The sequence below is a fragment of the Aedes aegypti genome, chromosome 3, assembly GCF_002204515.2.
Source record: "Aedes aegypti strain LVP_AGWG chromosome 3, AaegL5.0 Primary Assembly, whole genome shotgun sequence".
In the NCBI taxonomy this organism is placed as follows: domain Eukaryota; kingdom Metazoa; phylum Arthropoda; class Insecta; order Diptera; family Culicidae; genus Aedes; species Aedes aegypti.
In genome coordinates this window covers 263,674,238-264,134,657 of record NC_035109.1, presented here as the reverse complement: position 1 = coordinate 264,134,657, position 460,420 = coordinate 263,674,238, and the positions used below count along the sequence as shown (strand labels likewise).

The following is a 460,420-nucleotide window of genomic DNA, read 5'->3' as shown; positions in this document are numbered from 1 at the left end:
CCACCGCCGTTTTATCGGTCAGCAAATTCCCTTCTCGATCATTGCACATTGCGGGCACTGGTACGGTATTGTGCCGCGCACCATCGACCGTTGCATAGAATCTCCGCATATCATTCCGGTTCATGCTTTCTTGTGCTTCAGCTACCACACTTTCTTCGTGCTGCCTTTTCTTTCTGCGGTGGATTCGCTTCTCTTCGGCTTTCGCTGCCCTTGACCGCTCTCTGTTCTGTCGGGTACCTGCCACAAGCATACGGCTTCTGACGACATTCTTCATGTCTGTCACTCTCTGGCACTCTTCATCGAACCAGTCGTTTCGTCTCCGTCGTTAACCAGTGCCAATCACTTCCCGCGCCGTTGTTGTCACAGCTTCGTGGATAGGGTCCCACAGGCTGTCGTCGCCTCCAGGAACGTTGATTCTTCCCAACTGCTCGTCTAGTTGCTGGCGGTACTGTGCAGCTACCCCATCAGTCGACAAGCGTTGTATATTGAAGCGTAGCGTTCTGTATGTTGTGTAACTCGTGACGCTTGATAATCGCGCCCGAATTTTAGCTACAACGAGATAATGATCCAAATCTATATTAGGGGCCCTAATTTAGGGCATCGGAAGGTCCTGACATCCATGAAATGTCACCCATCAACCAGCACGTGGTCTATTTGAGAGCAGGTATTGCCAATCGGGTGTCGCCATGTGTGTTTACGGATATTCTTTTGTGCGAAGTAGGTACTGCTGATTGCCATCCCTCTAGCAGCAGCGAAGGTTACTAGCCACAGGCCATTATCATTAGTAACGGAATGAAGGCTTTCCGTTTCTTATCCAAGCTCTCATAGAACTCATCCTTCATGTCATCGGGCTTATCGTTGGTTGGCGCATATATGCTGATCAGGCTGTAGTTGAAGAACTGCCCTTCATTCTCAACACACAGTTTCGGTCGCTTACCGGTTTCCACCGAATAATTCACTTCATTTGCTTCCCAATCACCATGAAGCCAACTCCACGTTCTGCTCTGTCGCCACCGCTGTAGTAGATGAGGTACTTTAATGACGTGTTGGGGGTCGTCCATAAATGACGTAGCTTTTTAGGGGGGAGGGGGGTCTTCGCGAATTTGTGACGAAGTGTGACGAGGGGGAGGGAGGGGTCCTAGCTAGTGGACGTAGCATTTTGAATCAAGTCCGTAAAAAGAAAGGCGCTGAAAAAAATTGCAGACAATTATTTTTTATGAAACTTCATTTATTTTTCTTATAAACTTGGGTTGTAAAATTATGATTAGGCTTCAAAACATTCATATGACAAGATTGAAACTTTGATTGAACTTTAGATTTTCTTGATAAATGCAATCAAACAAATGTTTTGAAGCTTTAAATAATTATGTGAATATTATATTATATTCGTGTCCAAATTAATAAATTTATAAATAAACAAAATAATTTTAATGAATTGATTAAAAATCAATGCTCTAACTACTTGGAGCACATTTTTTTGCCATTTGTTAACATGATATAAAGTCAGCCGTTTTAGTTTTATCCATATTTTCTTTTGGAGCTTTATTTCTTCAAGAAAATAATATATGCTCTTCTTGGCAAATATTACATTTAAAGCAAGATATTTATTCCGTGAATTATGCCTTCAATGTTGCAGGAGATCTCCACCAGGTCCGTCACACTCAGGCTCAGATTGGGTACCACTTCTAGTACTGCATTTGGTCCCTCGGTAGTGCAAAAGGTACCCAAGTTTGACAGATCGCAGTACACTTTTCGCGGCATTCTAGATTACCTTATGAGCCATAAAATTTTGGGCAACTGCAAAGGACATGGAGGTCTTTAATTTGTCTTTGTCTCCACCCAATCAACTCATCATTTGTGTTGATATATCAATGCTCTTGATGGAATAGCCCGAATATTAATGAGGATAATAGATTCGAGTGTTAACAAAATTGCCCTATCATTAAATTTTGGTAATAACTCGGTAATTTGAAGAATTTTTATTATTTAACGGTTTCATGGAAACGATAATGAAAATCAACTGAAATATTAATAGAGATTATTGTATTTGTATAATAATCGCTAAAATTTCCTAAACATTCCAAATATTTCAAGTGTAATCTTTTATATATCTGGCCACTGTTTGCTAAAATGATTTGAAATTGGATAATATTAACGATGATTCATTTCAAATTAATATATTTTCTTGATCATTTTCATTGAAATCTATTTCCTAACAACGAAAAATTTAAAAAAGCAATCCTCTAGTATAACGAAATTTTGTTCAATACAATAAACATTCTTCTTCTTCTTCCTGGCGTTACGTCCCAACTGGGACAAAGCCTGCTTCTCAGATTAGTGTTCTTATGAGCACTTCCACAGTTATTAACTGAGCGCTTTCTTTGCCGATTGACCATTTTTGCATGTGCATATCGTGTGGCAGGTACGATGATACTCTATGCCCTGGGAATCGAGAAAATTTCCTTTACGAAAAGATCCTCGACCAGTGGGATTCGAACCCACGACCCTCAGCATGGTCATGCTGAATAGCTGCGCGTTTACCGCTACAGCTATCTGGGCCCTATACAATAAACATATTGGACCCTAACTCGACAGTAACGAGCTTCATCAATCCAATCAATTTTTTTTTTTTCACACTTTTTATAGTAAACTTGTTTTTTTTATGGTAAGAACAGCAATAGTAATATAATTTAGTCTATAAGAAACTGGAAACCAAAACCAAGGAAAATGTTTATTTAAAACTTTTCCAAATAACGTTTGAGCGCTACTGTATATCAAACTGTTAGAATAGATTATCCTTTCAGTTCAGTCAGTAATTAATATTAAACTTTGTATTGAACTTCTCAATTTCAATTTTTTGTTTCAACCCAGTCATAAAGGAAAACAAATAAAAAAAATCAGAGGGGGTTGTGTACAAGACACGACCGCATGACGTTAACTACTCCAAGTGATTTTTTGCAACTGAATTTTAGTCTTTTTTCATAGTTGCAGCCTTCCTTTGGTTCAAACTCTAACATAATATCGTGACGGTCCCAACATTTTAGGTTTTTAATTGACACCCAGTATATTGCTGTAAGATGTAGTTAACATCAAAAGAAGAATGAGCGAATAAGCTGAAAAAGGTCTGCTTTTATAGTGCACTAGCCAACCCAAAGGAATCGTGGAAGACAATATGAACGAGTTTGGTTGCGTAAGAAAGGGGTCGACATTTTCCCAATTTTCGACAGTCTATCGTCAAAAATCAAAAGTTTTCTCCATTTGAGTAAAATGTTGTATAAATTTCCGACCGATTGGTGGGAAAATATTGAAAATCTACCGATAAATGGCTGAGTTATTACCATTCAAAATCTTACATAATTTTGTGACGGTCGCAACATGTTAGATTTTCAATTGACACCCAGTATATTGCCGTAAGACGTAGTTAACGTCAAAAATATAGGGGGGGGGGGGGTGCTCGATATGCTACGTATTTTCCAGGGGGGAGTACCAGCATTTGTGACGAAATGCTACGAGGGGGGAGGGGGGTGTAAAAAATCAGTGAAAAAATGCTACGTCATTTATGGACGGCCCCTTGGCGATGGGGTCCACCGCTCGAAATTCACATTCTCCGGTTCTCGGCCTGCGTATTTCCTGGATAGCTGCCACGTTCACGCCGGCATTCCGCAGTTCACGTTTCGTTTCGTTTTTATTCGTGTTTGACGTTTACACAATACCGCCATCTGTTGGCCCGTCGACCAAACACACCGATTTGAGCATTGCACACTGGGCCAGGAGCAGAATTTAGCCAGACAAAACCTCTAGCGCTTTAGGAGTGCATTTTTTCGAGTTGGTGTCAAAGGAGACTTGTCTTGAATTTGTTCGTTCTTCAATTTGATGATAAAAGTTAGTTGGAAATTTCGCCGCATAGGTGGCGCTGCGATGCAAACTTTTTTGTTTTGCGTCCTAGAGCTTTCGCGTCTTCGGCAATGTTTTAGAACGTGTAAAAATACGACAAGTTGTCGAAGACACCAAAGTTCTAGGACTTCAAATAACAAAGTTATGGTAAAAAATGTGTAAATCACTTAAATTTTACGTTTTTTTTTTACTTTTTACCTCAAAATCGTAAAATATTTTATTTTAACAACCGTGCGTCGTTTAATTTCGATGACATGCATGTACTGTATGAAAAAAAAATCTTGTTATTATATAAATATTTGAATTTTTGAACAAATTATTGTAAAAACATCATAATTTTTAACATAACTTTACTCAAAAAGTTGCAAGTTTTTGCAAAAACTTATCAATTTACCGAAATACGCTATATTTCATCTACCAAATGTCAAAGTTTGCCAGATGTATATTTTGATATATTTGAGATATCTTAATTAAAAATAGCCATCTCTTCATATAAATAGAATGGACTTATTATTAATTATGTCATTATTCTACAAGATTTTTGACACATTGCGTCAGTTAAGATTTGTTAATCAAATACTTTTATATTGATACTAGTGATTTGTAAATTGTGATTTATGTCAGAGAGAACTGTCTCGACGCGGTTATAACAGGATGTAAAAAATGAATTATAGCAGGCCATAGCGAGGTTCTAATTAGACAGTTGCTGAAGATGACATAAGAGCCGCACAACAATATGAAAATATCTAGATACTGTAACACCTGACTAATAAAAAGTATTTGATTAATAAAACTTGACTGACGCAATGTGTCTAACAATCTTGTAGTACAATGATAAAATTGATAATAAGTCTATTCTATTTATATGAAAACGGTGGTTATTTTGAATTCAGATATCTCAAATATACCAAAATATATATCCGGCAAACTTTGACATTTGGTAGATGAAATATAGCGTATTTGGGATCATTGATAAGTTTTTGCAAAAATTTGCAACTTTTTGAGTAAAGTTATGTTAAAAATTATCATATTTTTACAATAATTTGTTCAAAATTTCAAATATTTATATAAAAATAAGATTTTTTTTCATAAAGTATATGCTTGTTATCGAAATTAAGCGACGCATGGTTGTTAAAATGAAACATTTTACGATTTTGACGTAAAAAGTAAAAAAAAACGTAAAATTTAAGTGATTTACACATTTTTTACCATAACTTTGTTATTTGAAGTCCTAGAACTTTGGTGTCTTCGACAACTTGTCGTATTTTTACACGTTCTAAAACATTGCCGAAGACGCGAAAGCTCTAGGACGCAACACAAAAAAGTTTGCATCGCAGCGCCACCAATGCGGCGAAATTTCCAACTAACTTTTATCATCAAATTGAAGAACAAACAAATTCAAGATAAGTCTCCTTTGACACCAACCCGAAAAATGCACTCCTAAAGCGATAGAGGTTTTGTCTGGCTAAATTCTGCTCCTGGCCCAGTGTGCATTGGGCGTACATGACTTCGTGACTATGATTTTGATCAAAATTTGTTCTAAGTGTTACGTCTGTTTGTCTGTGCTACTATGGTGAGCCGTCATGCGTTAGCGGTGTTTGCATTTTGCAAGTATGAAGAAAAAATATTCAAACTTTTTTGCAATCGACTACAGATGACACGCAGACTTCGTCCTTTGGCGGAGAGGCCTGTATCCAGTGTTGATAGACTCACACTCAAAATCTCAATCAATCGCTCTGCCGTGAGAGCACACTCATTAGAGATCTGCTTCGCAAATCTCACTATTCAGATTTTGATGCAAAATCAACTCAATCAACTCAAACCGTAAAACATGATTCAGTCGCAAAACCCGGCAAAAACTCGTGAAACCCGAACGTTGTTGTTTACGTTAGAAAGGATTAACATAATTTTACCAGACTAACAAGAAATTATTGCCGTGTGTGAGTAAACTGTGGAAATACGAGACAATGAGTTAAAAAGGTGAGCCAACTCATCCATGATTTTTTGACTGCTGAGTTGCATGATTGACAACTCACGCATGAAAAACCTCAAGCGTGAGTTGTGAGAAATTGAGTTTTTCACAACACTGTAAACCTGACATTACCCTTTAAGGTGTAAAAAATACCCACTTTTTTCTGATATATGAAGCTGTCAAAATAAGGGGTAGTTCAAAATATCGCATAATGGGTAATTTGTGCCCATTTGTAAATTCCGATGGTTTACTCTTTAATGAGTAAAAAATTTCTTGCAGTTTATAATAGTAAAGCTATCTACCAGACTGGGCTGTGATATACTTAAGTTGTGCAGACCCAGTATGGAAAGATGCGACCATGAACCGATGAGCATTGCGGGGTGAAATTATTGATTCAGAGTTATGTATCTAACACTTCTTGGGAAAGTTTTTGCAATGCATTTTTAGTTTGGATCCAGGTTTTAAATAAGTTTCGGTAATAACTGCTATATGCACGTTAGAAGCTGTAAGAAAATTAAACAGCTCGTCCACTTTACCATTCAGAGAATGATCATTCCAATTTAAAATATTTAAATTATTATTTGGATCCATTAGAAAAACGTAATCCAATAACAATTTTATTAGTAAATTTTACATCAACTTGGACTGCTTCAGTCATAGTGGTGGCTTTGAACATTACATCAATCATTAGATTCAATTGTTCAGTTAGAAAATTAAAATCAGAGGCGACATATCACTTGAAGTGGGTACATTTGATTATTTACCGTTAGAATTTTCGGTAGACGAAGAGGAGCAGTAGATGTTACCTGTGGCGGTGGGGTTTTTAGTCCATTTGATTTGAAACAAGTAGAATGGTTACTCATAGTGCAAATAGGAGAGGAGTTCAAATTACCTACTACGCTATCGGCAAAGGATTTTCTCTGGGTAGATACATTCGAAATTAAAAGATTCGAACGGCTACCCGACGGAATAACATTAGTTTGTGAATGAGCATGGTTATAATCCACCTGATGGGTGTGATTCCTATTCAAGCGATCGTTAACTGAAAAATGAGCATTGTTCGATATTCTACCAGGCGAATTCCGGAAACGACCGTAATCGTAACGGACATTACTGTTCGTATGCCTGGCACGAGCCTCGACGACTCGCCTACGCAAAGGGCAAGCCCAAAAATTTGACTTATTATTGCCTCCGAAATTGGCGCATATAAACTTATCGGTATCTTCCTTTACTGGACAGACGTCCTTAGCGTGAGAAGAACCTCCGCAAATCATGCATTTAGCATCCATGCGGCAAAATTTTGTACCAATAAAATTTTGAAATTTTGGGTTCTGTCTCAACTTTCAACGTAGAATCCGAATGTGTAAATAAGTGGATACCCCTAAACAAGCCAATTAAGGAACAGAAGCTAAATATCTGAGCAAAACGGGTTCTGGTGGCCTATATTGACCAACGCGATTTTCAAGGTTTATGCTTAGTTCCGATATTTTTACATATACATAATATGGATTAAAAGCATTCATTTGGCGTGTTTGCAGTATATAGGGAGCCGAATCCTATTCTTGGCACTTTTGATTCACTTCGGCAGTGTTTTACTGGCTTACCATACATTAAAAAAATATATTAGGCTGGCTAAAACCGGTGCTTCTACCCTGGATTTTATTTTTTTCAAATGAGACTTGCCCGTGTTGCCAGGAAAAAAACAGCAGAAATGATTTCGGATCATCACAAAAAATACACCGTCGTAATTGAATTTTGTTCGACAAAGATCATTATTAATAGCTTTGATTTTCTTTTTTACATGTCCTGTCCTTATTCTGCGTAAAACCTAGACAACGAGTAGGCATTCATAATTTACAATATATAGCTATATAGAGTTTATGAGTGGTTGCTGTTATACATATGCTTCTAGAGAGGGTGCGCGAATGTTGCTGCTGTTGGTATAGTGTACTTTACTCGTCTATCGTTTCAACACATTTGCTGTGTGTCTATCTGTATGTTTTTGTAAAAATGTATCTATGTTTTGTGATCTGCGGTTACGGTAAAAATTTTCAAAGCTCAATTCAAATATTTTACTGTTGCTTTCATAACGTTACTCTCGATCGGTCAGTCTTGTCACTACCGTCAGACCACCTTTTACTGTAGGGTTTTCTTTTTCTTCATTCAGCTAGCTGGCCCCACTAGAGCATGTGATGCAAATGGAAAGACATCCGGTGAAGCGGTTAAGATTCTTCAGCTTGATCTTCTCTCCCTATGGCTGTGCGCGTTCCTTGTTTTCCTAATTTGTTTGCTGCAAGCTAATTTATATTTTTTGAGTTTTACCTTTTCGTATTTTCATACATTCTAGCTATGAAACAAAATTGGACTCACAATTATATTGCAAAACTAACTGTTTTTCACTCTGTTGGCATTTCTGTCGTTTCTGCTAACTCTAAACATGTGCATCCTAATATCTATAAATTAGTAGAACGCAGCTGCAGTTTCATAAAACTATGTTCATTTTCCGCGCCTGAGTTTGACTTTTTGTCACACGAATCGAGCGGATAGACTTTTGCACATGTTGCCGCCTTCATATCCGTCGATACCATCAGACGATATAATCATAAAAACCGATAACTAAACAAAACTTGATACATCACAGGATAAGAGTCATTCAGAATTTCGTGTTCGGCAAGGGACAATTGAAAAATGACTACGACGAAAACGAAGAGAGGGGGACTTACTCAGATGCTGCGCCACCATTTTGCTGTTTACAGTGCCGGTCCTAGGAGATCGTTGTCATCGCTATCCGAGAGGAAATCGTCCGGATGGGTAATATCGATACGCTCGATATTTTCGATTGTACTAGCCATCATTCTCAAGTTGTCCACACCGGTCAACAGTTGCCTTCGAGGATGATGGAAAACGTGATTTAAAGCAATTTTTACAAACATACATATCCACATCATGTGTAATCGACCATCACTGATTTAGATCAAATGTTCATTCACTTGAAATATGCAAAAATGCTCATTTTTATGCCTATTGGACCATCCCTCGACCCATAGGACCACCACCCATAACTTTGCTTACCTAACTTCTTATATTTGCAAATACACTTATTTAGGGCTACCATCCTGATATAGCAGGATATGTCCTGAATTTAAGATCCTTTTGAGGCAGTATCCTGAATTTTCCTGCTTACCGAACAAGAATAGATTTTTTGTGCAAAAGAACATAAAAAAAAATTTTCAGATAAATTGGGTAAAATAAATATGTTAATTTTAAGGTCGAAATATGGTAAGTGTGGTGGTTTGGTCGTTCAGAGTAGTGTTTGGTTCATCAACTGTGAAGATGCAGAGGTATATTCGGTCTCTAGTAGCAATGGTTGTCTTAACTAACATTCCTTCCCTACCAGATGACCGCATTGGGCGTGGCCAGTGCCGTTATTGCCTTTTGAACTTTGAACTCTCGATTTGTGCACTTGGAGAATTATTTTTCATGTATTCGAATCCTAGGGGCATTCCTTAGCCGAGTGGTTAGAGTCCGCGGCTACAAAGCAAAGTCATGCTGAAGGTGTCTGAGTTCAATTCCCAGTCGGTCCAGGATCTTATCGCAATGTAAATTTCCTTGACTTCCCTGGGCATAGAGTATCATAGTGCATGCCACACGATATACGAATGCGAAATGGCAACTTAGGCAAAGAAAGCTCTCAGTTAATAACTGTGGAAGTGCTCATAAGAACACTAAGCTGAGAAGCAGGCCCTGTCCCAGTGAGGACGTAACGCCAAGAAGAAGTATTCGAATCCTCTGAGCAGAATCCCAATAGAGAATCAATCATCAGTCAACAGCTCGCTCTCGTAGCAATCGAAAGGCTATTGTTTTTTTGCTCCGCGAGCGTTGGTTTACGTTTTTCTATTTTCGAGCTCCCGGAATATTTCGATCGTTTGCCACACTCCCAGTACTGTGGTCGAGTACGTCAGAGTGCGTCCAGTTTACCTGGCGGCTTTGAACAGTCGTTATTTAATTTTTTTTTGTAATTGTATCCAGCGCAAGTGTGAAAGCCATTGGTAAAATCGTCATATAGGAAGAGCCAGGCGAGAGCAAATATTCACCTAATCTCGTGGGAACAATCCAACAACCACACATATTTATTTTTATTTATTTGGCTTTACATCAATTATCTTGATAAAACCTCGCCAACAACATTTCGCCAATTCACTCGGTTCATGGCCGCTTCTCTCCATCATCGACTGCGACCCACGCTCTCACGTTTGTACATCGTGCATTTAGTGCGGGGTTAAATCTTTCTTGACCGCAGTTTCTTCTGGAGCCCATAGTAGGCACGACCTTCGCTGATGATGCGCCTTCGTATGTCCCGACTAACATTGTTGTCAGCCGTCAACAAGGATCCGAGGTAGACGAACTCGTCCACCACCTCGAAGGTATCTCCGTCTATCGTAACACTGCTTCCTAGGCGGGTCCTGTCACGCTCAGTTCCGCCAACCAGCATGTACTTTGTTTTCGACGCATTCACCATTAGCCCGACTCTTGTTGCTTCGCGTTTTAGGCAGGTGAACAAATCTGCCACCGTTTCAAATTTTCTCCCAATAATATTCATGTCGTCCGTGAAGCAAACAAATTGTCCGGATCTCGTAAAAATCGTGCCTGGACTGATAAGTCCGGCTCTCCGCATGACACCCTCAAGCGCAATATTGAACAACAGGCACGAAAGTCCGTCGCCCTGTCGTAGTCCCCGCCGAGACTCGAACGAACTGTAGTGTTCGCCCGAGATCTTCACGCAGTTTTGCACACCGTCCATCATTGCTGTTCTGGTCCATGATCTTCCATAGCTCTACACGGTCAATACTGTCGTATGCCGTTTTGAAATCGATGAAGAGAGACGTAGGAACCTAGTACTCACGGCATTTTTGGAGGATTTGCCGCACGGAAAAGAGATCTGATCCGTTGTCGAGCAGCCGTCGATGAAACCTGCTTGATAACTTCCCACGAACTCGTTTGCTATAGGTGATAGACGACGGAAGAGAATCTGGGATAACACTTTGTAGGCGGCGTTTTGGATAGTGATTGCACGATGATTTTCACACTCCAGTTTGTCGCCCTTTTTGTAGATAGGGCAACGCCTTGCTTCCACTCCTCCGGTAGCTGTTCCGTTTCCCAGAGTCTGAGTATCAGCCGATGCAGACAAGCGGCCAACCTGTCCGGGCCCATCTTGATAAGTTCGGCTTCGATACCATCCTTGCCAGCGGCCTTGTTGTTCTTGAGCTGTTGAATGGCATCCTTAACTTACCCTATCGTGTAAGCTGGTTGGTTTCCGCTGTCCGCTGTGCTGACGTAGCCATCGCCTTCGCTGTCCTGACCTTGGTTGGGTGACAAAACGTCGAATGCCAAAACGTCAAAAGTAAAAAAATTAAAAGAAACGAAATTTCTAGGAAAAATGATTATTTTCTGAAAGAATAAATAATTCATTATGTGCCAAACTTTATTTATAGCATATTTAGTCGACCCCGTTGTGAAAAAATTAAGTCTGGCAAACAATGTTGAAAATTCGACGCTTTCGATGTTTTGTCTATTCGACGTTTTGTCCCTTTCGACGTTTTGGCTTTCGATATTTTGTCCCTAAACCCCTGACCTTCTGTGCCTGTGTTCTCTGCGCCATTCAGGTGTTCATCGTAGTACTGCTTCCACCTTTCGATCACCTCGCGTCCGTCAAGATGCTATAATCCTTATCCCGGCACATTTCAGCTCGCGACACGAAGTCTTTGCGGGATATGTTGAGCTTCTGATAGAACTTCCGTGTTTCTTGAGAACGGTACAGCAGCTCCATCTCTTGGCATTCCACCTTTTCCATGCGGCGCTTTCGGTTCCGGAATAGGCGGGTTTGCTGTTTCCGCTTCAGTCTGTATCGTTCCACGTTTTGCCACCATGTTGCAGCATTGCAGCCCGCGCTGTATTCTTCTCATCTAAAACCTCCTTTCTTGAGCTCCGTTCCACATATCCGACAATGCTTTCGGCAGCGTCGTTAATGGCTGCTTTGACTATCCTCCAGCAGTCCTCCAGAGGGGCCCTATCGAGCTCGCCCTCATCCGGCAACGCTGCCTCAAAATCTGATCTCCAGGTGTACCGATACGGGACAATCACACATAGTTCTCCCCAAATAAACCAATCTGTTGTGCCCACAATGGAGTGGGAACTGGATCCCTTCCCGTCTATCGGAGACCCCGGTGGTGGACGTTCGTCAAATCTGTTTAATGTCGAATTTGCCGGGGCGTTGTTACCAGGATATTTGGACAAAGATCCCTATCCAAGTGCTTCGAAAGAGGCCTATCCGAGGACTATTGCCGCAAAATCCTTTCATACTGCGCAAATGCTTTTCCCGAAGGCATGGACGGTGTCTCATACGTCCTGAAGATTCGCAGCACGAATCAAATCAACAAACTGAAAAACTTGACCGTGCTTACTGATGGGACCGGAGTAGAAATCACCGAATACCCGCCGATGTGTTGTAAAATGCAGATTGGTAATGGACCTCCCTGATGATATTCTGGAGAACGCGCTTATTGACCAGGGGGTAAAAAGCATCCGTCGCATTAAGGATCATGCACAAATTACGTCACGCTCCAAGGGGAGGGGGTCAAGCCAAGCTTGACAAGCCTTACAAAATTTTCGGAGGGCTCATACAAAAAAAAAACGTGACTAAAAAGAGGGAGAGGGGAGGTGGTCAAAAAAGTTGAAATTTGGCGTGACATAATTTGTGTACCATCCCTTACCAAACGCATGGGCAAGGAAAACATCAATAGAGCGCTGCATATGACGAGCCTAACCTCACTTATTTGACAGCTGCTGGTCCTGTGGTTTACGTTTCGGGCTTAGTCTTTTTTTTCATCTTCGGATTTCTATCACCAGCATGCTGATGGTGACGATTTTCCACGGTGGGAAGGTAGAATAATACGATCCGTGGGTATCTGCAGTGGATTTGACCTCTCCTCGCAGCAAACTTTCACGAAATTAAGAATGATTCGAAAAAAGTACTAAGTCCAAACTGTAAACAACAGGACCAGTACCTGTCAAAATTGATGCGTGACGTCACAGTGCAGTGGAGTATACACCTACACCCATTCTGACGATCGCCGGGACCCTTCCCATATCGACTTCGGCTATATCCGAAGCAAAACACGCCTTTACTACCCAGCCCCCATCCAATGCTACAATTGATGGTGTTTTGGGCACACTAGTAAGAGGTGTCAGCAGTCACACTCAACCTGCGGCACTTGTTCTAAGGATCATAAATACAATCTACAAAGACACAAGACAACTCTTGTCAAGCGGAGATTTACTGCAAGCAATGCGATAGCCATTCACAATCCCTATCCTACATTGGTTAATAAAAGTGCTGAAGCTTGAGCTTGAGCTTGATTGGCCGCCCGTGGATGCTACTCCAGTATCGCCAGATCAGCTGCACTTACACAAGGAACCAACCGAATGACTGCTTGGGACTAACAGGCACCCTCAGTGTATAAGTGCTGGTGATCTTCTATTTTAGCGACAATGGTGCCTGCCACGTCAGAATGCAGACCAATGTGGGGAAGGGGGACGAATTATGATGCATTAGACTGGCTCCCACGTAGACCGTATATACCACTGCATCTAAGCCGGTTCATGCGGTAGTGTATGGATTGGGGGAAAGGCATGGCAGAGAGGTTTGCTTCTGTGGTTAGCAGACTGCCTAATAGGCAGTGCCTATGTATCAGGCGTAAGGAAAGGCATGCGCGTGGAAGAATGGAAGCGTTAGGGAAACGGTTTCTCGTCCGTCTCTGGTTCTAGCGTTTGCTATGTATTCGAAAATCAGAATACGTTCTCTAGTATTGCAGTGGCTAGCAAAGATCAGGAAATCGTCAATCTTTCCTCAAAGGTGGACCATCGCCAAGAGGAAAGGCAAAATAATTGAATCCCTTGAATCTCAGCGACAGCGGCTCAACTACATAAAACAATCGTAGAGCGGTTCCACCGAAAATGACGATTTTTTTTCCCAAATTTCATTTTTATATTTTTTGATTTGGATAAAATTTAGCACATGCTTTCTTTATGCCCAAAAATGCCTTTTTGCATCATCGATTCGCCATTTTGACTCTAGCATTACTTTTGAGAAGGGCTTAAGAAAAAAATCCTTAATAATTTTCAAAAAAAATATGACTTAGAAACGGTTTGTGCGATCAGTTTGGTGTCTTCGGCAAAGTTTTAGGTTATTGTTGGGACTATCTGGAAAAATATACACTGTAAAAAAATATGTTGTATTTTTTATATTTCGAAAATAAAGCTTAAAAATCAATTTTCTCAAAAATCGTATTTTTGTTTTTTTATAATGTTAAAGTAGACAAAAAATGAAGTCTTTTGCACAGTGGGTCAAGATGGAGAAATAATGGACAAAAAAGTTGATTTTTAAAAAAAAGGTGAATTTTTGAAAATGGTCATAATAAACTTTTTAAATGTTTTTCAACTCGATTTTATGAAAGTACGCAAAATTTACAACAAAAAAGGTCTACGGGAAAATCAGGCTAACTTTTACCGTTTTAAAGATACAGCGATTTTAAAACAAAATTATGATATAATTTTCAATTTTCGATCATTTTCGAATGATATTCGAGGGTCATAAGCCTAGAAATTTGTTCATTGTCTGAAAGAGCAGATAATTTTTGACTAAAATGTTTGACAAAATATTGATTTGGTAATTTTTCATGGTTTGAGGCGAAATAAAAAATGTACCCTGTAAAAATGATTTATTTATTTTTTTAACGAAACACAACTTCAACATTCAACATTGTGATATTTTGATATGTAATTATCAAGAAAATATGGAACAAAATGTTAAAAGTTAAAAAATAACAAAATAACGAATATAAACCAATCAATACGTGAAATGCATGGATAATGAAATATTTCCATTCGAAAACAAAAGCTTTATGAGTAGAGGAGTAACGTGCCCAGTTGTCTCACACAAATATACCTGATGATTTCTTAAAGTACAGCACGTTGGTATATTTTTGTGGTCGGACAGAAACGTAGCTAATAGTTGATTTAAGGACCCATGTTGGTATAAAAAAGAGCTGATGCAGCAAAAACACAAGCAAGTGATAAACAAGCAAGTGATAATCAAGTGAAAAGTAAAAGATAGCTTAGAACAATGAAGTATAAAATGAACACCATCAACAAAGGTTGTGTAAATGTGTTTTCAAAAAAGTGTTCAAAAAGTTACCGAAATCTCACGGAAAGTAATATTGCCAAATTAGTTTGAACTAGGATCTGCAGATGAAAATCAGCTTAATAAACAATTTAAAATTTGCGATTCGTGTCGTTTACAATTGGCCAAAAGAACAGCATTATCAAGCAGTGATGACTTATCAAGTAGTGAAGAGGAAGATGTTTGCATGGAAGAGGAAACAATAGAAGCATCAGCATCAGCAACTTCCAATATGAATATTCCTAGTCAGCAGTCATTGGAAGCAACGTCAGCAACTTCAATAGAATCAACGAACTCCAACTTGAATGTTTCTAGTAAGGAGACATTAGAAGCAACGTCAGCAACATCGATTGAGACAACGGATTCCAACGTCCCTGAATACATCCAAAAAGTGAATATCGCATCACAATATAAAAATAGAAAGAACTTTTCTACACGGGAAAGAATTCTGTGGTAAAAATAACTATTTTAGCTTACTACGCCCATTCTTAAAACTACCATGGAAATTCAGTCCAATTTACTATGTTTACGGTACACCCCACTGCATTACTGGTACATTTGACAGAAATAATTTACAACAATCTGATTCCAACTACAAACATGGTAAAATCAAGCGCATTTCTGGTCTGCTGAAAATTGCCGGTGCGAGCGCTTAAGTTAACCCCCTAAAATGGTAGTTTTTACCGCACATTTTTTTTGCGTGTAGTCTTTGCCAATTTAAGAAAAACTATGATATAGATGTTGAATGGCATTTTTTCGCAACATCGCATGGCAAAGGGCCCTGCGATGCATTAGGGGGAACAATAAAACGCATGACTACAAGGGCTAGTGTAGCTAAAGAACGTGAACATCCCATCAAAAATGCCAAGGAATTATTTGAATGGGCTCAAAAGCGAAAAGAGGAGCAACTAACACAAATTTTCTTTTCTTATGCTACTACAACAGAGTATGAACATATCAAGGAGCAGCGTAATGAACAATATTCGAAAGCAATAACTATTCAGGGAACACAAAAATACCATTCATTTATTCCAGTTTCCGTAGATAAAATAGAAGTTAGGCAATTTTCAAACTGTAATGATAGTAAAAAAATTGTAAACATTATGAAAAAGTAAGAAATCTGTATCAAAATAGGACGCTCCATCATTGGATAAGAACGTGAAATAAAATGCTTTCAGAAAAAAAATAATCTTTATTTTATCAACTCGAAAAAAATCCGAAAACAACCAAAAATTGTTAATTTTCAGTAAATTTAATTTTAAAATCACTGTATCTCGGAAACGGTAGCAATTAGCAAAATTTTCTCATATACATTTTTTGTTGCAAATTTTGCGTACTTTCATAAAATCGGGTCGAAAAGCATTCAAAAAGTTTATTTAGACCATATTAAAAAATCAACCTTTTTTTTAAAAAATCATGACTTTTTTGTCCATGATTTCTCCATCTTAACCCACTGTGCAAAAGATTCCATTTTTTGTCTACTTTAAAAATTAAAATAAAAAAAAAACGATTTTTGAGACAATGGATTTTTAAGCTTTATTTTCGAAATAAAAAAAATACAATTTTTTTTTGCAGTGTATATTCTTTCCAGATAGTTCCAACAATAACCTAAAACTTTGCGGAAGAAACCAAACCGATCAGACAAATAGTTTCTGAGTTTTGATTTTTTGAAAATTGTGAAGGCTTTTTTTCTTAGGCCCTTCTTGAAGGTAACGCTAGGGTAAAAATGGCGAACCGATGATGCAAATCTGTATTTTTGGGTATAAAGAAAGCATATGCCAAATTTCAGCCAAATCAAAAAATAGAAAAGTAAACCGACATTCGAATTCAAATGGAACCGCTCCGTATCGCTACCGAGCTCTTGCAAAAAGTTGATCAACTAACCAATGAGATGAGAGAGAAAGACGAACGAATTCAAGCGAAGGGAAATGGTGCGCAGACACGGCACAATTGAAGACCTCGTAGCTAAAGTCACTACCCTCGAAGACGAACTCAGGCAGAAGGTAACAGAGGTACGCACTTTACAAAATCAGACTCAAGCATGCTCTCGAAAATCAAATCGGAAAAGCATCCCGAGCAAAGCTTGAGATCATATTGAAAACTAATTTTGATGTTGTGATGTCGCGAATTTTGATAACTCAGTTTGCTGTCATTTTGGTCGTTTTAACGGTTAAAATATCAAAACTGAGAGCAGAAAAATGTTCCCATGAAATCAAATTGAAAACTATTTTTGCTGTCAGTTACAGCAAGTTGAAAACTGTTTCTGCTATCATGAAGGGCAAATTGAGAACTAATTTAGATGTGCATATTTTCGATTAATATTGAAACGAGTTTGCGAGAAAATAAATGCTTCATTTTTATATTATCATAGTGTTTATACATGTAACACGAATAAATTTATAATTAAATGAAATGAAAATATTACCAAAAATTTAAAATGATAGCAGAACGAAAACAAAATATGATATCGAATATTTCAATGACAAATTGATATCAAATTATGATACCAACTTGATGCTGAAAACAGAATTTTCGACTTGCTTTCATTTTGATGTTGGACTTTGCTCGGGATGGCAGTCGACCTATGTACGAAAGCGACACAGATCACACCTCAGTTCACCAAACCCCAGTTGAAAGAACCCTCAAGAGAGACCATTGTGTGACCGACTCTGACGATTCATCAGGGCAAAACAAGATATCCAATGCAAACGCTTCCACGCTCGTTGGGGGCGAAAGTATGTCAGAGTACCGAAGCATATCATCCAGTACTGCTCGCTACTGATCAGGGTTCAACTAATAATGGCTAAAACTACGAAGCATCAATGGCCACAAGAACCTTTCATAGCAGTCAACCCACCGTAGAAGAGGAAATTACTGGATATAGCATATATTTCACCAACAACGAAAACTATTCTCACCGACCGACTAGCACCTTACCTGTAAATACCCCGTTTTCTCCTTGGGAAAGTCAAGGCCCAGTCAGTGCGGAAGCTACACCACCACCGGAACTGGCGGTCAACCCTCGGCATCCCTCGGACTAGGGAAGAGGGATGCACAAGGGCAGAAATGCTCGTACCCCTAAGGACACCGTGGGAGTTAACACGTTCGCGTCGAGACGCTCGACCTTTGTGGTACAGTGGAACATGAACGGTTTTCACAATCACCTAAACGATCTCGAATGCATAATCCACAACCACCAATCGTCCTAGCCATCCAAGAGGTCCATCGCACCAGTGTCGACCGGATGAATCGATCTTTAGAAGAACGATACACTTGGATCTACAAAAGCAACCAAAATATATAGCACTCGACAGCGATCGGAGTCCTCAAACTGTGTGGGTGTGAGTAAGTACGAACATGCATAGTGAGTACTGAGCTGAACATTCCGTTGCTCTAACAACTAGCAACCCAGTCGGCATCGCAGTAGGCTGCGAGTGCCACACTAATGTCGAATTCGTTTTTGTTCAGTTCCAACCTAGGTTCACACTAGTTCCAACCTAACTGCTGTCAAAACGTTTTTTTATTCGCTCAGGTTGGACCTAGTTTCGCACTAGTTCCAACCCCAAAACCGATAGGTTCGCACTGTGATAAATCACGGTTTCATGACTGGGTTCACCAATACAACTTCATAAGAATTGTCAAGATTGTAACAACAAGAACTGTTCTTCAGTATAAACCAACAAAAAACATCCAAAATGCAAAATTGTGTGCTTGCGGTTACGCTCGCTGCTTCCGAGGTCAAATTATTTTAATCAGAATCTGAATCAAATTTTAACTCGAAACTCCTGCCAGTGAGGTGCAGATTTGGTTTTATCAGTTATTTCGAAAAAAAAAGATTATTAAGCGAAAGCGTTTGGGCAATTTTATGAACAACGTGGTGGAGAACTACATGGTATGGATAAAAAGGTAGTATGTACCGTAATCCGGGGTCAAATTGATCACTGGAATGATCAGTAGGTAAATTCCGGCGAACAATTTCTTCGAAGAGCAGTAATTTTCTTCCATTACTCGCCAGCAAGAATTTTTTTTTTCGAAGAAAATACGCGCCGGAATTCGTCTACAGATTAGTTGTTTAATGTTTCGTTGACATCACAGACATGTCATATTTTCTACTTTATAAACATCTAATGATGATTTTGAACTACAGTCGACTCTCCACAACTCGATAGATGCTATAAATAGATGGATTTATCGGTAACTTCGAATTTCTTTACATCGTGCTCTCCTTAGGTCGATATTCCCGTAACTCGATATCTCCACTAGTCGCTGTCACGTTAGAGGTAAATGTCTCCATAACTCGATATTTATTTTAAAATACTAGTTGTTTGGAGGTTGAAGGTTTGGAGGAATAAATCCTTGTAAGTTGTAATAAAAGTTCAAGACATTAACAAATAAAATTATTGAATTGATTATCAGTAAAGTAACGTGATTTTACAAAAAAAAAAGTTTTCAAATAATAGTTTTTAAAATACTACTACCAAAATAATATTGCCTTCTTAAGGATGTGATCATTAATGTATTGGAAATACAGAAATTTGTTCCTTTGATTTTGGGATTGTGTCCGTATAGTCTATAACTCGATAATTCTATAAGTCGATGGTCTCTTGGATATCGAGTTATGGAGATTCCAAAGGATGGCATAACAAAAAGTTGTGAAACGTGCCTTGCGATGTGATCAATGTGCCCCCGGATTACGGTATATGCATTTGTATACAATTTGAGTACAGAATTATTTTATTCTAGTTTCGACGAAATTTCCGCCTGTAAAAAGAGACAGCTGAAATTATTGTCATGAGATTTGCGCAGTATTGGAAACGGATACGAAAATATTATAATACTTGTAGTATTTTTGCGTTAGCTTGGTAAAAACGGCAAACACAGGTTGAACAAGAATATTACAGCGAAGCAACGTTTGACAAGACAGCTCCGCTCCGCGTGATGGCACGCACACCAACACACGGTTTGACAGATTAACCTGAAAACGTTTTTTTATTCTGGAGTCAGGTTAACACTAACCCAGGTTTAAAAACGAAAACGACATAATATTGTTATCCAAACAGACAACGCTCATTCCTCCTCTTTCGATTGCTGCCCAGCGTGGAGGTAGGACGTGCCACAGCATACACCTGGATGATTCCTTTTCGGTAGTATTCGGCTTTGCACAATGGCGATCCTTTGCTAGGCGCTGCTTATTTTGCAGCAGTAATTTTGAACCTGAGTTCAATTTCAAACAAATATCTCAAAAAGGAATCATCTAGGAATTATAATACAGCTTCAAAATACAAGTGAAATTGTTGTACTTGGTGGATGCGGGCTGAAAAAGTCGCGCAATAAAATAGCGGGCAAAATCGCCGCGCTAGAGAAAAGCGGACTTTAAAGTTGCGCATTTGAAAAAGCGGGCACATTGCTGCATTTGGAAGAAGCGGACAGCAGTCGCGCACGAAGAAAAGTTAATAAAAAGCCACGTTTTGCATCAGCGGTCTGAAAAAGACGCGCAGATAATGATTGGGCAAAATGGCCGTGCTTGAAAGAAGCGGACTAGAAAAGTCGCGCACTAAATAAGCGAGCGAAATTGCTGCGCAGAGATGAAGCGGAATGAAACATTCGCGCAGCAAAATGCGGGTGAGATTACCGCGCTTAGTTGAAGTAAACTAGAAAAATCACGTAAGCATTAAACTAGCGAGCAAAACTGCTGCGATAAAATAGTCGAAAGTCGCGAAAATGAAACTGCAAGCACAATTGTTGCGCTGGGAAAGAGCGAACAACAATCACGTGTCAAGAACAGTCGGCTAAGTTTTTGTGAATTGTGCCTGGGAATGTGGGGTCGATTCGAATTTTCTAGTCCGTAGTGTCACTGGGCGTTGCATGCTGGTTGACTATCTAAGCGACCATTCTATAGCAGAATTTTAGAATAAAACAATCAAACAACTTTCAAGGCCGTTTTGTAAACAAAATTCAATTTAATTCAGCATATACCAATCCAATTGCCGGCGTAATAGTGCAATGTTGAAAAAAAAAAATCTTTGTTTGCTGTGAGAACTGTCACAACATTCCTTTTGTTTAATGTGACCAGGCGTCCCGCGGGACAACGCGATTTTCAATATGATATTACTGCGTCAATTCTTATTGTTTGAATAAACTGAGCAATAAATCATGATTTAGACCTAAAATGTTTGTAGAATACACATCCAATACGAATCATGTTTATTTTGGAACGAGAACTGACAGGCTGTCCCGCGTTTCACGGGACATATATAGTCGCTTTACTTTTGTTTGCTGTGTGAAAACAAACATGAACAGATATGCTGCCGAGAATTCACTTCCTGGTTGGACTGATGTTGACCGAAAGCTCAAATGACGTCAAACAAACATCGATACGTCTTAAATCTGAGGAAATTGTGTATGATTGATCGTGCATTAATATTTGTGGCTGTTCGATTATAGACCTCTATCTCGCTGAAAAAAGCAATGGTAGTAGCTAGTGTGGCAGGCCAGTGTGAATAATGTTCCAAGCAAAGAAGGGAAGTGTGGACACAATATTACGCGACAAATATTTTATACATCACGAGCAAGTCGAATTTCGCTGAAGATCAGTTAAAAAAACAAGAAATACGAGGTAAAATTATACGGAAAAATCCGAAAAGATGAACATTGAAAAGCATGATCACGTGGGAGGTTGATATAGAGAACTGATTTCAAAAGAAAAATGTCTGAAACATGATTTACCTTTCTTGCGCACAAGTTGCACCGTGGAATGCCTTTAAATTCCAGTGAGCTTACCTCTAGCAATGACAATGCAACATAAAATGAAATAAATCAAGCACCATCTTGCGAATGTTACCCGCGTTTATGTTGCAACCATTATCTACGCACGGGCACGATCTATTCATAGAACGCAACAAAAATTCATTGCTCTCCTTGAGGTTCATGACGACAGATCTATCAATAAAGGGAAATTGGGAAATTTTATGTGTTGTCTAAATTTTAAAAGTATGTGTACTTTATGAATGTTTGTGTTATTTACGATCGATCAATTCCTCTTTGTTCTATGAGTGCGAACTGATAAAGTAGATACGTTCCGCCCTATGTATCAATTATTGTTTTTCCCTTCAAATACATATCATTTATCAAAAATTACGGAAGGAAGCAGCCTGTTTGAAATGGAAATCCCAATAAGAAATTGTTGATGCCGTTTGAATTTTATGTTGCCGAAAAACAAAAACTTTAGTTTGGGATGGAGACATCAAAATTGGTAAATATGGTAATCAAAGATTATGTCAGTGCATAGTGGTAAACTATCACACTATAATCAAACGTTACTCAAAATTTTGAAATCTTTTAGTTCATGCTGAGTTTATTGAAACAAAAAAAACTATGTTTGAACAATTTCTTCTTTTTTTTGGAGAAGAAGGTGGATGTGTGGGTGTGAGTAAGTACGAACATGCATAGTGAGTACTGAGCTGAACATTCCGTTGCTCTAACAACTAGCAACCCAGTCGGCATCGCAGTAGGCTGCGAGTGCCACACTAATATTGTTATCCAAACAGACAACGCTCATTCCTCCTCTTTCGATTGCTGCCCAGCGTGGAGGTAGGACGTGCCACAGCATACACCTGGATGATTCCTTTTCGGTAGTATTCGGCTTTGCACACAAACCACCTCTCAGCCTTCTCTACAATACAACTGGACACCAATCTGCCTATAGTTGTGTTGTGTTTCGGGATCAGCCGGACCAGTGAAAAACGTGGTTTTTACTAACTTAACCAGAGCTAATTTTATTACGTCTTCACTAATCTACGGTTTACGGCAAAAGAGAGCGAGTTATGCTCGGGCAACGCGCAGGTTGCTGTGATTGAAAATTTGGTTGCTAATGGTTACCATTCAAAATTCAAATTTAGCCCGGTGTGCTACGATCACACCTAACATCTCCCCCCTTAGTTCAGGTAGTACGGCTCAAATCTCGCTGGTAGTCGTACGATGCGTCTCGGTCGGTTGTTGTTGTTTACAGTCGGTTTCGGGGCTGGTTCATCTTCGGGATCGGACTCCGAAAAGTATTCGGAATCGCCGGATTCTGGTGCGGATGCTGCGGAAACTGCTGCGCTACCTGGTTCTTGGACTGGACGAGGGATCGGAGCGGTGTTGGATAGACCAAACTCATCCACAAAAATGGAAAGCGGCGAAGGACCATCTGTTCGCACTGGATCAGCTGAGCGCTTCTTCAGTTGGTTCGCGTGTGCCCGGATCAATCGTTGCTTGTCCACCAGGTAAACATTATAATTGACCTTGCCAATGCACTCGATGACAGTAGTGGCTGCTTCCCAATGCCAAGCGTTTCCTTGATGCACCTGTGCATAAACGCAGTCGACGTGTTGAAAACTCTTTGGAATTATTGCACCATGCTTCTTGTTAAACGATGCATTTTGTGTTTCAGCTTTCTCTGATGACGGATTGCGGCACTCCGACTGTGGAAGCAAGAGCGATGAAATTGTTCGGATGGGCCTACCGAACATTACTTCTGCCGGTGATTTTCCATCGAGGTCGCTAGATAGAGTCATACGGTACACCTGCAAAAACGTTTGCAGTGCGCTGTCGAGTGTTTCTCCCCCCGAACGGATTTTTCGAAGGCTCCTCTTGACCATATCAACGAAACGTTCCGCTAATCCGTTCGATTGCGGATGATATGGTGCTGTCCGAAGATGCTGTATTCCTTGACCTTGGCAGAACGTCTGGAATTCGTGACTGACGCACTGGGGACCGTTGTCCGACACGATGGTTTCCGTTATGCCAATGGTAGCGAAGGATTCGGAAAGCTGTCTCACAGTGGTACTGGCTGTTGTAGTCCTGGTTGCGAAAACCTCCGGCCATTTCGAAAACGGATCCACCACGACCAACAGATACGTTCCATCGACAGGACCGGCGTAGTCGATGTGGATTCTCGACCATGGCTTCGACGGTGCAGGCCACGACTTGAGTGTCGTTTTGATTGGTGCTTTTCCGGCCACGCAGCAAGAGTTGCAGTTGCGGACGAAATCCTCGATTTGGTCGTCCACACCAGGCCAGTACACGAAACTGCGAGCGATTGCCTTCATGCGAACCACACCAGGGTGGCCCCGATGAAATTGCCTCAGGATTTTCCTCTGAAACTGATGAGGAACTACCACACGGTCGTGTAGCATCACGCAGCCATTAACGATGCTAAGCGAATCTCGCCGATTGAAATACGGCAGGACATCAGGGTTGGTGACCGACTTGGAATCTCGCGGCCAACCTTCATCGATGAACTTTGCCACCGATTGAAAAAGTGCTGTTCTTCTTCCTTGCGTCTTGTATCTCTGTGAAAGAGACTGGAAGTTTGTCTAGCGAGTCGTTAACTATACTCACCAGATCATCTTCCAGATTGATTGCTGCTACGACGTATTCCTCTTCCGGCCGTGTGGTCCGATCGATCAGCCGAGACAGCATGTCGGCACAACCGAAATCGTTGGTGGAAATGTGCTGGATGTCGAAATCGTAGTTGAGCATTATCAACGCCCATCGTTGCAGTCGGTTGGCGGTGTGCAACGGAATGCCCTTCTTCGAACCAAAGATTGCCAAGAGCGGTTTGTGATCCGTTTGCAGCGTGAAGTGGCGTCCCAAAAGGAATTTATGGAACTTCGTAACCGCGTAGACCAGAGCCAGTGCTTCCTTCTCCGGTTGTCCATAACCTTGCTCGGCGGGTGAGAGCGAACGAGAAGCATGCTGAACTGCCTTGATTTTGCCATCCGGGAATTTGTGCAGTATCACCGCACCAATGCCGGTGTTGGAGGCATCTGCTGCAACGGTGATGGGTAGTGTCGGATCGTAGTGCGTCAACAATAGTTCCGACTGCAGAATCGCCTTGAATTTTTCGAACGCTTGCTGGCATTCGACGTTCCACTGCCACTTGACATCCTTCTTCAGTAGCTGGTCCATTGGGTGGCGAAGCTCGTGGATGTTGCGCACAAATCTGCCATAGAAATTAACGGCACCGAGAAACGAGCGAAGTTCGGTCACGTTGGTTGGAGCTGGGATGTTGGCGATGGCTCGAAGCTTTTCTGGATCCGGACGAATACCATGGCGATCCACGATATGGCCCAGGTTACCAAGCTCGGTTTGAAAAAACTTGCACTTTTCCGCCTTGACGTGGAACCCGTACTGCTCCAGCCGAATTAGCAGTTTGCTGAGTGACTCTGCGTGTGCCTCCCAGGTGGGACCGAAGACTATGACGTCATCGATGAAGGAGCGAATGCCTGGGATGTCGGCAATCATGCCGTCGATCAGCCGTTGGAATGATCCTGGCGCGGATTTCACCCCTGGAGCGAGGCGGTTGAATTGGAACAGCCCCTTGTGCGTGTTGATGGTTAGTAGCTTCTTCGACTCGTCGTCCACTTCAACCTGAAGGTATGCGTCAGACTGGTCGATGATGCTGAAGACGCGACTACCGGCCAGGTCGAATAGTCCGCACAGATGCGGACCCGTCCATTTGGCTTGCGGACAGCGACGATCGGAGCGGCCCACTCCGAAAAATCGACTGGAGAGATGATTCCCAACGATTCGAGTCGATTGAGTTCGGTGTCCACCAACGGAATCGTGTTGAATGGCACCGGACGCTTTTAGCAAAAAACAGGACGTGCGTTAGATTTAAGGAAAAGTTTTACCTTTGTCTTGGTGCAGTGGCCCAGCGAGTCGTCGAAAACGTTTGGATGTTCGCTTCGAAGCTTCTGGACCTCGTCATCGAACGCTGGCTTGGAAGTCGAAGCGATGCTGTTGCAGATCGAATCGAATGGCAGCGACCACAAATCGATGCCGAAGACGTTGAGATTGGGGGACGACGTGACAAAGCATTTGCCACGTTTCGTTGTTCCGTTGAGCGTGACGTCGCATTGGAACTCGCCTATAAGCTCCAGTGGTTCACCGGACGCGTTGACTGCTTCAATCGATGGTGGCATCGTTTACGGTTTACCTAGCTGCTGCCAGGTTTGCTCGCAAATCACCGTGATGTCGCTGGCTGAGTCCAATTGCAACGACGTTGTGACGTTGTTGATGGCTGTCGTTACGAAGCGTCGCTTCTTGGAACGGTTTGCGATGTGGTTCACAACAGAGACTCCTCGAGTTTGGGAACTGGAAACACTTGATTTATTCTGCTACTTCTTTGCAGGCTTCTTACCGGTCGAATGCGTTTGACTGGAATCGCCGGCGGTTGACTTCTTGATGCAGCCGCAGTAACCTTCCTTGTGGCCGACGCGATCGCAGGTTTTGCAACGATGGTCGGAAAATGGACAGTCCCGCACGTAGTGGACCTGACCACATTGCCAACATGGTGTGGATGGTAGCTGCTTACCTTTCGCTTTCGGTGGACGTTGTGACTGATTCTCCTTTTTCTCCGAGACTGCGTGGACGATGTGCTTCGAACCTGATGGTTTTTCCATGAGCGTTGTGTCCGCCTTGAGGTTGACAAGTCGCTGGAACTCGTCGATGAGTGTCTGGAGAGTCACTGGTGCTTCAGCCGTCTCGCCCTCTATGCGGGAAAGAAGCCGTGCCCGAATGTCTGCGTAGCTGGATGCTTTGAGACCACAGACGAAAACCAAGCACTTGAAGTGGTCGATTTTAACGTTATCGAACTCGAACTCCTCGCATGCTCGATTTATCTTCTCGCCGTAGCTGATGATGTCTTCTGCCTCATTTTTCACCAGCTGTAGGCAATGGAAGCGTTTGTTGAAAACGGACGTCGGCGTGCCGAAATTTTTTTTTCAGCGTGGCTACCGTTTCGTCGAACTGGATGTCTGTGGGAAGCTGGGGCAGGATGTAATTCACATAGCGGCTGTGTGAAGCATGATCCAACTTCCGCAGGAGAAGACGTACCTTGGCCGCGTCGTCGAGACTCCGAGCGTCGTTGTCGAAAAGGTCCGAATAACGTGCAAACCACTTTTCAAATGTGATGCCGTTTTCGGGGTCGAACACAAATTCGCTGATGTTGGTGGAGAGCGACTCTAGAATTTGCTCCTGGTTGATCGGCGTCGGCGTGGCCAATCGTTGGAGTAGTTCAGCCATTTGCAGGATCGCTTGCTGCATTTCCCCACCGTTTGCGTTGATCGAATTTGTCGCCATTTCCGCGTATGCTGGAGCTCGTTGCGTAGGGCAGTCTTCTTCACTTTTTACCTCGTCGCCAAAAAATTGTTGTGTTTCGGGATTAGCCGAACCAGTGAAAAACGTGGTTTTTACTAACTTAACCAGAGCTAATTTTATTACGTCTTCAATAATCTACGGTTTACGGCAAAAGAGAGCGAGTTATGCTCGGGCAACGCGCAGGTTGCTGTGATTGAAAATTTGATTGCTAATGGTTACCATTCAAAATTCAAATTTAGCCCGGTGTGCTACGATCACACCTAACAAGTTGCACTCACGACTGAATATCCTTTTCCCGTTTCAATACTCAGTGTCTATCTTCCATTGGAAACGTTAATGGACACCGTACGATATGAGGAAGTCCCAAAGCAGATCAGTCTGGTGAGTCTAGTTTTGAAGATATTCCGATGTTCCTTGGGAGACCGACATTCACCATATAGAATATCTGGCGGCCATTTTGTTTTTGGTCAAATTAATAAAAAAATAAAATGTGTACTATACAATGCCAGGTAATAACGATTGCACTCTGCTACTCTGAAAAAATCATACGAATCCGTTCAGTATTCTTGGAGAAATCTGAAAATTACGATATGAGGGTTTTTTAAGTTTTCAAGATCTTTATTTGTTCAGTGTGGTACCAGAAACATAAATGCTCGTTACTCAAAGACGGCTGCACCAAATTGCTTCATTTTTTCACAATATTTACGTGGGCTATGGCTACGCGTCGGTCCGCTAAGGAATTTTGGAATATCTTCGGATCCAGATGACCAATTATCAATATCGACACATATTCTAAAACTAGAAGAGTTTATTTTAGAGCTTGGGAAAAAATGATGCAAAAATATCGTGAAACAAAAAAGTTATCGCGATGTGAATATTTTTTAGCGGTAAAAAATGAAGCTGCCGGTAGAGGGGTTAATGATTAATTTTTGTCAAATTTGCCATCATAGAGTATGATCCGATAGGCATATATTGGGATTTTTGCATGTTTCAAAATAATTTGACCAAAATTTGGTCGAAATCGGTGATGGACAATTACACGTTTATACTTTTTTTGTGGACACTTGTTATGAAACGAATCATACTGATTTCGGTATCACTTACCTTAGATTACTTTCGGCCGACGCTGCGGCCTGTCGCAGCTCGTGGGAAAGCTCTTGGGCGCGCGAAAACGGGCGACGAGAATTATGCCGCGCCGCGCTGAAGCCCCTGCTACCTGCCACTCCACTGGGAGCACCTCCTCCGCATGCACCATCACTGACGCCCGCGCCAGTTCCTCCGACCGCACCTTCCTCCTTAAGGATGTCGTTCTCCTGTCGGAGGGTTTCAATTTCCGCCTGAAACAATGCAAACGTATGGTAGATTGTAATCCTAATTTTAAGTGCTAGCTACCAGAGTCTATAAATGAAGAGTTGCGCAAAGGTTGAAACCAAATATACCTATCGAGAGTCCAACAAAACATATAGGAGTTATTTTCGACAACGAAGAACAGTCATTCAAAAAAATCTCTTCACGCAACTTTTATCGAATTCGCTTTTGAACCTAGGTTCGATCTGACGAACCCCGTTCTGAATCACAGTTTCAACCCCAACCCGATTCAGATTCGACCGAACTACAATTTGCTTGACGTTGGTTTGTTTTTGCGTTGATCGCCGACCCAGTTCCAAAGAACGAAAACGACATATGTGTATATAGACTCTGCTAACTACCAACCCATCAGCTCATCACACATAAGTAGGTAGTAGATTAATTTCATTTATTTAGTTAACATCTACACAGATAACACTGAATCAACAATTTCACGCCACAATACTCGGTTCGTGGCAGCATCTCTCCATCCTCGGTTCTGCCCCACGCTCGCTAAATCGATACGCACTTGATCCGCCCACCTAGCTCGCTGCGCTCCACGCCTTCTTGTACCAACCGGATCCGAAGCGAACACCATCTTTGCAGGGTTGCTGTCCGGCATTCTTGCAACATGCCCTGCCCATCGTATCCTTCCAGCTTTGGCCACCTTCTGGATACTGGGTTCGCCGTAGAGTTGGGCGAGCTCGTGGTTCATCCTTCGCCGCCACACACCGTTCTCCTGCACACCGCCGAAGATCGTCCTAAGCACCCGACGTTCGAAGACTCCAAGTGCTTGCAGGTCCTCCTCGAGCATCGTCCACGTTTCATGTATGTACTTTGTCTTGGCCGCATTCACCACCAGTCCAACTTTTGCTGCCTCGCGTTTCAGGCGGGTGTACAGGTCTGCCACCTTTTCAAATGTTCGGCCGACGATGTCCATATCATCCGCGAAGCAAACAAATTGACTGGATCTCGTAAAAATCGTACCCCGGCTGTTAAGCCCGGCTCTCTGCATAACACCTTCTAGCGCAATATTGAACAACAGGCACGAAAGTCCATCACCTTGTCGTAATCCCCGGTGGGATCCAAACGAACTGGAGTGTTCGCCTGAAACCTTCACACAATTTTGCACACCTTCCATCGTCGCTCTTATCAGTCTCGTGAGCTTCCCGGGAAAGCTGTTCTCGTCCATGATTTTCCACAGCTCTACGCGGCCGATACTGTCGTATGCCGCCTTGAAATCGATGAAAAGGTGATGCGTTGGGACCTGGTATTCACGACATTTTTGGAGGATTTGCCGTACAGTAAAGATCTGGTCCGTTGTCGATCGGCCGTCAACAAAGCCGGCTTGATAACTTCCCACGAACTCGTTTACTACAGGTGACAGACGACGGAAGATGATCTGGGATAATACTTTGTAGGCCGCGTTTAGAATGGTGATCGCTCGAAAGTTCTCACAGTCTAACTTGTCGCCTTTCTTGTAGATGGGGCAGATTACCCCTTCCTTCCACTCCTCCGGTAGCTGTTCTGTTTCCCAGATTGTGCCTATCAGCCGGTGCAGACAAATGGCCAGCCTTTCCGGACCCATCTTTATGAGTTCAGCTCCGATACCATCCTTACCAGCAGCTTTGTTGTTCTTGAGCTGGTGAATGGCATCCTTAACCTCCCTCAAAGTGGGGGCTGGTTGGTTTCCATCTTCCGCAGTACTGACGAAGGCATTTCCTCCGTTGTCCCGTCCTTCATTGCCTATGCTCTCAGCACCATTCAGGTGCTCGTCGAAGTGCTGCTTCCACCTTTCGATCACCTCACGCTCGTCCGTCAGAATGCTCCCATCCTTATCCCTGCACATCTCGGCTCGCGGCACGAAGCCGTTGCGGGATGCGTTGAGCTTCTGATAGAACCTACGCGTTTCCTGAGACCGGCACAGCTGTTCCATTTTCTCACACTCCGTCTCCTCCAGGCGGCGTTTTTTCTCCCGAAAGAGGCGGGTCTGCTGTTGCCGTTTCCGTTTATAGCGTTCCACGTTCTGCCGGGTCCCTTGCTGCAGCATGACCGCCCGCGCTGCATTCTTCTCCTTCAAAACCTCCTGGCACTCCTCGTCGAACCAATCGTTCCGTCGACTCCGTCCCACGTACCCGACGTTGCTCTCAGCTGCATCGTTGATGGCTGCTTTTACTGTTCTCCAGCAGTCCTCAAGAGGGGCTTCGTCCAGCTCACCCTCTTCCGGTAATGCAGCCTCGAGTTGCTGCGCGTATGCCGCTGCGACATCCGGTTGCTTGAGCCGCTCTAGGTCATACCGAGGCGGCCGTCGGTACCGTACGTTGTTAACGACGGAGAGTTTTGGGCGCAGTTTGACCATCACCAGATAGTGGTCAGAGTCGATGTTAGCGCCACGATAGGTCCTGACGTCGATAATGTCGGAGAAGTGCCGACCATCAATCAGAACGTGGTCGATTTGCGATTCTGTCTGCTGTGGTGATCTCCAGGTGTATCGGTACAGAAGGCTGTGCTGGAAGTAGGTGCTACGAATGGCCATATTCTTGGAGGCGGCAAAATCAATTAGTCGTAGGCCGTTTTCATTTGTCAGCCGGTGGGCGCTGAACTTTCCAATCGTCGGTCTGAATTCCTCCTCCTGGCCAACCTGAGCGTTTAGATCTCCTATGATGATTTTGACGTCGTGGCTTGGGCAACTGTCGTACTCGCGTTCAAGCTGCGCGTAAAAAGCGTCTTTATCATCATCAGTGCTTCCGGAGTGAGGGCTGTGCACGTTTTTTATGCTGAAGTTGAAGAACCGGCCTTTGATCCTCAACTTGCACATTCTCTCATTGATCGGCCACCACCCGATCACGCGCCTCTGCATATCACCCATCACTATAAAAGCTGTTCCCAGCTCATGTGTATTGCCGCAGCTCTGGTAGATGGTATGGTTACCTCTAAACGTTCGCACCATTGATCCCTTCCAACACACTTCCTGCAACGCTACGATGCCGAATCCACGGTCCTTCAGCACGTCGGCGAGTATGCGTGTGCTCCCGATGAAGTTGAGAGATTTACAGTTCCACGTACCGAGCTTCCAATCGCTAGTCCCTTTACGTCGCTGTGGTCTTTGCCGATTGTCCCGGTTCGTATTCTTTCGTTGATTATTCGTTGCTTGATTTTTTTACGGCTGGCTTGCAGGGCCTGACACTAACCCCCTAGATTTCCGGAGGACCATTCCCCCTAAATGTTCGGAGGACCATAGTGCGCAGTTTAGCTTAGAGTCCTTCTCTGGCACTCGGACGATGATCAGCCGCCCCTGACATGGGGAACAGACGCTGTTGTGAGCCGCTCCTAACATGGAGTACATACGCTCAAGGTTTGCAGAAGCAAAAGCAAAAGCAAACCCCCCCTTCCCTGTCAGCATACGACCAAAGTTCCCACCGGGGGTTGGTTACCCGATCTTCCCTAAGGTTACTCGTACCCCGGCCAATACCGCGAGGAGGTAGGGATAGGAGTTGCTGGGCAAGAGGCTAAGGACCGCACAAAGGGGTCTATTTTATTCCTTCAGGTACGCGAGGTACCAATGGTACGCCATGCCCAGCCATTTACCAACCAGGTAGTAGATATCACAAAGTATTAATTTGACAAAAAAAAACAATATCAGGGATATAATATTGAAGATACATACACAGCTACATATAAAAAAATGGCTTCGGAGTCAAGACAATCATCGGTGATGCAACTGTGTAGATCGTAAAACTAAACTGTTTTCGATTCGTAGTTGTGACGGAAATCCTTCATTTTGTTACAAACTACAATGGCCTGCAATTTGTAGCCTTTGTTGCTGCAAGATTGGGATCAATCAGTAACATAGCTTTCGACAGTGTACTCTGTTCATTTCTGCTGTTGGCGTTTCTGGTAAATAAAAATGTTTTTTTTTCATCGATTTTGACGACGAAAACTGCTTTTTCACTTTTGACATTTGATTATATTTTATTTGAGCCTCAACCAATTAAAAGAAAAAAAACTACTAATTGAACTTTAACAATTTTTTCCAAAAAATAAAATACTAAAATCACTAGTAAGGCGAGCAAATAACTTTAAACTCTAATATATTGTTTATCTTGACAGATAGGCCTATTTCGTCTGCGACTTACATAGGTACTTCTTCAGTGTCCAGCACTTGATATAATAATGTTTCTTATTTTCTGCAATTGAACTGGAAGGTTTCTGAGATTGAGCTTGATTGGTTAAAAAAACAGATTATATTCAGCGGATTTAGAGTGACCTGACTGGGATACTTAGTATGGAGTGGTTCTCGTTCCGGCTCTCATATTTATTTTAAGTTTATCACAATTCAACAGTGTAGATCAGTGCTTCCCAAACTTTTTCAACTTTCGCCCCCTTGAGGCCAATATTTATCTGTGGAATCGCCCCCCTGATATGGCTCCGCTGCTAGCCAATGATTATCATTTTCCTGTGTACACTTACGTAGATATAACTATAGTTATGAATTTACTGTACTCACATTTAATCTCTTAATCTTCTGTCTCAGCTTTATCACTTGGGTTTCGGCAGTGGTTGCTCTCAACTGCAAGCAAAACCAAGAACAATTTAGTTTATCGGTCCGCAAACACATTTTCGCAGCATTCTATACTCACATAGCTCTTGTCTAGGTTCCCTTCGAAACCCTCCACGGTTTGCGCCAAGCTAGCGTTACTCTTGGCCGTTTCCACCGTCTTCTCCAGATCCTTTATCCTCCGTGCCTGCTCAGCGATGATCCGCCGATTGTCCTCGACTTCGCGCCTCAGCCGGTCGTTTTCCTGCCGTTCGATTTGCAACCGCTGCTGATGGTGACTGGCATCGGCATCTGGCGAGTTGAAGTGCGGCGTATCGTGCGTTACGTCCGCTAGCCGACCGGACGAATGGATAGGGCCATCGGATAGAAAATCCGGTAGGCGGTGGATTTTATCGGCAGCCGATCCCGAAGCAGGTGGCGAATGATTCCGATCCATGTCGGAAAAGTAGAATCCGGACCGGGGCCCGGAGGTGTTGTTATCGGTGAGATCCGGAGGAAGCTCCGGCGGCGGAGTGACCCGCCTTCTTGGGAGATCGAATGAGAAATCGAGATTTTGCGGTGGAAGGTCCAAAGGAACATTAGGTGAAGTGTTTCGCAGGGGTGTGCGGTTTCGGTTCGATGAATTGAGATTAGCACCTGAGGCAGGATTGGCGCCTCCCGCAGGTGCCGAGTTATAGGTCAAATCAAATGGCATATCGTTGATGATGGGACCATGACCGCGACCGCCTGCTTCCGCATCTAGGTTGTTGACGGTGAAATCTGGAAGTTGATCAAAGTCCACGGAAACCGGCGAGACACTCTTTGGTGAACCACCCAAAGTGTACCACTGTTCCATGACCAAATGATCTTGCACGAAATCCGGCAGAGCGGCCGAAAACTCTGAAGTTCCTAATCTATGGGTCGAGGCAAGGTTTTCACGACTTCTCCCGCCGAAATTTGGCGAATTGTGCAAATTTTGTGACCCAGCTAACCTGGGAGAATCGGCCGATCCTGGACTTTCCATGTCGTAGTTAGAATACGAACGTTGCACATATTGTGACCCACCAGAAGTGGAACCACCTCCCCCGAGAGGATAGTCCGAATTGAACGAATTATTGCTCCGACTGTGGTAGATGTTGCTCATGAACTTATCATCGGCCAGATCCGATAAGCTGGACTGCGAGTCGAAGGACGGAAACCGTGGCGATCGTTTCATTTTAGACTCACTGCTCAACGTGTTCACCGATTGGAACTGAGGAATTTTCGGTTTCGCCCCGGTTGTGCTGGTGTTGTGCAAGGAACTGGTCGTGGCCGATTTCGATGGCGATGCGGACGCATTGCAGATTCCCGTGCTGCTCAGAATACTGCTGCCGGTGGCCATGTTGTTGTTGTTGATCAGGTTGTTACTATTGTTAAGGGAGTTAAAACTAGAGCTGCCTAGATTGTGATTATTTCCATTAATATTTGAAGTGCTGCGACTGTGGTTGATGATGGTACCGTTCGACGTGACTCCACTGGACGAAGCCGACGCGGAACCTAGTGATGAATCTCGTTTCAAAAAATGTTTGAACGAGAAAGGATTCTCCTCTCGACGTGGTAGCTCTGGAATTGCTGGAAATATACAAAATAAGGCAATTTATTTAATGTGTTCCCTTATTTATACTAATCTGCGAGGATGCGATAAAATTAATAAGGTAACTAAGGTACACGAGGCTGTGAAATGGTGTTTCGATAAGCAGAAAGTGGCGTCCAATATTGCTCTGGTCCTTACAACTATCTACCTCACTATTTCGGTGGCAACATCTCCCAGCCCGTCGATCATCAGGACTTCAGCTCGGACCACTAACCGGTGGTTCCAAAGTAGGTTCCCTGGTCAACCGGCATCGAGTCACCCGGCGCAACTACCACCATATCGACTGGGGTCGATTCCAGCGGATTGTCGACGCCAATATCGGATACGAGGATTGGCGTCCATTGAAGACGCCGACTGACAGCTGCAGAGTATCGAGGAGGCCATCTCCGTGGGCCGAGAGCAGCACGTACCAAAAATTGATCAGTCGAGCAACATCCTTCCTTCCTGTTGATCAAGTTACCAAAGATCTTATTTGTTTGCGTAACACCAAACGTAGGCAGTATCAACGCACTGGTCTGCCTACGTTAAGGCCGCACGGGACATCATTTAACGATGTGAAAATTTATCATATAATTTTCTGTATTTAGTGTACAACCCATTACATTTTCTGCTTCATCGGTGCAATAAAATTCGAGATTTGCTTCTGCAAAGTTTTGATGAAAATTGTTTGAGTGAGACAAAAAATAGGAGAAATAACACGACCTCAGCAAGACCAAGCTGAGCGTCGTGGGTTCGAATCCCACCGGTCGAGGATCTTTTCGGGTTGGAAATTTTCTCGACTTCCCAGGACAAAGAGTATCTTCGTACCTGCCACACGATATACGCATGCAAAAATGGTCATTGGCACAGTAAGCTCTCAGTTAATAACTGTGGAAGTGCTCATAAGAACACTAAGCTGAGAAGCAGGCTCTGTCCCAGTAGGGACGTAATGCCAGAAATAAGAAGAATAAGAACACGACCTCCCGTGTTATTTTAAAAAGCGAAGTTATTCGCATATCAAAAATAATAAAGGCCGGAAAGAGTTCGGTTTTGCGTCGTCCGATAGATTTTGCTCACGGTTTCGCGCGTGTTTTCGTCGCCGGAGATTTTTTTCCCTGTTTTGGAGCGTCTTGCTGGGTAGGTATTTGGGAAGGCCCAAGCAAGACGGTTTGTTTTCGGGACGCCAAGAAGTTTTGCTGTCAGTGTCAGTTTTGTGTTCAGTCGAGAATGGATTACCAACTGGTGAGTTCGTTTCATGCTTATGATAACACATTTTTTCTTGAAAGCGTAACTTTTATGTAATATTAAAACAAACTTTGTATGGTTCGTCACTATAAGTGTCGGCATTATGCTTTTTTCTTATACAATTTCAATATACATATATTTTTCTCTTTTTGACATTATTAAAAATTATCCTTTGAATTTCGGCATTGTGAATGTTGACGTATTTTTTAAAACTTCTACCACATCGAGACAAAATGCACAGCAATACTCATATGTAATTTTCAAACAAACTATGTATGGTTCGTCACTACAAGTGTCGGCATTATTCCTGTTTCATATAAGTTAAAATATATACATGCAATTTTCAGTTTTCGTCATTAATAAAAACGTCTTTTGAATTGTTCGACATTATAAATGTTGACGTATTATTTCCAAAAACTTGTCCATGGATCGCATCACCGACCAGAGGTGACTCCCAGATCTTTTCCTCCCTCACTAATAAACACCCTTCCCGTGGTGATTGTGGAGATGCAAAGGTATTCTCGGTCTCCAGAAGCAACAATCATTACACCCTAACATTCCTTCCCCATCCCAACTGACTGTAAGGACTTGGCCGGCGCCGTTATTGATCAATAATATTAGATCTGCTAAAATTGCACTTCGAGAGTAAGCGGAAACTCCCATCCCTTATTCATTTGGATCGTAGTGCAATTCTTACCAGTTCCGATCAATCACGGAGTAGCAACCATTGACATGTACAGTCTGTCTATGCTATGCTATGCTATGCTATCAAAAATAATAAAGGCCGGAAAGGTGGACGAAACAAAGACTTTTCTAACAGGATACGCTCTCTCTCAGTTTGTGCTAGGCCATTCTGGAAGAATATTTAAAAAACCAAACCCACACTCAAAAAAATCCAAACGTCATAGCTACGTGAAAAATCACGTAGATCATTCCAAATTCATTTTACCTCCACTTCACCTGACTAAGATAAAGATCACTAAACCATTCATAACCACCAAATAGTGACTCGGTAATTTTTACTGAGGTTACCTATCGCACTCACGTGAAACTCACGTAGGTCCCTAAGTTCATCTTGACATCTGCATATTGTACGTACATTCGGTGTTGAGCTCAAATCCTAACATGGCGCCCGCTTGATTTTAGAAGAACTTCAGAAGCTGCTGCTGCTTTAAACCCTGTGTAAGATTGATTTCAAGGTAAATATGCTTTGAATACCGAAGAATCCCTGCATTACTTCATATTTTATACCTGATTTATAACCTATTATAGGACGCGAAGGCTACAACAGGACAGACCAAATTCACAAAATTGGGGAAACAGGAATCAAAATGCTCAGATTGACAATAAAAATATCACAATCTTTAAAGATTATTTACATTTTCCAATTGGGAATTAGTTTTCTTCCAAAGAAATAAGATTGGTCTTTATTACAGTTAAATTTAATGCAAAACCATCTAGGTCATATTGAAACGTTTCGTAAAAGCTACCGAAAATCCACGTAGCTCTTAAGTGTAGCGCCGGTGGAATGGACAAAGTTCAAAAGTTCATGCGTTCATTCTGGGCTACCTATGATTCACGTAAGAGCTACGGGAAAAGTGCGATGGAACAAAATCACGTATGTTATGACGTAACAATGACGTTTGGATTATTTTGAGTTCAGGGAAATTCTACCGTTGATTCCACTAGTCAACGCTTACTCTAAGGATTGCCTGATAACCCCTGCTGAGAATAGGGTTATCATATTTGCTCTCACCGGAAAGAGTACATTTTTCAACTCTGTAAAAGAGTACTAAAGAGTACACTTAGCTTACCCTGAAAATTGAAAATCCATTTTTTCCTTATTCTAAATTCGTTGGTTGCGATAACCCTATAAAAAAATGGAGAAATTAAAGCTAATTCTATTCTGATAAAGTTAGTCGAACACGCCAATAAGATTGAATTAAGTTTGAACATTGTTTGATCGAGATTTGTTCTCTACAGTACCAAGAACTGAATATTTATGCTATAAAAACACACACATTGGCATTATTTTTCCAGGCCCTAATCAACATGAAACAAATATAATAAATCTATAAAATCATTAACCATTAACAGCTAACATGTTGCTACAGGAAAAAAAAATTACAAAAAATGCCCAACGATCGAACAACCCATCCCAACATGATGATAGTTAAATCGTGCATGACACATGTACCGTTGAATGAATGAATTGAACAAGTTAGAATTGCTTTTCCTTTCAACGATGATTGTTTTGATCGTATTTCACAGTAGAAGCATTAACCTAAGAATGCTAATGTCGCTACAGGGGATTTTTTTTATTTCCGAACGGGTTTGGGCCGAAAGGTCTCAGATTTTCATGAAACTTTTTCCACAGGCAGGGCTCATCAATATATGAATAAAAAAAATTGAGAAAAAATCAGGGTCGCCTATTTTCTCCGAAAACTCAGTTGGAAATTTTTTGTTTTCTCCTGACACCACTTACTTTGAAAAATCATAACTCAAGAACGAAGCATCATAGAAACAAAGTTTTTTTTTATGAAAATGAAAGCAAAATTTCTCAGGAATAAAAACAAATTAACCGGAAAAAGTTTTCCACTAACTTTTCCACCGTAGAGAAAATTCGTAAAGAAAAGCCGGAAAAAACTATACTCCAATTCGTGGAAAATTTTCAAAAAAAATATTTTTGAGAACAGAATTTCATAAATTTCAATCACTGAAATTTTTAAGATGTACTACTTTTTTAATTCCTGCGTTTGGTCATAGTTTTGTGAAAAATGCCCAGATTTCTCGTACAAGTCTTTTCGTTCGAAAATCATAACTGAAGATAAAAGCGTCACAGAAACATTTTTTTTTTATCAAATCGGAATCAAATTTTCTCAAAACTTTGAGATTTTTTGAAATGGAATAAGTTACTCAGGACATTTTACACCGTTAAGGAAAATAAACAATGATAACCCGATTAGCTATTTCAGCTTACAAACAAGGTATATTTGAAAAGAGCGATCAATAAGATCTAATCCTAAACTTTTTTTTAAATACGCTCATTTTTCGTTCCTAAAATATGATCAAATATTGCCAAGATGAGCTGTTTGCAAATTTATACATTTATAAGTTTATAAAGCTTATTTTCAAATTTATAAGTTTATAAACAAAACTACTTAAGAACGAAACAGCATAGAAACAAAGATTTCTTCAATCATAATGTAGACATTTTTTCCAGCTACCTGTTAGGTAACTACAAAATTGACAGTTAAATCAATGGGTAGACAATATGGCAATTGGGTATTTACCAATTCTGGTTTAAAGCGTTGAAATGGTTTGAGAATCATAAGTTTACCAAAAAAGTAACAAAAAGCAGTGAGAAAGTGCAAGTGTTGTCAGCTGTATATTACTCGTTATTACCGAAGCTGTTGAAATGGACAAAGTTCAATACTACGAATACTATTCGCTATGCTGTAACCCCTTCGGACTGGACGGCCACAAATCAGTAAGGACAAATTTACGCTCGATTAGCCATGGTCTCATGACCAAGTTTCATTCGAATGGAGTTCGGTGGATTACGGAAAAGATGAAAATCTGCATGAAGTGCAGGATTATGATTAATCAGAAGTCTTAAATTTTGTTGTAATTGCTGACATTAAAAAGCATAACACGACATCAGTTTATGCTTTTCAAACAAAACTAATTTCAAGATTGAAAAACAAATTTCCGGAGCTTGAAAAAAAAATTTATCTGGAGATGAACCAGCCACGGGCTGAAAATCTCCCTAATAAAGCTAATAATAATAATAATAAAAAATTTATCTTTCTGATGGTTGCGGAGAGCAATACAAAAATAAATCAAATTTCAAAAATGTATGCAACCATGAAAATGATTTTGAAATTAAAGCAGAATGGCACTTTTTCCAACCTCACATCGAAAAGGTCCTTGTGATGGCATCGGTAGCAATATTAAGCGAATGGCTAGAGATGCTAGTATTAGAAAGCCAGCAGAAATTAATAACGCCAAACAATTTTTCGACTGGGCTGTGTCGCAAAAGGTGAAAGACCAATTTAAAAAAGATTGGGAATTTATCTATGCAACTGAAAATGACTATTCAGAGGCTGAAAAATTTCTTCAGGAAAGATTTTCTAACCTTGTTCCAATTCCTGGAACAAAAAATATCATTCAATTATTTATACCAAAAGACGAACGAAGCATTTTTGCTAGTGAATTCTCAGATGCACATGAAACCCAAGAAAATACAGCATGCTTTGTTCTTAATAATACAAAGAAACGAAAATCTTCTGGTGTTAGCAATCAAAGACAATCTTCCCGGTAGAAAAAATAGATAGTATTAAGATGAAAATGTAAGTTATATACTGAATTGAATAAATAAAATTAAAAATAATAATAATAATAATCATATTTGTTCCATAGAAAAAAAAGAATCCTTTTTCAGTGTAATGAAAAATTTCATTTCATTTTCATTTTGCAGCGTTTGGTGGGGCAATGAGAGCGCAAGTCAGTCCAAAGCCGGGGGCAGGGATAGGTAATGGCCGTAATAGTCTATGCGGACCACTTGAACACCATCGGAAATGATAGGAAGGGTTGGGGTAGGGTATAGGAAATTGGAGAAGACTTGACACAGTAATGCGATTAATGCTGCAAAATGTAAATGTGCTGAGAGCAATTTAATTTAAGTTTTGAAGTTTGGTTTGTTTGATTAAAATTTCAAACAATTGTACTAGTAAGAAAGAATGAACTGATCGCTTTATATAAATTTAATAAACAACAAAGTAATAACAATATGAGAGTGATGCTAAAAACTGCTGATGGCACGATGCGACGCTTTAGGAGCTTTTGATAATGATTGAACATTACTATAAAGAACGCAATTCAATCGATGGTGACAACTTTACAAACTTTATCTGTTTTTATCATGTACAGATATAAAATTATAATTCAGTTCACTGATTGGCGGTGCTGATTTATATAAAAATATTTGATATTATTAAAATGAAATGTGTTACTTACTCATGATGGTCATACTTCCCTGACCAGATTTTTTCTGTTTTGAGCATCCTTTTCGAAGCTATTCTATCCAGTTATCCATTGACTGCTTACAATTCTGAAATTATTCTTATTGTGCATGCTCATGCATTATATTAGTAATGATCATAATCATGCAACAGATAAGAAGGTGAGAAAAAGAGAATTAGGAACAGTGATTAGTTATGAATAATTATGTAGTTTTGTTAGAATAATAAACAATTAAACAGCACTAATGAATAGCTTAAAAAATGACATTACAGCATAGCTGAGCCTTTCGGATCATAAGACCGATGTATAAAAATAATTTGTTTCGAAATTGTCCGCGTGGTCTTCTAGTGCCCCTATTAGATCAGAATCAGTCATAGACATACATACCGAATGCTCGCCATGACCCTATGACCAACATTTGTATATGTATAGCCTTAGCTGATGTGGCTTTTCTAATAGGTAGTTCTTTCACTCATTGATTGTCTTCAAAACCTTGTCAAGTATAGAAAATTGATTTTATTTCATTTATTACTACATTGAAACTACATTGTACTTGTTGACTATTAGGTATTATTTTATGTTTAGCACTATTGATATTATCAAGGCCAGAATTCCCAGTGAGTGAAGAATTTTATAGTACTAGAACACCATAGAAGATCGCTAAACATTACCTAATCATGGAACGGCTTTTTGCTCTATTATTTTAAGTAGATGCTATTGATCTCCCTTTGCTCCTATCCGCAACCCGGTGCACGCGCCCTGTTGGTTTTCGAAAACCTCGTAGAAGATTACAAACCGTCAATGGCATTCCCAATTACTACCCCACATTGCACATTCAAGGGTCTGACTGTGCTCCTAACCCACCCTCAGTTTGTAATCTTCTCGCCAGATTGAAATTATATTTTCCCGAAGTGAAAGTAATTTTGATGATTTATAGCCGTACTATGCAGTAGTTTAACCAGAATCTTTAGGTCAGAAGACAAAATCTAAATTTTGTAATAAAAAGGTTGCCATTGCTTTGAAATTCACCCAACATCTTATCAAAGCTACTAACAACAGCGATCAATTATCAAAACTCATCGCTCCCTGGAAAATATAATCCCAAGCCCAGTGTAATGAAAAATTGAGGCAGAAACAGTTTTTTTTCAGTTTTTCTTAACGGTGTAATTTTTCATGAAAAATCATCCATTCCGACTTATACTTCATTAAACCAATCCCATATCTTTTTTTCAGATGTTTTAGAAAATTTGCAACTGCTTTGATAAAAAATCTTTGTTTTTTTCGATGCTTCGATTGAAATATGGGTTTTCAAAGAAAAGGCTTATAGGTATGGTCATATTCCACAAAATTGGTCATAACTCAAAAACGAAAAAAAAGTACATTTCAAAAATTTTAGCGATTAAAGCTTATGAAATTACCTTCTCAAAAATATATTTTTGAAAAAATTTGCTTTCATTTTCATAAAAAAAAACTTTGCTTCTACGATGCTTCGTTCTTGAGTTATGATTTTTCAAAGTAAGTAGTGTCAGAGGAAAACAAAAAAAAACCAACTGAGTTTTCCGGGAAAATAAGCGACCCTGAATTTTTCTCAATCTTTTTTTTTATTCATATATTGATGACCCCTGCCTGTGGAAAAAGTTTCATGAAAAACTGAGACCCTTCGGCCCACTTTATACGGAAATAAAAAAATCCCCTTTCGCTACAAGGATCAAAAAGGGATCAATAGTATAAAAAATAGTACTAAAGAGTACTGTTCTTGTAGCACGGAAAAGTACTGTTTTATCGCTTTAATCAGTATTAGTAGTAGTAACCAAGTCACTGAAAGATGATTTGCTACCAACACTGGCAGGGGCTCTGGGAAATTTTTCAGTGTGATCGCTGTGGAAATTGCTGTAGTTAGTTGAGTTGGATTGCTTGCGCCAAATTCTTGAGAAATGCCTTTAAGCATCTCTTGTATAAATTCGGAGAAAATTATGGACGATTGTATGGGGGAACTGGAGGGGAACATCTTGGGGGGAATTTCTGGATGGATACCAAGAGGGATCCCCAAAACTTTAGCAGAAGAAATATCTAGGCAAATTACTGGAAGAATTTTCTGAAGCTTTTCCTCGAGGAATCTGAAAAGTTCCTGAAGAGCCTGGAGACAGTAAAATTTTTCATCAGGATTCATTTTAAGGTAAAAAGGGACCTACCATTAAAACAGAGACTTTGCATTAAAAGCAAAGACCAAGTCTCTAGAAAGAGATCTTCTATCAGTCCTGAATTAGTTGGGTACGACTTTTCAGTTAGATTTAAGTGTAATTTAGTAATCATACCTCCAGTTTCCGAGTCTGCTGGTCCGCCGCTGGAACCGGTCGTCGATCTTTGGAAGTTTATCGTCGTAGTCGTCTGCTGCTGCTGCAAATCCCCACCGCTTCCGCCATCTGCTGATTGTGATCCCAGCAGCACTCCATTAGTTCTCCCTCCTCCCCCTCCTCCTGCTCTGCCACCGTAATTCAACGGTTGTTGATCCGTTGTCGTGGTCGCTGGTCTGCTAGTGTTGCCTTGCTGTTTCAGGGCATCAGCCGAAGAAGACGAAGCTTTATTGCTTCCACCACTAGAGGAGGAAAGTTCGTCCGCTATGTTGATATTGTTGTTATCTTTTGCCATACCGCGATTTCTACACTTTGTCCTTTCTTCCTTCTGTTGTCGCGGCGCAGACTATCGATTCTACAATTTTCGGGTTCCTGTTGATGCGAACTTTCGCTATAGCTTTTCAATTCCTTGCAAATAGGATCCAAAGGGAAACTCTTTCGTCGTCGACGAAATTGAAGACTGAGAAGAGACACAAACACGTAATTGCGAATTTCTTCGGGACGCAGCTAAAATCCTAATCACCGAATTCCTGTCTAGTTACAAAACACTACACAAACATCGGAAAGTTGTCCCGAAACTCACAGAAACGGAAAAATATCCACCGATATGCACGTAATTTTCTGCACAAAATTTTTACTGCTGCCGTTTTCTTTTTGTGTTGAACTTGGACTTTTCTCCCATCAAACTTATTTTTTCTTCTATTTTGACAGAATGCAAAGCGAGACATCAGTCATCATTGCGGACCAGGGTGGCATTCGGGATTTTGATGATGATCAGTCGGTTGAAATGTTTCGCAGACATGTTTCAGAACAGCTGATTTTGCACTGCACTCAGATTTTTTTTATTTTGTGGGCTCAAGCGCACTACACGCAAAAAAATTGTGCGGTAAAAACTACCATTTTAGGGGGTTAACTTAAGCGCTCGCACCGGCAATTTTCAGCAGACCAGAAATGCGCTTGATTTTACCATGTCTGTAGTTGAAATCAGATTGTTGTAAATTATTTCTGTCAAATGTACCAGTAATGCGGTGGGGTGTACCGTAAACATAGTAAATTGGTCTGAATTTCCATGGTAGTTTTAAGAATGGGCGTAGTCAGCTAAAATAGTTATTTTTACTACAGAATTTTTTCCCGTGTAGGCTTAAGGCCGCACGGGACGTCATCATAATCACCCTATCCATTTCAGGTGAAACTCAGAATCCAAAGATGGCCGGCACAATGGCCGACTTGTGCCCCTACTCACGATTTCAAAGGCACAAAACTGGAGAAATAGTTGGCAATCGTTTCTGATCTTCTTATTTTAAGCTTTCTGCTAGTGCACAAAGCCAAAATAAAAAGTGCACGGTTGTTGGATGCTTTCTTTGTGAGATTTGTGCCTTTGAAGTTTTAGTGCAATCTTAGAAGTTGATTCAAAACTGTTTCACCTTCAAGAAGCAAATCCCAAGAACCACTCCATATATCGATGCGGAAAAGTATCACTATGATTCTATATATGTAGTGCACAACCCGATAAATTTTCAGCTTCATCGGTTCACTAAAACTCGAGATTTGCTTCCACAAAGTTTTGGTGATTATTGTTAGAGTGAAACGAAAGATAGGGAAAATAACACGTTCTCCCGTGTCCCCTTAACGGATCCAAGTAATCAAATCAATTAAGGGGGCAGGATCCGTCATTGATTTCAAAATTTTCAAGTGCAGTTTTTTCGTTCAAAATTAAGAAAATTTACAACAAAATGTGTTCACTGTATTCTTTTCTCCAACCGCAACACAGTGAATACATTTTTATCGAATAATTTTTAGTTTTGAACAGAAAAACTGCTTTTGAAGTTTCGATGATGACGATGATTACGATGACGGAGCGTTGAACGTTAAAAAAAATAATAATTTATTTGTATATCACTGCCTGTATAAACCCTGATTCGCTGCTGACAAGTAATTTCTCGGCCTATCTTGATGCGGAAAATTTTTGCAAGGAATCGATCAAGACTGCGTTTTTTCTGATCACAGTACGCAGTTGAAAAGAAATGTCAGTTCAAATGGGAGTCGCTGTAAAAAATTCCTGCAAGGAATCGGCGAGAAATTTCTTTATCGATTCCATTCAGTAGCGAATCAGGCTTAAAGGCCGGTTTGCTACTGACAAGAAAAGGAATCGCCTATCTCGATGCGTGGAAAATTTCTCCCAAGAAATGGTCAAGAAAATCACTTTTTTCTGATCGCAGTACGCAGTTGAGAAGAAATGTCACTTCAAAGGGGGCTCTCTGTAGGAAATTTCTTGACCCTTTCAGTCAAGGAATTTCTTTACTTTTCTTGAGCGAAACAGCATACTTAGCTTAAAGCTAAGTATGCTGTTCCGCTCAAGAAAAGTAAAAATTTCTGCCCAAGAAATGGTCAAGAAATTTCATACATTGAGCACCATTTGAATTGACATTTCTTTTCAATTGCGTATTGTCGCGCTTATTTTTAATTAGAGTTCGGCGGCGGTCTTACAGCGATAGTCAAAATACCCGCATGACAGCCGCCATGTCAAAATCGTTCCAAATTGTTTTGCTTCATTGATCGTTCTGTCAACTAGCTCATTGTTGTTTACTGCAGGCAAGATAGCAGGTGAGGATGAAAAAATTAAATTGAGGAAAGATTTACTTCACTTTCCTTGTTCTTTCGGGAACACAATTTCACTAAATGTTTCTTATATTCTAGGTCAAATAATAATTCATTGAATGAACATATTTGCCATGACCGATATCCGGGAACATGTTCTCAATCATCATGCATCTTCGAATACTGTCTACCATTGCCTTTATGGATACTATTTCTTGGGATACAAAAAGAACGAAGTCGCTAAAATCTATGCCAAACATCCCTCAACGATAGCTCACTGGATTGATTTGTATGGACGGAATAAGTTTTTTACACGGAAAGAGCGGGCCAAAGTATTTCTACGTTTTGGGACAGCTGAACGTTCCTGGATAATAAATCTCTACAAGGAGAAACCTGTACTGATGACGGGGTTGGTGGTCTAATGGCTATTGCTTCTGCTTTGCAAGCAGGAGGTCGTGGGTTCAATCCCAGGCCCGTCCCTTTCACATATTTGTAACTCTCTTTCTAATAGCTGTCTCTCTCTATCTCTCTGCGTCATTATGGCGCAAACACAGTTCTATCTATCGCTTGAATTGAATATGTCGACTTAACCGCTTACCAGTGATGCCACATACACAGATTTATCTGTAATTACACAGATTTTTTCCAGTTCTTGCCTACAGATATCTGTGAGCACAGATCACAGATTTTTTAGATACAAAATATTTTTAAGATTTTAGGATATTTCACGAGTTTAGGACACGGTTTTGGAAGATATAAAACAGTCATGCCTTTACTTTGTTTTCTCTCAAAAATTTAAGTATTTTAATATTTTAGAAACTATTATGTACCTTTAACTTACTTTTAGAAGAATAAGGTAAAATTAAAAATTGTTGACATGCCAAAAACAGTCATAATACTTTTGCGAAAATTCTTTTTGGTCTAAAAAATGAAAATTTTGGGTATTTTTAGCGACACAGATTTTTACCAAGATTTTTGGAGGTTAACTTAAGATGAACAAGATTTTTTCAGCCGAAAACACAGATGAGAGTCGGGAAAAATGTGGCAACACTGCCGCTTACCACAGTGGTATCCATACGGTCGAATACTTCATCCATCACTAACAAAACACTCCTACTTCCAAGGTAGCTGTGGGAAATGCAGGAGATTCTCCGGTTTTCTAGTAGCAACGGCTAACTAATTAACATTCCTTCCTCTCCCCGACGGTCATAAGGACGTGGCCAGCGCCGTTATAAATCTATAAATATCAAGAGTAGTGTGGTTGTACATTGAAGATGGAAAAAAGCTACAACCCAAGCTTCATCTTAAGTGGTTCTCTGTGCAATATCACTATCCTGATTGATCACGGAGTAGCAACTACGAAGTGTATTGATCGTTTTTTTTTTTGATCGTTGATCGTTGACAAGGAGAAACCTGTACTGTTTTTGGACGAAACTAAGCTGAAATTTATGCAACATTTTCAAAAATCTACCAGTACTGCTTCAATAAGTAGGATTTTGCTATCTGAGGGCTATTCGTGGAAAGTTCTAGAACGACGCGCGATTCAGTTGCGCGAGCAGGAAATTTACCGTTTTTTCGTTGAGTTGAATGAAGTAAAATGGGAAATTCACAATTAACTGTTCCTGGACGAAGTATCGTGTGACAATAGGAGCATGCTTCGGACAAAAGGTTATGCTCCCATAGGTGAGAAGAGGTGAATTTGTTAGACGTCCCCGTTGTTCTCTTCTAAGCTTTCTTGGTTACAATGGAATACTTGAAACATATTCAACTGATGGTACCTTCACTCGAGCAAAGTTTTTCGATTGCGTCCGCCAATTCATATCGTCTGGTTACGTGAAACGACATCCTGGTAAATATTCTGTATGGATCATGGACGGAGCCAGAATTCATTGCCACCGTTCGATAGTAGATTATCTCCGTTCAATGGGCATAATTGTCATTTTCTTACCAGCTTACGCACCATTTTATAATCCTATAGAGCTGGTTTTTGGATATTTGAAAAAGTACTTAAAAAGAAAATACGTGGAGAACAGTAAATATATCCTATCTGTAAAGGTTAATGTATTTAAAACAATTGATTTAATGTTCAACAATAGAGGTATTCGCTTAACAGCGTAAAGCGCTGCGTAAGTCATACACTCAAGATAAAGATCCCATTTGATTCATGTGCCAACCTACATGGATTTTTGCAATGGGGGTTTGCACATGGAGAGTATGTGCGAAGTCAATACACTATCGCCAAAGTTTCTTTTCATTGATAGCATGATTAACTCAAATGTAATCAATGGACCTAACACATACATTTCATGTTTCACTTTTATCGAATGCATTTAAGATACACATTATTTGAAGGGATGCTTTTCTCCATAGATCAGAGATATTCTGAAAAAAATCACAACTAACTTCCAAACTTTTAAAAAGTTGGAAGTTGTTAGTGATTCCGATGAAATAATATATTAAATGTTGTGGTACTGGGAAAGATAGCCGTACAGCCGATACAATCAGGTAGACAATCGTAATCAGGTGATGATTGTCTACCTGGTTGTATTGTTTCATGTAGCATTGTTGCTGGCTACCTTTTTCCGGTACCACAACACTTTCTTCGATTCTGATCCTCTAAGTTCTCCATTTTTACCTCATATACATTCTATTGCATCTAAGGACCCTCCAGGTAATCACAACTCCAGAGAACTCCAGAAACTGCGAAAAACTTTCCCTAGCTGCCATTTTTGTTTACACAATGTGCTTTGGAACGGTATAAAGCTTGCACATACGTTAAATGTGACTCAAATGATATATAAGAGCCACACTAATATAAGGTATTCGCTAATGATATACTGCTTATATGATACAAATGGAAATAATGAAATAGCTAAATCGAACCAGGTATGTGCAACTGCACCTGTATTCCAGGGAGCTGATTTCTTGAGTGTACTAAATCGATTATCTTAAATATTTCATCACGGTGCGTAAATGTCCAGTGAAAGATTTCGGGATGATCACATTCAAGAGTAAATCAATCCAAGGACGCTTTGGTAATCTGACAAATGTCAATGTTTTGTTTTCTAAGAACGAGAGCGAACAATGCATTTCGCATTTGATTAAGAAAATGTTAAAAGTCGAGTGTTCGGTTTCGCTCTCTGGAATAATGTGTCCGGGTGGTGGCGGAATTGACTACTTCGATCATGGGCGAGGAATCTTACAATCGTTTCATCGGTGTAGGAAAAGTGAAATAATTTCTTGGACACTCTCCGGGAGTAGCTAGGTCTTTTACTACATATCAAGAGCTGTCCATGAAACACGTGGATTTTTTCTTGGAATGCCAGACCTCCACCATCCTCCCTTGTGGTCTTTTGTCCACATAACATTTTTTTAATTTGTTTGAACCGAGGTCTTGCCAGACACCCCCCTAAATTTCAAATCAAACTTGCGAAACACCGATTATCATTTCAAAGGAATTACAAATGACTGGGCTAGCTTTGTATCCCATATGATGTTAGTGTTCGTTTCCGATGGTCTGGAAGTGACTTGAGATGCACTGATTAAAACGGTCATATTTGGAATCTCTAAGCATCAAACTTGGCTGCTCTCGATAAGAACTACCGCAAACTGCGTCAACCGTTTGCCTTAGTCGAATAATTGACTACAATACGCATACCAATACGTAATAACGCTTTTGAATTGCAAAATAAATGTGGAATTAATTCTAAAAATTATCACTTTTTAGCTGAAAATACTATTTTTTATTTATATTTTTTATTTTCAAAATAGCAAATAATTGATGTTTACAGCGGCTAGATTCATAGACAACTAGATTAAAAATATCTCGTTTGACGTTCCATCGAATCAAACGAAGAATATTTCAATTGAAATATTCCACTGTTGAAGTTACGCAGAATTGCTGTTTACGGGACTTTAAGTGAATCCCCCTAATATGAATCTTTTCGCGCTAAACAATACAAAACGGATTGAATAATCCATACCATACTGTAACAATATATTGTACTGTGCAAAAATAGTGAAATGATATGGGTATACACCATGGGTCTAATGCAATGTGAAATAGTGGAAATGTACCGTAACCTTTTCTCAAATGGCTTGTGTTTTTATATACACAACACACTAACACATGTGTGTATTTTACTATATATTACTATTATTTAACAGTTTGGCAAACAGTTGCATGTATTGGTATTTGTGAAGCACATAAGCTTCCAAATGTTCATAGGTTTGCCGTAGCTGCCATGTTTGTTTTGTTTAAGAAAAAATATTCCCAGTCACAATTTACATCTTTCGTGGTTTAGTGGTTCGAATACGTCCGTTCAGCTGAAAATATATGGTTCATTTTCAGCGCATACTAAGCGAACAGGCTTTCCTCGTAGCTGGAAAGCGAAAGTGATGCTGGAAGAATCCAAAGAGAAACCGGACTTTTCGTGGGCTAATTTTCGACTTTGAAATTCGTCGCTGAAGTACTGGGTTTGTGCGATTCGGAAGGAATGAAACACCGCGATTGGAGCACAAAATGATGACTTCCTCTGGAAAAGTAAGTAGAAACAGTTTGAGTTTTAATACATTTATTATAATTGCTGTTTTTCTCATTCCTACAACGAATCAAATGTTTCTCCGCTCTGCATAATCTACGTTACTGTTCCGGATCAATCTAGACAGCATGTGAAAGAAGTACCAAAGAACATTCTTCTGAGTATTTTACCACGAATTTTATTCGAGAATCATTTCAATTCCACTATACAAAAAAAACATAGAAAAATATGAAAAAATAGTTATACGTAATTCGATCATGTTTCAATGTTTTCAATAAAAATAAAGAAATGAAAGGATAAAATAAATATAAAATTAAAAATGTTTCGTTTCAAATGCAGTACTAGAAGTGGTACCCAATCTGAGCCCGAGTGTGACGGACCTGATAAGACCGAAACGGCACAATACCGTTAATGGGTGAACATACCGTAAACCGATAATTACCCTTACATTATTTGTTTCCGGGGGCCCAGATAGCCGTAGCGGTAAACGCGTAGCTATTCAGCAAGACCAAGCTGAGGGTCGTGGGTTCGAATCCCACCAGTCGAGGATCTTTCCGGGTTGGAAATTTTCTCGACTTCCCAGGGCATAGAGTATCTTCGTACCTGCCACACGATATACGCATGCAAAAATGGTCATTGGCACAGTAAGCTCTCAGTTAATAACTGTGGAAGTGCTCATAAGAACACTAAGCTGAGAAGCAGGCTCTGTCCCAGTAGGGACGAAATGCCAGAAAGAAGAAGAAGATTATTTGTTTCCAATGAAACTTTATAGTTTTACTATTCTTACACTGTTTGCTTAACAGTTGATTTGTGGAAAAATGGATAGTATGTCTACCACTTGCCAAACTGTAATCGAAAAATTTTGTTCGAGAAATTCGTCATTTTTTTATGGTTACATAACTTAACCGCCTATTCCCCATACTGTTATTTACCCAATTACCATTTCCCGTACTGTCAAACCCGTTTGCGGTACGGTTGTTTTATTGTTTATTTGGTCGGATAGTGAAATGATTCTGATATAGTTGCAAACGGTTGTGGATGTTCTGGGAAATGATTCTAATACGGTTCCTGATTATGCGGGATTGCAATAATAATTGCAAACGCCTTCAAATATTTTAAAGACAAGAACTGTGTGAACATTTTCCGGAAGTGTGGGTATCTGCCTGGGGGAACCTTCGACCCAAGGGTTGAACCAGAATATGAGAGAAATGGGATTTTGACCGATGTTATATGTGCTTGAAACAATAAATATAATAATTGCCAGTTGGCAAAATAAAAAGAACTAAATTATGTTCAAACGATTCATTTCAATTCATTTTTATTCGAAAAAATATGAAAAAAGCTCAAATCACTCGTGGTCCACATCGATACAATCAGCCACAGTATGCGCCAATTTCGTCGAAAATCGATTTTCTTTTGCTGTAACTGAGTTGTTCATTGCACGCAACATCTCATCATATTCTTTGTGCTTTGTTTCCAGTAGTGCAATCCTTTTTCCCATGATGAAAAACATTTTCTGAATTTGTAGGTGGTCATTTTTGAGGTCTTTGAGGATCCTACTGTAAGCGTTGCTAATGGTGCTAGCAACCTGTAAATCCAAGCGACCTTTCTCGAGAAGCGTGTCACTGTGCACACACGCAGAACAATATTGCAGGGTTGAATCTAAGAACGCGCCTGTTAGAACCAACAATTCTTGTTTGAATTGAATCAACCCATCTGGTGGATTGTTTCTAATCCGGCATATTTTTGAAACAACAAAACTCTGTGCCGAATGAAATATTGATGCTCGATTTTCATTTCAACAAATGAGAATTGTTGTTTCAACAATATCATTTTGTTGAATCAAAATTTTTTTTCTTGTCGCCATTTTGTATTTGAGAAATAAACAGAGAAGTTAGAGGCAAAAATTAAATTTTGTTTAAAGTTGAAAAAGAAGTGTTCATGGGATATTCGGTAGCTGTCAATTTTAATACCTTTGGTGAGTATACATTTTCCGTCGTAGTTTAATTTAAATACAATATTATTTTAGTAATCATATGAAAAAGATGATTTTACTATTCATGATGGTTATGACGGTGTAAATGCGAAAGGAAGGAAAGCTATAGGTAATGAAAAACAATCGATTAATGAAACAACAATCGACAAGTTGATTATTTTAATTTTGTTTATTTCAGAATTTCCTAAATTTTTTCCGACCGGTCGGTTGTGCAGCGGCGATGGTACCGGACTATATCATCTTACACCTATTAATTCGAAACACAAACTCAATGATCAAATATAATCTGTATAAAGCTTGCGCATTGAATTAGTAGGAATGTTAATAAAAAATGATTTTTAAATCAAATAAATACTTTGTTAATATCAATGAACAGAACTGTAGAAACAACAATAGTTGGTTTTTCTTTCAACACACATTCTCTGTTGCTTCAATATGGGGTGTTTTTAGAATCAACAAATTATATTTTTGTTTCAATTGCATTTCTTTTTGTTTTTGACAGCTGGCTAATTTGAGACAATTTTAGAAACAACAATTTATTTTGTAGGAATAAATGGAAGTTATCATTGAGTCAACAAAAATTGCCGATAAGCCGTGAGTCAACAATAAAATTTGTTGAATCTATACAGATTTCGTTTGCATTTACAATATATTTCTCTGCGTGCAGGTACAGAAGACAACAAACTGATGATATGCTCAGGAGGTGTTTCTTGTAACAACTTTTCATGTGTTTCAGCTGGCTTGCTTGCAATCCAGATGGCCCAGCAGCCCCAGTTAATGTCGTCACCACTTAAATAATGTCCATGGTTTGTCTTCAATTGAGCTTTGATTTTGTTTATCGAAACGTGAGATTCTGCTCCAGCCCGGTCCTTCTCCAATGGACGCAGCAAGTTCTGTTCTAGTAGATTCATTCTACGTAGGTTGGTCACTGAATCGGAAAACTCGTACACTATAACAACAACATCCTTGGAGATCCAACTTTGTAGCATTGCCTCGTCAACTTTTGTCGGTGGATAACTGCGCTTGCTGGTCTTATCTTGGAAGCTCAAAAAATTGTTACGATTATCGAAACACGGTGCTTCTTCATCCCACCAAACTGTAACTGAGGGAGCACTATTTGAAACGCAATTTTCGGAAGCCTCTAGGAGTCTCGTGAATGGAGTCATTGAACACAGCAGCCCGGTGAATGTACTTCAAACAGTAATTCCAGATTTGTGTCACGACCTCTTCCGAACTGTTTCCTCCAATTGCAATAGAACCACGAGAATCCATGGTTTTATGGCTCTTGAAACGTTTTTCAAAGACGGATGCTTTGAATTGAAACTTTTGTCGCTTATTGGGTTGTTCGATGGTGGGTTCGTCAGTGGAGTCAAACAGACATCTCTAAAAAAATAAACATTCTGGAGCTCGATTTGAAAAAGTCCTAAGTAAATAATTCGTGTTTATTTCACCATTAGGTAGATTCTACTCAGCTTAATATGAGGGTAAAGTACCATTTTGATATTATCCAGCTTTTTACGCTCGACATGCTATAAAATATTTGACACAAGCACACTACCACCACTGAACTGAAACTCGAAAATAAATCCTTAGTAACCCATGATAATTTTCATTGCTGAGTGACAACTCAAACTTAAATCTAATTCTGATTTGTATGTACAACTCTTTAATCGCCTTTAATCATTTCCTTGCTATTTTAGGTTTCACTTAGATCAAATCCGGAGACGCACAAGGAATATAGAACCAATTTCCCACAATTCCCAACTGGCTGTCCGGGCCCCGCCGGTGCGGAAGTCTTGGTCGTAAGCCCCAAGCTGCTGGTCTAGCCAACGGCAGCTTCCGGGGTGGGCACCAAAGGCCTCTTTCGACTTCCAGGTTCCAGGGCGTTCCGGATGGGGGAGATTTCGGCGTGGTGGTCATATTGAAATATAAAATTGACCTTGAAACTCGTGATTTATTTAAATGGCTTGGCTGTGTGCACTATTTTGGCGGGACGTATCAAACTGTTTGGCCTCGCCGGCCTTCGTAAGCGAGCGTCGCAGGCAATGAGCGCAGTACTCGGGGGTGATGGAACCAATTCGGGATAGGTGGGGCGAGATGGACAGGGTACGGGGCAACATCCACGTAGTGGTTTTTGGGCTTGGGTATTGACTGTTGCTGATGAGAAGTCGGTGAGTGATGGCCCGCAGACTTATCGTTGGCATACACTGGGTGTCATCATGAATCTCTCGACGGCTTGGTACGGTGGACTTGTGGCGGTAATGACGACCTTGCAATTGCCGTGACCGTTGTACGGGCGATTAACTTCGCAACACCAATGTAGAGATTTTTCGGGTCGATGAGCTAACTACTCCTGAACTCCCTATCTGATGTCACCGATACCCCCTTTTGAGCCTCGCGGTTTTTTTCTCTTGAGGCGGCCATTCTCACTGTATCCGTTCCAATTGATGCCACCTTCACTTCGCCGTCAAAAATTCACCACCCACCAGTCGGTTGTGTGCGTGCTTGCTCGCCGCAGCCATCGATCATGGTTTAAATTAAACGTTAACTATCTTACAATATTTAACCCTAACACCACACCAATCAACAAACAAGTTACAATTCGGTGACAAGTGGGTGAAGATCGGGACGCCTAATTCCCCGAAGGACAACGTTGGAGTCAAGGACCCACCTAGGCGGAACCCTAGAAGATCCTGCCGAACTCTCTTTCGGCCTGAAATGTAATGAAAGTCTAATCTTCTACTAATATAACGATAAAGGTTAAAGTCCATGCGTGATACTTTGCACAGGAGAAATTTAATGTTGTAAATTTTATCTAGTTTCAACACACAAGTTTATTGATATAGTAAACAAAAGCTATTAATTCTAAAAATGTATATTGTGATGAATTATGCGTAATAATATGTTCCCTAACATATGAATTATAAATTTTAGTAATATCAGCGTTATTAGCTGAAATATTTCAAAAATCATATTTTTCCGTTTTGACCCAATCTCACCCCCTAGACCCATTGTCACCCCCATCGACGGTACTTTAAGAAAATCAACGTAGATTTTTTCTTACGATAACCATAAAAGTTACCTCAGAGATTCCAGAGAAAGAATTTATCTTTTGAAAGCCTTTCAAAATTTTTTCAAGAAAATCATAAGTTCTCCATAAGTACCGTTCACTGCATCTCTAAGATTTCAAATAGTATTTTCTCAAAGGATTTTCTATAATTTCCTTCAAATTATCAAATAATTTCTCAGATTATAACCAGTGAATTCCTTCAGAAATTACTCCAGAGATTGTTCCTAAGATTCCTTCGAGAATTGTTCTAGAAGTTCTTAGAGAAATTTCCCAAAGATGTCTTCAAATAATTTTCCCAGGAATGCCTCCCGAAAAAACAAGGATTTTTTTTAGAAATTATTATTCAAATTTTTCAAAATTCCGGTAGATATTTCAGAAGGAATCCTAAAGAAACATCTGATGAAACTTGATTAGGTTTGAAAATTATCCATGATGAACTCTCACAAAGATTCTGAAAGAACTCTTGGGCTCTTGAGGAAGTCTTGAAAAATTTCGTAAATCAATTGCTTAAATGATAACTATGATCTTCAGAAGAAGCCATGAGGAATTTACTTGAAAAATACACGAATAATTGATCGGAAGAACTACAGGAGTAATTTCGCATAAAATGTTGAAGAAGTCTTTAGAGAGGAGCTTCATGAGGAATCCCAAGTCATTGTAAAAGAGGAATTCCTGGAAGAGTAAAAAATATATTTCCCCGGATAATCCCTGGAGCATTTTTGGAGCAATTCTTAGGGTTATTGTGGATGAATCCTCAAAGGAATCCATATAAAAATTCAAGAATGGCATACTAGAGAAACTGGCGCAAGAATTCTTGTAGATCTTCTATGAAAAATCCTCAAATTAATGTCTTTAAAAACTGTAAAATGATTTTTTCAAAAGAACTTTTGAAGGAAACTTTGGAAGATCTCCTATAGTTACAACTAGGGAAATAAAAATAGTCAAGAAAAGCGTTTTAGCGCGTATGTATTTCCTAAAGCAAATTACGAAGAAATTTCTCTAACCATCTCTCGAAACAATGCTGGATTGTTTTTGGGAGGCTTGGTGCTGTAATCAATAGAGAAATTTCTTAAAGATATCTCAGAAGTATTCCAGAAAAGATCCTTGTAGGGGGGGTGGGGGGGCATTGCTTTCTGAAATTTCAAAAAATGACCACGGGGTTAATGGACAGCCCCTAACACAATTTCTGAAATTTTCCCTCGAGGAATCTGAAAAGAAATTCTTAAAGAACCCGTGAAAAAACGCGCAATAGTCTCTGAAAGTCTCTGAAAGATACTGATTTATATTCTCAAATATAATTGAAACGAAAATAGGCGAGGTTTGTAACATATCTCTAAATCAGCTTTAGATACGATTATGGGCCCCGTACATTTAGGTAGATCCGTAGAAATTACAAAATTAAACCAAGTTATCAAGAATGAATTTTGAATAGATATTAAGGCTTCTCTAATCACTAATACCATTGATCATGGGGCCCCTACACATTGCCAATCAAGGTCACCTTCAAACTGAGTTTTCATCTGCTTGATAACCTGTTAGTTTTTTAGAAATCAAATTCATAGTCTTAAGCCTGATTCGCTGCTGACAAGTAATTTCTCGGCCTATCTTGATGCATGGGAAATTTCTGCCGGGAATCGATCAAGAATGCGGTTTTTTTCTGATCGCAGTACGCAGTTGAAAAGAAATGTCAGTTCAAATGGGAGTCGCTGTAGAAAATTTCTGCAAGGAATAGACGAGAAATTTCTTTAGCGATTCCTTTTCAGTAGCAAATCAGGCTTTAAACGATACTCTTACCACGATTTAGGGGCCCCTATGAACTTGGGGCCCGGTGCGGACCGCACCCACCGCACCCCCCTAGCTACGCTACTGCTGAGTAACATCGCTGATCGCATTAATCGCTTCGTCAACATTATGCAATACATATTCGTTTATGCAGAAAACTCCACTAATTCTCTGAAAATCTCTATTACTGTTTACATCGGTGGGTCGAATGTGCTTCACTGACCATCAATCAGTCCGATCGTACTTTGACGTATGGACATTTTCAGATGTCAAACATCTGAACGTGCCCGTTCGATGTGCAACGGTGACTGGCGTTAGGTCGTATCGATTAGGTCGAATGAACCACAAACAATCTCAGATAGACGGAAATTTTTTTTATGCTCGTAAATAAAAAAAATTAGTGTAGTCTTATACACACTAAGATTTTATTACCGAAGTCTGATATGTACCAAAAACTCCGTAAATCTAAAAGCTATTCCAGTTGTCAAAAAATAACGATTTAGTCAGTAATGATTGGTGTACATGTATTACTGGGTTTCTCGGTAAATATTTTGTTTACTTTTTTGCTGAGTTTTTCAGTTTCAAGAGTAGGGCCCTCCCGATCCTTCCCATTTTTCGTATGCAATGCTACTTTATTAAAACCGAATCATTCTCATCAATTCCAATCCGGGACTTTCCCTCTCAAACAATTTTCAAGATTTCAAAAATGTAATCATGAATTAGAGTAGTTTGTTTGAAATTAAAAATTTTAATAATCGAAAATTAGCAACAAATACTTTGTCTCCAAAAAACAAATTGGTTTTCCGTGACTGCTTAATATGAGGCCATCTTCTTTCGGATGTTTCCGGAAAGAATGCAGCCTATCCTCAATATGATTGTACCGTAGTATAAGTTCCATTGTCTAAATTTGTCTTGGATAATCGAAATATATGGAATTAGATCCGATATTTATAATAACAAGTTGCCAATATTCGATAACTTACCATTCAAAGAGAGCACAAGAAAAACCCGCGATAAATTTATGTCTTTTTTAAGCTGGAGCTCATCATCTTTACAATTATTTCTGCTGCTAGAGTTGTTATTTGACAATGACCCGCATGAGGATTTGTTTTCTTTTTGTTTTACTGAAATTCTCAGCTAACAATTTATAGATACTGAAAGTCGGTACTAGCATTTTACTGACTTTATTATTTTACTGTGCCTGTACGGTAAAGCTTCAAAATAGCTGAACTATCAGTATCGACAATTACCGATTCCAGTAAAATGAGAAATATGTTGCTGAATATCAGTGATTAAAAGCAGAATAGCTGAAAATTCAGTAATTTTCATAATTTACGGTTCTAAAACCGTAAAAAAAATTACCGAACAGCCAAACTGAGATTGAGTGTGTACTTTTGTACAAAGGTGTACTGGGAGGGATTTCGTTTTGTGTCTTGATACGTATATTGTGCACTTTTTAGCTGTTTGATTGAAATAGGAATTTAATTACGTTTGAGAAACTTCATGGAGAGTTATCTCAGACAGTCAAAAATGTCACATTCGACCTTTTCAAATCGAGCCCCAGCATTCATTTTATTTTGGCTGATTTTGTGGAATAGAAACTCACAACTACCTACCTTTGATGTAGTTGATGAAGCTACGGAACGCCGTTCATCACTTGCAGAGCTTTTCGAATCCATATCCAGTTCATCTTGAAGGTATTCTTCGTCCAAATACAGTGGTGAAAATTGCGAAGGTCCTGCACCGGAATCCAAAGGGTCTCCAAAGTCGTCATCGAATATCTCTTTTTTTCCACTTTGCGATCCATATTTGTCACAGTAGATGCCTGCATCTTCATTGCAAAACATATCACTTGCAACTGAGTTATGCAATCCGGATTTATTCATAGTCAAATCACACGAAAAACGATTTAATGCGTATCGTTTGCTTCGCGGCGAGCTGTTTATTTATGTTTTATTCGCGTTTTTTTTTTTTCTTTTTTTTTAAGGCACTCTGTGCTTGTGGATCTATTTTCAACTTATCTATTACGGTTCTTTTGAAAATTTTCCGTTTTGCGGTAGCCGCCAAGTTCTACCGCAGCTGTCAAAGTTCTACCGCAGGCTTGAAAATCATTGTGTCATTGAACGAAACCAACTGATCAAAGTATGCCAGTAGAGTCCAGAGCTTTGAAAAACGGCAGAAAACAACAGTCATCAGCGTGGTTTCCAAGGCATCATCGCAGCCGATCGATGATGCTTTGTGAAAATCAGTAATGTGACAGCTGCGGTAGCTTTCTGTTCAACCGTAGAACTGAAAATTATCTCTGAAATTGCAATATATTAACATCTACACTCTCTCGTACTCTTTTACTCTCACACCGAGCAGGTAGGAGAGAGTTCTGCTGTTAGTGAGGCTAGCTGCCTGCGAAGAGGGTTAGTTTGTCTCAGTCACCATCTGATACTGACGGAGGATGGATGTGCTATCGAAAGCACGGTCCTCCGTGAGGCGTCTTCTGGTGGCTGGACGGGTTTTTTGTGGAGGGGCTGGGAATCGAACCCATGACCTTCCGCTTATAAAGCGAAAGCGTACAGGCCTCAAGGCTACAGACCCCCCTTATTCGCGGTGGTAGTCACTCCTGTTGAAGCAAAGTGAGCGAAACAAAAACAACAACAAACTAGTTTTTGGAGTCACTGAATTTCATTACAGTATGTAATGGGTTATTTCAAGTAAAAGCATGTGTCTGTATTTTTGAGGAACTTCTACCAATACGGCGGGTGTCATTTCGATGTAGCCTTGTTGTCACTGGTTACAATCGCTGTATTTGCATTTATCGTGAGATGTACAATATAAAACCAATAAAAAACAATACAGTGTTCTGTTACAATATATTATATTGTTTCTGTATTGTATCCAATACGTTATATTGTACATTAATGGTTTATTCCATTCACTGAATGGTACATTTTTATCCGGGTGAGTATGTAAAATAGCTAATTTCAGCGTTATTAAATATGTGAATGTGCAGCCAATTTTCTTTAATTTTTGGTGTGAAATATTTCAAGAAAAACATTTTCACTGCATATCACCCTTAACCCAGTGATGATTGTTTTGATGATGACAGCGCCCCAAACTGTCAACCATCAGAAAGTTATCGCAAAATTCTGGTGGCCATCAGCTAGCTGTTGTTGATCATCACGGATTCCTTTCCGTAATAGAAAAATTCCGTGGCGAAATCTGCCCCATAACTCCTGGGAAAAAAGTGCATCCCATCGTTCGGTGCTGTGCATAATCGATGGCCGTACAAAATATCAAGTGAGGTGCTTCGGGATCATAAAAAGTGCAAGTGGATTGCGTTGGTGCGAATCGAAATTGCGACGGTAAAGGTCGTCGTGGAAAAGGAGAAAAGAATGTAATTTTTTTTTTGTTGCTTCGATCGTAAGTCTCTTTTATCGCATACGCAAGCAATCAGCTCGGAATTTCCACGGACCAAGTGAAAACATTTCCAGACGATAACACACTCTGTGGCGAAAGGGTAAGTGGGGATAAATAATTTTGGTTTGGCATTTACAGATGATCTAAGAAATAGAATAAATTCCAGCTATCCTATTTAGGGTGGCAGGGGCATACATGTACATCTAGGCCCCCACCCTTTTTTTGCACAATAACATTGTGAAATTAAGGCCGCACGGGACGTCATTATAATCATCCTATCCATTTGAAGAAGCAGATCTCAAGTACCACTCAATATAGAGATGTGAAAAATTTATCACTATTTTCTATATATGTGGTGCACAATCGATCAAATTTTCAGCTTCATCGGTTCACTAAAACTCGAGATTTGCTTCGGCAAAGTTTTGATGATAATTGTTAGAGTGAGACAAAAGATAGGGAAAATAACACGGTCTCCCGTGTCCCCTTAAACATTGTTTTAGGCTGGGAGGGAGAAACCAATACAAAATTTTTCTACGTCACAGTGAGCCGAGATTTTGCTGTCACGAACTGTCACTGTGAGCCCGGATCTTAAACAATGGACAAACATGATAAAAGCGTGTAAATAGCCTAAGCATATTTTTGCATTTCATCAAATATAGCAAAAATCGAATTCATGCACATTCAAAAGTAACGTCACGAGAGCACCGTTAATTCATATTGAATGTAACGTATTGGAATGAGGCTTTTTTTGTAGAAGTGAGCAGTGTTTGCCCTATGCAATCTTCTCTACATGAATAACTCACACTAGCAGTAAGCACACCTCGAACAAACGAGCCGACTTTGTTTACTATTTTTAAGTCACTAACAAATCAGTGTTTTCGATAAAGAATGTAATCTTTTTACTATCAATTCAATATACGTTTGTGAATTCGTAATTTCGCGATTGTAGTTATTTTCTTCGACTGTTCCCAACAGGTTATGGGCCCAGGGACGCGGTGCGCGAGAAGAAAGTTAATTACGGATCGGAAAGAAAGCGAAAAAGTTTGTTATTTTTGTCGTTCGCGTTCTGAGTGATTTGCGAGAAAAATATCAGAATGGCGGAATCGAAAGTTGTTATTGAACGTCTGAATAACTTCAACTGGTCCAGTTGGAAGTTTAGGATGGAGCTACTTCTTCTCAAGGAGCAACTGTATGATATGGTTATTCAACCGAAACCAGAAGCCCCACCAGGAGATTGGGATAAAAAGGACGGAGCAGCCAGAGCAACAATCGGTCTTGCGCTCGATAACGACCAACTGTGCCATGTTATGGCCGCCCGCACAGCGAAAGATATGTGGGATGCATTAAGAAACTACCACGAGAGAGATTCATTGACCAATAAAATTCATGTTATGCGAAAACTGTTTACGATGCATCTTGCGGAAAACGGAAACATGGCGGAACATTTAGTACAGATATCGGAGCTTGTCCAACGATTGGTTGCTATGGGAGAGGATTTAAAGGAGCACTGGATTATAGCAGTATTATTATCGAGTTTGCCCAGAAGCTATGACGCACTAATCACAGCATTGGAGACACGTCCGGAAGAGCAATTGAAGCAGGAGTATGTTAAGGGAAGACTTTTAGATGAATGGAAGCGACGATGCGATCATAACGATTCAGACTCGGAGAAAGCGTTGACTGTTTCAACGAGATCTGGAGTGCGGAAGAAGAAGACTTGCTACTGCTGTAAGAACGAGGGTCATTTTTGGCGTGCGTGTCCAAAACTTGAAATGAGAGATCAGCATGATGAGAGTGAAGAGCAGTCAGGACATAGTGCAAGGCTAACAAAGGCACTTGCGCAGAATCACGGAGGAGGCGATGTCTGTTTTGCAGTTTCAGGAGGAGATAATGTTGGTGTCAAAGCTGAAGTGATACATAAAACAAGCTGGTGTTTGGATTCAGGTTGCGCCACCCATCTGACTGGAGATTCAGGACTGTTAGAAGGCGTAGTTACGTGCAACAGAATAGTCTATTTAGCGGATGGACGTAAAGTGCTAGCAAAAGGTGTAGGGACTGGAAAACTACAAACCAAAGGAATCACAATCGCAGTGAAGAATGTGTTGTTTGTGCCAGGGCTTGTTGGAAGTTTCTTATCCGTACCAAAAATTGTTGGGCTTGGATACAATGTACATTTTGACGCAACAGGTGCTAACATTATGAAGCATGGCAGAGTAATTACTAATTTCGGCAAAAAGAATGGTCTTTATTTTGTCTAAATTTAGTTTGGTATGCGTGAACATATAGTACGACTATTTTTATGGGGCTCACACTGAGGAGGAGTGTAGAAGTGAGCAGTGTTTGCCCTATGCAATCTTCTCTACATGAATAACTCACACTAGCAGTAAGCACACCTCGAACAAACGAGCCGACTTTGTTTACTATTTTTAAGTCACTAACAAATCAGTGTTTTCGATAAAGAATGTAATCTTTTTACTATCAATTCAATATACGTTTGTGAATTCGTAATTTCGCGATTGTAGTTATTTTCTTCGACTGTTCCCAACATTTTTTACTGTTTTCATTAAAACTGAAAATTAAACGCATAGAAAACTGTGGCCCTTTTTCAATGTTTGTCCAGAAAGATCGAAGGCACACAACAATTGAAAACTAGCGATTTTCACTAAGCCTGCCTTGATTGTCGTTGGCAAATTGGAGTTATCTTGCAATTTGAAAAACAATGGTCTAATCCACCGGTGTACTAAATTTACTCGGTCTGAGAATTGTGACACTTGAACGGGGCACGCTCCCGTATGATCCCCACGTGATCTGGACCCGCTCTAGTGTCAAAATTCTTCGACCGAGTCAGTTTAGTACACCCGTGGATGATCCTATAACACTTCCCCGAATACCATTACCCCGAAAACCATCACCCCGAAAGTCAATACCCCGAATGGTCAAGTACCCCGAAAACCAATACCCCGAAATCCATTACCCCGAATAGTCCGTTACCCCGAATACCATTTCCCCGAATTTTCTTGCCCCGAAAAATTCAAAATGAAGATTCGATAAATCAACACCATACATTTTTTTAATAATTAGTTTAGGTTAAGCACGTCTTCTCTTGTTCGTTGGAGGTCATTGTCTATCAAATTGTCGCTAATGTATATGACAAAAAGAATCTAAAGATTCGGAAGTAGAAAACTCCTCCTCTATATGACGAAGTGTTCCCTACTTCAAAATATACTTTACTCAATGATATTAGATAACGGTACTAGCCTGGAAGCCGCTAAGGAAATACAATTTGTTATCAAAGATTTATTAATTTAATTTTGTGAGGATGGCTGTGTTCACAGATTCATTGTTACATTTTTCGAACTGCTGATAATGCTGGTACTGAATTTGTTTTCACTTGTTAATGTCAGAGACCTCTACCGCCCTCTTTCAAATGCGTTATATCAATTGATGATCAACTTATTCTGGAATGGCACTAGACTATTATACTGACAACTATTTATAAATGCATCGCTAAAGAACAGCCGATGATAAAAGAAGAAAAAATCATTGATGAAAACGTTAAAAATTATGATGCCGATAGTCACTATACAAGCGCAACTTTTGAAAGAATAGTCGATAATTAAAAGAAGGACAATTCTCTTGTTGGAAGTTGTAATACCTACAAGATGTAATACTGACAAGTAATGCAGGAGCTTATTTTCAAGGTCGCCCGTCTGAAGTCACTGTCAACTTTGAATTTCGCTCAAGACAATTGTGCCAGTCGACTTTTTTGGCGGCTATCGCTCAAAATTTAACTAAAACAGTACAACTCGGCTGTTCTATAACTCAAAGAAGGGAAAATCATTACGTACACTCTGGCATTATACAACCTCGAAAGAACAGCCGATGATTGAAAGAATAAAAAATTACAGATAGAAATATTAGTAGTTATTACGCCGACAATTATTTTAACACTGCCAGAAAAACCTCGCTTGTCGTACATAGAACGAGAGAGATGGAATTTTAGGCTCAAATTCGCGAGCGTCTTTGAAGAATTTCTTGATGTGCATAACTGACTTTCGGGGAAGTGTCGCATTCGGGGAACTGGTTTTCGGGGTAATGGTTTTCGGGGTAATGGTTTTCGGGGTAATGGTTTTCGGGGTGATGTGTCATTCGGGGTAACGTTGCATTCGGGGTAATGGTTTTCGGGGTACTGGTTTTCGGGGTGATGGTTTTCGGGGTAATGGTATTCGGGGAAGTGTTATAGGACCCCGTGGATAAGACCATTGTATCCAATTTCGTGTGTAGTATCGGTGCCTCCCTCCCAGGTTTTAGGTATTCATTACAATTGAACTGCTCGTTTTCGCTTCCGTACAAGTCCACTTGATGTAGTGCATTACTGTTTTCTACAGTTACGGACGCTAGGTGGCAAAATTTGTTCATTGAAAGTGGGTGCACGGTGCACCTTAAAAGCAGGGCTGGTAGCGCGTTACTTTTTAGTGACTTGTTAACTATTTTCGACCTGATCATTAATTAGTCACTATTTGCAACAAATATTCACTAGTCTATTTTTTAGACAAATTGTCACTAAATAACTATGTTAGTTACTGATGATATACAGTGGGATTCCGTTTTTGGCAACAAGGTCGAAATTTTCAGTTGCCAAAAACGGAACCGTGCCAAAATCGGAACCCATTTTTTCAATTTCAAAAATATCATTTTGACGTTGTTCCATCATAATTATGGAACCAAATAATGACCAGACTTCCGAACGGTCCATTTCGAAGTAGATTTCCATAGGATAGGACTATGTTGTAAATCTGAAGATTCTTCATATTTATTTTGACAGGCGTTCTACACATTTTTTATAGCTGAAATATCTCAATGATGTTTTATAAACTTTATGTATACTATTTGTATACCTAGGTCATGTATAGATCAATAATCGCATAAGCGACCTTTGTTCAAGAACAGAACATCTCCTCAAAGTAGAGTAAGAATAAAGAAATTTCATTGAAAGCGTATTTACAAAAAAAAAAGTTCTAGGCAGGGCAGGTAATCGTCATCGTCAAATGGAAAAAGTCGTCGACGAAACTAAAAAAAGAATCGTCATCGTCACTCAACCAGCGTTGGATGACGATTTGCTGCAGACGTCCGCCACAAAGGCTCGGCGTCATGACGAACAAATAAACCTCCTTCGTTATGGTCGAATCTTCGTTCGGGAGCTCTGAGCCGACTAAAACTATGAACCGTGGCGTCGATAGATTATGAGCCTTTTTTGAAAAAAATAAAACAAAAACAAAACAACAAAACGTGTCCGGAATTGAACAAACGATCTCTGAATTATCAACATCACGCGCTTACCAACAGAGCTATTGTAGAAGCTTGAGGAGTAAGGGTTAAATTGCCAATACAAGCAATTCTGGGATGGCATTCGCCGTTTTGTGCATAGCAAGCGAATATACAATAAACGCCTCCTTCGTTTGAGAAAGGGGAGCGAACGGAATGAAGACAAAGTGGTTCGTAGACGATTTTGGGTTGCCGTTCGTCGTGCATTCTTTCGTCGATGACGAGACGACGACCTGCCAGAGTTATTATACTGGATGACGATGTCTTTTTTTATTTCGTCATCGCACTGTGACGAATCTGACGATTGCCTGCCCTGGTTCTAGGTGTTTCAAAACTTAATGATTCTACTTAAGTAAACTTGGAGAAAAAACGGTTTCTATTTTAATCCCAAGCATCAAATTTTAAAATATTTAATAATTTGAAAATGATTATTTTACATTAAATTTCTTGCATAGTAAGGAATCTGATATCAAATGATTGACTGAAATCAGCTGACAGCTGAAATCATTTGCTATACCAATAAAAAACTATTATATTTTTTGGAACATAATATTGACAAAGCCTTCAATAGGATTTTCCATAGAAATGTGGGCTTCGTAGCCGTAAGGTCAGCGGCGTCAATCGTTCAGGCGTATTGTACTACGGAGTGTAGGTTCGATTTCGTGAAGGTTCGCCCCTTGTCGGAGGAATCTTTTCAATTTCAGGAATCAAAAATTCTTCATCTTCAATGAATGGTTGTTCCGTGTGTGCGTTGTATAATATAAGTACAGCCTTTGGTTTAAGACGGTGTATAGTGTCTTTCAAATATGGATGAAAAATACATCTGAAAATTATTACAAAATAGTATAGAACCCGTTTGTGTTCTATACTAGCTTGCTAAGAATCCACAGAATCTTACTTAGGAGCCAGATAGGAATTTTCATCTACCCAGGATCTTGTTGATTATTTTGAAGATAGTGCTTAAACTTTCAAGATTCAGCTGCGATATTGCTGAAAATTCTCAAGTTTCCGATCGAAATTCCCAAAAGTTCATAAGGACTTTCCAGAGTGCCACTAGCAATCTCCACATTCCGCTGGAAACCTATTCAGAATCCTCAAGATCTTACCAAAAATATTCAATTAAGAATCCGCAGTATTCCTCTAAAAATTCACAGGCTGCCTTAGAAATCTTAGGAGTTTACAAGGAATCGACAGATTTTGCACAGCATCCACTATATACATTCTCAGGTTCCCGCGAGAAACCCCTAAGTAATAACCGATAGGAATTCCCAAATTTCGCTCAGTATTTCCAAGAATTCACTGAAAATTCTTAGAGGCTGAGTAGAGAAGAGTAAAAAAACGTAAGGATTCTCCAGAATCCAGTTAGCCCCCCCCCCCCCAGACCCAGCCAGGGGTCACCAGTATCTCGTAAGGAACATTTTGATAATTTCATGCGGCAGGCATACTTGAATTAAATCTTGATATGGCACGTAGTATACTCTAGCTTGAGCAACACTAAAATATAATGTTGGATCGGTTCTTAAAAAGTGATTTGCTTCTTTTGGTATGGTATGTTCTACATTAGCAACGCATGTAATTCTGCAATAAAAAGAACAGTGAGCTGAAGAGGCGAAACGAAATTGTAGATAAAAACTCTGTGTGATTTTTAGACTTTTTGTTCCTCTTATGTCAATGTTGCTTTGTTAAGAAAAGCTGTTCCAAATCTGAAGAAAACTGACTTTTACTAATTACAATTGTCTACCGGCATACTTAAGTGAGCTGGTCATAAAGCGTGAACGCCTGAGAAAAGATGTTGGAACTCTAGTTGATACTCATAGAGATTAATGACTTCATGAAACGTTGCGACTATACGGCCATCTAGAATTAAATAAGCGCATACGGTGCTCCTAGAAGTTGGTGACATTTTGAGAAACATCGGCGAAAATTGAACTCTGGTATGCGGTAAACGTGAAGCTGGATTGCTTTCAAATGACTAAAACAAACGAAACAATAATAATTACAGAAAAATACAAATTTTAATGATATTGAAAAATGTTGTCAAAAACGGATCCATTTTGTTGCCAAAATCGGGGGGTGCCAAAAACGGAGCATGCCAAAAACGGAGCGTGCCAAAAACGGAATCCCACTGTATTAATAATTAATAGTTACAAAATCTGGATAAGCTTCATAAACTCAAATAGCAGAACAGCAATGTAACATTTTTTAGAACTTTTTAGCTCAAAGTGTCGAGAAAAGGAGGGATTCTCTGTAAACTTGTGAGCAGGGTTGGTAACCATCGGTTTCGTCACTGACCGATGACGAAAAATTGAGAAAAATATTCAGTGCGTAAAAGATCGTCATTTTCTTTGTCTTCAATGACTGGCAAGGAGACCACGACGAAACAAAGCCGCAAAAAGTCCACGAGTAATATTTTTCGTCACTCTTCCCGTCACCCCTCCGCACTGAACCAACATAAGCTTCTAATCGTCACCGAGCGCACAATTGCAGAAAAAGAGAGTCTGAGCCACAAACTACTAGTCAACAAGGTTTCTTGTGTTAGCAATTGGGCAAGCACATTTTAAAGAAGTTGAATTAGCTCTGTCGGTAGGCGCGTGCTACTGGTAATCTAAAGGTTTTTTGTTCAACTCCGGAAGCGCGCAGAATTTTTTTTGCGAGTTCCTCTTTTGGTCGGCCTTTCAATTGGCACCGATTAGGGTGATGTGCTAGTATCCATCGTATTAAGCATTGATCAGTGAGAACTGTAATTTTCCCAGTATTGCAGTTAATGATGCTGATACAAACCGATGCCAAACAATTCTTTCTCAAAACGACTTTTGCATTGTACAATAACATTTTGATAAATCTTGATCTCTTTTTGGAAATAATGCAAAGAAAATGCATCTTACCGTATTCTCAATCCGTCGTATCGTTTTCAACTCCGTCGCAATCAGTTTCCAGATTCGGCTCACAACTTACGGCTCACTGTGTGTATTGAGTGGTCAAAACACAACATATCAACGCTATAATAAAATGTTTTACTAGAATATATAGATCTACGGGCATCTCCCTCTATTCCTTCAGCATGATGGAATATACTAATTTTCTTTAAAATTAATTGTTCGTTATCAAAATTCAGCACGAACATATGAACACAATTCCTTTTGACCGTACAATTATGGCATTTGCTCACAGTACAGCGAAAACAACACAATCAAAGGAATCGTATTTTTACGTCGAGCGTCGCGCACACATTGATGCACACATGCTTTTTTTTGTCAGTACGACGGATTGAACTTTGTTTACATTCTTAATTATACGCGGCGGTTGAGGAAATTTCGTAAAAATTGGTGATTTATTGGAGTTTTACGGCGTGTGATTAGAATGAAATCCTTCAGTGAAGAAGTACGAAGGTTTTCCATAGTGAAAATAAGTGCCCGGCGAAGTAAGTCACCCACGGGGGCGGGAAGAAACTTGTGTTGGAAAATGGTGTGGCTCAGTCGATCGCTAAGCATTTCTCCCAAATCGTGTTCGTCCATGCGATTTCGGTAAAAAAGTGCAAAGTGGATGATTGAACTGAAGTTATTTACCAAAATACCGTAGTTTTATTTCACTTTTGTTGTACAAGTGTAAAAACCATAACAGCTTTCACAAAATTACACTTGGATAATGAATCTATGTTGCAGGTAAGTTTGAATATCCGCCGTAGGGGAACATTTAAAGTTTGATACGACGAATAGTAGCGCTTACGACGAAGAAGAACAAAACCCTAGTTGTCTGCCTTTCCATTCAAGCTGAACATGTTCAACGAAAACACATACAGAGAGAAACGGCAAAGATTTTTCGTCGCGACGAGGTGCTTGGTTGCTGGTAGTTGGGCGTCTAAGTTTGCGCTGAGCTGAGGTAGTGACGAAAACTTTTTATTTTTCGTCACCGTCACTGATAATCTGTCGAATCCGGCGACTAATAACAACCCTGCTTGTGAGAGGAGTGATAACATTTTTGGTAATATTTTGAAATTTGATTATCGATTAAATTAACTGGCGCATGCGTTTGAAAGCGGTTCGACAGAAAACCAGGACAATTTATTCCTGAATCTCTGTGTCATCGAATGAATATTGTCATGAATCTTGGCTCCCAACCCTGTTGTGATGGGTGACAATCAAAAGCCTATTACCTACTTGTTTTTAATTATGAATCGTGGTTTACGGCTAACCAGCCGAGTGGAAGTTTTACAACTACCGAAAAGCTAAACATTACATATAATTTGCAATTGGATTAGATAGACACATTGATGTGAAGATTTGCGAAAAAGTTACACGTCTTCTCAGTATGTATGCTGTATGCAGTTGTATGCTATTTCATTACCTAAAAAATAATGCGCTCTCGGGCTAGGCATTGGATATAAATAGAAAGCGTTGTGTTTGGATGGGCATCTAATTCTTCCGAAAGAGGTGCACTTTGCGAAAAAGGATTATTGAGCTGAAATCGAATGCAGGTTAACTTCTGCGAATTTGTATTTATATTAGTCACTTTTTTGAGAATCGGAAGTCACTATTTAGTCACTTATTTCTCAAATATGGTAACTAAAATTACTTTTTCCGACACCGTTTTTTGCTACCAGCCATGGAAAATCAATGAAAAAATTCAAGGATGAATTCCGGGAGCAATCTAATCAAGACTTCCTTTAGAAATTTCCGAGATAATTTTTGAAGTAATTTCTGGACATATCCTTATAGATACTACTACATAGTGGTATCCTCAAAGAGTCATTAACGAAAACATCATTAACTGATGAAGTTTGTCTCGTTTTAGGTGCAACTATCAAAGTGACTCGTATTGGAAGACATAGGTAACGAGCAGAATGTCTGTCACATTCGAGCAAATTATTTTGGACGCCAAAAGAATCGCGAATAGGCTAAAGGATCGCGAAGCGTTGGGCGATTCCCTGCTGTTGGAGTCGGAATCCGTTAACAAACAAATCGAATCGATGCGACAGTTTCAGGACGATATCGACATTCTGAACAAGTTGGCCCGGGACCGTTCCAACAATCAGCTGATCACAATCATCCATCAGGAGAATCCACAGATACGGGAGATCCAGCAGGAGAATCGATTGCTGAAGGCGGCACTGGAAGATCACCAGCATGCCCTGGAGCACATAATGACCAAATATCGGGAACACACTCAGAGCAAGATCCTCAACACCAAGGTTAACTTTGTGGAAGCCTTCAGCAAACATCAGCAGTTCAACGAGCAGAAAGATGAAGTCATTCGACAGCAGACGCAGAAGATTCAGGAAATGGCCGCCGTCATGCAGAGGGCCTCCCAACTGGACGAGGAAAAGTTCAACCAGGAGCAGGAGTTTCTTAGCAAGTTGATAACGGAAAATAAGGTAATAGTTCGGCATTTTTCAATACAGTGATTCTCGCTGAAACAAGGTTGCCATCGGTAGATATCGTTAGAATTCAAAAACTGTCCGTAAAAATATAACAACACTAGAGGAGCAGCGTTTTGGTTAACTTGAATTGGAGGATTACTTTTCGTTTTTTTTTTCTGTGAAATTTAAGTAAAGGATACCTTCCGATCTTCAATTAATCTTCCTATTGGCATTACCTCTTCGCTGAGATAGATCCTGCTTCTCAGCTTAGTGTTCAATAAGCACTTCCACAGTTATTAACTGAGAGTTTTCTTTTCCAAAGTTGCCATTTTCCCATTTGTACATATATCTCATGTGGCAGGTACGATGATATCTATGTCCAGGGTTGTCAAACAAATTTTCATTTCGAAAAAGATCCTGAACCACCCGGGACTTGCACTCAGATACCCTCGATTAATATTATTTGAAAATTCTGCCCAGGACTATTATGATATGGCCAACTAGGATTTTCAAAAAATCCTGCTCAGAACTTCATTAGAAATCCTTCTCGGGCTCTGTCGGATAGACACCCAGGATTTTGTGAAAACCCATTCAAGGATTTCCTGCGTCCTGGATTCTAAAAGAATCATGTGTGTAATCCTGCTATACATCCTGTAGATAACAATCCTGTCCTGCGAGAACCATGTTTAGAGGGTTATATGATAATCCTGCCCAGAATTCTGGGTGAGCCGTTTCCAGCATAGGAAAACATCTTGAACCTATTTTCTATGAAGAATTACGTTAAATAGTGTTCTACGCTTTTTATTGACGTTTCCATAAATTTCTCCCAAGAATCTTCTAAGTTAAATTTACAAAGCTAGCAAACTTTTCGGCATACATAGTTGAAAGCGATTTAGAAATCGCTACATTTTTCAAATATACCAACGAATATGTTTTTAATATAAAAAAGCCCTGGTGGTGGAAGTCGAAACTCCACACTGATGGTGTGCCCTTCACGCTGTACATAGCTGGATGGATGGGTGGTCGGCTGGATTGCGTACAGACTCGATCTTGCCGCTCGGAAGAATTGGAATGGGAAACAAGCAAAACTAACCTTTGATGGAATCTTTATAGGAACTGGGAGGAATTCCTGATGGCACTCCTGACAGAATTCATAGAGGAATTCCTCATGATATCTCTAGAAGAAATCCTGATGGAGTTTCTCGAGGAATTCCTGATAGAATCTCTGGAGGAATTCCAGGTGAAATCTCTGAAGGAATCGATGGAATTCCTGGAGAAACTCCTGATGAAATCCCCAGAAGAATTCTGATGGTACTCCTGATAGGCTTCCTATACGATCTCCCTATATGGAAACCTTGAAGGAATTCTTAAAGATATTCTTGATGGAACTCTAGATGGAATCATTGGAGGAACTCCCGATAAAATCATTAGAAGAACTTCTGATGGAATCCCTGAAGGAATTCATGATTATATTTCTGATGGAATTCCTTATGATATCCCTAGAATAAATCTTGAAGGATTCCTCGATATAATATAATATAATCTCTGGAGGAACTCCTGATAGAATCTCTGGAGGAATTCTAGGTGGAATTCTACTTATAGAATCCCTGAGGGGCCCAGATAGCCGTAGCGGTAAACGCGCAGCTATTCAGCTAGACCAAGCTGAGGGTCGTGGGTTCGAATCCCACCGGTCGAGGATCTTTTCGGGTTGGAAATTTTCTCGACTTCCCAGGGCATAGAGTATCTTCGTACCTGCCTCACGATATACGCATGCAAAAATGGTCATTGGCATAGTAAGCTCTCAGTTAATAACTGTGGAAGTGCTCATAAGAACACTAAGCTGAGAAGCAGGCTCTGTCCCAGTGGGGACGTAACGCCAGAAAAGAAGAAGAAGAAGAATCCATGTAGGAACTTATGAAGGAATCATTGGAGGAACTCCTGATGGAATCCCTGAAGGAATTCCAGGTTAAAATACTGAATCAAACTCCTGATGAAGCTCTAGAGAAACTGTGATGGAATTGCTAGAGAAAATCCTGATGGAATCTTTAGAGGAGTTCTAGGTGGAATCCCTGATGGAATTCCTAGACCAACTTTTGATGAAATTCCCAGAGGAACTCTTGATGGAATCCCTAAAAAACTTTCGATAGAACCCCTAGAGGAACTTCGAATGGAATCCATAGAATAACTTTCGATGGAATTCCTAGAGAAACTTTCGATCGAATCCATAGAGCGACTCTTGGTGGAAGAAACCCTAAATGAATTGCTGATGGAACCCTTCGTAGAATGTATGATAGAATCTTTAGAGGTACTCCTGATAGAAATCCTGGACGAACTCGTGTTAGAATCCTTTGAATAATTCCTAATCCCTAGAAGAACTCGTTGTGAAATCCCTAGAGGAACTCCTGATGGAAGCTCTGGAGAAACTTCTGATGGAATTGCTAGAGGAACTCCTGATGGAATCTTTAGAGGAGTTCCTGGTGGAATCCCTGAAGGAAGTCCTGATGGAATGCCTAGAAGAACTTCTGAAGAAATCCCCAGAAGAACTCTTGATGGAAGCCCTAGAAGAACTTCCGATAGAATCCATAGAGGAACTTTCGATGGAATCCCCAAATCGACTCCTGATAGAAACCCTGATGGAACTTCTGATGGAATCCTTCGTGGAATTTATGATAACATTTTTAAAAGTAGTCCTGATGGAAATCATGTACGAACTCGTGTTTGAATCCCTTAAATAACACCTGATGTCTAGAGGAATACCTGGTGAAATCCTTACAATAACTTGTGATAGAAACTTTTGAAGTTCTCCTGTTGGAATCCCTGGAAGAACTTTTAAAGGAATCCCTCGAGGAACTCCTGATGGAATTCCTTGAGAAAATCTTAATGATATCTTCAGCAAAGTTGAACAAGTTTGCTTAATACGCTTTTTATGTAGGTCTTCCATATTTTGTAATAAATCATATTTTTTTTATCAAAAATTTCACTACCGGGTACCCCCGTTGATATGACCACTTTTAATCTGAACACTTTTTAATTAGCACCCCGCATGCATAACGGAGTCAAGTGAGATGGCACGCCGATGAAAAATGATTGAAATAAAGGCTGGCAAATTGGCGTACGAACTCTTTCTGCAATAATTTAGGGTGTTCAAAAAATTGTTCAACGAATTTCGTCCAAAACTCTTTCAGAAGGAAGCCTTAGATTTTTTTTTGTAAAAACTGTATCTTTGGAAGAGTAACTAAAGTAACTACTGGAGAAGGAAAAATGAGTGGAAAAACCTCTAGAGGAAATATTGGGACGATATCTGGGAAAACTTTCAGAGTAATTCCTGTGAAAATTACTTGAGGTAGTTTCGTTGGATTTCGTTGAATTTCTGAACTAATACCCAGAAGATGATGATGATTTCTGAAGACACCATAGAGAAATTTTTTGAGGAACTAATGAAATTATTTCACGACAGCTCTACGGAGAAATCAATGTAAGAATTCCTGAAGATTTTCCTTGAACAATCTGAAGCTAATTCCTAAAAAATATTTGCGTTAGTGTCAATGAACTTTTTTTGGAGTCTTCAGAAGTAGGTATGTATCAGGATCAAGAAAAATAGGAAAATAGTGAGTTAGCCAAAACTCCTCTATTTTTGGCATATTTTAACGAACAGCGACAAACAATTTGAATTCTAACGATTTATGCCGATGGCGGGCAGGCTCATAACTAAACCAATATTCCAAACTTCATAGGGCCTTCGTGAACTGCTGGAGATTTCCCACAAGTACGGTTCCAACGGGCAGAGAATTTTAGTCGACGACAAATCCACCCAAACCGACACCTACCTGCTGGATGCGTTGACGGCAACCACATCCAGCAGCGGAACTAGCTTCACCGAGTCAGCAGTTTCGAACACCGGTACCATCAAGGTCAGCCCATCGTCCCTGAAGTCCCAGATCGCAGTCCCATCGTCGTCTTCTACGTCACCTCCCACGACAGCGGCACCGGCGTCAAGTGGCGTCAGTTCCTCGGTGGCCACTCTATCGTGACGAGATTCCGACGATAGCCAAGTGTCCGTATTCTTCTGCTGCCAATCGGCTTTACTGTAACTCTTTTAACCGAGAACCCACAAAAACCCCCGAAAAAATATTGTAAAACCGAATCGTGTCGAAAGGAAACTAAAATTACACCATTTTTTATTAACAGTGTAGTTATTCACTCACCCATACACTTTTCTCACACCCCAGCACAAACACATTTGTTTCAATCATAATGTTGCGTTCATGTTTTGTAGTTTAGTTGCAATTTGCAATATTTCGTATTAATTTATAACATATAATCGGCACAACAAAGTAAAGAGAATACCCTCCTTGTTTGTCGTGTAATGCACACATCTCTATAATGTTGTTACATTTGCATAACTAGTTTTGATGTAGGTAAAAAACCGACAGTTTCAAACGTATTAGTTCATTCAAAATCACATTTGCTCCATTTAGTACTAGACTCACACATCAAACATTAGTGTAAGAAGTGCAGTGAACAGCAAACAACGTTTTATCGCGCACTGTTGCAAATGTAGAAGAGGTCAATGTGATTTCTCATTAGTTTTATACCTCTCAGTTTTCCTTATCCACTTTGTACTGCAAACGCTATTGAATTAATAAATTTATAGGTAATTATAGAAACAACATTTTTGGGTTAACTTCATTATATAAAGTACAATGCCGTTTCGGTTCTAATACGCGAAATTTACGAATTTGCGACATATTTTGGAATCTAATTTCTCTTGATTCACAAATCAAATGTTACGCCTAGAATATTGTTCACAAGACCTTGACGTTAAGTTGTTGGAAAAATATGTGTCGAGGCATACTCTATAACTCGATGTATTTGATAGAGGGCGTGATAAAATCGAAATAGCATTGTACTTATGTCTAAAATAGCCGAAAATCAATTAAAATACTCCAGATTACCTACTCCAGTGACGGGTAATGTGCCCAAATATTTATAGCGGTGAGCCTTCCTCGAAGTGATAAAGTCCGCGGCAACAAAGCAAAGCCATGCTGAAGGAGCCTGGGTTCGATTCCCGGTCGGTCCAGGACCTCGTTTCATGCTCATGATAACACATTTTTATCCTAGCAACGTTTCGTTTATGTATTTTTTTTAACAAACTATGGATGGTTCGCCATTACAAGTGTCGACATAAACCCTTATTCCTGTTTCAAACAGTTTCAATACGCACATGTCTTTATATTTCCGTCATTACTAAAAAACCTTTGGATAGTTCGACATTTTAACACAGACAAACAAACGTAACACTTAGAACAAATTTCGTTAAAATCCGTCACCCAGTTTTCACCTGGTGAGCATGTTGCACTAAATACTGTTTTGCACAACGAGACCTGCAGATGGCGGTAATGTGATACATCAAACACGGAGAAAAGCGATGCCTCTGGGTGTGTGATTTGTAACATAGATAATTTGAAATGATCGTTAAATTAGTGGTCCATGAACATTTCGTCAGTGTTACGTCTGTTTATCTGTGTTAATAATGTTGACGTACTTTTTTAATCTTCTACCACACTCAAAATAATCCAAACGTCATTGTTACGTGAAAACATACGTGATTTTTTTCCATCGCACTTTTCACGTAGCTCTTACGGGAATCATAGGTAGCCCAGAATGAACGCATGAACTTTTGTACTTCGTCCATTCCACCGGCGCTACATGTAAGAGCTACGTGGATTTTCCGGTAGCCTTTACGAAGCGTTTCAATAGGACCTAGATGACTTTGTATTAAATTTAACTGTAATAAAGACCAATCTTATTTCTAATAGGCTTTGGAAGAAAACTAATTCCTAATTGGAAAATGTAAACAAACTTAAAAGATAGAGAAATTTTTATTCTCACTCTAAACATTTTGAATTATGTTTCCCCAATTTTGTGAGTTTGGTCTGTCTTGTTGTAGCCTTTGCGTGCTATAATTGATAGAGGGTATAAATCAGGTATAAAATATGAAGTAATGCAGGGATTCTTCGGTATTCAAAGCATATTTACCTTGAAATCAATCTTGCACAGGGTTTAAAGCAGCAGCAGCTTCTGAAGTTCTTCAAAATTAAGCGGGCGCCATCTTAGGATTTGAGCTCAATACCGAATGTACATACAACATACAGATGTCAAAATGAACTTGGGCACCTACGTGAATTTTACGTACGTGCGATGAAAACCTCAGTAAAAATTACCGAGTCACTATTTGGTGGTTATGAATGATTTAGTGATCTTTATCTTAGTCAGGTGAAGTGGTGGTAATATGAATTTGGAATGATCTACATGATTTTTCACGTAGCAATGACGTTTGGATTTTTTTGAGTGCATGATCTGCCATACTATGTTATCGGGGGATAAAAACTCCAAAATACATTGGTATTTGGATCAAAGTAATACACGCTCAAGAACACTATTGTAGCCATGAGAATTAGACGTAAAATAAAATTTTCATTCCACTATCGTTACTCAACCTATCAAGACGTGTTTCAATTCCAATAATTGGTCACACTATTATGGGTTTCCCATTATTATGGGACATTCCCATTTGCATTGCATGTGAAACAGAATGACTAATAATCGTGACAAGGTGACCCATAATATACAGTTTTAACACAGACAAACAGACGTAACACTTAGAACAAATCTCGATCAAAATCATAGTCATGAGGACATGTACGCCCAATGCTAAAATCGGCATGTTTGGCCGACGCGCCAACAGATGGCGGTAGTGTTAAAATGTCAAACGCGAACAAAAACGATGCGAGCGCTGCGGGTGGCGGATTGGCCACCTACAATATTTTTAAGTCGACCGTTTAAAAGGGTGTCGATGGACAATGATGAGAGTGTGACGTCTGTTTGTCTGTGGTTTTAAGTAAGAGTCGTATTAATGCTCTTGAAACTTTAACATATTCCTTTTTTGAATCCGTGATTATAGACGATGATCTTAGACTTTTGATCCGCCTTAAAAACGTGAGGAGAAGGCAATTTCAACGCACTCGCGATCCTGCTATTAAAATTATATGGCAGGATTTGCAGAAAAAAAAATCAAGAAACGTTTTGCACAATTAAGAAACAAAAGTTTTGAAAATAAGATTTCTCAATTGGACCCTGGCTCTAAGCCCTTTTGGAAATTATCTAAAACTTTGAAAAAACCTCAGAAGCCAATACCGGCATTGAAAGAGGAAAACAAATTATTACTAACCAATTGCGAAAAAGCTCAAAATCTCGCTATGCAGTTTGAAAGTGCGCACAATTTTAATTTAGGACTTGCTATTCCAATTGAAAATCAAGTTACTCAGGACTTCGAAAATATTCTCAATCAAGAGAACGTTTCGAAAATGCCTGGGAGACTGATTTGGAAGAAGTGAGAACTATTATTAAAAAATTCAAAAATATGAAAGCTCCTGGCGATGATCGAATTTTCTACAACCTCATCAAGAAATTTCCAGAAAGTAGCTTATCATTTTTAGTTGATATATTTAACAAATGTTGCCTGAGTAACGTATTCTTCAAAGGCCGGAAAAAGTTTGAGGATTTGATTGGTAGAGGTCTCCTGGATTGGCAATTTCAGCCTAAAAATTGATACCTAAAAATTGGTACTGGATAAAACAATTTCCCACAGTTTTTTTTTTTTCAAGAATTCACAAATAAATTCCACTAACATTTTATTCCAGTAATAACTCCCGAATTTCTGCAGACATCTCGCAAATAGCTTTTTGAAGTATTCTTCTAAGCACACCAACAGAAATTCGCCTAAGAATTTGTCTCGCGATTCCTGTAAAGAATCGCCAGAATTTTGGTTTTGATCCCCCTCAATTCTTCAAGAAGTTTTTCCTAAAACTCCTCATTGTTTTCTATCCAATGTATTACAATAAAAACATAAGGTAATAAATTCATGAGTTTCATACTAACATTTGTTGCAAAGGTTCTTCTGTAAACTAGTTGGAATATTCTTCAATTTCTAAGGTTACAACTAGTGAAACATCAAATAGTTTATTTTATAAAGTGGACACCTACTTTATGATTGCTGTTTTTTATTTCTCAATAAAATCGAATTCGGTTTTCTGTACATCGTTCAATTACTATTCTACGATGTTATTATAAGTTCTTACCAAATGCTTCTGCTTGAAAAATTATATAGTTTTTACAAAAACTCCTAAGAAAATCTCTTCTTCAAAGTTAAACTTTATTTTTCGCTTAACAAAAATCCTCGTGTTTATGAACAAATTATATGTTGGTATCCTTCACTATTCTACTGAAGGTAGAGCTTTAAACCCTCCAATAATATTTCACCAATCTCTGACACTAGGTCACTCTAGTAATATATCTATTTATGGTCAAATTTGCTGACATATGTATATACTATCCTTCTACTCCCAGCAAAAAGGTAAAGTAAAAACCGTGTTAAAAAATTTATTCATATAATTAAAGAAACTATATTTGTATAATAAAGAACTAAAATATGAGTTTTATGAGCATTCTTAATCATGAATTTAACTCTTTATGCTCGGTTTGTTGAAAAATCTCAAAACATTACGCATATTTACCGATCTGCAGTAATTTTCAAACGTATTTCGCCAAATATTTCGATCGGTAATCTCTGAATAAAATGTTATAAAAATAGTAATGTAAAATAATTTTGATTTCATTACAGCAGTGCTACCAATTTAGATGATTTTTTTTGTGCCTCGAGAATTCTTCTGAAAATAACGCATATTTTTATGATTGTGCTTCAATATGACGTGGGGACTAAATAAGCAACTCTATGAAGGCCTAGGCCATTTTTCTTAAAGACTATATCAGTACTTTCGACAGGACGTACTTTAAACTTTAAAATTCAATACAGAGTCAGAATTAGGGCAAATTTGAAAACTAATACATTCTCAGTAAAATAGGTTTGAAGTTAAGCGGATATAATTTCAATTTTATATTATGTTTCCGATCGATTTAATCGCATGATAAATTTTTGAATGATCCATTACAATATTTGTTTTTATTGACTGTTTAACGAGAAACTTGCGACGATCAACGCGCCACCATAGTTCATATAACGGAGGGTAATATAACTAACTTGGAGGTGATGATTTCGCAATTTGGAGGTTAACATTACCTCCAAACACTAGCGATTTTGCGGTGGGATTTTGACGTTTGATCATTTCTCGCGTAACTTTTCAAAACGTCCTAAGTAACAAATGTAAACAAATCGAGATTATCATTGCAAATCATTTGCGTTGCACCACTTAGCAACACACTAGAACACTCGTTCGGATATATTAACAACAAATTAATCTATTAAAAGCTTAACAAAATGACCAATGTTCAAAACTGCATCGCTTTTAATCAATTATTACATTGGACCTTTGATCAGAGAACACAACCACATGTCCTATGTAACATTTATGAATAAACACGATTCTAATGTTACATTGGACATTCCTGAATAAAGCTTTGGAATGGAGTTTAAAAGGTAGAATGATTTGTAGGAGCGTGTCTGAGACACTACTTAGATGCCATAATAACTGCTTCTCAATCATTTCAGTCGATATTTTCAGAGTCGCACTTCCTCGCAAAATTGAAAACGCTCAAGTGACAAAAAGAGAATGAGTTACACAAAACTGTATTTTGGTCTTTTTGCCAAACCATATTTCACCGTTTCGCTGGATTGGATCAGCTGCAACTTCTCTTTTCATATTATTAGCGCATTGCGTGCATATAGGGGAATGATATTGAGCACAAGATTGAGCATCATGATGTCATTGTATCAATCTGATTCAGATGCATGGTCGATCAACCATAAATATGCTTCCCGGCAGCAACACGAGCAACGTACATAGTGGTTTCTGCGCTCGTGTACATACACGTTACATATCACCAACACTACTTAAAGAGTGCTGGTGGAAAATATAAACAAAGATCAGCTGTTCCCAGTAAAATCAAACGGCAGTATTTTCAACCAGCAAATTTGCGCTTGAGTTCGTGACACCACTCGGCGAGAGCTCAATGCGCGACTTGCTCACACATATTTGCAGAGCGATCAATCACCGAAGAGAGGAGAAGCTGTATGTATTTGTTAGGCGTGGGCTCCTTTCTCGAGTTCCTACAACAAGATGGACGGCGTCGTCATCGTCATCATTCCCCACCGCAATTTCTTGTTTCAACCGACGGCAGCTTCTCCTCTCTTCGGTGATTGATCGCTCTGCAAATATGTGTGAGCAAGTCGCGCATGTACGTTGCTCGTGTTGCTGCCGGGAAGCATATTTATATGCTTGATAGACCATGCATCTGAATCAGATTGATACAATGACATCATGATGCTCAATCTTGTGCTCAATATCATTCCCCTATATGCACGCAATGCGGTAATAATATGAAAAGAGATGTTGCAGCTGATCCAATCCAGCGAAACGGTAAAACATGGTTTGGCAAAAAGACCAAAATACAGTTTTGTGTAACTCATTCTCTTTTTGTCACTTGAGCGTTTTCAATTTTGCGAGGCAGTGCGACTCTGAAAATATCGACTGAAATTATTGAGAAGCAGTTATTATGGCATTCTATGCATCTAAGTAGTGTCTCAGACACGCTTCTACAAATCATTCTACCTTTTAAACTCCATTCCAAAGCTTTATTCAGGAATGTCCAATGTAACATTAGAATCGTGTTTATTCATAAATGTTACATAGGACATGTGGTTGGTTCTCTGATCAAAGGTCCAATGTAACAATTGATTAAAAGCGATGCAGTTTTGAACATTGGTCATTTTGTTAAGCTTTGAATAGATTAATTTGTTGTTAATATATCAGAACGAGTGTTCTAGTGTGTTGCTAAGTGGTGCAACGCAAATGATTTGCAATGATAATCTCGATTTGTTTACATTTGTTACTTAGGACGTTTTGAAAAGTTACGCGAGAATTGTTGAAACAGAACGACCTATGTGATTTATCCTATGTACATATTTTTGGTCAAAACGTCCTATCTGAGATTTCAGTGTAATTTCCAAATAAATTGACAAAATTTCATTTCATACGTTGAACTGTATTACACTGCTTCCCTCTACAAGCAACACAGTGGGGAAAAATTGTTTCATGTTGATACAGTTTCAAAATATATTTCCACAACTTTCAAGCTCGATTTACTCGAAATGTGCGAATTGTTAGATAGGCCGTTTTGAAAAGTTACGCGAGATTTGATTTATCTTTCAACGCCTTCAATTTGACAACAGCGATTGCGCCTTTTGACTTCGTCCTTCTGGTTTGACTATGGGATCCTTCAAATATTACGTAACGCAATAAGGGGAGGGAGGGGGTCTCACTTAGTGTTACGGTCCATACAAAAAATTAAAATTTTCCATACAATACGTAATAATATACCGACCTTTATTATCACTATCGCCCTACTGCACACTCAATCTCAAGAGTAAGATGGGTGAAATTACCAATTTATCAGAGTTCGTATCGAAAGAGAATATCAAATGCACCTTTATGTTTTTCTTACTTATTTCATGAAAAACGTTATTTTTAAGGAACAGCCATGATTGTAATTTATAAAATGAACTGAATGAATAAAACTCTGTTTGTTTACATTTATCAGTTAGGCCGTTATACTGGTACTGTATTGAATTCTACTCATTTCAGGTCCCTTTAAATTTGAAATATTTCTCTCTATCGGTGAAAATAGTTATTTATGCAACAAGTTGCAAAATGATGATTTTTTCAGCACGAGTTGTACATTTATCCAACGAGGCTCGCCGAGCTGGATAAATACAACGACTGCTGAAAAAATCGAGTTTTGCAACGACATTTTTTGCTATTTCGAAAAATGCCGTTTCAACTCGATGAACTCTAAAAGCACAAACAAACATTGCAAGAGAACCCACATGGGCATACAGCCATGCGTAGTTTCAATTCAGTATTTTTCAATCACGTAGGCTGTGACACAGTAGTACCCATGAATGTCACAATTCTTCTCGTTCCCATCGGTATCATGCAGATCTTTATTACCTATTAGAGGAATGAACAGGTAAGAAAGCACAGTGACTACAAATGCTGGACGATCCGACCCCTCATCAGTATCGCCAACCTGTGTCGGAGCCTGATCGCACAACGGATGTAGACTCTAGTGAAGTGACTCGCCGTGTAAACCAAATGGAAAGTCACTTCGCTCGAGTCGAGAATTGTCACCTCGCTATAGGACACCGACAATTGTCTCCTCACGGAGAACAAAATATAGTGTTCGTAATCATTTTTCCGGTCAATTTAACTATATTTTAAGGTTAATTTGGAGATAACTAAAAATATAGTTTAATTGACACTATATTGTTAAACATAACTATACCATATAGTTGTTGACAACTATATTTTTGATTGAATTTACAAACGTCAAACGTCAAAATTTAACTATATTTTAGTTGACTCAAAGTGAATTTTATTGAGTTTACAATATTTTGCAATGTTTACTCAGCATTTTGTTCTGCTTTATCAACATATCTGAAAAGATTCGGTGCTGCTTTATCGATCTAAAAAAACATTGCAAAAATGAAAACAAAGGGCGAGTCGACAAACTTGATATGTGGTCTCCTGCGTGAGAGGTGGTCATCTTAGCACCTACACTATTCCTTGCAAGTTAGAAGTAAGTAGATTTGTGAGCATGACTTGAAGTCTAAGGAGGTGAATGTTTCCGAATAGTGATAATTATCAAAATTATAATTGTTATAAGTACCAGTGGATAGCTCAATCAAAGAAGTGTGTGTATTTGATTTGACCTCAATTTAGTGTTGGCGTAAGTTAATTTTATTTCGAAACAACTATTTGTGCGTAAGTAAAAGTAATTGACAGGATTGTAATCTTAACATACAGAAATTCTTCTGCGTGCTCACGCCAGACATAGAACAAACTCAAGAATCAGATGCAATTGTGCTTTTTCTGTGCGGCATGTAAGGCAAGACGAGTCGGTGAGGTGTCGACTCAATGAGAATATATACTAAGGTGTGGAAGAAGAAGCAATGGCTATGTATTAGTAAAGAGAAAAAACGTAAACAAAAATAACTACGTCACTAATTTACACGGCTTCTTATGGGAGGTCGCTTGCTTGTAGTTGTGGAACATTTTACACCGTACACGGATGTCACGCACACTAAATGTCTTCTTCCTCACCTCGGTATATATTCTCATTGGTGTCGACTCGCTTCCATTTGATTAACATTAGTCGCATCACGTCACCCGAGGTGAGAACGACTCGTCTCGACTCACACGCCGCGCACAATAAGCATGGCATGAAGAGACTAGGGCACTGGGTTGTTCGGTTGACGCCTACCAAAACAGTACTGAAAAGTGCTACTTTTCAGCACCGAAAAGAGTGCTGAAAAGTAGCACTTTTCAGCACTGTTTTATTTGGTAGGAAAAGTAGGCCGTTATGTTGATCAACTTCTCAATGAAAAGTTGATTGATTTGCAACGGAATTGCAAAAAATTGTTTTTATGATATCTGAAAAGGAGGCTTGTTATTGATTATTGTTTTAAAGAACAAGGCCTTTATTAAATGAATATAATCCGTTGCGAACTCCACTTTACTCATTGTGAATGTTAAATAAAGGTGAATGTCGTTCATAGCTTAACCAATGTTTCACGCAAAAATGGGCAGAGGTTGTGTATAATGATCGTTTATGCAAGAAATTCCTTAAAAAAAATTTTGATCAAAATCATTGCTACCTATAGAAATGATTAAATGAGTAGAGCCCTTTTACCCCATCAGTGCGTATTGAGCTATGTTCCCCTACAATATGGGCTCAAAGACGTTTTGTGGAATCTCTTTTGCTTCGTAGTCGCGAATTCAACTTTCTTCGACTTTTTCCCAAAAACGACCGGAAAGGGTGTCCCGGCGGCGGCCTAAACCCAGCTTGATCGTTTTATTTGTTTTGAAACGAAACGTCAAAATCAAACAAAAAATCCATCCACCTGGCCCGACGGCTGACGCGATGATGATTCTCCGGACTGACTGATGATGGTTTTTGTTGTTGCTTTTTAGTGGATTCACAACTCGTCGTTTGTAGAGCAGCGTTAATGTCGCATTTTGTCGGCACTTTTTTACGCAGGCAGAGTGGAATAATCAACCAGGAATCAACTATAATTTAGTTAGCTAGTGAAACCTTTTTTTGGGTATATTAGAGGAGGAGATCCTTGAAGTGGAGCCGTGTATGGCAGGGGTAGTGTTGTCCGGTGTTCGCGATTCGAGGGTACCCGCAAAAGACAGTGGAGCAAAGTGTGAGGTTCGAGTGGAACATAATCGCGCAGGGATAGTTTAAAGCCCGGGCCGTGAAATGTCCGATCACGGTTGTGCTCACTTTGCGGCGTTTGTCAAGGAGTACGGACTGGAATCGTTCAGCGTGGTGCACGCGTATTTCAGTGCCTGCATCAACAAGGAAGCCCGGCGTCGGAAGGCTCTGTCCTGCTTGTGTTACAAATGTGGTGGTTCCGGTCCGCAGTTGTATTCGTGCCTGCACTGTATCTATTTCGGATGCAAGGGGGCTCACATTAACGACCACTGTAAGCAGACCAAGCATTACATCGTGCTGGAACTGTGCTACGGGATGATCTACTGCTATCAGTGCAAGGACTTCACGTATGATAGCGAATGCCAAGCAATAGCCGAGAAGCACATCCGGAAGGAGGCCAAAAGTCTGAACAAAAGCCTATCCTGGAGACCGTGGTCACCTTCCAAGCTGGAGATTGATTTGCTGCTGAAGAATCCCAAGCGTAGACATGTGACCGCTTTTACCAGTATTGGACTGCGAGGATTGCTGAATCTGGGATCGACCTGCTTCATGAACTGTATTGTCCAAGCTCTGATTCATACGCCTCTACTCAGAGACTACTTCCTTTCCGAGAGGCACGAATGTACAACGAAGACTGCTGCCAAATGTCTCGTTTGTGAGGTGTCCAGACTGTTCCAGGAGTTCTACTCCGGCGCAAGAGGTCCTTTGTCCTTGCATAGATTGTTGCATTTAATATGGAACCATGCGCGTCATCTCGCCGGATATGAGCAGCAGGATGCTCACGAGTTCTTCATTGCCACACTGGACGTCCTGCATCGCCACTGTAAGATATCGATGAACGAAATTGCCGCAGCTTCGGCGGACAAATCCAAACAGCAACAGTTCCAACAGCCGGACAATCCAACCCACTGCAACTGCATCATCGATCAGATCTTTACCGGTGGCCTTCAGAGCGACGTGGTTTGTCAGGCTTGCAACGGAGTCTCCACGACCATCGATCCCTTCTGGGACATTTCGCTCGACTTGGGCGAAGCGCAGAACCAGGGCTACGGTGGCCCGCCGAAATCGCTCATAGACTGCTTGGAACGGTTCACCCGGGCCGAACATCTGGGTTCCAGTGCGAAGATCAAATGTTCCAGCTGCAAAAGCTACCAGGAATCAACGAAACAACTGTCCATGCGAACACTGCCAATCGTCGCCAGCTTCCACCTGAAGCGGTTCGAACATTCTAGTCTGGTAAGGATATCCTATATATTTTGGGCTGGTAGAGGAGAGTCATTATGAAGTCTCTTTTTTGAAGGCATTTCAACTAAGGTCACTTTTTTGTACAATGTGTAAATATTCTCAACTATTTTTTGCAAACATTTAGAGAAAATTATAAATCAGTATTTTTTTGTTAGGTTAGACTAAGTTTCAAATTATATCATACCAGAGTAATTAAATGGCAGTCTGGAACAATTATTTTAAGCATTTTTTTTTTTTGAAAAATCACTTAAAAAATTTCAGGGAGGAAATTTATTAGATAATAATTTATGTATGTGCCCAGAGATTTAAATATTACTTCGATTGTTTCACATGTAATTCCGCTAAAGATTTTCATAAACAATCCCTCAATGAATTTTCTTTCGGATACCTCAAGAACCTCTTTTAATTTTTTTCAATAATGACCACAGAACACAGAAATCATCTTGGAGATCATCAAAAATTCCTCCAAACTTTCTTTCATGATAAATCAGGAGATAATCAGGAACTCCTCCTTCAGTATTTGATCAAGTTATTCTTTTATCGCTATCCCTAGGACATCTTCCAAGATTCCCGTTTAGAACATCTTCAAAAATTCAACCGATATCTTCTTCAATAGATATCTCCAGGAATTTCCCAAGTAATTGTTTTTTAGGATTTCTTCTAGATTTCTACTTTTTTAAAAGATAAATTCAGGAATTACTCCTGAGGCTGCTCCTAAGATGTCTTCATAATTTTTTTCAGTCAACCTTTGCGATGTTTATCAAGGAAGTATTCAATAATATCTCCAGGGAAATGTCAAGAACATTTTTCAGAAACTAAGATAAATTCTTGAAAAAAAAAATCGTGTTGTATTCTTAAAGAAAAATCTAAAGACGCTAGATCCCTAGACGAAACTTGTGTAAACTCTCAAGTCATCCGAGATGAACAAGATTTTTTAAGCAACTCCTGAACACATGTGGAAGATTTCCTAGATGGATTGATGTGATAATTGATAGGGGAAACTGGTCCAATTCGGACCATCAAGCATTTCTCAATACTGGTGCTACTGTAAAGATCGTGTGTATGGTTTTTCTACCGACCGTCTGGCAAGGATCTAACACAAAATATGACACCTTTCAGTTAATTCGTTTGATTTTTATATTAGTTTGTTGTTTTGAAGTTCTCTAGTGTGTTATCGATTGGCATTATTTCTAAGCTTCTGTAATTGACAATAATTCTCCAATTTTTATGCGTTATTTTAAAATCGAATCCCCCAAGGCCAAGCTTTTATCTGACCATATGGTTATGATATGTATAAGGACTGTTCATTTTATAAAGTGGACACCTTGTGCATGCTGTATCTTTTTTATTTATCAATGAAATTTCAATTTGTTTTCTGTATATCGTTCGACTAGTATTGTACAATGGTGTTATAATAAAATATCCTCGAAAATAAATCAATTTCACATGAATATGGATCAACGTTTGGAACGGTCGATTTTTAGAGGTTATCAAAATCAATTATTGCTAGAAATTGGCTGGAAAATTCGAAAATCTATATTTTTTATTTTCAGAAAAGCTTTTTCTTCGAAAGCATCATCAATCAGAAGCCTGAAGGAAAAAATCTAGTTATTTTTGGAGCAACAATTCTACAGATATAATAAAAACATTTGCTTCCTATATTTTTTAGAGAAAAATATTTTAAATTTGAGGGGAGCAGATATGAGTAGAATTTTTTGGTTAAAAGTACGTCCTGACGAAAGAGCTAAAATAGTAATCATACAGAGGCGTCGCGTGACCTAATTATTCACCTGTGCACCGCTTACTTAACTTTATCTCTTTTTTTGTCATGTCATGCTAAGTTTTTCGTAAGAAGAGCGTAATCATCATTCAGGATTATGATTTTTTTTCACTTAGTCATTCAATAGAATCAAAACATTGCATATTTTAATTACTAATCGGGGGACGGACCTGGTGTAGTGGTTAGAACACACGCCTCTCACGCCGAGGACCTGGGATCGAATCCCATCCCCGAGATAGTCACTAAAAAATTCAGTGACGATTTCCTTCGGAAGGGAAGTAAAGCCGTTGGTCCCGAGATGAACTAGCCCAGGGCTAAAAATCTCGTTAATAAAGATAGAAAAAAAAAATACTAATCGGGCTGTTCAGTTAAATTTATCAATAGAATTGTATATGGGAATTCAGCTTTTATATATTCTGAATCTACGTTAAAAATTGAAACACAACTCGAAGTTTCAACATTTAAGGTGCCCTGGAACTATCTGAAATTAGTATGGAAATCTTTTTTGATCTCCTTGGTAAATTTTACTACGGTACGAGCTGTCGGGATGAGATGTCATTAAGCCTGAAATTTCAAATTTGAGATTGAAATCTGTAAATGGTCAATCATTTACAATATAGAAATTAAGATATCGAGCATAATGAAATCGTTAAAAAAAATGTCCGCTTTCGATTAATTATAAAAACTGGTAAATTTGTCATTACTGAACTACCCAATTTAATCAACACGTATTGTATGTGATTTTAAAATCAGACATCATTAAATGATAAATTCTGAGGAAGTATTGCAATTTCAACAGCACTGGTTTCTAACTAATCTTGTAATTCAAAACTGTGACTAATGGTCACCAAATCTTTACATAGAAATAAACCAACAGTTAGTATCGTGTAAAATACTCGATTTTTATTGAACGTACACTAAATGACCCAGCACAAATTTCGTAGAGCAAAGTCGCTCAGAAATAACGCGATTTGTGCAAAACTGGAGCTTCCAGTTGCACAGAAAGCCTCTCATTGTTAGAAAGGTCGTTTTGAAAAGTTTTTCGTGATTTTCATTCGGATTGCAACACTTCACTAAGCTGAACCAGTTCGGAGTCCTCGCCTGGAAAGTAAATGAACCACCCTAATGAAATATCACATATAATATGTTTTCAGTGGCCAACAATGATATAGGATATGTTTCAATACCATTGCCTTGAATTTCTCAGCAATTGAATTCAAATCGTTCATTTCAAATTAAATTCACTCCCCCAACTCAAAAATTTACTAAGTCCCAAAAGGTCGATTTAAAAAAAAAATTGTTTTCCAAATAACACCAGATCTTGACGTTTCATGCATTTCTAAGACATCTGACATCAAAAAAAAAATTCGATTTCGGAAATTTCATGTACTTGTACCCTTGGGAGATTTTTCATGGGTCAAAAAAACCAAACTTTGACCGCTTTGGGGGTCCACTTAATGAGGTCCGATTGAGCTCAAATTTTGCATGGGGACTTTTTTCGAGGAGACAAAACTTTTGAGCACTACCATTTTTTGAAATTCGAAAAATCGATTTTCATTGGCACCCTAATGCTCTCATTTCGCTTATGCGATTTTCCCTCTTCAAGGGATCCCACTCCTATTTCCTCCCATCTTTCCCTTCCCATCGGATAGATGATGAAATAGGCTCAAATATGGCGATGGCACAAATCTCCCAACTGGGGGGAATGTGACATTGGAGACGGCCTTCTGATACCTGATGATTATTCTTTCGAAATTTGTATGAACTGTAACATCCTAGAAACACCCACCCACCCTTTTCAGCGTAAAATGGCTTTAATCTTTAGATACCGTTTTGGTTATAATAAAGACTTTGGAGACCTTTTTTTTTAAAAAAAAAAATACACATTTTAGAGATTTGCTTTCAAACAGTAACCAAGTATCTAAAAAGAGATCTACTACCAGTCCTGAAGTCTCAATAAAGCCTGTCTTTAATTGAAGATCTCTTTTAAGCTGAAGATGCATCAAAGTTAAACCACGAATTTTCCAGAGCACAAATCTAAAGAATCATACAACCTTTTGAGCGAGATCAAATTTTCATCACAAACAGTTGTCTGGTTCTATGTACTTTGTGCTTTTGAAAAATTGATGTTTGGCTTCGATGTCTATTTTTCAAAGCGACATGGCCACTTTTTATGTCTATTTTATGTCTGCAGTAAAACCTGGTGTAGAATTTTCGAGACGATTGTATAGTTCAGAAATTTGTTCATAGATTAAAAAAAGCCTCAGGAATAAAGCATAAATCGGAGTGTTCAAGTTGATACGTAAGTCAATTAAAGTGAAAACATCATCGAAAACTAAGATTTAAGAAAACCACGTTTGAAAATTAGAACTGACGTAACTTTTAGCTCGAAAGACTTGAGGTTTTTCAGTGAAATGAAAATCGTTGTCATGTGATGTCAAATCTGATACTTTTAGAATTCTTTTTGAATGGGTTACAATCATTAATGGATATATTTTCGGTAGGGCAATAGAAATTTTCATATATATTTATTTATCTCCCGACTTTTGCATGATGTTCATTTTACCACCAACAGCTGTTCATTTTACCCACATAGTGCAGGTAAAATGAACATTTATTACGGTTGCTAAGAAAATTTTCCGTTTTGCGGTAGCCGCCGAGTTCTACCGCAGCTGTCATAGTTCTACCGCAGGCTTCGAAATCATTCTATCATTGAAGCAAACAATTCAATCATAGTATGCTTGAAAGAGAAAGCGCTATGAAAAACACCAACAAACAACAATCATCAAGACGGTATCCAAGGTATCATTGAAGCCTACTGATGATTTACCAGTGCAAATCTGTGATGTGACAGCTGCGGTAGCTTTCCGTTGAATTGTAAAACGGAAAGTTTTCTCTGAAATAGCAATACATAGTTTTTTTGCTAGCGCCAAAAATATGTGAAAATTCAGCTATTTTAGTCTGAATTCATGTCGTTGCTATAGATGACATCCCTATTTTGGATGTTGTGGGATAGAACTATACAAATTCCTCGTTTTTCTATAAGAAACACGATGATTTCCTTAAGGTGTTTTTTTCCACCCCTTCCCCTAAATGCAGAGACACCTCCAGATTATTTTATCCAGATTCTTTAAGTAATTATTGCAGTGATTTCTCAAGGAGTGCTTAGATGAATTATTCCAGAATTTGCTTCAGAAGATCCTCCGCTGATCCTTATAGTAGAACATCTTCCAAATTCCAATTTTTTAGTAATTCTTCCAGTTGTTTTCATACGGATTGCTACGAGGATTCCTACATGAATTCCCCCCTCCTAGCCTTTCTTAAAGGTTCCGAAGTCCCTTCAAAGCACCTTGCACAAGTTCTCTCTTGCAAGAGTTTCTCATATATCTCACCAAGTGTGTCATCAGTGATTACATGACTTTAAGACTTCTTTTAGAAAAACATTGCAGACTAAATCTCAGACCTATAAGAATTAAAAAAAAAATGTTGCGAATTCCCTGGAGAACTTCTTGGTAAGTTTTAAAGTGACTAAATTCTCTGAGGACTTCATTTGGAAATTTTAGAAAGAATCTGTTAAAGAATTTCTGAAGGAATCTCTGAAATGATTTCTGAAGCTAGGAAATTTCTGATTGAAACACAAAAGAAAATCTGAACAAAAATTGTTTATTGAGCAACCTAACTCGGTAGATGCTATATATATGATACATTCCGGGATTTGATGAAAAATATTACAGTCAACTCTCCATCAGAGGCGTCGCGTGATCTAATTATCAACCTGTGCACTTCTAATTTTATGCACTAATGTACTTCATTTTATGTTTGTCATTACTAGGTACCTTGGGTTCAAACAATTTTTTTAAGTAAATAAACTAGTGGTTACTAACAATCGTTTTCAAATACAATTTTCTTCTGATCTTTCTGATGATTCAAAAAATTTAAGAATACATATGCTAATCGAGTTGCTTAGTTTAATTTAAATTCAACAAAAAAATTTCAATTTTAACGATTAGTCATCATTATGGTAAAATTGTAAAATTGAGTATGAAAATAATTCTAGGTATGCGGGTGACGATTTATAATGTACTGGATTCTAGCAAATATTGCTGTAATCATAGCTTATATATCTTTACATAGAATTAAAAGATCGATAGCATCGTGTACTGAGTGCACACATCATGAAACATGCTCGCTTGTAAAACTTGTAGTGAGTTGCGTCAAGATGCTGGCGATGATGGAGGGTATGACCGCTTTTGAGTTAATTTTTAGGTTGTCATCTGATTGACTATCACAAGTACCACCGCACTAATACTGTATGTTAAAAGCGAGGTTCATGTAAGGTTTACATCATCAGAAGTCGAACTATTTTATAACGTTCAAAAATGCTTTAGATCTCTTATGAACGTATACCAATTTTAAATTTGAAATAATGTTACTAATGTGTTCTTTAGTATTTTATGTATCCTTGTAGATTTCATATGTTTAGGTCAAAATATTTTTTTTATTGAGTTTATTCGTGAACAACAAAATTCATTTGGTTATTACCTTCTTGTAGGTACCTTTATTCGAATTTAGCTTATTCTATTCATGTTTTATTATTCAAGTTGTTTAAAATACAGATTTACTAATCAGTTTTGAGTAGAAGAAATTGGTGTTGGGCTGGAAGCAGGTCTTTTTCGCCGAGGAAAAACATCAAGAAATCTTGTCCAGGAACTCCTACACGGATCTCTCTAGAATTTTTTGTAGAGGTTCCAATACCAGTTCTCCCAGATTACATGTTTTTTTTCTTTTGCAAATACTATACTAGGGGTTCCTTCAGATATCTTTTCACTAATCCTTCAACCGAATTCTCTAGTTGTTACTCTATGAGATCTCCCATCTTTGAAGATGTTCTCAACGGAAACCTTGTAGAAAATCGATGGATGAATCATCGGATAAAATCTTAGAGAATTAGATTTTGAAAATAAATAAAAGAATCTGTGAAGAAATTCCTGATGGAATCTCTAAGGTATTTTTTTGGTTTTCCTTGGAAAAATTCAGGTTAATTTCTTGAGGCATCTTCAAAATTTTTTAGAGGAATTCTACTTGCAATAATAACTTAACGAACTCCTGGTGAAGTCTTCGGAATTATCTCTGAATTTTTGAAAAAAAACTTGAATTTTCATGAAACCCATTGACAAAATCATGAAAGAAATACATACAATATTACGAAAAGCAATACTGTCGTATAAATATAATATATAATGAATAAATTGCATTCGGCGGCATGAACTCGCGCGTAAACGACTTCCGAATGGCCGTGTCGGATTCCTGCTTCGACATTATCGTCCTGACAGAAACTTGGCTTGACTCGCGAACGCTATCTAGTCAGGTGTTCGGAACTGATTACGAAGTGTTTCGCTGTGATCGTAATCCTAACAACAGCAGGAAGCTCACGGGAGGCGGCGTACTCGTAGCTGTCCGTTCCAGATTGAAGGCGAAGTTAATCGAAAAAGAATCGTGGAAATGTCTGGAAAACTTGTTCCATCAAGCTTGGCGATCGATCTCTTTTATTGTGCACGCTCTACACTGCTCCTGATCGAGTTCGTGATAATGAGCTCATAGAGGCGCACTGTGACTCAGTCATCACTGCAATGGAATCCGCCAATCCCGTCGATGATTTTTCATCTTGGGCGACTTCAATCTACCAGGCATTTCGTGGATATCATCTCAAAACGGCTTCCTTTATCCAGACCCTGTACACTCTTCTTTGCATGATTGTGCAGTCAGTCTTCTAGACAGTTACAGCGCAGCCACACTAGCACAAATCAACCACGTGGTCAACGAAAATAATCGTAGCCTGGATCTTTGTTTTGTTTCTGTGCAAGACCAAGCTCCATTCATTGGACCGGCACTCTGTGAGCTTGTAAAAGCAGTACCGCACCACCCTGCGTTGATTATTGCCGTTGATAATAACCAGGTCCATGATTTCGACAACTGTCCTGCTGGTGTGTCATATGACTTTTCTAAGGCGGATCACCGTAGCATAGCAGCCGTATTGGCCGACATCAACTGGGATAACGTTCTCGATCTCAGAGACATTAATACTTCTGCGCAAACTTTTTCTCACATCTTGACATACGTCATAGAGAGACACGTGCCGAAGAAAGTTCTCCATCATGACTCCCGCCCTCCATGGCAAACTAGCGAATTGCAAAAATTGAAATCAGTCAAGAGAGCAGCTCTAAGGAGGTATACAAAGTATCAGACACCTTCATTGCGAAGCTACTACCTGAGAGTCAACTACGAGTACCAACGTGTCAGTCGTCACTGCTTTTTGCAGTACCAGCGAAGCATGGAACTGAAATTTAAACGCAAACCAAAATCGTTCTGGAAGTACGTAAATGAGCAGCGCAAAGAATCGGGCTTTCCTTCTTCGATGGAATGGAATGGCAAATCCTCGTCCTGCTTACAGGAAATCTGTCAGTTCTTCGCTAGCAAATTTGCCAGCGTATTCAGCGGGAAAAGTATAAGCAATGATCAGGACATTTGTGCAGCCAACAATGTTCCCATGAATGGCCAAGCTTTGGGGAGTCTTGATTTGGATATTTAGATTTGGGGGTCTTGATTTGGATATTTGGCTTCGAAGTTGAAATCGTCCAACCATCCTGGACCAGATGGAGTTCCCTCAGCATTTCTCAAAGAGCATATCGGAAATTTGCTTGCACCGCTCTGCTGTTTATTCCGACTATCTCTTTCTTCAGGAATTTTTCCTTCCTGTTGGAAAGTGGCAAACATGTTCCCGGTGCATAAAAAAGGAAGGAAACGCGACGTAGATAATTACCGTGGAATTACGTCCTTGAGTGCTGTGTCGAAGTTATTCGAGTTTGTTGTAATGGAACCTATGCTCTCTCACTGCAAGCACCTGCTGGATTCCGATCAACACGGATTCACCGCCGGCCGACAAACAACCACTAGCCTACTGTGCTTCACCACTTTCATTACCGACAGTATGATCGCTCGAGTGCAGACTGACGCTATGGACCAGTGCACGAGTTCACTATTTGACGTTTGAGCGGTGCCATGTTATTTATGTGGTCATGGTAACGAGTGAATATGGCACCGCTCAAACGTCAAATTCGTGAACTCGTGCATTGCTCCATATATACTGACCTGTCGGCCGCTTTTGACAAGTTGAATCACGATATTGCTATTGCCAAACTTGACAGATTTGGCGTCTGCGGTAATCTTCTGAGTTGGTTCGGCTCTTACCTAACCAATCGTCAGCTAAGAGTTGTGATAGGCGATTGCAGTTCTGACAGTTTTCACGCTACATCCGGTATAAGGTACCCCGGGGCAAGTGAGAATCCGGGGTAAGTGGGGCGTTTCGTCATAGCTCAACTAGGAAAAGTTTTTCATGGGGGTATTCTCCTAGAAAGTTGAAGATACAATGACAAGGAATGTATTTAGTACTAAAGATATTGTTATTTTTATTACCATGTGGTTCATGTAACAGTTGTTAGTTCAGCGCCATTTTCAACTTGCATGACAAATTGTGACACGTTTCACGTCTTGCATTGACTTGCAAAAAATAATTGTGTTTTAAATCGAATTTCCATCAGTAAGCTATAACTTTTAGTATTATTACAAGCTGCTAACGATAAACCAGTATTTTGTTTTCATTTCATATGAAATTTTCGATGGTCTATCTTACCCCAAAATATATTTGTACCTGGGGTAAGTGGGACCTATCAAAACAAAAACCAGAATCAAAACTTTTCGTACACGTTTCATACATTTTGCTAGAGAGTAGCACTAAAACATTCAAACGAATGATTTTTATCAAAAAAGATCAACATCAAATTACGTAATTGCATAAGAGGGAGAAGAAAAGTGTTATTATTCTTTATTTTTTAATTATTTTTTTATTTTTGAAATACGACTTCAAAATTGAACAAACACACAGCTGAAATTTGAAATGCATCATGAGAACGATTACTTTTCTATGTTATTTGAACTTTATTTGTTATTTCTACCAAATTACAACAATTCCATCCCATAAGGTGGTTTTCTGCCATGCATATAAATAATAACAAAACATATTTATAATTTCGTCAATTATTGATTGTTTATGTGCTATATTTTAATTAACAACTTATAAATAATATATTTTGAACATGTTCAATTCCTCTTTACGCTTTTATTGAGAAAATGTTCAGTTAATATTAAATATGAGGTGACATACTATTAAATAAAGGGTTTCTTCCTATAACGTAACGTATTTTATGGTTGATCCCTTATGTACATCAAATATGTACTTAAAATTAAAAATCTATAACTTATCAATCCTATTATTGTAATGGTTGACTTACTGATGTGGATTGACGCATGAAACTGGATGTGTCCCACTTGCCCCGCTTAACGTGGTAACTGCGTCTATTGGCTCATTCTAAAACTTTCTTCCAAGGTTTTCACACTTTCGAAATTATTCAATTAGTTTCATGCACACACCAGCAAATATGTTGCCAAAACGTGATTGTGTTGTTGGATTTGAAAAATATTGACATTTGAAAATTTTATTGAACAATTTGTTTGAACTATCGTTTTTTTCGTTCCCACTTGCCCCGCGGTACCTTACCACAAGGAAGCCACCTGGGACCACTGATTTTTCTGCTTTACTTCAACGACGTTCATCTCGTTATCAAAGGCCCCCGCTTATCGTATGCAGACGACCTGAAAATATTTTTACGGATATGCTCTGTTGCCGACTGTTTATACCTATATCAACAACTTGATCGTTTCGCCAGTTGGTGCTCGCTGAATGGAATGGTGGTTAACCCTACCAAGTGCTCCATCATCACGTTTTCTAAAAAAAAGTAACCAATCACGTTCGATTATAGTTTTTTTGGCACGAAAATTGAACGTGTGAATCACATCAAGGATTTGGGCGTGTTCCTTGATTCACAGTTAACGTATAAACAGCATATCTCGTATACCGTCAGTAAAGCGTCAACGACTTTGGGATTCATCTTTAGAATCGCCAAGAATTTCTCCGACATTTACTGTCTAAAATTGCTATATTGTTCTCTCGTGCGTTCCACGTTGGAATATGGTTCCGCTGTTTGGAGTCCTATTTATAATAATGGCGCAGAAAAAATCGAATCTGTTCAACGCCGATTTCTCCGATTCGCACTCCGTAAGCTAACTTGGAGAGATCCATTCCGCTTGCCGAGCTATGAGAGTCGATGCCGATTGATAGACTTGGACCTCCTCCGGAACAGAAGGGATACAATCAGAGCTTTAACTATTGCAGACGTTTTACTGGGTCGTATCGACTGTGGGACAATCCTGGAGCGAGTCCATTTAAATGCCCGTCCACGATCCCTCCGGAACAGCGTCATGCAGAGATTGCCTCTAACTCGAACAAACTACGGACTTCACGGAGCACTTAGTGGGTTGCAGCGAGTGTTCAATAAAGTCGCATCATTGTTCGATTTCAATACCACCCGAGAGATGCTTCGCCGAAGGTTTTCATCATTTTTTGACGAACGAAGAGTTTAGTTTATTCTAAATATTCTTGATTGCTTGCATTGATTCTAATTATTCGTAAAAGTTCACCCATACATATGTTTGTCGAGTTTTGTGGGGCCCGGGGGTTAACACTTTCATTAGTGTTTTTTCCTTCTTTTAATCAAAGGCTGTTCTTTCTAGTTATATTAGTTATATTTCACAGCGGTTATTAGGTAATGCAAATTATCCTGATCTAACAACTAACAATCCATTCGACCTGAAAATTCATCCGGCGACTTCTAGACGTATCCCTGATAATAACCCATTAGACCTCACGATTCAATAGAACTATCGGCCATTTTCGGCCTAACGACATTCGGCCTAACGGGATGGAACCCACATATTTGCTACCAGCCTTGCCAAATCCGCGTTGTAGCGTTCACCACTAACTTGTTTACTTCCTTCCTTTCAGATCGACAAAAAGATCTCGACCTTTATCTCATTCCCGTCGGAGTTGGACATGACTCCGTTCATGTCGAAAAAGAAGTCTGAACAGCAGTCGCCCGGAACGTCGTCCGGTTCCGCGTCTTCGTCGAAATCAAAGTCTTCGGATCGGAAGCACGCCGCTGGAAGTAGCGGCACAAGTGGCACCGGTGGCAGTGAAGATGACCACAACCGATCGCACCACGATACCAGTGACTTCCGCTACTCGTTGTACGCGGTGATAAACCACGTGGGAACGTTGGACGCCGGCCACTACACGGCCTACGTTCGGCACCAGAAGGACATATGGGTAAAATGTGACGACCACATTATAACGACTGCCACACTCAAGCAGGTGCTAGATAGCGAAGGGTATGGACATGGTCGAGATAATCGTAACCAGATCTGAAATTTATGATCCCTCATTCTTTTAGCTACCTTTTGTTTTACCATAAGAAGATCCTAGAGTACGAGTAAGTATAGTGAGCAGGACGAAATGCTCTGCACAGTGAGTGGCCAAGCCAACAGAGACGACAGAGAAGACGAGAACGGTGTGAGTCAAATACAGGGTCGTAGGACTAGTTGCTAGCGCCGGCTCTGTATGAGATTCTGTTCCAGAACAAACTCTCCTAAAAAAACAACCTATTTTAGTATTAGATTGTATCGATAATTGTGGAATAAAATTGACTTTTGTTTTTAAAAGCAAAGCGCTTGAGTTAAATTATTTATCAGGAATGATTGAGAAAGATTTGTTTTCGGCTTTGCATCCAAATATAACTATAAATGAAGCTACAAAAAAGAAAACAAAGTTACTTCGAAAGAAATAAAGCGAATTTTTATATACTTTCATTAAAATAGCGACATCTAATAAAAAAACTGCTACCTTCTGTATTATGACGAATGGATACAAGGTGATTGAAATGTGGAAACAGTATCATGAATGATGAACATCTAAATGGTGCAGAAGCTGTTGCATATAATCATAGAAGGTCAGTGCAGCAGCAGGTAACAATAGAAATCAACCAACTCCCAACAGCTCAAGAACAAGGCCGTATGGCACCAGAGTAGAGATGGTCGGGTTTCACATTTTTCAAACCCGAACCCGACTTATTTTATTCCTGCAAACCCGGACCCGACCCGAACCCGAAAAATTTTCGCTGTTCAAACCCGAACCCGACCCGAAACCCAAAAAAGTTTTGTAAGAAAAACTGGTTTTAAAACCCGAATAGAATATGAGCTCAAAAAGATAATAAATTCATCGTTTCAGATGCATATGGAAGCTTTCCGATTGTTACTTTGTGAACAATTATCCCCAAACCAGACCTTTTTTAAGCCCGAACCCGATATTTTTTTAACCTTCAAACCCGACCCGAAAATATAGTAAGAATGTGGCAAGGCAAATATATCATGTCAGAGGCGCGTCCACGTTCGCAACCATGGGTAGGACAAGTGTTGGCAAATATTTTTGCACAGTGAAGCAAAGAAAAATTTAAACCCTGTACTGGAAAATGAAAGTTACTGTATTTGAGGAGCTCAAACGCAAAGAGTGTAAGTGACATTTTGATCGGTTTTGAGTTGAGTCAAGGAAATTTTTCTGTTATTAAGCGTTCTAACGAAATGTTTAGGTGATTTTTTCGCTCAATAGAAAAAAAGCAACACAATTCATAGAAGACCGTCTGCTTTTTTGAACAAAACCTAATAGGATCCAGGAGATATGAGTTTGTTTCTTCATAGTATCAGAGCAGGAATATGTCTAAGAATAAATACGTTTTTAAGAACTCCTAGTGACATCACGACAAGTATTACTGTTAGTGTTTTCTCATGATTTTCGCTAGAAATTTCATCAGAAATTTAGCAAGGTATTTGCCCAAATGTTCAGATATTCCTCCGGAAATGTCTAGAGGAATTAATTTAGTGATTATGTTCCAATGAATTTCTCCACTAATTTCTCTACGGTATTTCTCCAAGAATTTTATTTGGAGGGGGGGCGAACCTCAGAAATTGAAATTCTTCAAAGAATATTTCAGAAATCATCTGGATTCCTCCAAAATTTCTTTGAGGCATTTTTCAAGAAAGTCCTAACTTTTCTAAGATTTTATCCATCGATTTTCTTGAGACATCCTCCAATATTCCCGGTCAAAACATCTTTTAAAATTCAATCGATAGCTTCACCATAAATTTTCTTTGAAACTAGTTTTTCAGTATTCATAAAAGATTTCACTTATGGATTTCTCTAAAGATACCTTCAGCAATTGTTCCAGAGAAATTCCTCGCGAAATTATTCGAGATTTTCTCAAGTAAAGTCTGGTTTGCTGATGACAAGAAACGTAATCGCTTATCTGATGACAAGAAAAGTAACCGCCAATCTCGATTTGCTTCTAAATATGTTCAAGAGAATCACATTTCTTTAATCACTGTACGCAGTTTAGAAGAAATTTCATTTCAAATAGGCCTCTCTGTAAGAAATTTCTTGACCCATTCAGTCAAAGGTATCTTTACTTTTCTTGGGCAAATCAGCAAAAACTCAGCTTCAGTCTTGAAAGCTTTTTTTCAGGAATTCTTCGAGGAATGTTCCCAGGGAAATGCCTAGGAATTCCTTCTGGAAAATAAATCCGTGTGCTATTTTTAAAGTTAATCCTAGGGTAACCTCTGTTGAAACAGGGGTAAGTTTAAAAGTAACCCTTAATGAACAAGGTTCTCTGATATAACTTTTGGGCTCTTGAGGAAGTTGAGGAAGATTTCCTTGATAATTTGCCAAGATAACCGAAAAACATTGGACAGAATCTCTACACAAATTTGTAAAGGAATAATCGGAGGAAAAATTGGAAAAATTGCTGTAGTATAAACTGGTGGGAAAATTGAAACAAACTTTTGAAGATTGCATTTCTTTAGATTTCTGAGAGAAAACGTGGATGAATTCTTGAAGGAACCTACTTGAACAGGCGGAGGAATTCTTGCAGGGTTTCTTGAAAAAAAAAGAACCCTTGAGCTATTGTTTTCAAACACTCTGGACTATCTTTATGAATTTCCTCGAAAGTAATTCTGTAGAAATCTTTTGAAGATCGCCTAGACTAACAACTGGCGAATTCGGTTGAAGGATTATTGAAAAAATATCTTGAGGAAATTATAGAATATACTAGGAAAAACAACAAAGTAATACCTGAGGAAATAACTAATTAATATTGAGTTCTAATGAATTTCCTTGATCGAATTCTAGAGAAATTCTTCTTAGAATCTTTTGAAAAATCGCTGAAAGAATTTCTGGGAGAATCGGTAAAAGAATTTCTGGAGAGATCCCTGTAGGAAACCCTGAAAGTATACTGAATAAATTCACTATGATTATTCCTGAAGCTTTTCTTCAGGGAATCTAAGAAACAATTCTTGAAGAGCCTGTTGAACCAGTTATTGTCTCCAATGGTTTCTTGGAGCAGAATAAGGAAAAAGAGATTCCTTAGACAATTTTAGATAAAATAGTTGCTTTAGAGACGCTTCAATAAAAAATAAAGACTTTTTAAAGACTTGCATTAAAACAGAGAACAAGTCTCTAAAAATAAACCTTATACTAGTGCTGCCTATGGCATTATTCATTCGATCAACTTTTTTGAGTATTCTTTAAATGTATATCATTTTAAAATCAATTTTATTAAATGAAATAATAAAATAAAAAATAGGCCAAACTGCTTGCTTTTACAACCAGTGACGTTTCTAATTTCCTCATATATTCCCAGATAACAAATGAATGAATAGAGAGAAACTGAAAAGGCTTGAAAAATGTTTTATCGCGCAGAAACTCCATCAAATACCTTATCGTATCTTAAGACGTTGATCGAGTTTTATGTATATTTGACAGATAAGAAATACTTTAAGTTAATGTCAAAAGATACAAACTCTAGGGGAATTAAATGGTATAGTACTAAATTCGGTTTTTCATCTACTTAGTTTAAGTAAGTTTACAATCTTTCTTTTGATCTTTTTTTTTATGAATCGTGGGTATGACAATCCTTTGACTGTCCTACCCAAGTTTTTTCGTGCGTAGTACATGTCCTACCTGTCCTACCCACTTCCCGCGCCACTGTATCATGTCGTCGCAGCCGCATATACATTAAACGGAATTCGGGATGGTTTAGAACAGTAAATTCTTTGTTTTAGCTCTTACTGAGTGCAGACAATACATTTTTGACCATCATTCATTACCATAATTGAGATCGATCGTGCAAGTGCTTGACAAAAATGTAGATTTCGAGAAAGTAAGCTAGCAACATTTTAAACTACAATGATCACAAAACGAGTATCTGTACATTTACCTAGTCACTTTGAATTAAAAAAGTTTCAAGAAACACAGGAAAATGAACACTTACCTTTCATCACATGCCCCAAATTTAACCGACCACTAGAAATCCACCCGATAGTCATCCTCATCGGTACAATATCAAGACGTTTGCGTATGGATCGAATTGCTCTCGGAGCTGATGGCGTTAAGGAACTCCATACTGCGGGCTGAGGTTTGCGTTTGAATGGAGGAAATTCGCTCCTCAGTTCCTGATCCGCCACCGGTAGACCCAGCTTGATTGAGATTGGTTTGCGTTTCGGTTGAAACCAGGAACTCCCCCAGCCCTCCATTCCCCCAGGTCGTTTGCGTCTCTATGTGGGCCAGGGCCAGATCGGAGAATATGTCCTCGCACGTTTGGGTGTACATGTGCGAGTACAGCATCGGATCGGACCGGTCCTCGTTCGGAAACATTTCGTCGTAGATCTGATCGGTTTGCGTTTCCGTGCAGACACAGGTTACCGATTCCGATGGGGCATTGGCCGCGGGGATCATAGCATTTCCAAAGCAAGTTAGACTGGTATCTTCGAAGTAGCTGAACTGCTCCAGATTTGTTTGGCAGTAGCTATCCATTGTAGAAGTACTTGTGGACTCTGATGGGTCCTGACTAGAACTGGCGGTCTGAGTGTAGCATTCTATCTTTTCCGTTTGTTCTGAAGCGCTGAACTCTGTCTGAGTTGTTTGAGATTTCTTTATTGTTTCGCCATCAGCCTCTTGCAGCTTTTCTGTTTGAACCTGAATAGATTTTGAATGTTCTTTCCTTATAACTTTCACGGCCAAGTCGGTAGACTTTGATTTCGACTTCCGTTTGCCAGTTTTACACGCGAGTAATTCTAAGTAATTGTGGTTCTTTCTTTTGGCATGTGTCAACAGGGCTTCTCGACTACCGTAGCCGAAACCGCAAACCTTACAAACGAAGGATTGACCGCAGTTTGCCTGGTGCGCCCTTAGGAGTGACTCGGTGGCAAACGATTTCTGACCATTGCAGCTGTTGCAGACGAAATTCTATAAAGGAGAAAAAAATCTTCCATCAGTCTTGCGTTAAGGAAGACTTCGGAGAAATAGGGTTCACATATTTGGTCTTAAAAGAAAGAGTACACTAAGCCTATTCTGAAACATCAAAAGTACTCGATTTCGTAGTTTGTTTTAATTTAAATATTTTTTTAAATGTTTGGTCGACAACGTCCATATCATCCGCGAAGCAAACACATTGATTGGATCCAGAGGCGTCGCGTGACCTTATTATCAACCTGTGCACTTCTTAAAGAGTGTTATTTTATTTATGCTATTATTATGTATACCATTTTTAAGTTGAAAGAAATGTGTTACCAGTGGTTACTAAACTTCGTGTTCAAATATAATTTGCTTCTAGTCTTCCAGTTGATTGAGCTTTTGAGATTACACATGGAAATCGGGTTGTTTAGTTTAATTTTTCAATTCAAGCAACATTTTTTTTTCAATTTTAAACATGTATATTGTAAATATGAATATGAAATTATTTCTAATTATGCGGGTCATCAGTGACAATTTAAATAGCACTGGATTCTAGCTAATTATTGAAATACAGGACTATGATCATACCCCACATATTGTTAAATGAGGCGAATAGAAACACTGTTCTGTAAATATCAGTCCTTTTTTTCATTTCAATGCAAAAATGAACACTTTTAAGTGCATCTCGAAGAATATTCGTCTGGCAAATCAAATATGTTCACTTGATAATAAAACTAAAATTCTTAAAAATAATATCAATTTTAAATCATTTTCGAAATCGCAAAAATGGCGGATATCAAAAATGTTTCAGATTTTAGTATTTCATTCTTATTTTTAATGAGAGATGTAGCCATTTTTAATTTAAAATAGTCTATCAATACTGTATTAGTATTGAACTAATGAAACAAAAAATAATTCAGTGTTTTTTTTAAGATTATCATTACATAATAGTAGTATTTCTAACTATAGGTCACTTTTTTTTCATTCGCCCACTTTTTCTGTTCAACAGTTTTTACGACATCTTAACATAAAATTAATAGAGGATCGGTTTCATCGTGTAACTTAGTGCACGCATTATGAACAATGCTCGCTTTCAAAACACATTACAAGCGTGAAGATGCTGGCGATGACGGAGGGCGCTCTCCATTCAATTTTCTGGTTGTCATCTAATTGACCATCACAAGTACCACCGCGCTAATGCTGTATGTGAAAAGCGAGATTTTGACCCAGGAAACAACAAAAACAACAGCGTGAGTGCCAACTTGAAAAAACTTCCTACCGTCAGCCGTCTGAAAAATCACGCTTGCACTTTACACCACAAGCGCGGTGATGCTAAAAGCGCGAATGCCAAAAGAGAGCAAGCAAAATGAATCTCTCTCGTGGACTGATTTATCCGATTTATCTCTTGTCTTCCCATCCGCACGCTCGCACGGATCGAATTTGTTGATAGCAAAACTGTGCACAGGTCAAAGTTGACGCTTTGGCTACTTATAAGCGGTTTCTTCACCACCGCTTAAGCCTTAAACCTAGTTTAACTATATGGGTAAACGTGGTTTACGGCTTAAGTAAAGGTGAAGAAATCGGCCCTTACACACTGGCATTTGTAGTTCAAAAAGCATTCTAGCACATATACAGGATTGCGTGTACGATACAAGGCTACACGTTAACCGAGGAGAGTGCACGCGTTGGGATTCATCGTCACAGCAGAAACGAGTAGCGTGGAACAAAGTGTTGCGCTTGCGCAGCATGCATCGCGCTGAGCGCGCGTCGCATGAAACTTTTGCATTTTTTGCATAGCAAACATTTAGCAGTTGATATGTGAAAATTGCGTCGCAAGCTATTAGCAATAAAGGTAATTGAAACAGGCTTAATTTTGTTAAAATAATAATTAAAAAGAACTTTAAAAGCAGTGTATATTTATGTGATCAGGATGAACAAGTTGCCACCTGTGCAGTGCACATGTTGCACATGCGGACGCGACGCCTCTGATTGGATCTCGTGAAAATCGTTCCTCGGCTGTTAAGCTTGGCTTTCCGCATAACCAGGTCCGTCACACTCGGGCTCAGATTGTGTACCACTTCTAGTACTGCATTTCGTCCCCTTTATGCTACAACTAGATAACTCTAAAATCAAAATTTTGATATGTGCAACTTTGAAAGTATGACCGTTTAACAAGGTGATGGTTAATCGCAGAGATTATGATTGAAAAATAATCTTTAACTTGTGTATTTTGAATCACACGCTTAAGACCTGTGGATATTTTGCAGATCTAATTTAGAAAAATGTTTTGACATATTGAAGCCAAAAATTTCAAATTTCGAGTTATCTAGTTGTAGCATCAAGGGGACGATTTGGTCCCTCGGTAGTGCAAAAGGTACCCAAGTTTGACAGATCGCAGTACACTTTGAACAGCATTCTAGATTACCTTATGAGCCATAAAATTTTGGGCAACTGCAAGGGACATGGAGGTCTTTAATTTGTCTTTGGCATAACAGCTTCTAGTGAAATACAACAGGCACGAAAGTTCATCACCTTGTCGTAGTCCCCAGCGGGATTCAAACAAACTCTTATTAGGCGGCATCCACAAATTACGTAACGCTCGAAGGGTGGGCACAGGGTAGGCTCGAACGTTACGACTCATACAAAATTTCAAAAAAATCCATACAAAAAGCGTTACGGAGAGGGGGAGGGAGTCGAAAATTTCCAATTTTAGCGTTACGTAATAAATGGATGCTGCCTTAGTCTCGTGAGCTTCCCGAGAAAACTGTTCTCGTCCATTTTTTCAATAGCTTTACGTGGTCGATACTAATGGTTTGTTGATGTGAAGCGTAGCCCGTTATGTTGATAAAAAGTGGGCAGATATGCAACGTACTTGCGAAATAAAGTTTTTAAAATTACATAGGGCAACCTTAGTGGAGGTAGCTCCAATAGTGGAGGTAGTGTGTTTTGGCATGTTTCGCGCTAATAAATGATTATGTGATACTTTTCTATTGTGTACGATGCGAAAATGATACGAGTAATCGAATAATATTCATGAAATTTAAACGTAAAACTATTTAAAACAATTATTTTGCTTAATTTTTTTGCTTCTTTGCACCTTTAGTGGTGCATCAGTACCCATAGTGGAGGGTCCCATAAGGAATCAATGGATTGCGCCACTAAATGAACCATTCTTAAAAAATACCTCCACTAAGGGAACACTGTTCCTATTATTGATGCAAGGATTTTTGCAGGGAAATTACAAATGAATCGTGATTTTTGTACATTTGAATGATAGAAGGATTTAAGATCTATCGAATGATACGTTAAAGTCATATATTTCATGATTTTAACATGTTTTAGCAGTTTTCCCTTAGGTGCACCACTAATGGTACACTTGCCCTATTGCCTGTCACACAATCATTATCCAGAAAATATATAACCAACATGCCTTTTAAGTATGTTAGCAAATATGTTTCAAAATAAAAAAAAACACAATGGGCGATCTTTGGGAATGATCAGACAATCCCCCTTCACAACTCCTATTTACGTCATGCCATTGTTTATTGTGTCGTTAGTGTCACCGTCACTAAGAAAAAGACTCGCTACCAGCCCTGCAAGAAAGACGCAACGAACAGAAACTACTCACTTTTGCAGAATGGACTTTCAGGAAATGTTGCTTTAGATACCGGAAGGAAGAGAAGAACTTCTCCCCACTGGCCCTCAAGTGGTAAACGCAATCCTCCATCGGACAGTGGAAATGCTTCACGTGATGATCTTCCGGGATCCCAGCTGGATGGCTAATGTTCGGGGAAGGAAGCCGATGATGCCGGCTGAGGTGCATTTGAAGATGGGACGCATTCGAGAACTGTTCGGTGCATCCGTCCACTTGACAAACCAGCATTCGGGTCATCAGAATTTCCTCTGGAGGAATCGTTAACTTCAATATCACTTTCTGTTCCATTCTTGTCGAACGGAATATTCAATCACTGAATAAAATAATTTTCTACGAAGCAAAATGTTAAACGAAAAACCATCCGCTTTTGTTTTGATTTGGCTCTTCTGGTTCTTCATATGCGATGTTTTTCAATCAACACATTGGTCACAGAAGGTCACAGATATGTACCGTTTTGCCTCAAAATCCGGACACCTACGAAAAAGTTCAACATTGAACTACACTCAAAATACAGCGGGCATTCGCTGGTTGGAACACGACTGCCTTCCATCTAACGAATCCGACTCGTTAGTTGGAACGACTGACAGCTGCTAAAAATGTTACAGACTAACGCATCTGGGGCGCAAATTGTCACGAAACGTATATATGCGAATTTGTTCTATATATGAAGATTTCAATGCGACGGTAGTCAGACGTCAAAGTTAGTTTGACATCTTCTCCTGACATTCGAGTGCTTTTTAGTTGGATTTTTTTCTAACCAGCGAACATCCAACCATCGAGTCATTCACTCAGGCAAATTAATTAACGAACTTCATAAATTCTGCCTTATGAAGGCTTGAAAAATCTATAAAAACCAATTTCAAAAGGCTAATATGGATTTCATACCATTGAAATGGGATTCATAATTGAGAAAATAGTTGAACATATTGATCGCCTACAAATTTCATTGCGCGCCTTACGATTTCCAATGTTGTTATCAATGTGCAAAAGTTATAAGGCTGTTATTATGAAAAAGTGCAACGGCTTGGTTTGTAGCACGAAGTGCTGATTGCAGATTCACTAACAGACGCCAGACCAATTTTTCGATATTTTCAAGGGTAATATTTTAGTAAATATAATAACGAATGTAGAATTTTAACATGAATTTCAATTTTCAGCAGCAGCAGGAGATTACAATATAAAAAGAGAAAATCCTGACGAAATATGAGTGATTCTAAGGACACCCAACCAGATAGCACCTCAAAATCACCGCAACCGTTTTCACCCTGCATAATAAAACTAAAGGAAGCAAGATTAAAAACGACAACACGCACTTTTTGTGGAAATGAAAAATTACATTATTTATAAACTGCCGTTATACGCATAATTGTCCCATGTTACTTTTTGTGCATTTTGACTTTTTGTCATTGAACAGTTTATTTTTACGTATAGTTTTAGAAAACACACCAAAAATTAACTTTGTTCGGAAACTCAATGAAAAGCAAGCCAAGTCAATTTGTCCCATTGTTGAATTTCTACGCATAACTGTCCCACTACTGTATTTCTACGCATAACTGTCACACCATACTATTCGCTGCGCTGATCTCGAACAAAATAGTCAGTAGGCAGTTTTGAATTAGCTGGTGTTTGGGAAAATCGTTTAGAACACCTTCTTACTTCGGCTTTACATCCCATGTGGAACACAACCTGTTTTATTTTGTACATGCTGGGTTGTTCCGAATACCGATTCATTGGTGGAAGTGGCCATATTATATTGGCGAATCTGAAACCTGGCTTGCGACATATCAATTTTCATGAATTTGCAAATCATGTCTAAAGGTGGTTCAAATGTATTTGAATAACTTGACCACATGTCGGATTGTTCCGAATTCCCGGTTCCCTGGGGGAAATGGCCTCTAAACCATCGGTTCTGAAACCTAGCTGGCAACATCAAACTACATAAATTCCCAAATCAAGGCTAAAGAAGGGTAATTCAAAGGTTCTTGGATAACTTGATAACATGCCAGGTTGTTTTGGGTACCCTGTTCTCCAGAATAGGTGGTTATTATATTGGCGATTCTGCGACCTATCTTGCGACACATCAAACTTGATGAAGTCAAGAAGAAGTCAAAGTCATGTCAAAAGAAGAATAGTTCAAGAGGTTTTGGGTGACCTGGCCACATACAGGGTTATTCTGGGTAATTGGTTCTTCGATGCAAGTGGCATATATCTTGATGGTTCTGAAGCTTTATTTGCGATGTTTCAAAAATCATGATTTTGCAAGCCAAGTCCAAAGAAATGTCAAATCGTGTGAAGATTTGTGTCGTGAAATTTTAGTTAAATATTTACTCCGCAAAATATCTTTGAATTCGCAGATGAGTTTCTGTCAAGCCTGCAGCTGGAAGAGTCGATATATTAATTTATAACATCTTATAAACTCTCTAACTTACTCATCCACTCTTTCATTCACTAACTCATACATTGTCTCATTATCACACATACAGAAAACTTTGCTTTCCATCCCAAGCTATAAAATCGTATTTCTTCACTTCCCCACACGTGGCTCCGTTTGGCACATGTCACTTGAGCCGTCATTAGGTGCCTTAAAATAGTTTTGAGGATATACGTCCTCTACATTCGGTACAATCTATACGTAAGAACGGTCATCTACAGCATTATGCTTAGCACATAATTGGTCACTAATATCAGTGGGACTGTTATGCGTAGAAATTCACCAAAAAACCCGTATTTCTAGGCATAACAGTCCCACTTTGAATTTCGTAGCTAAATTTACTTTATTCCCATGATAAAAACTCTTGACTCTAATGAACACGCTATTCTTTATACTATTGTAAAGATTTTAATTTAATTTACCACACACCTGGCCAATACGAGGCGTAAATGTGTTAAAATCTTCAAACGCGTTTTTCTCGATTGCATATTTTGGAACATGGGACAATTATGCGTATAACGGCAGTAAAAGCATATTTGAAAAACTAGATAATGATGATTCAGTTCACATCTTATAAAATATATTATACTTCATCGGACAGGTCTGATTAAATACATTATACATTTTTCGAATGTCTGCTTCGCATACCAACTAGTAAAATCGAACTTTTATTTCAAAATGCCGTATTTCTGAACTTTGACTAATTAATTTCTCAGCAGGTAGAAGAAGAATGCATCAAAAATTTCATCAATATATCGATTGAACAACATACTGTTCATAATAATTTCCGTCATAAATATGTAAGAACTTCATACAGCTGAAGTATTGAATCCATAATTTTTCATGTCATTGTTCATAATGCTGATCTATGAAATAAGCAAGGAATCACATTGGCATAATATGAATGAATTCATAAGGCGAAGTAATGAAATGCTTACCGATTTCTTGTGGCAAATAAACATAAGTGAAAATAATGAACTTTGTTAGTATTTTTGCCTGAGTGTTCCATGTAGCGGACCCCCAACGAGCGAATCCCCACTGTATTTTGAAACATCATAAACAGCTTTCAAAGAATACGCCGACTGATGATAGTGGGTGTGTAAATTGTATCTTACCCTTGAACAATTCTCGCATAACCTGTGATCTCGCCCTAAAAGCCATTGGTAACCGAGTGTTTAGCTTGTTGTTACCGAGCAAACGAATGGATTTACACGTTATTCAACAATGCTACGATGAAGAGAAGATCTTCCTATATCTCCCAGTGGTAATAGCTACACACTCGGTTACCAATGGCTTTTAAAGCGAGATCACAGGTTACACACTTAGCTCAAATCACCGAAGTCGGTAATTTATTTACCGAAATCTCAACAGCTGAACGGTCGGTAATCGGTTCGGTAAACGAACCGATTACCGAAATTTCGGTAATTTGAAATTTCGAGCGCATCTGTCAAAACTACCGACTGTTCGGTAATTTTTACTGAAGAAAATGTAATCCATGACCGCCGTTATTTTTCCTGTAACTTATCAGTAATATCAAAAACATAGACAAAATCTTACATTATCATCCATAATTTTTATTACATCGCATGATTGTACAATACTTGTATATATTCATTCACGTTTGACGACACGGATAGGTTACGAACCAAGCAAGTCTGATGAAGAAGCCGTCGTTGTTTTTGGGGAAAGCTGGCTGCGTCGCTACCAAAACGGGACGGATAAAATTGGAATAAGCTGATGCATGGCGGATTGTAGAAGCCGTACTGCAAATAATTTTTCTTGTTGGTTAATAAATCAATCAAAAACTATCATGCTTACCTTCATCGTAATAGTTCTACACAAAATGTTTGCGACTTCCAAAGGCCCACAAAAAAAAACATACGACAGCATGATGTTGTCAATTTATGGATTTACCGATTTCGGTAAACTAACAGGTTGATTACCGAAACATCGGTTGAATGTTTCACCGTTGTCGGTAATACTGACGAATCACAGACGCGTCAGTAAAAATGATGGTAGATTCACGTCAATTTACCGAAATTCAGTAGTTTTGCTGTCAAAAACTGCTCGATTACCGAAACATCTGTAATTTAGTAAATTACAGATCAAGTTCGGTGATTTTATTTACCGAACTCTCACACTCTGTTTGAGTGTGTATGCAAGAATTTCATTAGAATCTAAAAATTCGTGCAACGGTCAATGTTAATTTGCCTAAACGATCTGGGGATTGGCCCTTTCGAATTGTTACGCGATAACTTATTGACGGGCTGTGAAATGGTGAGCCGACAACTAGGAAGGAGCGTCCAACATAGCTCTGGTCCTCACAAGTCCCTACCTCACGCTTCCACGGGTCAAATGATGACAAAGACCGCCAGCTAAGGGTTGCGTACTTAGCTGGTAGTGCAGCCTGGGCACTGTTGTCCTTCTGACATCAGCTAGAGTGAGGAGGTGCGTCTCGAGCGTCTGTCCACCAAGGAGGTGCGGCTCAAACAGCGTCTGTTCTGGCATCCAGCGGCTGAGTATGAAATGCTGTATCACGTCAGCTACACCTAAGGTGGCAGCCCCACCATCGTGATGTAGGTATCGCGACCCTGGTAAGGTAGCATATCGAATTTCTTACCTACCGCGAAAAATGGAGAAAGGAGAAATAATGAACGATATTTTCGGCAACCGACCTGGCAACGAAATAAGGACTATGATTGGAAACTCGGTACCTGGAATGTCAGGACGTTAAGCGATTGGCTCAGGACCGAGCCCAGTGGAGAAGAATTATCCATTCGGCGTAGATTCAACGTAGCGGATTGTAGCCCATCAAAATAGAGGTAATAAACTATAGAGGAAGAATGTCGCTGGCGTCGTTGCAGGAACATCTTTTGCTGGCGGAGATAGACGGGGCTATAAATGTCAACGCGAAAAAGTATGCAGTTTGACACTTATGTACCCGACATGTTTCTGAGCGAGAACAAAGGGAACAGCAGCGACATTCGTCCTCTATAGTTTTCTATCTCTATTCCCATCAAGTATCAAGTAAGTAAGTAACTTATTGACGACGATGTTTTCGTCCGAATCCTCAACCATCTTTCTTTTTGTGCCATATTTTCGTGTCTCGCGGGCTGATGCTTTGATGATGATGATGATGATGACATCGACCCGGTAAGGGGGAGGAGATGCTCCACCCGCCCCGGCCAAAGGCCTGGATGGTGATGATGTCAAAATTGATCCGCAATCCTTTTCTGACGTGTTGTTGCTTTTGCTCTGAGACTTTTGCTTTGCTTCGGTCGGTGCTAAACTTTTGTGTCGCGTTTTGTGGTGGTGCTTGTCGGAGGATTATTTCCGCAGAATTGTTGACCGCGTTAAAGGCCCCCGGAAGTACCAAACAATAGCCTGGACCGCGCTGCGGCCAGTTGTCCGTGTGTGGTGATCGAATTTCGCTTACGTGTAATAATTGCTATAATATATTGGGAAGATTCTTCATTGATGTCCGATGGCTGAATCGAAATTGATGGCATTGATGTGATAAAACTGCGGCAAACTCTATCGGTCGATTCGCGATAAGAAGAAACCCCTTTGCGGTAGTGAAGATTCCGACGGGGAACAGTGCCCACGGGTATAAGCGCAAGACAAACATCGTCTTTGTCATAAAAGTGGTGCAATTGTGCGTCAGCTAGTTCCATCTGTAGTTCAACCCCTCCCGGGAGACCGTCTGGAAGGCGACCGGAATTCCTTTGGGGTACGGAGAAGTAACAGAAGTATATCTGCAGTAGAATGCAATAAATGAATGATTTGCTTATGGTCTAGTTTCTGATCGCTTTCGGAAGTGTCTCTCAATCAGCTAATTGGGAAAGTTGAGTTAGTTTAGTTTTTTGGGTTAAAGTGTTTAAGTTCCCTGGCTGCTATTAAAGCAGAGCTATGAAGTCTCCCGGTGGGCCTTTTAGTAGTGGCTTCGCACAATTCCTGGGAAGCGTTTTCAATGTGCGTTTGCCGGGTGGGAGAGAAAGTGATCGGAAAGGGAGCAGATATGACTACGACTACGAGGGACTTGCCCAAGAACCGCTCAACGGAGGCGGTCATCACATGCAGAAGAACCAGCAGCAGCAGCAGATTGGACGTGGCTTCTTTAATGGATCCGTCAAGAAGGTGGTGAGCGAGAGAAAGAGTGTAAAAAAGTAGCTTAAGCGTCAACTCTACTCTGCTTCTCCTCGCGCGTCTGTCTACGATCTTTCTTCTCTTCTGGTAGCTTTCTTCTAGACTTGCGGTGCGAAGTGTGTCATACGTGTATTGCCCAGAATGGGGTTTCTTGTGCCCTAACTGTAAATCAGACGTGAACTAACAACTTCTTCAATCCAATCCAATTATATGTCCCCAATTGGTTTACTGACTCGAATGGTACTTTGGGCTTTATTCCGGTAACCCTGTATCTTCAAATCTACAGAAGAGACAGAATTAATGTTATCTGCAAGTTTGTTTGTCCATTCTCCTCCTCCCCCGAAAGCTCTTTTGCACGTACGAACAGAAAATGCCCATACAAGAGGAAGTCTTCTATCAATAATTGTTACCTTCTCGCTGAATATTTTTTGAGAGAAAATTTGAGGACAAGAACCGTACAACATTTATTTTTCTCTCGGTGCTTTACAGTTTGATTGTGCTGGCAAGAATCCTCTCCAGAACTCCGTGACACATGATTCGGAGCGGGTCTAACACATGCCAGCCAGGGTCCGAATATTCTTGTTTATCTCAATCAAAACATGCGTATTCTCTAGTACAGTCGAATCTACCCACAATAAGCGACTATGCAAAATTGCGACTGTTGCGATAACATTTCGATTCAATAATGAATCGATTTCTTAAGGGCGTAACCAAGTTTAGCATTAGGGGCGTCCTTCCGAGACTCCTCCAAAATTACATTACATTTACATGAATTCCTCACAAACTTCTACAGGATTTGTTTATGGATCACTTAAGAAATTATTCCAGAATTGAGGCAAATTTTGAGCATTATTAATAGCTTTTAGAAAACCATAACAATACAACAAGTTACTCTAATATAGGTACATAGAAACACATCGATAAATGTTTTTCAATTTAGGTCGATAATATCAACAATCAACTCAAAACAAACCACCAAAAGAAATTGTGCTGAAAGTGAACGAATCAAATTTGTTACACGTAAAAGTTGATGAGTGGTCGAATGTCCATGGCGGAATCCAAACTGTTCATTGGCAAAAATTGAATTTTCGTTGGTGTGAACCATCATTCTGTTCAAAATGACATTTTCAAATAGTTCACTGATGGAGGAAAGCAAACTGATTGGACGATCGCTAGAAGCTTCTGCAGGATTTTTGTCTGGTTTCAAATTTGGTACAGTACAACCTTAGCATTTTTCCACTTGTCAGGAAAATATGCTAATTGAAAACATTTACTAAATATGTCAACTAAAAATGATAAGCTACTTTCTGGAATTCATGATGAGGATGTAGAAAATTCCATCATCGCCAGGAGCTTTCATATTTTTGAATTTTTTTAATAGTTCTCACTTCTTCCAAATCAGTCTCCCAGGCAAATTCGAAAACGTTCTCTTGATTGAGAATATTTTCGAAGTCCTGAGTAACTTGATTTTCAATTGTACTAATAAGACCTACATTAAAATTGTGCGCGCTTTCAAACTGCATACCAAGTTTATGAGCTTTTTCGCAATTAGTTAGTAATAGTTTGTTTTCCTCTTTCAATGTCGGTATTGGCTTCTGAGATTTTTTCAAAATTTTAGATAGGCTTCCAAAGGGGCTTAGAACCGGGGTCCAATTGAGAAATCTTATTTTCAAAATTTTTGTTTGTTATTTGTGCAAAACGTTCCTTGATTTCTTTCTGCAAATCCTGCCAAACAATTTTCATTTCAGGATCGCGAGTGCGTTGAAATTGCCTTCTCCTCACGTTTTTAAGGCGGATCAAGAGTTTAAGATCATCGTCTATAATCACGGATTCAAATTTTACTTCACATTTTGGAATTGCAATGCTCCTGGCTTCAACAATGGAATTTGTTAAAGTTTCAAGAGCATTGTCAATATCAAGTTTAGTTTGTAAAGAAATGTTAACATCAAGATTAGAGTCAATATAGTTTCATATATATTCCAGTCGGCTCGAAAATAATTGAAAGTGGAGCTGAAAGGATTGAGAATCGCTTGATGGGATATTTGAAATGTAACAGGGACATGATCAGAATCAAAATCAGCATGAGTAATTGATTGGCTACAAAGATCAATAGAGTCGGTTAAGACCAAGTCAATCGTAGATGGATTTCTAGAAGAGGAAAAACACGTAGGGCTTCTTCTTCTTCTTGGCATTAACGTCCTCACTGGGACAGAGCCTGCTTCTCAGCGTAGTGTTCTTATGAGCACTTCCACAGTTATTAAATAAGAGCTTTCTTTGCCAAAGTTGCCATTTATGGATTCGTAGATCGTGTGGCAAGTACGATGATACTCTATGCCCAGGGAAGTCAAGGAAATTTCCATTACGAAATGATCCTGGACCGACCGGGAATCGAACCCAGACACCTTCAGCATGGCTTTGCTTTGTAGCCGCGGACTCTAATCACTCGGCTAAGGAAGGCCCAACACGTAGTGCTTTCAGGGTATTGAATTGAGAAATATCCTGAAGAGCACTCATCAAATAAAATTCTGCCGTTGGAATTACTTTGAGAATTATTCCATGACCGATGTTTGGCATTAAAGTCACCAAAAATTTTTGACTTATTGCGAGTCATTTTTTGCAAGTCAGTTTAGAGCAAATTAACTTGCTGTCCAGAGCATTAAAAATGCAAATAGGCAGCTATGAAAGTATATTTACCAAGCTGTGTTTCAACAGAATATTAGCTTTAATCGGCCTGGGTCGAACCTCGATGACTCGCCTACGTAAAGGGCAAGCCCAAAAATTATGATTGCCCCCGCAATTTGCGCATATGAACTTATTGGTATCTTCCTTCACTGGACAGACATCCTTAGCGCGAGAAGAACCTCCACAAAATCATGCATTTAGCATCCATGCGATAATTTTTTGTACTATGACCCCGCTTTTGGCACCGACGGCACTGAGTGAGGTTCTGGTAATTTCCTCCAGGTTGCTAGAAATGTTCCCATGTTACACGGACATCGAACATAAGTCTAGCTTTTTTTTAAACTTTAATATTATTTAGATCTTTTTTGTTAAAGTGAACTAAATAATATTCTTGAGAAAGCCCTTTCCGTACAATGCCAGATTGGGTTCTCTTTTTCATAATGATTACTTGGACTGGGGAAAATCCAAGTAAATCATTTATTCCATTCTTGATCTCCTCAGGTGACTTATAGTCACTTGATAGATCTTTCAAGTCGACTTTGAACAACGTTGTCGTCATAAGTAAACAATTGTGCTTCATCTCTTTGATGTTTGAGAAGATGTTCTCGATCTTTAAGAGTTTCCGGCAAAACGCGACAGTCTCCTTTTTTTCCGATTTAGAAGGAGACCTTGATTCCCCTGATGGAGTTCAAGATCTCCTGCCTAAATCCCCCAAATTCGGAACAAATCAAACAAAACATCATTTTGCAATTTGTTGCATAAAAAAACATTTTAGTTCAATTTAAAGATCTGGTAAAACAAATGAAAGGAGATCGAAAATAGGTGCGATTGCTGGAATTATTGCCAAACCTGGTCTTCCCAAGTTTTATAAAATTAGCTCTCATTTGATAAAATAAATATAGACCCATGTTTCGGAAATCAGCAAATGTATGAGTATAGGGGACCATCATTAGTGGTTAAATTTAAAATTTTGTTCAATTTCTGATAAATCTTTGAAAATTGCCTGGAGACATCCCTGATAGAATTCACGGATAATTTAATTGAGGACTTCCTTAGGAAATTTTTCAAAGAATTTCAAGAGAAATTCCTGAAGGAATCTTAGTCAAAATCCATGGGATAATTTCTAAAGTTAAATTCCTGAATAAATTTTTAAAGATATCCAGAACGACAATTTTGGAGGGAATCTCCAGCGGAATCTCTGGATAAATTACTGGTTGAATTCTTCTAGAAGTCCTGGGCGAAAATCTCGAAGGAAATCTTAGCGAAATCTATGGAAGTATCTCTTGATGCATTCTTGGAGGTCTTAGGAATTTCTTGAGATATTTCTGTAAAAAATCTTCTTGGTTGAATTCCTTGTAGAATCTCTAGAATAATTCTAGGTCCATGGTTCAGCCATCTATCAATAACATCGGAGATTCACCTGTTGTGTGTCGTTTCTAGAGATGGAGTTCCTGTAAATTTCTCTAGAAGTTCAATATGGATTCTCAACAATTATTCTTCAAAATGGATTCTCAACAAGTGTACCCTAAATGTTTTCCTACGAAATTGTCTAGTAATTTCATCAATTTCAGCTTTGTGTTTAGTTCAAAATTTAGAAAACACTTCGAACATAGATAAATTTTTATTGATTAAATATCAATCATTGAAGTGAATAAAAACATGGCTAGGAACTAGGGTAAGCCGCCAATTGTTGAACAACCTAATTTCGCGCCAAATATCGAACAGTACGTATTTTTGCTCAAAAATACCAAACAAAAAAATTGGATAACAAAGCTCCAATTCAATATATTCGTTGGCTTGTTGGCTTTGTTTTGCCACGGTTCTCACTCTTCCAATTTGATTAGATAGTACAAGGGCGTTAGTGCCAATTTTAGCCCTGGAATTTATTATAGGAAAAGGCCCCAAAAATCTACATAGTGGAATAATTAACATTATGGAAACACGATGTGAGTTCAGAGATTTCAAAAAGTATTCTGAGATTTCCGTAAGAATTCTGAAGATTTGAAAGAAATTCTCGAATTTTGGTGAACACATAAGGTTAACCCTTCTTCTTCTTGGCATTAAGTCCTCACTGGGATAGAGCTTGCGTCTCAGCTTAGTGTTCTTATGAGTACTTCCACAGTTATTTACTGAGAGCTTTCTTTGCCAAAGTTGCCATTTTCGCATTCGTATATAGTGTGGCAGGTACGATGATACTCTATGATCAGGGAAGTCAAGGAAATTTCCATTACGAAAAGATCCTGGACCGACCGGGATTCGAACCCAGACACCTTCAGCATGGCTTTGCTTTGTAGCCGCGGACTCTAACCACTCGGCTAAGGAAGGCCCCGCAACAAGGCATTTAACAATGGATTTTGAATTTTTGAAAGATTTATTGTATTGCAATAATTGGCTTGTTATTTTCGTAGGACTTGGGTGAGAATTATGGGACTACCATATATTTTTGTAGAAATGCGATCATTTCAGAAATAATTTAGGGATTTAGAGAATCCGAAAATTCTTGTAGGAATTCATCCATTCTTGGAATTCCGTAACAAGTCTGGCATTCCGGTAGTTGTTCTTGGATTCTGGCACACAGCAAAAAATAACACTGTTCGACAAAAAAAGTCGATCTGAATGCACAGAGACCGGACACCCCGGGCTTGAAAGTATAAAAATAAACAAAAATAATGGCGTTTTCAGAATGTTCGTGTCTGCCCCAGGTCATTTTTAAAATATACTTGAACTTTTAGCATTTTTTATTTAAAAATCTAATCTAATCAATAAACCGACACAGTGTTTCATATTCAGGACAGCGGAATTCATGTGCCATATAATGTTTTCAACTTTAAATACAACATGAAGAGTTGTAATAAGATTTGCAGGGAGCTCTCCCCCCTTTTTTGTACCCTCCCCATTTTTAAAAGATCGCAAATGATGGAATATTTGATATACAGGGGGTTGTCAAAATAACTGGGACAGGCAAAAATTGGGCCAACTATGGAATGCTGTAACTTTGACAAAAATTGACCGATTTCAATTCTTTAAGAAGTAATGGACGGGTCAACTAATCTAGTTTTGAGGTGCATCCACGGAGATGAACTATGACCACCGGATACCGGTGATAATCTGGATTTCCGGAAGCATGTCTTATGTAGTTAATTTATGATGCGTTTTTAGCAAATGTCTCGGCTAAAAAATCAAAATTTTACTACACATGAAGATAGAAGATCAAATTCTGAAGCGATTGGTGCGCCAAGTATTAATATCGGTCCAGAAACCACCAATATATGGCCATTTCTCCGGAATCGGTGCCGGTAGTGGATCCGAATTGAGATCAAACAATTTATTCACTCCAAATATGTCGCGCAATATTGTATTCTCCTTAGCTTATCATTAAATACCCTATTATAAGTTGAAAATGAGTCTTGTACAGATTTGGCCACTCATGGCGCCGCCAAGTGCCCCGGGGGAACCTTGTATAGGGGACATTTCGATTTTGACACCAAAGCATATCATGCGACGGCTCATTCTTCATGTCTTGTCGTAAATAGGGCAACTGTAGACTCAAAATGGATAGTTGACTACAGTGAGTACTTCCGGGACCACCGGATGTTCATGAGGGAACCTGTAATAAGGGACAGTTGAAATTGAACTCCAATACATATCGTGCGACAGTTCATTTTTCATGTCTCGTGCTAAATAGGGCTATTGTAGACCTTAAGTGGATATTTGACTACAGTGGCCACTTTTGTGACCGCCGGATATCCCTGAGGGAGGCTGTGATGTCCCCAATGACAGATTCCTCCGGGAAATTCCGGTGGTCCCAAAAGTAATAGGTTCCTCAGGGAACTATAGGAGGTCCCCAAAGTGGCCATTCTAGTTAGATATACATTTTCGGTCTAAAGTTGACCTATTCATGACTAAACATGAAGAATGAGCCGTTGCACGATTAGTATTGGAGCTCAATTCCAATTGTCCCCAATCATAGGTTCCCTAGGGGACACCCGGTGGTCCCAAAAGTGGCCAATTCAATTAAATTCTCATTTTGAGTCTACAGAACTAGAATTAGATTAGTTGACCCGTCCATTACTTCTTAAAGAATTGAAATCGGTCAATTTTTGTCAAAGTTACAGCATTCCATAGTTGGCCCAATTTTTCCTGTTCCAGTTATTTTGACAACCCCCTGTATATCAAATATTCCATCATTTGCGATACTTTAAATATGGGGAGGGTACAAACATTCTGAAAACGCCATTATTTTTGTTTATTTTTATACTTTCAAGCCCGGGGTGTCCGGTCTCTGTGCATTAAGATCGACTTTTTCTGTCGAACAGTGTAAGTGTGATATCACGTCTAATCAGATGCACATCACTCACGTCTCATTTGTAATGCAATATCACCTCCCATTAACGTAATAATTTTATTGAAATAATGACATGTAATGTAAATTGAATGTAAACAAGTAGATGTAATGAAAAACATACGTAAAAAAACTGCCGGCTAGTTTTCATCCAGATTTATTTGTTTCAAATTCATAATATATTTTTTTAATTTTTGCGCTTTTTCACAATTAAATTACTTATGTTAAATCCTCAGTGATACAGAAGCCTCAGAATACAGTACAACATACCGAAGAAAGGGAGAAATATTTATTATGAGTTTAACGATCGATGATGGATTTCAATCAACCCATGACAATGATTAGAATACGTTTCGGAAAAGTCCGTCGGGGCAAATTAAGATTTGTTTTGATGTGTAGGAAATCCGGTAAAAATATTGCATTCCCATGAACATTTTAGGGATTCGGGAGAGAATCTGTAGGTTTCCGGGAATTATTTTTTTAATAATCTTATTGTAAAGTTTGTTTTTTTTTGGCATTTCAGTATGAATCTTTGAGATTCCGATCACTACAATTTCCATGGAAATCTCAACGGTCCCACATGAGAACCAGGACTCCCACCAAATTGTTAGGATGTCCACCGGCACCTTAAAAGTTCTCATCAAAATTTAGAAGCTCTTCATTGAAACATCAGTATATTCATTACAATCCAAGGAATCACAAGATTTCCACAGTAACAAAGATATTTTTAATTGAATTCCAGAAATTATCACTGAATTCTTAAAGATTCCAGCTGAAACCTTAGGATTCCCATCAGAACTCCAGGGGGTCGTACCGAAATATCGAGAATATCACCTCAACATCTATAATCTATATCAATCATCGTAATTCAACAAATTCTTAACAAATACAAGAATCTAGGGACCTCCATAATTCTACCTCCATTTTATCAGAATTTTACCATCAGATTCCCGTTCAACATTCAAAAGATGTGATATATAAGCATCTTCTCTGTGAAATTGAAGACATTTCGTTAGTAACAGTATAACAAGTTACAGTGGTTTATTTATGAGCGTCTAAAAAATCGACACGCAATATTAAAAATATATGGCATTTGAGCACCTTTTCTGGAAATTTGATAACATAGTTTTAAAGAAAAATAAGTCTACAGATCACTAGAATTTATATGGAATGGAATTTAATGGATATTTCCTTGACTTCCCTGAGCACAGAGTATCATCGTACCTGGCCACACGATATACGAATGCGAAAATGGCAACAATTGGCAAAGAAAGCTCTCAGCTAATAACTGTGGAAGTGCTCATTGAACACTAAGCTGAGAAGCAGGCTCTATTTTAGTGAGGACGTAATGCAAAGAAGAAGAATAAGAAGAAGAACGCTAGGATGGGGTCATTACAAAAAAAAAAACACTTTGAAGGGTTCTATACAACAAGTGTCTACTTAGTATAGTCTTTTGAACTGAGGTTGAATGAATCGCATCACTTGCCAAGGAGAGCTCAAATCATGAAGCTTTTGAACCCGCGCCACTAACATATTCCTTCCTGTGACAACACGGTGATGTAGAGGTGATCTCGATCTCTTGTATAGTAACAATGGACGTCACACTCATAATTCTCCGATGACCGTAAGGACGCACAATGATGCCAGGGAGGAAAAAAGTCGAATAACTAACTTTTACTATTTGTTCCTACAATATTGTATTTGTATACGATAATTAAGTAGGGGAACTTACGTATTCTCGGCAGCTTAAGCCGATGCCGTGCTTCTTTTGTAATTTTCTCGGACATCAGCAGACAAATTCCGTGTTTGTCTATTTACATTAATGCGTTGCTCAATCCACTATCGATTCACACCGACAGACTTGTCAAAATGCTTTTGGAAACGTTTTTACAACGCTGCAAATATCCCTTGTCAGTGTGACTATTGTCGGCAGCCTCAATCTCTTCGGCAACTTTCCCATAACAACTGCTGGTGAATCACTTCGGCAGCTCCAAATCAGTCGCATTTTGAGGCGTGCTCATTTGAATTGATGACATCTCCGGCTATATCGTTTATTGAGTCTCGGATATCTCGCCAGCGGGAAGCGGGCAGAACAAAGAATCATCTGAATGTTTCCACTGATGTGTTTTGATAGAAAAATACTGTGTATTTGGCGTTTGAAATTTGGTTGCCGATAATAGTCGAGTGGTGCCGAAGCCGTAAGTCTCCCTAGCCCTTTTGCAAAATTTCATGAAGATTGAGTGGAAAATGATTTCTTTAGAGTATTGTAAAGAACCTTATGTTTGCATTTTTGGCTCCTTTGTAAAATTTATAGGGAAAAATAAAATTCAGCTTAGATTTCAAATGTGAGCACATACATTGCCCTAGGCTTCATTTGAAGAATTTTTTTATGTCAGCTTTTAAAAAATAGATGACCGTAAAATTCTTAGATGCTACTTCGTGATTGGCCAGAACATAACAGTGTCAAATGCGGTACCGGCCACGTTCTCACGGTCATCGGGGAAGGGAAAGAATGTTAGTATGACATCAATTGTTACTAAAGACCGAGAATATCTCTGCATCTTCACAGTTGTCCCGGGAAGGAGTTTCTGTTAGCGGGAAAAATTCAGAAGCTACAAAATCTGGATTCACCTTGGTGATGTGATGCGATTCATGTAACCTCAATTGAAAAAAAATGACGAACATTTCAAAGATTTTGCAACTACAAAAACAAGCATGTGTGTTTTTATGTTACGATCGTTAAGTCAATAAAGGAATGTTAGTGATATTCATTATTATTAAAAACTGAGTATATCCCTGCATCTCCATGATTATCACAGTAAATGGCTTCTTTTAGTAGGGAGAATTCACAATTTACATCAGATAGATTAATAGATAGCCCTTTATCAGTATACAAAGGAAGCATCGACACCCTTAGTAGAGCTAGGTGGGACAAAAGTTCGACCTTGATATATTGATAATAATTATTTCTAGACAAACTAAACAGTAAAAGTAAATACAAATTTAATGCCACACACTAAATCTTCAACATATTGTCTACAATTTCGCTTTTTTTCTGGTCTATAACTTTTTCTCATATAGATTAAACATCTTCAAATTTATATTTAAGTGTTATATTATTAAATAAATACTTATTGTTGTAGGTACTTCAAATATTTCAAGAATAGCTTCTTTATACCGTACAAATTGCTCCCCGCTACTCCCCGCGCGTTTAAGACTAAGGAATCGATTGAAGAAGATTATTTTTGCCTAAGTTTGCCTAAACGACAACCAAAAAATCGTGACTATGCCCAAAATAGAGTCTTCAACCCTAAATCGTGTTCCCAAACACTTGTAATGGCTAAAAAAAGTGAAATACATCCATTCCATGAAAAAACCGATCTAGTGGGTCACCGAATTCGGTGAAAATTTGCTATTTTGTTGCTAATCCGAAATAAGGATACACGTGTTTTTGGATTTTTTGATTAGGGTGACCATTTCCGAAGTGAAGTGACCAGAAAAATCGCGATTTTGCAAAATTTTTGTTAAAAAAAAAATATAACTTTTGAGCCGTTCGACCGTTTTGACTTTTCAGGAAAAATATAAAATTTTAATTTTTAATTGGTTGTTGAGATATATTTTTTTGAAAATGAAAAATCAGTCATTTTTCATCGGCATACACTGTAGCTGTAGGTCTCAGTGCATTAGATTTTTTATTTTTCAAAAAATCATAACTTTCGAACAGCTCAACCGATTTCCAATCTTTTTTTTATGGAATAAAAGCTTAAGACTTCAACTTTTCAAAAAACATATAAAACTTTGAAAAAATATATTTTTTTTTACATCAAACTAAATGCAATTAAAAAAAAAAAAGATTTTTAAATATTTTTTCATGTTATTTTTTTTTCAATTTTGTCTGAAAAGTTGAAATCTTAAGCTTTCATTCTATAAAAAAAGATTGGAAATCGGTTGAGCTGTCCAAAAGTTATGATTTAACCTTTCGGTCGTCGCGCGAATTTTTGTAACGCGAGTAGTCGCGCGTTGTACTTTGTACAACACTTTTGGTTTTGCGAATATCTCAGGAGTCTGACCACTTAGATAGATGACGTCTTCGGCAAAATTGATCAGTAGCTTATGAGCTATCATTATTATAGCCAAAAAATTCGGGATTTTGCCACTAGGCGGCGCTAGTGAGCATTAAGCTTTTGTTTCCCAGATCTCATGATCCTGACCACTTAGAAAGATGGCGTCTTCGGCAAAGTTGTTCGGTAACTCAAGGACTATCATTGTTTGAGCTAGTTGATTCAAAATGTTGCCACTAGGCGGCGCTAGTGAGCATAAAACATTTGTTTCGCAAATATCTCAGGAGCCTGATCACTTAGAAAGATAGTGTCTTCGGCAGAGTTGTTCAGTAGCTCAAATTCTTTCTTTGTTTAATCCTTAAAGTTAGAGATTTATTAAAATAATGATAGTCCCTGAGCTTCTGAACAACTTTGCCAAAAGTGCCTGTCTAAAAAGTCAAGATCCTGCAGTATCCGCAAACCAAAAATTCATGTTCACTAGCGCCGCCTGATGGCAAATTATTGTATTTCTTGGCTCAAATAATGATAGCAAGGATCCTGTAGTATCCGCAAAACAAAAATTTCATGCTCACTAGCGCCGCCTGATGGCAAATTATTGTATTTATTGGCTCAAATAATGATAGCCCTTGAGCTACCAAACTACTTTGGCCAAGACACCATCTTTCTAAGTGGTCAGGCTCCTGAGATATCTGCAAACAAAAGTTTCATGCTCACTAGCGCCGCATAGTATCAAAATTTTGAATCAACTAGCTCGAAAAATGATAGTCTTTAACTTACTAAACAACTTTGCCGAAGACGACATCCTTCTAAATGGTCAGGATCCTGAAAAATCTGCAAAACAAAAGTAAAACTGCCATGCACACTAGTGCCGCCTAGCGGTTAAATTCCGAATTAAATGAGGTACCATACCTCCAGAACAACTTTACTAAATACCCCAAGTTTCTATATTATCTGGATTTCGAGATATGACGATTTCAAACTGTGGTTTCCTTGAACCGTACATAGTGCGTTCATTATTATGCGACTTCCATGTACATTTGTTGATTTTACCGTATTATAAAGAGTCATACTGTAAATAAAAACTGTCGAGTATTGTTCTTAAGAAGATTCTTGAGGAATACATTTTGGTTTGGTGTCGATAGATATCTTTGTTGCAAAATAATAGCATATAAATCACAGCTGTTGTACAAAGTACAACAGCGCGACAGCCCGAAGGTTAAAAAAAAATAAAAATCTAATGCGCTGAGACCTACAGTGCGTGCCGATAAAAAATGACTGACTTTTTATTTTCAAAAAAAAAAAAAAAAAAAAAATATATATATATATATATATATATATATATATATATATATATATATATCTTAAAAATTAAAAAACATACATCGCTGACATTTTCTGAACTTTCAAGAAAAAATGAGAACAGCAATAGCTTTGGTCCCAGGGCTTTAAAACACGAAAAAATGGAAATTATTGTTTTTTTTTCATGTAATAAAACATTTTTTGTGAAATTTTATATTTTAAAATCTTTAGCTTTTATTTAGTCCAAAAAGATCGAAAATCGATCGAACGGTTCCAAAGATATATATATTTTTTTAAATAAAAATCTTGCAAAATCGTGATTTTTCTGGTCATCCTATTTTGGAAATGGTCGCCCTAATAAAAAAAAAAAAAAAAAACAAAAACAAGTATATCCTTATTTCGGATAAGGATCAAAATAGCAAATTTTCATGGAATTCGGTGACCCACTAGATCGGTTTTTCATGGAATGGCTGAATATTGAGAATGCGGAATATCTGCCATGATTTTTCAAAACTGGACCAATGCATGTAAGCCGCCACCGTTATTGTTTGTTATAATAATGAGAGCACCAGTACTTACACATTGAGGATGCTACTGATCCTGAGTAGCGTCTGTTGGTTCCCTGTGTAAGTGCAGCTGTTCTGGCAATAACGAGAGGGTCAATCATGCTCATGCCCTTGCTCATAATGAATTATGTAAGAAAACAACATTAAATATATAATATTTATTTATTAAAGAGGTGGTTATTTTGAATTCGATTATCTCAAATACATCCAAATATACATCCGGCATACTTTTACATCCGGGATACTTTGGAAAATAAAAAAAATAGCGTATCTCGGAACATTGATGAGGTTTTGAAAAAAGTAGCGTCTGTTGGTTCCCTGTGTAAGTGCAGCTGTTCTGGCAATAACGAGAGGGTCAATCATGCTCATGCCCTTGCTCATAATGAATTATGTAAGAAAACAACATTAAATATATAATATTTATTTATTAAAGAGGTGGTTATTTTGAATTCGATTATCTCAAATACATCCAAATATACATCCGGCATACTTTTACATCCGGGATACTTTGGAAAATAAAAAAAATAGCGTATCTCGGAACATTGATGAGGTTTTGAAAAAAAAAACTTGCAAATTTTTGAGTAAAATAATGTTGAAAAATTATGGTATTTGTTCAAAAATTCAAATATCCAAATAAAAACAATTTTTTTTATTCATGTAGTATATGCATGTTATCGAATTGAAGCGACGCATGGTGTTTAATATGGAACATTTTACTATTTTGACGTAAAAAGTAGAAACAACGTAAAATTAACATTTGTTACCATAACTTTGTCCTAGAACTCTGGTGTCTTCGACAACTTGTCGTATTTTTACACGTCCTAAAACTTTGACAAAGACGCAAAAACTCTAAGACGTGAAATAAAAAAGTTTGTATCACAGCGCCACCTATGCGGCCAAATTTCCAACTAACTTTTATCATCAAATTAGAGAACAAACAAATCCTAGATAAGTCTCCTTTGACACCAACCCGAAAAAATGCACTCCTAAAGCGCTAGAGGTTAGCAGACGAACACTCAGAAATAAAAATAGTCACAGAATAACTAAAGTTTATTCATTAATGACTATTTTATAACTGCCTCTGGGGATTTTTTTTATTTCCGTACAAAGTGGGCCGAAGGGTCTCAGATTTTCATGAAACTTTTTCCACAGGCAGGGCTCATCAATATATGAATAAAAAAAAATTGAGAAAAATTCAGGGTCGCTTATTTTCCCGGAAAACTCCGTTGGAATTGTTTTTTGTTTTCCTCTGACACTACTTACTTTGAAAAATCATAACTCAAGAACGAAGCATCGTAGAAACAAAGTTTTTTTTTTATGAAAATGAAAGCAAATTTTCTCAGGAATAAAAAAAAAATATGAACTGGAAAAAGTTTTCCACAAAATTTTTCACCGTTGAGAAAATTCGTAAAGAAAAGCCGGAAAAACTATGCTCCAACTCGTGGATAATTTTCAAAAACTTATTTTTAAGAGGATATTTTCATAAGCTTTAATCGCTGAAATTTTTGAAATGGTATTTTTTTTCGTTTTTGAGTTATGGCCAATTTTGAAAAAAATGTACAAATGTGCCATTTTGAGCCTATTCTTTGAAAAATCATAACTCAAGAAAGAAGCATCGTAGAAACAAAGTTTTTTATGAAAATGAAAGCAAATTTTCTCAGGAATAAAAAAAAATACCTGGAAACAGTTTTCCACAAAATTTTCCACCGTTGAGAAAATTCGTAAAGAAATGCCGGAAAAACTATATCCTAATTAGTGGAAAACTTTCAAAAATATATTTTTGAGAAGGTAATTTCATAAGCTTTAATCGCTGAAATTTTTATAATGTACTTTTTTTCGTTTTTGAGTTATGGCCAATATTGTGGAACATGACCATATAAGCCTTTTCTTTGAAAAGCCATATTTCAATCGAAGCATTGGAAAAACAAAGATTTTTTATCAAAGCAATTGCAAATTTTCTAAAACATCTTAAAAAAGATATGGGAATTATATTTCATGAAAAATTGCACCGCTAAGAAAAAGTGAAAAAAAAAAACTGTTTCTGCCTCAATTTTCACTACACTGAAAAGGGATTCTTTTTTTCTATGGAACAAATAAGATTATTATTATTTATTTTTAATTTTATTTATTCAATTGTTTAGTATATGACTTACATTTTCATCTTAATACTATCTAAAACAAGAAAATACAGCATGCTTTGTTCTTAATAATACAAAGAAACGAAAATCTTCTGGTGTTAGCAACCAAAGACAATCTTCCCGGTTGAAAAAATAGATAGTATTAAGATGAAAATGTTAGTTATATACTGAATGATTGAATAAAAAAATTAAAAAAAAAATATTATTTGTTCCATAGAAAAGAAAGAATCCCTTTTCAGTGTAATGAAAAATTGAGGCAGAAACAGTTTTTTTCAGTTTTTCTTAGCGGTGTAATTTTTCATGAAAAATATCATCCATTCCGCCTTATACTTCATTAAAACCAATCCCATATCTTTTTTAAGATGTTTTAGAAAATTTGCAATTGCTTTGATAAAAAATCTTTGTTTTTCCGATGCTTCGATTGAAATATGGGTTTTCAAAGAAAAGGCTTATAAGGTCATTTTCCACAAAATTGGCCATAACTCAAAAACGAAAAAAAAAGTACATTTCAAAAATTTCAGTGATTAAAGTTTATGAAATTACCTTCTCAAAAATATATTCTTGAAAGTTTTCCACTAATTGGAACATAGTTTTTCCGGCTTTTCTTTACGAATTTTCTCAACGGTGGAAAATTTTGTGGAAAACTGTTTCCAGTTAATATTTGTCGAGGTGATCCAGCCACGGGCTGAAAGCCTCATTAATAAAGACAATAATAATAATAATAATAAGTTAATATTTTTTTTATTCCTGAGAAAATTTGCTTTCATTTTCATAAAAAAACTTTATTTCTACGATGCTTCTTTCTTGAGTTATGATTTTTCAAAGAAAAGGCTCATAATGGCACATTTGCACATTTTTTTACAAAATTGGCCATAACTCAAAAACGAAAGAAGTACATTTCAAAAATTTCAGCGATTAAAGCTTATGAAATTATCTTCTCAAAAATATTTTTTTATAATTTTTCACGATTTGGAGCATAGTTTTTCCGGCTTTTCTTTATGAATTTTCTCAACGGTGGAAAATTTTGTGGAAAACTTTTTCCAGGTAATATTTTTTTTTATTCCTGAGAAAATTTGCTTTCATTTTCATAAAAAACTTTGTTTCTGTGATGCTTCGTTCTTGAATTATGATTTTTCAAAGTAAGTAGTGTCAGGGAAAAACAAAAAATTCCAACTGAGTTTTCCGGGAAAATAGGCGACCCTGAATTTTTCTCAATTTTTTTTTATTCATATATTGATGATGCCTGTGGAAAAAGTTTCATGAAAATCTGAGACCTTTCGGCCCAAAACCGTACGGAAATAAAAAAAAATATCCCCCTCTCTTTCATTCTGCTGTGAATTTCTACACTAAATGTCACTAAATTAACAAATAGGGATAAAATTTCTTGCAGAATGAATGAGAGGCAGATAGAAAATAGTCATAAACAACTAAAATTTAGTAATTCTATGACTGCCCGTGTTTCTGAGTGAATGTTTCGAAAAATCATTGCCGACAACACCACTCGGCACCCTAAATTTCCCACGTTATCGAGCGGGTCACATCCGCTTTTCTCTCCCCTCTCTCACGCCTGCAGCACAAACACACACACACTCAAAAGAGCCGCTCCGTTGTCGGTCGTCAGTCGTGGGTTCTAGAGCGCATCCCCAAATGGTGGCTCCCCCGACGACAAACAGAGCAGTTGGTTAGGTCTTTGCTCGTAATCTCCGGCATCGGGAGGACATTCGTATCGCTGCGGTCGTCGTGCGCGAATCTCTATCGAGTCACGGACTACGGACTGACGAAGGAAGATATCAGCAGCCTTCACAACACTTTTTTCCAGTGGGTGGGAAGGATACTTTTCCCCCCACCCACCCACTGCAGTGCAGAAGCAGCAGAAGTAGTGTTTTTTGTTTGCTCGCGTTTCGTCCTGTGCATTTGTTGGGAGTATGAAGTAAAACTTTCCAGAATTCAAAAACGGTGCAGTGCTTGGGGAAAAAGCAACATTCTCTCATTAAAAGTTAATTTTCGGTGGTTCAACGAACGAACGAAAGAACGGCAAACTGTTTTGTGTGCGGTGTTTTTTGAACAACGGAAGCAACAATCGGAAGATTTTCCTCTGTTCCAAGGATATACAAGGAAGAGGGCAGAATTGATCCAAGTTTTTCGTCGGATGCGCTTGTCAGGATGAGTGACAAAACTGTTGAAAAAGTAATTATGCATATTTGTAGCAGATTGTGTTATTTTTTTTGGTTCACATTGATTAGAGTTGCATTTCATCTTATCTGAGTTGAGGCATTGTCTCTTGTGCATATCATCGGGTGCAGCAGAAAAAACCTTGAATGAATTGCAATATCGATCCCACACACGAATTGTGTATATGCAGTGTATTTTTTTCCTCTCTCTGAAGGAGGAGCAAATATAATAATTAAGGTCATGTGTTGCAATTCGCAGAAAAAACTGAAGCTAGGCTGGACAGTGAAACGGAAACAACCTGTGGCGGAACCAACCGAATAACAATGGGCCAGAAATTAAAGTTTCGCGACGAAAGTCCAAAAAAAAAATGACTTGTTGATGTTAATTCTGAAAAAGATGTCATTAGTAGTTTGCGCAACAAGTTGCAGAATGATGATTTTTACAGCATGGGTCGTATGCTTATTCAACGAGGCTCGTCGTTGGATAACTACGACGAGCGCTGTAAAAATGGAGTTCTGCAACTGGTTGCGTACAGAATGTTTGAAAATTTCGTGATAGCCACTCAATCATAGCAAGGTGGATATGTGCACCATTATTTTGTAATTTCAGAGAATTGATGCGTAAATGAGTCGCGCAATAAACAAGCGTTCCGTAATGACTCTTACGACACTTTAAAGTTCAGTGAATAATTCAGATTTTTTCGTATTAATTATGGCATTACTGTTTCCTAAATTCGTTATAAAACCGTTATTAACCGGAGAGGGGAAATAACTATTGATCTGTCAAATTTTAACTAAACGTTAAACGAATCGGTGAAACGGTTCACAGCTTAAGGTGTCCAGCCATTTGGCCGAATGCCGTTTGACCCAGCCCCATTTGGACGAATCTATTTGGTCGAACGGGTCGTTTGGCCGAATCACGTACTAAAAATTAATAAGCTTGCTATTAATGCTTTTAACGTAGTTTTCTAAAATCTTGGTTTTCATCGATGTTTTCACTTCAATTTATTTCTTTCAACACGACTAGAGTGTTCGTGTTATGCTTTAAATCGTCCAGGCATCATTGAAGTTTGTTTTTCATGCGTAGCAAGCTCGGTGTTCATTATACCCCCCTAAAAAATCCATCCCTTCCCCTACTTAATTCTCGACTTTTGTTTCTTTTAAGTATTCGAGATGATTTTTTTTCCACAGAACTACAAATATGTTCAATGTTATAATTGTGAATTTTCAGGTTTGTGTGAGCTCCTGTGTAAAAAGTAAGGTACTATGTGAAATTTTTCGAAAAATAGCAGTAATCCAATTTAAAATTGTGCTTCTACAATTTTTTCATTATTTTTGGCCTGGGTATATGTTTGTTAATTGGGTTGATGTTGTTCAAATAGTAAGTGATATCAAATTTAAGAACGCAATGTGAAGCGGCATTTGTAATTTTTAAAACTGCTAGTACACCCGATTCTGTTTTTGCACGGGAGATGCGTACCGTTTTGATTCATATTACGGACAACTTCAAATTCCGGACACTCTACTTTGTATGGGAAACATTTCAAACGAAATATTTCAATTTTTGCCGTTTAAAAGTTCTTAATTTCAAGGCTCGTTTGAGTAAGCTTTTTCCATAAATATCTTTGAAAATGTTTGATGCCCAACTACCTTAGATGTCTCTCTGGTGGTTATGCGGTTTTAATTAATGATTTGACTATTCCATTAATGATTATCATGAGCTGTCCGGAATTCGAATCAAAGTGTCCGGAATATGAGAAAAAAGTGAGGAAGCGACCGGAATAAGAATCATGAAAAGGCCACACATTTTGATTTATTTAAATTTTTTCAAGTTGCAGAAGCGAATTCTTTACCCACCATTTGAAAGTTAAGGGCTTCCGACGCTCGATAACGCTAAGGAACCATACAGAATTATTTATTTTGTATGCTCTGTGCTGGGTTATACTTCACTGAGGCCTTTAGTGTCCGTAATATGAATCAAGACGGTACCGTGCAAAAATGTTTTCAGTTCAAAATTTCAAAAACCGTGCAAAAAAGGGTAACATCATTTCTCGACGTTTCATGTAAAAATAAGGTTTTGGCGGAAAAAAAATGTATGGAAACTTTTTTTGCACGGCTGTGCAAAAACAGAATCGGGTGTATTTCGAACATTACTTAACTGTATTATTATTCAGAACAGAAATGTAACTTCGGAATTCATGTGTAGCGTGCATATATTCTGCATTTATTATTTTTTATTCTTCAATACTTCGGCCTAACAGCATTCGGCCAAATGGTGTTCGGCCAAACGGCATTTGGCCAAATTACCCTAAAGCATAAATTTACGACTGTTCTTTAGCACACTGCTAAGAGAGTGACATATGCAAGATGAATTATTTCAAAACGTTTGTTTCTTCACAAACAAATAGTTTTATCACTCATATGATTATTGGCCCTGCTATTCTAATGTACCAATAAAATAGAACTCTTTACCTACTCTACTGCCATGATCGGTACTATAGCTTTGCTCGTAACTGCATATTTAAAACATTTGCATTTTTACCGATTTTGACTTAATATCGCTCATTGTCATCAAATCAGTCCCACATGCAACACAATTTTCTATTGTCTGACATTTCCCCGAATCATTTTTTCACGAAAGATTTTCTCCAGAAAACCATTTCTCCGTTTGCACTGTTTCCTCGAATGTAGTGTTTCCCGGATAGCAATTTTTTCCATATTATTAAATTACACTGCGGAACAAGTTTTTGTCTCAAGCATCAAAATAGCGCTGTTTAGTTAATTAAGGCTTTCTGAATCCATAGTCGTTTTCAAAAATATCATAGCACGTCTAGTTTTTGAGATATTGGCTGCTAAACATGCAAAATTTTACAATTTTGGCCAACTTGCATGCAAGTTTGTCAGCTTGTATGGCAATTTATTTGCTTAATTTACCATAGAATTCGAACTCCATGTGTTCAACAATACTTATCAACAAAGTTCATAATACTTTCAATGCTCGAAAGTTATTTTTTGATGATTTATAAAAATATTGTATTTTGCCATATAAGAGAAACGATTAATTTTTGTATGGAGACTGCAAGCATGTTGAAAAAATTGATTTAATCTAAATTGAATCGTGCAATTTCAACCAAATTACATCTGAAATGAAAGTTAAAGTCCTGTTTTGTATGCTTTGTGGATAAGATCACTAAAAAGTTTGATAAATCACACCTTGAATTCCATCTAAACATCAAGGAAACCAGTGTTTTATACAACTTTTGCGACCTGTAGCTAAAAATTGTGACGTGCTGGAACATTTCTGAGAACGGCATAAGGTTCAGCAACTCCAAATCTACTAGAGACACATAATTTGATCCTTGAGATACACAAAAATGTCATTTTTGTTACGCTGTGTTATCGTTGTAATTGACTGTTTGATTAGCAATTTTGATAATCGCTTCAAATTAATGATTCTCTTATAAACGATTTGATTCGGAAAACGACCGACGAGATATTTGGATCGCAAATATAGGACAGTTTCTATTGACAGGTCTACTTTTAAAAATACAATCAGGTCTTCTACAAGGCGCTGCTGAATTTTTGTTTGTCGCTGAGGCATAGTAGGAGCTTATGGGTGGGCGTAATCTGACGCTTAAGTTCGTTTGTCCAAAGATAATTCTTCTTAGTGACATCTGGCTGAACGGGCAAAGGCAGAATTACGAAATATAGTTTGACTGGTTGAAAACAGTTCATAAAAAAATTGACAGAATGAATTAGTCGAAAAGCTAATCGAAAAGTTTGTTTGGGACGCATCTGACAGCTCAGCGTATCGTATTCGAGGCTATTATTCGATCATTATTCCACGTTATTAGTTTGTGTTTCATAACACAAAATCAGATACTAAACACACAAGAAAAAAATCGCTGTTACAATAATTGATAACTTCTTAATAAAACTACTTAAATTGTTTACCATTCTTTTATTAGAAGACTGCTCTTCATCGCTAAATATATAATTAAAAATTAATGGAGCTACTAAAATGTCAACCAGATTTTGTTCGTTTTCAATGGACTAACTGTAGTTACTTTGCTTTACGCCACGCTAAGTTAATGAAAAAAAAAATGTTTGACCTAATGGACATACGGCATAAGGACGTTGAATGTATCTTTGCGAAATAATGCGAAACAATGTAAAAGAATAGCCTATCATTAAAAGAAGAAAAAACTCATATCGAATTATAAAAATCAGCTTAATACCAATAATTATTAGAACAGTATAAATTTAAAGAATTAGGGGCCTTCCTTAGCCGAGTGGTTAGAGTCCGCGGCTACAAAGCAAAGCCATGCTGAAGATGTCTGGGTTCGATTCCCGGTCGGTCCAGGATCTTTTCGTAATGGAAATTTCCTTGACTTGCCTGGGCATAGAGTATAATCGTACCTGTCACACGATATACGAATGCGAAAATGGCAACTTTGCCAATGAAAGCTCTCAGTTAATAACTGTGGAAGTGCTCATAAGAAGAACACTGGAAGTGCTCATAAGAACACTAAGCTAGGAAGCAGGCTCTGTCCCATTGAGGACGTTAATGCCAAGAAGAAGAAGTAATTTAAAGAATTACACTGCGGAATTTATAGCAAACTTAACAAATTTGCATTTAATCTTACATCAGCCTGCACGTTGAACATCTTTGACAGCAGTATCATGAATAGCTTTCAGTATGTAAATTACATTACGATTTTTTCGGGGAAATGGTATATTCGGGAAAATAATTTTTGATCGGCGCTACGAGTATACTTGATATTGACTCATTGAAAATATCGATATTCACTTTTTGGATGTATTCAGGGACGTTGGAATCCGTTGTCTCAATCGATGTTGCTGACGTTGGAGTTCGTTCATTCTATTGAAGTTGCTGACGTTGCTTCCAATGACTCCTGACTAGGAATATTCATATTGGAATCCGTTGACTGTATTGAGGTTCTGATGCTTCTATTGTTTCCTCTTCCATGCAAACATCTTCTTCTTCACTACTTGATAAGTCATCACTGCTTGATAATGCTGTTCTTTTGGCCAATTGTAAACGACACGAATCGCAAATTTTATATTGTTTATTAAGCTGATTTTCATCTGCGAATCCTAGTTCAACTAATTTGGCAATATTACTTTCCGTGAGATTTCGGTAACTTTTTGAACACTTTTTTGAAAACACATTTACACAACCTTTGTTAATGGTGTTCATTTTATACTTCATTGTTCTAAGCTATCTTTTGCTTTTCACTTGATTATCACTTTCTTGTTTATCACTTGCTTGTGTCTTTGCTGCATCAGCTCTTTCTTATACCAACATGGGTACTTGAATCAACTATTAGGTACGTTTCTGTCCGACCACAAAAATACGTGCTGTACCTTAAGAAAACATAAGGTACATTTGTGTGAGACAACTGGGCACGTTACTCTTCTACTCATAAAGCTTTTGTTTTCGAATGGAAATATTTCATTATCTTAAATCGATATAAATGCATTTCACGTATTGATTGCTTTATATTCGTTATTTTGTTATTTTTTAACTTTTAACATTTTGTTCCATATTTTATTGATAATTACATATCAAAATATCACAAAGTTGAATGTTGAAGTTGTGTTTCGTTAAAAAAATAAATAAATCATTTTTACAGGGCACATTTTTTATTTCGCCTCATACTATGAAAAATTACCAAATCAATATTTTTTCAAACATTTTAGTCAAAACTTATCTGCTCTTTTTGACAATGAAAAAATTTCTCGGCTTATGAGCCTCGAAAAACATTCGAAAATGACCGAAAATTGAAAATTATATCATAATTTTGTATTAAAATCGCTGTATCTTTAAAACGGTAAAAGTTAGCCTGATTTTCCCGTAGACCTCTTTTGTTGTAAATTGTGTGTACTTTCATAAAATCGAGTTGAAAAACATTTAAAAAGTTAATCATGACCATTTTCAAAAATTCACCTTTTTAAAAAAAAATCATAACTTTTTTGTCCATGATTTCTCCATCTTGACCCACTGTTCAAAAGACTTCATTTTTTGTCTACTTTAACATATAAAAAAAAATCAATAATACGATTTTTGAGAAAATTGATTTTTAAGCTTTATTTTCGAAAAATAAAAAAATAAAACATTTTTTTACAGTGTATATTTTTTTCCAGATAGTTCCAACAATAACCTAAAACTTTGCGGAAGACACCAAACTGATCGGATAAACCGTTTCCGTGATTATTGAGCTGAAATCGAATTCAGGTTAACTTCTGCGTTCATGAGTCCTCTCATGGCGTAGATGTAACGCGCCCTAACTAGAGATCAGGGAGTCATGAGTTCGATTCTCACTGAGAAGACGTGTAACTTTTTCGAAAATCTTCACATCAATTTGTCCATCTAATCCAATTGCAAATTATATGTAATGTTTAGCTTTTCGCTAGTTGTTTCACATTGAGGTTGTTTTCACGTCGGTCGGTGTCCCGCGTAAAAAATCGCGTAATTCAAAAAACGACGTTAGAACCGCGTTATTTAAAAAAAACCGACGTAAAAAAAGACCTCATGTTTTTCGACGTTTTATGACCATACGAATCATAATGTAGAACATTGTTTTGTATGGAACAAAATGACTCAGGTTTTCAATACTATTAGTGGAAATGCACTAATTTGCTTTTGGGGATTGCTTTTGAGATTTTTTTGTGCCATACAAATTATTCTTAATTTTCATACAAAAAATCTTACCATGGGGGGAGGTGGGGTTGATAAACCGCCAAAAATGTATTACATAAATAATGGATCGCCCCTTTTCTAAAAATCACAATCCTTACAAATATTTTCAATTATAAAAATAATACTAATCCCTTGAACACTATCGTTTTCATCTTTATATGTTTTATATTAGTATGTATGTATGTTTATTTATTTGTGACGATAACCTATTAGTTTTTGAACTTTTTACAAGGTCAAGGTAGCTGAATTAATATAAGTAGTTTTTTGTTCATTATGAAAATTAAAATTAGAATTTCGCTACGAAATATTAAAATGTCTGGCCCATAGTGCAAGTGTTGATCCGTCTCTCCGAAATTTAGCGAGGTTTTGTTGTCCTCCAAGTTCCATCCTCCAAGCAATTTGTACTACTTTTTTAGTACGATTAGTTATCTTCCCATTCCATCCTCCAGGAATATTGACGAATTGCATACATTTAGGCGCATTGAAAGAAAATCGTTACAAAAGCAATGTGATTTGTTTTAGTACGATTAGTTATCCTCCAAGCAGAATGTAAAGTATACAATAAGGAGTATTATTGTCAGGTAGATATTGAAGCCGAGAAAACCACAATTTTTTGAAGGGCCTTAAATAGAGTAAATTGGTTACAATGCTACAACATATTTGTTTATTCTGCAGAATAATAAACCCATAACGTACAAATTAACATCCTTATATTATTGGCCACTTTAATGCAAAGTTTAGAAATATAGGAAAATATATTTTCTTCGGAGAAGATTGTATGTATGTTGAATCCCAATGGGATGTTCTTAAAAACAAAAAAAAAAACAAATAACGAATATAAAAGTCATATCACAAAAAAATCTGGAATGAACACTGCAAATCCAAATATCGGGAACTTATACCACGGATCTGTAAGTCTGAGCTTCTAAGGATAAAAATTGACTTATTTAAATAAAAACACATTTTTCGTCTGTTTGGTCCATATGGCTCCAATACAAAACAAATTCAGGACATGCCCATCATGCAGGACTCGTCCTTAGAGTCCGGTTGGCAAGTCCTGATGCCGAGAACTCTTGCCACGGATCTGTGAGTCTGAGCTTCTAAGGATAAAAATTGACTTATTTAAATAAAATCACATTTTTCGTATATTTGGTCCATATGGCTCCAATACAAAACAAATTCAGGACATGCCCATCATGCAGGACTCGTCCTTAGAGTCCGGTTGGCAAGTCCTGATGCCGAGAACTCTTGCCACGGATCTGTGAGTCTGAGCTTCTAAGGTTGAAAATGGACTTAATTGAATAAATTCATAATTTTCGTCGGTTTGGTCCATATGGCTCCAATACAAAACAAATTCAGGACATGCCCATCATGCAGGACTCGTCCTTAGAGTCCTGTTGGCAAGTCCTGATGCCGAGAACTCTTGCCACGGATCTGTGAGTCTGAGCTTCTAAGGTTGAAAATGGACTTAATTGAATAAATTCATAATTTTCGTCGGTTTGGTCCATATGGCTCCAATACAAAACAAATTCAGGACATGCCCATCATGCAGGACTGGTCCTTAGAGTCCTGTTTGCAAGTCCTGATGCCGAGAACTCTTGCCACGGATCTGTGAGTCTGAGCTTCTAAGGTTGAAAATGGACTTAATTGAATAAATTCATAATTTTCGTCGGTTTGGTCCATATGGCTCCAATACAAAACAAATTCAGGACATGCCCATCAAGCAGGACTCGTCCTTAGAGTCCTGTTGGCAAGTTCTGATGCCGAGAACTCTTGCCACGGATCTGTGAGTCTGAGCTTCTAAGGATAAAAATTGACTTATTTAAATAAAATCACATTTTTCGTCTATTTGGTCCATATGGCTCCAATACAAAACAAATTCAGGACATGCCCATCATGCAGGACTCGTCCTTAGAGTCCGGTTGGCAAGTCCTGATGCCGAGAACTCTTGCCACGGATCTGTGAGTCTGAGCTTCTAAGGATAAAAATTGACTTATTTAAATAAAATCACATTTTTCGTATATTTGGTCCATATGGCTCCAATACAAAACAAATTCAGGACATGCCCATCATGCAGGACTCGTCCTTAGAGTCCGGTTGGCAAGTCCTGATGCCGAGAACTCTTGCCACGGATCTGTGAGTCTGAGCTTCTAAGGATAAAAATTGACTTATTTAAATAAAATCACATTTTTCGTATATTTGGTCCATATGGCTCCAATACAAAACAAATTCAGGACATGCCCATCAAGCAGGACTCGTCCTTAGAGTCCTGTTGGCAAGTCCTGATGCCGAGAACTCTTGCCACGGATCTGTGAGTCTGAGCTTCTAAGGATAAAAATTGAGTTATTTAAATAAAATCACATTTTTCGTATATTTGGTCCATATGGCTCCAATACAAAACAAATTCAGGACATGCCCATCAAGCAGGAATTTATTCAATTAAGTCCATTTTCAACCTTAGAAGCTCAGACTCACAGATCCGTGGCAAGATTTCTCGGCATCAGGACTTGCCAACAGGACTCCAAGGACGAGTCCTGCATGATGGGCATGTCCTGAATTTGTTTTGTATTGGAGCCATATGGACCAAATAGACGAAAAATGTGATTTTATTTAAATAAGTCAATTTTTATCCTTAGAAGCTCAGACTCACAGATCCGTGGCAAGAGTTCTCGGCATCAGGACTTGCCAACAGGACTCTAAGGACGAGTCCTGCTTGATGGGCATGTCCTGAATTTGTTTTGTATTGGAGCCATATGGACCAAACCGACGAAAAATATGAATTTATTCAATTAAGTCCATTTTCAAGCTTAGAAGCTCAGACTCACAGATCCGTGGCAAGAGTTCTCGGCATCAGGACTTGCCAACAGGACTCTAAGGACGAGTCCTGCATGATGGGCATGTCCTGAATTTGTTTTGTATTGGAGCCATATGGACCAAACCGACGAAAAATATGAATTTATTCAATTAAGTCCATTTTCAACCTTAGAAGCTCAGACTCACAGATCCGTGGCAAGAGTTCTCGGCATCAGGCACGGTGTCTTTTTCATGCAACTTTAAAACAAAAAAATCGGCAAGTCTCAAATTTGGACCAATGAAAGACAAGACCTTCCTCTTTCATTTGCTGCTAAAATGAAAATAATCCATCGGGGGGTCTAGTGCAATTTTTTTTTTGAAATTTTGTTATTTGTAATATAATTTTAAATGCACCGTAAATTAATAAATTTTGGTGAGGTGAACTGTTGAAACGGATTAAGATGAAAATGTTGCAAAAATCTAGTGTCAATATCTTGTAGATTATATTCTAGACAGCTCTAGACCTAAAAATTTACAGGCCGAGGCCGAAATAAAAATTTTCGAGTTGCCTCTCTTTTGCTTTCATCCATTGTTGAAATTTACATTGCTTTCAAAACTAAGTATGTCAAACAACCTGTTTTCAATTTTTATTTCTTTCTGGCTTGGTATAGGAACAAGCGATCGAAAGACAAAAGATCGAAAGGACAAGAAGTCGAAAGACAAAAGGAAAACGAGACGAATGGTCGAAAATGCAAAAGGTCAAAAGGACCGGAGGTTGAAAGTGATTTGCATTATGGGAAATTAAATAATTTTCGAAAGAAGATTTCTGACCTTTTATCCCCTTTTCATTCCTCCTCGAACTTTTGCCCATTCAATCTTATGTCATAGATTCTAGAAAATTGACAAGTTCACATTTGTGCCAATGACAGACGCATTATAATATTTCATAAATCCAATATTCTAACCCAATTGCAATAACATTGCAATGTTATCACTATTGTCCATGTGTTTGTTGTGAGAATTGACAGAACATTGCTTTTGTCTGCAATGGTAAAACAAACAGAATTGCTGACAAATACTCTGATAAGCAGCCAGTCTAGGGCTGAAAATCTCTTAAATAAAGATAAGAATATAAATAATAATGCTGACGAATATACACTTCCTTTTTAAATTGATGGTAGGAAAAGTGCAAATGAATTCATACAAACATCGAAAGATTTCATTCATAACAAATCTTCCTGTGAAAGATTGATCGCGTGATCGTAATATTTTGCTTAGAGAACTCATTAAGTGCTGTAATGTTCAGTTTTAGCATAGTTTTATTAGAGTTGTACGGAATTCTATAGTAATTCATAAAACAAATACATTGAATCAGCTTTGAAAATGTTACTCAGTAACTTTACGATTTTGCTAGCTTAATAACGAAATCATACGAAGCTTTAACAAAAACATCAGGTGAATCATAAAAGTCTCCGATTACACCAAAATAGAGCCAAAAACGGCGATCTTTAGTGCATACAGACTTGTTTGCTATTTATATCCAGCAGATCTCAAGTACTATGTTTCGTATAGCTTTCTTGTGTTCAAAACTTCTAGAAGCGCCAGCTTGAACGACTTTCGATGCTAATCTTCCGTCAAAAGACGTTCGAGTTGGCGCTTTAATTGAATTAGAAGAGTCACAGGGATTCAAAATCATGAAGTTTGAGCCGTCACATGCCTAGTTTTGGTGCTAAAATTTAGTGGTCCCATATTACGGGTTTTCCAGTAGTCATTTCGGTACCCAGAAGGACCAGAATAACTATTCATTCATTCTTTTGGCAAAATACATTCAAACTTAATAAATCGTTATGAGTTGGAACCGGTTCTGCATGGACTATACTGTGGGATGTGCACCGGTAATTGGTTCCTTATTACAGAGAAATTTTATAACAAAATATTCATTAACCGAATAGTACTAATGTGAATTACATACACAAAACTGCGATGGAAACTTACTTTTCGGATGTTTCGGGTTTCCGGATCCGGGTATGAATAACTATATGTCTTGAGAATCTCTATTTACAGTCCACGTAAATACCTATTCAACAATATGAGGACGGTTCAGATTACTTGTTTAGTTACGAAACTACAGGTTGTCAAAGTATCTAAAGGGACTTTTTTCAGATGTGGCAGGTTCCCGGTGGTCATAGTGACACAATTCCGGATCTCCGGATGGGTTTCCGAATCGACATCATACCTTTCATTTTAGCACAACAGAACTAAATTCGGTCATCACACTGATTTTTCGAGCTCTTTGAGTTTTTGGGTCGAAAACGACCCTGAGTCACAATTTGTAACTTTTATATATGGAGGCTCCCTAAGGGGCCATTCAAAACTTTTGTCTCCGAAGAAATAAATGTTCCCACAAAAAATACCTAATTGTTAGAAAACGTCAAATTGCAAGGTTATTTTAATCAAAAGTTACAATGATTTGAATTTTGAAATGGGTCGAAAACGACCCAAGGTCCTTACTAAGGTTAAGTTATATCCCTAACTCGATAAAAAAAATAAAAAAAAATATTGTTCTAGATCCCCCGACCGATTATTTTCGTTTTTGTCGCAAATGAAAGGGGGAAATCATGGCTTTCTTGTGTCAAAATTTCAGACATGCCTAATTTTTTGTTTTGAAATTGCTCTACGAAACACACCGTGCAGGACTTGCCAACAGGACTCTAAGGACGAGTCCTGCATGATGGGCATGTCCTGAATTTGTTTTGTATTGGAGCCATATGGACCAAACCGACGAAAAATATGAATTTATTCAATTAAGTCCATTTTCAAGCTTAGAAGCTCAGACTCACAGATCCGTGGCAACAGTTCTCGGCATCAGGACTTGTCAACAGGACTCTAAGAACGAGTCCTGCATGATGGGCATGTCCTGAATTTGTTTTGTATTGGAGCCATATGGACCAAACCGACGAAAAATATGAATTTATTCAATTAAGTCCATTTTCAACCTTAGAAGCTCAGACTCACAGATCCGTGGCAAGATTTCTCGGCATCAGGACTTGCCAACAGGACTCTAAGGACGAGTCCTGCTTGATGGGCATGTCCTGAATTTGTTTTGTATTGGAGCCATATGGACCAAACAGACGGAAAATGTGTTTTTATTTAAATAAGTCAATTTTTATCCTTAGAAGCTCAGACTTACAGATCCGTGGTATAAGTTCCCGATATTTGGATTTGCAGTGTTCATTCCAGATTTTTTTGTGATATGACTTTTATATTCGCTATTTGTTTTTTTTTTTGTTTTGAAGAACATCCCATTGGGATTCAACATACCGTAAAACGGGGTATCTTTGATAATGCGGGTAACTTTGATAGTGCGTAACCCACCACATACTAAACGAAATATCATAATTTCTGCTAATCAGTTAAGCAAAACGAATGCAAAACTAAATAATATTAGTATGACACTTCATGTTAGAGCTGTTTTCAATTGAATCAAGAACATTTGAGGCTTTTTAAACGAATATTAAAAATTGACATAATTTTAGCATTTTCGAAACGCTTACAAACAAACTGTTCTACGATCACTATTTGATGTAGTTTTGAATAGTTGGCCACTTATCTTCGACGGCCTAGTTATCATAGAACTTGAATACGGTCTCAAATCTCTTAGCGAAAAGCATTTTCACAAACTGGGACCATTTTTGTAATCTTAGTCAGAAATTTCCATATAACGTTAAACGCCTAGAGGTATGCAATGCCCTACAAATGTTCGTTATTCATTCAATTTTGTTCGATTCATACTCCATTATCAAAGTTACCCCAGAACAGAAAACCGACTTTCGATTATATGAAAAATTATATATCCATTCAAAATAAATCTTTTGGCAATCTATGCACTGCAATCGATAGCTAGGATGCCAGTACTTGTTTTAAAAATATAAATTATAATTTTCTGAAACAGCATGCATAAATATTCAAGTTTTTTTCGAAAATACTATCAAAGTTACCCCGTTTTACGGTACATACAATCTTCTCCGCAGAAAACATATTTTCCTATATTTCTAAACTTTGCATTAAAGTGTCCAATAATATAAGGATGTTAATATGTACGTCATGGGTTTATTATTCTGCAGAATAAACAAATATGTTGTAGCATTGTAACCAATTTACTCTATTTAAGGCCCTTCAAAAAATTGTGGTTTTCTCGACTTCAATGTCTACCTGACAATAATACTCCTTATTGTATACTTTACATTTTGCTTGGAGGATAACTAATCGTACTAAAACAAATCACATTGCTTTTGTAACGATTTTCTTTCAATGCGCCTAAATGTATGCAATTCGTCAATATTCCTGGAGGATGGAATGGGAAGATAACTAATCGTACTAAAAAAGTAGTACAAATTGCTTGGAGGATGGAACTTGGAGGATAACAAAACCTCGCTCGAAATTTGAATGCTTCTTCGCGCGTATCCGTCAGTGCTCCCCGTGCAGTGAAACGTCCGATTGCCATTAGAATTCATTGCCATCGGGGTTGTTCTAGCACCTGGACACGGTTTTGGTGTCACCCTGGGACGCCCCTGGGACCCACAAGGTAAGGTTATTCTATAAGCTACTCCAACGCTACACACAGAGTACTCCTAAAACGCCGAACGTTGTCCAACATTGTGCGGCAATCCTTTGAGTCCTTTGGACCGCGACCAGAAATGTCTGTGGGAACCGGAACAAGTGTGATGTGAACATGCTTGCCGGAGGAACATTTGGTACGTGCATGTCGGACCTTGTTTCTTCGGGGATGCAATAAAATAGCCATTGTAGGTGCAACTATTACACTCCGACTTCACTCCAGTATGATGCCAGGAAGGAAGAAAAATTGTATAAATGAAGCTTTTATTGATCCATTAATCATTCTCATTCTTTTTCGGTGTCAGGGCTAAGCTGATACTCTGCGGAATGGGGGAAAACGGTCGTGTCTGTGTAGCTTGAGCAGAACTTTTCAAATCTGTTGATTTTTTTTTTCAATTTGCCAGAGAAACCTTTAGAAGTATGCAAATAGTATGTCTACAATTGAATCCCTAATTTAAAAAAAATCTGAAACAGTTTAATCGGAGTTTGTGAATTTCCAAAACAAACAAAACTGGATTTTGATTCCGAGCGTTCTAAATCCGTAATCAAAATTAATTAATAATAATGGAATGAATGCTTGATTGAAGTTATTGCTGAAAATGTCTTGGCAGTATTCTTCAAATAACTCTGGAAAAAATATATGAAAATCGGATCACCCATTTAGTAACCCGCGTGCTCCATAATTGTTTTAATTACTATTCATATGAAGGTACAAATTAAACCTCCACTATAACAGTATCTCAGCCACCAATGAAAAGCTCTGCAAATGACTGTGTCGCTTCAATTACGTCAATCCGAGCCCGGGTGGAACAATTTGTAAGGAAAGTTTCCCATTCGAAAATGTGCCGGATGGGGACAGTTTTTCGTTACATTGTGTCAGAATAATTTGCATTTTACCTTGTCTCTACACGAGCGGAAGCGCCAATTTTTCGCTTATGTGTGAATTCGTTCGCTAAGTCAACGAACGATACCTATAGTTCCTTTGTTTGAGGCCATTGGCTTGGAACTTGTCCCTGGAAGTCTACTGAAGGAAGGAAGAAACGATGGAGGAGGGTTTTAATTACATGTATTCAATTCGAGCAAAATTTTCGAAACTACTCATTGTGGAACACGTGTTTTCATACCAAACTGTGACAGTGCAATGTCATGAGCTTTTGATTTTATAGAAGAAGCTAAAACCAAGCCATATCAACATCGAACGAGGACACGAATTCGCAGTCGTCGTCTGTCGTTGTCTGTTATGTCAGCAGATCGCAAAAGCAACTTTGTTAAAACTTCTATGCATATCAAACAGTTTGCAAACGAGACTGCGAATGTGATGGTGGCAAAAAATTCGAGGATAAAAACCAAAAAACACACAATCTAGTTCAACTGAAGGCCACTGATAGAAGATGGGATGAGAATGGAGTCATGGTTCGAATCTTTGTCAGTTCGTTTAAACGTTCATGATTTTGAACGAAAAAACTACTTTTGGAAATGCTGCAATTGATGACGGATCCTGGCCCTCTTAAGTTTGTTCTGCTGATAATTCTGATATGTATTTTATCAAAAAGTTCAACATCGTTCAACAATACCATTACAAAATACAACTTAGTAATGCGACACAACATTTGTAGCAATTTATTTCTTCTACACCATCGCTACAAACGTACAACTTTCGTGGGAATTTACCGTGGACAGTCACAGCTGTTATCTCCTCTGAACATACTTCCTCAGGCGACAGTTACGAAAAAAAGAAGATGGCGGTTCTATGATTACCCACCATAGTGTATGTACCAGTACCATGGCAAGTAGCTAGATGTCCGACATCGGTCGAGCGGAGATGCAACCGATTGCAATTGATGTTGCGGTACCAACTTACCCACTCCCTCTCCACCACCCATTCATACTTCCGAAAAGGTCCTTCAAGCTCGACGACGCGACCAACGGAACCCATCGGAGCTAGTCTCTGTTTGTGCAAGTTTTGTAGGTTTTCACGCGAACAGATCTCGGTTATGTACATCAGGCAAACAATCGCATTTCGTTAGCATCGTTGTAAAAGCAATGCAATGTGAACTAGAGGGTTGGATGGGTCCTCGGAGTTTTCTGCCATTGCCATTTTTTTTTCTAGTTGCGATATTTTCCGTTCCGATACAAACGAGGTTTATTTCCAGCAACTCGCAAATGCACGAAGCTATTGTATGTTCTTTTGAAATCAGCGGATTTATTGTGAATCCGATTGACGCTTCCATGTGTATTAACTTGTGGGTTTATAAGGGTGGTCCTACCAATCGATTTTACACCACATCGTTTATCGTGTGGGACCGAAATCCGTACACCTAAGCACTAAGTCAAAAAAACCTCTTTTAAAAATATTTGGATTTGTAAAAGGCAATTGATCACTCTTGTTCTATGACTTTCACATCTTTTAGGACAAAATTAATACCAAAATGATACCAAGTTGAGTAACAAAAATGGAAATAATTAGGAACATATTTGGAACCACATCAATATGGGTATCAAACTTCAAGATTTTTGAAAGTGATAATTCCGGAAGCATTTCCAGAACCACCGATTGGCATGACCACTCTATAGTAGGTTCCAAGTGCTCCGGGCGATGTGGCCAAATTGAAACATGTCCGGAGTTACTTCAATATGAGTATCAAATATTAAGATTTTCGAAGGCGATGCTTCCAAAAGCACTTCCAAAACCATCGGCTGCCATGATCACTGTATAGTAGGTTTGAGGTACCCCGATAAAAGTGGCCAATTTCACACATTAGTACATGTCAATTTGGGTCTACCATGTAGTAGTCTACCATGGACAGTAGGTTCCATGTGCCTTCCATAGCAAAGTCGGATAACTGGTTGATATCAAAATGATAACAACTTTTATTAACGCTGTTATCATTTTGATATTATGTTATCAATACTAACCGAATGATAGCAAAACTTTTATCCGTAACAGACATTTTTGATAACAGGTTGATAACAAAATATGTTATCACACATCTTTCCCATAAAATTTTTATGAAACATATGTTATTGAACAAAGTTGACTTTTCGTCATACATTTGTAAAATTATTTGAAGCGTAAGTTTAATCCAAAACCATAAAATTAAAAAATATATGATGATGCAAATTTAGTTATCAACTTGAATTCAGTGATAACATAATTTACTATTACTTTGTTATTCGACAAACAAATTTACGTTTCCATTTTTGTTATGTTGGCTGTTAATTCAGCCAAGGTGATAACAAAATCAGTTATCAAATGATGATAACCAGGTAACAAGATTTCTTATCATTTTGCTATTCAACTTTGCTCGGGTTGGAAGATGTGCATCTTTTTCATAATCACAAGATGTAAAAACCACTCTATACTAGATTTCACGAGCCCCTAGTGAAGTGATCAATTAGGAACATGACCACATCTCCCGGGTCACTTGTAACTTGCTATACAGTGGTCTTGCAGCCACTGGTTATGAAAATGCTCCCGGGAGCTTTACCCTCAAAAATCTTGAAGTTTGGCACCCATATTCATATGGTTCCAGACATGCTCCTAATTGGCTAATTCCACCAGGGCAGCTGGAACCTACTATGAAGTGGTCCGTGCATCTAATGGTGCTGCCGAAAGCATATTTTTTTGACGTTTGATGCCCACATGGATATAGCTCCGGATAATATTTACATGATTGGAAATACTAACATGACTGACCATATTTTCCGGAACCAGTTTTACGGAAATTGTCATATATCTGAAGATTTCTAACGAATTCGAATGCGTTCACCGGCATTTAACTTCCAATTAGTTCTAGTTTCAAGAAAAATTGTAAACAGCTATACAACTTCACATCGCACAAAAATACAAGAGACGGATAAAAATGTCATTTGGGCATGATCTCGGAATACTCTAAACGTCTCTAGTGTCCGAAGGCTAATTTGCATGGCCAAGTAAGTTCCTGAAACTAGGCCAAATTTGCCGATGATTGGTTCTGGATGCATCCAATTTCATCAATTTTTCATAAAGTTATAAAGATTTGAATTTAGGCAAAATTTTGTCTATATTATCATTTTGCCTATCTCCTGCATTGCCGCATCTCTGACGGTGATTTTCAAAATACCTAAAGCATTCACAGCTTTCGGGAATTATTGGCCATTATTCACTGCTTCAACGCTTTTTCTTAAATCATCAGCGTTATATTTCACCTTCATACTATCATTTTTACTGGCGAAGGAAGCACCACACTAGACAACAGACTAGCATGCAACGCCCAGTGGTACAGTCGGAGAACATTCCTTACGAAAAGTTTTCCTGCCTGAAGCGAGAATCGAACCTACACTTCTTAAAGACTGTTCATTTTATAAAGTAAACAATTTGGACATGCAATATCTTTTTAATTTATCAATGAAATCGAAATCGGTTTTCTGTACATTGTTCGACTAATATTGTACAATGCTGTGGTAATAAAAAAGTTACCAAACTAATATGATTTCACACTAATAAGGCACAACGTTTAGAACGGTCGATTTTTGGAGGTTATCAAAATCAAGGATTATTAAAAATCGGCAGGAAAATTCACAATTTATATTTTTTATTTTCAAAAAATGGTTGTACTTAGAAAGCATCATCAATTAGAAGCTTGCTAAAAAATATCAAGTTATTTTTGGAGAAGCAATTTTGCAGATATCATAAAATCATTTTTTTTTAAAGAAGAATATCTTAAATTTAAATGGAACTGATATGAGTAGAATTTTAAGGTTTAAAGTACGTCCAGACGGAAGTAATAATATAGTATTTATAATAAAAATAACTTACGCCTTCATAGAGTTGCTGATTTAGTCCCCACGTCATATTTTAAGCACAATAGAAAAACAAATAATTTCAGAAGACCACTCAAAGCACAATGACAATCATCAAGATTGGGAACACTGCTTGAATTAAATCAAATTTATTTTGCATGTATTATTTTCAGAATGTGTTATTCTGAGACTACCTATCAAAAAATTTTGAAAAAAAAACGCTTACAGTTTGCTCTAGATCGATAAACATGCGTATATAATTTTAAAAGTATGGGATTTTTCAATAAAACGACCATAAAGAGTAAATTTGGTACCCAAAAATGCGGTTAAAATTCAAGATTTTGCTTTTTTTATACATATATAGTTTCTTTAGTAATCTAAACCAGTTTTGAACACGCTTATTTCTTTACTTTTTTGCTGGTAGTAAAAAGATGGTGTATCAGCAAATTTGACCATAAGGAATAGATCACTAAAGTGACTCAGCGTCAGGAACTGATGGAATATTATTGATGTTTTTAAAAGCTCTACCTTAAGTTGAATAGTAAAGGATACCAACATACAATTTGTTCATTAAATTTAGGATTTTTTTTCATGCGAAAAATAATGCTTAAACTTGACGAACAGTTTTTCTTAGGAGTTTTTGCAAAAACTATTTAGTTCTTCAACCGAAAGCATTTTGTAAGTTTCTGTATTTTCATAACATTGTAGAATAATAGTTGAACGATACACAGAAAACCGTTTACGATTTCATCAATAAATAAAAAAGATATAGCATAAACAAGGTGTCCACTTTATAAAATGAACAGTCCTTAGCACGATACGCCTACATGCTTTTTGACACTAACCGCACGGCTAACGAAGCCCACACAAGGATTTTGGGTCGGTTCGGGTTTGAACAGCGATTTTTTTTCGGGTTCGGGTCGGGTTCGGATTTGCTTTTCAATTATTGTTCGGGTTCGGGTCGGGTCCGTGTTTGGAGAAATAAAATAAGTCGGGTACGATGCAGGTTCGGGTTTGAAAAGTGCGGAATCGGACCATCTCTGGAAATCAAAGGAGTCTTTGTCCTAGTCCTTAGAATACTTATCGATTCAATATCCTGAAAGCTCGTTTTTCTTCCTCTAAAATCCCTTCTACGATTGATTTAGTCCTTCCCGACTGTAGATTCTTATCATGTCCCTGCTACATTTTAATTTTTCCATGGAACGATTCTCAATCTTATCAGTTCCACTTTCAATTATCAAAAAGCTGATTGGAATGCATATAAACCAAACATTGATGGTAATCTTGTCGTAAACATTACATCAGGGCTGGTAGTAGGTCTCATTTCAGTGACGTCTTTATTTCAATGCAACTCTTTGAAAAGCCTTTATTTTTGATGGAAGGTCTCCAAAGTCACATTTCTCCTATTCTAACTGCAAAGTCACCTTTCCCCTATTCTACCTGCAACTCGCGAGGCTTAAAAGATTCATGTGACACTATTCTTTAAGAATTTCTTCCATTGTCGATTCCTTAACTTCGTATTTACCTATTCCTATGTAAATTTCAAAGTTTCGACAACAAATTTACATTTTATAAGTAGAATATTTCTAGAAAAGCCAAATCTAATAATTTACTGTAGGCCTCATGTTTTAAACAAGGATTAAATTCTGAGAAAATTGTGAATATCTCTCACTTATCGCTCTCTGTAATTCGCAGCACATCATGAGAGCCTGTTTATCGTTTACCGCTACAGCTTTGATCAGATCGGGGGGATAACAGTGCATGATAAAACCCATCTAAACAAGCTCCAAACCATGGTTTATTTCATACTTCGAAATAAAATGAGAACGAATTCGGCAACGCCTGGTTCTAAATAAACCGAAGTTGCAATTTTTATATTCGTTGAACAAATAAGAAATAATATTACGAACCACCACTGATTCCTTAGGGATAAGCTTAAGAGATTCTCAAATATTTGTTTAGAAATACATACGAAAATTCCTCCAAGGATCCCCTCAGATTCCTCCAGGAATTTATTGATTATTGCAGAATTCGCTCCAGGATTTCCTTCAGCAGTCCAACGTTAATACTTCTGACAATCTCCACAGAGATCGCTCCATACTCACAGGATTTCCTTCAGATATTATTCCAGAAATTCTATCAATTTCTCTAGTTATTAGGTGGCATGAATAAAATGTAGTAAAGTTGAGTTTACTACATTCTTGACAGTGAATGTTTCATGTGAAACTCGAATGGAACATGTTTGTGTCATTTTCCTTTCTACACCTTTCGAACATACTACAAACAATGCGTTGGTATGGACAAGGGTAGCATTTACTACAAAACTATCGGTAGTTAACTTCAGAGGTTGCTACTCCTGCTTGAGATTGTTGAATTGAATGGAATAATTAAAATATGAGTAAAAAAACATGGGAAAACGATGTCAGCTTTGATATTTCAAAAGAGATTTCGGTATTATTTAGAATTCTGATATTTCGAAAATAATTTTGAGATTCCGGTAAGATCGCCGTAGGAATTTAGAATTTCTTTGTGACTTCTGGCAACATAATTATCGTTATGTTGCTCCTTAGGAATTCTAGGATGTCGCATGGAATTCAGCTATTTATAAACTAATTCTGAATTTTACTTGAGAATTTTGGGATTCCGATAGGCATTCTGGATTTGGAAGCCATTCTGGAAGCCATTCTAGGATTCTTGTGGGAATATTAAAAATCCGTTCATCTGAAGGTATTTCTGTCAGAATTTATGAGGTTTCAGTGGGAAATTCTGGTCCGAATCTTTGAAATTCTTGTAAAATTTTTTAAGATTCCTTTGATTTCCAGTTTCGTTGGGATTTCAGAGGAAATCTTTAATTCTAGTTTCTTCTTCTTCTTTCTCCTTTCGTCCTCACTGGGACAGAGCCTGCTTCTCAGCTTAGTGTTCTTATGAGCACTTCCACAGTTATTAACTGAGAGCTTACTATGCCAATGACCATTTTTGCATGTGTATATCGTGTGGCAAGTACGAAGATACTCTATGCCCTGGGAAGTCGAGAAAATTTCCAATCCGAAAAGACCCTCGACCGGTGGGATTCGAACCCACGACCCTCAGCTTGGTCATGCTGAATAGCTGCGCGTTTACCGCTACGGCTATATGGGCCCCTTTAATTCTAGTTTATATCTTTCAAATGTCGGTAAATATCTACTGCATTCCGATGGTAATTTTTGTGATGTCGGTAAGGATATTTTAAGTTTCGATGATAATCCTTGTGTTTCAGAGGGAACCCATTGATTTCTAACGATTACTACCGAAGTCTTTACCATTCTCATCAAAATCTCAACTTTCATTAAACTAATCGAATGAAATACATGCGTTTAATTAGAAATTCAGCAGTGTGTTTACCAAAATTCTCAGAGATTCTTTCCAGAGCTCCTAAAAATCTTTTTCTAGGAATTCCAGGGATACTACCAGAAGACCTACCGAAATAATGAGATAACCACAGAAAAACTTAGCATCCTAGATCCATCAACGGAATTGAACATGCTGTTAAAAATCGCAGAAGAAGTTCAAAATTCTAAAGCTTATTCACACAGTAAGAAAAATCCATGTAAATTTCAACGTAAAATCATGCACATGAAGGGAATGCCAGATATGTCGCAAATGTACACGTCACATCGTGTAAAATTGCAATAACGTCATGTAAGTTTCCGCTATACATCGTGTAATATAGCATGGACTCTAACCGATTACGCGACAGTTCGCATAAATTTACATGATGTTGATGTAATTTTACACGATGTGTTATGTAAATTTGCGACTAATCTGGCATTCTCTTTATGTACATGATTTTACGCTGAAATTTACATGGATATTTATTTCTGTACATCAGAATCTCAGTACTGAATACTAAAAATTTGTAAATTTAAGTTTTTTTTCATGCACATATTTGGAGCATCAAAATAAACGTAAATTTCAACGACCAATCCATTATTTTTCAATTGAATTCAATTCAAATTTACACGATCGTGTAATATTCAACCATTTTAGTTGAAAATTAAATGTATAATAATTTAAATTTACATGATACTGTAAAAACACACGAATTTGATTTATTTTTACAGTAGAATTCAGTTTACATCAAATTGAAAATTAAATATTTTTTTTCTGTGTAGTATTTCTATCTAAAATTTCAAAAGTCACAGGAGTTGGCGAAGACGAAAAACCACTCAAGAAATCTTCGATGGCAAGCCTTCATAAAATAATGCCCATAAAGGAAATGCCGGATTTATCGCAAATTTACACTACTAATCGTGTATAATACATAACCTACATACATTTGTGCGAATTGTCACGTAATTTATAAAAGTTTATGCTCGATCTCGCTATGTATAGCGAAAATGTAGTAATATTCGTAATTTCACATGATTTGTAGTGTAAATATGCGACAAATTAGGGGTTCCCTTTATGTGCATGATTTTACGGTGCATTTTACATGGATTTGTCTTTCTGGTCAGCATCAGTTGACAGCTTTCTGCTATTCCCAAAAGCTCATGTTCGAAAGTAGTACGTAGCACATGTTCGAAAGGTTTTTTATTCGTACCAAAAGTGTAGTAAACCCTGAGGATTTTGTTTTTGACCAGTAGTAAAGTTAAGCGTTTTTTATTCATACCACCCATTATCTATATTGAAGTAGCTTTTCGCCCTTGTCGAAAGTGGGTATATGCTTTCTACAGAAACTTTTCCTGAAAAACTCACAATGTTGATTCTTGGGTTGAAGGAATTCGTTTAAACACAGCTATTATTGCTGTAGTTTCTATTATTATTTCTACATAAATTTCTCGAAGGATTTTTCGAAGTTGTTTTTGAGAATCCCTCCCAAAAATCCTGCCGGATAAGGTTTTGTTTGACTTTTTTTCCAATATTTTTTTAGCAATTCTTCTGGAGAATCATTCAAAACCTCTAAAATGTCCAGAAGTTCCTTCAAAAACATTTCCAAAAGTTTATAATGTATTGCACCAGAAGTTTCATCTGTGATTATAGGGTGGGTGTAGAATTTCTTTTAGGAAAACATCTCGGATCGATTCCAGACTTCCAAAAATTTCGTTGGAAAGTCTCTGCATACTTGAATTATTTTACCGTAATTCGTGAATTTCACGATAATCTCAACAACTGAACAGTTAGGTAAAATATAACACCGGAGTTACGTTTAAATTTTTAAGGACTCCTGTTAAATTTTACCGAAAACTGTAAAAAAATACCGTCTTACATTAATTTATTTCACCGAACTTCTCAGTTGTTGAGATTACGGTTAAATTCACGGATTCCTGTAAAATAATTAAAGTGTGTGATGAAGCTTTTAGAGAAATTTCTGAACTAAATGTTTGAGAACTTTTTGAGAATTTTTGGATTAATCTGTTGAAGAATGCCTGAAAAATTTTTGGATGGAATTTATGTTGTATTTCCTAATGGTATCCTCAGAGAAATTTCTTGATGAAGTCTTAAATTGTGAAGGAATATTTCAAAGGAAATCCGAAGAAACCCATAGAGAAATTACTGGTTGATTTTTTGAAGAAGTCCTAAACACAAATCTTGAAAGAAACCCAAGTATGACTTACGAGAGGGCTGAGAACTTCTCGTGAACTTTCATGAAGAAATTTTTAGACGGGGAAAACATTATCATGCCATAAGAAAGGGATAACCATCACAAGTTTATCCAAAACAAGCTATAATTGGATATAAAATTAAAAATTTAAAAATACCATTTTGTAATATATTTTTTGCCAGAAAGTCTTAAAAAAACAGCAATAAGAAAAGAAAAAATGCATTTAAAAATTAAATATTCTTCAATAAAAGTTAAAAACAAACACTAAAATATTACGAATTTTTAAAATATTGATATATCAAAAATAGTGTTAAAAATCTTATAAATACCAATCAGTTCTACAGTTTGTCGAATTTTTCAGTGCTTAGTTTGAATGTTTTATTGGATGTTTTGTTCTGAACAAACATTTTGGAGAAAATCTCTGAAAAGATATCCGGATCAACTTCTGAAAAGTTGCATTCTTTTAAAATAACTAGAGAAAATTATGAAAAATACATTAAAGAAGAAATTCTAAGAAATAATCTCTGAGAGGTGTCTAGTTGGATGCTCTGATAAATTCCCTTTACAATCTAGGATTTTTGCCTGAACCCTCATTGATCCTTACACTCTTAAAATCGTTTACACGGAACATGTGTTCAAGTTACACAGTTTTGTGTTACACAGTTACAGTCTCTAATATTCCTATTTTAGACATGTAGTCACTACTAGCCCTGCATTACTCTACAAATGAAATTTTATATTGACAATGATCGAAACCTTGATAAATACCGTTGTTGAAGCAAAAGGCATTGGATTGCCAAAATGTGAAACTAAATTCGACTGTGTAGAGGATGATAGCATACGTGTACTGACCGTACATGTTACTGGTTGCTACTCGGTGAAATGAATAAGGGATGGGACTTTTCGCCTATTTTCGAAGAGCAAATTTAAGCAGCTCTTATATTATTGATCAGAAATGGCGCCGGCAAATCCTTACAGTCAGTTAAGATTGGGAAGCAATGTTAGTGTGTCGTGATTTTTGCTTCTAGAGACCGAGAATACTTCTGCATCTCCACAATCACCACGGAAAGGGTTTTGATTAGTGAGGGAGAAAAAAGATCTGGGATTCACCTTTGGTTGCGGATCACGGATAAGAAGGATAAATACAACTCTTACTTACAACTAGTTTTGAATATTTGAATATTTTACATTAGTGAAAATATAAGGCTAAAAGATTGAAAATTCATAATGTCGAACTATTCATAAATTATTTTTAGTGGTGATGCAAAAAGAAAAGTATGTGTGCATTCAAACTATATGAAACAAGAATTTATGTCTTGTTTATGGTTTGTGGGAAAATTACATAAGCGAAATGTTGCCAGGATAAACATTTATTATCATAAGTATGAAACGAGCTCACCAGTCTACTCTCAACTGTGTTATTTTAAACGATGATCTAAAACTTTTGATCTGTTTTAAAAATGTGGAGGCAATTTCAACGTAATCGTGATCATGCCAGAAAAATTATACGGCAGGATCTGCAAAAAGAAATCTAAAAAACGTTTTTGAGATGAGATTTTCGAAGCAGATCTCTCATAAGTTTGCTCTGACGAGAAGGCTCATCGATATAGATTTGGTTTCAACTTTCAAATATTTTTAAAACTCTTCACTTTTATTTAGGATACTCAGCCGTCATAGGGCAAAATGGAACCGAAATCATTTAATTTAGCTTTGAAATCATCATAAACCTGCAAATTGAATACCTCTCTTCCCGGCTATCGATACCCAATGAAAACTCGATCAGTGTTTATCGACTCGCATTTTTCCTGAAAACCCCACTCCTTCTTCCCGATTCCAGACTTGCCCCAATCCTAGACCAACCCCACCGTAAAATCCGATCAATCTTTTGCACACGGTACGACGAATACCGGTTCCTTCCAGAGAGATGGCACCAGTCAGTGCCAGCAGCTGCTCCTGACGGGTAGAAATAGTTTAGAGCCGTACGAGAAAGACGACAACAAATGGTCATGGCAGGAGTTTATACCACTTTTCACTTGATGTGGTACCCCCGCCGTCACTTTGCCTTTGGGACAAAATAAGTTGCAATCTAGTTTGTTGTTACGCTTCACTGCTGCCTCCCGTCCAATTCAGCGTGCAATTTTTCAAGATTTACTTGAGTGGCTGGCGGTGATGATTTGTTTTTCTCTCGACATTATGGCTTCAATGATCATTGGTGAGTCATGAGAACCGAATGGCATGCCAGGAAAATCAGTAGAGTATTGTACAGCATTTTTCATTTCCATGACCTTTTTGTAAATTAACTGGTCATTTTATATACTTCATAGGATGCCTCTAAAATCAAATATATCATGACAGTCAGAGATGATGTCTGTACTAAAAAATAAAGTCATAAAAAGCCTTCCAATGTGAAAACCAACAAGAACTATACATAATGCCGAAAAATATAAATTATAAGGTAACCGTATGATTTGTAATAATATCTTTACCATAGCAATTATGGTACGAAAATATTGATGCAAAAAAACGATAAAGGTAACGTTTCGATGTAGAAAAAAAGTATTTTTACCATATACCATATTACATTTATATGGTTTTCAAACCATGCAATATCATGTAAAAATATTGTTTTGAAATGTCATTTGATGTTGTTTCTACCATTTAGTAAATGGTATAATAATGGTTTTTCATTTTAACTATATCAATTTGCGATCGCAAATTGTATAGTCTATCTAGATTTCGAATGAATTTTACATCAATTGCCAACACAATTTATTGTCCTTTACAAATCCTGTAAGTTCAAGGTTAATTCAATTCCTGAAATTGCCCTCATCTACTCTTCACTCCAAATTACAGACAGCCCAATAGAAATCCCCTTTCTGTCAATTTCTGGTGTTTCACGAAGAACCTCCACACGTCATTCCCAGTTTATCGCTGTGTGTGACACCATTCCGAGTGCCATTGTTGTCAGCTTGGCCTTTCTGTATCATCTATATATGAGATGTCAGCCAAGTTGAACTAATAGTTTGTATATCCTGACCTAGTCAGCAGCGTTGTCACGATTTGGGTACCCTCTCCCACAAACCCCAACACGTAGGAATATGTGACACGTCCAACACTTGGCAGGTGACGGGGGTTATCCTACGAATGGATAGGGCTTCTATACAGGGACTTCTATACACAAACACACACACCTACAATTTATAAGTAGAAAGCTTTCAAACTTGCTTTGACTCTCTCGCAGGGTTGGGTGACAAGTGAGAGCAGCACAAAGGACCAAAAGAGCAGCTTGATTCGGACGGGGAAGAGTTTTTGTCTGCACTGTTTAAAAGCAAGGTCAATGAATTTAAGTGAAAAATTGGTACTGATTTCTATAAATCATTTCTGGTATGGCTTGCTTGGCATAATTTTTCCTGTGCCAATGTTCATGCTCACTTTACACAGATTTACAAATTTGGAGAAAAAGTAGAAAAAAAAAATAGAAAGATAGAAGATAGAAGAATTTTGATCACTAGTTTGCATTCTACTAAAACACCCTCATAAACGCTTTCTCTTAACTGATCCCAGAACGTTGTAAACCGGTGCCATTTCCAGAACCACACTCACCTCAATCGTGTGAGAATGACGATGACGACAAGAGTTGGCAACGAGGCCCAAGAACCGGAAAACGACAAAGCGCAGAAAGAAAAATGTGCGATTGTTTACGTTTTATTAACTCTTCGTTTCATCTCTGAGTGGGTGCCGTGCTTGACATTGCAAAGCAAAAGCAAACAAACGGAAGAAATGGTTCAAGTTGGTGTGACAGGCAGGTATATGTTTCGTTATCTTGCCGGTGTTGGACAACAATGGAGCCCTATCAGTATTGTAGATACGATACCGCCGAGTGGTTCGTTTTGGCAAGTTACCGATTCCATTTCCCGAGAGGAAATTAATGGGAGCGCATGGTGTTTTGTGACGTTTCCCCCTAATGGATCTCCTCTGTTTGCTTATTATTCGATGAATTTATTCATGGCGGCTGTTTAATTACTCGAAATGATTGCCATACCATAGATACATACCAGCATATAAACTAAGCAGCACTCATAATTGTTACGCCAACCACCCACACTATCTGTAACGGATGTCGGAGTGTATATGATTAAATATTTAATGATGCATAATACTAGGTGAATGGGCAAAAAATAAAGCGCAGGGCAGGACGTCAAGCACACATAGGGAAAGTCTGTGTGCCATATCGTGGCCTCTGCATTACGGTTCGTTTATTGATTGATTCTTGTCCACGTCAGTTATGGTGATGGGACATAGTGCCTTTTAATGAAAACTATGTTTCATTTCATTTGAAGTTGAATTTGAAGTTTGATTCAATGATGAACCTACGAATATTACGCCTATGTTGACTTTTAAATATCACACATTTTAGATTTATATATTAAATAATCAACCCTCTATTTTCTATGACACATGTAATAGCGTAGCTATGGCTATCGGGGCCCGTTGCGGATTGAAATTCGGGGGCCTTTTTCAATCAACTAACTTGACTAATCAAGTAATCGATATCATACTATATTTTCTATCAGTATTGAGATTTGTGATTGAGAACAATGAAACTCTTGTTCATCTATTGTTTACGTCGATTTTCATTCTATACTTGTGAATCAGGAAGTTATTTAATAAAGAGTAATATGCCGATACGACTAGTTCAGTGCTAGTAGCGGCTAATTGCCTTACCCTTCCGGTCGTCACGCGGTTAACCACCGCCAGAAGCACCGCGCTGATGCTGTGTAGGAAAAAAGAGGATATTTCACCTGTGTTGTAAAAAATACAACAGCGCATTTACTGAAGTGCTAAAATATGAACGAATTTAAATTCATCTAAAAATACCTTGAGTGGTTTTACCTAAGCTTCCTTAGAGAATTTTTTAACAGGTTCTTCTAAACAATTCCCAAAGAACTTCTCAACTATACATTGAGAATTTACTTAAAAAATTATTCAAGAAATCTTTGAAATAACTCATTTTTTTAAGGAATTTATGAGCAACCCCCGATTGCATTTATTGTGAAATTCCTTGAAAAATCGTAATAGATTTTGTAGAATAATTTCTTGGAATATTGTATGGAGCAATTCACGTGATAATTCGTGGAACAATTCTTGAAGGAGGATTCTAAAAATGATACAAAAAATACAAAAAAGAACTTGTTGCATTGTTAGAAACTGAATTTCTTCTGCTATTTCAACCATGATTTTGGGGCAAATTGAACTCGCCCTGGGGTTTGAGTTTTGCCGGGCAATTAAACGACAAGTGCTCCTCTTAGGAGGTGGCGCATAAGCCATTTGTTACTCCATTATTTCGAACGCCCTAGTAGATCGGATGCTCAGCCTCTCTGGCCGGCTACATTTGGCACTACCTCAACTGTAAGGCACGACACTGAAGTGTATTAGACCTGACTCGAAGTCGGTTTTTATTTACTTAAAGGTATTCCACTAAACAGCTCGAAGATTTATTATCATTATAGAAGACTGTTTTCAGAAATCTTTGTAAAAACACAAATGAAATTTTTCAAAAAATGTCTGAAAGATTTCCAGAAGCAAAATGAGTCGAAATTTTGGACGAATCTCTGTAAAAGACTATTTAGATGTTTTCTCTGATTTTTTTTGATGAATAATTTGTAATAAAATATTTAGACAATGGAAGGTGTGATATAAGATTCATAGAGTTTTTCCAGGCAGCAATCCAGAAGAGCTATCATGAGCAATTGCAAACAGATATGGTTAAATGTTCCACAAGAGGTAATATTAAAAAAATGGATGTACAGTGCCCATTCGATTTTGGCACGGTTCGATTTTGGCCACATTCATTTTAATATTTAAAATTTAATCAAAATCAAGGATGTAGGATTACTTTGTAATGCAATGCACAATAAATTGTGTTAGAAAAATCAAAAACAAAATCTAGGAAAAATGCTAGATGGATTCTTGAAGGAAAAATCCGATAGAAAAACATTTTGGCTGCTTTGAGAGATTCCTTCACGGAGAAAAATTTCAAACAAGCTTCAGTTTATTTAAGCATAAGCATAAACATGAGCATAGACGACCGTACAATTCGTAGTTGCATCTCCGTAATTGACCAAAACAATCGAAGTTGCACAGAGATTTAATTAATGGGGCTCAATGTGCACAAATCGAGAGCTCAAAATTTAAAAGTCAATAACGGCGCCGGCCACGTCCTTACGGTCATCGGGGGAAGGGAAGGAATGTTAGTGTGATTACCGTTGTTACTAGAGACCGAGATCAACTCTGCATCTCCACGGTCCACGCCCGCCTCCGCAGGAGCAAGCAACAAGGTCGAAGGATCAAACACAACTGACACTCGCGGCACTTTTTCTCTACTACGGGACGACGCACGACATGTTTGATCCTGCCCTCGTCGCCCGCCTACTCTACAAACAAACTTTAGTTTATTTCAACCAAAACTTCACTTTGAATTTTGCACAAATCAAAAGTTAGTTTGCCTTTACTTAGCGTGTTTGGTGATACAAACTGAAATGCAAAGTAAATAATGTAGAGACGTTTCAGTTAAATACAACCCATATTTTTTGCAATAACCATTCAATTTAGTTTTGGGAACTTGTAATCAGAAGACACAGTGGGTGATATGAATAAAAAACGTTGAACTTTACTACATGTAGCATCTACTCAAAAACAAAATCCACTAAGTTTACTACACTTTTGTTATGAATAAAACACTTTTCGAACATGTAGTACTTACTACTTTCGAACATGAGCAGTGACTGAAGCTGCACATTAAGAAATTTCCATTCAGAGTGCAGAGTGATTCTGCACGTAAAGAACAATCTATTCAGAGTGACGCTTAAGATTAATACAATCGCATACAATCATGCATATGAAGGAAATGCATGGAATCTAATCGATTACGCGACAATTTGCACAAAATCATGAAGGTGCTGTAATTTGACAAGATTTGTAGTGTAATTTTGCGATAAGTTTGGTATTCTCTTTATGTCTATGATTTTATGATGATGGTACATCAAAGAATTTTCTGAATGGTTTTCGGTCTTCGCCAACGCCAGTGATTGATGATATTTTTAAATATTAGCTTAACATCTATGAAGAGATCTTGAGACTACAGCTATCAAATTAGGAACCACATATTTTCTAGCACCAGTACTGAGATTCTGGTGAAATTGCGGTAGAATTTTGATGCTCCCCGTGTGTTTTCTTAACAGCATGTTGAATTCAGGAAGTTCTAAGTGTTTCTGTGATATTCTCGTTATTTCGGTGGGGTTTCTGATAGTATCCTTGGAATGTCTAGAACTTAGAATGTAGCGATTTTTATGGGAATTGTAGTGATTCCATTGGTAGTCGTTAGAATTCAATGAGGATCTCTCCTAAAACACCAGGATTCTCTTTGAAATAATTAAAATTCTTATCGATTTCACAAAAAATCCCATTGAAATATATAAAAAATACCAACGGAATCCTAAAGGTTTTTACAAGATTTACAAGATTGATTTTCAGAATTACAAATATTATACAAATATTCACACAATAATTCGCAGGAATCCCACCGCAATCTCATAGATTCTTACAGAAATACAGTCTCAAAGATACCCACAGAATTTCAAGAGATTAATATCCGGAATCCCATTCCCACCCCAATTCAAGAGTTTTTACCAGATTTCTAATATTTCCGCAATATTCCTAGAATGGTATTTAAACTTCCAGAATTATCATAAAAAATCCGACATCACTATCGGAATCCTAAAGTTCCTACAGGAATTCCGGAATTCCAAAGGAAATCTGAGATGTCAGAATTTACACGTAAAATTCAGAATTACATTATAAATATCTAAATTCCTACCGACATCCTAAAATTCCTAGAAAATAACATAATTATCGTAATGCCAGAATTCACATATTATAAATTGCTACTAACGGTAATCTTACCGGAATCTCATAATTGGCGGGGCGAATGTTTTCGTAATTTCAGAATTCCTAAGCAAAACTCAAAATAGCTTCCGAAATATCAAAACTCATATCGTTTTCCCATGATTTTTACTCAAAAGTAAATTATTCCATTCAATTCCGCAATCTCAAAGCATGTGTAGCAACCTCTGAAGCTAACTACCAGTAGCTTTGTAGTAAATGCTATTTTTATTCATAGCAATGCGTTGTTTGTAGTATGTTCGAAAGGTGTAGAAAGGAAAATGACACAAACATGTTCCACTCGTGTTCCACATTATAGCGTTTACTACCGAGAATGTAGTAAACTCAACTTTACTACATTTTATTCATACAGCCCAGTGTGTTTGTTTGACAAAACTATGTTTCGGACATACTAGCAAATCTGGTATATGCCAGTAAAAGGCAAACATTCATTAATGTAATCATTCAATCTGTTGTTTCATTTCGACAGTTTCAGAAACAAACCAAAATTTTTGTTTGTTAGAAAGCGTTCCATCCATTTTTTGTTTTTTTTATTTGTAAATAATAATGCAAAATCGAAACTACTTAATAATTTTTGTATTAATATATTATTAATTGGCATTAATTCTGATTCCATTACATGGTTTATTTGAGAAATTCGATGTATGATGCCACTGCGGCCTTTATGTGAAATGTTGTTCTCATTTGAAATGCAATGAAAACAATAAATACAATTATTTACATATGAAAATAATACAAAATATTCAACAAACCTTGATCATTGTAAAATGAACTGGCCGGCACCTTTAGGTGTTTTGCCTCGAAATGGTGTCCCAAGCCTACTGCATCTTCATTCGGTTCCGGAAATTGTAACCTACGATAAATCATTTAAATTTACTATTATCGAATTCAATTTTGGCTAGTGAACTAAAAACTACTTACATGAAAGCAACTGTTTTTTGGTTTTTCCTCGTTTTTCAACTATTTTTTCTAGTTTTGGAGCAGAACACGCTATTTTCAAACATGATTATGTTTAAACACGTCGAATCAACCATGATGAGACTATGGAAATGAAAGCGTGCTCTGTTCAAACTACAAATTAGGGTTGATTTAATCTTTGTTCTGGTTTGTATTTTCTTCAAACACATTATCGATTTACATTAACACAGTGTTTTGTTGAGGTAAACTAGAATTTTAGTTTGCATCTTACAGCTCTGATTAAATTGAGATATGGTAAAAACAAACTGTATTTTAGATTGAAATAACTTAATACTTACTTTGGAGCAAGCTTGTTTTTTTGTTGACATGTTTGTTGTTTTGAAACAACAAAAGAATAGTTAGAAACAACTAAAATGCAAGTTTGAAAATCAATAAAAATTTTGGTTGTTTCAAACTATGCTCGTTTTTCTCCGTGTTGTCGAATCCATCATCCGCTTTTTCTAAATCTAATTTACACTGAGATAAGTTGTAGTTTTGCTTGGTATTTTTTTTACTTTTCGTAGTAATACCTATATTTAGAAAGTATTATTATTATATTGGTCCAGATAACGTTTTCGGCTATTCTTGACTATTCTTTCGACCCCCGGGAAATAATTGATTTTTCTAACATTCTCATCTACAAAACTTCAGAAAAAACGTTATCATTCTTGATAAATATATATTACAAATGTTCTCAGTTGGCATATTATCTAGAAAAAACGCCGAAATGTACTAGAGGGCAAAAAAAATGCAGAGGTTTCCTCGGTTTTTAGCAATGGCTACCTATCTAAAACAGTCCTTCTTTTTACTAAGTAGTATTACTTCTCTCATATCGTCCACCTAACTATTTAATGCTTCTTCCAAATGCAATTGAACTCTTTAGCTGTAGATTTTAATAGAAAATATTTTCATAAGAGACCTGGCGCTATTTTTAAATTATATTATTTTCATATTACAATACAACCTTACGAAGTCTTGCTATACGTTTGTATTGTATTTTGCAAGAGAAAAGAAGAATTTTCTATGCATATTGCAAGCACGTTGAAAAAATCGATTTGATCTAAATTTAATCGTACAATTTCAACCAAATTATCTCTGAAACGAAAGTTAAAGTTCTATTTTGCATGATTGGTGTATTAGATCGCAATAAAGTTTGATGAATTATACTTTAAATTGCATGTAAACATAAATGAAAACAGTGTTTTGTATAACTTTTGCGACCTGTAGCTAAAAATTGTGGCGTACTGGAATATTTTTGAGAACGGCTTTAGATTCAGCAACCCCAAATCTACTAGAGACACATAATTTGATCCTTGAGACACGCAAATATGTAATTTTGTTACGCTGTGTAAGCGGTACACGTCCAGCAGACTCATGTTATTTAGATTTGTAAATAGTTGTGTTCAATTGTCTTTTTTTTCTTCCAATAGCATCCTGTAATATATTTCATGAGATCAACATCCATAAAAAATAACATATTGCTAGATAGCCTACATTCAATTGAGTTCTAGGAGGTTCAATATCATCAGTATATATAAGAATAATATTCCGTTTACTTTTATGAATATTTAGGGGCCCAAATAAAATTAAAACTCAGTATAATTACACGAAGGGTTAAGAGATATATGCCATAAATCAAAACAACCCACAAATAACTGTTTATATAATGTAGATCCAAAGGCCTGTTCTAGTAGAATTAAGAACATCGGTACGAATCAAAACGATACTCCGTTTATTTATGTAAATGGCTAAGGATCTGTGTTATAATCAAAACCCATCAGTAGACATCTGGTTACGCTTATAGATCCTGAGGCCTTTTTTCTATGGAGTCCTTGGAGGTCCACGAACATCCGTGCAAATTAATGCAATACTCCGTGTAGTTATATAAAGGGTGAAGAGTCTATGCCATTATTAAAAATCATCAATATACAACTGCTAATGCTTGTAGGGCCTACAATGTAGGCCTTAGGCCAGTATTCCATTGAGTCCTAGGAGGATCAAGGAAATCGGTACTTATCCATATAATGCCCTATTTAGTTATATAAATATTTAGGATTTTGTGTATTAAAAACCATCTAAAGATTGCTTTTCATACCAGTAGATTAAAGATATTTATTCCATGAGGTTTTTAGATGATCTAGAACACTTGTTACTCACTTAACTACCAAAACTATGGTCTTGACGATACAAACTATTCTTCAAAATTTAACAATCTTCTAGGGTCCAGTATTGCAATATATTCATCTACTGAGAAATGATAAATTGATCTCCATTTACTCATGTAGAATCATATGCCCAAACTCCAAGGAGTTCTTGTAAAACCATAACTTCCACACATTCCAGCCTGATTAAGAACCAAATAAATCAATAATGTGCTAAGAATACTGAAAAGCCTAATTTCTCGAAAAAATAAAATTTAATTTCTTACAAGTGGACTCCACAAGGTAAAATCTCGCTTTACAAACTCATTCAATTTACAAGTCAATTCAATTTACGAACCCCCTCTAGTTCGTGAATTGAGGTTTCAGGGCACAAATATGAAAAGTTTGGCACGCTTCTACAAACTATCGATTCTTGCAGCAGAGCCCTCCTACCATAATTCAGCTACGAAACATAAATGGATAATAATATTCAAATCACCGGGCAACCATCCTTTTCCTATCCTCTGTCTTAACTCTTCCACAATAATCGAAAAATTCATCCCATTCAGCTATATTTCACCAGCATCTTTTGGCTCAGAGTGCCCTTACACAATATCATATTTTACTATAGAACACTTGAGCCAGAAGCTAAAACTCCTTTCCTGAGCTTACCTCCCCATCCAAAAGCTCCAAAACATAATGACGTGTACTAAATTCAATGGCAGAGAATGTGCCTTATCATTGATCGCCCAACGACAGACAGTATCTTGAAAGTGGGGACCATTCGTACGACCAACCAACAGTCTCAAATCGAGTGGAGATGCTGCCCAAATTTGTATTACATATAAATATACAACGTACCACAATGTAAATAGAGCCTCCGGGTGATGGAACTCGTCGAATAGGAATAGGAAAAAAAAAAATAATATAACGAAGATGACAACCGCAGCGAATGGCCACTACAGCAAAGCACAGAAGGAAAAACGTTCAGGATCATTACAACGCTAAGCGCTTTAGCATTTTGGTTTTCCTTTTTTCGCAATCCCCGCAAAGTTTATCATATTTTTTGTTCCTCGTTCGAAAGGGAGTGCTTCGAGAAGCCCAAGCAGGACAGTTCGGTTTTGCGTCGTCCGATTGATTTAGCTGACGGATTCGCGCGTTTTCGTTGCCGGAGAATTTTTTTCCCCCTGTTTTGGAGCGTCTTGCTGGGTAGTGCTTTGTGAAGCCCAAGCAGGACAGTTCGGTTTTGCGTCGTCCGATTGATTTAGCTGACGGATTCGCGCGTTTTCGTTGCCGGAGAATTTTTTCCCCCTGTTTTGGAGCGTCTTGCTGGGTAGTGCTTCGAGAAGCCCAAGCAGGACAGTTCGGTTTTGCGTCGTCCGATTGATTTAGCTGACGGATTCGCGCGTTTTCGTTGCCGGAGAATTTTTTTCCCCCTGTTTTGGAGCGTCTTGCTGGGTAGTGCTTTGTGAAGCCCAAGCAGGACAGTTCGGTTTTGCGTCGTCCGATTGATTTAGCTGACGGATTCGCGCGTTTTCGTTGCCGGAGAATTTTTTTCCCCCTGTTTTGGAGCGTCTTGCTGGGTAGTGCTTTGTGAAGCCCAAGCAGGACAGTTCGGTTTTGCGTCGTCCGATTGATTTAGCTGACGGATTCGCGCGTTTTCGTTGCCGGAGAATTTTTTTCCCCCTGTTTTGGAGCGTCTTGCTGGGTAGTGCTTTGTGAAGCCCAAGCAGGACAGTTCGGTTTTGCGTCGTCCGATTGATTTAGCTGACGGATTCGCGCGTTTTCGTTGCCGGAGAATTTTTTTCCCCCTGTTTTGGAGCGTCTTGCTGGGTAGTGCTTTGTGAAGCCCAAGCAGGACAGTTCGGTTTTGCGTCGTCCGATTGATTTAGCTGACGGATTCGCGCGTTTTCGTTGCCGGAGAATTTTTTTCCCCCTGTTTTGGAGCGTCTTGCTGGGTAGTGCTTTGTGAAGCCCAAGCAGGACAGTTCGGTTTTGCGTCGTCCGATTGATTTAGCTGACGGATTCGCGCGTTTTCGTTGCCGGAGAATTTTTTTCCCCCTGTTTTGGAGCGTCTTGCTGGGTAGTGCTTTGTGAAGCCCAAGCAGGACAGTTCGGTTTTGCGTCGTCCGATTGATTTAGCTGACGGATTCGCGCGTTTTCGTTGCCGGAGAATTTTTTTCCCCCTGTTTTGGAGCGTCTTGCTGGGTAGTGCTTTGTGAAGCCCAAGCAGGACAGTTCGGTTTTGCGTCGTCCGATTGATTTAGCTGACGGATTCGCGCGTTTTCGTTGCCGGAGAATTTTTTTCCCCCTGTTTTGGAGCGTCTTGCTGGGTAGTGCTTTGTGAAGCCCAAGCAGGACAGTTCGGTTTTGCGTCGTCCGATTGATTTAGCTGACGGATTCGCGCGTTTTCGTTGCCGGAGAATTTTTTCCCCCTGTTTTGGAGCGTCTTGCTGGGTAGTGCTTCGAGAAGCCCAAGCAGGACGGTTCGGTTTTGCGTCGTCCGATAGAGTTTGTTGACGGTTTCGCGCGTGTTTTCGTCGCCGGAGATTTTTTTTTTTTTTCCCTTTGTTTTGGAGCGTCTTGCTGGGTACGTATTTGGGAAGGCCCAAGCAAGACGGTTTATTTTCGGGACGCCAAGAAGTTTTGCTGTCAGTGTCAGTTTTGTGTTCAGTCGAGAATGGATGGCCAACTGGTGAGTTCGTTTCATGCTTATGATAACACATATTTTCTTGAAAGCGTAACTTTTATGTAATATTAAAACAAACTTTGTATGGTTTGTCACTATAGGTGTCGGCATTATGCTTTTTTCTTATACAATTTGAATATACATATATTTTTCTCTTTTTGACATTATTAAAAATTATCCTTTGAATTGTTCGACATTGTGAATGTTGACGTATTTTCTAAAACTTCTACCATATCGAGACAAAATGCACAGTAATACTCATATGTAATTTTCAAACAAACTATGTATGGTTCGTCACTACAAGTGTCGGCATTATTCCTGTTTCATATAAGTTAAAATATATACATGTAATTTTCAGTTTTCGTCATTAATAAAAACGTCTTTTGAATTGTTCGACATTATAGATGTTGACGTAATTTTTCCAAAAACTTCTCGAGACAAAAATACAAAACTAGCTTTAAATACAAGTCGTATATTTCCCCCTTGTCCATGGATCGCATCACCGACCAGAGGTGACTCCCAGATCTTTTCCTACCTCACTAATAAACACCCTTCCCGTGGTGATTGTGGAGATGCAGAGGTATTCTCGGTCTCTAGAAGCAACAATCATTACACCCTAACATTCCTTCCCCATCCCAACTGACTGTAAGGACTTGGCCGGCGCCGTTATTGATCAATAATATTAGATCTGCTAAAATTGCACTTCGAGAGTAAGCGGAAACTCCCATCCCTTATTCATTTGGATCGTAGTGCAATTCTTACCAGTTCCGATCAATCACGGAGTAGCAACCATTGACATGTACAGTCAGTTTATGCTATGCTATGCTATGCTATGCAAAACACCCCTTTCTTTTTACCTTTATTTTTGTAATAAAAAAAACTTTGAATGGTTGGACACTACAAGTGTAGACTTCCGAAAGGTTCACTTTATTCAACAAACTTTGGATGGTTCGTCACTGTAAGTGTCGGCATAAGAATAGGAGTGTTAGGAATGTTTCATTTAGGTATTTGTTCAACAAACTTTGAATGGTTCGTCACCCCAAGTGTCGGCATAATCATGTTTATATCTCACAAATAATTATTTATCATGGTCTAATTGCTTATCAAAGTGAATCCTGTGACCCAACGATCCTCCCCATTAACAAACATCCCTCCCAGTAACCTTTGTGGAGATGCAGAGGCAAACACGGTCTCCAAATAGCAAAGGTTACACACTAACATTCCTTCCCTCAATCCCACCTGACTGCAAGGACGTGGCCGGCGCCGTTATTGACCCTGTATAAATAGAGGCACTGAATTATGCACACTGAAGAAGATTATGGCCAATCCCAGTCAAACTTCTAGTTGATTCTTTGTGCATTTTCACTGACTTCGGTCAATCACGGAATAGCAACCATTGATATGTGTAGTCAGTCTAAGCTAAGCTAAGCTAAGCTAAGCTAAGCTAAGCTAAGCTAAGCTTTTTTGTTCCTCGTTCGAAAGGGGGTTTGTTACGTCTTTGAAGTTGCTTTGGTAGCGTTTCTTATATCCCGTCGTATACTTGCAAGCGACCAAAGAGTCAATTATGCAGCCGACCAGCAAAGGTAGAGACTTCTTTTTGTAGCTCTCCTCAGGATGTATCGTGACATGGAAAGTTTTGTTTCAGCTCCAGTTAACATCCACAAACACCACTCGAGTTTTTGGTCGGTCACTACAGACGGATCTTGTTGTATTGCGAACGATTATGGAAAAAGTTTTCCTTCTACAGACTAATGTTTTGGTCATCGGAACAACTTATTATTTTAACAAGTATTTGGTTTCGTTTGGGATTGGGCCTCGAACGGCAGTAAAAGGAAATCCTATCGTTTCTAGATCACTGTCTATGTTCTCGAATCAAAATACATTTTCTTTATAATACAAATTTTTCACTTGAAATTATTTTTGGGATTCATCCAATTATTTTTTTTCTTTGTGTCATCCCTGAAATAGGAGATTTTCTGTATCTTCTAAGAATTTTTTCAACGTTTATTGACTGAGTCAGAAGCCGCTAAACAGTCATCAAATATTTTTTGTAGTATTTTTACCGAATTTATCAATATACATAACACATGATGTGAGCCCGCAGTAGTTTGATCTTAATGAAAAGAAAACTACACCTGTAGAGCCTATTAATTTAAAACGATCCCGAATCTGCGAACTTCATACATAGTTATGAATCTTAAAAGACGAGAAATGAAGAATTAAAAATTCATCATAAAACAGCGCTGGACAGTATAAATCTAGCATCACTTATAACACTAGAACTGCCTCGCTTCCACTCGTCTCCATTCAAGACCTTTCGTTTTCTGAACATGGAGTTTCATATAGAGAAAAGTCCTTGTAGTCCCATCCCCATCCGACCATACCAACGCTGATGGGAAAAACAGAAGCAACAGCTCAAAGTGCCACTTACTGGGCTGTTGCTCGCCCACAACCGACATCCCATCCGACCTGTACACTACAACACAAGAGTATATGTAGTGTGGCAATGTGGCATATTCAAAGTAGCCAACACACAGCATGTAGTGTGTCACCTGCATGGACGACTGTGAATGAAATACTACCCAAGTGCACACTGGGCTAGATGGCAATATTTGGTGGTTTCAATATTCAGCCATTCCAAAGAACAAGAATATGCCTCAGAACAAGATTCATTTTGCAAAGGCCGAATCTCCCATTTGTTATGTTAGTCTAAGTTGGACTAACTAGTCATTCCTTATCTGTTTCTGTGTCCAGTTCTGATATACTTTAAGTTGACTATGCTTAGCAATACTATGTTATGTTTGAAAACGTACCAATTTTTAACAATTTCTACATTTTACACCACTACATAAAAAACACAAGACTACTGTCACTTCAGGAAATTATTGTTTTTCCCCAATCAATCTAGAGTTTGACCCGCTATGCAACAACATGGTTGTATAAGTAGCCTCCGGAAACACAAAACACAAGTATAACTGCGGAAAGGACGATTCAGGTCATGAGCAGTACAACTGATGAATTCAATTAGGGGAAAAATCTTGTTGGAATGTTTTTCTCCATGACCTCATCAAATTTCATTGCACATGTAAATTGTTATGCAATGATCAATAAATTGTTTGTTTACCTGCAAGAATTTTAGTAAATTTCCTAACAATCACAACAAGTGTTATGTTAAGCTGATATCGCTTGGATTATTGATGTTTTCAAATTTTGTGCATCAAATTATATTTACATGTTGAAAATATTTAATTCTAAAAACGTTATATCTTTCTGCCCTACAAATATTTCCAAATTTGAGAAGTGTAATTGAAGATAGTTATAGTTTGTTACATTTTTGTATAAAAATATGCCACCTTATGGGGTTTTCTTTCAGTAATGATTCGGACATATCAGGTAAATTCAAAATTGATATTTCTGTACCTATTATCATATATTATCAATAATGCTCTAAATTGTGCTCATCGCCCTAACCATGCTACCCTAATAACACAATCTCCCTATTCCGTGGATGTATGGATTCCCTGTATCTTCTTAAGTAGACGTCAAACTAACATTCCTTCCTTTCCCCCAGCGATTGTAAGGACGTGGCCAGGTGTACAATGTAATGTTTGTTTTGTTTATTTCTATTATGTAGAAAAAGGCGTTCATCCCAGACATATTTTTGCGACACTAGGTACATATAGATTTCTCAAAACCGTTAGAGCTAAGCATTGTAAAAGGGGCCCAGATAGCCGTAGCGGTAAACGCGCAGCTATTCAGCATGACCATGCTAAGGGTCGTGGGTTCGAATCTCGCTGGTCGAGGTCGTAAAGGAAATTTTCTCGATTCCCAGGGCATAGAGTATCTTCGTACCTGCCACACGATATACACATGCAAAAATGGTCAATCGGCAAAGAAAGCTCTCAGTTAATAACTGTGGAAGTGCTCATAAGAACACTAATCTGAGAAGCAGGCTTTGTCCCAGTTGGGACGTAACGCCAGAAAAAAGAAGAAGAAGAATCATTGTAAAGCCACCCACGATTTGTACAGTTGTTAATGCTATGCTATGCCATGCTCAAAATATGCCACCGTAATGGGTATTCATACGAGACCCTTTAAATTCATAGTGGAATCCTCTACAGACACCCCAGGAATATGCTAGGAATCGCCTGATGCGGCTCAGTCTCAGGAGCACGCTAGGAAAACCCAACATCCCGTTAGAAATTCCAAGGATTAAGTTGAGAAACTCCTAAAGGCCAGCTAGGAATCTCCAAGGTCCCAAGGAATCTTTGAAATTCCGATGGAATACTGCCAAAAAAAAAAAAAAAAAAAAAATTATACTCGGTAAGTAGGCCTTGACCAGGCAACACGGTTTTTTTCTTCGCTTGTCATTTTTTTTCCAATTTCAGATTCGAGATTTTCCGAGGATTTCAATTTTGGACGTTGATGTTGGTTACGTTGTTTCCTGTTTTCAACTTACTTTCAAGAGTTTGTGTTCAGATATTGGGATTCAAAAACTTCAAGAATTTGTCGATTTATGGAATTATTCATCGGAGGACCGTCTTCAAAATTCTAAGTATCATTCGAGATTTCCCAAGGATTTCAATTTGGGACGTTGATGTTGGATACGTTTTTCCTGTTTTCAACTTACTCACAAGAGTTGGTGTTCAGAAACCGGGATTCAAACATTTCAAGAATTTGTTCATTTGTGGAATTATTCATCGGAGGGCCGTCTTTAAAAATCTATGTATCGTTTGTATTTGTTTTGTTCCTTACGTTATTTCTTATTCTATTCTATTCATTACTGCTTACATTTAGTTTATATTATGGAAACTGACGGAGGGGAAGGAGATTCGAATGATAATTCTCATTCTAAAGAGTCTCCTCCTTCAAAACCTTTTCGGATAAAAATTTATCCTTCTACTTTCTCGGGTCCATTTGTTGTTTACTTTCGTAAAAAAGAAAGACCCATTAATGTTTTATTGATTTCTTCAGAGGTTTATAAAATATATAAATCTGTGAAAGAAATCAAAAAAATTTCTTTAGATAAATTAAGAGTTGTTTTTGGATCTAGAGAGGATGCTAATGCCCTCTTAGAATCTAAATTGTTTGTAAATTCATATCGTGTATATGCTCCATGTGATTCTTGTGAAATCAATGGAGTTATATACGATGAAGATTTAAATTGTGATGACATTAAAAATCACGGTTTAGGTATTTTTAGAAACAAATCCATTGCACCAGTTCAGATTTTGGAATGCAATCGATTATCCGAATTATTTTTTAATGGTAGTGAATCTAAATATGTTTATTCAAATTGCATAAAAATTACATTTTCTGGTTCTGTGTTACCAGATTATGTAATGATTGATAATGTTATTTTTCATGTTAGGCTTTACTATCCAAAGATAATGCACTGTGAGCGTTGTCTCCTATTTGGTCATACTGCTAGTTTTTGTTCAAACAAATTAAAATGTTCTAAATGCGGAGATGGGCATCCGACCTCAGATTGTAAGGAAAATTCTGGTGTTTGCATTCATTGTAGAAAAAAACATATTTCTTTTGAACAATGTACAGTTTATATTGAAAACCAATCCAAATTAAATCAAAAAATTAAAAACAAAAATCTCTTATCATATGCAGATATTATGAAATCATCAGACAATATCAATTCTCCAAATACTTATGAAATTTTACCAGATAATGATGATAATGATTTTGGGAAACAACAGAATTTCACTTACAATCCTCCCATTAAAAGAAAAAGAACACATAATAATTCATCAAAAACTAATTCATTTAGTTTTGAACCTCAACCATCATCTTCATATAACACAAATTTTCCTGTACTTAAAAATTGTAGTCAGCAAAAAAATATTCCTGGTTTTAAAAAAAATAATACTTCTTTTGATGAACAATTTAAACAAACTGATAAGATCAATGATAATGAAAATTCTGACAATTCAATTTTGAAAATATTAGAAGAATTAGTTGATTTTTTGGAACTTAGTGAATTCTGGAAAAAAATAATTAAAATGATTCTATCTTTCTTGGCTTCTATTTTAAATAAACTGAATGCAGTTGGACCCATCATTTCATCTCTTTTTTCATTGTAATGGCTTCGAAGGATTCAAAAATTTTGAAAATATTACAGTGGAATTGTCGCAGCATAACTAACAAAATTGACAGACTTAAAGTATTGATAACAAACTTCAATATTGATATATTTTGTTTAAATGAAACTTGGTTGGAAAGAACCAAATTTTTCAGAATTCCACAATTCAAAATTATACGTAAAGATAGAACAGTTTCATATGGAGGTGTTTTAATTGGTATTCGAGACAATATTGAATTTAAATATTTAGATTTATCGGTGGAATCCCAAATTGAATATGTAGCTGTTTCAATTACAAAAAATGGTTTTACTTTTTGTATAATTTGTTTCTATATTCCTCCTAATGCTTCTTTTTCAGTATCCCAAATTAAAAACATTTTAGATTTGATTCCTTCCCCTTTCTATATTTTGGGAGATTTTAATGCTCATAATATAGCATGGGGTAGTCACAAATCTGATGGTAGAGGTTCATTGATAATGGATTTGATTGATGAATTAAACTTGAATATTTTGAATGATGGATCTTTGACTAGAATTGCAGTTCCTCCTAATAATCCTTCATGTATTGACTTATCCCTTTGTTCAAATAGTTTATCCTTGATGTCTTCTTGGAAAACTATTAATGATCCAAATAATAGTGATCATTTACCTATTTTGATTGAATTCCAAAATACTAGATGTGACAAATTTACACAAGAGACTTTTGTATTTGATCTATATAAAAATGTAGACTGGATTAAATTTGCGGATTTGATGTCAATTTCAATTATAAGGAGTGATACTTCTCTTTCTGCAATTGAAAAATATAATCTTTTTTTCAAAATTGTTGTTTGAATGCTTACATAAATCTCAGAAAAAGAAGGTTATTACAGGAAACTTAAAAAAAATCGGCCTTCTTTCTGGTGGGATGATGAATGTTCAAATGCTTTGAAAAACAAATCTGTTGCATTTAAATTATTTCGTAGATCAGGTCGAAGAGAAGATTATTTTTTGTATTGTAAAGCTGAAGCTTTATTTACAAGAATTACCAAATTTAAGAAAAGAAATTTTTGGAGACATTTTGTTGAAAGTCTTGATAAAGAAACTTCTTTAGCTAAATTATGGTCTGTGGCAAGAAATTTGAGAAATTATGATTCTTCAGATCCGAATGTATTGGAATACTCTGAAGCTTGGATTGAACAATTTGCATCTAAAATATGTCCTGATTTTGTTCCTACACTTGTTAATTTTAAAAATCAAACTGTTAATTATTTTCCTGAGCTTTGTGTTCCTTTTTCTTTAGAGGAATTACATTTGGCTTTATCACTCACTAAAAATACTGCCCCAGGGATTGATAATATTAAATTCATAGTTCTTAAAAAATTACCAGAGGATTGTAAGGAATTTTTACTTTCAATATATAATTTATTCCTTTCTAAAAATATTATTCCTTTTGAATGGCGTTTCGTAAAAGTAGTAAGTATTCTTAAACCTGGTAAAGATCCTTCATTAGCTGATAGTCGAAGACCTATCAGTTTATTATCATGTTTACGTAAACTTATGGAACGTATGCTTTTAAATCGGTTAGAATTATGGGCAGAGAAAAATAATATTTTTTCATCTTCCCAATATGGATTCAGAAAAGGTCGAGGTACTCGTGATTGTACCGCTCTTTTAGCTTCTCAAATACAACTTTCATTTAATAAAAAACAAGATGTAGTTTCTACTTTTCTTGATGTTTCTGGTGCATACGATTCTGTTTTGATTGATTTGCTTTTCAAGAAAATGAACAATTTAAAAATTCCTAATTTAATTTCAAATTTCTTGTATAACTTATTTTCTTTGAAAATAATGCATTTTTTCCATAATGGGTCATCTAAAATTATTCGTCATAGTTGTTTTGGGTTACCTCAAGGATCAAGTTTGAGTCCATTTTTGTATAATTTATTTACATCAGATATGATGAATATTATTCCTAATGGATGTTTTTTAATACAGTTTGCTGATGATAATGTTTTATCTATTAGTGGTAAAAATAGAGAAATTATCAGACATTTCATGCAATCTGTGTTAGACAATATTGATACCTGGGCATTTGATAATGGTTTTACATTTTCAGTTCAAAAAACTAAATTTATGATTTTTTCAAGAAAACATTCAACAATTAGTATTAGTTTATATCTAAATGGATATGAAATTGAACAAGTGTTTGATTATAAATACCTTGGTATATGGTTTGATTCTAAATTAAATTGGGCAATTCATATTTCATATATTCAAAAAGTTTGTTCGAAAAGAATAAACTTCCTTCGATCAATTACTGGTACTTGGTGGGGTGCTCATCCGTCCGATTTAATAACGCTTTACAAAACAACTATTCGCTCTGTGATGGAATATGGTTGTTTTACATTTGGTAATGCTGTTCAAACTCATTTTTCAAAACTTGAAAAATTGCAATTTCGTTGTTTAAGAATTTGTTTGAAGCTTCTGAATTCAACTCATACTCAATCTATTGAAGTATTGGCTGGAATTGAACCACTCAAAATTCGATTTCAAAAATTAAATTGTAAATTTTTGTTGCAATGTGTTTCATACAAACATCCGATTATTGATAATTTAAAATCGTTATATGAAATCAACCCGACAAGTAAAATATTAAGCTCCTTTACATATTGTTTAAATGAGAATTTAACACCAATTTCTTCCCCTGGATTCCAAAATTACAATATTAATATTCATACTTTTCGACCCCTTATTGATTTATCTTTATATGAAGAATTGAAACAAATTCCAAAAATTGAACATCCGCGTTTTGCAAATTATTTATTTGAACGTAAATTTGAAGGTATCAGTCGTGATCAATTTTATTTCACTGATGGATCTTTAATTCAGAATGTTGCTGGATTTGGAGTATTTAATAATTTTTTGGCTCACTTTTTTAAATTACAAAATCCTTGTTCTATATTCATAGCTGAGATAACTGCTTTATATTTTGCATGTAAGTTAATTAGACTTTTTACTCCAAACTTATTTATAATATGTTCTGATAGTTTGAGTTCTCTTCATGCTTTGAACTCCATAAACTTTAATTCAAAAACTCATCACATTCTTTTGGAGCTTAAAAATCTTTTGTATGATTTATATACTCAAGGGTTTTTAATTAAATTTTTGTGGGTTCCTGCTCATTGTAATATTTATGGCAATGAACAAGCTGATTCTTTGGCCAAATTAGGGGTTACTCGTGGAATTATTTACAATAGAGAAATTTGTGCTTCAGAATATCATTCAAAACTTAATAAATATTGTATGGATAATTGGCAACATTTTTGGAATTCGAGTGATAAAGGACGTTGGTGTCATTCCATTTGTCCGTTTGTTGATAAATTCCCATGGTTTAAAAACATATCTGTAAATAGAAATTTTATTTGCACTTTTTCACGAATAATGTCGAATCATTACATATGCAACAGTTATTTATATCGCTTTGATATGAAGGATTCAAATTTATGCGATTGTGGGGAATTTTATGAAGATATTGATCATATTGTGTTTGTATGCACCAAATTTATGATACCTAGAAATAAATTCATTAAAAATTTGAAAATCTTTTACCAAACTCCTCCTACATCTGTCCGTGATATACTTGGAAGTAAATTTTATCCCACTTTGAAACTATTATATAATTATCTAAATGAGATATCATATCTTGTTTGATTTGTATCTGCCTTAATTTTCTTTGTTTTTTTTTTCAGGATTGAAATATGAAACACCTACCATGAGAGATTATTTCCCATTTTTCTGATTGAACGTTTCAGAAGATCAAGAATCTGGCTCTGTTATGGTTCTATCCGAGTGAGCCTTTAGTTTATAAGATATTTATTATAACGTTTTAAAAAAGATGAAGAGGTTTTGTGCCTTTTTGAGAAGATCTAATTAAGTGATCACTCAAAGGGGTTTTTCCCTCTTTCAAAATTTTAGTTAAAATAAATAAATAAAATAAATAATAAATAAACTGCCAAAATCCTACTCAAAATCAATGTACCGCTGAAATTAGTTGAAAATCCTCAGGCAATCTTTAAAAATTCCGCAGTTAATTCTCGGAACTGGTGGGGCCTGAAGATTTCTTCCGGGATCCTGTGGAGCTGAGCTGGATTCAAAAGAAATCCTGATTTCTGCAGAATCAGTCTGTTCCTGAAAATTACAAACGAAGAAGATTATAAGCGAAATCCTTGCATTTCTAGAAAACTGATAGGATTTCTTATGTGATTCGACGAATTTCCAGCGGGATCCTATGGGTTCTGAGTGAGATTTTGACAGTATTTTATGATTTTCGTCGGCATCTTTAAGTTTCATTACATGATCTTGGAGATTCTTAGCGGGTCTTAGAAGTTTCCCAACTTGATTCTTGGAATTCCTGAGCGCATTCTTGGTCATTCCTAGCGTGCTCCTGAGACAAGGATTCCTAGCAATATCCGGTAAATTGCTGGGGGAATCTTAAGGATTCTGTTCTTAAGAATCCTGCTCAAGGATTTGTGAGAAACTGTTAAATTTTTATGATAAGCTTACATAAATTTCTCGTAACATTAATGTGGACCCAGCCTGTGAATTAGTGCAAAATAGGACCTCAACATTAATGTATTACAGTTTGTTTTAAATATCACGATTAAATTTCGATTAAATGAACTTTGTACTTTAGTATTTTAAGTATTCCTTAGAATTTGAAAATTGAGTTCTGTGGTAAATGAAGCAAATAATTCGCCAAACAAGTTGGTAAACTTGCATGCAATTTGTCTGGAATTGAAAAATCATGCATCCTACCGCACCACACCGGTGTACAAACATGCCTCATGTTGAGGCCACAGACATCTCATAAATTCACTGTAAATCTGGCATCACCGTGCTCACCTATAACAATTCCTCTATGGAATATACTGAAACCTTCGAGCATACGTGAAACAAAACAGAAAACGCAATTAATACATTTCAATGTCATCATAACAACTACTTACCATTTCGATCGTACTCGATAAACACTATAGTTTACCTTTCTTGCATTGAACAATTGTCTGATATTTTCAGAAGATTCAATCCACCAATTGTATAACAGCTGGGGTGTCGTGGCCCATATTGTATACAACAATACACTTTTGGAAAATTCCATGCAAGTAAATAGAGAAGTGTAAAGTATAAGTAGGACAACAAATTGTATACAACAATACACTTCTGGCAAATTTCATGCAAGTAAATAGGGAAGAATAAAATATAAGTAGGGCACACTTCGTTGTAGCTAATCAATCTTAAATAAACTGTTGAAGTGAAGCATATCTCTTTCGTAATTAATTCCCTACCAGCATACCAGAACGTATCCGCGGGATGCATTTTTAGCAATCAATATTCTATTAAATTGAGTGCTATGAACTTTTTGAAAATGGTATTGGATTCATAAACTCTTAATTAAGTAAATAGTGATGTTTTTTTGCTTAAGAACAAATAAAATCCTCCGCAGTGCAATGTGTTTGATTAATTTTGCGTTTTTGTAATAACTTTAGTTATTATTTGTATATAAAAAAGCGAAGAAAGTCATGAGCAGTGTTGTAAACAATCACGGTAGTCGGCACCAGAGTCTATATGCAGAGAGCAGAGGCACATTGTTCATTGCACAGGTAGACCATTTGAATCAAAATCGTACAAAAAAATTTAAAAACCAAATCAAATTTAACGAAACTTTAAATAGCATGAGTGTTTTCAATATAGTGCGGGTTCATACGCACTATATAAAAAGTAGCATAGCAATTATCCTAAGGTACCAAGAACGATCGCGTAGTGTGCTGAGTTCTCGCACCAGGTAAAAAGTTCGCTTGATATCCACAGCACGAGCGTAGTACTTCACTATAGACAGCACCGCAAAAGTTGAAGAGACATGCCGTCGGAAAACGCTACTGTGCGTTCAACCTGTTCAACTAGCACTGTTGAAACAAATCCCATATAACTAAGCCCCACATAAATTCACAGCTTAGTAATCTATACACGCTCAAAAGCATACATGTGTGGAAACAACCCGTGCAACGAAATTAATTGAACAGGTTTCACTTTTTCCGAAAGATTCGTGCACACTAAGAAGATTACTAATAGAATGTATTTTGTTCGGAATAGATCTAGTGTCCATCCAGATCTATTCACATCAACTTAGAATGATATCCACCTTATAACAATAAAATGCATACCAGGCATATATAAATTTGATTCATCAATTGTTAAACTAACAAATTCTGGTCTTTGGTGAAGTTTACGCTGTCATGGACATGGAGTGTACTTAGAGTGTAAAGCATGCAAGTATGATGCTAACTTTCATGCAATACAACTCGATTTCTCCTCAACACGTTCAACCAGCCGATTGAACAGGCTAAGGAAGATGTGAAAGCTCAGTAAGAATTATAAATTAAATTAGTGCATTTGTTTTCTCTTCGTAGACTGCTCCAATTTCCTCCAATTAGATGATTTCTTATTTGTTTTCTCTATAGATTATTGTGGGAATTATGTTTTTTTAAAAGAAGGATTAACTTTTCTAACGTAAATGTCAATTTACAACTTCCATACTTAAAAAAATACAGTTTTTTTTCTAAATTTTTGCCGGATATACGATATTAATATGCAGCTAAAAATATTTCCAAGTCAAGTAAAACTTAACAGGAAATTGTTAAAATCACTGTAATTAAATGCAAGAATGGATATTTGCAAATTGATACATTTTGGTATTTTTGATATGTTTTGTAGCTGAAACGTGCAAAATCTGGTTTCACTGATTTACTGTTTAAATAGGCGTTATTAACCAAATTGAAAAAATAAAACATATTTCTTGTTGTTGCACAGGTTGCACGCGACGCCTATGGCAGAGAGTTCCGCGAGGAGACTTTTTTGGATGTTGTTCTTCTTCGTTCTTCTGTTTTGTTGGGCTGCTCGATAGGTAGACGGTTCGACAGATCGATTGGTTCGTTTTCGCTGATATTCGGCAGCGCTTCCCTTAAACATTCATAACACGAGTGATCAAACGAATGTCGGAAAGAAACATGTCAATTGAATGCTTCTGGTCTTGCTTTGCTAGAAAACGTTACGGTTTTGTTTGTTTCTGTTATGTTTCGCAATAGGCGCTGCTTTCACTGTATGTGTGTCACATTCGACATAACAAGCAAAAACAAACTATTATTGTTGTTTATGATGCGATATGTTTGAATTATATGCAAAACTTATGATTCATGCAAATGTCATCGTGTCGGACGACATTCAATTCACAGTTTGTTATGTTTCTCAATGTTCATTCTTCTGCTCGTGATGTGTATGAGAGGTGACGGTAGCGGATAAATGCAGGAACATAAATTGACTGCTAACCATGGCAACGCAATGAACGTTTTGCAAAGTATCGAATATTTACAGCACTGGTCATGAGTGAGATATTGTTTTTGTAGGTAATCCAGATCAGTGCTGTGAACATTCGACATTTCTCACGACGTTCGTTTCGTTTCCGTTGTCACCAGTCAATTGATTTTTATACACTCATTCGTTACCGTCACTCTCACACACAGCATGAACGGTAGAATATACATCGAGTATCACAATAATTGTGGATGACATTCATCGTCTTACACGATGACATTTTTATAAGTCAAACTTCAGATAGATTCCACAAATTTCCGGTCACAAACAACAAGAATAGTTCAATCTTGCTGTCGAATATGACAAATATACAGTGAAAGCAGCTCTTACTACAAAAAAAGAGATAAAAAACAAAACCGTGCTGTTTTCTGGCGACGCCATCGCGGCCAACTTGAACTTCATTTGACATTTACTTGCTTACGTTCGTTTGACCGCTCATGTTGTGAAAGCTGAAGGCAAAGGCTGTCGAATGTCAACGAAAACATGTCGACTTCCGTGATTGCTCGCTCACAACAGAAAGAAGAAGAATATAATGTAAAACAGTCATAACATTAGCTACCGTAAATTGATTCAACAAATTTGTTGCGTTTCAATTGTTTCTGTTTTCTCTTCTTCAATATACGTGGATCGTTGGTTTGAATCCTACTGGATCTTTTCGAGTTGGATATTTCCTGTAATTCCCATGGCATAGAGCATCTTCGTATCTACCTTCCATAATACATGATAAAAATATACGGTCGGCAAATAAACACACTCAGTTGAGCTCGGCTAATTTTCATTCTTTTGTCGAGTTCTGCACAGCCGAGTGGTCAGCAACAGAGTTCTAGCTGATATGTCAAGCAAAGAATCGACTTTGTAACAACACCTGGGGGTGTCGCCGACATCAAACATCACTTTTGCTGAAATGTCAGCAAACTAACTTTAACTGAGATTTGCACAGCTGAGATCGGCATTCTGATTTAGGTGTCTCAGTTAACAACTATGGAAGTGCTCATAAGAACACTAAGCTGAAAAGCAGACCTTGTCTCAGTTGGAACATGACACCAAGAAGAAGAAGACTAAGGGCGTGAGTAACATGATCGATTTCTTTTCATCAATCCTCTGTTCTATGAATAAAGGTGACAAGATGCAATTTTGTCGTTGGCGTTTTCCTACCACAGGACGCAATATTGCATCGCTGACAAGCGTTCCGAAGTAAAACAAATGATAACAAGCTTGCATCTTGTCACCTTTATTGATAGGAAAAAGGATCGATGAATTATTTCTGATGAAAGTGAATAAAAAAAAGCCAATTCCTAAAAAAACTGTTGCACTGTGTAATTTATAATTACATCCTAAAATTCATCAAAATTTGAAATAATTAGCTTTAAATTGTCTTGTGAGTTAGTAGAACAATCAACAGGCAAAATATAAAAAGGGTCTTTGAACCGTTGGCCACACCTAAATAACCAAACAAATTTAGACATTTCATTATTACATTCATTATTACATCACGATAAAAAATCTTCTACATTTTATGTGACATAGAAACAATCTGTTGAAGAAACGTTTTATTTCTTATTGATGCGTAATGTTTTCCGAACTTTTGATGAAATATATTTATACTAACATATGATCAGAAACTATCCGTTTCAGCTGATTCATTAAACTTATTGCCCTCATCAAATTGTAGAAGCTGAGTGTCAAGCATTTTAAGTGTGCGCCTTGAAAATGGTTTCCTGCAATACAATTAAACAAACCACTGTTAGCTTTGGTGGAAAAATTTGTGTTCAAATTGTATGACCAAAATGTTCGAGATCGCACCCCTCAGATTACATGCATTCAATTGCATACATTGTTTTGTTACCAGAACTCCATCATTCGTAAAACTTTAAATTCACAGGATAAATTGTTCAAATTTTGATTCGAATTTGAATTTAAAATGGAAGCTTCGGTAAAAATTCACCAATTTTTCTCGTTTCACATTACCATATTCAGTAACGGACATAAAAAAAGGCACCAAAGCCGTTTTTCCATATAAAACAGGCAAGTTCATATAGGTATATCTTTGCCGTATCTCAACAGATTTTTCAATTTTTCTGTGACGAACTACAAATTATGCCGGAACAAATTTGAAGTTTTAATTCTGTCAGCCCCCCACCCACTCTTGAATTCTCAAACAGTCATAAGGGGGAAATAATTAAAATGTGTTATTTTCAGTGTTGTGTTTTATTGTTTTTCGTGTCTTTGCTATTTTTTTAATTTGTACTTACTATATTACATTAGCTAACAGGTGTTGGAACACGATTGGATTAGTGCATAATCTGTTCATTAATGCTAATAAGTGTGAGATTTTTCTTAAACCTTTTTCACTTAGAATAAGGAGTCGTACACAAATTACGTCACGCTCCAAGGAGGGGGGGGGGGTCAGGCCAAGTGTGACAAACCTTTTAGAGGACTCACACAAAAAGCGTGACAAGGGGGGGGGGGTTGAAGGTCGAAATTTAGCGTGACATCTCGATGTTCTACATCTCGTTATCTCTCCCTATGTCGATGGTTTCGTCGGTCCCTTCATTCTGCATACATTTTCACTCTCCATATCTCGATATCCTCCTTATCTCGATACCTCCATATCTCGATGTGATTTTCATTCCCGATTTTCTCTCCGTATGTCGATATGTCCATTATCAAAGCTTACTAGACTAGATTTTATGGATTCAAAACAATTTGCAAAGCCGAAATGACGTCTGTTTGTTTTCAATTTTCCTAGTAACGGAGTGATTTTCAATCTAGTATTCATTAAACATTTGTTCTATGTCACGATCTCTGCCTATCTCGATGGTCCCTTCGATATCGAGATGAGGAGAGGCGACTGTATTTACTGTAACAGTAAAAATAGATTTTTTTTTGTGATTTTCATTAATTATTCTTTGCATAAACCTTCAAGGAACATCGTGTAAAATCAATTCAGCAATTGATTCCTAAAATTTATTTAAATACATGTTTCCACAGTGGATTCTTCTTCTCCTAGATGTTTAAATATTGAAACTTTACTGTTGGTAATCATCATCCGCAAGCTGCGTATTAAATGTTTTACTATAATGTTGTCTTTATTGTGTTGTGTAAACTGTATGATTCTATTTTTTTTATTGAAGAATAAAATTATATTTATGGAGCAAATTGGTCAATAAATATAAAACTGTTCGTAGAAAAAGTACCTTTAAAGCTGCTTTTCAGGACACTTGCAACCTATTATACTGAAGTTCTACAAACTTAAATTCGGAAATCGATACAAATATCGGTAAACGGATTGCCGAGAACCCAATAGCGTAGATCTCGATAATCATTTGGCGAATCTCGTTAAAACTTTGAACGAGATCTTAATAAATGTTTACCGAATCTCGGTAACGTTTGCCGAGATCTTGGTAAAATATTTGCTTGCCAACATCTCGGTAAAATAAGTAGGGAAGGCGTACCGGTATTCGCCATGTACCAGTTATTCGCCACCCCGGATTATATTCCGTTTTACGACATATATGGTTGCCAATTATTTAGTGTTCGCTAAAGTGCTTTAAGATGATACGAAAACATTTTTGGAAACCGAAAAATTTTCTCAGACAATAATAGAAAAAAATCATTTTCTTAAAATTTTTGCTCTTTTGCACCTAGTTTTTACCATGGTGTTCCTGATTCGCCACCCTCCATAAGAAATCAACGTAGGTGGCGAATTCAGGAACCGAAATTAAAATCGTGGCGAATACTGGTGCAAGTGGTCCAGTATTCGCCACCCCCATTTTCAATACAAAAACAAAGTTTCTGATTAATTTTTATATTTTCCCTGCTGCGCATGGATTGAAAGCTTTCGTTTAATGTATTGACAGTAATCAAAGGCCGTTTATGTATAAACAATATTTTTTCTTAGGGTGGCCAAAACTGGTACATCTCCCCTACCGATAATTACAGAATTCTCAACTGTTGGATTCTCGGCTGAGATTGGATCGCTGAGGTCGGTGAAATAATTGTATGCACATTTACCTTCAGTCGCTAAGGTTTGCGTAGAAAGGCAATATATTTCACAGTGCCAATTTTCTTCAATTGTATTCAAATCTAGGAGAATACTTTCACAAATAGAATGTTTCATATATGTTAAATCAAATTAAAACAATCTAAACGTGATTTCAAGTTTCATCTAAGTGCAGAACACAGTTGCACAATTTTACAACTTTTTAATTTGTTCTTCTTCTTCTTTCTGGCGTTACGTCCCAACCGGGACAAAGCCTGCTTCTCAGATTAGTGTTCTTATGAGCACTTCCACAGTTATTAGCTGAGAGCTTTCTGTGCCGATTGACCATTTTTGCATGTGTATATTGTGTGGCAGGTACGAAGATACTCTATGCCCTGGGAATTGGGAAAATTTCCTTTACGAAAGATCCTCGACCAGCGGGATTCGAACCCACGACCCTCAGCATGGTCATGCTGAATAGCTGCGCGTTTACCGCTATGGCTATCTGGGCCCCCAATTTGTATCAATTCAATATTTTATCTCACCAAAACTCAAGATTGTGGTTACCCTGTAGATTGCTGTTATGAAAAGCCGAATTTTGGAAAAATTGACGTGAATATTGATCACGAGTAAGTTCCCCTCCCTCGACACATTCTTTCAACAAGAATCACAAAAAAAGATGTTAAGATTTGTTCCGCCCTTATTTCAATTTTTGATAAATATTGATAAAGTTGTGTGAAAACTATTGATTCAAAAGTTTCAACTTTTATAAAAAAAATGCACCAAGACACAAAGTGATGTAGCAGAAAAACTACGTGTCGAATCATCTTGGTGTCTTCAGCACATTTGTTCATTGAGTAATAAGGACCAAATACGATGAATACATCAAAATGAAACGACGTGTAGTTTGTCAGCCACATCATTTTTTGTCTTGGTATATTATTTTTTGTCAACATTCAGCCTAAATTATTTTTTTTTCACACAAGTTTTCAACAGTTATCAAAAATTAAGGTGATTCGTATTTCGTAACAGAAAAAAAATGAAAAGGATCGGTTGAGAAATGATGGTGATATAGTTCTCTAAATTTGAACATTGTATGGGAAAATGTCTTTGGTGCATTTTATACATGCGATACTGTAAATTTCAAATAAAATGCTCTAATTTTCCATGACCATGTAAATTCAAATCAAATTCAACTAAATAGTACAGGATTGGCAGTTGAAATTTGTGTTCATTTCGATGCATCAAATGTGTGCATAAGCCCTAGAACCGCCTATGTGCCAACCAGTTCGAGTACACAATACCAATACAAGAGATTGCCATTGCCGGTGTACGGGATTACTCTATATATGTTGAACTCGAGCCCCCAAGCATAAGAGCGTAATGGGAGAGAGTGGAGATTAATGTGGCTGATAAAGCGCAACCCATGAAGGTCCTTGTCCACTTCTCGTCATCATCATCATCATCATCAACTGTGTGATTGTGTGCAGCGCTGCTTGGGCACTACAAAAGTGATGTCGAGGTCGGAGTAAGCTTTTGAAGTGGAATGCTCTACCACCGTCGGCTCAGGAGGGTGGTGTTGAATGAAGAATGGTACCGTTGTGCTGATATAAGTGACTCGTTTGAAAATTAAATTTAATGTGATATTTTAACTCTATTTTTTTCACATGGACTTACTTTTTTCCACAATACTCATTTGCAAAAAAAGCTATTAACTGAAGAGGCAATGTAATTTGGTCATTTGAAAGTGTTTTATGCTGTTGCATACTTCCTGTGAGTCGACTGGAAGCATACATAAGCACCTAGCAGTCATGGAAAAGCTTGATAATGGCATGGCTTTAGTCATCATGAACGTCACTGTCAGACGCTGTGTGGCCCTTATGTTGAATGAAGAGTTTATGAATTATTTCGTACCCATTCTTGGCAGGGTTTGAGTCAGAAGGAACTAACTGAAAAGGGTTGGGTGACGAAACGTTAAAGTACTAAACGTAGAAAGGACAACATTTCGAAGAGACATAACATCGAAAGAATAAAACGGAAAAAAAAAGAATTTGAAGGAAACGAAAATATCTTGGAAAAAATATTCTTCCCCAGACGTTTTTAATAGCATCTGTAAAACAATTTCGAATCGCCGTTGAAAATTGCCTGCTCTCGACCTTTTGTCCTTCCGGCGTTTTGTCCTTTTTGATGTTTTGGGACTCGACGTTTTTCCATTCGATGTTTTGTCTTTCGAAATTTTGTGCCTAAACTCTATAAATGTGGTGCAGAGGTTTAGACTTTTCGTACCACCAATTTCCTATACCTATGAAGATCCAGATTGGTAGGTTGAATTTAAAAACGGAAAAATGTAACTCGTTTCTAATAGTTTCACTATTTGAACATAAAATCATTGTAAACTTCTACCCTAAGTTTTGAACCATACACTCTAAGAACCACGCCAACGCTTCAAATAACGTCAACACATTGGTTCAGGCCATGAACGTCTACTTCGCTGAGTTTCTTGCCAGGCAGGCTGCTGATAAGAATGGCGCTGCCATTAAAAGCCCAAGAGACGGGTTCAAGTGCACAGAAAATGTCAACGAGCTGCCTGCGGAAACAATGCAATGCTGTAATTAAATGAAACCCTTTTCGACGGACGGGTAATTCGGTGCTAATTGTTATGTTATGCAGCGGAAGATAGAATATTTTTAGCTTTGTCCTCGCAAACTGCTGGATTGTATAGTATGGCAAGGCGAGGGTGTCCTCAAAGTAAAGATTAGTTATGTGGAAAATATTGTCATTGCCAAATAGCTTTCTTCGGGGCTTTGAATTGAGAGTTGGATTTTAACCGATGTAAATGCAATATCTCCAAAAGGTTGATATGATACAGAAAAAGATTCTAACAAACCTATTTCAGACGAAACGCAATAATTGACATAAATTTCGTCTTTTTGTTGAAAGCTTTGTAGATTTGTAGTTGTTATAGCCACAGACAACCAGACGTCACACTCTCATCAATGTCCATCGACCACCTTTTTAACTGTCGATTCAAAAATATGGTAGGTACCCAATCCACAACCCGCAGCGCTGGTAACGTTTTTGTTCGTGTTTGACGTTTACACACTTTCGCCATCTTTTGGCCTGTCGGCTAAATTCACATATTTTAACATTAGGCGTACATGTCCTCATGACTATGAATGAAGAAGAGACTTCACTTAGGGGACATCCATAAACTAACTTATTACCTATCCTAGATGATGCTTTATGTCAATGTTAATTTTCACTTGTTTTCATTTTATAGGCCCAAGCGCCATTATCGAGACAACTATGATGTACCTATAACGGAATCTCCTTTTACATTATGATAGGGGTTTTTAGTCATTTTGGCTAGTGGAGCACTTTTTGGAATAAAATTGCTGCGCGGAGTATCTGTTGTTCATCACCACGTATTTTGAAACACGTTAAAATTGACCCTATAATTCCTACGGAAATTGTAAAGTAAGGTGTATATTAGTAATTCTCTCATCAATTTTGATTCTATTCATATAATTCCAATCTCAAAAGATCTGAAAAAAGCTGCGCTATGCGATGCTGCAATGTTTCATGATTAATTTGTTGTCAAAAACCTTATACGGTAATGTATGTGCATATTTTATATGATTAAAGTAGACATGTTATGCGAGAGTGAGGATTTTATTGTAATCTTATGCGACTTGATTTTTGATAACAAAGGTAATTTGACAGCTGCCTTAGATTGATTCGACTACTTTGTACTTGTATACGGAACAAATCGAAAAGCACTAACGATTTCCGTCAACAGTAGAAAATGAGTTTTTGAGTTTATTCTTCTACGATTTCTCGTTGACTGAGTAGGCATAACGATGAGTGAGATATTATGTAAAATTGTTCGAAATAGTAAAAGTTTTAATTTCAAACTTTATGTTCAATGATCATTTGACACATCGACATCATGTGAAAGTAGACCATTTCATATGAATTTTACATGTGCTGCCATTATTTCGAACAGCACTTAACTTATTCTGTTCGAGTAAAATGCTTCGTAATCCACTTTTAAGCACCACTAGAAAACTCAAGTATTCCTTCAAACTAGAGTCGCTAAATTACTCGTAATACATTAAGCTAAGAAGCAGGCTCTGTCTCAGTTGGGACGTACTGCTGACAACAGAATATGAGAAAATGTATCTTCGCTTCTATAATACAAATGCTGAGCAACTAGTTCGTTATTTCTTGTTGTTATTGCTTTGCATCGACTTATTCGTAAAGTAAAGTGAGGCAAAAGTTTTTTTTTTAGATTTATTGTTCAATTCAAAACAAATGTTTTGAAAATAATGATGGTTCGAGTGCAGTTCACGCGACAGACTTTCACTCCAAAAATGGTTGAAATCAGTTTGGATCTGAAAAAGTTATGACTATTTGTTGATTTGTTATTCTTTGATCTGAAAATAACAATTTTAAAAAGTCCATCACATAGAACAATTTTTTTTGTTTATGTGTGAGCGCGTAATTGGGATAAATATTGCATAAATATTTGGAAACAAAGTAAGCACTTAAATTTGAAAGAACCCTTTTTAACCCTAATTTCATTGCAAATTTTGAACTTTTCTGCTGTGTAGATCAAAGTCATGTGTTAACAATGAAGTTCATATAATTTAACAAAAGTACTTCCCGGTTTTGAACACGGGTTTTGATAATTTGCGTAATTACTGGCAAATGGGCACTTAATTTTGGGGGTCCAAATAATAGTCCAGACCTTTCTCACTTCTTCGACATTGGGCTAAGCAAACCAGAATTGATTTGTAAACATCAAACAAGAGAATTGTCTATCGCTAATGTTTCCCTTTGCTATCCAATAACATTCCATCCGATGGACATAAATGTGAGATTTTAAAATACTATTCATAAATTTGTATGAAAACTTAAAGGTAACTATTAAAAAGCCTAATTTTACAAAAAACAATATTGCTAGATCTAATTTCCAGGAAATGTATGTGAATATTCCCAATGTTTGCAGCGATATTCCATTTGTTGCTTAGTACTATTGTGAGTGGGGAAAGACCTACAATGGTATACCTATTCCACAAAAGCTTTTAAAATTTGAACTATTTTCACTTATGAGCTGTTTAACAAAATTAAAATTAACATCAAATTTGTGTTGAGCTTGAGCTTGATTGGCCGCCCGTGGTTGCTACTCCAATATCGCCAGATCAGCTGCACTTACACAAGGAACCAAACAGATGACTGCTTGGGATTAACAGACACCCTAAGTGTATAAGTGCTTGTGATCTTCTATTTTCAGGCGATAATGGCGCCTGCCACGTCAGAATGCTGACCAATGAGGGGAAGGGAAGGAGTTGATGATGCATTCAACTGGCTCCCACGGTAGACCGTATATATCACTGCGTCTACGCCAGTTTATGCGGGAGGGGTGGAGGGGTGGGGTATTTCTTATGGCAGAGATGCTTGCTGGTTTGGTTAGCAGACTGCCTATGTATCAGGCGTAAGGAAAGAATGAAAGCGTAGGGAAACGGTTTATTTCTGTCCGTCTCGGGTTCTAGCAAATGCTATGAAATGTGATATATTAAGAGTGGCAGATAGAAGCAAGTGAAAGATACAACTACAAAGTACGAGGAAAGGGGAGGGCATGGGACTCATGACCTTCTGCTTATGAAGCAGAAGCGGTAGCCATTAGACCACTAACCCCGTCGTATTAACACCAAATTTGTGTTAATTGAATTAAACAAAAAAAAAAAAAATGCTGTGGTATTTAGCATAATTCAGAGAAATTCATTTGCAGTATCGTTTGTTGATATGACATCAACGAGCTTTTCCCACTTTTAAATCGCTCGATTGTAGTGAATGCTATAATATAATGCTATATGCTGTTCGAAATTGAATTTAAATTCTATCATCAAACCATGGGAATGCTTTCGTGTGTCTCATCGAGTTTAGACTAATAATACTAAGGCAGACATGAACGACAGCACGTCGGATATATTTTCTCATTTCCCAAGCACACGTTCATAAATATTTGATGAGCAGCACTTGTTTACTTCAATCCCTAACGGAAGTTGGTTGCAAATTATGTTACTGGTGAAGTAAATGCACTTCTATTAATTTGGTTTACCTCAACTAAAAATAATATCTTAAATTTGTTTATAACATGATAATGTCAAAGTTATTTAGTTATTTAAATAACAATTTACTCATATGAAATAATTATTATATCGTTTTTTTTTTTCAATCCAAGTTTGACATTGACATATTGTTTCAGGATATACTTTAAGCTATTTTACTTATAATCAACCTAATCAATAATAGGTATAGTTATTCACCTCACCTCGGGCTAAGCGTATTTTGTCGTTCACTATCGCTGACGTTCGAAAAAATATTGGTGAATTTACTAAAGCTAAATGGATAAATATAACTTGACCAACTGGATAGCAAAATATGATAAAACTCTTTTGTACAGTATGTAGATATTTCAAAAGAACTAAGTTTCACGGCTGGTAGCAGATCGCTTGTTCTCTCTGACTTGTTCTCTATTTTAATGCTCTTTTGTTAATGGACGGTCACTAAGGTCTCTTTTTTCACCACAATGGTCTCTAAAGTCACTATTTTCATAATATTTGCAGTGATTTATGATTCGAACTATCTTAATCAGTGATTTTCATTTCTATCAAAAATTTCTGAAAGGCTGTTCCAAGATTTCCTCCAGAGATTTTTCCACCCATTCTAGATTTCCACCGATTTTTTCCAATAGCAGTTACTCTAGTAGATTTTTCAAAGATATCCAAAGATACCAAGATAATTCCCAAGGGTTTAATCCAAAGTTCCTACGCGATTTCTCAGTTATTTCTCCAACAATTTTCACATGAATTCTTTCGTGTATTCATTTATAGTTTATCTCAGGAATTGATCCAAAACTCTTCTAGGATCTATTACTGGAAATCTATTGAGAACTCTTTTAGGAATTCCTCAATAAACACCACCAGTGATTAATCATCAATTTCTTCTATAAGTTTATCTAAAAGTTTTTCCAACATTTAATCTACGCATTTCCTGCAGTTCTGTTATACAATTCGCGATTAATTCTCCAAGTGAAAACCCGCTGGATTCTTCTTAATTTCATTTGAGGTTTCACACTAGCAAATACTACAGCAATTATGCCGTAAATTTCTACACAGGTTTCTTCAGGAACTCTGTTCAATGTTTTACAAAGATTGCCTCCAGAAAATCCTGCATGATTTTATCCAGATATTCAATTGATTTTTGTTCATGTGTTAGCAATTCATCTAGATAAACCTTCATTCTTAAAATTTTGGGGGAGTTTTCCAGATATCATCGCAAGAGCTCATTAGGAATTTCTACAGAAGTTTCTTCAGACATTACTATAGGATTTGTTTCAGCGAATTTCTCTGGATTTTTTCCGGACTACTCAAATAATTTCTTAAAAATGTCCATGAAGATCGCCTGAGAAAATTCCTGGATAAATTCTTCGAAAACTTCCTTAGGACATTTCTCAAATAATTTCGGCTGGGACTTCCGAAGAATCATAGGAGTAATTTCTAAAGGTATTCGTAGAGAAATTCTTGGTTGAAATATTGTAAAACTGAACAATTCTGGAGGAAATCCTTAGAAATTACTGGATACATCTCTGGAGAAATTATTGCTTAAGTTCAAGAAAATGTTGGAACGGAAATCTTGGATGAAACGCTGGCAAAATGGATTGAAGAATGACTGGATAACGAATATTATTGGAAAATTTGTGAAAACTTTTTTATAGGAATTCGTGAATGGTGGAGTCTCTGGAGTTATTTCTGGGGCTATCCTTAAAACATTCGAGGTTGAATAATAAATGGAATCTTTGGGGCAAACACTTACATTATTTCTGATGAAATATCTGGAATAAAATCTTGAAAAATACATTTAATAATAACGAGCTTCAATACTTATAATTCCTTGAGAAATGTATTCATAAAAAATCTGTCGAATTTTCTTTGAAAATTACTATGTAATCTTTTATCTCCTGATTCCTGTGAGGAATATTTTTTTTAAATCCTGTTTGGTCTTTTTAAGTAGCAGAAGTTCAACTCGTTTTTGAAAGATTATGAATCAAATAGAGTTACATTCACATCCAAACAGCAACGAGCATAGTCTGAACTCAGGGTGTAAAATTGAAATGATAGCAGATTTGACAGGATTTTCTAACAACGATTTTAGACTACTAATTAATGACTACATATTCCTTTCCGATGCTGTGTTTAAATCAATACTCATTCAATGAAAAGTTGTTGTCTTGATAAAACGCAAAAAACTATCCCAGATGCAACAATAGAAGTGCAAGAGTGCACTTACATTTGAAAACGTTATTAATTGCACTGCTAGGCTTTGAAAAGCATTCAACAAACTCTACCGAACCACTCGAAGTTCCCATAAAAGATCCGTTCAACTTTATCACTCCACTTATACTCATTATTCCTCCTCAAGTGCCATTTCGTATGGAAACCGGCACTTCGTTCGGTATAATCTCGATTGGAAGCTCAAGAACATGTTCTTGTTTTCCGTTTTTCCCTGAAGCTTTACAATATGGTACACCATATCCACAGAAGCTGTGGGGGAGAGAGCAATACATACAGCACATACACGTTTTTTTTACAACAACTCCTAAATCAAGCTAATTTCGAAACCATTTCGAACGTCACATCCTTCGTCAGAGCGTGACAAATAACGTTCGCACATGTTGCCTTAAGTATCCGTGAGCCACCGGAGGATAAGCCTCGAATCGAATCGAGTGCTAGGCGGAGAAAGCTCGTGGTAATGGGATACTAATAATTTTGTCTCCACTTCTTCGCCACATGCGGTCTCTCCTTGCCAGCAGCATTCCCAGCAGCGAACAATTTTTGCTCCCTGCAGAAGTTGTTACCATCACCCCACAGTTATGGATCGATTAAGTGCCATATCTAACCTATTCAAATCATAAAATTTTAATGTAAAAACATGAATCGTCCCGTTTCAAAATAAAAACATCGGTTAGTAAACTTGACCTGCGATCAGAGGTTGAAATCTGAGAAAATTGAGAGTAAGTATCTCTCACTAATCGCTCTCTTTAACAATTATGATCCGTTGCACATCATGAGAGTCTGTTTATCGTTTACTGCTACAACTATGATTATATCAGGAGGAATGGTAAATAAGCGAGAAAAAAGCCATCATCGCTCTTTCTTTGGGGCTCTTCTTCGCTGCTGCCATTTATCAAGCTTTACACCTTGTGAAACATTGCCGATAATGGACCAATACAGATGCGATATTTTTCTTCGCTTGCTTTGATCGTGCTTCTAAATCAATTGAGAACGAATTCTGCAATGCTTGGTGCCAAGTAATGTGATTAAAATATATCTTATGTCAACGTATATGCTTTGAACAAAAAATTCAGATTTTACCATCAAAGTGATCCATAACCGTGTGTGATCCGTAACTGTGTGGACATGGTACGTCAGGTGTGGGGGTGTCAAACAAGGCATTCGCACTTTATCGCAATCTGCTCCGCACAGGACCTTCGTTATCGTCTTCGTTATCATCCTTTTCCCCCGGAACGGATACGAGACGTTTAATCCAAATAGCTTTCTTATGCATAAAGCAGTGGAGCCCATTTGGATGCCACGTTATCGCGAGAGGTACGGTAAATGGAATTTCCTTTACCTACCAGGTGAGAAAATTTCGAGTGGATTTAGAACCAGAAACGTCATTGAGTTAAATTCTAACAGAAAGGCGTGTGACACTGTGACCGAAAAAGATCAAATTGTTCGGGAATTTCAGACTTCTCCTGTCAATCAGAAACTGACAGTTGTGGAATTGGAAAGTGTTGAATACTGTATTTCTAAATTATGCTCAATTAGAAGTTCACTGTCTCAACCGCAATTTAAATTGCAACCTACTCACATCACAAAACTTCGTTGTAAACTTGCTTTACACATCATGCATACGGTTACTGAATTGTAAATGGATCTCAATCGAGCGTGATATCAAACTGACCATGTGAGAAGGCGGCAGCTCTGGTTTCAAGATGAAGATTGACTTACCACAGAAGCGGTTTTCGGAAGTAATGTAATATTAGCACAAGAAGTTCATATAGTCGTATAGCGGTATTTATCAAGATCTGAATGGCAGGTTTCGAATACGATCGGGTGGAAGTTCTTTAAGAGTTAGAAATTTTCTCAATTTACCACGTATTAGCTTGCCATTGTCGAATGAGTTCAAATTCCTCAGCATATTAGATTACACAGCGCACGCATTGAAAAAAAAAAACAAATCATTATTTGCTAATTGCAGTCAACTTGCATGTGATTTTAGGGGGAGCTTTCGAATCGTTTCAAAATTTTATTTTGAATCCTCTGCAAAGATTTCTACCTGGTATAACAACAGCTTAAGACAAAGTTTCGATTTTCTGTTGATAAGTGGATATGGAGATTTTATATATTTGTTACACGTCTACTTGAAGGTTTGAAATAAAGAGCCTTTGCTTTATGTGGAAATATAATTAGTTGAGTTTTGGAAGCATTAGGAGAAATCTTCAATTTTTGAAAGTATGAAGAAAAAATATTCAAACTTTTTTGTAACCTACAGGCTTTTTCCTTTGGCGGAGATGCCTGTGTCATCTGCAAAAAAAAATTTTTGGCATCCCTGAGGTGGCTCAGGTAAGTTAGATGTGAAAATATTGTGTAATATTGGTCCCAAAATGCTGCCTTGAGGAACACCAGCTCTTACAGGAAGTCTTTCAGACCTGGAGTTCTGATAATTCGCCTGAAGTGTACCATTTGACAGATAACTTTGGATTATTCTATCAATGTACGTTGGATTTTTTTTTCAATTTTACAATTAAGTCTTCATTCCAAACATTGTCGAATGCTTTTTCTGTGTCTAGAAGAGCAAGACCAGTGCAATAGCCTTAAGATTTGTTCGAACGAATAAAATTGGTTACACGTAAAAGTTGATGAGTGGTCGAATGTCCATGGTGGAATCCAAACTGTTCATTGGCAAAAAATGTATTTTCGTTGATGTAGACCATCATTCTGTTCAAAATGACCTGTTCAAAAAGTTTACTGATGGAGCAAAGCTAGAAGCTTTTGCAGAATTTCTGTACGGTTTTCAAATTGGTACAACGTTGGCATTTTTCCATTTGTCTGGAAAATATGCCAACTGAAAACATTTGATTAATATATCATGCAAATATTCAGCAAAGTTAACTGTATACAATTTACACGTCGCATGCTCTCACATAACCAATCAGCGAAAATCTATTTCGCATTGATTTCGTTTGCGTGCCACTTGAGCGGGGGTCTTCCGACCAAGAAAAAAGCAAACTCCGAAAATCAAAGCTTTTCGGTTTTCCCAAGTCGAAACGAACACAAAAAAGTCGAACTTCCGATGCTGCAAAAAAGGCTTATTCCCCCTCATCATCCGCCCAGCGAGCCGAACGAAAGGAAATGCCTAACGAGATGGAAGAAACGATAACTTTTCCATTAAAGTAAATGGTCGGTGGGTGCGCAACAATGTGAAAGAATTCGGCCCGATTCGAGTCGAGAATGTCTTTTTCCTCTTTCTGTGGTTACGTCCCAAATGGGACAGAGCCTTCTCAGGTTAGTGTTCTTATGAGCACTTCCACAGTTATTAATAACTGAGAGGTTTATTTGTCGATTGGCCATTTTTGCACGTGTATATCGTGTGGCAGGTAAGAAAATACTTTAGGCCTGGTAAGTCGAGTAAATTTGCTTCACGAAAAGATCCTCGATCTGTGGAATTTGAACCCACAACCCTCAGCTTGGTATTGCTGAATAGCAGCGTGTTTGCCGCCATGGCTATCTAGGCCCCAATTTGGGACTAAGTCTAAAATGTGTTGTAGTCCAATTTCATCCACTTGAATTTGGTAGAATGATAAAGCTTTCGCTGCTATCGCCAAATAATGGCAACAGCTTAGCTACGCTACGGACTCACCGTGTAAGGGCTACTTAAGTTAGCAGCGCGACCGACAGAACAATTTGTGTAAGTTGGTGATGGCTTGTTCCGCATCCGTTTCCGGCCGGCACTATGGGGGCAGTGAGTTGGAAAACGGAAGCCCTGTAAACCTGTTGTGCTTTTGATCGTTCGCAGTTTCTGTGTTTCCGTTTGTGGTGAAAAAGTATCGATTTGTAGGGGTACCGTTTTGATTCAAATTTGTAAAACCATGTTTGTAATGTGAATTCTAGAGTATACGATTTTATAAAATTTCTGTTTTCTTTTCCTCTCTTCTTGGCAATGCCAAGATGGCATTACGTCCCCACTTACATAGCCATCGTTCTAGCTGTTCTACACAGGTACACTTCCACTGTTATTAACTAAGAGCATTCTTTGACAAAGTTGCCATTTCAGCATTTGTGTATAATGTGACAGGCAATTGATTCTTTATGTCCAGGGAAGCGAAGAAAATTTCCATTACGAAAAGATCCTGGACTGAACGGAAATCCCCAGACCCAGGCTTGTTCAGCATCCCGACCAGTGAAACATAACACAACTGAATATCAATTATATCAAAGTTTGCTACTTATAATACATTTTGTTAAATTTTTGTACATAACATTTTGAATTGTAGGAGAAAATCATAATTAAATTAAAACAATTAATCTAATATAGTTGGACGTCTGATTCCTGCATTTTAAAAGCTTCCACACAGTCGTAAGCCAAAATTCAGAATTCAAAAGCGTCGAGAGCATTTAAAAGAATAAGTAATCATATTAAGAGGGTTACTGTTACATGTATGGTACCATACTCATAAAAAATACTTTCATTCAAATGATTCATTATTGATTTTTTTTCCTTATGTTTATTTGAAAGGCTCTCTGTGCTCGTGGCCACATCATAGTTCATCTGTAGCTTCTTTACCGATACAGCTCTATTTTCAACTAATCTATTTAAATTGCTCTGTTGCTAGTCCAATCAATTTCCATATACAGTCACCCCACAGTTATGGATCAGCTAAGGGTAATTTTTTAAAATAAAATATGATTACAAATCATGGTGACCTTGTACCAAGTTATTTTACCCGCCTGGCTATGCCGAATATAATTGTTTTCGAGAATACACATAAAAAATCGCGGTTATTCACGAAAAAGTATCGATTTCGAAAGAAATTTCAAACGTTGTCCATCCCACAGATGTGGATCAGTGGAACAGGAGGGTCCTTATTATGGATCAAATCGCCTCATATTATGGATCAGAACACTATAAAAGCAATTTATCTGTGAAGCAAACGAATGGTGTGTTTGTGAAAGTATACGTTTCGGAGTTTCTTTCGGAAACTTCTTATCGTTGATTCATAACTGTGGTACGGGTTTCAATGCCCCACAGTTATGAATCAATGATTCTTTGAATACGGATAACAATTTATTTTATACGGACGGATAAAATATGCTGGAAGATGTTATGATTGATTTCAATGCTGTACAGATTTATGGTTCACGAAGATAAAATGTGTTCTGCGTAATTGCAACTCTATTTGATGAGATATTCATAGTTTAAGCCAACTTTGATCCATATCTGTGTGCTATCCATAGCTGTGGGGTGACTGTAAGCCATAGCTCTTGCGGTGGTTCATTTTGCCGTGTTCCTGAGTCGTTTGAGGCTAGCCTCCTTCGAAGAGGGTCAGTTTGTCTCAGTCACCATCTGATAGGTACTGACAGAGGATGGATGTGCTCCCCAAAGCACGGTCCCCCGTGCGGCGTCTGCTGGGTGCTGGACAGGTTTTTTTTGTGGAGGGGCTGGGAATCGAACCCATGACCTTCCGCTTATGAAGCGAAGGCGTAACCCCCCTATTATTGGTTCTTGATAACATGTTTCTGACAAAGGTCGTTTAATCATATGTTCTAAACATCAAACCATGCCTTACTTCATTTTCTTTTTCTTTCTTGCGTTACGTCTTCAGCAAAATTGTTCGGAAAATCAAAATCTGACATTAGAAAAATTGTTTGATTTTTTTTTCAGAATAGTGATGCATTTGACGCAACAGATAATCTTCGGTATTCTTGATTAGTTTGAACGGTATCCGGTCATTTTGCTGAATGTCGTTTGACCGAATGCCATCTGATCGAATGGGTCGTTTGAACGAATGCCATTTGGCTATATTATGAACTGACAATTAATTTGATAAATGCGGCCACTCCTTTTAACTTTTCGGCCGTTTTTTCGAGTTCCACACTTCTCATAACAATTCACTTTGGAATTCCGCCTTCCTGAATTAACAAGCGGTTATTTCAGGACAGAAAGGTATGGCAATTATTTACGTTATAGCTGCTTTGATATTCATCAAAGATTATCCCTTATTGTAATCAATTGCTGTTCTTTTAAGTCATATTGTTCTCATAATTATTGGTATTGCACTTATTGATACTCAGTTAGATATTTCCCTTCTTTTGATTATAAGCCTTTTTACGAGTAAAACTATGACAGCGGTTGTAGATATTATGAATTCGAATCCTTCCATAAAAGATTTTACCTTCTTTGAAAAATAGGCTATTCTTTCAATTGGTAACACTGTGGAACACGTTTTTGTCTCAAGCATCAAAATGCCGCTATTTAATTCATAAGGGGTGCTGAATCCATAGCCATTTTCAAAAATATCATAGCACGTCTAGTTTTTGAGATATTGGCTGTTGAAAATGCAAAATTTGACTATATCAGCCAACTTGCATGCAAGTTTTCCAGCTTGTATGGCTTATTTGCTTAATTTGCCACAGAATTCAAACTTTATGTGTGTAACCATACTTATCAACAAAGTTCATAAAAATATCGATGCTCAAAAGATACTTTTTGGTGTTTTAGAAAAGTATTGTATTCTGCCATACAAGACAAACGAAGAGTTTTGTATGGAGACTGCAAGCTTGTTGAAAAAATCGTTTTAATCTATATTTTATAGTGCAATTTCAACCAAATTATATCTGAAATGAATGTTGAAGTCCTTTTTTGCATGCTTGGTGGATTAGATCACAAAAAAGTTTGATAAATCATACTTTAAATTTCATGTAAACTATTTTATACAACTTTGGCGACCTGTAGCTAAAAATTGTGACGTGCAGGGACTATTCTGAAACCGGCATTGGATTCAGCGACCCCAAGTCTACTAGGGACACATAATTTAATCCTTGAGACACGCAAAAATGCCTTTTTTGTTACGCTGTGTAATGTAAGAATAGTTATATGCACTGTCCACTTATCTGCAAGAAGTCACCGTTAGTAATGTTTACTTAAGCGGAAATGTCATCCAAGAAAAGGTCTAGCCGACCTGTGCGTCGATACATTTTTTATCGGCGGTGGCGACATCGGTGTAAATATGCCTGAGATGTTTTGTTCGTTAGTTGTTTTGAAGAAGCTTGAATCGCAAAGCGATCAGTAGTCTTTTGTCACAATAAAACAATACCTAGCTAATTCAATTAAAATATACTTAAACAATAAACAGACATTAAAAACGCTGTCTTGTTTTTGTTTGTATTAAATACTTTAAGTCTGAGTCGAACACTGGAAAGAACATATAGTGGAGTTATAAAAATATGTTCAAAATTCTATGAGAAACTCGCTCGGGAATCCTGGGAGCAATTCATGATACATTTTTTCGTTAACTCTATATTTAGTCTATATTTAGATAGTTCCTTCAAAAATCACTGGACAAAATGTAAAAAAATAATGGAAATTGGAAATGCCATGGGAGAACCAGGAGATATCTTCGTTGGAATAATTGTAGGAATTATCACAGGAGTCTGTGGAGAAATTGCTGGAAAAAAATTTCAAAGTGTAGCTGAAAGAATGTTTGTGGTACTATCGGAAACAAAACAATTCCCGATGGATGGGGATGTCCATTGATAAAAGATTTATGGAGGGAGATGAGGTATGATATTTTACATTTGAGAAAATCTCCTTGAAAATGTACAAAAAGCTCTGGGAAATTCTGTACAAACTATTCCTGAATAATTTTAGACCATATTTCTATTGAGCCTTACTTAGAGTATTATTGAAAAAGTCATACCGTATGGCAATTCGTGGCAGCGTAGAAGGAAAAAAAATAATGAATTCCTAAAGAAAAGCATGGAAATACTTTGTAAATTCAAGAAATAAATCTTTGAAGGAATATTTGGAGTAACTTTCAAAAAAATGTTGTCATTTTTGATCAATTTTACATTTGAGAGAATAATTGTTGTTTTTCTAGCCCATTACAAAACTGACGGAATTCCTGAGAAAAATTTTTTGCGAGAATCTTGGAAACAGTTCTGAAGGATTCCTTAAAAGGGACTCCTACAAAAAATCATAGTAAACTCCATGAAACAATTCTTAGGAAGCTTCTTGGTAATCACGAACAAATTGAAAAGCTTCTGATTCATAAGGACTGTTCATTTTATAAAGTGGACACTTTGTTTATGCTATATTTTTTTATTTATTGATAAAATCGTAATCGGTTTTTTGTGTATCGTTGACCTATTATTCTAAAATGCTATGAAAATATAAAATCTTTGAAAATGCTTTTGGTTGAAGAGCTAAATAGTTTTTCCAAAAACTCTTAAAAAAAGCTGTCCGTCAAAGTTTAACATTATTTTTCGCAAAACAAAAATCCTTATTTTTATGAACAAATTGTATGTTTCTATCCTTTACTATTCTACTAAAGGTAAAGCTTTAAAAATATCAATTATATTCCACCATTCTATGACATTAGGTAACTTTAGTGATTTACCCATTTATGGCCAAATTTGCTGATACACCACCCTTTCACTCCCAGCAAAAGAGAAAAGTAAAAAGCGTGTTCAAAACTAGTTTGGATTACTAAAGAAACTATATTAGTATAAACGAAAGCTAAATCGTGAGATTAAACTACAGTCTTAAGTATAAATTTTACTGTTTATGGTAGTTTTACTAAAAAGTCTCATACTTTTAAAATCATGTATGCATATTTATCGATCTACAGCAAATTGTAAACAGTTTTCTCCGAATTTTTCAATTGGTAATCTCAGAATAACATATTAGGAAAATAATATGTGGAAAATAAAATCGATTTTATTACAGCAGTGTTGCCAATTTTGATGATTGTCAATGTACTTTGATAGGTCTTCTAAGAATAAAACAATTGTGTTTCTGTTGTGCTTTGAATGTGACGTGGGGACTTACTAAGTAACTCTATGAAGGCGTAAGTTATTTTTCATATTAATACTATATTAGGACTTCCGTCAGGACGTACTTTTACACAAAAAATTCTACTCATATCAATTCCCATCAAATTTAAAAAAAAATCTTTAAAAATATACGGGAAAATTGATTTTATTATATCTGTAAAATTGTTGCTCCAAAAATAACTTGATTTTTTCCATCAGGCTTCTGATTGATGATGCTTTCGAAGAACAAGTCTTTTTTGAAAATAGAAAAAATAAATTATCGAATTTTCCAGCCAATTTCTTACAATCATTGATTTTGATAACCTCAAAAAATCGACCGATCTAATCGTTGTTCCATATTCGCGTGAAATTTAATTATTTTGGAGAATTTTTATTATCACAACATTGTACAATACTAGTCGAACGATGTGCAAAAAACCGATTGAAATTTCATTGATTAATAAGAAAGATACAGCATGCACAAGGTGTCCACTTTATAAAATGAACAGTCCTTAATCTGCTATAGATTTGAATCATTCGGGCTTCTTGTTTACTGTGCATCCAACGGACATAAAATCGCATTTTTTTTAGTGTGCATTCAAAATCTGTTCATGAGCCACAGTTGGATGCACGCTGAAGTAGAGTCTGATAAAATCTAGCATGAATACCTACAGATATTCAGTAGAAGTCCTGGTACATTTAACAAAGAAATCCTTTGAGAACTCTTGGCAGAATCACTGGAAAGATTTTTGAGCGAATTCCAGGATGAACACACTAAGAGGGTTTTCCAGATAAAGTTGTGGAAGAATCTCTAGAGAAAAGTTTAGTGTTAACCATGCAATAGTTCTGTTCCGTAAAAAGTTCATGGAGAAATTTGCAGAAAAATTGATCTCTATGTGTTTTTTTAAGTTAGATCAGGTAAACCCATGGCTAGATTTTTAAAGCAATCCCTGGATTACTTCAAGAAATAATTCTTGAATTTCTTTCAAGGGACCGCTGGAAGAAATCATGGAATAATCTATGAACTATTTCACGAAGTCATCTATGGAAAAACGTCATTAATGGTTTCCGATAAGTTCTGAATTATTGAGTAATTCTTGAAGAAACACTCAGTGCACTTCTTTGCACAAATGCTCTGGGTACATCGCTAGCTTTTCAGGTGAAACCCAACCAACTTCTTCTTCTTGGCATTAGCATTCCCACTGGAACAGAGTCGGCTACTCAGCGTAGTGTTCTTATGAGCAATTCCACAGTTGTTAACTGAGAGTTTTCTTTTCGTTAGTTGCCATTTTTGCATTCGTTTATCGTGTGGCAGGTACGATGATACTCTATGCCTAGGGAAGTCAAGGAAATTTTCGTTACGAAAAGATGTTGGACCGACCGGGAATCGAACCCACACACCTTCAGCATGGCTTTGCTTTGTAGCCGCGGACTCTAACCACTCGGCTAAGGAAGGCCCCTAACCTAATAGCCCTCTTTACGCCAACTCCGTAGCACTTATGAGCGTGTCGCTGTGTCGGTGGACGCTCGTTGAATAATTGCTACATGAACATCTCCTTTCCCTATCCAAAGTTGCGGTAAAGATGGGCGTGGCCGGGAATAGCAGTATTCATGGTTTTGGTAACCTTGTTTAAGTTTGGATAAAGGTTAACTCACTAGATTCGTTTCTGATCCTGATAGCAATCTAGATGAGACTATCAGTAGTATCCAATCTACTTACGGAGTATACCGTAACTAAGCTAACGCTAAAAATAAGTGAAATTCTCGGCTAAATCTGTGGTGAATTTGCTGAAGAATTTTCTTGATCCAATACTTGAACAATTTCTTGGAGTCACTGCTGAAGGAAATCTTACAGGATGTCCTTGAAAAATGTCTGATAAAATTCCTCAAGGAATACCATTTTCACAGAAATTATAAGAAGAATATCTATATAGTTCCAAGTAACCAAATAGCCTTTTTATTCCCATTGCGTGCCAATGCTATGGTACAGCTGAAATGTGCTGTATTAGCCATACAAAAGCCCTATAAGGCCAAAAAGGCGAATTTGAGGCTAGTTGTTACTTGTGGATTCATGGAAGAATCTCTAGAGTAAATCATAGAAGAACTAATAAAGGAATCTTAAAAATGAGTTTCGAAGGAATTTTTAGTTTTATTAATAAAAATAAATACTAGATAAACCAAAATTGGCCAAATTCATAAAATTTATAGAAATACCCTTTAAACAATATCTTGAAAAAATCCTTGTCACGCCTTATCATAGACAAAATATGAGCTTCAAACCTTGTTTCTGACATGCTTTTTATAGTTTACCATTAGTAACAGTTTTCTGCCAAACGACGTTCGGCCAAAATGACCCTTTCGGCGAAACGGCATTCAGCCAAACAGCGTTCGACCAAATGACTCGGAACCGTTTGAACGTAGGGAGGTGTCTTCAGCAAATTTGTTCTGAAAGTTAGGAGTCTTTAGGTTCTGTTCAAATAGATTTATTTATTTATTTTAACAGCCTTCTTCAGCTTTGCTGTACTAACTGAATATTTCCTATCTTACTAATAAATTTGTCTGACAACATTCTTAAAACGAATAGTAAAATTAAAAACATCTACTTCATTTAAAAGATTAAATCATTTAATTTCTCAAGTGGATGATTTTAGCCGAAAACAGTACGGTGTTGACTTATCGTGATTAGAGATCGTTGACGTCAAATACGCGCTTGTACAAAGAAATTCGCATGCTGCAGAAGCTCTTGGAAGTCAATCCGGTTACTTATTACGTCGTCATATGCGTTAATTTGAATTTGTTCGCTTGGTGACGTACCTGAACATTAAGATTTTCTAGATAAGAATACACTATAATACATAAAGTAAGAGTATAGATAATGTTTCATAAACTTTTGTGTCTAATTTTTCAGAATTCAGAATTACCAGTTGAAGGTTTTGATAAGCTGATAAATTTTGAATCATATTGTGCCTAACATTGTTTTGGAAAAGTTATGGTGACTATTTGTTGTTTTTAACGTCAAAATTGTAATTTTTAATCTAAAAAAATATTTGGTTAACCTTCCAGTCATCGCGCGGCTTGCCACCGTCAGAACCACCGCGCTGCTGTTGTGAACGAAAAGCGAGGTTTTTTCAGCGGTGTTGTACAAAATACAACAGCGCGACGACTGAAGTGTCAAACTCTTATTGCATGGAACAAAACAAAGATAAAATATTTTTCGATGCTATTTATGCTAGAACATTTGTAGGCTTATCGTAAGGATGCTTTGAAGTGTATTAGTTTTTGTATAAATGCTTGGAAACAATTTTTTGCCCTTAGTGGCATAAAAATTTGATTCAGCGGGGAAAATTTTCGAATCATCTCATGGAAAAATTTGCTTATTGCCTAAAATCCTCATATTATCTTTAAATTTAGCGAACTTTGACTGATCGAGCGAACAAAAGTCACCAACATTTCAAATATTCACTTTGTTTTACGGAATATTGTTATTTTTGGGCAATTTAGTGTATATTTTTCTATAAACATAAGTATGCTTGTCATAAAAGTATCAATATTTTGTATTTAAGTCAGCGAACTTTTGCCCAGAGTTGGGAAAAGTTCTGAAATTAATATTACAGTAGGCAAGCGTAGCAAATCATAGTCAGCAAAGCCAGTGAAACTCACGTCTATCGCTGCTGTAGGCAAAATGCCTCGAAAATAGTAGAGCACTCGTTGCCATGGGCAACCCAAAACTACTGTAGAGAAAATGTTCTTTTTCTCGCATTTACAGCCTTCAATGACACTACCGGTTTAAGGCTCAATAATCCATCATTCAATCATCAGGAATCATCAGTTTTTTCGTTCAAATTGAAGGAATTCTTTATAAAATTCTATCATCGCAATTCAGATAGCAAGTGTAGTGCAATTATAGATTTTCTTGAACATCGCAAAAAAAAAATTGTAAAACAATGATGGTTATTTTCCTCTTAAAAAAATAATTTACCGAAAATAGGCTACTTGATGAGATTCACGATTTTAAACTACTGTTGTGAGATAAGCCACGTGATTTTCGCGATATTTAAGCCTAGGGTACCGGTGCTATTAGTGGACTACCTAAGCTATAAAAAATCATAACATAATAACGAAAAGTCTTAACAGAGATCTTTTGACGTCATCAGAAAGAATTCGACCTTCACTATATAGAAAAAATATAAAAAGAGTGATAAATTTATTTTTTGAGCATGAAATCGGTTGAGCCACTATTGGTACACGTGTACCAGTAGTTTTGCTAGTGCTCCAGTAGTAGACGTTCGGGAATGATACAAGGAATTTTGAACAAAATAGTTGATTTTTACACAGATTTAAAATTTTTCCCTCGGAGCAGCAAATAAAATCTTTCGAATGAATACTAAATATCCCCTCTGGGACATTTCTTAACTTTTACATAGGGAGACTTACGGCTTCGGCATCATTCGACTATTATCGGCAACCAAATTTCAAACGCCAAATACACAGTATTTTCCTATCAAAACACATCAATGAAAACATGCAGAAGATTCGTTGCTCTGTCCGTTTCCCACTGACGAGATTTCCCAGGCTGTACAAACAATATCGCCAGAAATGTCATCAATTCAAGTGAAGACGCCTCAAAATGCGACTGATTTGAAGCTGCCGAACAGATTCGCCTGCAGTTGTTATGGGAAAATTGCCGAAGAGAATGAGGCTGCCGACAATAGTCACACTGACAAGAGATGTTCGCAGCGTTGTAAAAACGTTTCGAAACATATGTTGACAAGTCTGTCGGTGTGAATTAATAGAGGATTGAGCAGCGCATAAATGTAAACCGACAAACACGGAATTTGCCTGTTGATGTCCGAGAAAATTACAAAAGAAGCGCTGCATCGGCTTTGACTGCCGAGAATACGTAAGTTCCCCTATCTATTTAAAATGTTGCTTCTGTCAGTTGATCCACTACTGGAACACGACGGAAATTATTGGTGCTTGGGAGCAATTTTGTTGCGTAAAATTAATTATTTATATGACTTTTTGATAACATTAAAAGCTGAAATTTGGCAAACGAACAAGACTAGAGGCGATCTATCCACCAAAAACAGCGCAGGTCGTTTTTATCGAAAAATGTACGTTTTATTGCATAGTCCAATGTACTGGTACATTACAACCATTGGTACCGGTACCCTACTACTACTACCATTCCTTGCCTTGCTTTTGCCTCACGAAATCTTGCCCAACCGGTGCACAGTGGTCTAGATATGAAAAACCATGGCTAAAACTCCGCATTTTCAATATTTTACTCTTAGGGTTTTGTCAGCTTTTTAAAAACTGGAACGCTGTGCGGTGGGGCAAAAGTTCGATAATACAATCAATTTTGAAACTGTTATAACTAAAAATGGGCTGCAATTGTTTTTCTGGAAATTTTGATTATACCACTAAGATCAAACGTTTGCCCAACCTTACTCTATAAGTAGAGCTAAAAATTTCCACGACTTCTCTGGGCATAGAGTTTAATTATGCATGAAACACGACAAACGAACCTAAAAATAATAACTACGGCAAGTAAAGCTATCAGTTAATAACCGTTGAAGCGTTTTAGTAAACTTAACAAAAAAAAAAAGTTCTACTAGGAATGAAGTGTCAAAAGGATGTATAAAATATGATACTACAAAAATGCTAAATTGCTAATAACACTACCGCAATCTGCTCAGTGATGATATCCGATCAATTAATTCATTATTTTATGAATCTCGTTTAAAAAAAACTTTGTGAAGGACAATATCCTTCTAACTATTTCACTCTTGACTTTCTGAACAGCTTTTACTCTGCTAAACAACTTCAACAAAGACACATTTTTTCCTGATCTCTCGTTTGAATATACGCCTCCCGAAAAGTTTACAATCACTACAGTAGTAACTTATGCTTTCCGGTAATTCTAAAATTTCTTACAATATTCAGAAAGAGAATTGCAATACTCGGTTAAGTTATTTCACACTTTTTTATCTTTTTTACCGAAATTTTCAGATCTAGGCTAGTTCATCTCGGGACCAACGGCTTTACTTCCTTTCCGAAGAGAGTCGTCATTATAACTTTTACGTCATAAGCGACTTTCTCATGCTTTTGGCGAGTAGTGTATACATTCATTGCGTATTTTCTATCATCTATACACCAGACGACAACCCCAATCGGCAATCGATAATAAACTAATTATAATTGAATCAATTGCATCAATGGGGGAACCAAATTGCCTAAGTAGATACCACATCACTCGAAATCGAAACGATCCATCCATTTATCGAGCGAAGCCCTCCCATCACGTCAAAAGTGGGCGGAGCAACCCACAATGAAACATACTAGCCACACTTTGGCAGCCACTGAAAGAGAAATGACACTAATTTCTGGCATCATACAAAAGCCATCCCTGTCCCCGATATCCTCGTCCTCGACCCAGTTTATTGTGTTGTTGTACGTGGGGCAAGAGAGTGCTTCCACGGTTAAACGGTACGATGATGGTAAGCCGGAATTCAATTAAAAATTTGGTATTCATTAGCTCATTTTCCGAAATGAAGCACATCGAACCTTATTCCACAACGGTATGGCCGAAGGGGGTTCTTATGGGTTATCATGTACCTAAACTTTTCTTCTACAGAAAGTCGCTCGAGACCAATATTATACAATATTTCCACATCTGACTTACCTGGGTTACCTCAGGGATGACAATTTTTTTTGCGGATGACACAGGCCTCTCCGCCAAAGGACAGAGCCTGTGTGTCATCTGTAGTAAATTGCAAAAAGTTTGGATGTTTCCTTCATGCTTGCAAAATTGGAAGATTTCTCCTAATGCTTCCAAAACTCAACTTATAAAACTCCCACATAAACTAAAAGCACTTTATATGAATCCTTCAAGTAGACATGTTCACAGACAAACAGACGTAACACTTAGAACAAATCGCGATCAAAATCATAGTCACGAGGACATGTACGCCCAATGCTAAAATCGATGTGTTTGGCCGACGAGCCAACAGATGGCGTTAGTGTGTAAACGTCAAACGCGAACAAAAACGAATCGAGCGCTGCGGGTGGCGGATTGGCCACCTACCATATTTTTGAATCAACCGTTAAAAAGGTGGTCGATGGACAATGATGAGAGTGTGACGTCTGTTTGTCTGTGACATGTTGTTACGATGATAGGGGTTCCAATAAATTGGTAAGATGAAGTTAAGTATTTAGGGCTCATGCTAGATAAAAACTTAACTTTCAAAAATTATATTGAGGGTATTCAAGCCAAATGTAACAAATATATAAAATGTTTGTATCCATTTATTGACAGAAAATCAAAACTTTGCCTTAAGAACAAGCTTTTGATAATACCAGAAAGAAAGCTCTGCATAGGATTCAAAATAAAATTTTAAAAATGATTCTGAGGCTTCCTCCCTGGTATACATTGGATCAAATATCAGATAAAATTATTAATAATTTTAGACAAAAATCATTGCAAACTTCTAATGCCACGATTAATGCAATATATATTAAAGTTAAGTTAGGTTGAGTTAATTAAAAGCCTTTTTTCTGTAATAAGCAGGTAAAATCAACTCACCTGTAAAAAATATGAATTGCTACTGGAAATGAGATGAAATATGTTGTTAACAAAATTGTTAATAAAAGCTTAAATTAGTTTGATCAAATTAGCACGAAAGTGTTTTCTAACACAGAACACCTAGGTATAAGAAATGAATGAATGGCATTTAAACAAAAAACAACTTTATATGGCGTGTGCACGACAGAATTTCTTTTAAATCATTTCAAAATTTGGGAGAACGCTATTTACAACATTTACTAACATCGTTCTAGCATAGGCGAGCCAAAACTTCAAAATGCGAATATATAGACAATATAGTGGTGATTTAAGGTGAAGATGAATTGAAGCCAGAGTTCAAATTCTCAAGAGCACGGATCTAGTGAACCAAACATCGGTTTAAGCTGAAAACCTAATCGATTGGTCACCTGCTGGTGGTGACCAATCGATTAGGTTTTCAGCTCAAACGAGTGTTTGGTTCTTCAGATCCGTGCTCTTGAAAATTTGAACTTTGGCTTCGATTCATCTTCACCTTAACATCAGTACGCTTCAGGCCTAGTAATTGAGAGCTTCTAGGAACAGGAAATGCTGTGGTAAGGCGTGTCTGTATTTGTAGTACTGTTATAATGCATGTATGCATTTCTGATGCTAGATTGAGGCTTATTATTATTGCTTATGATCCATTGCAACTTACTGTTAAAGAAAATCAGAGGCACACGAAAATTACATAACAACCCTTTTTGGATAGAGGGCGTACTGAACGATGAAAATGGTCGTGTAGCAAAGGGTCCCGTACCTTAGGATGGTTCTGAGGTTAAAAGGATCCTTCAGTCGAATATAGTAACGACACGACATCATCGATAAGGCGTCGGTGAAAATTGAATCGGACAGTGGGAAATAGAAAGGAAACGAATCCACCGCCGGCCGCCGTTTGACATCTCCTGTAACAAAGAAAGAATCTCTCAGATGAATAAACGAATTCCTGGTAAATATTTTCCCACAGCATGGTCGTTTCTTCCGCTACTGTGGGATACTTTCATTCGACTTCCTGTACTGTGCTCTCTGGAAGCACGAGAAGAGCGCTGATGTATGTGCATTTTTTTATTGAAAAAGCCAATCGTACAGGGGGTACTTATTGCTTCCGCGAATATTGTGTGTTGTGTGCACAACACGAGAGATCGCTGGCTTAGACGACGACGGTGCTTGCAAATATTGGCCAAGCGTTCGTTGACTTGTGACTGGCGGGGAAGGAATACATACAATGTCTGTCGGATGTGCGAATCGTGCTTTGGATTAAATCCTTGCTGTAGGATTCGACGAAGAAAGTTTATTTCTATGAGAAATGAAACGTACATGCTGCGTAATTTATTTTCAATTCAGCGGGGCGAGAAGCACCAATTGTAAATAGATGGTGAATGTATTTCCACGTTTCATAGATCAACCGTTCCTAGGTGTGGAGTAAAACATATTTGAATCAATCTACTATGTGAATTGCTTCAATCATGTTTTTATGTTTATTGATTGCCAAAAATAAGGGGACAGTATTAGACTGTAGTCTGACGGTTGTGATATCTCAATTTCGACATATGTAGCTTAATAGTATTATGCACTACAGGCTTTGGAAAATTTAACGATCATTGACACACGAGCTATAATTTCATCCCATTTATCCGCCTGCATTCATACAACACGCATGACATTTATCGTTCGTTGAAGATAACGAGCCATGAACGAAAGCAAGACAGATACATACATACCACCCACTGCTTGGTGCCTATCACTGTGTGTCAACACTTGTTACATTCGCTGACCCTCTCCCATTCTGATCAAGAAACAGAGATGAATATTTTTTTATTTTCTGTGTTATGTTTGCAACCAAAGGGGTGTTCAATGGTCCAATAGATTATAATTAGATTGTTAAAGGCTGCATTACCAGAAATTGTTAAAGTTATTGCCAATTTTATGCAAAACATAAATCATAAATAAATGGCTCGATACTGTTGCAGTCTGTTGAACGCTCTCGTGCCACGTACAAAACGAGAGAGTGAATGTTTACATTCATAGGGCTCTCCGAATGCGATGTGACACAAACTGTTATGGTTCACAAACTGTTACACTCTCCGAATATGGTTCGATCGGCTTATTCGGATCAAAATCCAAACACTGATACACTATCCGCCAAAAGTATGGAATCGTTTCAACGAACATTTCATCATTCGTTTTGAATATCGCAACACTGAAAAGTTTAGAGTCATTACCTCTGGATTTTTTTTTCAAAGATATCTTTTTCGGCCAAACGTCTCTATGTCAAAGTCCATTCGGCCAAACGTACATATTCAGAATGGGGTCATTTTGGAATAGACTGCTAAATAATTGTCACAATATGGCAGGATTTGCAGAAAGAAATCAAAAAACGTTTTGCAGATTTAAGAAACAAAAATTTTGAAAATAAAATTTCTCAATTGGACCCCGGCTCTAAGCCCTTTTGGAAATTATCTAAAATCTTGAAAAAACCTCAGAAGCCAATACCGGCATTGAAAGAGGAAAACAAATTATTACTAACTAATTGCGAAAAAGCTCAAAAACTTGCTATGCAATTTGAAAGTGCGCACAATTTTAATTTAGGTCTTACTAGTCCAATTGAAAATCAAGTTACTCAGGAGTTCGAAAATATTCTCAATCAAGAGAACGTTTTCGAAAATGCCTGGGAGACTGATTTGGAAGAAGTGAGAACTATTATTAAAAAATTCAAAAATATGAAAGCTCCTGGCGATGATGGAATTTTCTACATCCTCATCAAGAAACTTCCAGAAAGTAGCTTATCATTTTTAGTTGATATATTTAACAAATGTTTTCAATTAGCATATTTTCCTGACAAATGGAAAAATGCTAAGGTTGTTCCAATTTTAAAACCAGACAAAAATCCTGCAGAAGCTTCTAGCTATCGTTCAATCAGTTTGCTTTCCTCCATCAGTAAACTTTTTGAAAAGGTTATTTTGAACAGAATGATGGCCCACATCAACGAAAATTCAATTTTTGCCAATGAACAGTTCGGATTCCGCCATGGACATTCGACCACTCATCAACTTTTACGTGTAACAAATTTGATCCGTTCCAACAAATCTGAAGGCTACTCTACTGGTCTTGCTCTTCTAGACATAGAAAAAGCATTCGACAGTGTTTGGCATGAAGGTTTGATTGTAAAATTGAAAAACTTTAATTATCCAACATACATTGTTAGAATAATTCAAAGTTATCTGTCAAATCGTACACTTCAGGTTAATTATCAGAACTCCAGATCTGAAAGACTTCCTGTAAGAGCTGGTGTTCCTCAAGGCAGCATTTTGGGACCAATATTATACAATATTTTCACATCTGACTTACCTGAGTTACCTCAGGGATGTCAAAAATCTTTGTTTGCGGATGACACAGGCCTCTCCGCCAAAGGACGAAGCCTGCGTGTCATCTGTAGTCGATTGCAAAAAAGTTTGGATATTTTTTCTTCATACTTGCAAAAGTGGAAGATTTCTCCTAATGCTTCCAAAATTCAACTAATAATATTCCCACATAAACCAAAAGCTCTTTATTTGAAACCTTCAAGTAGACATGTTGCCACGATGAGAGGGGTTCCAATAAATTGGTCAGATGAAGTTAAGTATCTAGGGCTCATGCTAGATAAGAATTTAACTTTCAAAAATCACATTGAGGGCATTCAAGCCAAATGTAACAAATATGTAAAATGTCTCTATCCCCTTATTAATAGAAAATCAAAACTTTGTCTTAAGAACAAGTTTTTGATATTCAAACAAATTTTCAGGCCAGCCATGTTGTATGCTGTACCAATAAGCAGAGCCGTAGCGTGGTATCATGGCGCCCTTGGCGAACCTCCATTTTAGCGCCCCTTAATCAAAGCTCATCAAAAATTATTTTTGAAACACTTCGAGCGATTTCTACAAGAATTTTTATGAAAATCATCAAAAGTTTCATAATTAGTTAAAATATTTTCTTAAGTTCAGAACGCATTACACTATTGACTAAAATACGCCAAGAAAATATGTTTATTCTTTTATTTGTCCAATGAAAATTTTCTGAGAACTTTTGAATGTTATCTGAAAGATGCTCTGAAAAATTTCGAAGAAATTTATAGTTCATATGGTTAGATGTTTCAGGCAAAATTTTCAAATTATGGTGAAATACATTTTTTTTAAAGAAATCCTCCCAAACATCCATCTGTTTTTAGGCAGTGTTTTTTGCAATTTTTTGCCCTGAAGAACTAGAAAGAATTTAGGAGCTTATGCCCGAAAGAGAATTCGAAAAGAAAAAAATTCAAATATACCGTCAAACGGGATGACCTGCAACGGCGGGGTGATTTGCAACACATTGTAATTTACAACTAAATTTCACTATAAAACATAAATTTCAAAAGAAAATTTGTTTTAAATCGGTGCTTCAATATGTGTGACTCACAATTCAAGTAGGGGCCACGATTAAAGCTGTTATTATAAATATGTTTACACAATGAAGATAATTCTTTTAAATGCCTTGAAAACTGATACTTGATTGAGGTTCAAAATCGTGACCTGAAAAGATGAGATAGATTTAATTTACAAAAGTAATACTCTACATGTTGTTTCTATAACTAATAATTGATAATATGACGAATTTTATTTTACGACATTGTAGCAATAACTTTTTAATAAAAAATATTTAATAAAAAATACATATGCGGGGTGACTTGGGTTATTGAAGTTGAAAAGTGTTGCAAGTCACCCCGTTTGACGGTATTTCATTTTTTCAAGATATTTGTATAGAAACCGAAGAAAATTGTTTAAGATTTGAAAAGAACTTTTTTTATAAATTTTGCGTAGATTTAGTCAAGTTTTCCTCTAGAAGTGTTATTGCAAAACAGCAATGTGGAAATCACAAATTTTGTAACTAATCAATAGTAAATTACTTGAAATACATCAAAGAGTAGCCCCTCAATTATGTATTCAAATGATAATCGATATAACCATTGTCTTTGAAAGCTGTTTTGACAAATAAGAAGGAAGTATTTACAAAAATTTTAAAAGTTTTTTAAGAACCTTTTAATTGAAATCCACGGTGGATGAGAAGGTTAATCGAGGATCTATTAGAAGAAAGTTAACCATATATACTTTCGATGAAAAAAACATCAAATAAACAAGAAAAATCTCAATCTTTTATGGAACACCAAACGAGTTTCAGCTTGTATAGAACATTCTTTAGGTTATTAAAAATGTATTATAGATTCTTAAATTATGTCTGCTGTGGGAATTTTCAAGCAGTAAAAAATCTAATGAAGATTTAAAAATTACTCAACATTTTTTCAGAATGACACTTGAAATTATGTGTAAGACCGATCAAGACGAAGCGAGAGCTTTGCTTAGAATCCTGTCCTTGATTTTGAGAGAATCTTGAACAATTTTCTGTTGAAATTCTGCCCAGAGTTTCGTGGATCCCGCTCAGGATTATATTAGATTCATGCACATTACGGTGCGGCTTATTTTTCGAAAGTTCTAAAAATAAAAATTCATGTGCTCTTTTGGATTTGAATCACGTGAAAAGGGAAACCTCAAATATGATCCAAAAATATTAAGATTTAGAGGTAGCGCAAGCGACTTTCATTTTTTTCTATATTATGTCCAATAATTCTTTTTAAATTATTACTGATAAGATTTTTTCAATATTCAATATTCCCTAATTTAATATCTTCAAAATAAATACCAAGTGTTTCACGCATTTTGGCGCCCCCTGTAGGCTGGCGCCCTTGGCGGGTGCCAACCTGGCCAACCGCACGCTACGGCACTGCCAATATGGACTAGCTGTTGTAATACCAGGAAGAAAGCTCTGCATAGAATTCAAAATAAAATTTTGAAAATGATTCTGAGGCTTCCTCCCTGGTATAGTACCAATGAGTTACATAGAATATCCAATGTTGAACGATTGGAACAAATGTCAAATACAATCATTAATAATTTCAGGCAAAAATCGTTACAATCTTTTATTGCCACGATTAATGCGTTATATGTTTAGGTTAAGTTAGGTTAAGTATATTCAAAGCGTTTTTTCTCTTATAAGCAGGTGAAATCAACTCACCTGTAAACAAATCTGAACTGCTACGGCAAATGAAATGCAATATGTTATTAACAAAATGTTAATAAAATTTTAGATTTGTTTTACCAAATTAGGATGATAGTGTTGTCTAATAACACAGAACACCTAGATATAAGAAATAATGAATGTAATGTTTGGAATGATACTAATAAAGAAATTAAAAAAAAAATGTCACAAGGTCATACACATCAGAGTAATAGTGGTTCTCAAGATGCAGCATACTGCGGGCCAAATAGCAATTTTTCAACATGGCTACAGTTCCTGAGATCTATTTTGTATGTATGTAAAATTTTATATGACCATTTTCAATGTTTGATGAAATAGAGTACTGGACATAATAAAGTACGCATTGGTGGTTTTTCATACCAAATGCTCAAGTTTGGATGTATGGATCTTGATATCTAGTGGCGTTAGTAAGACAACCATTGATACTAGAAACATCTGCATCTCCACAGTTGTCATGGAAAGGATATTGGGTTAGTGGAGTAAGATAACCCAGGTTACCAATTAGCATTTGAATAAGCCGTAAATCAGTCTTCAAATTGCATTCCATATGATTACTGTTTTAATATATCGGGCTGATTGCTTATCTCTCTTAAAATAGCAGAAGCTTATGCCGATTCAAAAATATCCAACTGCTAACCAACAATTAAAATGCACAAAAAGTTTTGATTTTCGTTGGATGCTTTCGATAGTTATAAGTTGAACCGAATATTTTCTTATCGGCTTTCAGTCTCAACGGCAGTCAGAACTACAAGATTTATTCTACGCTGAACGTTTCGATTGTATTTACTATATTTTTGGAGAATTAGAAAAGTCATGTTTTTGTCTGGTAGTTGATTTTCATAGATTAAGGTCAAGCTATTGGTGTTCATCAATTTATATTTCAATTTCAATTCTTTTACATACGGAAAAATTCGACAACGGTACACTACTCAGTTTCGCCTCAATTCAACCACCAGACAAAGAACATAACTTTTCTAACCCTTGAAAACGATTGAAAATACAATCGAAACGTTGGGCGTTGAAGAAAGCTTGTAGTTCTGATTGCCGTTGACACTGAAAGCCATTAAGAAAATCTTCGGTTTCCATTTTCGAGCATCTCAATTGCTTGTATTCTGCTACAAAACTGCTAAGTGAGGCAAATACTTTCGTAAGCAACCAAACTTTTAAGAGAAATCATGAGAACAAAAAGTTATTATAGATAATAAATCAACATTGAAATATTTAAAAGGACCCTATAAATAATTAATGATATTTTTATCTGATACATGTGTTTGTGTAAAGTTTAGTGTGTGTGTTAAAACTGTTTAAGTTGCTTCGAAATGAAAGAAGGCCGAAAACCGGTATACATTGAACTTTTGTTTGGTTAAATTTGGAAAGCTCTAAACCATGTAATATATTCAAATTACTTTTTTTCTCGTTTCTTAGTACTGTAGGGGAAGAACACCAAGTTTCGACCCAGTATTAGTTTTTGATCCATTCATACAGTTTTTGCCTACTTTGTATGATTATCCAAAAATTGGCACAGAATTCTTGTGGGTCGAAAATTAGTGCTTTTTCTCTAGTTGATTTAAAGTATGATTCAATTTGTACGATTCTTTTGAGTGATATGAAAGGGTAGGCCAGTTGCCTATAAGTGTTACGTTCATGCCGAACACCATTCCTTCTCTCTTTTTCTACTATTCACTTAAAATGGATCAAACCAACAAGAGAAAGATCCTTCACAAGTGAATACTTTTTTCAATGTACATTTCATTCGATCACTCAAACCGCAAATATTTGCGAAGCAGAAAGGGAATTCTCTAGAAGCAAAGTATAAGTATTGCATAAAACCTACGCATATCATCACTTCATCTTTACATCATCCTGTAGCGTGACGCATCATCAATCACCACACAACAAACGTATGGTCGTATGTTCAAATCCCAATGGATTGACAAAAAATGAGTATCATCACCAAAACATGTTAGAATAGGAAGAGCGGCGATGTGAGACGTAGACAAAACACCGTAATAAGAGAGAAAGAGAAGGGATGAGAAGAGGTACGAAAGATAAAAAGGAAAAAGAGAGAGAAACGAGATAATTTTTGTTTTGTTCTACGCAGGGGTGGGAAAAGTACTGTAGCAAACATTTACCATTTCTACATTTACATGTTTCTACACGACCATCACAATCCAAAGCAAACCATGACCGTTCAAAACAAAAAAATGTCACGGCTCTTCAAAACTGTAATTTTCTTCTTCCCAATGTTTTTTCAAACCCGAATGCGAAATGACTCGAGCACAGTGGTGACACGATTTTTGCGGTTTTCAGGGTTTTGCATTTTTGCTCGATAAAGGCAGCATGAAATTGAACTTGTTTATGTGTACTGCAACGGAATGATTGTGGTCTTGCTATTAACGCTAATAGATTTCAATTAGTTGAAAACACAAGCAAAATATTAGCGATTTAATTATTAAACATGTTTTTCAATCATGGCTGCTCGAAAACGGTCATAGTGGAGAGACAAAAACATTCAAGCAGTGTGTGAACCGTTGGCAGCGCAACGCCTGATGGTATTGATGCTGCTGCTGCTTTGTGTTTTGGTTGACTGGCAGATTCGATGAACTGTGGTTCCCAAGCCTGGCTCTACGTGAGACGTTACGATCTAGATGTTATCATTTTTGACAGCCGGATACGAAATTTAAGCAGCCGTATATCGTGCTCAAACTTGCATTTTGGTAGCATTTAAGGCGCTTACACGGATTGCTAGCATTTAATGATCTGCAGTAAAGGCGCATATACTGCTAAATATATGTTTTTTTTTAATTGCTCACTGATTACCTGGCAAGGATCTGAGAGCCACCTATGGTTAGTGATGTTATCCATGATATATTCACGCGAAACCGGATTCGCGATATAATTCAATAACCGCATTGTACGCCGAGCAAGCTACGCGATCAAAAGATCAATCGGAGCACTAGAAGCCGACATGAAAGCATCCACACATGACCGTTTTGTATAGAAATACGACTAATTCGTACTATAATTTGTTCAGTACTGTATTTCAGATTATGCTTTGTCCCATTATGCCCTTTTAGGGTTCAGTCAAGTTATTCAGAAGATTGAAAGCAATTGATGGCAGCCAATTTTGGTTTGTAATTTTGCCGCTACTTGATGCTAGTGTGCATGTAAAATTAAAATTCTTTTGAGTTTAAAATCATGATCCCGACAACCTAGAAAATTTGTGTCTTGAGCAAAACTCTAGCTTAATTTATTATCTTTCTCTAAAACTAATTGATAACCATGTGGGTAGCATGGTGTTTCTGAGCAAACGAATTGTTTTACACGTTGTTTAACAATGCTATGATGAAGATAAGAGAATTTTTATCTTTAAAAGCAATTGGAAGCAGCACACTTAGATTTGTAATTTTGTCGCTTCGTGGCGCCAGTATTCGCGTAAAATCTAAGACAAGACGTGTCATGTCAAACTACAAAAATTAATCCAATTGCCTGTCAGAAAAGACCTCTTCTCATTGGTCGTTTTGACAAAAGCCTGCTTTCAAATCGTTGAGTTGGGTTGCAACAGGGCACTTTGTTGCAAGCTAATAGAATTAGAGTTTATCAATAGTTTGTAAATTTTTCATCAAATCTTTTTGTTTCGAATCCATTTATATTCGATGTTGAGTTTACCGCATGCGCTGCTACAGTGCTAAATGAATAAAGAAAGTAATATAATGGCAATTGTATCCAATTTCTGTAAAACAAATTCGCTGAACTTAAAGATAAACCTGAGAGTAAACAAGCAAGCATCCTCTATCACACTGAATGAATGACGCGTGCAGGGAACAATCAAATCATGGGCCTAAATCATATTTGATTTTGTTTACAAGATTTGCGCCAAAAGGCTACTGGTAGTACTGGCTTTTTATCGTCAAGGTTATCGACTGAAAAACAACGGGGCAGTTTTAGTTGAGCTGTCACGTCCTGTCCTAGCGTAAAATGAAGTACATTAAATTTAAACTCTCCTTTACTCGATATTTCGTATCTCGATGTCGAGTTAGAAAACCATAGTAAAAGTTGGTTTTCATGGCTACCTTGGGTCGCATTTGCACTGATTTTGTGTGTTTATACCTTGATGGCTCTATAATTCGATGGTTTCTTCAATATAAAGTTATGGAGAGTTGACTGATGGGCTATCAGTGATTGCAATTGAAAGCATCTTATTTTAGTTTGCAATTCTGTCCATACGTAGCGCTAATTTAGATGTAAGAAATACATTTTTGAGCATGTTATGCATTATAGCTCATGGTCCTGATCATCTTGAAAATGTTCGTGCCTTCAGTTGTTAAGAAGACGGAAAGCAATCAGAAGCATCATGGTTAGCAGTTTTCACGTGATTATATACAGAGAAAATCCATTCTCACATCGGTGAGCTGTCATGAGCTCGAGAACCAGCAAATATACACTAGTGTTCATGTAAAATTTTGCTTTTTAGCCGGTTTTAGCTCATCATTCCGTCCACATGGAATACTTTTTTTTTTCAACTAAACATTGATGTAATCGGAAGCAGCTCATTTTGATTTCTTCATAATCCCGATCACCTACAAGAGAGTTTGTGCAATTTTCAACTCGGGATCTGCATTACTAGATTTTGCGATTAGCGATTCCAAACTTATGGTGGGCACTGTATGTATAAAATGCATGGAACCGACATATTTATATTGTGCATTGCTTTGATGGATGGATAATTGGGAAAGTTCGTACTTTACAGCCCTCCAAGCAGTGGCTCCAAATATTTTTGCATGTAAATGGATTACATCAAAAGTTCTTCACGTGCATATCAACCTGAAAAGTTACCTAATTTGTTTGATCCAAATGAAGAATAACACTTGGATACATCATTGTTACAATTAATTGATTGATTGAAGCTTTTTAAGTGGAGGAATAACGTTAACAATTGTTTTTAACCAACTTTTCTACAATCCTGAGTTAAACAAACAGACTGCTTTAAGCAAATGGGTTTTACTAAAACAGTGGTTCTCAAACTTTTTGAATTTGCACCTCCTTAGAAGGTCTACAAACATCTTGCGGACCCTTGATAATGTATGATCTTGAAATCGAAGATTATGAAAACGAAAGTTTTGCCCATAGTGTAACTAAAATGAACAAAGCACAAATTGAGATCCACATTAAATGACTGAAATAATCATATCTTGCGGGGTTTTCGCGAATGAATTTGTTCAGCACAAAAAGTATCAATTGAATCCTGTTCACAATATTAGTGGGAAACTGCCAAAGATCTCAGAGTAAATAAATTGATATATGTACTTAGCAGACAAACCCAAACATTGCGCCGTAATGTAAGAATTCGGCTATGATCCTGTGAAAAACTTTAGTAGAAAATTAGCCAAGTCTTCCAAGTACAATTCTAGACTAAACAAATTACGAATTGGAGGCCTGGATCTTACGAAGTTTTATCTAATCATAGATCTCTCATTTTGACCATTGTTACATAAAGAACGGCCAATAATTAACCCGCCACCAACCTATCAATGGTATTCGAAGGAGATTGTTGAAGATTTCTGAAGGAATCATCTTAGAAGATTTTCGAAAAGATTCGAATATTTCCTTGGATATTTTACAAGTTTTTTTAATAATCCAAGAAGGCCTCTCCAGAAATTAAAAAAAAAATTAGATAGCCCCAAAAATCAGCTCCGGAAAGCTGATATTCCTATTTTAGGAAAGAAGTTCATTTTTATGAGTAAACCATGAACAATTAGAAATTACACAAGAAACATGGTAAGATTTTTTGTATGAAAATTAAAAATAATTTGTATGGCACGTAATAAATTCAAACCCATCCTCCCCCCATAACCCCTTACGTAAATAATGGATGGCCGCTTCGCGTCTCAAATGACTATCTCGGGGATGGGAGACGATTCCAGGTCCTCGGCATGAGAGGCGTGACCTCTATCCACTACACCAGGTCCCCTGTAGATATGGAAAATCTAATAAAAATCCTGCTGATAGATTTGAAAAGATTCCGCCAATGTTTTGAGTAGGAAGAGCGAATAATTTCTAGCCACAAAGTAAATGATAAAGATTTTGGTTAAATCTTGCAAGAAAAACTCCATGATTGATCTAAGTTCCATTTTGAAGATTGCATTGATATAATACATATTTAAGCAACGCAGGTAAGCATATACCTGGCTCGCAATGATGTTTATGGACGCACAAAAACCTGAAAGTCGATAAAAAATGGACTCTAGTAAAGCAAGTAATATTAGAAACTACTCACATCTATTCATCGATCATATTTACCAATCCACAACCGTCTCACTGCATTTTCTCGCCCGCTAACGGCGAGAACAAAAGGTTTGACATTATCGCACTTAGGAGTCGCTCGTACTTCTGAAATACAGGGTCCAATAAGGTACTGCGCAATATAATGGGTTACATCATTCATATGAAATATTTTCGTTGGTTTTAGTAGCCCCGTATATTTTCTACTCGTAGCATACCTGTTTTTTCTTAAATAACAAAACACATACATAACATTCTATAGTATATAATCATACTTAAGGTGAAGATAAATCGAAGCCAAACCTTAAATTTTCAAGAGCACGGATCTGAAGAACCAAACATCCGTTTTAGTTGAAAACTTAATCGATTGGTCACTTGCTGGTGGTGACCAATCGATTAAGTTTTCAACTCAAACGGGTGTTTGGTTCTCCAGATTTGTGCTCCTGAAAATTGGAAGTTTGGCTTCGATTCATCTTCACCTTAATTTATGAGATGACTCCTTGTTTTAATAACACAACGAATTTTTATGCTAATTTGATACTTATGGTTCCAATAATTTTTCTTTTAATTTACGAATTTGAATAATTTTTACAATTGTAGTAAGCATTGTAATATTTCTACATTGCGTTTAATGTGACCGAGTGAATAGCGATTATTACATGCAATTTAATATAAAACAGAAGAAACAACAGTCGTTTCAGTGTTTTTTCCATTCGTTATTCTAAATGGTAAACTGGTTAAACTATTACGCGGATTAGAAGTGCTGATTCTCGTTTTTTCCCTGGATTCCCAACAAAAGAGTTGAACACTAACCCCTTTGTTTACTTGGGATAAAAAGACAAACCGTAGGCAATCTACCTGTTTACCAACTATCTTCCATCCGACAGCAGCGCCGGGTTTAAAGCGCCTGCCTTCGTGTTCTTTATAACAGCTTCACCAAGCTGGGAAAACACTTTTACTTTCACTTCGTTGACTCGAGCTCAATAGAGGAGCTGCTATATTTTGTTTGACTTTTTTCAGAATAAGTACCTGGTTTCCGGGTTGGCAAACATAGATACTTTCACCTGCTCGTTATCCCTGGGCAAAGTTGACCGTATAGTGCTAAAATGCCTTTAAAAGCTTTAGAAGTCAAGTTATACCTTTTTCGCTATGTTCTGTGAGAGTGAATTCAATATATGGAATTTCATATGTATTTTTTTATTGTTTTTACATTATTGGTCGGTTTCATTTAGTAAAAAAAACTGACCTACTGCAAACCCTAGTACATCCACCCCTGATGAACTAACTCGACAAGCTTTTCCCTGTTAATTTCCCGTGTCGAAAGAAAAAGAGATATCCCAACATGTCGTCACGTTTTCGCTGAATCCATTAAGTGGAAGCAACCCTCCAGCCAAGTATGCAGAAGGGGACGATTGTGCGAACACAAACGGTCGGTTCAACAGTGGCCGGCCGGTAACGTGTCGATGATCCTTTAAAAGTGGAAAGCTTCCGACCGATGAGTGTATGCATTTGTGGATGTGTGTATGTGACGGGGGATTATTTACACAAAGTGAAAATTCGTTTCTCAGCTTCTTGGAAGGAAATTGAAACCTGGACCTGTTTGATGACGGTTCGAGTGGTTTCGGTTCTTTAAAAAGAATGTTTTCGGTTTTGGAAATGAGTTTAAAGGAGAAAAATAAGCTTAGTTATCATCAAAATAGCGTGCCCATTTTTTGTGATCACGAAACAGTGACAAAAAGTATACATTATCCGCCATAAAACGTACTGAATGAGGTGTTTCCATTCTTTTGGAGGGTAGTGTATATGTTCTATCGAATAAGTAACCCAAGTAGCACGCGAAACATCTTCCAAAGAAATACTTTTCCAAAATGGGTTGAAACCATATCAATAAAAGCATCTGTAACTTACCTGGTTCTAGTTTGGTTGCATATCAAAGTCAAGGCTCATAAAGTTTCATTGCCGTTCCAATGAACAAGCATTTCACTCCTTATTTGATGATCTTGAGGTCGATTCTCATTCATGTTTTTGTTTTATTTTTTTCTTCGTATTTTGCAACAAATAAGCAATTTCGATATAACTTAAATATGTTACCTACAAACAGACTCCGCCTCTTGTGCTTTTTGCGTTGCTGTTCTCTTGAGTTCGACAAAATGTGCGGCTTGGGAACGTATTGTGCCTATTTTAGTTCTTTGCTTTGGTCGTAATGAAGTCTTAGTATTTTTGCTTTTCGAAATTCGGAAATGAAATCTACACATTTAATCATGTGAAATAAACAAAATTGATTTTTTTTACGAAAGGGTTCAATTTCAGCAGATTCTTTGGGACATTGCTTAGCCTAGCGGTAACGACCGCGGCTACAAAGCAAAGCCATTCTGATGGTGTCTGGGTTGGTCCAGAATCATTTCATAATTTGAATTAACTTGATCGCGGATATTGCAAATTTGTAAAAGAAAGCTCTCAGTAAACAACTGGAGAAGTGATCATAGAACACTAAACTTAAAGGCAGACTCTGCTTCAGAGAGAATGTAACGCCAAGAAGAAAAAAAAAGAGTCGAAAATGTATATTTCCAAATTTATTGTTCGACAACTTTCGTAATTGGACTTGAAATGATCTCCGTTAATACGTTTTTGGGTAATTAATTTGAAAATGTTGAAAAATATTTAAAATTAGGATGAATGCCGTGTAAATGTAAGGCGCTAATCTGAATACAACTGTTGGAATGAACGATGACCGAATAGCTTTTATAGAATTATGACTAAAGTTGTTGTTGTCGTCGTTAAATAACAAAAATGTCAAATTCAAAGCCTACATAATTCTTTTCATGAAAATATTAGCTAATGAAGTAGCTCTGGAAAGCAATGATTCCAATGATTACAGCTTTAATATAGTATTTCGGAAATTTTGGAAATTTCCTAAATTTCATGGTTTTGACTCGGGATTTTAAATTCTTGATGAAGTATGTGCATTAAAAAACAATAAAATTGCTCAATGTTTACTCTAAATAATTTACTCCAAAGATTTCTTCAGGAGTTCTTTTTGTGATTTTCGTGAACTTCCTAAGAATTATGTTTTAAATGCCTTCAAAAATTCAATGTAATTTTTTAAAATAACCATAGAAGTTACCTCATATTCCATCATGAGTTCCTTCAAAGATTCTTCCATAATTTTTTCAAGAGAATCATAAGCACTTCAGGAATAAATACAATGATTTTACTATAGTTTTTTCAAAACTTCCACTGTGGAACATCGTCAAGATTTTAATTAGTATTTTCTCCAAGGATTTTATAGAATTTCCTTCAACATTATCGTTCAAATTTCAACCAAAGCATTCCATCAAAAATTGCTCCAGAGATTGCTCCTAAGAATTATTCTAGAAGTTCTTAGAGAAATTTCCAAAAGATGTCTTGAATTTCCTAAGTAATTTTCGCAGGGTTTTCTTTTCAGAAATCATTGGTGAAATTTTTCAAAAATCCGGGATATATTTCAGAAGGAAATTCTAAAGTAAACTCCATGGCTCTTGAGGATGTCTTGAAGAGTTCCGTAGATAAATTGCTTAGATGATTGGAATTACTAGAATATTCACTGTAGTATTAGCTGGTGTGGAACCTCGGAGGAACTTTTGAAGAAGCCATACTTTAAAAAAATACACGAGTAATTTCGCATAAAATGTTGGAAAATTGTTTAGAGAAAATTCTGAAGGATTATTAAATACATTTCCAATTTTTGGAGCAATTCCTAGGGTAAATGTGGATTAATAACTAAATGTAGATTTTTTTTCTTAAAGGGACTCCTCTAGGAAACTTTGGAAGATCTCCTAGAGTGACAACCGGGAAAATCAAAATATACAAGAAAAGCGTTGTAATGCTCATATATTTCCTGGAGCAAATTCCGAAGAAATTCTTCTATCCCTTGAAACAACGCTGGAAGATTATTTGGGAGACTTGGTGGTGGAATCAATAGAGATATTTCTGAAGGAGATCCCAGGATTATACCTGAAGAGATCTTTTATTTTTACTTTACTAGCAGAATTCCTGAAGTTTGTCCTCGAGAAAACTGAAAAGAAATTCCTGCAGAACCTGTGAAAAAATCGCGTAACAGTCTTTGAAGGCCTCTCTGGAACGTCTTGAAGCAGGATTCACTGCGAAAAAGTGGATTGCACTGAAGAAAATAGTGACTTTAGAGTCCATTTTATTCTTCCAGACTTGACATTCCAGACTTTCCGTTAAAGTTAGAGATTTGTATTAAAATAGAGACTAAGCCTCTAAAATAGATCTTCTACCAGTCTCAAATGTGGGCATACCATGTCAATTATAATTAAAATGAAAATCGCTTGTTCAAGAATCTGGTCTGTAACACTTCTCCGAATCAATTCCAGATACGATTATAGGCCCGCACGTTTAGGTGGATCTGTCTGAATTACAAAATTGAACGGAATTATCAAGAATGAATTTTGCCCCTAAATACCGGTTCCGGGTCATTTGGCCGAATGCCGTTTGGCCGAAAGGGTCATTTGGCAGAACGCCATTTCGACGAATGCCGTTTGGCCGAAATTGAAAACAAAAGTGAACTACAGTTAGCATGGATTTATGATGAATTCCAATGAACTTATTCAGCTTATTCATAAAAAAGATAAATCATCATTGATATACATAAGCTTTTTAGTGTTAGTTGAAGAAACAGTCAGTGCTGAAGGATCCTAAATATAAGCAGTTGTTCACTTCGATGTCAGCGGTAGTAGCCACCAGCAGATGTTTTGGCATCGCGTCTGTAGTTAGCTTTTGACAGTAATTAAAACGGTTTAAAACTTATTCGTTCTTCTGCTGGATCGGCTTGCTTCGATCTCTCGAACCGTACTAAGTAATATATGTCATAATTCTGGCATCAACAAGTCTTGGCTTCTTCTTTTCAAAACGGAGAAACAGTGTGCTTCATTGACGTAAGTGTTCGTCGAGTCGTTAATTACTATACTCAAGCAACGGTGCAGTGTTCAGTTCTCATGTTGTAATCTTAATTTTGGAGGAGAATAACATCTCACCTAAGTTAACCCTTAAGCTGAAAAAATATGTTTTGAATAAAACTTATTATAAGCTTTAATTCCACTAACTATAAAAAAATATTTCTCTCTTGAAAGAAAAGCCTATGATCAAAAGAAGGAAAAATCTCTTATGAAAATTTAATTCCACTAACTATAAAAAAATATTTCTCTCTTGAAAGAAAAGCCTATGATCAAAAGAAGGAAAAATCTCTTATGAAAATTTAAGCAAGTGTAATGCATATAATAATTTCATCAGTACAACTACAAAGAACTACCGATTATTTAAAGAAGGAAAAAATTCCAATTAAAATATAAGCTAAACTATTACCGATAGTAATGGAACCAGTATAACTCGAAAGAATAGCTTTTGCTTAAAAGAAGGAAACATTTCTGATGAAATTATTAAAAACACTTGAAACCTTATTACACCGTTGGTAATCCAGTGGCGATTCAATCATCACCTCAGAGTCTTGACGCGAAGTGTGTTGTTCACAGCTTCGTCCTGAATTAAATGTTCGATGTTATAATTCTCTTGGAGCTCATATAGTGGCAAACATGACGTCCTGTCACATTATAAAAATCGACATATTAATTATCTTATCAGTTATTGGGTCACACTTATGAATCCTATACATCAGCGTTGTAGCAATTTTTTTGCTCATGATTCGGCCAAACGGCATTCGGCCAAATGACCCTTTCGGCCAAATGGCGTTCGGCCAAACGGCATTCGGCCAAACGGCGTTCGGCCAAATGGCCGGACACCGTATTTAGGCTACTCTAATCACTAAGGCAGCGTCGATTTATTACGTAACGCTAAAGTTGGAAATTTTTGCAGAAAACCGAGATGGGGAGAGTCGAATGAATAAGCCATTTTACGAGACGTTTCGGAACAGCTGATCGCCGCAACGGTGTCAATTGACAGGAGACCTGGGATTAAATCCAGCATGATTTTTAACAACGGCTCATCTTACCAAACGGGGACATGGAGAAAATAACAAAAAAGAGATCCAAAAATGTTCGTTACTGCAACATTGCACCTACCGTTTTGATTCATATTACGGACAGCCTCAAATTCCGGACACTCTGATTTTTATGAGAAACATTTCACACGAAATGTTTCAATTTTCGCCGTTCAAAAGTTCTCACTTTGGAGGTTAATTTTAATAAGCATTTTTCATACATATCTATGCAGATTCATAATACCCAACTGCCTTAGACTTCTCTTTAGTGGTTCGACTATTTCTGATATTTGTGATCAGATATAGTTTAATAATTTTTCTCCATTTAAGTCTGCGCCAGTATGAAAAGCTACGCTAGAAATGCGCATCAATCATCATCATCGCGAAAACTGACGACGATGATTGAATTCTCCCAGGTCTCTTGTCATTTGACCAGCTTCGTAAAATGGCTCATAACATACTGCTCTTTTACGCCTACTTGCCCCATGTGTCTATGTAAACCTTATGAACCGCGGGACAAATATGCGTAGAACGGTAGCATAATAGTTAAACTATGCTTATAAATGGTGATTTGAAAGTTAAGAAGCACAACTCTCCCGGGCGGCTTTTGTCGCGTCATGAATGCAGTACTAGAAGTGGTTCCCATTCTGAACCCGACTGCTAAGTCTCTCGTCTCTGATCCCACTGCACTGGGTCATTTGACCCAACGCTTTTCAATTCTGAAGGACTTCAATTTTCTTTTCAACATCAAATTAGCACTTGCTGTTAGAGCACCGAGGACGTTGTCTGCAATTACTGCGATGGTTCCGCCAATGGTGCCCCATTTCACCGACGGCGATGATTGATGTACAACAGTGGCTCTCAACCTATGTTGCATATCGTCAACCAGAGAGGGAGCTTCAAAATCATTATTAAAATTTTATTTTGAATCCTTTGCAGAGTTTTCTTCTTGGTATTAAAACAGCTAGCTAATATTGGTACAGCATACAACATGGCTGGCGTGAAAATTTGTTTGAAGATCAAAAGTTTGTTCTTAAGACAAAGTTTCGATTTTCTGTTAATAGGTAGATAAAGACATTTACATATTTGTTACATTTGGCTTAAATGCCCTCAATGTGATTTTTGAAAGTTAAATTTTTATCTAGCATGAGTCCTTGTCCTATGTCTTCTTGAAGGTTTCAAATAAACAGCTTTTGGTTTATGTGGGAATATTATAAGTTGATTTTGGAAGCATTAGGAGAATTCTCCCATTTTTGCAAGAATGAAGAAAAAATATCCAAACGTTTTACTGAAATACTCTTGATAGTACTATAGTACTAAATATATTTACACCAGGATTTATTAGTTAAACATCGTTCTGGGGCCACAGGGGCCCAGATAGCCGTAGTGATAAACGCGCAGCTATTCAGCAAGACCAGCTGAGGGTCGTGGGTTCGAATCCCACCGGTCGAGGATTTTTTCGGGTTGGAAATTTTCTCGACTTCCCAGGGCATAAAGTATCATCGTACCTGCCACACTATATACGCATGCAAAAATGGTCATTGGCATAGTAAGCTCTCATTTAATAACTGTGGAAGCTGAGAAGCAGGCTCTGTCCCAGTGGGGACGTAACGCCAGAAAGAAGAAGAAGAAGATCATTCTGCAAATGGGAAATATCGATTCTAAAATCGGTCGTATTTTGTTTAAAGAATCATTACTGTTACTCAATTTAATACGCTATGAGAAACAATTCTCCCCAAGTTGAAAACCACTGATGCACACAGCAGAGCGAAGCAAAAAAAGCGCGCGAGATTGAAACGTCAAACGTACCGGACGACCAAGGAAATCGAAAATTAATTACTTTTCATGTTGATTTTCAATCGCCATTTTTTTTTTTGCTCGTTCGATCCCGGTCCGATCCACTCTGTAGCCCGCCGTTATTCAATTGTCGTCACCGTAGCCTACTTTGTTCCGTTTGTTACGCCTCGTTAATCCGAGATGGGTTGGTTTGGTAGCCATGGCTTGCTGTTACGGGGCGGTCATATATGCGCGCAGGATATACTGCCGTAATATGATTTATTGACGTAAGCGCCATTTAAGTTTTTGTCAGTTTAATGACTATCAAGCCAAAACCATTGATTAGTTGTAAGAATTTATCTTCCACAATTAACTATGAGCGTTAGTGCTTGCAATCCCAAATCACATAATTCCCACTATTTTATAATTTCTGCAGATACGTGACAAAATAGGCCGAAAATTGAAATGGCGCTTACGTCGCTCCGTCATATTACGGCAGCATACCAAATGGAAAGCTTTTCCGCATCACACAGGATTCGGTATGGGCTGCGGCTATGGCGGAGGGCATTGGGAACGGATAGACGCGAAATGGGAAAACATTTTTCGGCTATTTTCACTTAATATCCGCCGGTTCGGCGGTTTATTAAGCCTTCCCCACCCGTGGAGTCTATATCATAGGCGTGTGTTTATCAGACAGGAAATGATGCCTATTCGAAAGCAAAGTGCATTTGGTAACCTCAACACACTTTGGGACCGCGTTCCCCCCCATAGGCCAATGCATACAGATGAGAATTTATTTATTTCGATCGCAAACGGCAACTGGGAACTGGTTCCGTTCCGGTCACGTATGTGAATAAATGTTTCATGAGAGATGATGCGTCCCCATGGAAACGATCGATGGCGCTTCGGTTTTCAACGATTCCTATGTTAGCAGCTGCTTATCAATTTCCTTTGTATATAAATAGCTTTTCGGGTGGAACCTACGCTAGAACGAATCCAAAATAGCAACTGTCAGCTTTGGCACTCTACGGGGTTGTATAGTATTTGCCAGAAAACCATATGTCAGCATCAATTTGTCAGAAAACCACTCCCCACAGTGGAAATTCGCCAGAAAGCCATTTTACATTAACTTTTTATCTTGATGCGAAATTTATATATAGGAAATGTCGGTTTTGGTTTTCTAAATATGATTTGACTATTTTCTTAAAAATGAAAGTTCTTATAGTGCATTATATCGAGTGAATCAATCTTAGATTATTTTATTGAGAAGAGCGGAACCAATAGCTGCCCTGAGGATTACCTTATTTATCATAAATAAAATACTGAGCTCAGATATATGAACGCAAACACAGATTTTGAATTTTCGATCACAAGGCTGTTAAAAATTTTATACGGATGCCTCTACTTTAGATTGTCTTTTCCTTTGGCTATGTTTTTTTGTCAGCTCATTGAAACATCGTCTTCAGAGTAATTCTAGACTTTCACATAGCTCACTTTAATTGTTAGAAGGCTCTTAGCACAGCATTATCATATGAACTTTAACACTCTTTAAAAGCGCACTGGAAGGCTTGCACTGAATCCTAATTTACAGATATTTGCATTTTTCCGCTTCAAAACTTCTCCAGTAAATTTCATTAGAGCAACATGTGTATTTTCCGCAGTTTTGTTCTCTTCCACATTATTTTTTGATGAGTTGTCTGACAATTAGCAAAAATATGCAAAGAGTTTAGACGAGCCGAATAAGTTTTAGAAAATCATGACAAACAGAATATACACGAAAAAATCATAAGCCACTCCACCATCTTTTTTTACTTTGTAAATCACATGTTCACATAAATTGTGAGAATACTGATGAAATAATCGGGTACCGTAATCCGATGTAACATTGGTCATTTTTTTATACTTATTTAATTAAAACTTGTGGTCCCGACAAACATCGTCTCGCCATCAAGTAGGCTGTTGAAATACACTATGAAATTTTCCATGCGTCATTTTACATTAGTTTTGTCCCTTCTTCAGAGTATTCCGATGCATTATCTAAAATTTTACTACACTCGAATACGTCGGACACGATCCTGGACGAACGCAACCGTGAAAGGTTTTTTTTTGAATCTATTGCTTTGTTCTCAAGCCAACTCGTGACTTCCACTGATGTATATAGATTTCACTTCAAAATGCAAATGCTGCAGGTTTTATATTTTTTTAAACATGTACTGGCACTCATAGCTCCTAACTATATGTTGTTTGTTTTCTGAAAGTTCGAAGCATGTTTAAAAAAAAACTGAACACTTGATCGATTGGTCACTCGCTGGTGGTGACTGATCGATCAAATGTTCAAAATAATTGGTTATATGGTTCTCCTGATTTATGACCTTTGTAATTGAAGGTGTGGCTTCGATGCATCTTCACCTTAGAACAAGGGGGTGGTCACTCTACGCACTTCATTCGGCACAGCTGTGCCTTCAAAGCGCCAAGATGCGCCAGGCGCACCAAACCTGCTATAATACTATATGCCATAAAATTCAATGAACTGAAATTATGGAACACCATCTCAGCAAGCATTGACAAATGTATTTTTTTTTCTTGTCTGCCTCTCGTTAAACAAATTTTACTCTGTATTTTGCATAACCTTTTTTAAAATGCGTTTATATTATTACATAAGATTTACGGGAAAGTCAAGTCATGTAGGTATATGTAAGACTTTAATGTTAAGGCTTAGGAAACAGCCCACACGGATTCCCAAGAAAACACGGGAACTGCGATATGGAGCGCCAACTCTTATGTATGGGCGTAATATCGAGCTTGAAGGGCGATAAGAAAATTTTGGTCATATTTAGAATTTCGTTGTAGTATGAGTATTTGAACACGATACAATTTTGGGATCAGTGAATGGAAAATTTTCTGAAACAGAGACTAAAAAATGGACATTCCGCGGTCAGCGCATTCGGGTCTTTAATATTGGAGGCTGCATAACCGTCAGAAACTAACTGTTCTGTAGAGATTAGAACAAACACTAACACTTTTTGTGCAAACGATTATTTGTTTATCAGCTCGAGTAAGGAGCAGCTTTAATATATTTTTTATTTCCCCTAATTCCCAAACATGTTTTCATCCATTTCCTCGCGTTTGGAATTCGCCTTGAACTGATTACAAGGTCACTCTATTTTTGTATCTTTCAATACTTTTCATTCACTATTCCATCCCTCAGTTCGATTCAGATGGGCTCTGCTGGTTTGGTGTAACTCTTTAACTGAAATAAAAAAAAATATGAATTTAAATTTAACATATTAAACCGTGTTAGCAGGTTCCTTTTGAAGCCGAAGCCATCACGAACATTTCGTGAAATCCGTTTCTGACACATAGCAAAAAACTCAGAAAAATGAATGATTGCTAAGATGGAAATTTCAGTTCACTGTGAATTTTATAGCAACCCACTATAAAAAAATGTACCAGTCAGTGCGCCGAAATGTGCCATAGCTGCGCAAGGCACACTGCGTAGAGTGACCACCCCCTTGCCTTAGAAGCATGTCTCCTGCTTTCCAAATAGGAAGGCTTAATCATTGGCTTTTTGTATTATGTTAAATTAAAAACACTTTGATCTGCAAAAAACGCCAAAAAGTACGCAGTTTCCTAAGGAAATCCTGCATTTTTCTTTTTTGAGCGTGTAATGATGCTTCTATTACGATAAAGTGACACGAGTTTTAAATTCAAGCCATATATGCCAATTAAGTCTGAACACAGACAGATAATGTTATGAAACACTACAGTTGATTACATTTGGCACAATATGAACGATGTTAAAATCTCTATTATTATTTAACTTTCAGCAATTGGGCTAAGATTTTGTAATTGAATAAAATTTATTAATACATTTTGTGTGTGAAAGTTTTAGCAGCAAAATTATGTTTTCTTGAATTTAGTATAGAAAATAATCATTAAAAAAATCCAATTTTACTTAACGAAATATTTTTAAAACTTCATGGTGAGAAAATTTTGGCGATATTCTGCAGCGATAATGATCGGAATTTTGACTCCGTGATATGCATGATGATAATAAATCTTCGGGCTGATATGCAGATTGGTTGACATCCTTGAAGAAACGTATTTTCGTTACTTAGCATCTTTTTGACTTGTACTGCCCATGTTTGCATGGTCGACGTAACCACTAGCACTATCTCTGCTGGGCAAATGCATTCTTGGATACCCAGTTGCATTATTGTATCTTTCAACAATTTCGGTCAAATAATCTGTGCATTCGCTAAAGATTGAAATTCAAAAGTTGACTGGGGGAGATTTTTTTTGATAATTTCTTACTTTTGTCATCTGCAAACGCATACGTTGTTTTATTCGTTCAATCAGTGAGTTTGATGAATATATGGATGAATTGACGTAATCACCAGGTCACTGTCATAGCAACCTGGTTCATACGCTAGACCTAGGACAGGACGTGACAGGTCAACTAAGACTGCCCCATTGTTTTTCAGTCGATTACCTTAACGATATAAAAGCCAGGGCTACCAGTATCCTTTTATAGCAAACAAAATCAAATATCAAAGCTCATAATTTGGTTGTTTCTTGCACGCTTCAGTCATTCGATGCAATAAAGCATGCTAGATTTCTTAAAAATTAGGTTAATATTCAAAATCAACGGTATTTTGAGAGGAAATTGACACGATTTCCATTATACTGCTCTGAATTAGGTATTTTTTTTTTAATTTATTTAAGCATTATAGGAGCGCATGTGGTAAACTTAACATCGAATATACATAGATTTGAAACAAAGAGACTTCATGAAAAATTTCAAAACTTTCGATGAAAACTCTAACTTATGGACTAGCAACACGGCCGAGCCAGCAACAAAGTGCCCTGTTGTAATCCAATACAACGATGTGAAAGTAGGCTTTTGCCAAAACGACCAATGAGAAGTGGTCTTTTTTGACAGCCACTTGGCTTCATTTTTGTACTTTGAACTGATACGTCTTGTCTTAGCGCTAGACTACCCGAATAAACACTGTGCAAAAAGGGTATTTCTTCGGATAAGTTGCTGCGTGTACTTATGTCAATCCGTTTTCCTCTTATAGTTCAAATATTTCAGGATAAATAAATGCTGATCGCATGTTCACCAAGTGTTATTATTAGGTAAATAACGCATATCAATGAAAAATGCATTTTGGCCTCAAATACTAATATGGGCAGTGTAGTTTTGACGTCACTTGTCAGTTACTATTTTGATCATTTAAGTCTCTTTATTGCCTGACCGCTACTAGCCCTATATTTATAAGAACATCTAATGACAGGTAAGACGAAAGAGTCTAGTATGTGATTTAAAAAATATAAAATCGCTCAACGATGGGCATATTTAAAAAAAAGTTTATTTGTTTGTTTACTTATGAAAAACACTAGTACCTATACATTTCAAATTTTGTTTGAGCAGAAAATTCTTGAATTCATTCTCAAATAGGAGATTTCGCTTCCTTTTCTAGTAAAATGAAATAGGCAAATGCATTACCTATTTAATTTTACTGGAAATGAGAGCAAAACATGGGAAACGACTTTATAACGGCTCAATTTTATCAATACAAGCTAATCAAAAGAACTAATAAAGCTAATGCAACTAGTGCAAGCATTGCCAAGTTTATTTGAATCAATTCAAAATAATTTTCTAATTTCCATGAAGGGTGCTCACTTTATTTAAATTGAGTAAAGGACAGTATTTTTTTATATTACTTGATATACTAAAAGACTCTTCAAATGTTGGCAAAGAATCAGAAAATTGGTCAAAATATTGTTCTAGTCATATGTTATAAAAAAATCAATGTTTTCACAAGTTATGATAATTTACCCACATTGTTTAATTCTTACAATTTCTATTCACCTTTATCAAAGATAGTAATTGGTGGAACTTCAATTCAACACTGTCTCAAAATTGAGGGGTTCTCATCTTGTCCCGGGTGGACAATCTTGTCCTGTCCTAGCCTATACTTGAATGGAATAATAAATCTGCTACATTTTCCACTTTAAAGTATTGCTTTGCAAAGTATTGGGATTATACTTTTTCTGGGAAAAGGTTTTCTGGTGAATTGTCCATTCTGGAGAATTGATTCTGCCAAACGACTTTCTAGCAAATGTAATAGAACCCTTTACGGTTCGTATGGAACAGAAGCATCAGGCGTTCAGCCAGTAATACCCTAATACGACAGGGATGTGACATTTCATTGAATTTTGTGAAGCCCTCTTCAGTTAGGGTTTTCCAGATGGCCGAGATTGGACGAACTATGTGTCTGCCTGGCTATCAAATAGGTTTTCGGTGCTGTGACCAAACGATATATGACAACACACATGCGGAATAGTCGGTCGCTGCTCTAATGGAGCACACTACACCACAGGAAAAAAATGTCCATCTAGCAACATGTCATCATCGTTATCATTATCGTTTTGAATGGGTTTCGCGCCTTCTCGTATAGGTACTCTGTCGACATATGGAACAGGACAGACGTGGCCCATCCACCTCCATTCTGTCTGGCGAACATCAATGGAACTGTGACCGTTTTTTAATCAACTCAAGCGATGTTCGGTGTCAGTCACTTTTCTGCGGCTGGAAAAGAGCCGATAGATGACTTTGGATTGTCAATAATGGCACTTTGTTGACGTGTTCGGGTTTGTCATGGTCTATTCCGTCTGAAGGGCATTTCAAAAATGTATTGAACCATTGCACTTTGTTTTATTTTCTCGAATTCATGCGCTCTTTGAATAGCGCCCAAACCGTTGATTTTAGCGATATAGTTTGTTTGGAGAAATTTCTTGGTATATTGAAGCGCAACTTTTGACAAAAAAAGTTTTGTGATCAATCCACCTAGCAGTGAGATAGAAAAACTATTTTTTCAAAACATTTAGATAGACATATGGTGTCTTCGGCAAAGTTGTAGAATTGGCTATTTGAAACAACTTTGTCGAAGACACGATTTTTCTATCTCCTATACTTTTTGAGATATATGCCGTTATATGTGAATGGCCCCTAAAAATCATACTTTTTATCATTTTTCCAAGATTTTTAACATATTTTGTGTGTTCTACAAAGTTGTGTGTCATGAAAAAAAAACCGTGTGTTTGCTGTACATATGTAAAAGAGTTACGATTTTTTTAACATAAAGTACACAAATTTGTATAAAAAAACTCGTTTATAATCATTTTTGTTCATAACTTCTTACCTAAATTTACAAAGTTGTTAAACATCTTAAAAAGCGTGTTTTTGCTGAACATCGCACCTCTCTATCTCTTAAAGTTAAAGAATTATCAGTCGAATTCGTTTTAATAAGGCTTATTTGGTTGATAGTAAAAACCCATGCAAAGACGCTTATAGACAAACGTTTTTATGAACTGCCGAAAGGGGAGATATGATACTTTCATGATTTGTAAGAGTTGTCTGCGCCATTTTGCGCCGAAGCCAGTTATAGAGGCCTAAACTACCCCTTGAAAAAGAGTAATTCATCAATAGCTTTGTTACTTCAAAAGATAGGGTGATGATATGTTCAGCAAAAACACGGGTTTTTCTATGACAAACAACTTTGTAGAGAAAACAAAAAATGTTAAAAATCTTGGAAAAAAGTTATGATAAAAAGTATGGTTTTTAGGGGCCATTCACATACAACGGCATATATCTCAAAAAGTACAAGAGATAGAAAAATTGTGTCTTCGACAAAGTTGTTTCAAATAGCAAATTCTACAACTTTGCCGAAGACACCATATGTCTATCTAAATGTTTTGAAAAAATAGTTTTTCTATATCACTGCTAGGTGGATTGATCACAAAACTTTATTCGTCAAATTTGCGCTTCAATATACCAAGAAACTTCTCCGAACAAACTACATATCGATAAAATCAACGGTTTGGGCGTTATTCAAAAAGCGCATGAAATCGAGAAAATAAAACCTAGTGAATTGATATCAGCAAAAATGTGAAAAAGAAGTTTTTCGTACAATAGTTTCAATCAGGGAGAACCCCATACTAGGATTGCCTAACGTACGACCCGCGAAGAGCTTGAAGACCCTTGTCATATTTGGTCCTTTTGCTGTTCTATTGTACTTGAATTATTCTTCCAAGTAAGTGAAAACGTTCGACAATTCGGTCAATGACGTATGTGGAGTACGTATTTTACTTTTTTTTTCAAAAATATGAAGGTATATGTGTGCTATGGCCAACAAATTCGTGTGAGTCCCTTCAAAATACTCAATTAATGGTAATTAGAAGACGGACTCACATCGCGTCCACCTTTGGAAGGGAAGTGAGAACTACGATACAATAATTTCTCATGATGTATTTCATTCATTTAGTACGTAGAAGCCTGGCAAAATCGAACAGCTTGGTGACTTTAAGAATTAAAAGCGAACGCCCTCAAACACGTTAGAGTTTCGTTCAGCCAATAAAAATCAATTCACCATATTGCTGAAACTTTTTAGCAGTGTCGTCTTCAGGGTCTGACCATTGTCGTATAAGTGCTTCAGTACATCCTGTGGATTCGACCGTAGCAATTAAGACCATTATTGTAACCACGCATCTGTTCTCATTTCCAGCGACTGCCATTGACTGGTGGAAAATCCCCCTACTCCTGTTTCAAATTTATTGCCTTACTGTAAATGGACTCTCCTAGTATATAGTTGGCTGGTGGTACCTAGCAGATCTGTTAAACTGTGTGTAACGTATGATGCAATTTGTGCACCAGAAAAGCACTTGCTCCGATGCGGTATTGCATTTGGCATCATGTCTCTTCGTCTCACGTAGGGGATAGTGGGTGTTCCGTGAGACACTTGTGGTGAACCTTTTACTTTTTTCGATATTCCGTATCTCGACATCGAATTAGAGAACCATAGTAAAAGTTTGTTAGCATGGCTACTTCGATGGTCCCTTGGATCGCAGTTGCACTGTTTTTGTGCTATGTAACTGGATGGTCCCATCAATATCGAGTTATAGAAAGTTGACTATATAACATGTGACAGGCACCATAATAATAAATGTTTAGAAAAGTCCAGCCCAAAAAATGAGCCATACTAGGAATCAAACCCAAACATCTTTCCCTTATATCCACGGACAATATCGAAAGAAGCTGATGGACTTTAAGAAGACAATAGAAGATATTTATCTGAAACTACTCTGATTTTGCCACAAACAGACTGATTAGAGCAACGATCGCTTGACGATTTCCGACAGTATTGCTTTAGAAGATGTCATGGGTTCAGCAGTCCAAGCATTTTTTTTATAAGATCTAGTCATTTTGTTTGCTTCTCTGATGATATACGTATTTCAATTATAAGGCTTCCTTGAAAATTTCAATAAAAACTTTGTAGACAAACTAAACTATGTAGGGGGCTATTGTCAGTCGTCTATTTTACAAAACGTATCAGAACAGCTGATCGTTTATTTTATGAATAGAACATCGAGAAGATTCAACTCGAATGCACTTCAGGGTATAAACAATATGGCTGAATTTAAAAAAAAAATCAAAACTCCTTTGTCTCACCCTTAACTACTCTCCCTTACTCTTACTCTCAAGCTAAGTAAAGAATGGTTAGTTTATTTCTTCATCTTCGTTTACAGTAAAGCTTTTACGCCAATAAAACCAGAAGTCTATAAATACTACAAGCATCCGGGAAGTGCACACTCCTCTGGCCACGATATGTCGGATCGAGATCTCCCGCTATTCACATGATGTGAGAAGTGCAGAGAACATTCAACGAAAACGGAAGAATACCGAAAGCACATCCTTCTGCCGGAAAGCAAGAAGGCAAATATCGTGAAAATATTTTAATTAAACTTTTCCGGCGGTTCATCGGACCGGAATGAGTGGAGGCGAGGCGAAAAAATGAAGCAGTATTTAAATGTAATAACTTCTTCCGGCTCCGTGCGTTTGCCTGCCGGCGCTGCCAACCCTTCACGATACGGGAACGGGAGCACTCGAATGCGCATGAAACGGTCTCAACTAAACTCGTGTGTAACCGAAAACAGATTAGCTTCAGGAAACCCTCATCGTTGCGTTGCCTTTTGTTGTGAATCTGTTAGTGGGTACCTAATCCAAGCAGAAATTAGGGAGCACCTTTGACAAAGATAGCTCTCAGTTCATAACTGCGGATATGCACTTATAACACTAAACTGAACAGCCAGCTCTGCCCCAGTGGCAACGTAATGACAAAGAAGTATATTTTTATGGCTGTTAAATATGGTTTTTCACATATTGAAATGTTTAATTTCTTTTTCATATTCATTTCTTATAGGGAATTCAACATGAAAAGCTTTTATATACAATGAACAAGAACGATCCTTCAAAAAATAATCTAGCATATGAGTCGCGTACATCTTCTTAAATCCACGCAACAATATCGTATGAATCCTTCATCCCGGCTGCTCGTCAGTGCCTGCCTGTAGGAAGTCGCAATCCGCAGAACGCATAAAAAGCTCAAAACGTCACTCCATGTTCACCTGTTATCCATCATATCCAATCCATAGACATTTAGAAAATCGAAATGAACCATAGAGGATGGGTCTCTGATTTTGCTCCAAACATACCCGAGCAGAAGAAAATAACTACTGAATACCAAATTGAGGTATTCCATACCAGATTATTTCCAATACTTACAACCTGAGGTTTGAATGAGCCCTGCATAAGAGCTAAAATACCTCAAATTATACCTTCTGCATATTCTACAAATACCAAGCTGATAATCAGATCAGGTATTGTAATACCTAAATAATACATAATGGATTTTCATATAAAAGTGAAATTTTTCAATAGTAGTTCAATACCTCCAGCAGTCCTCAATAGCTACCGAATACCAAAATGAAGTATTTTTTATTGTTTTAAACAGTTTTTCAAATACCATTATAACACCAAAATGAGGTATTGACAACTGAACAATACCTAATTATGGTATGATACCAAAATACAGGGTGTCCGCAAATTATCCGTACAAACTTTAAAGACCTGACTCTATACAATCAAGCATAATAAATTCAATATTCTTGCATGGTTTTAAACATTGGCTTATTATATTCTCAAGAAATAAGTTTGACACATTTCCGATTTCAAATAATTGCAAAACCAACCCAAATGTATTGAGGTGTCTTAAAGGGAGCTGTTTTCCGAGCTTTACGACGGAAGAGAAATGTCCATAGAACTCACTGGATTTGAACCGTACAATTTTCTATTTCCAGTCTAACTTGAAGCCACTAACCTGTAGATTACTTCAAATAATAAAAGGTCATTTGGATTCATCTCTTTTAGGTTTTAGGGATAACACATCCCCAGTATGACTAGCGGCCCTCAGGAAAAACGTCTCGGACAAATTTAAATTTGCCTATCTCAGTAACAAGCAATCATTTCGATTTTTTTTAAAGTTGTATTTTGCGTTAACATATCGATGTATTAAAAAAGGTACATAGACATTGATTTTTCATTGTTTTCAATTTGAGATCATCTTTCCATTATTTTGCTGTTCGGATAATTTGCGGACACCCTGTATGGTATGCATTAGTTATTGCGAGTTATTCTTTCCTCCTCGGGTAGAGCTGCTGCCGCTTCTGTCTATCACACAGCTGAATGCGGCGGCAGTTATTTCTTCGCCCAGAGCAACCGGGAAAAAACAAACCGATGATAGCAACCCTTCAACTCGACGCCAGTCACGATACGTTCGCGTGTGGGATCCAGGGATTCGTCTTACTTCTGGTGGTGGATCTGTTATGGGAATTCGGGAGCGTACGGAGATGATGCATGTAACATTTCAACCTGTTCCTTACCTAGCTTAGGTGAGCGAAAACGTTTTTTTGTGAGATTTTAAAGGTGGTATATGAGCACTATCACTAGTTTGGTGCTACTGAGGATGCTGTTGGAAAATAAAATAATATTTTCCAGATGAATGAGACATAGATGATTGCTTTTACCGAGTTTTGCTCCTTTCCATTTTGAAAACATTAACTTAAAATCTTTCTCTTCTTTTTCTGGTATTACGTCCCCATGGGACAGAGCCTGTTTCTCAGCATAGCATTTCCACAGTTTTCAACTGAGAGCTTTCTTTGCCAATGATGCCATTTTCGCATTCGTATATTGTGTGGCAACATCGTGCCTACTCTATGTCCAGTGAAGTCAAGGTAATTTTAATTATAAAATTATCCTGGACCGACCGGGAATCGACCCCAGATACCTTCAGGATGGTTTGTCTTTGTTGCCGCGGACATTACCACTAAGCTAAGAAAGTGCTACTTAAATGAAAGGTATCAGAAATGCGGGTGAAAACTAGCTTGAATGAAAATTTACGCAGTCCTTTTAATCTATTAAATCTGTTTAGCTGTGCCGCGCATCAATCATACAACGTAAGCTCAATAACCATTCTTCGCCAGTCTTTACGTCATAGGTGATGACAAAGTGTAGTGCACAAATTTGAATGAAATAAGAAAACAAAAGTGCCGAATTCAAGTGCCAATCATAACTTGAGTGATACTGAGAATGCTTCTGATGCTTCAGACCGCTCTTCGAATGCACTTCATTCAACTTTCAAGAGACAGCAGATCATTTGCCAAGTCATGGTTTTTTGTGGATGCTATAGAGACAAAAGCTGATGTCATCGTACACAGAAACTGCATGCAAATCAATTGAGATTTGATCAAAATGTTGGCACTGATATGTGTAACGCTTTTGAGCATTAGAATTCAATATAAAAAAAAAACAATAAGTGGCGCTGGTTAAAAGTCTTATAAATCATACTATGTTTCAAACAAAATATCGTAAAACATAAGAAGTGGACTATTACGAGTCGACTTTGTACGATTGCTATTTTTTTCTTAATTCCATGATTTTTTTAATTCGTTCTATTTGACAATGATACGTTGAACTCATACCCTCATAATTTGTATGTCACGTATTTTCTTCACGTATATTAAGACATTCTATACCTTGAGCAGTTGAGAAAATTTCCACATAGAAAAGATCCTCTACCAGCAGGAATTGAACCCACAACATTCAGCTTGGTTTGCTGAATAGTTGGGCTCCATCCGGTAAAGCATTTATTTATATTTCAGGAGGTAGCCATTAAAGTTTGCTGTTGTAATATGGTAGCATTTCAATCGTGCAACTGATATATGTAACTTTCTGAACCAGTACATTTACGGATCCGTGTTTGAACCGTTGAAATATTAATTTCTTAGTTCAGAGGATAACCGTTAAAGTTTGTTGTTATAACCTGAAGACACTTCGGTTAGTCGTGCAACTGTAATATCTAATTTTGTTAACCGATTAACTTTCGAACTAGTAAAACAACACTATCAGCATTTAAACTTGTGCAGTGAGTAATACTACTTCAGTTGGACGTATTTTTATAATAATGAAAGTCGAAGTGTAATGTTAAGTCTTATTTGGTGACTCGGTTCATAAACTCTCCATAAATCGATATACAAAATCGATGTCGAGTTATAGTATCATTAAAAATGGTTAAAAGTGGTTTTCATGGTTATCTCTATCATCCATTGAACCGCAATGGCAGTGTGTTGTGTTCTATAACTCAATATCTCCCTAACACGATGGCCTCTTAAATATCGAGTTATGAAGAGTTGACTGTATTGATTTACACTTGAGTTGGTACTTTTTTCACTCCAAGAAGGTTCTGTTCGATAATAGGAATTTTATCGTTTGCCTGGAATGCGTAATTTATTGAACCGTTTGTTTTACTGATTTGTTTTTCAAAGGGCTTGAACAAATATGTCGTCATATAATCACTCGATGTTGAAGGAACCATTGAGACAGGCGGATGTCGAGTTATAGAATACAAAACCATAGAAACAGCGTTTCGAGGGACCATAAAAGTAGCCATGAAAACTGATTTCTACTATAGTTCTATTACTCGATATCGAGATACGGAATATCGAATACGGCAGAGTTGATTGCTAATTTTCAAGAGCATTTAATAGAGAACTAGACTACTGTTTGTGCTAAAAATATAAGTCAGTGCCCACTCGCTGGTGGTGACTAATCGGTCAAATTGTCAGTGCGAACGGTTGCCAGATTCTCTAGATTTGTGCTCTTGAAAATTGAAGGTTTGGCTTCGATGCATCTTGATAGTTTAATGTTTGATTTTGGGGAAATTAATTATTTTTTCTAGAGATTTTGAATTGGTTATTCTAATAATTTGCCACTTGCTCCTCAGGGTCTATCCGGGAGAAATTGAAACTTTAGGGCGGACTCACTTCCCAAGCTTTTTGCACCAGTCGAACAATCAATCAAGATGGTGGAAAAGGGAGAATGTGGTCATAAAAAAAATATAATATTCTAATTCAACAAAAGTTCTTTAATTTAAATATTTTTGAATTCAAAGGGGTATATACAGGGGAAAGAGTGAAGGAAATTTTGGAATGGACACACCTTTTCTGCTCGGGTAACCACGATGTTCCGCTGCCGCTAATGATGCGACGCAGGCTGGGGTTGGCGCAATTTCTGCCGTCTCTAGGCTCCGACGCACTCTGGCTGGTGGCCGTCGGGACGCTCTGGTTGACGCCTTCTCTTCGGTAGATGCACCCACTAACTTTGGTCGACTCTCACTAACACGTGGAACGAACGGTCCACTAACGGCTTCACTAACGGGCTGCAACACAGTAGCTTCAATACCGGGTAGATTTTTCAAACGCTCACGTGGGCAGGGCACTAATCTGGCTATTTTGCTACACTGTGTAATAAAATTAAAACCGGAATAAAATCACGGACTACTTTATCTTTGAAATTTTGTTACCGAATAAGAGATCGATCCATCGATGCATGGGGTTTTTATATCAGTTGAATTACTGATCCTGGAATCCATATTGTGGTGACGTGTAACCAACGTTCAGTATGGTTGGTGCACACGGTCTTTGGTGTCAGGGGGATATTGGAAAGGGTATTTAAATTCAAATTTTAATAGGGTTGTAAAGGGCATCTGACACCAAGGAAAAAGGGGTAGGAAGGATAGGGAATTTTTCACTAGATTTATTTATTTCATTTTCTAATTCATTTTATTTATATTCTTTATTTTATTTCATGACCACAAATTCAATATATTTCAACAAAAAAGATTCTAACAACTAGCAAATTAAATTAGGTATATACAGAAACTATTTACAAAATAAAACTATTTACAAGAGGAGTGAATTCAAGTGGTTGATCGAAGGGTACAATTATTGGAACCTTCTGTGAAAGGTTACAATTATCCCGGGGTCCGGATAAAAAATTAATGAAATTAATTTTTTCTCAAGTTTCTGTGACACGAAAGTCAATTATAGACATTTACTGATTCTGAATGACAAACTTATCCAGTGCCTTCTTCTCTTCGTAATTCATTTTAAATTAGTGGAATGATTACTTCCCGAGGGAATCTTTCCCACAAATTTACTTGAATTAGGAAGAGTGAACCTGGCCCCTGGTTTGTTTAGCTTTCAAGAGCCAGTAAATAAGGACATTGACTTTCCGCAGGATGGGTAAATCTTACTGCACAAATATGTTTGAAAACGACCTAGATGACTGATGAGAGCATTCTCCTCTTTCAAATTCAATTTGATTTAGTGGAATGATTACTTCCCGAGGGAATCTTTCCCACCAAATCACGTGAATTTAAAAGAGTGAACCTGGAACTTACCGGTCTACGTTGATCGTCTCCAACCATTCTTCATGGAAGATTTTAGGATTGGGAAGGACTAGGAATTTATAAGTTTAGAAGGATCAATTAGTTAAGAACTTTCTTCTCTGGCAAATTCAATCTAATTTGATGAAATGATTACTTCCCGAGGGAATCTTTCTCATCAAATTATGTGAATTTACAAGAGTGAACCTAGGATCCCCTAACTGTCGAATCTTCTTCAACCTATAATTCAATCTGAGTTGGTTTGATTTGGAAGTTGAGGTACAAAGTAAGTAGGAATTAATAATCAGTAAAACCACTCTGCTTTTCGAAACTCAGTTTTGATTTTGAGAGATGATTACTTCCCGAGGGAATCTTTCTCGCAAGATCACTTGAGTTTGGAAAAGTGAGCCTGGGTCTTAGTGATCACGGTATTCTTAACTACCTTGTCTCGAAGGTCATAAGATCGTCGTATTAACATTTTACCGCGAGTGAAAGGCGTATCGGAAAGATCACTCTTCTTATCGAAATCCTGATAAATTTAACGGAATGATTACATCCCAAGGGAATCTTTTCCGGTAAATTATATGGATTTGGATAAGTGAGCCTGGATCTTCTTGATTCACTCAATCATAATACGGAAAATGTTAATAGAGGATGTTTGAATGGATTAAGTACTAGTTGAGATTGTTTTCTGAATCTTAAAGGATGATCATAGAAACCACTCTTCTTTTCGAAATCCAATTTGATTTAGTGGAATGATTACTTCCCGAGGGAATCTTTTCCACCAAATCACGTGGATTTGGAAGAGTGAGCCTGGGAATCCATAATCTTCGGTTTCCGATCCAGCCAATCTGAACAGCATTTTGAGTCTAAATTATTCAAATTTACACGCTTTGTGATAGTTGAAGGGATAATTACGTATTTGATGGTAGGGTGCTATTGGTGTAATATCATTTTTCGTCAGAATAAGTCGCATTTTGTCCTTTTTACATTTTGTCTTCCTCACGTTTACCAAGACAAACTAGAATTTAATTGATTATTCTAACGTCAACTTTGGTTGACCAAATGTATAATTTGAAAATTTACCTAAACTTGAGAATAAGAAAGACTAAAATTTCTACATCTTTATCTCAACCGCTTTCATTAAATTAAATTGTATATCCTAATTTGCAACACGTTGGTTTTCCAACACAGATCCATTTGATTTATTATGCTAGGGCGCCCTATTATTAAAGTTGTTTCCTCGAACACCTAGACAGCTCTAATCCAGAGAGCGGCTGGGTTCGATTGATTGAAACATTTCGATTCAAAAACGATTTCTCTGAAGCATATTCAACCGAATAGCAGCGAGAGGATCTTTTGAAAAGTTATTCTAAATTTGTTAAATACCTAGGAAATCAACCACCTGGGCTGTCGGTTCTGGACCGTCATCACCGCAGGTCTGAATGTCGACTGTCAAATCGCGAGAAATGTCAACATTGTTTACTTATTACGCTTAGTGTGAGGACGACGAGCTAGTGATCGGATGGACGAAATTTGCTAAAAATAGCTTTCGAGGTCACATCATCGATCCAAGGACAAGGTCAATCAATTAACCATAATGGACTGGAACAAAACAATATCGGCGTCGGCTGAAAAGGTGGGTAAAGGTGTCTATATTTGTTGTTTTTTTTCTGCTGTTTGTTTTTGTTTTCTTTTCAGGTTGGTGAATTACGAGAGACATTTAGGTGCTGCTGATTATACGAATTCGAGTGAAACAACCCATCAGAATTTGATGTTAATCAGCGAGAAATAAAGAAAATGTAACCCGAAGTGATTTTATTACTTTACCCTGGTTTCAAATGCGATGCCGGCCAAATACCGAGGGGTTTTCCGGACAAATCTTCCAGATCGTAGGATGAAGTGCCGACTTTCGCTTTGACTTTGCAGGGGAGATATTGAGAGGCATATTTTGCGTTATAGTGGTCTGCCGCACTTGACGGTTTCATGTTCCGGCGGTACACAAGCTGTCCCGTAGTGAATGATTTTGCAAATCGACGGTGGCGCAAATTGTAGTGTTTTTGGGAGGCTTCGTGTGCTTTGGACAGATTCTGCTGTACGATTTCGTAAATTTTGTCGAATCTTTGCTTACGTCGTTCCACTTGCTCAGCTTCAGACAGAGATTCATCATGCCGATAGAGATGGTGATCGGAACCCTTCTCAGACAATTCTTGACCATGTGTGATGTAGTAGGGTGTAAACCCGGTGGATGAATGGATGGTGGTGTTAAGTATGACCTCGATGTCGGGGATTTTGAGGTCCCAAGATCGCTGATCATCTTTCGCATATGTGCGTATGGCCGCATTAATGGTACGGTTCACGCGTTCGACCGGGTTGGCCTGTGAGTGGTACCGGGAGTTTAGCCAATGTGTAACTCCGAATTGATCAAGTAGATTCTTGAACTCCTTCGAAGTAAAAGTACTGCCGTTATCGGAGATTACTACTTCTGGAACTGAGTTCCTATAGAACCACTGATCTTTGAGGATTTTACACATTGCTGAGCTGTCCAGTTTTCTCACAGGGTGGATCATGACCCATTTCGAGAACAGATCAGCAATAACCAGTATGTGTTGGTTGCCTTTTCGACTGCGTGGGAGGGGTCCCACGAAATCTATAGAGATTATCTGCCACGGTCGAGTAGCCACACGCATCTTTCCCATTTCAGGGGCCACCGGTACAAAAGGGGCTTTCACCTCTTTGCACGTTTGGCAGGATTGGACATATTTGCGTATGTCCGGCCCCATTTTTGGCCAATAAAAACGTTTGCGGATGCGGGCCAACGTTTTATCGTAGCCTAAATGGAAACAGTCGTCATGGTTCTCCTTCAAAATTTCGAGAATTTCTTCAGACTGAGGAACTTGTTTCCATTCGAAACGACTGTCGAAAGGGTCATTCCTAGCAGTCACGAATTTGAAGAGCTTACCATCATCCACCTTAAAATCTACATATTCATCTGGCTTGTCCAACACTTTCTGCATCAGGGATGAATGCCAGGTTGCGGTTGAAGTTCCTTGGACCAAAGCTGTACTTCGTGACAAGGCGTCAGGAATAACATTGTCCCGGCCCTTTCGGTGTACGACGGTCATGTCGTACTGCTGTAGGTCCAAGCTCCATCTGCTGCAACGAGAGCCTACCTTCCACTTGGTGTGTAAAATGTGGGTCAGGGCAGATGAGTCTGTGATTAGGGTAAAATGGTATCCCTCTATGTAACCACGGAATGCATCTATGGCCAGAAGGGCTGCCAGGGCTTCTTTTTCGGCCGCGTGGTAATTTTTTTGAGGGGTGGTTAATTTGTGGCTGTAATATGAAATTATCTTCTCTCCATCTTCTTGTTGCTGAGTTAAGATGCCTGCAACAGCCACGTCGCTGGCATCAGTTTGAATTGTAAATTCTTTGGAGAAGTCGGGACTTCCCAATATTGGAGAAGATATCAGACGCTCCTTTATATCGCAGAAGGACTTCTCTGCTTCCTCGGTCCAATGAATCACTTTCGTTTTTGTTTTGAGGAGGTCTGTGAGGCCTGCAGTGATTCCACTGAAATTGGGGATGAACCGACGATAATAGTTAGCCATCCCCAAGAACCTCCTAAGTTTGGTAACAGTGGTTGGCCTTTCGTAGTCTATAATGGGCCGAATTTTCTCGGGGTTGGTACGAAGGCCATCCGTGTTTAAAAGGTACCCTAAGAACGGAATCTCGGATACTCCAAACTTGGATTTCTCGAGATTGATACTCAAGTTGGCTTCGAGCAGTCGGCGCGCAATTTCGCGAAGCAACTGTACGTGCTGCTCGAATGTCTCCGTGACCACGACGATGTCGTCGAGGTACACGAAGACATAGGGTTCCAATACACCGTGGCCAAGTACCTTATCCATCAGCCGGGCCAGAGTGGCCGGACTATTTACGAGGCCAAATGGCATCCGGGTGTATTGGAACAACCCCTTGCCTTGCACACAGAATGCAGTGTATTTCCTGGAAGAGGGGTCTAATGGAATTTGTAAAAATGCTTCCGAAAGGTCGATAGTAGACAAATATTTGGCCTTTGGAAGCTGACCAAGGATTCTGCAAGGGTGCGGCAAGGGGTATGCATCACGTACAGTGCGTTCATTTATCTTGCGCGCATCCAAGCATAATCTGACCTTGTTGGGCTTTATGACAGGGACACAATTTAGAGACCAGTCTGAATTGCTAGGCTCAATGATACCGGTGTCCAGCAACCGTTGTAATTCCACGGCAACCAATCCTTGGGTTTTTGGGGACATTACATATGGAAACTGTCTCACCGGGGCCTTGTGCTTCCATTCTTCCTGAATCTCAATTCTATGTACCGCGAGCGGAGTTAATGTTAATTGCCCTGGGCGAGCGGGAAGGAACAGCTGTTTGATCTGGTCGAGAATTTGTCGTTCCTCAGCTGAGATAGAGGGAGACGACGATGGTTGGCTACTAGACAATTCCATGTTAGAGTCTTCGATTGTAGCACATTGCTGGATTGTCGGTTGGATGTGGAATTTTCTCCAAAAATCCATACCGCATATGCAGTCAATTGCTAATTATGGAACAACTAACGTGGGAATGATTTTCACCACACCATTAAAGGAGAAGGGTAAATATAATTGACCTAAAACATCTAACTGCTCCCCGCTGCCCGTACGCAATACAATTGAACTACGAACGGTAGAGAGTTTACGTGGTTTGATTTTAGCGTAAATTGAGTCGCTAATTAAAGTTAAATTACTACCACTGTCTAATAAAGCCCTAAATTTATGTCCGTACAAACTCACTGTTGTGTACGGTCGATTATCATTTGGATATGGGTATGAGACTAAGCACGTGGTTGGTTCGGGTGTATAAATTTCATCACTGGCCGGTTCAAAGAATGTCGTGAAGTTTTGCTTTGAATTGTACGCGTTTAATGGTGCAGCGAGCCGCGGTTTTCGCTCGCTGACATCGCGTTTTTTACACAATATGGGCAATTGTTGGTAGGATATCCGCGGAAGCCACAGTTTTCACATAATACGCCTCTGGGAAACCTGCATGCGTTCATGCGATGCCCATGCATGCCACAATTGAAGCAATGGTTAGGCGGTAGCGGGCGATAGGAATCAATCAGAGCTGTTAGAGTAGGTAGGCGATTCGTTTGGTTGTTGAATGAAGCTGCTGCTTGGTGTTGCGCGCGCGTTGCGTTAGGCGCAGATGGTGCAGAGCATTGCGTTTGGGTTTTGTTTCGTCCCCTATTGTTCGGTTGGGATTGTTGGGTTTGATTATTTTGCCGTTCTGTTTTCTTGGCTTTGGAATTTGATTCGCTAACAGTGACGGCGTTTGCTTGTTTCTCCGATCCGAAAACTTTACTGTATGCGGAGAAATTTAATGCGTCTACCTTTTGTCCCGCAGCCACAAGTGTAGCTAAATCGGTGATAGGCAGAAAAGTAAGCTGCTTTTTATAGTCGATGCGCATATTTTGCATCAATATTTGCATCTTCTCGTAATCGGGAATTTGGTTACTCATGGTGCGAAATAAACGCTCCATTTCGTAATAAAATTCGTTAAATGATTCGTTTCGCTGTTGCCGTCGCTGGTAAATTTTCATTTTAATTAATGGATCCAAATCAGGATGCATAAAAGTGCGTCGGAGTTCCATTACTAAATGTTGCCAATTTAGTAGTCGTCCCGTTGTACGCATAGTCATGTACCATTTTAGTGCATGGCCAGTGAAAAGATGAACGGCTGATTCAAAAAGTTCAGCTTCAGACACATGTTCTGCTAAGGACAATGCTTGCACAACCTCTAAGAATTCGTTCAATTTTAGGCCCTGATCTTCTCCATCATATTTTGTCAAAGTCCATCGGGACACTGGCAAAGTGCGATGTGAAGATTGGCCCGAATTGAAGGAAGTTCGAAGGGGGTTGGGAACAGGTCCAGGGTTCAAATTGCCAGCATTAACAGACGAAAAAGCAGCATTCGGTACTGGGTAATTAATACCCAAAGGTGGAAAGTTTTGTGGCATTGGGTGTTGCCAGCTTGGCGTAGGTTGAGTAGAATTTTGGAAAGCATTAAACACACCGTTTACTTGAGGATGAGGATGATTAAATGAACCGAGTTGCGATGTGTATGCGGGGAAAGGGTTTGCTAAATTTGGGACACCACTGTTAAGCGCACCGTGCGATTTTGAGCTAGTGGTTTGCTCGTTAACAATTTCATTTCCCCCCACCTGAGGTACCAATGCTTCTCGATTGCTTTGTACACCGTCGCCTACGGGAGCAGCTTGTGCAAAAATTTCTTTTTGACTATCTCGCAAAGCCAACTCATCTTCAAGCCGTCGTATACGTGCATGCAAAGCGACCATCATTTCTCGATCGTTTGCATTGTCATTTTTGGCATTGTTAAAATTATCACCTCGTTCGTTTTGCAAGCCATCGATTTGAAGCTGTGCGGGTTTGATCGCAAAAAGATCTCCCAATGAGGGGAAAGCTATTTCCTCGTCTCCCTCAGCAGGTGCACTAGACTGGGTGTAAAACCAATCTTGCAATAAAACGACACATTTCACCATTAGAGTACGCAATTTTTCAGCCAGCTCGACAGTCTTGTCACATTTTTTCTCCATTTGGTACAATCTGTGACTAAGATGCAATAATCTAGCCTTACATTTGTCTTTCGAACTAATTTCACCTCGCCTTAAAATTTCACAAATCTGCTCATATTTCCGGTCACATAGCTCGATATCCTCCACTTTTTCTACATCTAATGGAACATCTAAAATTTTCTTTTCATCTCTCTCTACTTTCAAATGTTCTCTCAGGCTTCTTCGCCTTCGAGAAAACGTTGGATCGTCGCGAATGACAATTGATCGCATTTCCAATTCAAAAAGAAACTCATCTTCCGATAAGTGATCCACGCGCATGTGGTGGTACCACCCTAGCATCATTCCGACGGCTTGATCGAAGCTGATTTTCGATTGCGCCATCGTCAAAGGAATCCACGCGGTCACAAAATTTATTATTCTAGTTGAAACAAAGCGTTGAGAAAACGACGAAGAAATTTGATAAAGAGCCTAAGTTTGATGTATTGTTTTAATTAACAAAAGATCCTAATTTACCTTAACACGCGGTTGACAAAAGCGTAAGAACTGCTTATCATCACCCGAAAAGAAATTACTTTGCACTATTAATTACCATCAAATTCACCATAATATAGCACTTCACTATCACTTCTTAATTTAAATAACTTAGAACCTAAAGAAAAGGGTATATATACAGGATAATGGAAAGTGGAAATTCAGAAGTATGGTAGAAAAGAATTAATTTAATTGAATTTTTACAAATTTCAATTCCTCCCGGAGCACATCTAAAAATGGTTCTGATTTAATTTTTAAATTAGAAACATTTTTTTTTTCTATTTTTATCGTTGGGCGCCAATTGATAGTTTAATGTTTGATTTTGGGGAAATTAATTATTTTTTCTAGAGATTTTGAATTGGTTATTCTAATAATTTGCCACTTGCTCCTCAGGGTCTATCCGGGAGAAATTGAAACTTTAGGGCGGACTCACTTCCCAAGCTTTTTGCACCAGTCGAACAATCAATCAAGATGGTGGAAAAGGGAGAATGTGGTCATAAAAAAAATATAATATTCTAATTCAACAAAAGTTCTTTAATTTAATTATTTTTGAATTCAAAGGGGTATATACAGGGGAAAGAGTGAAGGAAATTTTGGAATGGACACACCTTTTCTGCTCGGGTAACCACGATGTTCCGCTGCCGCTAATGATGCGACGCAGGCTGGGGTTGGCGCAATTTCTGCCGTCTCTAGGCTCCGACGCACTCTGGCTGGTGGCCGTCGGGACGCTCTGGTTGACGCCTTCTCTTCGGTAGATGCACCCACTAACTTTGGTCGACTCTCACTAACACGTGGAACGAACGGTCCACTAACGGCTTCACTAACGGGCTGCAACACAGTAGCTTCAATACCGGGTAGATTTTTCAAACGCTCACGTGGGCAGGGCACTAATCTGGCTATTTTGCTACACTGTGTAATAAAATTAAAACCGGAATAAAATCACGGACTACTTTATCTTTGAAATTTTGTTACCGAATAAGAGATCGATCCATCGATGCATGGGGTTTTTATATCAGTTGAATTACTGATCCTGGAATCCATATTGTGGTGACGTGTAACCAACGTTCAGTATGGTTGGTGCACACGGTCTTTGGTGTCAGGGGGATATTGGAAAGGGTATTTAAATTCAAATTTTAATAGGGTTGTAAAGGGCATCTGACACCAAGGAAAAAGGGGTAGGAAGGATAGGGAATTTTTCACTAGATTTATTTATTTCATTTTCTAATTCATTTTATTTATATTCTTTATTTTATTTCATGACCACAAATTCAATATATTTCAACAAAAAAGATTCTAACAACTAGCAAATTAAATTAGGTATATACAGAAACTATTTACAAAATAAAACTATTTACAAGAGGAGTGAATTCAAGTGGTTGATCGAAGGGTACAATTATTGGAACCTTCTGTGAAAGGTTACAATCTTCTTCTTAACATTGAATATTGTTACATATTTGTTAAATCCATTCATATCTTCGAAACAAATATTTTGCCATAACAAAATCATTTACTTTCACTACTACTACTACTACTCCTACTTAATTTAGAACAAATATATGTACATTATTGAACCGATTTTAAAAAGAACATGATAATGTTTTGACCATCACTTAAATAATCTAGATAAATTTAACTCATTTGAATTGAACTGTGAATCGCAATATTCATTATGTTGATAAAAACCGTTTTTGAGCATGAGATGCTTTTCTAAGCATGTTCCGGGTACCATAAAAAAGACCGCAGTGGCCATTTTTGACTTTTCTCCACATTTTACGATTGTAGTTCATCGCTCCCTACAGTTATTTTCTGAATATTATTGCAATCCATTGTCATTTCAAGTAGGTTGACGAAAATTTGTCAGAGTTGGAAAAATCGGATTAACAGAAACATACTGTGTACAAAAAAAGAATACCTCAAATACATTTGAACTACATCTAAAAACATTACAAACTATGTTAATAGAATAATAATAAAATTTATAATAATAAAATGCTGCTAAACCGCACCAAGTACCAAAACTATTATTTTGAGATATTCAACTTTCAAGTCCACTCAATCTGCGAGTAGATCGCGAATGACTCTTTTGAAAATTTTACCGCTTACAAATGACTAACATTGACCAATAAGTAACTCAAGACAGAATATTCAAGAAAATCATCATATACTTTCCATGTAATTATATTTGATTTCAAATTATGAGGCAATGAGTTCACTCTGCCTGAACAAAAAAAATGAAGAAAATGGTTTTTAGTTCGGTATGGTTGAATGGAGTGCTTTGCGAAGGCTCAAGCTGTCCGATTCGTTTTTCGCGTGCTCGGAGTGTTCTTTAGGTGGCTTCGTTCGCTTGCTTAGTGCTCTGCGAAGGCCCAAGTAGTCCGATTCGTTTTTCGCGCACTCGGAGTGTTTTTTCGCTGGCTTTAGTGTTCTTATGAGCACTTCCACAGTTATTAACTGAAAGCTTTCTTTGCCAAAGTTGTTATTTTCGCATTCGTATATCGTGTGGCAGGTACGATTATACTCTATGCCCAGGGAAGTCAAGGAAATTTTCTTCACGAAAAGATCCTTGACTGACCGGGATTCGAACCCAGACACCTTCAGCATGGCTTTGCTTTGTGGCCGCGGGCTCTAACCACTTCGTTGAAGAAGGCCCCTATGCGGTTGAAATCAGAAAAGTAAAAACTTTTTCACTGCTAAATTTTCAATTTGGAGTTTGTGCATTGTTCGTGTGTCCTCATCTTATATAAATCATCAGATGGCAAACAAACAATGGCATTATTAAATTTTTTCGTTTGCGTATAGATAATAGATCTTCTCGTCTTTGTTGTCTATCCAACAGACTTGAATTCATTCATCTCAACATCCATCCCAAATCATCCTTGAGAAAACATAGTTTTCTATGCTTTTGCACTGAACATTGATGTACCCTTCCCACTACCGGACAAAATCCATCCAAAAATGGAATAATACTCGTAACCAAATCCCCAGTTTATTCCACTTGGTTTGTTTTTTATTCCCGAATCAATTCCGTCAAACAAAGAAACTTCCGTAAGATTAAAAGTGCTTTCCGTCACCGCACTGCACTTTGCTCTCGATGTTCGCTTTGGAGATTAATGAAGACACTCTACCTTGCAGCTCTTCCCACTCTTAAAATCTTGGATCGTTCCGCCAGGTGCTGCCGGAAATGCAATATCGGAAGTATTCTTCTCCCATTTCCGGCTCTTTCAGTCATGAAACTTTAAGCCTATGTAAATGAGGCAGATTATGCATCTCTTTGTGCTGCCGCCGCACCTACACACATTATCGATTTTCAATTCCGTCCCGGATCCGGTTTCCATGACTTTCCAAGCCCAGCACTGAGAGACGGATGCTTTGGAATCATCAGATGTCTTATCCTTCGCTGGTGATAGGGTGTGGGGGCTGGATGTCGGGTACCTTGTTGTCTGATTGGGCTCTATTGTTCTCACTTTGTTGAAATTTGAAGCTAGCCTTTTGAGGACTAGTTAGTCTCGCTCAAAGAAGTTACCTTAGGGACGCTTGAAATGGGTGATGTGAAACGTTATTTCTAGAGTACGAACTGTATGCTTCAATTGATGTTATGGTGCTTTGAAAGCACCAGAAATCATATCCTTCGCCGGTGATAGAGATGAGGGCCGAATATTTCTAAGGAAATTTAATCTATTTGAAACATTAAATAGCTTAACCCGTATAGGCCTGGGTGAAAAAAAAATTAACCGCACAGCGAATAATTAACGGATTTCAATTATGTTCTGTCATTATACTCGTACATATATCTAGTATCTGCACGTGCTCAAAGGATCTCGGCAATCTACCTGTGACCGGAGTTACTCCGATGGGTCACTGGGTCAGGTCTATTTCTAGCTAGAAATAGAAATTTTTAAGTAGATGTTGAACCCGATAGCAATAAATACGAATCGGTATTATTAAAAAAAAAACAAACAAAGCTTTAAAAACTGATCAACATGGGACCGTTACCCTAAAGAATGATAAAAAGTAAGCGATGAAGGACCATTGGTTGCATCCTTCATTTGCCCGCTTGGGATGCAAATGAGAGAAATCCATCTTTTTTTCTTACCGAATTCTTGAAAAGTATACCATTTCCTCCCTGTTTTCCGTGACAGGGACGTAGTTGGTATAGTTTTCAAAGGATTCGGTGTCTATGTATTACTATTTTTCCTGTTTTTGGTACCTATTATGCGATTCTTGTTTCGTTCGTTTGAGTTAAAATTAATTCTATTTTTTGTATTTTGTTGTTTTTGCATAATTCCCTATCCTTTGTCATCATCATTGAACAAACCCTTCTCGGCTCTGAATACCAGCCTGTTGAGGCAGCTCAAGCGCGCAATGGTGGAGATTGAGCGCACAAATCTGTAAAGAGCGTCGCTAACGATGTTACAAAGAAAATAACGCTGCATGCTGCTGCTGCAAGTAAAACATGTGGAAAAGGACGTCCGGCGACGCCATTATCTTGCAGTTTTGTCGCTAGCTGTTCGCCAAGTTCTCCAAGCAGTAATGTTCTTTTTCTCTAGCACACAGATGACTACAGTCCCAACGGTCTACTTCTTGGTTGGGAATGCTTTTTCTTCGGAAAACTGTTCCACCGCAGCTGACAAAGAACAAGAAGTTGAAATGAGCTAGCATTTTTTCCCACTTGCTGCAATGCTGTGCTTCATTGGGATTTTCCGATCGGAAGGTCTGGAGCAGGATGTCGATTTTTACTGAACCGTTTGTTTCCATTCGATTATGAGATGCAAATTGCTTATTTCTGCTATATTTGGTTTTCATATTAACGAAAATGTGCACAATTTCCATACAGAATTATAAATTTCAATGTGTGGACCAGATAGTCGTAGTGATAAACGCGCAACTATTCTGCAAGACCATGCTGAGGGTCGTGGGTTCGAATCCCACCGGTCATTTCCGCAAAGAAAATTTTCTCGACTTCCAACCGACCAAAAATGGTCAAATGGCAATGAAACCTCTCGGGTAATAACTATGGAAGTGCTCAAAAGAACGTAAGGTGAGAACCCATGTAATAAAATACAGGTCGGATTCGATTATCCGGAGGCTCGATTATTCGGTGAGTCGATAATCCGGGATTCGATTATCCGGAATTTTAGACTCGATTATCCGGAATATATATTTTGATATTATTGTTTTTCAGTTTTAATGCATAATTTCGAAATAATTTAGTATTGCAATATACAATATGATTGGTTTAGCAGTTTTGAACGTATGTAAGAAAAGGGGTTTGATTTTTGTGTATGCCGGTCGAAAATTTGTTTTTCTTCTCAAGACCCCTAATGTTCCTAGAAATATTTTCTGTCTACGCCACTGCATTATATAAATGAAACAACGGAAAAAGATTTATCTGCGTTCTTTTATTGCAGATCTTCTTTTTTCTTTATCCGGAGGATTCTATTATCCGGAGTGAAGAAAAAAATTGATACTCCGGATAATCGAGTCCGACCTGTAGCACTTTGATTCGCCCTGCATGCTAATATAATGCTGTTACACAGCTTTCATGCTCTATATTAGCCGTATAACAGCCATATAAGCCTGGGTTACTTTGGAAGCAGGCACTATCCCAGTTGGGACCTCACGCCAGAAAGAAGGAGATGGTTCAATCGATCAAAGTTGAAAATTATGTTTGCTTAGTTTTTCGCATTAACCATTTGTTCTTGACTGTTTTATGCTTGTATGTAAAAATTTTCATATATATATATAATAATGAATGTAGTTTTACAATTTATGGTCCACATATTAGGAAAATATCGTCAATGCTATTCCCGTGTAAAATTGGACCAAAATGACCCTACTGCACTACTAGATTTATATAGAAGGCAATGTTTCGTTTTTTTCTTGTTTTTCGTCTTTTTGAATGCCATGGTTTTATCCATGATAAAACTTAACCCGTTGAAGCTCGAATGATGTTACATTGATTTGTGTGCGTCATCTCAACATATTATATGAAAGTAATTCATAATTTAGCTTGAGCATGCTTGCTTGAGCTTGATTGGCCGCCCGAATGTTATCCAATATCGTCAGATCAGCAGTACTTATACAATGAACCAACCGGAGGAATGCTTGGGATTAACAGACACCCTCAGTGTATAAGTGCAGGTGATCTTCTATTTTTAGGCAGCAATGGCGCCTGCCACGTCAGAATGCTGACCAATGAGGGGAAGGGGGGAGGAATTGATGATGCATTAACCTGGCTCCCACAGTAGACTGCGTCTACGCCAGTTAATGCGGGAAGGTGTAGGGATAGTAAATTTTGGGCTTTGCTGTTTGGTTAGCAGACTGCCATGTATCAGGCGTAAGTAAAGGCTTGCTATAATGGTAAATGAATGGAAGCGTAGGGAAACGTTTTTTTTTTTGTCCATTTCTGCTTCTAGCAAATGCTATGCTCGAATAGATAGATCAACTGTGATAGATTAAGAGTGGAAAAATAGATACACCTACAAAGTACGAGAAAAGGGACGGGCCTGGGATTGAACTCATGACCTTCTGCTTATAAAGCAGAAGCGGTAGCCATTAGACCACCAACCCCGTCAAAGGTAATTCATAATTTAAACGAAAATCTTCTTATAGGTTTGGCAAAAATAGTTAAGGCAAGTTGCAAAACATTTACCAGGATTCTAAAATGTTAGAAAACTTAATAAAAAAGCCAAAATCTGTAAGAACAACTTGAAAATACACAACAAACATTAACATTAAATTAACATTGAATGCATAGAAAAACTTTGTGATACGTTTTCAAGAGCTCAAGAAGTTATTTAGTAGGTATTGAATAACGAATTAATAGAAAACCATGTTATTGAGATGGTGTTCAATTAATAACCATTCTTTGAAAGTTTTCAAGAAATATTTGGTATTGATATTTTTTTTCAACTAGACGAAAAAAGTCAAGATATTATACTTTAGTTTGATATGGGATATGTTATAGGCTTACTATTTTCTCCTGATCGGGGGTCCTCAATCTCCTGATTCACTTTGTCCAAGACACCACTATCTGTTTATCCATCCAAGATAATAAATGCTGATAAGCGTGATAATTACTCACTTGGTTATCTGATAAACATTTCGGAATTTTTCTGAGTATTTTAAGTTTTGAGCCATTAAAATTAAAAATCATAAGTATAACCACCCAGAGATTATCTTTACAACCAAACGACAGCCCTTGATCAACTGTCAATTTTTGCGAGGATTATTGTATCTATTCCATATGCTCAAAATCTTTTGGTACAAGCATTCTGAATAAAAAATAAATAGTGCCACTTGATGAATAATTTCAAGATCCCTTTATTTCCTAATTATAAAAAAATCAGAATAATAAACTTGGTATCCCAAATAATAAATACTCAATACCTACTTATGTCGAATGTTACAACTATGCAGTTATGGGCAGAGCTGATCGTTTATTTTATGAATAAAACATCGATAAGATTCAATTCGGGAGATCACAGCAAGCCGTGCGCGCGGGCGGCTGAGTTTTGAATTTTGTGTCACGTTTACCTCGCTGCTTGTAAAAATTAGATCCTGCGGATGGTGCGATGCCACGTGTAAATGTTCGGTTGAATCATGTTTTTCAAAGTAATAAAAGTGTTTTTTTTTCGGGAGTTGATTTGCTTGCGTTTTGCTCGAGAGTGCTCTGTGATATCTCCAGTAATTTAAGTCATATCACGCGACTCGTTTTTTTTTTATCTCCGGTGTGTGTTAAGCGTGTTGATTGAAAAATAGAATGTAAAAAGCGACGGATTGCAGAGGAGTTTCGAAAAAGGAATTTGGTGAGTTTGTTCTGATCAGCAGCGCATGATCACAATGCGTAAATATTAACCATTTGTCGCCCAGAACGTCTACCAATCGTATCCTATGGCACTACTCTTTCCATCAACATTCCACAACATCCCGTAACACCTATGAGAGATCGTAGAGTTCTCTGCATCTTTCTTAAGTAGGTGTTCAACCAATCATCCTTTCCCATTCCCCAGCTTTCGCAAGGACGTGGCCAGGACAGCTCTCGACTATTGGAGGATGCGTCAATCTTGTCTAAGAGTTAGAAGTTAGTCCCAAATTTCTGACTTTGGTAAGGGACAGGAAGGAGGCAACCCTCATACAATGGTCTAAGACTGTACCACCTACGAATTTGTGCGAAATGCTTAATGCTAATGCTAATGCTAATTATAAAAAAATCAAAATAATGAACACTCACTAGCGCTAATTACCGAGAAACTTCAGAAACAATTCCATGTCTACCAGATATTTCTCTATTTTTGATTGACTATCCGTCCCCGCAAGAATAGTCTCCTTTGTGATTCCATGATTATCTATGCCACCCTGTTTGCATATAGTCCTTCATGAGTTCATAACTGGATCGGCGCAAGTCAGCTAAGCATACTCCCGTCCTGTTTTCCCAACCAGAAGACTTCCAGTATGCCATAATCAGGATCTTACTGACATCAATTCTGAAAAGCCAGTTGGTACTTCTGCTAGTTTGAGAAAGGGTTCTTCGATGCTATATGCGGTGACTTTATACGGTGCTTCATGTCCGGTTGACAGAGTTGCATTCGGATTTGTGTGTTTTGTTGGAAGTTCATAATAACCCATTGCAAACCCAACTACATCATTGGCAACCTTTTCAACTTGCAGAAATCCTGAGGAGTTTGTCAGGCCTCTGGCTATTCTTCGCTGTAGCCCACGAGTTGTGTTTCATATGCAAAGCACGAAGATACTCTGTAATCTTGGAATTCTAAGTGATTCTATCTCGAAAAGATTTTCAATGAGATCAGTTTGAGATAACCGCAAACAAGGTCTCGCTGAAAAATTGCGCGTTATGATGGCTATTTAAGGTCATTATGGCAAACGTTCACGCTTAGTATTAAGCGAAACGTCTTTATGCAAAACGGTCCATTCCCATTTCCCAGAACTAATTATCTTGCCGAGTGAACTCACTCAAAATAAACATTTGAGGATTGCATTATAGCTAGTTCCCACACTTCTGCTGTGGACAGTTCAGACTGATCAGGTTCCGTGCATTCATCCGTCCATTTAGCAACCGTCCTAGGAAAACAAGCAGACGCTGACTGACTGCCATAAGGACAACAACGCGAATCTTGCACCCTTGGATGACCTTTTAGCAGCCTCAGTTCAGACTGTGTCTGTTTGAGACATGGTTGGCAAGCAATTTAATTATTCCGTGCAACCACCCACAGCCGCATGTCCTGTTGTCCCAATTACCCCCTCACCAAGGATAACCCGATCAGAATCACATAACAACATTGTTACACATTTCAAACAACAGCAGTCAAAAAATGTAAGTTTGTTATCAAGGCTTTACAAAATATACCAAGGTTTACAAAATATATAACAACTTTCAAATTATTATATATTCTGCAACAAATTTATAGCAAATAAAATAATATACGAAGTTATGAACAGTAACATAATTTGCAATAGTTTTGTTATTTTATAACATCTTCAAATCAAATTCTGTACTAATTTTGTTATAATTATAATAGGATTTGATATTTTGTTTTATTTGGTGCAAATTTTGTTACAATTTTTGTTATTTAAACTACAACCAATACATGTTTTCTAACAATTGATGATGTTATGATCTTGTTTCGCCCGTCTGATCGGGAGCCAGTGTCGGTGCGCTCAGCAACGTAACCCAATAGATTAGTCCAATAGAACCGCGTCAAAGCAGCAGAAACATCAACAAAACAATGGAACACCGCCTTCGCCTTTTATCAATTATGCAAACGAAAGCAAACAAACATAATTTATGGAACTGCTGGGGAGCTGCGAGCAGAAATTAAAGCTTAGGTTTAATTTATTTTTGTTTGTTTTATTCTTCGTTTTTCCCGAGGTTTACCTTTTACGTTGTGGGTTGGCCCCGGAATGGGAAATCAGCCACCCTGGTGGTGCCCTCGAAGGATGCCCTCAAAGTTTTAATTTCTCCGGGTCGTCCTCTTTGGTCGGACCGGACCGGCAGGCAGTTTCCTATCGGTAGAATGATCCATCCACCGTCTCCCATTATTATTACTCCACGCGGGAAGCGGAAGTTCATTCACGAGAATGTATGGGGCGGAGGAAAGCTTCGTGCGGTCGTTGGTCCTTCTGGCTGCGGCTAGTATCTACTGCCGCTTTAGCAAGCAACGAACAGCAAGCGAGGATGGCCATTCTGCCAGCCTCGTAGCATCCCGACACCGCACAAACACAAAGCATGATGGAAATCGGAAGACTATACACAGAAACTGCTGCGGGCAGAACAATTGCGACAGACAGCAGTGGTGTCCTCTGTCGGTGGTGCGATAAAAGCTCCGGCGGATTATATTATAAAAATTTCATTATTACCCGTTTTCTGCAAACAAACACTTTGCGCGCTAAATAATGCCCGGATTGTATGCAGTGATCCTATTTATTCTTAGGTTTCGGTGAAGGAGTGCACCATGATATCTACGCCATGGGGTACGCATCCCCCGTGCAAAAACAGAATCGGGTGTACTGCAGTTATTTCGATGGTTGTGTTACTTTTCTCCGAATGTTGGTTCTCCAAATGTCAGTTCCCCGAATATACCGTTCCCCGATTAGCCCACTTTCCCGAAAAGCTTTTGGTATTCATAATAGTCGTAACTTTATACATTTCAGGGTGGGTAACGAACTGGCCTTCTAATATGCACCCTTCTTTATTCAGTTGGCGGTTCTTTCGAGTTTTACCGTCCTCAGAATGTATGTCAACATGTACAGTCGAGAATGACAGAATATCTCCTTCTTATGATTGCTTATGGTTCTTTCTCGTTCACTATACAGCCACTGAAGACTATTATAGCACCTATTTAAACTGCACGACTTTTCGGGGAAACCGGTCATTCGGGGAACCGACATTCGGAGAAACGAAATTCGGGTAAAAGTAGCATAATCACTTCGATGATTCTGAACGCAATTTTTTATGTATTTTCGTTTTATTATGCCGCAATATTTTTTGGCGTCCAATCTTCTATTGGATCAATCATAAATTTTGCCTCCTTTTAAAAATACGCTGTTTTTTATATTTGTACTATTTGAAATTTTATTATTTAGTAAAGCTAAATGTTAACCATTTTAATATTTTGCTGTTTTATCAATTCTTGCAAGGCATGCTGTTAGAATGATAATTACTTTAGAACCTGCCAATATTCAACATATTTTTTTAGGAGATATGCTGGAAAATATATTATTTTAATCACAATTTTTCCCTTTTTTCGATAACAGTGTGTGGTTTTGATGTACACATCCAAAATTAAAATTTATGTTAAATCGTTCAAAAGTTTCGCCACAAATATTTTCTTTTAAAAATGTGTTGTTCATTTGAGTTATGTTGCGAGAAATTTTTTTTTTTGCGTTAGAGCCTTAAGCATTTTAAACGAAAAATAGTCTGCTCTGGTATATAGGCTATTTTTGCATTATGCTGCAATAATAGATCATTGGATTAGAGCCTTTAATATTTCGCTAATAAGCTTTCCTTTCTTTTATCAAGTAATTTTCTTCAAGTGTTACGTCCAAACTGGGACAGAGCTTGATCTGCAGCGAAATATTCTATGAGCTTTCCCTTTATTAATAACTGTGGACTTTCTTTGCCAATTTACTATTTTCAAATATGTATATCGCATAAATTTAAGGTATATTCTATATTTTGGGATGTAGAGAAAATTATTATTCCGAAAAGATCTTCCACCAGACCCGTCATGAGTTTTATTTAGTTATGCTCTCTAATGTCACAACAATTTTTGACATTCATTGCTTGGAAAATCTCTGAACGAACACCACGCTTGTTGAGAACCTACCAAAACATTTTGCTATGGGCTCGGTGGTGTTTATCTTGGTAAATGATTCCAAAATATTCATTCTAAGTCAATCATTATGCCAAACGGCCATTATGGCAAATGACTATTATGCCAAACGGCCACTATGCCAAGTGACTTTATGCCAAACGGCTTTATACCAAACAACCTTATGCCAAACGACTTTATGTCAAACGGGGTACAATCTCCGGGTTGTACTGGGGTCACGATGGTGCCAAATTCGGGAAATGTGATTATTTTTTTTATTTTTTTCAGTTACAACAATGAAGTTTTTATGTAAAACGTGAGATAACGATCGATTGTCATCATTTCAACATAATTTGAATAAGTGGACCGTTCCGGAACATCGTAGCCAAAACATACCGTGCGACGTCTCAATCTTCATGAATTCGGGAGAACATGTCAATAAAAGAAGAAAAACCTCGGTACAAACAGATGTGGCCTCTCCAGATCTCCTAGCACAGGTTCCACGAGGGCCTCTCCTCTTTGGGGACATTTCCGTTGTATGTCCAAAACATACCGTGTGACGTCTCAATCTTCTTGAATTTGAAAAAAATATGTCAATTAAGGAAGAACAAACCAAATATCAGTATAATAAATTTTCGAGCTGTTTAGTAGAATACCTATCAGTAGATTTGGCCACTCCAGAGCACCTGATACAGGTTTCGCCAGAGCCTCTTTGAGGACATTTCAGTTTTTTGTGGGAAACATACCGTGTGACGTCTCAATCTTCTTGAATTCAAGGGAACTTGTCAATAAAAGAAGAAAAAACTCGGTACGAACAGATGTGGCCACTCCAGATCTTCAGGCACAGGTTCCACAAGGGCTTCTTGGGGAACATTTCCGTTTTATGTCTAAAAACATACCATGCGACATTTTAATTTTCATGAATTTTAAAGAACTTGTCAATAAATGATAAATAACACGGCAATAAAAGATTTGGCCACTTCGTAATGAAAATTCCTTGACTTCCCTGGGCATAGAGTATCATCGTACCTGCCACACGATACCCGAATGTGAAAATGGCAACTGTGAAAATGTGACTCTCCTAATCGGTTAATTTCGGTTTGAATCGGTAGCATTCTTCTCTTTTACCAAATAGCCCATCATCCCAAGAAAACCGCACGCCAGACAGTCTCGGAGCAGATATGCACCCAACATAAACTGCAAAGGAGGAACCTTTTATAGACATGCAGCCTCAGTGAAAGCCACAGGAAATGAGCTTACGAAGTTACCGTCGGGCGACGGATCCTTGGAACCCATCCAGTCATCGGTCGCCTAAGGAACAGCCAGACCACCGCAAGCCATTTTCGTTCAGATTCAGATCGATGACAGAAACACACTGACTTGCACACGAGTTCAATCGTTCTCAAGTGGGTGACCACCGATGAAAATTCTACCCCTTCTACTTTTACTATGCTCAGCTGCAATACAATTGACTCGGCTTGGAAAGCAAACTTTTCAATGGACTTACCCCCTTCCGTCAACGGCAGGGGGACGACATTTCCGTAAACTTTTCTATGATATGATTAAAGTTTGCTTCACACACATACACATATGATGATAGGCAATGGGAAAGTTTTGAAATATGCACTTTTCATAACAGAAATTTATCATTGGCGCAAAATGGTTTGAAAGCCGATAGTTAGTAAAAGCTAGCAAATGATTAAGGGATGGAGCAATATAAACGGTTTAGATACACTGAGTCGTCCGTCGTCGGCAGTTGCAAATGACGGCAAAAAGGGTTTTGCCTTCGGGGAATTTATGAATCGGGGATAATTGCTTTTGAAGCCTTGAGCACCGGAGGGTGTCTCTCGGCAGTGCTGTGCTATGCTAACTGAATCAATTATATAATCGGTTCAATTGTGCACGGTATTTTGCATGCAACAGGTGCTCCCTTCTGTGAGTGTCTACTGAATACGTACGAATTAGTGAATCTGATTAGTACAGTGAAACCTCCATGAGTCGATATTGAAGGGACCATCGACTCATGGAAATATCGAGTCATGGAACAGCAACCCTTTGGAAATCTGTTTCAAGGGACCATCATAGTAACCATGAAATTTTGTTTCTAGTATGGTTCCATGAGTCGATATCGAGTCATAGAACATCGATTCATGGAAGTATCACTGTATTCTTGATGCGTTCTTATATTAAACATCTAGCGAGTTTAATGTTCATCAACACGCAAACTAAGTATTATCTACTTATCCTATCAGTTCCATTTTCAATTTTTCAAGAGCTGACTGAAATACACATAAAAATACATCGATAGTAATCTTGACGTTAACATTTCTTTGGAAACAAAATGCTCTCGAAACTTTAACAAATTTAATTGTTGAAGCAAATAGAAATTAAGGAACAAAAATTTTGAAAATAAAATTTCTTTTTTGGAACCTGGCTGTAAGCATTTTTAGAACTTATCAAAAATAAAAAAAAGCTTAGCCTGACTACACATATCCAGTGAATCAAATTGTCATCGAAACAGACACAAAATAAACAACAAAGCAAGCGCTCTCACAATTGTTTGTCCTAACATTTGTGGATTGGGGTACCTACATTCTCAAGAATAATTGTCATGACATGAACAGCGGGCAACATTTTTGCAACTTTTTCAACTCGTGATTAATCAGTTTTTTTTTAACACAAAATCAAATGTGGCAATGTTTACCAATACGGACAAAGTTTCCAAAAATTGCAATGCAAAGCCTAGAAAACCGTTACGTACGCGGTAAGCGATCGTTTCGTTCAAGTTCTGATAAACTGTTGTTGTGAAATATGATTGTTGCTATAAGATTAGGAAAGGACTTCCTTAAAGTTTTTTTTTACTTTTTTTTATAAACCCGTATAACTCGAAAACGATAAGACCTACAAAAAAGTGTTGTATGGGGGACTGTCGTGAAATTTCCTGACGTTTTAGAGAAAAAAAAAGAAAAAATAAAAAACATTTTCTACACTGAAAAAAAATTATTCAAAACTTTAAAGTCGATTTAAAAAAAACGGCCATTTCAGATTTTGATCATCCTTCAGCAAAAAGTTTCGTAATTAAATTTACTAATAAGCGGTTTCTTCACCACCGCTTAAGCATTAAACCTGGTTTAATCGTATGGGTAAACGTGGTTTACGGCTTAAGCGAAGGTGAAGAAATCGGCCCTAAAAGTCGTCCATACATTGCAAATTGGGCATATTTTAGGGAAAAAAGTTTTTCTAACTTCAAATTTTTTAAGTCCCAAACTGAAATTTATTTTTTCAAAGATTTTGTTTTAAACCGTCAAATATGATTGTGTTTTCAAGTGATAAATGAGTTTGAATCAGAAAATAGATTGTATTTTTTATTGAGAATAGTTAAAAAACGGAATCATACAGTGATTATGTTTTTTTTAAATGCAGGCAATCAATGGACTTCGCCTCTGCCTATGAGAAAATCAACTCCGTCTAACAATCCGACGGATTTTTATGGTTTGACCCTTTCCAAATGTTAGTCTAGATCGATTTTGAAAAAACATAATATGCAAAGTATCTTAGTTTCATATACTTTTGACATCCAGAAAGTTTCATTGAATTCTGAAGGGGTGCTGCCAATCGCGTGTCGAGTTGGTGTGAAATCCGTCTATTCCGTGATTGATCGAAGTCAGTGAATGTAATATCCACAAAAGTCAACAAGAAGTTCGGCTGGGATTGTCCATGATCTCCTTCAGTGTGCATAATTCAGTGCCTTTATTTATACAGCGTCAATAACGGCGCGGGCCACGGCCTTTCAGGGCCAATTTCTTCACATTCCCTCACCCATATAGTTAAACTAGGTTTAAGGCCTAAGTGGGGGTGAAGAAATTGACCCTTAATCAGTCGGGATTGAGAAAGGAATATTAGTTTGTAACCTTTGCTATTTGAAGATCGTGTTTACTTCTGCATCTCCACAAAGGTTACTGGAAAGGATTTTTGTGGATGGTAAGGATCGTTGGGTTACAGGATTCACTTTGATGAGTGAGGGTTGGATAAATTGCACTTTTATAAATTGCACGACTTTTATAAATTGCACTGGGGATTTTTTTAGCGGCTTTCAGTCTTAGAGGCAATTAAAACCAATAGATTTCTTCTTAGCCCAACGTTTCTATTGTAATTTCGTTCTATATCAAGGTTTCTAAACTACAAATTGATCGGTGTTCAGACAGACTGAACCAAGTGCTTTTTAATGGTTTCAGAAAAACGTACTCCAGACAATCTTAATATCAAAATTTTCGCATTATTTTCTGTGATAACACATCTTATTTATTTGATGATACCTCAGTATCAAAATAGTATCGAAAAAAAAAAGAATTGATGGAGTCCTTCAAGTATCTTTACAACGTCAAAAAACCATGTAGTTCGGTCTGTCTGTACACCGAACAATTGTTCTTCGTTACATACATAATTTGAAGGAAAAAGTACTGCTACCTACAGAAAAGTTTTGTTCGTTGTCTGATGGTTGTTATTTATGAATTGGGGTCAAGTTTTTGGTGATCATCAATTTCCCAAAACATATTCAACAAACAGACACGTTTTACTATCCAAATTTTACAACACTGAAGACATTAACCCCTCTACCGGCAGCTTCATCTTTTACCGCTAAAAAATATTCAATGATGAATTGAGTTTCTTGTAGAACGTACGCGTTTCTTGAGAACAATAGAATGCTCCATCTCTTCGCACTCCAATTTTTGCAGGCGGCGCTTCTCATCCCGGAATAAATGGGTTTGCTGTCTTCGCTTCTGTTTGCATTTGTATGCTTCCTGTACTGATGATTTTTACGGCTGGCTTGTGAGGTCTGCACCAACCCCCTGTCTCGCCGGAGGACCATCGTGCACAGCACTGTCTAGAGTCCCACGCTGGCACTAGAACGGTGATCATATCATATCGCTCCTAATATGGATAACACTGCGGAACACGATTTTGTCTCAAGCACCAAAATACCGCTATTTACTTAATTAAGGATTGCTGAATCCATTGCCATTTACAGAAATATCATAGCACGTCTTGTTTTTGAGATATTGGCTGTTGAAAATGTCAATTTTGACTATTTCAGCCAACTTGCATGCAAGTTTTCCAGCTTGTATGACAATTTATTTGCTTAATTTGCATCAGAACTCGAACTTCATGTGCATAACAATACTTATCATCGATGTTTATGATACTTCCGATGCTCAAAAGTTATTTTTTGTTGGTTTAGAAAAGTTTTATATTTTGCCATATAAGAGAAACGAAGAATTTCGTATGGAGACTGCAAGCATGTTGAAAAAATCGATTTAACCTCAATTTAATCGTGCAATTTTAATCAAATTATATCTGAAATGAAAGATAAAGTCCTATTATGCATGCTCGGTAGATTAGTTCATTATATTTTTTGGTAAATTATTGTTTAAATTTTATGTGAACATCAATGAAACCAGTGTTTTATACAACTTTGACGACCTGTAGCTAAAAATTGTGACGTGCTGGAACATTTCTGAGAACAGCATCAGATTCAGCAACCCCAAATCTACTAGAGACACATCAACAAACCAGTGTTTTAAACAAAGTTTGTTGAACAACTGCATAAACGCAACGTTCTAACCGTTATCAGGACGAAAGTTAATATTTAACGCATTTAACGCATTTAAATAAAAAGCATGAAACGAGCTCACCAATTGCTAATCCATCCTTGACTGAGCAGTTATAAACAATTTTCAAATCCGTTTAAATACAACGCACTAAACGAACTCGATTGCTTGGATCCTTGCAGAACACTTTGCCTATCAAAAGGCGCGAAAACTAACTGCACTGCTGGGGCTTTCTGAAGCCTTAAAATCCAATTCTGGCCTTGAAAGAGGAGAACAAAACATTATTACCGTTTTGATTCATATTACGGACACTTAAGGCTTCAGTGAAGTATAACTAATCACTACACATATAAATTGAATCGTTCTGCACAAAACTTTTGCGTAATCAGGCTTTGCAAACACTTAAATTTCAAATGGTGGGTGATGATTTGGATTCCACTTCTTTAATTCACTCTAATCAATTAAAATGTTCGGCCTATTCATGATTTTTATTCCGGACACATCCACACTTTCGCTTCATATTCCGGACACTTTGATTCGAATTCCGGACGGCTCTTGAAACACACAATCAAAATAATCGAATCATTATTTAAACGCACTAAGTCGTTAGAAAGACGTCAAAACTAGTTGAACATTGTAAATTTTCATGGATTGCTTTGTAAATTGTTTATAAAAATCATCTTACAAATTGGTACCGTTTTGATTCATATTACAAACAGCTTCAAATTCCGGACACTCTACTTTGTATGAGAAACATTTCACACGAAATGTTTCAATTTTCGCTGTTCAAAAGTTCTCACTACAAGGCTCGTTTTAACAAGCATTTTCCATAGATATCCATGAAAATTTATAATACCCAACTTCCTTAGGCGTCTCTCTAGTGGAATAACGATTTCATTTGATGATTTGACTTTTCTATCCATGATTTGTTTCATCTGTCCGGAATTCGAATCGTAATGTCCGGAATATGAGGCAAAAGTAGGGAAGCGTCCGGAATAAGGATCATGTAAATTCCACACATTTCTATTTATTTAAAACTAGTGGTCCCGGCAAACTTCGTCTTGCCATCAAGTAGGCTGTTGAAAAACGCTTTTGATCGTCCCATATAAAATGACAGTTTCGTTCGCACTCGTTTTTTCAACTTTCCCGGTGAATATCCTGGGATTTTTATACACACAAACACGTCAGAACCCTTGACGAACAACACTGAGAAAGAATCATTCAAATCCGTTCACCCGTTCGTAAGCCATTTCGTGACATACAAACACCATTCCATATTTATTTATATAGTTTATTCATGTTTCGGAATCAAAATCTTCACTCACCATTCAAAAGTTAAGGGGATTGAAGGTTCGATAACGCGGAAGAATCATACTTAGTGATTTATTTTACATGCTTTTTTTTGAGTTATGCTTCACTGAGGCCTTAAGTGTCCGTAATATGAATCAAAACGGTAACTTTTTGGCGGCGCATTTGGAAACATTTCAAGTGAAATCTTTCCCATACAAAATAGAGTGTCCGGAATTTGAAGCTGTCCGGGATTCGAATCAAATCGGTACTTGAGTATAAAACAGCTCGAAAAATTGCTATACAGTTTGATAGCGCGCCCAATTTTAATTTGGGACTCACTAATCAAATTGAAAATCAGGTTCCTCAAGAATTCTTATTCTCAATCAACAGACAATTCTTGAGGGACTAATTCGGATGTAGTGAAAATTACAATAAAAAAATTAGACTTATGCGATGGTGGAACTTTTTACATACCCATAAAGCACTTTACAAAAAGTAGCTTATAGTTTGTTAATATGTTTGTTTAAATGATTTATATTTTTCACAAATGCTTTCATTTGGCATATTTTCCAGGCAAATGGGAAAAAGCCAATTTTGTACCAACTTTGGAACTGGACAAAAATCCTGCCGATGCTTCCAACTATCGTTCAATCAGCTTGCTCTCCGTTATCAGTATTTTTTTTTTTTGAAACAAGATATTTTAAATACATCGACGAAAATTCATGTTTTGTCAATAACCAGTTCGGATTTCGACATGGACCACACATCAACTTTTTCGTGTAACGAATTTGGTTTATTTCAATAAATCTGAAAGCTGTTCAACTGGTCTTGCTCTTCTGGACATACGCAGTGTAACATTGTTGAAATCGTCGTAAATAATCAATGTTCTGTCTGAAAGTACAGGCCCATACTAGCAAAACCCTTTTGGGTTTTGAAGGATTAGTTAGATATTTGGAGTTACGCCCTTCTCAATTTTCAGTTAGATTTTTCCTTAATACGGCTATATCTCACAAACTGTTGAAAATGTCTCAAAGCACGAAATGTTTAAAACAAAATGGTACAGATTTTGTGAACATTTCGCGGCGGCATTCTGATTCTCAAAAGGAGTAAACCATTTTTAAAATAGAACAGTGATATTTTAATTAACTGGGATATGTGAAAATAGCAAAAATACACGATAAGCACAAACAATATCAGTCTCGATTCGAGTGAGCGACAAATTAGAAATGTGTGAAATACAACACTAATTGTCATGAATCATCATCGTGAAATCTATTCGCGAAATGAGAACAAACTCAAATTGAATTGTTTATGGAGATCGTCTCAGACTTCGCAAATTTCACCTGTCGAGGAAGCTTTCCACCTACCCTGCATGAGAACATCAACCGATTTATCTTACAAGCGAGTATTGCACAATCGTAATGGCAATGCATTAGCATTGTTCGGTATTAATTATTTCAATTGGAATGCATAATTCATGTTTGGCATCTGACTGTATCGTAGCGTAGTGTGGAATACCGATGGAATTGTGAAGCGCCATCGGACGAACTACAGTGCAAACAGCACGACACAATCCTCTTAGAAAACTTCAGTTTAGAGCTCTTTGACTATACAACATACCTACGTAAAAGTGCTTTCTGATATTGGAGGATGATATCGTCGTGGTAATGCAACAGGAAGTGAGGTGTACAGAGTGCACATATATCATCGGTAGTTCAGCGAGCGCATCATTGCTCGATCTTTGGATGCCATGCCCGATGATTGCTTCTGGAAACTTCACGGAACTCAATTATCGATTCCATTGTGGAAAACTTTGCTAACGGTGGCATCACAAGAGTAATAAGGCATCATCATAGAATGGGAGCAAATACTGTATGTTTCCTGTTCCAGACTTAAGTTGAGAATGCATATGTTTACTTATCCCAGGTGAGTTGAATTTGTATTGTATGCAGTCCTAAGTGATATTGCTTCACTCGAAGTACAATAAAATGGAAATATGTAATGAATCGAATTAATTTTCCTGTCCAAAACAAATGTAAATTGATGATGGATTATGGAATTATCACCATCTTATTGTTAATGAAGGGATTCCTAATTTCCACAGTGGTGTTAGTAAATCAGAAATAATAAAAATAAGCAATTAAGATAAATGAAACCCATCGAATTGGAACAAAATAAACCCACAAAATTAAGAGGATTTGGTTGAATTGTTAATTTTATATATTCGTCAAAAATTTGTACACATAACTCAATAAACATCGTACTGGTAAGGTGATGTGCCAATACTCATCGCATTAAGCTTTGATAGAACCTGCAATTTTCTCAGTATTTCAGTGTATGATGCTGATACAAACCGATGCCGAACTATTCTTTCCCTGTACGGCTTTCGAGTTGTGCAATAAGATTTTGATAAATCTTGAACGGTTATTCGAAATAATGCAATGAAAGTATTACTAACCGTTGCCTACATTCGTCGTGTTCATTTACATATCGGTCGCGATCAGTATGGATTCGTCTCACAGCTAACTGTGCTCACTGTGATGGTCAAAATATACCACTTCAAAGGTATAACAAAATGTTTAACTAGATTATTTAGATCTCCAGGCATCTCTCTCCATTGCCACAGCATGATAAATTATGTCGATTTGCCTTAAAATTCATTAGCCTCATCGAAATACAGCCTAAGCATATAGGAACAATTACTTTTGACCGAACTAATGTTTGACGGCTCACAGTGCAGCAAGCACAATACCAATCAAAGTTTTATTTCTTAGTCCAGACGAATGAAAAACTTTGTTTAAGTTCGCAATTATATGCGCTCGTTGAGAGAATTTCTTAAAATTTCGAGAATTATAGAAGTTTTATGGCGTGTGATTAAAATGAAATCTTTCAATTGAGTACACGGATAAAAATCTGATCCCCACATCATAATTTACAAATCATGAATTTTATAAATTGGTTAGGTCATAATATCAGGATCACAAATCATGGTTCCTGGAGTCATAATCATGATTCCTCATAAGCGTAACATCTAGTGTGAAAACACTAAGCGGCGCACTTTGCTTCATCTCATTCGTATCGATCACTCTTAATCCAAGATGACGAAGCGGTTGAGTGGTAGAGTACGTGTCTTACAATCGGAAGGTTCTTGACTCGAATCTCAATGTATGCTGTTTTTACCTTTTTTTGTTTTGTCGATCATAAACGGATGCGCGACTCAGCATTTTTGGCATTTGAATAATGATTCCGAGCAATCAGCTACAAAAACCTAACGCGTGTGTTGCGTTACGGCAATCTCATGATATCAGTCCAAATCATGGTGTATTTTCATAAGATGAAAACACACTAGAATCATGATATCATGAGACATAATCTTGTTTTTGGATTCCGATTTCTACCCGTGTATGATGTACGAAGGTTTTCAAGGTGTAAATAACACTGCGGAACACGTTTTTGTCTCCAGCATCAAAATACCTCTATTTACTCAATTGAGGGTTGCTGAATCCATTGCCGTTTACATAAATATCATAGCACGTCTAGTTTTTGAGATATTGGTTGTTGAAAATGCAAAAAATGACTATTTCAGCCAACTTGCATGCAAGTTTACCAGCTTGTAAGGCAATTTATTTGCTTAATTTGCCACAGAATTCAAACTTTACGTGTATAACAATACTTATCATCAAAGTTTATAATACTTTTGATGCGGAAAAGTTATTTTTTGATGGTTTAGAAAAGTATTGTATTTTGTCATATAAGAGAAACGAAGAATTTTGTATGGAGACTGCAAGCATGTTGAAAAAGATCGATTCAATTTAAATTTAATCGTGAAATTTCAACCAAAATATATCTAAAACGAAAGTTTAAGTCCTCTTTTGCATGCTCGATGGATAAGATGACAAAAAAATTTGATAAAATATACTTTAAATTTAAGGTAAACATCAATAAAACTAATGTTTTACACAGCTTTGGCGACCTGTAGCTAAAAATTGTGACGTGCTGGGAAATTTCTGAGAACGGCATCAGATTCAGCAATCTCAAATCTACTCGAGACACATAATTTGATCCTTGAGACACGCAAAAATGTCATTTTTGTTGCGCTGTGTAAGTGCCCGGTGAAATAAGGGGGGGGGGGGAGGTGGTGAGCGGGAAGAAATTTGAATCGTAATGTGGCGTGGTTCAGTCGATCGCTAATCAGATTTTGTTCGTCCATGTCCAATAATACAAAGTGGTGGCCAAACGTTAACCAAAAAATTAACAATCTAGCTTATCCGTCATTTTTTTTTTTCAAAGTTCATTCGTAGCCATCACAAATTGTAATGCTCAATTCCGAGAACGTCAAGTACGATAGTAGCTTATTCGCATTGTCGAATCTTCTTGGAAAAAGGCGGAAACGAAGGAGGTGATGTACAAGAAAGCATCAACATCTATTTATGTTAATTCTGTCATTGGCGAAGGCAAATATTCCAGGAAAGTAGCGCCAAATTCTTCCAACTAGGGGAATAGAGTTACAATGTAAAAAAAAAAACGTGGAGTGGAATCCAACCGGTCGTGAACGATGGATAAAATTCTTGCTAAGAACAGTCGAATTCGCCCTTAATCCAAAAGAAAGTAATTACAATGGACGAATTAAATTCGACCGCTTTGATTCCGTCAACAGAGGATTTACCGAGCCGTGGTAGTCCAGAGCAACCAAGTTTCGACCAACACTTAATGAAGCATTAATTGCTGACTGAGTAAGTGCTGTTAATTGGCAGATTGGGATTTGCTTCGTAAGCAGACGCCGATAAGGCACTCTGTTGTTTGGCTTTGATTAGAGTAATCATTCTTGTCAATTAGATAAGTGAGATAATGATGCCGAGCAGGATTTGATACTGACTTTTCATCAAAATGAAAAATTGGGGTGGGTAATGTCTGTTACATTACCGCGGGGTTCACGTAGAACTACTATGGACTCTCTTTTGTTCATGTCAAATAGTGTCTGAAAACCCTCCCCCTGTTGATTATCGACAATAAACTATTGAAAATATGCGTCAATCGAACGTCAAAACGGACGGAACGTTCAGACAGCGACAAAACACGCAATCGAAAATAGCGCGAAAGCATTAACCAATCGCGTGCGAGTATCATACGGAGCGACGAGGCAACAAAGCGAGAACCCCACCACTCGCCAGCGGTGAATGAAACTGGAGCAAATAAAACCAGTGGTTGTTCTGCTCCCAGCTCATTCATAAATCGAACGGCGTAACGAACGGATCTAGCAGCGGAGCAGCAAGGAAGAGCGCGTGAAAGCCACAGCAGTGTGCGAGTAGCGAACAAAGCAAAGAGTTGTTAAGAATGATTTCACTTAACAAAGAGTTGTTGATAAATATTCCTTTAGCATAGGAACACTTCCTAAATTCTCAAGTACGGAAATTGAAAAATGTATTAAAATTGCGGCAGATTTTAAATACTGTTCAATAAACTGTTTCTTGACCAATTGTAATGAGCAACTATTGATCTGAATTGATTTTTCTACATGTTGTCTATTGCATTGATCTGGAAAATAGGCTATATGAAATTGATGTCTTGGCAAGGGATGTACAAGATGAGCATTATGCTGTTAGTGCATCCCGACGGCACTGCAGCAGCGTTCTCGGAACATCCTCAAATTGTCGTATTGTAGATTATTCGTGATCAGATATTGTATGACGCTACGATATGAATTAAGAGATATTAGCAAGTATGTGGTAAGCACATTAGGAAATATTACTAACTATACTGTGTTTATCACGAGAAGTTCTTACTAGCTCGAAAGTGTAAATGAAATGAACCGAACCCTGTTGTTGTTACGGAGGGATTTTAACCCGAAGGTCATTCGTCACTTAAATGAACCGAATCTGTCGAAGATAGTATGTTTTACATAATTTGAATTGCAGACGATGCTCCTCCCTTTCGTATTTTTAGCCTTCGTCTGATTGACCAATCTAGGATAAGGTACATGAAGTTGATGTCTTGGTTAGGGATTTACATATCTTGGAAAATTCACATGCACGTTCGTATGGACAGTAAAAATATCAACATTATTTAATAGCTTACAATAAATTAAAATCACGCATGTTTTGTTTTCGTGCAAATTTTAAATATTTCTGATCAATGTTCAATGTGCTCTGATTTGTATACTATGACATTTGCAATAGACTAACATGTAGAAAAATTTCAGATCAATAGTTGCTCATTACAATTGGTCAAGAAACAGTTTATTGAACAGTATTTAAAATCTGTCACAATTTTAATACATTTTCCAATTCCCGTACTCGAGAATTAGAAAAGTGTTCCTCCATTATGATAAATCAACGACGCTGTTAAAAAAACCATACAATGCTAAGCACTATGATGTTATTACGGTCTGACGGCGCTGCAGCGGTAAATTCTCAAATTCATGTAATTATGTGGGGTAAATTATGTGAACCAAATCAAGTTTTGTAGAATACCGCGATATTTAGATCATTATAGATAAATCAGTAAATATCATCCAATAAACCCTTTTATGAACGTATGTTGGCGCTGAAAAGGGCCGATTGAGCTTGGATGCTGTCACAGGTGAATAGCACTACGGGATGTTATCAGTTGGTTGCCATGATAAAACGGAGAATCACCAACGAAAGAGTATATCTGAACAAGTACTCTGCTTATACGACAAACCAGCTGAATATTTCATGGGTGCACAACAGCAACAGGGTAGCGGATCACAGGGATTTGGTTGAAATCTGGAAACGTAGCTCAATCTTGAAATCTTGAGCGATTTCATAAGCCAGACGCTCGATAAGCAGCTCCTCGGATCAGCCACTCAGGGGGCTCTGGTATTGGTGCATAGCGGGCTTGTTTCTTGACTGCACTACCGATGCGGAGTTTACCGCGAGTCGAAATCTAGAAGCGCGGATCGGTCAACCTAGAAATCTTGAGCGATTTCTCAAACCAGATGCTGGATTGGCAGCTTGAAGATTAACAGCTCAGCAGGTTTCTAGCAGTGAAAAACTTCTCGCTAAGCAAGTTCGGAGGAGCTCTTACCAGCTCGAAAGCGGAATTGGAATGAAACTGAATCCAACGAAGGCAGCATGTTTTATAACCTTGGAATAGCAGATGATGCTCCTCCCTTTTGTGCTGTTCGTTTTCTGATCGACCAATATGGGAAATGGGTATGTGCCAATAATGTGTTGGGCTTGGAATTACTTGAAAATTGCGGAGAATGCTAATGCGTGAGAAATTGGTCGAACATGAACTGCTGGAAGGGTAGACATTAACTAAATATTCAATACGAGCTATTGATAATCAATAGTTTTCTTTATTATGAAGGTAAATTTCTGATCCATGGGTGCCAAAATTATTACAATTGTTCAATGAGAATGTCTTTTCAAAGGCATTCTTAATATGTCGCAATTTTATTAGGGAGACTTACGGCTTCGGCACCATTCGACTATTATCGGCAACCAAATTTCAAACGCCGAATACACAGTATTTTTCTATCAAAACACATCAGTGGAAACATTCAGTCTGCCCGCTTCCCGCTGGCGAGATTGTCTCAAACGATATCGCCGGAGATGTCAAAAATTCAAATGAGCACGCCTCAAAATGCGACTGATTTGGAGCTGCCGAATAGATTCACCAGCAGTTGTTATGGGAAAGTTGCCGAAGAGAGTGGGGCTGCCGACAATAGTCACACCGACAAGGTATGTTCGCAGACTTGTAAAAACGTTTCCAAAAGCATTTTGACAAGTCTGTCGGTGTGAATCGATAGAGGATTGAGCAACGCATAAATGTAAATAGACAAACACGGAATTTGTCTGCTGATGTCCGAGAAAATTCCAAAAGAAGCACGGCATCTGCTTAAGTTGCCGAGAATACGTAAGTTCCCCTACATGTGATAATTTAGCTAATCAAAGTGTTCCCATAAAATATGGAGCATCAAAGACGCTGTTGGAAATGCCACTCTATTTTACAATCGTTGTGAAATGTTGAGCACTCACCCCGACGGCACTGCAGCAGCGCCCGCGATTACAGTCTAAAATTGTTGAGTCATAAATTATTCATGACAAAGTGAAGCTGTGAAATTGATTTAGGAATATAAGAAGTCATAAATAAAGTCGGAAATGTTTCTCTTTCAACTCTTTTGCACTAGTTTGATGGCCCTGAAAAGGGCCGATGGCTTTGTTAGCTTTGATGCTTTTACAGATAAATAACACTGCGGGATGTTATCAGTTGATTGCCATGGTCAAACGGGGAATCCTCAACTCAAATGTATAAATTTGAGCAAGTTATTTGCTTATACGACGAACCGAAAGTTTCGTGGCGTGGATGGCGCACAACAGTAACACCGGGCTTAAGTCGAAATCTGAAGATGGCGGCGGTGATGATGGCTGGGTGAACGCAAACAAGCGGTGAACCACAAAGCGAGAATGATTCGCCCGACCGTGTTCACAGTTCGACCGCAAATTCTCCTGTGGACTGCTTCCTCTTCTTCTTCTTCTTCTTGGCGGCGGCAGCGGTGATGACTTTGGCTTTGGACGGCATCTTCTCTCGCTCGCTCGACAGTTTGATTTGAGCGAAGCAAGACAAACGGGGAGGTCCTTCGCTATCGATGTCTGTGCCTGAGAAGCACGCCCGGTCAGAGCAAGCCGACCTGCTGCCTACTGAGATGCGATCCAAGCGAAGAGTGAAAAGCATCTTTTCTATAGCACCCCATATTTATAGATTTGGTTGAAATCAACGTTCTCTTTTAAAACAGTTATTAAACTATTTGAACATGTATGTGGGATTCAGTACGTAAACGAAATGAACCTTTGATGTTTTGTCTTTCGATTGAGGTGCTAATCAAGGTATTTCGTTGATCCAGCAAAAAGTTATAAACGTTCAAAATACTTCAAGCCAACGTAACGCTCTTGGTTTTTTTTTTCATGCAAACTGACTAACTTTGATAAATTATATCTCAGTTATTTATGGACCGATTTGAATGAAATTATCACAGAGTATCAGACATAACTTTAATTTTAACATATATTTTTGAGTGATTTTTCCAATCACACGTTGAAGAGCAGTAACGGTTTGACTAAAATGAATTTTTTGACGATTTTTTTTATAATTGACATAACTAAACATATTGAAGGAATAGCTTCATGGTATCTTCAGCAAAGTTGTAGATTTTGACGAGATGAATAAGTTTGCTGAAGACAGTTTTTGTGTAGGGCTATCAGATTTTGAGATAAAAAGTTTTGAATTTTTCGTCGAAAATTACACTTTAGTCAAACCGTTATTACTTATAAACTCGTGATTGGAAAAATTATTCAAAAATATATGTTAAAATTCAAGATATATCTGATGCTCTGTGAAAGTTTCATTCGAATCGGTCCATAAATAACTGAGATCTAACTTACCAATGTTGGTCATTTTGTATGGAAAATCGAAAAAGTTGCAAATGCATGTGAATAAGTTGGGGCCTTCCTTAGCCGAATGGTTAGAGTCCGCGGCTACAAAGCAAAGCCATGCTGAAGGTGTCTGGGTTTGATTCCCGGTCGGTCCAGGATCTTTTCGTAATGGAAATTTTCTTGACTTCCCTGGGCATAGAGTATAATCGTACTTGCCATACGATATACGAATGCAAAAATGGAAACTTTGGCAAAGAAAGCTCTCAGTTAATAACTGTGGAAGTGTCATAAGAACACTAAGCTGAGAAGCAGGCTCTGTCCCAGTGAGCACGTTAATGCCAAGAAGAAGAAGAAGAAGAAGAATAAGATGTGAATAAGTTCTCTGTTTATTCGACAAACCAGCTGAATATTTCATGAGTGCACAACAGCAACAGGGTAGCGGATCACAGGGATTTAGTTGAAATCTGGAAACGTAGCTCAATCTTGAAATCTTGAGCGATTTCACAAACCAGATTCTGGATAACAGCTCAGCAGGATTCTAGAAGCGAGGTACTTCTCGCTAAGCAAGTTCGGAGGAGCTCTTACCAGCTCGAAAGCGGAAATGGAATGAAACTGAATTCGACGAAGGCAGCATGTTTTATAACCTTAGAATAGCAGATGATGCTCCTCCCTTTTGTGCTCTTCGCTCTCTGATCGACCAATCTGGGAAATGGGTATGTGCCAATAATGTGTTGGGCTTGGAATTACTTAAAAATTGCGGAGAATGCTAATACGTGAGAATTTGGTCGAACATGAATTGTTGGAATGATTGACATTCCCTAAATATTCAATACGAGCTATTGATAATCAATAGTTTTCTTTATTATGAAGGTAAATTTCTGATCCATGGGTGCCAAAACTATTACAATTGTTCAATGAGAATGTCTTTTCAAAAGCATTCTAAATATGTCGCAATTTTGTTACATGTGATAATTTTCCTAATCAAAGTGTTCCCATAAAATATGGAACATAAAAGGCGCTGTTGGAAATGCCACTCTATTTTACAATCGTTGTGAAATGTTGAGCACTCACCCCGACGGCACTGCAGCAGCGTCTGCGAGTACAATCTCAAATTGTTGAGTCATAAATTATTCATGACAAATGAAATTTTGTATGTAGCTGCGAAATTTATTTAGGAATATAAGAAGTCGTAAATATTTTTCTTTTAACTCTTTTCCACAAATTTGATGGCCCTGAAAAGGGCCGATGGCTTTGTTAGCTAAATTTGAGCAAGTAATTTGCTTATACGACGAACCAGCTGAATGTTTCGTTGCTGGAAACGTTGCTCACTCTTGAAATCTAGAGCGATCACATTAGTCCGACGCTCGATTAGCAGCTCCTCGGACCAGCAACTCAGGGGGCTTCTGGTATTTGTTCCTAACGGGATTGCTTCTTGACCACCAATGCTGATTTTATCACGAGTCGAAATCTTGAAGCGCGGGTCAACAGCTCCTTGGCCGATGAAATTTGCGGCGGCGATGACGATGGCTGGGTGAACGCAAACAAGCGGTGAACCACAAAGCGAGAATGGCTCGCCCGACAGTGTTCACAGTTCGACCGCAAATTCTCCTGCGGACTGCTTCATCTTCTTCTTCTTGGCGGTGGCAGCGGTGATGGCTTTAGCTTCAGACGGCATCTTCTCTCGCTCGCTCAACAGTTTGATTTGAGCGAAGCAAGACAAACGGGGGCGTCCTTCGCTATCGATGTCTGTGCCTGAGAAGCACGCCCGGTCAGCCGATCTGTCGCTTGTTGAGATGCGAGCCAATCGGAGAGTGAAAAGCAAATGACGTCAAATTTTCTCTAGCCACCCCTATTTATAGATTTGCTTGAAATCAATGTTCTCTTTTAAAACAGTTATTAAACTATTTGAACAGGTATTTGGGATTCAGTAAGTAAACGACATGAAGCTTTGATGTCTTGTCTTTCGATTGAGGTGCTAATCAAGAAATTTCGTTAAGCCAGCGAGAAGTTATAAACGTTTAAAATATTTCATGCCAACGTAACGCTCTTGGTTTTGAAATTCCAATTTCACTCCTGTATAGAGAAGAAAGACGTAGTTCTACGTCAAAACTGCAATGCGTACAAAAATCAATTGCATGATAAGCGGATCAAATCCATCATAAAGAACTTCCACCCAAGTTGTCGAGTTCTGATTGTTGCTTTGATTTCCCTCTGGTAGTATAATACTAATTGTTTCCTTGTTCTCCTCCAGTAACCCTCAAGCCAAAGCACGCAACGCCAAAGTGCTGAATCGAACCGCAAACTTACTATTACGACAAATTGTATCAAATTCACTCGTAACTGGCACCAAAACCGCACCGCACGTTCGTCGTTTGCTGGTAGAATATGTAAACTTGGAACATGTTGAGTGGCAATAAAATGCTCTCTGCCCTCACACAGAGTTGGTTTTTGTGCATTTCGGGGCACCCAGAGGCGAATAAACGTATTTGTACAAGGTACACACAAATTTCGCATAACTACTTGGGCTCGGCCCACGGCCCGTACTCATCCCAGGGAAACTGACTTTATCAACATTTACTTGCCGCTGCGACCAAATGCGTTTGTACGCCAGAGGGTTACAATTTTTTGTTTGTTTCTCATTGCTTATTTACATCTTCTGACAATGAAAACATTGCAATGAAATGCAATTGATAAATCTGAAGAGCTTAAAGAGCGTAAACTTTAAAACAATCCATTATGACAGTAAGACGTTATAACAGTACGTCTATCAAACAAGACGCCAAGGGGGACAACAAGGGGGAATCACGCATCCTGTCTTGGCCGCTGGATTTTCTTCCACCCCCATAGATAACTACGTGGTTTATGAATGGCCAATAGAGATATTTCTTTATTTTTTAAAGTAACATCAATAATGAAAATTTGCCAAAAAACAAATCACCCTAGTCCAACCATTATTAGTTTGGAACTCGTCAAAAAATACTGAAACATGATTGCACAATACATTTGCAACTTTTTTCGCTATTCCATACAAAATGGTCAACTTTGCAGGGTTTGATCTAAGTTGTTTATGGACCGATTCGTATGAAATTTTCACAGCACTCCAGGGATAACCCAAATTGTTACGTTATGAGCCAAATATTTTTCGCAATAAAATAGCTTCTACTGAAATCAAATCTAAATGGATTTCAATTTTTTCTCAACGAAAATGGAGATTTGTGTTATGGTTTCGTAATGCGAGGTGAACTTATTAGAAAAACTTAGTATTCCTTTGTAATTTTTTAAGCCTTCAATAATTGGCGCAATAATAGCCTAATTTATTGGCTTCTTTAATTATAAATCTTTATTTCATCGAATTATCATGCAAACTCGTCATAATTCTTCAAATTTATTGTTTGGAATGTTATATCACGTCGTCTTCAAATATACTAGCGAGTAAACTCCACGCAAAAAGGATGCGGGTGTTTTCGAAGTGTGCAATAATTGGGTTTTGGCAAGGGTTCATGACTGTGGAAAAAAATCAATGTAATCAATAAAAAAGCACAAAAATCTATGGGAAATCTGCTCGCCGAATATATTTGCCTGTTTTGAACGAAATTCAGTTGATGTTTAAGGCATTCTGACATATTTGAAAGCCAAATTACTGACGGGGCATCAGAAACCATATCGGAACGCATTCCCCACTATTTAGCAATTCCAGAAAATTATTGTGTAATGATTCATTACGGAACTCAAAACGGTTACGTAATGAAAAAGCGTTCGGTAATAGCCATTACGCAACTGATTTCATGTAATGACTTTTTTTTACTTTTGATGTAATTTCTCATCGTAATAGGCTGTTTTTCATCACGTCAATCTGTCATGAAACGGCCTACTTTCCCGCCCTGAAGTATGCAGTGCGGGAATAGTCATTACGCAACTGAAACCAGTGCTGTAAAGATTAATTACGCAACGCTTTCTCATTACGCAACTGTATTGAGTTGCGGAATGAATCATAACACCACAATTTTTCAGAAATTGTAAAATAATGCTAAATTGATTCCGATATAATTTCTGATACCCTCAAGTGGTCTTCTACGAAATTTTAAAAAATGTGGAACTCGATTTTTACAGCACTCGTCGGCATTAATTTACGACTCGTGCTGTAAAAATCATCATTCTGCAACTTGTTGCGTAAACTACTATTACGGCATTGCATAGTTCAGTGCAAGAAAGTAGGCTATTTCATGACAAATTGGCGTGATGAAAAAGAGCCTATTACGATGGAAAAATTGCAAAAATAACTATTTTGCTATAATTATTGAAAATAATTTACCTAAATGATTTTTTTTGTCGAATATTCAAATTCTGTAACTTACAAAATTGAACGATTAAGTTAATCTTAATACATATATGTAAGTTAAAAAGATATATTAAGCAACCCTCCCGTAAGCAAACACTGCTCTATCGCAGTAGCAAACGCATTTCTTGTAAGATTTTGTATGTCAAGGTGTTGTTTATTTAGTTGGTCATTTCCTGCATGCAATTTTCTCTTGTCAGGTGGCTTCTAGGAAAGATACCAGGTGTTTTTTTTTTGTAAACGGTCCAAATCTTGACGTTTCAAAACAACTCAGGAAAGAGGCGTATAAAAAAGTTCCACAGAAATGTTTCCGAAGAGAATTCTACCAAATGCTAAGAATAAAAGAGTCCATTAGCAGTCGTCTTCCGGTATTTTTTTTTTTTTGAAATGAGTACAAAAGTGAAGAATTGGCTTCATTCACCAAGAGGCTTGCTTATAGGACGCATTTTTCATTTAAAACCCTGATTTTTGATAGCTTTGGCATTTTTATTGTACCGTTTTGCCTCAAATTACGACCTGACTTATATTCCCAACAATCGGTTTTTGTATGGAGTTTTGGTTGACATATTTCGCTGAAATATGCAGTCAACTGCAATTCAATTTTATTGCCTTTAAATCTATTTCATACTTTGGGAGTTTTAGGGGTAGTAAAAATAGCTCAGATAAATTTATATGCGAAATTATTAACTTAAACACAATTATTCGTGCTGTTTGGAATTTGAATCAAGGTGTTAAGAATATGAGACAAAATGAACACAGTGTTCGGCATTTGAATCAAAATGTTGCTCTATATATTCATGTAAAAACTGCACCTAAAATTAGATCAACATTTTTATCATCACACCCGACATGTTTTACGAAAATGTTAAAATTTTCAAAAATATCAGCTAATTTTAAGCCACTGTTGGCCTTAAGCGTTCGGAATTTGAGACAAAAATGTATTCCCAAAGAATATATATGCGCAACATCTTTTTTTCACTGATATTCAAGACATGTTTGTGGTGGTTATGGCTTGTAAGCAGTGTTGTGAAAAACTCAATTTCTCATTACCCACGCTTGAGATTTTTTATTCGTGAGTTGTCAATCACGCAACTCAGCAGTCAAAAAACCATGGATGAGTTGGCTCATTATCTCGTATTTCCACAGTTTACTCACGCACGGCAATAATTTGTTGTCAGTCTGGTAAAATTATAGTAATCCTTTCTAACATTAACACCAACATTCGGATTTCACAGGTTTTTGACGGGTTTTGCGACTGAATCATTTTTTACGGTTTGAGTTGATTGAGTGATTTTTGCATCAAAATGTCAAGCGTGAGATTTTCGAAGCAGATCTCTAATGAGTTTGCTCTCACGGGAGAGCGTATTGATTGAGATTTGAGTGTGAGTCTATCAAAACTGCTCGTAAGTTTATTTACTCGCTAGAATTTGTCATGCGTGTATCAGATGAGAATTGAACGTGCAGTTTGAACACCTCTAGCCGCAACAGTGAACCGTTCGAAAAATGAAAATTAAACGAAGCGTTGTGTCGGCTTAAAACGAACGCAATCGTGTTGAGGTCGACAGTTGCGTGTCATAGCAAAAGCTTCGAGATCAAACCGAAGCGAAATTGGCTTCGATGAACGGGGTTCGTGAATCGTGATTCGTAGATTTGATTTGCGACGGATGACGGTAACTACAACGTTATCATGTTTATGTGTAAAAGAGGCCTTAATCCCATGAAAATAAAGTGGACTGGACGGGAATTTGAATCTATCGGGAAAAAGACGGGAAAAACCGGGAATTTAAGATGATCACCGGGAAAATAATTTCGAATGAAGATCTTTAAGCTCTAATTCTACAAAATCACCAAAATTAGTCGTAGAAAGTTGTTACGGTTGATGATAGTGCATGTGTAACTATGCACAAATAACTTTTAAACAATAATGATTCAATTTCTTGTAGGAATAATCTACTTTGCTACACTATACTTCTTAGAACTGTTTCACTTCACTCATTGGTTAGCAATGTTTCGAAATATTTTATGATTTTTTTCCTCTTACTATTGACTTGATTTTTCTCTAAGTTATCTAACTCGAAGTTTTGAATCAGAGTTTCAAAACTTCTTGCAGACAGTTTTAGCACTCAAAATGTTGTTTAGTTGCTTTAAATAAATCGATAAATCCAAATGTTCTTGAAAACTTGTATTATAAATTGAAATACTTTTAAATATTGTAGTAAGATGCACAAAATGGGCATATCTATATAAATAAAAATGGAATGGTGTTTTTATGTCACGAGTTGGGTTGAGAACAAGACGATAGATTTGAACAATTCCTTCACTTTTGATTTCATCAAGGGCTCCGACGTGTTTGTGCAGAACAATATTTCTCAAACTCCTCCGAAAAAGTTGAGAAAACGAATAATATAAATTTGACACAAATTTAGAGTTTTTTTTAACGCCTGCACGGCCTACTGAATAATACAACGTTTGCCGGGAAACTAGTTGTTGGTAAACATGAGCTTGATAGCTTTCAAAACAAATCCCGTTTCCCTAACGCTTCCATTCGTCCATCATTATATAACACGTCTTTCCTTACGCCTGATACATAGGCAATCTGCTAACCACAAAAGCAAACCTCTCTGCCATGCCTTTCCCCCAATCCATACACTCCCGCATGTACTGGCGTAGATACATTCGGACTCCACGGTCTACAGTAGGCTAGCTAAATGAGGGTATAAGTGAAAGAAACTTAGTTTTGGAAATAGACTTTTAAGCTTTTCAGTAATTTTTCAGTCTATACTAATTGTGTAAAGCCAAAAACAAGCCAATCTTCTACGAATTATTTTCCGAGTGGTTGTAAAAATTTCCTTGAAACGCCATTGAAAAGCTTGAAGTCGATTTTTTTCAGTACATTCACCTCAAAAACCGACTAAAGGGGCACCTGTTTACGTTTGGGCCCATCAATAAAAAACGGGAAAATATTGAAATTTGTACCGGGAAAACCGGGAAAAAAGCGGGAATTTCAAAATGAATATTTGGTGTGTATTGTTCAGTAGGGTCATATTATACCGAGTTACCCTAGTACTTCCAGCATTAGATATATTATTCAACACGGTTTATACCTAGCTCAGATCCATCTCTCCAAAGGTATTCAACAAAAATTCAGTATTTTTTCTAATTTTAAATCCTTTATCATTTGGAAAAATAAAACACTGTTTGTTATAGTTTTCAATCATACTCTGTGCAAATCTCAACTTTCAAGATATGTACACATTAAGCTCTTACAGTGAATTTCACCGTAATCTCAACAGCTGATCAGTTCAGTGAAATAAAGCACCGTAGCTTCGTCGGAATTTAATGGACTCCGGTGATTTTTTACCGACTACTGTAAAAAATTACTGTACTCCGTAAATTTATTTTACCGAACTGTTCAGCTGTTGAGATTTCACAGGAATCCGTAAAATAATTTAAGTGTGTACGAACAGTATAGGTAAGCGTGTACTGTGTAAATCAGTTTTTCAATTATGAAGAAAGGTCAAAAATGAGTTTGAAAACAAAAGGGTTAACAGAATTGGGTTCGAACTGCTAATGAAACAGAAATTTTCTATTGAGAATTTGTATTTTTTTTTTGAGAAATTAAAATACGCAGACATATTTGGTTTCTTCTTTATTGACGGAATTTGCGGCAAGCGTGCAACAATGAGATTGGCGGCTAAAAATGTGTTTACCATCTAGAGACAATTATTTTCAAAAACAAGTTTTTGAATTTTGCTACGAATTATGCATATAGGCTACATATGAGATAGCATTGCAAAAACCATTATAAATAATAGAACATACAAAGTTATGATGATATGAATCATTTTGTGTTATTCAATTACCCCTCAAATAATCATTAACTGTTATCAAAGTAAAATTGATGAAAATATTGAAAAAAAAGTTTAAAAGCTCTAAATAAAAATAGTTCACTATGTGCAGCTAAACTTTTCACGATATCACGATATCATATCTTACGGAAACAAATTTTAGCCTGGAACAAAAAACTATGGAATGTTTGAAGTTTCGATGAAAGATCGAATGTATTTTTTTTTCAGAAAAGTCCTTAGAATTACTCTAACTTAGGAACAAATTTTGATTTCATTTCATTTTTATTAGATAGCTTTTTGAGTAAGCTTTCAATGTATAAAGATCTGTTTAAAATATAACGATGTTGCAGTATATAACAATCAATGTATACTTTGTATTGGCACTGAATTCTTTATTTCTCCTTAAAACGCTAAGTTTGAAATAATGTATCGATGAAACTACAAAAGACCTCGGAAATATCTTAATGGTGTTTTTCTGACGTTTTTAATCAGCACACACATCGACCCTAGATCACACTGTGGACTGGGAGAATGCTAAGTTGATTAAAACGTCAGAAAAACATCTCACTTCAATGCATGGGAGTCCATGTAAATCGCAACTTCTAATCGCCCTTTAATGAATGAGGACGATGCTCCAATCGTGTCTCCACTCTTCCACCTGACTAAGCTGAAAATGCAGTAACCTTCAACACTTCTCGACGTATACTGACTACAGTACGAATACTAGTGTTAGTAAATTATGTAATCAGTCGGACATCGTCCCGTAGATGGGCAACATCGAGCCCGAAATCGGTCGACTAAAAAGGTAATTTTAACTCCTTTTAATCGTTGTAAGAACAATAAGTGTTGTGTCCTGTCTCACGTCGCGTCTTATGAGTGGTATATTCACATGCTTGAACTTTTCGTTTGATTGCATAAGTTCTGGAATCTTTTTTGAGCCTTTTTGAAAAAATATTTCTCAATATTTGTCTTAGTTATGGGATGTTTAGAGATTACACCATGAGTTTTTAGCAAATTTTTACAGCTTTTTGGTCTTGCAATGACATTAACCTTGCATTGTTGGAGTGCAGTACAAGATAACAAACTCAAAAGCTGCTTAAAACCTGCTTTTACGCTTGTTTTGTCATTCTTTACCGTATTCTCCATTTTTTGTGCAAAATCTTTCACGCACATAATGTTCTTTCGGCTCTATTTTGAAAACTACGGTGAAATACCCAAACACTGTATTGTTAGATGTTTATACATAGCATGACCTTTCATACATACCATGACTTTTTCATGCGCATAAAGAGAATGCCGCATTTTTCCCAAATCACGACAAATCGTGTAAAACTACACTAATATTATGTAGATTTATGCGAAATACCACGTAATCGGTTAAACTTCATGCTGGATTTCGTGATGAGTCGCGGAAATCACCATATTCTGCAAAATCCATAAAAGAGATGTTTTTGAAAAAAACTGATAACGCCTTCACCATTGTTTGGTCGTTATTTTGTATGGTTGTTTACATTTCAGAACCAAATACACGTTGGGGTAGCAAGAAGAAGCCGCGATTACCTCGCTTGGTTCTGTCAGCTTCCCACTGACGAGATTTCTGGACAAGCAATATAGCCAGAGATGCCATCAATTCAAATGAACACGCCTCAAAATGCGACTGATTTGGAGCTGCCGATCAGATTCGCCAGCAGTTCTTATGGGAAAGCTGCCGAAGAGAATAAGGCTGCCGATAATAGTCACACGGATAAGAGATGTTCGAAGCGTTGTAAAAACGTTTCCAAAAAGCTTTTAACAAGTCTGTTGGTGTGAATCGATAGAGGATAGAGCAGTGCATAAATGTAAACAGACAAACACGTAATTTTTCCGTTGATGTCCGAGAAAGTTACAAAAGAAGCGCGGTATCGGCATAGACTGCCGAGAATACTCAAATTCCTTTTTTTTTCTCTAAAAACATGGAATCGCAATGAAAAGTGCAAAAGTTAACAGTATGAAGAAAGTTTTGACCATAGCTTCAAACTGCATGCAAATTTGTATGCACTCTTAAAAATAATGGAAATTAATGTAGACCGAATTACGTGACTGAATGACTGAATGACTGAATGAATGATGTTAGTGATAAAAGGACACAAAAACGTGTTCTCGAAGATGCACGAAAACGATGGCGCTCTGTTTGAAATTTCCCGAATCTGACACTAAAGTATTTAAAACTCCGTACAAATTTACGTCATCCGGATCGCTTTTGTGTGATATAAAATCACATGATTTTTTAGGAGTGTGCATGTATGTATTGAGTATGAGAAAATAGGTTACAATGGAAAAGGGGAGTGACGAAATTTGGCTAGAAAATGCTACGATTAAAAACTGTTTTTTTCTGCAATTACGTTGTATATCAGTCACCAACAAAAACAGTACCGAAAAATGCTACTACAGTAAACGGTGCTGAAGAGTAGAACTTTTTAGTTCTTTTTGTTTTCCGTTAATAAAATATCTCAATCTCTTCATACATCATATATCTATAGCTTTCTCAATAACTTAGTAAACAATGAGAACCCGATGAGTCATTCATGAATCAAAGTTTCGTTTCGATACATAATTATATCTCAAATATATTAGACAAATGGATCCATTCATTAGATCTCAATAATCCAATAACCAAAATTGTAAGATTAATTAGGCATTGTACATTTATTATGTAACGGTAAAATTTAAAATTTTCGATTCCCTTCTATAACGTTTTTTGTACGAACAAATTCAAATTATTATATGAGCCGTAATATTTGAGTCTACTACCTCCCTTTATAGCGTCTACTCTACCCTTCACCTAGAGCGTTACGTAATATGTGGACGGCCCCATTTGTTATAGTATAGCGTTTCGTGCCCATTAACCCATATCCGCCCAGCGTCCTAAAAATAGGACAGAAGCCCCGAACGCCCAGCGTCCTATAAATAGGACAGTACTTGTAGAGCAAATATCTTGAAAATAAAGAGGTTTAGGAGAAAACTGTCTTCTGCAAAGTAGATCACAGGGCTGCTGACTTCCACTTGGTAACTATTTTAATTCAGAATTAACTCACCAGGTGGCGCACAGACGCCAACAAATGTCGCATATATAAGCAACATATGAAACAACTTTCCAGCGTACAAATATTTGCTTCGTTTATATCTCAGTCCAGCGATGAGATACAAAATTGGTGTCTTCGACAAAGTTCAATAACTAAATAATACCTATTCGCATAGAACCTTACAAATTCGGAAAACACTCCCAAGATGGCGCTAGTGAGCCAAAACTTTATTTGCTTATATCTTAGTCCAGTTATGAGATACAAAAATGGTGTCTTCAACAAAGTTGAACAACTAAATATCACCTATTCGCATAGAACCTTATAAATTCGGAAAACATTCCCAAGATGGCGCTAGTGAGCCAAAACTTTATTTGCCTATATCTTAGTCCAGTTATGAGATACATAAATGGTGTCTTCGACAAAGTTGAACAACTAAATAATACCTATTCGCATAGAACCTTATAAATTCGGAAAATATTCCCAAGATGGCGCTAGTGAGCAAAAACTTTATTTGCTTATATCTTAGCCCAGTTATGAGATACAAAAATGGTGTCTTCGACAAAGTTGAACAACTAAATAATACCTATTTGCATAGAACCTTATAAATTCGGAAAACACTCCCAAGATGGCGCTAGTGAGCCAAAACTTTATTTGCTTATATCTTAGCCCAGTTATGAGATACATAAATGGTGTCTTCGACAAAGTTGAACAACTAAATAATACCTATTCGCATAGAACCTTATAAATTCGGAAAACACTCCCAAGATGGCGCTAGTGAGCCAAAACTTTATTTGCTTATATCTTAGTCCAGTTATGAGATACAAAATTGGTGTCTTCGATAAAGTTGATCAACTAAATGAGAACTATTCACCTGAAACCTTATTTGTTCGGAAAACACTCAAAAGATGGCGCTAATGGTCGAACATTTTGATTGTTTATATCTCAGTTCAGTGATGATATACAACGTTGGTGTCTTCGACAAATGTGTTTAACTGAATGAGATCTAGTCACCCGAAAACGTATTAGTTGGGAAAACACTCACTATATGGCGCTAGTGAGCAGAGATTTTATTTGCTTGTATCTCAGTCCAGTTATTAGATACAAAATTGTTGTCTTCGACAATGTTGAACAACTAAATGATGTTGTTTGTTTTGTTTTATTTATTATCGACACTTTACACCAGTGTGGTGCATTCGTGTCCGTTTGAATTTAGAGTAATAATACAATTCATGTCGATAAATTAGTTATTCTAAAGGCAAATTCAATTATTAATTATCCTACCTAGTTTTACAGACCATTATTATTCAATTTCTTACATTTCCTAGATCGGGTTATCCTCCAACCCGCATTAAGAGATTCGCATAGTTCTTCTCGTATTTGTTCCGTTTTACTTCCTTAACCCTTACTGTGTGCTCGTTCTACATCGTTCTCCTCGCTTGAAGTTCTTGTTGACAGTCGCCGCTTCGTGGTGGTTTGGAATTCGTCATCTGCCGCATTGCTGTTGCCGTCGTCGTCATTGTCACCATCGTCGTCTTCATCACCATCGTCTACGTCAATTTGATGCTGTTTTATCTGTTGGTTATCGTCGTGGTTCGCTTGCTCGATAGCAGTAGTAACAGAGCTTGGTTTCTGTTGCCGTCGGTCATCTTCTTTTTCGGTTGATGATGTATTAGATTTTTCGCCTTTCGGATAGGTAACGAGCGAGGGTTGGTTGTTGATATTTATGTAAGTCAGCACCGGCTTCTCCATTCGCATACGCACCAATCTTACTCCGTTCGGCGTTCCCGAAAAATAATTTCTCCATACTTCATTGCTAATGGAGATGACTTTGCCGTACTGTTGCAGGTAGTCGAATATCGTTGAGTTTGGCATCTGCGGTGATAGATCGTGGATCCTGATTGTGGTTGTTGGGCCATCCACGTATATCGGAATGAAGTATTTCGTTCCGTTATACCATATCGGAGATGGTGTAGTTTCGCTAGACGAAGGGGTAGGCCTGCGGTGTGCATTTCGATATACACACAGTTCCTTAGAGTGTGCAGCTGGATGCTCCTAACGTCGGCCATATCGAGTTTAACGATATCCTTGAGGAACTCCTCCACCTGATCCGTTGGGGGACGCTTCGGCAAAACACTGAAGTCTACTACAAGAGTATTCTTCCGAAAAGCAGACATCTTGAATTTCACTACAGCTTTCGCGAGAAGCTTGAGATACAAGTAAGAACGTCTGTCGCGCACGAAGGGCAACTGTCAACTGAGAACTAAATGATACTTAGTCACATAAAACCTTATAACACTCACAAGATGGCGCTAGTGGGCAAAGATTTTATTAGCTAATATCTCAGTCAAGTGATTAGATACAAAGTTTGTGTCATGGACAATGTTGAACAACTAAATGAATCCTATTCGCCTAAAACCATATTAGTTCGGAAAACACTCACAAGGTGGCGCTAGTGATCAAATATTTTATTTTTTTTTATATCAGTCCAGCGATGGGACTGAAAAAAATCACACTCTCGAATTTGGTATCTTCGTCAAAAGTGTTCAGCTGAATGGGATCTATTCGGCCAGAAACATAGTAGTTTAGAAAATTCTCCCAAGGTGGCGCTAGTAGACAAGCACATTATTTGCTTTTATCTCAATCTAGAGATTGGATACAAAGTTAGTGTTTTTGGCAAAGTTGGAGAACTGAATGAGACCTGTTTGCCTGGAAACTTATTACTTTGGAAATCACCTAAATGTCACAACTGGGCACACATTTTTTTCGCTTATATATCAGTCCACTGATTAAATCCAAAGAAAGCTATTCGCCTAAAACCTTCTTAGTTCGGAAGTCATTCTCATGATTGAAGTCCAGTGATGAAAAAATTGGTATCTTGGAAAACAATGATCAACTAAAGGAGATATTTTCGCAAAAAAAAACATATTAGCTGGGAATTGCTTTTATGTGCGAAACATCAAGGAAACAACCTGTAAGCCTGCCTAGATCAAAACAATGGATACTTATTATCGATTCAAGCAACAATCGCTTATTTCGGATGCAATGCTCCTTACATTTTTAGATAAACCTTGACACCATTTAGATCCTTTGATCTTTTGAAGGAAGTGAAGAACGAAAAACCAACAAATTGACTTATCCATCCATGAACTGAACTCCAATGGTGAAGGGCGGCTGTCAAATGAGAGTAAAATTGAATAGCCACCAACCTAAGTCCAGAACCAGTTTTATGACTTAAACGTGGAAAAGTAAAAATTATTATTCGCAAAATTACAGGTAATAAATGCGCTTGAAAGATATTGTATGCAAACAGTTATTTACTACGCGCTACTGCAGTGCGTTGTTGTCAATTTAATCAGAAAATTCTACTTAATTCCCAAAATAAATGTTTTCGAGAAAATTGATTACGCCTTCGCCATTGTTTGGTCGTAGTTTTGTATGGCTGTTTACCTTTTAGAACCAGCGACGCGTTGAGGTAGCAGTAAAGAGCCTTCCTTGCTGAACTCACTCGGTCCAAGAATTGTGACATTTGAGCGGACACGCTTCCGTATGCTCCCAAGGTATTCTGGCCAGCTCTAGTGTCAAAAATCTTGGACCGCGTGGATTCGGTTCTATCGGTGAATAAGACTACATGCATCAGTGATGCAGTAACTTAAACGTTATAGCCGAATAATGTTGGCTTCAAATATTCACATCTGTAAATCATGTAATGGTTGGAGTCCAATATTTGACTGTCATTGAACTGAAGGACTAACTTTTGATCAGCACTAACGAAATTCTGATAATGCCAAATATAAATTTCGATCATTGTCAGATCAGAGTCACATTGTATACTAATAACTTGAACCAGAAAAAATATTTTGATAGTTATGTTTCCATTATCAGCTGGCAATGTGTGTATGTCTGTATTTTACTTACGTGGTAGAGCAGAAAAGTGAATTGAAGTCACTAAATGATTTAGTTCTGGCATGCACCTTTCGCCTCTGAAATTTTTAATCTTTATGTTGCAATTTTTTTATCAGGGTACGTCCATAAATTACGTCACGCCAAGTTTTGCCATATTCATCCTTCTCAATTTTCCTTTGTATCACACTTTTTGTATGGATTCCAATTTGTATATGAGTAGTCACGTTTCATTGTAACCCCCTCCTTCCACTTCTGTCCGTGACGTAATTTATGAATTACCCCTCACCAGCAGTTTTTTCCAACTAGTTTACATTGTAATGGGTCGAACTGCATGAAAATATATTTGATTAATCTCGAAAATAAACTTATAGAACAGCTAGATATGGACGACACACTTTCAAGAATTTTTTTGGATCCCCACCATAGACTTGAAATTTTTTGGTGAAATAAGGTTTAATTTATGGGAATACGACTATGAGTAACAAAAACGGAGCTGAATTCCAATTGTGAGATACCTTGGGCTTTAACGGGTTAAAGGTTGGAAACCACTGTCAAACTAACTCCACAAATAGATGAAAGTCCTCGTCGGATGAAATATTTGTTCACATGCAGAAAAGTAGCGGAAAACCGTAAAAGTTTCAGGACTCCTTCCATGCGGTCGGCGTATCTGCATGTACGGTGTGTGCAGATGCCTAGTAGTTAGTTCTACGGATATACTTTTCCTTATCGTGCGAAAACATTCGTTTCTGGTCCAGTCAGCCGGCATCAGACTGCGAATATGTGGTGGTCTCCTCTTCCGTATCATATTTTAATGGTGTGTCGAAAGTTTATGCGTTTGTACTTTGTGGTAGAATGGGAATTTAGGTCCATCCGGTTCGGACTTTCCTGTTTTGATGAGTATGAATATGAACTGATCGAATTATGTCGTTTTTATGGAGTATGTAGCGTTGTAGTAGCTTGCGTATAACCTTTCTTTCATAATTGAACATTTAAAGGGCAAAATAAATTCGACTGAAAGTTTAATACGTCAATTGTAAATAGCGAAATTTTGGATTCGATTCCTATGACTAGAACAAAACCGATGACATATATTGTTTCAACTAACACAACTTTCCCTAACGCTGAACTCACATTCCAATACCAAATAGTTTGAATAATTGAATAGAAATGAATCATCCAATTTTAGCTTTTTCTTCCAGATAACAGCGGCAATAGTGCAAACGGCGGGATCGTCCATCAACAACTATCTCAAATATTGATTCGATTGTTTTGACCATTTGTGAGCGGTTTCAGCAAACTGACGAGCAGAGGCACTAGGGCGATTCAAAACGCAAATAAGTTTGAAAATACCATCTCCCATATCGGTTTTACGATCTCTATCTCTCTTCAGAAGTTTCATTGCTATGATTTGCAGATTCTGTTTTCACTTAGGGTTGATAAGTTTCTGCATAGACTAAAGCACTAAATTGTTGAGAAATAATGTCTAATTTGCTCCTCCATAATTTACATATAAACATACTTCGTCTTTGGATGTCTTTTGGTCACCACCGAAAATACTGAAAATTTCACGGAACTCTACTATTATTATAACGGTTTTAAAAACAGATGTACCAGATTAGATTTTGAAACTTTTTTTGTAATTTGTACCACCCTATTCGGCACCCGTTGATAACGTTCGGATAGTTTGCATGCCGTGATGTCACTGATGAAAATTGCTCATGACTGTGATTCCATTCGATAACGAATGCTACAACTGTCCGCCCTGCAGTGCTCCATGTGATGAACAGGGCTGGGTAACGTGTTCGATGCACGTGCATGATGTGGTACAGCATGGCAAACCGCAAATACGGTTGCGAAGAGCAGTGTTCACTGCGTAAATAGGCTTTCAGAGGGATTTATTGTAAAGTATACTAGGAAACGAATGTTGAATGAAGTTGAGCCATTTGCTTTAAATATTTATCAATGTTTGGAAAGTCATTCAGTTGAGCAGTTATATTCTTATTTTACTAGATTTCTGCTTTTATAATTGATTGATTTGAATTGATATTAAATATTATATGATATTTAAAAAGTAACTATTTGTTATGCATCTCAAATACCGTCCCTGAGGTAAGATTGGTCCAAAATTAAGTTCGCCCTGATTGGCTTCAAGACAACTATTATGACTTTGATTGACATGTTCTTCTGAATTTGGCAATACATTCATGGGTAATGCATTTGCGAATATTAATATATTTTTTTATAAAATGAGGAACTAGGGTAATGTGTCCATCCTCACTTTTTCGTGGGCGTGAGAAAAAAAAACGAAAGAGAATCATCTTCAGCTCAAGTTTCCTACAGTTTACCAATATCAATTAATATGATGGGCATAAATGTGAAATTTTAAAATAGTACTCATTCACCTAAAAGTGAGATTTTATATGAAACCTTCGTTGGGGGTGAGAATGGGTCAAAAAGGCATATGTAAGAATTGTTTATTGAATTACTATCGCAATTTAGCTCCAATAAACTTCAAATTTGGTGTGTATGTACTTTGATAGTACATCAACAACTGTTCAAAAAATTATAAAAAAAATATTTATTCACAGCGGCACTACAAGCGAATCAAAAATGACCCAATCTCACCCCATAGAGGGGGACATTGGGTCACTATTATTGAAATAACTTGTTTTTGAGAATATGATTGCGAAACCATTCACAGCTGAAAAGTATTGATGAAATACGATGGAAACAAGACAAAAAGATATCTAAGATGTTTCGCAAGTATGATAAACCCATTTAAAAGAACGATTATACCAAAAATTTGAAAAGCTATGAGAAAATATATAAGACCCAACATTTATCGTCAAGTTTACAAAAAGTTTTTTTGTTTTTTTTCCCTCAAATTATCTTCAAAGTCTCATCCCCATTGCCATAAAGCCTATTCAGTTTTCCCAAAAGTGTACTGAAATAATGATCATTTTAAACCTTCGCAAATAGTTATATTTCGGTGCGACATTCCTCGATCAATACATTTCAGGCAGATGTTGACGTCATAAACCCGGTATTTCAGCGATTCAACTCATTTGTACTTTCGTGAGATGTTGCTATAATATGGAAACACTAATAAATAATTAAATTAACGAAAAAAAACCCTTTTGATAGAATTATACGATGTTGCTGCGCACGAAAGTTGCTGGTATGAGAAGTTGTCAAAATGCGTTACGTTGTTATTCAATGCACGCAATCCTCAAGTAGACTTGTTTGATGTTTCAGAGATGCTGTATTTAGCAAGAATAAATACATCTTAATGAGGAGTGAGAGCACCCGGCATCGTAAAATGTCAAAAAAGTGGTCTTGTAATTTCACTTACTAGCGTTCTTGCTTGACACAATCTCACCCCCATTTTTAATGTTTTAGACAACGTACCGAAAAAAAAAATTTTTGTGAAAATATCAATTAGATTCCGGAAAATACGTGTGAAGTGTAGAGTAAGGTGGGGCAAAAGTTCGACCTTAGTGATATAATCGAAATTTCCAGAAATGCAATAGCAGTTGAAAAGAATAAAAATACCACGCAATCAACCTTCAACATATTGGCTCTAATTTTGCTGAACAAACTTTAGTCAAAATAGTTACCCATTTTTTGTTATAACAGTTTCAAAATTGATTGTCTTAAACGAACTTTTGCCCCGCCGGTGGGGCCTGTAAACTTATGTTTACAGAAAAATACACACTAAATTTTCATCAAAAAATTGCCCAAAACAGAATTAATTGTAATATACCCAAAAATAGCAGTTTTTCGCAAAACAAAGTGAAAATTCGATATTTTGATGACTTTTTTCCCACGATCAAGCAAATTTCGCTGAATTTGAAGATAATATAAGGATTTAAGGCAATTTAATAACTTTTCCATGAGTTTATATATGGGTGGAACTTTTGCCCCGCAGATTCGAACTTTTGCCCCACTATGGGCCAAAATTTGTTCCCAACCATTTATGTAAAAACTAATACACGTCAAAGCATCCTTATAATAGACCTAGAAACGCCTTAACTTAAAAAAATCGAAAGACTGTATCTTCATTTGGTTCCATGCAATGAAAGTTCGACTAAAAACTACAATTTTCACATCAAAAAACAACAAATAGTCATAACTTTTCCAAATCTCAATCAAATTTTATGGTATTTGGGGTGAAAGTCTCTTACTTGGATAGCATTCGAACTACCATGACATTTTTAAGTTTTGTTTTAAAATTAGCTAGAAATCTTGAAAAGAAACTCTTACCCCACTCGAACTTTTGCCCCACTAATGAAAAGACTTTCAACCATCTACTAATACAACAATAGAGGTTTTTTTATCTATATAAACGAGATTTTTAGCCCTGGGCTAGTTCATCTCGGGACCAACGGCTTTACTTCCCTTCCGAAGGAAGTGGTCATTATAACTTTTTACGTCATAAGTGACTATGTCGAGGATGGGATTCGATCCCAGGTCCTCGGCGTGAGAGGCAAGTGTTCTAACCACTACACCAGGTCCGTCCCCAACAATAGAGGTTAAAGTACATGCGTTATACCTTGCACTGGAGAAATTTAATTGTGTAAATTTTATCTAGTTTCAACATACAAGCTTATTGATATAGTAAACAAAAACTACTGATTCTAAAAATGTATATTGTGATTAATTATGTGTAATAATATGTTCCCTCACATATGAATTATTAATTCTAGTGATATCAGCGTTATTAGCTGAAAAATTTCATAAATCATAATTTTCCTTTTTGACCCAATCTCACCCACAAGACCCATTGTCACCCCCATCGACGGAACCTCTAAAGTAACAATTTCAAAAAGGCCTTATTTTCATGCTTTTATTCAATGATTTATTTAATATAAACTAATAGCTCCAGAAATCTATTTTTGAATGGTAGCTGTTGATGACTGCAAGGAGCATTTAATTAAAAAAAATATTGGCGTTCTCAATATTTGCTGGTGTATGGAAAAGTAAAATTAAGTACCGTAAAAAGATGTTACTCGCAGTTGTTGAAAGATTAATAAACAATATTTTTAGGGAGGTCTTTAATTTTTCGTGTATTTGAAATTAATTTTAAATTTGGGATAACTGTAAAAATGAATACGAACAAAACATGATAATCAACTAACAGGAGATTAGTTGACATGATTGGAGAAAGCCATCATGCCATTTCCGCACACGCTCAGAGTTCTGGAAAACGTGAACTGTCAAAAATTCACCATGAACAACCATCATGTTTACATGAACGTTCTCGGAACTAGGCAACTCATATTCACATAAACATGATCTAGTACACGCTGTATTTTTGCTTGTTGACGAGTTCACGACTGCTGTTCACGGATACGAGAACGGATTTTTTTCTGTGTAGCTTTAGCATGATTGGCCGACCCTTGGTATTGGTATATTGCTAGATCAGCTGGACTTACACAAGGAATCAACTGGATGACTGCTTGGGACTAAAAGGCATCTTCAGAAGTATATAGTATTCTTGTGGTTTTCTATGTTTAAGTAATAATACCGAGATGAGCCAGCCTCGGGCTGCAAATCTCGTTAATAAAGATAATAATAATAATAATAATAATTTAAGTAATAATGACGCCTGCCGCTTAGATTGCAGATCAATGTAAACCGTATAGCGGAGGGTTCGTGACCCCCTAGTTCTGATTATTTACGTCTATGAATACTGTACTCAAACATATCATAGCATTGGCCACATCTGGCTGCTTTAGTACTTTTAGAGTATTACCTGCTACCATTCAACAGTTTTGAATTCATGATTAGTCGAAATAGGAATACCATGGTCCAATATCATATGATGGAGTGTATAAAAACCACATTCTGATTTCCCTTTTTTTGTGGTTTCCTGCAAAATGTCAAGATTATTTCTCATTACAATCACCCTGAATAAATACAAATTGATAACATAGCAGAAGAGGTACAAGTTGAACCGAGCATTTGTTTGAAATTTACAACAAATTTGATTTGCAAATATTATTCAAAACCAAGGAAACAACAAATGAGGGGTTAGAAGCAAATGAGTATAAGTGAAAAAAAAAATCAGCTTCTGATAAAACGAGTTTGATTTTTTTGCAGCAATTTTTCATTCCAAACTACATGGGAACCGAAAAATCAAGCTTATCTTTTCCGAATTATGTTTTTTTTTCTACTGGTCAGAAAAATCCACAACAAAAAAAAAAAAAACATTGGAGAGCTTGAAAATTGTAGAATTTTGCAATACACTCGAAATCAACAAAAATGTCACCTACATCCCTGCATCCTTTGAATATCATCGATCATGATATCAAACATACAATGGAAGAAGCTTTTATGGACATCTTGCAGACTTTCGAACATATTGCAAACACATTGAAACGGCAACGAAATGCTATTACTGGAATGAATGTACAAATTTACAGAATTCGAAACATTTCCAGATTGTGTCCGGTATTGGAGGCCGCCTTTTAAGATTAGTTAATTTGGTACATCATCGAAATGCAATTGTATTTGTTAAAATTCGTATTTAAATTTAAAAATTTATTTTTGTGCCCTCCATAACGATAATATTTATCATAAATGAGCAACAACACCACATAACACCAATAATTTTTGAATTATGAATTTAGGCTCTTAGATATCCGGTAGCGAAGAATCTACCCTAATTTAAAATAATGTACCTTTCCTACAAAATGAAAAAAAAGCAAAGTTAAATTTGCGTCAATTAAAATCATGTGCATCCGTTGTCAGTTATCAACATATGCATGTTAAAATATTACCACATTCGAATTTCACGAACAAATCTCACTCGGAGATACCGCCCTACTCATCTACCTGCCACGAATTAAACCGCGCATCATCAACTCATTTCCGAATCGTATCAATTTGCTTTCGCCCCATTCAGTTCGCTGTGAAACATCTTTCGGTGTAAAAGTAAACCCGCGCCCTCGGTCGCGATCGTTGATTAGCGGAGAGTTTCGAAGAACTTTCTTGTCCCTATCGGTCATCGGCGTTGAATTGCGAAAACAGATAGTGCCTGTATAATTAAGCCGAGCGTTGTGCGATTACAGCTGCAATAATTATGTTTTAGTGCATCACATATGTGAAAATGGCAATGCGTTGCTATCGAACATTTGGATCGTCACAGGTTAAAACCCACTCACCCGTGTCAAATTACATGTTGTTTGCAAGCTAATGATTTAGTACTTCAGAAAACACGACGTTGATTTATTTTTACTATGATGAGTTGTTTTGAATACAGTGGTCGACATTTCCCGATTCCCATTTTTTAAGTGTCAGTATTAGTGGAAATAATATTAAAAAATGCATGATGTAAAAGATATAAGTAGAGGGGATAGAATATACAAGAAAAAATATTAAAAATATACCATAAAAATGTAAAATTGCGCGATCGTTTGAAGACCAAAAACTGCCTGTACATATTTGTTTGATTGGTAAACAATGATGAACCATAGTAATGCTGTCGAAGTTAAACATATTACACGATATTTTTTATTGTGTAACTAAGCGTAAAATTTTCGTTTTCCTTACTACGAAGTCAATTTGATTAAAATCGCACCAAAATAAAATTTCACAACAAAGTTTGTCCTAATTATATGTTTACTAGTCGAACACATCCAAGTATTGCTAAAAGCTTTCAAAAATTCATTAGTGGTCTTCTGGGAAGGAATTTTGAAAAGTCTCTAAATGGGTCATTAGCGTGAGATTTAGTGCAATTAATCTCATTTGTCGCTAAAAAACACAATAAATATTATATTTTATGTGCCTCGATGTATGATTTACATCTGTTTACCTACAAAACATATTTCTACTGTCATTTTTAACTCTTGATGGACTTTAAACGAGTGGAATTCTAGGTCAATTTTGGTATATGCTGTGTTGCATCCATTGGCTTACATTGGTTGTAAGGAAATATTCTAATAAAACTCTAAATAAACATCTAATCATTCTCTTGCAATTGTATGATTCGTTCTACATTTTATTTTAGATTGGCTGAATGAGTATAGACCACTGTTTCTTTCATTGACAAATTGGATGATTCATTTCAATAATCACTTTTGTACACATTTATTCCATAAAACTCAATTTTCTAATGAGCTGTTCCACTCTTCGTTTTTTCCTTCAACAGGGTGACAGCAGCCCGGCCGGTGGCGAACCGGAAGACGACAAGGACATGCTGCTGTCCACCATGGAAGCGTCCCACTACTCGGCCCAGGAGGTGGCCGCCCGGCTCCGGGTAGACGTCCGGACCGGGCTCCGATGGGCCGAGGCCAACAGCCGGTCGAAAATCGTCGGCTACAATGAACTGAACGCCCTGGACGATGAACCGACGTGGATGAAGTACGTCCAGCAGTTTAAGAATCCTCTCATATTGTTACTATTAGGTAAGTCACGGGTTACAAGACAAACTTCGTTGGCGTCATTACACCTACTTATCTGTTTCGTGTCATTCACAGGTTCTGCGGTGGTGAGTGCGTGTATGAGACAGTTTGATGATGCCATCAGCATCACGATAGCGATTATTATCGTCGTGACAGTTGCATTCATTCAGGAGTATAGATCTGAGAAGAGCTTGGAAGAGCTGAAGAAGTTGGTCCCGCCCGAATGCCACTGGTAAGTTTCACCCTCCGCTTCCCCTTCAAAAGCATTTAATTAGGTTAATTGTAGCTGCTCTTCTAGTGCAAAGTTTATTGGGTTTAAATTGAATCGAATGGTTGGTCGCTGATAGCGGAGCAGGAGAGCGTTGATTTTTAATTCGATTTAAACTTGGCAGTGCATTCTTAATTTCATCGGGCTAAATATTTTATATTCGTTTCAGTTATACTAAAATGTGAACTGAATGCCATCCCAGCTATGCAACGAGCTTCAAAAAATAGCCAAGGATTCGTTACGCTCTTGGGTTATTGTTGTTGATCAATTATCAGTGGAATAATTACGAAATAAATGTATCAATCTATTTGTTTTGTTGTAAATTGCATTTTCCTTTGGAAGTTTCGAAATAATTATCTGTAAATAATACGGATTGCATTCTAGAAGAACTTTGTGGTGAAATGTTAAGGTGTTTTCAATTTCGATATTTACGAAATGCTTAATCTTCTTAGAGTGATTAAACATTTCTAACGGAATCGATGTCCCAAAACTACACTTTCTCAGAAAAGTTCAACCTTCAAATGGATGTGGAATTTTTACAGAGTTAGTAAAAAGTAATCCTGAGATAGAACGTCATATGCAGCCCAGATTCCGCTGTCTAGAAACGTCAAATGCAGCCAGTCGTATTTGTAACTGCAAAGTGAAAAGTATTGTATTCAAAATAAACTGATATTAAAAACCTCAGTCAGCGAAGCAGTTTTTCCAAAGATGCCGATAAATCAAGATGCAAAACTAGTTATTTCTTATGTCAGCTACATTTGCTAAGATGGATTTTCACTTAAAATGCTATTTATGCTCCGGTGTGATGCAAACGCAATAATTTTGTGCTAAGGTGTTCATGTGAGGGTTTGAACGGCTTGCGTATGATTGCTGTAAACACAGAGTGCAATAAGAAAAAAAAACTCGGCAATCCCAGAAAAAGTCTTCTTTTCTTCGCGAGTCTCGTATTAGTTTTGATCTATAACGACCTTTTTTAGGTTTTGTGCTAGCATTGTTATAATATTTTTCTTGCATCTATTGAGAGTAATGTGGAGGAATAAATATGCCCCGTTATTATAAATATCATCAAAATAACCAAAAAACTTTCACCAAATTATGAACTTCGCCTCAACAACAATTGTATCCATCGTCTAGACATCACATATATTTGCGTTAAATAGAGGAATTGACATGCAATTTACTATCAAGCTGCTCGTGTTCTTGGTGCGAATCTAAATTGGAACATCCTAAGCTTTCACTCGGCTGGTTAGCCACAAATGCAATGAAATGATAAGTACAGTATGGCCCATAAAAATATGCGAAAATTGTTTGAATGTGAATATAGCATCCACAAGTGTTATTTTCATTGTTTTTGATAACACAGCGTAACAAAAAAGACATTTTTGCGTGTCTCAAGGATCAAATTATGTGTCTCCAGTAGATTTGGGGTTGCTGAATCTGATGCCATTCTCAGAAATGTTCCAGCACGTCACAATTTTTAGCTACAGGTCGCCAAAGTTGTATAAAACACTGGTTTTATTAATGTTCACATGAAATTTAAAGTACAATTTATCAAACTTTTTTGTAATCTAATCCACCAAACATGCAAAATAGAACTTGAACTTTTATTTTAGACATAATTTGATTGAAATTGCGCGATTAAATTTCGATTAAATCGATTTTTTCAGCATGCTTGCAGTCTCCATACAAAGTTCTTCGTTTCTTCTATATGGCAAAATACAACAATTCTCTAAACCATCAAAAAATAACTTTTCCGTATCGGAAGTATTACAAACTTTAATGATAAGTATTGTTATACACATAAAGTTTGAATTCTGTGGCAAATTAAGCCAATATATTACCTTACAAGTTGGCAAACTTGCATGCAAGTTGGCTGAAATAGTCATTTTTTGCATTTTCAACAGTCGATATCTCAAAAACTAGACGTGCTATGATATTTCTGAAAACGGCAATGAATGCAGCAACCCTTAATTAAGTGAATTGCGGTATTTTGGTGCTGGAGACAAAAACGTGTTCCGCAGTGTAATGAATGTTATTTATTATTATTGTAGTATATTCTGACACAACTTCGCTATCCAGGACAATTTTTGTCGTATTTTTCTTACTGTCCTAGATAATGTGACAGTTCTCAAGTCAATCGTGGCCCAAAAGGCAGGTATGCCATTGCAGCTGACAGCAATGCTGGCAGTTTTTTATAGCTTGTGAAAATTCGTTAAACGAAAGATTTCAAACAACGTAGGGTAGAAAAGGGAAGTAAATGAAATAAAATTAATCAGTTATATCCAAACCATTATCGAGTCAACTTCAAAGTTCAATAAAAGTAAAGTGATAGCTAAAGTGCTTGAGGATTGAGTTATTTTCGGTAGTGCCTGAAACGTCCGTGTGTGACCCCAATTCCCCGCCGGAAGCCACGATCCTGCCCTAACATCTTGGTGCCGTGACCAGGATCTGGTTTCCTCCCAGAAAATCCGCCATCGTATCACGGGCTTCGACGCTATCTACCGCCATCGTTCCGCACTATTGTGTGCCCCATTGGTATTCTTTAAGATCGCCATCTTCCCCGGAGGCTATTGTGTTCCATCGCCATCTAGAAGCTTCTCCGGAGTTCCAGCTTGAGTTTTTTATACAAGGCCTAATACAATTAGGCACTCGGTACGTATAATTCCGAAGTTGCGCAGAAGTGTACCGCGGGTGCCTTGAGATCTCCGTATTTTTTCGATTTTCATCCCCGTTCCGGATTTCACCGAATATTCTGGAAGCGTGCCCAGCCGTTCCGTTGACACGGCTATTGTGAGAGTGACGACGCCATTGCCATCCGTGTTCCGAATACCACCCGTAGAGCTATACCGCCGGATAGGAGAACCGTTGCAGATTTTGAATTTAATACAAGGCTTAATCCTAGCCTTTCGAAGGTTAGTAGCGCTCCAAACTATCTACTCCATTTGTCCGGCTCTACCGGGTCTTTCTCTGTGTCACCCGATCTAGTGTGTCCAGCGATAACCAGTTTCCGTAATGGCGGACGAACGTACGAGACAGCAGCTCATCAACCGACGTACCACACTCATCGCTGCGCTTGGAAGAGCGGAGCAGTTCGTCGAGAAGTACGTGGCGGAACGGGATAGAGGCCAGGTGAAACTACGTCTCGAGAACCTCGATACCGTGTGGATGGGATTGGAGGATGTGCAGACCCAGCTCGAGGACACGGAACTCACCAATCAAGGTATGGCACAGAACCTAGCTTTCCGTTCCCACAATGAAACCCGCTACTTTCAAATAAAGGCTGCTCTTCAATCCTATCTCCCCATTGTACCTCCTTCGACAAACGCAATTCCCCAACCGTCTCCCTCTGGATTGTCCGCTATCAAGTTGCCGACTATTTCTTTGCCGGAGTTCGACGGAGACTATAACAACTGGCTAGCCTTTCACGACACGTTCGTCGCTCTAATCCATTCCAACCCCGAGGTTCACGATATCCAAAAGTTTCATTACCTCCGTGCAGCTTTGAAAGGAGAAGCAGCACAGCTTGTCGAATCAATTGGTATCAGCTCCGCCAATTATCCCATCGCTTGGCAAACTCTTGTGTCTCGCTACGCTAATGAGTATTTACTCAAAAAACGCCACTTACAAGCCCTCCTCGATTGCCCCCGAATGAAAAAGGAATCCGCCGCTGCATTGCATTCTGTCGTTGACGAGTACGAACGCCATACCAAAACCCTTCGTCAACTAGGTGAACCCGTAGACTCGTGGAGTACTATGTTGGAGCATCTCCTATGCCTCCGACTCGACGATAGTACCCTAAAAGCATGGGAAGATTTCGCTACGACCACCACGAACCCCGACTACGCTTGTCTGATCGACTTTCTTCAACGCCGCATTCGTGTACTGGAATCTATGTCCGTGAATCATCAAGCGCAGCCTACTCCCAATCAGCAATCATCAATGTTTCGGCGCCCCCCATTCCATAAAACCGTTTCCCATGCTGTAACTGAAGCTACTCCACGAAAATGCCACTCATGCGATCAACATCATCCACTCTTCCAATGCCCACGATTTGAAAAAATGACCGTTGCCGATCGTCTAAAAGTCGTCAATGACCAGCACCTCTGCCACAATTGTTTTCGCCAAGACCACCTCGCTCGCAATTGTCAATCAAAATTCTCGTGTCGTCATTGTAAAAGGCGACACCATTCATTGCTCCATCCAGGCTACCACCCATTCGATAATGATCAATCATCCACCACCTCTCGACCAACGTACACACCGAAGCCTATCGCCAAACAAGATACAGCAGCAAACCATAACACACGTCCACCCACTTCCACCAATAATGCTGTCAGTGCTCCGACTACCAATTCATCGCAAACATCAAACGCCAATGTTTTGCTTTCGACAGTAGTACTGATGGTTCTCGATTGTAATGGGCAAGCGCATCCCGCTCGAGCTCTGTTGGATAGTGGATCGCAATCTAATATCATTAGCGAACGACTATGCCAGCTTCTCCGACTAAAGCGAAACAAGATAAACATCCCTGTGTTCGGTGTCGGTGAGTCCTCCTCCAGTGTAAACCACTCTATCAGTGCCACCATCAAATCGAGAAACTCCAATTTTGAGATTGGTCTCGATTTCCTCGTCATGCCCCGTATCACGATAGATTTGCCCGTTGTTTCTTCTCTGGCGAACGACTGGTGTGCCCCGAAGAATCTTCCGTTGGCCGACCCTACCTTCAATAAGACCGGTGCAATCGATATGTTGCTCGGCGCGGAGCACTTTTTTACCTACGTAAACCCTGGTACCCGAATTGAAGATAACGAAAGTCCCGTTCTCATAAAGACCGTTTTTGGCTGGATTGTTACCGGTAGAAACTCGGCCCCTCTTAAATCGCCCCCCGTAGCATGCCATGTATCATTTTCCGATCCCCTTCACGAAGCCATGGAGCGCTTTTGGCTCCTCGAGGAAGTAGATAATCGTCCGAACTACTCGGTGGAGGAACAGCAGTGTGAATCCCACTATGTTTCCAATGTTTCACGTACCCCAGAAGGAAGATACATCGTCCGTTTGCCTCGCCATCCCAATTTTGACCATTTGCTTGGTGAATCGAAGTCCGCTGCCCTTAGACGCTTCCACTGCCTGGAGAGACGTCTCAGCAGGGAGCCCCACTTGATGGAAGAGTACCACAATTTCCTTTCCGAGTATTTATCACTCGGCCATATGCGGCTCGTTCCACCGAGCGAAGAGGAACCACTGCATGTACATTATTTGCCCCATCATGCCGTAGTGAAAGAGGCTAGTACCACCACAAAGGTACGTGTGGTCTTTGATGGATCGGCAAAAACGTCCACCGGATATTCCCTTAATGATGCCCTCCAAGTTGGTCCAATTGTCCAAGATGAGCTTTTAACCCTAGTACTCCGATTTCGAAAGTATCCAATTGCTCTAGTAGCGGACATCGCAAAAATGTACCGCCAAGTGATACTTCACCCAGACGATACTCCACTGCAGCGGATTCTCTGGCGTTTCCACCCAAATGACCCCATCGCCACATATGAATTACGAACGGTTACCTACGGATTAGCCCCTTCGTCCTTCCTTGCCACCAGAACCTTGCAGCAACTCGCTGCGGACGAGGGACATGCCTACCCGCGAGGAGGCCCTGCGCTCAAGAAGGGATTCTATGTTGACGATTATATTGGAGGAGCGGAAACAGAGGAAGAGGCAATTGAAACACGAAGGGAACTTGACGAACTTTTGGCCAAAGGTGGATTCCAACTAAGAAAATGGGCATCCAACAACGCAAAGGTACTGGAAGGACTCGACCCATCGCAAATCGGAACACAACCAACACTGAAATTCAACGCCGAACCCATCAAAGCACTCGGGATATGTTGGGAACCTGGAACTGACCAACTACGATTTGACTCGACCCCAATTGTAGAAAACGATCCGCCAACGAAGCGCTCAATACTCTCTGCCGTTTCAAAACACTTTGATCCGCTTGGCCTGACCGCTCCTATCATCATACGAGCAAAAATGCTGCTGCAAGAACTCTGGTTACAGCCTTGTGGGTGGGATGATGAAGTTTCCGACTCCATTCGAACCAAGTGGAACAACTATTGCACTGATCTGCCGAAGATTTGCTCCTACCGTGTTAACCGATATGCATTCCTGCCAAATTCCACCGTCCAGCTGCATACATTTGCGGATGCATCCCAGCAAGCATACGGAGCTTGCATTTATGCCCATTCTACAGACGAGAAAGGTTCGATTAACGTCCAACTGATCGCATCAAAATCGAAGGTAGCCCCCCTCAAGCGAATTTCTATTCCCCGGTTGGAGCTATCTGCTGCTGTTCTTGCTGCTCGCTTGCACCAAAGGGTTTCCCAAGCCTTGGACATGCCTATCGCTGCTTCTCATTTTTGGTCCGATTCTACCGTCACACTCGAGTGGCTTCGATCTCCTCCCTACACCTGGACTACCTTCGTCGCTAATAGAGTTTCCGAAATCCAAACAACAACACAAGGATCCTATTGGCATCATATCGCAGGGAAACAGAATCCAGCGGACCTAATCACAAGAGGGATGAGCGTCGAAGAGTTCCTTTCTAGTGGTTTGTGGCACCATGGACCAGCCTGGCTAACAGCACCTGAAACGGAGTGGCCAATTAGTACCCAACAGCAAAAAACACCTGAAGAAATTCTAGAGCGACGTAGAATGGTGGCGGCTATCCAAAACAAACCCGAAGTGAATGAGATTTTTGACACTTCTTCGTGCTATAATAGATTGATACGAGTGACAGCATATTGTCTACGCTTCATCCATGCTTGTCGTCGTCAAACTACCCCGTCACCCTATCCCGAGTCAGATGTGATAACACATGCGATCACCGTAGAGGAAATGTCAGCAGCGAGAATGAAACTTATAAAGCTAGCCCAAGCAGACGTTTTTGCAGAGGACATGAGGTACTTGGGGAAGGGGAAGGTATTACCCAAGCATTCGAGCATACGCCTTTTGAGCCCATTTATTGATGAGTTGGGGATTCTTAGAGTCGGGGGCAGATTGCGTTTGTCAGACCAGCCTTACATCACTAAACATCCCATCCTCCTTCCAAATTCCCATCCATTAACACGGTTAATTGCCATGCACTACCACATGAGACTACTGCACGGTGGCGGCCGTGTAACCCTAGCGGCCATGCGACACGAATTCTGGCCCATACAGGGTAGACGTTTGGTCAACAGCATCGTACGGAATTGCTTCCGTTGTTCTCGAGCCTCACCCGTTCCCGCCAAGCAACAAACTGGACAACTACCTCTGCAGAGAATTACACCAAGCCGACCGTTTTCCGTTACCGGAATTGATTATGCCGGCCCGGTATACATCAAGGCAATCCACAAACGCGCTTCACCAACCAAGGCCTACATTAGCGTTTTCGTATGTTTCGTCACGAAAGCGGTACACTTAGAGCTGGTAAGCGACCTGCCTACACCAGCATTTCTCAACGCTCTTCGAAGATTCGTCGCTCGTCGTGGTTGCCCCACACACATACACTCCGACAACGGAAAGAACTTCGAAGGAGCCCGCAATGAACTACACGAATTGTACCGAATGCTACAGCAAGAGAAATCCACCAATTCGATTGCCACACACTGCGCCAACCAAGGTATCCAGTGGCACATGACTCCTCCGAAAGCCCCACATTTCGGTGGGTTGTGGGAAGCTGCCGTCAAGATCGCGAAAAAACACTTGTATCGGCAGCTGGGTAATGCAAACCTTTCTTTTGAGGACATGTCGACTGTTCTAACGCAGATAGAAGGTGCCATGAACTCTCGCCCTTTGACACCTTTGACGGAAGACCCAAATGACCTGGCCGTCCTCACACCAGCTCATTTTCTTATCGGTACCACACTGGACGCCCTACCCGACACCGAAGTCAGCGAAGTTCCAATCAACCGACTGGATCACTATCGAGCTCTGCAGCACCGAGTTCAACGATTTTGGCACCAGTGGCAGACCGAATATTTGCAAGAGATGCAAAAGGAAAACAAAATCATCGCTCCTAATACTGCAATCAAGCCTGGTAGGATGGTAGTCGTCGTAGATGAATTCCTCGCTCCCGTCAAGTGGCCTCTAGCGAGAATTGTCAACACCATCGAAGGACCAGATGGGCTCATCCGAGTCGTCGATCTCCAAACCAGCAAAGGAACCATTCGCCGTCCAATTACGAAGATCTGTTTGTTGCCTTTCCTAGAAGAATCCTGAATTATAATGTAGAACTAGAACTTGTTTAGTAGATTAGGCATCAATGGATTGTTTTTGTTGTGATAGGAGATCTTTGAGTTGAAATTCACGAATTTCAGGTGGCGGCGATGACAGTTCTCAAGTCAATCGTGGCCCAAAAGGCAGGTATGCCATTGCAGCTGACAGCAATGCTGGCAGTTTTTTATAGCTTGTGAAAATTCGTTAAACGAAAGATTTCAAACAACGTAGGGTAGAAAAGGGAAGTAAATGAAATAAAATTAATCAGTTATATCCAAACCATTATCGAGTCAACTTCAAAGTTCAATAAAAGTAAAGTGATAGCTAAAGTGCTTGAGGATTGAGTTATTTTCGGTAGTGCCTGAAACGTCCGTGTGTGACCCCAATTCCCCGCCGGAAGCCACGATCCTGCCCTAACATAATGTGATTAAGCAAAAAAGTTCAAAGGTTTTGTCCGCCCAAAGCCAAAAACAGCATTTAATTGCCGTATATTCTGGTGATAAACTTTCCACCTTCAAAAATCACACTTTATTCTTGAAAATTTTAGTTTGTTTGGTATCAGAAGATGGAGGAGTTCTTAGAGAACGTGTTTTTCGTGACCACAATAAAATGTTTTGCCAGGATCATAGTTTTGAGGGCATTTGCGTCTTATAGGTTTGATATGCCTTTATTTTTGTTAAGGTTGAATGAAAAATTAATACGGAGGCCTACAACACATGTTTGAGGATGAAATGTGTTCCATCGATTAGAAACAACTTATATCAATACAAGCTCGTAGGTTTTGAGCAAAACGGAGCCGCTTATCACACTTATATGAAGGTTCAATCAAAACTCTCCAAAATGAGCCGTTTTTTCTTTCGAAAATATGTTTAAGTCTTCAATTAGCCAGGTATGAACCAATTCTATCATTTGATATGGGCGTATGCTGGAGACAAGGCCTGTGAAGAATCCCACGCCATTGTTGATGTTTTAGAAGCTTTCATCACACAGATATTGAACTCGACGTCCGTATGATAAAATTGGAAGATATGATTCCAATTCCTCTCTGGTAAGGTGAAAGTAACAGATAAAAATCATATCCAAAGCGAAAGACTGAGTCTAAATAGGTTAAGCAATACAAGTAATGAATAATATTTATGTTTCATTCACATTTTATATGTAAAAACTACCATTAAACATGATATGACCATTTTCGCATTTTTATTATGGGCCATACTGTACAACATAATCTTAGAAAGTATAAAATTAGGTTAGGTTAGGAATAATATTAGAAGATTAAGAAAGATGATTTGAAATGAGAATGGAATGTACTGGAAAAGTCATGGTTTCTGAATATTTTAATATTTTATGTCCGTAGGGGAAGTGGTGGCAAAATGAATAGGTGTGGTAAAATTAACAACGTGCCTCTTACCGATAAAAAACAAATTTGATTGGATTTTCATCACGTACGGACAATTATAAGCATAAATCGGAGTATGAAAATATAAACGAAAATTAAGATTTTCAACATCAACGAACTATCAACGAAAATAAAGATTTTATTAAACCACGTTTGAAAACTGACGTAACTTTTAGCTCGAGAGCCTTGAGGTTTTTTAGTGAGGTGAATATCGTTATGATATGATGTCAAATCTGATACCTTAAGAGTTTTTTTTTAATGTGCTGCAATCATTGATGGATATATTTTCGGGAACGCAATGAAAATTTTCAAAAATATTTGTTTTGCTCACATTTTTTTGCATGATGTTCATTTTACCATCAACAGCTGTTCATTTTACCCACATCCCTATTTTTAATGTTGTGCGATAGAACTATAAAAATTCTTCGTTTTTCTATCAGAAACAAGATGACATCCTTTAGGTGTTCATTTTACCACTAATCCCCTATAATATTTAAACGCTTAGAAGTGTGCAACGCCCTATTTACATTATGCAATTCATTCAATTTTGTTCAAAATATAGCTCTTTCTATTTTATTTGAATTATAAACATTTGCGTTGGTGATTTTTTTTGTAAATTCAAAATGTACTTCTGAAATTCACGCATCCATGTTCCTTGTGAACATTTTGTAATCCAGTTCCAATGCAATGACGTAATACAATTTGGTTGGGGCTTGTTAGGCCCCTAAACTTTTCTACTCTAATTCATTCCAGTTTATTTCTAGAATCATTCCAATATGCCTCTAGAATTATTTCAAAATGCTTCCTGAATCCTTCCAGAATGAATCCAAAATACTCTAAAGGTGTTTCTGGGACTACTATAGTACGCTTTTAATGAGATAATAAGATGCTTCTAAAATTGTCAATTTTAAACCCCCTCCCTCCCCTTCGTAACGCTTGTTGTACGAAAAATAAAAAAAAATGTATGAGCCGTAACGCTTGAGTCTATCATACCCCTCCATGCCCCCACCCCCTCCCCCGTTACGTAATTTGTGGACAGCGCCTAGGATGCTTCCAGTAACCTTTCTGGGATCATTTCAGGGTGTTTTCTGGACAATTCCAAGATACTTCCAAGATTATTTATGAAAATTAAAAAATATGTTTGAAAAATGCTTCCAGAATCATTTCAGACTTCTCTAAGGATTCAAGAAGCATCTTGGAGAGATGTTGGAAGCATTCCGGAAGAACTTTTTCATTTCATTTCGAAAGGACTTTGGAAACATCTCGGAAAGATTCTGCAAGCACCTCAAAAGAATTTCGAAGCACAATGGTCGGAAAAACTAAAATTTTGCCTGAACTAATTTTATTACTTTTTTGAAGATGTTTTTTTTATGTTTTTGGTGTCATTCACATATTACGTAGCATTTTTTAAATCGTTTTTATAAGAAATAAAATCAAATTCAGTTGAAAGCACAAACTTTCTTTGTGCTTATGTGAAATATTGAATTATTCAAATTGCTCAAACTTGAAAATCAGCAAATTTCTGCAATAGATTTAAACGTTGTTTGGTGAGATCAAAGGATGCTTTTTGATTTGCACATTTCGAAATGGCGGGTACATTACGTGACAAGAGTTGTTTTTCATGTTACAAATCATCAAAATTACTTAAGTGAAATACTGAATAACACTAAAACTTCAGCCTAGGGGTGGGACAGCTTTTGCTTTTGAGCTAACTTTAGAGTTAGATCTAGAGCAACTCTGAGTAACTCTCGTTGCTTGTTTAGGAGTGCGCATAGCAACCCGTGCGGTAGCTTGTTATTGTGTTGAAATCTATGGCATAAATGACGTGAGCTTACGTAGATAGATTTTTTTCTCTGATTGTAGATTGATGGAATGGACAGCTGCTGTCAGAAGGACGTGGTCTACGAATTCCCAGAACTGTATGTCCGCAATTAACGAATACTCATATGATTGGTATGTTTGATATCAAGTTCCAGAGCTTCAGGGAAGGCAGAGAAAGTTGATAGCAGCTGTTACAAGCTGTTACAAAATGTTCTAGTGCTCTACCGAATACTACTAGAAGCAGATGGGCTGAGCTAAAACGCGTTATCTGATATGGTACAATCCTGGGAGGGAGGCACCGATACTACACACGAAATATAGAACAACGTTTGTTTGAACTGCAAGATAACTCCAGCTTGCCAACAACAATCAAGGCAGGCTTGGAGAAAACCGCTAGTTTTCTTTTGTTGTGTACTTTCGATCTTTCCTGACAAACATGGAAAAAGGGCCACAGTTTTCTATGCACTAAATATGAATTTTCATTGGAAAAAGTAATACGATGCGTTTTTTAATGCTTCATATTCAATCAGTTGAAAGGTGCTCACGTGACATTACTTGCATTATGTGAATGAATTGATTTTCATTCAATTTTTGTCACTTTTGATGAAATGCGAAATTGTGTTTCAATCAGTTACGCGCTTTTTCCATGTTAGTCCAATGTTTGAGATCTGGGCTCACAGTGACAGTTCGTGACAGCGGAATCCCGGCTCACTATGACCACGGCATAAAAATTAACAAGGCAGGCTCTTTACTGATGTAAATATCTAGTTTGATTGTAAACATGTGACGTCACTCCTATCGTACCATATATCTTCCGGACCACTAGATCATTTTTTTCGCAAATTTGTTCGAGGTGGATAGGAATGACGTCGTCAAGTAGCTGTCAGTTTTCGGAATATATCACCTTCTCAATGTAGTACACCGTGACTATGACGTACAGAAATTTTGTATTGGTTTCTCCCTCCCAGGTACAATCGTTATTCAATTTGGGATAGATCAAGCAATTTATGAACTATGATAACGTGTGGATGGTTACCGTCGTCAGGTACCGGAAGTCTGTTTGCCTTGAAAAGTGAATTTAGAATACTGCTTCAGTACAGCACATTTGTTTTCCGGCTGCTATGGACTGCAAGCGAATCCATTGTAAAAGGCAAAAGTCCACTGGGAGCAAAAACGAGTTTTTTTTTTAATTTACAACAGCCTTAATGTTTTCAGCACAGAGTGGATGCTATCCTTTTTTAGTGCCTAATGAAGAGTTTTATACGTAAGTTTGTTCACTATTTATAAATTCATTTGTTTGACTCTATTATGATTCTCTTCAGATATGAGCAACTTCCTTTTTTCGGTGATAATATCGATATTTTTCTGGAGTTCGCGAAGGCAATGTAAGGTTATTGTCAGGCATTTCTTATTATGGTGGGAAATGTGATTGATGGATCAAGAACACCCAAATTATGACCATGGCCGAAATTCATTATAGTGGTAGAGAAATTTTGAATTCGTTGGGTTAAATGCTGCAAAATAATCGTTTTGACATATTGAATAATGCGAACACCTGATGTCGGATGCTTGCAAGATCCTAGTAACCGGAAATAGTTTTGAGCAAAATATGAGTTACTCAAGCTTACTCTGTTCAAAGTGTTCCTCTAAGCACGACTGTCCCACCCCTAGACTTCAACCAAACATTTTTTCCATCCTAATGCTCGATAAAAATGTTAAACTATAAGCTTTCAGATGGCGCATAGCATTAGGGAAAAATTGCATTCCTATAATAAAAAGATGTAGGGTGTCGGTACCAATGGTTGTAATGTACCAGTAGATTGGACTATGGAATAAAACGTACATTTTTCGATAAAAACGACATGTGCTATTTTTGGTGGATAGATCGCCTCTAGTTTAGTCGATTTGCCAAATTTCAGCTTTTTATTTTATCAAAAAGTCATATAAATAATTAAATTTACGCAAAAAATTTGCTCCCTTGCACCAGTAGTAGCCGTCGTGTTCCAATAGTGGATCAACGGATGGAAGCAGTTTTAAAAATGGATGTATAAAAATGGAGAAAAGTCCCAGAGATGATCTTTATGCTTCATTCGAAAGATATTAGTTGCTGTTCCGAGGGAAAAATGTTAATCCTATGTAAAAATTTACCATTTTGTTTAAAATTCCTTGTATCGTTCCCGAACGTCTACTACTGGAGCACTAGCGCAACTACTGGAACACGTGTACCAATAGTGGCTCAAGCGATTTTATGTTAAAAAATTAGTTTTATCACTCTTTTTATATGTTTCCCATATAGTAGAGGTTGAAATCTTTCTGCTGACGCCAAAAGATCTCGGTTAAGGCTTTTCGTTATTTTGTTATGATTTTTTATAGCTTAGGTAGTCCACTAATGGCACCGGCACCCTACTTTCTTTCATTACCACATTTTTCAGTTTTTTGACTCAGCATAAAAGAAATCCAAGGGACCATCGAGGTAGCCATGAAAACCAATTTTTACTATGGTTCTCTAACTCGATATCGAGATACGAAATATCGAGTAAGGGAGAGATGACTGTAGTACAATTTCATTCAAAGTACATAATAATATAGTACATTAGGTATGTTTTAGAAAAACATAAAAATCTCAAAATTATGTTTGCTCATTTTGGCGGAGTTCGACCATGGACCGATGCACGAGTTCACTATTTGACGTTTGAGCGGTGCCGTGTTATTTACGTGACCATGGCAACAAGTGAATTCGGCACCGCTCAAACGTCAAATTAGTGAACTCGTGCATAGCTCCATGGACCGATGCACGAGTTCACTATCTGACTTTTGAGCGGTGCCGTGTTATTTACGTGACCATGGCAACGAATGAATACGGCACCGCTCAAACGTCAAATTAGTGAACTCGTGCAAAGGTCCATAGTGCGGAGTCGAGAAGGATCCAAATACAAAGACTTGTAAAAAGACACGGACACGTTCATGCTTCCAGTAGGCTATTTGCCCTTTGAGAAAGCACCACACTAGACTACGGACTAGCATGCAACGCCCAGTGGCACAGTTAGAAAACATTTTCTTTCAAAATTTTTCCGGCCTGAGGCGAGAATTAAACCCACACTCCTTAGCACAATACGGCTAAATGCATTGATGATATTAATCGCACAACTACGAAGCCCACTCATAATGACTTTTGTTATGTTTGTTGTAATTAAGAATACTTTTGTAGGTGATTTTTTTGTATAATTCCTGTTTTTGAATGCATGAATATCAGAAACTAGACGGAAGAAACAAGATTGTAACAGATTGTGTTTCCCTGATATGATTTGTTTTATATCACCAGTTGTTATAGAACATGTACCGTTAGTAGTTAAAATAACAAAAACTAGCTAACAAATATTGCACCAAGCAGGACTAAAATATTACAAGTCCTATTATAATTATAACCACATTAATACAGAATGTGTTGCGAGGATGTTACAAAATAACAAAATTGTTGCAAATTATGTTACTGTTCACGATATCGGATGTTATTTGCAACAAACTTACAAATGCGATGTCAAAAATATAAAAAATGTTGTTATAAATGTATTTCTAAAAATATAACAAGTTGAGAACAAAGCCATCTTCATGATAAAATTATATCAAATTCTTTTATTCTTAAATGCTGCTGATAGGAATATGTTAAAATCTTGTTATGTGGTTCTGGTCGGGATTATACTTTCCTTATGAACTTTTTCCAAATCAGTTCCATTTCAATTGCGAGGATGTAATCCAGTTCTTTGGTATGGAACTTTTAAGTTCCTAAACCCTTCTAATTGCTTCCAGGTTACTTCCAAAATCCAATGGCTCCAGGATTATTTCGAAATGCTTCCAGAATGAATTCAAAACTACTTTCAGGATGTTTCCAGGCACTTCCACATCGCTTCCAAGCTTATAACAAGATATTGTCAAAATAATTCCAAATCCTTGTGGGATACTTCCAAGTTCTTACCTGAACCATTCCAGGGTGCTCCCAGAATGCTTTCAGGATTGTATCAATCTACTTCCTGGTCAATGCCAAGATTACTTAAAAAAGCTTGAAGAGCTTCAAAGATGCTTCCAGAATCAATTCAGACTTATCTTAGGATTCTGAAGGCTTTCGGAAGGATTCTGCAAGAATTCTGGACGTATCCTGAATGATCCTGGAAACATCCCGACCAGACGGAAGAAACAAGATTATAACAGAATGTGTTCCCCTGATATGATTTTTTATATCACCAGTTGTTATAAAACATGTACCGTTAGTAGTTAAAATAACAAAAATTCTAACAAAATTTGAACCAAATCAAACTAAAATATAACAAACCCTGTTACAATTATACCTAAATTATTACAGAATGTGTTGCAAGGATGTTACAATATAACAAAATTATTGCAAACTATGTGAACAGTGACATCGGATGTTATTTGCAACAATCTTTTAAATGCGATGTCAAAAATATAACAAATGTTGTTACAAATGTGTTACTAAAAATATAACAAGTTGAGAACAAAGTCATCTTGATAACATTTTTTTATCAACTTTTATTATTTTCAACTACTGCTGATAGGAATGTGTTATAATCTTTTTATGTGGTTCTGATCGGGATCCCTGCAGGATGCTGGAAGCATCTCAGAAGTGTTCTCGAAAGGACTTTTGAAGCATGCTGAAAGTATTGCATCTCGGAAAGACTCTGTAAGAATCTCAAAAGAGTCCAGAAGAATCCCATACTCAGTCCGGATGAATCCAAACTTCCAGAGGAAGACTGAAAGAAGTCCAGAGAGAGTTCAGAAGAATCCCAGATTAAGTCCGTAATAATCTTACAGCGAATCCGAATCAATCCCACAAGACTCTCTGTAAAGGAATCCTAGAAGATGTTAGGATGAATACTAGAGAAAGTCAAAAAGAATCCCAAAGAGAGTTCCACAGGAATTCCAGAAGAATCCTAGATGTAGTCTTGAAGAATCCCGAAGGTATTCCAGTAGAATCGGAAAGTCCGGATCCCAGAGAGCTTTCTTATGAAATCCGAAGAATCCCAGTTGGAGTCAGAAAGAATTCTAAAGGAAGCCGAAAGAATCCCTGATGAATTGCAGAAAAATTTCAAAGGGAGTCCGGAAGAATAACAAATCCCAGATGGAAAGTCTAGATTCATCCCGAAGGAAGTCCGAAAGAATTCCAGAGGAAGCTCGAAAGAATACCAGAGGGAGATCAAAAGAATCCCTGGGGTGTCCGAGAGTATTCGAGATGGATTCGGCAGAATCGTAGAGGTAGTTCGAACGTATTTTAAAGGAAAGAGCCTTAGTAAGGGTTTAAAGAAAAAAAAATCCCAGGAAAAGTCCTGGAGAATTTCATATGAAGCCTGGAAAAATCTCACACCAAAGCATTGTTCATGATAATCTAACATTATACTTGCTATCTTGAAAGAAATTTAGTTGCACTGTAAATTTCCTCTGAAAATCACCCATTATTTTAATGCTTTCAAAATTGCAGCTCAATCGGTTCATTTAAACTCGAAATTTGCTTCTGCTTTATTAGAATAAGATTATTAGAAGATGATATTTAGATTGAGACAAAATATAGAGAAAATGACATGACCTACATGATATTACCTAAAACTAAAATGTCGACATGTTTTTCAAGGGATTCGTCCAATAATTTTTAAAAACACACCAACACGGAAATGCTTCCGGTAGACGGTCATGTTTTTCGAAGGAAGCACCACACTAGACAACAAACTAGCATGCATTGCCCAGTGGCGCAGTTGGAACACCTTCTTCACGAAAAAATTATCGGACAGAAGTGGGAATCGAACCCACACTTCTGGACACGATACTACCAAATTCCTGATGACACTAACTGCACGGCCCCGAAGAATTCTGTAAATCAAGGAAATAATTCAAAAAATCTTCCAGAATTATTACCCGCAAATCTTTTTGTATTTTTCAGAAGTATTATCAGAGATTTGTTCAGAGCTCCACACAAAAAGTCTTGTTTTTTTTTCTGGAAAATTATTTTATAGTTATGTTTAGAATTTCTCTCAAGATTACATCAAGATTTATCCAGTTTTGTAATTCTTATAAATAAAATTGTTCAAACCTTGGAACTCCAAACTCAAGATGGCTATGTTAAATTTTAGCGCTCAACAAGGTTATGATTTTGTTAATCCTGACCATTTAGAAAGATGGCAGTACACCCGATTCTGTTTTTGCACGGGGATGCGTACCGTGCAAAAAAAGTTTTCAGTTCAAAATTTCAAAAACCGTGCAAAAAAAGTAACACCATTTCTCGACGTTTCATGCAAAAATAAGGTTTTGGCGAAAAAAAATGTATGGAAACCTTTTTTGCACGACCGTGTAAAAAAAATCCGTGCAAAAACAGAATCGGGTGTAGTTAGCATTTTGTTACAAAGTTTCATGCTTACTGGCGCCACCTGGTGGCGAAATTTTGAATCAACTCGAGCACTTACTGAACAACTTTACCAAAAACGTGGTCAGGCTCCTGAGATATCTGCAATACAAAAGTGTCATCAAATCAATGTAATATCAATTTATTGTTTTCGACGCAAGTCTTCGTCTATAATATCTAGTTGTAGTCCATGTGAAACGTTAAGTCATACTTTTTCTACAGCATAACAAAATGTGAATATCTTCTTCAATTTATACAACTTCCGTTATCTTACTTTGAATCGTCAATTTTGACACAATTATCTACTAAAACCGCTTTTCTCAAACCCTTTCCTCATTGCAGTCTAAGGGAGGGACGATTGGAAACATTCCTCGCGAGAAACCTTGTTCCTGGTGATATAGTGTACTTGAATGTCGGCGATCGGGTGCCGGCCGACATTCGGATATTCGAAGCGTACGATCTGTCGATCGACGAGTCAAGCTTTACCGGAGAGACGGAACCGGCCCGGAAGAGCATCGAGGTGGTGCTCAACGTCAACAACAGCAAGAACCACACCGGCATGAAGAACATCGCCTTCATGGGCACGTTAGTTAGGTGTGGCAATGGAAAGGTAGGATCATAAATTAATACAAAGATGCTTGATCGCATAGTAAATCTTCTCATTTAATCATGCAGGGAATTGTAGTTAGTACGGCAGAAAAGAGCGAGTTCGGAGAGGTCTTCAAAATGATGCAAGCCGAGGAAGCCCCCAAAACTCCTCTGCAGAAATCGATGGACATCCTTGGAGCGCAACTGAGTTTCTACTCGTTCTGCATCATCGGGGCAATTATGCTGCTCGGTTGGATCCAGTCGAAACCGCTGGTGGAAATGTTCACCATTGGTGTCAGCTTGGCCGTCGCTGCCATTCCGGAAGGTATATAATACTGCGACACTTTTTTCTTTCTATCAAGTACAAAAATATCGCATTTGCTCAATTCAAAAATTCAATTCAATGAAAAAAAAAACAGTATATTCGAAACTTTGGTGACCTATAGCTCAAAATTGTGATTTGCAATCCCAAATTTACTAGAGACAATTGATTTGATCCTTGAGACACGCAAACATGTTATTTTTGTTAAACAGACCAATTTACAATCCTTTGTTTCAAGGATCATACTAATAGATATTGATTTTCATTCTCTAGGTTTGCCTATCGTAGTTACGGTGACCTTGGCACTGGGAGTCATGCGAATGGCCAAACGCAACTGCATCGTTAAGAAACTGCCCACAGTGGAAACGCTAGGCTGTGTTACGGTGATCTGTTCGGACAAAACGGGTACCATCACCAAGAACGAAATGACCGTCACGGTGATTATCACTTCGGATGGCTACATGGCCGATGTAACTGGGGCCGGGTACAACGATAACGGCGAAATTCACATACGCGATTGCAATAGCATGGACAACGCCAAACGTAGCATCAACCAGCTATTGGAGGCTGGAGTCGTGTGCAATAATGCCATCATTCAAAACGATACACTTTTGGGACAACCAACGGAAGGTGCTCTGTTGGCAGCGGCCATGAAAAACGGACAATATTCAGCAGCGGACAATTTCTTGCGGATACAGGAGTACCCCTTCAGTTCCGAGCAGAAAATGATGGCTGTGAAGGCGGTACCGAAATATGCGAACAACAAAGAAGAAATCTTCTTCGTCAAGGGTGCCATCGAAATGGTGCTACCGCAGTGTACCAAGTTTTGGTACGGTGGTCAGCCAATAACCTTGAGCAAGCAGAACGAGGCTGAGTTTTTGCAAGAAGCGTATGAAATTGGACGGAAAGGTCTACGGGTGCTAGCCATTGCGAGGGGATCCTCGATCCAAGATTTGGTATACCTAGGACTGGTTGGTATAACGGATCCACCCAGGCCTCTAGTGCGGGAATCCATTGAAATGCTACGTGCTAGTGGGGTGTTGGTCAAAATGGTGACCGGTGATGCGCAGGAAACGGCGATGGCTATCGGTAAGTGATTGTAAATTTGAAACTGACTTAACTTGTTACATAAGTGTGATACATTACAAGATTTTGGACAGTGAACGTTCTATGAGGGGATTACCATGGGATTTAATCCTACGCTCTACAAAAAATCGAAAAGATGATCAAAACATAAACAAGGTCGAAACTGATTCTGAGATAGTTGCCGGTAATCAAAATCAGACAGAGTTTTATTACTGTCCAGTAGACCTATTCATATTTTCAAAAATGTCTGGAAACTCCCCAGTCAACCAATACTTTGATTTTTCATTGCAAAATGAACTTCTGGCCAAAATTTCACTCAATTTAGAGTAAATTTAGTTGTGCTTCAAATCAATTATGTGTTTTTGGGCTATTTTCAAGCTTAAAAAAAAACATAACTACCGAACGAAGCATCAAAATTTATCGGAAATACTTCTACATAGTAGTTTATCCAATTCTACGAACTTTTGCCGAACACGATTTTATGATTGGAGCAAGTTTTAACATACTTTGGTTGAGGTTTGTATCTCGAGGTTCTTGAAAATCTCTTTTTTCGGGAATTGTTTTCACTGAACAGCATGCCTGCATGAAAATTTCGGATTTTTAATTTCCAGACATGATGACAATGCATATCTAAAAGTCAATCCCGTTCAAAGTAACCATTTATCTTACGAAAATAAATTGTAAAAAATAGGTAATTATGAAGCACATTTGTAAATCCACTGTGGGTGAGCCAAGAGCACCACCGTGAGCTTCAATGAATACAAAAAATGAACACGTTAGCACTGCCTTTTCTCAGTCTATGATGATGATTGTTTTCAAATCGTTCTAAATGATCAGTAAAATGCGATCAAAACAATCATCACTCGGAAAGAAAAAGCAATGCTAACTTGTTCAATTCATTCGTATCCAGAACATGTGTCATGCATGATTTAACTATCATCAGGTTGCGATGCGGTGCTCGATCTTTGGGCATTTATTGTAATTTATTGCCTTTAGCAACATGTAATCTGTTGATGGTCAATGAATTCATAAATGTATTATGTTTGATTCCCGTTGACTAGGAACTGAAAAAATAATACCAATGCATGTTTTATATACCATGTATATTGAGAAAACTGTAATTTCTGGGTACAGCGGAGTACAAATTTGGATCAAACAATGTTAAAACTCAATTTAATCTTGTTAGCGTGTTCGACAAACTTTAACAGAATAGAATTAGCCTTCAAATAGTGGTAATAGCATGTGGTTTTGATTTTCCACATGCTAGTTATGATTTTTCAAACCTTGAAATAAGCCCAAAAACACATTTTCAACTTGAAGCATACTGAAATCTTTATCAAATGAGCTGAAAATTTGACCAGACATTGTTCTTAGCATGAGAATTCCGAATACTGCTTGACCGGTAGATTTCCAGACATTTTTTTTAAATATGAACAGGTCTACTGTCCAGCCTTCTGGTTTGCGGACCCATAAAGAAATGGTTGTTGGACTTTTGAAATAACATCTCATTTCTAGACGAAACATGAAGCTTCAGGTATCGCATGTGAGACCAGGTTGACTATGAATTATCATTGAACTTCAGGGTATGTAGTTTCATTTTCGTTGCAACAAATCATAAAGTTTTATTTGTCGCATAGCTGCTTCAAGTCAGTTCGGGACTGTCATGTCTACCTATCTCAAGTGATATTTCTTATGACTCTGGTACCTTTTACTTGTTCGTACCTACGGGATTTCTGAGCTATAAATACTGGCTACCGTAGGCGCAGAAGAGAGACTTCCCGAACTGTGGACTGATTAACATATTATTTTATTCTTTATTTGCAGGATATAAAAGTGGCGACGAGGATCATGGAAATGTGTGTGTTTCTATGAGGTGGCGAGTTTGCCAATTTTATTTATTTGAGTGTGGTGAAATTACCAATTTGAGTTGAACTAAATTGTTCTTCAGAGCTGACGAAATTGTCGTGAAATGAACATTGTGAACATAGTTGTTCTTTTGTGAAGCGATTGCTATATTGAGATGAACGAAATTGTTCTTTAGTGTTGATGAAGTTGTCAAATGTAATGTTGAGCAAAGCAGTATGAATCCAATGATTTGAATGTATTGTTGTAGTCATGAAATGAATACTTTGAAGTTACAGCTGTGGAATTTGTTGGGTATATTTTCGATTGTTCGTTGTTGCAACGTGAAGGCGGCTTTTTAAAGAGTTGATAGAAAGTTTCTAAAGGGGAAAGGACTGTCATGTCTACCTATCTCAAGTGATATTTCTTATGACTCTGGTACCTTTTACTTGTTCGTACCTACGGGATTTCTGAGCTATAAATACTGGCTACCGTAGGCGCAGAAGAGAGACTTCCCGAACTGTGGACTGATTAACATATTATTTTATTCTTTATTTGCAGGATATAAAAGGGACCAGGTGTGGAGTGAAATTTGTGGCTCTTTAAAATAGCGCTAAGCCAACATGTTTTCGACATGTGACTAGTCAACCAATTGAAATAATTATATCCATTAAATCAACATTAAGATTAGTGATTGAAAATAATAGATCTTGTGTTCATGTATTATTGAAGCCGTTTTTAATTTTTCATTTAGTAATCAATATGTCAATTAATGTGGAGTAATATGCCGACCATTTCAGGGATAGGAAATAATAAAGTCCTCATGCCTGAAAAAACGAGACCAACAAGGCTGAGCAGGAACCACGTACGTAAGGATTTCTCAAAGATGTGGGATTCTTTGGGACGTTACGTTATGTCAAACATTATTACATGTATTTAATCATTATCATCAGAAATTTCATCAGAATTTAATTCATATATTTGCTTAATCAGATATTTGCTCGGAACACCTCGAAGAACTCAACTATAATATTGTCCTATGAAACCCTCAGAAATTACTCCAGAGATTTCTTCAAATATTCGTTCAACGATTTCTCAAGAAAATGATCTTTTTCGAAACCTATCCTGCGGTTCTTTTATAGATTCAAAAAATACTCCAGAGATTCCTTTAAGAATTTCTTAGATTTGTTTTTATTTTTTTTTCCAGAATTTCTTCATTATTTCAACTAGAAATATGTTCAAAGATACCTTGAGAATTTTTTCCCAGGATTACTTTAGGAATTCTGAAACTGAATCTCCTAGATTTTTTTTGAAGGAGTCTTCAAAAAAAAAAAAAGATTTTTTCTAGGAATTTATCCAGGATGATGCTGAGGAAAAAAAAAATAGGTGATTGCTAGAAAAAAGTCCTGGAGATATTTCTTTACAAAACTTGAATTATATTATTAATGAGATCCTACAAGAGAGAAGCCCTCTAGATCTCTTCCGGGCTCTTTGAAAAGTGTTGAATGAGCTCCAGAAAAACTTATAAATATAAACACTTATATTGAACGGCTAATAATCTCGACTATTGATAACCTTTCGGTTGTCGTGCGAATTTTTGTAACGCGAGTAGTCGCGCGTTGGACTTTGAACAACACCCTTGGTTTTTCATGTTCAACATGAAATACCTCGCAATCTAGATTAAATATAGAAAAACCAACTTCGACAAAGTTTTTTAGTAGCTCAAGGGCTGACATGTGGTGGTCATTAAGATACGGAATTCTGCCACCAGGCTGCGCTTGTTTCTAAAGTTTGTTTTGCAAATATCTCAGGAGCCGGCTATTTCGGCATAGCTGTTCAGTAAGCTAAAGGCTATCATTATTTTACCCAAGACATTCAAGATTTCGTAACCAGTTGGCGCTAGTGATCATGAAACTTTTGTTTTGTTTTCCGTTTTTGGCAACAAAGTCGAAATTTTCAGTTGCCAAAAACGGAACCGTGCCAAAATCGGAACCAATATTTTAAATTTTATTTTTCAACTATTCGTTTTGAAAATACCATTTGAATGTTATTACATCATCCTTATGGAACAATATGGCAGCGAGACTTCAGAACGGTTCACTTCGAAGCAGTTTTCCGAAAGGTTGTACTTTGCTATGAATATATATCCCCATAATGTTAATTGGGGCAAACGTTCTACATACTTTTTACGACTCAACATCTTCAACAAATTTTTGAAGCTTTATATACACTATTTGTATGAGTGGGCCATGTAAAATCAATAATCGCATAAGTGACCTATATTCAAGAACTTGATATTTTCTTAAAAGTGTAAGAATACGAAAAAATGAATAAAATGTTTTACTTAACTTAACTTATTTACAAAACAAAAGCTCTGGGTATTGCAAAACGACATTGGCTTTTATTCAATGTAATGAACATTAAAAATTAGCATTAGTGTAAAATTTTACAAAATTAGGTAACTTTAGAATTGCTCCTTGTAATTTATGTTTCTGATAAAGTAAAGCATTTCATAATGAATGATTGATTTCAGTCAAAAGGGTAAACATAAACAACTACATTTCATGATCCATAAATACGGTTCGTATTTTTGTAAAATGCACAAACAAGCTTCTTATCATTTTTACTTGATGATCTTTAATTGAGCTTATGAAATTTAACCTACCTTATGAAATAAACAGAAATTTACAGGATTCTGCTATGAAACCTCAAGAGCCTGATAGAAATCTACAGGTTTTCGTAAGGAATCTTCAGGAAAACGCTAGAGTTCTAAAGCATCTTGCTAGGAATCCGTAGGATCTCATGATCTTCTCTGGATTCTCTGGATCTCATCAAGGATTTTGCTAGGAATAAACATTTTGGGATTGCTCTGCGATATTTCGGAAAATTCTCAAGTCTCCGATAAAAATTTTCAAATGTTTTTTTTTTATTTTTAGGCTAACACTGGCACTCCTCTTATTTTAGAAATCTTTTCAAAATCCCCTGGATTTTGAAATAAATATTAAAAATACCTCTAGAAACATACATTATCCCGCTAGGAATTTACAGGACACCCTAGAAATCTTAAGAGTTTATTAGGAATCATCAGGTTTTGGACATAATCCACAAAAATTAAATATACATTCTCAGGATCCCACAAAAATCTCTCAGTGTCCGCTAGGAATCTACAGAAATCTCTAAGAATCCATTGAAATGCCTGAGAATCCCCTTAAGAACCAAGAATTCCCTAAGGATTTTCCAAATTACAGTTAGGAAACTCATAGTCCCAGCTCATAAGGAACATTTTGATTATGTGGAGACCTGTATCCTTGATTTAAAATCTTGTATAGACTTCTGGATCGTCTCTTAACATATCTAACGTCATTCAGAATCTCTAACAGAAAAAGAACGTAGCTCAAAATAGTTGACGCAGAACGATCAATATACACACTAATATCACAGTACAAAAATCGCACACTTCAATGATATTATGGAAGTTATGACTTTGTTTGCCTTTATCAGGGTGCAGGTGAAATTCTTAAGCAATAATATATAATATAGTAAAATATGCACTCTTTTTATGGATAATATGTTGACAGTTCTGCGATTCACTAGAATAACGCAATTTTTTTTTATGAAATTACCGAAAAGTTATGATATTTAGGCAGCGTCCATTTATTACGTAACGCTAAAATTGAAAATTTTGGACCCCTCCCCCCCCCCTCCGTAACGCTTTTTGTATGAAAAGTTTTAGATTTTTTGTATGAGCCGTAACGCTCGAGCATACTCCCCCACTTCCCCCTGTGCGTTACGTAATTTGTGGATGCTTCCGTATTATAATATTTATTATATTATGATATTAATATATATAATATGACATTTTGCTGTACCTTATTATAATAAGAACAGTGCGCTAAAAAGATGAGACGAAATTTATGATTGTAACATTCTGTTGTTCTTACGTCGGTGCTTATGCCTATGATCAAACAAGCTGTTCCAAGCTAAAGAAAAGTATGTTATATCACCTACTGGCAGACTCAAGTGGGCTGGTCACTCAGTATGATTGCCTAAAAAAAGAGATTGGTCTCTAGTTGAGATACTGGTGAAGATTAATGTCCTCATGAAATGTTGCGAATGCATGACCAATGGCCATCCCGAAGTAAATAAGCTGGAGCCCTTAGTAGTTGATGAGATTTAAAGGAATATCGACGAAAATGGAGCTCTTGAATGTAATCGGTTTCTAGTTGTCTGCTATTTAAATGAATAAAGCAACAAATACGATAATATTTACAAAAAATTACAAATTTTAATGGTATTCAGAAATGTTGCCAAAAACGGATCCATTTTGTTGCCAAAATCGGGGGGTGCCAAAAACGGAGCATGCCAAAAACGGAACATGCCAAAAACGGAATCCCACTGTACCTCAGAACTCTGGCTGTTTAGAAAGATGGCGTCTTCAGCAAAGTTGTGTAATAAGCCAAGGGCTATCATTGATCGAGCTAGATGATTTTACATGTTGTCGCCAGGTTGCCTCAGTGAGCATGAAACATTTGGTTTACAAATTTCTCAGGAGCCTGACAACTCATAAAGATGGCGTTTTCGGCAGACTTGTTCAGTAGCACGAAGGCTATCATAAATAGGGCTATCCAGATTGGCTAAAATAATGATAGCCCTTAAATAACGAGCCCCCGAAAACTCCATATTTCTAAATGATCACGATCCTGAAATATTAAAAAAACTAAGAGTGCTCACTAGCGCTGCCTGGTGGCAAAATCTCGATTTTTTTGGATTAAGTAATTATGATCTACTCGAACCTTGTATTGTCATCTAATTATTATGCGACTTCTATGTACATCTGTTGATTTTACCGCATTATAAAGGGCCATACTGTAAAAACCTATCGACATTCTTGAAGATTACATTTTGGTTTGGTGTCGATAAATATTAGTAAATCGATGCAAAATGATAGCAAATAAATCACAACTGTTATACAAACTACAACAGCGCGACAGCTCGAAGGTTAAACAGCTCATGTATTTTTATGACGTGTTCGACAACAAGCAATTATTTAAACCTTTCTTCTTCTTCTTCTTCTTGGCATTAGCGTACCCACTGGGACAGAGCCGGCTTCTCAGCGTAGTGTTCTTATGAGCACTCCCACAGTTATTAACTGAGAGCTTTCTTTGCCAAAGTTGCCATTTTCGCATTCGTATATCGTATGGCAGGTAAGATGATACTTTATGCCCAGGGATGTCAAGGAAATTTCCATTACGAAAAGATCCTGGACCGACCGGGAATCGAACCCGGACACCTTAAGCATGGCTTTGCTTTGTAGCCGCGGACTCTAACATTCTGCTAAGGAAGGCCCCTATTAAACGTTTCTACAATAGGTGAATTTCCCTAATTGTTGGAAAATTCACCAGCCTGCATAATTTCCTGCAGGATTTTCTCGATAAAATCCCTGGAAAATCTGGAGTTCAAAACCTAAATGAACTATTAAATTGAGAAATTCACTCCTCTCACGCCAAGGATCTGGAACCGAATCCCGCCCCCGAGATAGTCACTAATGGCGTAAAAGTTGGTCTAGAGATGAACTAGCCCAAGGTTAAAAATCTCGATAATGATAAAAAAAACGTATGCAAACGTCTGAAGTATTTCTGAAAAATTGACATAAGATCTTTCCTAGGAATTCTTGTATGATTTCTCGAAATATTTTTACAACAATTTCATTAAGCCTAGAATAAATCTTAGTAATTTTTCCAAGAAAATTTACAAAATTTCATTGTAGAAGAAATTGTTGTAAAAACTATTTCAAGAAATCATACATAGAAATAGCTGGAGGAATCGGTAGAAAAAATTTCTAAAGCATGATTCTTGAAAATCTTGTCAACATTTCTGGTAGAATTTTCGGAGCTCTAAAGGATTTAATGAAGCAAATTTTGAAGGATTTTTTCTAAGCATATCTTGAGAAATCATTAAAGAAATTTCAAGACGTGTGCGAATTGCTAGAGGAATCTTTGTAATAATTTGCGGAGGAATCCCGGGAGGAGCCTTTGTACGTATTCTTGAACAAATCTGTATAAATCTCTAGAAGAATTCCTGAATCTTTTCCACGAGGAATTTGTGAACTTTAGCTCAGTTATTGATGGCCCCAGAACAATGTATTTTTGAATCCAAAGACACTATGTTCTGTTAAAAGTACTATTCTAGAATGGTGAAACAAACGCTATCTTTATCAATACTCGCGGAACATTACTAAAGGACCTATCTAACATTGAGAGGCTCTCTTTGCTTACTTTCTCTTTCATTAATAATTGAGTCACATTAACCTCTTCTGTTGCGTTTTTTGTATGAAACGCTAGTCAAGGAAATTGACTTTCGATCTATAGTGAAAAGCTTCCCAAAATCTTCAGTATTCCACTGTTATAATCGAAAGAGAACGAAAGAGGAGGGAATCTCTCATTTGTACATAGGTCCTTTAGTAATGTTCCGCGAGAATACATGTTGCTATAGGGCCACTAGATATAACCGATTCAGGCTTCCTCCAAACCTGATTTTCCTTGCCTGATACATGCGATACAAGCGTTGCAAAAATATCAAATTTTCATTTCTCATGCTTGAAGTTTTTCAAGGCTTGAGTTGTAGCAAAGAACATAACAGCCAAAAAATAATGAATGAGTTGGCTCATCCGTTTGACCAATTGACTTATATTTCCACAGTTTTTTTTTTCAGGTAAAGAACTTCTTTTTTTCTGCTAGAAACATTACTAACCATTCTAATGTAAACAATAACATTGGGATTTGAAAGATTTCAGATTTAATCATAAAATTGAATCATTATTGACGGCATGATCGTGAGCAAGTGATTTTCCATCAAAGCAGATCTCAAATGAGTTTGCTCTAGGCCAGATCAGAAAATTAAGAGGAATAAAATATTTTGATCTTCATGGTCGTTTTAGAACAAAACTAGTATTCGTTTGATGAGTTTGCACAAAGATGTTGAAATGATTCCATCCTGTAATCAGTGCACTGTGTTCAACATGATGTTGGGGCCTCTAAAAATTCGGTGTTAAACTTTGAAATTACCATTTCCACTTAGGGTTTGTTCACAAATTTCATAACGCCATATACATTTTTGATACCCACCCACACTCTCGTAACGCATTTTAAATGAAACCTCTTGCAGCGTTATGAAATTTGTGAAATTATTATTTTAGAAATCATGTATGGTAATTTGCTCATTAGAATGTTTTATTCTATATGGATATTATTGATGATGATAAAAGCTTATAATATTCCCAAGCTGAACGAAAGTAATGCTTTCAAAATTAAACTATGTTGATCGTTTGAAGAACAGCTTTAATTGATGCATCAAAAATGTTTGCGTATTGCTGCCAAATAAAATGAAAATACGCATGTCTGTCTCTGCGGAAAACAAACAAAAAAGTATGTTTATTTCTAACGTCAAACGCGTTCGCTTTAAATAAAACGCATGTTTGTTTCAAACTTATCCTATATGTGTGGCTACAAAAAACTGAAAATAATTTTTGGGTTTGATTCAAACATATTTGTGTTTAACGTACATTTTCTGCGTACAGTAATTTTACAGTACATTTCTTCCTTATCTATAAAATTCCTCTGAAGATTCATTAAAAATTTCTTCAATGAAAGCTTCAAAGATTCCTGAGACGCTCTTTTCATGATATTTACATGAATGTTTACAATTGGTTTTTAGGTGTTATCTACAGTCATTTCTGAACTAACAAGAAGAAATATTTAGAGAAATATATCATGTAAGCTCCAATTATATCACAGCGTAACAAAAACGACATTTTTGCTCCTCTCAAGGATCAAATTAAGTGTCTCTAGTAGATTTGGGATCGCTAAATCTAACGCCGTTCTAAGTCTCCATACAAAGCTCTTCGTTTCTCTTATATGGCAAAATGCAATACTTTTCTAAAACACCAAAAAACAACTTCTGAGCATCGATAGCACTGCGGAACACGTTTTTGTCTCCAGCATCAAAATACCTCTATTTACTCAATTAAGGGTTGCTGAATCCATTGCCGTTTACAGAAATGTCATAGCACGTCTAGTTTTTGAGATATTGGTTGTTGAAAATGCAAAAATTGACTATTTCAGCCAACTTGCATGCAAGTTTGCCAGCTTGTAAGGCAATTCACTAGCTTAATTTGCCACAGAATTCAAACTTTATGTGAATAACAATACTTATCATCAAAGTTTATAATATTTTTGATGCAGAAAAGTTATTTTTTGATGGTTTAGAAAAGTATTGTATTTTGCCATATAAGAGAAATGAAGAATTTTGTATGGAAACTGCAAGCATCTTGAAAAAGATCGGTTTAATCTTAATTTAATCGTGAAATTTCAACCAAAATATATCTAAAACGAAAGTTTAAGTCCTCTTTTGCATGCTTGATGGATAAGATTACAAAAAAGTTTGATAAAATATGCTTCAAATTTTAGGTAAACATCAATAAAACCAATGTTTTATACAACTTTGGCGACCTGTAGCCAAAAATTGTGACGTGCTGGGAAATTTCTGAGAACGGCATCAGATTCAGCAACCCTAAATCTACTAGAAACACATAATTTGATCCTTGAGACACGCAAAAATGTCATTTTTGTTGCGCTGTGTAGTATTATGCATTTTGCTAATAAGCATTGTTATACACATAAAGTTTGAATTATGTAGCAAATCAAGCAAATAAATTGCCTTACAAGCTGGCAAACTTGCATGCAAGTTGGCTGAAATAGTCAAATTTTGAATTTTCAACAGCCAATATTTCAAAAACTAGCCGTGCTGTGATATTTTTGAAAACGGCAATGAATTCAGCAACCTTTAATCAAGTATTTTGATGCTTGAGACAAAAACGTGTTCGCGCAGTGTATCTCATATAATACAGCAGGATTTGTTAGATTACGTGACATATAGCACATTTGTACATGATTTCAAACTCAAATTTACATGACAATTATTTTTTATTTTATTGTAAGTACAATAATAAAAGTTAAGGATGCCATTCAACAGCTCAAGAACAACAAAGCCGCTGGCAAGGATGGTATCGGAGCCGAACTCATCAAGATGGGCCCGGACAGGTTGGCCGCTTGTCTGCATCGGCTGATAGTCAGAATCTGGGAAACGGAACAGCTACCGGAGGAGTGGAAGCAAGGCGTTATATGCCCTATCTACAAAAAGGGCGACAAACTGGAGTGTGAAAATTATCGTGCAATCACCATCCTAAACGCCGCCTATAAAGTGCTATCCCAGATTCTCTTCCGTCGTCTATCACCTATAGCAAACGAGTTCGTGGGAAGTTATCAAGCAGGTTTCATCGACGGCCGCTCGACAACGGACCAGATCTTTTCCGTGCGGCAAATCCTCCAGAAATGCCGTGAGTACCAGGTCCCTACGCACCATTTGTTCATCGATTTCAAGGCGGCATACGATAGTATCGACCGCATAGAGCTATGGAATATCATGGACGAGAACAGCTTTCCCGGGAAGCTCACAAGATTGATCAGAGCAACGATGGACGGTGTGCAAAACTGCGTGAAGATCTCGGGCGAACACTCCAGTTCGTTCGAGTCTCGGCGGGGACTACGACAGGGCGACGGACTTTCGTGCCTGTTATTCAATATTGCGCTTGAAGGTGTCATGCGGAGAGCCGGACTTAACAGTCGAGGCACGATTTTCACGAGATCCGGACAATTTGTTTGCTTCGCGGACGACATGGATATTATTGGGAGAAAATTTGAAACGGTGGCAGATTTGTTCACCCGCCTGAAACGCGAAGCAACAAGAGTCGGGCTAATGGTGAATGCGTCGAAAACAAAGTACATGCTGGTTGGCGGAACTGAGCGCGACAGGACCCGCCTAGGAAGCAGTGTTACGATAGACGGGGATACCTTCGAGGTGGTGGACGAGTTCGTCTACCTCGGATCCTTGTTGACGGCTGACAACAATGTTAGTCGGGAAATACGAAGGCGCATCATCAGCGGGAGTCGTGCCTACTATGGGCTCCAGAAGAAACTGCGGTCAAGAAAGATTCACCCCCGCACCAAATGCACGATGTACAAAACGCTCATAAGACCGGTAGTCCTCTATGGGCATGAGGCGTGGACTATGCTCGAGGAGGACTTGCAAGCTCTTGGGGTTTTCGAACGCCGAGTGCTAAGGACGATCTTCGGCGGCGTGCAGGAGAACGGCGTGTGGCGGCGAAGGATGAACCACGAGCTCGTTCAACTCTACGGCGAACCCAGTATCGTGAAGGTAGCTAAAGCTGGAAGGATACGCTGGGCAGGGCATGTTGCAAGAATGCCGGACAACAACCCTGTAAAGATGGTGTTCGCCACGAATCCGGTCGGAACAAGAAGGCGTGGGGCGCAGCGAGCTAGGTGGATTGACCAGGTACACCAGGACCTGGAGAGCGTGGGTCACAGTCGAGGATGGAGAGAAGCGGCCATGAACCGAGGGAATTGGCGAAATATTGTTGGCGAGGCTTTATCAAGATAATTGATGTAAAGCCAAATAAGTAAGTAAGTAACAATAATAAAATTTGGCGCGACTTTTAGAAAAACCTCTGGTCGTTCATCAAAATACTTCAAGAACCACTGTAGGAATTCATAGATGTTATTAATATAATGTCAAGATGAATTCATAAAACTAATAATGTATTCAAGTGACATCCCTTTTAAGAATTCTTAGCAATTTTCTGGAGAGAATGTCAGACATAATTCATGGATAAATTGCTTAGGGAAGTACCAAAAAATATTGCAGGCAGGCTGGAAGATGCACTGTTGTATTTTTTGGAGGAATTTAAGAACGATATTCCGAAAAATACTTGATGCATTTTCTTGGGATGGCGTAGAACTTCCTGAAGCAAACAAAATTACCATATATATGACGAAAGGTACAAAAAACAAGATTGATCTTATAACGTAACTCAATATGGGGTCAAAACTCACTTCAGAAATATAAGAAATTCCTTCACATTGCTAATTTGTCACACATAATTTTTGGTATTCAAATTTTGGTCATATAAAATTTGTTCTTGTTCAGAATATTTGAAGGTTATAAAGTTTGTTAAAAAACCTATTTTTTTCAATAGTGCAATTAATTTACAACAACATTGCCGAAGACAATATAAACTTGTATTCAGCAATCTGTTGAACAAACGTTTTTCTTCAGGGGTCATATGTGATCCATCGGGTCTAGAAAGTTCTAATTATTATTAACATACCTGAGTTTTTAATAAGCTAATAATAATCAGAAGCAAAGCTCTTAACCAATATAGCGCTGTCACACAAAAGCAGGTTTTGACAGTCGGACATGATTTTTGCAAGTTCCAGTCATTTGTTTTCTTCGCTGGTGGTATTTATATTGATAGCAGAATCCAACGATGGCAGATCTGTTCATTCGTCTGAAGCTCGAAGTAGCAGAATAGGACTTTAAATAGGGAGAATGTACAAATTATATCACGCTAAATTCAGATATTTTTAACATACTATTCTCTATTCATGACATTTGTATGGCTCCTCTGAAAACTTTGTAAAAGTTGCCCACTTTACATTATCCCTTCTTGCCTAGGACGTCACGAAACACACAACACTCAGTAGTATACAAATAAATAATTTTTATTGATAATCTTATCAGTTCACTTGACATTGTTTCACTTACTGCTTATTAAACTTCTTACATAACCAATCGGACTGGGAATGCCCCATCCTTTCTTATCCTTCTTGCTTTCACTCTTGCCGTAAACTTCAGCAATGCTTCCTTCCGGCTTCGTGGAAATAGAGTACGGAACTTTCACGTATTCCGGAATTTGGTAGTTGATCGTCGAGGGCACCTTGTTGAACACATACTTCTTGTAGGGAACGGGTTTAATCACTTCCACCTGTTTGATCACTTCCACGTGCTTTTCGATCGGGATGTGTTTCACCTTTTCCACGTGCTTGATCACTTCGTATGGCACTTCAACCTTATCGATGATCACTTTCTCGATCGGGATTTCCTTGATCACTTCAACTGGGCGCTCGACGATCACTTCCTTGGTCACCGGAACGGGCTTGATCACTTCGACTGGTTTATTGACGCTGTAATGATGCTCCACCGGAACTTCCTCGATCACTTCCTGTGGGACGTGCTTAATCACCTCTCCTCCCTTGACCAAGTTCAGCTTCACGAACGGCACTGGTATGTGCTCAAGCGATGGCATCGGAATATGGAGGGGAATGCTTTTTTTCTTTTCCTCTTTGTCGAAGGCAAGTGTGGCGCCAATAAATGCGCAGAATAGAATTAAGTGCTAAAATGAAATAATAAATTAGAATTAGTGATTTTTTGCCAAAAACAAATGTTTCAGATTCTTACAAGCTTCATGGTGCTCTGTGTTGTTGAAGTCTAATGTAAGCAATAACTGCGGTAATGACATTATAACAGTTTATATAGATGAACTCTGTTCGGGATAGAACTTGTTTGGTGGGGAAAATCGTTTGCTTTCGGCAAACCTTCTTGAATTTGCAGCCAGTGGTTTGCCTATGCTGTAAGAAGCGGATTCATGGCTTTCTTTTTGAAGGTCTTCGACTAGCATTGATTGATGGATGATACGCTTTGCCTGTAGTAAAACGTTGGGAGGGCTGTAATTCATGAATTTGAGTCTAGTAGCCTACTCTGGGTGAAACCATCAATGTGAATTCATTGAGTTTTAATTCTATCCCGTATCGAAACCGTTAGTATGATGTCCTCTATGGCCTGGTGATCTATTAAGTCTTTTGTATGCATTTATTTTGTATTCGTTATTATTATTTTATTTATAATATAGATTCAGCAAAATGCTGATTTGTTACTTTGTTTCTTTTTCTAATGCCTATTTGTTGTTTTCAAAACATAGAATATCGAAATGTAAGGAGTCGATGCTGATTATGGACCCTTTGCGTATTGCAGATTTGCTACAGAAAAACGTAAAATGAACATCCAAAACATACTTATTCTAGGGAAACTAGGCAGAAATATGGTAAATATTTGGTTTTATGAACTAGGAAATAGTTATTTTAACAGTTTTCCTAATGAAATGACACAAAATGGTCCATAATTAGCAATTCTAGGTGGATCCATAATAGGCAACGTAGGTAGCGATGCGGATAACATACAAATCAAATAGAGGGTCCATAATTGGAAATGTCATCATCAATGTGCAATTAGAAGGTAAACATATCACATTACTTTGAATGAATTCATTACGTCATCATTCAAGCTCGTGCAAAAGAAAAGGAAATGAATAGATCATTATTTTAAAAGAAATTATGTTTTCTCTTTGAAAATTAATGCCAGATGAACTTATTTGCCTTCCCATTCAAGTGGTACAATACCATGCACTGAATGCAAACTGGGGATTTAAGTCCCATTAGCTACATGATAATTTATCATAGTTCTTCTTCTTTCTGGCGTTACGTCCCAGTTGGGGGACAGAGCCTGCTTCTCAGCTTAGTGTTCTTATGAGCACTTCCACAGTTATTAACTGAGAGCTTTCTGTGCCAATTTATCATAGTCTTTACTAAATGAAATTAATTTACTTGACAAAATGTTTCAGGTTGGAAACTATTGTGGTCGTTCCGGGAATCAGTTCCGGTAGAGAACCCAAAAATTGGAAATTTCCTCGACTTCCCTGGGTATAGAGTATCATCGTACCTGCCACACGATAAACGAATGCGAAAATGGCAAATTTGGCAAAAAAAAGCTCTCAGTTAATAACTGTAGAAGTGCTCATAAGAACACAAATTTGAGAATTAATTTTCATAAGAACACAAATTTGAGAATTCTCTTTCTAAGAGGGATGGAATCTAACGAAAGCTGCAAATCTTCAAATATGTTTCGTTTCTTGAAAAACAGAAAGGATACATTTTCAGTTGGTAATTTGCCAGCCCACTGACTTCGAGCCTGTTTCAAAAACTTTCTTGACACGTACAGCTTTTGAGAGAAAATGTTTTTTTCTTTCACATTGTTTTCTATTTTGTATGGATCTTTTTTTTTGTTTCACAACATTTGATTACATCTGTTCATAGGTATCCATGCTTCGAATGAATTGAATAGACTTCGATTAGCTCATTCAAACTCTCAAAACTTTTATATATTATAAAGTTTACCTACTACAATTTTTTTCTTCTGAGATGTAGATAAACATCGCTGAACTTAACTTTGTACTCCCAATTCAAAATGAGAAAAATTATGACTGTTCACAAAATGTCACAATTACAACTTTGTTAATCTAAGTTTTTGCTTCCCCATGCTTAAGGCTAAGTAGCCCGTCATTCGTTTTGACCGCCATATTGATTTTGCAGCTTGCAATCTGTTGGCAACCCTTCATTGCCAGTGCGTACGTTCATTCGGCGGCCTTGAGTCACACATACCAATAGCTTGAGCTGGATGACAGGTAAACCTAAAAGCGTCAAACGGTGAGTAGAAGACAGGACCAAAAACGACAACTAGTTAGATGAGTTGACAGAAAATTCAAAAGCTATTATTTATTCTAAAGCGTACACCGTATTCATGTGAACTATTAAATTAAAATTACTACTATTACTAGAACCGTGTAAAAAGTGGATTGCATTCTTAAAGTATGGTATTTTTTCTTAAAATCATACTACTTATTAAATAATATGAATTTTGAACTTACATACTATGCGGATTCAGATCTCGAACTATCAACACTCAACCCTTAATACCGTGGCACTTTATAAAAAGTATTTGTTCCCCAACGATAAGAAACTATCTGTAGATTGAAAGAAAACATTTATAAACATTCAATTATGTACTAAACTAGGCTGTTGTCCAGACCGACATCGAAGACCAAACGATCCGACCTTAGAGACTAAACATAAGTTGACAAACCTTAACTATTGACTAGACTAAACATACACGACCATGGTCTTGCGACAAAACAATGTATTTGATCTTAAATTCTAAACATAATCATAAATTCATTATCTCCGATCACCGATAACCTGCCGCATTACCACAACCAATTTCTGCGTTTTATTTGGCGGTGGTTATCATCACTGGAGTTAACCCCCACGATGCCAGCACTCTGTTGGTTAGAACACCAACACAATTTCAAAGTGATAAAACTCAGTCATCATAAGCAATATTGATTCAGAAATGTATCACCACTTGCGCTTGCATGCAGAAAATATGATGATACTTTTTCAGCTATGTCAGTGCAAAATCAAGTGGTTTTCTTTAATTCGTAACCGTTAGACGAATTAGCCACAATCATCGACGACCAGTACAAATTTCAATGACGGCCTACTTCGCCTTAAACGATGTCAATTGAAAAAGGTAAAATACATTACCGAAACCGTCGGATATTGAAGCAAAACTGTTCTTGCTGCTCTCAAAGATTGCAACGGCCGAAAATACCACGTTCATAGATGTCAATTAGGTATGTCCAATTCATCCTCCCAATGTTTTATGTGGTATAGCAAAAATAAAGGCGATTCAGCCCTACACCTTTACGTTATTTTTTAGAAATCTTTCTTTCGGATGAATATGGATCCGAAACAACCTTTAATTTTAGAACAAAATGTTGCAATATCATGGGAATACGTAATTTTGTGAATGGAAAATCTCAGTTTTTAATACGCTATAGATAACATAAAACTATAAAGAAGTTGCGTTTTATTTAAAGTTGTCTGTAAATGGCAATCTATTGCTATGAAACATTCTACTTTAAAAACGTAAAATTTCGTGGATTCAAAAAAACAGTTCACATGGAAACAATAATCCGTTATTTTTCCTTGCTCTGAATGTTAATCTTTAAGTAGTAGTAGTTTGTTAACGTCTGTTATGTCAATGTTGTTATTTTACTGATTCTGTTTTGTAATCAGCTTATGTGATTGAATGTTTATATTTAGAACGTGTCTTTTTGACAAATAATTTTAGAATAAATATATTGAATTAGAATAGTACGAATCCGTTTAAAAAAAACTATGATAGAGATTTTGAAATGCAGAACATAGAGCGCAGCTATTCAGCATGACCAAACTGAGGGTCGTGGGTTCGAATCCCACCGGTCGAGGATCTTTTCGGGTTGGAAATTTTCTCGACTTCCCAGAGCATAGGGTATCTTCGTAGGTACGAAGATGGCCAGGTGCCACACGATATACAAATGCAAAAATGGTCATTGGCATAGTAAGCTCTCAGATAATAACTGTGAAAGTGCTCATAAGAACACTGAGCTGAGAAGCAGGCTCTGTTTTAGTGGGGACGTAACGCCAGAAAGAAACAAGAAGAAGAATGTTCATCAAGCAAAATCAGGGGTTGAATAAAATCTATAGTTGTAGAACAAAATAGCCGAATTCCTATAGGGGAAGGGGTGGTAAAATGAACACCTTAAGGATATCATCCTGATAGAAAAACGGAATCTGTGCAGTTCTATCGCACTACATTAAAAATAGGGATGTTATCTAAAGCAGCGACACGAATTCAGACTGAAATAGCTAAATTTTCACATATTTTTATCGTTAGCAAAAAACAATGCAAATGTTTATTCTACCTGCACTATGTGGGTAAAATGAACAGCTGTTGGTGGTAAACTAAACATCATGCAAAAAACATGCGCAAAACAAATATTTTTGAAAATTCATTGCGTTCTCGAAAATATATCCATTGATGATTGTAACCTATTCAAAAACAATCCAAAGGTATCAGATTTGACATCATATCATAACGATATTCACCTCACTGAAAAACCTCAAGACTTCCGAGCTAAAAGTTACGTCAGTTCTAATTTTCAAACGTGGTTTTCGAAAATCTTGTTTTTTGTTGATATTTCCATTTCAATTGACCTCTGTATCAACCTGAACACTCCGATTTATGCTTTAAATCGTCCGTGCGTGATAAAAGTTTCATCCAATTTGTTTTTTCTCGGTTAAAGACACAGTGTTCATTTTACCACCACTTCCCCTAAATATTGGAATTGTGTATAAATGAAATACACTCAAAAAATCCAAACGTCATTGCTACGTGAAAAATCACGTAGATCATTCCAAATTAATTTTACCTCCACTTCACCTGACTAAGATAAAGATCACTAAACCATTCATAACCACCAAATAGTGACTCGGTAATTTTTACTGAGGTTACCTATCGCACTTACGTGAAATCCACGTAGGTGCCTAAGTTCATTTTGACATCTGCATATTGTACGTACATTCGGTGTTGAGCTCAAATCTTAAGATGGCGCCCGCTTGATTTTTGAAGAACTTCAGAAGCTGCTGCTGGTTTAAACTCTGTGTAAGATTGATTTCAAGGTAAATATGCTTTGAATACCGAAGAATCTCTGCATTGCTTCATATTTTATGCCTGATTTATAACCTTTATCAATTATAGGACGCATAGGCTACAACAAAACAGACCAAACTCACAAAATTGGGGAAACAGGATTCAAAATGCTCAGATTGACAATAAAAATATCACAATTTTTTAAGTTTGTTTACATTTTCGAATTGGGAATTAGTGGGCTTCCAAAGCCTTTTAGAAATAAGATTGGTCTTTATTACAGTTAAATTTAATGCAAAACCATCTAGGTCCTATTGAAACGCTTCGTAAAGGCTACCGCAAAATCCACGTAGCTCTTACGTGTAGCGCCGGTGGATTGGACAAAGTTCAAAAGTTCATGCGTTCATTCTGAGCTACCTATGATTCACGTAAGAGCTACGTAAAAAGTGTGATGGAAAAAAATCACGTATGTTTTCACGTAACAATGACGTTTGGATTATTTTGAGTGTACATATTTGCAGGGCATTGAAATTCAGATAAAGTGTATTCAATAAAAATGTGATAATATTTTAGAATATATAGTAAAAAAATGTAATTGGGCGCAGCCCACGTCCTTGAAATCAGGTGGAATTGCAGGAAGGAATGCGCATCTGCATATGTACAAAGGCTACTGGAAGGAAGTTTTGGAATAGTGATGATCGTTGGGTCACAGGATTCACTTTGATAAGTGATTAGACCATGGTAAACAATCATTTGTAGAACATGCTAGTAAACATAATATTGTTAGTAAATATGAAAAAAATATGCTGACACTCGGAGACAAGCCATTTAAAATTTGTTGAACGCATCATTCTTATCGTTATCAGGACGACAGCATGTGTTATCATATTTTACTCATTAAAAGAAGCATAAAACGAGCTCACCAATTGCTAATCCATCCTTCACTGAGCAGCCACAATCTAATTTAACTCCGTCAATACAAAATGCACAAGCTATATCATTTCAAACACGCACGCTATACCGCATTCCAAATGGTCAAAGTGCGTGGAAAATCTCTTAATTTTGTCGCCTAGTGTAATACGTGATTGATGATGCATAAAATTGATAATAATCGTATTATTAGAGTACATTTTAAACATTATAAGTATGCATATATTCATCACATAAGTTTGCGTAATATTTCAATAAAGATCAGAATGGTAATTAATAGGGCCCTAATTAGCCGTAGTGGTGAACACGCAGCTATTCAGCAAGACCAAGCTAAGGGTCGTTGGTTCAGATCCCACTGCACAGTGGCTGCATTTCTTAAAAAGGCTGGCCAAAAGTACGCTTCGCACTCAAACGTCCAAAAAAATGCGAATTATTTGACATAACAATAGTTTTTGAACGTAAGTTCATAAAAATGGTAGTTGGAAAAAAATACTGTTTTCCGGTACCGTAAAATCGGGTGTAATTGATCAGAAGGGTGAAATTGATCATCGTATCACACGATTTTATTTCTTCGTAATGGAGCACAAATATCAATGTAAGCTGCAGTAAATGAACGTTGCTTGTCATAACTATTGTCGAATTGTGTGTTGTGAAGTTTTTTGCGTTAAAGAATGTTTATTAGTATGAAAATAACGTAAAATTTCAAAATCATGCACGGTGCAGTATTGACAAACACCTATGAACTTCTATTTATAAGCAAGGATATGAACATGGTATAAACCTGAAAGTTTGTGAGGATGGATGCTTGAGATATATCCCCAAACCAGATTTCATCACCAAAACTTGTACCAATTAGCTCATATGGTTGAAATAATTGAATTTCTGTTAGATATCATTGAATTCCTTAGGAAATTGTATACATTTAGGCGTTTTCCGCGTAATTCTTAAAATTTAACTATTTGTTATTTATATAAATATTGCATTGTTAAGAATTTTACAAGCATATTTGGACTCAGGGAGCTCAAATTTATCATATAGAGTTGTTTTGGAAACTAACAATGATGGCATTGGCAAGTGATCAATTTCACCCCGAAATTAGATCCTCTGATTTTTTATTTTAGAGGTATTTGTTAACACTAAAATGACATTTGTTAGAAAATTTCGGTACATGAGTCGATGAGGTTCACCTTCGTACTTGTTTTCCTGCATTTAGTTGTTTGGCATTGTTAACATTATAGAAAACAGACTAGAAAAATCGTGAAAAATGATCAATTTCACCCGAAATTACGGTACATTTGTCAGAATTGATTTTACAAGCATATAAAATTCAATTCAATAAGTAAATCGTTCTTCTTCTTCTTCTTCTTCTTCTTCTTCTTCTTCTTCTTCTTCTTCTTCTTCTTCTTCTTCTTCTTTTTGGGATTACGTTCTCACTGGGGCACTGCTTCTCAGCTTAGTGTTTTTATGAACGCTTCCATAGTTATTAACTGACAGCTTTATTTGCCAAAGCGGCAGGTACGATGATACTCTATGTCCAGGGAAGTCAAGGAAATTTCCATAACGAAAAGATCCTGGAACAACCGGGAATCGAACTCAGACACCTTCAGCATGGCTTTGCTTTGTAGCCGCGGACTCTAACCACTCGGCTAAGGAAGGCATCTAGGAAAATTGTATCAATATCAAAATTCATGGAAATTTATTTATTTTCTTGCTAATTTGAAGTTGAATATCGTCGGCAAACTTATGGTAGTTTCTGAATTTATTCAGAATGTGATGATGGTAAAATAGGCGACTATGGTATGGTGATCTAATGGTCTATTTCGGAGTGTAACAAAACAATAAATTTTTATATTTTGGCTCATAGAAGCGCAAATAAAGCCATGTTACATCGAATACTTACAATGATACATTTGCAATCCATCATAGGGGTAAATTATTGTTTCAGTCCATTTCTTAGTTATCTTGCACTAGCTTTGAAATATAGTCAACTTTTTGAAGAAGCTCTATCCCGAGGAGGAAAGAATAACCCGCAATAACTTATGCATACCATGTGTTGGTATTGTTCAATACCTCATTTTGGTATTATAATGGTATTTGAAAAAAAATGTTTAAAACAATTGAAAATACTTCATTCTGGTATTCGTTAGCTATTGAGGACTGCTGGAGGTATTGAACTACTATTGAAAAAATTCACTTGTACATGAAAATCCATCATGTATTATTTAGGTATTACAATACCTGATCTAATTATCAGCTTGGTATTTGTAGAATATGCAGAAGGTATTATTTGAGGTATTTCACCTCTTATGCAGGGCTCATTCATACCTCATTCAGGTTGTAAGTATTGGAAATTATCTGGTATGGAATACCTCATTTTTGGTATTCAGTAGTTATTTTCTTCTGCTCGGGTACTGGCCACATGGTGTGAAAAATTGAAATATACAGCAATACCAACTTTGGGAAATAATTATTCAATACTAAAGAAATCAAGGAGAAATATTCGTGATCGTGAAATAATTTGCAAACTTCATTTTTGTTTTCTTTTGGTCAGCTTTGGGCCACTGTGCATCGATCGAGGATCTTTTCGTATAGAAAATGTTCTCGACTTCCCAAACCATAGCATATCCTTGTACTTACTACACGATATACACATGCAAAACTGGTCTCACTTGTGGAAGTGCTCATAAGAACATCAAGCTGAGAAACAGGCTATTTCCCAGTTGGGACGTAATGCCAGAAAGAATAAGAATGGTAATTATTCAATCATATTCCTTTCAGATTTTTGACATCTGTTTCAAATATTTATCAGGTCATCGCCTGCAACTATTTCAAATATGCGGTACTTAATATCATCATCTATTCATTCGGCTAAACAAATCATAAGTCCAAAAAGGCATTTCATAGTGATTTACAGATTTCATGAACTTCATTGACCGGCAGATGATTATCTTTTTTAAAGAATGCGTTTTGCATTTACAATGACGCAATTTTTCCATATCGCAAACCATGCAACGGATTTCCCCTGCAGCCCTGCCCTCGCCGCACATTGAGTAACCGCACACTGCATATGCGATTATGAAATGGGAACAAAGACATTCCTCGCATGCTTCGAAACTGCAGATGTGCGTGCGAAAAACCAGTCAACCCAAAAACGCTCAGCTGACCCATCTTTGCCGGTGTCAACCTGTTTCGCGACAGTTTATAAGTTTATTACTATAAAAGCAGCGCACCCGGCGCTACAGGTATATTAGTCCAATCTTATCACCTCACCCCAGTTGTACAGAACCAATCCAGAAAAATGCGACTTGTAAGTATTTACAGCTCCGTAAAATATCCTCAATATTGTTCCCAAACTAATAGATTTTTCTCGATCAGCTTGCACTGACTTGCCTCTTCTTCATAGCCTGTGAGGCCAACTTCGTTCCGGTATCCGTGCCGATTCCCATCCCGATGCCTTCGCCTGACGTTCGGGAGGTCGAGAAGAAAATCCAGCACGTGAAGGAAGTCAAAGTGCCAGTTGTGAAGAAGGTCCCCGTTGAGACCACGGTACAGGATGTGCACGAAGTTCCGGTCATCAAAGAGGTTCCAGTTATAAACGAAATCAAAGTATACCGTGACGTAGAAGTGATCCGAGAGGTCCCGGTTGAGAAGGAGGTCCATAAGCGTGTGGAAGTCCCTGTCGAGGTCATCAAAGAGGTTGAGTTGATCAAGGAAGTGCCCATCATTAAGGAAGTTCCGCACGTTAAGGTGGTGCGAGTCATCAAGGAGGTTCCGGTGGAGGAAATCGTCACCAAGGATGTCTACGAGCCGGAGACCAATGCAGTGAAAATTCCCATCCGAGTGCCGGTTGTCCAGGAGGAAGCGAAAGAGCAACCCTCGAAATTGTCTAGCTTGTTAGGATTCAAGGGTTTGCTTGGATAAAGCTAGTATAAGATAATGTAAGATAAGATAATAAAGTATTTATTGAATTTTATGTCTTTCTTCTGTTACTTTATGACGTTACGCACCTAATATGACAGAAACAGCTTCTGATTTTTGCATTTGTACCTATTTAATGTGGAAATAACCGCAGTAGCGTAGCTAGGCTAGGAGGGTGCGGTTCGCACCGGGCCCTTGAAAAGTAGGTAGGATTTTTTTCATAGAAAACAAAATTCACTTCCTTACAAACTAACAAGCAGCGAAAAATGAGGTTTGGAGAGGACCTGAATGGGTAATATGTTGGAATTCCTTTCATCATATAAGTAGCGTCAATACCTATATTTAAGTTATCTTCAACATGATTGTGCTACTTTTCCCCGAATGTCGTTTCCCCGAATGTCGGTTCCCCGAAAGCCAGTTCCCCGAATGACCCGTTTCCCCGAATGCCATTTCCCCGAATGACCCGTTTCCCCGAAAAATATAGCGGTTCGAAAAGGTGCTATAATAGTTTTCATTGGCAGGATGGTGAATTAGAAAGAACGATAAGCAATCAAAAGAAGGAGGTATTTAGTCATTCTCGACTTACACATGTTGCCAAAAATGCTGAGGACGGTAAAACTCGTAAGAACCGCCAATCAAATGAATAAGGGTGCATATCAGATGACCAGTACGTTCACCCCCTTGAAATCTAAAAAGTTATGACAAATATGAGTGCCTAAAACTTTTCGGGGAAGTGGACTATTCGGGGAAACGGGATATTCGGGGAACTGGCATTCGGGTAACTGGCGTTCGGGGAAACGACATTCGGGGAACCGACATTCGGGGAAAAGTAGCACAACCCTTCAACATTATTATACTGCCGTTCTACGCATATTTGTCCCGCGGTCCATAAGATTTACATTGAACATGGGACAAGTAGGCGAAGAAGGGCAGTATAATAGTAGTTCCCAACAGAATAACTGTCCATATATCCATTCTTAGGAAATCCCATAGAACATGGGACTGATATGCTTATATGGGCAGATAACGGGTTTAAAGGTACGTTAGTCTGTTCTCTGTAATCTAAACTGATTTACCTAATAAGCAGGTCCCCAATATCTTGAGCCTGAGGCAGCTTGTAGTTTGAAGTGTATAAAATCACGCAAATCACAGTCACCCCACAGATATGGATAGCACACAATTTTGGATCAGAGCTTAAGCATATTTTTCCGCCCGTAGGAAATAAAATGTGTACCATATATCTAGAAGCGTTGATTCATAACTTCATATGAAACTGTGGAGCATTGAAAACCATACCACAGCTATTAATCGAAAATAAAACGATTCCGAAATAAACGCAAAAACGTGTGCTTTCACTAACACCCTACCGTTTTGATTCATATTACGGATAGCTTCTTATTCCGGACACTCTACTTTGTGTTGGAAACATTTCACACGAAATGTTTCATTTTTTGCCGTTCAAAAGTAAGAACTTTCGAGATTCGTTTTATTAAAGATTTTCCAAAGATATCTATGCAAATTTATAATTAATGATGATTTGACTTCTATCTTTATGATTTTCAAGACCTGTCCGGAATTCGAACCAAAGTGTCCGGAATATAAGACAAAAGTGAGGTAGCGTCCGGAATAAGAATCATGAAAAGGCCACACATTTCTACTTATTTAAAATTTTTCGTATTGCGAATTCAAAATCTTCATCCACCATTCGAAAGTTAAGTGTTTTGAAGGCTCGATAACGCGAAGGAATCATACAGAATGATTTGTTTTATATTCTTTTTGATGAGTTATACTTCTGTCCCTAATATGAATCAAAACGGTATTCATTTACCGCGCAGATAAACTATTGTTATAGTGCTCTGATCCATAATATGAGTCGATTTGATCCATAATAAGGATCCTCCTCTCCCACTGATCCACATTCTTTATTAATGAAATGTTCAGTCTTGCGCTAGTTTATCTCGGGACTAACGGCTTTACTTCCCTTCCGAATGAAGCCGTCACTATAACCTCAAGATCATAAATGACTATTTCGGGGTTGGGATTCGATTCCAGATCCTTGGTGTTTTCTAATCACCGGGCCGGGTGTGATCCCAGAGAAAAAGTTTCGATGATGAAGATAATGAAAATAATTGACTTTTTCAAAATTAATCCTTTATGACAACTACCGAAAAGCTAAACATTACATATACTTTGCAATTGAAAAAAATGGACAAATTGATGTTAAATTTTGCGAAAAATTTGGGGTGGGTAATGTCTATTGCATTACCGCGGGGTTGACGTAGAACTACGATGATTAATAATTTGATTTGTCATGTGTATGAATTTGTAAGTGTACTAGTTTTGTGTTGTTATTGATCGGATGAAGTTTTCTCTTTTTGGACTCATTTTGGTAGTCCTGGAAAGAACCATTTGTCGTTCTGTGGTTCCGAGAACCAGTGTTTGGTGTTCCAGGAATAATGCCAGATGATTGAATTTGTTTGTTTGGTCGTTGCTTCCTTGTGTTGCTTGGTTGGGTGATCGGTTTCTGGCTCCAGCGGTAGTTTACCAAACTCCTCTAGTAGATTAGATGTTTGATAGCTCGGGTGCTTCGATCGTTAGAATTGATAGAATCGGTCCAGTGCTTTGGACTGTAGCAATATCCATTGCATGAGCATTTAGGCTCTGTACATTGATACTCATAAATATGCAGGCTTGGCCGCTATGATCCAGTATTTCACGCAGTTCGTCTCAAAGCGTCACTAATCGATGATTGCCTAAGCGCTGCAGCTCATTCCTTAAGTCAACCCTCTTGGGAGAATTGCTGACAGTTCCATCACGCCAGAACTTGAAAAAAGTAGAGTTTGTCAAAAATAGTCATTGCAATGAAGTAATTCGCGACAAACCAACATATACTAATTGCTGATCCTGGCTTTTGTCATAGTCGTACACGACCTCTGGGAAAGTTCCACCTTGCGACTTATGAACAGTAAAAGCACAGGCACTAACCATCGGGAACTGAATGCGTTTGCATTTGATTATGCCGCACAGTTTGAAAGTAAAATAAAAATACAGGAGTGAAATTGGAATTTCAAAACCAAGAGCCTTACGTTGGCATGAAATATTTTGAACTCTTATAACTGTTTGCTGGTTTAACGAAATTCCTTGAATGGCACCTAAATTGAAAGACAAGACATCAATGGGTCATGTCGTTTACTTACTGAATCCTTCATACCTGTCCAAATAGTTTAATTACTGTTTTAAAAGAGAACGTTGATTTCAAGCAAATTTATAAATAGCGGTGCTAGAGAAAATTTGACGTCATTTGCTTTCCATTCTCCGCTTGGATCGCATCACAGTAGGCGACAGATCGTCTGGCTCGGACCGGGCATGTTCTCAGGCACAGACATCGATAGCGAAGGACCTCCCCGTTTGTCTTGCTTCGCTCAAATCAAACTGTCGAACGAGCGAGAGAAGATGCCGTCCGAAGCCAAAGTCATCACCGCTGCCACCGCCAAGAAGAAGAAGAAGGGGAAGCAGTCCACAGGAAAATTTGCGGTCGAACTGTGAACATGGTCGGGCAAGTCATTCTCGTTTTGTGCTTCACCGCTTGTTTGCGTTCACCCAGCCATCGTCATCGCCGCCATCATCAGATTTCGACTTAAGCCCGGTGATCCACTACTTGTTACTGTTGTGCGCCATCCAAGCCACGAAACTTTCGGTTCGTCGTATAAGCAATTAACTTGCTCAAATTTATACATTTGAGTTGAGGATTCCCCGTTTGACCATGGCAATCAACTGATAACATCCCGCAGTGTTATTTATCTGTAAGAGCATCAAAGCTAACAAAGTCATCGGCCCTTTTCAGAGCCATCAAATTAGTGGAAAAGAGTTAAAAGAGAAATATTTCCGACTTTATATATGACTTCTAATATTCCCAAATCAATTTCACAGCTTCATACAAAATTTCATTTGTCATGAATAAATTATGACTAAACATTTTGAGACTGTAATCGCGGACGCTGCTGCAGTGCCGTCGGGGTGAGAGCTCAACATTTCACAACGATTGAAAAATAGAGTGGCATTTCCAACAGCGTCTTTGATGTTCCATATTTTAAGGAAACACTTTGATTAGGAAAATTATCACATGTAACAAAATTGCGACATATTTAGAATGCTTTTGAAAAGACATTCTCATTGAACAATTGTAATAATTTTGGCACCCATGGATCTGAAATTTACCTTCATAATAAAGAAAACTATTGATTATCAATAGCTCGTATTGAATATTTAGTTAATGTCAACCCTTCCAGCAATTCATGTTCGACCAATTTCTCACGCATTACCATTCTCCGCAATTTTCAAGTAATTCCAAGCCCAACACATTATTGGCACATACCCATTTCCCAGATTGGTCGATCAGAAAGCGAAGAGCACAAAAGGGAGGAGCTCATCTGCTATGCTGAGGTTATAAAACATGCTTCCTTCGTCGGATTCAGTTTCATTCCAATTCCGCTTTCGAGCTGGTAAGAGCTCCTCCGAACATGCTCAGCGAAAAGTACCTCGCTGCAAGAAATCTGCTGAGCTGTTAATCTTCAAGCTGCCAATCCAGCATCTGGTTTGTGAAATCGCTCAAGATTTCTAGGTTGACCGATCCGCGCTTCTAAATTTCGACTCGTGGTAAACTCGTAGTCACAGCATCCAAGCTCAATCGGCCGTTTTCAGGGCCAACATACTTTCATAAAAGGGTTTATTGGATGATGTTTACTGAATTATCTATAATGATCTAAATATCGCGGTATACTATAATTTGGTTCACATAATTTACCCCAAATAATTACATGAATTTGAGAATTTATCGCTGCGCACCGTCGGACCGAAATAACATCATACTACTCAGCATTGTATGGTATTTCTAAAAGCATCGTTGATTTATCATATAATGGGGGAACACTTCCTAAATTCTCGAGTATGGAAATTGGAAAATGTATTAAAATTGCGACAGATTTCAAATACTGTTCAATAAACTGTTTCCTGACCAATTGTAATAAGCAACTATTGATCTGAAATTTTTCTACAGGTTAGTCTATTGCAAATGTCATAGTATATAAATCAGAACACATTGAACATGGATCAGAAATATTTAAAATTTGCACGAAACCAAAACATGCGTGATTTTAATTTATTGTGCGCTGTTAAAATAATGTTGATATTTTTACTGTCCATACGAACGCGCATGTGAATTTTCCAAGATATGTAAATCTCTAACCAAGACATCAACTTCATGTATCTTATCCTAGATTGGTCAATCAGAAGAAGGCGAAGAATACGAAAGGGAGGAGCATCGTCTGCAATTCAAATTTTGTAAAACTTACTATCTTCGACAGATTCGGTTCATTTAAGAGACGAATGACCTTCGGATTAAAATCCCTCTGTAACAACAACAGGATTCGGTTCATTTCATTTACATTTTCGAGCTAGTAAGAACTTCTCGTGATAAACACAGTATAGCTAGTAATATTTCTTAATGTGCTTACCACATACTTGCTATAATCTCTTAATTCATCTCGTAGCATCATACAATATCTGATTTATCACGAATAATCGACCATACGACAATTTGAGGATGGTCCGAGAACGCTGCTGCAGTGCCGTCGGGATGCAATAACAGCATAATACTCATCTTGTACATCCCTTGCCAAGACATTAATTTCATATAGCCTATTTTTCAGATTAACGCAATAGACAACATGTAGAAAAATCAATTCAGATCAATAGTTGCTCATTACAATTGGTCAAGAAACAGTTTATTGAACAGTATTTAAAATCTGTCGCAATTTTAATACATTTTCCAATTTCCGTACTCGAAATTTTGGAAGCGGGGGCCATGACTGGTCTTGGCTGGAAATATTCGTGGGGAGAAACTCGACCCTTTGCTGCAGGAATTTCATTAACAACTCTTTGGTAAAGCATAAATTTTCCGAGGAAAATTCTGCTAAAAGTGAACTTTTTCAAAACAACTCTTTTTGATTGGAATATTTATCAACAACTCTTTGTCAAATAAAATCATCCTAAATAACTCTTTGCTCCATCGCCAAACCAAACCATTTCATTGAATTCATCAAGTACAAGAATATGAATGGTAAGGAGAGGCAGATATGGTGTATATTTCGCTGGCGTTAGTTTCCAACAGGTCGCCGGTTGGCGCTGACTACTAATCCGTCCACTGAATGTTTTTCAGTTGTTGCTTTCGCTTCGTTGCTCTCTGGTTCCGTTCGCTACTCGCACACTGCTGTGGCTTTCACGCGCTCTTCTTTGCTGCTCCGCTGCTTGATCCGTTCGTTATGCCGTTCGATTTGTGAATGAGCTGGGAGCAGAACAACCAGTGGTTTTATTTGCTCGAGCTCCGATCACCGATGGCGAGTGGTGGGGTTCTCGCTTGGTTGTTTCGTCACTCCGTTCGCTACTCGCACGCGATTGGTTATTGCTTTCGCGCTATTTTCGTTGATGGTGTGATTCTTCGCTGAGAAAAAAAACTGCAACTCTTTTGATTTTTCATGCAAAATGACCAACTTTGATAAACTATATCTCAGTTATTTATGGACCGATTTGAATGAAATTTTCACAGAATATCAGACATAACTGAAATTTTAACATATATTATTGAGTGATTTTTCCAATCACACGTTGAAAAGCAGTAACGGTTTGACTAAAGTGAATTTTTTGACGATTTTTTATAATTGACATAACTAAACATATTGAAGGAATAGCTTCATGGTATCTTCAACAAATTTGTAGATTTTGACGAGATGAATAAGTTTGCTGAAGACAGTTTTTGTGTAAGGCTATCAGATAATAAGATAAAAAGTTTTGAATTTTTCGTCGAAAATTACAGTTTAGTCAAATCGTTATTACTTATAAACTTGTGATTGGAAAAATTATTCAAAAATATATGTTAAAACTCAAGTTACATCTGATGTTCTGTGAAAGTTTCATTTGAAAATATTTCCATAAATAACTGAGATCTAACTTACCAAAGTTGGTAATTTTGTATGGAAAATTGAAAAAGTTTCAAATGCTTGTGAATAAGTTGGGGCCTTCCTTAGCCGAGTGGTTAGAGTCCGCGGCTACAAAGCAAAGCCATGCTGAAGGTGTCTGGGTTCGATTACCGGTCGGTTCAGGATCTTTTCGTAATGGAAATTTTCTTGACTTCCCTGGGCATAGAGTATAATCGAACCTTCCACACGATATACGAATGCAACAATGGAAACTTTGGCAAAGAAAGCTCTCACTTAATAACTGTGGAAGTGTCATAAGAACACTAAGCTGAGAAGCAGGCTCTGTCCCAGTAAGGACGTTAATGCCAAGAAGAAGAAGAATAAGAAGATGTGAATAAGTTCCCAGTTTATTCGACAAACCAGCTGAATATTTCATGGTTGCACAACAGCAACAGGGTAGCGGATCACAGGGATTTAGTTGAAATCTGGAAACGTAGCTCAATTTTGAAATCTTGAGCGATTTCACAAACCAGATTCTGGATTAACAGCTCAGCAGGCTTCTAGCAGCGAGGTACTTCTCGCTAATCAAGAGCTCTTACCAGCTCGAAAGCGGAAATGGAATGAAACTGAATCCAACGAAGACAGCATGTTTTATAACCTTGGAATAGCAGATGATGCTCCTCCCTTTTGTGCTCTTCGCTTTCTGATCGACCAATCTGGGAAATGGGTTTGTGCCAATAATGTGTTGGCTTGGAATTACTTGAAAATTGTGGAGAATACTAATGCGTGAGAAATTGGTCGAACATGAATTGTTGGCATTCCCTAAATATTCAATACGAGCTATTGATAATCAATAGTTTTCTTTATTATGACGGTAAATTTCGGATCCATGGATGCCAAAATTATTACAATTGTTCAATGAGAATGTCTTATCAAAAACATTCTAAATATGTCGCAATTTTGTTACATGGCATAATTTTCCTAATCAAAGTGTTCCCATAAAATATGGAACATAAAAGGCGCTGTTGGAAAAGCCACTCTATTTTTCAATCGTTGTGAAATGTTGAGCACTCACCCGACGGCACTGCAGCAGCTTCCGCAAGTTCAATCTCAAAAGGTTGAGTCATAAATTATTCATGACAAATGAAATTTTGTATGAAGCCGTGAAATTGATTTAGGAATATTAGAAGTTATAAAAAAATCGGAAATATTTCTCTTTTAACTCTTTTCCACAAATTTGATGGCTCTGAAAAGAACCGATGGCTTTGTTAGCTTCGATGTTGTTACGGATAAATAACACTGCTCGGACCAGCAAAACTCAGGGGGCTTCTGGTATTTGCTCCTAACGGGATTGCTTCTTGACCACCAATGATGAACAGCTCCTCGGCCGATGAAATTTGCGGCGGCGATGACGATGGCTGGGTGAACGCAAACAAGCGGTGAACCACAAAGCGAGAATGACTCGCCCGACCGTGTTCACAGTTCGACCGCAAATTCACCTGTGGACTGCTTCCTCTTCTTCTTCTAGGCGGCGGCAGCGGTGATGGCTTTAGCTTCGGACGGCATCTTCTCTCGCTCGCTCGACAGTTTGATTTGAGCGAAGCAAGACAAAGGGGGGCGTCCTTCGCTATCGATGTCTGTGCCTGAGAAGCACGCCCGGTCAGAGCAAGCCGATCTGTCGCCTGCTGAGATGCGAGCCAATCGGAGAGTGAAAAGCAAATGACGTCAAATTTTCTCTAGCCACCCCTATTTATAGATTTTCTTGAAATCAACGTTCTCTTTTAAAACAGTTATTAAACTATTTTGACAGGTATGTGGGATTCAGTAAGTAAACGACATGAAGCTTTGATGTCTTATCTTTCGATTGAGATGCTAATCAAGAAATTTCGTTAAGCCAGCGAGAAGTTATAAACGTTTAAAATATTTCATGCCAGCGTAACGCTCTTGGTTTTGAAATTCCAATTTCACTCCTGTATAGAGAAGAAAGACGTACTTCTACGTCAAAAGTTACACGTCTTCTCGGTGAGAATCGAACGCACGATTCCCTGATCTCTAGTTAGGGCGCGTTACCCCTACGCCACGAGAGGGATCATGTACGTAGAAGTTAACCTGAATTCGATATCAGCGCAATAATCATGTGGTCATTTTTCACAAAGTGCACCTCTTTCGGAAGAATTAGATTTATATCCAATGCCTAGCCCGAGAGCGCATTATTTTCTAGGTAGGTTCTCGAGCAGCGGACTCATGTTCCGTAACCGATCGTTTGAGAACGTCGCGACCCATTGGAAGCCCACACAATAGAAATCTCAGCCAGCACGTCGGTGGCGAGTGTTGGTGGGTGGTATTTCACTATATAAGGACTGTTCATTTTATAAAGTGGACACCTTGTGCATGCTGTATCTTTCTTATTAATCAATGAAATTTCAATCGGTTTTTTGCACATCGTTCGACTAGTATTGTACAATGTTGTGATAATAAAAATTCTCCAAAATAATTAAATTTCACACGAATATGGAACAACGATTAGATCGGTTGATTTTTTGAGGTTATCAAAATCAATAATTGTAAGAAATTGGCTGGAAAATTCGATAATTTATATTTTCTATTTTCAAAAAAGGCTTGTTCTTCGAAAGCATCATCAATCAGAAGCCTGATGGAAAAAATCAAGTTATTTTTGGAGCAACAATTTTACAGGTATAATAAAATCAATTTTCCCGTATATTTTTAAAGAATTTTTTTTTTAAATTTGATGGGAATTGATATGAGTAGAATTTTTTGTGTAAAAGTACGTCCTGACGAAAGTCCTAATATAGTATTAATATGAAAAATAACTTATGCCTTCATAGAGTTACTTAGTAAGTCCCCACGTCACATTCAAAGCACAACAGAAACACAATTGATTTATTCTTAGAAGACCTATCAAAGTACATTGACAATCATCAAAATTGGCAACACTGCTGTAATAAAATCGATTTTATTTTCCACATATTATTTTCATAATATGTTATTCTGAGATTACCAATTGAAAAATTCGGAGAAAACTGTTTACAATTTGCTGTAGATCGATAAATATGCGTACATGATTTTAAAAGTATGAGACTTTTTAGTAAAACTACCATAAACAGTAAAATTTATACTTAAGACTGTAGTTTAATCTCACGATTTAGCTTTCGTTTATACTAATATAGTTTCTTTAGTAATCCAAACTAGTTTTGAACACGCTTTTTACTTTTCTCTTTTGCTGGGAGTGAAAGGATGGTGTATCAGCAAATTTGGCCATAAATGGGTAAATCACTAAAGTTACCTAATGTCATAGAATGGTGGAATATAATTGATATTTTTAAAGCTTTACCTTTAGTAGAATAGTAAAGGATACAAACATACAATTTGTTCATAAAAATAAGGATTTTTGTTTTGCGAAAAATAATGTTAAACTTTGACGGACAGCTTTTTTTAAGAGTTTTTGGAAAAACTATTTAGCTCTTCAACCAAAAGCATTTTCAAAGATTTTATATTTTCATAGCATTTTAGAATAATAGGTCAACGATACACAGAAAACCGATTACGATTTTATCAATAAATAAAAAAGATATAGCATAAACAAAATGTCCACTTTATAAAATGAACAGTCCTTATATATGAAAACTCCAGATGTCAGTGAATCATGGAGGTACCTATCCAATTAACTCTTTACTCTAACAATTGAAAATATTTTTGTTAGATTAATAATAGGAAAAAGGTATTCATCTGAAAACAAATTTTAAAATTCCACTCAATATACTATAAACAGCTATTAGGGCACTTTCATGATTCACTTTGGCATGGGGAGTTTTTCTTAGCCGAATTGTTCGAAATTTCCAATAAGAAGAACCTTATTACGGCGCATATTGTAGCAAAATATGAGCTTAGTAAACTTTTAAAAAACCTTTGTCGAAGTGAAACAAAAGTGCCACGAGTAATATCCGACTCCCGGGAAATCCCGGGATTTCAAAATTAAAAATCCTGAATCCCGGGATTTTTTGAAGTCCGTGAAACAAGACCCTCTACTCAGTAGTGAATAAGTTTGAGGAGTAGTTCCTAGATGTTCGTCGGAGTAGTTTCTGATTGAATTCTAATCCTAGTTCTGGAAAAAATCGAGGAATTTCTTGATAAACTCCTTGAGAAATTTGAGGTGAAATTATTTAGAAAATTTCTAAAGTAATTCTTGGTATGATTTCTATTGTAGTTCCAGGGGACAATTGAGATAGAATAATTGGTCGAACATTTAAAGCAATTTCATGAGGAATGCTAAGTATTTTCAGTACTAAGAAAAAAATCTCGTGCTCAGCTGGGATTCGAACTATACTATACACTAGCCTGATATACGGTTATATGAAACATTTAGATTATCGCTCCAGTCCACTTTCAGGTCCCATAACAACTGTGCAAAACTTCAGCTCTATCGGTGAAACAATATTTACGCGCCAGCCGTTCAAAGTTTGTATGGGATTTACTATGGGAAAACATACTTTTGTAAAGAAAAATCGCCAGAGGTCGCCCATTGACCTCTATAAAAATACGGTCTTCGGTAATATTCTTCATCGTAGAAATACCTATCGAGGTCTGTATTCAAAATGTTTGTAGAGGTCAATGGGCGATCTGTGGCGACTTTTCTTGGCAAAAGTAAGTTTTCCCATAGTAAATCTAAATCCCATTCAAATTTTGAACGGCTGGCGCGTAAATATAGTTTCACCGATCGAGCAAAAATTTTGCACAGTTGTGGGGTCTAAATGCAATCCGAAAAGTGGACTGTAGCGAGAATCTAAATTTTGTCCCACACTACTATACACATGTGGGTTATGAAAAAAGTCTGGTTGGTCTGTGGGGATTTTAATTCGAAACTTGTAACCAACTGAGTTATTGGGTCATCAAGTGGCTCGGTAGCTTAGTTGGTAAAGCGCTCGTCTAGCATACAAGAGTCCTCAGTTCGAATCCCAGCCGAGCACGTGGATTTTTTCATAGTTTTGCCCATAATTTATCCATCTTTACCACGCGTAATGAGTGCATTAATTCTACAAAAGAGTAGTTCTTTCAATTTTAATTAAATTTTCGGGAATTCTAAAAACATCTGTTGAGTTCCCTTGGAAAAATTTTTGAGAATTCTTAAAAAAAATGTGTTTCTAAAAATTAAAAAAAAACATTGGAGAAATTCCTGCATGAATCGCTATAAATATTCTGGGATAATTCGTCGAAGTAATGCATCCAGAAAGAATTTAAAAAAGCTACTTAGAAAACGTCAAGATAAATTCAACTTGAATTATCAACTATTTGAGGCTTCCAAATTTTAAAAAGGCATATGATTTATTTGATTCTTACAAACATCCTGGTAAAATCCTCATAAGTCATTCTTTCTAAACTCCAAACAAAAATCTTGGAGGAACTTCTAGGCATAAGGGAAGTTTCCAGAACAATAAAAGAATATGGAATTCCTATTGAAAATCTTGAATAATTTGTAGAATAATTCTTGAAGAAATCCCCAAACAATTCTCTTGATAAAATCTCTACAGTGGGATTCCGTTTTTGGCATGCTCCGTTTTTAGCATGCTCCATTTTTGGCACCCCCCGATTTTGGCAAAAAAATGGATCCGTTTTTGGCATTTTTGAAAACCATTAAAATTTGTAAACTTTTATAAATATCTGTTTGTTATTTGTGTTGGTCATTCAAAAAGCAAGTCAGCTTCACGCTTATCGCATTCCAGAGCTCAATTTTCGTTGATATTCCCCCAAATTGCACCAACTGATACCGTACGCACTTATTTACTTCTAAAAGGCCGCGTGTTTGCAATGTTTCATAAAATCATTAATCTCTACGAGTTTCTTTTCAGTTTTCAGTTCAATTTCTTTTCTAAGGCATTCACGCTGTATGACCAGCGCACTTGAGTATGCCGGTAGGTGATACACATTCTTCTTCGAATTTGGAAAAGCTCTTTTGAACAAAGCATAAGCATCGACGCAAGAGCATCAAAAAAACTATGAGTTTCTATCATAAATTTCGTCTCGCCTCTTCAGCTCACTGTTCCTTTAATTATGGAATTACATGCATAGGCGTGCTATATCAAGATTTTAATAAGGCATGCGGGCCACATGGATCAAAATGTTCTTATTGCTATACTGGTGATCCTTAGCTAGGTCTAGGAGTTTTCTGGAGAATAATTATGGGATAATTATAGTAAGCTTCTGGGAATTTTCAGTGGAATCTTGAAAATAATGAGCGATACCTGGGTATTCATATCGGACAATAAAGGTTTTTTTGCGGGATCCTTAAGAAATATCATTAGTTGCTTGAGAAGTTGCGCAAAATCTGTCGTTTCCTTGTAAATTCCTAAGGTCTCTGACGTCCTGTAAGTTTCTAGCGGAATGTTGTAATTTTCTAGTTGTATTCTGAACGTTTCTAGCAAAATCTTTAGGATTCTGTGGATTATTAACGTTCACCTGAAGATTCTTATCGGGCTGTAAAGGTTTCATAGCGGGACCCTGAGAATATCTGTTGGATTCATATGGTTAGTTTATAATATGCAAGCTCAACTTATTAAACTCATTTAAAATTGAAGTGATGAGAAGCTTATTTGTGTATTCTATGGAATTGTGGGCCACAGTTAAAGATGTTAAAGATACCATACTATGCAAAAAACATATTTTTGAAGAGCCATTTTCAATTGATCGAATATTGTCAAATTTGGCAGCAGAAGCGATAACCATTAGACCACCAATCCCGTCATTGTTAAATTTGACGCTTGGACTTGAAAGACAAATTTTTATGTTATGTCATTTTTGTTTTGTAACACCCAGAATTCTTTTGTTAATACGTTCCTAATGAAAAGTATTGTATTTCTGAAGATTACAACTATTTCATGGAATTGTCCAATTCTTGAATAAAGGTCACTTATGCGATTATTGTTTCTACCCGACTTTTGTAAACAAATAGTATGCATAAATCATATAAAACATCATTGAAGATACTTCAGCCATCAATAGTGTATGGAGCGTTTGTCACTATTAACATGACAGATCTATAAATTTATAGCATAGCCCTCTCCTGTGGAAATCTTTTTTGAAATGGACCATTTGGAAGTCTGGCCATCTTTTGGATCCATAATTATAATGTGATGACGTCCAAATAATATTCCTGAAATTGAAAAAAAATGGGTTCCGATTTTGGCATGGTTCCGTTTTTGGCAACTGAAAATTTCGATTTTGTTGCCAAAAACGGAATCCTACTGTATAAGGGTTATGCTACTTTTCCCCGAAAGCCAGTTCCTCGATTACCCTATTTCCTCGAAAAGCCCAGTAACGAAAAATATCACTCATATTTGTCATAACTTTTCATATTTTAAGATGGTGGTCATCAAGGTTGGTCATCTGATATGCACCCTTTTTTAATTGAAATTCTTTCATCGTCCTCAGCATTTTTGTCAATATGTGTTTAGTCGAGAATAACCCAATATCTCCTTCCTTTGATTGCTTATCGTTCTTTCTAGCTCAGCATCCTGTCACAAAAGATTAGAAAAAAAAATTCTTGCACCTTCTTGAACTGCAACGCTTTTCGAGGAAGCGGGTCATTCGGGGGAAACAACATTCGGGTAAAAGTACCGCAATCGTCGATCAGGCATGGTACACGCGTTTAATGATTGAATTTGAATTGTATGTAAACTTTGCGATCGAGTTATCGGATGCGCTAGCAATCGATCGCTTTGACAACCGCTAGTGAATGAAAGTGGCTGATGCAAACGTGTATGGAAATCAAAATTTGTGTAGTAGTTTGCGTCTCCGGAAAACTGGCTTCGTAAAGCTCAAGCAAGACGGTTCCTGTTTGCGTCGCTGGAGTATTTTTTTCGGTTTTTGCGCGTTTTCTGGGCAGTGTTTGGTAATTTTTCGTGCTAGGCGTGCTGGTGCCACAAATGAAGTGTCAACGATGGATCATCTATTGGTGAGCTCGTTTCATGCTTCTATCCTAATGAGTGAAATACATTTAGACACATCTTTATCGTGAAAATGGTTTGAATGTTGCATTTATGTATTTATTCAAAAAACAATGATTGGTTCGGCACTCCAAGTGTCGACATACTCTAGGTTATATTTGAAGGACATATACATTTCTCCTGTTTGAATGTAAGTACAAACACATTTTTGGAATAGTTCGACACAAGAAGTGTCGACTTTTTTTCCAGACACTGATAGAAGATTATATCGGTTCACATACCAAACGCAACAAACTCTTTGAATGGTTCATCACAAAAGGTGTCGACATATTTTCGAAGACTATGTAAATAGAAAACTTTTTCAATTGAGGCTACACGAATCGCATCACTTACCTAGGTGAATCCGGATTGTGTAGCTTCTGAATCCTTCCCACTAACAAAAACTCCTTCCGGTGACAACCATGAAAATGAAAAGGTATACTCGGTTTTTAGTAACAATGGATGTCACACTAACATTCCTTCCCTTCCCCGATGACCGTAAGGACGTGGCCGGGGCGCCGTCATTGGCTAAATACTATTTGGAATTTCGAAATCATACACTGAAGATGGCAAGCTACTCCCAAGCTCCTTCTGTTGATTCCTTGTGCAATTTCGATTATTCTGGTCAATCACGGAGTAACAACTACGAATTGTACGGTCATCAATGCTCATGCTCTAGTCTCCGGCAAACGTGGAATATCGTGGCAGTCATGCCTTCAAGATTAGAACAAAATTTAATGTGTTGCAAGAATGGCATTATATTTCTCACAGACTTATCGCCACAATTTCTTTAGAATTTTCGATACAAACTTCTCTAAGGATTTTTAATGAAACTTCTTTAACATGATATAAATTTCCATTGAAATAAACAATTTTCATCTAAAGATTCGTAAATTGATTTTCCTAGGATTATTCGAAAATGTGTTTAAGAATCAACTCGATTTTTGATATACTCTTTGACCACCTTTATTTATATAAAGACTTCAGCTCGGTTAAATTTCGCAAAATATTGCTAAATGGGTTCTGTGTGAACAAATTTCTTTTGGAATAAAGACATTTAATAGTATGCATTATTTTCTGGAAGATGTTTTGAAAGACATAAATTTGATTAGACGAAGACTTCCTTTAAATTCCTCGGAGATATTTCAAGAAAAAGAACTTTTAGACGAACTCCTGGAGGAGTTTCTGAACGCTCTTCTGACCTAATCACTTGGGAATTCCTAAAAGGAAATCTGGAGATGCTGGGTGAATTCTAAAAACTAAATACCTGAAAACCTTTGATCGAGTTTTAAAGGAATTTCTAAATGCATTTCGTCGATAATCCCTAAAGAAATAGCTCGGGAAAGACACGCTCGGCAAGATCATTCGTAGAGATCTTGGCAGAATTTAAAAAAAAATCAACAGAAGATATCATTACAAATATTTTAATGTAATTACAACCTTACGAAAGTAAAACAACCCTACGAAATAAATATTTTTTTGTTACGAAATGTTAAAATGATATATTGCAGTTTTTCCTGAAAAAATGACAGTATTTTTTAATAAGTCAATTTTTTTTATGAATAAGTTTAGAAAAGGTATTCTTGAATACATAATTACACTCTTAGAAAAATCTGTTAAATTCTCTTATAGGGTGTCCCAGAAAGTATGGCACGAATTCACCATACTACCGTTTCAAGACTAGTGAAGATAAAAATCTGATTTTTAAACATTTGATTACTGTACTCAACAACAGTTGATTGCGATTTTTTAATGATTAATTTAATTATTAATGTGTTGGTTACGCAACATTTCTTTAAAGCATATCTTATCAGTCTTGCACAAATCGCTTTATTTTTGAGCGACTTTGATTTACAAAATTTGCTCCATGTCAGAAAGTGCGTAGAGTAAAAATCTGAAAAAATATATTTATCAGCGATGATATGATAATTGATGAGACTATCACTTACTAAAATCTAAATTTTAAACTTAAGCATGAAAAACTTGTATTGAAACTAAAAATTCGATTTCGGCCGTGGTCGATTTAAAAATGGTCAAAAACAATATTTACGTATTTACGTAAAAGCATGAATAAATCAAAAATTAAAGTTGTCTATCTAATAGAATAGAGATTAACCTTTCGTAAATCTAAAATGTATAATTTTGATTACTTTTTAAAATACCTGAAGGGTTATAATTTCGTAATGTTGTCTTATGTGAAGAAAAAAATTGGAGATTTTTGGAATTAAACAATTTTTTCAAGTGTTCTCTAATGAAACCAAATAAAATTTCAAACAAAAAATTATGTAAAACATCCTTCACGGTGCCCCGACATACCGTTATTATACAAAAAAATGTCTATCAAATCTGAGTACAGGGCTCGATTCCTGAGGTTATTCTGCAAATCTGGACCAATTCAAAAAAATCCCTACACGGAGAGAATGGAAAATTCTAGTTAATATATTTTATATGCGATTGAAATCATTTCAATATTTTATTCATTGAAATGCTTAAAAATCAAATTCATTATAAGCTTTCCAATGCATAATTAAGAAATATTGTCAGCTGAGCATATTGATCATCCATAATTGCTCAGAGGACTTTGCATGTTACTCACTTGCAGGCGTGTTCTATCAGTAGCGAGCTACGTGTCGGCCATTGTAAAAAATCTTGCACGAGTCAAGAATTCATTTAGTTCTTTGTGCATATCGGACAAATTCATAAAGTAAAAAAACACCTGGTAAGTTTATTCGCAAGATAGCACTTCCCAGCTGCGGAACCAAATACTGCAACATCATTTTCTCCCAGAAAACATTCCCGTTCTGATGGAGTTCTCGTTTGTGAGAAGAGCACCATCGCCGAGGCCATCGTGAACGTGAAAACTAAAACTGTTCCGGGAATGCCACCGGTAGAATGTGCACTACTTCATGCTATGATCCACTATTGATCTACAAGCGCAACTTCCAATGAAGATCTTCAATCTGCAATGGTCTTCCCCGCACCAAGTGAGTTTGACAAAAATTCTGCTGAGACACCAACCATGCAAATAATCTTCCTGCAGGGAGTATAACATATATTTGTTTTTCGTGAAAATGTAACAATTTCAATAAATTGATGGAAACTATTAAATTTCAATTTTACTTTTATTTTTAAAATGAAAACAAAAACATTTCAATGGATAAATTGAATTTCGTCTCTTTATGTATCACTTAGATAATTCCCAAATAAGCATGATCAAATATAAATGAGTTTTATACTAGCAAAGCATATTTCAGATATATGCATTACAAGGGGTGAATAGACCGAATATGGTTTTAGTATGACATTTAAGCTTTCTAGTATATTTAATTTTCTGCGTGTAGGACGAGGAAATCTTAATTTGAAATTTTTTAACAAAAATTTCAATGTAAACCATATTAAAATTATGCGATAGCACTAAAAACCCTACATAAATGCTCAAAAAGTTGGCCAAACTGTTTTCAACAAGTATAGAATTGTTACAATTGTTATAATTAGAAATATTTTCAACTGGCCTAACTTACCGGAGTGACTTAAGTATTTTTTTACATGGCTTAAACCAGTAAGCTTTATAATAGAATGAAAACTAAGACGTGAACTTCAATATGATATTGATTTTAAGTTCGATAAACGTGAATTACTCAATGCTGAATATTTTTTATTTACGGCTTATTATTCAACTTTCTTACTAAGTGGCCAGCCTACTAAAGTCTACCGTATTTATTTTACCTAATAAGTTTACGTCTAGTTTTCCACTTTGTATTGCCCTCACCATTTTACGTAAAAAATATCCTGTTCTACATTCTCAGCCACAACAGGATTTTAACTACACGGAAAACATTGTTAACATGACAAGGCAAAGCTGATAAAGCTAATAAATACAATCAAGTGTAAGAATTGTAGACGAGGTGCTTACTTTTTTTTTTTGTAAAATTATGTGGAATAAAAAAGAGATAAGTTTCCCAATTTACTGTCCAATATTGCGTTTTGTGGCATACACTCCTTGGTGAGATTATTGGAATCGATCGCAGTGCAGTAGAGCAGGAATTCACTATTTTAAAGAGGAACAACTAGGATAAGCTTGTAATGCCGTTTACTCTACCCGAGCAAAGTTGAGTTACAAAAAGATAACAAGTTGAATTGTCAGATAAAAAGCATTTAATAACTTAGTTTGTTTTCATTTTAGTTGAATAAGCAGGCAACACAACAAATGCGATAGCAAAATTTCAGACATAAAATATCATATAAATCATCATTTTGAATCATTATCATCATCATTGAATCATTTGAATCATCATTATCATCACTTGAAACAGTTTGATAACAAGTTCTGTTATACATTCAATTCTCTCATTGATAACTCATGTTATCAATTTGTTATAAATATCGAAATATGATAACATACATTTGACTTGATAACAAGATGTTCCCTATTGATAACAAAAAATAACATAATAAATTCATGATACATATCTTGTTATCACTATGTTACGTGGTTGTTATTCGACTTTGTTCGGGTACCTAAACGTATACGGTTGCGTGTAGAGCAATAAGCAGGTTCAGTTGTGTTGGCGCTGAGACAGTGCTTAATAGAGATGTAGTTGAAGTTGTTGAAGAGCCATATAACACTTGCGACGTGTTTCCCGTGTAGTAAAAACACGTGTTCTGGCTGCAAATATTTCTTTTTACGGGTTACGTAACTAGCTTAGGGACCCGCAACTTGCAAAAGAAATGACATTTTTACACGGATTCTTGATAAAGGCTTATCCGACTTCATAGATCCACTTTTTCGTTAATAACTTCGGCAAAACACCTCGCGATCCTTTGTCATGCAACACTGAAAGGTGATTTCATTAATAATGCAAAGAGAGCAACTATGAATGCTAGCATGCCCAAAAGAAACATCATTGTCAATTTTCCCTGTATAAAACGCTGATTCTTTACTCTCTAAATATATGTATTCAAGGTGAAGACAAATCGAAGCCAAACCTCAAATTTTCAAGAACACAAATCTGGAGAACCAAAACTCCGTTTAAGCTGAAAACTTAAGTTAAGTTTGGCCAAATTTTTGAGCGTTTTTTTTTGTAGTTTTTTCCTGTGCATTTACGTAATTTTTATATGGTTTATATTGAAATTTCAAATCGAGATATCTCGAGATTCCTCCTAGAGATTTTTTGTTAAATTTGTACGAAGGTGCAGAATTACCTCAGAAATCGAGCCCTGTACTCAGATTTGATGGACTATTTTTGTATAGTAACGGTCTGACGGGGCACCGTGTCCTTGTTGCAATTTACTTGATTTCACGACGGCAACAGATTTTGATAGAAACATATTTTACTATTTATTTTTCAACAAAAACAAAATGTATGGTCTGTGTTGACAAGATAAGAATAATTTTCTCAAATCAAAATTTTCAATGTAAACAATAATTGAATCGAACTAATTTATCAAAGATGCTTGTTGAAATAGCATATAGAAAAATACAAAAATCTAAAAATATTTGATTGTTTGGAAAAGTACTATGATTTTTATTATCAAAGTCGTGCCCATACTTTTTGGAACACCCTATATTAGGGAATCTTTGCCAAGAATTTCTGAAACTGTTTATGAAATACTGTTAAAATTTCATTTACATCATTTAAATCATTTAGGTCTTCGGCGATATTCTTATTCTATTTATATATATTCAATATTCTTCATGGTAAAAGTACCTATCGATGTCTGTATTCAGAATTTTTGTAGAGGGCAATGGGCGACCTCTGGCGATTTTTCTTTGCAAAAGTAAGTTTTCCCAAAGTAAATCCCATACAAACTTTGAACGACTGGCGCTAAAATATAGTTTCACCAATCGAGCTGAAATTTTGCACAGTTGATTTGGGACCCAAATGCAATCCAAAAAGTGGACTGGAGCGAGAATCTAAATTTTGTCCCACGCTAAAGTGTATAATCGTTGTACTTTGTAACGTAGATTTCAAAAAACTACATTTTATCTGATATTGAACACATAATAACTTGGAATTGAATCGACCTAACATATATTCTTATGTTTCATTTTTGCAGCTTCAAAAATCGGATTGGACATCGTCCACATGCAAGCCCTGTCCGGTCAGGAAATCGATCAGATGAACGAAATCCAGCTGGAAAAGATGATCAACACCGTCAGCGTGTTCTATCGGGTCACCCCCAAGCACAAGCTGGCCATCGTGAAGGCTTTGCAGCATAATGGCCACATCGTCGGAATGACCGGCGATGGCGTCAACGATGGGGTGGCTCTGAAGAGGGCCGACATCGGTATCGCCATGGGCAAGAACGGCACGGACGTGTGCAAGGAGGCTGCCGACATGATCCTGGTGGATGACGATTTTCACACGATTATGTAAGATAATGAGCTATCGAACGATGGGTGTTCAATTTACTGATGATTTCCTGTTTCAGAGCGGCCATCGAGGAGGGGAAGGGAATTTTCTGGAACATTAGGAACTTTGTACGATTTCAACTGAGTACGTCAATTGCGGCCCTTTCGTTGATTGCACTCTCGACCTTGATGGGCATATCGAACCCGTTGAACGCTATGCAAATCCTGTGGATCAACATCATCATGGACGGGCCGCCAGCTCAATCGCTCGGTGTCGAGCCCGTAGATCAGGATGTGCTCAAGCAAAAACCTCGCAACGTAAAGCAGGCAATGATTTCGAAATCTCTCATCATCAACGTGCTCCTTTCGGCGGGTATCATCATTTTGGGAACGCTCTGGGTGTTCCAACGAGAGATGGCCGATGGGACGGGGGTAACCAGCCGGGACACTACGATGACGTTTACCTGTTTCGTGTTGTTCGATATGTGGAATGCTCTCAGCTGCCGGTCACAGACCAAAAGCGTGTTTCAGGTAAATTATATTAAACCTTCCGCCTGTGCCAAAAAATACTTTGTCTGTGCCTTGTGGTCTTGTTTACCCAAATTCAAATCCTGATAACTCACACATTCAGCATGGCTTGGCTTTGTAGCCGCGGACTCTAACCGCTCGGTTAAGGAAGGCCCTGAATTTCAATTCAGTTATACTAAAAAAATAAGAGAGAACTCAAAAGCTGAAAAAAGGTCCAAAAATAGCGAAATTTAGAAACTTCGGACCACTAGATGATAAACAGGCTCTCATGATGTGTCGCGGATCATGATTGTTGCAGAGAGCAATATGTGGGAAATACTCTCTCTCTCAGAATTCAACCCCTGCAAAGGGTTAATTATGATCCTTACTAATTTTCGGTAACACTTTTTCTGTTTCACAGATCGGCCTGCTCACGAACCGGATGTTCCTGCTGGCGGTGGCCTTCTCGCTGCTCGGCCAGCTCCTGGTCATCTACTTCCCACCGCTGCAGATGGTGTTCCAAACCGAGGCGCTGTCTGCCATGGATCTCGTGTTTCTCGTGTCGCTTACCTCGAGCGTGTTCATCGTGTCGGAGCTGAAAAAGTGGTTCGAGCGCACGATGGAACGGCGAATGTACAGGAAGCGCAGCGAACTGGACTTCGTATGACAAACAGCTCACGCTGGAAGATTGCATAAAGACTAAGCTAAGCTGATAACAAATAAGAAACTACCGACATCCGGCACACACATTTCAACGCAGTTCAACACTGCACAAGAGACTTATTTAAGCTTAACGTTTGAACCGGGAATGAAAGGAAATACGGAAAAGTTTTGATGTGAACAAGCGACATGGACTACAAATCGACTGCGTTTTTTCTACAATTTTAATTTTCGGACCAAAAAAAAACTTTTAATCAACAAAATGGTGGTGGTTGGTCCCTAGTGATAAATCCTACCTCCGTTCTGGTCACGATCTTCAGATTATCGTGATTCGTCAACATTCTTATTGATAAAGTGGGGGGACAGGCTTGAAATGGGGTTTGAAAGAAAAGAATGTCAGAACAGGTATCCACCGGCGACGCCAAACGGACCAACGTAATGTGGTGTAATATGGGATTTGTGGATTGAATACTGATATTTTTTGCCAAGCATCAATATGGGTGACTTCCGAGGATAGCGAAACGTAAGAGGGGTTATGACAAGGTTGTGGTTAAATCCATCACATTGGGGTTGTGACTCTGTGTCTTGTCAGGAATAGGGTCTGATTGGTATTGTAGTATGCAATAGAGTTCGGAATTGATAGACAGACTTTGAGGAAAGAAGTTTTGAACGTAAGGCAGCAGCACCTTGGATCTTGGAGGGCGTTGGTCTGGAGAGTTGGGCAGCTGTTTATGCTGGGTTACATTACGTAGAAAGTGGAATCTGTTTTGCTTCGCATAAATTATGGGAAGTATTTGAAAATGGTTTCTTGTTCAGATTGTGTAACGCTAGAAAGAATCTTTAGCTCGGCGTTATATTAGGAGGTTATTATAGTGCAGGGTCGAAGAGAGGATGAATATTTGATCACTTAAACTTTACGCTGCAAGATATTCGTAGTCGTTTTTTTTTCTGATGTACAGGTATAAACAGGTATATTTAGCCTAAATAATGAACAATCATACGCGTAGAGCCTACGGGTCATGAAGTTAGGATTGAAATCAAAATAATATTGCGCATTTCTTTCACACCACAGGATTATCGCAGAAGTTTTTACATGTGCGGAGGTGCCGGTAGAGGTGCGCGATTGCGTCGAGTCGGGTCGGTGTTTTCAGCGGACTCATATTTCGCAAATCGAAGAATGAGTGCTCTGAGGGCATCAACATGATTCGATGCGGTCTCACACTTTTATTTGTGCTTTTGCACTTGTCTTATTAAATAGGAATACTTTGTGTTAGGGAAAGTGGAGGAGAATAAATTATGATTTATTAGAATTTTCTAATAGAGGCAGAGTTCACATGTTACTTAGGTATTTGAAAGCAAATGAGAACCACATTAAATAATAGATAAACACTAATGCTCATATTTTTATATTTTTATATTTTTCATTTCATCACGGTCCTCATTGCCCGAGCGGAGTCGACAAAACTCGAGGTGGATAGAATCGACGGAACTACGATACGGAAAAGAAACAGATGAGAAACTATCGATACATTTATTCAACTATAAAAATCACATTTTAACGTAATAACTTTATTTCTTTCTTCTCGTTCCAGCAATCCAACAGCCAAACCATTTCTACTATCTTTTCATTTCCTCTTCGTTACATTTATAGTCCCTCTGGTACTGAATCGAGTGGCGCATTCCGCTTTTATTAGCGCTGTCTTTGCTGTACGTTGAGCATGGTGTCGGAGGTGGTGTGCTCTGTAGAACATCTGATGTGCTACACGGCACGCCACTTCCGACATTTTGTTTGGTGTGCGGGATGGGCAGTGCTGGTGATGAGGTGGAGGGCGCTATTCGGTTTAGTGGCAGAGGGACTATATCTATTTAATGTATCTGAAACTTGTGGGACCGCTTTAATTCCGGCGCCTGCTTGTGGAAGAACCCGGTGTGCTAAACGGTATAGGACATGTTAACGGGGGAGGCTTGGTAGGTCCTCACCCAGCCCGTGTCTAGATTGGCGGATAATTGTCTGCCAGGGTGTGGATTGAGCAATTACAATTACAATTACAATTAAAAAAAAACTTTTAATCAACAAAATGAAAGCATCCTCGCCAGCAAAAAGCGCAAACTAATTACATTCGACAGGTGGCAAGCTAAAAGTATACTGAAATGAAATGATATTTATTTCTATTCCGTAAGAGATAATTCGATACGATCATGTCCTAGTAGCAAATGCGGTGGTATAGACCATATTTCATTCTTTTTTACACTATTTACAAGGACAAATAGGTTTACTTAGGAGTTATTTATGGAGTATTTGTGTAGATATTTTTAGTGCGCAAGCGTTGAATGTCATTGGATTATCTCATCGAAAGCTTAGTTTAATTTATTATACAAACCAGGTGGGCCTCCGCTCCCGTGTCCATTGATAGCTGAATGTAACGAGAAAAACGTTCATTAAAAACAATTATACAGCCAAGTAAGTTTTTATTTTCAGTTGTCATCTTTCTCTGTTTGTCTTTGTGTTTGTATTATTTGAAAGAACTTCTTTTCTTTTGTGTTTGTTTCGTATAGTTGGATTTTCTTCTTTTTATCATATGTGCCTTTCTAGATATATGTTAATTTTTAGTTTTCTTCCTTGTTTATAAAAGTGGCTTCATTCAGATGATGTGAAAAACATTGACAATTTCAGGTTTTTTTTTATATGTCAGTAGCTTTAAAACTACTTGTTTCTTTCAACTTTCAAACAGTATAACTTTGCTACACAAACGAATGTGAAATCGACTGTATTCAATCCTATCGGAAAAGCTTACAATCCAATTCGGGGTGCGAAATAACTATGCAAAGTATGGCCATAATCGCGTACGCCTGTCCCCAGTACTCACCAAATCGTTATGTATTCATCACCAGTTCGACTTTTGTCACCTTAACTTACAGGCGGATAATGTCCAAATCATTCGTGAAGCAAACAAATTGACTGGAGCTGTTGAAAATCATTCTCTGGTTGTCAATCTCAGATTGCCGCATGACATCATTTTTTTTACGAAGGGGAAATTTGAAATCAGACCACTGAGAAGGTAACTCAGGGAGTGTGGGGATGCCGCACCAACGACGACCCACTAAAACCAGTCTATACACAGTACTTAAAATCTTGTTGAAAGTGGTGTACAGTAGTGTGGGACAAAATTTAGATTCTCGCTCCAGTCCACTTTTTGGATTCCATTTGGGTCCCATAACAACTGTGCAAAATTTCAGTTCGATCGGTGAAACTATATTTTAGCGCCAGCCGATCAAAGTTTTTATGGGATTTAGTATGGGAAAACTTACCTTTGCAAACAAAAATCGCCACAGGTCGCCTGTGGACCTCTATAAAAATTTTGAATACAGTCCTCAATAGGTATTTTTACGATAAAGAATATTGCTTCTTCTTCTTCTTTCTGGCGTTACGTCCCAACTGGGACAAAACCTGTTTCTCAGCTTAGTGTTCTTATGAGCACTTCCACAGTTATTAACTGAGAGCTTTCTATGCCAATTGACCATTTTTGCATATGTATATCGTGTGGCAGGTACGAAGATACTCTATGCCCTGGGATGTCGAGAAAATTTTCAACCCGAAAAGATCCTCGACCGGTGGGATTCGAACCCACGACCCTCAGCTTGGTCTTGCTGAATAGCTGCGCGTTTACCGCTACGGCTATCTGGGCCCCTGTAAAAGAATATTGCTGAAGACCGCGAAACAATCCGACCCTTGTGAAAAAAGTTTCATTTGTGAAAGTGAAATTTTGCACAGTTGTTATAGGACCCAAATGCAATCCAAAAAGTGGACTGGAGCGAGAATCTAAATTTTTTCGTATAATCGTGTCCCAGGCTAGTGTACAGTGCACCGACATTACCCTTGGCGTCAGACCCTCATCTCCCCGGAACCACCTTACAGAATTTCTTCAGTGAGGGGCCAGTGCATATAACACAACACATGAAGTAGCCTAGGCAAACTGCTTCTCCTAGCCAACTTTATATTACAAAGGACCAGCCTCGGCAGGGCTAATACTCTGCAGCCAACTTGATCGGCGCGCCATAGTCGCTGCAATTCTTGCATAATGCGAGTGAGCCGTAGTTACTGCATTCCAGCACTCGGCATCCTCACACATTCTCTCAATTATATTGTCGGGAGATTTGTCCCCTCCGCATGTTACGAGCATGCGACCTGTCAAAATAATGAAACGCGGGCAATCGAACATTTGCTCCGCTGTTTCCACCACAGCAGCACAATTGAGGCACGCATGAGATTCTAAATACCCGAACCTATGGAGGTATTGCTTATAGTAACCATGTCCTGACAGAAACTGCGTTTGGTGGAAGTTCACTTCCACATGGTTTCTTTTATACCAATCTTACATATTTGGTATTAGCCGTTGGATCCATTTGCCTTTAGGCAATTAATTACGTAAGCGGGTTCGAGATTTCTTACGCGACATACAAATAATTTTTGATTTTCATACAAAAAAAAACCGCCAAAATTACGTAATTTATGGGCAGCCCCTTAGTGGAGTTTTCCCGTTCCTGCTTAGAGGTTAAGCGTTTTCTCTTTACACGCGTTGCGGACCTCTCTGGTCCCTCTTTGATAAAACATTTTCCTTCAGCTCGTCTTCCCGGCTGATGATGACCTCTTTTGAAACCTTCGGGTATGTACTTGCTACTCTCAAGCACGTGCTTTCCAACCGCTGCATCGCGCTGTCGGTTTTTGCTCGTTCTAAGCGCTTTTGATCAGATTGGTCCCGCATACCTCAGTATGAATAGCGCCACGCCTGCCAGGAGCATGCGTTTTCTGGCAATTCGGGGACATCATCCTCGAAAGCGCCACTGTAGCCGTAGATGCACGTTGCTAGGACTTGCCATTATTGACCACCACCACCTCAGTCTTGTGACGGGTCAGTCCTAGTTTCCTAGACTTCATCTATTCCTCAACTATGTAGATAGAGTGCGCTGCTGTTATCCCTACTTCCTCCAACGATTCGCCATGGACCACTAAGATGATGTCGTCGGCGCAACCAACAATTCTATCACCAGTCGTCGGAAGGAGCAGCCTCAGTACGTCATCATACATCGCATTCCATAACATCGGGCCCATGATTGAACATTGAGGAACTTCTGTGGTAATTCGAACGCTTCTCTGCCCCTACTACAGTAAAATCCTACCATCAAAATAGCTTTTTAGAAGCTTACACAACTGCACCGGGTACCTTGAGGCGGTGAAGTGGGTGGGCTATTGCTTCCTAGCTTACGCTGTTGAACACATTCTTCACATCCAGAGTGACAACCGCGCAGTAACGGATGCCGCTCCTTTTATGCTCAATTGCCACCTCAGCTGTCTGAACGACCGACTGGATGGCGTCCAGAGCAGATTTACCTTTCCTGAATCCAAACTGGTTGGTGGACAGGCCGTCCGCACCTTCCGTATACGGTACTATCTCAACAGGGATCAACTTCTCCAACAACTTGCTCTTCGTATCTAGTAGACAGATAAGTATATACAGCGGGGATTCGCTGGTTGGAACACGACTGCCTTCCATCTAGCGAATCCGATCCGTTAGTTGGAACGACTGACAGATGGTAAAAATGCTCCAGACTAACGCATCTGTGACGGTAATCAGACGTCAAAGTCAGTTTTGACATTCGAGTGCTTTTTAGTTTGATTTTTTCCAACCAGCGAACATCCAACCATCGAGTCATTCCATGTAGCGGACCCCCAACGAGCGAATCCCCACTGTACGCCGACGGGTCACCTGGTGGTTTCCCCGCCTTTCGTATTAACACCAATTTCATTCGCTTCCGTACATCCGGGAAGGTTCCTTGATCTACGCAGCGTTGCATCGTGGTTCTGAACATGTCCGGATCTGCATTCACTGCCCCTTTAGGGCAAAATTCGGGATATCATCGGGTCCCCCCCGAGGGGGCCTGTGGAATGATACGGGAAGAGTACATCTTATCGATCTCAGCAGGCGTCACCCCACGGACTCAAATTTGCACCCTGGCATAGACTATGAAAGCATGCCCATTTTCGACTCTTGATTTCCTTTTTGAGAGCTAACTTTGTCTCTCTGAATGCTGCTCCACGTTTTTCTCGTTGTGCTTCTGTGCGTGCGCGTTGCATTCTTCGTTTACCCTGAAGGCAGATTGCTCGAAGATTTGCAATCTGCCTTCGGTGTTGATTCGCACCACCAGTACACCGACGGCCTGTTCTCTTTGGGATGGGCTTTTCTCGGCATGGAAGCATCAATTGAATAGTTTCACTAATTCAATAGTTTCCGAAAAAACCTTCAACTGTACGCTGCCAAAGGCTTAGTCAGCATGTCGACCTTCATTTCTTCTGAACTGCAATATTGTAGTACACAAACACCTTTCTCTGAAAGATTCTACTCCTACGCAAAATATATACCTATACTTCGATCGACGTGACAGATGACCAAGTTGTACGAAGTCGATGCAGCTTCTGTTGTCTTCGTAAACTATTGTCGGCTCCGGTTGAATCTCCTGAAAATCTTCCAACAGTTGTCGTAGCCAAAGTACCGCCATACATGTTTCTGACAATGCTGCGGATTCCACTTCCATGCTTGAGAGAGCTAGGCTGGTTTTTGCGGTTTACGCAACACACAGTAGCGTTCCCTAGCTAGTATATGTAAATACCCCGTTGTAGATCAATGTGATGGATTTTACTAAAATCCATCACATTGGTTGTAGATTTCCTATCCGCAGTATGCAGATTGGATTCTTCATCAAGTATTTTAACCAATGGTGTGTCTGTCTGTCCAATATTGTAGGGGTTTTCGCGATGTAGTGTCTACCGTGTAATATTTTGTATGAGAAAACCAAGTATTCGTGAGCATCACCACCCATCGCCCACTGGACAGCATGCAGCCACATCGTAAAAAAGTTCCGCTACTCACCACCAGGCATCACTGGACGAGCAGAATGGGCGACCATTGGGGTTGGTGTAGAAGGAGCCATGATGGGGCGAATTTATGATACTGCGGGAAACTCTTCCATTGCTCTGGATCATTATCAAGCCAAAAGCGGAACAATATGGACGTCTGAACAAAGTTCACGAAGCTAAACCAGAAAATTAAAGTTCAGTGGTAGACAATGGTAGAAGTGACAAACTCCGGAGCATCCATGGCCCTTGGTGTTACCCTTAGTGCTGCCCTTGGAGTTACCTTGGCCATTGCCTTGGCGTAGAAAATGGGCCGTGGAGTGCGCGTAGTAGTCCCGAAGACCTTGTGTGGTCCTATAGCCTCAAAATACGCTGCAATACTCGAGTCTGCAAAACGGGCGAGAAAGTGCTTTGGGTAGCGTCGGTGACCGCCTGCATCTCCCAAAGCCGAGCCCGAGGAAAGTGAAGGAAAGATATGAGGAAGCCAGTGGAGAGAGGAGTCGCGGCCGCATTCCATACGAAAAGATGAGCGAACCAGCGGCAACGAGGAAACGACGAATGAAAGGCAGCGGAACGGAGAAGCGGTTCCGCCACCAGAAGACGAGAAGAAAAGAAAGTGGAAGGTAGGAGATACGCAGAAAGGAAGTGGGTGGACAGCAAAAAAGGTACCTGAGAGCGAAATTTCATTATAGTGAGTTTAAATTTTGCAAATCTTGTGTTCAAGAATTTTCTTGCTCGCGGAGAATTTAAGCGCATATGCCGACCCTGAGGCAGTGTAGAAGGGGGTCTCATTGATGCCGGATAGGGGGCTGCCCCATTAGTTAGTATTGCACAATTTGGTTTCTCCCAGTGATGTCAACTGGATTTTCCTCTTCAGAGTTACTTCCAGTCTTGTAATCTCTCTTGCATCAGTACTAGCGTCAACTATATCATCAACATAGACGATCATGGATATTTTCGGGCTCTTTCAGCTTATTGCACGAAACCTGGCGGTAACTGCATAAAAATCTCTTCCGTCAGCTTTCCATGCAGGTATGCACATTTCTCATCAAGATGCTGCACTGCCATCTGTTTGTGGCCCGTTACCGGCAACAGAACTCTCAATGTTGTTAGACTTGCCATCGGAGTGAACACTTCACTAAAGTCGACGCCATATTGCTGTGTAGAGTCTTGCGCGACTAAGCGCGCCTTGAAACGGGTTGTTTCCTTGGCTGTCTTCTTTACGACGGTAAACTCACTTACAGCCAATCGGTTTGCGCCCGCCTGGTAGGTCTACTAGCTTAACGATTAATTAACGACTGGAACTCTTCACGCAGCGCTTCAGTCCACCAATCGTTTTCAGGTCCAGCGACTGCCTCGCCGTAGCTCGATGGTTCTGCTTCCTCGGCCATAGCAATATCCACAACGTAATCGTTGAGCTGCGCCGGCGAATTTCCTCGTGCAGAGCGTTTTCCGACAGCACTGCTTCCACTAGCGATTACCTCCTGTTTCGCTTTAGCGTCGTTTTCTTCGCAGCTGTGAAGCTCTTCATCGGAATCTGCTTGGTCCACCTGAAAAGAACACCAGTCTTCATCCGGTTCCTCCTGAAACTTACCTTCCATGCTTGTCAAACCTGTTGGAATAGAGGTAGTGTCACATCTCAGGTAGAAGAACCGTCGGTTGAGAAGCACGCGTCGTCGTAAGTAAAAGTGTGGACGATTCGTTGAGAGAGGTATGATACTTGTGTAGGACGTTGAAAGAGAGTTGCAGCTGCTGATTCAAGTATCAACAGGCTTGATAATGCTCCTCAACATCATTAGAGTTCGGTGTAATACTCTAGAGCAGCGTGCAGCCTTACTTCTTTGCGAGGGAGCGAAAAAATGCTAAGCAGAGAGGCAACGAAAAATGAGCGAGGAAGATGAAGCACAAAACACAACAGAGTAAAATTCCATCAAAAAAGGGTGCTCTCACAACTCCCCGAGGACTGCTTGTTCGGGCGGCAGACTCAAGAGTTCTTTTGAAGTGTGAGTTAAGGTTTTCTTGCACTCTCACTCGAATCGCTTGAGGATCTGTGTTGAAAATTTTGGGTTCAGTTTTTACTCCTCAGAAAAACTGCAAAATCGCCTCCTCTTTGCCTCGCAGAGGAGTTTCTATCAAGCCTGGGTATCAGTCAGTAGCTGTCAAGTTGAAGGATCTACTGTATCTACTGTATTGTATTTCTTTATGATCTGCAATCGGATGTGGACGGCTAGCCTCGCTAGGATCTACGAGATCTTAGCGGACTAGCTTTTCAACAAAACCAGGCCAGTCCAAATACACAACTTCTGATTCGCTTGTGCCGCTTTGTCCATTGCACGATGACCCGTTCTTCTGCTCGATGAAACAAACATCGCTACTGACCGTAGTAGGCAGCACGCGCGAACGGATGTGTTGAAAATTGATCAGTCACGTTTTTATCGCCTCCGCAAATTATTAGATTCGGCTGGTGAACCGGCTGGTGCAGTTTGTGGAAAAAAGTGTCCATAGCTGAAATGAAGCGATCTATTCTGCAAGAGTTCTGCTGGGCAGTGTTTCGTTAAAGCTCAAGCAGAAGTTGAAGATGCAGCGAAACCGGACCCTCAATTTTCAGGAGCACATTTCTGATGACGTTTTTTTTTTTTTGCGTCGTAGCCTCGTCGGAGTTTTTTTTCGTTTTAAGTTTCACGCGTTCAAGTTTTCATGTCGTTGGAGTGATATTTTGGATATTTTGCTATTGTGAAATTAGCTTGCTGCAAGCTACTTTACTACAGCTGCTCAACCAAGGATGGATGATGATCAATTTGATGAGTTAGTTTTATGCTTTTATTTTAAATGTACAATATATTATGAAACGTATTTTTATCATGACAACGGTGGGAATGTTATTGAAATGAATTAATTTTACAAAATATGACAGTTCGTCACTGTAAGTGTCGACATAGACTCTTGTACATTAACATTAAAAACCCCATACCTATATGTTTGCCTGGTCCGTATAATTTTAAAAAACAAACTCTGAATGGTTTGACGATAAAAGTTTTTATCACAAACAACTCATTTTCATATTTGTGCTGGTTGAAAAGCCGATTTCTCATATTCAAATACAAATTTTATTCTTATTACATCAAATATATTTTACCAATCTTCAACCATGTTCTCTTTTAGATTTTGATTGAATTGATTGGTTTCAACACTCACCTTACTAGTTGAAAGGAATGCTGAAAACGTGCGACAAAATTTAATTTTTCTGCTACTCCGACTCTTTCGACGCTTGTTTTGATAGTTTTAGTGCTTTGTATAGCTTATAATAGTAGTTTACGGAACAAGTTGCAGAATGATGATTTTTACAGCACGAGTCGTAAATTTATCCTACGAGGCTTGCCGAGTAGGATAATTACGACGAGTGCTGTAAAAATCGAGTTCTGCAACGAGTTACGTACAACATTTTTTGAAATTTCGTAGAAGACCACTTGAGGGTATCAGAAATTATATCGGAATGCATTCCCTATCATTTTACAATTTCTAAAAAATTGTTGTGTAATGATTCATTACGTAACTCAAAACAGTTGCGTAATGAGAAAGCGTTGCGTAATGAATCATTACAGCACTGGTTTCAGTTGCGTAATGACTATTCCCGCACTGCATACTTCAGTGTAGGAAAGTAGGCCGTTTCATGACAGATGGGCGTGATGAAAAACAGCCTATTAGGGTGCCGGTGCCATTAGTGGACTACCTAAGCTATAAAAAATCATAACAAAATAACGAAAAGCATTAGCAGAGATCTTTTGGCGTCAACAGAAAGATTTCAACCTCTACTATATGGGAAAAATATAAAAAGAGTGATAAAACAAATTTTTTAACATAAAATCGCTTGAGCCACTATTGGTACACGTGTTCCAGTAGTTGCGCTAGTGCTCCAGTAGTAGACGTTTGGGAATTATACTAGGAATTTTAAACAAAAAGGCAAATTTTTACACAGGTTTAACATTTTTCCCTTCGAATAGCAACTAATATCTTTCGAATGAAGCATTAAGAACATCTCTGGGACTTTTCTTCATTTTTATACATCCATTTTAAAATCTGCTTCCATCCGTTGATCCACTACTGGAACACGACGGCAACTATTGGTGCAAGGGAGCAGATTTTTTGCGTAAACTTAATTATTTATATGACTTTTTGATGAAATAAAAAGCTGAAATTTGGCAAATCGACTAAACTAGAGGCGATCTATCCACCAAAAATAGCACATGTCGTTTTTATCGAAAAATGTACGTTTTATTCCATAGTCCAATCTACTGGTACATTACAACCATTGGTACCGGCACCCTACGATGAGAAATTGCAAAAATACTTTTTTTCAATAACGGATGCTATCTATAAACACTTATTCTCGCTGGATAGAATAACTTGAAATTTGATGTTTGTCTATGGAGCAACGCACTGTGTGACCTTTCGATTCTCCGTTGGAATTCGTCCAGCCGGTCAAAGAGGCTTTCGAGCTCATGCAAATGTTGATCGAGATCACCGTGCTCTCTCATATTCAAACTACAAATTCGCTTTAGGAGCGACACACGCGACGTCATAGTTGCCCTCTCGTGGTAGGACCTTAGCGAAAGTAAGGTTCTTAAACTAGCGTTACTTGCTATGTACAATTTTATATCAGCCCACAATGATGGGTCGTTGATGTTTTTGAATTCTGATTTATCTGAGCTATTGAAAGATGCCAAATACGAAAACACAGAATACACTGTGTAAACGTATACTAATTCATTCGTTCCCCTGAAGTCCAGAATGAGTCCATAAAAGGGTTTCGACCGGATCTTGCTTTATATCTACATGTTTATCAGTAAAGCTAAGAAAATGATCCAGATGATTGAATTAATCAGTGCTGAATATTGCGCAACGAACTATTTTCAGGTTCAATTTCTACTATCAACCTTACCGCAGAGTATCACAGTAAAGCGTTTTTCACATCATCTGAACAAAGCCACGAAAGCTATGAAAGGTCAGATACGTCAGGTAGGTAGGCAGTCATTGCTAGAATGAAAATACCTAACGGAGGTCAGACGTAGCGACGTTGCTAAACATATCGACATAAAAACTATGGTGTCCAATGAAATACAACTATCTGAACTGAGAGTACATAAAGTAGACCCGGAATATATATGTAATAGCAAACACAGACTAAGCTGAAGGAATAATTGATATGTTCTTGGTGAAATAGCAACAGAAATAATTTCTCCTACCTATATTGCAAACAATCAATTCAAACTAATAACTAACTATTTACGAGTACAGAACGAACCGGAGACAATAGAGTGTGTAACGTCAATGTGAACGATTATTTTTCACTGTAATGCTAGTAATGATCATTATTATGATTTGGTTTTAGTAAAATTCGCGTATAATTAGAGGGAAAGCCAAAGACGAAATAAAGACGTTGAGGTTCCTTGCAGTTACTTAAACATTTTATACCACGTGAAGTAATTGAGCAGAATCTAGAATAATGAGTACCGAGGGACCCAGTGTCGTACTTGAAGTGATACCCATTCTGAGCCTGACTCGTAACTCTTTATTTCGTCTTTGGTAAAGCGATATCGCACACATAAACCCTAATATGTCATCGATTCTTGATGGGAAGTTATGCAATACAAAGTGCAGTCCCGGAGCGTTGTGCGTTGTGATATTAGGAATGACGAGGCGGTTATGAAGATAGCTTAAATTTTGGATAGGTTTTTACCTGACTACTTCGGGAAGGTACAACAAAGTCAAAATCGCTGCTAAGTCACCGGTGATTTGAATCGATGGTTGTTATCGGTACCATATGATCACTACATGCATATTTATGTTCCATTACCAGTCTATTATAGTAGAACCAGTATTGGTGTATGTTTGTCGATGTGAACTTTTTGCGCTTCTGAGGTGAGGAGGTGAAAGCGAATTCTGGCGCTCAGTTTTATTTGGAGAACGTTTCTATCCGCATGATGCAGGTCTTTCTTATCGGAAACTTCAAATACGAACACACACTAAAACTAAGCATTTGTCGATTGCAGTTTGGATTGGCACAGTTGGGAGCGAACAGAAAGCGAGAAAAGTTGATCCGAATTGGTTGGCTTCTAAAAATGAGAACGAAAGTTACCGAATTAAAAACAAACAAATAAGCAAGTCTAACAACATCAGTCAGTAAAAAAATACAGATAACAACATCAGCAAGCAGCAAATCTTCTAGCGTGAGAATAAAGTTGAATTCAACAAAATGAACAAATAGCAAAACTTTTGAATGAACATTAAAATAATGATAGGTTCTTGAATTTTAACATGAATTCAAATAGTGCATAAAAAAGGAATAAAGATATCTGTTAGGTTTTCAAATAACTCATTTGAGCAGGTAACAAAAACAACAATTTCACATAGAATAGGATGGGTTTTTCTTGTTGAATGTTTTCTGGAAATCGAACACAAAACTGATTGTCACATCAGCAAGCTCAGTTCAACAATTGCTCTCAGTAGACAACACACAAGCACACACGTTAGAGAGATAATTAGCAATTTATTAACAACAAATGTGAAATTCACTCATCAAACCAACAAGCACGCATAAATCATCGCCATTTTAGAAGCACAATCAATTACTGCAATCAACTTGCAAATAAAGCTGAAGTTAAGCTGCAGCGATATATGAAAATCACATCTCGCATCATCAACCCATTTTTTCAATTTTGTTAAAAATACATACGATAAAACAATTTGTGTGAAATCATAGTACATATTCGCTCTAGGCCATATCTGGAATAATCTAATAATAAAACAAAGCACTCCTTTTCGAATGCTCAGTTTGTAGCATTACTTTGAACTTTAATACTTGGATTATAATTGAAAATTGATACTCTTTATGCAAACGGTTCTCGACTATGCTTACTCAACCCATCAATTGTGGCGTTGTATTTTGAACATTGATGCAAATAAAATTGATTCCACATGGCGCCCAACGTTATCACTAATGAGCAATGAAAATTATCTTAGCAAAGTGAGTACCGTAAACCGGGGCAACGTTGATCATATTTTTGAATATTTCTTGAAAATTTTAATGAAAAATGAAAATTTTGCAGGTTTTATAATTTTTTAAAAATGGCCGGTACGCTGATCATAAGTACTGTGCAAAAGGATAGGACAAGAAACGGTCAAGGAAAGATTCCGCTACCGAAATTACTTTAGCTGAATGCTGCTAAGTAGTACAGCTGATTTCATAACGTCGGTAACGCCTGTCGTACAAATCAAAGGGAGCTATCACGTTTCCAAACGGAAAAATGTGTCGCTCAATTATTCCGCAAGTAAAAGTGACATTTCGCTTATACTGAATCAGCTGTCAAAATTACTTTGGTGAAAAGGAGAAATTTTACTTGAGTGATTAACGTTTCAGTTCCGTACTTGGTTTAAGTACTGGCACCCATCGCTCGTGGCTATATACTCCTTTTCTAAAACATTACTTACAACAAAAAGAATCAAAGATGTTGTTCACATCTCCTACATGATGGTAAACGCGCGACAATCGAAGGGTTAAGTTGAAAAGTAACGAGAACATCCGTTAAGCACTAAATTGATTGAATGATACTGTTCTGCATTTGCATTCTTCTCACTTCATTCTTCATTTTATATCTCATCAATTCAAGGAAGGCTATTTTTTCCATCTGTTTAGATTCGAATGACTCTAAACTTTATTAATGTTAAGCCTGTCTAGCTTTTTACATAATTGAGAAGACTCGCTCAAAAATATGCTTCGATTGAGATGCACTCGACTTTCTCACCATTTGATATTTACATCTTTACACATTTACAAACTCGCCCAATGCTCTCCGCAATCGAAAACAAAGAGTAAACAACATGATAAAAAAATGCATCAGCTGAAAGCAAAACCACAAACACATCACACAACACATACATCATGTTCATAGCATAATATATGATAAAGAGAAGTAAAACAAACAAGTAATATAACCATATAAGAAACGAAAGAAAAAACAATAATAACTCACACAATTATCAACTGGAAAGCGATATAACGCTCTTCAAAAAGTAACGGAAGGTCATTATTGAAACGCATAAAGGAACCAGTAAAAATGGTAAAATGGTCTACTAAACATACAGAAGGAAACAAAACAATAATACCATAACAAAGAAATAAAACAAATAAGCCATGTCGTGGATGTTAGAAACCCAGAACGCATGAAACAGTGAATTTTGTTGCGATCGGGAGCAATTGGCTCAAGTCTAGGTGTTTTTGGTCCGATTGGTTCTGGAAATTTGTCGAAACAGTGGATGAGTTGGCACTTAGTTTGGAACCGCTAGGATGTGTGGATTGCAAATTGGATGAAATCGACAACAAGGTGACCGGAATAATAATCGCATTATTATGTAAAAGAAACTACATTGCCCACACCCACAGATAGAGACACAAAAATCACGGTGAATATGACATTGAAGAAACGGCAAGTGAAACAATAAAATTTACAAGTTCATTGATTTTTATTTTGAACTGGGATATCACACGCCTTAATTGGACTCAGAGTATTCTAGAAAAAAAAACTAAGCAAATGTTTATTGATATTTCGTTTAAATTGTTTCAAGAAACAAGAAATTCTACTGGAATGACGTCTCTAAAGAGGTGACTGGAGCGATGATGATAATTTTGCCCAAGAGATACTGTAACGTGATGGACTAGGAACAATTTTCTTTCAAATGACTGGGATTATTTTCCATACAAGTGAACCTCCCTTGTGCACTCAACTTTCTTTTTTGGGCACTATCAATAGCCAAGTAACCACTAGCCCGCTAATTCACCTTTTTGACAACGCATTTCACTTGTATTATAACACTATACTGGTACGCAGGGCTAATGAAGGCACCAGGGTATTCTCTTATAAGCAGGTGAAATCAACTCACCTGTAAAAAATCTGAACTGCTACGGCAAATGAAATGTAATATGTTGTTAACAAAATGTTAATAAAATCTTAGATTTGTGTTACCAAATTAGGATGATAGTGTTGTCAAATAACACAGAACACCTAGATATAAGAAAAAATGAATGTAATGTTTGGAATGATACTAATAAAAAAATTAAAAAAAAGGCACCAGGGTAAGCGATTGTAAGCAAATCGCTAAGTGCCTAATTTGAGTCGACAGAGCAGACAACGGACACTTAACGGGCGGACCCAAATGTCCGGGCACAAGCGGAGTATCAAAGCAGCCAAAACGAAAGCAACACAGTTAAATTTAAACCACTGTGACACAGCCCAGCAGCTGGTTTGGCAGTCAGTCTCGGAAACGAAGACCGACAACAGCTAGCAGCTATAGGGACGAGAGGACAATAGCCAATCCAAGAAGTAGTTTCTATCTCAAATGACGGTTTTGCGATAACAAAAATCAACGGCGTGTTCTATTGCAGTTGTTACGCACCCCCAAGGTGGTCGATTGAGGAATTTCCCCACATAGTGGACAGGATGATAACTAATCGGTAGCCAGTAGTGATAGCTGGTGACTTTAATGCATGGGCAGTGGAGTTAGGTAGCCGTTGCGCTAACCCAAGAGGCCAACTATTGTTGGAATCCTTGGCCGCACTAAATGTAGAGCTGACAAATGTGGGTCAAGTGAGTACCTTCCGCAGAAATGGTGCAGAATCGATTATCGACGAGACGTTTTGTAGTCCTAACCTGGGAGGGAGGCACCGATACTACACACGAAATATGGCACAAAGTTATTTCGAACTGCAAGAAAACTCCAGCTTGCCAACGACAAACATGGAAAAAAGGCCAAAGTTTTCTATGCATTTCATTTTCGTTTTTTTCGAAAAAAGTAAAATTATGCATTTTAAAGACTTTATATTCAATCAGAATAAAAGTTGCTATTGTGACATTAATTTTGAATAAGCATGAATAGCCTTTAAATCGATTTTTGGTCACATTTGATAAAATGCAGAAATATGTTTTAATCAATTACGCGCTTTTATCATGTTTGTCCATTGTTTTAGATCTAGGCTCACAGTGACAGTTCGTGACAGCAAAATCTCGGCTCACCTTGACGTACATAAATTTCGTATTGTTTTCTCCCTCCCAGGTCCTAACCTTTTAGGTACCATGATATTCATAGCGATCATCAATCGATTCGCTATAGTATAATACCAGGCGGGCGGAAGGCAGTGCGATGTAACTCGACCCAAACCCGAGGTTGGAAAACAGCGCGCTTTGACGGCGAAGTATTCTGGAGCCCTGGGGCGCGAACGGAACGCTCTGGACCTAAACGGCGAAGAGTCAGTTGCTGTGATACCACGAGCGTGTGATGCTTCCATGTCGAGAAAAGCCCCTCCTAGAGAGAACAGGCCGCCGGTGTACTGGTGGTACGAATCAATTGCAAATCTTCGAGCAATCTGCCTTCGGGCCAGACGAAGATTGCAATGCGCATGTAAAAGAACGCAGTGAAGCATTTAGAGAGGCAAAATTAGCTCTCAAAAAGGAAATCAAGAGTCGAAAGCGGGCATGTTTTGATAGTCTATGGCAGAGTGCCAATTCGAATCCATGGTGTGACGCCTACAGTGTGCTAATGGCTAAGACCAAAAGTGCCATAGCGCCTCAAATTCTCTACGAGGTTCTGCGATCGATAATCGATGTACTCCTCTGATAATCGATGTATTACTTTTTCATCAGCCCATGGCCCCCGGCGCCTTATGCGGCTGATGAAGGAGATGAAGGTGCGATGATGACGAACGAAGAGCTGGCAGAAGTTGTGAAATCATTCGCATCAAATAAGGCACTGGGTCAAATAAGGAATGGGATAACTCTACTAAGGGTAGATGGACTCATCGGCACCAAATGTGTCAGATTGGTATGGAAGAAACCATTGGGAAGTGAACTTCCACCTGACGCAGTTTCTGTCAGGACATGGTTGCTATAGGCAGTACCTGCATAGGTTCGGGCACTCAGAATCTCCTGCGTGCCCCAATTGTGCTGGTGTGGAGGAAACAGCGGAGCATGTCGTGTTCGATTGCCCCCGTTTCATTGTTGTGAGAGATCACATGCTCGCTACATGCGGAGGGGCACGTCTCCCGGCAATAAAATATAGAGAATGTGTGCGGATGCCGAGTGCTGGAATGCAGTAACTACGGCTGTCACCCACATTATGGTAGAAATGCCGTAAGGTGGTTCCGGGCAGAGAATTTGTTTACATACACAGTTAAAAATAATGAAGATTACACGTCATGTAAACTTCATTTATGCGATGTAAACATGACGTCATGTAAATTTAAGTCTGAAATAATGTAAAAATGTGTTATATGTCATGTAATCACACAGAATCCTGCAGGATTACATGACATATAATTGAAGTTTACATGACATATCCTGTAAATATCCATGATATTCCACGCTCCAATTATGTGCATTATATGCCTCAAAAATTTACACGTTTCGTTCGAACTGTGTAGAGAAGCGCGAATTCTGAAACCAAAGGTTCCAATTGAACCGTCAAAAGTGGTTCCAATCGAGCAAATTCAATAAGACTCAAAAATATGTTACGCAAAAGAGACTGAACGGATCTGTCCAAATACCTTCACTATCTGCTTCGACAACCACTATGAGATGGAGGACAGCCAGCCGAACATCGACGAGGGGTGAGAGCGGGTAGGGCACTTCCAGCAGACAATGGTCAATCACCTCCATTAGACGCACTTATAGGCTCATTTCTCCGTTCCTTGGTTGCTACACTAAACACACATTGCACTTAAAACATTTATTCGCGGACAAACTAATTTTTATTACAACGGGCACAACATCTACTTTATTCTTAATCTATCGGTTTCAACTTAATCTAAACACATTAAAAAACGCAATTCGCGCGCGCAGGAGTAGCTCCTGTTCTGGACCATGACCTTGTCGACTCTAACGTAGCTTCTCTGTCTAGATGCACAGCAGACCTCAAAACGACGAACCGTACCTCATCGACCTATGGTTGTATATCGTTCGGGTGAACTCCGACAGCAGCGATCCTCCAATATTCCCACACATGATAAGCCATCGCCGAGACGACGGCGATAAAGGCAATCATCTAGATAGATGATAGGTAGCTGTGTACACCGATCGATATCTGTAGCTCAAACATGGTGTTGGTGGTTTGTTGATATCCGTCGATGAAAGTGAAAGCAGCACAACGGCGATAGTTCTGCACTGCTAGGGTTGAAGTGTCTGATGTGAGCCTGGTGCGAACAGAGACGATGGACGTGTGTTAGTTAAAACGAAAATGACGTCTTTGACAAGCTTGGTTTCTCACGGTGACTGACAGGATGACACGCTTACTAAAATATTTTTTGAATGACCTCAATTATTGATAGTCATTGCAAATATTGAGCTTGAGCATGATTGGCCGCCCGTGGTTGCTACTCCAGTATCGCCAGATCAGCTGCACTTACACAAGAAACCAACCAGACTAACAGACACACTCAATGCATAAGTTCCGGATGATTTTCTATTTTTCACGGTTATGGTGCCTGCCACGTCAGAATGCTGACCAATGAGGGGAAGGGGAAGGAATTGATGATGCATTGAACTGGCTTCCACGGTAGACCGTATATACCACTGCGTCTACGCCAGTTCATGCGGGAATGTAAAGGGGTGGTAGTTTTTATGGCAGAGAGGCTTGCTGTTTGGTTAGCAGACTGCCTATGTATCAGGCGTAAGGAAAGGCGTGCTATACTAATATAGAAGGATGGACTCGTAGGGAAACGGCTTTTTTTGCCCGTCTCGAGTTATCGAGTGATAGATTAACTGTGATGTATTAAGAGTGGAAGACAAAAGCAAGTGAAATATACAACTACAAAGTACGAGGAAAGGGACGGGCCTGGGATTGAACCCATGACCCATGAAGCAGAAGCGGTAACCATTGGACCACCAACCCCGTCTATTGGTAGTCATTGTAAATATTGTTTATAAACAAAAAGTCAAAATCCTCTCCGCATTTCTCTAGTATAATCATATTCTCTGATTCCGGGAAAATAAGGGTCTGAGGCCAAGGGTAATATCAATGCACCACTTGAGCAATTCAACAAGGCCCAGATAGCCGTTGCGGTAAACGCGCAGCTATTCAGCAAGACCAAGCTGAGGGTCGTGGGTTCGGATCCCACCGGTCGAGGAACTTTTCGGGTTGGAAATTTTCTCGATTTCCCGGGGCATAAAGTATCATCGTACCTACACGATATACGCATGCAAAAATGGTCATTTGCATAGTAAGCTCTCAGTTAATAACTGTGGAAGTGCTCATAAGAACACAACTGAGAAGCAGGCTCTGTCCCAGTGAGGACGTAACGCCAGAAAGAAGAAGAAGAAGGGAGTGAGTCAGCGAATGTTACAAGTGTTGACACACAGTCGGCGCCAAACAGTGGGTGGTGTGTGTCTGTCTTCTTTTCGTTTATGGCTCGTTATCTTCCACGAGCGATAAATGTCATGCGTGTTGTATGGATACAGGCGGATAAATGGGATGAAACTATGGCTCGTGCGTCAATGATCGTTAAATTTTCAAAAGCCTGGTTTTCGGGATGGAGTCTTGATCAACGATTACGTACCGCGCCAGTTCCCTACGCGCGTTCGGGCTGCAGTAGAAAATGTGCAACTTTGCCGACACTTTTCGCCCATTTACAGATAGCCTTCACGGTAGAACAGCAGTCTCCCAGGAATTTTCGGAAACGTTCTCTTGGTTGAGAATATTTTCGAAGTCCTGAGTAATTTGATTTCTATTGGACTAGTAACTCCTAAATTAAAATTGTGCGCGCTTTCAAGCTGCATAGCATGTTTTTGAGCTTTTTCGCAATTAGTAATAATTTGTTGTTCATTTCATTAAAGTTATAGTGGAAAAAAGTGAAATAGTGACTTGAGTGTCGTGCACCGGGATTTAGCTGCATTTTGACTACCGTAGTGTATACGACGACTCATATTTTTCCGTCCGGAAGCCACTGACGGCACATTATTTCAACAAATCCGGTGAGTTTGTTGCATATTTGTATGAATTTTGCATTATTATAGAAATAGGGTCGATATGCGAACGTTAAACGTTTAGTTTTCGCAGGACTGAATTTGTGTTGTAGTCTCGCGATCGGTTTAATTCAATTTTTCTTTTTTTTTTCGCTCATTTTCAGAGATCAGATTTTTTAGATTAGGACGCATGATCGGATAATTGATACTATGCAAATTTTATGTCCGCGGATTCAAGATGTGTTGTTTTTTTTTTTGCTTATTGAAATAAGCAAAAAAAAACAACACGTTTTGACTCGATGACCCTAGAGGGATCAGTTATGCTTTTATTCACTTCTGAGAAGAAAAATAAGACATGAATCATTACTCTCAAAGAATGCAAAATCTAATAATCAATATAAATCATTAAACATATGTTTTGTCTTTTGATTGCTGGCATTCGAAAGATTAATTTTACAACACTTAAACCACAAATGCCCTGGGTCCATCGCTAGCTTTCTAGGCGAATCCTAGATCTACCCCTCCCAACCTCCACCTCCGTAGCACTTATGAGGGTGTCGCTGAGTCGGTGGCCTCTCATTAAATAAGTGCTACATCAACATTTCCTTCCCCAATCCCAAGTTACGGTTAAGATGGGCGTGGCCAGGAATAGCAATATCCATGCTTTTGGTAATATTGTTCATGATTGGACCAAGGTTTACTCCCCAGCCTTGTTCCTGAAAGCAGTCTGGATGAGAATATCAAATGAAACATGAATGTTGCTAGTATCCAATCTACGAAGTATACCGTAACTACACTAACGCTAACGCTATTTACAGATAGCCTTCACGGTAGCCTGCAAATTCTGAAAAAAAAAAACTCCTATGCTTTTAGCCCTTTTTATGACGAGGAGGAAGTCGTCGGCGTACAGGAGTATGTCGATTCCATCCGGCAATACTCGGAAGATGGGCTGCATCACCTTCAGGAACAGCGTTACGGTCAACACTGATCCATGGGGCATTTTTTAACAATTTATGAAGAACGTCTACGACAATACTTAAAAAAAAATCTATATAAATTCGTTGGAAATTTTCCAGGTCGAACTCTAAGGGAAGCCTAGGAAAAATCTCAGGGAATACTGCTGGAATATCATTTGAGAACTTCATGGATAAAATTTTGATGTAATTCCTCAACTAAAAACTCGCAGAGAATTCCGAACATTTCTATAGGAATTTCTAAAGCAAATTATATCGAAGATTTTCTGGACGCATTCCTGAATAATTGAGGACTTTCTTGAGAAGTATCTCTAGCGTAATTTCTGAAGACAACTTTTGATACAATACAGTTTGTATTCATGAAGTTGTGCCGGAAGAGAATCATGAACTAGATGAACCAGATGAATTCCTGGCTAAATCTAAACTATCAGAGGAAATGGGTGAATGTCTGAATTGATAAGTGATGAAAGTGTACGAGAAATCATTGATTTTTTTTTTATTTTAATTACAAAAGCAGGGCTGGTAGCGGCTGAGGGCATTTAAAATAGATACTTTGGAGACATCATGCTTGAAAAAAAGACCAAGCAGAGACCAAACAGGCCCAAAAAGAGACCGAACAGGAAACAAAAAGAGACCACTCTGGAACAAAGATAACATAAACAAGAATTAGGAGTTTGGTGTTTTCATGAGATTTTTTTTTTCAGAAAATCCAGCAAGACATTTTTTTATGAACACTTATGTTTTGAGAAGTATTATAGCTCGTATTTCAGTATTCATTTTCCAATATTTTTCCAAGGAATTTCATCAAAAACTGATTCAGTTTATTGCCCGAAGTTTTCCTTTATTGACCTTTAAATGCCTTTTTAAGGAATTCCTCTATGAAATTAGTGATTCTCATATCGATTTCGCTAGGATCAAAGTGTGCCGTGCTTCATATCGGTCGTGAAAATTTTTCACTCCCGTCAAAATCAATATTTTCATTATTATTTCTTAGTTTATTTAACTCCCTAATACCCATTTTTTTATTTTCGATCTAAGGGGCCGTCCATAAATGACGTAGCATTTTTTCACTGATTTTTTACACCCCCCTTCCCCCGCGTAGCATTTCATCACAAATGTAGATACCCCACTTGAAAAATACATAGCAATTCAAGCACCCCCCCCCCCATCCCTCTATATTTTTTTATTTAAAACGAAATCTCGCATAACCTGTGATCTCGCCCTAAAAACCATTGGTAACCGAGTGTGTAGCTTGTTGTTACCGAGCAAACGAATGGATTTACACGTTATTCAACAATGTTACGATGAAGAGAAGATCCTCCTCTATCTCCCAGTGGTTATAGTTTTCATCCTGGTCCATTCATTTGTTTAGAAACAAGGAGCTACACACTCGGTTACCAATGGCTTTTAGGGCGAGATCTCAAGTTATGCGAGAAACAATGGAATTCAGAAATTTAATAATTACTATGACTGAAATATCAGGATAATCTGACGAATAATAGTTTGATATACCGAGGCGCTCAAAAGTCATTTTGTTTCTATCTTCATTACGATATTTATGGTGACACGGGAGACCGTGTTATGATGATGACGTCCCATGCGGCCTTAAGATAACCTTTTCGTCATGAGTGACTATCTTTACACCACTACACCAGGTACTTCCCAGCCAAAAGTCATTTAAAAAACAGTTTAAAACAAACTTATTTCCTGTTTTAGTTACATAATTTTACTTTCCAGTTCCTATATGAAGGTTAAATTTAAATTGTAGTACATTTGCTGTTGATACCATGAAAACATAAAACAAGTTTACAGTAAAAATGGTAGAAACAATGTGTAAATTGAGTGGTTCAGATAATTGATAGGGCCATTTCGATAACACTCGAATTTGATGTCCTCATTATTCTCCAGCCTATTCCACCAAGAACGATGATAAATCAACACAATCGTTGAGTTGCTTAGGCGGAGATCTTCTACGACGTTGAACACATTATTCACTGAATACATATCTTGTTTCACTGTAATAATATGTATATTTACCTAAATAAGCATATTTTATTCTTTTGAAGAAATAAAGCAACAGAAAATAAGTATAACACTAAAATGGTTTATTCTATGTCTTGATAACAAATGAAAAACAATGTTATTCATGTCGATAAAGCATTGTTTATAGTTAACTTTAAATTGTTTGTTCATTCCTTGATAAATTTAGACATGAGTATAATACCATATTCATATTTGTTTTCAAAGCTATGTAAAATTTATTTGATTGCATATATTACGGATATTTAAAATTTCATAAAAACAATGATATGATATGATTTTTTAAGATCTGAAATATCATTCGTTTAAAAACTTTAACAAAATATAAGTGATAAAAAACTATTTGTCAATAATTTTTTTCAGCGCTACTATTTTTACCAATACTACATCCACTAGTTGGAACCCCTCCCTCCCCCTCGTCACACAACGTCACAAATTCGTGAAGACCCTCCTCCCCCCTAAAATGCTACGTCATTTATGGAAGACCCCTAAATATCATTTTCAGTTATCTAAAACCGTTCTAAACACGTTTTGGGCAATAAAGCATTTTTGTTCGCAAATCTATGAATTTTGATTTTTATAATTGTTATTTTTGAACATTCCTATCCTTTTTTATTTTTTTCTTGAAGCTTCTTCTAGTTACTGATTTTTAGCAATAATAAAAATTCAAGTTTTTGTGGTACTTTTAAAAATAGAAGATTGTTGATTTTTTCTGGATTTTTTTTTATTTTCCGTGTAATTAACGGTAAAACAGGTTTGAAATTATACCAAGCTCTTCTTCTGTGATAGGTTGATTGTAGAAAAATATAAAAGGTGCGATATTTTATATTACACGTTAAATAAACCCCAGGCATTTGTAGGTTATATAATTTTTCAAACAATTTTCAAAAATACTAAAAAGTTTCGGAGGTTATAAAAATTGTTCTCATATGCGTGTTATGAGTCAAGATTCAAGTCAAAAATAAAATCATTTTGTTTTCCGAGCTACGAAAAATTTCCACCACCCCCACCCCCCTTTGTCACGTTTTTTTCGTATGAGTCCTCCGAAAATTTAGTAACAAGGCCTGCAACTATTTTTTAAGGTGATAATGAGTCGAAGCCGACACTCAAATTTTCACTAGCACAGATCTGAAGACTCGGACATCCGTCTGAGTTGAAAACTTGATCGAACGTATCATCGATCAAGTTTTCAACATAGATGGATGTCTGGATAAACAAATTTGTGCTCTTGAATGTTTCAGGGTTGGCTTCGATTCATCTTTACCTTAACTTTGCAATAGTGAGGTACTAAAAATGCTAAATATAAAGTACGAACGGAAATAATTTCATAATATTATTTTGATTAGACCGCGTTTCTAACCCTAAGAACATTTTTAGAGTTTATCGATTACGGCGTGCATATGCATGATCGGAAGTTAAAATGACAGTGTGTTGTAGCTCTCCGGATTTTTTCTTTGTTTTTGTTTTGTATTTTTTTTTATTCTGAGTGCATTACGTTTTTTTTTTGGTCTTACGTAAATTCGACCGTTCGATTCTCAAAAACCTGGAAGTTGCTCGTAGCTTCTCGACTAAAAACTTTTTTTTTGTTATTCATGTACGCAGATTGTTTCGCATTTTAAGTGCTTCCTTTTTTTTAAATGATCCGGTATTGAGTAGTGTTTGATCCTTCGACCTTGACGCTTGCTCCTGCGTGGGCGGGCGATGAAGGCAAGATGGATCGGGTTGCGCGCTGCTAGCGTAGCACGGTGGAATAGTGTCACGGATCGCGTTAGTAGTGTTTGATCCTCTGATTTTGTCGCTTGCTTCTGTGGGGGCGAGTGACGAACACTTGTTCGGCGTTCAATGCGTTTATCGAGTAATATCGCGAATTCGGTTAGGCGCATTCATTTAAAACTATATATTTATCGTTTACCTAAACGATTCCTTTATCCAACCCTTTCCCATATTCAAACTCCCAGTGTTTTCTTGTGGAAGTGCAGCGGACTCCTCAGCTTCCATAAAGCAAGTAACACATCAACATTTCCCTCCAATTCCCCAAATTGACCTGCATTCGGACGCAGCCGGCGCCGTTATTGTTTGTTATAATAATGAGAGCACCAGTATTTACACATTGAGGATGCTACTGATCCAGAGATATCTTTACTGATTTCTTAGAATTTCCTCCATAATTGTCGTTCAGATTTTTCAAGATTTCAACCAAGAATTTCTCTAAGGATACTTTTAGCAATTACTCCACAGATTCATCCAATGATAACTTTAGAAAGTCCAAAAGATATTCTCAGAGAAATTTCCCAAGCGATTTTAGAAAGGATTTATCCGGGATTTTCTTTTTCAAAAATGTATCAAGTCGAGTACATTTTTTAAGAAATTATAGAAGAAATCTCTGACAAAATCCGCAAACTGATGCTGAAACAAATTGCTGTAGTATTTGTTAATGTGAACCTTCTAATGAAATTTCGAAGATACCATGGAAATTTGACTTGAAAAACTACTCGAGAAATTTCTGGAGGAACGCAATGATGAATCCCTGGTCGAATTAAGTGTGATATACCTGGAAGGGTTCTCAATAGACTTCCAGAAATAATCCCTGTAAGAAATTTGGAGCAATTCCCAAGATAAACCGTAGATGAATTCAAGAAGAAATTGATATGAGAATGGCAGAAGAAATAACTGAATGAAACCAAGTGCGTCCCACTCGGGTTCAGATTGGGTACCACTTCTAGTACTGCATTTGGTCCCTTGGTTCTGCAAAAGGTACCCAAGTTTAGCAGATCGCAGTACACTTTTCACGGCATTCTAGATTTTGCTCTATTACCTTATGTGCCAAAAAATTTTGGACAACTGCAAGGGACATGAAGGTCTTTATTTCGGCTTTGATGAAAAGGCATAGAAATTTTTTGAGAAACCTTGCTGGAAAACTCCTTCACGATTTTTTTTTTTCAAAAACCCTGGAATAAATCCTTGGAAGTTTTCTTGGGATAACTCATGTGGGATTCTTTGGAAAGTCTGCTAGAGTTACTGCTGGAAAAATCGGCAGGAATCTGGAGTTCGTGAAAAACGGAAGAAATTCCTGATATTACATTTTGAAAAATTTGTCGACTAATCCCGTTGAACCCTGTGATTTTCACGTCAGAATTCACCACAAGTAGACCTTCCATTGGAAATAAGACTTCTTAGATACCTTCATAAAAAATAAAGAGCAAGTCTTTATAATAGACCTGCTACCAGCCCTACAATAGGAGTATTCTCTCTTTGGTCGCTTCTTTGATTCTTGATTGGCCTTTTTTATTTCGTGTTGGTCATTTTCCAGAAATATGGTCTGGGATTTTTCTATTTTCTAGACATTCAAAAATACCAGCTCTGCCAAATGGGCCAAATGTAATAAATTTCTTTCAATTTCTACATATAAAGAAAAATATCCAATGAGTAAATTATTATTATTAAGTTCTTTTTCTTTTATTTAATAGAATTATAAATATTTGCTTTTTACAAATATCATTTCTTTGATCTCTCATTTAGTTATCTGTACTCGGTATTCTTCTCTATTATTATTTACCTTTTTATTATTATGTTAAATATATTAAAACATATAAAAATTATAAACTTCCACGCATGAATTTCCGGCAGATTTCCCTACGTCTCGCGTTTTTTTTTCTCATGAAATGGCTTGCATTGCATAGATACTTCATTGCTGATGGTATCCGTGTGTTTTTCTGCCCTTTCCCAATGGCATCGTTATCGAACCAGAACGAAACGAATGAAAATCGTGAAAAAGAGGATTCGTTCTGAATCAAAATTGAATGATCGTTTTTGCGGTAGGTAGGTGTTTTTGTTTTTCATATGTTTCTATAAACTAAATCTTGATGAGAATAATAATAAACCTGAACCACAAGTGATTGAATGCTGCCTAGAGAGTGGATTTTGGTTTCTTATGAGAATGTAGGAACTTAAACGATATGCTGTACTCCAAAGTGAAAGTTTAGTTCTGTGTCTACAGGGTTCCTATCATTTTTTTTATTAGGTTGTCTCTAAGGGGTTTTCTTCAAATTTTGTTGTATTCTCTCAGATATTGTAATGTTAAATGGTTTAAGTGTTCCTGTCTGTGGTAGAAAACTCCAAACTCTTCTGTGAAGGGCGATGGAAATAATATCCTGCGGTTTATTAGTGTGAACTAAGAGAGGTTTTTGAGACCTATGTCCCAACGAAATGAAATCAATGTTTTTACATAGTTACATTTGGTACGATTTGCGGGTCGCTTCTAGATTATTCTCAAATGCAAGTTACATGCATAAGTATTTATATTTTCGTAGTAGTTTTTATTTTTGCCTTGTTTTCGTATTGATGTATTATTTCTGTTTTGAATATTTTTTTTTTTTAATTTTATGGATCATCGTTTTAGTCTTAAATATTTTCTAAGACTTGTGTTTATGCTAGAACATAAATTTTTGTGAGTGGTTTTGCATGAATGTAGAATATATTATTCATTTATTGAACAATGACAATGATAATTTGACAAAGGTCATGTTTGACAACCGCAGAGCCCATTGCGACTGTCACGCTGACCTTTGGTTACTTCATGACTGTGTGCCCCTTTTGAACATAAAATCAGATCTTCCGGGACCTGACCGATGACAATTATTAAATTATTAACACACTGTACTTATTTCTCCACTGATGATTGAAACGTTCGACTTTAGATGGCCAGGTTTCCCATTGAAATTCGAAATGTCCCTATACCGAAAGCAAAGGCAACTGTTATAGAATTGTAGAACCTTTGATCAAGGAAGGCATACATATGGCACAGAATGGTTTGAGGTTCATGGAATGCCCCTTTTTAATATAAAAGTTTTAGAAGTTGAGATTTACGAATGCTCAGAATGCCTTATGCTAATCAACGGTTTCTTCTGATACAGAAGTGTACAATTCACTGGACAGGATGCAATCAGTATAGCACGGATCGAAAAAAGTTGATTCGTCGAGCACAGCTCGGCATCCAGGTATGGGAAACTTGGTAAGTCAACTGGATTCACATACTTCTTGCTCCACTGGTTAGATTTATGCGCTAATAAATCTTATTATATATATTTCGTCTTCTTAATTCGCTCAGTTTTATGTACTGTTCTTGTTATACACTGTTAGTTATCTAAATACATAACTATAGCGTTTATGTATTTCTTATTCATAAATTTCTCTCATCCGCTGCATATCATTCGCAAACCAAAACTGGATAAAACTAGTAAATACTCAACAAATTCTTAAACGTTGAACTAATGCTGCATCTCTACCTCGAACTTTCGAAACGATTTGAACAGTCATATACCTATATAGTTGAACGATAGAATTTCCTCCTAGCGATTCTCACTCCTCTAATAAAGCTGCTCAAAATAGTAAAATCTCAAACAACTGGTCTTATATCCTACTAATTCACAAAGAAAAATCCATCTACTTCCACTTCTATCAAATATAAAAATGTACACATCGGTTCGCCTCTCTCACCTAAACATTATTTGAACTAAGCAGTATAATACCTCGAGAAAAATGATATAAAACTTGGTAAAACAAAATAACTGCTTCCCTTGTTTTAGTATAGCACACACATTTTCTTTTGTTTGTTCATTTGTCTGCTACAATAACAAAATCAGAATAGATATTATTCATTTTGCATTCTAGCCATAAGACTCTCTTTGTCTTCCACGCCACCGCTTATCAGCACCAACCATAAATTTTATGGTTGTCCAATCTTTTTCGACAGTTTTTTTTTTCTTATGACATACGAAACTACTTAGCTGCTACTGTCGTTCTTGCTCTTTTCGGTGTTGTTGTTGTTGTTGCTGCCGCTCTTGTTTGTTGTTCTGCACAGTTGTCATTTTACGTTTCTGCTTCCGTTGCTGATTGTTGTGTTATTATTAAAGATTTGATTTCACCTTTCCCACGTCATACGTCTCTACGGGCGCCGAACGAGAGTCGACCTTAAAGCGCGAACGCTTTTGTTCTATGGCGCTGTTTGATTTGAATTCGCTAATTGTTTTATACTTTTTAAATCTCTTTAGATTCTTTTTTTTTTGGTTTCAGCTATAGATTTATAGACATCAACGAATGTTTGTGTATGTGTTTTACTGGATTTTTTTTACTTTCACTCTACATGTAGCGATATCATTTTCTTGTTTATTTATTGTTTAGTTATGTGTACCGGGATTTTTGTATTTATTTTCAGGCTAGTTTTTTTAGATTCTTCCAGTTTTGTTCTACTTGCCTATCGCTTTGGCTGTATTTCCTTTTACTTTTTTTCGCGCGATGCCGATTATAATTTTCATTCGTTAGCAATATTGTACGCGCACATGTTGCACGATTTCCCTTGTTTCCTAGTTTGCTATTCAAAACGGTTGTTTGCTCAATGACTATCTGTGAATTAAAGAAAAGCAAATATTATTGAAACTTATTGTACTATCTACTAATGGTATAATGCGTAGGACTGTGAAACATTATGAACGAGTAAGGAAAGACGGGATAATATGCAAAAACTCAATTTTAACTGTGAATTTCGTCGAAAACTTTATTCTGATTGCGCTTACAGGAAAGTCAAATAAATAAGCTCGCAATTGGGTCCTAAACTATTTAATGAAATCTTAATTTCATTTAATGTCACGAAAGAGCATGTTACTGCAACTACTTTAGCAATATTTCTCGCTCAAATAGCGGCTACATCATATTTAAACTTTAATTTAAAAATTGGGTCCATAAATGAACCTTGACACTTTTGATCATGTTTGACGTTTGCCTAGTCGACAAAAACACCACAGGGCTTTTGGTTTTAACACTGGGGTTGTTCCTATCTGACATTTCGGAAGGGACACGGGAAACAAAATACATCCAAAATTTGAGTTTAAGCCAAGGAGTGTGACAAAATCTGAAAAAAACTTTAATGAATGTTTTTTGGACCTAAACAAATGAAAAACATTAAAAAATGAGTAAATTTGTGTTTTTGGCCTAAACTTAAGCGTTTGGCTCTAAAATTGGGACAGGCCTTCAGGACCCTATTACTAGAAACAGTCATTGGATTGAGGCAATCATATTTAAGAAATTAAGTTTAAAGGAAATGAAACCATAGCCACAGATTTTCCAAGAATACGGGGCCACTTATGGTTACTGAGCAACCATGAGATATGACGCATTTTGCCCCACGTCATTTACTCCTAAAATTGCCAAAATCGTTTTCGATTTTTTTTATGTGGGAATTCTTAAATGTTAAGATTGATATCGTATGAAATAATCGAATTTGACTAAAATACCTTTTATCTTGAATATATAGCGGTGCCCGACGCGCATTTTACAGCTAGTTCTACTGGTTTCCCAGGTAGCTTCCAAGAATAATGAAAGCGACGATGGATGGTGTGCAGAAATGTGTGGAAATGTCAGGCATATTGTTTGGTTCACGTTAAGTTTTAACGACTCTCTGGTCAGATTAACTTCATATTCCAGCGATTCAGTTCTGATTATGTTAACCCTATTATCATCAATTATACTCAAAAACCGCTTTTAGACGAAGCACCATTAGAGATATTTTTGTACTTTTTCTTGCGATGAAGTGGAGACCGATTAGCGAGCGAATCTGTGTACTGAGGATACGGAGCAAATTCTTTAACTACAGCCTGATCAACATCTATGCACCGACGAACGACAAACCTGATGACGTGAAGGACGCGTGCTATGAAGGCCTCGATAAGGCCTATGGAGAGTGCCCCAAACACGACGTGAAAATCGTCATCGGAGATGCGAACGCGCAGGACGGAAAAGAGGACTTTTTCCGTCCGATCATCGGTAAGGAGAGTCTTCACTCCGTTACCAATGACAACGGCCTACGACTAGTGACTTTCACTGCTGCCAGGGGGATGGCCATCTGCAGCACCTACTTTGCATACAAGGATATTCGGAAACACACCTGGAGGCATCCAAATTGTGATATTTGCAACCAGATAGACCATATTCTGGTGGATGGCCGACATTTCTCAGATGTCATTGATGTTAGGAGTTTCAGGGGTCCTAACATTGACTCGGATCACTACCTCGTTGTCAGTAAAATTCGAGCGCGGTTATCAACTGTAGCGAATTCAAAACCACAGCGAACAATGCGATTCAATATCCAGCGCTTCTAAGCAGACGGTGTTACAGCTGAATACCACCAAAAGCTGGACGAGCGAATAAGTGAAGTCAATGTGAGCAAAACTTCAAGAATCTATGGAATGCAATCCATGGAGTGGTGAGTGAAACAGCGCGAGAAGTGATAGGTACTGCTCGAAGACGCCCAAGAAACGGATGGTTCGACGAGGAGTGCCAGAGGGTGACGGATGAGAAGAACGTGGCCAGACGTCGGATATTAGTGTCTGGTACCAGGCTGAACAGAGAGCGGTACAGGGAAGCAAGATCAGCCAAAAAGCGAATCCTTCGCAGGAAGAAAAAATAGTATGATGAGAATGTGATAGCCGAGGCGCAAAACTGTATGGAATAGAACGATATGCGACGATTTTATGAAACTGTCAATGGCGTGCGGAAAAAGTCAGCGCCGTCTCCCGTCATGTGCAACGACCGTGAAGGTAATTTGATGACGGACAAAACGATGGTGGCTGCCAGGTGGAAAGATCACATCGAAACGTTACTGAATGGAGGGAACGATAGAGCATCGGAGAACAGAATGAACATCGACAACGATGGTCCAGCTGTGGAGCCTCTATCACTAGATGAGGTTAAGAAGGCGATTAAAGCTCTGAAGAACAACAAGGCGGCTGGGAAGGATGAGCTCTCGGCCGAACTTCTTAAGCACGGTAGTGAGCAGCTGCATAGAATAATCAACCATATACTACTAAGGATATGGGAGGAAGAAGAACTGGCAGCTAGCTGGATAGATGGCGTCATTTGCCTTCTCTTAAAAAAAAGGGTAAGATTGGAGTGCGCCAATTACCGAGAAATAACGCTCCTCAATTCGGCGTACAAAATAATGTCACGTATTCTGTTCAACAGATTGAAACCGCTTGAAGAGTCCTTCGTCGGCGAATACAAAGTTTTCGTGAGGGCCGATCGACGTCGGATCAAATGTTTACCCTGCGACAGATCCTCGATAAATTTTGAGAGTACAACTTGCAGAATCATCATCTGTTCATTGATTTCAAGGCGGCGTACGATTCAGTTAAAAGAAACGAGTTGTGGGAAATACAGTGAAACCTCCATGAGTCGATATTGAAGGGACCATCGACTCATGGAAATATCGAGTCATGGAACAGCAATCCTTTGGAAAGCTGTTTGAAGGGACCATCATAGTAACCATGAAATTTTGTTTCCAGTATGGTTCCATGAGTCGATATCGAGTCATGGAACATCGACTCATGGAGGGATCACTGTAATTATGGAACATGGTTTTTCGACGAAGCTGATTAGACTGATTCGTTCAACGTTGGAACGTATATACTTAATATACGGGTTGCGGATGAGATTTCAACATCCTTCGTAACCTTAGACGGATTGAAGCAGGGCGATGCACTTTTAAACCTATTGTTCAACATAGCCTTAGAAGGAGCAATAAGGAGAGCCTACGTGCATAGGAATGGCACTAATTATCACACGTTCGTATATGCTCCTTGGTTTTGCAGACGATATCGACATAATCGGGATTGATCGCAGAGCCGTGGAAGAGGCGTGCCTTTTAAAAGGGAGACAACGCGAATTTGGCTCATTATTAATACCACAAAGGCAAAGTACATGGTCGCTGGTAGACACCGTGGGCCCATAGGTGATGTTGGTAGTGAGGTGATGATAGGTGGTGATATTTTTAAAGTAGTTGAAGAATTTGTGTACCTTGGAACTCTAGTGACTTGCGATAATGATGTTACCAGCGAGGTGAAACGGCGTATTGCAGCTGCGAGTCGGGCTTTTTTACGGACTTCGTAACCAGCTAAAGTCCCGCAGCTTACAGACGAAGACCAAACTCGCGTTATACAAGACTCTAATTCTTCCGGTAGCTCTGTACGGTAAAGTGCTGCGAAAAATACTCGGCGGTAAATTGGACAATGACATCTGGCGGCGTCGCATGAATCACGAGTTATACCAAGTATATATTGCAATTTTAGGGAAAACTTTCCGTTTTACGGTTCAACGCAAGGTTTCTACAATGACAGGTTTACTGATCTAAGCAGTCAGTGGGTGCGCGGTGTGGTTAGCTGCGGGGAAGGTGGAAGTGACAGCTGGCGAGTTGGCTAGCTGGCGGGTTTGTGTACACTGTTTTCACGCTACCGTTTCTATGGGGTTGTTAAGGAATGTTTACTCCAACAAACATAAATACAGTGAAGTGAAAATTTTCTCTAGCTTGGATAAGCTGTTTTGTCACGAATCAAATTTTTGTCGTTCATGTAGTATTCCGCAGAATTCCGGTGTTTTGAGTCACTGAAAATTTTATTATAAACTTGAAAAGTTGGTTAACAACTGCATGCAGTGCATATAAATGTGGAAATTTCGAGTTCTGCGGGTGAGAGCCACCCACCACTGACGGTCCACCGATGAAAAAGAGGATGTGCCACGGTGTTGCCGTCTGACGGTGACGGTTGTATTCTTGTAACTATAACTTGTAAGTTCATAGTCATTCTACTATCAGTGCAGAAATTCAGATACTTTGCCGCATATACTACACAGATATGGGTGTAAAAAAAACATTCAATACCTACTTTGTCACGCCATGTAACTGATATCCAAACAACCAAAACAAACTCGCCAGCTGTCACTTGGCATTTCAAAATGGCGGAATAGGAAAACTGACACATTAGATTACCTCCCTTCTAGATACCTTGGTTCAACGAAAAGCTACCGTAGCTGTCACATCACTGATTTGCACTGGTAAATCACTAAGACAAGACGTGACAGGTCAAAGTACAAAAATGAAACCAATTGCCTGTCAAAAAAGACCACTTCTCATTGGTCGTTTCGGCAAAGGCCTACTTTCACATCGTTGAGTTGGATTGCAACAGGGCACTTTGTTGCTAGCTCGACCGTGTTGCCAGTTCATAAACTAGAGTTTTCATCAAAAGTTTGGAAATGTTTCGTGAAATCTTTTCGTTTCAAATCTATGTATATTCGATGTGAAGTTCAAAGCAGGTGTTCCTAAAATGCTAAAATAAATATAAAATACCTAATTGAGACCAAAATAGTGTAAATTGAGTCAATTATCTTTAAAAGTATCACCGGTTTTAAATTTCAACCTGATTTCTTGAAAATATAGCATTCGCTATTGCACTAACATGAATGAAGCGTGCAAGAAACAATCAAATTATGAGCCTTGATATTTGAATTTGTTCATAAGATTTGCATAAAAAGGATACTGGTAACACTGGCCTTTGTATCGCCAAGGTTATCGACTGAAAAACAACAGGGCAATCTTAGTTGAGCTGTCACGTCCTGTCCTAGGTAAATCATCAGTAGGCTTCAATGATACCTTGGATACCGTCGTGATGATTGTTGTTTGTTGCTATTTTTCATAGCGTTTTTTCCACGGGCCCTCCAAGCTTGTCAACCACATATTGATGCACAGTGGCCAACATGATTATGACATTTTTGGGAATCTGACACTTTTGGGAAATCTGACAATTTTGGGTTGTACACGTTAGCTTATAACCACAGACAAACAGACGTAACACTTAGAACAAATCCCGATCAAAATCATAGTCACAATGACATGTACGCCCAATGCTAAAATCGGTGTGTTTGGCCGATGGACCAACAGATGGCGGTAGTGTGTAAACGTCAAACGCGAACAAAAACGATGCGAGCGCTGCGGGTGGTGGATTGGCCACCTACCATATATTTGAATCGGCCGTTAAAAAGGTGGTCGATGGACATCGGTGAGAGTGTGACGTCTGTTTGTCTGTGTTATAACTACTCATTAACGTGGGTTTAAGCTGGGTAAGGCGCATAATGACGGAATTGATTTTAGTGTGTTTTTGCTTAACCATTACACGATTCCTAAAAATACGCAAGTATATGAGTAAACAATTGTGTAAGCCACCAAATAAAAGGAGAAACTATCTTCAACGTGTTTTTGTTGTAAGCTACGGAGAAATCATCTTTTGATGCCTCCTTGGTTTTTTCTTTCAAGCATACTATGATTGAATTGTTTACTTCAATGATGGAATGATTTCGAAGGCTGCGGCGCAGACAGACGTTCAAGTTAGACTCAGCCACTTGTGTAAAAACATGGCCGCCACAAATCGCCAAGTGGCAATAAGCTAACAGATGGCGTTAGTGGCGTATGCGTCACGCCACCATCCTGATCACATTTCGTTGACAGCATGACACACAACCGCTCCCACAGTCCACGTGCTCAACGCTAAAAACTATGCACCTTTTTTTCGCGCTGGGTGCGTGATGTTCCCTTTTGATTCTAATTTCTCATGCAAAAGTTAATTAAATCCATTGTATTTTTTACCACAAGTTGGCATTTAATTTACTCACAGATTCATGCTAGTATAACACCCTTGAATGATCGTAACTCATGTAAAATAAATTGGCGTGAAAATATCACAATTGTGTGAATCATTTTTAAAGTGATTGTTTTGATATTTTTGTTCAGTGGGTGGTGGACTGGGTGGTTAGCGAGAAGATGAAGCCACGTGCTTTTACGAACTGTCACTGTACTGCAGCAATTTGCTTCCTAGGTAACACCACGGTAGAATTTACACAGGAATTTTGAATAAATTTGTTCCTGCTTAAACGTCTGTCTGCGGCTGCGGTATAACTTTGACTGCTGCGGTAGAACTCTGCGGCTACCGCAAACTGGGAAATTTTCCTAACAACCGTAATAACGAAACGGATATTGTTAAGCGTATAAAACACGGCAGGCTGCGGTTGGCTGGGCATGTAGCTCGCATGCCGGAGGAACGTCAAACTAAACTAATATTCGCCTCCGTGGAAGGCCGCGCACCAGATGGCTTTTTGCAGTTTAGGAGGATTTAAGGTCGCTTAACGTTCAGGGCGACTGGGAGCTATTGGCCCAGGACTGGGTCCAATGGAGAAGGCTGCTTCATTCGGCGTAGAATTATTAGAAGATTCCTGAAGAATTGTTGAAGAATTGAAACGTTAACTGAAGACCGGTCGTATCGTGTACTGAGCATACACAACTTGAACAAAGTACTTCTTAGTGGATTTTTGAAGATTTTTCGAGCAATTCTTACAGAATCGCCACAACATACTCTTCAGAACTTCTTGACTTATTTTCCTTAGGAATTCCTGTAAGCAATCCTTAGTTTATTGCTCGAAAAAATAGACTGATATTTTGTTCTCCGATTCGTGGAGAAATTTAGATACGAATGATTGCAGAATTGTTGAGAAATTCCAGCAGAATATTGTAAAGAGTTTCTGCATAATGGATTATTTTTCATGAATCATCAGCTTTTTCTAAGAAGTTTAACAACTGTCTGGGAGATTCTAGGCTTCGGTGGTACCGGTTTTCTCTAGGAATTGTTGGTTTCTCCTTCACAGCTTCACAGAATTTAGACTATTCATCCATTTGTTATTTATGTTACAAATTAATAAGGAAATTAGAACAAAATCCTTGGAAGTTTGACCTATTTTTAGTCGAATTTGTAAATTGAACTGGTTCCAAACAGATAGGGAAAGGAGTGGTAAAATGAACACCTTAAGGAAATCATCGTGTTTCTGATAGAAAAACAAACAACAAAATGAACATAATGCAAAAAAAACGTGAGCAAAACAAATATTTCTGAAAATTGTTATTGTCCTACCGAAAATATATCCATTAATGATTGTAACCCATTCAAAATGAATTCTAAAGGTATCTGATTTGACATCGTATCACAACGATTTTCACTTCACTGAAAAACCTCAAGTCTTCCGAGCTAAAAGTTACGTCAGTTATAATTTTCAAACGTGGTTTTCTAAAATCTTAGTTTTCGTTGATATTTTCACTTCAATTGACCTACGTATCAACTGGAACACTCAGATTTATGCTCTAAATCGTCTGTGCGTGATGGAATATCATCGAAATTTGTTTTTTTTTTCTCAGTAGAAGGCACGGTGTTCATTTTACCACCCCTGTTCATTTTACCACCACTTCCCCTATACAATTTGTCCAAAAAATGAGTTACCGTAAAATCGGGTGTAATTGATCAGAAGGGTGAAATTGATCATTGTATCGCACGATTTTATTTATTCCTAATGGAGCACAAATATCAATGTAACCTGCAGTAAATGAACGTTGTTTGTCGTAACTATTGTCGAATTATGTGTTGTGAAGTTTTTTGCGTTAAACAATGTTTATCACTATGAAAATAATGTAAAATTTCAAAATCATGTACGGTGCAGTGTTGACAAACATCCTTGAACTTCTAGTTCTAAACAAGGATTCAAACATGGTATAAACCTGAAGGTTTGTGAGGAGGCTTAAGATATATCCCCAAACTAGATTTCATCACCAAAACTCGTACCAATTAGCTCATATGGTTGCATAATAATTGAATTTCTGTTAGATATCATTGAATTCCTTAGGAAATTGCATACATTTAGGCATTTTCCGCGCAATTCTTGAAATTTAACTATTCATTATTTATATAAATATTGCATTGTTAAGAATTTGACAAGCATATTCGGATTCAGGGAGCTCAAATTTATCATGTAGAATTGTTTTGAAAATTAACAATAATGGCAATGACAAGTTATCAATTTCACCCCGAAATGAGATCCCCTGATTTTTTTATTTTGGAGATATTTGTTAACACTAAAATGACATTTGTTAGAAAATTTCGGTACATGAGTCGATGAGTCTCACCTTCGTACTTGTTTTCCTGCATTTTGTTGTTTGGCATTGTCAACATTATAGAAAACAGACTAGAAAAACCGTGAAAAATGATCAATTTCACCCGAAATTACGGTACAAATCTAATCTATTCAATCTAATCAATGATCTTGGTGGGCTTCGTGGCCGTGCGGTTAGCGGCGTCAGTCGTTTAGGCGTATTGTGAGTGCCACGAAGGGGGTGGGTTCGATTCCCGTCCAGTTCGTCAAACGAAAAATTTATCCCTGCGCTACTGGGTGTTTCGTGTTGTCCGTTGCCTAATGTTCGTAATTTTTCAGTCTGTGCAGCCTTTGGCTGAAGACGGTATAAATTGTTTTTTTTTTTTAATTCTTCACAGACCTTGTGGTAATGACTGTGAATAAAATAAACTAAGTACCGTAAAGTGCCCTAATACAACGCAGTGCCTAATTCCGCGCATTTCATACAAAATTATTTATATATGGAAATACACATTAACATTTCAGCAACTTTTAATGCTATTCGAGGCTACTTTGGTTCAGTATAAGTTTGAATCACAAATAAAAGCAAATAAGGCATTTTTTCGCGGAGTAAACGTCATTTTTCTAATTTTCTTAGCGTCCGTGCTAAGACTGTAGGACAACAACAAACGCGATTTCTTTATCAAAAATGTTTTATTTTTTATGCAATATTCCATGGAACTACTTGCTACAGATATGTTTCATGGTGCTTCTATGAAATCTTATCCAATATTAGCATAATTATTGGGTTTTATTCAAAAAAGAATTGCGCGGAATTAGGCTACGTTTTTTTGTCATAATGCCCAATTCCGCGCACTGTTCTTCGTATAACAACAGACAAGTAAAACATGCTTTTATCCGTCTTCACATCTGTCTATTTCGCTGAAAAGTAACTTCATGCATACATACGTTTCATGTACAAGCGGAATATCGGGAAAGCCACTTAGGCAGCGTCCATAAATGACGTAGCATTTTTTGACAAACTTTTCCCCTTCGTAGCCTATTTTTCCATACTTAATACATGGTTCGTAACAAAATCGTAGACTTCCCCCTCCCCCTAAAATGCTACGTCATTTATGGACGGTCCCTTACAGGGAAAAATACCACGTGGTTTATGCACAGCCCCAAAAAAATAGTCTATACATCTGTGCGCACAAAATTGACTTAGCATAATGAACCACACATAACATTGCCAATGTACACTTGTATATGATTCGTATTTATATTATACAATCCATATAGAATTATTGGAAAACCAACATATGTCGTAATTTTTAGAAAACCCCACAAATTACGACACATTCTCGGGAAATGATTCACGGAAACGTTACGTCTTTGTTGCTTAAAAAAATTAAGTTTCAGTTACCCGTGGCATTAGTGGATACCATTAATTGATTTGCATAAAACTTATTGCTTCCAAGCAATAATGCGAACTAGTCCTTGTATTGTATGAACAGTGCAGAATACAAATAGGGGTAGTCGGGGCGATTTCGCCAATGGGGTGGAATGATTCACATTGGCATGGGGGTTTTTCAGGGGCCTTCCTTAGCAGAGTGATTAGAGTCCGCGGCTACAAAGCAAAGCCATGCTGAAGGTGTCTGGGTTCGATTCCCGTTAATGCCAAGAAGAAGAAGATGGGGGGTTTTTCTCGATCGAATTGTCTAAAACTATGCAATAAGAAACATATTTAAACCAAATATGAGCTCAGTAGATTTCGAAAGAGTATTTCATTTCTAAACATTCCAGTTCAGTGAATAAAATAATTAAATTGTTAGATTTTATGAGATAATTTCACAATAATAATGCTAATATCACAATAATGGGTGCTAATATCACCCCATCGACAAAAAAAATCGTCGAAAAAATCATTCGTGATTTTTTTAAGTCAGAGGAAACCGTGCATATCTAGTGTATTGATCTAAAAATTGCAAATCTAACGACTTTTCTTAAGATGGCCAAATTGCCCCACTTTCCCCTAGACGAAATTCACACGTATCAATGCCACGGTATTGGTTATCTTTATTTCATGTGATAGACAGAAAAATAATTAAAAAAAAACTGAACGTGGACTAAAAAGTTACGGTTCATATAAAACTCTACGTTTTCTCATACAAAAAGTGTTACGGAAGAGGAGGGGGTTGAAATTTTTCAATTTTAAGTGTTACGTAACGAATGGATGCAGCCCCTCATCAAAATTAATGTTAATTTGATTGTTTCATGAGTGCGCGGAATTAGGCATTCTTCTGCGCAGAATATGGAAAAGCGTTTAAAAAATGCGCGGAATTACCGTTCTGATTCAAATTCCAGACAACTTTAAATTCCGGACACTTAACTTTGTATGGGAAAGGTTTCAATTGAAATGTTTCAAAATTTGCCGTTCAAAAGTTCCCAATTTGGAGGCTCGTTTTAATATGATTTATCTATAGCAATCCATGAAAATTTACAATGCTCAACTAGTTTTGACGTTTTTCTAATGGCTGGTAGTGTTTATTTTACAATTCAACTTTTCCAACTTTGCTTTTCACGAGCTGTCCGGAATTTGAATCAAAGCGTCCGGAATAGAAAGCAAAAGTGAGGTGGTGTCCGGAATAAGAATCATGAAGAGGGCACACATTTCTATTTATTGAAATTAATTGCAGTTGTGGAATTCAAATCTTCACCTACCATTCGAAAGGTGAGTGTCCTGATAGCATGATAACGCTAAGGAATCGTAAAGATTGATTTAATTTATATACTTTTAGGTGGCACACACTTCAAAGAGGCCTTAAGTGTCCGTAATATGAATCAAAACGGTAGGCAATTTCAACGAGTGAACTATTTTAAAAAAATCACAATTGTAAATTATGAATACAGTCTAGTTTATATGTTTCCCATAATCTAGAATAGATTTGCTAGCGATCCACCCATAAAGCTTTTTTGTTGAAGCAATACTAATTTTTAAGTAACCATTTGAATCGTTTTATTCCTTAACTGCGCTGAATTACGGCACTTTACGGTATTACAGTCGAATTTCGTTCATTACACTTTTTTAGGTGGGCTTCGTTTTAATTTTGCTCCCGTTATCGATTTATCAATGTTGGTAGTACTGAATTTCTATTGTATTCGATATTTTGACAGCTGAAAACTAAGCCCGATTAGTGAAAGTCTTTCACTAGGTGGGCTACCGGTTTAGTGCAACGAACGAAAGTTGACTATACTTATGTATTTTGCCGTTCAGGGTTCCATAGAGTTGAAGAATTGCCTTGGCTACCCTTGGTATAATGTTTTCGTCAATGTTTTAGAATGTAGACGCGCCTCTGAAAGATACAATATGTACTCAAGTCTACTATTTTGATTCTCTTTAATGAGATTCTGCTTAGAGAGTTGTATAATACGTAAAAGAATGTACCGTAAAGTACCCATATTTCACGCGCGCTCCTAATTTCGCTCACTGACATTTTAAACTTGTTTTGCGAAAGAAATTTTTGTTAGCTAGTATTTTGAATAATTATTCTTCAGCCATGGTTACATAAGATGCAATAATGTAGTCCAATTTGTATCAAGAAATATGAATAAAATGACAGTGAGCGAAATTAGGAGCGTACGCGAAATATGGTCGCATCACGGTATAAGTCGGTTAGAAGAAGCAGCTTGCCGACACTACTTCTGCTCCGTTGCTGTATAAACCTGAGGTTTTACTACTGTTTTAAAAGTAGTTCCGGAATTAACATTGTTTGCAGTTTTGAAGGGTGACAAGAATAATCGTTTTGTGAGAAAATAATGCCTTCTAGATCTTTAGGAAATGAATAGAATTGAAAAAATACATTATTATATAAGAAAATTAACATGGGCAAATAGACGTATTAAAACCAAAAGAGCAACATTGAACATAACTCTTTTTATTAAGGTAAACCATTTTTCTATACAATTTGTATTTTACTTAAAACTAAAATAATAAAAAAAATCCCATAAATAAAGCTGCCCGCGAATGTATCCGCATACGCATGTTCAGAAGAGAGTCATGAAAACAATACGCCTTTCGTTCCAATGTAGAATTACAAGTTAAAAAGGAGATTATTTGAATGGATAACATCTTAACTTACCAGTCAAGCCGATTAATACTTGTCAGGTTGATGATTTTGATCGGATGTCAAATTTGTGGTTTATGTTTCCCACCGCACAGCCGGCACGACACGCACATCCAGTGGCACGCCCGCAGCGGTGGATAGCACCATAGACATGGCACCAGAAGCGATAGCAGCGCCAAACCGATCCAACTAAAAATCGAAAGGGAAATGCTTATTAACTTGGGAGCACGAGAAGATTTTTTCAGTGGCTTACCGTTTGGTGCACCCTGTTTCCGCCGAACACGAGCACGGATGGGATGCCGTCTCCCCTTCCGAGTCCTTCATACAGTGGTACAGCATGCACTGCGCGCACAACATTCCGGACATATTCTCGATAGTGGTCCTGAAGCAGTCCGGTGCGTAATCGCACGAGCCCTTGTAGTTGCGGTCGTCATTGTAGAATTCTTGGCAATACCTACGGAATTGGGTTCAATCAAAGTAGGAACAAGTCAAATAAAAGTTGAAATATCACTTTGCTAAAAACAACTAAAAACAACAAGCTCAACCTCCATAAGATCGCTAAGAAAACAAACGAACTTTTGTAGGAGGGAAACTCTAAGAAATGACGTTGTTCGATATTGAAAGGCGCATCGAAATTAAAATACAAATCCACCGAGTTAGCCATAATAGCCAACTTTTATCGAGTTATGTAGAATTGACTGTATGCCTAATTATATTATCAGAGATAATTGATAAACTCTTTGAAAGTTCATCGAAAAGCGACCGTCGATCGGATTGTTCGCAAGCCTTTTAAGAATGCTGAAATACCATTAATTTTTGATATTCCAATAAACAGTCACAAAAATGAAACATTTAAAAAATCTAACACTTTTAACATAATTTCACAGTGTTCCTCCATACAAAAGTTTATTTTGACCCCGTGAAGTGAAATTTTGGGGCACCCTAGATTAGCCTACAATGACTAATTACCTGCAGCGTAATCGAGTCTTGATGAGCGTGGTCTCCTTCATTGGTGGCGCGTCGAGAGCGTTCCGTTTCTTCAGACTAGATGTCGATTCTCGTCGCCCGCCGATTATCGAGCCGGGTTCGTCGACAACCGGATAGTTGTACTCGTGCACCTTCAAGTTATAGAAGTTGTATTTTAACTTGATGTCTCCCGGCTGCACGTTTGTGATTAGTTTTGAGGGCGCGGGTCGTGGTGTTACGTGGGTGGAGAGGTCGGTCGGTGGGATTTGAGGTTTTGTTGGCGATTGGTAGGTTAGCATGCCAGATGGAGAAGGAGATAGAAATCGTCGGGTTAGAATCGGATTAACGGTTAGCTATAGAATGCCTTAGGGACGTATGTTAGTAGCTACTTACGTCAGTAATCTGAACGTACGAATAGTTGTCACCAGGTACTATGGGAGAAACTTTTTCATCACCAGGCTTTATCAGAGGTGATGGTTTATCGCTCGATATGTATTGAATACTCGATTGCTGCTGCTGTGATTGTTTATCGACGCTTTCTGCAAAGATTATATAATGAAATTTTAAGACATATCGTATCTGAACAAACAGTAAAATGTTGGGCAATGTGTTAAATACGAGTTATTTAGCTCAATTTCTAGCAGATTATGGTGAAGATGCATCGAAGCTAAATCTTAAATTTTTAAGAGCACAAATCTGGAGAACCACACATTCGTTTAAGCTGAAAACTTAATCGATTGGTCACTAGCTGGTGGTGGCCAATTGATTAACTTTTCAGCTCACATGGGTGTTCGGTTCTCCAGATTTGTGCTCCTGAAAATTTGAAGTTTGGCTTCGATTCATCTTCACCTTAAAATAATATTACTCTTTTGGCCAACGCCACCTGCCTATGTAACGAAGTGGAAATAATCATGGGAGACTTCAACGCGCAGTGTGGCGAGGAGTTCGATGAGAGTATTGAAAAGTTCAGTACCCACCGGCTCCCGTACGACAACGGCCTACGACTGATTGATGCCAACCCCACCAAGATTAGGTATGTTCATTTGCAGCTCCAGATTCCAGTAGGTTTTCCGCATGGGTACACTTGGAAACTGCGAAACAGAATCCTAAATCGACTACGTTCTAATTGATGGCGCTAATATCGACTCAGACTACTGTCTGATGATGGTAAAACTGCGTCCAAAAGCTCATATCCTTTGAATGTAAGTTTTTGAACGCTGTCATCAGACAGTAGTCAGAGTCGCTGTTAGCGCCAATTTGACGTAGGAAATTACAGTGTTTGAAAGGTGGAACTAGCACTTCGAAAAACACCTTAATGACCTTAAAAGTTCAGTTATTGTGGGTTCAGACAGCGGAGCAAATGCCTATTCCTATGTATTTATCGGAATATGAAAAAATCTGCAATTACTTCGGAAGAAGATAACATTATCCATGTAAAAGTGGCCAACAATGACTCCAATGCACTAGTAGTGTTAAGAATGTCATATAATAGCCCGACAATAATGAAGCAGTTTTTAGAGATGATACCAAAGACAAATTAAAGACCTTCATGTCCCTTGCAGTTGCCCAAAATTGTATGGCTCATAAGGTAATCTAGAATGCCGTGAAAAGTGTACTGCGATCTGTCAAACTTGGGTACCTTTTGTACTACCGAGGGACCAAATGCAGTACTAGAAGTGGTACCCAATCTGAGCCCGAGTGTGACGGACCTGATGATACTGTAGCTGAACTTGTTGAGGTAAAACATGTCGGACTCCAAACATGGCTCTCACAATGGCCGACTCGTGCTGTTACTCACGATTCTGCATATTCTGCAGAAAAAAATAAACGTACGAAGTCAATCCTTTTATTATTTGTATCTTTCTGCTAGTGCACAAAGCTTAAATAGAAATTGCACTGTATGAGTGATCAGAGTGAAGTTTATTTTGTAAGATTTTTATTCAAGTATTTCGTGATAATTATGCCCAGGAATCTTTGAAAATCTCGTCAAAGATTTGGTGAGAAACCTGTCTATTTAAATTTGATAATCTTGCCTTTGTTCTGATCAAAACCATAATTCTGCATCAATCACTCTCAGGATTTTGTGAGAAACTAACATATAATTCATTTAGCAATTTACCAAAAAAATGTTTTATCTGTAAAATAATAAGGAAAGAAATGCGATATAAATTGCTCTAGAAATAGCAGCAATAATCCAGTCTTCAAGAACTTGCACAATTCTCATCATAAAGCGATTTATTAATCGATCATCTCAAGCTACATTTATAAGAAAAACAAAAGTTCTCACAGTCTTTCAAATTCCAAAGTTGAGTACTTAAAATCTAGCTGTAAATTTGTTTCGTTGATTAATTCTGAAATAGTATCGATTGGCCATACTGATATAGTCCGCTTATACAACGTTAAAATACTTACGGTGACTTCCACTGCCTTCGGAATTCGATCGGGACTCAGAAGGTTCCACTGGTAGATCCAATGTCTGCAACGAAAGAAAAACCGGACGGGTTCAATCAGTAACCTGCTCCCGACTGACTTCAAACTTAGAATGACAGCATCTCCAAAAACCAAACTCACCATAAACACCTCGTCTTCTCCAACTTTATCGACATCGTGGTATTTGTTGTGCGTCGTGTAATCATCCATACCTGTTGCAATAGTTGGAATACAATGGAGAAAAACACATACGATACACGGTTAATAGGATTTGCCATCTCCCATATCGTGAGCCATCAATTCCCAAAGAGCATATTAAAAACTGAACAACATAAAGCGTACATAGGTGTACAACGTAACACTACATGTGACGGAAACACACTACTGAGAATGAGAACATGAGAACAGAACTAAAAACTGACTACGCCACATCGGCCTGGCGACGGATAACCGTTGATTTCCCGAAATTAAAAGTATTATGTCACACGTGACATGCGACGGTTCACGTCACCCGCCAGTAGCTATGCACGGTCCCAGACGAGTCGTAAAAGTCTACAAATGGCTAGAAGCGCGTCTCTTCCATGGAGTTAGATAACGTTAGATTGATACTAGCACACGTCAATCCATATACCCTTTTGTGATGTAACAAAGCAAAAACAGAAGTCCTATATTCATTGATTAATGATGCGAGTTATGTGCAACCGCAACATATGCCATACTGACAATGTGCTACAGTGCATAACTCGAGAACGAATAAATTGATTCGAGGTGAATATGCGGTGAAGAGCTACTTGGGCACTTCCATGATTCACTTTGGCATGGGAGTTTATTCTCGTCCGAATTGCCTGAAACTTTGCAATAAGAAGCACTTCAATACGACGTATATTGTGACCAGATATGAACTCAGTCGCTTTCAAATAACCCACTGCCGAAGTGAATCAAAAGTGCCAAGAATAGGATCCGGCTCCCTACGTTTTGTTCTGTACGTACGTACGTACGTCTGTTGCTTGCTTGGAGTCTCCAGTCAGTCCAAATTTGGTTTTCGAGACCCCCAACAACTCGTCCGCTCGCTCTTTGTAGTTTAGACAAAGTAGAAAGCATGCGATATCCCACAACAATTAAATGCGAGCAACCGAACACGATATGCTAAGCTGTTTCATCCACTCAAGCACAATTGGGGTATCTCGGAGATTATGCATGTCTGCATCCTGATCCGGTGCAGGTATTGCCTTTGAAGACCATGTTCTACCAGAAACTATGTCAGATGAAAGTTCACTTTCTCATAGTTTGTTTTACATTAATCTAACACTTTTGGTATGAGCGCTAGTCTGACCTACCAATTTATGTTGCGTTGGATCTTCACAAGATACCTCTTTGGTTGAAGCATCCATATTCCTTGATGATTAGCCCGATAGGCGTCATCCCGGAAATGATGCACAACGCCTCTGTGAAACCTGTTCGGTATGCGTTTAGTACTCTTAGCAATTATCGCATATTAGTTAGACATCATCCTCGAAAGCATATTGCACGTGGCAAGTGAAACTGAGTTGGTCCTCTACTATTACTCTGAGGCGTTTAAAGGATTTCTAGAACTATACGGGCAATTACCTATAGAGATAAGCACCCTTTGATTAAACTTGCGGTTGATGACCTCCACCTCTTCATTCTTGTGACGGCGCGGCCTAGTTTCCTAGATCTCATTCACTACTCAACTATGGAGATAGAATGCACTGCTGTCAACTCTACTTCCTCCATCGATTCGCCATATACCACTAGGGTGATGTCGTTGTCAACAATCTCAACAACCGTCGGAAGAGGCAGCCTCAGTACGTCATCGTACATCGCATTCCATAACATTATATCCAGAGTTGAACTTTGAAGTACACCCGCGGTAATTCCAACGCTTTTCTGCCCCACACAGTAGACTCCTATCATCAATATAACTTTCATGAAGCTTCCATAGCTACACTGGTACCATGAGGCGACGAGGTGCGTGAGCTTGCGCTGTTTCCATTTGAAAAATAAATCAAATTATCAGAGTTTCTTCTTAACTATGTTATGCATATTCATAATAACTATAACTGAGTTTAAAAAGTTTTGGAGAAAATTTGATAATGAAACTTGAGAAATCTGAAACCTGTTCTCTGCAAAAAGGGGCTGACAAAATCGGGTCAGTACAGTATTGTTCAAATTGTTTAACGATTCAACTTAAGCGGATTTTTTTAGCATGAGCATGAGCATAGTTGACCTTACAATCCATAGTTGCTACTCCGTGATTGACCAGAACAATCAAAATTGCACAAGGAACCAACAGCTTTGGAGTAGCTTACCATCATCAGTGTGCAATTTCCAACATTACAGAGTCAATAACGGCGCCGGCCACGTCTTTACGGTCATTGGGGAAGGGAAGGAATGTTAGTGTGACATGGTTGTCACGGGAAGGAGTTTTTGTTAGTGGGAAGGATTCAGAAGGTACACACTCTGGATTCATCTTAGTAAGTAATGGGATTCATGTAACCTCAATTGAAAAAGTAATCTATTGACAAAGATGAAAACTAAAAATAAAATAAATCGACATAGACGAGACCTGAGACGAGACTCGTGGAGACGATTTTTTTTTTCTGCGATTGCTGAGTTTTTTCCTATCATACTCAGTATTTACTTACATCAATCTTGCGCAAGCCGTTCAAGCTCTCACATGATCATCTCATCAAAAAACTATTGCCTTTGCATCACACCGAAGCATAAACGGCATTTTGAGTGAAATTTAATGCCAGCAAACGTAGCAGACATTATAAATAACTAGTCTTTGAAAAAAGCTGCTTCGCTGGCTGAGATTTTTAAAAATAGTTTATTTTGAATATAATACTTTTTCACTTTTTCAGCCATAAAACGACGCTTCTTTGAAAAAAGCTGCTTCACTGGCTGAGGTTTTTAAAAATAGTTTATTTTGAATATAATACTTTTTTCACTTTTTCAGCCATAAAACGACGCACAGTAGTACAGTTGTGAAAAATCATGGTAGAAATTGCGCATTCTTTATTAGTTTTAGCCATTACAAGTGTTTTGGAACATGATTTAGGGTTGAAGACTCTATTTTGGGCGTAGTCATAATTTTTTGGTTGTCATTGAGCAAAATTCTAACAAAAATGCTTCTTTTCATACGTCTTTAGCTCTCAATTTTTTCAAACAAGCTTCGTTTAGGCAAACTTAGGCAAGAAGAATTTTCTTCAATCGATTCCTTAGTCTTAAACGCGCTTTTGAGCAAGATATCTCCGCAGGGGGTACCAACAACATTAATTATTTATTTTATAAGTTTACTGACACTGGAATACAAATTTGCATCCGGAGATGTTGAATCTATATGGGAATGAGCCATCGACCAAAAAAAAAATATGCTGAAACCCAAATTTGCACGGGTTTTGGTGAAAATTAGTTAGTTGAGTTTAGAACCAAAAATTTAGGTGTTTGGACGTGTGCACCTATTTAACGTCTGAACATGTGCAAAATCATTTTTATTTTTGAATTCTCGTACGTATCCTTAATTATCTGATATAGTAAATTAATGTATGATTTTGTTTTTCAACTAAAAACTATGTTTAGAAATGGTTTTTTTGCCAGCTATTTGAAAATGTGCGACGGGCTGCATTTGACGTTTCGTGACAGCGGAATCTGGGCTGCATATGAAGTTAAAATTTTTCCTCTTCGCGAGTCTCTCGCAGATGGTGACTAATCATTCAAAGATTTTGTAAATAGAAAAACAGACATGTGTATTGTTTTCTTATGTTACGATCGATATTTGAGATATCCATTATTATTAGAAACCGAGTATACCTCTGGATCTCCTTGATTTTTATAGAAAGAAGCTTCTTTTAGTAGGGAGGATTTATACGTTACACCATTTATTTATTTAGTTAACATCTAAACAGATAATACTGAATCAACATTTTCACGCCACAATACTCGGTTCGTGGCCGCATATCTCCATCCTCGGTTCTGCTCGCCAAATCGATACGCACTTGATCCGCCCACCTAGCTCGCTGCGCTCCACGCTTGTACCAACCTGATCTGACGCGAACACCATCTTTGCAGGGTTGCTGTCCGTTCTTGCAACATGCCCTGCCCATCGTATCCTTCCAGCTTTGGCCACCTTCTGGATACTGGGATCGCCGTAGAGTTGGGTGAGCTCGTGGTTCATCCTTCGCCGCCACACACCGTTTTCAAGCACACCGCCGAAGATCGTCCTAAGCACCCGATGTACGAAGACTCCCAGTGCTTGCAAGTTCTCCTCGAGCATCTTCCACGTTTCATGCCCGTAGAGGACTAGCGGCCTTATGAGTGTTTTGTACATGGTACATTTGGTGCGGGCGTGAATCGTTTTTGACCGCAGCTTCTTCTGGAGGTCATAGTAGGCCCGACTTCCACTGATGATGCGCCTCCGTATTGCATGGCTAACGTTCTTGTCAGCCGTCAGCATGGATTCAAGGTGAAGGAACTCGTCGACCCCCTCGAACGTATCCCTGCCTATCGTAACACTGCTACCTAGGCGAGCCCTGTCGCGCTCGGCCCCACCAGCTAGCATGTACTTTGTCTTGGCGCATTCACCACCAGTCCAACTTTTGCTACCTCGCGTTTCAGGCGGGTGTACAGGTCTGCCACCTTTTCAAATGTTCGGCTGACAATGTCGGCTCTCCGCATAAAACCTACTAGCACAATATTGAACAACAGGCACGAAAGTCCATCACCTTGTCGTAGTCCCCGGCGGGATCCAAACGAACTGGAGTGTTCTCCTGAAACCTTCATACAATTTTGCACACCTTCCATCGTCGCTCTTATCAGTCTAGTTAGCTTCCCGGGAAAGCTGTTCTCGTCCATGATTTTCCATAGCCGCCTTGAAATCGATGAAATGGTGATGCGTTGGGACCTGGTATTCACGACATTTTTGGAGGATTTGCCGTACAGTGAACATCTGGTCCGTTGTCGATCGGCCGTCAACAAAGCTGGCCTGATAACTTCCCACGAACTCATTTACTATAGGTGACAGACGACGGAAGATGATCTGGGATAATACTTTGTAGGCCGCATTTAGAATGGTGATCGCTCACAATCTAACTTGTCGCCTTTCTTGTAGATGGGGCATATCACCCCTTCCTTCCAGTCCTCCGGTAGCTGTTCTGTTTCCCAGATTGTGCCTATCAGCCGGTGCAAACAAATGGCATCCTTAACCTCCCTCAAAGTGGGGGCTGGTTGGTTTCCATCGCCCGCAGTACTGACAAAGGCATTGCTCCGTCCTTCATAGCCTGTGCTCTCAGCGCCATTCAGGTGTTCGTCGAAGTGCTGCTTCCACCTTTCGTTCACCTCACGCTCGTCCGTTAAAATGCTTCCATCCTTATCCCTGCACATTTCGGCTCGCGGCACACAGCCATTGCTTCTGATAGAACTTTTGCTTTTCTTGAGCTGTTCCATCTCCTCGCACTCCGTCTCCTCCAGGCGGCGTTTTTTTCTCCCGAAAGAGGCGGGTCTGTTTTTGCCGTTTCCGTCTATAACGTTCTACTTTCTGCCGGGTCCCTTGCTGTAGCATGACCGCCCGCGCTGCATTCTTCTCCTCCAGAATCTGCCTACATTCCTCGTCGAACCAATTGTTTCGTCGACTCCGTCCCACGTACCCGACGTTGCTCTCATGTGCATCGTTAATAACTGCTTTCACTCTTCTCCAGCAGTCCTCAAGAGGGGCTTCACCCAGCTCACCCTCTTCCGGTAATGCAGCCTCGAGGTGCTGCGCGTATGCCGCTGCGACATCCAATTGCTTAAGCCGCTCTAGGTCGTACCGGGGCGGCCGTCGGTACCGTACGTTGTTGACGACGGAGAGTTTTGGGCGCAGTTTATCCATCACCAGATAGTGGTCAGAGTCGCTAACATCGCCACGATAGGTCCTGACGTCGATAATGTCGGAGAAGCGCCGTCCATCAATCAGAACGTGGTCGATTTGTGATTCTGTCTGCTGTGGTTATCTGCAGGTGTATCGGTATGGAAGGCTGTGCTGGAAGTAGGTGCTACGAATGGCTATATTCTTGGAGGCGGCGAAATCAGTTAGTCGTAAGCCGTTTTCGTTCGTCAGCCGGTGGGCGCTGAATTTTCCAATAGTCGGTCTGAATTCCTCCTCCTGGCCAACCTGAGCGTTTAGATCTCCTATGATGATTTTGACGTCGTGGCTTGGGCAGCTGTCGTACTCGTGTTCGAGCTGCGCGTAAAAAGCGTCTTTATCATCATCAGTGCTTCCGGAGTGAGGGCTGTGCACGTTTATTATGCTGAAGTTGAAGAACCGGCCTTTGAGCCTCAACTTGCACATTCTCTCATTGACCGGCCACCACCCGATCACGCGCCTCTGCATATCACCCATCACTATAAAAGCTGTTCCTATCTCATGTGTGTTGTCGCAGCTCTGGTAGATGATATGGTTACCTCTAAACGTTCGCACCATTGATCCCTTCCAACACTCTTCCTGCAACGCTACGATGCCGAATCCGCGGTCCTTCAGCACGTCGGCGAATATGAGCACACGCATGAAGTTGAGAGATTTACAGTTCCACGTACCGAGCTTCCAATCACTAGTCCCTTTACGTCACTGTGGTCTTTGCCGATTGTCCCGGTTCGTATTCTCTCGTTGATTATTTGTTGCTTGTTTTTTTTTACAGCCGGCTTGCAGAGCCTGACACCCAGGGTTGGGAAAAAATCTGAAATTCATTCTACAGTAGCCAAACAAAGCCAATCGCAGTCAGCGAAGCCAGTGAAACTCACGCCTATCGCTGCTGTAGGCAAATAGTCTTGAAAATTGCAAAACACCCGATGCTAAGGGCAACCCAAAATTTTATATGGAAAAATGTTCTATTTCCCGCATTTAGAGCCTTCTATGACACTAACGATTTAGAAAATGCACCATGCACCCAACATAGGCTACTTGATGAGATTCAGGTTTTTGACCTACTGTACTGGGAAGAGCCACGTGATTTTCGCGAAATTCAAGCCTACTACTATCACCATTCCCAGCACTGCTGACACCAACCCCCTATATTTCCGGAGGACCATTCCCCCTAAATGTTCGGAGGACCATAGTGCACCATAAAGGCTGGTCCACAATGGTGTGAGCGGCAACGCGGCGCGGCAGGTTTTGACAGAAAATGTATGGGTTAACTGTCAAATCTTGCCGCGCCGCGTTGCCGCTCACATCATTGTAGCTCAGCCTTAAGTTACATCATAAAGTTTTAATTAGTGATTCTTTATAAAAGATATTCGCGGAAGCTGACATTTCTGTCAAAGTGTGAGCCAATCCAGCAGCGATCTATTTAGTATCTAAAGAAAACATCGACACTGTTAGTATCGAACCATTCAAATTTTTTTTACAATTACAAAAACAAAAGTATAGGTATGTTTATTTCAATTGAGTAAAACATGAATAGGAAAATGTCGACACTTGTAGTGACGGACTAATCAATGTTTTTTTTTAATAAATGCATAAACGTAACATTACAACCGTAGTCACAAAAAGAAATATGTTTACATACACAACTTATTTGTAAAAGAAGCTTGAAACGAGCTAACCAATTGATAATCCATCGTTGATAGGGTAGATGCCAATCACTTTCAATTTCGTCACCAGCACTGCCCAGCAAAACGCGAAAACCGAAAAAACACTCCGGCGGTGAAAACAAAGAAACCGCTTGCTTGGGCTTTCGAATCGCACTCTCAGAAAAATAACACTTTTGTTTTTCAAACAAAATATCGCTCTGGAAACACCAAACAAAAACACAAATGTTTGGGCTTCCACGATGCGCTCTCCAGCAAAACGCACGCAAACCGAAAAAGGTGATTCAACTAATCAACATTTGTTGATGAAAAATTATAAACGATTTTTCTCAATATCTAAAAGACCTGCACAAAAAGTGTCTTTAGCAAACATTTTCATATCGTCTATAATGAAACCGAAATTCGAGATAGAGACGTCTTCTTGGGTTGAGTGTGGCATGCGCTACCACATCTACTACACAGTTTACTGTGGGAATTTTTCCAATAATTCTTCAATGTATTCATCCAGGAATTTTTAACGTTTTTTGCAGATTCTTCCAGGAATTATTCTTTATTTTTTGCATAAGCTCCTGCAGGGCTTCTTGCAGAGATTACCCCAGACGTTCTATTAGATACTTGTACATAGATTAATCTAAAAATTCCTCCAAGAATTCTTCCTGATATTCTTTTAACAATTCCTTTAGATATTTCTGCGGAAAATCCAGCATGAGTTTTTGAATGGCTACATCTAGGAGTTTTGCATAAGATTGCTTAAATTATTCGTTCTGGGATTTCTTCATGAATCCCACAAATTATTCCAAGTGGATCCCTTTAGGATTAGGATCTCTTCAATTATTCCAACTGGGCTTTCTTTATGTATTCCTCCCAGAGATGGCTACAGGGATTCTTCCAAGGAATATCAGAAGTATTTGGATAAATCCCTGATAACATTCAATGAGACGTCTCTGCAGAAATCCTGCAAATACTAGAGGTGCATATGAAATAATCAGTGTAAGAATTCATTCCTGTAGAACTTTGTAGACGAAACCAAGGAGGAATTGATGGAGAGATTGTTGGATTCTTTGAGGAGATTATCGAGAAATGCCAGGAAGAATCTTGGAAAAAATCATTAGAAAAAATTATGGGAAATATTGGAAAAATTCTACAACGAGGGTTACATGGAGGAACCTCAAGAGAATCCTCTGGATGAATTCCTAGAGACATTCCTGGTGAAAACCTTTGAGAAATTCCTGAAGGATACCTTAAACAATTACAGCAGGAATTCATGGAGCCAGGAATCCTTGGAAGAACCCATACGAGTACTTATTATAAATTATTAACTTATTATCCTGGATATATGCCGAAAAATTCCAAATGGAATTCCTCGAAAAATAAATTTCATAAAAACTCTAAAAGAATTCCAGCAGTCCTGAACAGATTTCAAGATTCCGGTCAAAAGTTCTTATTTCTCTCATTAATACTCGTGATTTTAACACATTCTAAAAAATTGATTTTGCGCTGATATCTTGTACATTTTGAAATAAACACAGGAGCTGTTGTTCTGAATGTGTTAAAATTACACACATAAGTGTTGGTTCAGAAAAGCTCGATTTTGTGCGAAACGTGTTCAATTTTGTGTAACTTCGTTTTAACGTGTGGTCGGATGTCCTGGATAAAAAAAATCATAAATTTCGATCTACCGAATGATTGTCCTAAATTGGCAGGATCCAAACCGGTCTGAATATCCGCGTATAACTTTCTTTGTTAGTATTGTTTCAAACATTTTTTTTCTGTATCAAGGTGTTCTATGTTCTACAAAAAAGTACTTTATCCTATTAAAACATTTTTTTATGTTTGTGCTATGGTAAGGTATTTATTTGAATCTGGATATAATTCACTCAGTTAATATTGCGATCGAATGGATAAAATCCCTAGCTCTGGGCTCAAGTTACGCTAATACTTAAAACCACACCAGCATTCTCGGAAAGCTGTGGTATTTTGTAACTGTTGCTTGCTGAACATTGTGCTGTTAAAAACAAGATTATGGTTTGAGTTGTCACGAATAGGTATTGTGGTAGAGTAGCTGGCAATGATACATCAATAAAATATGTTATACTAAATAAAATAACAAAGAAAATACTTATACTTCTCACGTAATAAATACAAAAATCTCACACAAGCGATCAACGAATGAAAAATGTTGAGCCGAAACAAAAATGTACAAAAAGCAACAAAAAACAAATTTATTGACAAAAAACAGAAGGCCAACTTACCATATTTCAGAGATGGTGTCGTGTAGAGATCACGATTTGATTTGATATTTATTATCATAAATGTTTGCATATTGTTCAGTTTGACAACACGGGATTGTTATTTAGTTTTACAGGATTTTTTTACGGTTTTGTTCGGGCAGTCAGAAGCGTATATTGAAATAAAAGAGAAAAAAGAAAGAGAAACACAAACAGTAGCTAATTGCATTTCTAACAGGAGCAATGATATAATTTTAAACAGCATATCTCAAGAAGGCGCAAAAGTAATTTTGCTTTCTATCGTAACAAAGATAAACTGGCTAGCCCTACTAGATGGATTTGAGTTCAAAAAAAATGTTCGTCATTAGTGACACGCTATGCTACTCACCATCAATAAGGTCATCGTAGGCACGGATGATTCCCTTGTCGAAAGCTCTCGCATCGGCCGCAGTTTGGAAGGTGAGCCCATTCCGCTGCTTGCCCGCTCGCCAATGATGGAACGTGGGCATTACTTTGAAATACTGCAAATCTCTATTAATAACACAACTTAGTATAACCTAAAAATAGAAGAATTACCAATTGTCATACGAATATCATTAAAAATGTCATATTTTTCATTCTTACTGTTTGGTCAGATATTCTTTGTCCATATATGATGTATTCGTGACCGCCACCGTCCGGTGGCAGTCGTGCACGTTTCCGTATCGAAACGTTTGCCAGACCACCGCCTTGCAGTGGTAACCAACCTTCAGTACTTTCATCTCTGGCCATAACTTGTGCGCGTACTCTAACTAAGAAATCACTGCAATGGAAGAATGGTAAATTAGTTCGGAAAATTTATGAAACGTGTTTGCAGCGAAATTCGTCAAATTAATTGGTTAATTTGTTTGTAAATGGCAATGCCCGGTTAGAATACTTGAAACATTTGACACAATAATGTTGGCTGTTTGAAGAAAAACTAAACTAAAACGTAAAACTGAGTTCGCTGAACATGTTTTTAGAAAAAAAAAGATCTTCTACACACTATTTTCAACCGCCCATTAAAGTAAGTAACAGTCTAATCATCAATCGTATCGGCAATGATAAATATATTTTTTCAGATTTTTATCGTACATACCTACTTTTTGTCCTAGCACAAATTTCGTACAACAAAGTAGCTCAGAAATAACGCGATGTGTGCAAAATTTATAAGAGAAGCTTCTCCAAATGTACCACCATAAAAAATATGAAGTGAAAAAAATCGCTCAAAACTCAAAATCAGTTCTTTATAAGGCCGGAACAAATGTGAAATTTTACTTTTGTCTTAAGATTGTAACTAGTTGATACACAATTTAAAAGTTGTTCTTGTTGATTTTATCAATTTAGTATTTTTTCTCTCTAAAACTCAAGATTATGGGTGAAAAACCTTAAGATTTTTGTTATGAAAATTCTAGTTATGAAAAATGTTATACGATCTTTTTGATTGACGGGTATACGCTGCAAAAACATGGTTTTGCAGCATATGATAATAAAAAAAATGATAAATTTACCTGAATTTCCATTTTATTATTTATTGTCCCCCATCCCCCACCCCCCCTCGACACATGTTGATGGAAAGTGACAAAAGAAGATTTCAAGATTTGTTCCGGCCTAAGTGCAAGGATGAAATGTGTGATACTCAGACTTCTATCTGCAGTAGTCTTGAAACAGTAAGATAAAGTCGTGCCCATACTTTCTGGGACACCCTATAGATGCATCAAGACGTTTGTTAGAAAGTCGTTTGGCAAAAGGCCGTTTGACATAAAGTCATTTGGCATAAAGTCGTTTGGCATAATGGTCGTTTTGCAAATGGTCGCTTGGCATAATGAGTGACTTAGAATGAATATCGGCATTTTTTGAAGCTTTTCCCGAGATCAACACCAACGAGCCCATAGGAAAAAAAAAATGATACATTCTCAATAAGCGTGGTGTTCTTTCAAAGATTTTCCAAGCTTTGAATGTCAAAAATTGTTGTGACATTAGAGAGCATGCACACTTAAATTATTTTACGGATTCCTGTAAAATCTGAACTGCTGAACAGTTCGGTGAAATAAATTATCGGAGTTCGGTAATTTTTTACAGTATTCGGTGAAAAATCACCGGAATCCGTAAAATTTCGACGGAATTACTGTGTTTTATTTCACCGAACTGTTCAGCTGTTGAGATTACGGTGAAATTCACCGTATGAGCTTAGTGTGTGCTTTTCGGAATAATAATTTTCTCTACACCATAGAACCTATAGTATCTTTGAGCTTGTTGTGATATGCATGTTGAAAATAGTAAATTGGCACAAAAAGTTCGCAGTTAATAATAACGCTTATAGAACATTTCGCTGAGTCTGTCCCAGTAGGGACGCAACACTTGATGAAAACTACATGGCAAAAGAAGGGAAAATTTATTTGCAAAATGTTGAAAACTCTAATCCAAAGATCTATGTATTATTACAGCATAATGCAAAAATAGCTCATATACGAGAGTAGATTATTTTTCGTTTAAAATGTTCAAGGCTTAAACGCAAAAAAAATCTTCTCACAGCATAACTCAGATAAAAAAATATCAGGTTCTAAAGTAATGCAAGAATTGATTAAACAGTAAAATATAAAAATTATTAACATTTAGCTTTACTAAATTTTATCTTATAACAGTATAAATATAAAGAAGGACGCTAAAAATTATTGCTTCAAACTTAAACGAAAAGATATCAAAAAATCAGAATCATCGAAGTAACTACAGTAATCGATTTATCTTTTCGCTGACAACTTTAGCAGATTAATGTTATCGATTGTCGCTCTCATATCAATTGAAAACAAAAAATATCTAAAAATATATCTCCATAGAACAGCCTATGTATAGAGGAAGGTGAAATTTATTTAAATGATAAATCAATATTTTTTATAGTTATTATTATGGTTACATCACATTTAGAAAGAACCAATGTTTGAAAGAAGGGTAAATTTATGCTAAATATATTAAAATCTTCAGTGCAAAAATGTATTGACGATACTCAAAAGAAGCATTAATATTTGAGGTAATTTCCAGATAAACAATAAAATACTATTAGCAATAACTATTTCGATATACTTAACACACCAGTCGTCGTGCTGTTGTATTTTGTACAACACTAGTGAAGAAACCTCGCTTTTCGTTCACAACAGCAGCGTGGTGGTTCTGACGGTGGCCAACCACGCGACGACTGGAAGGTTAAGTTTATTCAAGAGCATATGATTGTTGAATGAAGTGTCATTTTGTATCAATTGACTCGAAAATAAGCTTGATGTCGTCAGAGTGATTCAATAGAAACGTAAACACGAATATCATCTTAAGATAGCCTTGGTTTCAGACTCATTATGCCAAACGACAATTATGCCAAATTACCATTAAGCCAAATTACCATTATGCCAAACGACTTTATTCCAAACGACTTACCACCGCGCAGAAGATGTCAAGATAAGACGACGCATAGTGTTTCAGCTGGACCACCTTTGGTCTTTTTGGTAATTCGTAATTGGTCATTCGAAGTTCTTTACAAAGAAAATGAAAAGAAACGGTTGAGAAACGGCAGAGATATGGCTCTCTGAAATTGAACATTGTGTATGGGAAAACAGCTTTAGTGCATTTTATATGTCCGATACCGAATTTGTGGAATCCAAAGATTTTTTTTTTCAGAATAAAGAACTTTCTTACACTATCCCAGGAAAAATCTTTGGAGAATCATGCAGGATTCTCTGGAGTCATTTTAGAAAATAGACGGTTTTCGAGGTTTTTTTTTGTCAAAATGTATGTAAAAATAACCGGACGAATCTCAGAAGTTGTTCTCTAAATCACGCTTAAAAAAATTCTAAAAAGTGGTACTGAAGCATTTACTGTTACTATTTGCAGAGTGTCTTAAGAAATCTTGGGAAATAATCCAATTTGAATGCCTGTAAAAATGTTATTCATCTGGAAGCATTCTTAGATTCTCAATTACTTCTGCAGGTGTAATTCTGAATGAATGCTAGGAGTTATGCCAGCGAGAATTTCTGGAAGAAATACTAAAATAACTCCAGAGACATAAAAAAAGGAATTGATGAAAGAATCAGAAGGCAAAAGGCATATACTGATAATCTTCTGCCTTTTTTCAGTCTCAATTCTGAGGCCAAATCTTCTTCTTCTTCTTCTTCTTCTTTCTAGCGTTACGTCCCCACTGGGACAGAGCCTGCTTCTCAGCTTAGTTTTCTTATGAGCACTCCCACGGTTATTAACTGAGAGCTTACTATGCCAATGACCATTTTTTGCATGTGTATATCGTGTGGCAGGTACGATGATACTCTATGCCCTGGGAAGTCGAGAAAATTTCCAACCCGAAAAGATCCTCGACCGGTGGGATTCGAACCCACGACCCTCAGCTTGGTCTTGCTGAATAGCTGCGCGTTTACCGCTACGGCTATCCGGGCCAAATCTTCTTCTTCTTGGCATTAACGTCACCACTGCGATAGACCCGGCTTCTCAGCGTAGTGTGCTATGAGCACTTTCACAGTTATTAACTACGAGCTTTCCTTGCCTAAGTTGCCATTTTCGCATTCGTATATCGTGTATCGTATATATAGTGAACCCAGACACCTTCAGAATGGCTTTGCTTTTGTAGCCGCGGACGCTAACCACTCGGCTAAGGAAGGCCAAATAAGGGTAGGATTATAAAGAGGTTGTAATTTAGTTTAAATTTTCACCTTTATGGTTTCGCATTGTACATAGTGTATTCTGTACTTTTCGCCGTTGTCGACTTTTAACAGATACCACACCGATCTGTTTTTTTTCGCTACTGGTCTATTTTGTGTTTCATTCCTATCTCAATAAAAAGATTAATCATGCCAATACTAGAGCCAAAGTGGCGTTCATTCAAGAACTTTACTTTCGTAGGGGAATATGTTTATCTTGGTTATCTTGGTGTCCACAACAGTTTTGCTACTTTCAGTACACATGAAACGGTGCACTCGCGTGCCTTGCTCGTAAATAAAGCAATCGTTGCCAACCAGGGATGTATAAGCTGCCACAGTTGATTTTTCTGTTGGTGACCTCAATAGGAAATACGTCTATCATTTGGAGTATTTACCACATGTTTAACCATCCCCAACGGATGATTTCAAACAGCTAAGGCCTTTTGGTAGGCAGAGTTCGACAACTCGCGTACACTGCCTAACAAAAGGCATTTTGCTGATTGTGGGCAGTGATGCTAATATCCATCACATCAGCTGGAGCAGTTCAGATATTAATTTAAGAAGCTCCAATCTTATCAAATTCTTAAGTAGCACTTAATATAATTATACATTAATATAGCATAGCATCACGGTGTACTATATTAATAAGATGATATATTCCGAAAACTGACAGCTACTTGATGACGTCATTCCAAACAATTTTGTAAAAAAATGATTAAGTTGTCCGGAAAGTATATGCTACGATAGGAGTGACGTCACATGTTTACAATCAAACTTGATATTTATATCAGTAAAGAGCCTGCCTGGATAATTTGTATGCCGTGGCATAGCATATCATAGCATAGACTGACTGTACATGTCAATGGTTGCTACTCCGTGATTGAATGGAACTGGTAAGAATTGCACTTCGATCCAAATGAATAAGGGGTGGGAGTTTCCGCTTACTCTCGATCTCGAAGTACAAGTTTAGCAGATCTCACATTATTGATCAATAACGGCGCCGGCCAAGTTCTTACAGTCAGTTGGGATGAGGAAGGAATGTTAGGGTGCAATGATTGTTGCTTCTAGAGACCGAGAATATCTCTGCATCTCCACAATCACCACGGGAAGAATGTTTATTAGTGAAGAAGGAAAAAGATCACCTTTGGTCGGTAATGCGATCCATGGATAAGGTGGAAAAATACGACTTTTACTTAAAACTATTTCCGAATTTTGTCTCGCGGTAAAAATATATATTAATATAGAAGATTAAGAAAATACGTCGGCATTCGAAATGTCGAACCATTCAGAGGTTATTTTTAGTAATGACAAAAAAAGTGTATAACAAAATTATATTCAATAAGATTTACATTATGTCGAACTATACAAATGTTATTCTTAGTTAAGACGCAACAAGAAAGTTATATGTATATTGAAATTATTTAAAACAGAATAAGGATTTATGCTGATACTTGTAGTGACGAACCATTCAAAGTTGTTTGAAGAAATACAAAAACGTAAAGTTGCTTCGTTACAAATGTGTAATCATAAGCATGAAACGAGCTCACCAGTTGGTAATCCATCTTCGATTGAACTCGAATTTTCGCACTCGCACAACGTGAGCCGGACACGATTGACCTTGATTCCATCGCTTGCTCTACAGGAACATGGAACATAATCAAAGGATTACTCAGCACTGCCCAGCAAATTTCGCACACCGCCGACGACACGAGAAAAAAAACAAACCCGGATTGCTTGGGCTTCCTCGAAACACTCTTAATATAATTATACATTAATATATTACTTAATATAGGCAATCGTCCAACCTACATGGTATCTACTAGAGAAGTAGTGTTAGACATAATGCTCTGCTCGAACAGAATCAGTCAGAGTTGGCGAATTGGCATGTATCAGATGAAGAAACATTATCTGATCATCACTGCATCTTCTTTGAACACTGCATCTTCTTTGAACATTCGAGACTTTGCATTGACCGAGTTTCATGGATACTATCCACCGATTAGAAACTCCGATTTGAATGTTTCAACTTCTGGTGAATTGGGACACAATTGTCCTTGCTCCGAGTGATCTCACAATTGCTTGTAAATTTCCTTATAGGTAATTTTCCACACAACTTTCCTCACAGGAAGAGTGGCTAAAGCAGTATGTCAGATATTCAGGCTGCTATGAAAGCTCTTGCTTCAGCCAACTCAAGGTCTAGGCATTTGGAACTCAAATTGAGGAACTCTTTAACCCTTTCTTTCCCACAGCTTTGTTCGACAATTCAACTATCAAAATGGCGTTTCTAAAAAAAGTGCTTGAACAAAAGTTGTTCCAAATAAGCTATATTATTCAAAACCACAATAAAAATTTTTGATTGTTCTTCAATAGTTAGTTGATTGTTTTTCAATAGTTTGACCTTTAGGTCACTTATTTCGATGTTTGATAAGACAAATGAGCGTATAAATTTATTCCATTTATTATTGAGCTACTTGTACCAATTCGGTTTAACCCGTTCGTTAAAAATTGGTGGATCACCTGTGCTACCATGGGAAAGAGAGGGTTAACCCGTATAGGCCTGAGTGAAAGCAAAAATGCTAAAAACATCACCGCTCAGCGAATACTTAACGTATTTAAATAATGTTTTGTCAGTATACTGGTACACATATCTAGTTTCTAAAAGTGTTCAGAGGAACATGAGAATATTCCTGTGGCCGGAGTTATTCCGGTGAGTCACTGGGTCAAGTCGGGAAAAATAGGGCGATTTTTTGGGACATGCTAAGTTATCTCTATTTATTTGCAATGACATTCATTTTAATTTTAATTTAATGATTTATTTAAGATCTGATATTCAACATTATAAATGAAGAGGTTTGCACCATTTAGAATGTACTGGTTATGGCCATTCGAACTTAATGTTCTATGAAGAACCAGCAACAGATTTAATGGACACTAAACCATTTCAATTCTCGAAAACTAGAGATCAAACATTATAATTCACTAAAATGTATTCCCATGAGCTTTGCACAGATGTTTAGATACAAATTAGCCACTTTATCGTAAATTTAAGGCGTCCCGGGGACCAGAAAATTGTCATTTGAAGGGTCAATCGCATGCAGGACACATGGTTATCCAATTCAATCATTTCTCAAATGGTTTACGCTGAAGCGTTTTTCTCAAAATTCCATGATATAATGGCCAAATTATAGCCGAGTCCGTAAATCATCTTTGACTTTAAAGTTGCCTATCTCCAAGGGCATAGAGGCACATAATCCTGTTCACCCGACCTGACCCAGTGACCTACCGGAATAACTCAGGCCACAGTAACTTTCCCGAGATCCTCTGGCCACTTTTAAAAACTGATATACTGACAAAAAAATATTTGAATCCGTTAAGTATTCGCTGAGCGGTGAGAGTTTTAGTATTTTTTCTTTTACTCAGGCCTATACGAGTTAAACTTTGTATGGATACCTGGCCATTCTCCCATCGCTGGGACGGAACTGCCTAATGGTTTATCTCGCAATGGAGTATCATATGACTTCATTACCTCAAAGGAGTCGTCAATAAACCAGAACAACCTACCCTATGTGTAGTGGCGCAACGTCGCAAAGAACCTCGAGCGTTGCCATGGAAGTCGTAGAGAACGTACCAGACATCGCCATCAAGCACATCCTTTGGAGATGGCCCAATTGTTCTCACTTCGCCTATTTGTCACCACACAAGACAGCCATATGTCAATATTGGTCGAACAACTGTTGTGTAAATCCATTGTAGAAACTTGGGTTTGAGGCCCCAAGTTTTACCAAAGGTTCGTCGGCATTGAGCTGTTTTGGCTCTGAAATCAATGTGAGGTATCCAAGAAAGTTTCGAATCTAGAAAGACTCCGACATACTTAACCAGATCAGTCACATTAATCTCAGTGCCAAAAGAAAGTAAAAGTTCCTTCGCGGTTTCGTTTTCCCGCAAAGCGAAGAATAGATGTTTTTTTCGGGTTAACCGAAAGGCGACACCAACTCCCAACTACCTGAAAAGCACTTTGCATCAGGTCGAATAGGGTGCTTATGCACTACCAACTGTCAAAGCTAGATAGTCGTCGGCAAACCCGTAGGTTGGAGAACCGCTATTATTGAGTTGCATCAATAGCGTATCTGCTACGAGAGTCCACAAAAGTGGTGATAAAACTCCCACTTGGGGGCATTCGCAAACACTCAATTTTCGAAGAAAATACCCAAGCAGGATTGTTTCTTACTGAATGATTTTTCGATATCGTGCACAACTTTATGGCCGTGCGGCTAGCGGCGTCAGTCGTTTAGGCGTATTGTGTCACGGGGTGTGGGTTCGATTCCCGCTCCGGTCGGTGTAAACTTTTCGTCAAACGAAAAATTCAACACTGGGCTACTGGGTGTTCCGTGTTGTCCGTTGCCTAATGTAAGTGTTCGTTCAGTCTGTGCAGCCTTTGGCTGAAGACGGTGTAAATTGTCTTTTCCTTTCTTTTCCAACTTTGTGTAAAAGAGTCACTGTGGACTTTTCAGATTGGTAAGCATGAGGTAGATGATTCCTCATCTAATACATGCCAATTCGTCAACTCGTGACTGATTATGTTCGACAAAAGCGTTATGTCTAACACTTCTTCTCTAGTAGATACCATGAAGGCAGAGTTGCTTAATATCAATCATATCAGCTGATGGCTGATGCTCTTAAACTATCATTATCACTTTGATTTGATAACCAAAAGTAGTGATGCGACATTGCACTCTAGATCATAATCACTGCACAATGGGTGATCACGTGGTAATTATTCATGCAATTAATGTTTTTCAGTGACAACACATAGTTTCAAACGATGTGTAGCACTGTCAAAAATATCGTACTGATAAATTGCCATTTTATTTGCTTAATTTTAGGCTAAACTTAACCCATCAGTGATATCCATAGTCTATCGCCATCAATGCACTGGTGATGAAGTAAACAGCATGATGTTGATGTGATATAGATCGATCAGAATCGATCAGCAAATTTTAAGCGTTGATAGTGACAGCGAGCAACTCTGCATGAAGGTTAGGTGATTGCCTATATTAATGTCGTTTTCGTTTTTAGGAACTGGGTCGGTGATCAACACATAAACAAACAAACGTCAAACAAATTGTAGTCCGGTCGAACCTGAATCGGGTTGGGGTTGAAACTGTGATTCAGAACGGGTTGCGCCAGTTCCAACCTGGGTTCAAAAACGAATTCGACATAAGTAATCCAGCATCTTGTACTACTTATGTAGGGGCAAAGCACTAATTTTTAACCTACAAGAATTCTGTGCCAATTTTCGGATTTTCATACAAAACAGACTAAAACCGTATGAAAGGGTCGAAAATTAGTGCTGGGTTGAAAATTGCTGGCTTTTTCCTATTCCATCAGACTGCAGCCTCTCAAATTAATATCTGAGCTGCCCCAGATGATGTGATGAGCATTTGCATCACTGCTCAGAATGAGCCTTTTGCTACACAGTGCAAGACAACTCGTTTGAAATCATCCGTTGTAGATGGTTCGGTAAATAAACCGAACAATAGATATATTTCCTATTGAGGTCACCAACACAAACATCAATTGTGACAGCACATACATACATCGCTGGTTGTTAAACTCAGAAATGAGTGTAGCAACGATTGCTTTATTTACGAGCACGCATGCACGAGGCATGACACGCGAGTTCACTATTTCATGTTAACTGAATGTAGCAAAAACTGGGTAGAATAGATAGAAATTTCCCCTAGAAAATTAAAGTTCTTGAACTAGCGCCACTTGGGCTATACCATTTTGCATGAGTCTGCAGATTGATCGTTGTTGTTCTTTTATGCTAAATATTGATCTGATTGTGAGCTATCCTAACCGTAGCCACTACTCAAACTAGGCAGGATTCAGCTGTTTGCAAAAAAAAAACATCAGTTTAGGGGAAAAGCACTAATTTTCGACCCACAAGAATTCTGTGCTGGGTTTAGGATTTTCATACAAAGTAGGCCAAAATTGTATGAACAGCTCGAAAATTAGTCCTGCGTCGAAAATTTGTGGTTTTCCCCTATTATATTACAAGAGAACCCAAAATTATTCTATTTATCAAGTGCACTAAAACAGTATAAAGCCTTCTACTACCAGCATCATTTTTTCACACCAAAGAAAAAAACTAGTCGCAAAGTTTGTTGTTTTTCGATATATTTGCAACATTGTTTCACAAGGAGTGTTTTATTTTTAGAATCTGTGCCGATTTTGATCTTTGGTTATCTAGATCCGGAGCTATTCCGAAATTCCTTGTGGGACTGACGCGTAGGCATAACCCACGTAAATATCTCAGACTACAGATTTTTTTCATGTTTGGCTATTCACTTCTCGATACAATACTTTGATGAGATGCTGTTAGAAATTAAACAAATTGGTGCAACCATTTTTAAGTAATGAGCATTTATATTTCTGGTATCACTCCGACCAAAAAAGATTTTGAAAACTTCAAATTGAAATTTGAAGTCTTCTTCATCAACTGGGGTAAGGTCTGGTTCTCTTGCTAAGTAGTAACGATGCAGAATTAATTGTAGGTACTTGTGTAATTTTAAAGAATATATTCTCTAGAAATTATAATAACATTTTTTTCGATTGATAACTCCAACACTAATATGAGTAAATCTATGAAGGTTCTATATTCTCTCGCTCTTGTTCTGCTCTCGAGTTAAACTCAGCACAGATAAACATAGCCTCCACAATATTTTGCAGCCGTGATGAGTAACGAACTCATCTGTTCACCTTACTTTCTCACCCATCTCACTGTCAGGATTTGTGGAAATATGGAAATTGTTGCCTCTGTGGCTCTCTTAGAACGGCCTGAATTACCCTAGGAACTAATAGCAAACACATGTATAATGTACATGTACACAGCATAACAGTTTAGCGTGACCCACAAAGGCAAAAAGAATGAAGATAAATCAGGCTTCTGATATAGTGAATGAATTCTTGCGCACCAGAGCATTCGCCACAGGAGCGAAGGGGGCCTTCCTGCCACTGTTGTGCCGTTCATATTGTGCTTCGTCGTAGTCCTGAATGGTTTTCAAGTTGCTTGTCGTGCAGCACGAATGAAGTAAGTATTCAGGTATGGGGGTAGACGGGGGAAGATGAGCACCCTAAGGGTGAGATATTTAAACCTCCAACCATCAAAAGTTTTGAAAAGTGAAAAATAGTTTTCAAATAACACTTAAAAAATAGCTTTTTTATCCTCGGATAGGATAAGCATCCGCATAAAAAGACGAAATTTACCAAAGATTATGTTTAAGTTAATGTAATTTTGATACTATTATTTAAAACTAAATATCTTTAAGCCGAAGTAGGCCGCCATTGAAATTTGTACGCGTCGTTGATGATTGTTGCTAATTCATCTCACGATTTCGAATCAAAGAAAATCAGTTGGTTTTGCCCTACCACACCTGAAAAAGTATCAGCATACTTTATGCATGTTAGCGCGTACAGTGATACTTTTTCAAGTCAATATAAACTATCAAGGCTGAGTATTATCACTTTGAAATGTAAGCTGAAAAGTCATCAGTGTTGTCAAAACGAATGACGGGCTACTTAGCCTTAAATAAATTTCTAGGATTTTACCTAAAAATACAATTTTATTTTTTGGTCGATAATAGGAATTTTGAAAAAAAAAAGTTTTGTGCAAAGCGGATATCGTATGCTAAGCTTACAATTAAATGTTGTTTTATAATTTCACTTTTCCTTTATTTTCAACATTTCTTGCCCCACGGGTGAAACTTATCGATGTACCGTAAAATGGTGTTACCTTGATAGTTTTTTTTTATTTCATGTTTTTAAAATAAGTACTGGTATCATAGTTATTAATTTCAGTTCAAAGACTGAATAACTATTCCTTTATAATTTTCCATATAATCGAGAGTCCATTTTCGGTTTTGGAATAACTTTGATAATGTGCCTGTAAACACATGAAAAAAACACAAACAACCTACTGTTTGACATCATTGCATTTGGAATTGCATTGGGGGATGTTAATATATAACATAAATTATATTTTAAGCATTGACGTACAGTGTAAGGTACCGCGGGGCAAGTGGGTAAATGGGGTAAGTGAAAACAATTGAAATATTTTACTGAATATGTGAATTAACGTTTTGAACTCATGCGTAAATCTTTGAGGCCATCGAGAACATTACGATAGGTAAGAGATTTCTGAGATTTTTCAGTCATTATTGCATAATAGAGCGAAAAATTGTTAACCTGTCAACTGTTACTCCGTAACAAGTTGGCGGTGTACAATCTTATTTTAATAATTTCAGTGGAAAAAAGTTGCGGAAAATAGTTTCCTGCACCACTTCTTAGTTGTCCTCTGTGACAGTTTCAAACTGCAATAAAAAAAGTTTCAGAATTAATACGACGTAGACCTAAAAATAACTAAATTTAAACACCGTCAATTTTCTTATCAGGTGGGGCAAGTGAAAAGTTTATCATTAGAGATTGAATTTGTGTTTTCTCTTTAAGTAGCCATATGTAAACATGGTTCGCAATTATCATAGAAAAACATAACGTGCTGATAATTCAAGAAACACTATACTCAAGCGTTGAAAGCTATTAGAAATCATGGAACTTCTCTAAAAGATGTTGCCAAACATTACAATATTACTATGTCTACTTCGGGCAGCCAATTAGAAGGAAGACGTTGACAGAAAGGTTGCAATATTAGAGAATACAAGGAAATCTCGTGGAATGTCTATGTAAAGCTAGTTCAAAACATAAAAATGGGGTATAGATCTATCCACATAAAAAAGATTCTAAATACGTTATTGAAGGATTCCGTTTGATTTCTCCCGAAGGGGTATCCGACGTCATATCTGACTATTTCAAAAACAAATAACGAGCGGTGGAAATTCTACAGAGCAGAAATGCAATTGCTGTCCTATAATGTAAGAACTAACATTGGAAATGTTGCGGTTATAATGTTGTCGAATCATTTCAACTAACATAACTGAACAGAAGAAAATTCAAATGAAAAGAATAACATTTTCTTTGTTTACATGTTATTCATGTTATTGTTCATTAGGAAGCCTTAACAAATGTTAAAGTTAATAGAAATCGTGAATATAACTGTTTGTTTTTGAATTTATTGTTCAAAACGGTAAACTTTTCACTTGCCCCACTTTTAGGGTAAGTGAAAAGTAAGGAGACATTTTTCAAAAACTTTTTCTGTATTTTTTTCTTTAAATTTTCATAAAAATCAATTTCAGCATGCTGCTTATATTTGGTGGGAGTCAAGCTAAAAAATATACACGACCTCATTTGTTTCAATTTAGAGTCTCTAATTTGAATCTCAACTATGCGAATTCCATTACCCACTTGCCCCACGGTACCTTATATAAAAGAAAATCGCCTACAACAGTGTCTTAAGCTAAAAAACAAACATGACAAACACCGTTATAAGTCTATTAGATTTTGTTTAAAATTATATTTCTGAATATTTATTCTTATGTTTCGTTATTGAATTATGTTTTTAAACATAAACAATTATACTTCGAACAAAATCGAATGAATTACGTTAAGTAAATAGGACGTTGCATACCTCTAGGCGGAAATTTCTGACTTTAATTGCAAAAATAGCTCCAATTGTCGCATAACTTATAATTTCGCCCTAAAAGCCATTTGTAACCGAGTGTGTAGCGCGTTGTTTTATGCAAATGAATGCACAAGATAAAAACTATCACCACTGAGAGATAGAGAAGGATCTTCTCTTCACTGTAGCATTGTTAAATAACGTGTAAATCCATTCGTTTGCTCAGCAACAACAAGCTACACACTTGGTTACCAGTGGCTTTTAGGGTGAGATCATAGATTATGCGAGAATTCAAATAACTTTCAAATTTAATAAAAGTTCTGCGTCAGATTTTCCATAGAATATTGTTCTATTACTTTACAGCCAAAGAAGTATACATGAATTTGTTTACGCAACAAAATTATCACTTTTGAATTAGCAATTTAATACGAAAAGTAATTTTTTGAACTACAATGCACTTTTGACAACATCCCACATAATTTATTGAAAAAAATCGGCAAGAACGTCACAAACAAAGATGCTCATCTTGCGCCGGGTGCCCATATTGCCCCACCTACCCCTATGCAATGTAGTGTGATATACGGAAATGTGGCGGACAGGAGGACAACAGTGGCAATAGGAACATCAAAGTACACAAAATATGCCGAGCTTAGTGCTAGGTGAAACAGGGAGATGTAATGAATATTAAATCAATTGTAAATAACAGGTTAACTGTATGCTGTTGAATTCCAGTAGGAATCGAAGGTACAATAAACTTTGCTCAGTGACTGATTACGCTACACGGAGAAATATTTTTACCTAATTTTTGAGTTTACTTTACCCAAAATTAAGTATATCGATTATAGTTTCAACCCAAAATCTCTCGGTTTTCTCTTTCTCCCACACGACTGTTGTCAAAAATAGAGAGAGCTGCATCTACCCATTGGGGGTACTTTGGCCCAATAAGCCAAATTTGGGTAAATGCAACTTTTCTTATGTTTGGGTCGAAAGAACTCAATTTTGCGTTAAATCAACCCAAAATTGAGTATATTTTTCTAATGGAATTAAAGTCAAACTACCTAGTGGAGACCTTGGAAATTTAGCCAAAATTGAGTTATTGGGCTCAACTATGGAATTGCGTTGAAACAACCCAAAATTGAGTTGAATTCCGTCTCCGTGTACCTCTGGTTCACGCAACTGCTGCGTGAAAAGAAGGGCGGACGAAAACTACCTACCCATGCATTCGGGTAACATTGAATGCACTGAGAAAAATCTACACGTCAAGGTCGTGTGTTTTACTTATAGATTTGCGCAATGAGGAAAACCACATGATTTGAGTGTGGTAGCCATATGGATTTCATCATTGATTTCACGGTATAATAACATGTGTATCAACATTAGGTTGTCATGTGAAACAAACATGAATTTCCAAATATTAAATCATGAAATCCAACTGATTTGCTTATTGAATTCGAAATGCAGTAGCTTTAGATAGTCATGTGTGATAGAACATAAATGTCAAGGGACTGAAAGAAGAATTTTGGTAGAAAGACTTTTGCTCCCCAAAATATGGATCCGAGGCTCCTCTGCTTGTCGCAAGCTCTCTTGATTTTTTTTCAAACCCGTGAGCCAGCAACAAGCGGGGCGCCGCAAATCCATAATTTGGGAAGCCAGGGATAAGCATATTCCATTTTTTCGAAACTGAAAGCCAGGAAAATCTGTTAGTGGAATCCGATTTTTCTACTAAACTTAATACATTAATCAATGTTTTCTTATAGAAAGGTAGAACTCTCGTATATCGGTCAACTTCACTATTAAAAGAAAAATCGAATTCACAAATTTTCATCTAACACTTTCAGCTTCAAAATTTGCTTCTTCTCTTTGGAAGCACGATGATGACTGTCGTTCGACACGAGGTCCAACCGCAATTCAGTTCACTATGCATCCCATGGGTTGATCACAAACAATTTAGAAGCTTTGAACATGGAAATCGATAGCATACCTCATGGATTTCATCATAACAATCTCATTGCGCAAATCAATGAATCGACCAACTTGAACATGATGATTATGACACAAGATAACCATAAGCAAAACACACTGAATCCGTGTTGGAGTGATGATCTATGCATCCATAGGTTTACACATACGAATCTGAAGAGAAAGCTTCGGGAACTTATGTGGAAAAAATATGGAATCCCTGTTGTCGGTTGATGAATCAATCCATGAAGCAAAATACAGGAATTTAATGTGTAACACACACGAAGTTTGCAAGAAAATCATAGCAAATCGATATGGACGTTCATGAATCGATCCATAATTTTAAACACACAGATCGAGCGTGTGGATTTTTATCAGTGTGTGTAAATGTTCAGAGTACCGTAAAACGGTGTAAAACTTTGATAGTTTTTTAGAAAAATGTCTTAATGTTTTTGAACTCTTTTCGAAGTTTTTCCATTTATATTTTTAAACAAGTACTTATGCCTTGGCTGTTGATCGCAGTTGAATTATTACCGAAGAAACCCTATGTTTTTTTAGTTTAGGTATAGGAAAATCAATTCCCACTGTTATGTATACTTTGATCAATGCACATTGGTCCCAAAACAATAACTAGGAAGACAAAAATGATTACGTCAATTTTAGATATATGGTGTCTTCGACAAAGTTTTTCTATATTTTTCAGACATTATTTTCAGTGACGTGAAGTTAGGGTGGCCCACATGGTTTACGAAATCTGAATATAAACTTTTTTGCTGACGCATTTGGGCCTACACAGTGATCTACAATGTTATAGAACAACCGATTTGGAGCAACTTTGCTCAAGAACCAAAATTTCTTATAGTTCGCAAGTTATGATTTTTTTGAACAAATAAGTTAGGGTGGTACCGAAAAATCAGTTTTTCCTTGATAACATTTTATGATAATTTATCGCAAAAACCTTGTTCCGAGCACTTTTAGAACTTTTGATTGTACAACTTTTTGCCAAAGAAACTACTGTTCTATCTCCTTATTATCAGAGATTTGCTTCGAAAAAATGGTTGTTTTCAAATGCTGAATCTCTGAAAGGACCAAACGGATTCTCAATCTTAAGTCGCCACTAGAAAGATTATCTTTTTCTCTGTTTATGGTGAAAAAACTGTGAGGACGCTTTTGGTTTGAAAAGATCAACAGAATTTTGAAAATACAGTGGGGATTCGCTCGTTGGGGGTCCGCTACATGGAATGACTCGATGGTTGGATGTTCGCTGGTTAGAGTATATGCCAATTAAAAAGCACTCGAATGTCAAGAGAAGATGTCAACCTGACTTTGACATCTGAGTACCGCCTCATTGAAGTCTCCATATATAGATCAAATGTGTATGTATATGCGCGTTTCGTGACGATTTGCTCTCCAGATGCGTGAGTATGGAGCAATTTCACCAGCTGTCAGTCGTTCCAACTTACGAGTCGGATTCGCTAGATGGAAGGCAGTTCCAACCAGCGAATTCCCGCTGTAATATGTCTTTAAATGAAAATCGTCCATAACTTGAAAAATAAACAAGATAGCTCTTCGGTGCCTTCAGCAAAAATGTGCGAAATTGAAAGTTTTTTAAGTGCTTCATACACAGTATTCATAAAAAATCAACGCTCAGTGCGCATCGTACCTTCGTGCTGTGCGTACACGAATTCTCTCTGCTCTTGGAAGTTTTCTTAAAAACTACCTAAAGCAATAAAACAGTACTTTTCAGTGCTACAAAAACAGTACTTTTCAGTGCTAAAATTAAAAACGGTACTTTTCAGTGCTACTAAAACAGTACTTTTCAGTACTATTTTTCTACTATTGATCCCTTTACGATCCTTGTTTGGACCCGTGCCTTCGATTTTTCGTTGGACCCGTTGGCGAAAGCTAGCGGTGGTAATCCTTCTTGGACACCGTCTTGGGAAAAAACCTTTCGAAGGTCACGTCTTCTTTCGTTTATTAATTAAACATGGTATCAACAACAAACAAAAGGAAGGGTGAATCTCTGAATTCACTACTTCCTTCCAAAAAAGTGGGTTTTAAAACTGTCACTACACGTGGCAAGAATGGAAGAAAGGATGTTTCTCCGGAATGCGAACTTTCTTCCAAGGGTGAAATGAATAATTGTATCGAAATGAGCAATCAGTTCGATGCTCTAGACAAATTTTCCGAACACCAAATCGAAGCAGCCTCTAGCCCAGGCTCTTTGATTCAAGTGAGGAAGCAAAGAGTGCCGCCTATCGTGGTCAGTTGTTCCGAATTTGGGGGATTTAGGCAGGAGATCTTGAACTCCATTAGGGGAATCAAGGTTTCCTTCCAAATCGCAAAGAAAGGAGACTGTCGCGTTTTGCCGGAAACTCTTAAAGATCGTGAGCTTCTTCTCAAACATCTTGAAGAGAAGAAGCACAAATTTTTTACTTATGACGACAAAACTGAACGTTTGTTCAAAGTTGTCTTGAAAGGTCTCTCAAGTGACTATAAATCACCTGAAGAGATCAAAAATGGAATAAATGATTTACTTGGATTTTCCCCAGTCCAAGTAATCATCATGAAAAAGAGAACCCAATCTGGCATTGTTCGGAAAGGGCTTTCTCAAGAATTTTATTTAGTTCACTTTAACAAAAAAGAACTAAATAATATTAAAGCTTTAGAAAAAGCAAAACTTTTGTTTGATGTCCGTGTGACATGGGAACATTTCCAGAAACCTGGAGGAAATTACCAGAACCCCACTCAGTGCCGTCGATGCCAAAAGTGGGGTCATGGTACAAAAAATTGTCGCATGGATGCTAAATGCATGATTTGCGGAGGTTCTTCTCACGCCAAAGACGTCTGTCCAGTGAAGGAAGATACCACCAAATTCATATGTTGTAATTGCGGGGCTAACCATAAGTCCAATTTTTGGAATTGTCCTTCACGCAAAAAGGTCATTGAGGCTCGTGCCAGGCAGATGAAAGAAAATATCCGTTACGATAACGGTCGTTTCCGGACTTTGCCTGGTAGAGTATCGAACAATGCTCATTTTTCAGTTAGCGATCGCTTGATCATGAATCATACCCATCAGGAAGATCATAATCATGCTCATTCACAAACTAATTTTAATCCGTCGGGTAGCCGTTCGAATCTTTCTATTTCGAATGTATCTACCCACGGAAAATCCTTTGCCGATATCGTAGCAGGAAATTCGAACTCCTCCCCTGTTCGATCCATGGGTACCCATTCCACTTGTTTCAAATCAAATGGAAAAAACCCTACCGCCACAGGTAACTCCGCTTCTTCGTCTACCGGAAATTCCAATGGGAAATCACATGACATGTCTGCCTCTGATTTTAATTTTCTAACTGAACAATTGAATCTAATGATTGATGCAATGTTCAAAGCCACCACTATGACTGAAGCAGTCCAAGTAGGTGTAAAATTTACAAATCAAATTGTTATTGGATTACGTTTTTCTAATGGATCCAAATAATAATTTAAATATTTTAAATTGGAATGCTCGTTCTCTGAATGGTAAAGAGGACGAGCTGTTTAATTTTCTTACGGTTAATAACGTGCATAAAGCAGTTATTACCGAAACGTATTTAAAACCTGGATCTAAACTCAAAAGAGATCCTAACTTTTTTGTTTATCGAAATGATCGACTTGATGGGGCTTGTGGGGGAGTTGCAATCATCATTCATAGGCGAATAAAACATCAACTGTTTTCATCATTTGAAACTAAAGTTTTTGAAACTTTAGGTGTTTCTGTTGAAACACAGTTTGGTAAATATACTTTCATAGCTGCCTATTTGCCTTTTCAATGCTCTGGGCAGCAAGTTAATTTGCTCCAAACTGACTTGCGTAAATTGACTCGCAATAAGTCAAAATTTTTTGTCATTGGTGACTTTAATGCCAAACATCGATCATGGAATAATTCTCAAAGTAATTCCAACGGCAGAATTTTATTTGATGAGTGCTCTTCAGGATATTTCTCAATTCAATACCCTGATAGCCCCACATGTTTTTCCTCTTCTAGAAATCCATCTACGATTGATTTGGTCTTAACCGACTCTAGTCATCTTTGTAGCCAACTGATTACTCATGCTGATTTTGATTCTGATCATGTCCCTGTTACATTTCAAATATCCCAAGAAGCGATTCTCAATCCTATCAGCTCCACTTTCAATTATTTACGAGCCGACTGGAATATATATAAAACGTATGTTGACTCCAATCTTGATGTTAACATTTCTTTAGAAACTAAACTTGATATTGACAATGCTCTTGAAACTTTAACAAATTCCATTGTTGAAGCCCGGAGCATTGCAATTCCAAAATGTGAAGTAAAATTTGAATCCGTGATTATAGACGATGATCTTAAACTCTTGATCCGTCTTAAAAACGTGAGGAGAAGGCAATTTCAACGCACTCGCGATCCTGCTATGAAAATTATATGGCAGGATTTGCAGAAAGAAATCAAGAAACGTTTTGCTCAATTAAGAAACAAAAATTTTGAAAATAAAATTTCTCAATTGGACCCTGGCTCTAAGCCCTTTTGGAAATTATCTAAAATCTTGAAAAAACCTCAGAAGCCAATACCGGCATTGAAAGAGGAAAACAAATTATTACTAACTAATTGCGAAAAAGCTCAAAAACTTGCTATGCAGTTTGAAAGTGCGCACAATTTTAATTTAGGACTTACTAGTCCAATTGAAAATGAAGTTACTCAGGAGTTCGAAAATATTCTCAATCAAGAGAACGTTTTCGAAAATGCCTGGGAGACTGATTTGGAAGAAGTGAGAACTATTATTAAAAAATTCAAAAACATGAAAGCTCCTGGCGATGATGGAATTTTCTACATCCTCATCAAGAAACTTCCAGAAAGTAGCTTATCATTTTTAGTTGATATATTTAACAAATGTTTTCAATTAGCATATTTTCCTGGCAAATGGAAAAATGCTAAGGTTGTTCCAATTTTAAAACCAGACAAAAATCCTGCAGAAGCTTCTAGCTATCGTCCAATCAGTTTGCTTTCCTCCATCAGTAAACTTTTTGAAAAGGTTATTTTGAACAGAATGATGGCCCACATCAACGAAAATTCAATTTTTGCCAATGAACAGTTCGGATTCCGCCATGGACATTCGACCACTCATCAACTTTTACGTGTAACAAATTTGATCCGTTCCAACAAATCTGAAGGCTATTCTACTGGTCTTGCTCTTCTAGACATAGAAAAAGCATTCGACAGTGTTTGGCATGAAGGTTTGATTGTAAAATTAAAAAACTTTAATTTTCCAACATACATTGTTAGAATAATTCAAAGTTATCTGTCAAATCGTACACTTCAGGTTAATTATCAGAACTCCAGATCTGAAAGACTTCCTGTGAGAGCTGGTGTTCCTCAAGGCAGCATTTTGGGACCAATATTATACAATATTTTCACATCTGACTTACCTGAGCTACCTCAGGGATGTCAAAAATCTTTGTTTGCCGATGACACAGGCCTCTCCGCCAAAGGACGAAGCCTGCGTGTCATCTGTAGTCGATTGCAAAAAAGTTTGGATATTTTTTCTTCATACTTGCAAAAATGGAAGATTTCTCCTAATGCTTCCAAAACTCAACTAATAATATTCCCACATAAACCAAAAGCTCTTTATTTGAAACCTTCAAGTAGACATGTTGTCACGATGAGAGGGGTTCCAATAAATTGGTCAGATGAAGTTAAGTATCTAGGGCTCATGCTAGATAAGAATTTAACTTTCAAAAATCACATTGAGGGCATTCAAGCCAAATGTAATAAATATGTAAAATGTCTCTATCCCCTTATTAATAGAAAATCAAAACTTTGTCTTAAGAACAAGCTGTTGATATTCAAACAAATTTTCAGGCCAGCCATGTTGTATGCTGTACCAATATGGACTAGCTGTTGTAATACCAGGAAGAAAGCTCTGCAGAGAATTCAAAATAAAATTTTGAAAATGATTCTGAGGCTTCCTCCCTGGTATAGTACCAATGAGTTACATAGAATATCCAATGTTGAAACATTGGAACAAATGTCAAATACAATCATTAATAATTTCAGGCTAAAATCGTTACAATCTTCTATTGCCACGATTAATGCGTTATATGTTTAGGTTAAGTTAGGTTAAGTATATTAAAAACATATTTTTTTCTCTTATAAGCAGGTGAAATCAACTCACCTGTAAAAAAAACTGAACTGCTATGGCAAATGAAATGTAATATGTTGTTAACAAAATGTTAATTAAATCTTAAATTTGTTTTACCAAATTAGGATGATAGTGTTGTCAAATAACACAGAACACCTAGATATAAGAAATGAATGTAATGTTTGGAATGATACTAATAAAAAAAAAAAAAAAAAAAAAAAAAAAAAAAAAAAAAAAAAAAAAAAAAAAAAATCAACGCTTCAAGATATATTCAGCATAAACCGAAATTTATATGGTGAAGAAAGCTAAATAAGAGAAATTTGCTAGAACAACCGAAATAACTGTATTTAAGTCATTTAAAATTGAATACACATGTATTGATATAAGATCGATCACAGTAAGCGGTACCTATCTAAGGAGTTAGCGGTAGGACAACTGTTTGCTGAAGCAGTTTTGACAATGATCAAGGCCCACAACAGTTTATATTCTGATCTCGTAAACCATGCGGGCCACCCTAATTTAACATCACTGAAAAAAATGTCTGGAAAATATGGAGAAACTTTGTCAAAGACACCATATATCTAAAATTGACGGTTTAGGTGCAATGATTTTTGTTTTGCTAGTTATGGCTTTGGAACCAATGTCCAATGCTATAAAATTTCATGAATATCACGTGAATTGACAATTTAATATTGCGAATAGTTTCCTATCCCGTGGAAAAAGCCAACGGAAAATGTTTTTCCCGATGACCATTTTCTAATTACTATCGGTTGACAATATTTTCTGATGCTGTATTCCGTATGGAATTGTGCTAGGGAAGGTGTACCGGCATTCGCCATGTACCAGTTATTCGCCACCCCGGAGCATATACCGTTTCACGACATATATGTGCATATATGGTTGCCCATTGTTTAGTGTTCGCTAAATTGCTTTAAGATGATACGGAAACATTTTTAGAAACCTCAAATTTTGCTCAGAAAATAATAAAAAAAACATTTTCCTTAAAATTTTTGCTCTTTTGCACCTTGTTTCACCATGGTGCTCCTGATTCACCACTCTCCATAAGAAATCAACGTAGGTGGCGAATTCAGGAACCGAAATTAGAAACGTGGCGAATACTAGTGCAAGTGGTGCAGTATTCGCCACCCCAACTTTTAATACAAAAACAAAGTTTCTAATTAGTTTATTTTTATTTTTCCTGCTGAGCTTTCCGTTTTACGTTAAAATTGACAGTAATCAAAGGTCTTTTGATTTATGTATAAACAATATTTTTCCTTAGAGTGGCCAAAACTGGTACACCTCCCTTATAATCGTTTGATGTTTTCCAACATTGACAACATTGACTTTGATCATTTGTACGAAAACACTCAATGGTCCGCAGGGGGCATTACCCCCTCATCCTTCCTTACGGACGTGAACAATCAAAATCGAATGGTTAGCACTGAAAATAACCGTTTTTACAAAAAATAAAAGAGAATTTGTGTTCCATACATTTACTTGGCTGGTGCGTAGAGAAAATCATACCAAAAAACTTACAAGTCCTTCCGCAAATTCTTCCACGTTTTCATCAGGTGATTTCTCTTAAAATTCGATGATAGCTACTAGCATTTTTTTTCTGAGATTCCTCCATGAACTACTAGGTTGATTCCTCCCGGAATCGTTTCAGGCAATACTTTGGTAAATCAAGAATTTGCTTACAGATTTCTCACCTATTCATATGGAACATTTTGAGACTTGAATTTTTGGTATTCTTTTGAGACTTTAGGTGAAACAGTTTGGAGTCAATTAATTAGATTGCAATAATCCTTCAAAGGCACAAATCTATCAAAAAAGGCATCCAACAACCGTGCTCTTCTTATTTTGTCTTTGTGCCCTAGCAGAAAGCTTAAAATAAGAAGATCAGAAACGTTATCCAACTATTTCTTCAGTTTAGTGCCTTTGAAAACGTGAGTAGGGGCACAAGTCGGCCATTGTGCCGGCCATCACTGGATTCCGAGAAGTTTCACCTTAATGACTTCATGAATAGCTCCACGAGAATTTCTTCATTAAGTGCAATTAGTGATTCCTCAGGAAATTCTCCAATCGGATTCAACCGAAAATATTTCATGGGTTCTCCGAAGATATTTAAGATTCCCACAGGTAATATTGTTTCAAGAAATTCATGAATATTTGTTGCACAGTTCCTCTGATAACCTCGTTGAAACCTTCGAAGCACTCTTCAGCAACTCTCGTAATATTTTCTTTGAAAAAGTAATGAATTTTTGATGTTTTGAAGTTTACTAGTTCAAAATGAAACTGCGAAAAGAAACCACGTGCTCCAGTGGGAATCGAATCCACGACTCCTTATTCGCCAGTTGGGAGCTTGCAAGTAATTCATTCGTACTTTTGTACGTAAATTATTCTATAAATTTTGTTATTTTTATACAAAATCTAATGTTATCTATTCTAAAATCAGGTTTCAACTTCAATAATTCCAAACAGTAGTTTGGTTGTCGTTTTTCATGTGTTTACATACCCATTATTAAAGTTACCCCAAAACCGAAAATAGACTTTCGATTATATGGAAAATTATTAGTCCAATCCAAATGAATCGTTAAGCAAACTTTCAACTGCAATCGATAACTGATTTACCAACTTGTTTTAAAAATATAAAATAAAATCTTTCAAACAGAATGCAGATATATTCAGATTTTCTTCCAAAAAACTATCAAAATAACCCCGTTTTACGGTACTCATGAAAGCATTTCTCCTGGATTTTTCCTTGTTCAACTAAAAATCAGCCAGACAATTCTCCAAAACTTCCTCTTGAAATTGTTCTGTACATCCTTATCCTTTCATACATTTCTCCACCATCTTAAGATGGTGTCTTAATTGTAATTACATTTATTTCTCCATTTTTTGTTTAATTTTCTTCATGGAATAAAAAAAATCTTTAATTCTTCTAGTAATCAATCCCAGAATACCTTAAAAATATCTATCTCGACATTCTCTAAGGATTTTCACCAAAGGTTTATCGCTATAGTTTCCTTTGTAAAATTTGGAAGACCATGCACTTTTTATTGCTTCCTGTAAAATACTCACTTAATCTTGTCATGGAATTTTTCTAGAGACACTTCTAGGAAATCTTCTAAGGGTTTCTACAGCAATTCCTTTAGAAATAATTTCAATTTCTTAACAGATTATTTGCGAGAATTCTTTCAGAAGATTTTTGGAAAATAGTAATTTTTCAAGTCATTTTGGGGACATACTTAAGATAATTTTTGACTTATTATTTTTTGAGTAACTCAGAAATTTCTTTTGAAGTATGACTACAAATCTCTTGAAATTTCTTTAATTATTTTTAAAGTATTTTCAAGTATTTTTTCCAGATTTTGATCTAGAACTTAAAGATTTTTTCAGATTATTTTATTTATTTGGTCTTTCAGAGTGTTTCTAAGAGTTTTAAGAGAAAAGGGTGAAATTTTGAAGTATTATTATTCATTATTTCTCGATCCACCCAAGATTTAATATTTCACAGGAAAAAAACCAGTGGAATCTTGGAATAAATTTAAGAAAAATTGCTTGTTTAAGAAATCTGTTAAGTATTGTCTATAGGAATCGTAGTAATCAACGTAGAAAGTTCTTAAGGTGATGGAATGTACCATAGACAAAGTCAATTGTTTTGAAAGTCCATGGTAGTGTTAACAATGGGCGTAGTCAGCTATATTAGCATTTTTTAACACAGAATTCCACTCCACAGGGACGTTTTTTTTTGCGGGGGAATTTGTCCGTTGTGCAGAAAAAAACGGCAATGTTCCGTCGTAAAAAGTTGACGAGAATCGTCAATAGTAAAAATACATGGGAGAATTTATCAAGAAATATGGACACGAATTTCAAGAAAATTCTATGAGCAATTTCGGTAGGTATCCTTCGAATTATTTCTATACTAATTTTTTGAAGAAATGTCTTATGAAAATTACTGAAGAAGTTTATAGAGTAATTTTTACAGGAATTTGGGTGCGAATCCGTCAAGAAAATCTATGATCAATTTTCTGTTTTATTTTCCAGAAATGTTTAGTGCTAAAGATTCACATAACGGTTATAATCCAGATGTCGAACAGGAAGAAGACTGTTATTAATAGCACTTGATGTACTTTTTATCTTATAAGTTCATTTACTTTCACATATTTAATAGTAGGGTTACTTTCCAATCGCTTTCTAAAAATATTGATTTTTTATGTGTAATTACTTCTGCTTCATCACTTGAAGCCTGATTTGCTGCTGAACAGGAATCGCTAAGGAAATTTCTCGCCGATTCCTTGCAGAAATTTTCTACAGCGACTCCCGTTTGAACTGACATTTCTTTTCAACTGCGTACTGCGATCAGAAAAAAGCGCTTTCTTGATCGATTTCTTGCAGGGATTTCCCATGCATCAAGATAGGCCAAGAAATTACTTGTCAGCAGCGAATCAGGCTTAACGGATGTTCCGTGGACCAATTCTGACCACGTGAATCTGTATTTCTAATAAACAATCCTCACTATTGAGATGTTTTATCGTTTTTGCTACATGAGCCACTCACTTTTACGCTTATGGTAGCAATTATTTCCAACAGGAACTAAGATTTATGCTAGTCCACAGATTGACCAGGTTCCAGTTAACTAGAACACTTTTCTGAACATAGTAAGCATTATTAGGTTAGCTATTGTTAGCCACAGCTCCTTTGCACTTTGAATGTTATGGGATAAATCAACTATCTTGATGTGTTTTTCTTCCACCTCAGTTTTACGGATATTCCGGGTTGATTATGGAACCATGTTTGGTCACATAACTCAAACATGTAAATGTGATGAATTGTAACACAAAAAATATACAATTTGCTGCAACTCTGATGATTAAATTATACGACTTCAGTCGTACACCGTAGGGAACTTATGTTGGTTCCGGAGCTCTAAATAGCCAGATTGAAGACTCCGGTCAAAGGGACCGCCGCCAATCGATTCAGCAGATCTTGAATGGTCTAAATCGTTAAGGTGAAACATCTCGGAATCCAAAGATGGCCGCCATAATGGCCGAATCGTGCCCCTGCTCACGTTTCAAATGTCACTAAACTGGATGTGGATAAATAGTTGGCAAACGTTTCTGATCTTCTTATTTTAAGCTTTCTACTAGTGCACAAAGCCAAAATAAAAAGTTCACTTTTGTTGGATGCTTCCTTCGCGAGATTTGTGCGTTTTAAGTTTTAATGCAATCTTAGAAGTTGATTCCAAACTGTTTCACTTTAACTGACTCCGTTACCCAGCTGAGACATTCTTTTTGGTCACACGCTTTGGACTTCATTTTGCTCACTGTGCAATGATTTGTAGATTACTTAACACACGGTGAAATAGAAATTATTTGATAAAAATCAGTGTCCATATCTGTTTGGTAGACGAAACGAAGATATAAACTAGGGCTCTACATACTCGAAGTTAGAACAACAGGATTCGTACAATTTATGGGCAGGATTCTCACACAAACCAAACAAAATCCCACAAAAAAACATGGATGAGCTTTCTAAACAACCGTAGATGTGATTATGACAGAATACTAGGTGGATTTTTGACAAAATTTTAGGTCTTGGCAAACCCTAGGCGGTGTTTTTATATGATCTTGAGCTGAACTTTTATAAAATCTAAACCAATATGGTCTAATCCACCGGTGTACTAAATTCACTCGGTATGAGAATTGTGACACTTGAGTGGGGCACGCTCCCGTATAGGCCAGGAGAAGTGGATGAACTTGTCATTCATTTTTCTGTCAAATCTCATACAAAATCTACTTTTTCTTTGACAGAAATTCACTCTAGGTGAACCACTTCCCCTGGCCTATAGGCCAGGAGAAGTGGATGAACTTGTCATTCATTTTTCTGTCAAATCTCATACAAAATCTACTTTTTCTTTGACAGAAATTCACTCTAGGTGAACCACTTCCCCTGGCCTATGATCCCCAAGTGATCTGGACCCGCTTTAGTGTCAAAATTCTTCGACCGAGTCAGTTTAGTACACCAGTGGATAAAACCATTCGTATGATTTTATGACAATGTTTTCGTTAGAAAATAATCGTTGTGTGTAAGGGTTCCTCAAAAATCCACGTAAACTTCAAACCGCCGTTTTTTAATGAAGCTTCTAGAGGATAACTTGGCGCAATTCACCGGGAAATCATCTATCAATTTTTGAAAGTTTTTTTTTTAATCCTACGAATTAAAAAAAATCTTCCCAGCCGATCAAACCTATGGATGACTGATGATTCCAAATTATGATTTAGAACCAGTGATTAGTTCGTATAGAAAACATTCTCTTGATATAATATAAGATACCTCCACTATTGGGACAATTTACCCTTATGATACAAGTAAAGCAAGAACCATATTTGAAAAAAAAAATCCAAAAGGTTGACCTGCTTTCATCATGCATCCATAAAAAAACACTATCCACTAACCACAAATAGGTGTTGTTGGTATACTTGTCAAAATCATCAATATACAAAATACTGCGTGAGCACGCGACCAGTGGAGAAAAGCTGGTGGAAAGAGAGAGAAAGAGCGCGAACATTTCGCTACTGCGTTGTGTTATTCACCATCCATTAATCTCACGTTCTCTCCATCTATAGGAGGCTCTTCCCCTTTCATTCATAAAATTTTGCAGACCATTAATATTTTTAGTGTGGCCTTGTCCCTGGCCAATAATCATGAATGTGACGATTATTACATCCATGCAAGGTCTTATTAATAGTTTCGGACGTCATAGTATTCGATCGCCAAAACTGGCTGGCGATCGCATCCAGTATACGTCTGCAACAAGGAAAAATGGTTTAGATTCTCTCAGGATTCATTCTCTCATATCAGCAATAATTGTCCGAGTAACCGAGAGTAGCTGATATCCTTTTTTCGAACGAGCACTGTCTTGCTGACACTTTGCTAATGTATACCTAAGTAAATCTGAAGAAAATTAGTCCAACCGTCATAATTAAGCTTTGAAATATATAACTAATCGACGAGCAAAAGTTCATAGCATTTTACGGACGATCAAAATATCAAATTTAAAAATAAATTCATGTTTACAGCGCTACTTGAGCTATAGAACCATGAATACAAACGTTTCTCACGGAGCCGAAAAAATATATTCACATACACATAAATGGAACGAGGCAGAGCAAGAGAGCTCGCATCTATCCCATAGTGTGAGAACATTGGAGGAAGTGAGCACAGAATCATAAAAGTGCCACTAAAGACAGAAGCTCTAATTTTCTCAATGAAATCCCATAGTTCTTATTTTTTTCATTCATAAAAAAACTCAGATGTCACCACTTACGTATAGGTCGAGCGCGAGCTCATACTTGTCCACTCACTCACTGGTGAACAGGTGCTAGGGTAGGCAGCGAACTGGTGGATAAGTTGCCATTCATATATTCAACTAGTAATGCATTGACAGGAATACTGTTCATGAATTATTTTAGGCATCATCCATTGATGAGCGATTAGAAAAACCTACTCGTTTTACAAACTTTTTGCGACTATTTTAGATTCAAACATCTAAACACTAAGACATTTATCTTCAAGCGAACTGTATTTCTGTACCAAACCTATATGTTTTGAAACATCATTTCATAATTGTAAAACCGATACATATTTATGCTTCCAAATTTTCTGTGAGCAAACTTGATGCAAACATCAGCACCTACGATATCCTTCCAATGGGTAAGGCTTCCAAAAGGCTCAGCTTATCCGAATACAGAGCCATTGAGAGATGAGTAGAAAGGAGCACATATATGTAGGAGAGCAACGGACAAAAATCTTCCAATTCGATTTTCCCTAGGACCACATCCCGTCCAAGCGATCATGATCACTAACTTTTCGCTGCAGTTTCCGCTTGATTCACTGGTTCTGGTGCTGCTTCCATGATTGATAACATCCAGATTAGCCACTATTCACGTTTTCCCGTATAACTCAAGGACTTTTCCAACTTCACAATGCTCTTAAACTTGATAATTTTCACTTTCCTTCGAACCTCAGCAAAGGCACAATTGATTTATTTGCACTCTTTCTTTTTCCTTCATCTCACTGCTCATCCTCACTGAATAGCTCCGTATAGCTTCACTGTTTTCAGCGCTTCCCACTTGCCACCCCCTTCTGCAGATTCCTCATCATCACATACAGCTCACGGAATCCCACAAGGAGGATCAGGAAAATTTTACCCATGGTTTTCTAACCGAGCGTTTAGCCATTTCCAAACTTTCCCTACACAACACTTACTCTTCATATGCCTCGGTCATGATTTGATATCTCAAATATACTAATATTTTGCGGTAGTAACACTGTTTTCACCATTTTTGTATCTGTACATGGGCCAAAGCGAAAATTTTCGTGTGAGAGACGATTAGTGGTAAGGTTTTTTCTGCTCTTCGTGCTGTGCTGCTGCTTTTTCTGCTACTTGCTTGGTGGATGCTTCATACATTAGACATGATCTCTCTCTCTCGCTCTCTCGCACACTCTCTGTTGGTGCTGACTATTGTAGAAACCTATTCACACGTTCTCTCTCTAACTCATTCATCTCGCTCTCCATTCACAAGATTATTACTTTAGATGATGGGCCAAACTTATCCCTGGAGAGATCCAATATTCTCTCTCATGTTCTGTTGCTAAAACGTCACCGTAGCTGTCATTCGACACAAATCATTCCTTGTCATTTGACGGACATTTGAAAATAATAT

The 460,420-nt window shown here is 37.7% G+C and overlaps 8 protein-coding genes across 15 annotated transcripts; 4 read left to right on the top strand and 4 right to left on the bottom strand.

The window, feature by feature from the left end:
- Positions 1 to 7,614: 7,614 nt before the first annotated feature.
- On the bottom strand, positions 7,615 to 44,077 carry LOC5578341 (bromodomain-containing protein DDB_G0270170). Its single transcript, XM_021855929.1, has 5 exons — positions 43,330 to 44,077; positions 33,236 to 34,743; positions 33,103 to 33,165; positions 28,353 to 28,585; positions 7,615 to 8,752 (listed from the first exon to the last, which is right to left on the bottom strand). Exons 1-5 carry the CDS (start codon positions 43,661 to 43,663, stop codon positions 8,617 to 8,619), a joined length of 2,274 nt encoding a protein of 757 aa, XP_021711621.1. The 5' UTR covers positions 43,664 to 44,077; the 3' UTR covers positions 7,615 to 8,616.
- A 16,398-nt stretch (positions 44,078 to 60,475) lies between these two features.
- On the top strand, positions 60,476 to 76,117 carry LOC5578339 (FGFR1 oncogene partner 2 homolog). The gene is made up of 3 exons (XM_001656854.2): positions 60,476 to 60,866; positions 70,883 to 71,462; positions 75,182 to 76,117. The coding sequence occupies exons 2-3, from the start codon at positions 70,932 to 70,934 to the stop codon at positions 75,476 to 75,478; spliced, it is 828 nt and encodes a 275-aa protein (XP_001656904.2). The 5' UTR covers positions 60,476 to 60,866; positions 70,883 to 70,931; the 3' UTR covers positions 75,479 to 76,117.
- Positions 76,118 to 85,432: 9,315 nt separating this feature from the next.
- Positions 85,433 to 99,443, top strand: LOC5578338 (ubiquitin carboxyl-terminal hydrolase nonstop). Its single transcript, XM_021851062.1, has 3 exons — positions 85,433 to 86,978; positions 98,726 to 99,108; positions 99,171 to 99,443. The coding sequence occupies exons 1-3, from the start codon at positions 85,788 to 85,790 to the stop codon at positions 99,211 to 99,213; spliced, it is 1,617 nt and encodes a 538-aa protein (XP_021706754.1). The 5' UTR covers positions 85,433 to 85,787; the 3' UTR covers positions 99,214 to 99,443.
- Positions 99,444 to 102,879: 3,436 nt separating this feature from the next.
- Positions 102,880 to 108,123, bottom strand: LOC5578337. The gene is made up of 2 exons (XM_001656856.2): positions 107,685 to 108,123; positions 102,880 to 104,068 (listed from the first exon to the last, which is right to left on the bottom strand). Exons 1-2 carry the CDS (start codon positions 107,997 to 107,999, stop codon positions 103,166 to 103,168), a joined length of 1,218 nt encoding a protein of 405 aa, XP_001656906.2. The 5' UTR covers positions 108,000 to 108,123; the 3' UTR covers positions 102,880 to 103,165.
- Positions 108,124 to 113,351: 5,228 nt separating this feature from the next.
- Positions 113,352 to 373,483, top strand: LOC5578336 (calcium-transporting ATPase type 2C member 1). Of its 5 annotated transcripts, none has more exons than XM_021852429.1 (9): positions 113,352 to 113,872; positions 306,402 to 306,657; positions 306,730 to 306,886; positions 325,144 to 325,411; positions 325,477 to 325,714; positions 325,985 to 326,800; positions 371,793 to 372,108; positions 372,168 to 372,618; positions 373,016 to 373,261. In XM_021852429.1, exons 2-9 carry the CDS (start codon positions 306,447 to 306,449, stop codon positions 373,259 to 373,261), a joined length of 2,703 nt encoding a protein of 900 aa, XP_021708121.1. In that variant the 5' UTR covers positions 113,352 to 113,872; positions 306,402 to 306,446. The 5 variants fall into 5 exon arrangements, with proteins under 5 accessions (XP_021708121.1, XP_001656907.2, XP_021708120.1 ...); XM_001656857.2 differs by having other exon boundaries at positions 113,353 to 114,282; positions 373,016 to 373,483; XM_021852428.1 differs by lacking the exon at positions 113,352 to 113,872 and adding an exon at positions 131,091 to 131,563 and having other exon boundaries at positions 373,016 to 373,483.
- On the bottom strand, positions 340,255 to 341,530 carry LOC5578335. The gene is made up of 2 exons (XM_001656858.2): positions 341,012 to 341,530; positions 340,255 to 340,946 (listed from the first exon to the last, which is right to left on the bottom strand). Exons 1-2 carry the CDS (start codon positions 341,018 to 341,020, stop codon positions 340,311 to 340,313), a joined length of 645 nt encoding a protein of 214 aa, XP_001656908.2. The 5' UTR covers positions 341,021 to 341,530; the 3' UTR covers positions 340,255 to 340,310.
- On the top strand, positions 349,570 to 350,819 carry LOC110678878 (mantle protein-like). Its single transcript, XM_021852433.1, has 2 exons — positions 349,570 to 350,153; positions 350,222 to 350,819. The coding sequence occupies exons 1-2, from the start codon at positions 350,145 to 350,147 to the stop codon at positions 350,765 to 350,767; spliced, it is 555 nt and encodes a 184-aa protein (XP_021708125.1). The 5' UTR covers positions 349,570 to 350,144; the 3' UTR covers positions 350,768 to 350,819.
- Positions 373,484 to 401,201: 27,718 nt separating the features above from the next.
- On the bottom strand, positions 401,202 to 460,147 carry LOC5578333 (sprouty-related, EVH1 domain-containing protein 1). 4 transcript variants are annotated; one of them, XM_021855072.1, is made up of 10 exons: positions 459,963 to 460,147; positions 429,910 to 430,087; positions 429,674 to 429,842; positions 419,615 to 419,685; positions 419,456 to 419,519; positions 417,437 to 417,582; positions 417,047 to 417,237; positions 416,331 to 416,531; positions 416,093 to 416,266; positions 401,202 to 403,586 (listed from the first exon to the last, which is right to left on the bottom strand). In XM_021855072.1, the coding sequence occupies exons 1-9, from the start codon at positions 459,980 to 459,982 to the stop codon at positions 416,140 to 416,142; spliced, it is 1,167 nt and encodes a 388-aa protein (XP_021710764.1). In that variant the 5' UTR covers positions 459,983 to 460,147; the 3' UTR covers positions 401,202 to 403,586; positions 416,093 to 416,139. The 4 variants fall into 4 exon arrangements, with proteins under 4 accessions (XP_021710764.1, XP_021710765.1, XP_021710766.1 ...); XM_021855073.1 differs by having other exon boundaries at positions 417,047 to 417,195; XM_021855074.1 differs by having other exon boundaries at positions 419,615 to 419,637; positions 459,963 to 460,146.
- Positions 460,148 to 460,420: the final 273 nt, after the last annotated feature.

Bases quoted from the DNA above. Each gene is read 5' to 3' on its own strand.
- LOC5578341 (XM_021855929.1), bottom strand. From the start codon at position 43,663: ATGGCAAAAGATAACAACAATATCAACATAGCGGACGAACTTTCCTCC. The intron at 33,166-33,235 runs GTGAGTATAGAA...TTTTGCTTGCAG, and splicing joins GGAACCTAGACAAGAGCTAT to TTGAGAGCAACCACTGCCGA. The intron at 8,753-28,352 runs GTAAGTGATACC...TCATCCTCGAAG, and splicing joins TCGGCCGAAAGTAATCTAAG to GCAACTGTTGACCGGTGTGG.
- LOC5578339 (XM_001656854.2), top strand. From the start codon at position 70,932: ATGTCTGTCACATTCGAGCAAATTATTTTGGACGCCAAAAGAATCGCG. The intron at 71,463-75,181 runs GTAATAGTTCGG...CAAACTTCATAG, and splicing joins AGTTGATAACGGAAAATAAG to GGCCTTCGTGAACTGCTGGA.
- LOC5578338 (XM_021851062.1), top strand. From the start codon at position 85,788: ATGTCCGATCACGGTTGTGCTCACTTTGCGGCGTTTGTCAAGGAGTAC. The intron at 86,979-98,725 runs GTAAGGATATCC...CCTTCCTTTCAG, and splicing joins GGTTCGAACATTCTAGTCTG to ATCGACAAAAAGATCTCGAC. The intron at 99,109-99,170 runs GTATGGACATGG...TCATTCTTTTAG, and splicing joins CAGGTGCTAGATAGCGAAGG to CTACCTTTTGTTTTACCATA.
- LOC5578337 (XM_001656856.2), bottom strand. From the start codon at position 107,999: ATGGAACAGAAAGTGATATTGAAGTTAACGATTCCTCCAGAGGAAATT. The intron at 104,069-107,684 runs GTGAGTAGTTTC...TCTCCTTTATAG, and splicing joins TGAAAGTCCATTCTGCAAAA to AATTTCGTCTGCAACAGCTG.
- LOC5578336 (XM_001656857.2), top strand. From the start codon at position 114,052: ATGAAGTCTCCCGGTGGGCCTTTTAGTAGTGGCTTCGCACAATTCCTG. The intron at 325,412-325,476 runs GTAGGATCATAA...TTAATCATGCAG, and splicing joins TTAGGTGTGGCAATGGAAAG to GGAATTGTAGTTAGTACGGC. The intron at 372,619-373,015 runs GTAAATTATATT...TCTGTTTCACAG, and splicing joins AGACCAAAAGCGTGTTTCAG to ATCGGCCTGCTCACGAACCG.
- LOC5578333 (XM_021855072.1), bottom strand. From the start codon at position 459,982: ATGACCGAGGCATATGAAGA. The intron at 430,088-459,962 runs GTAAGTGTTGTG...CTTCCATTGCAG, and splicing joins ATGACCGAGGCATATGAAGA to TGATTTCTTAGTTAGAGTAC. The intron at 419,520-419,614 runs GTGAGTTTGGTT...CTTTCGTTGCAG, and splicing joins GAGAAGACGAGGTGTTTATG to ACATTGGATCTACCAGTGGA.